Here is a 554,956-nt window from a genome sequence, read left to right as displayed (position 1 = left end):
AGGTTTTCTTTTTATGATGTAATATTCGTGACTGTGTTTGGAAGCTTGCGTTAGCACAAGTGAGGCAGGAATTGAGTTAGGTAAAGTGACAAAAGCGAGGTGATGTAGACAAAGTAAAAGTGAATCAAAATAGTGAGTACAAGTGTGAGTTATCGTGAGATTTTGTGTTTTGCAAGTGAAAGGCGTCAACCAGGCTCATGACTGAGAGAATCAACTAACAAGAAATCAGAGTCTTAGTAAAGACTAGGTGTGAAAATGCATATCAAGTTGACCTTGTATTTCTGTGTTCTAAAGAGTTCTTTTACAAGCTATTTAAATATATGAAAAGCCATCCCAAGGGAAAGATGCAACGCTGCCTTGGCAAAGGCCTTTTATGTCTGATACTAACCCTAACACTTCCAGGTAAACCTGTCTTACGTTGCTGACAAATTCACCCAAATCTTAGGGCAACAAGTACACTAGGTATTCGCGCCCCTCCTTTGGATTCCTATGCAATTTATTAGCTTGCTAATCAAGATTTTGCTGTTTTACGCACTCTGATTGGCTTTAACTTACAGGTACAAGCCCCACGAAGGCGGTGAAGCTTGTGTACTAACAGCCAGAATCTCAAGGATTCTTTACAAGTAGCAACACTACAGCTGCTGTGAACTTCTTCTTCTGGAAGGGCCACTTCACAGCCTTTATCTCTATACTATTTTAGCCGTCTTTGTGTTCAAATCTAACCACTTGATTCCCATTCTCTAAATACAATGCAATCTCCCTTTCTATCCATTTGATGCAAGGCTTCTTATTCTTCAGTATCTTTATCTGTCCTCCTCTAGATGTCAGCTACGCCCCTTCTTCCCATTCTGAGAGGATTATCCCCCAGCTCCCAGACGACCTCAACCTCTATACAGTCATCCTCCGCGTTACTCTAGTCCAAATATGCCATTATCTCCTCCTTGAATCACTCTCTCGGACTGGCCGTCATGAGGTCGTTTCCCTGAGTGGGGGGGGGGGGCTAGCTGGCATCATGGATGGTACTTGAGAGTAATTACATTACATGGGATAAAGAAATCACATGTGAGGGTAATGAGTGAGAGTGAGGTCTTCAACACGGCGGGTATCCCTTCCTTTCTACATTCCTTTGTGCAATGATCAGTCATAGAAATGGCCAGCGAGAGAGGTACATTGGCAGAATTCTAGAGCATAGGAAAACCTGATGCCCACGTAGTAATTTCCACAGCGAAATCTTGATTAGTAAGCTAATAAATTGCATAGGGAATCCGAATGGGGGGGGGGGGGGGCGTGTACCTGTTACCCATCTTTGAGAACTAGGATTATATCCTGAGCTATAGAGCATTTAGGCTTGGGAATTAATTGTCTGTTGACTTGCCAAGTAGGCCGTGCGCTCTAAGTATCCCACATCCCGAGATCTGCACTGCTAAAAGAACTTCGAATCAATATCCAGCAAGTATAGCTGGCAGCGGGCGCATGTCGCCGAGTACTTGAAGGAATTAGATAAATCCATGCCCTAATACGCCGCCTGGTATGCTGTTATAGTACTAAATCATCCGAACGTGGTATGTAGCCTCCTTCCCTCCCTCTGCATCCTGCGGTCCCTCCTGCATTGTCTCCTGTGATACCTCTTGTGGCGCCTTCTTTGGTGATATCGCTCAGAGATCAACAACTCTCCCTCTTACAACCCTCGGGGGGGGGGGGGGGGGGGGGGGGGGCTTCTTTGAGGTCTGGTGCCTCCCCTTCTTCCGGGCTGCTGGAGGACGACGCCTATGACACTGATAAGCGTCTTTCATTCTTTTCTGTTTTTCTTTGACTCTGTCATGGATCTTGACAATGAGCTGTGGAGCCTTGAGGCCGCACGTACCCAACTTTGAGGATAACCTCGTCGTCGACTCGCCCCCTTTTTCACGACGACTTTCGCGATCGCCAACTCCTCATCGCCGCAACACCACTCCAACGCAAGGAGTACACCTTCACGCTCGGGACTGGGTTGTTGCGAGTTCACACAGTCCACCTTCCTTTCCTTTTGTTTTGTTTTTTCCCGCGCTCCTCTGTCCTCGGACAGACTGGTGACTGGGGCATGTCACTAGAAAGGGGGCTGTCTTGTGCCTCATCCACACCCGCAAGGCAACGGCCACCAGAAAAGTGGAATAATATATCACGAGCCCTCGGATGCTCACACAGTCTGGTTTTTTCTCGTCTTTGGAGGGGTTTTCCCAGGCTGCACTGGACGCTGCCGTCTTGCTCTGGTGATTTTCACGACTTCAGGAAGCATGGTAGGTTTTTCAGAGGAACGAATGTTTGTGGGGAAGTTGGGGGCTAGCCCCCAACTTCTGAGCTTAGGGTATATCTGGGGATTTCCTTTTGTTTCTGACAACCACAGGTGGAAGAGGAATAACAGGCTTGCTTGGGAGCATACGAGCTTCTCTCGCCCAAAGCCTGTGGTCAGCCCTGCAAAAGGTTAATTCTGTCCGGTAACCAATCCGGCGTCGTTTGGTCTTAGTGATTCCAGTAGACGTAAAATATATTCAAATCAAATTAAATTGGTCATATCGCTAGTGTCATTTGCCGTGTTTCCGTCTTTCCTTTGCCTTGAACTGTCTCCATATCCTGGTGATCCATCGCCGCAAGGCTATCACATTCCTCCCATTGACTGAGTTGGCGCCAAATTGAGGCAGTTGTATGGCAGTAGCTTTGATCTGGAATTGACTGTACAATATGGGATGGTTATGGGATGATTGTTTGACTTGCGTAGACACACTGAGATAATGGAAACAAACTTAATTCATCTTCACTAAAGGTTGAAGTGTCAAGTTTGGTTCCACTTTAAAAAGATACATAGCCATTTTATTGGGTAGATTATTGTCAAATTGGTTATGTGATTGGTTCAATCACTTGGTGGTATGTGCGGCATTAAATTTTCGGGTGCGAGTAGGAAATCGACATGGTGCGAATAGGAAGACTCTTATTTTATGGGGACGTCTTGCTAACTAGTTATAATTAGCTCATCTTCATATTTGTGCTTTTGACAAAGAGAAAAGCCTAAAAGTCTGTTCCAACGTCAACCGTGGGTAGCTGTAGATCTAATCCCAGCCCCTGGAACAGTATTGCTAGGGATACCTTGATAACCGCCTCTCGTTGTGCTGTGAAACAAGGCACAAGCTCATCTTGAAAATCACGATAAATAAGGACAGAAAATACAGAGTAGATAGAGGTCACGCATTGCTATCATTACTTCCTTGATTCCAACTCAGTCAAGTGCTTCCATACCCGTTAGAAAGGCTTTATGAGAAGACAGGTTTGCCATTTCTCCTAGGCGAGATTCATGTTGAAAAAAACTACCAAACGGCAGGAAAGCAAAAAGCACTGGGCCTCGAGAGAACTGGCTATGAGGATTTCATCACAGTTCTGCTTTGAGGTGTATCTAATTTGCAAAAAGCTTTTGCATAAAAGGTTCTCTTAGTGCTACACTTGATCCCCATCACTATTTGGCAAAGTGACACCAACTTTCATGGACTGGCTGCCGGATGTGTTGGGAGTCGAGGCAATAACAGACATCATCTTCCCATTTGCAACCATGATACTCTCTGGGTAATATGACTGTAGCAACGGTATGGCCTGCAAGTGCGAGGAGTGGCGGTAATAAAGAGCTGCATAGCTGTTGCGCGGAAAAATATGGCTTATGATAGAATGGAGGTCGATGAATAGGCTGAAGAGGTATGTAAAGAGTATTGAAGAAGAGATGTCTCTGGGGCTTGATGAAGAACGAAAATGGGAATAGTATCAGGGAAAAAAGACGTCTATTATATATAGATTTCAGTAGCCAGCCAATATCCAAGTCTGAATCTCAATCCAAGTCTAAATCTAGCTACAAACGTTCTTGACGAGCTATTGGAATACAGCTATACAATGAGTTCTTGGCGATAATGTTAGTTACAGACAATGATGGCCATAGCCTCGCAGATCATGTAAGGGCTACCAATATCAAGGTAGAGCATGGGTATATACTACCATGCAGCCTGTATTGTTTTCGGATCAAACTATTTACCGAATTAAGCTTCTTCCTTTAACTCGGATAGATGTTTAACCCGAGAGTTTCGCTTTTCTCGCCAAGAGTTATTCGGATCCAAGTGTTCACCAACTTAGATCGAGTTATGTCAGTACTGATCAGAGTCTGTGCTGAAAATCTTATTAAGCCCTATACAGCTTTCGCCTAATCTTGGCGGCCGTTTTGCTTCATCAATTTTCTCCTGTGTCACTAGTGCTTGCATCCCCTGGAAGAATGTTAGGCGACATCATTCCAAGGTACCAGCTTTGCCAATGCTGTCTTTTACACTCTGCCGTGCTGATTTCCACGTTCTATTGTATATGTGTCAGCCTAAAAACACAAATTCATAGCAATGAGAGTTGGACAAGCTTGGGCATGTGTTGGTATCGCCATTTGATTCATGTCTAGTCTCGAGTCTCATAATATCTCTTTAGGTTCTGGAATAGAGAGGAGTGGTAGACCACAAAACAATATGAAAGATAATGGCAGCCATGGAGAAACAAAAGCTTAGGTGCTGACTATGTAGATGGCTAGATGGATAAGGGACAGACGGTGGACATGAAAGTCACTTCGGGGGAGTCGAGAATAGTAAGAGCTCCACAACACTTCGGGGATCTCCATTTCACTCGGAACATTTTCTAATCCGCAGGATTTCGAGAGCCCTTTCAACTCGTTTCAGCATTAGCTATATAGACGCAATCAAACAAAGGACAAGCGCGAGCCATGACAAAATCTTTCGACAGCACCTCTTAGTCTAAGCAGTTGCGTGATTACCATACGAGCCTCTCGGCGCTTCTATATATCAAGACTTTCTCCTTTTCGCACCCGGAGTGCTCTGCTATTTCCACTTTATTATCGACTCTTATAGCCAGCGCGTCGCAGAAGCTATACCGGGGCTCTGAGAAGTCCATGCCGCATGAATGGCCGGGTTGATATACTCGAACAGACCAGGTAGCTCCGAAATAGCCAAGTGATATGGAAACTATAATGAGCTACATAATCTCATGTTATCCTATAGTTATTAGCCTCACTATATACTTCTACAACAGACTTGTCAGTGCCCATAGCCTTGGTGTTCAAACTTTTGAATTTCCTCTCAAATATGGCAAAGTTGCTGTTTTGGGCTTCACTGCGCAAGTGTGCTTATGCACCTTCATGTGATACTAGAGTAAGTAAACTCACTTAGCTCAATTCTTTATGTAATCTGCCGAATGCCACCATATCGCTAACAATACTACAGTCTGTTCTTAGTAATGCCACTAGACGATGAAACGTAAATTACTGCTTGTGGGAGTGGCAATATGCCAAAGTGCCGTCATAAGATTGACAGCCAACGATGAGCCAGAATTTCTATAAGCCGGGGCTATTTGAGCCATTGTGGTAAGTGGCGCAAGATGACAAGGCGATGATGACTTCCAATAGGAGAGCATGAATAGGATAGAAACGATAGAGGGATCGAAGAAAATGAGCCAATAACGCTGCAGCGTTGTGTTCATAACATCCAAGCTAGACTCATAAACACACGCCCCATATCGATGCAGATTGGTGGTCAGGCCGTCATGTTGTAAAAACACATTGGTGCAGACATCCTGCGTCTATTGATTCTGCTTCCAATACATCGCCAGACTCAAAATCACCCCTTCTCCCCGAGTTCTGGGAGCTAGAGATCGAGTAAAGACTTATGGCCCTCAAATAGCTCAGCGCCGTTGTAGGCCCCGGCTATACTTGGAATAACGTACATAGCACTACTACGCTCCGGCCTCTGCGTTGCAAAATTCGGTATATTCCGTTTCTCTTGCCCCCTACCTCGTTTAGAATTTTCACTCAAGCTATCTTATATTTCAATTTGTAGAATCTTGTATCAGAAGCTCCTTCACATTTCCTACCACCAACAGGTATTCCGTGTCGCTCTAGACGCACACTTCACGCCTATAATCTGTCATGCCCAAAGACACATATAAGGGTTGGTGCCCTGTCGCGTAACCCTAAGGCGTACTTGTTGTGAACAAGAACATGTAGATGGGCGGCTAAACCACTTCCATAGCTTCCCTAATCTATTCTTATTCAACCTTTATTCAATCGCTCGCACTACAATCTCGATGACACAAAAGGGCTCCAGAGAGTCTGTTAATTCTCACGCTTCCGAGGAAGACGAACATGCAGAATTGTTTTCGGCCGTTCTTTCGACGGTTAACAAGGAGCAGCTTGCCCTACTAGGGAGCACCGTTTTGCGTCGTATTGAGCCTCAGCATCCAACCGCGCAGACAACGCCCTCGATTGGCGATCCTATGTATGGCTCTTTCCATGTACTATTTCCGCTACTCTTTGAAACTGGTCTCCGCTGGCTCGTAAAAATCCCCATAAACGGCACGCCTGAAAAATGGAACGACTCGTCCGCTTCGGCTCTAGCCTCTGAAGCTAGTACTATGCGTATGCTTAAACGCGAGACCACCATCCCGCTGCCTGATGTACTGGACTTCTCCTCAACCACGCAAAATGCCTTACAATGCCCTTATATAGTGATGACCTTCATTTCTGGGATCCCTCTATATGACGCTTGGTTTGGACACCATCTCAGCGGCGCCAGCCCTGAGCTGACCCGAGAAAGACGAACTCGCGCCCTTGACAATATCGCTGCAGCAATGATGCAACTAGGCCGCTTTACGTTCCCATCGGGTGGCAGACCTACTTTTGGAGAAGATGGGGAAATATCGGAGATCGGACCCGTGCGGCGAATCGATCGAAGGGCTATGCTTGATCGATGGTTCATCCACAATGACCCCGATGACGATCCAATTTATGTAGAGTGCCCAGCATATACGGACCCGAAGAGACACTACAACTTTATGCTCGACACGTATCCTGAAGAGAATCTAGTCCCTAGAGGTATGCAGGCACTCTTGCGCAAGCTGATCAGCTGGATCCCTGAGCCTGATGAAGCAGCTTCTTTCGTCCTTACCCACCCCGACTTTGATATCCAGAACTTCATTGTCTCGAATGACGGCGAGCTTCAAGCCATTATCGATTGGGATGGCGTTGCAGCTATGCCTCGTACTCTTGGCAATGAGAGATATCCTGGGTGGCTCACTCGTGATTGGGATCCGAACATGTACGGGTACAAGGAGTCTATGGATCAAGGGGTAAAACCGGAAGGTTTGTGGGAAGACTCGCCGACAAGTCTTTCCTTCTACCGCAGCCTGTATGAAAAAATGTTGGCGAAATATCGTGTGGGGGAAAGCCAATCCTCTGACAACGATATTTGCCGAATGTCCCTGATCACAGATAACATAGCTATTGCTACAGAGGATCCGACTTGCAGAGCCGAGATACTACGGAAAATAGTGGAAGAGATAGGGGCTATTTCAGAACATGCCGCAGAGCTGGATTTTGATGATCTAGTTGTAATGTTCGCTGAGAACAATGTGGACGACGCCGTGATGGATATGCTCCAAAAAGGGTTCATTGGTCTTTTGTCAAAGGAAGGCTTGTAAGGACGAAGGGAACGAGAAGACGCTTTGGCTTTACATACTGCTACCGGACTCGATTCACGTCATTTGCCAACACGCTAGTTGTTCCATACATCACAATTGTTAGTCCTCAACCTCGGCGGGCCCATATGCTACCTTGCGGAGCTTAGCGCCCAAGCTAAGACACAAATTAGACATTTCATTTCAAAATGTCATGAAATTCTACCCTATCTAGAACGACCAAGCACTAGAGCGTACTATAATTGCACAGAGAATTAGTGCATCACAACAATAACAACCCATGCCACTAGTAACAGAGGTCATGTGTAACCATCTCTCATGTGTCATTAATCTGCCCACATTCACGTCTGCTTCATCCTCACGCTGAAAACTTCGGCCAAGTTATTGAACGGGGTGGCTTATTTCCTACATTTCTTAACAGATTCTGATCCATAAATGCACTAGAGAATAAACATACTTTCTCTCTAGCCCTTTTTTAGTTGTTGCTCTATAGTTCATCCCGTGTTCTTTTCACTCTACACCATTATTGCACTTATCCCTCCATTATCAATACGCTGCTAGACAACTGTAGCTACTATGTCTATTGGGTGATTCCATAAGTAACAGTGCCACTACTTTATAATATGTGTGCCGTACCGGCCTCTACTTCGCTACGTTGGCTTTAAACTAGTGGGACGCTCTGGAGGCATCAGACTTTCATGGCAGACCTTAGCTGATAGCATGAAACACTCAGCCTATAGTCGTACCAAAAATGCAAGTGAGAAAACTTTGCTTCAACGAAGTGCCCATCATGAGCCTGATTTTGTGTTTTCAAAGTGACTCAACTGGCACCACGGGTTGCTGCCCCCCAGGAAACATCAAGACAAGTCTTAGCATGACTCCTTCCGTCGGGCTAGACTCCAAACAATACGATCCTCTATAGCACAAGCCATTCTCAAGGTGCATCAGCCGAGAATAATGTGCTACAAGCGCTACAGTCAATAGCATCTGATGTGAGCAAGATTGTGCCCGAAAAAAGAACGTAAAAAAATCCCCGCAGCTTCCTTCAGTTCCTCCGTGGCTGTAAGAGTAAGAGAACAGCTATCAATACCAGCGCATCTTAATAGAGACATGAACGACAGCATTCGCAATTGTAAAACTGCCTGCTTACCTATCTTGGATTTTTGATACTACGCCATCTGGATTGCTTGCTAGTATGACAATGAACCCCTCTTCATTCAGCTCCCTCCCCAATGACGACAATGAGTAGTTCGCCTCGCACCTCGGACCCCCTGGCCGTGGCATCTCAATGCAGACAGCTCCAACTGTGGCACGTTCCAAAAGCGAACGTCTTTTTCTAATCCTCCGGTCGCCCTTGGAGATAGTCTACTGCGATCAAGACTAGCAACCAACCCCATCTCTACCCTACTTAACACCACCAGCCCTACAGCACAAGCCCCCCGCTGCCCAAAGATGCCTGCTGACGTATCTCCATCTAACACCAAGCTCTCCATAGCCTCCCAGAAAGATTAAAAAAGGGCACCACCATGATTCTACAAGTTTATGCTCTCATCAACATTTGATCCTAGTTAGCCCGAGAGCAAATATAGAATATAACTCAATGTAGCCCATGTGGAAGAAAGTGAAGCCTGGTCAATCAGCCAATAGCCATGTACTGTGTGTTTTATTCTGTGGTATCATGACGCACTTGCCATAGCTAGGACATAAAGAATGCACGCTTGTAGTCAAGTTTCACTCAAGCTAGGCAATGAGGTGGGTAGGAAGCGAGGAGAAAAACAACATATTTTACCAAGTGGAGAGAGGAGGAGGGGAGAAGTTGTGTATTGTTCAGCATCTTTGGCAGTTGAGCTTCAGTCTAGGCAGCATGAGTATAGCAAAGCATTCGTACCTAAACTAGCCAGCTAGCCATTTCCAATATGAACCACGTGCGTATCAACCTTACTCAGTTCAGGTCCTTCTTTCTGTTTCGTCGTTGTCGACTGCTGCTTCCATGCGATTTCTTTTCTCTGCCATACAACACCCTCCGACAGACCTTGTCTCTATTATAAACACTGGACTTCATTTGCGCTTCACCCTGTCCACATATTACCCTCGATATTTCACAGTCTGTTTCCCGCCATGTTCAGCATCAACGTCTTTGGATATCATTTCCTGTCTTTTTTTCGAGTATTATCATGTTAATGTGCTCGTTCAGGCAAATTCAGACTACAGAGGATTCGACTGCATTACTGTGAGGAAATCTCAAGAAACAACCTAGTGATTGGGAAAAGATAGTTTGTTAGTCTCTAGTGCCAATCAACAAAAATAAAGGAAGAAAACAGGCTAACGCAAAATACATAAAACTTCATCTGAGAGTGCAAGATAGAAACGAAAATGTCGCTTGGAAGGGTACACGCCAAAATCAGGATTAGGCAGGTAACAAGTGACGGCAGATAGTGGAGTGCATGGGCGGTACAAAAACATAAAAGAACTTATTGCCATATCATACCTTTTCGCGCAAGTTGCCTAGCCACTGGGCTGCGCTAGGAGACTGCTCTGCTCTGTCCTCCACCAGAAGAGTTTGCGCCCAAAGCTTCAGGCTAGGCTCTCCATCCTCACGGACAATATACATATGCGGAACTGTAATGCTACCAACACCCAGCGCCTTGTGATCCCGGCTCTTGGCAATGACGGCACGCACGCGCTCATTGAAGTCGTTCTCTAATTCAGGGAGGTTACCCTTGCCAACTTGCACCTGGCTGCGCTCTTCAACACCGAAAACATCGGATAGTAGCTGAGGAACAGCGTCACGGCCCACCCACAGGAACTGAGTTTGGCCATCGTCAATCAAGTAAAGACCGTAAGAGGCAAGCTTCTCGGAAGACAGGTTTTGCGCGGGAGGGAGGACAATCTGACTAGTCTCCGGATCAGGAAGTCCAGCCGTATCAGGCATATCATGTAGTGAGTACATCTTGGGGTAGATGTAGCGTATTAGCAGAGGTACGGGCAATGTAGATAGCAGGCACAAAGCTGCTGACCGCAAATCGGTGGGAATCTGCACAGACTTCCGCAGGCCAATGTTCTTGATCAGACTGAGGAACAGCGTGGGCAGAGCACGCAAATTGGCGGGGAACTGCAGACCAGCACCCATGCTTCCGCCGGCAAGCTCCTTACGGAAGGTTTGTAGGAACTCCGTCACCTTGCTTTGCAGAGCGTCACGAGCAGCATCCAGACCACCACTAAGAACACGTTCAACAGCCTTGTGAGTGAAAAAGGTCGTGATGGCAGCCTGATCGGCTGAGGCATATACATCGCTAAGGTTCGTAGTTGTGGGAAGGGCCAAAGTGATGATGCGGATGCGACGCTCGCCGTTGCAAGTAGTATGGAGGACGGCAGTCTGGAGGCAAATGACGGGCTTGTTAATAGGCTCGTCAATAGCCACCTCTACGACATAGCACTGATCGCGAGGGAAGGCAGGGAATGCACAGAGATCGGAACTGCGGTTGAAAAAGTTGCCGTAGAATGCGTTCATGCGCACGCCAGTAGTAGCACGGACTCTGAGGACAGCCTCAAGACCGATTTCTGAGGATAAGTAGTCGCTGAACTCAGTTGCAAACTTGATGGCATCCTCGGGACGGCCAGCGTTCCAGCCAGGATAGAACCAGGTCTGGCCTCCAGTGTAGCGAGGAAGATTGCTCAACGAAGCAACGTCTTGGTATTGGGAAGCAAACAAGAACATGTCCACTGATACCTGACTCTTAGAACACTCGACTGCGAAGCTCTTGTAAAAGCTGTTGCCGGTCTGGAGGAGACCGGTTTCCTTGGAGGTACCAAGGAGCTTTTTGTCCTCGCGCATTTCAAGCTTGCCCGTGCCGACGTTTGGCAGGGACGCACTAAGGACAACCAACTTTCCGCCGAGAGCAGAAATCAGTTTATGTCCGGAGCGCAAAGCAGAGCCCATGCATGAGCTGTTGCTCTGGTTGTTCTGGAACATGTTAGGCAGGCTGGTTAGGAACTTCTCGACGCTTTGACGGCTCTCGGACAAGGGGACCAGCAGGTCAATAGGCACAGGCATAAAGGGCTCGTCTAAATCGCTAATGACCATCATTTTAGTGTCGACGCCTTCTTCACTGTCCTTGGGGATTGAAAAGTAGTGCAGGCTAGAGTCAAAAGCAATGAAGCCGAGACGAGTTCGGCGATCGGCATTTGGTATCCGGTCAAGGCTGTCGAGGATCGTTCTGGCGGCGGTAGCAACTAGGCCACGAGACACAGAAGAGTAGCTGACATCAATCAAGAAAAGGTACACCAGGGGCTGAGGAGCGCGGACCATATATTCTTGTGGAGCGACAAACTCCATAACAGAGTGGTTGAGTTCATGGCGCTGCCATCTGTCGACAGTCTTTTGCGATGCAGCGTCCCAATCGAAAGCCTGGGGCACGTCGTTGGTCAGGTTGCACATGTTGCATCTCCACCGGTGACCATGGTCCAGGAAAGTAACAAAAGGATTGATGTATGTTCTGCATCTCCGGCAACGCGAAATAACCTGGTCTTGTACGACAGGAACGGGATCGTCGTTGTCATGAAGCGAGCTGTAGGGTTGGATGATGAGGGCAAAGGGAAGCTTGGACTTCTTGAGCAAGCCCGCAGTGGTAGGAACAGCATTCAGAGTCGAGCGCGTGAACTTGGGAGGGCAGTTTGCGTGAGGCGAGGGCGTGAGGGCCGTCTATATGGGCGAGCGAACAAGGACAATTGCATGTTAGTTTCTATATCTTCAAATAGCACGCTCGCAAAACAGTCACTTACGTTGGGGGGCAAAACAATAGGGGGAGGAGGAAGCTCTAGTTCAGTGGCATTGAATGGCTGGTTGATCAGATCTGTGGTGTATAATTGGTTGAGGGGCACAGATTGAGACTGTTGAGGAAGGCTTTGCCCTGGGCCAGCAGGTGGTGCAGTACCAACGTTCATCTGCGACATACCCGCAGTGATACCAGCGACACCACTAGCGCCCGGGCTGGCCTGATAATAAGGATCGGGGGCCTGGTAGCCAGAAGGCGAAGGGGCAGGTGCACCAGATGGAATGCCGTAGGCCGGGGTAGTTCCGTAGGCCGGAGCAGCAGCGGGGTCCTGAGGCTGGCCATAGCCGTAAGAGGGCTGGTTTGGAGGCATTCCGTATGGGGCAGGAGGAGCTCCAGCAGGAGCGCCCGCCATTACGCCAGCATTGGCACCGGTTCCAAACTCGAAGGCCTCGGTAGCATACCCGCGCTTCTTTTTCTTTTGTTCGGCGGAGGCTCCTACAGGGGCAGAGCCGGGCTCTTGGGTCGGCGAAACAGCGGCAGGTTGACCGTACTGGTGCTGCTGCTGATAGCCATAGCCTTCATTGGGAGCTGACATGGCGGATGATGTGATGGGTTCGATTCGTATGGCTAGCAAAGAGAGCAGGAAAAGAGCAGGTAATACCAATGGATAGCAAGAGCTCTAGCGAAGAGGATGAATCGGGAAGCAAGGTCCCGGCGTGTAATTTCCAACGGCAGCTCTTTTTTGTTCAAAGCGCTATGCACTGTGCAATGGACAATGGCAGCTTGGCTGGATTTCGGGATTTCGTGGTTCGAAGGACAACTCAAGGTTGTTTGAAGGAGGTGAGGGGCACAATCTCTCCAAACAAAAGCTTGACAGGCTCTACTGCACAAACAAGCAAGGCACAGAAAGAGTATTGAGCGGTCTGAGGATGTTGGCAATATGCCTCAAAAAAGCAACAATAACAGAAAAAAGACACAAGAACCAATAAAGTAAGAAAAAGAAATAAAGGAAATAAAAGATCAAGAGACAGACAACAACAAACTGTGCGGCCCAAGCTGGCTTTTTGGCTCCAATGGATGCTGTGAAGGCTGAACAAGAAGGCTAGCTCTCCAGGAACAGGACACAAGACAGGACAGGTGGTATGAAATTGGGAGGTCGCTGGAGACTAGGGAGAGCCCACTTAGTGCAGTCACTCGCACTCTAACTACTGCTAAGCCTGGCTTGTTTGTCCGTCCCACTACTTTCCCCACCAAAGGTCGCAGGTTGTGCGGCAGAACTCCGGGTCAATACAGCGGGCTTGATAGGATAAGATAAGAAAGGCGGGGCTTGACCCTGATCTGTCTAACCCTAATGCTGTCATAGGGAGGCCGCCCAGCTAGGTTGCACGACAGGTTGAAGGCTAAAATGGGTCCAAGATTGGTAATGCACAAGAAATTGAATCGTCAGTCATCGTAGTCATGGGTAAAAAGGAGGGTGTTTCACAAGCAAAATGTGGCAACACGATGGCAAAGGAGAGCAAATGTCAGCTAGAGGCGATTATGCAGAAGAGCTGTAGCTCTGCGTAGCCCCGCGTCGTTTTGCGTAACTTTCGAAGCTCTCGTGAATCACGACACTAAATATACAAGCGAAGGCATAGCAGGAAACGACATGGCTACTGATTCTATGCTTCTTAACCAACCTGTGTCTAGCTACTTTCCAGCTCTCTAGGGGGAGGAAGGGGGGGGTGGAGGGGCGCAGTGGAGGAAGGCGGCTGTAAATTGCAGTGTCATGTAGCCCTAGTCTCCGAAGTCTGCAGAATCTATGGCTGTGGCGGATACATTGCTACTTTACAGCTGTTCTTTTTGGCATTTTCTAGGATTACGAGTGAGCCTTCATCTCGTGCTTATCCTACATAGCCCTCTCCACCCCCATTCTTTTGATTGTCTTGGTGTCGTTTGGGCTGACTCAAGCTTTAGGATTCCCTTTGTTAGCTTAACTCGCAGCTATATAACCCCTGAGCCTGGCCGGATTTGTGGATGTCGCGCGTGCAGAACCTGAGTTCTGGAACATCCCTTACTACTTACTAAGTCTCTCTTTGCCTTTCTCTTCTTATCCATAAAATTTTCTTTCCATTTTTGCTTGAGCCTACAATCTCCTTCGCTTTGAAGTGTCCTATACGGCCGTCTACCCTACTATTATGTCGGCTCTTGCGTATGTACACACCAGCCTATCCATGGAACGTGGCCTTGTCCACTTGTTCGTGGCTGCTGACAGGCTGCATGCTTGTCTTGTGCTTTGTGCTGCTACTAACACATGCGTGCTAGACAACTTATTCCCCTTGCTGTATTTCTCAGCATTGTGATAGGAATCGCCTGGGTGCTATACCAGGCCTATCTGACATCAATAGGCGTGCGCGATGCTGCGAATGAGAGAATGAACAAGAAGAATATAGCATTTTCTAAGGACGGACTCAAGGTTGGTGTCAAGTCTATCAACACCGAAAAATATGTTGACGGCACACAAAAGTGGATGGTCAAGGCATGGAACCTAAGCGGAAATTCCCTTGAGGACAAAAAGTAAGTCGCGCCATCTACGCCCGGCTCTTGAGCCTGGCTTCTTGATAGCATGCTCTGTGTTGGTATTGTTTGCGGGGGCTAACCCGTGTTTTCAGGAAGCGCAAGTAGCCCATGACTCTCTCTGGTGTATCGGGTAGCGTCATTTCTACCAGATGTGCTCTAAAAGACAGGCAACGGGGGGAAGAGGCCACGATGTATTCATATTGGAAGACTGAAGAGGGCAAGACACGTACATAGTATAGATCCCCTCCAATATGCCTTTGTCTAGACAGGGCTCCTTGGCTTGGGTTCCGATAATTCTAAATTAACAGTACAGCATGAAGTAACGAAGTTATAATAAAGGAGGCAAACGCATAACACACAACGCATAAAGCACAACGCAAGACACAAGACGCAAGATACAAAAAGCAAACTCTGCTTCGATTCCCCATGAAATGACAGAATATAACAACAAAAGATACAGAAAATTTCATCCGAAAAACACCAGGTATCCTCTATTAAGAAACAAGAATGACCTGGGCAGTACTTCCCCAAGTTAGTTCTTTTTCTGTGCCCTTTTTTTCTTTCTTTTTTTTTTTTTTTTTTCAATTGTTCTGTGAGGTAGCCCAAAAGTATCGACTGTCTGCTAGGAAAGCAACAACGGCGAAGAAGCATAGAGGCGACAGTTCTTCAGAAAAGGGTATAATATATGAGTTACAAACAACAGGAAACCCTCTCATGGGGGTGGACCGCCTAAATAGGAGTCAAAATGCAAATTCTCAGCTTTAGCTTTCAAAGAGATTAGAAACGCCGTCTAGGCCGTCTGGAGATGCTGTTCTCGGGATGTTTGGGCCCCCATTTTGGTTGGGGGCCTGCATAAACTCTTGAGCCATCTTCGAGCGCGTCTCCTTCTTCTTAGCAGGGGCATCTAGCTTGCCCATCTCAGCAATGCTGACTCCCTTCAGATGCTTCAGAAGATCAAACATGGCGGCTCGTTGTAGGCGAGGCGTGTTGTCTGGGTTTGCCAAAAACTCATTCATTGCCTGTAGCTTGTCCGTAGTAATGCCCGGAAGAGAAAGCAGGATTTTGACTGGGGTGTTGGTGACAGGAACAAAGTAGACGTAAATAGCAGCCATCAGATATGAGAGATCCTTTTGGGTGTCAACAAAGTAGGGCTCGTGGAAAGATGTGATGCATGCCTGGAGGGTTTCCGTGGACATAAATTCTCGGATGGCTGTGACGGTTTCAGGCGGGATTGGGAAGGCTGCCATGTGATCATTGAGGCGTCCGTCGGATGAGCCGCCAATAGGCTGGGCACGGAGATCCGATGCAATGGTGCGGAGTACCCTGAGGATATACCCACAGCAGCGAGAGTCTTTCATGCGGATGGCATGTGTGGAGAAGACGAGTAGAGGCTCAACAATGCCTTGCCTAGATAAACAGAACCGGCGAAGAGTGGGATACTTGGGCTCGTTGTCGAGCAAAGCTGACGACGACGAAGGGTCGGACTTTAGTGCTGGGTCTAGAAAGATAGTGCCGGTTAGCTTATGTGTTTCATGTTTCGTCCTTTTCTTTTCTTTTTACTGTTCGACTGGATAGCCACCATAATGTATCCATATCTACTTACTCTTCTTGTTGGGGTCCAGGAAATCAGCAACCATTACAACAGCTGTGTACGTGACCTGTCTCAGGATGCTCTCAGCCTTCATCTCCTCAGTCAACTCATCGCCGCCAGTCTGAACAGTCTGTTGGCTGGCCAAAGCCTCCCATTCGGAGTTGATCTTGGTATCCATTTGCCGGAAACAGGCCTCAAGCACAGGGGGCAAAAAGTTTTCTCGGTTTTCAACCGGACAATCATCCACTAGATATCTTACGAGATTGAGCAGGCTGATTTGCTGATGGGACGAAATAAAAAGGGAGTCTGAGAACAAAGCATGAGCCAGGGGATTGGGAAGCTCAGGAAGCGTGTAGAATAGCTCATCCATTCGGCTAAGGCAGTAGATGACGGCGTATGCCGTCTCTCTTACAAACCGTATGGAACCACGGATAGTAGAGCCTAAGCCCTCAAGGGTGTCTTTCTTGTCCAGGACTCTGTTGTAGAAGTCGTCCTTGCTCCCCTCGGAAATGCCAGACTGCCAGAAACGATCGCTGAGAACTTTACTGACGACGGCGGGACGGATGTTCTCGGGTAGGCCATGCCAGTTTGAGGGGTTGTGGGAAGCATGGGCATGGCCAAGAAACTGCAAGAGTGCCGAAAGAATGGACTGAAAATTGTCCTTCCAAATAGCGATAGAGTAACTAAAGGCAACAGATGGCTTCGTCACCTTTTCAACGGAGATTGCCAAGAATGCCTTGGTTGCCCTGAGGGGGAGCATTTGCTGGCGCTCTTCTAGCTCAGCCTGAATGCGCAGGCCTTCCTCATCGAGCTTACACTCGCCCCATTCTGAGACCTCATTAACCCTGTGGCTAGCAAGATACTGTTGGGCCTTGTCAAGACCAAGCATTTGGCAAAAGCCTTGATAGGTGCTGATGGCTTCCAAGAGCTGTGGGCTTTTCCATTGCTCAAAGGTAGGCGCCACAAAAGAGATGAGCTTAGACATCCTTTGGTCTATAGGAAGCTTTGTGGCCCTGTGAATAATGAGGAATAGGAAGCTTCTGTACGCCACTGCTCTCTTGTCATCGAGGGTGCCCGAGTTCAAAAGCTCATTGACCCGACTGGCGATTTGGTCGTAGACCTGGATTAGATGGTCAGGTACTTTGGCAGCCAGGCGTTGTAGCTCAACCATGCTTTCGTTCTGAAGATCCTTAATTGCTTCGTTGTAGGCCTTGTTCTCAGGCTGAAGCGTCGGCCAGTACATAAGGATGTGTTCAAGCACACTCAACATAAACGGGCTGTTAGAGTCAAGGGCCGTCGTTGAGAGAGCAACGAGCAACTGAAGGGCACGCTTGCGTATCTGCGGGTCTTCAAAATTGATGGCTAAAAGGGAGCGGCCCCATTTCTCAAGATACGTCTCGAGCATAGCTCTAGTGTCTGGCGGAATACCACCTTCGCTAGCCCTCCGCTTAGCATATGACTTGAGTGCAATTTCCACGACGGCGAAGTTTGTATCGATCTTCAGGACGGGCATAGAATACTTGGAGTAGTTTGTGACTGACGATTGTTAGCTTTGCCGATGAAGAATAAAAAAAAAGGCAAAAGAGATATAAAAAGGGTCTTCAAGCTTACCACTGTGTCGGGGCTCAGAGTCATAGAGATGCTGAATTACCTCGTCAACCTGGCCTAGAAGATACTCGAACGACTCGCTCAGTTTGAGACGGACAATGGCCTCAATCACCTGAGCACTGAAGCGACGGTAGTTGCCTAGGAAAGCGTGACGCTCGGGCAGGTTTTCGGTATCCTCCATCAGGAAAAGGTAGCTAGGGTCCTCGCTGTCCTCATGGAAATGCTCATATCTTACTTGTCTTGAGCTGCACACCTGGAGGAGAATCCCCAGAACCTGATCGTTGTTGGCGGCATCTGGACCGATCGTTCTGTGGGTAAGAAGTTTAGTCCAAGAAACCAGGACAGGAATTGAAACTACCAGGCTTTCGCTCTGCACAACCTGGAGAAGCAGGTTCAGGAAACCGGGAATATCAGCAGTTGGTGGGAAAATAGAGAGTTTTGAGACAAGGTAGTTGGCTAGGTGAGAGAGCATCTGGTGAGAACAGAAAAAAGTTAGTAATTTCTTTTTTTCTTCTTCTTTTTTTCAACTTTTGTTCCACTCGGGGGTTTATCCTATATCTTCTATGCAAATGCAACGCACCTCGGAAAACTTCTTCGCAAACTGGTACTTGTCGATGTCGATGTCGTTAGCGTCGACTTTGGACCATTCGCTCAGCCGCTGGCACAGACTGACAATCTCTGGCTCAAACATCGGAGCCACCAAGCTAAGTAGGTCTTCGTCGCTAAAAGTAACTCTTGTGTAGAGGACATAAAGGCAGTTAAGGGCTGCCTTTTGGACGCTGACGTGCGAGGCTGCCAGAGCCTGGCAAACAACGGAGACGATGTTGGCGTTTTTTACGGCTAGGGGGACGGCCCAACTCATCAAGGACGCAAGCACGTTCAAGCTCTTGACAGCGCAAGAGCGTGCATCCTCGTTGTTTTGGACATCGGCCCCTAGACACTGGCCCAAAAAGCTGTTCACTCGCACCAGCCAGCCCTCTTCGCCGGCACGGATGGACGGCGAGCTGGTTGTCCGGTTTGGGAAGGCTTCGGCCAGGACGGAAGCCGATGTAAATATCTCGACACAAGACTTGCTCAGGACACTATCTCTTAGCATGACCATGTAGTCGGTACTGTTGAATATTTCGTCTGATAGCGACTCGAGGACAAACAAAACAACCTCTTTATGTACGGGCAGATCCGAGTTCTGCCAGAGCTTCAGCAACGAAGCATCCATATCCGGCCACCGGTCGCTCCAATCACGCTTTGCCATCTCTGTCCAAAGCTGCGGCACCTTGTTACGGAGGTATATTGGGTCATCCTTCGAAACAGCTTGGCAAAGCTGGAGCACCCACTCGCGAACTGTGGTTCTTTGCTGGTCGTTGAAGTCTTCCCATTTTTGAGTGATGGTGAAAGAGAGCAGCGAAAGCGCATAGTGGCGTACAATGGGCGATTGGGCCGAGTCAATGGCGAGCTTGTACCCAATCAAGGGAGCATCGCTGCTCTGCTTGACCTGCTCCAAAAAAGCCTGGGCCTCCTGGCGGGTGTTATTGGCCGAGTAGGGATCGTGGACAACTCGCAGAGCCTCATGCACCTGCGGTATGACAGCTTCGGGAGAAGCCCCGTTAGGGGAATGGCCCTCCATTGAAGAAGCGCAGGCGTATAGGGGGTTCTAGAAGTTGATGGGCTATTGGTGGACGACTAGCGAGCGGTGTGTGTGTGTGGATCGGCGTGGGCGTAGGAAACAAGGCGCGAATCGAGGATTGATCGAGGAGCTCGCGTTGGGAGAGAACGAAGAGCGAGAGAAGGGAAAAAAAAAAAAAAAAAAAAAGAGACTGCGGTGGCTAAAATAAAAGCCCGTGCAAGAACCCAAAACTAATAGCACGATGGATAACGGCGAAGTCGAAGGCGATAGTGGTGCTGAGAAAGAGCGTCAAGAGAGCGAAATCGAGAGCGAGATAGAGAAAGAAAAATGAATAATAAACACCGGATAGAAATGGAAGGAGGCGATAGAAACTGGACGGATGGAAAGGAAAGAAGAAGACGATTGATTTTGGGGCGCAGGGGAAGAGGACGAGATGAAAAGACGAGAAAAATAGAAGTGGGAAATGCACTATGTGGGCGAAGGCGAAGGGGGTTTTTCTGTTTTTGGGTGGTGAGCAACAACAACCAGCGAATGAGCCTGTTGTGGATCTTCTTTCTTGGTATGTTCGTGATAGGCAATGAAGCGAAAAGTAGTACCCTAACTACTTGAGCTTGCAATTTCACTCATGGGCCGGCCTTGTCTATCTGGGGGTAGCTAACACCAGTATGGGAGCCCAATGTGGGCGGCTTATGAAGGGACAAGCTTGGGAAAAGGTAGGGCTGTTTATTCGCTTTGGGAAGCCCCCTACCATATGTGTTTTAGCGTCGTCAGAAACAAATCTAGCGCTGCAGCATCGACTTGTGATGTGCTGTGGCTGGGCAGTGATTCCATAAACCCTTAAGCAGCACCCTTGTTCAGTGCCTTTCAGCACTAAGGAAGACCCACTGAACAGACTCCCATAGCCAAACCTCTGGGATTTGAGACCTGACACATAAATAAAAACAGGTAGTTAGTAGGCATTGATTAGGCCTTTGTTTTTCTTTTCTTTCTTCTTTTCCTTTTTTTCCTTCTTGGTATTTTCCTTGTATTCCATCGAATGTTCTCGGCCTCCCACACAAACACTGCCGAAACTGGACTTGATGGTCTGCAAACGAGGCCGGAACTCCCTTTAGCATTAAATAAGGTTGATGGCAGTCCCTACAACGAAGAGGACAAATCCGCAGGTGCAGGTTTTCGCCATCCGCAACTTGGGCAGACACCAAACAAAGTGCATACATGCTGGATGCTACGTACTATATGATGCATCTGGCATCTTGCATCCATAGCTATCCGTACTGCTACTCAACCTAATATTTATATGTATATACGCATATAAATATACATGTACACATGAAAAGGGTGGTATTTCTTCCATTTATGTGATGTTTACCCAAACTGTTGTGTTTGGGAAGGGGGGGGGGGGGTGAGATCAGAAAATTTGAAGATTTATCCTGTCTGTCTATCGCTGGCTCTATTTGCCTAGACCATTCCCGCCCTGCATATTAATTCGATAGAGTTGACATATGCATGCATGCGGCCACTGTGTACGCAGCGCAGCGCACAGCCTGTAATGTCATGTATCTGCCTATCCTACATCGAATAGGCCCCAAGGCGCAGCCCAAGGTTACATGTAGCATAGGTTCCCGCCTCTTTCTCCTACACTACACTGGGCTGCGCCAGATGCACATGAGCCTGTCATAGAAGCTCGTCGAAATCACCAGCCGTTCCTGGCTGCCATCCTCGCTTTCGCAATAGAAATCAGGCACAAACTCACTGCCATAGTTCATCGACTTGTGCTCCTCAAAGCGAGCTAAAATTTCAAATCCCACCCCATCGCCGTCCCCATCTCCCAGCGAGAGGCGTACAACTCGCGTGCCTGCGTACATGCACGATACTAGCAATGTCACAGAGTCAGGGCACGTGTGCATCACCTTCACTCGCCAAACACCACCTCCTAGGCTCGTCTCACCGAGAAGGCGACAGCTTTTCATGCCGTAGACCTCGTGTTGGGGCCTGAACGCAAACACGCGAATTGTGTCGTCGTAGCTACCCGTCACAAGCAGACTTGATCCGTCAGACAGCTTTCTGGAAAGGGGAAGAATGGCGGTGACTCCAGCCATGTGCTGACTTTTTAAAATAGCAGGCGGGTATGGATGTTGCAGACTTAATTCCCCGTTCCCATCGTCTTCGTCAACACCCTCGGAGCTTAAAACGCATGAAACCCAACGCATGGCAGAGTCATCACCGCCAGAAAATATCGTAAAGGCCTGCTTGCCGTCGGCAGTCTTTTCCGTCGGAGTGAACGCAACAAACCAGTTTTCCAGTTGGTTCTCAATTGGAACTTCGCAGCACGCTTTGACATCATAGCTCTCGATATCAACCTGGGCTAGCATCACCCGTCCATCAGATGTTGTGACGGCCAATAGGCCCGACTCTGTGGGGTGCCATGCGCAATGAAGAAACAAGACCCCTTCCGCTTGGCTGACACTCGCAAGCGAGCGCGTGGCTAAATGGACTAGAGGCTCCGAAGGCCGGGAAATAGGATCCAGCCGGTAGAACTCAACAGTCCCCGTACTTGTAACAGCGCATAAGAAAGCCCCTCCTGTTGAATCTGTTCTTCCGTAGAAATGCAGATCCAAGATGGCTGAAGGTTGTAGCAGAGTTTGGACTAGCACTCTTATTTTTTGCAGTGTCAAGTTAGTAAAAAGAAAGTCAAATAGTATCTCTCCATGACCCATCCACGTATTTATGGGCAAGCAATAACTCACGCTTCTTCTTTTGCTGGGTTGATGTAGTAAACTTCTACGCTACCCGTCCGGTGCTGAGAGAGCTTCTTGTCTTCCCTATCCTCGGTTGTGGAGCTTAATTGCTCAGGAGCGGCCTCATCTTTCTTATCTAGGAAGTATGTCCCAACTACAAAATATTGCGGGTGAAGCGGACTGAATTCAATACAGCATGGTGGCAGCTCCAAGATGGTGGATTTCAACGAAGAGATTACGATCTCTGGCAAGTCAGACATCCCTAGTTTTTGGATAATAGGCAGATAGCTGTATCAGATCGATTGCAAGTTCCGAGTGTATGTGAGCTGCATCAAACACTTTGATGTTGGGAAACCAATGGATGGCTGGCGGTTAGATTTTTAAGCAATGTGGGGTGGGAAGGAGGGGGAAGCTCTAGATTCTGTCTGATGCTGATGTCAGATAAAAGCATGGGAATTATCAGGATATAGACAGTCTGTTTGATATACTGACTCTGATTTGCAAGTTAAGACCTTGGTCAAGACAAACTAACGGTCGTAAACATACAAAAGCATCGATGTAGGTCAAACCTTTGATACACACTTTTACTAGTGTATGATGCACAGGCATAAGTGTGTAGTTGCATATTACGGTAGAACCTCGGTTAAATAAAGACGCAGACATGGAAACCAACTAAAATTTAAAAATAACTTTATATCTCAGCCACGACAAAGACAGACTGATCAGGGCTCTAGTGGGAGGTGGTCTAGGCCGGAAAGCGCCAAACATCTATATAGTATGGATACAGCCTACTGAACAAAGGCTGTAGACGATATTGTTAGCAAAAACTCATGTGCGGACTCGTCGTTAAAATCTTTACCATTATCCGAGTTCCTCCTCCAATCAGCAAAGTCACTATAAGGACGACTTTCCGCCTGTACACAACTATAGTTGAGGTAGCCTGCTGGTGTTTCTTTGCTAGGCACCCGACAGCAACAGAGAGCAGGAACACAACTCTTCCCTCACTGTCGAATACCCCGTCCCAGATTGTGGGGTCCCATCATTATCCTCGTCACTGTTCTCATCATCTTTCCCATTCTCACTCTAGTTTCAAATGAATAACCACTAGAAGACACCTAGCTAGGCAAGAATCCGGCCTTTCACCTTTTAGACGGGGATAGAGATTTCTTTATAATGAATTCAGGGACAGATCTAATCGTCCCCTGCTGCGGGACATGGTAGTTCTCTAGTTAGAGACAATGAAGGTTCTCTAAGCATTCTGAAAGCACGGGCAGACCCAGCTAGACACACATAAATATGCTTTGATGACTAGATAATCAAATCCCAGATTCATCTTAGAATGACGGGAAACTCTGACTAGCGACTGATGTTACGTACAGCTTCTAGAATACTCAAGCTGGCTGGCATGTCGATGGAAGTCTTCAAGCTTGGCAACTTCAGCGAGAAAAGGGACAACCAGCTTCTTACGCATCTTTCATATTGAAAGTAACTTAAAGTCTGTCCATTGGGATTGGGATAATAAAACTAGCACACCACACCAAAATGACGACAGAACCTAGGCAACCCTCCACGCAGCGCAAGGTAGAACAGGGAATTGATTCGTCAAACACTAAATAATTGAGGCCATCAATATGGAGATGGAGATGGAGATGGAGATAGGATGAGAGTGATGGCCATTAGTCGATCCTTGCTTACCAGCCTGAGGACACACAAACCTCTCCATCAGTCTTAATGACAATTGCGGTAAATGATGTAATGTCTGCTCGACACTGCTGCATTCCAAACTGAGGCTCAGCTTACCTCGACTGTTTGTGCTAGGAGCACCCTAACTCTGGCTCTTTCTACTTTATTTACGAGTAGAAGCTAGGTTTGATGTTAGCTCGTTGGGGGGCGCGATTTCAGGATGCCACTTAGGGCAGTGAGCAAGATATCTCGACTCCAGGCAGAGCTTGGGTATTATCTAAATGCTAGCCACCCTATATTTCAGGCCATTTTTGCCATGCCATCCTAGGTAGGGCACAGGAGACTGACTACTTCTCCAGCTTCTTGGTTTTCAAAAGATCTAACTCTTCGGTTGGTTTTAGTGTCTCTACCGCGAACATAGGTCAGCTGTCCTTTGGGAAATGCTAAAACGCGTACTAAATGACAATGGAAACCTAGTTTGAGCAAGTCTCAGTAGCAACTCAAGACATTGGGCGTCTCCAAATGCTTTTGCCCACTATAGCTCCCTGCCGTTTTATGCCGTGGACAGATACATTTCGAAGCTTTAGTTACGCTGCGATAGAACGCCAGAATAAATATAAATAGTACGATGAACTAAGCCAGGTCAAGACTTCTAGCTTTCCCTGTCCCAATGTTTTCCTTGTGCCTCACTTTCAGGCTGCTGCTCATAGACACAAGGTGTATACTATCCTCATCTAGACTTGGGCTTTTTCAGCTGCACCAACGGAATAAGCAGAGTTCCAGATATGTTTACTTGCCCTGCAAGTTGAGGGCTACCACCCAAGTAGCCGCTAATTACCGCGAGTACGAGATCACCTGCGCACTCAGGCTAAGTTTTCATTATCCATTAATAACTAATAATTTCCTTTTAGCGATAACGGGTGTGTTTGACTAGGGACTCTGACTTTGAAAATACCAACTTCAAAGACTGAATTACAAATACCAACCCAACCATCAAGCCAAGCGTGCTAGCGAGTTTTTAGTGGGTTATATTATGCTATCTCTATAATAGCAAGCATCTGAATGTCGGGGTACCGCCAGGCCGTTAGCCAGAATAGGCCATGTACCAATGGGCACAGCCAATTTAAGGAAAGCATGCCCCCCATGTATATGAAATCCAGAGATCTGTAGCCTCTTCATTTAGGGTACATCATTGGCTCAGTTAATCCTACACTTTTCCAAAAGTCAGAGAACTTTACATAGCGCGCGCGCGCGCGCGCGTCATACATAGGGTCTATAACCCTTGTGGCTAGCCTCTCACTATTTTCCAACGTCACAAGGTCTTTTGGGCAAGACCTTTCGATCACAGAGACCCATCTACACACATTGGAAATACCATCATTTTCGTAATATACTCTACGAGATAGACAAACTGGATTTGTCGAATACAGAAGCAGTGAAAGTTACATTCTCACTCCTGCAAGATGAGGTAAGTCTAATCCAACGTTAGTGTCTAGATATGAATTGAGAAACCCACGAAAACAAGACTCCAACTTGTCATCAAGGCTCGCGTCACAGAAAAGAACAAGTAAATCGCAGAAAAAAGAGCCCTCAAGTCTAGGGCATCCATATTTGCTGCCTGTACGCAAATTGTTTTCAAGTCCTTGGATTACGATGGAGAGGGCTAGAACCTACGCCTCTAGGTTTAGTGTCTGCTCTTGGCTAGAGTTCTCCTAGGAAGCTGCTGCTTCTGTATGATTTCCCGGATCTTTGCTAGAGAGTCCACCTATGTTTCTAACGTCTTGAACAATAGGTTGGCTATCTTATCCTTTCTAGAAACTTGTGGACTGTATATACCTGCTTAAGATTGGTTCTAGGGGGCGAATATGGATCTTTGAGGTTCTGCCCTATTCTCATTAAAACCCCTGCCACAGGAAATCTTGCATAAAGGGTTTGTTGACAGCTTCGAGAGTGCAGAACTCAAGGCCCTAGCTCCAAGACTCTATGAGATGAATGCTTGGGAAGTTCAAGTATTCGGGCTAACATGTCAGAGTGTCTGCATCTACTGTCGGCAACCATAGACCCCGCACAGGACATCTTTGACTTGGGACGGAATGTAAAACAGCCCTCCAAGTCACTTCCTGGCACCAACAGAAGGCACCTGGGCAAATCCTAGCCACTCGATCGCAAAATCAAGCCGGATAGCACATATATCACACTCATACATAAGTTGCCAAAGGGAAGGAGCCTTCTTCTTCTAAGCACTGGCCTGTTCATGCACCCAGTTTAGGTTTACTAAGCTCTATCTCCGGGAATATTAATAATTCAGAGAATCACTATACTTTTCGAATTGGCAAACTCTGGAGTACACTTCTAAATGGCGGGAAATGACTAACATTGGGAAAACCAGCAGTACTTACTTGGCTGGCTCTTAAGAGGCTGCACAGGATTTCGTCCAAACTTACCACTTCTTGGTTATCCTTGGTCCTTCTTATGGGTAAATATCGACCAACCAAGTAATCTCTCTGCTTTATATCAACTGCAAAGAGGCTTTGTTGCTCGACATGTCCTGTCCCGGCTTTGGCGCTTGGAGTTGATCATAGCAACATCAACAAGACAAAGGTAACGTGTGATGGTAAGTCTAGGCGCCTTGTGTTGATCGATTTCCATAGGACCCTGATTCCTGATCCTCCTCTTGGTCTCGTGCTCATAAAGCACTACGAAGAAACGACTGCCCAAAAGAACCAAGATCGGAGCGCTTGGGACGATGGTAGACCTTTGAAGAAAATCCAGCTAGAAACTCGGGCTAGGAGCGTTTCAAGATAGCAACTATGGAAGCTATCACCCGCTGAGCGGAAACCTGGCAAATATAGAGACTATTCAGGAGTCTATGTGCCTTATGATTTGGTGGGCAGCTTGAATACCTACTCAACGAATCAGCCGGGGAATTGATTGCATATGAGGGTACTATCCTTGTGTCACCTCATGGCGAGAAGGATGTTGGCCTATTGATCCTACCAGTGTATTTACCTATGCCTCTTCTACTCTCTGTCCCTAGGTTTCTTCAGTTTAATCTTCGGGGCATGCTAATTTGTCCTACATTTTCCGTTTCTCGATGAAATCATAGTAGCAAAGCGGTTCACATTACTGACTACTTAGTATCAAGGCAGCATATCCCGGCCAAAATAACTCATCACCCTTTCTTTCAGGCTCCGCCTGCTAGAGCTCTGCTGGCACGATGCGGCGTTTGGCCATCTGAGTTAGGCTAGGCCCAGTCCCAAAATTCGAGCCCTCTTCTTAATTGACTGGCAGAATATACAACACTCGCTCTGGTAGAGTCTCGCTTGCAAACTTCAATACTATATTGTCCCTTGGTAGATATTCTGCTAGGTTGCAGTGATATTGTTTCAGCTCTGATAGATAACTCACTGTCTAATTAAGGCTAAGTAGCCATACGGTCAACTATCATGCGTACTTGTAATATTGTTAAGCTCGCATTGGCCCATCCGCATTGGCTAGATCATATAATCCTAAAAGCTCCACGGGGGCAGAAGGGCCAAGCGGCGGCTCAGTTAGGGGGCTGGTGGGCCTATTTCATCGTTCATACCGCCATCTACTCCTTGATTGAAGATGGAAGATGGGACATGTGGGCCATTTGCTTGATGGCTTAGCCCCCTCTAGGCCAAGCACAGTGGTGAAACTTTTTGTGTCGTTTACTGTCCATCCATCCTTTGTTCTTTGACCGCCATCCCTTTCTTTACCTCGTGGTCATTGAATCTATTTATGGAACTTTGTGGGGCATTTAATATAGTAGAATATAAGGAGAGAAACGAACAGAAAAGGGAGAAACGGAGATTCTTCCTGACTTGTGAGCTTGTTGCAGTGTGGCTGGCTGGTCAGTGCGTGCTGCTTGTCGGTTGTGTTAGTGTGTTTTAGTTTTGATGGGTGCACAAGAAATAGGGCAAAGACAATGAAAAGGCATGCATCAGGCAATAGAAACATGAAAAGAAACACGAGGAGAAACACGGACAGCAAAAGGTCAGAATCGCCTAGAGAAGGAGAAGGGACTGGCTAAACCGGTTCTTGGCTTTGCGGCCGTTCGCACATGTCTCGATTCAACATTATCGCGAGCTTACGTAAAAAAAAGAAATGCGCTCAGTTTATGCGAGGTATGCACGTGCGTGCATGTTTCTGCTGATCGCCATTCGCAAGGTGTCGTTGGCGCAAGAGGCGGCCGGCTCTGAATTCTATCAAAGAGTACTAGAAGCTGTATTGTACTTCGCGATCTTGATGGTACTCGATTATAAGCCCAAGACACCTTGAGGCTCTTATATCATGGGGGCCAGATCCCTTGGCTTCTTTCCTCTCTCATCCCATCCCATCCTCCCTCCCATGCACCGTCTACGATGGAAACAAATCACCACTTGGTATTATACTGCACCATAAACGAAGGAGCTTCTATGCTGTTTCTAAGGTACACGGACTCGCCGGCTGTTCCAGCGGTACTCTGGTCTGTTTTGACACGCCCTGGGCCCTACTAAATCCGCTCTTATAGAACTGGTGCCTTCGAGCAGCGTAACTCGGCCAATCTCTTTACTTCTCCTTGGAATAGCAAATGAGGGTCAATAACCCAATAACACTTGCTAGCAAGAAATCCCCACTGACAGGCACATGAAAACCACTACAGAGCTTGTCCGGGGCCTATTGTAGCCTGTGGTCAGGCCTTCTATTTCTTCTACCAATTGAGCACTAAGGAGACCTAGCCAATAGCGCTCGAGCCCTCCATAGCCGAATTTTTGAAGTGATAGTGTTTCGTGTCCGGTATTCTTTACTTCTAGAATCCTGGCCTTGTAAATTGTAGTATGCAACGTACAGCCCACCCTCTCCCTAGTTGGTTGGATGCTTCTTCCTTTTATTCCTCGCTTTTCGCCCTGATAATTATAAGATAAGACCTGACTGCGCTCGCTCTGCGCTGCATTTGAAATGAGGAATAAAAGAGAAACGCACAACCCTTGGGTTAGGTAGTTGTGCCAAACATATATCAAGAAGTATGTGCACTACTGCGATGTAGTCATAATATAGCATAGAGCAGCACAACAAGACGACAGCGCCAATTAAGTCCATGGCTATTGTGGTCAATATTCTTTCAGCTGGCTATTTGACTGTCTTTGTTGAATGGTGCATCGAACTGCATAGGCGAGCTGTATGCAGGACTCAGAAGAGGGGAATGAGCCGGGGATGATACAAACAGGCCAGACACCAGCTACAACAGAGCCTGGTCAAAGCTTCTTTTTGGCTGCACACTTTGCCCTTTGTCGTGTTATGCGCCGTGGATGCAAAAGCTCCAAGCTTGGCGCTTGGTCTCATGTCGAACGGCAACAGTGGAGGAGGGGGAGGAGGGAAGGGGGCTTGCCAACCAGAACTTTACCAATCACAAGGCTATCAAAGCCTGATTCGTGGGTCTGTTCCAGGCCGGTCCAATATGACACTTGCAATTTCTGGCCACTTAGCTTCCGACGGATGTCCCTCAGTTATGGCTGTTGAAGCTGGGCTCTTGTCCATCCACCCAGCCACAGGAAGTCAGCCAAAGAACTACAGACAAGACATGTCCCAGACATCTAGCTAACCCTACCACCCCCTAGTGAGGGGCCTTGGCCTCGTCTTCAACTTCACACTTCACATTTCACCTCACCTCCCACCTCCTTTGTTTCGGTGATGGGCGGGCCAGACACAAGAAGCCGAGCCCTTTCTTCATGTTTGTAGCTTGCTAATAATTTTTTTGAACCAAGGAAGGGCCCGAGCGAATTCGAAACCAACTACGAGATCTTTACCCAAAAGAACCACACGAAATAGCCGCCTGTACAGACAGAAACGGAAGAGGGGTCTTGTTTATATGTGCCTTGTTGTTTTCTCGGCTCTAAAAATTGACACATTGGCTTTTGTCCCTGGTCAAGCAAAGTAAAGCAGAGAGGGAAGGTACGCACAAGAAACTGGGAAACAAGGAGAAAAGATAGCCCCTCCTCTCCTTCCCATCCTGGCCAGCCCGTAAGCTCACGAGTATACAATGTAGGCAACACCCCTTCACATTTTTCTTCAGCTCTTTCCGTATTTTTTTTTTCCTGCGTTTGTTTACGAGTCTATCTGTCACTATTTCTCTTCTACCGCTGCTGGATTTTGCTTCCTTGTTCTCTTTTCCTCTTTCTCTCCCCAACATTCTTATCGTCATCATTACCCTCTGCTATATATAACGGCTTTTTATCTGTTTTCTTGGCATTCATTCATTAAATCCCAAATCGCATCTATTCTTGAACTTGGTGAGTTAGTTGTCTTTGCGATGTTGATGGCTCTTGCTGGCCTTAATTTTCGTTCTCCTGCAAGATTCCACATCTCTCGATTTCTTGCCCACAAGACTCCATTTCCCATCCATCCATCCATCCTCAATCCTTCCTTCCTTTCATTCTGTCTATCCCCATCCCCCCCCCCCCCCTCCTTTAACTTGATAGACTCGTGTGGCTACCATACTCCTCACGAACCCTGGCCATACCTTGTCTCACTGCCAGGTGATGGGTCTGTCTGTGTTTCCTAAAATTTGCATCAGTTCAACCTGTTTACTTTCTCTGCTCCTTGTCCTACCATTTATTCCTCCCCCCCCTCTTTGTGTTGTCTCAAACTTGCCTTCTCTTACTGACAATTGTGAAGATTTTTGCAGCAGGCTATTCGATCATCTTCATATTCTACTGTCATATTTTCCCCTCTTTTTTTTTCTTCTTTTGTTTTATTTTTTCAGTCATTTAGACGCTACACCATTGGATAGATACGTATTTAGGCAGCGCCTACCTGCATTACCTATACACTATATAGTATATAGCACATACGCACACGGCGTAACTCTCTACCCACTTTTCGTCTGGAGCTCTGATCCCCTCTCCCCGGCAAGAAGGCCCTGTCTATCGCCCAAAACAGAGCTCGTCACAAGGTTTGGACATCGAAGCTTGACTGTCCTTTCTTTTCTTCCATTTACTCTTTTTTGTCCCGCCGCATTCGGTTTTTTTCCTTTCTGCCTCATTTTCGCACTCTTTACCAAGTTATTATACTTGATCCGCACTTATTTTCTCGGCAGGCTTTCCGAGAATCGCTTCTTCATCATGTCTCGTGCCGCTGCCCCTAACCCCGCGGGCTCCCGCAAGATTTCCTTCAATGTCAGCGAACAGTACGATATTCAAGACGTCGTTGGTGAGGGTGCCTATGGCGTTGTCTGGTAAGTCAGAAAAATGCAGCCTTGTTTTATCTCCTTTCCCTCTGACTTTGGCTCTTGCTCCTCCATTATTACCATCTTGCTTCATCTCATCGTTGTACAAAAAGAAAATATGAACTCATCATCCTGACACTAACTTCTCCCTGGCAGCTCGGCCATCCACAAGCCCTCCGGCCAGAAGGTCGCTATCAAGAAAATCACACCCTTCGATCACTCTATGTTCTGTCTACGAACCCTGCGTGAAATGAAGCTCCTGCGCTACTTCAATCACGAGAATATCATCTCTATTCTAGATATCCAGAAGCCCCGGAGCTACGAATCCTTCAACGAGGTGTACCTCATCCAGGTAAGATGACCTGCCTGCAGTCTTGGTTTACTGCCACTTGTCTAATATAGTTGACACGAGAAACAAGCAAATGCTAAGTTAACAACCCATGATTATAGGAGCTTATGGAGACAGATATGCACCGCGTTATTCGTACCCAAGACCTCTCCGATGATCATTGCCAATACTTCATCTACCAGACCCTGCGTGCCCTCAAGGCCATGCACTCCGCCAACGTTCTGCATCGTGACCTGAAGCCTTCAAACCTGCTGCTCAATGCCAACTGTGATCTCAAGGTCTGCGATTTCGGTCTGGCACGTTCTGCTGCTTCCCAGGAGGATAACTCTGGTTTCATGACTGAGTACGTTGCCACTCGCTGGTACCGTGCTCCTGAAATTATGCTCACTTTCAAGGAGTACACCAAGGCCATTGATGTGTGGTCTGTTGGCTGTATTTTGGCAGAGATGCTGAGTGGCAAGCCCCTATTCCCCGGAAAGGATTGTAAGTTGCGCTATCTAGTGGACGGTCTAACAAAAATCCCTTTCTCCTGCTAACCCATACTTTTCCTTTTTTTACCCTCTAGATCACCACCAATTGACGCTGATTCTTGACGTTCTTGGCACGCCGACTATGGAAGACTACTACGGCATCAAGTCCCGCCGTGCCCGCGAGTACATCCGCTCTCTTCCATTCAAGAAGAAGGTGGCTTTCCGCACTCTGTTCCCTAAGTCATCTGATCTGGCCTTGGATTTGCTTGAAAAGCTCTTGGCTTTCAATCCCGTCAAGCGTATCACGGTCGAGGATGCCTTGAAGCACCCGTACCTGGAGCCCTACCACGACCCTGATGATGAGCCTACTGCTCCTCCGATCCCTGAGGAGTTCTTTGACTTTGATAAGCATAAGGACAACCTCACCAAGGAGCAACTAAAACAGCTGATCTACCAGGAAATCATGCGGTAAAAGCGGTATGGCGCCACGTGGTGTCTGGAGAAGCTTTTGATTTGTTTGCGGTTTTTTTTTTTGATATTTAAAGATACCTAGTAATGGAGACGGACTTTTTCTTTGCTGGCCTGTGGTATCAGAATAAGCATTTGTTGGATGTTGTTAAGTTGGTGAAGTATTGTGTCAATGAATGAATGTAATGACAAGAGGATTGATCCATTACAAGCGTAGTGCACGTAGTGTTTCAAGACATTTTTATAAGGGCAAAAGAAGGAAAGGGAATCTACAACCTTGAAAGAGGTGTGTGCTCTCTCCTCTTAGAGCCTAATAAGATACTTGCCCTATATCACATATTATCTTTAACCAGATGCGTTATATATAATTATCGCGGAGATGGAGATAAAAAACACGGCTAGCGTTCAAAACTAGCACTTGGCTTCCTCAATTGAAAGGTTGACTGGATCGTGAAATGGAAAATCAAAAGGCAATATGAAAAAAAAAAAGGAGAAAGGGGACTTCAAACCATACCAATTTGGCTAGAAGACAATTCTTTCCGGGAGTATCAAAATAAAGAAAAAATAAGAAAGTCAAGCAAGAAATATCGGTAAATCAAAGCATCAGGGCGCCTTCGTCACGATATTGGTGGCATTGAATAGGCTGAAAAGAAAGAAACAAAAACGACAAGTATCATTGAAAACTCTTCCAAAGTCATTCTGTAATGGAGGAGATGTTGACTCCCATGTGTTGCTCATGTTCTTCTGGAAAAAGCTCGCAGCTTTGGGCAAAAAAACAGTTGGAACTTTCAGGCGTAGGCATATTCTATGCGCCAACAACCCAAAGCTCCAAGCCCAGAATGCTGAACTTGTCGCCCTCATCTGACAACGGCTGGTTGCCAAAGGTGTCACATAACGAGCTACGTCCTCGCTCGAGGCCATTGTCAATCCATAGCCCATAGTGGCCGCCGCCAGCTCCGAGGCTCAGGAAGCCTGCTTCGCAGTTAATGCAGTAGTCGTTTTCACCACTGTAAGGGAAAGCGATAAAGCGCAGTGACTCGAACGGATCTGCGGGCGTGTGTGGCCGTGATGGTGACAGAGAAGAACCAGCTGTGTGGTACCCCTGACCCTTATTGGACGAGGTATCTGAGACTAAAGAATCGGAGTTCTCGGAGAGGAAATCTCTTCTCGCAGGAGACGGGATGGTGGTGCTCCTCACGGCATTGGTAGTATCTGCAGACGGCGGAGGCGGGAGCGGTGCGAGTATAGAGGCGCGCCAGAGAAAACATTCGCCATTTCCAAAGTATGATGAGGATGGTCGCGGGTATTCGGAAAGGTATCCGCCGAATGTCTAGATAGGAAGTGTGGAAAGCAAAGTGTTAGCTTTTCGCTTTTGTGGCGTGCAGAACAAAGACAAACCAAACCAATTCAACAAAAAAAAAGGGAAGGACAAAAAGCAATATTGCATTGACTTACCCCTCCCTCACTATCACGCACAACGAGCACAAAGCCCACTCGCTGCCCCTCATATGCCCGGGCTTTCTGATACAACGTTGCCAGGCTTGCCCCGTCCTGCTCCAGGCTGTAGACTATGCGCCAGTGCTCCGACAATTTCAGCCGCTCGGGCACCATGATACGGATTTCCTCAGCCAGCGCCGTGCTCAGCAGCCGCGCACTGGTTGGAGTCGTGGCCTTGTACCCAAGCAACACAACGGGATCGAGGGGTGGGGGCTGAAATGGGGATGGTATCCGTCTCTGTTGGGTATGGCGGTGAGAGCCGAGAGGATATTTAGGGCCGGAGTTCGCGCTCCGAGAGTTGGGCGCACGAGTAGTGGGAGGAGATGTGTAGAGAGACGGAGAAGACGAAGTGGCTGGGTCTTGATCATCGACATCGGAGCGAGGAATAGAGGAGAAGTTGCGTGAAGGGCGAGGATCTGGATGAGACGAGTCTTGCGAGAAACGACGCAGGAGCTCCCACATGATGATGGATGGGCGACAAGAGTCTGGTTAACAGGTTAAAGGGAGGGAAGACGGGCCAGCGTATGTGTCACTATGTGTGTCACAGTGGGCATCAAGCGGGAGTTGATGGAGCGGTATTTGGGTGGGCGATGAGAATCGTTGAATGCTGAAAACAGGTGTAGGAATAAAGAACAGGACCTAGCGAGACTGTAAACTTTTAAATGATGGATTAGATAAATAAATGCCAAGAAGGATGGAGCTTGGGGGTTTTTTTCTGACTCCAAAGCACAAAATCCAACAATAGAAAAACATGGGAAAATCGCAAAATAACGACAGCCCGATGAGGGGTGTTATGCAATGCAAAATGCAAAATTAAAGCCACTTTTACTACCAACTACTGCCATTCAATTATGTACTATATACTATAATGCATATATTCTATTGCAACTTGGCTTGTATGAGAGGAGCAATCAAGCTAAGCGCCTGGTTTTCTGCTTTAGACGAAAAAAAGGCAAAGCTGTTTAGTGCATGTCGGAAGTTTATATTAGGGACCAGTTACAAGGCCCTTAGCGGGGGGGAAAGCTCTCTCCAGCACAAACTCCAGTATTGAAATTGTGACGCAAACACCGTATGCGCTTTGTCTATAATCGCTATGTCCTCGCCTGAATCATGTATATATAGTTTCTTTCTTGCCACCCACCTATTTTCCATTCTTGAAACGTGCATTTATCAAGGACACGGCGGATGCTGGGCCATATAGGCCGCAATGCCATTCCATACACCTGTTGGGCTAGGCTTGGCAGCACACACATGTGGCTCATATCCAAATGAGTCCACTAGATGTGCCCGTGTGGTTGGCCCAATTGTGGCTACGAGAACACGGGGGTCACCTTGCCCTGGAACGGCTCTGCCGGTAGGACCCAACGCCCCGATTTTGCGCAATAGCCCATCGCACCCTGTTGGCGAAAATACCACAGCCCAAATTGTCTCGGCCGGCGGAGTCTGCGCGGCATATTCTTGCAATAAATTTTCAAGATCACTCTCAAAGGAAGCCATTTGGCCAGTGCCATAGACAACTAATTCGTCCACCATGATACGGCGGCTCGCCGGCAATTCTGGATCCATCAAAGTCTTGGGAATAATGTCTCGGCGCTGCTCGCCCACGCAAAACAGCAGCCCGGGCAGAGTTTCACGCTCGGGATACCAGGCACGGTAATGCTCGAGAATGTACTTGGAAAGAGCGTCGCCGTTGCCTGTTTCTTCCCCAAATATCTGGAAGGGAGGGCCAGGCTGGGCAGCAGCCGCCAAAGACCGCGTGGTAGCAGGACCCACACTGTAAAAGGGAACCTCGCTAAGCTCCTTAGGCCATGAGTTTCCGTGTTCTTTTTGATGTCATGTCAGCAATGAGTATCGACAAATCCAGGGCTGTGAATGGCTATCTATGGTCGAACAAAGGTAGGGAAAGCTTACTCTTGCGGCCCTCCACAAGGACATGGGCAAATGCCTCAACCGCTCTTTGTGAGGTAAATACTAGGCCGCCATACTTGCATGATTCATGGGGGCCTACTCCACCATCGTTCAAAATACCGGCCAATTGCTGGATGCCAACCTCGTCGAAGTGGTGATCCAAGACTGGAACAAATCTGGGTTCAAACGAGTAGTTGGATGATACCACAGCCAGGCCTTGGCTATCATTCCGGTGCCCGCTTTGGGATTGGCTTTGAGAAGAGTCAAACAGGTCTCGATATGCGTCCGTCGGCGCTGAAGGTGTTTTCAGAAGAAGAACGGGGATCCTTCTCCTCTCCAACGCGGCCTGCGATAACGGCTCCATAGCAAGCAGATAAGAGCGTCGTTTTCTTTTTTTTTCCTTTTTTTTTCCTTGTGTTTCGTTTGCAAGGTAGCGATTGGAGCTTAGAATTTTAGATTAGAACGAATGAGCGCCTGCGTGTCTCACAAAAGAAATAAGAAAATGTACCTGTGTTACAGCTGCCTAGACCTAAGCTTGCGATCTAACATTTAATGCTGCCAACGGCTTTTAGAGAGCTTCATCCATTAGTGGGGCATGTCCTCTCGGCTTGGTGAAATCCTTCACGGCGCCGCTAGATAAGATAACACGGCAAAACTACGGTTAAACATAGAAAGCCAAGAGGGCTTTTAATTCACGTCATTGAGCTGTAATAGCATTCTTCGAGGATTCATCTTGTGTACTGTTGAGAAGAGGGGGGTGGACGTATCTTGCTTACCAATAACTACTGACGTTGACGACAATATCTTAAACCTCTTTCCAGAGCTTCCCGGGTTGACCCTGCTGGAAACTTCAATATCTACTGATCTGTTGTCTGTCTCGGCTGAGAGACGGATGACCTGCTTGCTTCTGCCTGAAAACTGATATCAGCCTCCTTTCTTTGGCCGGACCGAACCGTAAGAACTTTCTCAGTCTTCCTGCATCCCCGGTCCCTACCTATCGAGTTTGTCGAACCTGTCGACCCCGTCGAGCCTCATCACGAGACAAACCACACATTTGAGCTTCATAGCACGCAAGCTGGACTGACTGTACAGCAAAGAAAGGCAGAAAGCAACCCACTCAGCCTACCGATTACCAGTGGAACAACAGGCAACAGCATGGCGGCTGAAAGAACCCCTTCCAATGCACAACAGCAAGACGTGGCTGATGCTGGGTCTGTGGCTTCCGGAGCCATTGCGCCTGTCGACGTGGCTCCAAAACAGATGCCTAAGGGCGTGGTGTTAGGCAAGGATGGCAAGCCGTAAGAATATCATACCAACATTCCAAGGAGAAACACGCCATGACTCGGTAGTGCAATGTGACGAGTCTCCACTAACATGTGTATCCAGTTGCCGCTCATGCACATCCTTTGCGTCGTGGGCCTCACAAACCAAATCATCGCTCAAAACTGCTGAAAAGCCCAATGCGGAAACCATTACCCCTTCCATCCCATCCGATTGCCCACCTGACGTTGAGGCTCTGGGACGCTCATCGTGGACGCTTCTACACTCTATGGCCGCCAGCTACCCCGAGCAGCCGTCACCAGGCGAGCAGAGTGACATGCTCTCATTTGTCAAGTTGTTTTCCAAGCTGTATCCCTGCTGGGTGTGTGCAGAAGATTTTCAAGCATACTTGGCCCGGGATGAGCCCCGAGTGAAAAGCCGTTCTGATTTTGGGCAGTGGCTGTGTGGAGCACACAACGAAGTCAACACAAAGCTTGGAAAGCCAGTGTTTGACTGTTCCAAGTGGGAGGAGCGATGGCGTACGGGTTGGAAGAATGGGCGATGCAACTGAGGTTGTCTGGCGCAGTAGGCCGTCCCCAGAGTCTGACTCGAGCAGTTTTTTCTCTGTTCATTGTATATTAGGGTTAGGGCCAACACGGGGGTTTTCAATGACCGTGATATAACGCGGCGCTTGAGCCACGGATGGCAGGATTTGTTGTATCATGCACAGGCTACTATGATCTCTCCACTCTTCTGCCCTTGCTTTTTATTACACCATTATCTATAGCATGTAAATTATATCTTTTGTTCTGGGTATACAGCCAGGAGTCCGTCAACTTGCGGCGTGTTGCCAGACGGGCGTATGACAGATGTCCTTTGCTTCTGTGTGCTTATCATTGTAAAAGCTAGAGGTAGGCCAGTCTAGCTGAAGTCTAGCTCGCCTTCGTTTTGCGGCCGCAAAGCCATGAGACTGACTGGAAGCTGTGTATATCTAGTCAGACATAGCGTTACATAGAATAAGGGAGGGGGAGAGGGGGAAGTAATACAAAAATGACAAAATGTAAGGGTGCCTTTGTCTCTCAGTAAGTTGGCCTGTCTCTCTCTCGGGACGAGACACCCACCCTGCCTGTTCTTTTTCACGGCAAGTTGCGAGTTTCTTGAGTTGAAAAGAAAAAAAAAAAAGCTCTGAACGTTTCAGAAACTCATAAAATCTCATGGATGGTCTCCTGAGCCACATCATACCATACGAACATCAACCATGAAGAAAAAAGCACGGCTCACAAACTAGAGAAATCGAGACTTCTAGAGACACCCTGCATTGAACTTATCGGGCCAATTCTCGACTGACTTCTCAAGTAAGTAGTCTGATGATTCCATCGGAAGTGGGGCATCTGCAAACATCATTCCATTGATTCTGGGGCTTGTCGGACCAAACGTCGCATATATCCTTGAAGGCTCAATTGCTAGTTTTATTCATGTTGGATTTTTTTTTGCCGCAATTCTTTTTGTCCAAGGGCTAGGCTTTAGAGGTTCCGGAGGCTCTACGTAACACTGGGCGAACGTATATATGCGGCGAAAAAAAAAAGATAAGGATTCAACACACCCTATTATAGGTCCTAAAACGTAACTTCCCGGGCGGGATGGGATACTCGAGTCCTAAGCCCTCAAACCCCCGAGGAACAGCCTTTGGCATGCACCTAACTCGTAGGCCTTACAGGCCTTGCAGGCTTTGCAGCTGCTTGGACGAGCTCGTTCTTACCTTCCATCCCTCCCTCTTCCTTCTGCAACTGCGATTGCGATTGCGGCTGCGATTGCAATTACTCTTTCGGGGTTCCTTGTTTATCTTAAGCCGAGCCATGAAGTATGTATTTGCGTATAAAGCTGTCTTATGTCCCGCCTCCTCACCGTGTTTAGAAAGAACCTCTTGTTCATCATCACTCACACAAACCCGCCCTCCTCTTCAATTCTTTTGAATTCCTTCTCTCTTCACTCTCATAACTTTTGTTGTAAGGACCTGCTTCTTTACACCTGATCCAATTTCTCACTATGGACGATCACACGTTTGAAAAGCCCGTCGTTTTGGCTGAGTACCTCTTTGAGAGACTTAAGCAGCTCGGCATCAAGTCCGTCCACGGTCTTCCTGGCGACTACAATCTGGTTGCCCTCGACTACCTGGTTGACAGTGGCCTCCAATGGGTTGGAAATGTCAACGAGCTGAACGCTGGTAAGCTATTGTCTTGCTCCCGTCTTGTCTGTTTTTTGTCTTTGCTTTGTCGGCTTCTCGGAAAACAAAACTCCTCCTGCTTCCCTCGATCCCTCGATCCATGCATTCACTTGCTATTGGTTGGGTTGACCGGCCCCGCTCTTGACACCCCCATCTGAGCAATTCCCCCAACCTGACTCTTTGCTAACTCGCTTATTCCTTTCCGTTTTTAGCTTACGCTGCTGATGGCTACGCTCGTGTCGCTGGTATTTCTGCCCTCGTCACTACTTTTGGTGTTGGCGAGCTTTCGGCCATCAATGGTCTTGCTGGTGCTTACTCGGAACACATCCCCATCGTCCACATCGTTGGATGCCCCTCAACCATTTCGCAGAGGTCTAACCAGCTTCTGCATCACACCCTTGGCAATGGAGATTTCAAGGTCTTCGAGAACATGAACTCCCGTGTTTCGTGCCATGTCGCCAACCTGACCGATGTTGTCACTGCTCCTGCTGAAATCGACCGCGCCCTGCGTCAATGTGTGCTGCTGTCTCGTCCCGTCTACATCATGCTGCCAACCGACCTCACGGAGAGAAAGGTTGATGGAGCTCGCCTTGATGTGCCCATTAGCACGGCTGAGCCTCCTAACGACCCTGACACCGAGAAGTACGTCGTAGATGTTTGCCTCAAGTACATCCACCGCGCCCACCGCCCCGTGATCTTGGTTGATGCTTGCGCCGTCCGCCACAATGTTATCCCCGAGGTGCAAGACCTATTGGAAAAGACCAAGTTCCCTGTCTTTGTCACCCCCATGGGCAAGTCGGCAGTCGATGAAACCCACAAGTCATATGGTGGTGTGTATGCTGGTGACGCTTCTAAGCCCCAGGTTAAGGAGCTTGTTGAGAATTCCGATCTCATTCTGTCTATTGGCTCGCTGAAGGTGAGGCTTTTCCCATGTAATCTTGAGTCCCAAGTGTTTTACTAATACCACTGATACTTTCCTAGAGCGACTTCAACACTGCTGGTTTCTCGTACCGCACTTCTCAGTTGCAGACTATCGACTTCCACAGCGACAGCATCGTTGTACGCTACTCTCAGTACCCTGGAATCAGAATGAAACACGTCCTGCGCAAGATTATCGATCAGATCGATGTTTTCAAGATTTCTGCTACTCCTCTTCCTCCTATTACCCCCAATGTGGAAGAAGCTGATGTTTCCTCCGATGACGAGATTACCCAGGCTTGGTTCTGGCCTCGCATTAGCGGCTTCCTGCGCGAGAACGATGTCGTCATCACTGAGACTGGAACTGCCAACTTTGGTATCTGGGACACTAGATTTCCGCGGGGTGTCAAGGCACTTTCACAAGTGCTTTGGGGTTCCATTGGTTGGGCTGGTGGTGCCATCCAGGGTGCAGCTTTGGCTGTCAAGGATAATAACATGCCCTCAAGACCAATCCTCTTTATTGGTGACGGCTCGATCCAGCTTACCGCTCAGGAGATAAGCACCTGCTTGAAACACAACCTCAAGCCCATTATGTAAGTAATCTGTTGGCTGCGATATCCCCTAGCCTGCTGAAATACTAATACATGCATAGTTTCGTTATCTGCAATGACGGTTACACTATTGAACGTCTCATCCACGGCGAGACCGCTACCTACAACGATATCAACACCTGGAAGTACAAGGACCTAGTTAAGGTCTTTGGTGGTACTGACGCCAACTCCAGAACATACCAGGTCAAAACTAGAGGCGAAGTCGAACTCCTGTTCGCCGATGAGCAGTTTGTGGCTGCTGATGTTCTGCAGTTTGTTGAGCTGTACATGCCCAAGATGGACGCTCCTCGTGCCTTGGTTAAGATTGCTGAGGTCAACGCCAAGAACAACTCAAGAATGGAGTAAACTTGAGATGTAATGTAAGGAAGGGCTCGTAGCCTCTCCGCCGGGCTTTTTGTTTTTTTTTGTCTTTTGACCTTGAGGATATTGGCATGTCAAGAGGCCATATTCTCAGATTTCCTTTTCTTTTTTGTCTGCCACTATGATTATATGTAACCACTGCCGCTCAATTTTATGTTTCTCTGATGATTTCCAGAGTATTGTATAATACAATAGAGAACTTCTATATGCCCTATAAGTCTAGCCAGTACCAACAAAAAATGACACAATCTTTCACACAATCGGAAAACGCTAGAAAGACACGCGCCTAGCTGGGTCTATTCATTTTACCACTGCAAGATGCTTTCAGCCACGGACTTCTCAAGATCCATCATAGCATAATCTCCCAGGATAATTACGGAAAACACTAATATATTCTCAGGATGGAGCTGGCTCTAGATGCTCACTGGCTACAGTCTAACCAGGAGCCAACTATATCCGCTCTCATGCCCTGGAAGACGATTCTGGGGGGCGATTTCATCCCTCGGTGCCGGGACTAGATATTTATCGACCTTACAAACAATAGGGATTGGTCGGCGTCGGAGCTAGAACCGCAAAAGGAAATGTTTCACTCTACGTATTCCAGACAATACCATTTAAAGTACCGTTAACGGCCGTAGTAAAACATCCCGTGCACTATCCTATTAGATAGTCTTGCAATTAGCTGCCGTGCGCTCTTGGGAGCTGGGAAAAACAAAGAGTCGTCAATTTCCAGATACTATTTTAGGTTGTTCTGCTTAGCTTTTGACAATGTCCTTGTGCACTTTGGCCAGAACTGAGTTTTGACTTGCAGGAGATTGCCGCCATACCCTTTGAATATGGGTTGACAATGCCATCTATATGGACTAGAGGGCATAGCCAATAGTTGGTAATATTCCATTTGATCACTCACCCAGGGAATACTCCCTGGTCATTGTATTAGAAAAAGCAATCTGAAAGGTAATGAAAAAAGTTGGCCTTGGTGATGTATATTACATAGGGCTTGACAGGCCTATTAGCCTTGGCCCTGTGTTTTGACTTGAGGATGCCGAAACACCTTGATCTAGGTGGGATTGATGGGCTGAAAACAAAGGTGAGATTGTCGTTCTGCTCGTAGTAGTCCTCGAAAGCGGCATTAGCATGGCTAGCTCCCAGGGCTGCCAGGAACTAACACCTAATGTGCACCCGTTCAATGAAACCCTGAATGCTTGTCGAAGTACCGCAGCCATCTCAGGGCCGTCTTACCAGATACACCTTGTTTTCTTGATCTGACCTAAACACACAATGACCATCTTAGGTAAGGTCATGTCTATCAGGGAAACGGCGTCATATTCATAGGTGCTGTATTCATCACGCATGCTACTTACAAGCCCAGACTAAGCTTACAATACATGAGGATCTTCACATAGGACTCTATGGTAATCATAGACACAAGGAATATAAGCCCTTAGCTCAAGGCATTAGTTGATGAAGCAGTTAATCCAGTGTACATTGGCAGGTCGTGCGCCATGCCCTGTTTCCCCAACAAGGGGCTGGCTATATTTTCCATGTCGACATGCCAGGGCGAGCATTCCTTGTGATCTGACTTAAGAATGTAGTGGGCTGTAGTTTCCTCCTTGGTGGGGTTCAAAAGCAGATATCTTTTCTTGATGTCGGTTCTCGGGGTGTGACCCTTGATTCTGGTGTAGAGGGTGGATAATGGAACACTGTAGAATGAAGCAGTGGGTTAGATACTTAACTCTCTAAGCGTTCGAACGACGTTGATCGTGATATGGCCCAGACTCAAATCTGAAGGAGGGGGTATTGTGATAGAAAAATGCGTCTTCAACTTTAGCAGTAGTGAGGGAAAAGCATTCAACTCTGGCCAAATGGCGAACTACATAAGTGCAAACTAATCAGTTGGTTAGTGGCGAGTCTCAGTGTGATTTATTGTTAGCACTAGTTTCTCCTGGAGAGCATAGCTTACTCGCATCTATTAAGCCGCCGCTATTGGCTCATGAACCATAGTATGGAATATCCTCGATACGGTGTCAAATCGCTTTTTAAAGGCATAGTGAAAGCCCTACAACAAACAACAGCTTGTAGATATAATTGACCATATTGTAACTTGAATGAACGCTTGGCCAATGATATAACACTATCAGGTCTAGTTCAGCCAATCAACGTATAGTCACAGACCCACATCACAGCTTCCAAGTTGCTCTTTAATCCAGCCTCAGTCCTGCTGCTCCATTCAAGACTCCAACCTTGAGCCTACTAGCAGGTACTAAGTATTTGCGGAATGCTAGGAGCCCTCGGAATAGTAGTGCTATAGGTGAAGTTATCATGCTTGGCAGGAACTTTGAATGCTATTATGTGGATGTAGAGAGTATGCTCACACAGCATATCCTAAGGAAAGACCTCTTCATGTATCTCCCTTTTAGCCTTGTCGGCCTTCGTCAATCTCAAGGGCCTGATTTGTCTAGAACATACAGCAGGAGACTGGCTATGAAGGTCAGGTTAGTAGTTACCCAAAATTCATGGGGTTTGGATAGTTCACCACCGTAGATCTAGTTGTGCTCATAGATCAAGGGAGACAGATCACCACCAGCATACTGACAGAAAGTTAGAGCTTGGGAATTTTCAGTAGTAACGGATCATTCTACGTAGATAGGGCATAGTTAAAAGCATTTTGCCAAAATTCAAATCACCAAGTATCACTTACGATTAGCCGGGAGACTCATATGGAGGAAATTTTCGAGGGACCAGATCATAACGTTCCGAGACAAGCATCTAGCAAAATATCAGCAGTAACTAACTATTATGTATTAAGATGTGTAGTCTCAAATAAAGAAAAGGCAGATGCTGGGAAAAAGATCTTGTTGGTAGGCTAAGAATTAGTCTAAAGGGTCAATAAAATGCCATAGAACCTGCCCAATGTACCGCTGTGCTACTAGAGGGGCCAAGCCGCTCACTCCGATACACTCATTACATGGGGAATCTGCTTCACTACACCTTCCAAAACTCGGGGCTATTAGTTATAGTAATACTACGCGACTATTACATTCTAAGCCTACTTTAACCACATTAGGCAGGGAAGCCGAGGTGCTATACGGCACAAACAACAAACACACTGTTTGATATATATTACGCACGACAGCCACAACTAGAAAAGATACTTCCGCCTAGATAAGTACCCCTTACATAGAGCAGCTATATATCGCAAGGACCTTTTTATCAGGCAATAAACCGCCCTAGACAGCATCACGGGTATATGTTTATAGTATCAGAAACTCTCTCGAAAAATAGAATGGGAGACTCATAGCCAGCTCCAAACATACTCAATTCCGATAGCCCCTGGGTTTCTCAAGGAAATGAAAAACGCCGGGCAGTAATACAAAGCGTAGACTGTTGGCTCGGTGTAGTATCTAACCCGTTGTGGGCTACCCAGTACTAAAAGAGCTATAACCAGTCACCTCGCCGGCTCTATGCTGGCACTTTGGAATATTAGAACTTGCATTTGCTGCCTGATACCGCATACAACTTTACTCGGGTGGATAAGCTACAAACCATTATTCACCCATCTCATCTATAGCCATTGCCATGCTTTAAGGCTTGTTCAGCGGCTCTTCTTAGATTAGACATTCGAGACATAACAGTGTAGAATACGACCTCTTAACTTCTTGACGTTTGTCACTGTTTTTCTATGCCACCTCCAAATCCGCGGCCGGCGTAAACGGGGGGACTTTTTGTTTGGGCAGGCTCCATCAAGCTATGAGCCATGCAGTGCTATCCTCCACTTCACTATACCATAGACTGCTGTCTTGCTCGCATGAGTGTTGTCGCCAAACGCTTTAGAATCAGACTCACTGTTGAATCTCTAGCATGCTCAAAACTCTATCCTGCGTTCCTACCAATCAATCTTTCATAGTATGTCAAGGACCTTGATATCAGCACCTCAAAGTGGTCGGGCATAGATAATTCGTTATAGTACTTGTAACACTAAGCTGACCAAGACCCCGATGAATCGTCTGACAAGTCAAAGGTATCCATGGGCTGCGTAAGGGCTATATCAAGAAATCCGCCGTAAGTCTATTAAAAGTTTGAGCAGCTATCAAGTTTATCGCTTAATGAAGTAGCTAAATTGTGAGCAACTCAAGCAAAGTAGAAATCATGATTTCTAGTTAAGCGCTATAGGACTATGCACTACACACACAGGATGACCTCAAAGAAATGATTGATCCCAGGCTCTTTGAATTGTATAACCCTAGAGCCATAACCCTTATGGTAAAGACACGTGACTCAAATATGGCATGGGGAAATTTGCACAACCTCTGATCGCGGAGGGTGCTCACGAATGGCTTATCTTACTACGTATTGAACACAAGTTTTTCCTGTCAACTTCAGACACCAACTGCGCTTCAAAAGCGTTTCGCTTACTTGCCCATCTAGATCAGGCCATCAAGGACTCGGGTTTGAGTATCTGACCATGACTGACAACAAGAGAAAAGAAGGTCCTGGTGGGGGACAGCGTGGAGGTCAGAACAAAAAGAATAAGGTACAGACACATTGAAAAATCACGGACAGACTAGCTTAGGGTGTTTGAATCATCGGTGGAACCATCTTTACTTCGGTGGCCCTCTCAATGCGCCCACTAAATTCCTAAATTCACCACTTGGCTACATGCTAACAAACTCTCGTCTAGGGATCCCATCAAGGAAGATGGCAGACGCCTCACCAAAAGAACAAGATGGCTAATCTTGCTGCTATGGGCAACAAAGTCGATGCTGGTGATGTCGGAATTTGGGTGACCTGCCAGCGCAAGCTAGAAAAGAAGGCCATGAACGAGATGATTTCCATTTGTGACGAGCTCTGTGAAAAGCTCTATGGCATCATCCCACCCACAGAGGAAGAGAAAGAAAGGCACTTTAGCAACAAGCCTACCCAAGACGCCGATAAGGATAGCGAGGATGAGGATGAGGATATCGAGGCTTCTATAAAAAAGGAATTAGAGGGTATGAAACCTGCACGTGGTGCTGCTGGTGCTGTGAAAAAAAAGCCTCTACGGACGGCTTTCTTGCCAATCAACCTAGGCTGCGAGTCGGTCTTCTTTATCCGCACACACGCCCCCGTTGATCCGGTGCAGCTAGCATTGGCTATATGCGAAGACGCACGTACTTGCCAACGCCCGCGGGAACGCAAATCTCGCTATATCAACCGACTGACGCCAGTCTCTGGTACTTCCAAGGCAACGGAAACGGCGGTGGTCAGTCTCTCTAGAGACATTCTTGGATCGGTTTTCAAGCTCCGTGCCAACGAAGGGACCCAACAAGAGACACCCGCTCCGGAGTCCCAGGAGCCCCAGGAGGGCACTGAAGCTACGGAGACTATCGCTTCCTCTACTGAGAGCGCTGAGTCTAGCAATCCGACTACGGACAAGACCGCAGCCAAAGAGGAGATACCTGCATACACGGTAAGCCCGATCTCGTCCTACCTTTTCAGACAACTCATGGTTTATCTCTCTGTTTGCCTGTCTGCTTGTTTTATGGGCTAGCCAGTCGCTCGATTATTGTTTGCTTGCTTTTTTTGTTTATCAACTCTGAGATCTTTGTGCTCTCCCCCTACTGACAAATCGCTAATTGTAGTATGCCATCCGTACGTCCAAACGCAACCACAACAGCTTGTCGACCGACACAGTAGTAAAGAGTGTTGCGGGCCAAGTGAGCCTGCCACACAAGGTCAATCTGACGAGCCCTGACAAGATGGTGCTGATTGAGCTTTTCAGGGTAGGTTCGCCGATTTTTCTTCTTCAAAAACCCTCCCATGTTGTGAGGCCTACTACTAACTTCTTTTAGAACATTGCCGGTATCTCTGTTGTGGAAGGCGCTGATTTCGAGAGACTCAGAAAGTTTAACCTCGACTCTATCTACAAACTGGCCTTAGATGAAGCTGCAGCATCGAGAAAACCAGCAGATCCAGGGTCTGTAGACGCTTCTACTCCCACACCAACGGAACAGGAGGGAGCGGATGCCATGGTTTCTGGAGGCGTATAGTCAGGAAACCAGGCTCAGAATGCCGCCGCCACAGCGCAGGCGGCCGTCTCTTGTAAAGCTAGAAGTGCAGCCCAAGACTGTCCAAAAGTGACAAGGAGAAAGAAGAATTCTATTTTAGATTGAGATGAGGGCTTGCATGAAGCCCAAGACTATTGGCCCATCAACGATAATAGGCTGCGGCTAAGTGTGACCTTTCACTTTTTCCTACGGGATGGCACATAGGGCTGTGTTGTAAGTCTCGCTCCTCCTGCAGCGGACTTAAAGATTCATAGCAAAGTACGGCGTTACAGACTCTGCAAATTCAACTACCCGAGTCATTTGTTGCTCGTCCATTTCTTTTCCCTTCATGACTCAGTCGCTATGGTCTGCCTTTTTCTCATTCTCAGGTCACTTTTGCCTCTCTGTTGGCCGATGGTGAAACAAGATGTTGAGGCTTGGCTTCCATAGCCTTGTGCTGTTTTATTACCTCATTTTGTGCTTCCTGTGCGTAGGCTTTCCTGAGGAATGATAACACGACGCCATCCTGAATCGATGAGGCAGACTTGACCTTCCCATTTATGACACTGATGTATCTTTATGAAGGCACAAATATTTACACCCCCTTTTCCATGTCACATAACTGCATTTACCAGCGTATCGATAGTATTACACCTTCCTACACAGGGCATCTCGTTGGACGTGCTGTCTGAAACTGTTCAACAGGGAAACGTCACTTTCTAGCCTCGTGCGCCGCTTTGTTGTCACGCTACAAGGGAGGAAGCCTCACAAAGCCGAGGTTGATCCCTTTCTATGGCTACTCTTAGGGGTGAGGAGTGAGGCTGTTCTCGCTAGGCTATTTATTGTGTTTGCATACCCGCTATTAGTCCAATTATTGATTGTGACTGCAACGCTTCGGCATTGGATTCTCTTGTTGGCATTTCGCCTATGTTAGGGTTGATGATCCTGGTTTCCTCAGGTATGGGACGATATTTGTCACAGAGAGATATTCAATGTGACGACCTTTTTTCATGTCCCTTTTTTTCCTTTTTTTATATATCACCGTACCGTGACGTAATAGCATGGGCTAGCAAAAAAGACAAACGGGAAAAGCTAATTAACCACTAAAAAGCCTATCTAACGATGTGCCAAGGAAGCGATCTAATGAAGCTGGCGTGCAACTACCCACCCATCCACTCGTATTTAGCCAGTTATCTGCCAAAGAAAGCTGTGAGCTGACAAGGCAATACATACATGTGATGTACATACCAACGAAATGACTTTTCTGCTTCAGCAAGGTGCCAATATCAGACGAATGAGCGTGACTTGAAAAGACATTCTCTTGTGGTATGTCATGATGTATAGCCGGTGCAACTTGTACGATAGCGATCAATACCATAAAAATCAATAGCCCGAAGGAGAAACCCCCGAAAAAAAAAGAGCAAGACTTTTGGTACAAAACAAGACGTTCTCGCGGTTCGGCAGGTTAACTCTGGTTGGAATGGAGGCTTATTTCTGTGCTCAATGCGGCGCCAACAAACACAATATACTAGGCGATTCAGGTGCTTGGAGACGATGAACAAAAGCCCTCCCTGTTGCCGGGGCGTGAAATGGAATAACCGTCAACAGGCGAGATAGGCTAGTAATAAAGCTGTTGATAGTGCTCATTTCTCACATATTGTCGCTGAATACTCTCTATGTGTACACGGGGGTACGCTTTAAACTGGGAACCCATGAAGTTGTTGGGTGCATAGGGGGGGGGGGAGCAAAGATTGGAATGAAAGCAAGGAGAACCGGGTCGGTTATCCAGTCGATCTCCGAGCGACCTGCTACTAATCTTGAGGGCGGGGATTTTTAACCCGTAGTCCAACAAGGTGGGGGATAGGAGCGTACGGAGTTGGGAATGCATAAAAGCCCAAGGAGACAAACGAAGCCTAAGCAAACAACATGTCTTTGCTGGAAATAATGCCTAAATTTTATTACTAGTCCAACCAAGTAAGTGCAGGGAGCGCGACTTAGCGTCGTTTCCTGAGGAGTCCCTGTGGGGGGTCCCTGTGATATCCCTTTTGTTCTCTCATACAATTATATCCTCAGAAAAAAGCTGCTGGAAAACAAAAGAAAAATAATTGTCTTAATCGTGGAACTTTACGAAGGTCTAGACTCAACTCCAAACAGGTCTAGAGCTACGTTCCCAGTCCTAGAGCCGAGGAACAAAAAAAAGAAAAAAAAAAGGAAAGAGAAAAAAAAAGGGTAAGAGCAACACAAAGTCCCGATTGGTCCAAATACAGCACAGAGCTTATATCAGACGAAAGAGGCATATTCGAAGAAGGAACTTTTCCTCATAGCGAGATATTCTAGGGGGCACCAAGAATGGAGACCGCGGAATTAAACCCATGAATGCGGAAAGGAAACTAATAATAGAGCTAGTCCTGTTTTGGTAATTTCCTGCTTTCCTGTTTTTCGCCGTCAAGACCCACAATGAACATCTTTGTAAGAATAAACCGGGCTGAGCTCAGATGGGCTGTACTGTGCTAGTTTGGATTGGAATATTCTAGTAGATTGGATTGAGGAAGCCAAAGTTTCCCTTTCTTTTGTGTTGTGCTAGGTGGGTGCCATGTCCGGGTCTTCTTATTCTGTTTCCTTAGGCCTCCCCTTTTCAACTGGGGCGTGGGCGATGCGCTGTACTAGTCTCGGCTGAGCACATGATAAGTCTATGCTCACAAACGAAGCAAGACCTGAAAAAAAGGGAGCGCTGTTTAAAGTATATAGAAGACGTTTTGCATACACAGCAGAGTCCCATCTCACTAGGCTGCGGTGTCCGTACTTTTGATGCAGTATGACTCTAGGAAAGCACAGTATACCGCGTAATGCATATACACCGAGATGAGCGCTTGCGTCTTTTGTCTCTCCCTTTGATGCCAGCTTGCAGCCAGAATCTCAATGTGCGGTTCAGTGCAGAGGTTGGGTGGTGGTGCGTTGGTGTTACAAGGGATCCACAAAATGAGCTCCAGCTTCCTACCCGGTATGGTGCAGGTTTGACACCAGATATTTGCCCAAGGCAGTAGTGAGTGGGCTCAGTTCGCTTGCTATAGCCAATAGAAATCGGGATGGAGCGAGAAGGACCCACTACTTTACTCCTTTGATCTTCCGTCTTTTAGTCAATGCATCAACCCATACTGATATTGGAATTTGAGGAGGAATGAAGCCGTTGATGAAGGGTGCTGTGTTTTTTCATTGTCTGGAGGAGAAGAGGGGAGGTGGTGCTGCTTGCTGATTGGCAAAGCATGCGGTATTTACGAGAGAAGCCTGTGCTCTCAAAATGCGTTGATTGTATGTATGAGCGTTTACGATTATGACAAGGGCCTCTGTGTGGTGTTTTGGAGGCACAAGGAGATCATGTGACTCCATACGATATGGGCGGAAAGACGCAGCCACTAGAGGGATTGGCCTGTATTGAAGGGGAGCCCTGCTGTTAGGCGTGATGATATATTCGGGGTGGCCTTCCATAGGCGCAGTGATTCCGCAGGGGGAAATGACAAATTGCAGAGACATGGCCAGCAGTCCTGCTGCCCTAAGTCCTTGTTTCATAGATATTCCAGGATTTTTGTTTGATGAAATTCCAATCCTGTCGCTTGTTTATACCTTTTGTGAGTAGCTTCTAGGGATGCTATGCTGGCTGTCCGTTCAGCCTTATCTCTGTCAAAAGCACTGGACAAAAAAAAAAAAAAAAAGGCACAGCTGAGAAAGGGAGAGAGAGTCTGCAAGACAGACAAGCAACAGGGCTTTGCTGGCAGAAAAAAGGAAGCCAGCCAGGCGAGCAAATATGGCCGAGCCTGGAAAAAACACAAGGTCTTGGTTCAATAGAGGCAGCTAGATTCCGCCACAACCTTACATTGATGTTTCAGTAGCACCATCATCCATAGTGCAAATTGTTTCCTTAAATGACCTAGAGCTTTCTAGCTCTTCCTTCCTCGCTTGTGGGAAAGGTAGATGACGGAGCCTAGCCTTTAGCTCACACGCTAAGAAGACATTTAATGAAAGAGACAAGAGACTCCCTGCCGGGCTGAAGTCCACTAGACATGGGTCAATGGCAAACGCGGACGCGGCAGTTTCTATGGGCATAGTGAAAATGAGAAGACTGAGCTGCAGGGTTGATTGGATATAGTAGCAGAAGAAGCAGAAGACAAGCAAGCGAGGGGGGGAAGGGGGAAGGAGCTAGAAGCAGACGGAACTCTGTGGCTTGGCAGTATTTTCTTCAGTGCTCTATGTGTCCCATGCTGTGCTGGTGTTTACCAGCCCTTCCCGTCGGTTTCTCCATTCGGCAGTTGGCCTGAGTGCAAAGTGTGCGTGCTACTTTGCGTGCCACTGTGCGTTCGTCTTTTACCAAGTGTTAACTAGACTGTATAGACAGACATATCGTCACAATACCGCCAAATCGGCCCCACCGCCTGCACAGGTGTTTTCCCCATCCTACCATCATACTTTGGTATTGCCTCCTCGGCCCTTACGACAGGTCTTTCGGTGATATGCACATACACGCATTTTGACCCCGCTTGTGAAAAGTCCGCTCAATTGTAAGAAGTCCGCCACCGCTTGCTCCCTAGCCTAGCGGCCTGCTACATTGTATCGTCAACGTTTTAGTCTCTCTCCCACCCCAGCCTTCACTAGGACATCTTGCCATTCTTCTAGTACAATCACATTCTACGGCCCTGCTACCAAGGGGTGCCATACGTCTTGCTGTGTTTTGCCTCGCCAAGAAAGACCGGCTAGACGCTGCACAGCACTCCCGTCAGTTTAATTGTCCAAACTTAAAAGGACAGCCCAAGCACAGCCTAGGCTTGTAAGGACAGCACAGTCCAACCCGCTATACTATAACATAACTGCCGCTTCTGCGGCGGCACTTGTACTGCCATCCGTTCCGATTACTCAGGGCTGGACTTGCAATTTGTACTCGACGTAGCTTGGCTGTGTTTCTCCGCCTGAGGGAGTGGCCAAGCAGCCGGCGCCTAAGTTGCTTTCCTCTTGTGCGTCTTGTATCATCCCCGAGTCTTTCTTCATGACTAGATTGCTGCCTGGGTCTCTGCTGAAACTGCAGTTCCTATATTTCTGCTATGCTTTGTTGTGACTGAAGAAATAATCAAAAAGATAAGGGGAAACAAAAAACGCACTAGTCCATTGACGAACTGGGCATGTATGTAGCCCATTAGTCAACCAACTGTCTCTTTCCTTCTTGTTGCATTTCTCCCTAGGCAAGACAACAATAACATCATCTCCAAATGCCCGCAGATAAATTACTTTGGATACACAAACTCCCAGCCCGCCTGCCCACCGCCTGCCCACCGCCTGCCCTGCCCTCCCTAGTCCATCTTCCTTTTTTTTCACCGTTTACGTGAGATAGAGTCCTGAATCATTGCCTCTAGAGGGTGCCTAACCGGCAGCTACGCATTGATCTCCGTGCGCTCCATCTCGCCTCCAAGTTGCCTGATTACAGTGTGCCATCTCCTTCTTTTGTTTGTCTACTACGCCCCTACCTGCCTCCACCTCTCCTCCTCTGTTTCCACTTCTTCCCTCCTCGCCTCTTCTTCTAGCATCCTTGCATTTCCGAAGAGCCTTTATTTCACCGCTAGCTCAGTACTTAATCTCCATTCCTATCTCTGTGTCCGCCTGCGGCATCTCTTGTCGCGCCGCTTTCCGCCTCGGCGTATCCTTCCACTTCACCAGCTTCCCTGTATTTCCCCCTAGTTGTCATCTTCGTTTCCGCGCATTGCTCCGAGCATTGCTTGTACTTGTCCGCTGTTTGGTGCGGAAACGGTACCTCTACGTGGCCCATTGTCCGTTGCCTTTGGCCCAAGCCGCCTGGTGCTCGCTGCTCGCTGCTCGCTGCTGCCCAATTGCTCGCTTACAAGTAGTCAGTGGAGTAGAATAACTAGAAGGTCATTCTCCATCTCCATCCGGCGCTGACAAGCAAGGATCCGTTTCTTTACTCAGAGAGTAGACCAGCCTAGAAAGAAAGTAATCAATCCCTTGGACCCCCTCTTATTGTTTCCCCGATATCCGTTTCACTTCCTGCCCTGGTTGGAGCCACGCACTTTATCGCAGAAACCTTGATTCAAGCATCAAGTAGAGTGTGGTTGGCTTCCTTTGGCACAGGGCGTAGCAGACAATACTGTTTTGTGTTGTATTATTTCTTCCTCCTTCCCCTTCTCTTCCTTTCTTCCTGCCCGTCATCTTTTTCGAGCTCGTCTTGGTTTTCTTGCCACTCAGCCATTCAGCCATTCAGTTGCTGGCCCTAACTAGCTTCTTTGTTGGTGGAAGTCGACTCCGCTTTGAATCTCTACTTTTCTTTCTTTCTTGATATCTCTCTCTCTCTCTCTCTCTCTCTTTCTTTTGTGGGTGGCTCAGTCCAGTTGTTTAAACGTCAAGATCCCCAGGCCAGACAAATCTAGCCTGTGTATCTCACTCCAGTCCCATTCCTCTCTTATCGTTTGCCCATCTTTCTCAGGGAAACGCAAAGTCAAGACTCTGGGTGGCTTTCATTTCTCGGTATAAGCCAGTTTTGGTTTCGTCTCTTCCACTGCTTTCGTGTTCGTCTCTGACCTTTTCTTCCCTCTTCCCCCGTCCTCCCCCTTTTTCTTCTTCTTCTTTTTTTTTTTCGTCCTTGACTTTTAGACGGTGCCTCTGTCTTGTTTATTTATCATCTTCTCTTCTGCTGCTTGTCCACAGCTGCTCCCAGTGTCTCGCATTTGTCCTGCTTCCCGTTCCTCGCTTCTCAAGAGGACGAAAGAGGGCTTCCTTGACACTTGGCTGCTTTGTCCTCGCCTATCTTCGCGTAGACTGCCACACCCAAAACTTGTACGACAGCCAGCTGTTGAGACTGATTCTGAGTTGGCTTCTCAAGTTCTGCTGTTACTCGAGCGAGCTCTCCTGCTTTTTTTCGCAGAGTAGGTTTGATACCCGCTTGTACGAGCCAAACAAAAGAGTTGCGGAGTGTTGGCTAGAGACCATTGGGCTCTATGATACTGATACCCGGCTTGTTGCTGCTGTAAGTGTAGCCATAGAGGCCCCATCCGTGCTCCTGCTCCCGTGCTGTGCCTAATCTGACCGTTTCACCGCTCTATGGGCAGCAGAAAAGAAGAATTGGAACAGGAACACGCTCTGAAGCCTTTCGTTCTGAGACATAGGTGCTTACAGTTTCTGGGCTTCTACACTTGCAGCAATACTTGCAGTAACTCTCTCAGTCAGTCTTGGAATACCGGCCTAAAGCTGAGACGATAATCTACCTGTTTGAGTGTGCTGTTGGACTGTTCGCTTCAACCGTCTTTTTTGGGGGGTTTTTTTTCCTCGTTTATTTTTTATTATTATTTTTTTTTCTCGCCATAGCCCGCACGCACGATACAGGCACATCAAGTCTGTCTCTTAAACGCTAGAGCCTTTCTCTAAAGAGGCTTCCTCTTGACACTATTCGCTTCTCAATGTGTGTCCCACCAATCCACGACTCAGTGCAAAATAAGCTTACCACGTCTGGTGCTTCTTCTTCGACTTCAACGGCTTGCTCTTCTCCCGGTGGCCCATGCTCCTCGCCGTCTGATTCTTCTGAGGGGCAGGGCACTTCTCCCACCAATGTTGCCCCTGATATTGTCTCCAGCGCCCAATCCCAAGCCTATATGCCAAGTGCGGAATCAATACCGACAAAGCGGACAGGCTTGGACACAGCCCCTTGTCTACCAGAATACCTAGGCCCGCTGCCGTCACTGTCAGATCAAGTGGCTGGTACTGGTGCTGGTGCTGGTGTTAGTAGCAGTGCCAGTGTTGTTGCTAATGCTGGTATTAGTATTAACGCTATTATCGATACTGGCACTGGTACCAGTGCCCCAACTCTAGTTCCAGTTACCAGTATCGGTACCGGTATCAGTATCAGTACTAGTACCAGTATCAGCACCAGTACCAATGTCAATCCTAATCCCAATCCCAGTCCCAGTCCCAGTCCCAGTCCTAGTCCTGGCCTCAGCCCCAGTCCTAGTCCTAGTCCCAGTACCAGTCCCAGTCCCAGTGCCCCATTTCCTGTTCCTATTTCAATTCCGCCTTCCTCTGGAGTGGCGTCAATTACACCATCATCACTCCATAATCTTGGCAACTTGGACACCACCAACACTGTCCCTGGCACTGGCCTTGACACTCGCATTGACGCTGGCTATGATAAAAGCCCTGGCCTTGCTCAGTCTCCCTCTCCAACTGCCACAGCCGCTGCTAGAGTTACACTCACACCGTTGAATCTATCTGAACCCTCCCCTAGGCTTATTAGCCAGACTACGCCCGATATTGAATCACCCCCTACATCAGACACTCCGCCTAACATTGAGTCAGAGGACAGGTCTATCCTAACTCCTGTTTCCGAGCACCTCTCCTGCTGGCACAACTCTTCTTCGCCTGTCGCCACTTCCAAGTCTACATTTGCCTACTCCTCACCTACACCTGTCTCTACTTGTGTTTCTGTCTCTGGCCATTCTGGCGAATGTTCTGCTTCTTTAGCTGTCTCTTTTAGCCGTGCACAAACACTGACACAGTCACAGCTGCCAGAGCCAGTCCTCATCAAATCGTTAGCCGACGTCGAAGTTGCTATAACTCGTGTATTCCCCAACACTGACGTGAATAATTGTCGCTGGCTTCGCTTGGGCCACTCCTTTAACACGCACTTCAACGCCGAAGCTGATGGTCTACCAATACTTGTATCAGTTGGTCCTAACGACATGAACAGCCTCCTCCGTTCTGAGAGACTCTCTTTAGAGTCTGAAGCCGTGTTGCTCAACTGGATTGCCCAACACCAGCCCATTTCTGGCGCCTCTTCCCCCTTTCACCTACCCCAAACACCACCATCTAGCTCCTCCTTGAGCTCTTATATATCTGCATTGTCTCCTTCCTCCGATTATCCATCTCAGCCTCTCCCATCACATAAGCGCATAGTTGCTGATCCTAGAAGGCCTGCCCAGCCATTTCTGCCTTCTCCCTCTTACACCTCTCTGCTAGACAACAAACGGTGTGGCCATCACAGCCCCCCCAAAGGCCACAAACGAAGCCATTCAGACGCTCTAACTTCTACTCTCTACGCCAACCACCACCAACCCCAAAGTCTATCTCAAGCCCCAAACAACCCTCCGATGGCTCTAATACCCCCCCAGTCTTATCATTCCTATTCAACGATATCCCCCTCTACGCTCACCCACTACTCTACGATTGACTCGGACCTGCACTCCATGTTCCCGGTCTTGCAGTTCCACGGCCGCCCTCAGCCAGACATGCCAATGTATAAACCCTACAACATCAAGAGAAATCCCCGGGGCATCACGCTCTCTCAAATCAAACCCCCGCTGTCTTCGCAGGAGCGGCAAAGCGTCGACTTTCAAATCGGAACAATGCTTCGAAAACTCGCCAAGATACAATCGCCAACAGGCCAGTTTGGCCCTGTGACCAGCATTCTTAATGGGCCGCACTGTCAATCGCGACTCTGCTTCAGCCATGCACAGGACTGGACCGCCAATACGTGGGAGCTAACCTTTCACCGCTTGCTGGAAGGCGCCCTGCGGGACAGCGAAGACCTCTACGTCACGCTTCCTTTCAGCCGCATCCGCGCCAATGCTGAGCGCTTCTTACCCATGCTGCGGCATGTTACACGTCCCAGTCTTGTCTGCGTTGACGCCGGAATCGACGGCAATACTCTAGCATTGCGCGAGGAGGACATTGTGCGGTTATCCCAGTCTGAGCAGGCGCGTATGGCATCTATTATCAAAGATGCTAAATCCCGCATGACAAGCCACACGGAAAGGTCCCGGACTAAACGGCCAATTCCCATGTATACCAGCGCAGAGCAGCAGCCGTCAAGATCCGACGTGGCCATGTACGATTCAACCATGGCAGTGACCGGCCTTGTCGACTGGAGCATGTGTTTCTTTGGGGACCCCCTGTTTGCAGAGGTCCTCAGCCATGGCCCTTCGGTTGACCTGCTCCAAGGCTTCAACGAGACCCCTAGCTCTTCGGGCTTTAGCTTGAACCAGGACACAACTGCGTGGGACGACACGACATCTCCTCGGAGACTGACACCGTGGTCAAGCCTCGTCGAGGACCGACGCAACGCCCATGTGCGTATTCTGCTATACGAATGCTACCACGCCATCTCGCGCATTACTGCACAGTTTGTCCGGCCCAAGACAGCCAACACAGCAACAGAGCTGGCCGCGCGACGGCGTCTGATGCAAGCCATTACAAAGCTTGACGGCATGGATGATGATGGACTGCCGCTGACGATATGTGGGCCGCCAATGAACCAAACAAAGACCAAGATGTCGCCAAACCACCCGCGGCCAAGCGGCGAGATGTCACCAGCCAAGCGACCCCGATCCGTCTCGAGCGACGACGACGATGCAGAGGAAGGGGCCTACACACGCCCTTACGGTTTCAAGAAGTCACCGCCGAGATGATGTTACAAGCTCAGAGATGGGCGAGCGGGGTGGCACGGGTAAATGGTTAGGATTAGATGGCACATGCAGATATATCATGGGTACATGCGACGGGATGCAGTGGGCAGATACCGCGGTTAGCGGCACAGCCTAGACTTTGGCTTGTTTTGTTTTGGCTCTCCGTGGCGAATAGTCGCCGCGTTTCAGCAGCTAGAATTTGCAGCTATCGATCTGCCAGATGCTCTCTCTCTCTCTCTTCCTTTCATTTTCTTTCCGTTATTTACTTTTAGTTTTATTTTTTTTTCTTGTTTCTTTTGCTTTACACTCTGGGGTTTGGGACAGGAACTTATACATTTTGATGTCATCTTTTTTTTTTTTTTTTTTTTACATTCCTATTCTACAGTTTTCCAATACACAAACCAGCTACTTCTTTTGAACTCTACCTGATTCCTCTCGCCACCGCTCTCGATTATTTGTCATGTAGCGGGTGAAGGACTGCGGCCTTGTTCCGGCAAGAAACATGAATTTGGTTTGACTTAGCTTGGTGTTGCACAGAGTCAGCGATGCTCTATTCATTGTCTCGGGGTCATCGATTCGTGAGCTTGTGTTTCCTATTTTGTTCTGACCTAATTACGTTTGCTGGCGAAGAAGGTGTAGAGATTTTGTTTGTCCTTGATTGTTGTCCCTCGGCTGTTTTCAGTCGTCGCCTTTGCTGTCCATTCGTTTTGATTCCCTTCGTTCAGTTTTGTTTTCACTTCTCTGTCCCCACCCCGACTCTTTCCGCCTGGCCCCTGGCTCCTTTCGTTTCCCTCATGCTGACCTGCCTTTCGGGGCCTATTCGTGTCTTCGCGTCAGACAGTAGTCCGTCCTAGGGCAGTCTCAACAACACACACTATCCTAATGCTCCTCCCGCGCATCCTCGGTCATAACCTTTACTACTCTTCGTCTTGCGAACCCTCATCGCGAGGAAGCTGGAGCCCCATGAGGCCCAGCAGATTTCCAGTCGGCCCCGACATGCCGCCCTGACTCTTGAAGCTTTCAAGCAAATTTCTAGCGAGGTTAAAGTCAATGTCCAGCTCTTCGTCGTCCTGCCCATCGCTCTCCAATTCGGCACGTCTGTTGTCGTTTTCAATAGCTGCGTTTGGCCGGCTAGCAGAAGCGGCAGAAGACGCTGTGTCGGTCGGCGCACCTTTCGGCACACTAGACTTAGTTCCGATCTTGGGAGGCCCAGAGCTTGTCGGCTCATCAAGCGTCAAGGCCCCGTGGCCTTTGAGTTCGGCCTCCATTTGATGCATTAACTCAAGAGCCTCCTCCATGTCCCGATCCTTAGTACTCTTTGAGCTGCTAGACTTGGCTTTGGTGTCTGGAGTAAAAGCCTGGACTTGTGTGGGTTTTGGCGGGCTGGACTTGAGAGTCAGTATCTCTCTCATCATGTCAGTAAACGCCTTTTCATCAAATGCTACGTCTGGCTCGTCGTCATCAGCATCATCATCAAACTGGCTCTCATTGCCCGAGCCAGAGCCTGCTCCATGCGCATCTGCACCATTGTCACTGCTGTCATCATCGCTGCTGCCGCCGCCATCCTCTTCGTCGTCGTCTTCGATATCAGATTCCCCAATTTTGACCCCGTCAATTCCCGCGCTTTCGTCATCCAGAAACGCCTCAAAGCGAGATACAATCTTCCGAAGACTTTCTTGAGCATTAGAATCGCCAAACCCAGAGCCTTTAGCATCCTCCTTGCCCGGGAGATCCTTCATGCTTGAACTAACACCAGCCGTTGGGGGATTTTCCCTAGCCCTTTTACCCTCAAGCTCACGCTCAAACTCGTTAAAGTCAATGTCAAGCCAGGAATCGTCATCATCACGGCTAGCTCCTTCCCATTTCGATATCTCCTCAGGAGTGGGCAGCGAGTCCTCGCCATCTACTTCGATGTCCTCGAGAAGAATCGATAATTCACGTATCAATCGATTGTCACTCTTAGCAGCCTTGGCAGCAAGTATTTCAAAGCCCGTTGTCAGCTTCATGCCGAGCTCGGCACGTTCAACCGCTCGTAAGGTCTCAGCCTGAGGCAGCTTTCCAGCGCGCTCCTTGGCATGTGCAATAGACTGCGCCCAAACGGGAGGTGGCTCGAAGCGCTGCGACCGGAGCTGCGCAAAAAGGACCTTGGTGAACTTGACGCTCGTAGTAACTAGATCTTTTGGAGGAAAGCTGAGAGGAGGGGTACCCGGCGAAACTTTTGTCGGGGGAGATAAAATCAGATTGAGAGACACAGGGTCTCGCAAGTAAAATGCCTCCACAGCTGGTGCCACAGACTTTGGTCGTTCGTGCAAGATATAGGCTAGTTTTCGTGGGATTGTGATCAGCGAGTGATGCAGCATCTGAGTGATTTGGCCCGGGAAGTTTCGTAGGCGATGAAATGCTTCTTTCTCCAGCGCATCAGAATGATACAGACTATAGACATTAGCTGCAGCAGATGACGTTGTACTGGATTGTTCTGCACTGGATAATGTTGTGCTGCGTCCGCCCTGAGACCCCAGGCCTGTACCCATCGGCTCGCAGACCTTTTGAGTGAGACTTTGTACCGCCATGGCAAGCGATAAAGCATGCTGCTCTGCGCTTCTAGTTCGGGTTTTAAAATTAGAAGCCGTGGCTAGGGACATTTCAACATGTGGCGGCGGTAAAATTAGCAACTGGCCCTGGTGTAGCCATACACGAAAGCGGTCCATTTCAGGACTCAGCCATTTTGGAACGGCACTCGCAGCCTCAACAAGGAGAAATTCGCCGTCGCTGTCAGAGATTCGAGCCCAAATATCTGGGAACAAGAGCGTGAGCTGTCGGAGAAGATACACCATCAGCCACTCATCGTCCACTGAGTCGCCATATTCCATGGTTCCACCAAGGTAAATGAGACCTAGAAGGCCGAGAACAGGTTAGCCGCGATTATCACAAATGATTCCAAGGGCTTTTTGAAGATGAGCTTCACCATTTTCATCCTTTGCCTCTAAAGGGTTCTCATCTTTGTACCAAATGTATTCCTTGGTCAAGGTTGAGCGAAGCCTTACGAACTCTCGGCGGACTTCCTGGAGTCGCAGCAGCTGCTGCCTGGCAGATAGGCTACGTCCGATGATGAATATCTGGTACTCGGCGGTGTTCTCCGGAAGCAGACGGTCGGGTTCTAGGCCAAGCCCATTGAGGGATTCAGCACCCTCGTGTAGTGAGGGTATCGACATGGCTGATGGATTTTTGCTTTTCGACGCAAGACCAAGCTCAAGTAGAATAAGTTTGTCTTAAAATTAAAATGGGAGCTAGCAAGTCCCACGAAGCTCTTCCAAGTGTCATACCAGACCCATATTCAGATTTCAGGGGACAGCAACGATTCGGCTGATTGACACGATGAACAATTGCTTTTTTTTTTTTTTCTTTTCCCAGTATTTGAAGCATGAAGCACTGGCTGATGGATTGATATGCCAGCCTTGCGCGCCCCACAAATAGTAAGCGGATGCGCTCCACTTATACTTACTTATTCTCGCCGTAGGTTGGCAGGTGCCGAAGCTGTTGAGTCAAGACAGGAAGTTGCTCGAGTTTTGCTATCTTCAGCACAAGTGCTCTCCGAGGCCCGGAGATATCTGTTTTGCTGTTTTACAGAGTGCCGTATTGTCTCTGGCCAATCACTTAACCTATCTGCAAAGTGAGGGAGAGTATTAAAAACCCACCACAACTCATCAACCACTGATCGATCGCCTTCGCAAGCACCAAACATGATATACGACAACAAAAGAGTTTTGTCCAACGTTTTGAATTCACAGGAATGTCCCCCTCACCCCTAGGCTTCGTGGCACTGAAGAAACGGCTAGCTGACACGTCACCCGCCGGCAAGCAGTACCAGTACCAGAGGACGAAGTGTAGAAACCCATTTCCCAATCCGAATCCGATTGAGCGCCAATGGGGCCTATCAAAACAGATTGCCTGAGCTTGATTTTATAACCCCCCCCCCCCCCCCATACTTAAATTTACAGCCCTTCCTGCTCCCTCATAATCTCATCAGCGTGGAAACTTACAACATTTTATTCTATTTCCATTTTCCGAGCCGTTCCATGTCTTGGCCAATGTAAATAACCTAACCCTAACCCTAGTGTTGGTAGTGGGAGCCCAATGCGGGAAACTGAATTCTCCGAGTTCATGACATCAGCGATTCCATTGCAACATCAAGCATCAAGAAAGCCCCGCAGATAAAGCGAAGTAGCCCATCAAAGAAGTCCTTTTGTCATCTATTGTCTAGATAGACGTGCTAGCTCTCTGCCCCTTGTTAGAATTGGGGGGTTTCAGATCCTGGATTGCTTAATTCCGCCTCTCAAGAACGTGAGGCTTGTAGCTTGTGATGCCTACCTCGGAGGAAAGCCGCCAGCCCGCTTGTACAATCGCTTGTTGCATATATGGAGTATGGAATCGCGTCACTTTCAAGTGTCCATGTCTCGAAGAAGTGGATCTCAGGCCTGAGGCGAGGGACCTTTTGTTAGCCTGCTTCTGGTAGAATTAAACTTCTGACCACACACATTTAGTGCTAGAAATGGAGCATCGGGTGGAAGCCCTGATGCAAAAAGTTCCAATGCTTTAGATAGAGAGAAAAGAGGCGAATGCGGAATGTAGATAGGGAAATTAAAATACGCACACCTTTGGCTCGAGACTACAGCATGGCAACATCTAGTCTAGTTAGGATTGGAGATGACGGACAATGGCTGAGCAGTAGGCTGCTTAGTAGCATCTACCGCACTGTTTCGCTATTATTTTACAAGTGGGCTTGCCCTGCGACAGGAAGACGCTGAGGGCGATCAGAGGGCGGGCTAAAACTAAAGGACACCAATCCTTGCTTCTTGCTAAGCTGCTATAGAGTCTATTCGCAAGTAAGACGCCGAGATTGGGAGATGTAGACAGTTGAAGCCATGGAGCTAAAAGTGAAAGCACCCGAGTAGAGTGAAAGCAGAAGCAGGATACTGGCAGCAAGCTCCCCCCCCCCCCCCCCCCATCACTGCAACTTGAGGTAGTAGAGACCAAGGGTGGAGTGTAGATAGATCCATGGGCATTTTCATTTGTTCATTGGTTCATTTCTCCCTTTCTCCCTTTCTCCCTTTCCTTGCCGTGGCCTTAGCAGCTAGGAGGAACCTTTGTGCTGCAGTTGTGGTAAGAGGGTTGCCAATGCAAAGAGCAGGATAGATACAGCACATCATGCCGAGCTGGTATAGGTCCACACTAGGTATAGGCGTTGGAGCACATGGCCGACAAAAGACCCCCTCAAGTAGAAGTCGCGTGCACCGCATACTTGTCTCTTCTCCCTTTAGTTTCGCAACAATAGATGCCGAGCCTGCCCATCTACATTGGGGGTTTTTCCTTTTTTTTTCTTTCTTTTTCGGCGCACTACTCTCTAGCCCGCGCACCCGACAATCTCCCCTATGTTCGTGCATGTTCCTGGATTGCAGGTGCTAACGCAATGAAGGAGCCGGAAGCTTGGAGCAAATAGGGAAATAGAGACGCATTCTATCATCGAAGTAGACGCAAGCCCAAATACCTTCTTAGCACTAGCTAGCTATCTAGCTGGGACCCTTGCTATTTGATGTTTCATCCTGTCAACTGTAAGAGGTGAATTCCCCGCAGGTTAGTCGGCCTAGAATACCAAGAGAACATGAGCATGTGCCTTTGCCCTCTGGCTGGCCGGGCTTCTAACAGGCTTCTAGTGGAGATCGCCGTCCGGTCGGCCGCCTGTGACAAGCCACACACGTACGGAGCAGATATCGTGCGGTCCAGTATCGCGGGGTCGAAGACGAGTAGAATTGAATGCTGTCCTGATTAGATCCCTGTCAGCCACCAGTCCAGCATCTTGGGTTGGTCTGCTTGCTGCCAGCCAGCTAGCCACGGCTCATACAAAAGGCCCACAGATAAAGCGATTGCCATCACCTCCGAACTTCTCTCATTTACAGAAGTCCCTCGAGTCAGTTGCTCCAAGGAACAGGCGACGCCCCTGCTCTGCTCCAACTACATATCAGACAGATATCGTTATTTGCTCCTACTCGTAGTATCTCCTGAGATTGCAATGGGGGAATTGGAGGAAGCAAAGCCGGCCATTTGAGCTAAAAGAGTATTCTATTGACGTGTTTGGCATGTGGGATAAGAAGCCTAAGAGAGACCATGTCAATTTGCAGATAGGCAGGCCCGTAAATTTTTTAGTGTTTTTTAGTGTTTTTTATTTTTTTTTTTAAAAAAAAAGAAATTAATTTTTTTCAATATTTCCCAAATATTCCTTCAAAATCTTTTCACTTTTTTTTTTTTTTTTTTTTTTTTAATTTTCTTCTCCCCAGCACTGTGATAATACTAGGTGATCCCGTATGTGCGACAGCGATCTCGAGATATGTCTAATAATCATTCCCCATTATAGACTCATGATTGCCATAATCTATGCGTCTCCCCAAGGATAGTCGTCAAGTTAAGCCTCATAGAGCCAAGCAAAGGCCAAGCGATGCCAAGATACACGGCCAAGAAAAGCCAGATGGCGGCCCCAAGGGCCAAGACAAAAAGAAAGAGGGATCTTGGACTTCCCGCAGCCTCTCCACTCAAACAATAGAGTCCTAAGATATCAAGACCGCCCACCCCCTATACTATAGTACGCTGCAGCACGTCTCCTTCCTCCAGTGTCCAAGACAAATAAACCAGCAATGGAGCATCATCCCATTACCCCGCCACCGCCGTTCTTACGTCTCTATAGCATGCTATGCCGCAGCGCGATACCCTCTTATCAAGAGGCCAAGAGGCACAGGCCCGCTAGACACCAAAAGGGAAGCCCAAAAACAAATGGGTTACAGCATAGGCGATGGCTGCCACGGCGAATATGCCCGTAGCGCACACATCGTGTCGCCAAAGCCATGGCATCATGAGGCACCAAAGCATCATGCTGCTTAGCTAGGTCGCGGACGTCAAACAAAGGAACTTTTTTATACTTGGCTCAGCATCTGATAACAAAGGAAGACTCTGGAGATAACGGCGTTTTCTAACCCATGTCCTGGATGCGCTCTGCTTGCTATCTAGCACACCCCCACCCCTCGTCTAAACCATGCATGTCACGTCACTTTTATGGCCATTGATGACCGACGCTCGCTCTCTGCTGACGATCTCACATTAAGTTTAAACTTCCCACCCACCATGTCTGTCCATTCTCCTGCCTCTTTAGGAAGTCGCCTTGGATAACACCTCGAGAAACGCAGTCAGAGAGATATCGCAAGGGTGGAGGAGTGAGGGGTGAGGGGTGAGAGGAGAGGGCGAGAGGGATATGAGCACAGTTGAAAAGGAGGAAAGACGCGGGACACAGGACGAAATGACACAAAATAAAAAGAAATAAAATGGCACGAAATGAGGTAAAAAAAATAAACACAGCGGCAAAGTATCCAAGACCCCGGCCTGCTAGGTACTGGCTGTCTCTTGCTGTCTATCGCTCGGCTTGAGTTTCTTGATAAGCTGTGAGCAAGAGAGAGAGAGATAGTGTGTGGGCATTAATCCTTAGCCTAGGCTTGACACTAGAAATGCCATCTTAACAAGGATTCCCGCCGGTTATCGTTACTACTTGCAATCAGACGCCGGATCCGCCTCTAATCGGACGCCCCAGGCCTAGTTTAGTGGCTTTAGCTAGCCGGCTCACAATGCCCAGAGCGCCCTTTTTTGATCAGTTTTTTTCCGTTAGTGTCAGGAAAGGCAACAGGAAGATTCAACAGGCAGATGATAGAGGGAGGGAAGGGCGGAGGACAGAGGACAGAGGGAAGAGGAACCCCTACTACATGGTTGGACTAACAAGTAGTACTCCAGCGTTTTGGCACTACGCTACATATTTCCATGTTCGTCTATCCACAGCTATAAGACCCCCCAGCACGCCTCTTGCATTCTCAGATACAGCTTCTCTTTCTCTCCCTTTCTGCAGCCACCGAACCTTTCACAGCACGCCGCGAGACAGCCCTGTTCCCGCCCCCCCCCCCCCCCCCCTCTTTCCGTGCTTGGCCGCTGGGCTTTTCCCCAAAGGACTGCTTTGTTTTTTTCTCTCGGAATCCAATCAGACTCTCGCTCGCAAAATGGGCTTCTCCTTGCGCAAACAACAGGCTGGTGAGCCTGCAGTCGAGGACGATGCCGTGGCAAGCACCTCCAGCCTCGATGCCCCCGACCGCCTTGCCCGAGTGCGCAAGATCTCCAAGTGGGATCCTTTCCTAGACGTTGAAACGCTCGACAAGGTCGACGAAACTCTCCAGTCTGGCGACGTTGAGAAGGAAACTGCCGTTGGGCACACCTTGTATGAGGACGACTCGCCCTATGCCGAAGTCAGGGCCGCTGTAAGTGATCTCTTTTCTGCGCTTCCTGCGTTTTATGCTCTTCCTCGCCTTCTTCTTCTCCTGCTTCTACTTCCAAATTTTCCTTTCTCCCTTTCTTTCTTTCCTCCCTTCTTACGCCGCTTGGCTCATTGCTTGCGCTGAAACACTCTTGCCATTGGGCGGGCTCCTTGTGCTGTTGCGTCTGGCGCTTCTTTGAGTAAATGGCCACTTATAATTATTTGACCTGCCACCCATGCCGCATCATTCCTTCCTTCCCCCCAAGCAAGCAGCCCTCTGTTGTTTTCTCTCCCACGTTGCACCCCCTTGCTACTCCAATCCTTTGCTGTTATCAATCAAATCAGGGCCAAGACTAACCAACGCATCTTGGTTCTCGCCAACTAGGTCCCCAACACCGACGACCCTGATACCCCTTGCAGCACTATCCGTGCCTGGGTTATTGGCGGCCTTCTTTGCACCATCGTTGCCGCCTGCAACATCTTGCTGGGTCTGCGCCGCTCTCCCATCGTTATCTCAGCCACCGTTGTCCAGTTGATCTGCTACCCGTAAGCCGCCAACCGCCCGTTCCCGTCGTCTCTTCTAGTCTCCAGCGCTCCGCTAACACTTGCCGTCTTCCTCCCCTTGTCTCTGCTAGTATCGGTGTCGCTTGGGGGAAGTTTATGCCCAACTATGACTTCCACCTCTTTGGCGAGGTCATCCCTCTTAACCCTGGCGATTTTACCGTCAAGGAACATACCGTCATTACCATCATGACCGCCGCGGGGGCCACCTCCTCGTATGCCATTGATATCCTTTTGGCCCAGGAGATATTCTACAACCAGTACTTTGGCTGGGGCTTCCAGATCCTCCTCATTCTTTCCACACAGGCCATGGGCTTTGGTCTTGCTGGTGTCCTCCGCCGTTTCCTGATCTGGCCTGCATCCATGGTCTGGCCTGCCACCCTGATTTTCACTACGGTGATGTTCTCGCTGCACGACCATTCGCCTTCTGACCCCTCCCTCACTAACGGCTGGACCATGGGCCGATACACCTTTTTCCTCGTCGTTGCCGCCTGCACTTTTGTGTATGAGTGGATTCCCCAGGTCTTTGCTCAGTTCCTCCAGATCTTCACCTTTGCCACCTGGATTGCCCCTAATAACGTTGTGGTCAACCAGCTTCTGGGCGGCCAGACTGGCCTTGGCCTAATCCCCATATCATTCGACTGGTCAATCATTTCTGGCTTCCTGCTCTCCCCTCTCCAGACCCCGGCTTTCGCCATCTGGAACGTCGCGTTTGGCATCTTCATGATGCTCCTGGGCTGTGTTGGCTTGGCCTATGCCGGCCCCGAGTACATGAAATATCTGCCCATCTCTGCCAACAGGAACTTTGACCACTTTGCCCAGCCTTACAACACATCGCGAATCTTAACATCCACCTTTGAGTTCAACGAGACGGCCTATCAGGAGTACTCTCCCCTTCTTCTAGGCCCGGCTTTCTCTTTGTCGTACGGCATGGGCTTCGCTGGCCTAGTCTCTACTATCGTCCACGTTGCGCTGTTTTACGGCCAGGACATTGTCGCCCGCACCCAAGACCTCAAGTACGAGCCCCCAGATGTCCACCTGAAGCTCATGCGCAAGTACAAAGAAGCGCCTGAGTGGTGGTTTATGAGCATCTTCGCTCTCTCATTTACTTTTGGAATGGTTGCGTCGCAGGCCTGGTCTACCCACTTGCCGTGGTGGGCATACATCGTTTGCATTCTCATTGCCGTCTTCTTTATCCTCCCCGTAGGTATTATCCAAGCCATAACCAACCAGCAGACCGGCCTGAATGTCATTACTGAAATGATCATCGGCTACATGCTGCCTGGCCGCCCTATTGCTATGATGCTGTTCAAGTCCTGGGGCTACATGACCTGCTACAACGGCCTCGCCTATGTTTCTGACATGAAGATTGGCCACTACATGAAAATCCCCCCTCGCACTATGTTTGCCGCCCAAGCCTTTGCTGTCATCTGGTTGTCCTTTGTCCAGATTGCCACATACAACTTCTTACGCGATAATGTGAACGGCATCTGTACCACTACGCAGGCGCAAGGACTCACTTGCCCTGGTTCTCGCACATTCTACAATGCCTCGGTCATTTGGGGTGTCATTGGCCCTAAGCGCATTTTCGGGGCTGGAGCTATCTACGGCTGGACCAACTGGATGTGGCTGGTGGGCGGTGTTCTCCCGGTTGCCCAGTATTTCCTAGCCCGTCGCTATCCCCGCAGCCCCATCCGCTATGTCTTCTGGCCCGCCATCTTTGGTGCTGCAGGTATGATCCCCCCGGCCACTACATGGTACCTAGCTCAATGGTGCATTGTTGGCCTCATCTTCAACTCGTTTATCCGCAATCGCTGGAACGGCTGGTGGACTCGCTACAACTACGTACTTTCTGGCGCTCTGGACATTGGCACTGCAATCTGCATTGTCATTGTTGCCTTGGGTCTTGGTCTAGGAAATGCAAACTTCCCCGAGTGGTGGGGCAACACCGTCTTCAACAACAACCTGGACGCCAACGAAGCCGCCGTTACCAAGACTCTGCCCGATGATGGCTCTTTCATTGGCCCTTCTTCATGGTAGGGCTAGCTTTGCGGGGGGCGCTTGAGAAGTGACATTGCAGCTTGAAGACTGCAGACGTCTCTAACAAATCTTATGATGATGGGACATGACTACATGACTGTACGTAGGTTGGAGGCGAGAAGAAGCCATTACCCATGTTTTTGCTTGTATATAACTCTTAGCTCTTGGTGGTGGTGATTTGTTTCTTGTTTAATATTTAAATTTATCTATTCTATTCAAACGTGTATACAAATGATGTGAGCATCAATTTAGAACAAGCACGCACGATAGTCATATTGCATTGTAATTACACATCCTTTTGCTTGCGATCATATCAAGCTTGCGATTTCACATTAACTCTGGCACTAGAGTCTCGGGAAGAGTCAAATTCGAGCATTGTAGCGTTTATATTGATCGGTTCGCTTTTATCTTAGTTCCATTGTTGATTGGCCAATATCCTTAGGTTTACGTTTATGCAAATCTTCGCTCGGTCTCGTGGCTTGTACATTAATTGAAGTAATGCCCTGGTTTATTGCAGTTGTAGAAAGACCTTCCTCTCCTTCGGGTGGCAGTGGGATAGGTACGTCTGTACTTGTTATGCTAAATAACGGGCGGCACTTCGTACTTTTCCAGGCTCGATTCGAAACGAACAGTCTCGAAGAAATCTAGCCAAGATGTGCGGGTAATCAAAACTAAAAGAAGTTCGGGGTACTTGTCAATCACAACTTGGCGCAGGTTCATGATCTTGGATTTATCGTCACATCCAATTCCCAAAAGCTCGCCCTCGTCAATCAGCTTAGAATATCGCACCAGCATTTGTGGCATGGTCTCGTCTAGCAAGAAGTCAAAACTTCTCAATTTTTCCAGGTATTTGATTTCAGCATATTTCATCCAAGCCATCGAAGATCTTTGCAAGATATCAATCGCTTCATCGAAGCCATCACAGAACTGAATTTTCATTTGAAGCTCTTGCGAGACCGTTTCCCGCAGTAGTCTAAGCATGCGAGCATGAGTCGCCCGATCGAGATATTTGATGTCGCGAATTTCAAGATCGATTTCAACGAGAGATGAATTGATTATTTGGAACCATACGGGCCAGCCGACTTTCCGCGATAGAATTGCATAATCGGGGACAAAGAAGGACCACCGGTTTTCAGTCAGTGTTGTTCCAGTTACTCTGCTTGCCCTGGCTCGGCTAGCTTCTTCTTCTTCTTGTTGTTCTTTCTTTTCGATTGCTTGGCAGTCTAGTTTCGTCTCGATCGCGAGTTTTAATTCGTTCAGCTCTTCCATGGCGTATTCCATCTGGGAGAGTCCACCAGAAGTGTTATCTGTGGTTGTCTGTGCCATTGTGTTGGTTTCTGTATCCTCGTAACACTCTGACGACGAAGGGGTTGTAGGCAACGCTGAATCGGAATTATCTAGGGGAGAAGAGTCGGCTATCATGTCAAGTTGAAATGGCTTTGCTGGATGATGTTAATCTTGGTATGTAGCGTTCGTCAGCAAACACGGACTCAATTATGTATTGCAAGGGATGTTGGTAGATTCATTTTTTCCAATCTCATCTCTAAGGAGATTGCGAATTTCCATCTCATGATCTAATATCCTTTAGGGTTTCGTGGTTGGATACTAACCCTTATATCTTCAGCAGGCACAGGGGGTCTGTGGCTTTTATAGGCACTAAGTGTGCAAAATGACACTCACTGGCTTAGCTTGTCCATGCAGGTATGTCAATGTTAACTGCCATAGAAAGGATCCAGGTGTTATATTAGATACTTGACGCACAATGATGCGTCTGTAAAGACCCAAGCAAAACAGGCCGGCCTGCGGGCTGCATCCTATCCAAGTCAGATGGGCTGACTTGATCACGGTAGCAGCACCAAGGGCAAGCGGCATACAGGGAAGATAGGAAAACGTGATAGTTCTTGCTTCACACTTTAAACATTGATCTCATGGTCATGATAGTATAATAATATTAATAGAGCCTCTGTAAGCAAACTCACGGGCGCAATGTTTTGTTCGGCGGCTAATAACCAGGAAGCATCAGTCTTGTATAGTGATAAATGCCCCCAGTTTACTTACAGCGTCATCCACTGCATGAGGTAGGGCATTTGCTAGAAATAACGGTACTAATCGGGGAAGAGCGATAATTTTGACAAAGGATAATGGATGATTCGAACAACACACAGCGACTATTGTGAAGGTCTAATCATTGCGGTTTATACCGAAACATAAAAAAGTAGTTGTAGATGGAAAGCGATGAGGAGTGGCCACTACAAATAATCTCTAGAATCATAGATTTCTTGTGAGTTGCTCAGTGGGCCGGGTCGGCCAGGCCACTAGGCCAAATGGCTGACGGTAATGTTCCATATCAATACTATACCGTAGAGAAGTGTTTCTTGTGTCACGTTGGATTTAAAAAGATGCGACTTATCTCCTGTTATAGCTCCCTGGGCGAACACTCATACTCGGTTACTTCCATACACTATAGTTTCCATCGCGCTTAATCTTCATTGTATATCTTCTCTACATGCTTCATGTTTCTAGATAGAATTATGGCAACATACAGTTGCATCCCATCACCAGTAGCCAGTTGAGATCAAGACAATCGCGCATTCACCCGATCAACATGTCCTGACTAAAAAATGACATTGGTCTACATTTGGATGTCCAAATTAGGCTACATCTAGCAGAGTACTTCATCTCTTCTCTGCTTACAGACTAGAGTCAAATCAAGCCACCACAATTTGAGGTAGTTAGTTGGTGCTTTTTTTTTTTTTTTTTTTTTTTTTTTTTTTTTGCAAATACAGTGATATCTTTCTGTATTTGTAGTGGGCCCACCCGGACCCACCCCGGTACTTTGTAGAAAGCTCAAGCGTTATAACGCGACATCAGTAACCACTTTACGCGAAGCATCAGGCACCCAGGCTTCGTTTGCACATCCTTTCAGCTTATAGAATTAATTCCAGGGTCATATTACTACTTCTGCACTTTGCTCTTTCCTCTCGAGTTCAAGTACATCTAGCTGATGAGTAGGCGACCCTTTCTTCTCTCTCCACCAGTTTATTAGGAGCAACTGCCAAAAATTTCCCTTGCGCTTCCTGCTTCATTAGCCTCGGTGTCGCCTTTCCCTATCACATATCTCCAGCCCTCGTCAACGGCCCACCACCATACTCTCGTGAGTCAGGTCTTGAAATTTACACTTCATTTTATTTTTAACAATATTTCAAGCTAAAAAATAACTATAGCTAGCTACACATGCCTTCACATAAAAGATCTTACCAACCCCACGATGATAGTCAAAACAGTGCCAACGCAGGCACCCTAGCATCAACATCGGAAAGCCCAAGCTCACCTTCACATCGCAAACGACCCCGAGTCCACCAATCAGAACGCCCAACATCGCAACCAGACAGCTCTCGAAATGAAGACAACGCCCCTGATGATAATCTGACAGGCGAGCATGGCAATACTCCTCCACGAACCCAGTATGAAATCATGCGCGATGCCGACTGGCAACATTTGCAGCATGAGGAACTCGACGATCGCATGGCCACGCAGAAAGTGCTTGGTCGGACTGTTCAAATCGGCTCCAACAATGCGGCAGAAAGTGGAATTATTGAGTCCGTAACGTGTATCAATTTCATGTGTCACGAACGTCTCCATGTTGAACTTGGTCCATTAATAAATTTCGTCGTTGGCGAAAATGGTAGCGGTAAAAGTGCTGTGCTGACCGCCATCACCTTATGTCTAGGTGCCAAAGCCAGTTCAACAAATCGTGGAGGCAGTCTTAAGGCATTTATCAAAGAGGGCAAGGACTCGTCGCTCATCCAAGTCAAGCTGAAGAACCGCGGAGAAGGTGCATACCAACCTGAAATATACGGAAACGCAATCGTAGTTGAGCGTCACTTCAATAAAACTGGCGTGTCTGGGTTTAAAATTAAAAATGGAATGGGAAGTCGCACTATCTCCACCACACGCCAAACGATTGACGACATCGTCGAGCACTTCTGCCTGCAGGTCGACAACCCCTTGAATATCCTTTCCCAAGACAATGCACGTCAGTTCTTGAACTCCGCCTCCGGAGCTCTGAAATATAAATATTTCGTTCAGGGTGTTCAGCTCGAATCGCTTGATCGCGACTATCGCTTGATCGAAGAGTCTCTCGAAAACACAGACGCAAAGCTCAACTCTCACGACGGCCATTTAGAGCGCCTCAAATCAAATGCCGACCAGGCTCATCGTCTAGCCAATATTGTCCGTGGGAATAATCAAATGCGCGAGACGCTGCAGGTCATTCGTCAGAAGCTCATTTGGGCTCAAGTCATTAAAATGGAAGAGGCTACGGCTGAGGAAAATCAGAATCTCCAGGTCCAAGAGACCAGGGTACGACAACTAGAACAACAGCGCCAAGCATCACTAGCCAACATCGACGCCATCATGAGTCGAATACTCAAGTTCAAAGAGGACTGCGATCAAGCAACCCACGAGTACGACGTATTCTGCGAGCAACATGCCGAAATTGAGGCTGAGTTTACGAAAGTTAAACAGACAGTCCAAAGCCTCCATCAAGAAGAGCGTATGGCACAGAGCCAGTGGCAGGCTGCGCGCGAGGAAATCCGACAGACGATGGAGAAGATCAAGGAAGAGGAAGCCCGTCTTAATGCCGCTACTGGTGACGCTCGCGCCAGAAAACAGGAAGAGCTCGACAACGCAAAGGTTTCGCTCCAAGAGAACATGAATACCTGCAATGATCTCCGCGCATCACAGCCCGATCTCTACCAAACCCTTGAAACCGCCAAAGCCGACCTAAATGAAGCAGAAAGCGAGGCCCGATCGAAAATATCCCAAATAAGCGAAGTTGACGAGGAAATTAAACGTCTCCATCGCGCTAAAGGCAACTTCCTCGATGCTTTTCCGCCCAATATGGGCCGCCTCCTATCTCTCATTGAAAAGGAAAACAGCTGGTCATCTAAGCCGGTTGGTCCGGTTGGCCGGTTCGTTGCCTTAAAACGACCCGAATGGTCGTCCATCATTGAAAAGTTCCTTGGCCAGACTCCCCAAGCTTTCCTAGTAAAGACTAAATCAGACATGGATCGCCTAAGAAATCTCATGAACACAGCAGGCGTCAAAAACTGCCCTATTATCAAAACCTTTGGTCAAACTCTTGACCTCACTGGCAAAGAGCCAGACCCTCGGTACAACACCATCCTTCGGGTGCTTGATTTTGACAACACTATGGTTCGCGATGCTCTTATTATCAACCATTCCATTGAGCAGGTAATTCTTATCAAAGATCGTACTGAAGCAGAGTCAGTGGTCTTCGAGAAGAAGCCAAAGAATTCTGTCGGATGTCTGTGTTTCCATGACCACGCCTCCAAGCGTGGGTCAGGTCTATTATTATCTTCTCGAGATGGCTCAAACTTCAGTACATCGCCTATTGATCGGTTCAATGGAAGTCCCCGCTTGCGCTCCGATTCTGAAGACCAGATCAAACACCGCCAAGAACACAAACAACATCTCAGTGCCGACTACGAACAAATTCAACAGAGAGTCAACGCTGCCCGAGCAGAATGTCAAAAGCATTCATCCAGCATCATGAAAATCGACTCTGAAGTCAAGACTCTAGAATCGAATCAGCGCCGCGTCCGAAATCTCATCACAGATCTTGAGACCGAGCTAGATAGCTTTGAAAGCGGTGATAATCACCTTCGCATGCTGCGTGCTACGCTCAAGGACTGCCAAGAAAGTGAACAGCACCACGGTACCCAATACGGAGCTCTTGTTGACCGCAAAAGCAAAGAATCCGGTATAATGCAACAATCCGCTGGCCGCGTAAAATTAGGTCGCCAACAAAAGGCTGAACTGGAAAAGAAAATCGAAAAGGCGAAAACAAAGGTTTCTACCAATGAAGACGCTCTACGCGTAGCGCAAACGGACAAGATCAACATCCAAGAAACACTTGAAAGAGCCAATATAGAGCTTGATCAAATTCGGGAGCAAGTAGTCAAGAAGAACTCTATCGCCTTGAAGCTAGAGCAAGATGCTCTAGCAGTGACGTCAGGCCGTATTGAAATGGACGCAGGCGAGAACCATGAGAATCTCACTGCCAAATTTAAATCCCTCCAGCATCAGCTCAGGGAGCTAGAGAGCCGACTCGGCGGGACACCCGAGGAAATCGTCGAAAGAGAACAGATTGCCATGCAAAAGTACAATGAGGGCAAAAACCTCTTCCAGGAACTTCTACTAACTCAAAAGGCCCTGAGACGAGCATTAACTGAACGTATTGAACGCTGGCGGTACTTCCAACGCCACCTTTCGGCGCGGACACGCGTCAATTTTTCCTACCTACTCAGTGAACGAGGCTTCCGCGGCAAAATGATCATTGATCATCGTTCCAAGATCCTTATCCTCCAAGTCGAGCCGGATGAGCATCGCAAAAATGGCAAGGGCCGCAGCACAAACACTCTATCTGGCGGCGAAAAGTCATTTTCTTCTATTTGCATGCTTTTGTCTATTTGGGAAGCCATGGGATCTTCAATCCGATGCCTCGACGAGTTTGACGTTTTCATGGACAACGTCAATCGTGCTATCAGTACGAACATGCTAGTAAGTGTTTTTGTTTTATTAGACTATATGTCTATAGCTTCCTTTTGCGAGTGGCACGTTGCTAATATAGAGTGCTTCATCCAGATCACTGCGGCAAGACGTTCTGTTTCAAGACAGTATATTCTTATTACGCCTAATGCCATCGAAGGACGCGCAGAGCTTGACAAGGATGTCAAGGTTATCCGTCTCACAGACCCTCGACAACGACAGCTGACGTCAATGGTCTAATATTCGAATTATTGCGAATGTTACTATAGCTAACGCTGTGGCTGTGACCCTAAATACGATTCCTTTTTAAGTGAGGTTTTCTAGAAAGTTCGTGGAGCTTACGTTGGGGAGGGTGTGGACATTTAGAAGTAACTTGTTTTAAAGGTGCAAACCTAGAGGATACCATATGATTCGGCCATCGGTTTTTATGTTTTTATTTGGTTTTTATTTTTTTGGTCAACTACACTCTCCAGTACATATGCGGCAAATGCGCGCGCAAGTACATTCAAATATAATATTATCTTGATACCAATACCGATGCCATTTTCAAAACCCTTTATACTCTTGAGCCTGAGCTTACATGCCCTTACCGCCTACTACATTTATACTCTGATTCCCTTGCTGCGTAGAACATTGAGAGCTGCACTAGCAGTGAATCCTGTCCACTGGCCTATAGCACCCATTACATTTCCCAGGGCTGAGGTTTCGCGCAGTCGGCGACTCAGGAACTCCTGAGTATCGGCAAAATCCTGCGATCTATCATTCGTCATGAATAATTCAGAGGAGGCGTATATCATGCTGAGGGAACCACGCTTAGTGTACCATGACGGATCAACCGAAACATCGCCAGCCAAGAAGTAGATTTCATCGGTCAAGGCACCCAGTTCTTTGACAGACTCAGGAAGGTATGAGGGCTGTGCCATTAGTGCCAAGGCCTGTAGGTTGAAAATATCAAGCAACTATGTTAGTAACTAACGATCACGAAGACATTCGGGGATACTAACGTCCTGCCACTTGTGAATCACTTCACCATTTCCCTTCAAACGCTCCCATGTCAATGCCTCTACCCGCTCTGCGATACGCGAGCTCTTTAAAGGCTCCTCGCTTAGCAGAGCCTTGCTTTGGTCTGCTAACGCCTGTCTCTTGTTGACCAAGTGCCAGCGCACAAGCGCAAACGCACCGTCGGCCACTGCGGCAACTGTAACTTCGGGGAAGCCAGCTTCACGAGCACCAACGGTAAGCGCTGCGGTCGTAAACCCCAGTTCAGGTACATGCTTGTACGCAGCATCAAGTATTTGTTTTTCGGTCGGCGTGAACTGTTTGCTAGGTGGCGAGGGGTGATCGTACGAGTGGTATAGGCGAGTGCTAGAGAGGATCCCGCTGCGCACTAGGCATTTGGTGTTGGAGGAAGCTATTTGCGTAGCCTGTCGTCGCATTAGGAGAGACATGGCGCAAGAATGTCGCTACGGCCGTAAAGTTTTGATGGACTAAGCAGTTAATGATGTTATCTCCTCTGACGAAGAAATTTTTGCTTCACAGCTAGGTAGTTGTTGAGGGTAGATAGGTACGGCGAATTCTCACATGTGCAAATAGACTGATTTTAGAAGAACTAATAAATTGTCGTAGGGTTCTAATTAGGTTAGCTAGATTTGCGGGTCCTATAGGGTTAGGGGTTCTAGATCATAGAGGTTTAATGTGGTACAAGAGTCAGGGTCAGGATTAAATTCCTGGAGGGAATGATTAGGATCAGAGGCCAGTAAATCTGTTCTGCGTGCTGTTGTTGTAAAACAGGTAAAGACAGGGGCCATCTTTACTGTTGTCTCCTCTTCTTGCCCTTTTAGAGGGTATACAGGTGTTTTGGTTGATTGCGATGAAAAGCCGCCATCATTAAGGCTTGTCTAATCTACTTTTCCCCAACGAATTTCTTCTGGTTACAACTTCATTTAATCACGTGATGTTTGGGTTGTCAGATTGAATATTAGGGTTGGCTGTCTTGTCACCCATCCTTCAGATCAATTTGACTAGATAGCGACAAGGATTAGCCGTAAAAGGCGCTATGGTGAAAGCAAAAAGCGGGTCTTACAAGGTACGCGTTGATAGCTTCAGCCTTGAGAGCAGGGCTAGCAACATGAAAACGCGCTAGCCCACTTTCATCCACTCTTGTAGCCTTGCTGATTGAGAGCTTCCATTCCATTTCTAGCACAACTTTCCGTCCTTGTTTTCGTCCACTTCGCTTTATCAACGACAACTCTTCATATTCTCAACTGAACCGCGCCAACCTTCATAACGCAGCAACGCGCTACTGCTGATTCGTCGTTTCTCTACGTCCGCGCTCCTGATTCGCATCCTATTTACAATACGAACGACCCTCCAGGTACTCGGTCAACATGTGAGTTATACTTGCTTCCTAATGTTTTTGGGATCTATTTTCCCATCTTCTTGGTCGCTTTAGTGCGTCCATCAATCCCTGATTGAGCTAGGAACGCCTTCTACTGGGGTTGAATGGCGTGACTGCAGTGCAGTCCGCGTTTTTGTCTTGAGCTCTGCGCTGTCTTTGGATCGTCTTTGGGCTACCTTTCGGATTGTCTCTCTTAGGAAGGGAATCTCACTGGTAAAAGGAACCCCTCGTTGGTCCTCAATGAGCCTTTCCTGCCTGCATGCTGTTCATTGCATATGTTTTGAGCTGCTCCTTTGTTCCCTAGTCTGGGGCTTTCGGCATCACCTGCTGTTAGCCGTGGCGTTTCTTTAAACGGACATATGGTCTTTGGATCTGGTCTATTGGTTTATTTGGGGTTGGTTGGTTTGACTGGCTGTGGGAGCCATGGTTCTGGCATAGCATGGCATGACATAGCTGGGCTTGGCTTGGCATGGGCTTGACATGTATTCACTGATGCGATGCTCTCTCTGCGAGCGTTTGCTGGGTGGGGATGAAGATGACATTGGGGGAATTGGCGTTCGCTCTGCTTCTGCTTCTGCACTTGGTCGTGTCTTTGCTACATCTCATAGCTTTAGCAAGTCGTCTACAGTTCCAGCTCATGTTTACCGGCCCCGGGTCAAAAAGCCCATCTTCCCTATCTATACCATAGCCATGTGAACCTTTTGCCTCTGTTTTGCTACCGTCTCGCTTCCGCACTTCGTCTGAATTGTCTTGCAGGCAGGGTTTCGCTGTCTTCGTGGCCTGGGTGTTTGCCTCATGTATGCCGAGCGCTTGGTACAGGGACTGTATCTTTTCAAGTCTGTCAATTGACGCCGATTTTTATCCTTGCGCTGGCTTCCGTTGGTCTCCGTTGGGCTCATTTGTTTTTGATCGTCTGGACAGTCCTATCTGCTCGATCATGCCTATCCCTTTAACCGACCTGGGCCTTTCCCAAATCATATCATGCACATGCACCATGGCTAGACTCGCCTGGCCTATTTGCATTAGCTTGAAATGATTTGGTGGCGATTGATCTTTGTGTCTGTAAGCATGAGAAGCCACAGGTGCATCGCCAGCATGAGAAACCACATCAAGCCTATGTCCTGTATGGAACTTTAGCTTTTTTCCTTTTTTTCTTTTTTGGTCTACTGTTGCCTTGTGGTACAACATCCTAAACGTTCCTGGTGTTTATACCCGGATGACGGAACTCCAAAGTGGCAGCATCTGCTTGCCTTTGCTGTTATTCTTAAAATTGTGAAAGCTAAGAGCGGCTACACTCGATTTCCCGCATTACCTGCACAACACAAGCGTTGTAGTGTATTCTCTGCTTGGCTTACCTTCGGCACAAGGTTGCTAGTCCTAGATAGATGGGCGGAAGGCTGGATGCACCCACACAGCAGTTCACCGCTTGTTTTGTTGAGTGATTATTGATTTGTGTTTTATTTATTTCCTTTTTTTCTTCATTTTTCTTTGCTTTTTTTCTTTTTTTTGCAAGATTGTCGTGTTTGACGCCACTAACGGACATGTATAGAGATCTTGTGACGCCCGAGATACTTCACCGCGAGTGCATTTGCTAGCGCTGATCGCATCCCCCCCTATAGCTGGAGTATTGCCAGAAATTCTTGGCAGCACCGACACTATTAATCCAGATACAACAGCTCTAGTGTTGACTACTTTTGTTGATCCGACTGCTGCAATGGGTAAGTCCTCGCCCGGCTAATGAATCAGCTGCCCTACATTGTGAAAAGAAGGGGAGAAAAAAAGACGACGAGCGGAAAGCCCAACATGATATGTGTTCGAGCGTCAATATGAGCCAAGTGGATTCCCAGAGATGCAATGCAGTCTTTGATACGCCTGATTAGCTCTGGAACCCGTGGTTCAACGTAGTGATGTGCACTTCTATGCATGGCCCTACTTGTAAAGTCAATCAGTGGCTACGGTGTGGACGCACACATTAGTCTGGTAGACACTTCATGTCTATACAGACTGTATAACCACAAACTAGCATGCTCTGCGTAAATACCTACGTTGACCTGTCGGGCCGTTCTGCGCAGCCTGTAGGCCAGTTGTATTTTACCGCAAAAACATTATACCATGCATTTCCAACCAAATAGCGCTTGACACTAGCCCAACAGAACAGAGCAGAGCACAGCACAACACGACATAGCACACAGTCCGTGCTATGGTCATGGTTGCATTGTGTATATAGCATAGGAAGCCCCAGCCTGCGTATGCAGTGCGATCGATCCGCTACTCTGTACCCGACCGCTCTTGTTTTCTGGAGCTATAACACACTACACTGCACACCCTTTCATTTCCCTGTTCCTGTAACACACACATAATACCATTACCGCCCTTCCTCTCCGATATTGGAGCCAGGGCTAATATTGGTCCTGTTTAACACATCCAAGGCTAGTCGTCAAAAGTGAGCTTTATGGGCTACAGTTGAGTCATCGAGTTGTCGACTTGGGCCTGGTGTATCTCGGCTAAGTGGCGTGATGCCCACAAGTCCCATTCTGCTCTCTGCTCTCTGCTCTCTGCTCTCTGCTCTCTGCTCTCTGCTCTCTGTTCTCTGCTCTCTGCTCTCTGCTCTCTGCTCTCTGCTCTCTGCTCTCTGCTCTCTGCTCTCTGCTCTCTGCTCTCTGCTCTTTACTGTGTCCCTCTTCTATTCTCTTCTTTCTTCTTTTCCTTTCTCATTTCCTCTGCTTTTCCCCTTCCCCTTCCCCTCTTCCCCTTCCATCCTCTCCCGGACCGGACATTGGTCGAGGCATTGGCTTTGACCCCAAAAAATTACAGTTACACTTTTTCCTGGTACCCTTTTGTCTTCTGTTGCCACCTTCGCCCACATAGCATGCGACTGTCGACCTAGCAATTTGAACTCGTGGCCAATACTTTTCGATGGCGCATAAGATCCTCCCATGAAGTCACAGTTTGCCCGCACTGGCCAATTATGTAGGCCGGTTGGATTTTCAAATACCATGCAGGGCGCACATAGTAGCTTGCCAACTTCAGAATACACACCCCTTTCCTTTTGGTCGTTCCATCCATCATCTTCTTCGGCCTTGCAGATAGCCTCCCAAATTTGGCCTGGGGTTTTTGGCCTCATACGAAAAGTTTCTTTGTCGTTGACTATACTCCCGCGCTTTCCCTGCGCATAATCTGCTTGGGCTTGCTGTATTTCTCAGTTGCCATCGCATCTTGTCCTTGTCTACTTGGCTGCTTTTGTTTGTCGCTAACTGCTTCTCTGTAGCCGACTCTACTGACAACTATCGCCCTGTAAGTTCTTGTTCCCATCCTAGTTCAGTCCAGTCCAGCCTAGCCCAGTCTATGGATATCTTGTCACAATCGCTTGCCTGAACCAATACCGCCTGCCGCTTCTTGGACGTATTGCCACCAGAAATTCCGCCGTGCTAGAGGTGACGCTTGCATTGTCAATAGACTGCGCTTTACTTTGCTTTATGTGTTCGTGGCTCATACCTTGTGCTGCAATCTCCGCCCTGATCCCGAGCTTCTATCAGGCAGCTATTCCTGGTGGCTATCCCTGGCGGCTATCCTTGTAGCCGTGCTTGGCAGCTACCCTCCCCCATCCTAATGAAGTTTTCTATTTTCACACTGCTTCTACAATCTCTATAACCCTCATAATTATCGGTTCAATGGCACTAGCTTACATGGCCTATGATTCACAGGTGGTCTCCAACGACCAGCAGCACGAAAGATCACGGTCTCCCCGCCGCGGACGCTCCCGCAGCCCTGGAAGATTGGGCCGTCGCCGGTCTTTTTCTCCCCGCAGCCGGTCACGTGGTGACCGAGGCGAAAGCCGTGACGACCATCGCCGCAACCGTGACCGTTCCCCGATGATGCAGCAGCCCGGCCCCTCGACTGGTAACAGTGGCCCCGGTGGCAACTATGGAGGTTCCGGTCCCAACAGATCACACGATGATGGCCGCCCGTCGCGCGATTCGATGATCAACAACATGCGCGATTCGTCTCAGCAGGAACGTCGTGTTTACGTCGGCAACCTTGCGTACGACGTCAAATGGCACCATCTCAAGGACTTTATGCGTCAATGTGAGCTGCTAGCTGACCTATCATCCCTAATGAATTGCCTTTTCCTTTCGCTAACTATTCTGTTCTAGCTGGCGAGGTCCTATTTGCTGATGTTCTTCTGTTGCCAAACGGAATGTCGAAGGTGGGCATTTATATGTGATTCATGGCTTGGATTTTGGTCTATGGCTCCCCCTATGCATACCCACTCGCTTCACTACTCTAATCCCCCTTTCTCCCTTCCCCACCCCCTTTGCTTTCACTATGTCACCCCTTTGGACTTGATGGGATTGTTGGATTGACGGGTTGGAATCATGAATTTCCTTGGATGATGTAGGGATGCGGGTAAGTCTTTTGATTCTCTTTTATCTGTTATTGTGGCGATAAAGCTGGGTTCTAACATAAATTCCTAGAATTGTGGAGTACGCCACCAAAGAACAGGCCCAAAATGCTGTTCAGGCCTTGAGCAACAAGAACCTCATGGGTCGCTTGATCTACGTTCGCGAGGTATTTGACTTTATACTTGTCTGATTCTTTTTTCCCAAATTTTGGCTAACACAGTCTACAGGATCGTGAACCTGAACCTCGCTTCCTCAACGCCGCTGGTAATGCTCGTGGCGGTGGATTTGGAGGCGGCATGTCTCAGGGCGGTTTTTCTGGCGGCTACAACATGGGTGGCCCTCCGAGCACTCAAGGCCGTCAGATTTACGTCAGCAATGTTTGTTTCCCTTTTTCTCTAATCGGAAAAAATGCGTACATATACTGACTCTGCATAGCTTTCGTACAATGTTGGTTGGCAGGATCTGAAGGATCTATTCCGACAGGCCGGTAAGTCTTCCTAATATACTTCCAGTCCTCCATTTACATATCACGTACTAAACGAATACCTGCCTGCATATAGCCCAGAACGGCAATGTTCTGCGTGCCGATATCCAGTCAGGCCCAGATGGCCGCCCTAAGGGCTCTGGAATTGTTGTTTTTGAGAGCCCCGACGATGCTCGTAATGCTATCCAACAGTTTAATGGTTATGAGTGGCAGGGCCGTATTATTGAAGTCCGCGAAGACCGCTACGCCGGAAACAACATGGGCTTTGGCGGCCGCGGCGGATTCCAAGGTGGCCGCGGTGGCTTCAACAACTTTGGTCCGCCTCGCGGCGGGTTCATGTCTCGTGGAGGCTTTGGGGGCGGCTTTAGCGGCCGTGGTGGCTTCCAGGGAGGCGCTGGCCACCACTCTGGTGGTTTTGATAACGCCGGCCCTCCTCCTTCTGCCCCCCCTAACCCCTTTACGGATTTCGCAACTGCCGGTAGCGAGCCCAGCGACACTATTTATGTCAGAAATGTAAGTAGTTTGTTTGCCTTCTTATCCACCGTTGACAAGCTTGCTAACATGTTGAACAGCTTCCTTGGTCAACTAGCAATGAAGATCTTGTTGATCTCTTTGTAACCATCGGCAAAGTTGAACAGGCTGAAATCCAGTACGAGCCCAGCGGCCGCTCACGTGGCACTGGTGTTGTTCGCTTTGACAGCGTCGACAACGCTGAAACAGCCATTTCCAAGTTCCAGGGCTACCAGTATGGCGGCCGTGCCTTAAGTCTGAGCTTTGTCAAGTACATCAACCAAAACCAAGGAAACATGCCGCCGTCTGCTAACGCCCCTCCTTCTGGCAACATGATGGGAGGAGGAGGCCCTATGGAGACTGATCATCATGGCGGCATGACCCAGGAGCAAATTATGTAGACAAACCGCTGTCGCGTTTTGTCGCTGGATGTCCAACAGCTGTGAATAGCCTTTGGCGTTATCGCTATCTGTGTTCGCTCTTTCACTCGTTTGCTTTTTAATTATCCATGCTATGCTTTTATTCAGAGCCTCCTCTTTTTTTTCTGATCATCTCATCTAGTACTTTCAGCTGTTTTGGTATTATTTTATTTGCTCCATTTTATATTTCCAATATTAGATTCGTTTATGTATCTGCCAGGTTTGGGTGTTTCTATTGCAAAGGCGTGCGTGCTCAGAAGTATCTTGGTCATGATTAATAGTACAAGAAAATATAGATTGATACGCTCTCAGAGAGAAAAGGTATGAGAGAAACTTTTTAATTGGTTGTAGTAAGAATGAGCCATGGTATTGATTGACAGCTCGATATGCAGTCATAGAATTAGGATGCAGTAGACACGGCCGTAGCAGTAGTAGTCGTAGTTGTCTTCTTCTTTTTAGCCTTGGCCTTCTTCTTGCTTCGGTCTCTGGGTTTCAGTGCGACCATTCCGGCCTTGCAAATGTCGGCATAGCGCGTGTAAAAGCGGTCTAGGTCTCCTGGCTGTACGACTGTCGACAGTTTGACCTTCTCTTTGCGCTTGGACTTGGACTTGCCGTTGGTCGCCCGAACAATCAGCGGCAGCGGCGCCGCAAGGTCCAGGTCGGGTGTGGGGGAGTCGTCTGTCGCGGCTGGAATGTTCTGGCCATAGGTAACTGTACAATAAATAGAGCGTTAGATTCTAGAATGATGTACGAGGTGCAGGGAAAAGGAGAAAAACGTACGACGCTTCTGCACTAGATAAATCGATCCGTGGACCTTGGGTTTCTTGTCGTCGAAGAGCGCCGCTAGCCGGGTGAAGAACTAGATCGCGTTAGTATGGTCTTCGGAGGGCATATCGGCAGGGATGTTTGCGGGCCTACATCTTCGTTGGACAAGTGATTAGACGCCATCTTGATTATGGTGCTGCGACATGTCAGGCTATCGTGATGTCTGTGGTTAAGCCAGCAAACGAACTTGGGGCTCAAGGTGAAGCGGTGGAGGGGTGAAGCACTAGAGTACTGCACTAACATTTTGCTGCGGATTCAGTATGCCAAGTCTATTAAGGAAGGACTTAGGCGGATTTGAGGCTCCACTTGCCATTCCTAGTTGTGCTGATAAGGGCGATAAGCCTAGCAATTCATCTAAACCTTGAAAAAAAGTTTAGATGAATTGATGGACTGTCAAATCATTGCGAGGTGACTCTGTACGACGATGGCAAGCTGTGTTTCTTACTACTACCACTGATTTTAGTATTTATTTTACCACCGGCCCCCGTATCTCCTTGTTGCAGTCTCTTCTCTTTTTCTTCTTTTTCTGGTATTATGCTTTGCGCTTTTCCTGTGTGCCAAGACTATGCCTCCCTCTTCTAAGCGCAAAAACGCCGAGCCCTTCGAGGGCGGCCGCTCGTCTAAACTACTCAAGCAACAGATTGCCGACGACGATGCGGCCATTCGCGAGCTCGAAAAGAAGCTCGGTATCAAAAAGAACCGGAAGTCGACTCCTAAGTCATTCAAAGATGATGGTCTGGAAGATTTGTTTGGGGCCGATTTCGACAAGTCCGACGACGAAGATGTAGAACAGTCGAAGCAAAAAGCCGAATACGACTCCTGGCTAGCCTCCAAGCGTGCGTCGGCTAGTGAGGGCAAGAGTAAGGCCTGGGCGCCCACGCGCAGGCAGGAAACCATGAAGGAAGACGAGTCTTCTAGGGAAAATGAGGAAATGGCCAGTTTTGAAGGCTTTGAAGATGATAGCGCTAGCAATGGGGAGGATGGAGAGGATGGATTTGAATTCGACAGTGAAGATAGCGAAAAAGAAGGAGATGTACAGGCTGGATATGAAGAAAAGGATGAGGATGACATGGGAAGTAACCTCGATTCCGAAGACCTCGATTCCGAAAACCTCGACTCCGAAAGTTTTGACGACGACAGTGCAGACGAAGAAGACGAAGAAGGCGAAGCCTCGACTCCCCGAGTCCGCGAAAACCCATACACAGCTCCGACAGAAGGTCGCATAGTCGAAAAATATGTTCCCCCTTCATTGCGCAAGGCAGCACTCGGTTCCTCAGAGACGGCCTCTCGGCTTCAACGACAGCTCCAGGGTTATTTCAACAGGCTCTCAGAATCAAACATGCTTGGAATCCTGAAAGACGTTGAAAAGATCTACACCAACCACGCCCGAGGAGACGCAAACAATGCCATGATTGATGCACTCATGATGCAGGTCTGTAACCCGGCTACGCTACCAGACACCTTCTACGTTCTTACGGCCGGTTTTGCTGCTGCCGTGTACAAGATTATCGGAGAAAGCTTTGGTTCTCAGCTAGTCACCAAGGTCACAGAGCTTTTCCAAAAAGAATATGACGTTGCGCGCAAGACAGAGGGTCAACCCTCCAAACACACCTCTAACCTTTTGACCTTTATGTCGGAGCTTTATGTTTTCCAGGTTGTGGGTTGCAACATGATCTTTGACTTCATTCGCCTGCTCCTAGAAGATATTACAGAACTGAGCACAGAGCTAATACTCCGGATTGTGCGTATGGCTGGAAAGTACATGCGAAAAGACGATCCACAGGCCCTCAAAGACATTGTATCCGCCCTAGGCAACCCAGGCTCGATTCAAGAGAACAAAGAGATATCTGTCCGTACCAAGTTCATGATCGAGACTATTACAGACCTTAAAAACAACAAACTCAAAGCCGGTGTCCAAGAATCTGCTGTCGTCGCTGATCATGTGGCTCGTATGCGCCGACTACTAGGATCTCTCAACCAAAGACGACTTGCAGCAAGCGGGCCTTTGCGTGTAGGCTTGCAGGATATTGCGTTAGCGGACACTAAAGGAAAGTGGTGGCTCACTGGTGCCAGTTTTGCTGATCCTCGCAAAGCTAAGCCTGCTAGTGAAAGCGGCCCTGACGCCGCTGCTGAAAAGGGACCCCACCAGTCGGTATTGGACGATGGCTATGCCTCTACGGATAGCGAGGACTATGAGTTTTGGCTGCCAGAAAATAAGCTGCGACAACTTGCTATTGAGCAGGGCCTGAAGAAGGAGGTCCAACAAACTATCATGATTGCCATTGCAGGCTCGGCCAGTGTTGACGATGCAGTCGTCCATTTCCGGAAGCTGAACTTGAACAAAATACACCGCTGCGACGTCGCACTTGTGCTTATGACCTGCGCTTCGAGCGAACAACCCTACAACCCTTTTTATGCTGCTGTAGCAAAACGGCTGGCTTCTGATGGCCGCATTCGATATGCATATAGAAGCCAGTTGCTATCGGTATTCCGGAGGCTGGGTGAGTCCCTTTTTGACGAAGAAGAAGAAGAAGAAGATGAAGACGGTCTGAGATTAGACGAGGAAAGGTTAGCCAACATTGGAAAGTTTGTGAGTTCGCTAGTCGTCGATGGCTCCATGTCGTTGCAATCTCTGAAGGCATTGGACTTCCCCACCATGCAGAAAAAGAGTTCTCTTCTAGTGGGCCGAATCCTGAAGAGCATGTTCGCCGAGGCCATCAAAGCCGGAAAAGTGAAGGATAGCAAGGGCAATAGACAAGGCCCTGAAGAGACACTGAGGCGTGTTCTAAAAGACACGGAGGGAACAGCACTAGCTGCTAGTCTTCAGTTCATGTTTTCTAAGCTACTGAAATCGGGAAAGCTTAGCAAAGACGAAACGAAGGCCTGCAAGGCCGCAAGAACGATACTTGAGCAACAAAATATGTAGTTGATTGGGGTGGCTTGGATAATGTGTATATTTATAAGTAAACCGATTTGACCATGGATGGAGATAAAAGCCACCAACTCACTAATATAGGTTACAATTACAGAAAACGTCCTTGTTTCATGGCCATAGAATTCGATCAGCTTAATGTAGATTTGAGAAGATGCCAGTCAACAAAGAGTTTATTTTTATTAAATGATATGATGATTCTGGAACAAGAGCGACAATGTAGAAAAGGGTCTAAAAGGGCGTGATATGACACAGTGCAGACCTCGATAAACATACGTACATACAATGGCAAGCGGAATCCCCAAGAGACCCTGCGACATAGCCCTGGGATAGAAGACAATTTTGGCGCTTGTTTGGCTGGCATCAACGCAAAATTTCTTTGTCGGATGGCCTAGATCTACTAACGTGGTTGAGCGAGTGCAAGGTCATTGGTGTCAATGAAAACAATATATGTATTTTTTTTTGAGTACCATGGGGATGGGGATCTAAACGGAAACATGGAAAAGAAGGCTAGTGTTGGTGTTAGAAATCATTGTACAATTATGTGTAGCAGAAACTGCAATCTATACTACGCATCCGCTCAAAATGTAGGCTAAAACTTAGCCCTGCCCTGAGCCGCTTAGAAGTGGATGGCCTGAGAGTGAGTAGCCATGGCAGCCTCTTTGAAAGCCTCGGCTAGAGTGGGGTGGGCATGGCATGTCCGGGCAATGTCTTCGGTGGAGGCGCCATACTCCAGAGCCAGAGCACCCTCAGCAATCATCTCACCAGCATTGGGACCAATAATGTGGACACCCAGGAGTCTGTCAGTCTCGGGATCGGCGAGCATCTTGACCATACCATCAGAGTCTTGGTTAGTCTTGGCACGAGAGTTGGCGCTGAAGGGGAAGGTTCCGACGTTGTAAGGAATGCCAGCAGCCTTCAGGTCCTGCTCAGTCTGACCAACCCACGAAACCTCGGGGTGGGTGTACATGACGGAGGGGATAACACCGTAGTTGACGTGACCGTGGCCCTTAGTGATGTACTCGACAACGGCAACGGCCTCCTCCTCAGCCTTGTGGGCCAGCATAGGACCGAAAGTGGCGTCACCAACGCAGCGAATGTGGGGGACGGAAGTGCGGAACTCGGAGTCAATAATGACACGGCCACGCTCATCCAGCTCAACAGGCGTGTTCTCAAGGCCCAGACCACCAGTGTAGGGGCGACGTCCAATGGCAACGAGGACAACATCGGCATTTAGCTATATGGGAGGAGGAACATGTTAGCGCGGTTTGTAGTAGAAAAAAACAGGGTATTGGCGCAGTGTTGGCAACAAGGTTTTATCAGTTAAAACCCTAAATACCGCGAGAGACAAGATGTTGTTGGTTTAACTCTTGTCGGGGTGCAGCAACAAGGAAGCATTATTCAAACTTACAGTCTCGGGCTTGCCACCCTTGGCAGACTCAATCTGCAGCTGGACCTTCTCGCCACTCTTGTCACCACCCATGACCTTGGTGCCAAGCTTGAAGTCAATTCCCTGCTTCTTGAGCAGCTTCTGGGCAGACTTGGAGATCTCGGTATCCATACCAGGACCGCCAATCTGGTTTAGGAACTCGACAACAGTGACCTTGGAGCCTAGACGAGACCAAACGGAGCCCATCTCCAGACCAATGATGCCACCGCCAATGATGATCATGGACTCAGGGACCTTCTTCATGGACAGAGCGCCAGTGCTGGTAATCACGCGCTCCTCGTCAATCTCCAGACCGGGGAAGGGAGTAGCCTCTGAACCAGTGGCAATCAGGATGTTCTTGCCAGAAACGGTGGTCTCACCGCCATCGTTGAGTTCAACCTTGATGTCGTTCTCGTTAATGAAGGAGCCAGTGCCCTTGAGGTACTCAACATTGTTCTTCTTCAAAAGGAACTCAATACCCTTGGTAAGACCGGCAACGGAAGTCTCCTTGGCCTTCATGAGGTTGGCGAGGTTAAGCTTGACATCGCCGACATCGATACCGCGGCTCTTGGAGTCGTGGAGAATGGTGTGGTAGAGGTGGGAGTTGTTGAGAAGCGATTTTGAGGGAATGCAGCCGACGTTGAGGCAAGTACCACCGAGGGTGCCACGCTTCTCGATGCAGGTGACCTAGAGGGAGATAGCATGTTAGGGGGATTTGCGGGACCACGTGCGACTAGATTTGGCGGCCAAAGCCTGGGATCGTTTCATACCTTGAGACCCTCCTGACCGGCCTTGATAGCGGCGACGTAGCCAGCAACACCGCCACCGACGATGACGAGGTCCTTCTGCTCTGTAGACCATTATGTGTTAGCATATGCTCATGTACTTGCACCGGACTATCGTTTCCGAGAATACAGCGAGAGAACAGTAATCGTTGTTCTTAGGGACGCATACCAGTGGCAGAAGAGTACATGCGCACCCATTTTGAAGGGGAGACAGCACTATAGAGGGAATGAGTTAGTCGTTGTGGGAGAGAAAAGCGCTAGCAAAGAGGAAGGCAAAGAAGCTAGCAGAGATAACTCAAGTCCGGCTACCGCGGACGAGCGACTTTCAAAGAGTTTTACTCCGACCAAGCATACAAGTGCTGACTAGCCGGCCATAAGAAAACAAATCACCGAGTTCTAATTTGACTCACCTGGTCTGTCTGAAGGCTGAGCGGGCAACAGCGCGGGGTATTAAAGAACTTGAAAGCATTGTGGAAAAGAAAAACAGGGGAAAAACGAGATATCTCGTAGATAGCGACGATTGGCAATAAAAAATGTTATCACAGGTTCGCGAAAACGGAAGCGGAGGAGAGCAATTATAGCTTTACTAAAATGCGAGTGAAAAACGACGTCGGTCGCTGCCAGGTGTAGGCGAAGTTCAGCCGAGCCTTAACCTTTTTACACCACCTAAAGGTTATAATTAGTCGCATGCCTTGTTATTGCGGCTACCAACCGGTTGCTCTGAGGCCAGTTTTTTTTCTGGGTCCGGTATTTTCCAAGGCTCCAAAAAAAACTATCCAATACGGAAGGCGGGACCGAAGCATGTCATAATTCCGACCATTCCCGTGGTCAAGCTGAAGCGCATTTACGCCACATGCAAGGCCTAGAGACGCCACAGTTACAAGGGTCCGAAGCGCAACCAACTTCCCTTTCTCTTTGCTTGCGCCACGAAGGTCACTTTGCACCTTGTGCAACAATAAACGGCCTAAAAGTATGGACAACAACCAATAGTTTGAATGTTTGCGTTTCAATGATTTAACAATGCTAGAGTTGGCTGGCCATACATGACGGCCTCCATGCATTGGAGCTTTTACTATTTGGAAATCTGCTACTAACAACATGATTGTAGGGGTTGAGCATGGCTCATACATTATTGACTAGTCTTTACTGTATGTACTACTATGCCTTAGTTCTGTTTTCAGGACAGTCGCGACTGTAGGAAGATAGAGAACATAGAGGTGCATGCAATGTCGATAGATAACTGGCTATGCCGTGGAATGGGGAGAGGAATAGAAGATAGTAAGTAGGCACATGTGGTAAAGTAAAAGGGAGCGAAAGGTAATAGTAATAAAATAGTAGACACTGAAGACTATCTAACTTAAAAGAAAAGCAGGTAACAAAATCTAGTATGAATACCAGAGCGTAACTTCGAGACCGCATAAACGATCTTCTGGCCTAAAGCAGCTCGGGTTTCCTTGCCCGGGTTTTGAGCTTAATCTTTTGTACCTTTTATCAGGATACTATGAGATATCTCCCCCCAATGACTTGTCACCCTCGCAGGTTGTCGACCTTATATCGACGGGTTGTTGATGAAGGAGATGGCGAGAGAATGTTGGGAGATGGTGATTTATCTTAAGCCTACTAGTAAGTCTAGAAAGGCATTTACTAGCATATTACAAAGGTATCGCTGCTTTGCTGGGTCTGATTTGCCTGCAGCGGTCCTAAATTTGACACTGGCTATTATCCTCAATCTGTGCAGTTTCTCTCATGATAAAGCTGTTTTCCCATGCGCCTACTTTTGTGTTCTGTGTGCCGTAGTGTGTGGTGAGGCACCATCACTGCCACTATTACTGTCGATTGGTAGACTATCATCTTGCGGTAAGTTGGAGTTGACATATTTCTTCCTCGGGAGTCACAAGATTCTCATTATGTGGCATTATATCGATGTGCTGGACTAAGCGTGTCAGTCAGTTGGAAAAACTCGCTATCTCAAACGAGGTCATCATATCTAAAAGATAGTATCAAGTGCAAAATAGAGCTGGAATATATGACTTACAATCGTCAAGATAGCCTAGCAAAACTCGATGAACCGATGATAGTCTGATGTTAGTTGATGTGGGGGTGGGGTTTACGGTTATCAATTAACCAACAAAAAGCTGCAAAACAATCTAGGACCAAAGTCACATATCCACTTGGTCTTCTTTGTGGTAAGTTGCATAGCCTCGGGGGCGCTCTGCAAGCAACGCTGCCTATGCGGAACCCCATTCCACGCACCATTAGGGCTCCGCCGTGAGGCTCCCCTTTGTCTTGAGGACATATGAGTGAGTGGAATTTGCTGCAAGGTGGCCAGTCTGGCCTTAGCCAAACATACCTTCCTTTAGCCACCAGGGATAGAGCAGTACCTACCCAATACAAGACTCGGGCAGATATTCGCAATGGCGTGAAATAAGCCTCCTAGACCTTGACGTGTCCCCAACCAAGAGCGCAACCGACGAGAAAGACAAGAGAAGCATATGATGCCATCTCCTCACAACGGAATTTAGAGGGACTGAGATCACAGTATACTGAGACAACTCAAAGCTCGGAGGCGCGCGCACTGGTTGGGACTTCGCCATCTATCAAAGAGGTTCAAAGCAAAGAGGCAAGTGGAGGTGGGTTACTCGGGACAAGCCATCAAGTATCTAATATGAAACCCGCAGGCGTGCCAAATGGCCTGAGAACAGCCACACACACTTGGCTGACAATATCCTTGTGATTATCAACAACCAAGCTGCACATGCCTACTTGTTTCCCCGACAAACTCTAGCTAAGAAATAGCCCTCAGTTCCATCGGTTGGCGAAGATAGGGCAAGACAGGCGCCGTTTATCCCATGTGAGCATCCGACAAGCCATGTATTTCTAGGTCCATGAGCACGGCCATTTACGGCAACGAACTCCCTAACTCTCTGGAAAAATAAGGCGCTACCCTCCAAACATCCCTCAACTCCCCCATCCACAACTTATAGTCACTGAGCAACTACAAGCACTTGCGATCAGCTCGGATTGATTGTAGGAACTAGAAGCCCTGTCAAGACACAGAAATATTGACTTCAACGCCTCCATGAAAAATATTCCATGGACTTCCCCTCTAGAGACGAGTCCAAGTATGACTGCTTGCGACCCGCTTCCGATAAAGGGACATCGGGGCTCACTACACCCCCGAGCACGAGGACACCCGGAATACACTTTCCACATTTTCCTCTGTTGAAAGGCAAACGTATTTCGGATATTGTGTTTCTTAGAGGCCGATAAAACGGTTGATTGACCGAACCCTCGCAATAAACGTCTCACGCAGACGCCTTCTAGATAGAGATTTCTCCCCGAAGTTTGTGTATAGTCGTAGTCATAATCAGTAGGCCCATAAGGAGGAAGCCTAGCTAGGACGGCGCCGCTCGGATCTCACGAACCACCACGCCCCGAAGTCAGCGGCCTCCTCAAGGACCCGACAACTCTTTTATTTCGTTTTTCGGTCCCTCGGCTTTGATAGGAGTCTTCGAAGACTCAAGGGTAGATCGACGCCTAATCATTTAGTAAAGTCAGCCCATGTGACAAAAAAGGATATCAAGTAATAATGATAAGAATCTTGTTAAAAGAAACGACCACCACACTATGATGAGCTAAAGTAGGGAAGAGCAAGAGAAGATGGCGAAGTTATGGGATTTCAAGGGGTGGTAAACAAAGACCAAGGCTCTGAGGATTGCCTTAGCAGTCAACACCACGATGCGCAGCATTAAATTACATGAATAAAGCCGCGTCATCTCGGAATCTACAGGGCGAAAGCCATAATCCCGAAAGCGATGCGCTAACAAGCGTGATGGGAACATGGAAAGTTTACGGGCCCATAAAGGCCGAGCTGTTCCTGCGGGTAGCGGAACTCGAAGCGATGAGTTTGCTCCGGTTCCAGGTTCTAGGAGTACTCCTGATGGCGACAACTTCCGGACATTCCAGAGGACCCAAGAAACGTTGGGATGAGGCCGCGAAGTCCAGCGGGATAAATCAGGAGGCCGACCCTGTCAGGGCTAGTAATGCAGGGAAAGGGGTTGGTCGTAGTCGTATTGGTGCTCTGTTCGACCCCATGGGAATTTGGCAGATAGTCTAGCGTGGCGGAGTAGACCTAGACCTAGTTTCACATCCCCTTACAGTCAAGTGAACTCCAACTTTAACTTAAGTTGGTTGCCTGGCCAGGCGAAGGCTCCGGTCCGGCCGTAGGCTTTTTGAGTGACTGGAACTATCGGCGTTTAGGGTGGGAAATTAGGAGAAAACAGAGTGAAAAGATCATAGTAAGCAAGTTTAGGCTGGGTGGTTGCTATAATGTGGGCAAAAAAAAAGGGGGGGGGGGGTTGAAAAAGGCGAGGGTTACACGTGTGAAAATAAGATGATTTGAATAGGAAACCACCCGATTTGAGAAAGAGCTGCACATAAAAACAGCAGGTACGTAGTATAGGAGAGCAGAAGCAACAAGGCAAAAGTGCAAGCGTGATATTACAGCTGCAAGCAGAGGGCATGGCATCAAAAAAATTGTTGCGGTCTGGCACATTGTCATTGGTGGTCAATAGCTTAATGCTTGCTGAATTGATCGTTCCTTACCGCACCGTCCCACTAAAGTTCAAGCCCCAGCCAGCCCCTGTCTAGGCTGCACGTTTGGCTTCTTGAAGCAATGAGGTGCATATCAGTCAGGGTACATACGCCATGTGCTGCAGGGTCGCGCAGCGTAGCAGCATGTATGTAGCCAAGTGGTAAGGTCCAATTTTTGCCAAGCCTAAGATCTTACAGATTAATGCTTTTATTGGTCTGATCAGGTACAGAGAAGTGCACGCCCCTGGCTTTGTCCTTGTTGAGTTAACGATTCCTCCAAGTTAAGCTAAGCAAAAAAAAGCAAGCTTTGGGCTAGCCTGGCCAGATAGGCCTGCCAACCACTTCCCATAAAGGCCTTCTTGTTCTCTTGTTTGTCCTAGGAGGCTGTTCCGTTTGAATTGTAGCCATCTCAGGACTCACAAGGCCATTATTTCTGTGGTTTTGGCCGCTAATACCCCCTTTTCCCTCCCCCTTTCCATTTCTCGTCCCATACTGTCTTTTCCTTTCAAGTTTCATATTGCATTGGCTTAATAGTCCTCGATCATACAACCTCTTCGTCGACCTACCTGTTATCCTTTTTGGCCCCATCTACCGTCCAAAAGCACCACTTCGACGCACTTCGACACCGACCAGCTCTGCCACCCTCCTCCTCCAAACCAACCACTGCCCTGAATCGACACAATGGCACCAAAATCCGGTGCGTCTAGGCGCCAGAGGGAGTACCCTATCATGACGCCAGACGATGTCAAGGCCCAGATTGCTGAAGGCCATTCTATGGTCATCTTCGAAAACTATGTTCTCAAGATCGACGCCTGGATCCCGTACCACCCCGGCGGTGAACTGGCTGTTTACCACATGATTGGCCGTGACGCCACTGATGAGATGATTGCGTAAGTATCTCCAAGTCTTGGCAGGTCTCCGTTCATCTCTGTAAAACATTGGCTCTAACCACCTAGTTTACTACAGCCTGCATTCTCCCGAAGCCCGTGCCATGATGGCGCGCTACAGAGTCGGCCGCATCGAAGGCCGCTGGACAAACCTCGTGCCCCCGATTTCAGGCGGGAAGTATCTAACCAAAGCCCAACTCACAGAAAAGAGCATCCCCAGCTCTTCCAGCGACAGCAGCTCAGCGCCGCCGTCCCCCACATTCGACAAAGAGCCGTCATCCGGCCTTCGTGGCCGCAAAACTGCTGGCCTCAAGGAGCCCGCTGTGCGCAGCGTCTCTGTGTCCTCAATTGAGGACGAAGAGCTCAAAGTCCCCTTAGATGGCATGACATATCTAGACCTAGAAACAAAAAAGGCCATATCGATTGACTTGGACAAGTACCCGTCTCTGGAGGAAGATTCCCAAGCCATGATTGTCGAGAAATACCGCGAGCTGCACGAAAAGGTCAAGGAGGCTGGCCTGTACAAGCTGCGCCCGATGTCGTACGTTGTCGAATTCACGCGGTACACTGCCTTCTTCCTGACTAGCATGTACCTACTGCACCTCGGATGGTACTGTAGCAGTGCCCTTATTCTCGGTATCTTCTGGCACCAGCTGTCATTTTTTGGCCACGATTCGGGCCACATGGCCATCACACAAAATTTCACACTTGATACGCTTATGGGCATCATGGTCGCCGATTTTGTTGGTGGGTTGTCTCTGGGCTGGTGGAAGTGGAGCCATAATGTACATCATATCGTCACCAACCATCCGGAACATGATCCTGATAACCAGCATCTGCCTTTCCTGGCCGTCTCCCACCGTTTCTTCGAAAACCTATGGTCCACGTACCACAAGAAGATCCTCGCCTATGACTGGTTTGCACAGAAGATCGTGCGCTGGCAGGCATACCTCTACTATCCCATCATTGCCTTTGGCCGTTTTAACCTCTATGTTCAGGGCATGATTTTCCTGATCAAGGGCACCGGCCCCACCAAGGGCCAGGCCTGGTGGTGTCGCTGGCTTGAGATTGTTGGTATGACCTTTTTCTGGTACTGGTTTGGATACTGCCTTGTGTACAAGAGCATCGATGGCGGATGGAACAGACTTGCCTTTGTCCTCATCAGCCACATGGCCACCACGCCTCTACATCTCCAAATCACCCTATCTCACTTTGCTATGAGCACCATGGACCTCGGACCGGCCGAGTCCTTCCCCCAAAAGATGATGCGCACCACTATGGATATTGATTGCCCGCAGTGGATGGACTTTGTTCATGGCGGTCTACAGTTCCAGGCCGTTCACCACCTCTTCCCCCGTATCCCCCGCCACAACCTACGTGATGCTCAGAAGCTGGTGTTTGAGTTTTGCAAAGAGACGAAAATTCCGTACGCCTTCTTCGGCTTTACCAATGCCAATGTGCAGATGATTGGCCATCTGGCCGATGTCGCTCGCCAGGGTCAAATTCTGGCCAAATGCAAGCAAAGCATGATCGACCGCAATGAAATCTTGGGTCACCACCACTAAGTCTCAGAGTTGTTTGAAGGAACGTTGGGTTTACGCACTTGAGATCACGGCGCATATGGGTTCTTGTTTTCTCTTTTTACTTGTTATTTTTTCCAGAACTGTTTTATTCTTTAGAGGGTGGTCGGTTGTTTGGACTTTATTCTGGATTTTTCATATAATATTAGTTCACTTTGCACAGTGGAAGCATAGGTCCAATAGATTGACGATGGAATGACTCTTCTTTTTTCACAATAGTCGCAACATGATGAAGCTATAGATGTAAAAAAGCCTTCATTGGATTGATGTTTGCTAGATAACACATGACATACGGACCCATATAATGGATGTTAAATTCACGGGCCAGTGTCGTAGTGGATCCCGGGCCACATACTATGTCCTAAATACGGTGCTTATACATTGAATGACAACCATTTTATCATATGGCCAGAATCATCGCAATGTGACAAGTCAAGTTACACACTAGTGCACCTACTACTGCCCTTTCTTCCCCCGCCCCGAAAGTCGTCCAAACTGCCGACCAAGACCCGATTTTGGCTTAGGAGCTGGCGCACTTGGCACAGGCCCAGTGTCTCTTCCCACACCAAGCTGTGGATTTTGGCTACGATCACGTGACTTCACGTTAGGGTCTACCTTAGGGTCGCCAAGACCTAGCGGATACGCCTCCTCATGGCCACTTCCACCCCGTCCCTGGGCTCTACGGGATCTCTCTTGCACGCTTCGAAACTTTTCGAGCAGCTCGCCCCATCGGATGCTGTTGTCGTCTCTGCCCTTGAGACGGTTTGATCTGTCGAAACTGCTAGACGATGAACTTGGTGCAGACGTAGAGCTGTGGATAACAAGTGTATCTGTTAGAATCAGTTGCGTGAAGCGTTGAAAGGAAGAAGACACATACGATCTCTGAGGGATGTGTAAATATCCCATGCTGCTAACACTGTTCAGACGATTCTTTAGTGCTGCAAAGGCCGAAGACTGTGGCAGAAGCATCAAAAGGCCGTAAAGGCATTTATAGAGATATGGATGTCTTTCAGGCTCCAACAATTGAAGACGAAGATCTGGAGGATAGAGACAAAACGTAAAGGTCAATAACTAGTTCACGCTATCATGCAAAGTCCACTTTTCAAATGACCTACAGGTAAACATTGGCGATTCAATAAGCTGGACAAGCTTGTCGATTTGAATCAGAAGATTGACCGTCATATCAAACTCAGCACTAGATGTGGTGTGACGTGACGTGACGTGGTGTGGCGTATTAGTGACTAAAAAAACACGTGTGGAATGAATAGGTGGCTTGGAGACAGACGTACAATATTTGAAGCAGATGATACGCTTGTTCATAGGCCTGGGCTAAGAGACATAAAGAGAATGTGGCTACAGAGTTGAAGCACCAAGAACGAAACAAAGCCACAAACAATGTTTGACCATCCTATGCTAATTGTTAGCGGATATTCACTAAAGCACGGAATAGATGGCATAATGTGGTACAGGCTGTTTCCAACATACCTTGGTATCCAAGTTGCGAAGACGCTTGCGAAGCTCCGTCAACTGTGGCGCCGTGATGAGATTGTTATTGAGGTTCTGCACCATGATGCTTGCAAATTCAATATCATCCTCTTTTTCAATGCAATCAGCCAGGGTGCGGTAAATTTTCTCAGGGCTGAGATTTACACACAGCTGTCGGATGATCAGATTACCTCTTGTTTCGAGCAGACTACGGTCAGAAAAGAACAGGCGCAGTAAGTCAACCATGAACTTGGTGAAGTAATCGTCTTCGCTGCTGCAGGCAATCTGCGACAAAAGCTGCAAGTCCTTTACCACAACAGCCTCGGAAGTATCAGAAAGGGTCTTTAAAAGCGCAGGGAATGTAATATCGTTAAAAGTCAAGACCTTGCGAGAAGATCTTTTATGAAGCATGATTAGCCATGTCATGGCTGCAACTCTAGTTTCTTCATGGTCATTAAGGAAAAGAAGAGTAAGAGAGTTGACAGCTGCGGCATAATTGAGATTCAACGATGGAGTTACGGCGTCCGAGGGTGTGGGCGACGGGGTTGGCTTCGCAGGCACTGGCGTATTTATCTTAGATTTCGCAGTTGCAGCGGCCCCCGATATTCCGGGTTGGTTTTGAGTAGGAGTTGGAGACCGCGTCGTCTCCGGGTCCTGGCCACTAACTCCCAAAGCTTGTTGGGCAGGGTTTGCTCCCGACACGACTCTATTGCCCATCGAAGTGCCATCGCCTAGAGAGCTGACATAATCCATTAACGACGTATTAAGACGAGAGGCAGCTTGGCGGATCCTTTCTACGTCATTCGCAATAGCCGGAAGCATGTGGGCCAATATTCTTGGCGTAAATGGGAGGACTTCCTCGGGGCAGATATTAAGGAACTCATTGACCCAACACAGAGATTCTAATATTGAGTCTTCTTCTAAATTATTGGCCAGATGTTAGCATATTTCTTTCGATATTAGCACCACGACTGCGACAACTTGCCTAAGGAAGTATCATTCTCGAGAGTGCTAGTAAGAATGTCCAGGATTCGAGAGTAGTCGATCTCAACATCTTGACCTGGCTGCCACTCCTCCTCGCTTTCCTGTAATTCGTCGAGGTTTCCTTCATCGTCATCATATCCATCGCTGTCATTGTGGTCGCCATCTTCGAGGTCTACTTGGCCACTGTCACTGTCAACAGACTCAACGCGTTTCCGCTTCCCCCCTTCGTTTGACTTCTTGCTTTCAGCGATGCCCTTTCGTATCCTTGCAATGCGCTTGATTTCGCTCAAGAAACGGTCTAAGCACTTGCGCGTGGCAATGTGGACATCGCGGTTCTCGTCACTAAGAAAGCGCAAAAGACCAGTCAGGAAGTCAGGGAGATAAGAAACCAGCTCAAGATCAGGAATTCCATCAAGCAACTCGATCCAGCCAACCAAGAACTGGCGAGCATATGGATTAGTTACCAATATTCTTTCCTTCAACAACGGAATAAACTTTGGAAGGGAGAAAGCTAGTTCGTATTCATCCGGTCCGCCCTGGTCATCATCTGCCGATTTCTCTTTGGGAACTACCGACTGGTACTCGACAGCGTTTTCTGACACAATATCTTTGATTAGACGGTCGAGCAGTTCAGCACCATTCTTGACGGACAGTTCGTGGTCAGTGCATAACTTGCACAAACAGTCGAAAAGATGATTGAAGAAATAGAGAATCTCTCCCTTAGCCACCTTGGCAATGTTATACATAGACTCGCAAGCATAGTACCGGACTCTAGCCTCGGGATCTGTGAAGCAAGCCAAAACAGGAGGTATCAGTTTTCTAAGATATTGGGGGAGTTCCTGCGAGACATCACATGTTAGATGATATCGACAGCAGCTATCGGGAAAGGAGACCTTTCGATGAGATGAAATGGGGGAAAAAAGGGTTGTTGCATACATGACCTAAGGCAATAGCTGCAGCTGCAAGGCCTATTAGGCCGCCATTTCTAGCATGTGGGATAGAGCTTTGATAGGCGAAGTCATTACAAAGCTGGTCTATGATGACGTCGATTGTTTCGAAAGTTCGGCTGGCAACGAGATTACGAACAACTCTCTCGAGACTAGACGGAAAAACATAGACCCGTTAGCTTGCGCCTAATTGCCATAAACATTGAGTTCACAGGCTACACAACATCAGAGTAAAAAAGCGAGTGGGCGCTGTTCTTTTGAATGGAGGGGGAGGGGGAGAGACTTACTCAAGCGCACCAAGCTTGCGCTTGTCGTAGAACTTGTCACCTAAAGCCCGCTGGATTGAACTGTCCATGGGTGGATGGATGCAGACGTATGAAGCAAATGAAGCCGATCGAGAGACTCTGCATTAAGTGAGGCTGATGATATCGTATCGTATCAAGCGCAAGTAAAGCAGGGCAACTGTTGAGATTAGCGGCTAGCTTTCAACCCAAGGCTATATCCAGCAAAGATAAAGAAGGCTCTACAGTAACAAGTAACAAGGGATAGAAAGAAACGAGGCGTGAGAAGAGTCTGTGTCGCTTAGTTTTTCCAATATGTCATATGGTGTGGTGAAGGCTGTGGTTTCTAATTCTTTCAGCCTGATAACAGGGAAAAAATCAAGAACCCAAGACAGGTAGAGCACCCTGGTGGTGCGGCAATATGTGATTGGGTTCTCAGGAAGTAAAAAAGCGACTAACTTTGGAGGCCCGACTCTTCTTATAAAGGGAAATTAATATCTAGTAAGTCGGTGAGAAAAAGGATATTATGATGGCTTATGAAAGAGCAGGACCTTTATGCTTTTATACAAGCCTGATGGTGTAGAGATCGTGATGGTAATTGGCCAAGGGCCAAGTAAGATGTCCCTGTTCTCGTCTGGGGCCGGTAGCAGCTGCCAGACAGCTGACAGTTGTTGGTATGCAGGTACGTCATGGGGACATTCTATACATTATGCACATTACTTGATGTGACGCCATTTGCGCTTCACCATCGCTAAGCTAATATTGTTAGACGCCAGTTACGCCTCACCATCGATAATATTATTAGTCTATTGTCGTGGCTTTCGGGGAGTTTCCCGTTCTACCAAGCTCTCGAAAGTCTCATCACGCTCTCCTCTCATTTTCTCTAGGTCTGTACGGAGATTGTCTAGTTCGGCGCGTGCAAGATGCATATCGGTAGGGAGTCCTTGAAAGATAGTTAATTGCGCATCCAAATCTTTCTTAACAGCTAGAAGCTGAAAATACTCATTCTCGTCTGCCATAATGCGGGCAAGGGAGGGGACACCCTCAAGCCGTAGCAAATCTGTAGCTGCAGCTGCAGCAGCTTGGTCTTGTATCGCAGGTAGTCGCGAAGCCGCTGTCTTGATTCGGCGTTGAGAATCGAGATTTTGGCGTGCTAGGTCGGTGGGGTGATCATACCCGTCTTGTTCAAGCCCTCGGAGAACCGAATTTACGCCAGGAAGGGCTTCGGTTCTTATGTAATTCAGAAGCGCATCCACCCGGGAGGCCATTTGCTGGATTTCGCATGATTGGCCCTGGAGATCCGCGATAACATGGCCAAGGTCTATAGGCGAAGGCAAAGCAGTCCCCGTAGAAACGGCAAGAGCTGACATCACATCCAAGGCGGCGGCGCCTTCAGCTGTTAGGGAGTCTTCTACAGCTTCAAGCAAAGCATCGCGCAACTGCTTACCAGGTGCATCACGAGCAGCATTAACTTCCTCGAGCGACGAAGCTTCAGCCGCTGCGATGGCGTCGCGATCCTCGCCAGCGGCTTCATCGAAGCTAGCAAGGGCATGCAATGCCTTTAGCGTCTCTGGTGTGCGCTCGAACTCTGGAGGATCTCGTCCAGGAAAGGCGGAGCGGTACTTGGCAGCCAGCCAAGAATCAACATAGTTCCAATCGCGGGACGTAGAGGCGGCAATACGCGCGACGGATGGCGAGAAGATTGCATTTTTTGGTAGCAAATGGGTCATTGCAAGGTGGGATGAGGCTAAGGAGTGTAGAGTGGGATGGATTGAGGCCGTGTAGAGGAAGATGGGGATAGTTGCTTGCTTGTGTGTGAAGTTGGAATATTCGCTAGTCTAAGCTAGGTGGGAGACTTCTAGCCCATGATTCTAGATAAGCGATAGCTTTCTACTCAATAGCTTCTAGGATCTATCAGAAGAAAGGTCCTTCAATGAAAGGATGGGATGAATTAAAACGATCCCTAAGCTTTCATCCAGAGTGTGGATCGCATTGTTCCATCAGATGAAAACCCTAAATACTAGGGTTCAACCCAACAAGACAGAATCATCTAGCATCTCGTCTCCACTTTTATCATACTAAATAAGGACTTAGTGCTGGTTGGTGTAAGCTAAATTTATCTCCAGGGGTGGCTAAGCCTAGTATAATAAACACTTGCTCTGTAACAGTTAAAGCCAATTTGTTAGTAACAGTTGTCCGCTTGGTGCATTGGTCTCTTGGTAGAGTAATCCTCAAACTCGAACGGTCCCTTAGTATTTCACGTGTTTTCTTGCCTTTTTTCTCGCTCTTCTTCTTTCATCTTTTCTTCAGTCGTTTTCTACTTGCAGTGTTTCCTTCTGTTTCTCTATCGCATAGCTTGCTTCTTTTTAACCACTGTCTAGTCTGTCTGGACCAATCTCTTGATCTCTCTGGCCCCTCCACCCACAAAATGCATCTGCGAATCCCTCATCTTGCTGTGCTCACTGCCAGTGCTTTCGCTCCTTCCGTCTACGCTCTCTCAGAACACAATATTCCCTCCGATCTTCCTGTGTCATCCCTACTCTCTTCCGCCCAAGTCCACCTGTCGAAAGGCGAAACCTCCGATGCCCTCCTCTACTATGACGCCGCTATCTCCCGCGATCCGTCCAACTACCTCACAATTTTCAAGCGCGCGACAACCTACCTTTCCCTTGGCCGCGTGAACCAGGCCACCGAGGACTTTAACAAAGTCTTGGCGCTCAAGCCCGGATTCGAAGGCGCCCATATCCAACTTGCTAAAATCAAGGCACGCAATGCCGACTGGGACGGAGCTCGCGGCGAGTATAAAAATGCACACAAGACTGCCTCATCGCCTGAGGTTGTAGAGATGGAGACTGCTGCCAAGGCTGCCGTCTCTGGTATGGCCGCTCATGAGCGCGGCGACTGGGCCACCTGCATCTCTGATCTGAGTGTGTCCATCTCCGTCGCCTCCCGAGCCGCCTCGCTGCGCGAGGCCCGGTACAAATGCAGGGCAGAGAAAGGAGAACTAGAAGAGGCCACGGCCGATCTCCAGCAACTACTTCACATCCGTCATAGCGACACCCGACCACACCAAGTAATCGCGGCCCTTTCGTTCTTCGCAATGGACAACATGAATGCTGGAATGGAGCAGATTCGCAAATGCCTAATCTCTGATCCGGATTCTAAAGTGTGCATGGCACAGCGCCGGGTTATGAAGGACACGCAGAAGAGCATTGATAAGACACTCAAGTTAATCGAGGCGGGCCGCTCTTCTGCTGCTATCAAGACATTAGTGTCTACTGATGCTAACCCGGGTCTTTTGGCTGAAGTTAAAACAGTCATTGAGAACCTGAAGAAGGAAGATATCCTGCCCGCGGGCGTTAGCAGCCGACTTTATAACCGACTGATTGAGCAGACATGCCGGGCATACTATGACGTAAGAGATAAATGCCCTTTCTCTCTCTCTCCCCCCCAAGTGAACATCTTTTTTGCTTTGTCTTGTTTTATTCATTTTTTTTTCCTTCACAAGCTAACATACCCTATCGATTATAGTCAGGTAGCAAAAAGGCCGAAAATTACTGTCCCGATGCCCTAGCCAACGACGAAAACTCGCTTTATGGTCTTCTATGGGAGGCTAAAAAGAGCATGGATACAGAAGACTTTGACGGCGCGGTTCGTAAACTCACACAGGCTAACGAGGCTCATCCCGACCAGAGGGATCAGGTTCAACGCCTCCTCCAGAAGGCCCAGGTCGCTCTTAAGCGTAGCAAGACCAAAGACTACTACAAGGTATTAGGTGTTCCCAACGACGCCGACGAGCGTCTTATCAAGAAGGCATACCGCATGCGAAGCAAGGAACACCACCCCGATAAAGCTGTGAAGAAGGGCGTGACCAAAGAGGAGGCAGAGAAGAAAATGGCCGCCATCAACGAAGCCTACGAAGTGCTCAGCAATCCGGAACTTCGCCGCAGATTCGATCAGGGCGATGATCCGAACGACCACTCAGGCAACTCGGGCCACCCTGGCGGCCATCCCTTTGGTAACTTCAACTTCCAAGGCTTCCCCGGCGGCTTCCCCGGCGGCTTCTCCGGAGGCGGCCAGCAATTCCACTTCAGCGGCAACTTCCGGTAGACAGCAGGACCGGGCTCTGCTTGGGTGGAACAAATGTATTGAATGTCATATAAGCGTATATTTCTGAAGTCCTGATCAAGCTTAGGCTTAGACGCTTGTGTGATGTGTGACGTGTGACGTGGGATGGTGTTGGGTGTGTCGTGTTGCTACAAGTATTATGGCATGTATTATTGCATGTATTTTTGTTGTAGGCTTGATAGCGATACGGCGGGTATGTGGGGGCGTGATATGGCGTCGCATAATCGTGCAATTTACGGCGCGGCCTTGCTAGTCGCACAACTGTAACAGCCAGTGAATAGCGGCATTGCGTTTGTAGAGGCGCTGTGTACTTCTAGTAGCTGTTAGCAAGGCGCCTACCATCAATAAATAAATAATCCCCAATGGTGCCTGTGGAACTTTGTAGCCACAAGTACTCTCTCTGTGGGGACTTAGAGCATAATTGACTACTGCCTTATCTGGCCCAGACTGCTTAGTAATAGTTATTTTCTAGTTTTGCCGTCACATCAAATCATATGCTCAATGACATACAGATGTCACAAAACTTCTATGCCATATCATTCAGTTATCGGTTTTAGCCACCGTCGGCAACCTACATGTCATCATTCATTGATGGTAGCAAGTTATATACACAAGGTCCACAATCAAAACGCCCCTTCGTAGCTATGCTCGCTGGAATCAATACCCCTCATCGCATTGAACAATTGGAAAATCTCATGTAGCATTAACCAGCAAGCAAAGTGACGAGCCCAAGCACATTGCAACGTGCAGAAGCGAGGAACGGAATAATGAAAGAGAAAAATAAAAGAGGAAAATGATAACAGAGACAATAAAGAACGCTCTCAACAGCATAAATCGCATCGTACAAGAGAGAGGGAAGTGAGCCCTAGGGAGGGCGAGGGTGAGAGAGTTAGAGAGAAGAAGAGAGGGGAGGTACAGTGAGAGAGACAAAGTGGGAAAGGGGAAATGAAGAGGGCGGGACAGACGGCATCTTCTTTAAAGATTGAAAAGCGTTCGCAATCTGATGTCTTGCTTCAAGTGTCAACACCCACTGTGATCATGAGAAATAGTAGCAACGCCATTTCCCTCGTTTTCGGGGTAGTGTTGTTTTTTCTTCTCATTTTACTGCCTATTCACTTTTTCATGACAGCTTTTTTAATTTTATTTTTCAGTCATTGCGGGATGTTCAAGCTTTATCATTGCGGCTGACAAAGTAAGACCTTGAGAGCGAAATGTTAGCCTTAAAATTCGCGACCCGTAAATGTTTCTGGCCTATAGCCTCGCTAAAACAAACTTACTTGGAAAATTCATAAGCAGACCAGCAGATGGCCGTGCTGGGCATGGTGGTTAGAATGCGAGGACCCATGCCCTTGAAGAAGCCTTTGGCGCCCTCGCGAGCAAAAAGAAGTTTGCATCCAGAGATAAAACCATTGACGCTGCGAAGTTCAGCATCTGTAGCTGTGCCTCGGGTCTGGAGCATAGTTTTGATGACGTCCATGGGCGTCGTCAAGGCAGAAGCAAAACCACCCGCAACAGCACCAGCAGTGCAGTGAGTCAAAGGATCGTACTTCTTAGATGGGTTCATCGCTGTCGATATAGACTCATAGGCAAGGAACTGGAGAGCGGTAAAAGGAACAGTCATGGAAAGCGTCGTGGGGTATGAGACATAGAAAGCAGCGATACCCTCCTTCCGATACACATAGCGGGCGCAATCAAATATAGACCGATACATCTGGCGCGAGTTGTGCATTTGCATGCGCTGCTTGATGACATCGAAAGGATTCATGAGAGCGTCGCTGGCAATCGTAGCACATGCACCACTAGTAGCTGTGTGGAAGATACTAGCGTTAATAAGGAGCCCTGTCCCAAGCCTACTAAAGGCAAAACTTACCAGCAGCTAGAGGGTGGTGGACACCAGCTTCATTACCACCCATAATATGCTTGACAGCTTCGTAGGTAGCGAAGTAGACTGCGTGCGCGGGGCCTAGACAATGGGGGCAGAATTTTATTAGACTAAACCATGACCGCTTAAGAAAATAAGCGAAGCAAGCAAACGTACCGGCACCAACAACAACACTGGTCATGCCTCGCCATAAGCTAAGAACGCCCTCAGTGGAGGCGATTCTGAAGGTCCCCTCAACAACGCCATTGTAAACGGCTGAGGGTTTGGGGCTTAACACCTGCATTCTGGTCTGTCATCAAATAGTTAGCAGGAAGAGCGTGCACATGATGTTTGAAATTTACACGAGGCGTAGGGCTTAGGCGTCAAGGGCAGCAACAGTATCAATCCATTGCCATGTGTATGAAGCAAGCGGATATATTGTTACAAAAGCCATGTTCCCTGACAGGAGCCTAAAATGGGGATTATCACCTTAATTGCATCGATAGGGTACATAACAGTGTGTTCCTATGCCGAGAGTCAGCCATCGGCTACGTTATCGATCGGGGGATGTATTGAGTTCGAGTTGGACATCGTACCGCAATACCAGCAAATGCACCTGCGAGCATGTTCTGGCCTAGGGAGAAATTAGGCGGCAAAGCCTCGTAGCTGAAGAAGAGAAAGCCAAGACACGTTAGAACAAAATTTACACGGCAATATATGCTTTCCTCTTCTTGGTCCGCCCGGCCAGAACTGGTCGTTAATAAACGCCAGTTATGTTTGGTGGTGTACCATAACGGCCAATATCCAAGCCCACAAAAAGGAATTGTCTTGTACGGAGAGAAAAGCCTAGCACGTACTCATATTCCTCTTCTTCAACATGCTTGAGAGCATCTGATTGTGACATTTTAACCACGGCTTCCGACACTTGGCCGGAAGTCTTTTCCTGTAGGGCCGCCAGGTTGTCGTCGGGGAGTACTGTATAGGTGATAAGGGTAGACTAGTTCGAAGAAGCGGACGTCAAGGGAGTTGTCAGCTTCACAGGGCTCGACTCTGGAGAAGCAACGATCGCGAGTGTTGGGCGGTGGGTTGTTAATGATTGGGGATAATCGACTGGGTTGTGACTGCGAAGTCGACAGCGAGAGAGGCGAGGCGAGGCGGGACTGCTTGCTTGCTTGTTAAGAGTCGGGGGACCTGTAGGAGACGAGAGGAAAAGGGAGGCAGACGAAAAAAAGGAAAGGAGAAGAAGCCAGCAAAACAAAGGCCAGATATGTTACTTGGGGATCTGCGGGGGGCTGAGAGGGTTGGCTGGTTGTAGATAATCAAAGAGGCCGAACGAATATTTGGCGATGGCAAGTCCAGGTTCAGTGGAGATGTCAAGAGCAAAATGCAAAGTCATTTGAATTTTAGTCCAAAAATCAACAAGACCAGCCCAGCCGCATCGGCGCTTTTTTTTTTTTTTTTTTTTTACTTGTCAGTAGCAGATTTTACAGCCTTCTCTCCACCTTAGCTTAGGTGGGGTCACCACCGCAGATTACAGATTAACAGTGCACCCAGGCCTTTTTTTTTTCCCTTTCCTTTTTACATTTCGCTCACTGCTTATTGCCGAGAAGCTAATGAAACAAAGAATAAAAGACATGTGAGATAGAGATGTAGGATGTGGGTGGCGGGTGGATTAATCAGACAGTCGAGGGCGATGACCCCGCTACACTGGTTAACGATATGTGTCGCGAGCCCATGCCTGGACAGATCTTTTTTCTCTTCAAAATCGTCATCACACACATAAAGCCAGTGCGGTCTGACCCCAGCGATCTAGGCTAGGACCTAAGAAGGGTACGGCATTCATGCTCATCTCACTTCAAATTACTGTGCGGAGTCGGAGATATCTTGGTGGGTCTTAGTCAACCACCATAGTCACAATTCGGCTCAGTGGTGTAACCCTCTAGTGGCTCTGGCTTTCTTTGCCGGTACAGGCCCTGAAGCTTTGGCGCGCAGCTTGTCCCTCAGTGCTCAGCCCCCCCGTTTCTGTCTTATCAATCTGCTCGAAGGAAGTCAGCCAGTTTGAAGTAGATGTGGGGCATTCCCCTCGTCATAATAGGCGGCATTATCAGAATTTTTCCTCCTTTTTTCCCGGGCTGCCGAGTTCCGGTGAAGGGATCTTGTGCTGCGCACTATAAGAAACGCTCAAATATGAATGGGGAAAAATGACGAAAGAAAAGAAAAGAAATGGCATACAGGAAGTGAACCAGGTAGACTCACCACAAACCAGACACTACACCACACCGCACTATTAGTCTGGAATACATCTCAGTATTATTATTACATGATTAAACGCAAACAGCAGCCTAACCGCCATCTTTAAATTACACTGTGACGCAGGAAAAGCCAAACAACCTAGCGCTGCCGGCCACTTGGCTACAAGGCAGTTCCATTAGAACCCGCCTTATGATTCCGCCGAGTTTGCTTGAGCTGGCGAATCAGTCCCAGCACGCCCGGATCATCGCCGCCAGGCTCATTACCGGTGCTCTTGTCCTGGGCATTGGCTCTGCCCACAGAGGTTTGCCAAACAGACTCTCCCAGGCCGCCACTAGAGCCGTCTTCCATGCATCGGCCTTCAGATGATTCTTCCATGATGCCACGATCAAATCCTGCATTTCTTGCAGGCCGAGCCCCTGCGCGGTGCATGCTTCGACTGCCCGCAAATACAGAAGCTGATGGCTGATGATGCGGGTCCAAAAGCAGAGACCCAAGAGGAGACAGCTGGTCTTGCACGCCAAAAGCAAACCGAGGGGCTCGTCCAGCTTGGTGGCGGGGGTTCGGCCCACGGCTACGGCTCGTGTTTTCCTTCCCATCCTTCCCCATACGCTGGGGTGGCATGCTGTCTGTCGCCCCAAACGCCGATTCTCTCCCCTCGTCTTCGTGATACTGAGGCCTTTGACTCAGCGGAAGATGGCCCGGAATGCCCGTCTTGGGGTTAATGACGTAGTTATCCAGGAACCCATAGTAGGACGCTGCCATCTTCCCATGCTTAGCCGTGTAATACCCCCCTCGGACATCATCAGCAGGGGCTTGCGTCTTTGTGCCCTGGCCAACTCCCTTTTTGAAATCAAAGACTGCAAACGAACACACATATCCGAGTCCATCTACATGAATCGTAAACTCCCGGAAAAAGTCAATGATCTGATCGCTACATTTGGGCATTGATGTCCAAAGAACCAAAGGCGCCGTGATGATTCCAATCAGTTCTTCGAGAAAAACAACCAGCTTCATCTTGTACATATCCGCAAACTCTTGCTTCACTTCAAAACTGTGCAGCCGCGTTTCCCATGAGTCAGGCATGTAGCGAGTGTATTCAATGACGTTGGTCATTGCATACTCAGGGTCAAATACCAGAGTTTCCTCTTGGATAGAGTCACGTGACCCCTTCCAGATGACACCGAGAACGCCCAGATAAAAGAGAACAGTCCGTTCGTGTGTGATTTCAAATCCAAGAAACATTTTCTCATCTAGCAGAGTTGCAATGGCCAAAACTGCCAGGAGAGATCCTGATATGAACGAAATTGTGCGAAACACGCGGTCTGATAGCTTCTTGGGGAACTGATCTAGATAGCGTGTTGCAAAAGGATATGACATTTTCAGTCTGTCTTCGAAAATATGTGGCAGCTCGTTGAACTCGCGTAATCTCCACTCGGCCAAAGGGGTGTATCGGCGAGCACTAGCTTTAGAGGGGTCTCTTTGATATTCCTACACAATATCAGCCCTATGAATAATCCAGTGTGAATCACATTAATGCAGAACATCCTAGACTTACATTGTAGTACGTGAAAAAGTGCACTATAAGTGCGTATGCCAGCATGAAAGGCGACAATATCAAGTTAATAGCAGCTGCGAAAACAAAACGCTGCCTCAGCTTCTCGCTCAGAATCGCTCGCGACTCAGCTTTGAGAAAATCGGGATGGACCTGGCCTCGATAGTCAAAGACAAAGTCAATGATGCAATAGTAGAGATACCATTCAAGCGTGCGCGACAAAACCTGCTTGCGGCCCAGGAAAGGTACAGTGAACGAAACATCGAGAATATCTTTGTTAATCATTGCAATGAAGTAATTGTCCCTGCGCATAAGACGGTTGGCAATATCATGCGCATCAAGGCGTTCTTTTGATTGGCCGCCTATAAATTGTGCAGGGCCTGGCAGCAAGTTCAAGGCCGTGGATGGGTTGGCATCACGGAGAGCCATTATGCGAGCTACAACATCCTGCCATGAAATGGTCTGCATGTCTTCTTCTGGAATGCAGAGCAGGTGGATGTAAAAATTGCGAATGTCCAAGAGTCGCCGCGTGTCGGTAAAGAACTGGACGCACTTCCAAATAAAGTAAAAGCTGTACAGCCAAATTCCAAGGTTCCACAAACCAGACCACCTTTGAGTGCACTTGGGGACAATGACCTCGCTGAGAGAAGCACTATGTGGTATTTTGGAATAGGCCACACATTGCGTGAGAAAAGTGAGGAATACGGCAATGAATGCGGTTTCTCTGTTTGTTCCGGGTTAACGATTGCGACCAATGTAGGTGGGGGGGACGAGGGGAAGAAAGGCAGCATCAGCGGTGTTCTTACACAATATGCAAAACTTTATCGACCAGAATGCACCATATACCGTTCCCATCAAAGTAATCATAAACCTCGCCCATGAAGCTGTCTAGATTTGTGACATTTACCCATTTCCAAAGGGCCTTTTCCCTTGGGTTCGACATCACCGAACCTAGCGTGTGGTGTACAGAGCGTGGTGCTGCTATGGCAGGAACAGGGGCAAAGCCAGACGAGGTCCCAGCGATATGAGGTGGAGGATTGGATGTTTGTGATCCTATTGAGCCGAGAGACCTATCGCGAACTGCTTGTTTGCCTTTTTTTGAGTTGAGGGGTGGAGATTGGCCAACTTTAATGGGGGAGACATGTTGAACCTCAACCAAGAGTGATTCTGGAACGTCATTATTGTCATCGTATTCATCGCTTCGTCCTGTACTGCGCATGTTTCTCCTTCGGTTTAGAGGCCTACTTTCCTCCATAAGAGAAAGCTGATCAAAGGTTGCATCTCCGTCGAGTGCTCCATCAAATGATCGGTTGTCGAGATTCTGTAAGCCAGCAGCAGCTTCTGCTTCTGGGTTACGGAGCCGCTCATAAAAGGACTGGTTGACGCGAGCAGCATCGCTCGGAAGAAAGGAAGTATGCTGAGAGTCCATAGTCGGAAGGACACATGAGCTGCGTGTCGACGTATAGAAACGACAGCTCGCTAGTTTATTGAGTGAGGAGTCGGACAGCCGAGAGGGGATTATGCCGATTCGTACAAACAGACAAGGAGGCTTAGGGGAATATCGGTAGATGGCCGGCCGCAAAATCAGTTTAGCTATGCAAATTCAGTAGATATAACAGTTAGCTTGGTTGCTTGTTGGTATTGCACAGCAACGCAAATGCTATGTTTATGTGTAGCTGATCACGAGGGCGCTTGGATGGGCGGATTTAACTGGCTATTAGCCCAGTTAGCAAGGCGCAGGGCCAGAGGAGACAGAAGAAAAAATGGCAGAGGTACAATACATTATGTGATTATCCAGCCAGAAGCATAGCAAACAAAACAAGTTCAAACAGTCTGGAAGCACCAACTTCCGCAGTATACTTTCACATGCAACAGGCAATATGGCTGCTTGTATAAATGCACATAGAGCACAGGTGGATGAAGCTTTCTAGCTCGGTTCGGTGCCTGTGCGTATACCACACATACTATGAGAGATATTATGACATAATGGCTATATTCTGCCATTTTTGCACCCTTCTTGGCTCTGTGCTCACCAACCCTAGAACATAATAACCCTAAAGTGTATTTGCAACTGTTCCAACGCCGCTACCAGCTTGCTATCTTGTCCGTTTTTACGCAATGTCTATTAACCCTAAGTAACCCAAGCATACTATAAACCCCTGGTTCAAGATGGTATCGATGAACAATGGGTGGTTAGTTCAACGACATCAGCTCATCAACAACCAACGTTGACCATCTGTCATTGCGAAAACATGGACACCCAACCAAAGCTTTCCGTTATTTCTGGAAATTTCCGGGCCGCCGGAGATGACAGCCTTTCGCCTGCCCCGTCCTCCGCGAGCAGTCTACGAGGAGCCACAAACCCTCTCACTTCTAAAGTTACAAGTGTCCTCTCAACGTCGTTTGCCGACAGCGAATTCAGAGACGCTTTGGCTCTTTTAGACGCCCGTGGCATTAAGAACACGCCCGACACTCGTAGAGAGCTGCGACTAGATCTGCAAATGGAAATTATTGATAGCAATGCTGTCATTGTGGATGATTTCGGCCGTGTGGCTGAGGTAAGTAGCTAGATGTATTTTCCTGTTCTGTTTTTTTTCTTCTATCTAAACTGTAGTTAGTAGCTCGGTATCTCTGACGTTTTCATAGCAACTCCGACGTATTGGAACAACTCTGAAAAGACTAAACAAAAATTACTCTGATATAAAACAAGAAGTTCAAGGCGCCCATAGCCAAACGGCTCAATTGATGGACGAGTCTAAGGTTCTGATTGAAAAACGCCAGAATATTGAGACCAAGCGGGAGCTGTTGAATAAAATCCGAGACCATTTCATTCTCACCCAAGATGAAATTGACCTGTTGAGCTTGTCCTCCGAGCCTGTCAACGACTTGTTCTTTGCTGCCTTAGCCAAAGCGAAGGTCATTCAAAAAGACTCGGAGGCATTGCTTGGGTTTGAGAACCAAAAACTAGGCTTAGAGCTCATGGAGCAAGTTTCCAAGCATGTGAACATGGCTTTTCAAAAGCTGTACAAGTGGCTCCAGCGGGAATTCAAGGCGCTTAATCTTGAAAACCCACAACTGCACCCTGCCATCCGTAAAGCTATCCGCGTCTTGGCAGAGCGGCCGACTCTCTTCCAAAATTGCCTTGACTTTTTCGCCGACGCTAGAGAACGCATATTGTCAGACTCATTTTATACTGCGCTTACTGGTATCAACGCCGCTGGACATCAAGAATCTGTGTCTAAACCAATAGAGCTTGTAGCTCACGATTCTTTGCGATATGTCGGCGATATGTTGGCCTGGACACACTCTGCCACTGTCGGAGAAAAAGAGGCGCTGGAGGTTCTGTTTGTGTCTGAGGGCGATGAGATTGCAAAGGGTCTGGAAAGCGGCCGCAAAAACGAAATCTGGAGCCTGGTTCACGATGAAACTAGCAATGAAGAGCCTTTTGACGCCCGCAAGGCCCTGAACGAGTTGGTGGACCGTGACATAGCCGGCGCGTCGCGGCTTCTTCGCCAGCGAATCCAACAAGTTATCCAAAACAATGAGGATACAATCCTGGCTTACAAGCTAGCCAACTTGCTGGGGTTCTATAAAGCCATGTTCTCCAAGGTTTTGGGTCCCAACTCGGCTCTTATTCAACTGATAGTCAATTTAGAGCAAGAGGCTCTGAGACAATTCATGACGCTGGTTCGGGACCACATTGCCACGCTACAAACCGAGTTCCAAAAAACCCCCGACGATCTTGGGCCGCCGGTGTTTCTACAAGAAGCCCTTGATCAACTGGGAGTTATCATGGAGACATACGATTCTTCAATTGATGCAGCATCTGACAAGGAGAAAGAATTTGAGGCGATACTCACAGAAGCCTTGAATCCGTTCGTTAGTGGGTGTCGCGAAATGGCTGAGTCTTTGCCATCTCCTGGTAAATTTATTTTCCGTTTAAACTGCAACTTGACGGTACTTGCAGCGCTTGGCCCATTTAGTTTCACAGAAAAGAAACGCTCCGAGACGCAACGTGACGTTGATAGCGACGCTGCCACCTTATTAGAGAGTCAGCTTTCTCTCCTTAAGAAAAATTCGGGTCTCCAAGAAATATTTCTTGCGGTAAGAGGACTAGACGCCACGGACAAAGAGGCTGTCAAGTCCTTGCATCGCCTCAAGCCCTTTGAGCCCACGTCATTGAAGCTTGCACGCCAGACGCTTGACGACTTCTTGCCGTCGGCTTTAATTGATGCCATGGAGCACATTAAGCTTATTCGTGACTCCAAGATTTCGCGGCAGATTACTGAAGATGCTGCGGAAAAGTTTTGCCAGGAGTTTGAGCACCTAGAGGATGTGCTCCTAGCCGACGAGGCCCTGTTCGCAGCAGAGGCGTATGACGGGGACATTGATCCATTTAAGGATCTCTTCCCTCGAACTACTGGCGAAATCCGGGTTCTTCTGTCGTAGGGGAGGGGCAACTTTATTTTTATTTTCCCTATTCGACGCCATGATGCAGTTTGGCTGAAGACGGAGCGGTTGCAGGGAAGAGAAGACGGGCGGGAATGGTAGTGAGACAACGTGTTTGAGAGGCTTGGTTGGATTTGGACATTAGCGAATCCAGCCATGTCCACAACATGCAAGACTTCCTGAGAATTCAAATTCCAGTGCTAGTGTCTGCTCGCTATCAGAGCGGTTGATTTTCTTGGGGATCTCTTTTACTTGGCTGGTCTAGCTTGAAATATTGTGCCCCTGCTTCTAGACTATATCAAGCAGCTTTGGACTGTTGAGATCTCCTTTGGCGTTAAAGCATAACCCCAGGATCGAGAGGCTGTCACGCTATCTTTGTACTGTAAGAGTTATTATCATGTGGCAAGACTTTCAAACCAAGCAAAAAAGTAAAATCAAGTTCTTCTCACTTATCGTCTGGTCTGTTGCAATATATTCGCACTGTCTTTTGGCTAGTTAGCACCGTGTGGAGACAGTGTGCGCGCCTTTATCCTGATCCTGGCTTTCTTTTTTTTTTTTTTTTACATGCTTGTGTCAATACGTCACCACTTAAACTTATCCTGTCTCTGTTGATTGTTTTTGCATTCGTTCCTGAAGAAGCCTTCGATTTCATTATTGTCAGGTTCTTGACCCGGTGCTAATCCGCTAGCAATCGACTACTTGCTGTTGAGACGCTGCGCGACTGGATGGCGACCGTACTTTTTCGCTCAATCATTTACAAAGCTAGTTTTGTTTTCATGGCTAAAACATCCAAGTTTTCTTTTCCTTCCCCTCTTTAGATCTGGAATTTGAGTTCACTGGTCTTGTATTTGCTCATGACATAGGCTGTTGCCCGGTCTTGTACTAGTGATTTGCCTCAGTCTTGTTTTGGCCTGATCATGACTTAGGCCTTGTGCTATTTCCTGCCAGACTTTCTTCCTTTTTTTCATTTCTTTTTCCATCTTTTTCTTACTCTTTATTTGCCCGTCCTCAAGCTCAGGTTTGTCAGGCCCTTTTTTCTTCATGCTATCGCAGTTGTATGGGCTAAGCTTCGCTCCACGTCCGTTGAGTTTTATTTCAGCCTGCAAACTCTGACATCGCCAAACTCAGCCTCCAAAAACTCAGCCTTGGTTAACATTGACCAAAAACTGCAACTGCCATAACTCTTACCCGTGAGCCACAGCTGGTTGCCTAATCGGACTCGCAGGCACTAAAAGCGAAAATTAAATTACAACACAGATGTATCGCTGATATTGTCTTTTGTTGCACCCACAATAGCTCGCCTGCAGATTGCCTGTGCTCATATTAGCTAGCCTGGAACCATGGCTCTTTCATCGCTGCAGAAGCTTTATGAGGAAAGCTTTGTAACCTGTTCAACAGCTGCACATTTTGAAAGCGAGGTAACTCTAGCCTCCCCCCCGGCCGGCAACAAAGACATATTTAAATGTATCGGTATTGACATTTTATCTTTAGGGAAATGAAGAGCAAGCTATGAAATACTGGCAAGATGCGCTCAGCCGAATTTCGTCAAACAATGCGACTTATGATAGCCTTGACTCTCAGGGAAACTCCGAGCGAGACCTGATAGAAGCCCTGCGGGAAATCGAATACCAATGCCAACAGCGACTTGACTTTCTAGAGGCGACGCGATTGTCCCGAAGCGATGTTGCATCCCCAAGAAACCCCGTGAAGCCTAGTTCTAGCACTCCGGCTGCTTCCAATTTGGCCCAACCCTCGCTGCCTCCTCACCAATTTGTACCTAGACAAGAGCCAGCAGCAGCGCCGCCAAGCTCGACCCCGTTAGTCTTTGACTTTCTGTGTGACGATGATTTCAATTCAGGCCCTGCCTCACAACCACAGCTCCCCCCACGGCCAATTGGACTTCCCCGGGCTGTCAGCGAGCAGCAAATACGTTCGTGTTTGCCTGAAAGTAGTAGCCAAACAGCGTATCAAACCCTGTCCATCGATCCAAGCCCCAGCAACAACGTAGACGTCCACACTGAGGGAACTGACCAGTTACAGGCAAACAGAAGCAACAGCCCAGAAAAGTACACTATGCGAACAACGCTGCGGTCTGGGAAATTTGCAGACAAACCAGCTAAACGGCCTAACATTTTCAAGTTTCATGAGCGGCCTGGGGCGAGCAGGGCTGCTACTTTGGCATGGTCTACCTTGACTAAAAAGCGGCCAGAACTTGAACCATCGCTACACATGGCCGCCACAGCACCTTCTACTCCAAGGGGATCTGACGCAGCTATCAAGGCCTCACAGGCGCTGCAGTGGGATAGCCATTCGCGGCGGCTCGTCACTCCCCGCGCATCGATTGACAAAGGAACACGGCACTTGTCTGATGATGCTAGAAACAACAATACCGGCGCTTCGAGCCCTTCTATGTTGTCTATTAGTGCTGCCTCTAGCGCGTTAAACTCTAGCACTGCACTTGGCGATGGAAACAATAGCAAAGAAAGCCGACTGCGATCGCGTCCCCCAATTTCAAATCCCCCATCGTCATCTAGATTCATACGGCCAGCCTCTGGTCCTCGACCAAACGAAGTCGAAAAGAAACCAAAGCGCCGGAACTCCGATATCCGTCGTAAGCCTGTTCCAACTGCAGAAGCTGATCCACCAGCTAGCCAATCACCACACCGGATAGCTAGAGAGCCATCGCCCCCCATGTCTACTAGGTCATCTTCAGATAACTCACAGACTGCGCTGAAAACAACTGGCTCAAGAAAGAAAAATGCGTCCGTTCCACAGTCTACAATTGATCCTGGTACTCCATCTATAGCTTCGGAGGGGGATGAGACTTCTCTTACTGAGCACGAGATAGAACGTATCGCTTGGGAAAAGCGGAAGGCTCAGATTATGAAGCACTTGCCCGATGGTGTCGATCCTCAAGCCGCTACGCAGATTCTGACCGAGATCGTAGTAAAGGGAGATGAAGTGCACTGGCATGACGTTGCAGGCCTTGAAGCAGCAAAAGCGACTCTGCGCGAAGCTGTGGTTTATCCCTTCCTTCGTCCAGATCTTTTCATGGGGCTTCGAGAGCCCGCCAGGGGAATCCTACTTTTTGGGCCGCCGGGAACAGGAAAGACAATGCTTGCACGCGCTGTTGCTACGGAGTCAAAGTCTACATTTTTTTCTATATCTGCTAGCAGCTTGACTAGCAAATACCTGGGCGAATCAGAAAAGCTTGTGCGGGCTTTGTTTGGGCTAGCCAAAACCCTAGCACCTAGTATCATTTTCGTGGATGAAATTGATTCGTTGATGGGGTCCCGATCTGGCTCTGGAGAAAACGAAGCGACGCGCCGGATCAAAACTGAATTTCTCATTCAGTGGAGTGCGCTGCAAAAAGCTGCCGTTGGGCGTGAACCGGACAAGGATGACGGCGACCCTAACCGTGTATTGGTGCTTGCGGCTACCAATTTACCCTGGGCTATTGATGAAGCTGCCCGTAGAAGATTTGTTCGCCGCCAATACATCCCGCTTCCAGACGAACAAACACGACACAGCCATATTTCCAATCTCCTAAGCCACCAAAAGCAAAAGCTTTCTCCCGAGGATGAAGACCAGCTTACAAAACTGACTGAGGGTAAGTTTTACATGAATTTATTTACTACAGTTTGGGTTTCTTTGCTAGGCTGCTAACATTATTTTCCCGCTGTTTCCAAAGGCTTTTCCGGCTCTGATCTCACAGCCCTAGCAAAAGACGCCGCCATGGGGCCACTGCGTTCTTTAGGAGAGGCGGTATTAACGATGTCTCGAGATGACATCCCACCTATCTCTTTTGCTGACTTCAAAACCAGCCTAAAAACTATCCGGCCTAGTGTGAGCAAAGACGGGCTCAAACTTCATGAAGATTGGGCGAGAGAATTTGGAGAGAGAGGAGGATAAATTATGCATTTCACAAAATACGAGCCATCGGTTGTTATATTTATCTAATAAGAAGAAAAAACACCCGGATTTCGTGGTTGATTGTAGCGGGAATATACTAAACGTAATATGGGTAGAACAACAACCAAGCAGTAAAGAAAATTAGAAGAATATCCAACATTCACACTAATTTGCAGCGGAAATCGACCGGAGAGTAGTACGATTGGCCGTGAGCAATGTTTCGCCGTTTTAGGTGATGGTATGATGCGAATTACGAATATTTCGCCATTCTGAGAGATAGCACATGGTGAGCGATGAAAACGCTGTTGTCATCTTGAGTGATAGTGTGGCTGATGCGAATAGTACGAAATCTCCTTGTCATTTTAAGTGATAGTACATGACTGATGGTACATATAATACAAAACACAGCCGTGGCGGTACTCAGCAAGATCGACCGAAACACCGATTTGCTTTGAATAATCATTGCGCAAGCTATGCGGACTGTTCCGCGTTCTGGGTCTTTTCCGTAGCCTCGGGCTTTTCTGCCTTTGCCTTTTTGGCTAACTTTGCCTCAATTCTGGCCTGGATTTCTTCCTCTTTCCTCGCCTGCCTCCGGGAATCTTTGACAGCCTTCTTTGTCTCGTATTCTTTTATTCTCTCCTCTAGTGTGGGAACCGGCGGTCGCTCTTCTATCGAGGTGCTAGCCGGGGCGATGATGTGCTTGATGACGTGGCGTTTGCTGCTTGAGGTACGCCAGCCGGGAGTGATGGCGACGACATCGCCGGTTCGGATAGAGTTGTTGGGATCGTGGACGAGGTAGTTTTTCGGTACGGAAAACCACTAGGGGCACTGTTAGTATTCTGCAGCGCACATTGTCTTGGATACCGCGCAAGAATAAAGGTAAGTAAATGCAAAGCGCTGCGCGGACTAACCTTGGAGACTCGACTGTTCCATTTCTGGGTTCCAACTCGAACCTTGACGGTCTTGTCCATCAGCCCAGAGGAAACAACCACGCCGTGAAGCTCACGCGTGACACGGCGAGCAGCCGCCACAAATGGGCTTGTCATTTTAAAGAGAACGCTAGCTATGCGAAAACAAGGCGTTCAATATAGAAAATAAGAAAAGAAAGAGAAAAATGGGAAAGCGGATGGCCAATTTGCAGCGAGCCGATAACCCCACGACAGCTTAACAGAGGGTTTGGCGATGCCCATGCCAGACCAAAAATTCGGTCTCACAAGGCTGACTAGCCTGGGTCACGTGAAAGCCCAGCCTATTGTGAGAAAATATGGGACTAAATAGCGTCATACAGTGAAGGCATTAACATTATAGAGCGTATGGGCTTTGTTTTAAGCATGGTATAGTCTAGGGAATTGGGCTGTAGATATATTCACTGGAAATTCTATGAAACTGCATGAAGCAATAGCTGGCATGAGGCTTTGCACGAAGGCTAGGTGAACAATAACGTAGATTTTGCTGCTTTGGCTAGTAGAACGCTTGCGCTGCAGCATACTCTGTTTAATACTACGGCAAAGCAACTAAGGATCGCTGGAGTGCAATGTTTTTGACAGAGTCTCAAGACTACTTGGCAGTATTCCTGGGCCTGTCTGAGCGTCAACAGCCGCCCGCCTTCTTTGTTTCATGGCAGGCTTGAGCTTATAGAAACAAAGCACGGGGCTAGACCAGTCAAGCTAAGGAAGGGAGCGATGCGATAAGAGAGATCTCTTCCGATAAGCTGGTTTAGCAACAAAAATTTGCAGGCTAGACAGGGAACCCCAAAATGGCCAATCGCCCCCGCTATATCAGCACCTGGAAAACTTGGAGTATGGGGATGATATTTGGAGCCATATTTGGAGAGCATAATAGCCGTGGCAGGTGAATACGAACACGACAGAATGAATGCAAGATACAGGCAGCCTCTGTTGCACTGCTAGAACTTTGCTAGCAGGCCGATGAAGCTGGTCCAAGTAAAGAATTGTCTAGGCTAGATCTTTGGTGGGGTAAAGGATGCAGAAAGGGAAAAAAAAATTGAGAGTTTACAGGGGGGTTGAAATCGGGCAGGAGCGAAAAAAAAAGAAAAAAAAAGGCAAGAAGCGCAAAGGATGATTTTCAGGAAAGTACAACAAAAAAAAACTTCATCAACTTCAGCCTTCTCCATCATCACAGCCTTCTTCTTCTTTTATCCCTTTTCTATAAGGTATAAGCATATACATCTCTACGTCGGGTCGACATAGCGCAACTACTGCATACATATATTTGTACTCCTTTTTTTCTAATCATCATATCCTAGCACACCAGTATCTTGGCTCTCTCCTTGTCCTTCTCCATCATTTGCCGTCCGCCTCAATCACCACAGCTCACTACAATGTCACCTGTCGAGCAGCATGAAAACGCCAGAAAGCGTCCTCGTAGGTTGCCCTGCACTTGTGTCGTGCCCATCGCCTGGATACGGCTGCGCTCTGGCCTGGACTAATGCCCCTCTTCAAATCTTTAGGCACTCAGTCGCTACCACCCCCTGCGCTCCCCAAGCTTGTTGCAGAACAGCATACTCCCATTCCCGCCAGTGATAAAGACACCAAGCGCCTGATTGTTGTTCTGGCCAATGCCAGTCTTGAAACTTATAAGGCTGCCCATGCTGGTGCCCGCAATGGTGCCGTTAAAGATGAAAAGTACTCGCTACTGAACAGTGACGAGCATATTGGTGTCATGCGCAAAATGAACCGTGATATCAGTGATGCCCGTCCCGACATCACCCATCAGGTAAGGCTAGGCTCTGACTCAAAGCCGCTGCCACACAGCTTCCCATATAAGAATACCTTTTCTGACTGGACCCTCCGCGTCGTCGCTAGTGCCTCTTGACTCTCCTTGACTCGCCCATCAACAAAGCTGGCAAGCTCCAAATATACATCCACACTGCCAAGGGCGTGCTTATCGAGGTGTCGCCCACTGTCCGCATTCCCAGAACCTTCAAGCGCTTTGCCGGTCTCATGGTCCAGCTCCTGCACAGACTGTCCATCCGCTCCACAAACTCCCAGGAAAAGCTTTTACGCGTGATCCAGAACCCCATCACCGACCACCTGCCGCCCAACTGTCGCAAGGTCACTCTATCCTTTGACTCAGAAGTCGTCCATGTCCGCGACTATATCGAGTCTCTAGACCCGGCCGAAAGCTGCTGTGTATTCGTAGGTGCCATGGCCAAGGGCAACGATGACTTTGCCGATGAGTGGGTGGACGAGAAGATCTCCATCAGCAACTATAGTCTGTCTGCCAGTGTGGCGTGTAGCAAGTTCTGCCACGCTGCTGAAGATGCCTGGAAGATTCTTTAAGTAGCGATCACGCGCCTATTCTCTCTGCGCACGGCGAGCACGGGACACGTATAGTTTGTGGGAGGACGGGAAATTGAACGGCTCTACCGCTCCGAATCAATAACCCTTTCCCCCTCTTCCCACGAACCCGGCAACAATGCTGCACATGCACATTCATGGTCTTTCTGGCTATTAGGACCAGTGAGTGTGTGTGGTATCAAATGTCCAAGCCCTGCCACTTCTTTCCTATCCTCCGCCGGACAGGAGAGCAGAGGTGAGAAATCGGCGCCCTGCGTCCCATTTGCTGTGTATGTCACGCACGCCATGCATCACTTGATTGCATGACGTGTTGATACCCAACCCGTATGACTATTGCAGCTGGTTGGACTGTAGGATGCCCGGATTCCACGGAATATGGCGAAGGCGATCGCTGTTATAGTAGCAGTGGTAGTGGTGGTGGTGGTGGTGGTGAAAGTTGTTTTTTTCATGACCTGAGAGTTGGGAGAAGATCCTCGATCTCCCTCGGGGTTCAATCCGCTTATCGAACCTACAACAACATACGACAATGCCAAAAAAAAAACGGAGTTTAGCGCCTAATGCTGTGTCTTTCAGTGTTTCGCAGTTTCTCCTTCTCTTACTCTCTTTCAATTGTTCTATTTTTTCCCTTTTTTCCCCTTTTCTTTTCCTGCTTTGCTTTGCTTTGCTTTATTCTTTCTTTTCTACTCCTTCTTGGCTCTGGGCAGGTATCATCAGCGTGCGGATCGCTACATTACCAGAGAAAAGCCACAGCGCCGGCCTCTCGTCCCTCATACAACATGCTGGGTCTTGAGACGCTGGCCTGGGAACTTGGAGTCACCTGTATTTGCTTACGCTATCGCTGTTTTCCACAACCAAAACATGGGGCGTTCAACAACGGGTCCAAGACGCTTTTCGTCGTCTTTTTGCGTGTTACTTCAACATATCATGCATATCTCTCTCCCTCTCTCTCTTCCTCTTCACCTTGTTTACCCAAACACTCGCCCCCCCCCCCTCTCCCCCCTCCCTTATTCTCGCCTTCCCCATTTCTCCCTACACTTGTATAGTCTTGACTCTGCAGGCCCCTTCCCCCGCCCTTCTCCCTCCTCCATTTTGCTTTATAAGCAGCGCTCGTGATTGCTCGGCGGCGGTTGAGCTTTTGGGCCTGGGACTATCTGGCAGCCCAAGGCAAACAACGAATGACATGGCCTTTTGGGCCTGTTGGTCAAGCCTGCATTGCATGCTTTGTAGGTAAATAAAAATTTGAGTCTTTTAGCACAAGACACAAGCCCGACTAAAACTAATACAAGACTATCTATCTACATTGTCTAAACATGCCTCCCTTTTCTGCTGTTCCTTCTGTCGGCAAATACCGATTAGCTGGCCATGAAGTGGTGATGGACACGATAGGCCGCCGTACTTCGTCCATGTAATATAACACCCTTTGCTGCATTGTGCCTCTAGCGAACCACAACATGCACATCCTATGAAAGAAAAAGGTCCCGGACGAACTAGCCATGTCCCATGCCTGCACAAAGCTATCACTACGAACAATGCCTACAAATAATGCCCAAGAGGCTCAATTGGCACAACAGGCGGCAATGTGCGGAGCAGCATTTTTGTCCTCCCAAAGCCACAACTATGTGAGTGTTTGTGGTTCAGGAGCCTTATATCCATGCTCCCTCGTGATTATGCTACTTAATTGCTTTATTTCCTGTGCTTCTTCTGTCTGCGGAACACACCAAATGCCCCCCCCCCCCCTGTAGGCATTTAGGTAGGAAAAAACGTATTTTTGACTGGCTACCAAGGCCTGTCCCAAAAGCCAGGACTGTGCATATGAGATCTGTTGCTGGCGCCTCGCCCATCCCATCTGCCAGCTCAAAGGCTATTTTAGTGCCTGAGCAAGCCCCATCTTCTAGGAGACGCTCGACAGCGAACAAGCAACTGATCAATTCAGGTAAATCAAAATCGAGGCCGGCCTTTAGCTTAGAGAAAATGACGCTTCAATCTGGACCCAACCCGGCCGGCGATGTTCTATAGGCTGACAGACAAAGCAAACACCCCCAAGCCCTGGACAGGCGGGAAGGGAGCGAAGGAAGAGTATCGTAGCGATACGAGGTGGAGAGCCACGTTTATCCCATTGAATTAAGGAAAAGAGAAGCACAGCGCAGAAATTGCTTGATTCGAGGATTGTTGGGACAGACTCGAGGTCTGCAAGCTCTTCGCCATCCGAGTTAAACTAGACAAGCAAGCAATCATGCAGTTTGGGAGGCTTGCACTGTGCATATTTACGTGCAATATAGGCTTGAATCTCCCCTACCATAGAACAGACAAGAATTAGCAGCTTCTAGTCCCCACCCAAATGCATGCGAAATGGTCTAGAAACGGGGGAGCGTATAGACATATGATAGCATGGCCGTTTCCTGCTGCACTGCCTGCACTGGCCGCACTGCAACGGGGCAGGATTGGCTCTGCTCTGCACCTTCGCCTCGCGCCGTTTCGTTTCACGTTATGTACGCGGATACCATGGCTGCTGTTTAGATGCCCAACCTAAGCTCTCTGCCCTCTCTATCGTCCACCTACCTGCATACAGCTGTCCCTACTGGCTGCGCACAATAGGCCTTAGTGGGAGGTAGCCTAGCAAAGTTGACAACGAGTACCCAGCACCATGGCAGCTGGGATAGTAAGAACAAGGCTTGCCAAGGATACAAGGCCATAGGTTAGTAGTAAAGGAACATTGTGTAGGTCTACAACGGGCTGGTCGGGGCCCTTGCGGTCTCGCAGCAAGTCGGTCAATTAGGCAGGTCGGGCTCTTCTCTTCTCCCCCCCTCTTCTCCCCAAAGGCAGCCCTGATTTGATCGCTTTTGAGCTTGCCTGCTGGTCCGTGCCATGCATCCATCGCCTTAGATGAACACCCTGGGCGCTTTTATGAGCGTAAATACCTCTGCGTAAACGCTGTGCATGATAATTGCAGTAGGCGTATCTGTATCCAAACACTCCATTGTCGTTCTTCCCACTCCTCACTACGAGGCTCTCCATTGTCCTCCGCCTCGCCCGCGTTCACATATCCGCATCCTCAAGCGAGCTTCTGCCCGTCCTATAAACCCATTATTCCCCTTTAGGCTGAGACCGCCGTTGCAACCTTTGCATCATGTCGCGGGTTTTGGCCTATTCTATCTCCTTCACGCCCCCCCCCCCCCCCCAGCTCTCCCTGCAGCTTAAGGTTTACAGCGGACAATCTGCATGTACACCGCACCTTGCACATACGGCATCAGACGTAGGCAAATAGATACAGATGCAGATGCGAGTACAGTAAGTCACTACAACAAGTACGTACATGCATATAGACATGAAAGAATACATAAATACATATACGCATATATACCCCGTTCGTCCTGTGTTTTCACACTTCTATCAAACTTCCCAACATCATTCAAACATCAGACCCAACTCACAACCCCAAGAGCATTGACTCCCCAATTTGTCTCTTTACAACACTATTCTGAGGGCAACCTAACCTTACTTTACCTCTACCTTTCTCACACTCTCTTTTCGGCTCTTTCTTTCATATCTTTTAGAATCTGCAAGCTAGCTAGCTAGCAAGAAGTCAAGTCAATCCGTTACGGCCATCTTGCTTTTCCCTCCACGTCCACCTCCACCTTCAAATCCGTAGGATCTGAGCTCTAATCTCGTGCCGATAAAACTCGCCCCAGGCTTCCCTACCTTGCCAAATACGCATCTAATTCTGTTCTTCTTGTAGCGACAGAAAGACCACAGAAGCAATGCAACAACCCGACTCTTCCCAAAGAAACAACGCACGCATCCTGAATTGGAATCACGATGTAGCCAAATCTACTGGCAGCGTTGTGTCCAGCGCTTCCAACATGAAGAACCCTGCAAAGCACCACTCCGCTACTGTGTCCAGGCAACCCTCTAAATCCAAGAGGACAACGCAGCCTAAAGCTCCTGTGGAAGAGGCCGAAGGCCCTACACTTCTAGACAGTGCCGGAGCTGCCATTTTTGGCCTCGTTGGCCTTGCTGCTGGGGCTGCCCTAACCTACTCCATGGTCAAGGATAACAAGACCAAAACTACCGAGACGGCCATTGCCCACGCAGTGAGCACCACCACCACTACTACTACTACTGTCAAGCCAGCCAAACCGTCAGCATCTAAAAAGGCTGCCCAAACTGCCGCCAACGGCAAGAGCTATGGCCCCTCTGCTTCTCGTACCGGCCAGATTCAGTCTGGGAACTTTCACTATGTCAAAGCCCCCAGCACAGTGTATGCACCAAGTGAAGTATCTATGCATAAGCCACTGATGATCACTGCACCTCCCACTAAAGGCGGCAGTGTAGCGGGCAGCAGGACTTCCCGTGCAAATTCCCGCGCCCGAAGAGACCCCAGTCAGGCTAGTGTTAATGATTGGGAAACTGTGGCAGGTGCTAGTCGTCCTAGAGGCTACTCTGCGGGCCATGCGGATCCAGACGACTGGAAGACAGTCGTAGGCGTTGGCCGTGCCCCAAGTCAGTCTAAACAAGCCGATCCAGATGACTGGCGGACAGTTGCGGGTGCCGGACGTCCCTCAAGCCAAGCTAGACAATCTAGTCCAAACGATTGGGAAACTGTCGCTGGGGCCGGTCGTTCTGCAAAGAACCCTGGCGTTTCTGCTTTCGATGACTTTGAGACCGTGGCGGATGTTAGCCAGCGCTATGGGAAAAATCCCGGCATGTCTAGCACCGCCCGTTTCGCGAAGAATGCCGTCGTTCCTGGTTTAGACGACTTTCAGACCGTGGCAGATGCTAGCCAACAATATGGAAACAATTTTGGCACGTCCGGCGCGGCCCGCTCCGCAAAGAACCCTGGCGTTTCTGCTTTCGACGACTTTGAGACCGTGGCGGATGCTAGCCAACGCTATGGGAACAATGCCGGTATGTCTAGGGCCGCTCGTTCCGCGAAGAATGCCACCGTTTCTGGTTTAGACGACTTTCAGACCGTGGCAGATGCTAGCCAACAATATGGAAACAATTTTGGCACGTCCGGCGCGGCCCGCTCCGCAAAGAACCCTGGCGTTTCTGCTTTCGACGACTTTGAGACCGTGGCGGATGCTAGCCAACGCTATGGGAACAATGCCGGTATGTCTAGCGCCGCTCGTTTCGCGAAGAATGCCATCGTTCCTGGTTTAGACGACTTTCAGACCGTGGCAGATGCTAGCCAAAAATATGGAAACAATTTTGGCACGTCCGGCGCGGCCCGCTCCGCAAAGAACCCTGGCGTTTCTGCCTTCGACGACTTTGAGACCGTGGCGGATGCTAGCCAACGCTATGGGAACAATGCTGGTATGTCTGGGGCTACTAACTGGAAGAATCCGGCAGCAGCCAGTACCTCACGTCGTGGTGGTGGAGGATATGGCGATGACTGGGAGACTGTGGTGGAGCAAGACCGCCCTCTCATGGCCGGCATACCAATACCAGATGACTTTGAGACAGTTGCTGATGGAAGCCATCCCAGGGGCTTTCCATCCGAGTCCCTGGCCGGCAGCAACGCGATGAAGCCTCGTAATATCCACATCAACACGGGGCCAGATGATTGGAGGACGCTTGTGGATGAAAGCGACCGCTGCTCCCAGGCAAGCCGTCAGTATTCTGCGCGGGGTGCGCAAACCACTAAGGTTCCGCTTCGTGGCAGCAAGAACGCAGCCCCTAGCCAGGCCCCCAGCCAGACCCCTAGGGGATCGGTCAAGTCGAAGAAGGGCGCAAAGTCTACTGTTTCCATGAGCAGCAAGGTAACATCTCGCCCGCCGCCTAGCGACTTCAACTCGTGGGATACTGAGACGGTCCTGCCGAATGACAGCATTAGCTGTGTTGGCCGGTGATTGTTTATTTGTTTAGCTTTTCTTTTGAGTTAGCAGTTTGAGTTTAAGTGAGGGAAAGTTGTGATGGATTCTTTGTTTGGTAGCAACACAAATTGGTATGCATATTCGGCAGGTTGAACGTAAATTAATGTTATGTTAATGTACATGTAAAACGATTGAAACAGACAAGCGAGTGAAACGAAAACCCCTTAACCTACATCTTCCCTATTTGATCAAATGATTCTCAGCCACCCAGTATGTCGCAGTCTACTTATGAGGCTGGGAATGGTTCCCTATGGGGAGAACCAACGGCGGAGTCAGAGGTGGGGGGAGGGGGGGCTCGTCATCCGACTTTATCTCATCTAACGGAAGCAGAGGGGGGCGGAGGCGGGCCGGGATGGACATTTGGTACTCGGTACTTTTCATTGGGGAGACTTCTGTCGGGAGTGGGATTTTTTTCCTGGGGTCATTGAAGTTAGTTGGGGCGGGTCACGCCTCTGTTGGTTTTCCTGGAGTGTCAGGTCGAGCTTGACCGTTTGGCAATCGCTCCGATCAGAGACGTTCTGCCTTTGGAAGAGAGCAGCAACTTCTGCACGAAGGCGTGGCTCCATGGTTTTGAGTTTTTCCGGCAGGTCCACTCGTGGGTTTCTACCTTGTCGTTGCCGCACCTGTGGCAGTGATTGCGAATGGCCGGGTGATTCATCCTGCGGTGGTATGCCGCGAAGTCACCATGTCCTGACATCGCTGCCAAGATCTTTCCCTGGTGCTTGCGGGTGCCTTCTGGAACGCCGAGCCTGTTCGGGTGGGGGAATTCCATGAGTTTCCTGGTGGCATGGTGTACAACCGTTTTCTGATCCTTGAACCAGGCTTTGTGTGCTTGGTGGAGGTCCTCTCTCAGCCATCTCTTAGCTCTCGCTAGCGACATGGAATATTCAAAGACTTCCACTGCGGCATTTCTAGCAAGGGCATCAGCTCTTTCATTGCCTTCAATTCCTCTGTGACCTGGGACCCAGATGCAGTGTACCTCGAGTGAGGGGTGCAGCGCTCTGAGGTTCTGTGCTGTTTGCCTAGCCGTGTCTACGTCAACTTGAGATGTTCCCACTTTCCTCTGCATGGAGTTCATTCGCGTCGTCGCTGCCTGGTTGTCTGTGCAGATCCAGATGGTCCTGCTGTGCGTGAGGTGCCCCTGTTTCAGACACTCCAGTCCGTGCTTGATCGCTCGGATTTCGGCGTCTGCTACCTCTGTCCATCTCCCGCAGGACCATCCCCCTTCGGTGATGCTGTTTCCCTCGCACTCTGCCCACCAGCCTGCTCCCGTCCAGCCGTTTTCCAGTTTAGAGCCGTCTGTGTACATCCAAATGTCTGTTAGCGGACACCTTGCTTTCCAGGCAAGGTGGCTCTCTGCTGCTTCTTCCTTCTGGAGCCCTTCTGTTTTTGCCCCGTCCGGGGGGACTGATGTTGGGGGCGGGTTGACAAACAATGGGCCGTACCTGGGGAGTGTAAGGCTTCACAAAAGGCAAGAAGATTCATTTGCATAACGGCTCTATTATAAAGAAGAACTCGATAGTTCTGAAAGAAACTAAAGTGGGCTATGCTATCTGTGGTGGTTGAGTAGTTTATATATACATCGGGAATAGGGGCTTTGGCAGAGGGATTAGGGAAAGACACTAGGAAGAGGCATTAGGAAAAGACACTAGGAAAGGGGGCTAGAGGGAAAGGGGCTTATGGCACATCGTATGGTATCTTGGGTGAGGGCAGGGCCTGAACCATACATGATCCATAGATCATTACAGGGAGGGGCTTTGGGAGGAGCTTCAGTATTTCCTTCTGGTGTTTGCATTCCTTCAGACCATACAGTGGATGGGCTGTATCCAGTGAGTACCACCTAACGGCTTCCCTCTTGACTGAAGCGTCTAGTGCGATTTCTGCTGGTGGACAGTTCGCTGCCATGTGGATAAGGGCCGTGGGAGTAGTGCGGTAGGCAGCGAGGGCGACTAGGAGTGCCCTTCTAAGAGGCTTTTCCAGCTTCTTCGCTTTGCCTTTGTTGCCGCGTTGCTCTGGCTTCCACCATGTTGCTGCCGCGTATGTCATAGTCGCCATGATTCCGGATTTGACTACCTGGATTAATTGTTTCACGGGGGTGCCGTGTCTACAGCCTCTGGGGATCGAGAGGCTGTTTACTGACTTCTCCATTTTTCCCGCTATCTCGTTCACGTGTGCTGTGAATTTGAGTCTCCTGTCGAAGCGGACTCCCAGCCATTTGAGTGAGCCGTTTCCCGGGGTGGCCTTAATCACAGGCGCTCCAGTCAGTTCCAAGTCTGGGTTATCTTGGTTGCGTTTCCTTGTCATGTGCAGCAGCTGCGTTTCCTCATGTGTAGCAGCTGCGTCTTCTTATGGTCCAGTTGAAGCCCGTTGTCTGTGCACCACCCGATGGTGTACTCCGTGACGACTCTCAGGTCTCTGTTGCAGTTCTCCCAGGTTTCGCCTTTTATCAGCCATAGCCCGTCGTCCATATATCCTCTCAGGTAATTGCTCCAGCTGTAGTACAACGGCGCCATGAATAGCATGTACAGGATTGGTGAGATTGGCGACCCTTGTGGGAGGCTTCCGCTCGTGTTTCCTGGTGGCTCTGTGGTGTCGTCTAGCGTTATCTGTGAAGTCCTCGATTCCAGAAAGGATTGAACCCATTTACAAATGTGACCTGGCCATACTTGATCTTGGAGTCTCTTGACCATCCTGTTGAGGAGGATGCCGTCGAAGGCTCCCCGTATGTCGAAGGTCAAGATTGAGGTTAGTTCTCCTCTGTCCATGTTTTCCCTGATCTCGTTGATCAATGCGAGTGTTAGATCCGATGCTGCTCTTTTGGGGAGGGCACATGCGTAATTCCCACTGAATAGTCCTTTCAACATCGCCTCATGGGTCAGTCTCTTGGCTATGGCCCTTTCCAGAGCCTTGCCCAGAGTCGAGAGTCGGAAGGAGAGAGATGAGTCGATATGATTTCGGGTCAGATCTATCCCTTTTTCCGGGCTTAGGGAGTGCGATCAGTTTGGCTTCCTTGAAACATGTTAGGCGAATGCCCCTGCGTAGGCATCCGTTGAATAGGCCTGTGATGAGATTTCCCAGGGCTGGCCAGCTCATCGCCAGGAGTTTGTTTTGGATGCCGTCCTTGCCGGGGGCGGTGTTCAGCGGCTTCCTGATGGCGCTCTTGACCTCTGCACTGGAGAGTGGTTGCCACGCCTCTCCCCTGTCGCCCTGCACCTCTGGTCGGTCGAGATCGGGGAGACCGCTCCCTGATTCTGCTGACTGTTGTAGGAAATCATTTGTGCATAAAAAAAGGAAAGTAAATCAGACCCATAAAACTATGTGTATTCTAGTAGCCTGGCCCACAGCCGATAGCGGGTCTCATGGCACAGAAAACGGCTACTGCAGTGGGGGGGGGGAGAACTCTCGTTCTGTCAATGACATGGTATGATGTTGATATCCTCAGATTGAGGATTTTTGCCCCTTCGAGTTCTGTAGGAAAACAGGAGGATGGCATTGAATCTCTTATGCAGGGCTTGCCAAGTCTTGATTACGACCTCCATCCTTTCTAGGACAGTAGTTGCCATTATTGTGAGTTTTCCATCATGTCGTCTGTTGAAACTAGTTACTTTGGTAAAGAGGCATCCAGCTCACAAGGGTAGTGAATTAGAAGGTGAAATAGTAAACGAAGAGGCCTCACATTCGCATAGAGTCTAGACTTTTCTTTTCGTGAAGGGCATTCTCTCTCATAAGCTATCAGAGAAGTTAAGAGTACGTACTACTCCATATTTTATCCTGGGTATTTCCTTCAAGGATTGTTCAGAGGAGCAACTCCTATTTAGGACATTGTTGTCTGTAAATTTTAGTGTAAAGCAGTTACGGCTAGCAGACCAGAGCTAATCGATGTCAAAAGCAATGTGAACACACACACAAATGGAATTCATTTTTTGAATAGTGAAGAGCTGCAAAGCCGAATGGCAAAGCAAGGCATAACACCCAAGTAGCAATCAGAGAGGAACATATTAGCATTTACAGTATGTTAATAGGAAGTTCTTGATGCAACGTAAGAAGCATGTATCGTCGTAATAATTTTGATTTGTACAGCAAAATTCTCAAGCCAAAAGCCCAATAGGTTTATTGCACATTAGGGTTTAAATAGTTATTCAAATCAAATCAAATACACATTAGGGTTTGTTTAACCCTACAGATGGCCTTGTTACACATAATTACTGTCAATGGGACTTCATGATGATTTTGAGCTACTACTTCTTAATGGTCAACCATAATCTCACCACCTGAGTAGTCTTACACAGCCTTTCCCATTACATTAACACACCTTCTGCCTTTTGCCTTCTGCCTTCTAGTTTTGAAGAAGCAAGTTCCCTGCAGTGCAAATTTTGAACACGGCAAGCCACAGTGAAGTGAATCAATCACAGAGGTAACCAACGTGGCAAGTCTTGAAGTCAGATCACCTAATAACGTAACAACTTTCATTTTCCAACTTATCTTTCGCTTATTCCCCACAGCAGAACAACTTTCATGCGCACATTCCGCCGGTACGTTGGCGTGAAAGGAAGCATAAAGTCAAATGCTCATCTGGTCTAGATTTTTCCCAGTCATTCGGAAATGGTTCATTTTGTTGGTAGCTGTTTGCCTTTAATGCTATGAAACATTCTGCAGTCTTGAAAATTGGGCACTCAAAAAAGGCGTCCATCTTGTACAGCCTAGACCAACTTATGACAAGGTTATTTTGTGTTCCTTCCTTTCATGAACCCTGTGGGCCTCATGCCACAGGAAAAATTATCCAACTTGGAATAGGGTGCTGTGTAAAAGGAGTGGTGAGAAAGAGTCAAAGTGGGTAGTTGCAAAAGTTTAAAGACACTACTACCTAGATACAAATCATAACATATTGCTTTCCGCTATTTTCATACTTGAAGGGGGTCAAAGCCTGGACTAGCAAATGTAGCAAAGGCTTGGGGCCCTTGTCTAATGAAATTACAAGTACGTGGTTTTCTTGGAAGATATAGCAAGGGCAAGAAAGAACAAGAAGGAAAAGCGTAGCTACAAAAACATTGGACGTGATGGATCAAACAAAAGTTGGAAATTCTATAACTTTTCTGTACTTGCTGAGACGATGGGAACTTTTCTAAAAGTTAGTCATGAAGAGTGCAACGAGGAAGAAAAGTCCCCACTCTGCGGTTTCGCAGGTAGCCAAGCAACTGCCCAAGTTACACAGGCCGAGCCAGATTTGACGACACAATATCGAGAGTATAATTTATATTTCCAAGCTCCAACTATTGCCAAATCACCGGCGTAAATGAATTTTATTATACACGCCCAATCGCTACGACCCTCAGTACGTGCGTAGGGTGCTGGGAGTGACGCCTGTGTGTTCTGCACCTTATCAGACTAGCCTCGGCCTCTGCTCCGAATTTCAAACTCAGGTGCTCACATATTTTTCTCGTTCACATCGACTTTGCCGCTGCCTGGCCTGCTCTGTTGTCATCTCCCTTGTTTCTCCCGTTGTGGATTTGATGTTTAGTATTTCTGGTTTTGGTAAGCAGAGGAGAGGAGTCTTTTGGTTTTTACGATGGTTTGGTAGGATGGGATGTTTAAGAAGGGAATTATCCAATCTATGATGTGCAATATCTCAAGCAGGAAGTTACCTGAAGCTTTTAGTGCACCACTATCTGCGCAAGTCATACGATTATCCGCAAGGATCGTCGACCCTGATGGTCAAGCATACTATCAGAATAAACTGGGCAATTAATGCGGTCCTTGTACGTGCTAGGTAGTGAGAGCCAACAATGCAAAGCTTTAATCAGATCTTAAGACGCGGTTAAGGCTGAGTCATCTGCCCCACTAACAGTCAAGCGCCCTCAACTGTGTGCCGGCACAGCTCAACAATGATTTTCCCTACGCCCAGGTGATCCTCGCCCACGCATCTCCATCCAGTCCTTCGCTGCATAAAACATTTTACAACCCTATCAAAACATGTGAAAGCTTTTCACCTCGGCCCGATTAATCTGCAGCAGCTATGAAAAAAGGCAAGTAGTTTCCACGTCAGTTTCCTCATGTGATAGCATTGAAATCAAATGTTGAGCACGTCAATTATCTAGTTACGAGACGGCGGCGAGTATATACACGCAACGGACGATCAAGAGCTGCGTGCAGTATGTAAAGCATTCAGCATTAGGATTTAATGAGAATGTATGATGAACTTGTAAAGATAGTTATGGATTGCATCGCCTTTCCCTCACGCAGTCCCTCGACCAAAGTTTCATTTCTAGCAGCGTTCAGCTTTTGTAACTGTGCAACAGCCCTTGGAATTTCGGCCCCGGCCTAGTACGAGATACAAACGGGTTTTCTTTTCCTTCTTTAAGGAAGCCACTTTTGTAGCTTAGTGAAAGGGTAATGTCGTAGCCTAAGTAATTAGCACTACGGCAATATATTAGAGTGGACTCATCTACACTTTTGTAGGTGAGAAAACTTTCACTCAGTTCTGTGTTACAAGTTCTGCTTCGGACATGAGGTTTTCCAAATGTATCAAACAAGCTTATAGAGGATGTCTCACGACAGTAGTACCGAGGCTAGCTGGTAGATTTCATGGTCTACGCCATGAATAAGGTATGGGGCGTTTGCGTGGATCGCTAACCAGGCTATCTAGAAACAAGCGGCTTCGACCTTTTGAGGTCCACTACACAAGGCTGGTCAGCCCCTTTCTACGGAGAATTAGTTATCTAAACTAGCCAAAGCAGATTCTTCTCCTTGGCTTTTCGCAGAGCGCCCGCCAAGACGACGCGGCTAGATCTCATATGACTATTTAACAAGTGCATATTGCAGCTCTAGCAGCTATGCAAGGGCCCTCATTAGCGCTTTTACCCCGACACTTGACGATGCTACCCCATAACTCTCAACCCTCTTTACTAAGAGCTATCCGCTCGGGCCTAGCCACACCGACCTCATCGAGAATAACATTCACGCATTCAAAGCTACAGGCAAGAGTGTAGGCATTCTCGACTAGAGAGATACCGAGGTTGCTCCGTTTAGGATGTCACTGGGGGGAAAGGCTGGAGATGAGGAACCAAACTACCACATTCTCTTTCTGCCACACATGACAACAAAGTCTTTATCGTTAGTACGAGTCTCACAACAATGGCTGAGTCAAGGCACGACAAGACAAGACAAGGGTTTATGATTCTTATACAAAGATCCGGAAACGTGGTCGTTATCGTCTTCTGATCCTTGATCGCGATGAAAGCCATCACTCGGGCGACTTCGAGACTTATTGTAGGGAAAACGATGTCATTACGGTTTGTACACCTCCTAACTCGTCCCATTTGCTTCAACCTCTCAATGTTGGGTGCCATGGGCTACTCGAAAAATCGTACAGTCGAGAGATAGAGCATCTTACCAAATGCTCTACAACCCGCATTACAAAGACCGACTTCTTTTCGGCCTTTCATGCTGCCCAAAAAGTAGCCATGACGGAGGTCGTTATCAAGGAAGCGTTTAGAGAGGCCGGGCTTGCTCCATGGGACCCCGAAGCTGTTATATCTAAACTGGATACGCAGCCCCAGACTTCAACCTCTGTGGAGGAAGAGGCGGGCCTCCCAAACCCATTGGTCTCAGAAACACCAGGGGCTGTTCTCGGGGCTATCTCGCAGTTGGAACACCTTGAAAGAGAAATTAGAAGAGATCAAAACAACTCCCCAGCTTCAATTCTTGCAGCACTGAAGTCACTTGCCAACGAAACAAATGCCGTTATACATGAGATTGCATTGATGAGGTACGAGTTCGAAGACCTTCGACAGGCCAGCGATACACTTAGTGAGCAGCACAGAGGAAAGAGAGACCCCTCGCAAAATAGAGAGAATATGACTGTAGGAGAAGAAATTGAAGGAACTGACCAAGTGGATATTGATATGCAGATACAGGCTGAATCGTCACGACATTGAAGTCAGGCACAGGTGGCAAAATCAAAGGAAGGTGTGGAAAAACAGGACATTATGCAGCAACATGCTAGGCAATTACCAAGGCCTCTAGAAAATAGTATAGTAATTAGTTTCAATTATTAATTAGATGCCTTGCCATCTATTCATCTTCATTTTCATTTTCAAGGCAGAGATTTTCATGACATGTGCTTTCCTGTGGCATTTGTCCATCAGGTACATCCTCTAATTGGGTCTCTATCACTTCATGATATCCCGGAGGTAGCCAACACAAGCAGATGCAACTTCCTACTTTGATTTTTCAATGTATGTTTTCCATATTCTTGTTCGTTGTTACCTATCCATCCTTACATTGCTAGCCCCCGATTTCTGATCTTGTTACGTGTTCCTTCCATCAACTTCCAATGGCCTTTAGTACATTCTCATTTCAGCGGTCGCATGAACTTGGCGTTTTTTTGTGTCTCGAGCTTATCTGGAGCTATCTCATCTGCACTGCTTTGTACTGATTTACATAGAAACCTATGGTCCCAGGGCATAAGTACTACTTGCAAATCTATCATCTAACAAGGTGCTTCACGTCTGTCAGAAACAGCTCTAAACTACCTAGGCTCCTCAATACAACACATCAAAAACGACGCTCTCCACAAATTCATTTTCCTGCTGCGCATCATGAGCTTCAATCCTAAGCAAAGGATATCCCATCGAAATTTGTGCAGCATTTCGAGATTCCAAGTTCAGGGAGATTGCCCTTGATGTATCAGCGACTGCAACATGAAAAACAAATGCAAATCCAGAAAGTGACTGTGCAAGGATGTCCCCCTCCCAATTTTTTGCGGCAGGATCATGTCAAAACAAGAAGTTGCAGTCATCTCACTATTTCAATCCTTATAGTCATAGATTTGTCTGTTCCATGGACAACAATTGATTCCCAAAGAGATTACCAGAAAGTCGCTTGGGGTGTGATTTTGTTGCATGGCGCACTATACATCTTAAGTGGGATACCATACATGCTCCACTTCTTCAAAACCAAGACCCATAAAAGGGTTAAAGGGTTGGCACCTCATGAATCCTCATGACGCTTTGATTTGATTTGAATATATTTAACGTCTACTGGAACACAAATCCTTATGATGCAATACAAAAGGAATGAAGTCTACAGATTTTACATGAAGAATTTCAGGTTAGCCTAGTCATCTACATTGTGGTGGAGATTCCAACTCCACACGGACTAACATCGGGTGAATACATGATGTGGTGTACGTGGCACACGATGTTGTGAAGGGATTTAGAACTTGGCCCTGAATTGACTCGCATAGTACAGTACACATGTCACAACATACATAATTTCCTAGGACTGAACATGTTGAGAGGAACTCTGCGATTTTGATGGATAAACTTTGGGTAACCTGATAAGAACATGACTTGTCGGAGAAAAGAGGAGGTAGATTCAAGTGTATTTTATTTGAATATATTTAACCTCCACTAGAATCACTAAGATCAAACGACGCCGGACTAATTACCGGACAGAATTGACCCTCTGCAAGGCTGACCACAAATCTCCGGCGGAATATGTAACTGTAAAATGAGGGATAATTAAAAAAAAACTTGATATCTTTATAAGCTAAAATAATCATCAAGTTGCTAACACGACATCATGTTGAGAGTGAACTCTAGTTTAGCAAAAAGGTGAAGATCCGCCTATCGAGCTATTTAAATACTAGCCAGAACTTGAACCAAGATTGACCATGCCATCACTTAGCACTAGATAATAAGCTCATAGTTGTTTCATGTCTCAAACTAGGGTCTTTAGTCCCACACAGGCTTCCAGATGCCAAAAACAAGAAGCAAGAGAGGGAATAGGAAGGAACCATATGCTACTAGATTTTTGTGTGCTGGTTGAACAGTGGAGACACAGGTTTGTTCAGCTGCCTGTTTTGGAAAGAACCTAGCAAGCGTAGTGGTGGTGGTAAGCTTGTGTGACAAGCAAGCATACATCACAAAGGTTTCAACCTACCTCGAAGCCGGGCCTGAAGATAAAAATGTGAGTAAATATTCCAACAACTAAATTGAATCACTGTCCTCTTCTCCAGATATCTCGACAACTATTTCGCAAGTTCTTGCATTATGGCCCGTCTTGCCACATCTTCCACACCGCCTTTGCCTCGCCTGCCCCGACCTTGCCTGACCACCACTTCTCGATAGTTCGTCCGCTATCTGCGCATCAATGTCTTCCTGATCAATTTCATCTTGATCAATTGCTTCTCTCGCTTCATCTGCTATCATCTCCCCTCTATCCTGTAGCCTGGTTCTTTGTGCTCCGCGCCGCTTTCGAAGTGCCTCATTTGACTGTCGAAGCATCTGGTTCTCGGACTTTAGTAGTGCTATCTGATCCTCTATCGCCTTAGTTTCCTTGGAAAACGATTTGAGTGCCTCAAGAGTAGACGATGGAGAACTACTGTGATGTCGCCTGACGCTTTTTTCGAGGTATTCAGATTGAGTAGTCTCAGGCACTCTCTCCGGCGTCTTTGAAACCCAAGGGTTGGGGAGGCTGGCATCCTCCTCGGCTGGTGTCGGCGTCCGTAGCTGCACATCAAGTTTAGATATCACAGTTTCTGGATCCAAGGGAATAATCCCAGCGCCTCTGAAGCCCCCCTTGATATTGCTTTCGGTTATGGCAGCTTCGTGGGCCGCATGAAATGCCGAGAAGAAGTCCGTCTTGGAAACATGGGTTACCGAGCACCTGGTCAGATGCTCGATTTCGCGACTATATGCCTGTTTTAGTGGCCCTATGCATCCTACATCAAGAGGCTGTAGTAGATGAGACGAATGAGCCGGTATACAAAGCGTGACGATGTTATTGTCTTCACAATACTTCTCAAAGTCGACAGAGTGGTTACTGTCATGCCCATCGAGGATGAGAAGACGATAGCGACCAGTTGATTGAGCTTTGGTGTGTCGATCAAAGTGTTTGAGCCACTGAAGAATTATATCATTGTCGGCACGGCCATTATGGGCCATGGCAATAGCCCAATCAGTCGGGAGACTGCCTTTTTGGTACAAGTCGGCAAGGTGGTGTTCGCCTGCAACCACGATGAATGGTGCGATCGCCCAACCTTCGCCATTGATCGCCTGAATGGCTGTAGCCCATTCTCGGTTTCCGGCCTGCACTGAATCCGCCTTTCCACGTTTTTCTGTGCCCATGACAACCATTCCACTTGTAATGGCGCCAACCATGAAGCAAGTATCATCGAAATTGTAGATATCGGCTAGGTTTATACTGTACTTCGTGATTGTGTTCTCCACGAGCCTGAACCAATCACGAATAATGGCAGGATCTTTGCATTTGGATCTCCTGTGATAGTATTGACGATTGAAATATGACTTAAGGTCTGGGTGTCTCTTGACGAAGTTGAAAGCCCAGCGCTTTCCGACAGGTGACGCGTCGCGGTCGGCGAGCAGTCGGTTGGCCATTTCTTCAACTCCACGCAACCTCGGGGGAAATCCTCGTGAATCCAGGTCCAGTATGAACTGGGCAATAATCTGTTCCTCCGGATCGGAAAGCTTACGTGATTTAGGGGTCCAATCCTGTCGAGGTTGGATACCCCTCTGTCGGCGCCACAGTATCATACGGCCGACTTCGTAAATTTCTGCAGCACGTCGGAGCTTTAATTTCGGGTCATTTTTAAGGGCCTTCAGGGCAAGAAGGATTCTACCTTCAATATTCGGGTCTGGCATAATTTTTCGTTGAGAATTCATTGATCAATACTAGATGATGCAAGTTGAGGGATTTTTGTCACGCATGCCTGATTGTCACACACGTTAGTTCAAGTGGCAGAGGGTATTGTAGTACAAGACCTATTGAGCGTTTTACGTACGGCTGAATATCGGCTAAAAGGCAGTGTCGCTGACACTAACAACCTCACTAGCTTAGGCTGTCATGATAACAGTTTCCCCACCTATCCTAGTCAGCCTCGATGTAAGGGTTAGTAATGTACTTGATAAGGATGGATTGCATCCATGTATGCGCCGCAAAAGTCCCTCAACCTTCAAACCTGTCATCTAATCATCTATTTATCAAGTGTTTAGGATGCCACAACCAAATACCGAGGCTAGAACTCTTCTCGCCCTTCGAGCTCTTCAAAATGACCCGAAGTTAAGCATCCGACGCGCCGCAATAGCTCATGAAATTGACGAGCGAAGGCTGCGTCGCCGCCGGAAAGGCATTCAATCTCGATGTGATTGGGTCCCTAAATCACGGAAGTTTTCCGATCCGGAAGAACAGATTATCGTTCAGTTCATTCTGGACCTGGATTCGCGAGGTTTCCTCGCGCGACTACGTGGAGTTGAAGAAATGGCGAACCGACTGCTCGCCGACCGCGACGCGTCACCAGTCGGAAAGCGCTGGGCTTTCAACTTCGTCAAGCGACACCCAGACCTTAAGCCGTGTTTCAACCGTAAATACGACTTCGGGAGATCCAAATGTGAAGATCTGACCATTGTTCACGATTGGCTCAGGCTCGTGGAGAATACAATTGCGAAATACGACATCAACCTAGCTGACATCTACAATTTCGATGAGGCTTACTTCATGATTGGCAACATCACAAGTGGAATGGCTGTCATGGGCACGGAAAAACGTGGAAAGGCGAATTCGGTGCAGGCTGGAAACCAGGAATGGGCTACAGCCATTCAGGCGATCAATGGTGAAGGCTGGGCGATCGCGCCATTCATTGTGGTTGCAGGCGAACACCACCCCACCAAGTGGTATAAAAAAAGCAGTCTCCCGACTGATTGGGCTATTGCCACGACCCATAATGGCTGTGCTGACAATGATATAATTCTTCAGTGGCTCAAGCACTTTGATCGACACACCAAAGCTCAATCAATTGGTCGCTATCGTCTTCTCATCCTCGATGGGCATGACAGTAACCACTCTGTCGACTTTGAGAAGTATTGTGAAGACAATAACATCGTCACGCTTTGTATACCGGCTCATTCGTCTCATCTACTACAGCCTCTTGATGTAGGATGCATAGGGCCACTAAAACAGGCATATAGTCGCGAAATCGAGCATCTGACCAGGTGCTCGGTAACCCATGTTTCCAAGACGGACTTCTTCTCGGCATTTCATGCGGCCCACGAAGCTGCCATAACCGAAAGCAATATCAAGGGGGGCTTCAGAGGCGCTGGGATTATTCCCTTGGATCCAGAAACTGTGATATCTAAACTTGATGTGCAGCTACGGACGCCGACACCAGCTGAGGAGGATGCCAGCCTCTCCAACCCTTGGGTTTCAAAGACGCCGGAGAGAGTGCCTGAGACTACTCAATCTGAATACCTCGAAAAAAGCGTCAGGCGACATCACAGTAGTTCTCCATCGTCTACTCTTGAGGCACTCAAATCGTTTTCCAAGGAAACTAAGGCGATAGAGGATCAGATAGCACTACTAAAGTCCGAGAACCAGATGCTTCGACAGTCAAATGAGGCACTTCGAAAGCGGCGCGGAGCACAAAGAACCAGGCTACAGGATAGAGGGGAGATGATAGCAGATGAAGCGAGAGAAGCAATTGATCAAGATGAAATTGATCAGGAAGACATTGATGCGCAGATAGCGGACGAACTATCGAAAAGTGGTGGTCATGGAAGATCGGGGCAGGCGAGGCAAAGGCGGTGCGGGAGATGTGGCAGGACGGGCCATAATGCAAGAACGTGCCAAATAGTTGTAGAAATGTCTGGAGAACAGAATAGCGATTAGTTGTAGTTGATTTAATGATATGGAATAATTTTATTGAAGCTCTTGTGTTGAAAGTTAGGAAGAGTGTGTCTGATACTTAGATGCAGTGTACACATATCAAGTACGTTACTCGCATCTAGGAGGCCTTATTCGCGGGTACCCGCAATCATTACGTACGAGGGCCAGCTCTACCCTAGTATCAAGCCGCTCAGATCCAAGACTTTTCACAGACGCTCTTTGTCACGTCCAAATATCATAGGTTCAAAGAGGAAATTGGAACCTATTAGAATGGACCCAAGGATCCCATTTACGGATCAATTAGGATGTATACGTCGGACTTGCCCATCTTAGATAGTCAGTCTTCTTTATTTCTTTTCAATAATGATTATGACACTGTTTTGCAACACATTACGTACGACCGCATTGAGATACCTGCTGAACTTTTGTATTCTTTCCGTGATTCATTTCGTTGGGTACTTCTTTTCTAACCTAGTTACGCTCCCAGGAAGCTCGTAAGGTATGGACTACCTAGGCCATGGAAGTGTGAAAAAGAAGCCCTATTGTAGGGAGAGGGATATTCAACAGAGTAGACATGACGATGAGAGGCGGTATTTGACGCTAGGTTGGGCTTGAGATTTCTTTCATTGTGCCAATGAGTAGCGAGTCGAGAAGTGTATCTGGGTTGGGTGGTATGGTATGTAGTAGCTTCAGGCGGGGACACTGAGGACAAGAGAGCCGAGATATATATCTAAGAAGTAATAGTACAAAGTTGTAGGATGTATTAGATGTCCTTAGAGTAGGAAGAAGAGGGATCTGTGACTATTGGTTGCTGCTACTTTAGCTAATTCTTAGTTGAAGTGCGGATCTTATCCAAATTATTTATTCCTCACCTCAGTGTCTAGACTGAGCAAGTGGCTTTGGAAAAGCCCTTTATGTCTGATATTAACTCTAACGTTTGGCCGAACCTAGTCAGTGGCAACAACCCTGGTAACACTAACTCAGATTACTGACAAGAAAAGGCGTTTGTCACGGAATAGTGACTGAAGGATAGGCTGTCTTTGTGAAACTGTGACGGAAGGATAGTTTGAGGCGCGATCGTGGCTAAGCGCCCGGATTCATAACCCAGTATTACATTTTGATAACAACAACTTAGAAGAGATATTTTATTCTTCAATCTCAAAGGCGGGTTCCTACAAGGGCCTGTGCCAAGCCAAGAACATAGCTTTGGCTGCCGGCAACTTTAATATAATGGATTCTAGAAATAACTCGTAACAATGGACAAAATTCACCATGCCATCTAGTGATCACAAGTAGTAGAGAAGAAATTATGTTTGAGCGAAAACACGCAGTGAGACGAGCTACCAACAAATATTAAATTAACTCTAATATTCATGAAAAACTCAAGTGTCGAAAAGCTCACCAGGGAGATAGAACATAGGCTACAGCCGCGGCTACTGCCTTTGGAATGGGCATTGACAAGTTTATTGAGCCAAGGAGAACGCCAAAGCACCAGACTTGAGCTCCCCAGAACAAAATATATTGTTTCGAGCCGGCTAGAGGGGGGATGCTAACGTTTCGCTCCGGAACTCGGTCCTCTAAACAGGAAAGATAGATTTTTAGGTAGACAAGAGCGACCTGAAAGGCGATTGCCCTTCATAACAGAATACTTTGGCTTCCAAGGGCGAAAGAGGACAATGCTTTCCTCTCGAAACTCTGTACCTCAGACTGGAAGGAGGGATATGCTGTGAGAGAACAGGAGCATTTTAAGATTGGAGAAATTCAAAAGAATCGAAAAAAGTGGGTGATCCCCGGGACGAAGTACGCTTACTTGACCCAGCCAAAGAAGAGGAGAGCAATGCTTTCCACCTGAAACTCTGCGTTGCAGACTAGAAGGAGGGGGATTTAGGGTGGGGGCTCCATCTCAACTTTAAACAGACTAGGGATCGACGGCATGGCAGGCGAGAAAGGCAAGGGAAGGAGGAGAAAAAGAAGGCAGAAAACCGGTTGCTGCGAAGAGGCCTAGAAAGTGAGGAGACCGTATATGAAAGACGGAAAATGATATGCCTGCGCCAATTGTCGTCGAAAGCTCGAGTTCAAGGATCTCCAAGCAGATAAAATCTAGGTCTTGCCTATGTCATTGTTCCCCCAATGAGCATTGACAAGCCCACGGGATCAAGGGAGACACTTCAGCGCCGGGCAGGGACCACTCAATGCCAATTACTTAGGCTCGAATCCCACAAGATAGGACAGAAATGCCATGTTCTCGGAACTCTGTGTTTCGAACCAGAAGGAGAGAAGATCGAGGGAAGATGCCATTTCTGCGGTGAGCACATCAGACACAGGCCAAAGCTGAAAAAGAGGAGAGAAGAGAAAGAAGGCGGAGCAATTAGCAAGGGAGCCCCAGCCAACCATGCAAGGAAGAAAAAATGCAAGGTGTTTTGTAGCTTTGGATGTATGAAAACGATGGTAGCTTTTCCATTTTTCCAGATTGATTCAAGCGTAGAACGATAGGGGATTAAATATCCACGGAAGTCAACAGATGAGTACGTCCGTCAGAAGACTTCATCTGATTGAGTAGATGAATGAATACACATCCAAACGTATCCTTGGGTCCTGCTTCAAGTGTCCGCTCAGGCTTGTTTCTACAGGTGAGATTAAATAAAAGATCGGCTGAAGCCAGACAAGTGGAGATAAACTTTTACGGCTACTTCGCATTATCAATTGTTTGAATACACATTCTTTATACACTATTTGCTTTGCCGTAATTGCAGTGTCGAGTCTTGGTACATGGTGCTATTTGTTGCCGGCTATGTATGCTGCACAAGCTACCCAAGAAATGCGTAGTCTTAGAGTAGCCTGTCAAGAATTGCCTCAGGAAATCAATCTAGGCGGCTACTTCACTTAATCGAACGCCTAAATTCTTGCGGGCCGCGAACTACACATTAGTTAGCCGCGATTATTGTCCGGATACCTAGTATACGTTCCCCTTTGTTACTGGCCAAATGTGCCGCTTGGATTATCCAGATGCTGCAACAAGCTCTGTCATTAAGAGTGACCCGCCCTGTCAAATGAGTCTCAGTAGGTATTTCACCTGATTGAGTGGCAAGACAGCAAGTGAATAGGCGGGGGACCACAATCTAACTCGCTGAGCTACAGTTGCTGTTGAGAATCAGTAGATGCTGCTGTTTGTCATTTGTTATGTTTGTGGTACCTAAGCCGTTCCGACTATATTAGAGATTGAAAGGCACACGTTCCTACAAGCGGGTCTCCGCATAAGTATGCAAAGACCCTGTATGATATGCATATACGAACTATAATGTAGACAAGTTAAAAAGACAAAGTGTACTCTTGAATCAGACAGCAAAAGCGCTACATTGTAACGTTCAGGTTAGTATGCTTTTGTGTCACCATGGCGTGTTTGGAATAAGCTACACAAGTGAATCCTTGAGTGGTGTAACTCCAAAAATAGTTGTTAAGCTCTGGAGAAGTCGTGCTTCAAATAACATACCAAGAAGCATCAGATTAGATTAGACATGCACTAGTGCGAGATTTTGGCCAATGGGAAAAGGGGATAGACTAACTATTGATTGTTCAACTACAGGGCAAAAAAGAAGAGGGCGCCCCCTAGTAAGTGTCATTGCAATAGCTGCAGCTAGGTTTTCTCCAAATTCTTCTGTCACTCCTCCAAACGCCAGACTATACAAGACTAAAAAGCGTAACAGATACTATCCATCAATTCCTCACTCAATGCTTAGCTACCACGATATTTCTAGTCTACGAAGCCTACTCCCCAATGACCAGGCACAAGATGGAAAAGGACAAGTTAACAAAGCCGGCAAAAAGACATTGCCGCAAATTCAACGACTATCCAATTGCAAAGCTGTCACGTGAACTAGCGCACTTCTGTCTTTAATCTCTGTCCTTGATTCGACACGTGTAATCGTAGATTCCACTTCCAAATCCCCATAGCCCTCATATTTGCATACTCATACATCTAGAGCTCTAGGGCGATGTTCTAGTAGTTCCACTTTAAACAGTACGCTACCAAGTCACCATAACTAGATATTATGGCCATAGCTACCCGTTGCAGCCTCTTCATATGTTCAAGAATGCTCAGGTGCTAGAAATTTAAGAGGTCTTGCGTGAAGATTTTGGCACGTTCTATGCGCTTTAGCCTTCTGGAGGCCTATAGTCGGAAAATAGAGCAGTTGATCGCCCGCACGTTTCAACGACAGAGTTTTTCCCGGCATTGTACGCCGCGCATCACAAGCTACTATGACAGAAAGAAACACCAGAGGCTCTAGAAGAGTTGAAGTCATCCTTATTGACTCAGAAAATGTTCTCTCGAAGCTTGATGCGCAGCTACGGACTCCACCACCGGTTGAAGAGGCTACTAGTCGGGGCGATCGAGGGAAAGGCGCTGTGGAATATGTGGCACCCAGACATAATGCAAGAACGCGTCGAGTGGTGATTGAGGTGGCTAGGGAAAAGCGTGGCGATTACTTTCAATTGTTCAGATAGTTCGTTGTGCTTTTATAGCGATTTCTATTTTAGACGTCACGACTTTTGATCCGCATGCTTATCATGTGCGTTGTAACTTGAATTTTTCTTGGCTTTAATTTCCAATTTCTCTTATTGCAAGCTTCTTCATCATTTGTTTCTCGGCTTCTTTGCACTTTTCTTCTTTCTCTTCTTCGATGAGCTTGTCAAACGAACTCTGCTATACTGGCTAGTAATCAGGCTAGGTCGACATGGAAAACCCGGACCCCCGAAGCAAGTGGGGCGCCTCGGACTTGAAAGTTCAATCCTAAGATGACTAGCAACACCCTGCAGAAGGGGGATAAATGGGAACATCATTAATTATTGCTTGACATCGATCCGTGAAAATAACAAAAGGAAGCTCTTGTTGGTATAGAGACTTGAGGTGTTGCAATGCCCATAAATAATCATCCTGCGTCTCCCATGAGAGGAATGCGAATGCGATGCAGACCGATTTGTTGGAGGAATCAGCTCCAATCATATCCAGGAGCGGCATAGCATACCAATTTGTCTTATTTGTACAAACAAGTAACAAGACATCTGGGTTTTCTTATAGATATGCTGTGGAATCGGGATGTGCAAAGAAAAAAGCTGTTAAACAGTTTTCTGAATTACCCGATCCTGGCACCTACCTGAAGCCTTCTTTGTTGAGCTAGTCGATGAGCTTTGCCCTAGACCTAAATCCCGTTTCGCAGCTGAGATTTGGTTTTCAATGTCTTTTGCTGTTGCAAGGGTATCTGACTTATTATAGAGATACGTCTTTATGCATCGAGAGGCAACTCCAGCTGCGACTAGGTCCGAAATGATAGTTATGTCCTCCTTTCGGAGAGCACGATGTATGGGATGTGCAGATGCGTCGTCGCTTGGCGGATGATTATGCTGGGCAAATTCGCTGCCTGGCCGGTGAGTTAGAGTCCAGCTACCGTCATCTGCAGATTCTTTGGCTAATACTGAAAACTTGCAGCTAGTTCCTCGACTTGAAGTTCGGCGTTTTCGTACAGTTGAAGGGTTTGGCGGCGCTTGAGTACGATCGCAAGCAACAACAACTTTTGTGCGACCATTTTTAGTCTTTTTAGATTTTCCAGTTGTGAATGCATAGCCTCGAGGTTTCGCCCAGGCATTTGCAGCAGCAAAGAGAGCTTCGCGAGACTCGTAAATCCCTTCAGGGGGAAGGATATCGTCTGGAAATTGACTGATTTGTAGCGCCTCCGAGTTGTCTGCTACATCATCTGCTGTGTTGTTTGCATTTACAGCATTGAAAGCGTTTGATACAGCGTCTGACTTCATCTATAACTGATGTATCTGGTGTATTTGGTGTATTTGTTCAATTTAGAGTTGTGTATCTCCTTGCTCCATTTGCTGTATCTAATCTACATTCAAAACACTGCTCACATAAGCTAAAATTGGTTATGTAATCCAAAAAAAAAAAAGGCAGTTACTACGTGGGCATCAGGTTTTTTCTACACGGGCATCGGGCTTATGTGGGCATCAGGCTTTATGCACTCTGATTGGCTCTAGCATACAGGTACAAGGCCCATAAAGGCAGTGAAGCATGTGCACTAACAGTGGGCCAAATCTCAAGGATTCTTCACAAGTAGCAACACTATAGTTGCTGTGAATTTCTTCTTCTAGAAGGGCCATTTCACAACCTTTGTCTCTATACTATTTAGTTGAGCTGCCTTTATACCTAAATATAACCACTTGATTCTCATTCTCTAAATACAATGCAATCTGCCTCTCTGTCCATTAGATATAAAGCTTGTTATTCTTCAGTATCTTTATCTATCCTTCTCTAGATGTCAGCTACACCCCTTCTTCCTATTCTGAGAGGATTATCCCCCAGCTCCCAGGGACCTCAGTGTCTATACAGCCATTCTCTGCCTTACTTTACTGGCTGTCATGAGGTTGTTTTCCTGAGTATGTGCAGCTACATCATAGTACTTAAAAGTAATAACATAGGATAAAGAAATCATATATCAGTGAAGTCTTCAACACAAAGAGTATCCTGTCCTTTTTACATTTCTTTGTATAAGTATCAGCCATAGAATTGGCCAGGGGAGAGAGGTACATTGGCAGAATTCCAGAGCATAGAATGCACCAACAGACACATTTCTAGCCAATCAGAATGTGTAAACTTGATGCCCACATAAGCCCGATGCCCGTGTAGAAAAAACCTGATGCCCACGTAGTAGCTGCCAAAAAAAAACAGGGGGGGGCGAAAATAGGAATGGGGGGGAGCGGATGTAGGCGGCGCCCCCCCTGTTTTGGATTACCTAATCAATATTTTGCTGTGGAGCCCAATTGGGTCACGGGTACCCGTGGTTTTAAAATCACACGGGGCCCGTGGGACTTGCGTAAACTTCCGTTTTTGGCACCATTAATCGCCAACACGACGCGTAAAATCGTGGCACTAACGCTCTTTAACCATGGAGAAGTAGGTAACGCAATAATGGATCGAGCCTGGGGGGAGGGCGCAGAGAGCCAATCAGCTGGCCAAAGCGGGCTGCAAGAGCGAGGGCCTTCTGGTTCCAAGGGCGACGATGTTACTGACAGAAGCAAGAAGATGGAGGAACGGAGCCTTTTAAACAGACTTCTACCACTCAATAAAAGAAAACAGCCGAAAGATCAGAAATCTTGGTGGAGCGCTGAACCGGCCGAAACCATATGACGCCAGATAGATGAAGGGGCTACACAGAAGTACGGTCGCCCTCATCCTAGCAGCGCGCTTCGGGGATGACGACTTCGAAGAGTATCACGTGCGGCTCAACTACCCAAATGCATAAATACAGTGCCCGAGAGCCAGACGCCAGTTGGAACTTGTCAATCAGCTAGCCATAACTGGCGCATCAACCAGCACATGGCTTGCTGGGCGTACGTGGTGCGTATTAGCAGTGATAGGACTGCCGTTAATATAGGATGTGCTTGTGGCCCCTCGTACTTTCGGAGAGGTTCTCAGGCGGAGGCTGCTCTGGTCGGGAACTGGGTTCTGGTCAGTCTAGGTTATGCCGCTGTTTGTTTGCTTTTCCTTTTTTTTTTTGCCCTTTTATGCTTCAATCATGATAGAGCGGAAACGAGCAACAAGTTAACTTGAGAAGAATTACGCTTCGCTCGTTGAAACTCTATAGCGAAATCTGGAGAGGGTTAATTCTGTTCAGTAGCCAACCTGGCTTCGTTTCCTCTCTATGATTCCCGTAGACGTTAAATATATCCAAGTTCAAGTTCAGGGAGTATCGTGATGTTGTTCTCTTCACAATGTACCTCAATGGTGGCTTTCATAGCCATCAAGGATCAGAAGACGGCAATGGTCGTTTGACTAGGTTGTTGTTTGTTGATTCAAGCACCCAACCCACTTAAAACACGTCTTGTTGTTAGTCTAGGTTTCTATACTTGTAGCGAGAGCTCAACAGCGTAGAAAATGAGTTTGTTGATACCAGCTAGCGGGGTGAGATGGCCCGGCGACCGTCTTAAATGAAAGCATTTATTTTAGTCTACCTCGCTCTCATGCGCTTGTGTTTGTCACAACACTTGTAACAGGAGTCCTCGGTAATGAGATATGCCACGCAAAAGCGTTGCAAGCTCCAGTTATTATCCAAATTTGTTAGGAACCCCGTCCTTTCTCAAGGTGATTGATGTGTTGTGGCTGGCAAGTAGTGGATTACACCTCGAAGTCGTGAAGTAGATGTATGTGATCAAAAGTATATTCACTAGATGCTCATTCCTATATCCGATTTTCTACATAGTTTAGAGATAATATCGCTTCAAAAAGGGCTACCAATATGCCGGTCAAGAAAAGTACTGGAAGCGGCTTCGTAGGTCGTCGTTACGTGGCGTTGGAGACTTGTAATTGGGCCACTTTGCAAAGGCGAGAGTGATCTATGACTTATTACATGGCTGCAGAATCCTCCGCGGCTGAGAGACAAATGATTAGATGGAGTTATAACACATTAAGAGAACTTTGACTAACCCACTTCTGCTGCATCTCGCAAGCACTTCAAACGAGTTAGTACCCGCTATGGCTATCAGTCTTAATACTTGTGAAAGCCATCCATAACTGCCTTTTTTTGAAGAGGCGCATATGAAGCCATGTTATTCTTTAATTCTTTAGAATTGCTAATAACATACCAGGCTTACCGAATTTCAATTACACCATTCTTTTTTCAAACTAGCCACTATAGTTCTTACATTGATACCATTGGTTCTATCTCTCCATCTACAGCTTCTCATTTCTGCACTTAACCTGAAACTATAGCAGGATCTACTCATTTCAAAGACACATAACGTAAGTTACAAGTGAGCGCCTAATCCAAGTGAGTGCCTAATTTCTTTCCCACCTACATTCAAGATTCTTTCATAAAAACACAATAAAGCATCTTATTGAGTAAAATTGATTTTTATTCTCTTCTTTAGATGTCTTGACACCAATCTAACATGTTCTTGAGTTATGACCAGCCTTACTTAATCTTCCACACTGCCTTTTCCTTGCCAGCTCTGACCTTCCCTAACCACCACTTCTTGATAGTTCAGCCATCACCTGCACATTAACATCTTTCTGATCAATTTCATCTCTTCCCTCACCTGCAGTGAGCTTTCCTCCATCTGATAACCAGGTCCTTTTTGCTCTACACTGCTTACTAACAGTCATGTTTGCCTGTCAAAGCATCTGGTTCTCAGACTTCAATAAGGCATTCCAATGCATTATTTCCATTATTCCCTTTGAAAATGACCTAAGTGTCTCATGAATTCATGAGGGAGAGTTACTTCAATCATGCCTCACTTGTCTTTTGAGGTATTCAGATTTTTAGCTGGCCTCAAGCACTGTCTTTGGGGTCTTTGAGACCCAAGGGTCCAGGAGGCCGGCCTCCTCCATAGCCAGTGTTGGAGTCTGTAGCTGCACAATTTGAATACCTCGAAAGATGAGTGAGGTGGCATCAAAGAAGCTCCTTCATCAATTCTTAGGGCATTTAAGTAACTTTCAAAGGGAACAAAGGCAATAATGCATGACAATGCCTTATTGAAATCTGAGAACCAGATTCTTCAACAGGCAAATGTGACTGTTAGTAAGCAGTGTAGAGCAAAAAGGACCTGGCTACAGAATGGAGGAAAGCTCACTGTAGGCGAGGGAAGAGATGAAATTGATCAGAAAGATGTTGATGTGCAGGTGATGACAGAATCATCCAGAAGTGGTGGTCAGGGAAGGTCAGGGCTGGTGAGGGAAAGGCAGTGTGGAATTTATAGTAAAGCCAGTCATAACTCAAGAACATGTCACATTGCTTCTGAGATATCTAGAGAAGAGAATAACACTTAGTTTTAATTGATAAGATGCTTTATTGTGTTTTTATAAAAGAATCTACAATGTAGGTGGTAAAAAAATTAGGCACTCACTTGGATTAGGCGCTCACTTGTAACTTACGTTAAAAGATATATGACAAAACATGAATCAGGCATTATCCAAAGTAGTCCAGAATCTTCTAGTGCTTCAAGAAGTCAGCCTATAATAAAAGGCTTTTTTTACCTCTTCACACAGTCTCCAAGAGAAACATTCCCAAGTTAGACATACCTGCAATACATAATTACACTTTGAAGATCGTGAAGGCCTGGTGTAAAAAATATCAGAATTTTTGAATCTCAATTATGCCAAGAGTTGAGAGTGTTCATTCTCTATTAAACATCCCTAAGGCTGACCTTGAAATTGAGGGCTCTCTATCCAATCGACTAAATCAGCTGCTAGGTAACGTAACGAGCCAAGGCGTTGTTGTGCGCCTCCATAAGGTGCTAAGGTAGTAGTTAACCCAAGAGCACCAGGGAAATTAGCACAATGTTTGTATTAACTGTTTGCAGTCGGATCATATAAACCCTATGTAGCTATGTAGTCAAGTTGAGTTCCTGCCCTATTTAGGAACTTTGGGTTACACAATCATTGTCTTGAGTATCCAACTCCGAGATTTTTTATTAGCATTTCCGTTTCAAATCATGACTAAAATAGATGAGGACAGATGATTATGAAATATGGAGGAAGATATGCACATGCTCTAGACCCTACTCTCCCATTTAATGGTGAACGATACAGCCGGACATGCTCATCAGAGACCACTTTGAATGTGAGTGCCAGAAAGGCTTTGTGTAACAGTTTGCACTTACACACACCTGCAGCTTTTTTGGCGTAGGGGCCCGTTTAAACTTCTGCTAGAGGACGAGAAAATTCGGGAGGCTATATTCTGTTACGCCGTATGACAGTCTCAAACTGTAAAAGCCACTATATATCCCAGTGATAGCAAGACTACGCAACCTACTGCGAGCGCATATGGAGTAACTTATCAGACTGAGATCAGCTCTAGGGGGACCAGGTTTCCCACCTTCGAGTCCAGCTTTAGTGTATCAATAGCCGACAGTGGAACATTATATTAGTCTGGCAGGAGCAAGGATATGGAGGACACCCAAGGCATATTTTGAATATGAATGATTGAGGAACAAATGGAAAGGATGCCATCCACTTGAAGAACGATGATCTTTCTTCGCACCCCACTTAAAAAGGCGGGAGGGGAGCACTTCTCAACTTTTTTTTCCCAACCGTGGGCTAGGGGGGCCTGTCAGAGTTGAATGTTGATCCTCAACATCCAAGTCGTGTGACTGCACAGTATATAACCCGGCTTAACAGAGGTTTTTTTGGCCAAACTAGTTGTATCACGTCACATCTCTGCTTTTTTTCCGATAATGGCTTCGACATCTCCCGTAATGTCCTTAGCCTGGTTAAATGAAGCACTTGCTTATTTAGCAGAGTTCTCATATCTTCCGCAAGGTCGTCTTCATACAACAACCATGATATACGGCGGCCCAATGATACCTATACTGACACTGGCGGTGATAAAGGTAACCGCATCTCTAGAAGTTAAAGGCTTTGGCGCAGTCCATCTATGAACGATATCTATGATAGCCATGAGTGAGTGCTATCTCTACTACAACAAGCACATCAAGCACTTGGTGATAGTTCTCATCATGACAATACCTGTAGAAATCTCTAGTCAGTTCCGTCACATCCATCGACATACACTTGAGATGTTTAATAATAGTATTAGCGTATTAGTAGTAGTGGTCCCCTTTTTCCTTATGGAAATGCAGTAACGCACATCTCAGTCGTTGCGTCGCGTCCAACCATACATCACACACCACCCTCCACCTACGCCTTTCGCCCAGGCAATCAAATTCCTACCGCTATGCATTGTATAATATGCTGAAACAAATACTTCTCGTACTCTTCAAGCCTTTTCACAACTATCAGAGGGCCAAAGATACATAACAAGTATGACACGACACACACTGGGCTTTTTTTCTAAGAATTCCTATTCGCACCCTAAAGATTTAATGCCCCACACACCAAGTGATTAAACCAATCACATAACTAGCCAATTTAACAACAATTCAGCCAATCAAATAGTCGCACCAGTCCCACTTTACAACATCCCTTTCCTCGACAAAAAAGCCATACACTTCCATAAGTCATACAGGCCTTGCCGTGTATGTGGTATTTCTTTAGGAAAAGATGAAGGCACAGACGGTATTTGACAGTTTGCGTGTCTATTTGATCTTCCGAGTCAGTATCAATAGCGTCAGTATTGTCCAGATCATTTTGATGGCTTTCTCCACTTGATCTTCATATAGAAGACGATATTCGAATTGACATGAAAAATGCAGAGCTGTTGCGTGATATATGGCATACGTCTGCAAAGTACCAATTTCAGTGCATCTTCATTGTCTGTGGTCACCACATTCGGTTGCTGTATATGGTTTTTTGACGTGCTTCTTCAATACAAGAAATAAGCCAGTCGTATGTCTCTTCTTTCTCATTGCTTATGAAGCTATAGAAGACCGGTATAGTTCGCTTGGTATTGCTTACTATAGTGCTAGTAAATAATAGCATCTTGAAGTTATTGGTCTTGTATGTACAATCCACAAAAAGGGGTTGGTTGAATCATCTCCGTATTTTCAGCTGCCAAGGGAAGCGAAAAAACAAGCCAGTAATTGAGCCAGTCTTATTGCCATTATTAAATGAAAGATATTTCCTTCACCAAGAGACTGAATGAAACTTTTTTTTGGTAACCAGCCGTTTAGAGCGTCTCTTTATACCTTTTCTTGGAAATTGGTGATGTCTTTGGTTATAAAAACAACATCAGAGAATTGCCTTTGAAGCAAAATAGAAATACCTCGTGGTTGGATTGCCGGATTTGCTGGCATGTTTTCGATTAACCGCCTCATATCATCGGTAAGTTGACGAAATGCAAACAACGCAGTAGGAAGGTTGAGAAGAGGAAGCTCCTCAGACATCTTGGCCTTCGAATTGGTGGCAGGTACGTTAGAAATTTGATAGTTAGTACTAATATAGCGAACAAATCACCTGGTTTATCTAGTATTTAGTGTACACGTTCAAATCGTTAATAGACTTCAGAAGGTGAGGTCTCACGTAGTTATGATAATGATTTTTAGTTTCTCTACTCAAGTTTGGTTCCACTTTAAAGAGATAATTGACTATTTGACTTGGCTGGGTTGTTGTTAAATTGGTAATATGATTGGTTCAATTAACTGGTGTCTGGAGCATTACATTTTAGGTGCGAATAGGAATTCTCTTTTTTTTCATTCTTTCATCAAAGAACAAGCTGTTGCTCAACTAGACCAATAGTATTTACATGTTCACAGACCCACCTTAGACCCACTCAGGCGCTACATATCATGACCCAAAAATTCAAGTCCACTAAGAATTAGTAGCTACCCTCTGCCATCTTTAGCAGTAACTGGAAACAGCCCAATCAAAAAGTAGCACTTGTCCCACCAAGCTGTCTCAATTGGGATACAAAATCGTTTCTTAGCTGTCACAACGAGAATATCAAAAAAGGGGCTTGTAACCCAAGGGTTAGTTGTGCCAAGCCCATAAGAATACACTACCGCCCCTGTTCCTTGTACTATACCAATTGTTTTATGGCCTCTCTAGAACACCATCGACATAGATTTTATGACATTTGGGATGTGTGACTTCTGTGGTGCAGTATATTGATTTCGTATTTATTTATAGGAGCTAAGTTGGTTCTACCATTGGACACAACTCTGTGACTATTTTATGCTAGGATTTACCCAGCGTTGATCCGGCTAGAGACAGATTCTCCATAATAATTTCTACATCAGGTCTGCATTAGTCATACGGTTACTTTGCTACCCAGGGCGGGGACGAGCACTAACTACTAACCATTATTTAGCACTCATATACGACCTGAGAATGCCATTCAGTCACTAGTATATATTCTACCTGCACAAAAAAATAGCCTGTAGTCTATTACCAGTACCATGGGGAGACTCAATCACACTCGAATCTCTTCCTAAGAACTGATGTCCCAAGCTATCACCAATCAAACCCAACATCGAATAACTTTCTGACATGGGGTTTAGAAGCTTGAATGTATTATGTTGGGTAGGAAAAGACCAAAAAAAACATGCGTCATAATAACCACTTTTAGTAGCTGTATTGAAACAATGAAGCACAGGATTGCATAGCCAATCATAAGCTAAATTCAGATAAACTACTTTGCCCCACGCCGATATTCGGTCGACTCCATCAAATGTGTCCTAGCCTTGTTTGTCCTATCTTTCGTTGACACATCACATCATGGTACCTTTTCTTAACAAGATCAATTCTCTTATCAATTATCCATGTGAGATAAATAGAGGCCTTGCCCAATCATCATCTACTTTTTTATAACCTCACCCATCTCAAATTCATTAATCCGCGATGCCAGCTACTTATGAGCTTGGGGAGCCCATCCCAAACGCTGAACATGTGAGGAATCATCTATTCACCATATGTCCCACCTTACAATGCATCATTGTGCTCTAACCAAAGCAGGCTGTCAGTGTTTCTCTCCCAACATGGGAGTCTAATATCGGCTATGAAGAGGGCCAGAGCTGGGTTGTCTCAAAGATGATGACTGGTTATCCTCGGTATGTTGTGTCCCTATCCAAGTTCAGCGCAGCTAGTTAACAAATGGCATCTTTAGATTTTTTATTCATAAATCTATTGCCATGCTAGCCAATGGCATCGTTGACCTTTATGGCAAGTCTGGCCAAACAGCCATGCTGTTCCCTATGCACTCGTCAGCCCAGCGGTGCCTGGAATTTATCACCACTATGAGCTCGGTTCCACCTCCAGTCTCTTCTTTGTACATTGTCGATCTAGTCCTGGATACTACGAAGCCCATAGCTCCAGTCCTCTCACAGCTCAACCCTGCAATTTCTGCTGTTGTCATGGATGAGCACTTGTGGCCTGTTGCCAAGCAGTATTGGCAACACTCAGGAGACGGTATTTCTAGTCGTCGCGCAGAGTTCTCGAGCGCTCTCCTACATAAGGGGCTCTTCAAAGTCGAGTCACAGCAATCCATTGCTCCCGTTTCTGTAACTTCTTCTTCTACCTCTTCCTCTGCCCCCTGTCCTTCTGCGCCTGTTTCCTGTCGTGGACCTCGGCGATACCAAACCCGCCAGGCCTCTATTGACAAGATTGACAGAGCTGGACGCAAGTCTCCAGGCGCAGCCTCGGGTGGATCCTCGCCCAAGTCTGTAGCAGATGAAAGCGCTCAAGCTACCGAAAGCTTTCATTTCCTTGAGGAGCGTTTCGGTCGAAACCTTGATCTTTCCCTGGTTTCTTGTGCCCGGTCTGCCATTCGCCGCCGCATTGCCGGCGCGGTTGCCGAAACATCAACTGCCGAACCCAGTCCCATCGGCAATGTTCGTGGTGTCAAGAATCTTCATGAAGATGACGTCTTTCTCTTCCCCTGCGGCATGAACGGTATTTTCAACGTGCACCGTGCCCTTCTAACAGCACGTGGTCCCCTACGAAGCGTGAATCTGGGCTTTTCCTACGTTGATACGGCCAAGATTCTCCAAAAGTTTGGCCCCGGCTGTCAGTTTTACGGCCATGGGTCGGAAGAAGAGCTGGTCGATCTTGAAACCCGACTCAAGTCAGGAGAACGTTTTCTTGCTTTATTCTGTGAATTCCCAGGTAACCCTCTCCTCGCCTGTCCTGACTTGAAGAGGATCCGCGCGTTGGCAGACCAGTACGAGTTTGCTATTGTAATCGACGAGACTATTGGCACTTTTGTCAACGTGGAGGTTCTCAAGTTTGCGGATGTCGTTGTTAGCAGTCTAACCAAAATCTTTTCGGGAGAGTCAAACGTCACGGGAGGCAGTGTTATCCTCAACCCTGGCTCTCCTATGTACAAGCTTCTCAAATCCACGATATCTTCTCAGTATGAAGATACATATTGGCCCGAAGACATTATTTTCATGGAGAGAAACAGCCGAGACTTCCGCTCTCGCATTTTCCGGGCTAATGATAACGCCCTTGCTCTATGTGATCTGCTGCGCTCTCACCATCTAGTAAAGGATGTTTTCTATCCCAAATACAATACCACTAAAGACAACTATGAAGCTTGTCGGCTGCCTGACGGTGGCTACGGGAGCCTTTTATCCATTGTATTCCATGACCGCAATAAGGCCATCGTCTTCTACGATGCCCTCAAGACAGCCAAGGGACCCAGTCTAGGAACCAACTTTACTTTAACATCTCCATATGCCCTACTTGCGCATTACCAGGAACTAGATTGGGCTGCTAAATATGGAGTTGACCCAGATCTGGTCCGCATCAGCGTCGGCTTGGAGGACACCAAGGAGTTGATTTCCACATTCCAAGAGGCTCTCAACATTTTAGGGGAGTCATAAACTTGGATACTATGGTTGTTGCACAAGCCGACAATGTCCTTTTTTGCCTATTATTTTCCCTGTCGTTAGATTTTTTTCGTCGTTTGCATCGAGGAGGGACGGTTTTCTTTTTATTTATTCAACACAGCGCTATGGAGTGATATGCATTTATTCAACAGATTGTAATATATAGTTAACGTTACTAAGATGCCCATTGTTTCCACGCCACATCATTCAAGACAAAGACACAGCCGACTTTACGGCGCCGCCACCCACATAACATAACCAAGCTACATTACTATACAGCTGAACTTGCGGTATTTATCCCCATACTGCTCGATGCCATATTCGATCTCATCAGCAACCGACTTCTCGTTCACCTCCACACGAAAGTTCTTCTTAAGAAAATGCTCCAGTTGGAAATCAAGGTTGTCTGTACATGCGCTTCCAACGGTATTGGAACGGCATAGTGGGCAGTTATCATGGCGTCTCTGCATCTTGATGACACAGCGGATGCAGTATACATGGTTGCATGATAACCGAATAGCTCGCCACGTAATAGCAAAGCATACTGGGCACAAATAGTCGTTCAACTGGGGTACCAAAGAGACTAGCTGCGAGGACACAGCCGCACACATATCCTTGGCAATTGATCCTGACATTATACGTTTAGAGTCTGTAGCTTGTGGGAACACCTTGGAGATGCCAAAGGACGTGCGCTTGTCAAACTTCTTTAATATCTTCATCACAGCCATGCGGTTAATCTCTTGGAACTGCATATTCTTGAGGATTGCTACATTTAGTTGCAGAAATCGAGAAAATGCATCTCGGCTTTGAGAACGCAAAAAGCCTTTGTCCAGCTGTCGTTTCTGCGTTTCGTTTTGAAACCACTGCAATTTCTGCAGAGCATCTGTGCTGTTGCGGGCACCGCTGGATATCTCACAGGTGGAGAAGAACACCTCTGCCTCAATGTAAATGTTGAATACTTCACGCCATCGGTCGACATCTGTGCGTGAGAAACGAGATGGACGCGAAACAATAGCAACTACATTCCTCAGGCTGGTTATTTCATTAGAGAGAACTTTTTCTTCTTGGGCTTGGATCAATTCAAGCCCGGTCATTTCTCTTTGCAGCACCTCAAAAAATTCAGCATCGAAATGCAATGGCACCTTCAACACTTCAGAGTTTCCAGTCGGAACTGGACCCAATAGAGTAGCTGTCGGTTGTCTAGATAACTTCGGTTGTGTGTCGCTACTCTCATAAATGCTCAGGTCTAGACCAGCATCGTCATCGTCCTGCTCCATGCCATTTTGCCTGTCCAAGATCCGCTGCAAAATTCTTTTCGAAGTTGGAGTTAGGGTGACGTCTATGGGTGTGCCATCCCGTACATGGACGAATATGGTGAGCTTTGGCTGTAGTGCATGAAGCTTAGAAGCTGTAATATGTTGTTAATAAGAAAAAAGCCATTCGCCATTTTGCAGATTCACTAGAATGAAGTTTTACTCACATTCTTCCAAGTCATACTTTAGTTTTATGCCAGCATCAACGGATGGCGAGACTAGTTGTTTTATAATCTCCGGATCCAAGCCAAATTCGCGGAGTTCATTGAGAATCTTCTTGAGGCATTTCTTAAGCTGGCTATACGGAATTGCATGCTGAATCCAATGCTCTGGGAAGCCTATGAAGTTTCCATCGGAGTTAGCATCCAACTTGATCGAAGTGTTATAAAGCGTGGCGGGGGAGGGGATAGTGTGTATATATATATATATATATGCATCTTAATGTCTTTAAACACTATTTCTATTCTTCGGACAACAACAAGAGCAGTAAACCGCATTTCATACATACCTTCCCGTTGCAACGCCTCCTTGAAATCGTGACCAAACTTCATCGTTGTGTGTGAGTAAGTGTAGAAATGCGCGTCTCCAGCTCAACGGCAGAATTCAACTAGAGTATCTCGAAGATGTGATGCAAGATGGCAAAAAAGAAAAAAGAACTGAAAAGCGAAAAGCGAAAATCGGAAATCGGAAAAGATAATCGACCCAGAGAATCGCAACTTCAGCAGTCTTTAGTCTTCATTCCTAGCAGAGGGGACATTGTTGGTGCTATAGCAGAAGTAAAGTGAAATCGTCGAGTCAAGTGTGCGACCCTATCTCAAGATGCTGTAGATCGATAATGAATCCAAGGCTTAGTTCCAAGTTGTCGCTTCTCGCTATGTCCAAATCTCTAGTATTCAGTTGTTGGGGCAAAGGCGAGAGAGGGGTTCATGATGCCAATAATGTAACATATTTTTACCAGCCTTTTCTTTACTATATCAGGCTTAGAGCACACTAGCCCATAGAAATTTTCTGCTCTCACGAAGGTACAGTACACGAGCCACCAGAAATAGAGTTCTTTGATGGCAAGGACAATACACCATCATCCTGGCTGTATAATCAGTAGTTTTTCTTGCACACTATCTATTTCTGCCGCAAGAAATCGATTATCTCATTTATTATCATCACCCCATCATCACATTAGATTTAAGGTGAAGCTTCAAAGTCTACCAACGCAAAAAGTCATAGTGACTAGAAATGACATCATTTGCACAACCTAACCAGGGAGAAAAGAGATGAAAAATAATGAAAAAATAGAAAAAAAAATCACATACCCCACTATCCCACTATATTGATATTTTCACATGATAAACCCAGTTCAAGTCCCCAATCTTCAACATTATGGTGTTACAAGGAGCTCGCTCAAACATTGATCATTTCCACCCTTCTTGATCGCGAGCATTATTTGCTTCTCTAGCGTCTCATGGTGCTCCGTCTTTGGTAGTTGCCATTCTTCCCTACCTAATCACTATAGATTCATTCTCTCGTCTGCAAATGGGCGCACAGCAATCTACCAACACTGCCAGCGCGGGCAATGGTACTCTAACAAAAACCTGCTACTACGAGCTCATTGGGGTCGAACAAACAGCTACGGACGATGAGTATGCTTTGTTCTTAGCTCACCTTCCATTCGTCCCCATCTTCGCATCACATGTCCTCCATATGCCTATCGCCTTGTGCTACGACAACTCTTGCTAATCTTTTTGCTTGCTTCTAGGATCAAAAAGGCATATCGCCGTCAAGCGCTTAAGCATCACCCCGACAAAAACCCTGACAATATTGAAGCCGCAACCGAAAGGTTTGCGGAAATTCAAGCCGCATATGAAATATTGTCGGATCCTCAGGAGCGGTCCTGGTATGATTCACATCGCATGTCGATATTAAACGACGTTGACCCCAGCGATATTGGCACCGCTCATGATGTCTACTCCAACATCCACCATACGTCAGCAGATAAGATTCTCGGGCTAGTCGGTCGGTTCAACTCCACTGTTCGATTTACAGACGAGCCTAATGGTTTCTTCGGCTCCCTTCAATCAATATTTTCCGATCTTGCCGGCGAAGAGCAAGTAGCAGGCCAGCAGTCATCCCATATAGATGACTTCGAATACCCCGGTTTCGGCACCGCAAAATCCGATTACGATACGGTTGTTCGTCCGTTCTATTCTATATGGGCAAACTTCTCTTCTCGAAAAACATTTGCCTGGGCCGACAAGCACCGCCTGTCCGATGCCCCCGACAGAAGGGTGCGCCGGCTTATGGAAAAGGAAAACCAAAAGCTACGTCAAGATGCCCTACGTGAGTTTAACGAATCTGTTCGTTTCTTAGTCAGCTTTGCGCGCAAGCGCGACCCAAGATATCAGAAGAATCAACAAAGCGAAGCCGAAAGGCAAAAGACTCTTCGAGAAGCATCTGCGTCCCAGGCGGCCAGATCTCGGGCTGCAAACCAGATAAACATGAACGACTACATCGTTCCTGAATGGGTCAAGTCCAAGCCTGAAGAACAAGGATCCGTGTTTTCTGATGAAGAAGACGAAGAAATTGTGGAAGAGATCGAATGCGTTGTATGCGACAAGACTTTCAAAAGTGAAAAGCAGTTTGAGGCCCACGAACGAAGCAAAAAGCACATCAAGGCAGTCCAGCAACTCCGACGTGATTTGAAACGGGAAGAAAGGCTGTTCGGCGAGCCCGAGGTAGACCACACAGACTCTCGGTCTATTGAAAAAAGCCCCTCTAGACCACCTAGTCTCATATCAGAAACCCATGCCACTGCGAGCAAAGAACCAACAGACATGGAAGCCACTGATACAATACAGACCCCATCTCAATCCAAGCCATCTCCAAAGCAATTAGACCAGTCTATTGACGGCGATCCTCAACAAAAAGACGGTGCAGGCCATCTTAAACCAGAGGATGGGTCAACCTTGGAAAATATTTCAAGCATCGCCTCGCTATCGATTACCTCTTCCAACGACGGAAATGGTGAGAGGGATGAAGAAATCAAGAAGATCAGCAAGGCCAAAGCCAGACGGATGAAGAAGGCCGCACGTGATCTTTCAGATAAACAAGAAGATCAGCCGTTGGTAAGCCTTCATGTATATCCCTTCGTGACTAGACTTGATTAGCTAATAGTCATATCCTGCAACACCCTTTCTATTTGCAGTGCAAAGTATGCAATCAGGCTTTTGATTCACGAACCAAGTTGTTTGCTCACATCAACAAGCTTGGTCACGCTATGGCTGTTCCTATAGTGACACCATCGCCCATCCCATCGAAGCGAAAGGGGAAGAAGGGTAAATGAATGCCTAGCATGTTTTGGGGACGAAACCGGGCGGTATATACCTGTTTTTCTTTTCGAACTAATCTTGCCTCACCCTTCCCCAGTCCAATAGCACATGTATCAATCAACGTAATTGACAAATGCAATATTGAATTTAGCAATATGATTACCATTAGGCCCAGTGTGGTCATCAAGGCTTAGACTAAAGGACTGACAAAATAGCACAAACTAGACACAAACAAAATCAAGCAAGTCCTTATTAAAAATGAGGGGAAGATAAAGGAGTTACCGGACGGCGTAGTTCCTCAATCGTCATCTTCCAGCCCATCTGCTTCACTCATGGATTCGACTTCATCAATAGCCTCGGCACGTTCATTTACATCCCCCAGTGGATTACGGTCAAACACAGATATGACTGGTCGCCCTTGAACATGTTTGACGCCAGCTCTCCACTCCCGCCATTCATCTTCACTTCTGATGAAAAAGCCAATCAGCATGCTTGGATCCATCTCTTTCAGATGTAGTTTGCGCAGCCGGCGAGTGTGGCACGTAGAAATCTCTCCAGGCTCATACTCAGATACATTCTTGTGGAATTGTAGGGCCGGTTGAGTTACATGCGGATCAAGATAATAAAGGAACATCCCTTGAACCCCGACAAAATAATACGATGATGATGGTCGGCCTCTATTGCATATTTGCGATAGATATTAGGTTAGCGTTTCTTCGTCGGTCGCATTACCAAATGCATCATGTTTTTGCATCCAAGAATTTCTCTTACCCTGCTATACCAACTGATTGTTGCATTTGCAAAGTTGCAACCAATGCCTCCCAATAGACTGTGGTTATCTTGTCTATACCCAGGCGAGTAGTTACAAGTACCAAGGTTGGGATAAACTTAATACCATCAGGTTTTGCGACCTGCATAAAGCGGTCCTCATAAACATCAGCGCTATCACCAGTAGAATACACACGAAGATCTAGCTCTCTTTCGTTCACCAGGGATCTATACTCTCTAGTTAGCCTTTTGACATTTGAATGGCACCGGGTAGACAATAAAAATAGTTTTGTGGGAAAAGCCTACTGTATGCATCGAGCAGTCGCTGAGGGCCCAAACCATTCGCCGGGATATTTCCCACATGCCTCTGCCCCATGCTTGACAAAGTTGTGAATAGAGTATGGTGCTTCAGGATCGTCCGCAAATTGCGATATTATGCTACGTTCGGCATGGTCATAATGGCCAAGTCTCCATTCTATACATTAGCAACATGGTTAGTCGTAGTAATATAAGCCATATAAAAATCGCAAGTATGGAAATGTGGAAATATAATCAAAAAACGGTTAAACAGCTCAAGATACCTCTTCCTAGCGCATGGATTGCCATTGTGTTTGCCAGTAAACTTTGGCCTGTTCGTATCATACACCCCCAGCCAGAATCAGAGGTGAACCCATTTTGATCTGAGAGCTGGCTCTTGATGCGTACTGAAAGTGAAAGAGCACCTGTAGCACCAGGGTCGCTGGATTTTAAGATAGTTTGGAAATTCGATCGGTATGTCATCCAGAGCCGCGACTCAAAGTCGTCTAAAAAGGCCACTGGCCAGCCCCCATCAGGACTCTCGGTCTTGGTTACCGGCAAATCAGATGCAGTAGTTTCGACCAAATCATCGGATGCACTTTTGATGTCTTCCACAGCCTCTATATTATCTAGATTATCTTCTTCGGGGACATTTTCTGGTGATGTTGAGCCTCCGGTCGAGGAAGTGTCGAGAGCAATAGTTGCAGTATATTTGGCGGCTGTGTGTGGTGGCAGTTTGATGGGCGGTGCTTTAGAAGAAGAAAGGTCGTAGGAGCATCCCAAGCACCACACGGGGACATTGTGAAGCCGATCATTTGTCGGTTCGGGGTCCCAGAGTGACTGGACTATCCGTTTTGAAATGTCGACAATACTCATGGTGGTTGCAGCGTTAAATGGATCTCGATAGCTTTGCTAGTTGAATCTAAAGATAATTCTGGTAAAACCCAAGAAATTCAGGATGAGGATGACATCAGATTCTGGGAGGAGCGGCCAAGGCCAAATGATGTAACCGATTTTAGCGTAACTACTTACCTTGGTCGCCTTTTAACTACCATAAAAAGTGCAAGGAAAACACGATGGGCACAAATCCGTGATTCGGTGATATTCTAAGTAATATTGAGATAATTGAGCCTATTTTTCTAGCTCGTACCATACTCTTCTTTTCCCATCCCACTTTTCGAGGTCATTTCATATTTTGTTCGCCTGTCTTGACATCTTGTATGACAATGTCAATCAACTCTTGTCATAGTACAATAGGTAAATCATAACCCTAACCCTGGCTCCGATACATCTTTCTCATATATTTTCATATGTGGAAATCCGTATCTCATTGACTTCTAACCTTGACACCAACCCCACCAAAAAGGTTATTTGGCCCACCCTTCTTCTCCTTAAGCCTTGCGCGTTTAGTTCCTTTATCACCTTTGATTTTTTCTTGCAACCATCTAGACTTTTCCACTATGAGAAAGAATGATCGCAGAAAACGCCGCCAGTTTTTAAGCAACGGCGCCGATACCTCGCATTCCACCAAGAAGTGTCGTCAAATCCACAGTGGTATATATAGCATCTTTTCCAATTTGAAATCCACGTTCATCCCCTATTGTCTAACTAAAATTTTCGCAGATTATAGAAATTACACCCTTCAGGACGAAGCTCACAATACTTCTTCACATGCATGGACCGCCATTTCATTGTGGAAGCAGCCTGTTAAATTCGTGAGCGTTGGCTACTGCCAACCACTTCAAGATCTCATAGTTCTACAGAAGAATTCAGTCTCTAAAATTGAGACGCCACCGAAACCTACCGTATCAATTGCCTCTACCGCCGAGGAAAAAGCTCAAGTAGATTGTTTACTACCTACTGATTCCAAAGAAATTAAACGGCCTACATCACCCGCTGTATCTGAGACATCAAGTATAGAAGTTATTCTCTTCCAAGGTCGTAAAGCTGCCGCTCGTCAGGCCAACTCACACAACACATCCGGTGCCATAGCAAATACTAGTCGTGTTTCAACCTCTGCCCTGCCCTCTACAGTCGAAAAAATCACGATTCCACAACAACAAAGCTTTGGCAAAAGCGAAAAGAACGATCCTCTTGATTTAGACGACATCACCAAAGAAATCCAGGCAATACTGGACAACAATCTTAACTCCATCAATATCTCAGACAACGACGCTGCCATGGTCAAACCAAGTCATCGGCGTGCACTGCGCAGAGAATCTCGAAATCGAAAGAAGCAGAAAAAAAGATCACACGGTTCCTCAGGGTCGCTATCGAACCCGATATCCGTATTTAGCGCAGGAATTGAAGACGATAGTGATACTTTCGACAGCGACTTGATAATCGATGACTATATGGATAATCTAGCTGAAAACGGGTTTGAGTTTGAGCCCACAGTCTGGTCACATCGAGATCTTGGTGGAGAGGAAGGTGATATTTTTATTAATACTGAAGAAGAAAGCACCAAAGATCCAAGTGATGGTGAGAGTGTCAATGGCAGTGCCTCAAAAAGCAACATTTTTCAATCCTCGGCCCAGAATACTGTGGAGATTTTTACTAAACTCGATTCTTCTCCAGCAGCTGATGATCTTGGTTTCGAAATTGACGAGTTCGGGATTGATATAACTTCTTCTGACACTGAAGCAAATGACAATGATCTCAATGGCAATGGAGATGACGAAGACGAGGACGACAACAAGGTCAATAATCCCAGGGGTTTTGATGAAATCACGGAAAACGATGATTTTTTCAATCAAGACATCATCAGTGTATTCCCTAATCACATCACAAAAAGAAAAGGGAAAGGAGCAATAAACAGCATGCCCTTTCTTGATCCCAGCCTAGATCCCGATATCGAGGACTTACTTATCAAGTCCATCAACAGCAACCGTGCAAAGAAGACTGCACGTAAAAAGCAACGAGAGCTGCTTCGAGCCCAAGGCCAACTTGGCAAAAGCACATCAAACGACCTATCTGTCAAGTATCCAAGTGGTATGCAATTTGAAGAAATTACAAGTGAACTCTGGGAGTTCTTGAGCTCTGATAATGAACAGTAAGTAATGAATAAACCTCACACAACCCGCCAGTCATGGTGCTAATCCTCTGATACAGATTTACTCTACTTCCAATGGCCCCATCATTCAGAAAGGGTATTCACGATATTGCCCACAGGCTTGGTCTAGTATCCAAGTCTACTGGTAAAGGGAACTCACGCCGACCCGTTCTCTACAAAAAGGGCAACCCCGTGTATATCCGGTCTCGTTTTGACCAAATCATGCTGTTAGCTGGAAAACGACACTTCAAGGTCAAAGCCGCATCAATGAAAGGCGCGGTATTTTCCGGAAGCTCCAGGCAAACGAGATACCAGGAAGGAGAAATAATCGGTGGCTCGCTCCCAAAACTTGGCAACGACAATCGCGGCCATACTCTTCTACAAAAGATGGGCTGGAGTCACGGTACAGCCCTAGGAACCATTGAGAACAAAGGAATCATGGAGCCTGTTATGCAAAAGATGAAGAATACCAAGGCTGGGTTAGGATAACATAATAATCACGCGCAAAGAGGTCAAGGAAACATAGAGTTGCTTATTTCTGATATGAATTCCATTCATCTCTAAAAAAGAAACCCATATTCTTATGATGTAATGTACAACCGCAAACCCCGATTGACCGTGCAGGAAAGAAACTCCTTTGTGAAAAAAAGAAAATGAAAATAAAGCGCGAGAAAACACAAAACAAGACCTTCCGTGACGCATTAGAAAACCCAGCTGGAACACCAGCTGTCAAGGTGCTTGGCTGTGCGACCTTCACCAAGCCCATATCCCGAGAAATAAAAACCAAACGATGAGAAACAAAGACAACACGCGCTACCTTGGCTTATTTGGTGGAAGAAGAGTACTTGGTCACAGCCTTGGTGCCTTCAGACACGGCGTGCTTGGCAAGTTCACCAGGAAGGATAAGACGCACACTGGTCTGGATCTCTCGGGAAGAAATGGTCGACTTCTTGTTGTAGGCAGCAAGCTTCGAGGCCTCGGTAGCAACACGTTCAAAAATGTCTAATGATTTAGTTAGAAAGCAATACTAATAGTATTCAAAGAAACTATAAACTTACCGTTGACAAATGAGTTCAAAATCGACATGGCGCGGTTTGAAATACCGGTATCGGGGTGGACCTGCTTGAGGACTATTTTATGTTAGAATAAATCATTCGCGGGATGAAATGCAACAATGTGAGGCTTACCCTTGTAAATGTAAGAAGAGTAGGTTTCCTTGCGAGACTTGGTGCGCTTCTTCTTGTCGCTGCTAGAAGCAGTCTTCTTGCCAGCGTCCTTCTTTTCAGGAGCCTTGGAGGCGGTGGAGGGAGCCTTGGAGGCGGGCTTCTTGTCAGCCTTGGGAGCCATTGTGAATAACTTGTACGTAGGTTGAAAATAGAGAAAAAAAAAATAATAAGTTGTCGACAAAAAGTCTTATATGTTGATGGAGGTTGCGGTAGAGTATCGAGATTCTTGGATGGAGAAAGAAGGAGAAGTGGGAAACGATGCCTCGAGCATGCTATGGGGGAAGCTCTTCCTTTTGTACCGGATTGCGACAAACAGTCTTTACGTTTACTGATTTCTGCGGGTACAAATCGCGAACAAAGCCAATGGGAGACATGCACGGATCAGCCGCGACGCGACTTAGTGCTTAACTTTCTCTCAGCACTGATTGTATACTTTAAGTGGGTCTTGCCAGTATTTTGTATGTTCCATTGGCTGGTCTATGTTTGTTAGTGCTCATTTCCCTAATGGGAATGTGCCTTGCAAGTTTCTTGAATTTTATTATGTCAAGCTTGGTCTCAATTATGCTAAAGCCGCAACCCCTTGGCCCCAAGCAAGAACATTTTCATGAAGCCCCCTCGCTATTTAGAATGACGATTATGCAGCAAATGAGATGAACTATTTGGAAATAAATTGTATGAACCACGTATAGGAATCCAAGAGGACAGAACATAGATTAACTATGGTGCAAGATAATTGCAGTATATTCATAAATAAATCATGCCAAAAGTCACCTCGGATTTTTTTCATCACATACTGTCAATGTCTGTCTGTCTGTAGCTCACCAAAAAAAAAAAAAAAAAAAAAAAAAAAAAAAAAAAAACCCAATGTGTAATAATACGGTGTATCTGTTTTCACCCTAACCCTATTGTTTGGCAAGTAAATCAAAGCTTTGTCTCCATTTGTTCACACAAAATTCATCAGATAATATGTAAATAACAAAAGTGACAAAAAAAGAATTAGTGACTAGAACAGTGGACATGCAAATCTATGGTAACTTGAAATTGGCTCATTTTATCCCTGCAAATATGCAGGAGGAGTGTTTGCATAAGGTCAAAATCTCGTTTCAACATACAAGCCAACCTCATCGCCTAGGAAACTCATAACAGGGGAGTCGCGTGATTTGGTGTTTGTGGTGCTATATGCTACAAAAGCGTGACGCGCTTGTGCTTTTTGCGTTTTTTTGCAGGGCACTGTATTCTTGATTAGAGAGGCTGAACTTTGGCAGGGAAAAGTGGGGCAAAAGCAAAAAGACTTCCCATTTAGGACTAGTGTGCAGTGCCCGACACAGTGATCCGTGACTTGCTATCAATATGCAAAAACTACTTAATTGATAGCTCCCCAAACCACTCCAGCAGTCTGCTTGCTGCACATTTTCTTTCTTTCCCATCCCTTATATTTTCAATCAACTATTCGTCCCGCACATCTACAGACTCTATCCTTCGACTTAAGAAGTCATTCTACTTTATAATTTTTCTCTTCTTTCTCACAACAAATTCTATCCAAAATGACTGGTGGCAAGTCTGGTGGCAAGGCTAGCGGCTCCAAGAGCGCTCAGTCGTAAGTAGTCCAAGCCGATTCAAAATGCAGTTCCAGTTCTGACCTTTTATTCCTATAGCCGTTCTTCCAAGGCTGGTCTGGCCTTCCCTGTCGGTCGTGTACACCGTCTTCTTCGCAAGGGAAACTACGCTCAGCGTGTCGGTGCTGGTGCACCTGTTTATCTCGCTGCCGTTCTCGAGTACCTCGCTGCCGAAATTCTTGAACTGGCTGGCAACGCCGCTCGTGATAACAAGAAGACTCGTATCATTCCCCGTCATCTCCAGCTTGCCATCCGCAACGATGAGGAGTTGAACAAGCTTCTGGGCCACGTCACTATTGCTCAGGGTGGTGTTCTGCCCAACATCCACGCCAGTAAGTACAAGGTGTTGATGCACTTCATTCGCGTATTCTCCGCTAACGTCTTATTCTTTAGACCTTCTGCCCAAGAAGACCGGCACCAAGACTGGCAAGAGCTCAAGCATGGTGCTGTAAATGTCTATTTCCATTGTCTTTTTATGCGTTGTTTTCTAGTCAGGTTGGCACTTTTATCTCTCGGTTGTCATGAGTTTGGGGTAATTGGGAATTATGGGGTTTCCACGGTTGATTTTCTTCTTTTCTACACTCGTGTTTGGGTTGTACATTGAACCACACGGAAATTGTGGTGACGAATAAGCATTGTTTTCGCTCCCAAATTTGATTTCAATACAGAACTGTTTAGTTTAATCGTGTTATTGACCATCCTATCGGATAACCGTGACTTTATTCAATTCCTGTTTCCTTGTCATTTTTCAAAAGTAAAATAGGAGAGGCTCCTTCCTGTCTGTCCTTGGGATCCAACTTTGTCGTACTATCTGCTTGATTATCTGAAGTCCTGTTGATTCTGTTCTAGTACTTGTAGTCTATCTGTACTGATTATGCTTTGGCCGTATTTCAAGCCGTTCTGTATACGTGGAGAGATATGCAACAACATCAGTGTGCGTGAGGGGCTGTATACAGGTTAGCGGCCTAGGACAGCGCCTTCACGAAGCAAAAAAGGCCAAGTAGTTAGATTACTTACGATCAAGAAATGGTGCTGGAAGATTGCGTTCGTATTTGGAACCTGAAAAAAACCTCTAGTTAGATAATACAAGACATTAAGGTATAGAATAGAAGATGGGGTTGTACCTCCGGGAGCCGTAGGTGGGATATAAGGCTCGGGATGTTTCCATTGTTCGAGAAGCTTTTCCGTTTCGGACAGGAGCGCCTGCAGAGATGGTTAGCGTTTGAAGAATTTAAATGAATTTGGTGTGCGATGTTTTTGTTCAGGGCGCATTTTCATCATATGATATCCAAAGACAATCGTAGCGTACCCTTTGTTGCCGCGGGTTATTTATGGAACGGTTAGCCTCAAAGAGGGACCTGATGTAGATGGCTTGCCCCCTCCAAATATGGCGATGTACAGCCCAGTCAAGAGAGAGCTTGAGAGAGCGTCGGTATAGGGACCTGTTAGGTGTAGAGTTAGCCTGGCTGAATTTGAATTGATGTCGTGGATATCGGTAGGGATAAAGCCTCACAGTGCTGCTTGCTTTGAGGACATTGTACGAGTGAATGGTGTGACCTCGATGAAAATTGGTGCGTAGGTGGGAGACAAATTCCAGAGGCGGAGAAGCTATAACAGTGGTACGTTAGGAAGCTTGTTGCCAAGGTATCGATGATGACTGGTGATATCAATCGTGATCACTCAGCAGAATCTACCAATGGGGTTAGTTGGGAGTGGCACGGCTGACTAGAGCTTTGCGGAGATGTGGAGTGTGGAGTGTGGAGTTGAGGAGTTGGGTTATCAGCCTATCAAATGCCAATCAAAGGTAGGGATTAGTCAGGGGCGCGTCTGCAGCAATACTGACCAATAATCGCAGGCTTGGTACACGGGCTTTCTCGGGCAAGGTCTTTCTTTACGGGCCCTGTAAACTCGGCTTTACAGTGCCCAATTCTTGGTTATCCGCACTTATTCCGGAAGTTGTTGCTGATTCTGCATGCCCCAACCGAGACAGAAATTTTGCCTTTTCACGATTTTCTTCCTGCTCAAGCAACCTCTTCTTTTGCGCATTGAAGGTTTCAATATTTTCTCCAAATCAAAAATGTTCGCCTCTAAATTCTCTCGCGCGGCCAAAATGGTGCAGCTGCACCAGCTACGACCTAGTCGTCAGCTCCCTTTGTCTCTCATGATGCAGCGTGTCCAGTCGTATGCTACTATCACCGTCAAGGTGCCTCAAATGGCCGAGTCAATTTCCGAGGGCACTTTGCGCCAATTCAGCAAGCAGATTGGCGACTATGTTGAGGCAGATGAGGAAATTGCTACTATTGAAACTGACAAGGTATGTTATGCTGTTGTCATGCTTCACATATTGTGAGGGAGGAATGCTCAGTTAGGATTGTTGGCAATACAACTATTTGACTAGCTTTGGTGCTAGGGGATGGGACTTGTTTACTGGCTACTTTGACTAACTTTTCGTACTGCATGCAGATTGATGTAGCTGTCAATGCCCCTCAGTCAGGAACTATTACAGAGCTCCTCGTCGGAGAGGAGGACACTGTGACCGTCGACCAAGATATTATTCGTATTGATACTGATGGCACTGCACCAGCTGGCGGTGCCGCTCCTGCAAAGGAGTCTGCTCAGGTCGAGAAGGAAACTACCTCCGGTGCCTCCGCAACTGCCCCGGCACCTACTGCCTCTGCACCTTCTGCCCCTGCCACATCTACTTCGACTGATCATGCTCCTAAGAAGGCCGAGTCTTCTAAGGGATCGGTCCCACCTCCTACTTCTGCTTCTGTTGGAGACCGTAGTGAGCGCCGTGTAAGTTCTATAGCGAAAGATTCTGTAGCAATCATGTTGTGTTGTCCAACCACATGCTAGGAGGTTTGTATTAACAATAATATAGGTCAAGATGAACCGCATGCTCCTGCGCATGTCTGAACGCCTAAAACAGTCACAGAATACTACCGCTTCGCTGACTACGTTCAATGAAGTCGACATGTCATCATTGATCGAATTCAGAAAGTCTATGAAGGATGAGGTCTTGAAGAAGACTGGTACGAAATTTGGTTTCATGGGATCATTTGCTTATGCTTGTGCTCTGGCTATGAAGGAATTCCCTGTCATCAACTCGTCAATTGAGGGCGAGGGCACAGGAGACACAATTGTCTTCCATGATTATGTTGATATTAGTGTGGCTGTTGCTACTGAGCAAGGCCTTGTGACACCTGTTATCCGAAACATTGAAAAGATGAGCATCTTGGAAATTGAGCGTGGCATCGCAGAAGTTGGAAAGAAGGTAAGATCTGTTTAATTACTGTGACCCTGAAAGAGTAAAGGTGTTGCCATGCTGACCTTAAAATTTACATCTAGGCCCGTGACCGCAAGCTGACAATTGAGGACTTGGCTGGTGGTACGTTTGCTATTTCCAATGGAGGTGTGTTTGGCTCCAAGTTGAGTACTCCTATCATCAACCACCCACAGAGTGCTATTCTTGGTTTACATGCTATCAAGGAGCGTGCACATGTGGTGAATGGGGAGATAAAGATTCGGCCCATTATGGAGCTTGCCTTGAGTTATGATCACCGGGTTATCACTGGTAGGGAAGCAGTCCTCTTCCTTGAGCTTGTCCGCAAATACATTGAGGATCCACGACGCATGCTCCTTGAGGTTTAGGGGTGAGTTGGCCACCTGGGAGCTTTCTGATGTCTGAAATTATGGAGGTGATGATGACCTTTGTGGTTTCTATTGTTGTTATGAGTAGCTTGCATTTCAGGTTTTAGTTTTTTTACATGTTAATTTTTTTAGAGAAAACTAGACTTTTCAATACAAATTGAAGATATAAATATTGTACTTGATAAGCATGGACTGCATCTGAGTATGTACTACACTTTTCCAAACCTTTGGCTTAAGAGCCCCAAAGCTTTTTTAATGTGTATCACAAGTGTGTGTCACATCCAAGGATGTGTTGTGCTTTTTTGGAACTTCAAAACAGAAATAATGATAAAAACATAATGAATGATTTAATCAACTTAAATTGTTCACTATCCTCTTCCCTATGTCTTGATTATTATCTAACTTATTCTTGTATTATGACTAGGCTTGCTGTAGATACTGTAATACTGAATCCCTAGTCACACTAGTCTTCCCTGACTACTACTTCTTGATGATTATTAGAGGTATCTGTCAGATGTGTTATATCAGGCAGGGGATCAAGAAGATTGAAGAATGAAGAGGAGACTGTAATGTCTATGATAAGCAAGTACCTAAAACAAGTGAGCACCCAAAATTTCTCCCAAACACCACTTCCTATCTGTTGCCAGTGCTAGACAATGATGTCTCAAGTGCCTATACCTTAAAGTGATTTATTCTTAAAGAAACTAAAGAAGGAAGGGAAAGAAGAAAAGATCTAAAAGCTAAAGTATTCCTCCTTTTAAGTACTATGATGATTTGCTAAGGATATATCTCCTTTTTACATGATCCTTTCCTATACCCTTGCTCACCCTTCTCATAGGTGCCTAGCCTATAATATCACCCCCCTCCTTTCTTAGGATGATATCCTCTTGTCATAGGAGGTCTATTATTGTCATGGGCAGGCAGGAAGGTTCTATGAGACTAACCCAATAGCTCAAAGACAGGACAGGCAGGACAGGTAGACAGGGATGAGGACAGGCAGGACAGGATGTTCAGGATGGTAACAGATACCAGGACAGAAGACAGGGACAGGAAGTTCAGTATATTCAGGGTAGGAGACAAGGACATTGCTTAGGGAGTAACATTCAGGTAATAGAGGGAGGTTCTATCTAGTCTATATATCTATATAGGTTGTAGTTGACAAGATCTATAGTGGGGTGTAAGGCTGGTAGCAGTGAGTGAGGCTCTAGCATTGAGTAGGACAGCAGTCATGTAGGGAACACTAAAGTAGTGTAGGAACAGTGGTCATGTAGAAATAGTAGTCATATGGACAATAGTATTATACTATGACAGATAGTGGTTATGCAAAGGACACTAGTGTACTATTACATCATATAGGAACACTAGTGTACTGTAACAGTCATGTAGAAGACACTAGTGTACTGTGACAGTACCCCCCTCTCTACAGTAGAGCTCTATTAATGCTGAGAGGGTAACCAGGAGGGTTCACCTAGGGGCCAGGCTTGTCAGGGTAATAGTAGTGGTAGTTTTCCACTAGCTGCTTTGTATTCTCCAGGTATTCAGTGGGTTCAGTTATTAGGTCATTATAGCTAGTCTAATGAATAATATATTTCAAGTAGGGGTAGTGTCTATAGCTATAGTGTTCCTAGAAGGAGTCTAAGACTTCTTCAACTTCATACTTAGTTTGTCTAGCTACTTCAATATAAGGTAGAGGTAGATGAACTTAACTAGGGATAGGATCAGAGGTATTAGTATATTAGAGCTTAGATATATGAAAAATAGGATGAATCCTCATAGAGGTAGGTAACTTAAGTTTATAAGTATATAGGCTTATGATCTTATAGATATAGAATAGTCCTAAGTTCTTCTAGTCTAGCTTCTTCTGAGGCTAGGTGGTTTAAATCATCTAGGTATTAAGCTAGACTTTATTATTAACTTAGAACTAGTGAGGTAGCTAGTGGTGCTAATTCACCTGCTCTTTATAGAAGTTTTAGGCCATTACTATTTCAGAATAGGCTAGTTCTATTATCTCTTCTATTTAGGTAGTAAAGGCAGTAGTATCTTAGGACTAGGTAGAATTAGGCAGGTTAGAGATTAGCTTGAATCCTATCTAGGGTTAGAATCTGTAATTTATAAAGAAAGGGGAAATATTAGTAGTTTTAGAGTAATGTATATTACTAGAGAACTTAGCTAGTAGCAACTAATCTTCCTAATTGTCTTATAGATATACTATATATATATATAGATATTATTCTAAGACTGAATTCATTCTTTCAGTTTAACCATTAGTTTCTAGGTGGTAGGCAGAGGATAGGGTTAGTTCAATTCTCAAGGACTAAGACAGGCACCTCTAAAATTCAGTAATGAATTAAGGTCCTTAGTCTGAGACAATAGTTAATAGAAGGCTATACAACTTCTAGACATTCTTTAGGTATAGATAGGTAGTGTCTTTAGTATTATAGTTACTATAATAAGGAACTAGATGATATATCTTAGTTAGCTAGTCTATAATCATAAGGATAGTATTATAGCTATTGCTCTTAGGCAGGTAGGTAATAAAATCAATAGATATATCATACTATATTCTCTTAGGAATTAGTAGTAAGTGAAGTAGGCCTTTCTAGCTATTATAGAAGGGTGTCATATAGTAGTAGGTATAGTACTAGTGAACCTAGTAGGTAATATATCTTACTATGCTAGGCTAATAGTATTCCTAGGATAGGAGGTTATAAGTCTTAGAATAACCTAGATGTCCTGAGACAGGAGAGTCATAGTATAGACAGAGGAGCTCTACTTTTAGGGCATTACTTTCAGGAATATATAAGTAGTCTTATATATATAAGTAGCCTTTATATTCTAAGTACTTAGCTAGGGTAAGTATTAGTAGGTAGCTCATTTCAGGGTTTAGGATTATAGCTAAGGCAGTATAGGGTATAGGGTTAGAATCATATGTAGTATAGAAGAGTTCTTATAGATTCATTAGTAGGATAATCTAATTCAGGTGAGTCTAGTAGCTAGTATTAGGTAGGTTATAATTCTTCAGGATAGTTTAGCTCTAGTATAGAAGATAGTCATTACCCTCCTTAGGTAAGTCATCTGACTAGTATATAAGTGAATCAGGCTTTATACCTAGCTTACCTAGGTAGTAAATAATATAGAAGTTGAATCAGGATAGGAATTCAGACTAATAGGCCTAATAGTAGTTGAGTTGCTTTATAGATATAAAGTACTCTAGATTTCAGTGGTCAGTGATAACCTTCATAGGTAAAGAGGTACCTTCTAGTTTAGGATGCTATTCCTTGAAATAGTAGATAATAGCTAGGAGTTCTTTATTATAGATTTCATAGTTACACTTAGCTACTAAATACTTCTTAGAGAAGAAGGTAATAGGGCAGAGGCTACTATTATCATTATATTAGGACATAACACTAGGTGATATATAATCAGATATATTAGTCTTGAGGATGATATCCTTATCCCAATTGAAATAGGCTAGGATAGGGGTAGAGGAGAAGTGGTCTTTCAGGGTTCAGAATACTGATTCACAGGTAGAATCCTATATAAAAGGGATATCTTTCTTTATTAAGTATATCAATAGGGTGACTAAGCTAGAGAAGTCATAAATGAAGTAGTAGTAAAAGTTACTAAAGCTAAGGAAGGCTTAGGTATCTATTAGGGATTTCAGGGTAGGCTAATTATATACTATTATGACCTTAGCTAGGTCTATTTGAATACTATCACAGCTAATAATCAAGCCTAGGAACTTGGTTTTAGTGTAGTAGAACTTACACTTAGGAGCCTAGGCATATAATCCAGTAGTATAGAGGTATTCAAGGACTATATAGATATATTTAGTATATTCTTTATAGGTATGACTATAAATTAGGATATCATCTAAATATACTATATAGAATAGGTCAAGATATTCTCTTAGGGAAGAGTTAATATATTATTAGAAGGAGGATAGGGCTCTTATCAGTCTAAATAGTATAACTAGGCTCTTAAAGAGGCTAAAATACATATAGAAGGTAGTCAGGTATTCTTCTCCTATAGTTATTTAGAGGTTATTAAAAGTAGAGATAATATTAATCTTAGAAAAGTAGTATATTCTATATAGATTGTTTAGAGTTTCCTTGACTAAAGACAGTAGGTATTAGTCTTTGATAGTCATAGTATTTAAGGTATAATAATTGATATAGAAATATAGTCCTCTATCAGTCTTCTTTATAAATAGAATAGGAGAGGTAATATATGAGGAGCTAGGGTAGATAAAACCTTTCTAGAGATTTTCATCAAGCTATTTATAGAGGGCTTTTAGTTCATCTTAGGACATGGAGTATAGGGGCCTGAAAGGCAGTTTCACACCTTCTACCAGGGGGATATAGTGATCTATAGGTCAGTGTAGTAGTAGTTTTTCCACCTCATGAGGGGAGAAAATATTAGTGAAATCTAATAATTCAGTAGGTAGGGAAAAGGGTTCAGGTTTCTAGGGACTTATAGAGTCTAGGGAGTCAGGACAGTTCAGGATTCAATTGATTTCTTCTAGTGTCATTACAAATAGTCAATAGGTAGACTAGTGGGAATAGGCAATAGCACCTTCCTTTGAGATTAGGACAATATTTAAGTTATAAAGGGCTAGGGGTTATAGGGGCAAGTTACTAGGTCAATCTTTATAGGGGATATTATATAAGGCCTAAAGCTTCTCAGGCTTTCCAGGAATATTACAGTGGTTTCAGTAGTATTCAATTTTCTAGCTTCTATTTCTCTTCCATTAAATACTTCAATTCCAAATGGAGAACAGAGGGGGTAGGTCAGAATTCAGTATAGGGATACCTAGGTAGTATCAATGAAGGCTTTTCCTTCTATACTACAGTCAGTCAGGGTGTATATTAGGAAGGAATAGTCTTGAAGAGATAGTTCTATAGGGAGGATCATAAGATCTAACTACTAATTATATTCTTCCTCAATTAGAAGACTATATAGTAGTAGCTGAGATATAAATAATCTAGTTCAGGGTTATACCAGGAGGTTCTACCTAGGGGTAGCTTATTCTAGGCAAGCTCCTTTTTTTTAGTCTATCACTAGGGCAGTCTGAGTAGAAGGATAAGAAGGAGTCATAGTAGTAGTAGGAGCAGGAGACCTAGGGTATTATAGCAGTAGAGGAAGGGGACAGTATAGCTAAGTAGAGCTATTAGTTATTAGGTTATAGGCACTAGCCTACTAGGTAGCCCTTTATTCCACAATAGTAGTATTCACCCCTTTCTCAGCAGGAGGTGTAGTATTGATAGGACAGGTCTATAGCATCTAGGTCTAGTGGAGGGGCAGTTGTTCTTTTTCATCAGTATATGAAAATAAGGAGTAGATATATTCAAACCAAGCACTAGTGTAGTTAGTAACCCCTTTACTAAAGCTCTTGAAGCTATTAGGTATAATCAGGGGTTCTAGGCAGGCAGATATCTTATCAGTGTCTATAGGTAGAAGTAATGTAATATCATAGGCAGGCAGGAAGGTTCTATGAGACTAACCTAATAGCTCAAAGACAGGACAGGCAGGACAGGTAGATAGGGATCAGGACAGGCAGGACAGGATGTTTAGGATGGTAATAGATACCAGGACAGAAGATAGGGACAGGAAGTTCAGTATATTTAGGGTAGGAGACAAGGACATTGCTTAGAGAGTAACATTCAGGTAACAGAGGGAGGTTCTATCTAGTCTATATATCTACACAGGTTGTAGTTGACAAGATCTACAGTGGGGTGTGAGGCTGGTAGCAGTGAGCAAGGCTCCAGCATTGAGCAGGATAGCAGTCATGTAGAGAATACTAAAGTAGTGTAGGAACAGTGGTCATGCAGAAACACTAGTCATGCAGACAACAGTATCATACTATGATAGACAGTGGTTATGCAAAGGACACTAGTGTGCTATTACATCATGTAGGAACACTAGTGTACTATAACAGTCATGTAGAAGACACTAGTGTACCATGACAATTATTCTCTGAGATCAGGCCCTATCTTACTTCCTAGTGGTCTAATACTTAGGTGTCTTTGATGTTATCTAGGGGTACCTATATTAGATCATCCTAACCCAGCTATTTTACTAAGGCTTTTCTATTACTTCCTTTGCCTTAGGCCTATACTATGTCTTCTACTGCCTATTCTTCCTCTCTATCTTTATTTACTATACCTAGGGGTTCCTCTAGAGCTTATTACTGACTAGGAAGTAGGTCTTTTATAGCTTTTTCTATATAGTCTATATAGAATATATTATATATTCCTTTAGAGATATCTAGTTCTACTATCAAAGGTATTAGTATCCCTATGACTATAAACTTTCAGTATAGCTAGTCTAGCTTATAGGATATTCTTATTATCTAGAGGTTCCTTATAGTGAGCTAGACTTGATCTCTGATTTAGTATAGCTCTATAGGATATTGAGGTCAGTCTTCTAGGTATTATTAAGCTATTACTAGGGTACTAGCTATTATATTATTTATATCTACTATATACTCTACTAATACTTCTATATATCTATAGTTTAAACCTTCTCTACTATACTCTACTTCTAGAATAGTCACTTGGATTAGGTCTATATAGTATCTATGACTTATAAAGAAGGGGCTAATATTCACTTATAGTACTAATAGTCAGTTATTAATAGCTAGTATAGCTAATAGGAGTAGCTTGTCCTAGTCTAACTATATAAAGTTGATGAATACCTGTAAATAGGCCTAGATCTCCTGGTTCACCCTTTCTATACCCCTATTTAATAATAGATAGTAGGCTATTATCAGCTTCTATTCTACCCCTAGTAGTTTATATAGGTGTCTCTAGAAACTACTTATGAATTAGAGACCTCTATCTGAGATAATAGAATTAGGGAGGCTATAGTGACTATAATGATATTCACTGAAATAGGTAATGATAGTATCTATCTAGGTATTCAGTAGGGTATATAGAATAATACTTCCTATAAGCCTATCAGTGATAACTATAATATATTTATTACCTATATCCTTATACTTTAGGAGGGGGCCTATAAAGTCTATTAAGACTTATTTCTATTATTATTCTAGGATAAGGAGGGGTTAGAGGATATCTTATTTCTTCTATCTCTAGACTTTTCCTTTTCTATAAATATTATAATTATATATAAACTACCTAGTATCTGAATTTAGACCTAGCTAATAAAATTACTAATATAGGATCTTAATTATACTATCCTATCCTAGGTAGCCTATTATTTAGCTATTATAGGCCTCTTATAAAAGTCTAGTTCTCAAGGGTTTAGAGTTTAGTATCTATAGCCTATCTCTATAGAATAGATAGCTATCTTTCTTACTAAAGTCCCCTAGTTATCCTTATATATCTTTAGGTATCTTAGTAGAGTCTTGATTTTAAAGGGTATTCTAAATAGCTTCTATTTCTATATCTTCCTTTATAGCCTTTTCCTATAAATTCTAGAGGTCTACTTTCTTAAATAGGTTACTTAGGGTTTAGGTAGGTATTATATAGAGATAATTGACTTAAAGGGACTTCTATAGCTAGAGTTCTCACCCTTCTCTTAGATCCTCTAGTTCATCCTATTCTCTCCTGGATAGTGTGTTAGTGGCTTGGTTAAGGTGTCCTAGGTGGTGTATGACCTTAAAGAGGGGTAAGGATTATAGGAATTTAGACTATCTCACTTATCTTTTATTGAGTAACTATTTTTTAGTGAAATATTCTAAGTTCTTATAATCTATAATAAGGTTAAAGCCTACTAGGCCTTAGAGTATTAGATACTATTCTTTAAAGTAGCCTATTACTCCTAGTAGTTCTTTATTATAGATAAGGTAATTTCATTTAGTATTATTCATTTTCCTAGAGAAGAAAGTGACTAGTAGTCTATTCTATAAGAGGTGTCCTCTAATACTAAAGCTAGAAGTATTACTCTCTACTACTATTATATCTATATCTAGGTCTAGGTCCTATCCTACTAATAAGCCTCTATAGTAAAAGTAGTCTTTTAATATCAAGAAGGCTTATTCTTAGTATTCCCCCTAGATAAATAGTTTATTCTTTCCTATCAACTCTACTAAGGGGGTAGTAAGCTCTATAAAGTTTTTAATAAAAGTCTAGTAAAAGTTTATAAATCCTAGGAAGGATTAGACTACTTTAACTATCTTTAGGGCTTCCTAGGTAGAGATTACTTTGACTTTTCTAGGATCTATACTAATACCCTTTCCTACTTTAATAATAAACCCTAAGTACTTTATTTTCTTAACCTTGAATTTATACTTATCTATATCTAGTTAAAGCCTAGCTTTCTCTAGTTCTACTAGTACCTTTAGGATATACTCTTAGTACTCCTACTTTATCTAATTTATAAAGATTAAAATATTATCTATATAAGCTAAATAGAAGTTATTAAGATAATTCCTTAGTACCTAGTTTATATAGTATTAGAAGATAGCTAATCTATTTAAAAGCCTAAAGGGTATTACCTTCTACTTATAGAGACTATAGTATATATTAAATACTATTTTCTATTTATTACTTTCTTTCACTCTAATCTAATAGAAAGCTATATATATATCTAGTTTAGTTAGCTATTATACCTTAGCTACTTAGTAGAGAGTTTTATATATAAGGGGGAGAGGGTATCTATCCTTAATAGTGATTATATTTAAACTATAATAGTCTATATAAAACTATAGACCCCCTCTAGGTTTCTTAGTGAATATAACTAGTGCTATAGTAGCTAATTGACTAGCTTATATATACCCTTTATCCAGGTGTTCTAGTAAGGTTTTTCTCAGGACTAATAGTTTATCCTATGATATACTATAGAGGGGGCCCTAGGGAGCTTGCTTTTCTTTACTATTCTTATCTTTCTCTAGGTGGATTTCTAAGTCTATCCCTAGGTAGTAGGGGATTTCTTCATCTTATTTATCCTTAAAGACTCCTAAATATTCCTAGTATATTTTTAGTACTTTTATCTTTAGGTCTATCTTACTCTTGACTTATAGGGCTTTCTTAATATCTATAATAGTAGCTATAAAAACAATAGGTTCCTTACCTTTATATACTCTATATTTATCTCTTAGTATTTAGGTAGCTATAATAGCTCCTATAAGTACCTTAGGTCATTATACTTTATTATACTAGGAGATAGGGTAAATCTTATAGATTATATTAGGGAGATAGAGTTCTATAATACTACTATCTAGGGAGATTACAGCACTATTCTACTCTATCTATAGTATTCCTAGAATTAGTTTTTCACTTTAGCCTAGTACTATATAAATGAATACTTAGTGTATTAAGGCATTACTAATATCTAAGTCTAAATATACTATAGTATCTAGGACTAACTCTTTATTTATACCTTTTAGGGCCTAGGGTTCTATTTTCATATACTTTAGTTTTAGGAGGTTAATAGTGTTTTCATTAATAGTAGTAAAGGAGTTATACCTATTATCTATTAATACTATAATTATATATCAGGAATTTATAACTATACTAGTCTAGAAAGTCTAGCTAATTATCTTTTTCTTAAACTATATCTATTCCTATTCTAATATCTTATATAGTAGGTGCTTTTCAGCTATATATATTAGTTTTCTAATATCCTACTAGCTTTATTACTAGCCTCTACTATATCATCTACCTCAGGAGCTTTCTACTAAGACTAGACCTAAGTAGTATTCACTTTAGCCTCTATGTGTCTAGATGGGTTAATAGTGGCTAATAGAGGGCATCTAGAGGTGCTACACCCTGGTCAAGCGTAATGTAAATATACTTTAGTAGTTCTTTAGGCTATCATTTCCTCTACTAATACCTATTTAGCTTACTTTCCTTTTAGCTCCTAGTCTATTAGGAACTTCTTTCTAAATATATCATAGGTAGGTCAAGTATATATATTATAAGAGTATATCTAGTCTATTAGTTCCCTACTAGAGGGGGTAGGAGGTAGGGGTCAAGCATTCCTAGTGACTATTTTCAGGCCCCTAGGGTTCATTAAATACTATATTACTAAATCATAGTACTAGTCAAAGGTCAGGTTATCTATTCTATTAGAGGTGACTGATAGATGTGTTGTATCTTGAAAGAGTCTCTAGGAGATTAAAGGGAAGAAGAAGGAGGAAAATGTGAAGGTAGAAAGAAGAGGAGGAATAGCTGTTAAACTTGATTTATTAGATATCTAGTTAGAAGAATATATGGTGGAAAGGCCAACTATTTATGCATTTTCAGTCAAGTCTTTTGGTAGGTCTGTAGTCAAGACTGAGTTCTCCAAGGTCAGGGATTGTGCCATTTAATCTGCTGAAAGTCATTGCCAAGTCTCAATTTCCTAAAGTTCTAGATGAGTCTATCAAGTCCTTTAGATCCTTCAGATCCTTCTAAAAGAGTGGGGCAGAAATAGGCATGTGGAGGAAAAAATAATTCTGGCAGTAGACAGGTTTGAACCCATGACTTTCAGAAAGAACAGAACTAGTTTACTAACTGAGCCTTGAGACTTTTCTCTGGATTTATTAGAAACTAAGAATGTAGATTTCATATAAGAAGTATAGTTAGTTAGGAATATCTGGTCCTAAAATACTAATACACCCCCTTGAATTCTGTATTCTTAGGAATCTATTAATCCTAAGAGATAGATAAACCTTGAGGTCTCTCCTTCAAGGGCTTTTATTAGTCTATCTACTGCTATGTCTCTGCTTGGGATATGTGTAGGTTGAAGAATCCCTTACTGAGTGGCTTCTCTCATCTGGTGGAAGGTAATGTCAAGATATCTAGACTGTCAATTAACTGCTTCAGTGCTAACTCTTGTAATAGCATTAGCACTGTCATAGAACAGGGGAACTGGTTAGGGGACTGAGTGACTTAGTTCTTCAAGTAGTTTCAGAAGATACTTAGCTTCTTTAGTAGTGCTAGCAGCTGCTATATACTCAGCATCTGCTGTTGATCCTGTTAGGATAGTCTGTTTAAAGGACTTCTAAGCAATAGGCCCCCCTGCTAACTTAAATAGATATCCTGAAGTTGACTTTCTATCTAGTAGATTATCAGTATAGGAGGCATTAGTGAATACCTGAAAATCTCCCTTTGAGTAGAAAAGACCTCTAGTTTTAGTTCCCTTGAGGTATCTAAGGATATGTTTAGCTACTTGAAGATGTTCTTGAGATAGGCCTGCTATAGATCTAGCAAGGAAAGATATAGTAAATGAAATGTCTAGTCAAGTCATTGTAGACAGCCACTAGAAGCTCTCTATCAGCTGCTGGTAAAGCTTTTGGTCATCTGCTGACAGGGGAGGGTTGGTGTTCTAGAATAGAAGATAGAAGTCTTTTCTATTGATAGGGGTTTTTCTACTAGAATAGTCTGCTATAGAAAACCTCTGAAGTAGCTTATTAATATAGGCTATCTGTTTGATTGAGATAGAGCCTGAGCCTTCATCACTAGTGATTTCCATCCCTAGATACTAGCCTATTTCAGTCAGTCCTTTCATAGGGAATTTGGTGTGAAGGTTATTATAAAGCTATTGTATCTAGGATTCCTATAGGTAGAAGAAAAGGATATCATTAATATAGAGAGCAATGAGTAGGTTTCCCTTCTTAAATATATAAGGGTCACTAGTAAGGGCAGTAAACCTATAAGAGGTGATTTCTACCTCAAATTTCTCATACCATCTCCTAGGAGTATGCCTTAGGCTATAGAGGGCCTTTTTCAGTTGATAGGCCTGGCCTATTTCTTAGGCATAGAGGCTATCAGGGAGCCTTATAAAGACTCTCTCACTATCATAAATATCTCTATATAAAAAGGCTGTTTTAATATCAGCTTGTCTCACTACCTAGTTGTTTAGTGCTAATAAGGTAAATAAAACTCTTAGACTTATAGCTGAAGCTATAGTAGTAAAGGTATCAAACTCAGTGGGGTGTTGGTAGTTCCTATAGACTACCTATCTTGCTTTGTATCTAAGAATTGAGCTATTAGACTTCCTCTTTATGGTAAAGACCTATTTTGAGGGGAGAACCTAGTTAGTTTTCAGAGGCTTTTCCATCTCAAAGGTTTTCATCTTTGTATGAGATTTCATTTCCTCTTTCATAGCCTCTTGCCATTGGAGGGCATAGGGGCTTGCTTTAGCCTGCCTATATGTCTTTAGATCATCTGAGATAATACTAGTAGTGAGCCTAAAGTGTAGGTGTCTCATTAAAGCAGTAGACTAGTTGTTTAGGTCCTTAGGTTCTTCTGTCTGAGTTACTAGAACTAGGGCTTGTGAGTCTCCTTCAAGAGGATCAGGAGAGGTTGGTAGGTATTCAAGGTAACTTCTCCTTATAGGGAGAAGCTGAGGGGAGTTTTGTCTTAGAGGGAGGATAGGATCAGGGGAGGAATGCCTAGAGACTTGAGATATAGTCTTGTCTTGGACTTGTCTTAATAGGCTTTGATTCTGTCTTCAAGATGGTCTGTTTTTAAGGTAATTCAGGGATCTAGAGGTTATTGTATTGGTTAGGAGAGAATTTAGGGATGGGGAAACTGTCTAGTTAGTGTCATAGTCAGAGTGTTGTAGTAAGGGAACCTCTGTCTGATCATTGTCATAGACAGGGTGTAAAGGGAGATCTATCTGGTTATTATCATAGATAGGCTATAAGGGGAGAGCTATCTGGTTATTGTCATAGATAGGCTGGGAAAGAGGTGGGGTTGAATCTTAAATAACTCCTTCCATCTGATCTAGTTCATTGGCTAGAGTGGATTACTGATGAATAGGCTCAGATGGGATGTCTGTCATTTGGATATCCTGAGTGATTTCCTGAAAACCCCCTGGAACTGAGTAGGATAGAGGGACTATAGGGACTAGAGGGCTAGTGGGTTGTGAGTCTTCAATGTAATGATCTACAGATCATGTATGGTTCAGGCCTTGCCCTCACCCCCCCTTTCTCTCTCTAGCCCCTTTTCCTTGCATCTTCCCCTAGTCCCCCTACCAAAGTGTATCTTTCCTAACATACATATAAACCACTTGACCACTGTTGTTAGCATAGCTCCCTTTAGTTTCTTTTAGAACTTATTGAGTTCTTCTTAAATATAGAGCTATTATACAATTGAATCTTCTTGTATCTTGTGAAGCCTTACATTAGAACTCAATCTTATTTTTTTTTTCTCTGTCCTCTGTCCTCTGTCCTCTGTCCTCTGTCCTCTATCCTCTGTCCTCTATCCTCTGTCCTCTGTCCTCTGTCCTCTGTCTTCTATCCTCTATCCTCTATCTTCTGTCCTCTGTCCTCTATCCTCTGTCTTCTGTCCTCTGTCCTCTGTCCTCTATCCTCTGTCCTCTATCCTCTATCCCCTGTCCCTATTCCAAACTCCACTACTATAGACCCCTCAAACCCAGCCTAACCTACACATGCTCCTGAGCCTACTATGCTTCTAATGCCTGTAGAAATGAAGGAGGCACTACTTGAATTACACTATAGGCTGAAGTAGTCCTAAACTTCCCAGGAATAAATGCACTAGAAACTTAAGTAGTTAGTGTTAAGGTCACGATTTAGGAACTGGATCTTCACAGCACTTAGGACTTAGGGACAAATATTTCGCATTGAAGAGTAAACTAAACTAATAGTCGATTTCAGGTGCACTGGATGAATACTTATACCAAGAGCTAAGATTATCATTGTCAGAGGCAGATTATGATTGTCAGAGGCAGATTGTGATTGTCAGACACAGATTGTGATTGTCAATGGCAGATTGTGATTGTCAGGGGGTGGTGAGAGGCCTCCCACTTCCTTTTCTCTGAACAAGGTGCAACCTTAATAGTTAGAGCATACTCAGTAGTGCATGCTCCAGCAGTTCCAGGAGGAAATCAAAACCCTCTAGCAATAAATAATAGCTAGCCTGCTGTAGATGACTCAAGCCTTTACTACTCCAACACCTCTAGCCCCCCTAGTAGCACCTAGTGCCCTAGCTACCCCCCTGGCCTCTACAAGCCTTCCAGCCACCTCAGCCCCTATAGGCTTTTCAGCCCTAGTATTCCTAGAGGCATAACCTACTAGACAACCTAAGCCCTATCTCCTAGACATCTACCTCTTCTCAGGAAAGGGGTTAGAATACTAGGTATAGTCTTAGATAGTAGAGGCTAAGCTAGAATAAGATAGTGATGCTATCAGGAATGACAGTAACTAGTTCACCTACCTATAGATATAGATGTCTACTATAGTGTAAACCAAGGTGTCACTACTATATAGATAAGTCAAGTTGAAGAACTACACTATAGCCTAATTTCTCAAAGCACTAGATACTATATTTCTAGATCCCTATATAGAGGAATATACTAAGGCTAAGCTATATCACCTGAGTCAGGGAAACAATAAACTATTTTCTATGTTTATACTAAAGTTCAAGAACCTGCTCCTTAAGGCTAGAATTATTAGTAACTACACTTATATCTCAAGCCTTAAATAATACCTTAATAATAAGCTCATTAGGGCTATCTATATAGGTATTAAAGCTAAAACTTACTCTACTTTTATCTCTGAGGTCTTTAGTCTGGCCTCTGACCTAGAAGCACTGAGAGGGCACTAGACCTAGGTGAATGTACTCTCTAGATTTAGCTACTAGACACCTGCTCTAGTACCCCTGACCTAGGCCACTCCCTCACTAGATAAAATAGACTAGTAACTATCTAATATCCCCCTCAAGCCTATAACCCTAGTGGAGAGGGAGAACCTAAAGCAGATAAACTCATATTTCCACTACTATAAACTAGGGTATATATAGTGGAACTGCCCCCTTAACCAGGGGCAGCCAGTAGTGACCTAGGCTATAGAAGCCTAGTAACCTAATAATGCCCTAGTCCCTACTGAATACCTGGAAAACTAATAGGCCTAGATGACTATTACTATCTAATACCTAAAGGGGAGATAATTACTAAGAAAGAAATAGGAGTAATAGATACTTATATAGATATAACTCTAAATAAATATATCTTTACTACTGCTTTCATTGATAATAGATGCCTCTATCTTACTACTATTTCCCTATACACTACTCTTAGGTGTAAAGCCACTACCCTACCTATTATACCCTATCTAGTCAAATAAGTCATTAGTGACCTGAACCCCTTAATAATAACCTAGATCACTATGATTAACCTAGGCCTTAGGGGTTATAATGAAAAACTCTATATATATATTATCCCTGACTAGATAGAAGACCTAATACTAGGCTAATATTAGCTAATAGACTATAATACCTCTATACACCTAGCCTAGAATAAAGTCCTCTTATAATAACCCTTTAGACTCTACCTTATAACTACTCCCCTTGACCTAGATACTATAGCTATTACCTAGTGTATAATATAGGTACTCTAGGCCTAAGTTACTAAGACTAAAGGTATCTATGTCTTTTCAGCCTCCCTCTATGACATTGAGAAAGCCTTATAAACCAAGATCTACATTGACCCCTAAATATCTTGCCCTAGCTAGCTACTCCTAGTCATCAGTGCTTTTAATAGAAAGAAGGCTACTACTCTACTACTATTACAACTAGGCCTAGACACTAAGATCTAACTAAAGCTAGATGAATTGACCCCTATATATCCCTTGTATTCTATAAGTAGAGAGGAGCTACTAGTCCTATGGAAAACCCTATATAAGCTCCTTGACTCTGGCTTCATTTAGGCTAGCAGTGCTAAAGGAGGAGCCTTAGTGATCTTTATCAAGAAACCCAGTAGAGGCATTCATTTCTATATTAACTACTATACTCTGAATAACACTATAGAGAAGGATAGATACCTACTGCTACTTATCTATAATACCCTCTATAACATTACATCAGCTAAATATATCTCTAAAGTCAATGTTATCTCTACTTTCCACTATCTTTAAGTCAAAGAAGGCTATGAACTATAGACTATTTTCTATACTTACCTTAGCTCCTTTGAATAGCTAGTAACCCTATTTAGCTTAAGTAGAGCACTAGCTTCCTTCTAGTAGTTCATTAACTATGTCCTCTCCTAGTGGCTAGGCATTACCTGCTTAGCCTACCTAGATAATATAGTGATCTATACTTCAGGCTCTAGAGAAGACCACTATAAGCTTATCTATCAGATCATCAAGGCCCTAGATAATACAGGCCTCTAACTAGATTAGGATAAGAGTGATTTCAAATCCTCTTCAATCAAGTATCTAGGCTTTATTATAGAGCCTGGTATTAGAATCCATACTAACCCTGAAAAGACCTATGTGTCACAGGCAGGCAGGAAGGTTCTATGAGACTAACCCAATAGCTCAAAGACAGGACAGGCAGGACAGGTAGACAGGGATGAGGACAGGCAGGACAGGATGTTCAGTATATTCAGGGTAGGAGACAAGGACATTGCTTAGGGAGTAACATTTAGGTAATAGAGGGAGGTTCTATCTAGTCTATATATCTACACAGGTTGTAGTTGACAAGATCTACAGTGGGGTGTGAGGCTGGTAGTGGTGAGTGAGGCTCTAGCATTGAGTAGGATAGCAGTCATATAGGGAATGCTAAAGTAGTGTAGGAACAGTGGTCATATAGAAATAGTAGTCATGTAGATAATAGTATCATGCTATGACAGATAGTGGTTATACAAAGGACACTAGTATGCTATTACATTATACAGGAACACTAGTGTACTGTAATAGTCATGTAGAAGACACTAGTGTACTATGACAGTACCCCCCTCTCTATAGTAGAGCTCCATTAATGCCAAGAGGGTAACCAGGAGGGTTCACCTAGGGGCCAGGCTTGTCAGGGTAATAGCAGTGGTAGTTTTCCACTAGCTGCTTTGTATTCTCCAGGTATTCAGTGGGTTCAGTTATTAGGTCATTATAGCTAGTCCAATGAATAATATATTTCAAGCAGGGGTAGTATCTATAGCTATAGTATTCCTAGAAGGAGTCTAAGACTTCTTTAACTTTATACTTAGTTTATCTAGCTACTTCAATATGAGGTAGAGGTAGATGAACTTGACTAGGGATAGGATTAGAGGTATTAGTGTATTAGAGCTTAGACATATGAAAAATAGGATGAATCCTTATAGAGGCAGGTAACTCAAGTTTATAAGTGTATAGGCTTATGATCTTATAGATATAGAATAGTCCTAAGTTCTTCTAGTCTAGCTTCTTCTAAGGCTAGGTAGTTTAAATCATCCAGGTGTTAAGCTAGACTTTATTGTCAACTTAGAACTGGTGAGGTGGCTGGTAGTGCTGATTCACCTGCTCTTCATAGAAGTTTTAGGCCATTGCTATTTCAGAATAGGTCAGTTCTATTATCTCTTCTATTCAGGTAGTGAAGGCAGTAGTGTCTTAGGACTAGGTAGAATCAGGTAGGTCAGAGATTAGCTTAAATCCTATCTAGGGTTAGAATCTGTAATTCATAAAGAAAGGGGAAATATTAGTAGTTTCAGAGTAATACACATTACTAGAGAACTCAGCTAGTAGTAACTAATCTTCCTAATTGTCTTATAGATATACTATATATACATATAGATATTATTCTAAGACTGAATTCATTCTTTTAGTTTGACCATTAGTTTCTAGGTGGTAGGCAGAGGATAGGGTTAGTTCAATTCTCAAGGACTAAGACAGGTACCTCTAAAATTCAGTAATGAATTGAGGTCCTCAGTCTGAGATAATAGTCAATAGAAGGCTATACAACTTCTAGATATTCTTCAGGTATAGATAGGTAGTATCTTCAGTATTATAGTTACTATAATAAGGAACTAGATAATATATCTTAGTTAGCTAGTCTACAATTATAAGGATAGTATTATAGCTATTACTCTTAGGTAGGTAGGTGATAAAATCAATGGATATATCACACTTTACTCTCTTAGGAATTAGTAGTAGGTGAAGCAGGCCTTTCTAGCCATTATAGAAGGGTGTCATATAGTGGTAGGTATAGTACTAATGAACCTAGTAGGCAATGTATCTTACTATACTAGGCTAATAGTATTCCTAGGATAGGAGGTCATAAGTCTTGGAATGACCTAGGTATCCTGAGACAGGAGAGTCATAGTATAGGTAGAGGAGCTCTACTTTTAGGGCATTACTTTTAGGAATATATAAGTGGTCTTATATATATAAGTAGCCTTCACACTCTAAGCACTTGGCTAGGGTGAGTATTAGCAGGTAGCTTATTTCAGGGTTTAGGATTATAGCTAAGGTAATATAGGGTATAGGGTTAGAATCATATATAGTATAGAAGAGTTCTTATAGATTCATTAGTAGGATAATCTAATTCAGGTAAGTCTAGTGGCTAGTATTAGGTAGGTTATGATTCTTCAGGATAATTTAGCTCTGGTGTAGAAGATAGTCATCACCCTCCTTAGGTAAGTCATCTGACTAGTATATGAGTGAATTAGGCTTTATACCTAGCTTACCTAGGCAGTAAATGATATAGAAGTTGAATTAGGATAGGAATTCAGACTAATAGGCCTAATAGTAGTTGAGTTGCTTTATAGATATAAAGTACTCTAGATTTCAGTAGTTAGTGATAACCTTTATAGGTAAAGGGGCACCTTCTAGTTCAGGATGCTATTCCTCAAAATAGTAGATGATAGCTAGGAGTTCTTTGTTGTAGATTTCATAGTTACACTTAGCTACTAAATGCTTCTTAGAGAAGAAGGTAATAGGGCAGAGGCTACTATTATCATTATATTAGGATATGACACTAGCTGACATATAATCAGATGTATTAGTCTTAAGGATAATATCTTTATCCCAATTGAAATAGGCTAGGATAGGGGCAGAGGAGAAGTGGTCTTTCAGGGTTCAGAATACTAATTCATAGGTAGAATCCTATACAAAAGGGATATCTTTCTTTATCAAGTATATCAATAGGGTGACTAAGCTAGAGAAGTCATGAATGAAGTAGTGGTAAAAGTTACTAAAGCTAAGGAAGGCTTAGGTATCTATTAGGGATTTCAGAGTAGACCAATTATATACTATTATGACCTTAGCTAGGTCTATTTGAATACTATCACAGCTAACAATCAAGCCTAGGAACTTGGTTTCAGTGTAGTAGAACTCACACTTAGGAGCCTAGGTATATAATCCAGTAGTATAGAGGTATTCAAGGACTATATAGATATATTCAGTATATTCTTTATAGGTATGACTATAAATTAGGATATCATCTAAATATACTATATAGAATAGGTTGAGATATTCTCTTAGGGAAGAGTTAATGTATTGTTAGAAGGAGGACAGGGCTCCTATCAGTCTAAATAGTATGACTAGGCTCTCAAAGAGGCTAAAATATATATAGAAGGTAGTTAGGTATTCTTCTCCTATAGTCATTCAGAGGTTATTGAAAGTAGAGATGATATCAATCTTAGAAAAGTAGTGTATTCTATATAGATTATTCAGAGTTTCCTTGACTAAAGACAGTAGGTATTAGTCTTTAATAGTCATAGTATTCAAGGTATAATAATTGATATAGAAATATAGTCCTCTATTAGTCTTCTTTATGAATAGAATAGGAGAGGTAACATATAAGGAGCTAGGGCAGATAAAACCTTTCTAGAGATTTTCATTGAGCTATTCACAGAGGGCTTTCAGTTCATCTCAGGACATAGAGTACAGGGGCCTGAAAGGCAGTTTCACACCTTCCACCAGGGGGATATAGTGATCTATAGGTCAGTGTAGTAGTAGTTTTTCCACCTCATGAGGGGAGAAAACATTAGTGAAATCTCATAATTCAGTGGGTAGGGAAAAGGGTTTAGGTTTCTAGGGACTTATAGAGTCTAGGGAGTTAGGACAGTTCAGGATTCAATTGATTTCTTCTAGTGTCATTACAAACAGTTGACAGGTAGACTAGTGGGAATAGGTAATAGCACCTTCCTTTGAGATCAGGACAATATTCAAGTTGTGAAGGGCCAGGGGTTATAGGGGCAAGTTACTAGGTCAATCTTTATAGGGGACATTATATAAGGCCTAAAGCTTCTTAGGCTTTCCAGGAATATTATAGTAGTTTCAGTAGTATTCAATTTTCCAGCTTCTATTTCTCTTCTATTAAATACTTTAATTCTAAATAGAGAATAGAGGGGGTAGGTTAGAATTCAGTACAGGGATACCTAGGTAGTATTAATGAAGGCTTTTCCTTCTATACTACAGTCAGTCAGGGTGTATATCAGGAAGGAATAGTCTTGAAGAGATAGTTCTACAGGGAGGATCATAAGATCTGACTACTAATTGTATTCTTCCTCAATTAGAAGACTATATACAGTAGTAGCTGAGATATAAATAATCTGGTTTAGGGTTGCACTAGGAGGTTCCACCTAGGGGTAGCTTATTCCAGGTAAGCTCCTTTTTTTTAGTCTATCACTAGGGCAGTCTAAGTAGAAGGATGAGAAGGAGTCATAGTAGTAGTAGGAGCAGGAGACCTAGGGCATCATAGTAGTAGAGGAAGGGGATAGTGCAGCTGAGCAGAGCTATCAGTTATTAGGTTATAGGCACTAGCCCACTAGGTGGCCCTTTATTCTATAACAGTAGTATTCACCCCTTTCTCAGCAGGAGGCACAGTGTTAATAGGATAGGTCTATAGCATCTAGGTCTGGTGGAGGGGTAGTTATTCTTTTTCATTAGTGTATGAAAATAAGGAGTAGACATATTCAAACCAAGCACTAGTGTAGTTGGTAACCCCTTCACTAAAGCTCTTGAAGCTATTAGGTATGATCAGGGGTTCTAGGCAGGCAGACATCTTGTCAGTGTCTATAGGTGGAAGCAATGTAATGTCATAGGCAGGCAGGTGTCACAGTACACTAGTGTCTTCTGCATGACCATTACAGTACACTAGTGTTCCTGCATGATGTAATAGCATACTAGTGTCCTTTGCATAACCACTGTCCATCATAGCATGATACTGTTGTCCACATGACTACTGTTTCTACATGACTACTGTTCCCACACTACTTTAGTGTTCCCTGTATGACTGCTATCCTACTCAATGCTGGAGCCTCACTCACCACTACCAGCCTCACACCCTACTGTAGATCTTGTCAACTATAACCTGTGTAGATATATAGACTAGATAGAACCTCCCTCTGTTACCTGAATGTTGCTCCCTAAGCAATGTCCTTATCTCCTACCCTGAATATACTGAACTTCCTGTCCCTCTCTTCTGTCCTGGTATCTATTACTATCCTGAATATCCTGTCCTGCCTGTCCTTGTCCCTATCTACCTGTCCTGCCTGTCCTGTCTTTGAGCTATTGGGTTAGTCTCATTGAACCTTCCTGCCTACCTATGACATTACATTGCTTCTACCTATAGACACTAATGAGATGTCTACCCACCTAGAACCCCTGATTATACCTGATAGCTTTGAGAGCTTTAGTGAAGGGGTTACCAACTATACTAGTGCTTGGTTTGAATATGTCTACTCCTTATTTTCATATACTAATGAAAAAGAAGCTGAAATTACCACCTTGAACTATACACTAACTACCAAGTCCACTAACTACACTACTATACAAGATAGTCTCACTACTAACCTTCAGGCAACTCAGGGCTAGCTTAAGTATGTGTAAAACAAGTTGAAAGAGGCCTGGGGCAAGCTCTACCAGGCTCACCTCAATGAGTAAAGGGCTCTTGACAAACTCCAGTTAGCTATACCACCCCCTACTGCTCCTACTGCTCCTGCTGCTCCTACTACCTTTACTATTATAGAAGGAGAAGCTTCTGCCTCTATTCCTACTTCTGCCCCTATAGCTTCCCCTGCCTCTACTCCTGCTCCTACCCTAGCCCTTTCTACAGCTGAACTATTCATAATGACTTGTACTGCCAAGCCCTCTGAACATATACCTGACCCTGATAAGTTCAAAGGTGACTAATCAGACCTTTATCACTTCAATACCTAGATCCACTAGAAGATATAAAGAAACTATGACTATTTCCCTAATACCTAGGACTATATAGCCTATATCAATAACCACTTGAAAGGACTAGTATATACCCTCATTTTACTATATATCAAGGATAGGGAATGCCTGCTTTCAGACTATAATGCTATCCTGAAGGTCCTTGACTATATATATGGGGACCTAGACAAGGTCAACTATATACATAGTGAACTATTCTACCTCTGATAAAGTAATAAGGATTTTACTACCTTCTTCTCTAAGTTCTAGTGCCTAGCTCTTAAGGGAGAAGTAAGTGAATCAACTCTGCTGACCCTCCTTAAGTAAAACATCTCAAAGGAACTCTATATGATACTACTATATTATGACCCCCTAAGTTATAAATACCCTGAATTCACAAACTTCCTCCAGAACCTTGAGAACCACATGACCTGCTTTAGCTCTATGATGTTGCCTACTACCTAGACCTATGCTCCCCCTGTCTAGAATCATGCTCCCCCTGCCTAGAACTATAGCACTACCTCTGAACCCTATACCCCTATCCCCCAGGCCCTAGCACTAGGGAATACAGACCTAAAAAGAACAACTGCCCCTCCACTAGACCTAGATGCTATAGACCTATCCTATCAACACTACACCTCCTACTGAGAAAGGGGTAGATACTACTATTATAGAATAAAGGGCTACCTAGTAGGCCAGTGCCTATAACCTGATAACCAATAGCTCTACTCAGCTACACTGTCCCCTTCCTCTACTGCTATGACACCCCAGGTCTCCTGCTCCTACTACTGCTATGACTCCTTCTCATCCTTCCACTTAGACTGCCCTAGTGATAGACTAAAAAAAGGAGCTTGCCTGGAATAAGCCACCCCTAGGTAGAACCTCCTGGCATAACCCTGAACTAGATTATTCATATCTTAGCTACTACTATATATAGTCTTCTAATTGAGGAAGAATACAATTAGTAGTCAGATCTTATAATCCTCCCTGTGGAACTATCTCTTTAAGACTATTCCTTCCTGACATATACCCTGACTAACTATAGTGTAGAAGGAAAAGCCTTCATTGATGCCACCTAGGTATCCCTGCACTGAATTCTAACCTACCCCCTCTATTCTCCATTTGGAATCAAAGTATTTAATGGAAGAGAAATAGAAGCTGGAAAATGTACTCATTATGTCTATGCCTGCCTCTATATAAACAATTACTATCAGAAGAATGTTTTATTCTTCATCACATAGCTCACTCATTACCCCATTGTCTTAGGTATGCCTTAGCTAAAGTAATATGATCCAACTATCCACTTCACTAATCACTCAATCACTTTTGATAGTGAATACTACTGAAACCACTGTAATGTTCCTAGAAAGCCTGAGAAGCTTTAGGCCTTATATAATGTCCCCTATAAAGATCAACCTAGTAACTTGCCCCTATGACCCCTGGCCCTTCACAACTTGAACATTGTCCTGATCTCAAAGGAAGGTGCTATTGCCTATTCCTACCAGTCTGCCTGTCAACTGTTTGTGATAACACTGGAAGAAATCAATCAAATCCTGAACTATCCTGACTCCCTGGACTCTATAAGTCCCTGGAAACCTGAACCCTTTTCCCTGCCTACTGAATTGTCAGATTTCACTAATGTTTTCTCCCCTCATGAGGTAGAAAAACTACTACTACACTGACCTATGGATCACTATATCCCCCTGGTAGAAGGTGTGAAACTGTCTTTCAGGCCCCTGTACTCTATGTCCTGAGACAAACTGAAAGCCCTCTGTGAATAGCTCAATGAAAATCTTTAGAAAGGTTTTATCTACCCTAGCTCCTTACATATTACCTCTCCTATTCTATTCATGAAGAAGGCTAATAGAGGACTGTATTTCTATATCAATTATCATACCTTGAATACTATGACTATCAAAGACTGATACCTGCTGCCTTTAGTCAAGGAAACTCTGAATAATCTATATAGAATATACTACTTTTCTAAGATTGATATCATCTCTACTTTCAATAACCTCTGAATGACTATAGGAGAAGAATACCTGACTGCCTTCTATACATGTTTTGGCCTCTTTAAGAGCCTAGTCATGCCATTTAGACTGATAGGAGCCCTGTCCTCCTTCTAATAATATATCAACTCTTCCCTAAGAGAATATCTTGACCTATTCTATATAGTGTATTTAGATGATATCCTGATTTACAGTTATACCTGTGAAGAATATACTAAATACATCTGTATAGTCCTCAAACACCTCTATACTACTGGATTATATACCTAGGCTCCTAAGTGCAAGTTCTACTGTACTGAAACTAAGTTCTTAGGCTTGATCATCAGCTGTGATAGCATTTGAATAGACCTAGCCAAGGTCATAATAGTATGTAATTGGCCTACTCTGAAATCCCTGACAGATACCTAAGCCTTCCTTAGCTTCAGTAAGTTTTACTACTGCTTTATTCATAACTTCTCTAGCTTAGTCACCCTATTGATACACTTGATAAAGAAAGATGTCCCTTTTATATAGGATTCTACCTGTGAATCAGTGTTCTAAACCCTGAAAGACCACTTCTCCTCTACCCCTGTCCTAGCCTATTTCAATTAGGATAAAGACATCATCCTCAAGACTAATATGTCTAATTATGTGTTAGCTAGTGTTATGTCCTAATACAATAACAATAGTAGCCTCTGCCCTATTGCCTTCTTCTCTAAGAAGTATTCAGTAGCTGAGTGCAACTATGAAATCTATGACAAAGAACTCCTAGCCATCATCTACTATTTCAAGGAATAGTGTCCTGAACTAGAAGGTACCCCTTCACCTGTGAAGGTTATCACTGACCACTGAAATCTAGAGTACTTCATGTCTATGAAGTAACTTAACTGCTATCAGGCCTATTAGTCTGAATTCCTGTCCTAATTCAACTTCTATATCATTTACTACCTAGGTAAGCTAGGTGTAAAGCCTGATTCACTCACACACTAGTCAGCTGACTTACCTAAGGAGGGTGATAACTGTCTTCTATACTAGAGCTAAACTATCCTAAAGAATCATAACCTACCTAATACTAGCTACTAGACTTACCTGAATCAGATTATCCTGCTGACAAATCTATAAGAACTCTTCTATACTACATATGATTCTGACCCTATACCCTATACTACCTTAGCTATAATCCTGAACTCTGAAATGAGCCACCTGCTAACACTTACCCTAGCCAAGTGCTTAGAGTGTAAAGGCTACTTATATATATGAGACCACTTGTATATTCCTGAAAGTAATGCCCTGAAAGTAGAGCTCCTCTACCTATACTATGACTCTCCTGTCTTAGGATACCTAGGTCATTCTAAGACTTATAACCTCCTGTCCTAGGAATACTATTAGCCTGGCATAGTAAGATACATTGCCTGCTAGGTTCACTAGTACTATACCTACTACTATATAATACCCTTCTATAATAGCTAGAAAGGCCTACTTCACCTACTGCTAATTCCTAAGAGAGTATAGTGTGATATATCTATTGATTTTATCACCTACCTGCCTAAGAGCAATAGCTATAATACTATCCTTATGATTATAGACTAGCTAACTAAGATACATCATCTAGTTCCTTATTATAGTAACTGTAATACTAAAGACACTACCCATCTATACCTGAAGAATGTCTAGAAGTTGTATAGCCTTCTATCAACTATTGTCTTAGACTAAGGACCTCAATTCATTACTGAATTTTGGAGGTGCCTGTCTCAGTCCTTGAGAATTGAACTAACCCTGTCCTCTGCCCACCACCTAGAAACCAATGGTTAAACCAAAAGAATGAATTTAGTCTTAGAATAATATCTATATATATATATAGTATATCTACAAGACAATTAGGAAGATTAGTTACCACTAGCCAAGTTCTCTAGCAATGTGTATTACTCTGAAACCACTAATATTTCCCCTTTCTTTATGAATTACAGATTCCAACCCTAGATGGGATTCAAGCCAATCTCTGACCTGCCTGATTCTACCTAGTCCTGAGACACTACTGCCTTCACTACCTGAATGGAAGAGATAACAGAACTGACCTATTCTGAAATAGCAATAGCCTAAAACTTCTATAAAGAGCAGGTGAATCAGCACCACTAGCCACCTCACCAGTTCTAAGTTGATGATAAAGTCTAGCTTAATACCTAGACAATTCAAACTGCCTGGCCTCAGAAGAAGCTAGACTAGAAGAACTTAGGACTATTCTATATCTATAAGATCATAAGCCTATATACTTATAAACTTAAGTTACCTACCTCTATGAGGATTCATCCTGTTTTTCATATGTCTAAGCTCTAATATACTAATACCTCTGATCCTATCCCTAGTCAAGTTCATCTACCTCCACCTCATGTTGAAGTAGCTGGACAAACTGAGTATGAAGTTGAAGAAGTCTTAGACTCCTTCTAGGAACACTATAGCTATAGACACTGCCCCCACTTGAAATATGTTGTTTATTAGACTGGCTATAATGACCTAACAACTGAACCCACTGAATACCTGGAGAATGCAAAGCAGCTAGTGGAAAACTACTACTGCTATTACTCTGACAAGCCTAGCCCCTAGGTGAACCCTCCTGGTTACCCTCTTAGTATCAATGGAGCTCTGCTATAGAGAGGGGGGTACTGTCACAGTACACTAGTGTCTTCTATATGACTATTACAGTACACTAGTGTTCCTACATGATGTAATAGCACACTAGTGTCCTTTGCATAACCACTGTCTATCATAGCATGATACTGTCATCCACATGACCACTGTTTCTGCATGACTACTGTTCCTATACTACTTTAGTGTTCCCTGCATGACTACTGTCCTGCTCAATGCTAGAGCCTCACTCACTGCTACTAGCCTCACACCCCACTGTAGATCTTGTCAACTACAACCTGTGTAGATATATAGACTAGATAGAACCTCCCTCTATTACCTGAATGTTACTCCCTAAGCAATGTCCTCATCTCCTACCCTGAATATACTGAACTTCCTGTCCCTGTCTTCTGTCCTGGTATCTGTTACCATCCTGAACATCCTGTCCTGCCTGTCCTCATCCCTGTCTACCTGTCCTGCCTGTCCTGTCTTTGAGCTATTGGGTTAGTCTCATAGAACCTTCCTGCCTGCCCATGACACTAATTGACTAGCTTATATATATCCTTTATCCAGGTATTCTAGTAGGGTCTTTCTCAGGACTAGTAGTTCATCCTGTGATATACTATAGAGGGGGCCCTAGGGAGCTTGCTTTTCTTTGCTATTCTTGTCTTTCTCTAGGTGGATCTCTAAGTTGGTTCCTAGGCAGTAGGGGATTTCTTCATCTTACTTATCCTCAAAAACTCCTAAATGTTTCCAGTATATTTGTAGAACTATTGTTTTTAGGTCTGTCTTGCTCTTGACTTATAGGGCTTTCTCAATGTCTGTAATAGTAGCTGTGAAAACCACTAGTTCTTCCCCTTCATACACTCTACATCTGTCTCTCAGTATTTAGGCTGCTATGACAGCTCCTATGATTGCCTTAGGTTTTTCTACTTTATTATACTAGGAGATAGGGTGAACCTTATAGCTTACACCAGGGAGATGGAGTTCTATAATACTGCTATCTAGGGAGATTACAGCACTATTCTATTCAATCCATAGTATTCCTAGAATTAATTTTTCACTTTAGCCTAGTACTACATATACAAATGCTCTATATGTCTAGGCACTACTAATGTCTAAGTCTAAGCACACTACTATATCTAAGACTAACTCTCTATTTATACCTTTAAGAGTATAGGGTTTTATCTTAATACACTTTAGTTTCAGGAGGGAAATAGTGTTTTCATTGATTGTGGTAAAGGAGTTATAGCTATTATCTATCAATACTATGATTATATGTTAGGAGTTTGTAATCACACTGGTCTAGAAGGTCTAGCTAGTCATTTTGTCTTTAAACTACATCTATTCCTATTCTAATGTCTTGTGTGACAGGTGCTTTTCAGCCATACATATTAGTTTTCTACCTTTATACTCAATTCCTCTCTGTCCTCTATAATATCTTCTACCTCTAGAGCTTTCCACTATGACTAGACTTAGGTAGAGTTTACCTTTGCCCTAGTATGTCTAGACAGGTTGATTACTACTGATAACAGGCATCTAGAGGTGCTACACCTAGGGTAGGTATAGTGTAAATACACTTTAATAGCTCTTTAGGCTATAATTTCTTCTACTAATACCTATTTTACCTGTTTTCCTTTAAGTTCCTGATCAGTAGAAAACTTCTTTCTAAATAAGTCATAGGTAGGTCATGTGGAATGTGCTAGATAAGAGTATGTCTAGTCTATTAGTTCTCTATTAGCTATAGTAGGGGGTAGAGGCTGACTACTCCCAGTGACTATTTTCAGGCCTCTAGGGTTCATTGAACAATACATTACTAAATCATAGTATTAGTCAAAGGTCAGGCCCTCTATTCCTATTAGTGATATAAGGGTATACAGGTCTAGGTTCATGATATTTGTCAGCTAGGCAATCTTCATATCCTTATACCAGACTAGACCTCTAGCCTATGAGAGGTGACCCTTAAACATAGGGAAGAACTCTTAGAACAGGGTGTTGCCTTAGGGGGTTCACAATATAGTTAGGTGATAGTCCTATGTAGCTAGGTCCTTGTAGACCTTGTCTAGGTGTTTGAACAATTTTACCACCTATAGGTTAGGTTCACTCTAGAGCCTTATAGTGAACTCATAGCAGCTGGCCTTAGTAGTTCCTTATAGGTAAGAGATGATATAAATAAGTTATACTAAAGGTATGCCTATAGCTTCCCTATCTATAAGGATCTTATTTACTATATCTAGGCACTAGTCTAGGTACTTTTTACAGTCTCCTTCAAATATATGTAATAGTAGGAGTACTTGCTAGGGATGTGGTTGCATATAGATGATCTAGGGAGGCTAGGGAGCTGGTAGGTTTTCTAGGGTTTTAGTAGGTGGGGCTTGTGAGGTTAGGGCACCTGTTACTATAGGTATAGCTATCATTATAGTAGGTAGTCCTTGAAATTAGGACTAGCTTGAATAAAAGGTCAAGTCTTAGGAGCTATTATAGTATAGTTCTATATTATTATTTTCTATAGTGTAGGGGGGTATAAAAGAGGTAAATGATTAAAGAGATAAAAGTGGATATTAAAATGCTATATAATAAGAAAGTGAGTTTATTTAACAATTATTACCAGTGCTAGCTATTGATATCTCAAGAAGTATACCTTAAAGTGTTTTATTGTTAAATAAACTAATGAGAAAAGAGAAAGAAGAGAAAGAAGTAAAAACTAGAGTGTTCCCCCTCTTTAAGTATTACAAGGATTTACTAAGGACACATCTCCCCTTCACATGATCCTTTCCTATACCCTTGCTCAACCTTCTCATAGGCGCCCAGCCTATAACAGGCAGGAAGGTTCTATGAGACTAACCCAATAGCTCAAAGATAGGACAGGCAGGACAGGTAGATAGGGATGAGGATAGGCAGGACAGGATATTCAGGATAGTAATAGATACCAGGATAGAAGACAGGGACAGGAAGTTCAGTATATTCAGGGTAGGAGACAAGGACATTGCTTAGGGAGCAACATTCAGGTAATAGAGGGAGGTTCTATCTAGTCTATATATCTACATAGGTTGTAGTTGACAAGATCTATAGTAGGGTGTGAGGCTGGTAGTGGTGAGTGAGGCTCTAGCATTGAGCAGGACAGCAGTCATGTAGGGAATACTAAAGTAGTATGGGAACAGTGGTTATGCAGAAACAGTAGTCATGTGGACAACAGTATCATGCTATGACAGACAGTGGTTATGCAAAGGATGCTAGTGTGCTGTTACATCATGCAGGAACACTAGTGTACTGTAATGGTCATGCAGAAGACACTAGCATACTGTGACACCATTGAAACTAATGCTTCACACCCCACTGGCTCAAGTATTTCCCCAGCCACAGCAGGACACAACTGGCTAGCAAAGCACTGTGAAGCCATAGCATTCTCCCAGGCATCTATGGCCTTAGCCCAAGAAGTATAGGAATGACATGCCAATAAAGGCCAACAAGTTGTAGAATCATTTCAAGTCAGTGACAGAGTCTACCTGAGACTCAAGAATGTCTATACCCTATGCCCCTCAAAGAAACTCAACTAGTTAGTACTACTGTATAAAGTCATTGGCCTTATTAGATCCTATACTATCAAACTTGATACCCCCTCTAGCATCTACCCAGTATTCCACATTAACCTAGTCTACTGGTACAGAGAAGACCCATTGCCATCCCAAGTGTCCTCCAATCCTAAGCCACCCCTGATATCATAGGAGGAAGCCATAGACAATGTAGTTACAGGGGAATACCAAGTGGACAAGATCCTTCAACACTAGAAATACAGGAAATAATACTAAGTGCTAGTAAAATAGATAGGTTATACAGAACTAACCTAGGAACCATTAGTCTACCTTGAAGGTATAGCTGCCCTAGAAGAATACAAGTAGACCACTGACTATCCCTAGGTGACCTGAAAGGAGGGGAAGGGATTGATTATAATGATCTATGGATCATGTATAGTTCAGGCCTTGCCCTCACCTAGGAAACTATATGATACACTAAAAGCTCCCTTTTCTCCCTAGTGTCTACCTAGTGTCCTCCTAGCATCTCCCTAGTGTCTACCTAGTGTCCTCCTAGTGTCTTCCTAGTGTCTCCCTCTAGTCCCCCTACCAAAGTGCATCTCTCCCAACATAGATATAAACCACTTGACCACTGTCATTAGTATAGCTCCCTTTAGTTTCTCTTAGAACTTATTGAGTTCTTCTTAAATACAGAGCTGTTATACAATTGAATCTTCTTGTATCTCATGAAGCCTTACAGGCAGTCCCTTCAGTAGCCCTTGCTTTATCTGTCACTGAGTATTCACACTTCTACATAACTCATAGTTATAGTAGAAGTATATAGTATCTTCTATATAATGTAGCTAGAAGTACTGTTTAGCTAACTCAGAGACTATTGTCCTTTTCCCTAGGTGAATTAACACTGTAGAGTCATGGATTGCCTATAGTAGTCCTGTGTAGAGGGGCTCTGACACTAGTATCTAAATTCAGTTGTACTAGTAGAGGCATTCTACTATATCAAGAGTATATTCTAATATAGAGACTTTCTATATACCTTTGAGGGCCTCTGGCCAGTATAGTACTCCTATAGCTACTATACTTTATGTGAGGGAGTATGTATCATTAGATTTGATGGCTTCTTCCTATAGCTTACATAGGGGGGCACTATAGAAGGGGGAGGTAGGTAACTCATTAGACACCTTGACTCACTATACTTTCATTAACCTATTTCCATCTAGCTAGAGCAGTTAGTACTTCTATATAGCAATACAGGGGTCATTACTATCTCTAGGTATATTCAAGTAGGATAGTATGTTAGGGAGGGGGGATAGCTTCCTAGGGTAGTGTTCAAGCTCAAGGTTATATTCTGATAGGAGTAGGGCATATCAGGCTTATCATTCTATAAGCTGGTAGGTCTCTGTAAAGTACATGAGGTTTCAGTGGTCAGTTAGTATATGTATAGGGTGTTGGGCCCCTTTCAGTTCTCCCCTCTATTCCTTGAGAGCCCTTATGATTACTAGTAACTCTTTGTCATTAATCTTATAGTTGGCTTCTACTAGTGATAACTTCTTACTAAGGTATACATATAGGAATAGCTATTTACTATGTCATTGAAGGAGGATAGCACCTATACCATAACCTGATGAATCTACTTCTAGTGTTATTAGTAGGTTATAGTCAAAGGTTTTTAGGATAGGGGCAGAGCAAAATACATCCTTGAGATCTTAGAAGGCTTTCTCAGCTTCTAGGGACTATATGAATAGGTTCTTCACAGTAGTTAGCTCTACTAATAGACAGGCTAGTACTGAAAAGTCTTTGATAAAGATCTAGTAGAAATTCACAAAACCTATGAAGGACTATACTTCCTTATATATAGTAGGGACTTCCTATTCTTTTACAGCTACAACTTTCACATAGTCTATCTTAGCTCTCCCTACTATGAGAATATAGCCTAGATACTTGACTTCTTGAATAGTGAATGTACACTTGTCAATATCAACTGTGAGGCTAGTGTAAACTAGTTTCTCAAGGGCCTAGTTAGCCTTCCTATAGTGATCCTCTAGTGAACCTTCTGAGAAGACTAGTACATCATCTACATATGCTGAGTAAAAATTGTCTAGATACTCCTTGTAAGGCTTCACGAGATACAAGAAGATTCAATTGTATAACAGCTCTGTATTTAAGAAGAACTTGATAAGTTCTAAAAGAAACTAAAGGGAGCTATGCTAACAACAGTGGTCAAGTGGTTTATATGTATGTTGGGAAAGATGCACTTTAGTAGGGGGACTAGGGGAAGATGCAAGGAAAAGGGGCTAGAGAGAGAAAGGGGGGGTGAGGGCAAGGCCTGAACCATACATGATCCATAGATCATTACACTCCTATAATACTGAGTTTAGGAAACACTAGAACTGCACTAGGGCATTAGCCAACCTAAATAGTATCACATTCCACTCAAAACTCCCTAGCCTAGTGTAGAATACAGTCTTCCACTTGTCTCCTGGCTCAATACAGATGTTATGGAATGCTAAGACCACATTGAACTTAGTGAACTATTACACTGTATAGCTTCTATATAGGGTTTCATTGAACTTAGGAAGGGGGAAACAATCCTTTTCCATATATTTGTTCAGTGCTCAGTAGTCAATACAGAAGTGTAAGCCTCCCCTAGGTTTCTAGACAAATAGGATTAGGGCAGTAGTAGTAGAGCTACTGATTCAGATGAATTTCTTCTTTAATAGGTTCAGGAGGGTCTGGCAGAGCATGAGTAGCTCCTTGTGTAACATTTTATATAGGGGGCCCTAGGGGGCCTCACTATCAGGAACTATGAGGTTGATCTTATAGTTCATTCCCTTTCTCAAAGGGGGAAGTCAGTGTATATATAGGGCTTCAGGATTAAAAGTGATATAGTTATCAGGGGTCACCTATAGGGGAATCTTGTCTACCTAGCTTAGGTCAACTAGTCCCTCCTCCTTAGCTAACTTATAAAGAGCTAGGTTGATATCTTTAAGGGACACTGTGAATACTAGTAGGTGTTCTTGGGTTTCCTATTATACTATGGTTTATATACTATTCTACACCTATACTATATGGATCTCTCAGGGTCTCCTAGGTACCTTGGCCTAGGAGGAGTAGGGAATAGAGAAGTAGGGGAAAATTAGTCAGTTATACTTATAGTTAATCATAGCTAAGTATGCTTTACACTATAGGTAGCTAATGAGGATTTCATCCTATTTCATACTCAGGATGACTAGTGCTGAAACCTATTCCTCTAGTCTACTAATGTCTATGAGGAAGTGTATGACTTCTATTACTATTGAAGTAGGTTAGTCATTAAATAGGGCTAGATAGAGTAGAGTGGTAAGTGTAGATCTATATAGGTCAAGCTATTTATACATATGATCAGGTATAATGATAGAGGTTGTATTCCCTGAGTCTACTAAAGCAGTAGTTAGATGGAATCTATTAACTACTATGTCTACTTCTAAGGAACCTCTAACCTCTGATTTCTCATACTGTATAGGCAGCTCTTCTGGCAGTGTCTCTTTCCTCTGAAGACAACTGTCTATAGAGGGTACTCTTTTCCTAGGGTCCTAGCCTATAGGTCAGGTGACTTATCTTCTGAACCTTCAGTATGAGAGTCTATGACTAAAGGGGGCTAGGCTATTACATAAGACACCTGAGCCTTTCTTTCTAATAGACAAATAGCAGGGGCATAGGGGCAGCTGCTAATAGTATATCCTGAGGCCCTATAGTAGAAATATAGTCTATCCTAGCAGCATTAGGTAAGGACTGTGTCTAAGACCTAGACTACTTATCAGTATTTACCTTTAGAGTTATACACTATATATATCTATGTCTAGTCTATATGGTCTTCTCCTTTAGCAGTTGTAGGAGGCTCTCTAGGGGCTGGTAGGGCCCTCTATAATAGGCTAGGATGAGAAGATGACACTAAGGCTATATAGTAGGCTTTATACTAGTCAACTGCCTACATCTCCTGCCAAAGCTCTCAGACCTATAGTACCTATACACTGTATTCCTTAGGTAGGATTATGAAATAGTAATATAAGATATCTATGATCTTTAGGGAGATGGAAGCCTTTAGGAGTTTGATCTTTTAGTAGTTATTGAACTCATTATAACCTAAGAGGTATAGCAGCTCTTTGAACTACTATAGGTAGGCATCAAATGATTTGTTTCCTTAGTGGAGTTAGTATAGAGCATAGCAGGCCTTGCCTACTGCTATTAGGTCATAATACTTATCATATATCATTTTTAGGAAAGATTCTGCTGAGAGGAGGTAGGCTATATCTAGGCATTAGACCTATACTATAGTATAATATATAGCAGGTCCTTCAAGTTTATTAATTACTATAGTGATGAATTCCTTATTAGTGTTTAGGAATTCCTTATCAACCTCCCACTTTATTCAGAGGTATTAGTAGTACATTGGGAAATCCTTAAGATCTCCTTTAAATGTAGGAGCCTCTATCTTAGGGCAATATATAGTGCTCCCTATAGTCTTCTGCATAGGCAATCCTAGGAGGTGTTTGAATTGTGTGAATGACTGTCCCTTGGCTTCAACTACAGCCTAGAGCTATGTAATGTGGCAGAGGTAGCTTGTATAGGCTTTAACTACTTCATTTACTGACTCTAGAACAGTGGTTTGAGCTACCATTAGGGGGTCTATTTCTATGAAAGAAGCCTGAGGGGCATTCTCTAGCACTTGGGGGTTGATTGTGGGGTGTGTTCTATGTCTTCTGTGTAATCCATGTGTTCCATGTTTTCTGTGTGTTCTGTGTGTTCTATGTGTTCTATGTGTTCTATGTGTTCCATGTGTTCCATGTGTTCTATGTGTTCTGTGTGTATTCTGTGTAGTGCTAGTGTCACTCAAATAGCAAGAGGAATGATTGTGATGTAAAGGAGTGAATCAAATAAAAGGATGTATTGGCATAAGAATAGAAACAATTGTTGAAGAAGAAAGAGCTAACTAATACTATAGATAGTAGAGGGTTCTACACTACTTTATACTGGTGGGAAGAGGTGCTGCTTCTTGCTGAAGGTCTAGACCTCTAGGACCATTCTAGGGGGACTGTCTGAGAGAGGCCTTAATAGATAGGCCATCTCTGGTGCATCTGAGACATGTCCCAATGGATAGGCTGTTTCTGGTGGTTGTGTTTAAGGCATGCCCCAATGAATAGGCTGTTTCCAGGGGATTGTGTCTAAGGGAAAGGCCCTAGGCAAAGCCTCTATGGGTTGCAGACCCTAACATACTAGTAGTGCCTCCACCTCTATGATCAATGAAAACATCATTAAAAAGTTTAAACTCCTAATGCAAAAGGCTATATATACTTGTAGCCTTATACCATTCAATAGCATGAAGTCTACTATTTCAGACGAGATCATAATGTTTGAGATTGATATTAGTGGATTTAAAGAAAAGTATATAGTATAGGTTATACTAGGCCTATTAGATGAGCTCCTAATTAGCTATCTATGGCTCAAAAGAAATAATATAGTGATTGATTATGAGAAAGATACTATTACATTTAAGAAAGTGAAAGTCATGATTATAGGATAGAAAACTAGAGCAATCTACTAACCACAGTTTATTAGATAGATGGAAACCTTTGAAAGACTCTTAGAATGAGACTAAAAGAAATCTAATAGAGATGTAGTAACTGTCTTTCAAGCATCTATCAATGATATCAATAAGGCTCTAGACTATCTCAGAAAAGATCATTTGCCAGCTGACCTAATAGAATAGAAGGCTAAGATCCTAGCATGGATTTCCTAAGAAAATATTAATGCCTTCAATCCAGATTGTTAGTATTTTAGGACCAGATGTTCCTAACTGACTATACTTCTTATATGAAATCTACATTCTTAGTTTCTAACAAATCCAGAGAAAAGTCTCAAGGCTCAGTTAGTAAACTAGTTCTGTTCTTTCTGAAAGTCATGGGTTCAAACCTGTCTACTGCCAGAATTATTTTTTCCTCCACATGCCTATTTCTGCCCCACTCCTTTAGAAGGATCTGAAGGATCTGAAGGATCTGAAGGATCTGAGGGATCTGAAGGATCTGAAGGATCTGAGGGATCTGAAGGATCTGAAGGATCTGAAGGATCTGAAGGACTTGATAGACTCATCTAGAACTTTAGGAAATTGAGACTCAGCAATGACTTTCAGCAGATTAAATGGCACAATCACTGACCTCAGAGAACTCAGTCTTGACTACAGACCTACCAAAAGACTTGACTGAAAATGCATAAATAGTTAGCCTTTCCACCATATATTCTTCTAACTAGATATCTAATAAATCAAGTTTAACAGATATTCCTCCTCTTCTTTCTACCTTCACATTTTCCTCCTTCTTCTTCCCTTTAATCTCCTAGAGACTCTTTCAAGATACAACACATCTATCAGTCACCTTGAACAGGTTATGAGCCTGGAATTGCACTAAATCTACACTGTTTCTCTTCAAAATCCCTTTTCTTTTCACAACTTCAGTTCAATTCCTCAGTTTCTCTCAACTATGTCTCTTCTTACATCAGTCCAAGGCCTTAACATCACCATTCCTATCCTACAGGATAAGGATAAGGATGCTACCAATTTCAGAGTCTGGAAAAATCGTCTCCTCTGCCATGCTACTAATGTAGGCTATATTTCAGCACTTCACCCTCCTACTGAGGGTGATAAAACCAAGACAACTCAGCAGCTTGAGCAGGAAGAACTAGCCAAAATCAATATGTGGCAGTTCTGTGACCCTGCCCTCTTTGAAAGACTCTTAGGCTCAGAGACAACATGGGCTAAGATGACAGCCTATAGCATACTGACTACTCTGGAAACCTACTTCACAAGCTCAAGTTTCCATGACAAAATCTTAGCTTTTCAGCACCTACAAGAACTTGAACAGTCATTTGATCAGTTCTACCCAGCTGAGTATGCCATTAAGGCTAAAGCAGCTCTTGAGAACCTTAGTAACCATGGGTCTACTCTGACTGAGTAGTTCAAAGTGGCTTCTATAATCAGCAAAGTGAGTAAACACTACCCTAAGTGGTATTCTACTATTAGATCAAGTCTCTATACACTTGAGACTGAGAAGTGGCCTTCCCTCACTGATCTGATTTGCCAACTGGAGAACTCAATCATGAGGAAATTAGACCTCAATGCCCTCTCCTATGTTAATGCCTCTAAGCAAACACCTAGTCAACAACCTCTGAAGACTGAGCCTAAGCAGCCCTCTACAAAGTGGTGCTCTTTTCATCACTCTACTACTCATTCTGATGCTGAATGTAGATCTCAGTCTCAGAAGACCTCTACCCCTAATCCTTCACTTCCTAGCACTATTGGCTGGAGCTTTTCCACTATAGGGCTTGGACAGTTCACTACCTTGACATCCCTCTCTGTAAGGCTTCATGAGATACAAGAAGATTCAATTGTATAACAGCTCTGTATTTAAGAAGAACTTGATAAGTTCTAAAAGAAACTAAAGGGAGCTATACTAATAACAGTAGTCAAGTGGTTTATATGTATGTTGGGGAAGATGCACTTTGGTAGGGGGACTAGGGGAAGATGCAAGGAAAAGGGGCTAGAGAGAGAAAGGGGGGGTGAGGGCAAGGCCTGAACCATATATGATCTGTAGATCATTACAATTGATCCCTTCCCCTCCTTTCAGGCTGCCTAGGGATAGTCAGTGGTCTACTCATATTCTTCTAGGGCAGCTGTGTCTTCAAGGTGCACTAATGGTTCCCAGGTTGGTTCTATATAACCTGTCCATTTTACTAGCACTTGGTATTGTTTCCTATATTTCCAGTGTTAAAGGATCTTGTCCACTTGGTATTCCCCTGTAACTATGTCATCTATGGCTTCCTCCTATGATATCAGGGGTGGCTTAGGATTGGAGGACACTTGGGATAGCAATAGGTCTTCTCTATACTAGTAGACTAGGTTGATGTGGAATACTGGGTAGATACTAGAGGGGGTGTCAAGTTTGACAGCATAGGATCTAACAAGGCCAATGACTTTATATAGTAGTGCTAACTAGTTGAGTTTCTTTAAGGGGTGTAGGGTATAGACATTCTTGAGTCTCAGGTAGACTCTATCACTAACTTGAAATGATTCTATAACTTGTTAGCCTTTATTAGTGTGTTATTCCTGTACTTCTTGGGCTAAGGCCATAGATGCCTAGGAGAATGCAGTGGCTTCATAGTGCTTTGCTAGCCAGTTGTGTCCTGCTGTGGCTAGGGAAATACTTGAGCCAGTGGGGTATGGAGCATTAGCTTCAATGGGGTCTATGTGGTAGCTATAGTAGAAGAAAAAAGGGCTAATGCCTGTGGATGCTGAAACCCAGTTATTCAAGGCAATCTATACTTGGGGCAGTAGGGAAGCCTAGTCATCTTGTAGGTAGGCTATGAATGTCTAGAGGTATGTCTCTATTTCCTAGTTCAAGTATTCCTATGCTCTATCAGTCTCTAGGTAGAAGGCTATAGACAAACAATAGGTGATTCCAAGTTAGTAGTATACTTCAGCCTAGAAGAGGCTGATGAATTGTAGACCTCAGTCAGAGGTGATCATGTGTAGGGTTCTATGGTGAGTGAATACATGGACTAAGAAGGCTTCAGCTATATTGTGAGCAGTGGAAGACTTCAGGGGTATAAGGACTTTGGACTTTGACAGCTGGTCAGTGACACCCATAATGACAGTGTGCCCATTAGAGGGTGGAAGGTCAATGATGAAATCAACTGCAATTTCTTACCAAGTCCATTCTAGGATCAGGAGGGGTTTCAAGAGGCTACACTTCTATTCCTACTATATCTTGCTCTATCCACAAGTGTCACAGTTTCTCATAAAGCACTACACATCTTCTGTTAACCCAGGCCAGGTGTAGGAGTGGCTTACAAGGTCTCATGTGATAGTAGTGCTAGGGTGGCCTGTCAGACTTGAATCATAGGTAGCTTGAATTATCATTATATGAAGTGGCTTATAGGCTAGGATCCACAGGCACTCCTGCTATAATAGGTGTATTTCTGAGTCAAGGGAGCATTCACTGATTTGCTAAGACAGGCCCTAGTCATTAGGGAATGTATGTGCTTTTTCTTATACTACTGAGCAGGCTTGCCAGTATCTCTCATTGTGTCTCAGTGAAGTGTCCTACAGGTTGTAGAGTTCTAGGTTAGTGAATGGAGATGGAAGAACTAGGTAGGGAGTGACTTCTAAGCCTTCTAGATCTTTATCAGGGTTTTTAGCCTATATTACTATAGTGATGACAAAGTTCTTACCATAGGGATATAGCATCTGGTGAACTCTGGATTATAGTCTATCATTAGACAGGTCATATAGGAGGTCTTGGTTATATTAGGACAGGGCATTAGAGGTGACTTGTGTTGTTCCAGGTCTATATATCAGTGTGAAGTCAAATTCAGATAATTCATGAGACCAGTAGTATTGATATTCTAAGAGGGTCTAATGTCTAATGGGTTTGGAAGTAGATGAGGTTGTAGTGGTCAGTGTGTACTTGGAATATAATGCCAGCTAAGAAAGGGCACTAATATTTCAAGCAGGAAAAGATTACTAACATTTCCTTATTGTAGATAGGATAGTTGACCTTAGCTGGGGTGAGTTTCTATGAGAAGTATACAACAGGCTACTAAAGGGAATCCAGGCCTTGTTGTCTCAATGAGGCTCCTATTGCCTATCCAGAGGAATCCACTTCAACAATAGTAGGGCAATCAGGATCATAGGTAGCTAGGACAGGTATAGAGATAAGGGCCTGGTGGAGCCTATCAAAAGCTTCTTACTAGTCTAGGCCCTAAACAAACAGTTGGTCTTTCTTAGTCAGTGTAGTCAGTGGTATTACCAGAGTTAAGTAGTTCTTAATGAAGCAGTGGTAGAAGTTTGCAAAGCCTAAGAAGCTATAGAGGCTATGTATAGAGGTTAGGGCTTCCTATTCTTGAATTGCATAGGTCTTTTCAGGGTTAGTGTAGATTCCAATACCAGGCTCTACAATGAAGCCTAGATACTTAATTGAAGAGGATTTGAAATCACTCTTATCCTAATCTAGTTGGAGGCCTGTATTGTCCAGGGCCTTAATGATCTGATAGACAAGCTTGCAGTGGTCTTCTCTAGAGCCTGAAGTATAGATCACTATATTATCTAGGTAGGCTGAGCAGGTAATGCCTAGCCACTAGGAGAGGACATAGTTAATGAACTGCTGGAAGGAAGCCAGTGCTCTACTTAAGCTAAATAGGGTTACTAGCTATTCAAAGGAGCTGAGGTAGGTGTGGAAAACAGTCTATAGTTCATAGCCTTCTTTGACTTAAAGATGGTGGAAAGCAGAGATAATATTGACTTTAGAGATGTATTTAGCTGATACAATGTCATAGAGGGTGTTATAGATAAGTGGCAGTAGGTATCTATCCTTCTCTATAGCATTGTTCAGGGTGTGGTAGTCAATGTAGAAACAAATGCCTCCACTAGGTTTCTTGATAAAGATCACTAGGGCTCCTCCTTCAGCACTACTAGCCTGAATGAAGCCAGAGTCAAGGAGCTTGTATAGGGTTTTCTATAGGACTAGCAGCTCCTCTCTACTCATGGAATACAAGGGATATACAGGGGTCAATTCATCTGGCTTTAGTCAGATCTTGGTGTCTAGGCCTAGTTATAATAGTGGCAGAGTAGTAGCCTTCTTTCTATCAAAAGCACTGATGACTAGGAGTAGCCAGCTAGGGCAAGATGTTCAGGGGTCAGTATAGATCTTGGTTTGCAAGGCTTTCTTGATGTCATGGAGGGAGGCTGAAAAGACATAGATGCCTTTAGTCTTAGTAACTTGGGCCTGGAGTGCCTATATCATACACTAGGCAATAGCTATAGTATCTAGGTCAAGGGGAGTAGTTGTAAGGTGGAGTCTGAAGGGTTGTCATAAGAGGACTTCATTCTAGGCTAGGTGTATAGAGGCATTGTGGTCTATTAGCTAATATTGGCCTAGTATTAGGTCTTCTATCTAGTCAGGGACAATGTATATATAGAGTTTTTCATTATAACCCCTAAGGCCTAGGTTAATCATAGTGATCTAGGTTATTATTAGGGGGTTCAGGTCACTGATGACTTATTCAACTAGATAGGGTATAATAGGTAGGGTAGTGGCTTTACACCTAAGAGCAGTGTGTAGGGAAATAGTAGTAAGATAGAGGCATCTATTGTCAATGAAAGCAGTAGTAAAGATATGTTTATTTAGAGTTATATCTATATAAGTACCTATTGCTCCTATTTCTTTCTTAGCAATTATCTCCCCTTCAGGCACTAGATAGTGATAGTCATCCAGGCCTAGCAGTTTTCCAGGTGTTCAGTAGGGACTGGGGCATTATCAGGTTACTAGGCTTCTATGGCCTGGGTCACTACTGGCTGCCCCTGGTTAAGGGGGCAGTTCTGCTGTATGTGCCCTAGTTTGTAGTAGTGGAAACATAAGTTTGTCTACTTTAGGTTCTCCCTCTCCCCTGGGGTTGTAGGCTTGAGGGGGATGTTGGATAGTTACTAGTCTATTTTGTCTAGTGAGGGAGCAGCCTAGGTCAGGGGTGCTAGAGCAGGTGTCTAGTGGCTAAATCTAAGGAGTGCATTCACCTAGGTCTAGTGCCCTCTCAGTACTTCCAGGTCAGAGGCCAGACCAAAGACCTCAGAGACAAAGGTAGAGTAGGTTTTGGCTTTGACACCTATACAGATAGCCCTAATGAGCTTATTGTTAAGGTATTGTTTAAGGCTTGAGATACAAGTGTAGTCACTAACAATTCCAGCCTCAAGGAGCAGGTTCTCAAACTTTAGTATAAACATAGAAAATAGTTCATTGTTTCCCTGACTCAGGTGGTATAGCTCAGCCTCAGCATGTTCCTCTACATAGGGATCCAGAAATATAGTGTCTAGTGCTTTGAGAAATTAGGCTGTAGTGTAGTTCTTCAACTTGGCTTGTCTATATAGTAGTGACACCTTGGTTTGCACTACAGTAGACATCTATATCTATAGGTAGGTGAACTAGTTGCTGTTGTTCCTGATGGCATCACTATCTTATTCCAGCTTGGCCTCTGCTGTCTGAGACTATACCTGGTATTCTGACCCCTTTCCTGAGAAGAGGTGGATGTCTAGGAGACAGGGCTTAGGGTGTCTAGTAGGTTGTGCCTCCAGGAATACTAGGGCTGAAAAGCCTATAGGGGCTGAGGCAGCTAGAAGGCTTACAGAGGCCAGGGGGGCAGCTGGGGCACTAGGTGCCACTAGGGGGGCTGGAGGTGTTGGAGTGGCAAAGGCTTGAGTGATCTGTAGCAGGCTAGCTGTCATTTGTTACTAGAGGGTTTTGATTTCCTCCTGGAACTGCTGGAGCATGTGCTGCTGAGTGTGCTCTGACTGCTCAAGTTTCTAGTGCATTTGTTCCTGGGAAGTTTAGGACTGCTTCAGCCTGTGGTGCAATTTGAGCAGTGCCTCCTTCATTTCTACAGGCATTAGAAGTATAGCAGGCTCAGGAGCATGTGTGGGTTGGGCTGGGTTTGAGGGGTCTATAGTGGTGGAGTTTGGAATGGGGACAGGGGACAGAGGACAGAGGACAGAGGATAGAGGACAGAGGACAGAGGATAGAAGACAGAGGACAGAGGATAGAGGATAGAGGACAGAGGACAGAGGACAGAGAAAAAAAAAATAAGATTGAGTTCTAATGTAAGGCTTCACAAGATACAAGAAGATTCAATTGTATAACAGCTCTGTATTTAAGAAGAACTTGATAAGTTCTAAAAGAAACTAAAGGGAGCTATGCTAACAACAGTAGTCAAGTGGTTTATATGTATGTTGGGGAAGATGCACTTTGGTAGGGGGACTAGGGGAAGATGTAAGGAAAAGGGGCTAGAGAGAGAAAGGGGGGGTGAGGGCAAGGCCTGAACTATACATGATCTGTAGATCATTACACTCTCAGCCCAATAGCTGCCTGATCTCACAAGGGCATTGTCATAGGCAGGCAGGAAGGTTCTATGAGACTAACCCAATAGCTCAAAGACAGGACAGGCAGGACAGGTAGACAGGGACAAGGACAGGCAGGACAGGATGTTCAGGATGGTAACAGATACCAGGACAGAAGACAGGGACAGGAAGTTCAGTATATTCAGGGTAGGAGATGAGGACATTACTTGGGGAGCAACATTTAGGTAATAGAGGGAGGTTCTATCTAGTCTATATATCTACACAGGTTGTAGTTGACAAGATCTACAGTGGGGTGTGAGGCTGGTAGTGGTGAGTGAGGCTCTAGCATTGAGCAGGACAGCAGTCATGCAGGGAACACTAAAGTAGTGTGGGAACAGTGGTCATACAGAAATGGTAGTCATGCAGATGACAGTATCATACTATGATGGATAGTGGTTATGCAAAGGATGCTAGTGTGCTGTTACATCATACAGGAACACTAGTGTACTGTAACAGTCATGTAGAAGACACTAGCATACTATGACAGTACCCCCCTCTCTACAGTAGAGCTCTATCAATGCCAAGAGGGTAACCAGGAGGGTTCACCTAGGGGCTGGGCTTGTCAGGGTAATGGCAGTGGTAGTTTTCCACTAGCTGCTTTGCATTCTCCAGGTATTCAGTGGGTTCAGTTGTTGGGTCATCATAGCTGGTCTAATGAATAACATATTTCAAGCAGGGGCAGTGTCTATAGCTGTAGTGTTCCCAGAAGGAGTCCAAGACTTCTTCAACTTCATACTCAGTTTGTCTAGCCACTTCAACATGAGGTGGAGGTGGATGAACTTGACTAGGGATAGGATCAGAGGTGTCAGTGTATCAGAGCTTAGACACATGAAAAATAGGATGAATCCTCATAGAGGCAGGCAACTCAAGTTTGTAAGTGTACAGGCTTATGATCTTATAGATGTAGAATAGTCCTAAGTTCTTCCAGTCTAGCTTCTTCTAAGGCTAGGCAGTTTGAATCATCCAGGTGTCAAGCCAGACTTTGTCATTAACTTAGAACTGGTGAGGTGGCTGGCAGTGCTAATTCACCTGCTCTTCATGGAAGTTTTGGGCCATTGCCATTTCAGAACAGGTCAGTTCTGTTATCTCTTCCATTCAGGTAGTGAAGGCAGCAGTGTCTCAGGACTAGGCAGAATCAGGCAGGTCAGAGATTGGCTTGAATCCCATCTGGGGTTGGAATCTGTAATTCACAAAGAAAGGGGAAATATTAGTGGTTTCAGAGTAATGTGCATTGCCAGAGAACTCAGCTAGTGGCAACCAATCTTCCCAATTGTCTTGTAGATATGCTATGTATATATGTAGATATTGTTCTAAGACTGAATTCATTCTTTCAGTTTGACCATCAGTTTCTAGGTGGTGGGCAGAGGATAGGGTTGGTTCAATTCTCAAGGACTGAGACAGGCACCTCCAAAATTCAGCAATGAATTGAGGTCCTCAGTCTGAGACAATAGTCAATAGAAGGCTATACAACTTCTAGACATTCTTCAGGTACAGACAGGCAGTGTCTTCAGTGTTACAGTTGCTGTGACAAGGAACTAGATGACACATCTTAGTTAGCTAGTCTACAATTACAAGGATGGCATCATAGCCATTGCTCTTGGGTAGGTGGGTGATAAAATCAATAGATATATCACACCATGCTCTCTCAGGAATTGGCAGTGGGCAAAGCAGGCCTTTCTAGCCATCATGGAAGGGTGTTACACAGCAGCAGGTATAGCACTAGTGAACCCAGTGGGTGATGTATCTTGCCATGCCAGGCCAATAGTATTCCTAGGACAGGAGGTCATAAGTCTTGGAATGACCTAGGTGTCCTAAGACAGGAGAGTCATGGTACAGGTAGAGGAGCTCTACTTTCAGGGCATCACTTTTGGGAACATATAAGCAGTCTTGTATGTACAAGTAGCCTTTGCACTCCAAGCACTTGGCTAGGGTGAGTGTCAGCAGGTAGCTCATTTCAGGGTTCAGGATTGTGGCTAAGGCAGTATGGGGTACAGGGTTAGAATCATATGTAGTGTAGAAGAGTTCTTGTAGATTCATCAGTAGGACAATCTGATTCAGGTGAGTCTAGTGGCTAGCATTGGGTAGGTTATAATTCTTCAGGATGGTTTAGCTCTAGTGCAGAAGATGGTCATCACCCTCCTTGGGTAAGTCATCTGACTGGTGTGTGAGTGAATCAGGCTTTACACCTAGCTTACCCAGGTGGTAAATGATGTGGAAGTTGAATCAGGACAGGAATTCAGACCAATGGGCCTGATAGTAGTTGAGTTGCTTTATGGACATGAAGTACTCCAGATTTCAGTGGTCAGTGATAACCTTCACAGGCAAAGGGGCACCTTCCAGTTCAGGATGCCATTCCTCAAAACAGTGGATGATAGCCAGGAGTTCTTTGTCATAGATTTTGTAGTTACACTTAGCTGCTGAATGCTTCTTAGAGAAGAAGGCAATAGGGCAGAGGCTACCATTGTCATTGTATTAGGACATGACACCAGCTGACACATAATCAGATGTATTAGTCTCAAGGATGATGTCTTTATCCCAATTGAAATGGGCTAGGACAGGGGTAGAGGAGAAGTGGTCTTTCAGGGTTTAGAATACTGATTCACAGGTAGAATCCCATATAAAAGGGACATCTTTCTTCATCAAGTGTGTCAACAGGGTGACTAAGCTAGAGAAGTCATGAATGAAGCAGCAGTAAAAGTTACTGAAGCCAAGGAAGGCTTAGGTATCTGTCAGGGATTTCAGGGTAGGCCAATTATACACTGTTATGACCTTGGCTAGGTCTATTTGAATGCTATCATAGCTAATGATCAAGCCTAGGAACTTGGTTTCAGTGTAGTAGAACTCACACTTAGGAGCCTGGGTATATAATCCAGCAGTGCAGAGGTGTTCAAGGACTATACAGATGTATTCAGTGTGTTCTTCATAGGTACAACTGTAAATCAGGATATCATCCAAATACACTGTGTAGAACAGGTCAAGATATTCTCTCAGGGAAGAGTTGATATATCATTGGAAGGAGGACAGGGCTCCCATCAGTCCAAATAGCATGACCAGGCTCTCAAAGAGGCCAAAACACATGTAGAAGGCAGTCAGGTATTCTTCTCCCACAGTCATTCAGAGGTTGTTGAAAGTGGAGATGATATCAATCTTGGAAAAGTAGTGCATTCCATACAGATTGTTCAGAGTTTCCTTGACTAAAGGCAGTGGGTATCAGTCTTTGATAGTCATAGCATTCAAGGCACAATAATCAACATAGAAATGCAGTCCTCTGTCAGCCTTCTTCATGAATAGAACAGGAGAGGCAACATGTGAGGAGCTGGGGTGGATAAAACCTTTCCAGAGATTTTCATTAAGCCATTCATAGAGGGCTTTCAGTTCATCTCAGGACATGGAGTACAGGGGCCCAAAAGGCAGTTTCACACCTTCCACCAGGGGGATATGGTGATCCATAGGTCAGTGTAGTAGTAGTTTTTCTGCCTTGTGAGGGGAGAAAACATTAGTGAAATCTGACAATTCAGTGGGCAGGGAAAAGGGTTTAGGTTTCCAGGGACTTACAGAGTCCAGGGAGTCAGGACAGTTCAGGATTTAATTGATTTCTTCCAGTGTCATCACAAACAGTCAACAGGCAGACCAGTGGGAATAGGCAATGGCACCTTCCTTCAAGATCAGGACAATGTTCAAGTTACAAAGGGCCAGGGGTCATAGGGGTAAGTTACTAGGTCAATCTTTATAGGGGACATTGTGTAAGGCCTGAAGCTTCTCAGGCTTTCCAGGAATATTGCAGTGGTTTCAGCAGTATTCACTATCAAAAGTGATTGAGTGATCAGCAAAGTGGATAGTTGGATCATGTTACTTTAGCCAAGGCATACCTAAGACAATGGGGTAATGAGTGAGCTATGTGATGAAGAACAAAACATTCTTCTGACAGTGATCATTTATACAGAGGTGGGCATGGACATAATGAGTACATTTTCCAGCTTCTATTTCTCTTCCATTGAATACTTCAATTCCAAATGGAGAACAGAGGGGGTGGGTTGGAATTCAGTGTAGGGATACCCAGGTGGCATCAATGAAGGCTTTTCCTTCTGTACCACAGTCAGTCAGGGCATATATCAGGAAGGAATGGTCTTAAAGAGACAGTTCCACAGGGAGGATCATAAGATCTGACCACTGATTGTATTCTTCCTCAATTGGAAGACCATGTATAGTAGTGGCTGAGATACAAATAATCTAGTTCAGGGTTGCACTGGGAGGTTCCACCTAGGGGCAGCTTATTCCAGGTGAGCTCCTTTTTTTAGTCCATCACTAGGGCAGTCTGAGTGGAAGGATGAGAAGGAGTCATAGTAGTAGTGGGAGCAGGAGACCTAGGGTATTACAGCAGTAGAGGAAGGGGATAGTGCAGCTGAGCAGAGCTGTTGGTTATCAGGTTGTAGGCACTGGCCTACCAGGTGGCCCTTTATTCTACAACAGTAGCATTCACCCCTTTCTCAGCAGGAGGCATAGCATTGATAGGACAGGTCCATAGCATCTAGGTCTAGTGGAGGGGCAGTTGTTCTTTTTAGGTCTGTGTTCCCTAGCACTAGGGCCTAGGGGACAGGGGCATAGGGTTCAGAGGTAGTGCTACAGTTCTAGGCAGGGGGAGCACAATTCTAGACAGGGGGAGCATGGGTCTAGGTAGTGGGCAATATCACAGAGCTGAAGCAGGTCATGTGGTTCTCAAGGTTCTAGAGGAAGTTTGTGAATTCAGGGTATTTGTAACTTAGGGGGTCATGATGCAGCAGCATTGCATGGAGTTCCTTTGAGATGTTTTACTCAAGGAGGGTCAGCAGAGTTGATTCACTTACTTCTCCCTCAAGAGCCAGGCACTAGAACTTGGAGAAGAAGGTAGCAAAATCCTTATTGCTTTGTCAGAGGTGGAACAGTTCACTATACACACAGTTGACCTTGTCTAGGTCCCCATATGCATAGTCAAGGACCTTCAGGACAGTATCATAGTCTGAAAGCAGGCATTCCCTATCCTTGATGTATAGTAAAATGAGGGCATATACTAGTCCTTTCAAGCAGTTGTTGACATAGGCTATATAGTCCTGGGTGTCAGGGAAATAGTCATGGTTTCTTTACATCTTCTGGTGGATCTAGGTATTGAAGTGACAAAGGTCTAATCAGTCACCTTCAAACTTATCAGGGTCAGGTATACATTCAGAGGGCTTGGCAGCATAAGTCATCATGAATAGTTCAGCTGTAGAAAGGGCTGGGGTAGGAGCAGGAGTAGAGGTGGGGGAAGCCATAGGGGCAGAAGTAGGAATAGAGGCAGAAGCTTCTCCTTCCACAACAGTAAAGGTAGCAGGAGCAGCAGGAGCAGCAGGAGCAGCAGGGGGTGGTATAGCTAACTGGAGTTTGTCAAGAGCCCTTTGCTCATTGAGGCAAGCCTGGTAGAGCTTGCCCTGGGCCTCTTTCAACTCATTTTGCACATACTCAAGCTGGCCCTGAGTTGCCTGAAGGTTGGCAGTGAGACTGTCTCATGTAGCAGTGTAGTTAGCAGACTTAGTAGTCAGTGTGTGGTTCAAGGTGGCAATTTCAGCTTCTTTTTCATTAGTGTATGAAAATAAGGAGCAGATGTATTCAAACCAAGCACTAGTGTAGTTGGTAACCCCTTCACTAAAGCTCTTGAAGCTATTAGGTACAATCAGGGGTTCTGGGCAGGCAGACATCTCATCAGTGTCTATGGGTAGAAGCAATGTAATGTCATGGGCAGGCAGGAAGGTTCTATGAGACTAACCCAATAGCTCAAAGACAGGACAGGCAGGACAGGTAGACAGGGACAAGGATAGGCAGGACAGGATGTTCAGGATGGTAACAGATACCAGGACAGAAGACAGGGACAGGAAGTTCAGTATATTCAGGGTAGGAGACAAGGACATTGCTTAGGGAGCAACATTCAGGTAATAGAGGGAGGTTCTATCTAGTCTATATATCTACACAGGTTGTAGTTGACAAGATCTATAGTGGGGTGTGAGGCTGGTAGTGGTGAGTGAGGCTCCAGCATCAAGCAGGACAGCAGTCATGCAGGGAATGCTAAAGTAGTGTGGGAACAGTGGTCATGCAGAAACAGTGGTCATGTGGACAACAGTATCATGCTATGATGGACAGTGGTTATGCAAAGGATGCTAGCGTGCTGTTACATCATGCAGGAACACTAGTGTACTGTAACAGTCATGCAGAAGACGCTAGCGTACCGTGACAGGCATGGTTTGTTGACTCAGGAGCCTCTTTCCATATGACTCCTAACAAACAGCACCTAGCTGATTTTCACCCCTGTAGAGGAATCCAGGTTCAAGGATCTAGGGGTATCCTTGAGGTAGAGGGCTATGGCACTATACAGATCAGGACTACCCCTGAAGAGGTGCTTACTTTCACTGAGGTAGCATATGTACCAGGCCTCTCACATAACTTGATTACAGTCTCTAAGATCTGTGAAAAGAAATGCCCTGTGGACTTCCTTCATCACAAAATTCTTGATCCCTAAGGCACTATCCTAGCTCACCTCAAGCAGGAATCAGGAGTTTATCTACTAGATGGAATGACACTCTCTCCACAGGAACCCTTAACTTCTCACTCTCCAGCTTCTACTACAGCTGCCCCTCTATCATCCTCTCCCTCAGCTCCTACAAGAGCTACCCCTCTATCATCTTCTCCTTCAGCTCCCACAAGAGCTATCCCTCTAGTACCTTCTTCAGCAGTACCTATAGCCTCTGCTACTACTCCTCAACCTTCTATGTCTTCAGCTCCTACTTCCCTCTGGCATAGGAGACTTGGTCATGTCTCCCTAGACTATATCAAGAAAACTAGTCAGGCTACAATAGGGATGACAATTACACAGGATAATCACCCACAACAAGCCTATGAAATCTGTCTAAAGTATAAGGCCTAGGCTTCCTCCTTTCCATCAATCCCTGAAGATGAGAAGCCTAAGAAGTTTGGGGATAGGATACATACTGACCTAATGGGTCCAATTCATCCTGAAGCCCCAGGAGGTCTTAAGTATATCCTACTTATCATAGATGCTGCAACCAGATACACTTGGACTAGATGCCTTAGTAATAAGTAGTCTAGTACTATCCTTGAAGAAATGCTAGCCCTTATCAAAATCCAGTTTGAGATTCCTATTAAATCCCTCCAGATTGATAGGGGTCTTGAATTCAGCCAGATCTCAAAAGTCCTTGCTAGCCAAGGCACTGTCATTAGGAAGTCAGCTCCCTATGCCTATAGCTCTAATGGGCTAGCAGAAAGATGGATCCAAACTCTATAGACTAGAGCTAGAGGACTCCTAGCTGATTCACTACTCCCTCAAACCTTCTAGCCCTATGCATTAGACACAGCAGTTTATATTACAAACAGAATGTCTACAAAGGGAAACAACTGGAAAACTCCTTTTGAAGCAGTATATCATAAGAAACCATTCCTAGGAAACTTAGTGGTCTTTGGTGCTACTACTTATGTATATATACCACCTGAGGAAAGATCAAGGACTCACTACAGTGATGGGCATACCTATGGAAGGGGTGCTAAGTTTGCTCCTAGAGCTCACAAAGGCCTTTTCCTATCTTATGCTAGGAACTCTATGTATAGAGTCTATCTCCCTGACTCTAAAAAGATCATTATAACTAGAAGTGTACAGTTTGATGAGTCTATTACAGGGAGCTTTGAAGACACACAACCCACTAGCCCTCTAGTCCCTATAGTCCCTCTATCCTACTCAGTTCCAGGGGGTGTTCAGGAAATCACTCAGGATATCCAAATGACAGACATCCCATCTGAGCCTATTCATCAGCAATCCACTCTAGCCAATGAACTAGACCAGATGGAAGGAGTTATTCAAGATTCAACCCCACCTCTTTCCTAGCCTGTCTATGACAATAACCAGACAGCTCTCCCCTTACAGCCTGTCTATGACAATAACCAGACAGATCTCCCTTTACACCCTGTCTATGACAATGATCAGACAGAGGTTCCTATTAGAGGTGACTGATAGATGTGTTGTATCTTGAAAGAGTCTCTAGGAGATTAAAGGGAAGAAGAAGGAGGAAAATGTGAAGGTAGAAAGAAGAGGAGGAATAGCTGTTAAACTTGATTTATTAGATATCTAGTTAGAAGAATATATGGCAGAAAGGCCAACTATTTATGCATTTTCAGTCAAGTCTTTTGGTAGGTCTGTAGTCAAGACTGAGTTCTCCGAGGTCGGTGATTGTGCCATTTAATCTGCCGAAAGTCATTGCCGAGTCTCAATTTCCTAAAGTTCTAGATGAGTCTATCAAGTCCTTCAGATCCTTCAGATCCTTCAGATCCCTCAGATCCTTCAGATCCTTCAGATCCCTCAGATCCTTTAGATCCTTCAGATCCTTCTAAAAGAGTGGGGCAGAAATAGGCATGTGGAGGAAAAAATAATTCTGGCAGTAGACAGGTTTGAACCCATGACTTTCAGAAAGAACAGAACTAGTTTACTAACTGAGCCTTGAGACTTTTCTCTGGATTTGTTAGAAACTAAGAATGTAGATTTCATATAAGAAGTATAGTCAGTTAGGAACATCTGGTCCTAAAATACTAACAGTTCCCTTACTACAACACTCTGACTATGACACCAACCAGACAGTTTCCCCATCCCTAAATTCTCTCCCAACCAATACAACAACCTCTGGATCCCTGAATTGCCTTAAAAACAGACCATCTTGAAGACAGAATTGAAGCCCATTAAGACAAGTCCAAGACAAGACTATATCTCGAGTCTCTAGGCATTCCTCCCCTGATCCTATCCTCCCTCTAAGACAAAACTCCCCTTAGCTTCTCCCTATAAGGAGAAGTTACCTTGAATACCTACTAACCTCTCCTGATCCCCTTGAAGGAGACTCACAAGCCCTAGTTCCAGTAACTCAGACAGAAGAACCTGAGGACCTAAACAACCAGTCTACTGCTTTGATGAGACACCCACACTTTGGGCTCACTGCTAGTATTGTCTCAGATGATCCAAAGACATATAGGCAGGCTAAAGCAAGCCCCTATGCCCTCCAATGGCAAGAGGCTATGAAAGAGGAAATGAAATCTCATACAAAGATGAAAACCTTTGAGATGGAAAAGCCTCTGAAAACTGACTAGGTTCTCCCCTCAAAATAGGTCTTTACAACAAAGAGGAAGTCTGATGGCTTAATTCTTAGACACAAAGCAAGATAGGTAGTCTATGGGAACTACCAATACCCCACTGAGTTTGACACCTTTGCTGCTATAGCTTCAGCTATAAGTCTAAGAGTTTTGTTTGCCTTATCAGCACTGAACAACTGGGTAGTGAGACAAGCTGATGTTGAAACAGCCTTTTTACATGGAGATATTCATGATAGTGAGAGAGTCTTTGTAAGGCTCCCTGATAGCCTCTATGCCTAAGAAACAGGCTAGGCCTGTCAACTGAAAAAGGCCCTCTATAGCCTAAGGCATGCTCCTAGGAGATGGTATGAGAAATTTGAGGCAGAAATTACCTCTTATAGGTTCACTGCCCTTACTGGTGACCCTTGCATATTTAAGAAGGGAAACCTACTCATTGCTCTCTATATTGATAATATCCTTTTCTTCTGCCCACAGGAATCTCAGATACAACAGCTTTATAATAACCTTCACACCAAATTCCCTATGAAAGGACTGACTGAAATAGGCCAGTATCTAGGGATGGAAATCACTAGTGATGAAGGCTCAGGCTCTATCTCAATCAAACAGACAGCCTATATTAACAAGCTACTTCAGAGGTTTTCTATGGCAGACTGTTCTAGTAGAAAAACCCCTATCAATAGGAAAGACTTCTATCTTCTATTCCAGAACACCAACCCTCCCCTGTCAGCAGATGACCCAAAGCTTTACTAGTAGCTGATAGGGAGCTTCCAGTAGCTGTCTACAATGACTTGACCAGACATTTCATTTACTACATCTTTCCTTACTAGATCTATAGCAGGCCTATCTCAAGAACATCTTCAAGCAGCTAAACATATCCTTAGATACCTCAAGGGAACTAAAACTAGAGGTCTTTTCTACTCAAAGGGAGATTTTCAGGTATTCACTAATGCCTCCTATGCTGATGATCTACTAGATAGAAAGTCAACTTCAGGATATCTGTTTAAGTTAGCAGGGGGGCCTATTGCTTGGAAGTCCTTTAAACAGACTATCCTAACAGGATCAACAGTAGATGCTGAGTATGTAGCAGCTGCTAGCACTACTAAAGAAGCTAAGTATCTTCTGAAACTACTTGAAGAACTAAGTCACTCAGTCCCCTAACCAGTTCCCCTGTTCTATGACAGTGCTAATGTTATTACAAGAGTTAGCACTGAAGTAGTTAATTGACAGTCTAGATATCTTGACATTACCTTCCACCAGATAAGAGAAGCCACTCAGCAAGGGATTCTTCAACCTACACATATCCCAAGCAGAGACATAGCAGCAGATGGACTAACAAAAGCCCTTGAAGGAGAGACCTTCTCAAGATTTATCTATCTCTTAGGATTGATAGATTCCTAAGAATACAGAATTCAAGGGGGTGTGTTAGTATTTTAGGACCAGATGTTCCTAACTAACTATACTTCTTATATGAAATCTACATTCTTAGTTTCTAACAAATCCAGAGAAAAGTCTCAAGGCTCAGTTAGTAAACTAGTTCTGTTCTTTCTGAAAGTCATGGGTTCAAACCTGTCTACTACCAGAATTATTTTTTCCTCCACATGCCTATTTCTGCCCCACTCCTTTAGAAGGATCTGAAGGATCTGAAGGATCTGAAGGATCTGAAGGATCTGAGGGATCTGAAGGATCTGAGGGATCTGAAGGATCTGAGGGATCTGAAGGATCTGAAGGATCTGAAGGATCTGAAGGACTTGATAGACTCATCTAGAACTTTAGGAAATTGAGACTTGGCAATGACTTTCGGCAGATTAAATGGCACAATCACCGACCTTGGAGAACTCAGTCTTGACTACAGACCTACCAAAAGACTTGACTGAAAATGCATAAATAGTTGGCCTTTCCGCCATATATTCTTCTAACTAGATATCTAATAAATCAAGTTTAACAGCTATTCCTCCTCTTCTTTCTACCTTCACATTTTCCTCCTTCTTCTTCCCTTTAATCTCCTAGAGACTCTTTCAAGATACAACACATCTATCAGTCACCTCTAATAATATCTAGGCCTCTGCCTATGTGGATGATATACTGATATTCACCAAAGGATCACTAGAAGAACACTATGAGAAAGTTAATTTAGCTCTTACATGCCTGTGGGAAGGAGGTTTAACAGTAGACATTAACAAGTATGACTTTACAATGAAAGAGATCACCTACTTAGGGTATATCCTTAAACCTAGCTAAATACTGACAGACCTAAAGAAGATCTCTGTAATTGTGGACTAGGAGACACTAACCTCAGTGTGACAAGTGAGGAAATTCTTAGGACTTTATAACTTCTATAGAGGGTTCATAGATAGGTACTCAGAGGAAGTGAGCCTACTCAATACATTATTAATAGAAAAAGTAGTATTCAAGTAGAATAATAAAGTAGAGGAAGCATTCAATAACCTGAAGAAGGTTTTCACTTCAACCCTAATACTCTGTAGCCATGACCTAGAGCTCCCTACAGTAGTAGAAATAGATGTATCAGGCTATGCAATTAGTGTAGCCTTACTATAGGTATAGCTAGACAAATTGAAACACCCCTATGTGTATATAAGCTAGAAGCTAACTACAGTAGAATACAACTACCTAATCTATAATAAAGAACTTTTAGCTATTATCTATGCCCTGAAGGAATGGTGTAGTGAACTGAAAGGCCTTAAAGACCCCTTTGAAGTTGTTTCAGACCATAGGAACCTATTGCATTTCACTAAACTTCAACACTTGTCCAAACATCAAGTACACTAGTACCTAATGCTCAGTGAATACAATTGCTAGATCACTCACTATCCTGGTAGACTCTCTCCACTACCTAATGCTCTATCCTGACATGACCTCCTACAGGACACAAACAATGAATGCTTAGCAGACTGAATGAAGCAAGTACTGGAATACTGAAGTGCTGATAGAATTCATACCCTATTGTATATTCAATGAATAGAAGAACTGCCATGTCACTCCTCACAAGAATAACCACCCCTACCCAAGGTTCTATCAGACAAGCTTAAGGAAATGTAGACTCAGTATATAGACTAAGACAATGACCTTAACTAAGTTAAAGCTTGTCTCCTCACTAAGAATAGCTAATGGCCAGAAGAGCTTAGACATAGACTATGAGTAGGAATTAGTGACTACTAACTAGATGACTACTCATAGGTCTAATATTATAGTTGATTCTAGGTTCTAAATGTAGAGCTACTATAGATAGCACTTTTATAAAGTATATATGACTCCCTAACACTAATACACCTAGGTAGAAATGTACTCTATATAGAGTTATCTCAATTATTCTTTTGGCCTGACTATGTAGTAGATGTGAGACATTTTACTAGAAACTACTAAGTATGTAGCAGTATAAACACATGGTATACAAGTAAAGAAGGCCTGTTGAAACCACTGCTAATTCCAGAATACCCCTGGCAGGATATCACAATTAACTTCATTAGCCCTCTCCTAACTGTAAAGAATAGAGGTGAAGAGTTTACACATATACTCATAATCATTGACTGCTTGTCTAAAGGTATGCACCTGATGCTAATGAAAGCCCTAGATATAGAAAATATTACAGAAGCTTTCTTTCACAACTACTACAAGCTACATAGACTACTAAACTCTATTCTATCAGACTGAGAATTTATTAATACTACTTAGAAAAGAATCTATGTAGAACTAGGAGTGAATTGAAGGTCAACTACAGTTTACCACCCTACAACTAATAGAGCTATAGAGAGGATGAATATAGAGGTCAAATCAAAACTTACTAAGCTTAGAGCACAAGGCCCCTATTGGCTAAAAGCCATTCCTATAGTTGAGTTTACACTCAATACAATACTAAGCTCTATAATATAGGTATTACTATTTTTCCTTAGTCATAGTTACTACCCTAAGACAATTGATATAGAATAACCTCAACTACTAGTACTAAACCTAGATAGTCCCCTAGGTCAAGTAGAAAGAGTCCTATAAAAGTTGAAGAACAATATAGAATAGGCTAGAGCAAACCTCATAATGATAAGAGTAGCTATGGAGAACACTGTAAACAAAAAGAGAAAAGCCTATAAAGACTATAAACCTAGTGACTAGGTATAGCTATCACTGAGAAAGGAATGACTTAGTCCAGGGCTAGGGAGAAGCCTTAGGAATAAACACATTCAATATATAGTGAAAGAGAAGGTTGACAGCTATACCTATAAGCTGGATGTACTAGGCTCAACAGCACACAACACATACTATACAGACAGACTGAGACTAGCAGCTAATGACTTATTCCCTTCACAAAAGACATATGATGACAGACCAGGGCCAGTTGATAATGAGGATGGAGTTGACATGTACAATGTAGAGAATATCCTTCATGAAAGAAAACACCACAGTAGACTGGAATATAAGGTTAAGTGGTAAGGTTAGAATGAACCAACTTAGGAACCAGCTAAATACCTTGAAGGCACTATTGCTTTGAATGTATGGAAGGAGTCTCAACTAGCTCAACTAAAGACAAAAAGAAGGAAGAGGAGAGGCTGATGTTAAGGCTGTGCCTGGATATAGTGGGTATGTGCCCCACTTACTAATCCCTTAAAACCCCTCTCACATCTAGTTAGTTTAGATAGTTTCTTCTCCTTTTCCCCCTCAATGCATGTATTCTGAATCTCTGAACCTGCTACAAAGAACATCTTGTATCTAAACCATGGCAAAAGCCTACTATATAGCCTTAGTGTTATCTTCTTATCCTAGCCTATTATAGAGGGCCCTACTAGCCCCTAGAGAGCCTCCTATAATTACTAAAGGAGAAGACTATATAGACTAGATATAGATGTATATAGTATATAACTCCAAAGGTAAATACTAATAAGTAGTCTAGGTCTTAGATAAAGTCCTTGCCTAATACTACTAGGATAGACTGTATTTCTATTATAGGGCCTCAGGATATACTATTAGTAGCTGCCCCTATACCCCTGCTATTCATCTATTAGAAAGAAAGGCCTAGGTTGTAAAGGAGTGAATCAAACAAAAGGATGTATTGGCATGAGAACAGAAACAATTGTTGAAGAAGAAAGAGCTAACTAACACTACAGATGGTGGAGGGTTCTATGCTACTTTATACTGGTGGAAAGAGGGACTGCTTCTTGCTGAAGGTCTAGACCTCCAGAACCATTCCAGGGGGACTGTCTGAGAGAGACCTTAATGGGTAGGCTGTCTCCAGCGTGTCTGAGACATGTCCCAAGGGATAGGCTGTTTCTGGTGGTTGTGTCTAAGGCATGCCCCAGTGAATAGGCTGTTTCCAGGGGATTGCGTCTAAGGGAAAGGTCCTAGGCAAAGCCTCTATGGGTTGCAGACCCTAACATAGGTGTCTCACATGATAGCCTAGCCCTCTTTAGTCATAGTCTCTAATACTGAAGGTTTAGAAGATGAGTTACCTGACCTATAGGCTAGGACCCTAGGAAAAGAGTACCCTCTATAGATAGTTACCTTCAGAGGAAAGAGACACTACTAGAAGAGCTACCTATATATTATGAGAAATTAGAGGTTAGAGGTTCCTTAGAAGTAGATATAGTAGTTAATAGATTCTATCTAACTACTGCTTTAGTAGACTTAGGGAATACAACCTCTATTATTATACCTAATCAAATATGTAAATAGCTTAACCTATATAGATCTATACTTGTTACTCTACTCTATCTAGCCCTATTTAATAAGTAACCTACTTCAATAGTAATAGAAGTCATATACTTCCCTATAGACATTAGTAGACTAGAGGAATAGGTTTTAGTACTAGTTATCCTAGATATAAAATAGGATAAAATCCTTATTAGCTACCTATAGTGTTAAGTACACTTAGCTATAATTAACTATAAGTATGACTAACTAATTTTCCCTTACTTCTCTATTCCCTACTCCTCCTAGACTAAGGTACCTAGGAGACCCTAAGAGATCTATATAGTATAGGTATAGAATAATATGTTAACTATAGTATAATAGGAAACCCTAGAACACCTACTAGTATTTATAGTATCCCTTAAGGGTATTAACCTAGCTCTTTACAAGTTAGCTAAGGAGGAGGGACTAGTTGACCTGAGCTAGGTAGATAAGTTTCCCCTATAGGTGGCCCCTGATAACTATATCACTTTTAATTCTAAAGCCCTATATATATACTAACTTCCCCCTTTGAGAAAGGGAATGAACTATAAGATCAATCTTATAGTTCCTAATAGTGAGGCCCCCTAGGGCCCTCTATATAAAATATTATATAAGGAGCTACTCATACTCTACTAGACCCTACTAAACCTATTAAAGAAGAAATTCATCTGAATCAGTAGCTCTACTACTACTGCCCTAATCCTATTTATCTAGAAACCTAGGCAAGGCTTATACTTCTATATTGACTACTAAGCACTGAATAAATATATAGAAAAGGATTATTTCCCCCTTCCTAAGTTTAATAAAACCCTATATAGAATCTATAAGGTATAATAGTTCACTAAGTTCAATGTAGTCTCAGTATTCTATAATATCTATATTAAGCTAGGAGATGAGTAGAAGACTATATTCCATACTAGGCTAGGGAGTTTAAGTGGAATATAATACTATTCAGGTTAGCTAATGCCCTAGTGCAGTTCTAGCATTTCCTAAACTCAGTATAACAGGAGTATCTAGATGATTTTTACTTAGTATATATAGATGATATACTAGTCTTCTTAGAAGGTTCACTAGAGGATCACTATAGGAAGGCTAACCAGGTCCTTAAGAAACTAGTTTATACTAGCCTTATAGTTGATATTAATAAGTATATATTCACTATTTAAGAAGTCAAGTATCTAGGCTATATTCTCACACTAGGGAGAGCTAAGATAGACTATACAAAAGTTATAGCTATAAAAGAATAGGAAGTCCCTACTATATATAAGGAAGTATAGTCCTTTATAGGTTTTATGAATTTCTACTAGATCTTTATTAAAGACTTTTCAGTACTAGCCTATCTATTAGTAGAGCTAACTACTGTGAAGAACCTATTTATATAGTCCCTAGAAGCTGAGAAAGCCTTCTAAGATCTTAATGATATATTTTACTCTACCCCTATCCTGAAAACCTTTGACTATGACCTACTAATAATACTAGAAGTAGATTCATTAGGTTATAGCATAGGTACTATCCTCCTTTAATAATGTAGTAAATAGCTATTCCTATATATATACCTTAGTAAGAACTTATCACTAGTAGAAGCTAACTATGAGATCTATAATAAAGAGTAACTAGTAATTATAAGGGCTCTCAAGGAATAGAGGGGAGAACTAAAAGGGGCCTAATACCCTATACATATACTAACTAACTACTAAAACCTTATATACTTTATAGAGACCTACCAGCTCATAGAATGATAAGCCTAATAGGCCCTACTCCTATTAGAATATAACCTTGAGCTTGAATACTACCCTAGGAAGCTGTCCCCCCTCTGTAATGTACTATCCTACTTAAATATACCTAAAGATAGTAATGACCCCTATATTACTATATAGAAGTACTAACTACTCTAGCTAGATAGAAATAGGTTAATGAAAGTATAGTGAGTCAAGGTGTCTAATGAGTTACCTACCTCCCCCTTCTATAGTGCCCCCCAATATAAGCTATAGGAAGAAGCTATTAAATCTAATGATATATACTCCCTTATATGAAGTATAGTAGCTATAGGAGTACTATACTAGCTAGAGGCCCTTAAAGATATATAGAAAGTCTCTATATTAGAATATACCCTTGACATAGTGGAATACCTCTACTAGTATAACTGAATTTAGGTACTAGTATTAGAGCCCCTCTACTGTAAGGCTTCATGAGATACAAGAAGATTCAATTGTATAATAGCTCTGTATTTAAGAAGAACTCAATAAGTTCTAAAAGAAACTAAAGGGAGCTATGCTAACAATAGTGGTCAAGTGGTTAATATGTACATTGGGAGAGATGCACTTTGGTAGGGGGACTAGAGGGAGACACTAGGAAGACACTAGTAGGACACTAGGTAGACACTAGGGAGATGCTAGGAGGACACTAGGTATACACTAGGGAGAAAAGGGAGCTTTTGGTGTATCATATGGTTTCCTGGGTGAGGGTAAGGCCTGAACCATATATGATCTATAGATTATTACAATCAATCCCTTCCCCTCCTTTCAGGTCACCTAGGGATGGTTAGTAGTCTACTTGTATTCTTCTAGGGCAGCTATGTCTTCAAGGTACACTAATGGTTCCTAGGTTAGTTCTATAACTTATCAGCCTTTATTAGGATGTCATTCCTATAGTTCTTAGGCTAGGGCTATAGATGCCTAGGAGAATGTAGTGGCTTCACAGTGCTTTGATAGACAGTTGTATTGTTCAGGGGACAGAGGAACTGTCACAGGAGGCAGGAAGGTTCTATGAGACTAACCTAATAGCTCAAAGACAGGACAGGCAGGACAGGTAGACAGGGATGAGGACAGGCAGGACAGGATGTTCAGGATAGTAACAGATACTAGGACAGAAGACAGGGACAGGAAGTTCAGTATATTTAGGGTAGGAGACAAGGACATTGCTTAGGGAGCAACATTCAGGTAACAGAGGGAGGTTCTATCTAGTCTATATATCTATATAGGTTGTAGTTGACAAGATCTATAGTGGGGTGTGAGGCTGGTAGTAGTGAGTGAGGCTCTAGCATTGAGTAGGATAGTAGTCATGCAGGGAACACTAAAGTAGTATAGGAACAGTGGTCATACAGAAACAGTGGTCATGTGGATAATAGTATTATGCTATAATAGATAGTGGTTATACAAAGGATACTAGTGTGCTATTACATCATACAGGAATACTAGTGTACTGTAATAGTCATGTAGAAGACACTAGTGTACCATAATAGTACCCCCCTCTCTATAGCAGAGCTCTATCAATGCCAAGAGGGTAACCAGGAGGGTTCACCTAGGGGCTAGGCTTGTCAGGGTAATAGCAGTGGTAGTTTTCCACTAGCTACTTTGTATTCTCCAGGTATTCAGTGGGTTCAGTTATTAGGTCATTATAGCTAGTCCAATGAACAATATATTTCAAGTAGGGGTAGTGTCTATAGCTATAGTGTTCCCAGAAGGAGTCTAAGACTTCTTCAACTTTATACTCAGTTTGTCTAGCTACTTCAATATGAGGTAGAGGTAGATGAACTTGACTAGGGATAGGATCAGAGGTATTAGTGTATTAGAGCTTAGACATATGAAAAACAGGATGAATCCTCATAGAGGTAGGTAACTCAAGTTTATAAGTGTATAGGCTTATGATCTTATAGATATGGAATAGTCCTAAGTTCTTCTAGTCTAGCTTCTTCTAAGGCTAGGCAGTTTGAATCATCTAGGCATCAAGCTAGACTTTATCATCAACTTAGAACTAGTGAGGTGGCTAGTAGTGCTGATTCACCTGCTCTTTATAGAAGTTTTAGGCTATTACTATTTCAGAATAGGTCAGTTCTATTATCTCTTCTATTCAGGTAGTGAAGGCAGTAGTGTCTCAGGACTAGGTAGAATTAAGCAGGTCAGAGATTAGCTTGAATCCCATCTAGGGTTAGAATCTGTAATTCACAAAGAAAGGGGAAATATTAGTAGTTTCAGAGTAATGTACATTGCCAGAGAACTTAGCTAGTAGTAACTAATCTTCCTAATTGTCTTATAGATATACTATATACATACATAGATATTATTCTAAGACTGAATTCATTCTTTCAGTTTGACCATTGGTTTCTAGGTAGTAGGCAGAGGATAGAGTTAGTTCAATTCTCAAGGACTAAGATAGGCACCTCTAAAATTCAGTAATGAATTAAGGTCCTTAGTCTAAGACAATAGTCAATAGAAGGCTATATAACTTCTAGACATTCTTCAGGTATAGATAGGCAGTGTCTTTAGCATTACAGTTACTATGATAAGGAACTAGATGATATATCTTAGTTAGCTAGTCTATAATCATAAGGATAGTATTATAGCTATTGCTCTTAGGTAGGTAGGTGATAAAATCAATAGATATATCACACTATACTCTCTTAGGAATTAGTAGTAGGTGAAGCAGGCCTTTCTAGCCATCATAGAAGGGTGTCATATAGTGGCAGGTATAGCACTAGTGAACCTAGTAGGTGATATATCTTACTATACCAGGCTAATAGTATTCCTAGGACAGGAGGTCATAAGTCTTAGAATAACCTAGGTGTCCTGAGATAGGAGAGTTATAGTATAGGTAGAGGAGCTCTACTTTCAGGGCATTGCTTTCAGGAATATATAAGTAGTCTTATACATATAAGTAGCCTTCATACTCTAAGCACTTAGCTAGAGTAAGTGTCAGTAGGTAGCTTGTTTTAGGGTTCAGGATTATAGCTAAGGTAGTATAGGGTATAGGGTTAGAATCATATATAGTATAGAAGAGTTCTTATAGATTCATTAGTAGGATGATCTGATTCAGATGAGTCTGGCAGCTAGCATTAGGTAGGTTGTGATTCTTCAGGACAGTTTAGCTCTAGTGTAGAAGATAGTCATCACCCTCCTTAGGTAAGTCATCTGACTAGTGTATGAGTGAATTAGGCTTCACACCTAGCTTACCTAGGTAGTAAATGATATAGAAGTTGAATCAGGATAGGAATTCAGACTAATAGGCCTGATAGTAGTTGAGTTGCTTTATAGATATAAAGTACTCTAGATTTCAGTGGTTAGTAATAACCTTCACAGGTGAAGGGGCACCTTCCAGTTCAAGACACTATTCCTTGAAATAGTAGATGATGGCCAGGAGTTCTTTATTATAGATTTCATAGTTATACTCAGCTGCTGAATACTTCTTAGAGAAGAAGGCAATAGGGCAGAGGCTACTATTGTCATTGTATTAGGATATAACACTAGCTAATACATAATTAGATATATCAGTCTTAAGGATGATATCTTTATCCCAATTGAAATAGGCTAGGACAGGGGTAGAGGAGAAGTAGTCTTTCAGGGTTCAGAATACTGATTCATAGGTAGAATCCCATACAAAAGGGATATCTTTCTTCATTAAGCATATCAATAGGGTGACTAAGCTAGAGAAGTCATAAATGAAGTAGTAGTAAAAGTTACTAAAGCTAAGGAAGGCTTAGGTATCTATTAGGGATTTTAGGGTAGGCTAATTATATACTATTATGACCTTGGCTAGGTCTATTTGAATACTATTATAGCTGATGATTAAGCCTAGGAACTTGGTTTTAGTATAGTAGAACTCATACTTAGGAGCCTAGGTATATAATCTAGTAGTATAGAGGCATTTGAGGACTGTATAGATGTATTTAGTATATTCTTCACAGGTATAACTATAAATTAGGATGTTATCTAAATACACTATGTAGAATAGGTCAAGATATTCTCTTAGGGAAGAGTTGATGTATTGTTGGAAGGAGGATAGGGCTCCTATCAGTCTAAATAGTATAACTAGGCTCTCAAAGAGGCTAAAACATATATAGAAGGTAGTCAGGTATTCTTCTCCTATAGTCATTCAGAGGTTATTGAAAGTAGAGATACTATTAATCTTAGAAAAGTAGTGTATTCTATATAGATTGTTCAGAGTTTCCTTAACTAAAGGCAGTAGGTATTAGTCTTTAATAGTCATAGTATTCAAGGCATGATAATCAATATAGAAACATAGTCCTCTATCAGCCTTCTTCATGAATAGAATAGGAGAGGCAACATGTGAGGAGCTGGGGTAGATAAAACCTTTCCAGAGATTTTCATCAAGCTATTCACAGAGGGCTTTCAGTTCATCTCAGGACATGGAGTACAGGGGCCTGAAAGGCAGTTTCACACCTTCTACCAGAGGGATATAGTGATCTATAGGTCAGTGTAGTAGTAGTTTTTCCACCTCACAAGGGGAGAAAACATTAGTGAAATCTGATAATTCAGTAGGCAGGGAAAAGGGTTCAGGTTTCTAGGGACTTATAGAGTCCAGGGAGTCAGGACAGTTCAGGATTCAATCAATTTCTTCTAGTGTCATTACAAATAGTCAACAGGTAGACTAGTAGGAATAGGCAATAGCACCTTCCTTTGAGATCAGGACAATGTTCAAGTTGTGAAGGGCCAGGGGTCATGGGGGCAAGTTACTAGGTTGATCTTTATAGGGGACATTGTGTAAGGCCTAAAGCTTCTCAGGCTTTCCAGGAACATTACAGTGGTTTCAGCAGTATTCACTATCAAAAGTGATTAAGTGATCAGTGAAGTAGACAGTTGGATTATATTGCTTTAGCTAAGGCATACCTAAGACAATAGGGTAATGAGTGAGCTATGTGATGAAGAACAAAATGTTCTTCTGACAGTGATCATTTATGTACAGGTAGGTATAGATATAATGAGTATATTTTCCAGCTTCCATTTCTCTTCCATCAAATACTTTGATTCCAAATGGAGAACAGAGGGGGTGGGTTGGAATTCAGTGCAGGGATACCCAGGTGGCATCAATGAAGGCTTTTCCTTCTACACCACAGTCAGTCAGGGTGTATGTCAGGAAGGAATTGTTATAGGCTGGGTGCCTATGAGAAGGTTGAGCAAGGGTATAGGAAAGGATCATGTGAAGGGGAGATGTGTCCTTGGCAAATCCTCACAATACTTAAAGAGGGGGAATACTCTAGTTTTTACTTCTTTCTCTTCTTTCTCTTTTCTCATTAGTTTATTTAATAATAAAACACTTTAAGGTATACTTCTTAAGACATCAATAGCTAGCACTGGCAATAATTATTAAATAAACTCACTTTCTTATTATATAGTGTTTTAACATCTACTTTTATCTCTTTGATCATTTACCTCTTTCATGCCCCCCCTATACTATAGAAAATAATAATATAGAACTATACCACAATAGCTCCTAAGACTCAACCTTTTATTCAAGCCAGTCCTAATTTCAAGGACTACCTACTATGATGACAGCTACACCTATAGTAATAGGTGCCCTGACCTCATAAGCCCCACCTACTAAAACCCTAGAAAACCCACCAGCTCCCTAGCCTCCCTAGATCATCTATATACAACTATATCCCTAGTAAGTACTCCCACTATTACATATATTTGAAGGAGACTATAAAAAGTACCTAGACTAGTGCCTGGATATAGTAAATAAGATCCTCATAGATAGGGAAGCTATAGGTATACCTTTAGTATAACTTATTTACATTGTCTCTTGCCTATAAGGAACTACTAAGGCTAGCTGCCATGAGTTCACCACAAGGCTCTAGAGTAAACCTAACCTATAGGTAGTAAAATTGTTTAAATACCTAGACAAGGTCTACAAGGACCTAGCTATATAGGACTATCACCTAACTATATTATAAACCCCCTAAGGCAATACCCTGTTCTAAGAGTTCTTCCCTATGTTTAAGGGTCACCTCTCATAGGCTAGAGGTCTAGTCTAGTATGAGGATATAAAGATTACCTAGCTAATAAATGTCATGAACCTAGACCTATATACCCTTATGTCACTAATAGGAATAGAGGGCCTGACCTTTGACTAATACTATGATTTAGTAATATATTGTTCAATGAACCCTAGAGGCCTGAAAATAGTCACTAGGAGCAGTGAGCCTCTACCCCCTACTCTAGCTAATAGAGAACTAATAGACTAGATGCACTCTTATCTAGTACATTCTATATAACCTACCTATGACTTATTTAGAAAGAAGTTTCCTACTAATTAGGAACTTAAAGGAAAACAGGTAAAATAGGTATTAGTAGAAGAAATTATAGCCTAAAGAGCTGCTAAAGTATATTTGTACTATACCTACCCTAGGTATAGCACCTCTAGATACCCCTTATCAGTAGTGATCAACCTATCTAGACACACTAGGGCAAAGGTAAACTCTACCTAAGTCTAGTTATAGTGGAAAGCTCTGGAGGTAGAAGACATTATAGAGGATAGAGAGGAATTGAGTGTGAAGGCAGAAAACTAATGTATATAGCTGAAAAGCACCTATCAAACAAGACATTAGAATAGGAATAGATATAGTTTAAAGACAAAATGACTAGCTAGACCTTCTAGACCAGTGTGATCACAAACTCCTAACATGTAATCATAGTATTAATAGATAATAGCTATAACTCCTTTACTACAATCAATGAAAACACTATTTCCCTCCTAAAACTAAAGTATATTAAGATAAAACCCTATGCTCTTAAAGGTATAATTAGAGAGTCAGTCTTAGACATAGTAGTATACTTAGACTTAGATATCAGTAGTACCTAGATATATAGAGCATTTACATATGTAGTACTAGGCTAAAGTGAAAAATTAATTCTAGGAATACTATGGATTGAATAGAATAGTACTGTAATCTCCCTAGATAGCAGTATCATAGAACTCCATCTCCCTGGTATAAGCTATAAGGTTTACCCTATCTCCTAGTATAACAAAGTGGAAAAACCTAAGGCAATCATAGGAGCTATTATAGTAGCCTAAATACTGAGAGATAGACATAGAGTGTATAAAGGGGAAGAACTAGTGGTTTTCACAGCTACTATTGTAGACATTGAGAAAGCCCTATAAGTCAAGAGCAAGACAGACCTAAAAACAAAAGTTCTATAAATATACTAGAAATATTTAGGAGTCTTTAAGGACAAGTAAGATAAAGAAATCCCCTACTACCTAGGAATTGACTTAGAGATCCACCTAGAGAAAGATAAGAATAGTAAAGAAAAGTGAGCTCCCTAGGGCCCCCTCTATAGTATATCATAGGATGAACTACTAGTCCTGAGAAAGACCCTATTAGAACACCTAGATAAAGGATATATATGAGCTAGTCAATTAGCTACTATAGCACTAGTCATATTCACTAAGAAACTAGGAGGGGGTCTATGGTTTTATATAGACTATTATAGGTTGAATATAATCACTATTAAGGATAGATACCCTCTCCCCCTTATACATGAAACCCTCTACTAAGTAGCTAAAGTATAATAGCTAACTAAACTAGATGTATACACTGCTTTCCACTATATCAGAGTAAAAGAAGGTGATGAGTAGAAAATAGTATTCAAAACACACTATAGCCTCTATGAGTAGAGGGTGATGCCCTTTAGACTTTCAAATAGCTCTATAGTATTCTAATACTATGTCAACTAGGTACTAAGGAACTATCTTGATAACTTCTATTCAGTATATGTAGATGATATTTTGATTTATATAAATAGGATAAAGTAAGAGCACTAAGAGCATATACTAAAGATACTAGCTGAACTAGAGAAAGCTAGGCTCTAACTAGATATAGATAAATATGAGTTCAAGGTTAAGAAAACAAAGTACCTAGGGTTCATTATAGAAGTAGGAAAGAGTGTTAGTATAGACCCTAGAAAAATCAAAGTAATTACCACCTAGGAAGCCCTAAAGATAGTAAAAGGAGTCTGATCCTTCCTTGGATTTGTAAACTTCTACTAGACTTTCATTGAAAACTTTACAGAGCTTACCACCCCCTTAGTAGAGTTGACAGGAAAGAATAAGCCCTTTATCTAGAGTGAACACTAAGAATAAGCCTTCTAGATACTAAAGGACTACTTCTACTATAGAGGTTTACTAGTAGGATAGGACCTAGACCTTAAGGTAGATATAACTATTATAGAGAGTAATGCTTCTAGCTTTAGCATTAGAGGATATCTCTTATAGAATAGACTACTAGTCACCTTCTTCTCTAGAAAAATGAATAACACTGAATGAAACTACCCTATCTATGATAAAGAATTACTAGGAGTAATAGGCTGTTTCAAAGAATAGTATCTAATGCTCTAAGGCCTTCTAGGCTTCAACCTCATCACAGACTATAAGAACTTGGAATATTTCATAAAGAAATAGTTACTAAATGAAAGACAAGTGAGATAGTCTGAATTCTTACAATCCCTTCCCCCCTTCAAGGTCATACACTGCCTAGGACACCTCAATCAAGCAGCTGATACACTTTCCAGGAGAGAATAGGATGAACTAGAAGATCTGAAAGAAGGGTGAGAACTCCAACTATAGAAACCCCTTCAAGTCAACTATCTCTATACAATACCTACCCAAGCCCTAAATAACCTATTTGAAAAAGTAGACCTCTAGAACCTATAGGAAAAAGCTATGAAAGAAGACAGGGACATAGAAGCTATTTAGAATACCCTCTGAAATCAAGACTCCACTAAAATACCTAAAGATATATATAGATAACTAGGAGACTTTACTGAGAAAGATAGCTATCTATTCTATAGAAATAGGTTATAGATACTAAACTCTAAACCCCTGAGAACTAGACTTTTACAGGAAGCCTATGATAGCCAAGTGATAGGCCACCTAGGATAAGATAGTACAATTGAGATCCTATACTAGTAATTTTATTAGCCAGGCTTAAATTCAGATGCCAGGCAGTTTATATATAACTATAACATCTATAGTAAAGGAAAAGTCTAGAGATAGAAGAAGCAAGGCATCCTCTAACCCCTCCCTATCCCTAACTAACAATAGAAACAGGTCTTAATAGACTTTATAGGTCCCCTCCTAAAGTATGATAATATAGGTAATGAATACATTATAGTCATTACTAATAGGCTTATAGGAAGTATTACTCTATAAGCCCTACTAAATATCTAGATAGATATAGTTATCACTCACTTTAGTGAATATCACTATAGCTACTACAGCCTCTCTGATTCTATTATCTCAGATAGAAGACCCTAATTCACAAGTAGTTTTTAGAGACACCTATATAAACTACTAGGGATTGAGTAGAAACTGATAATAGCCTACTATCTATAGTCAAACAGGGGTATAGAGAGGGCAAACCAGGAAATCCAGGCTTATTTATGAGTATTTGTCAACTTTACATAGTCAGACTAGGATAAGCTACTCCTGTCAGCCATACTAGCCATTAATAACTAGCTATCAGTACTATAAGTAAACATCAGCCCCTTCTTTACAAGCCATAGGTACTATATAGACCTAGTCCAAGTGGCTATTCCAGAAGGAGAGTGTAGTACAGAAGGCTTAAATTATAGATAGGTAGAAGCATTAGTTAAGCATATAGCAGATATAAATGACCTGATAGCTAGTACCCTAGCAGTAGCTCAACAACACCTAGAAGACTAACCTCAATACCCTATAGAGCTATACCAAATTAGGGATTAAGTCTAGCTCACTATGAGGAACCTCTAGACAATAAGAACATCCTGTTGTAGAATTGCTTGTATTGATTGGTTTTTCTTTCTCCTCAGTCCACCCCTGAGTACTTCAACTATGAGATATTATACTTGGGTTTATGATTACATGTCCTTTCCTCCATGTCTGCTTAGTCATGTTCTGACACACCCCCTCACAAGATTCAATCATAGCAATATACTCAGAGTATGACTCTCATCCTAGCCCAAGTCTGCCATTTCCTCATCCTCAGATCCTGCACTGCATTCTCTAGTTCCCCTCACTTGTGCTTCACCCAGGATCCTCACCCCCAAGGATTGTCTGAAGGCTGTGTATTCTTTGTCCAGTAGTGGCTTTGTGAGCCTATCTACTGGCATCTCTGATGTTGGCAGGTAGTTGACAGCTATACACTTTGCCTAGACTTCTACTTGTAGCCATTCATTTGCTAGGTCAACATGCCTCATCCTTGAGGTCTGTGGAGCATGGGTGTTTGTCACTGCCCTGATTGTCTACTAGTTGTCATAGTGTGTCTTTAGCATTAGTGGAATAGGAACCTACATCACCTTAGCAATGTGGTGTATCCACATTGCCTCCCTATACACTGATGATGCTGTAATCAATTCTGCTTCTGACATTGAGGTAGAGATGACTGTCTGCTTGTTGCTTTTGGTGAAGATGACTGTCAACATGAATTTGACTAACTGCCCCTGTATACTTCTGAGATCTAATCTGTCTGCAAAGCTTGCATCTGAGTAGACCTGGAATGTCAGGACTAGTGTAGTGTTTTTTGCCTCTATTGTCAGAAAGGCATCCTTGGATTGTTAGACATATTCCAGTATGTCAAGTAGCACTGCCCAGTGTATTTGGCCTGGGTTCACTACATGTTCTGAGGCAATGCTGACACTAAACTTCAAATCTGGTCTGGTGTTATTGCTGAGCCAGAGAAGTCCTCCTAGAAGTTACTGGTATTTATTCTTAAGTCTGAGATCACTGTTATCAGCTGGGTTCCTTAGAAGTCAATAGTTCTATATAGGACATGTAGCTATGTGTCTTTTCCAATCTTACAGGTAGGTCCCCCATTTGTTCAACAGTGTTCTGATATATGCATATTGATTCACTCTGATGTAGTTCTCCATTTGAACATATTGTACTCCAAGGTACAGGGATAGAGGTCCACCCCCTGTGCACTCAACAACTGAGTGGATCACAGTGACCTGTTCTATTGCCCTTCTGGTTGACTCTAGGTCTTTGGTCTGGATTTCTAACTAGTTATCTACCCATAGGACAATAAAATGTTTTCCATCTAGGCTTGCAAATAGACAGGGATCTTCCAGTACTAGCTATAGGTCCATTAGTTCTATGATGATTCTCATGAAGAGAGCATTCCATAGTGATGGACTTTCTCTGAGACCAAAGATCACCTTCTTTATCCAGAGGATGCAATCCTTCTGACCACCTGTATACATTTTCATATAAATGGGCCTTAGGAGTGTTGCATTTATAAAAGTGTTGGAGACATCCCACTAGGTCACACTCATATCCTTCCTGAGGGCAAGGACTAGTATCATGTGCAATGATACTGATGATAGTGTAGTGGCATATAGTACTGTTGATAGATCTTTCAGTTGTTGATTGCCTTAAATCATAAGTCTTGCCTTGTATGACTTGAAATATATTCCTGATTCATCTGTCTTGTAGGAGAAGACCTATTTGTTGTTGAGGACCCTATTGCCTATGGCCTTTGCTGAGTCAATCTCATCCTATGAGTTCACCTTGGCATGTGTTTGCAGGTGTGCTTCATGTGCTTCCTTCTATTCATTGGCCATCTAGTAAGTTAGGGATTCCTTGTAGTGGGCTGGTGTCAATGGCATTTCTAACATGGGGATCAGATAGGTGTGTTAGTCTCACTATCTTCCTTTGAAAATATCCTCTTCCAGTGTCTTGGGGTTATGGAAGGTCCTTCTCTTCACTATTTTCTTTGCTTTCTTTGGATACCACTTGACTGCTGCCATAAGCACCCCCTGAGCTACATTCATATGGATTGGCTGAGGCCCTAGGTGCTGCTCTTTAGAGACTTCTTGTGAGGAGTCTACCATTGGACCAAAGGCTAGAGATCCTGTTTTCACTGCTTTCATGAGATCATTATTCATCATAGCCTGTTGCAGTAGGGTGTTTGATATTGGCAAAATGTTGTGTCCTGGTGGATACTCTATGTACATGTATGGTTCTCAGGAAAAATCCACCAGCTTGTAGAAGAGAGTTCTTTTATCAATGTCAGTGTCTCTCCTCTCCTAGACCACCCCTGTGTCCAGGTTCTACACTTGGTAGACCCCTGTGGTCTCTCTATACCTAACTAAGCATCCTACTTCTGCTCTTAGGTTGTCATGCTCTATCCTGCCTACTCCCCTTAGGGTTGATGATTTCAGTGAGTAGACTACTGACCTAAGGACTCATAGATGCCTAATCAAGGGCTTTCTCTTGTAGACTAGCTGGTAGGGTGTGACACTGCCTATTGTATCACTTGGTAAGCAGTTATGGATATAGATTGCTGACATCATTTTCTCTATCCATAGGAGAGCAGGGATTCTAGAGTGAACAGATATCACTCTGTATCTTGTCTTGATTACTGCTGTAACTTGTTCAGCTCCACCATTCTAGTCTTGAGCATATAGTGCTGAGATGTGTAACATGAGGCTGTGATTCTTAAAGCTTTGTTCTAGGCCTAAGTTTCTGATCTCTCCATTGGCCTCCAAAACAGACACCTTGTGTCTATGTGCTACATCAAGTTTCCTTATGAGCATCATAACTACTTCAAAGACAGTTCTGGCTTTCCTATTCATGAGGCATACCCCCTAGGTAAACCTAGAGAACCTATCTACTATGAATATGATTGATGAGTACATTGGGTTCCCCTTCATGTCTGTGAAGTCAATTGCCACTCTCTCAAATGGCTGGGTTAGGGGGGCCTTCCTCTGCTTCATTGGGTGAGCTCTGCCTTTTACCATAGTGTATATCAGGCATACTTGGCCTAATGTGCTGCACCCTGTGCATAAGCATTCAGATTCCTGAAGTCTGCTTATTACCAGTATATTCTCACATGCTTTCTACACCTGATCAAGCACCCTTGCTGTGGGATGGGTGGTACAGCCATGCCAGATTTTCATTGTCATAGCTTTCTTTCCCCTCCCTGTTGGTGCAATGAAGTGGTTTCTCACCTGCCTAGCAGTACTAGTATAGTCAAAGTCATCCTTCCAACTTTCCATTGTACCTAGGGCTGTGAATGTGAGGTTTGAGCCTAGACTTCTAGTCCTTTCTACATCTTCATCCTGGATGCCTATATTTTGAGATTCATTATTAGTGTCCTAATTTGGATCTCCCACCCCCCAGCTTCAGGTGTCACTTAGCAGGTTTTCAATGTGTCTGGATAGTCTATCCAGCCTGACCAGGTCTGTCCATAACTGGACCATTGGCTACTGCCCCTAACTGGGCCTGCTGGGCCTGTCTGTAACTTGAACATTTGCTAGTGTCACTGACTGAGCTTGCTGAGCTTGTCCATAACTGGACTATTGGCTACTGTCCCTAACTGGGCCTGCTGAGCCAGTCCATAACTGGACCACTTGCTACTGTCCCTAACTGGGCCTGCTGAGCCAGTCCATAACTGGACCACTTGCTACTGTCCCTAACTGGGCTTACTGAGCTTGTCTATGACTGGACTATTGGCTACTGTCCCTAACTGGGCCTGCTGAGCCAGTCTGTAACTGGACCATTTGCTACTGCCCCTAACTGGGCTTACTGAGCTTGTCTGTAACTGGACCCTTGGCTACTGTCCCTAACTGGGCCTGCTGAGCCTGTCCATAACTGGACCATTGGTTTTGCCACTTACCAGGCCCTTTGGTTCTGCCCCTTTTCCATTGACTGTGTGAGTCTGCCCTAACTAGGTTTCTAGGTGTGTCCTAACTAGGCTATTAGTGTTGACTTACCAGTGTCTAGTGCATAGAGTGTTCTATATTGCACTATTCTACACAGCTTCACTCTGTCTTTCTTTGTTACTAGAAAGTTGTTTTCCATATCCCAGATTGCACCCTTCCTCTCTAGGAGGCTGTAGGATACCACATTGCATAGGAATGTTAGAGTGTATACCACATCAAGTAGATTTAGTGCCTGGAAGTCACCCCCATGTAGTGGGAGACACACTGTTCCTGCACTTGAAGTAGCCACCACATCTCCCCCTGTAATGATCTGGGCTTGCACTTCCCTCATCATCCTGACAAAATGTGTCCTAGAGTTGAAAACATGATGGCTAGCTCCTGAATCTAAAAGTACCTATCATTTCATAGAGGATCTCAACATGTCCCCTAGCTTAAGATCATGGATCAAGCTCAACATGGGATATATGTTTTCTACAGTGGCCATGACTAGGTCCTCCCCTGCTATGTCAAGTGACAGGCTTATCCCTATATTGGGTATAGCTGTGTTAGCTCCTAGCATTGCTATGTTGATTGTAATGAAGACTGGGGCAGTGAGATCCATCACCCTTCTAGATGTGAATACCCCTTCTTTGGCTTTTCTACTGCTTTGATCACTTTGGTTATGAGGTTGAGAAAGTAGCTCTAGGCCAGTTTCAGAGAAGGTGGAAAATGTCTCTTTTATTTGGCCCTTGCCCCCTTCCTAGGGGCATCTCTTCTTTGCCCTCTCATCTGCCTCTTCTCTCATCACTTCTAGCCCTACTGACAAATCACTCCTCCTGGCTGTCTTGAAGTATCTGTCCTTTCCCATTTCTAGGTCTACCTTGAAGCCTCCAGTCACCACTACTCTCTTGAGTTCCAGTGCCAGTGGATGGCCAGGTACCACTATGTACTTCTTCACATATGCTTAGTGTCTTTTGTCTACCCTGTAGGACTTGTATCAGTTCTCCTTCACCTAGAGCCAACATTTGTTTGAAGGGTGTTTTACCTTGTAGAAGACACAGAAGTCACTTTGTGCTATTGCCCTCCCTCCACTATTCTTAGATCTGTTTCTTTCAATGGAGGTGAAGATGAGGTCTACATCTATCCCACCTGTACTAAGTTTATGCCATACCTTGATGTTTTCAACCATATCATTGATGTCTATATTCCCTCAAGCTAACTGTGATCCATAGTTGGCAGTGTATGAATTCTTCTATCTATTCAAAGTCTTGGCAAGGTTCTCTGAAAAGTCATCCTATAAACAGTGTCTACTGTTTTCTTAGGAGGGATAGTTCTGTTGGTAGAACTGGATGTCTATCTGCCATTCAGATATCTATTGATGGATGTTGTTGTCTTGGGGAAGCATGTTGAGCTTCCTCATTGCCTCATAGTATATGTGATGGGCCACACTTTCCAGATTCACTGTTATCACCTTCAAGACATCTATGAGTTTGTCAACCACCTTGTCTAGCTAATATTCTTCCCTAACTTAGGTGGCTAGGGCAGGTGAAATGTGCTTGTTTATCTAAGCTTGTACTTTATCTCTATGTTCACACTAGTCTTAGAAAAGATCCTACTTAAGTCTAAATCAATTGATCTAGGTCTCATAGGTGTAAGCAGTGGATTCTATTGTCCTGACATGGCAAGCTAGTATCCTTTCATGGCTAGACAACCTTATATGAGTGGGGATAGGCTCTGCTTCTTCCAGTCAAGCACATTGTCATGCTGGCATACAGGCTTAGTGGGCTTCTTCTTCCACATCTGCTCTGGTAACATTCTCCTAGTCTTCATCATTGACTAGAGTTGTGTTTGGGGGGAGGGTGGGTGCTAGTACTTCTTCTGGTGCAGGTGGTTCTTTCAGTTCCCCCTGCCTATAGTGTTCTAGGGTTCACTTTCAGATCAATGTTGTCCCAGACATTGCACTCCTTTGCATACCACTTGAGGTCTCCTAGGAATTTCAGCCAGTCTCTGACTGAGTGTAGTTGAGTGGAATCAGTTATTGAGTTGGCCATTTTGACAATAGTTAAAAGTAGGAGAGAAGTTTTTTTTTTTTTTCAAGAAAGTAGAATAAATAATTGTTAACTGTTCAATAGAGGTTGAGACTCTTAATTGTTGTAGAATTGCTTGTATTGATTGGTTTTTCTCTCTCCTCAGTCCACCCCTGAGTACTTCGACTATGAGATATTATACTTGGGTTTATGATTACATGTCCTTTCCTCCATGTCTGCTTAGTCATGTTCTGACACATCCTACAAGCTAGACTAGTTATACCACAAGTTCACAGTCATAGGAATACCAACTCCCCTGATAGTGAAACTAGATATCCCTAAGGAAATACATAATATATTCTATATAGACTATATAGAAAAAGCTATAAAAGACCTATTTCCTAGTTAGTAATAAGTGCTAGAGGAACCCCTAGGTATAGTGAATAAAGATAGAGAGGAAGAATAGACAGTGGAGGACATAGTGTGAGCCTAAGGAAAAGGAAGTACTAGAAAAGCCTTGGTAAAGTAGTTGGGTTAGGATGACCTAACATAGGTACCCCTAGATAATATCAAAGACACTAAAGCTTTGGACCACTAGGAAGCTAAATGGGGCCTGATCTCAGAAAACAATAGACCACCTATGACTAGAGGACATTATCCTAAGAAAGGAGGGGGGTGATGTTATAGGCTAGGCACCTATGAGAAGGTTGAGCAAGGGTATAGGAAAGGATCATGTAAAGGGGAGACATGTCCTTGGCAAATCCTCACAATACTTAAAGAGGGGGAACACTCTAGTTTTTACTTCTTTCTCTTCTTTCTCTTTTCTCATTAGTTTATTTAATAATAAAACTGTTATGGGACTTGTAAATACTACTAAGTTTGCTGATTGATGACTTTATTGTCAGATGAGGAAGAAAGGAAGAAACTATCTAAAATGCTTGCTGGCCATGTGTCCTTTACATGTCCTCCCAGGTTTCATGCCATCTTTGACTGCCTTCCTCATTTAGCCTAGCTCCTCATCTTCTACATCTCTACCCTGTAATATATTTCTCTTTCTCCAGGTCAAGATGTGTGACCTTCTCAAGTAGCATCTGGTAACCTTGCCCATTTCACTCACAGGTTTCCTGATTTAGTCAAGTAGGTCTCTTTAGGTCCATTGTTTTCCATAATCAGCCTCTATTTTACTTCCTATCAATCCATTGCTTATAGATTAGTCTCTAAGATCACATCAATTAGTTCTGTAGTTAGTTTCCTAAAACCTGTCCATTTCACCTAAACTTTCCTTGCACTCCCTGTCCCTACTATACATAGAATCTCATCTACCTCCTATAGTTCATACCCTTCTTCTGATATGATTGGTTTCACTACTACCTCTACTTCCCTGTTTTAGCCTGGCCAGGGGTCCTTTGCTATAGGTCTAAGGAGATCAATGTGAAAAACCTTGTAGATCTTTCCTAGGACATCTAGCTCATAGGTTAATGGAGACACTTGCCTAACCACCTTATACTTCACATTTAGCTAGTCTAGCTTCTTACTTGGTCTGCCTATCTATATGTTCTTCATCTTTAGCTATACACTGTCTCTAGGCTTAAAAATCAGTGCTGGGCTGTGGTGTTAGTTCACTTGGACTTCTATGTTCTGCTATATATCTACTGCTACCACTTGGGCCCACTTGTTTAACTCTCCTAGTTTGACTACTACTTCCTCTACCTTCACCATTCTACTCCCTTCTACACTTTTGTCTATTCCTTCTATCTACACTAGTACAATGTTATAGCCATGTGTAAGGAAAAAGGGGCTGACTCTATAGTAGTGTGGCTAGGGACAGTTGTTCAACAAGAGCTATACTAAAGGAATCTATTCTAGCTAATCTTCCTAGTCCATTGTAATGCATGTTCACAGGTAGAACAGTACTTCCTGGTTCACTCTCTCTATACCTCTATCTATTTAGGGATAGTATGCTATCAAGAGTTTCCTTTCAATACCTAGGACTTCACATAGCCTTTTCCACATCTCACTCACCCATTACTACCTATAGTCACTGACAATCCACCTTAGGGTCCTATGGTATGTATATACATGTGTAATAACAGCCTTGATTACTGTTTCTATCTCAATGTCTACCAGGGGAACTAGTATCACATTGCCTGTCAGGCAGCATATAACTACTAGTAAGTTCTCTGTCTCTCCTGGTAGATGTGTTATAAAGTCTATTGAGATTCCTTACCAGGGTTAGTTAGGAATTAGCAGTGGTTTCAGTAGCCTATAGAGCTTCTCTCACTATAGTTTTATTCTCCTACACCAATTACAGTTTCTCACTAACCTCTTGACATCATTATCTAGTCCTAGCTAGAAAAATTATCATCTGAGTACTACTACTGTCACATCTCATCCTCTATAGCTGGAAATTAGGTCATTGTAGTGCTTCTATAGTAGGATTCCTCTTAGTTGTTCATAGTTTAGTACCTAGATAGTATGGTAATATTTCATAACTCCACCTTATATTTCACACTCTACCACTTGGGCTGACCTTAGTAGCACTAATGATATAGGGAATTATTACCTATTTTAGATATGTTGAGTAATCTTCTCATAGTCCTCATTATCCTATAGAGCTTACTACTACAATTCTTTCAAATCTGAGTCTATCTCAAATGGACCTCTACTGTCTTATACCTGGATCCACACCTCTGGTTTCAGTTCCTATTCTTCTTTCTAGAGCTATTAGGTCCTACTCTATTCTCTTTCCTTTAGGTTATTGAATTCATCCTTATAGGAGAGAGTGTCTAGTACTACTGCTAAGTGTCCTAGCTAGTGAATTGTTATGAAGGGTGGAAGTTCTTCTATGTACTACATCTATCTGACTTATCTCTCTAAGAGGATCCACTTTGTCCTAAAGTACTTGAGGTTTTTATAGTCAATGATCAATGTGAATTCCTTAAGGCTCCTCACTTCTCCCCTCCACTTATATATAGCTTCAATAACTGCTAAGAGCTCCTTATCATAGATGCTATAATTCTGCTCTACTGTATTCATCTTTCAGGAGAAGAAGGCAATCAGCTGCTTTTTACTCTCTAGGCCCTGAGACAGGACTATACCTATCCCTACCCCTAAGGCATCTGTCTCTAGCTATATTTGTTCCTCTGAGTCCTAATTGCCTAGCATCTTGTCATCCTGGAACATAGCTTTTAGAGTCTGGAATGACTCCTCCACTTCTGAACTCTATACAAAAGGCTTATCCTTCTTTGTCAACTTCACTAAGGGAGCTATAAGTGTTGAAAAATCCCTAATGAAATCCTAGTAGTAGTTTGCAAACCCTAAGAAACCTCATACTCCTTTCACTGTGGTAGGGGGTTTCCACTCCTGAATAGCTTCTGTCTTCTCTGGGTCCATTGAAACTCCTTCTCCTGCAGTGACTATTATTCCTAAGTACTTAACTCTTTTCACTTCAAATTCACATTTGTTAAGGTCTAGCCTCAACTCCACTTCTTTTAGTTTTTAAAGGACTTTCCTCACTTTCACTTGGTGGTCTATCCTTATACCTTTGGAGTATATGATGATGTCATCAATGTAGGCTAAGGTGAAGTCATCTAGGAACTCCTATAGGACATGGTTGATGTATCTCTGGAAAATCAATAGTCTATTCACTAATCCAAATGGCATAACCATCCATTCATATGAACTATACCTTATCCTAAACACCATCTTCCATTCACTCCCTTCTTCAATATAGATATAGTGGAAAGCTACTTGAACATCTAATTTCATAAGCTATTTCACACCTGCTATCACCTACAATGTTTCCTGGATCAATGGAATAGGGTATTAGTCTCTCTTGAGAATAGCATTGAGAGCTCAGTAGTCCATGTAAAACTAGAGTCTACCACCTGGCTTTCTGGCAAATAGAACTAGTGCCCCTGCTAGTGAGCTGCTTGTCCTAATAAACCCTTTTTCCACTAGTTCAGTCAGTGTCTTTCTCAATACCAGGAGCTCATCTCTTGACATCTGGTATAGTGGACCCTATAGTACTTCTTTGCCTAGTTTGATTTCTAGCTTCATATCTAGTCCTGGTTTATGTGGTAGCAGTCTCTCCCCTACATGTGCAAAAGCTTCCTAGAGGTCTACATATTACTTTAGCAGTGCTGCTTTGACCTGATCAGGGGTTAGCTCCTTTTTCTTCTATAGAGCCTTATTGATGTCTTCTAGGCTGGCAATAAAAATCAATGACTCCCTGCTATTCTTCTTTGCCTGTTTCACCATGGCACTGTAAACTGCTATGCTCACTTAGGTCACTATACCCATCATGCTCTTCTGCCTCACTCTCTCCTACCTAACTCCTACCTGCTCCACAACTACTCCACTTGACCCAATGAAGAGCTGATTAGTCTTTAGTATATAGTTTACTTCTTATTGTTTTAACTAGGGAAGCCCTAGTATCACATCATGTTCATTTCCTGGCATAATGTAGGCAAAAACCTCCTGCTCTTGATGTCCTTCTATGTCAATCAATATATGAGCCACTTCTATAATAGTACTATGTACACCTAAAATTCCTCTTACCATTCATGTCTCAATCAGGATTCTCTAGAGGTTGGCTCACTTTACAAAAGATTCTGACACTATGTTATATACTAAAGAGCCTAGGTTGATGAGTCCTATTGTTATTGTTTTTTCATTTACTAAGACATCTACTAGCAGGAGCTTATAGTCCATCCTATTTCTCTATACACTTTCCCATAGATCAGTAAGTAACCAACTCTCTCTCTCTTCTATCCCTTCCTAGTTCTACACCTGTATATGACTTCATATAGGGCTCAGGCTTTTCCCTCCTTCTCACAAATGTCTTCCAGTAGGGGGTCCACCTATGCTTCCAGATTGTTAATCTTCATAGCTAGTCTATTCAGGTTCTAAGCTAGTTTCATCAGGCATACTTACACCAAGCAGCCTCTGTGAGTGCAATGTAAGTATACACCTGTATCCTTCTAGGCCTGAAGTTCTTCTTTCAAGACCCACTTCAAGACTTTACCTCAGTAGGCATTGTCTATTGGCAGGCCTAGTCCTAGTCCTTAGGTAGGCCTATTTCCTACCTGGCTAGTATTAATGTCAATATCCATTGGGTCACCCTACTGAATTTTAGCAGGTTTATTGAAAATAGTTATATAGCTTCTTAGCTTTTTCCACCTCTGGGCTTCCTCCAGGCACTGGGAGACTTAACATAGGGACTTAATCTGATCTACTAGCCTCTGACAAGTTGGTATTGTAATCATTCAGTTGTAGAGGTCATTGTCTAAACCTCTCATCAGACCTTGGATCTTAACATCCTCATGGTAGTCCTCTCCTCCTGCTTACTGCAAGAGGTCACTATACTCTATAATGTAGTCATCCAGAGGCCTTCTATATTGCTGTACATTCTCCAGCTTCTCACTGGCCTAGGCTCTATGGAAGGGGTCCTCAAAGTGTTTGTCCAGGATCTCCCAGACATCCTTCATTATGGCTTCAGGTTTCTTTTCTAGTTTCTCCAGATCCTGACCTACTCCTTCATTAGCCACCTCCACCAAGGCTATCTATAGGGCCAGGATCATGTCCTCCAGCTTCATGTAATGTTATAGGTTCAAAGCAGCTACTATACACTACTTCCAAATGCAATATTTCCCTTTGTTCCCATTGAATGAAGGGAATTGTAGGGATTGAGGCCAGAGGGTGTTGGGACTCTCTTGGCTCTAGTCAATGTCCATTTTATCTGATGTTTCCAGTTCATGGTATTCTGATGAAGATGATTGACTGCTGTGGGGTCTAAACTGTGGCATCTGCTTCTGCTGTCAAAGATCTGCTGATTTTCTGAATAGTGTTTCTGATTTCAGTGTCATGGTTCTGAATTCTCTTGTCTAAAGGCTTAACAAATCTGAAGGTGTAAAGAAAATGGTGTTTTTCACTGAATTTTTAATTTGAAGATCTGACAATTTGTTACAGGACTTGTAAATACTACTAAGTTTGCTGATTGATGACTTTATTATCAGATGAGGAAGAAAGGAAGAAACTATCTAAAATGCTTACTGGCCATGTGTCCTTTACATGTCCTCCCAGGTTTCATGCCATCTTTGACCGCCTTCCTCATTTAGCCTAGCTCCTCATCTTCTGCATCTCTACCCTGTAATAAAAACACTTTAAGGTATACTTCTTGAGACATCAATAGCTAGCACTGGCAACAGGAATAGTCTTAAAGAGACAGTTCCACAGGGAGGATCATAAGATCTGACCACTGATTGTATTCTTCCTCAATTAGAAGACCATATATAGTAGTGGCCAAGATATGAATAATCTAGTTCAGGGTTGCACCAGGAGGTTCCACCTAGGGGCAGCTTATTCCAGGCAAGCTCCTTTTTTTAGTCTATCACTGGGGCAGTCCAAGTAGAAGGACAAGAAGGAGTCATGGCAGTGGTGGGAGCAGGAGACCTAGGGCATTATAGCAGTAGAGGAAGGGGATAGTATAGCTAAGCAGAGCTATCAGTTATTAGGTTATAGGCACTGGCCTACTAGGTGGCTCTTTATTCTATAACAGTAGTATTCACCCCTTTCTCAGTAGGAGGCATAGTGTTGATAGGACAGGTCCATAGCATCCAGGTCTAGTAGAGGGGTAGTTGTTCTTTTTAGGTCTATGTTCCCTAGTGCTAGGGCCTGGGGGACAGGGGCATAGGGTTCAGAGGTAGTGCTATAGTTCTAGGCAGGGGGAGTATGATTCTGGACAGGGGGAGCATAGGTCTAGGTAGTAGGCAATATTGTAGAGCTGAAGCAGGTCATATAGTTCTCAAGGTTCTGGAGGAAGTTTGTGAATTCAGGGTATTTATAACTTAGGGGGTCATGATACAGTAGCATTGTATAGAGTTCCTTTGAGATGTTTTGCTCAAGGAGGGTTAGCAGAGTTGATTCACTTACTTCTCCCTCAAGAGCCAGGCACTAGAACTTGGAGAAGAAGGTAGCAAAATCCTTATTACTTTGTCAGAGGTGGAATAGTTCACTATACATATAGTTGACCTTGTCTAAGTCCCTATATATATAGTCAAGGACCTTTAGGATAGTATTATAGTCTAAAAGCAGGCATTCCCTATCCTTGATGTATAGTAAAATAAGGGTATATACTAGTCCTTTCAAGTAGTTATTGATATAGGCTATATAGTCCTAGGTGTTAGGGAAATAGTCACAGTTTCTTTATATCTTCTACCAGATCTAGGTATTGAAGTAATAAAGGTCTGATTAGTCACCTTTGAACTTGTCAGGGTCAGGTATATATTCAGAGGGCTTAGTAGTATAAGTCATTATGAATAGTTTAGCTATAGAAAGGGCTAGGGCAGGAGCAGGAGTAGAGGCAGGGGAAGCTATAGGGGTAGAAGTAGGAATAGAGGCAGAAGCTTCTCCTTCTACAATAGTAAAGGTAGTAGGAGCAGTAGGAGCAGTAGGAGCAGCAGGGGGTAGTATAGCTAACTAGAGTTTGTTAAGAGCCCTTTACTCATTGAGGTAAGCCTGGTAGAGCTTGCCCCAGGCCTCTTTCAACTTGTTTTACATGTACTCAAGCTAGCCCTGAGTTACCTGAAGGTTGGCAGTGAGACTGTCTCATGCAGTAGTGTAGTTAGTGGACTCAGTAGTCAGTGTATAGTTCAAGGTGGTAATTTCAGCTTCTTTTTCATTAGTATATGAAAATAAGGAGTGGATATATTCAAACTAAGCACTAGTGTAGTTAGTAACCCCTTCACTAAAGCTCTTGAAGCTATCAGGCATGATCAGGGGTTCTAGGTGGGCAGACATCTCATCAGTGTCTATAGGTAGAAGTAATATAATATCACAGGCAGGCAGGAAGGTTCTATGAGACTAACCCAATAGCTCAAAGACAGGACAGGCAGGACAGGTAGACAGGGACAAGGACAGGCAGGACAGGATGTTCAGGATGGTAACAGATACCAGGACAGAAGATAGGGACAGGAAGTTCAGTATATTCAGGGTAGGAGATGAGGACATTGCTTAGGGAGCAACATTCAGGTAATAGAGGGAGGTTCTATCTAGTCTATATATCTACATAGGTTGTAGTTGACAAGATCTACAGTGGGGTGTAAGGCTGGTAGTAGTGAGCAAGGCTCTAGCATTAAGCAGGACAGCAGTCATATAGGGAACACTAAAGTAGTGTGGGAACAGTGGTCATGCAGAAATAGTAGTCATACAGACAACAGTATCATGCTATGACAGACAGTGGTTATGCAAAGGACACTAGTGTACTATTACATCATGCAGGAACACTAGTGTACTGTAACAGTCATGTAGAAGACACTAGTGTACTGTGACAGGAACAAAGGCTAGAGCACAGTGGACAGATGGACATAGGATAGTGGACAGAGGACATAGGAAGAAGTGACAGAGGCTAGTGAGCAGTGGAGACTGGACACTAGACACTAGACAGAGTGTGGACAAATACAGGATAGTGGATAGAGGACAGTGAACAGTAGACACTAGACAGTGGACACTAGATAGAGGAGTGAGAAATAGAGGGCAGTGGACACTAGACACTTAGACAGAGGAATAAGGGACAGTGGACACTAGACACTTAGACAGAGGAACAAGGGACAGTGGACACTGGACACTGGACAGAGGAGTGAGGGGTAGTGGAAACTGGACACTAGATAGAGGAATGAGGGATAGTAGACACTAGACACTAGACAGAGGAGTGAGGGACAGTAGACCTTGGACACTAGACAGAGGAGTGAGGAGTAGTGGACACTGGACACTGGATAGAGGAATGAGAGACAGTGGACACTAGACACTGGACAGAGGAGTGAGGGACAGTAGACCTTAGATGCTGGATAGAGGAGTAAGGGGCAGTGGACACTAGGCACTGGACAGAGGAGTGAGAGACAGTGGGTACTAGACACTAGACAGAGGAGTGAGGGACAGAAGACCTTAGATGCTGGATAGAGGAGTAAGGGGCAGTGGACACTAGGCACTGGACAGAGGAGTGAGAGGCAGTAGACACTAGACACTAGACAGAGGAATGAGGGACAGTAGGCACTAGACAGAGGAGCAAGGGATAGTAGACACTGGACACTGGACAGAGGAGTGAGAGGCAGTAGACACTAGACACTAGATAGAGGAGTGAGGGACAGTAGACACTGGAAGCTAGACAGAGGAGTGAGGGCCAGTAGAAACTGGACACTGGACAGATGAGTGAGGGATAGTAGACACTGGAAGCTGGACAGAGGAGTGAGAGGCAGTAGATACTAGACACTGGACAGAGCAAGGGGCAGTAGAAACTGGACACTGGACAGATGAGTGAGGGACAGTGGACACTGGAAGCTGGACAGAGGAGTGAGGGGTAGTAGAAGCTGGATAGAGGAGCAAGAGGCAGTAGATACTGGACACTAGACACTAGACAGAGGAGTGAGGGGCAGTAGAAACTAGACACTGGACAGAGGACAGGGGAATAAAGGGACAGAGGGCACTGGACAGAGTACAGTGGACAGGGGAATAAGGGATAGAGTCATGAATAGGTAGGAAGGCTCTATAGGACTAACTCAATAGCTCAAAGACAGGATAGGTAGGACAGGTATACAAGGATGAGGATAGAAGGAATAGTATATTCTAGATAGTAATAGATACTAGGAAAAGAAGACAAGGATGTTGCTTTAGCTCATAGTGCAATTCAAACAGTGCCTCCTTCATTTCTACAGGTGTTGGAAGCATAGTAGGCTTAGGAGCATATATGGGTTAGGCTAGGTTTTAGGGCTCTATAGCAGTGGAGTTTGGAATGGGGACAGAGGACAGGGGACTAAGGAAAAAAATGTGATCAAGTTCTAATATAAGGCTTCACAAGATATAAGAAGATTCAATTGTATAACAGCTCTATATTTAAGAAGAACTCAATAAGTTCTAAGAGAAACTAAAAGGAGCTATGCTAACAGTGGTGGTCAAGTGGTTTATATATATGTTAGGAAAGATGTGCTTTGGTAGGGGGACTAGAGGAAGACACTAGGAGGACACTAGGTAGACACTAGGGAGACACTAGGAGAAGGGGCTAGAGAGAAAAAGGGGCTTTTGGTGCATTGTATGGGTTCCTGGGTGAGGGCAAGGCCTGAACCATACATGATCCATAGATCATTACATCTACATAGGACTACTATAGGTAATCCATGACTCTATAGTATTAACTCACCTAGGAAAAAGGATAATAGTCTCTGAGTTAGCTAAATAGTACTTCTAGCTATATTACATAGACAATACTATACACTATTAGAGGTGACTGATAGATGTGTTATATCTTGAAAGAGTCTCTAGGAGATTAAAGGGAAGAAGAAGGAGGAAAATGTGAAGGTAGAAAGAAGAGGAGGAATATGTTGCCAGTGCTAGCTATTGATGTCTCAAGAAGTATACCTTAAAGCATTTTATTGTTAAATAAACTAATGAGAAAAGAGAAAGAAGAGAAAGAAGTAAAAACTAGAGTGTTCCCCCTCTTTAAGTATTGTAAGGATTTACTAAGGACATATCTCCCCTTTATGTAATCCTTTCCTATACCCTTGCTTAACCTTCTCATAGGTGCTGTTGCCGGTGCTAGCTATTGATGTCTCAAGAAGTATACCTTAAAGCGTTTTATTGTTAAATAAACTAATGAGAAAAGAGAAAGAAGAGAAAGAAGTAAAAACTAGAGTGTTCCCCCTCTTTAAGTATTGTGAGGATTTGCCAAGGACATGTCTCCCCTTCACATGATCCTTTCCTGTACCCTTGCTCAACCTTCTCATAGGTGCCCAGCCTATAACATCACCCCCCTCCTTTCTTAGGATGACATCCTCTAGTCATAGGTGGTCTATTGTTTTCTAAGATCAGGCCCTATTTAGCTTCCTAGTAGTCTAAAGCTTTAGTGTCTTTGATGTTGTCTAGGGGTACCTATGTTAGGTCATCCCAACCCAACTACTTTACTAAGGCTTTTCTAGTACTTCCTTTTCCTTAGGCTCACACTATATCCTCCACTATCTATTCTTCCTCTCTATCTTCATTCACTATACCTAGGGGTTCCTCTAGTACTTATTACTGACTAGGAAATAGGTCTTTTATAGCTTTTTCTATATAGTCTATATAGAATACATTATATATTTCCTTAGGGACATCTAGTTTTACTATCAGAGGAGTTAGTATTCCTATGACTATGAACTTATAGTATAACTAGTCTAGCTTATAGGATATTCTTATCATCTTGAGGTTCCTCATAGTGAGCTAGACTTGATCCCTAATTTAGTATAGCTCTATAGGGCATTGAGGTTAGTCTTCTAGGTATTATTAAGCTACTGCTAAGGCACTAGCTATCAGGTTATTTATATCTACTATATACTTAACTAATGCTTCTGTCTATCTATAATTTAAGCCTTCTATACTATGCTCTCCTTCTGGAATAGCCACTTGGACTAGGTCTATATAGTACCTATAGCTTATAAAGAAGGGGCTGATATTTACTTATAGTACTAATAGCTAGTTATTAATAGCTAGTATAGCTAATAGGAGTAGCTTATCCTAGTCTAACTATATAAAGTTGATAAATACTTGTAAATAAGCCTGGATTTCCTGGTTTACCCTCTCTATACCCCTGTTTAACTATAGATAGTAGGCTATTATCAGTTTCTACTTAATCCCTAGTAGTTTACATAGGTGTCTCTAAAAACCACTTGTGAATTAGGATCCTCTATCTGAGATAATAGAATTAGGGAGGCTATAGTGGCTATAGTGATATTCACTAAAGTGAGTAATGACTATATCTATCTAGATGTTTAGTAGGGCTTATAGAGTAATACTTCCTATGAGCCTATTAGTGATGACTATAATATATTTATTACCTGTGTTATTATACTTTAGGAGGGGACCTATAAAGTCTATTAAGACCTATTTCTATTATCAGTCAGAGATAGAGAGGGGTTAGAGGATACCTTACTTCTTCTATCTCTAGACTTTTCCTTTACTATAGATATTATAGTTATATATAAACTACCTAGTATCTGAATTTAAGCCTAGCTAATAAAATTACTAGTGTAGGATCTCAATTATACTATCTTGTCCTAGGTGGCCTATCACTTAGCTGTCATAGGCTTCCTATAAAAGTCTAGTTCCCAGGGGTTTAGAGTTTAGTATCTATAACCTATTTCTATAGAATAGATAGCTATCTTTCTTAGTAAAGTCTCCTAGTTATCTATGTATGTCTTTAGGTATTTTGGTGGAGTCTTGATTTTAGAGGGTATTCTAAATAGCTTCTGTATCCCTGTCTTCTTTCATAGCTTTTTCCTATAGGTTCTGGAGGTCTACTTTTTCAAATAGGTTGTTTAGGGCTTGGGTAGGCATTGCATAGAGATAGTTGACTTGAAGGGATTTCTATAGTTGGAGTTCTCACCCTTCTTTCAGATCTTCTAGTTCATCCTATTCTCTCCTGGAAAGTCTATTAGCTACTTGATTGAGGTGTCCTAGGCAGTGTATGACCTTAAAGGGGGGAAGGGATTATAAGAATTCAGACTATCTCACTTGTCTTTTATTTAGTAACTATGTCTTTATAAAATATTCTAAGTTCTTATAGTCTATAATGAGGTTAAAGCCTATAAGGCCTTAGAGTATTAGATACTATTCTTTGAAATAGCCTATTACTCCTAGTAATTCTTTATTATAGATAGGGTAGTTTCATTTAGTGTTATTTATTTTTCTAGAGAAGAAGGTGACTAGTAGTCTATTCTATAAGAGATGTCCTCTAATACTAAAGCTAGAAGTATTACTCTCTATAATAGTTATATCTACCTTGAGGTCTAGGTCCTATCCTACTAGTAAACCTCTATAGTAGAAGTAGTCCTTTAGTATCTAGAAGGCTTATTCTTAGTATTTACTCTAGATAAAGGGCTTATTCTTTCCTGTCAACTCTACTAAGGGGGTAGTAAGCTCTATAAAGTTTTCAATGAAAGTCTAGTAGAAGTTTATAAATCCAAGGAAGGATTAGACTCCTTTTACTGTCTTTAGGGCTTCCTAGGTAGTAATTGCTTTGATTTTTCTAGGGTCTATACTAATACCCTTTCCTACTTCTATAATGAACCCTAGGTACTTTGTTTTCTTAACCTTGAACTTATATTTGTCTATATCTAGTTAGAGCCTAGCTTTCTCTAGTTCAGCTAGTACCTTTAGCATATGCTCTTAGTGCTCTTGCTTTATCCTATTTATATAAATCAAAATATTATCTATATATACTAAATAGAAGTTATTAAGATAGTTCCTCAGTACCTAGTTGATATAGTATTAGAATACTATAGAGCTATTTGAAAGTCTAAAGGGTATTACCTTCTACTCATAGAGGCTATAGTATATTTTAAATACTATTTTCTACTCATCACCTTCTTTCACTCTGATATAGTAGAAAGTAGTGTGTATATCTAGTTTAGTTAGCTATTATGCTTTAGCTACTTAGTAGAGGGTTTTATATATAAGGGGGAGAGGGTATCTATCCTTAATAGTGATTACATTTAACCTATAATAGTCTATATAAAACTGTAGACCCCTTCCTAGTTTCTTAGTAAATATAACTAGTGCTATAGCAGCTGATTGACTAGCTCATATATATCCTTTGTCTAGGTGTTCTAGTAGGGTCTTTCTCAGGACTAGTAGTTTATCCTGTGATATACTATAGAGGGGGCCCTAGGGAGCTCACTTTTCTTTGCTATTCTTATCTTTCTCTAGGTAGATCTCTAAGTTGATTCCTAGGTAGTAGGGGATTTCTTCATCTTACTTGTCCTTAAAGACTCCTAAATATTTCTAGTATATTTATAGAACTTTTATTTTTACATCTGTCTTACTCTTGACTTATAGGGCTTTCTTAATGTCTATAATAGTGGCTATGAAAACCACTAGTTCTTCCCCTTTATACACTCTGTATCTATCTCTCAGTATTTAGACTACTATAATAGCTCCTATGATTACCTTAGGTTTTTCTACTTTATTATACTAGGAGATAGGGCAAACCTTATAGCTTATACTAGGGAGATGGAGTTCTATGATACTACTATCTAGGGAGATTATAGCACTATTCTATTCAATCTATAGTGTTCCTAGAATTAATTTTTCACTTTAGCCTAGTACTACATATGTAAATACTCTATATGTCTAGGCACTACTGATATCTAAGTCTAAGTATACTACTATATCTAAGACTCACTCTCTATTTACACCTTTAAGAGTATAGGGTTTTATCTTAATACACTTTAGTTTTAGGAGGGAAATAGTGTTTTCATTGATTATAGTAAAGGAGTTATAGCTATTATCTATCAATACTATAATTATATGTTAGGAGTTTGTAATCATACTGGTCTAGAAGGTCTAGCTAGTCATTTTATCTTTAAACTATATCTATTCCTATTCTAATATCTTATATAATAGGTGCTTTTCAGCTATATACATTAGTTTTCCACCTTTATACTCAATTCCTCTCTATCCCCTATAATGTCTTCTACCTCTAGAGCTTTCTACTATAACTAGACTTAGGTAGAGTTTACCTTTGCCCTAGTGTATCTAGACAGGTTGATCACTACTGATAAGGGGTATCTAGAGGTACTATACCTAGGGAAGGTATAGTGTAAATACACTTTAGTAGCTCTTTAGGCTATAATTTCTTCTACTAATACCTATTTTACCTATTTTCCTTTAAGTTCCTAATTAGTAGGAAACTTCTTTCTAAATGAGTCATAGGTGTCACGGTACGCTAGCGTCTTCTGCATGACTGTTACAGTACGCTAGTGTTCCTGCATGATGTAACAGCACGCTAGCGTCCTTTGCATAACCACCATCCGTCATAGCATGATACTGTCGTCTGCATGACCACCGTTTCTGCATGACCACTGTTCCCACGCTACTTTAGCGTTCCCTGCATGACTGCTGTCCTGCTCAATGCTGGAGCCTTGCTCACTGCTACCAGCCTCACACCCCACTGTAGATCTTGTCAACTACAACCTGTGTAGATATATAGACTAGATAGAACCTCCCTCTGTTACCTGAATGTTGCTCCCCAAGCAATGTCCTCGTCTCCTACCCTGAATATCCTGAACATCCTGTCCTGCCTGTCCTCGTCCCTGTCTACCTGTCCTGCCTGTCCCATCTTTGAGCTATTGGGTTAGTCTCATAGAACCTTCCTGCCTGCCCATGACATTACATTTGTTGCCAGTGCTAGCTATTGATGTCTCAAGAAGTATACCTTAAAGCGTTTTATTGTTAAATAAACTAATGAGAAAAGAGAAAGAAGAGAAAGAAGTAAAAACTAGAGTGTTCCCCCTCTTTAAGTATTGCGAGGATTTGCCAAGGACATGTCTCCCCTTCACGTGATCCTTTCCTGTACCATTGCTCAACCTTCTCATAGGCGCCCAGCCTATAACAACATTGCTTCCACCCATAGACACTGACGAGATGTCTGCCTGCCTGGAACCCCTGATCATGCCTGATAGCTTTGAGAGCTTCAGTGAAGGGGTTACCAACCACACTGGTGCTTGGTTTGAATATGTCTGCTCCTTATTTTCATACACTGATGAAAAAGAACAACTGCCCCTCCACCAGACCTGGATGCCATGGACCTGTCCCATCAATGCTGTGCCTCCTGCTGAGAAAGGGGTGAATGCTACTATTGTAGAATAAAGGGCTACCTAGTGGGCCAGTGCCTATAACCTAATAACTGACAGCTCCACTCAGCTGCACTATCCCCTTCCTCTACTGCTGTGACACCCCAGGTCTCCTGCTCCCACCACTGCCATGACTCCTTCTCATCCTTCCACTCAGACTGCCCTAGTGATAGACTAAAAAAAAGGAGCTCACCTGGAATAAGCTGCCCCTAGGTAGAACCTCCTGGTGCAACCCTGAACTAGATTATTCATATCTCAGCCACTGCTATACATGGTCTTCTAATTGAGGAAGAATACAATCAGTGGTCAGATCTTATGATCCTCCCTGTGGAACTGTCTCTTCAAGACTATTCCTTCCTGACATATGCCCTGACTGACTGTAGTGCAGAAGGAAAAGCCTTTATTAATGCCACCTAGGTATCCCTGCACTGAATTCTGACCCACCCCCTCTGTTCTCCATTTGGAATTGAAGTATTTGATGGAAGAGAAATAGAAGCTAGAAAATTGAATACTACTGAAACCACTGCAATGTTCCTGGAAAGCCTGAGAAGCTTTAGGCCTTACACAATATCCCCTATAAAGATCAACCTAGTAACTTGCCCCCATGACCCTAGGCCCTTTACAACTTGAATATTGTCCTGATCTCAAAGGAAGGTGCTATTGCCTATTCCCACTGGTCTGCCTGTTGACTGTTTGTGATGACACTGGAAGAAATTGATCAAATCCTGAACTGTCCTGACTCCCTGGACTCTACAAGTCCCTGGAAACCTGAACCCTTTTCCCTGCCTACTGAATTATCAGATTTCACTGATATTTTCTCCCCTCATGAGGTGGAAAAACTACTACTACACTGACCTATGGATCACTATATCCCCCTGGTGGAAGGTGTGAAACTGCCTTTTAGGCCCCTGTACTCCATGTCCTGAGATGAACTGAAAGCCCTCTATGAATGGCTCAATGAAAATCTCTAGAAAGGTTTTATCCACCCCAGCTCCTCACATATTGCCTCTCCTATTCTATTCATGAAGAAGGCTGATGGAGGACTGTGTTTCTGTATTGATTATTATGCCTTGAATGCTATGACTATCAAAGACTAATACCTATTGCCTTTAGTCAAGGAAACTCTGAATAATCTATATGGAATGTACTACTTTTCCAAGATTGATATCATCTCTGCTTTCAATAACCTCTGAATGACTATAGGAGAAGAATACCTGACTGCCTTCTATATGTGTTTTAGCCTCTTTAAGAGCCTGGTCATGCCATTTGGACTGACAGGAGCCCTATCCTCCTTCTAATGATATATCAACTCTTCCCTGAGAGAATATCTTGACCTGTTCTATACAGTGTATTTAGATGACATCCTGATTTATAGTCATACCTGTGAAGAACACACTGAACACATCTGTACAGTCCTTGAACACCTCTGCACTACTGGATTATATGCCTAGGCTCCTAAGTGCAAGTTCTACTACACTGAAACCAAGTTCCTAGGCTTGATCATCAGCTATAATGGTATTCAAATGGACCTAGCTAAGGTTATAACAGTGTGTAATTGGCCTACCCTGAAATCCCTGACAGATACCTAAGCCTTCCTCAGCTTCAGTAACTTTTACCACTGCTTCATTCATGACTTCTCTAGCTTAGTCACCCTGTTGACACACTTGATGAAGAAAGATATCCCTTTTGTATAGGATTCTACCTGTGAATCAGTGTTCTGAACCCTGAAAGACTACTTCTCCTCTACCCCTGTCCTAGCCTATTTCAATTGGGATAAAGACATTATCCTTGAGACTGATACATCTGATTATGTGTCAGCTGGTGTCATGTCCTAATACAATGATGATGGTAGCCTCTGCCCTGTTGCCTTCTTCTCTAAGAAGCATTCAGTAGCTGAGTGCAACTATGAAATCTATGACAAAGAACTCCTGGCTATCATCTGCTGTTTCAAGGAATAGTGTCCTGAACTAGAAGGTGCCCCTTCACCTATGAAGGTTATCACTGACCACTGAAATCTGGAGTACTTCATGTCTATGAAGTAACTCAACTGCTATTAGGCCTATTGGTTTAAATTCCTATCCTAATTCAACTTCTACATTGTTTACCACCTAGGTAAGCTAGGTGTAAAGCCTGATTCACTCATGTACTAGTCAGATGACTTACCTAAGGAGGGTGATGACTGTCTTCTGCACTAGAGCCAAACTATCCTGAAGAATCACAACCTACCTGATGCTAGCTGCTAGACTCACCTGAATCAGATTGTCCTACTAATGAATCTATAAGAACTCTTCTGCACTACATATAATTCTGACCCTATACCCTATACTACCTTAGCTACAATCCTGAACCCTGAAACAAGCTACCTACTAACACTCACCCTAGCTGAGTGCTTAGAGTGTGAAGGCTACTTGTATGTATAAGACCACTTGTATATTCCTGAAAGTGATGCCCTGAAAGTAGAGCTCCTCTACCTGTACTATGACTCTCCTATCTCAGGACACCTAGGTTATTCCAAGACTTATGACCTCCTGTCCTAGGAATACTATTGGCCTGGCATAGTAAGATACATTGCCTACTAGGTTCACTAGTGCTATACCTACTACTACATGATATCCTTCTGTAATGGCTAGAAAGGCCTGCTTCACCTACTACTAATTCCTGAGAGAGCATAGTGTGATATATCTATTGATTTTATCACCCACCTACCTAAGAGCAATAGCTATAATACTATCCTTGTGATTGTAGACCAGCTAACTAAGATATGTCATCTGGTTCCTTATCATAGCAACTGTAACACTGAAGACACTGCCTATCTATACCTGAAGAATGTCTGGAAGTTGTATAGCCTTCTATTGACTATTGTCTTAGACCAAGGACCTCAATTCATTGCTGAATTTTAGAGGTGCCTATCTTAGTCCTTGAGAATTGAACTAACCCTGTCCTCTGCCCACCACCTAGAAACCAATGGTCAAACTGAAAGAATGAATTCAGTCTTAGAATAATATCTATGTGTGTATATAGTATATCTATAAGACAATTAGGAAGATTAGTTGCCACTAGCTGAGTTCTCTAGCAATGTACATTACTCTGAAACTATTAATATTTCCCCTTTCTTTGTGAATTATGGATTCCAACCCTGGATGGGATTCAAGCTAATCTCTGACCTGCCTGATTCCACCTAGTCCTGAGACACTACTGCCTTTACTACCTGAATAGAAGAGATAATAGAACTGACCCATTCTGAAATGGCAATAGCCCAAAACTTCTATGAAGAGCAGGTGAATTAGCACTGCCAGCCACCTCACCAGTTCTAAGTTGATAACAAAGTCTGGCTTGATGCCTGGATGATTCAAACTGCCTAGCCTTAGAAGAAGCTAGACTAGAAGAACTTAGGACTGTTCTACATCTATAAGATCATAAGCCTATATACTTATAAACTTGAGTTGCCTACCTCTATAAGGATTCATCCTATTTTTCATATGTCTAAGCTCTGATATACTGACACCTCTGATCCTATCCCTAGTCAAGTTCATCCACCTCCACCTCATATTGAAGTGGCTGGATAAACTAAGTATGAAGTTGAAGAAGTCTTAGACTCCTTCTGGGAATGCTATAGCTATAGACACTACCCCTACTTGAAATATGTTGTTCATTAGACTAGCTATAATGACCTAATAACTGAACCTGCTAAATACCTGGAGAATGCAAAGCAGCTAGTGGAAAACTACCACTGCTGTTACCCTGACAAGCCTGGCCCCTAGGTGAACCCTCCTAGTTACCCTCTCAGCATCAACAGAGCTCTGCCATAGAGAGGGGGGTATTGTCACAGTACACTAGTGTCTTCTACATGACTATTACAGTACACTAGTGTTCCTGTATGATGTAACAGCACACTAGTGTCCTTTGTATAACCACTGTCTGTCATAGTATGATACTGTTGTCTATATGACCACTGTTTCTGTATGACTACTGTTCCCACACTACTTTAGTGTTCCCTGCATGACTGCTGTCCTGCTCAATGCTGGAGCCTCACTCACTACTACCAGCCTCACACCCCACTATAGATCTTGTCAACTACAACCTGTATAGATATATAGACTAGATAGAACCTCCCTCTGTTACCTGAATGTTGCTCCCTAAGCAACATCCTTGTCTCCTACCCTGAATATCCTGAACATCCTGTCCTGCCTGTCCTTGTCCCTGTCTACCTGTCCTGCCTGTCCTGTCTTTGAGCTATTGGGTTAGTCTCATAGAACCTTCCTGCCTGCCTGTGACAATAGGTAGGTCATATAGAATATACTAGATAAGAGTATGTCTAGTCTATTAGTTCTCTATTAGCTAGAGTAGGGGGTAGAGGATGACTACTCCTAGTGACTATTTTCAGGCCTCTAGGGTTCATTGAATAATATATTACTAAATCATAGTATTAGTCAAAGGTCAGGCCCTCTATTCCTATTAGTGATATAAGGGTATATAGGTCTAGGTTTATAATGTTTATTAGCTAGGTAATCTTCATATCCTTATACTAGACTAGACCTCTAGCCTATAAGAGGTGACCCTTAAACATAGGGAAGAACTCTTAGAACAGGGTATTGCCTTAGGGGGTTCACAATATAGTTAGGTGATAGTCCTATGTGGCTAGGTCCTTGTAGACCTTGTCTAGGTATTTAAATAATTTTACTACCTATGGGTTAGGTTTACTCTAGAGCCTTATAGTGAACTCATAGCAGCTAGCCTTAGTAGTTCCTTATAGGTAAGAGATAATATAAATAAGTTATACTAAAGGTATACCTATAGCTTCCCTATCTATAAGGATCTTATTTACTATATCTAGGTACTAGTCTAAGTACTTTTTATAGTCTCCTTTAAATATATATAATAGTAGGAGTACTTACTAGGGATATAGTTATATATAGATGATCTAGGGAGGCTAGGGAGCTAGTGGGTTTTCTAGGGTTTTAGTAGGTAGGGCTTATGAGGTTAGGGCACCTATTACTATAGGTATAGCTGTTGTTATAGTAGGTAGTCCTTGAAATTAGGACTAGCTTAAATAAAAGGTCAAGTCTTAGGAGCTATTATAGTATAGTTCTATGTTATTATTTTCTATAGTATAGGGGGGGTATGAAAGAGGTAAATAATCAAAGAGATAAAAGTAGATGTTAAAACACTATATAATAAGAAAGTGAGTTTATTTAACAATTAGTACTAGTGCTAGCTATTAATGTCTTAAGAAGTATACCTTAAAGTGTTTTATTATTAAATAAACTAATGAGAAAAGAGAAAGAAGAGAAAGAAGTAAAAACTAGAGTGTTCCCCCTCTTTAAGTATTGTGAGGATTTGCCAAGGACATGTCTCCCCTTCACATGATCCTTTCCTATACCCTTGCTCAACCTTCTCATAGGTGCCCAGCCTATAACAGAATAGCTGTTAAACTTGATTTATTAGATATCTAGTTGGAAGAATATATGGCAGAAAGGCCAACTATTTATGCATTTTCAGTCAAGTCTTTTGGTAGGTCTGTAGTCAAGACTGAGTTCTCTGAGGTCAGTGATTGTGCCATTTAATCTGCCAAAAGTCATTGCCAAGTCTCAATTTCCTAAAGTTCTAGATGAGTCTTTCAAGTCCTTCAGATCCTTCAGATCCTTTAGATCTTTCAGATCCTTCTAGAAGCATGGGGCAGAAATAGGCATGTGGAGGAAAAAATAATTCTGGCAGTAGATAGGTTTGAACCTATGACTTTCAGAAAGAATAGAACTAGTTTACTAACTGAGCCTTGAGACTTTACTCTGGATTTGTTAGAAACTAAGAATGTAGATTTCATATAAGAAGTATAGTCAGTTAGGAACATCTGGTCCTAAAATACTAATATATACTTCTACTATAACTATGAGTTATATAGAAGTGTAAATACTTAGTAATAGATAAAGTAAGGGCTACTGAAGGGACTACCTATACTAGATTAGATATAGTGAGATATTAGGCTTGATATAGTAGGCCTATTAGCTGTAGTAGAGTGGGATAGACACTCTTACTAGTATATCATGACACTTGTTGACCACCTCTCTAAGGGAGTAATCCCAATTCTATACCACTCTATAGACATCCTATACCTAGTAGGACAGTTCTTAGAATACTACTACCCTCACTATAGTCTCCCTATAATGATTACATTAGATACATAGTTCACAGGTGTATTCTAGAGGTATCTCTATACTATACTATAAGTAGAATACTAGCTCTCTATAGCTTATTACCTATAGATGAATAGAGCTATAGAAAGAGTTAATAGTGAGATCAAGACAAAACTAACTAAGCTCCTCTATAAATACAAAGACTAGTTAAGCTACCTACTATTAGTAGAATTCACCCTTAATACAGCTACTAGCTCTATAACAAACACCTCTATATTTACTATATATTATAGTTATAATCCAGACCTAGTAGAACTTGACCCCTCTATACTGAATTCCCTAGAATCCCTAGACCTAAAGAATGATAGCCCTATAGTATAGGCTATATAGGTGCTCTAGAGTATCCAAGACATAGTAATATAGGCCTAAGTAGCACTATCTGACACCTGAGTCACTATAGAGGAGTAAAGCAACTGGAAGTGTCTCCTATACTAATACTTTAAGGTAGGGGATTAGCTTTAGGTCTTAAAGAGTTCACATACATAATAACAAGAAGGACTAGGGTATAAACTATAGCCTTAATACACTAAGGCCTAGGTCAAGGAATCAGTAGGAACACATACCTACTAGCTCAATATATAAGGGGCCTAGGGCTATAATGTATTCTATACTGACTGACTATATTATATTAGTTCAGACCTATTTCCATTATAAGACATATATCTAGTTGAACTAGATCTAGTGATAGTAGATAGTGTACTAGAATAGGAAGTAGAGAAGATCTAATGACACTGCCCTACCAGCTATACTCAAGAGGAAAGCTACTATATCAAGTAGTAAGGCTACTAGAAAGTAACTTAGGAGCTAGTATCTATACTAGAGGATACAGAAGTGTTAGAAGTTTATTTATATAAAGAAGGAAGGATCTAAGTATCTGATTGACAAGAAGTTCACCACCCTTCCTCTCCTACCCATTAGAGAAAAGAAAAGAGAGGAGGGGCTAATATTAGGGTCTATAACCTATAGAGGCTTTGCCTAGGGCCTTTCCCTTAGATATAATCCCCCTGAGACAACCTATCCATTCAAGGCCTATCTTAGATGCAATCACTGGAAATAGCCTATTCATTAGGGCATGCCTTAGACATAACCACCAGAAACAGCCTATCTATTAGGATATGTCTCAGATACACTAGAGATAGCCTATCTATTAAGGCCTCTCTCAGACAGTCCCCCTAGAATAGTCCTGGAGGTCTAGACCTTTAGCAAGAAGCAGCACCTCTTTCCACCAGTATAAAGTAGTGTAGAACCTTCTATTAGAGGTGACTGATAGATGTGTTGTATCTTGAAAGAGTCTCTAGGAGATTAAAGGGAAGAAGAAGGAGGAAAATGTGAAGGTAGAAAGAAGAGGAGGAATAGCTGTTAAACTTGATTTATTAGATATCTAGTTAGAAGAATATATGGCAGAAAGGCCAACTATTTATGCATTTTCAGTCAAGTCTTTTGGTAGGTCTGTAGTCAAGACTGAGTTCTCCAAGGTCAGTGATTGTGCCATTTAATCTGCCGAAAGTCATTGCCGAGTCTCAATTTCCTAAAGTTCTAGATGAGTCTATCAAGTCCTTCAGATCCTTCAGATCCTTCAGATCCTTCAGATCCTTCAGATCCTTCAGATCCTTCTAAAAGAGTGGGGCAGAAATAGGCATGTGGAGGAAAAAATAATTCTGGCAGTAGACAGGTTTGAACCCATGACTTTCAGAAAGAACAGAACTAGTTTACTAACTGAGCCTTGAGACTTTTCTCTGGATTTGTTAGAAACTAAGAATGTAGATTTCATATAAGAAGTATAGTCAGTTAGGAACATCTGGTCCTAAAATACTAACACCTTCCACTATCTGTAGTATTAGTTAGCTCTTTCTTCTTCAACAATTGTTTCTGTTCTTATGCTAATACATCCTTTTGTTTGATTCACTCCTTTACAAGAGAAGACCACTGTAAGCTTGTCTATCAGATCATCAAGGCCCTGGACAATGCAGGCCTCCAACTAGATTAGGACAAGAGTGATTTCAAATCCTCTTCAATCAAGTATCTAGGCTTCATTATAGAACCTGGTATTGGAATCTATGCTGACCCTGAAAAGACCTATACAATTCAAGAATAGGAAGCCCTAACCTCTATACATGGCCTCTATAGCTCCTTAGGCTTTGTAAACTTCTACCACTGTTTTGTCAAGAACTACTTGACTCTACTAATACTACTGACTACACTGACTAAGAAAGACCAACTGTTTGTTTAGGGCCTAGACCAGTAAGAAGCTTTTGATAAGCTCTGCTAGGCCCTTATCTCTATACCTGTCCTAGCTACCTATAATCCTAATCACCCTACTATCATTGAAGTAGATTCCTCTAGATAGGTAATAGGAGCCTCATTGAGATAATAAGGCCTAGATTCCCTTTAGTAGCCTATTATATACTTCTTATAGAAACTTACCCTAGCTAAGGTCAACTATCCTATCTATGATAAGGAAATATTAGTAATCTTTTCCTACTTGAAATATTAGTACCCTTTCTTAGCTGGTATTATATTCTAAGTATATACTGACTACTATAACCTCATCTCCTTCTAAACCCATTAGACCCTCTTAGAATATTAATACTACTAGTCTTATAAATTATCTGAATTCAACTTCACACTGATATATAGACCTAGAATAATATAAGTCACCTCTAATGCCCTATCCTGACATAACTAAGACCTCCTATATAACCTATCTAATAATAGACTATAATCTAGAGTTCACTAGATACTATATCCCTATAGTAAGAACTTTATTATCACTATAGTAATATAGGCTAAAAGCCCTGACAAAGATCTAGAAGGCTTAGAAGTCACTCCCTACCTAGGTCTTCTATCTCTATTCACTAACCTAGAACTCTATAACCTATAGGACACTACACTAAGACATAATGAGAGATACTGGTAAGCCTACTCAGTAGTATAAGAAAAAGCATATATATTCCCTAATGACTAGGGCCTATCTTAGTAAATTAGTGAATACTCTCTCAACTTAGAAATATACCTATTATAGTAGGAGTGCCTATAGATCCTAGCCTATAAGCTACTTCATATAGTAATAATTCAAGCTACCTATGATTCAAGTCTAATAGGCTACCCTAGTACTACTATTACATAAGACCTCATAAGCTACTCCTATACCTAGCCTAGGTTAATAGAAGATGTATAGTGCTTTATAAGAAACTATAACACTTGTGGATAGAGTAAGATATAGTGGGAATAGAAGTATAGCCTCTTGAAACCCCTCCTGATCCTAGAATAGACTTAGTAAGAAATTGTAGTTGATTTCATTATTGACCTTCCACCCTCTAATAGGTATACTATCATTATAGATATCACTGACTAGCTATCAAAGTCTAAAGTCCTCATACCTCTGAAGTCTTCTACTACTCACAATATAGCTAAAGCCTTCTTAGTCTATATATTCACTCACTATAGAACCCTATATATAATCACCTCTAACTAAGGTCTATAATTCATTAGCCTCTTCTAGGCTAAAGTATATTTCTAACTTGGAATCACCTATTGTTTATCTATAGCCTTCTACCTAGAGACTAATAGAGTATAGGAATACTTAAACTAGGAAATAGAGATATACCTCTATATATTCATAGCCTACCTATAAGATGACTAGGCTTCCCTACTGCCCTAAGTATAGATTACCTTGAATAACTAGGTTTTAGTATCTATAGGCATTAGCCCTTTTTTCTTCTACTATAGCTACTATATAGACCCTATTGAAACTAATACTTCATACCCTACTAGCTCAAGTATTTCCCTAGCTATAGCAGGATATAACTAGCTAGTAAAGCACTATAAAGCCATTATATTCTCCTAGGCATCTATAGCCTTAGCCTAAGAAGTATAGGAATAATATACTAATAAAGGATGACAAGTTATAGAATCATTTCAAGTTAGTGATAGAGTCTACCTAAGACTTAAGAATATCTATACCCTATACCCCTTAAAGAAACTCAACTAGTTAGTACTACTATATAAAGTCATTAGCCTTATTAGATCCTATACTATTAAACTTAATACCCCCTCTAGCATCTACCTAGTATTCTATATCAACCTAGTCCACTAGTATAGAGAAGACCTATTGCTATCCTAAGTGTCCTCTAATCCTGAGCCACCCCTGATATCATAGGAGGAAGCTATAGACAATATAGTTGTAGGGGAATACCAAGTAGATAAGATCCTTTAACACTAGAAATACAGGAAATAATACCAAGTGCTAGTAAAATAGACAGGTTATATAGAACTAACCTAGGAACTATTAGTATACCTTAAAGACATAGCTACCCTAGAAGAATACAAGTAGACTACTGACTATCCCTAGGTGACCTGAAAGGAGGGGAAGGGATCAATTATAATGATCTATAGATTATATATAGTTCAGGCCTTGCCCTCACCTAGGAAACTATATAATACACTAAAAGCCCTCTTTTCTCCCTAGTGTCTACCTAGTGTCCTCCTAGCATCTCCCTAGTGTCTACCTAGTGTCCTCCTAGTGTCTTCCTTGCATCTTCCCTTAGTCCCCCTACTAAAGTACATCTTTCCCAACATACATATAAACCACTTGACTACCATCATTAGTATAGCTCCCTTTAGTTTCTTTTAGAACTTATTGAGTTCTTCTTAAATACATAGCTATTATACAATTGAATCTTCTTGTATCTCATGAAGCCTTACAATATCTACATAGATTGTAGTCAACAATATCTACAGTGGGGTGTGAGGCTGGTAGCAGTGAGCAAGGCTCCAGCATTGAGCAGGACAGCAGTCATGCAGGGAACACTAAAGTAGTGTGGAAACAGTGGTCATGCAGAAATGGTGGTCATGTGGACAATAGTATCATGCCATGACAGACAGTGGTTATGCAAAGGACACTAGTGTGCTATTACATCATGCAGGAACACTAGTGTACTGTAATGGTCATGCAGAAGATGCTAGTTGTTATAGGCTGGGTGCCTATGAGAAGGTTGAGCAAGGGTATAGGAAAGGATCATGTGAAGGGGAGACATGTCCTTAGCAAATCCTCACAATACTTAAAGAGGGGGAATACTCTAGTTTTTACTTCTTTCTCTTCTTTCTCTTTTCTCATTAGTTTATTTAACAATAAAACACTTTAAGGTATACTTCTTGAGACATCAATAGCTAGCACTAGTAATAATTATTAAATAAACTCACTTTCTTATTATATAGTGTTTTAATATCTACTTTTATCTCTTTGATTACTTACCTCTTTCATACCCCCTCTACACTATAGAAAATAATAATATAGAACTATGCTATAATAGCTCCTAAGACTTGACCTTTTATTTAAGCTAGTCCTAATTTCAAGGACTACCTACTATAATGATAGCTACACCTATAGTAATAGGTGCCCTGACCTCATAAGCCCTACCTATTAAAACCCTAGAAAACCCACTAGCTCCCTAGCCTCCCTAGATCATCTATATATAACTATATCCCTAGCAAGTACTCCTACTATTACATATATTTAAAGGAGACTATAAAAAGTACCTAGACTAGTGCCTAGATATAGTAAATAAGATCCTTATAGATAGGGAAGCTATAGGTATACCTTTAGTATAACTTATTTACATTGTCTCTTACCTATAAGGAACTACTAAGGCTAGCTGCTATAAGTTCACTACAAGGCTCTAGAGTAAACCTAACCTATAGGTAGTAAAATTGTTCAAACACCTAGACAAGGTCTACAAGGACCTAGCTATATAGGACTATCACCTAACTATATTATAAACCCCCTAAGGCAACACCCTGTTCTAAGAGTTCTTCCCTATGTTTAAGGGTCACCTCTTATAGGCTAGAGGTCTAGTCTAGTATAAGGATATAAAGATTACCTAGCTGATAAATATTATAAACCTAGACCTATATACCCTTATGTCACTAATAGGAATAGAGGGCTTGACCTTTGACTAATACTATGATTTAGTAATATATTATTTAATGAACCCTAGAGGCCTGAAAATAGTCACTAGGAGCAGTTAGCCTCTACCCCCTACTATAGCTAATAGAGAACTGATAGACTAGATGTACTCTTATCTAGTATATTCCATATGACCTACCTATGACTCATTTAGAAAGAAGTTTCCTACTAATCAGGAACTTAAAGGAAAATAGGTAAAATAGGTATTAGTAGAAGAAATTATAGCCTGAAGAGCTGCTAAAGTGTATTTATACTACACCTGCCCTAGGTATAGCACCTCTAGATGCCCCTTGTCAGCAGTAATCAACCTGTCTAGATACACTAGGGTAAAGGTAAACTCTACCTAAGTCTAGTCATAGTAGAAAGCTCTAGAGGTAGAAGACATTATAGAGGATAGAGAGGAATTAAGTATGAAGGTAGAAAACTAATGTATATAGCTGAAAAGTACCTATTATATAAGATATTAGAATAGGAATAGATATAGTTTAAAGATAAAATGACTAGCTAGACCTTCTGGACCAGTGTGATTACAAACTCCTGACATATAATTATAGCATTGATAGATAATAGCTATAACTCCTTTACTATAATTAATGAAAACACTGTTTCCCTCCTGAAACTAAAGTATATTAAGATAAAACCCTATACTCTTAAAGGTGTAAATAGAGAGTTAGTCTTAGATATAGTAGTGTACTTAGACTTAGATATTAGTAGTGCCTAGATATATAGAGCATTTATATATGTAGTACTAGGCTAAAGTGAAAAATTAATTCTAGGAATACTATGGATTAAATAGAATAGTGCTATAATCTCCCTAGATAGTAGTATTATAGAACTCTATCTCCCTAGTATAAGCTATAAGGTTCACCCCATCTCCTAGTATAATAAAGTGGAAAAACCTAAGGTAATTATAGGAGCTATTATAGTAGCCTAAATACTGAGAGATAGATATAGAGTATATAAAGGGGAAGAACTAGTGGTTTTCATAGCTACTATTATAGACATTAAGAAAGCCCTATAAGTCAAGAGTAAGATAGACCTAAAAACAAAAGTTCTATAAATATACTAGAAACATTTAGGAGTCTTTAAGGACAAGTAAGATAAAGAAATCCCCTACTACCTAGGAATTGACTTAGAGATCTGCCTAGAGAAAGATAAGAATAGTAAAGAAAAGTAAGCTCCCTAGGGCCCCCTCTATAGCATATCATAGGATGAACTACTAGTCCTGAGAAAGACCCTGCTAGAATACCTAGACAAAGGATATATATAAGCTAGTCAATTAGCTACTATAGCACTAGTTATATTTACTAAGAAACCAGGAGGGGGTCTATAGTTTTATATAGACTATTATAGGTTGAATATAATCACTATTAAGGATAGATACCCTCTCCCCCTTATATATAAAACCCTCTACTAAGTAGCTAAAGTATAATAGCTAACTAAACTAGATATATATACTACTTTCTACTATATCAGAGTGAAAGAAGGTAATGAGTGGAAAATAGTATTTAAAATACACTATAGCCTCTATAAGTAGAGGGTAATACCCTTTAGACTTTCAAATAGCTCTATAGTATTCTAATACTATATCAACTAGGTACTGAGGAACTATCTTAATAACTTCTATTTAGTATATATAGATGATATTTTGATTTATATAAATAGGATAAAGTAAGAGTACTAAGAGTATATACTAAAGGTACTAGCTGAACTAGAGAAAGCTAGGCTCTAACTAGATATAGATAAATATGAGTTCAAGGTTAAGAAAATAATATACCTAGGGTTTATTATAGAAGTAGGAAAGGGTATTAGTATAGACCCTAGAAAAATCAAAGCAATTACTACCTAGGAAGCCCTAAAGATAGTAAAAGGAGTCTAATCCTTCCTTAGATTCATAAACTTCTACTAGACTTTCATTGAAAACTTTATAGAGCTTACTACCCCCTTAGTAGAGTTGACAGGAAAGAACAAGCCCTTTATCTAGAGTGAATACTAAGAATAAGCCTTCTAGATACTAAAGGACTACTTCTGCTATAGAGGTTTACTAGTAGGATAGGACCTAGACCTCAAGGTAGATATAACTATTATAGAGAGTAATACTTCTAGCTTTAGTATTAGAGGATATCTCTTATAGAATAGACTATTAGTCACCTTCTTCTCTAGAAAAATAAATGATACTAAATGAAACTACCCTATCTATAATAAAGAATTACTAGGAGTAATAGGCTATTTCAAAGAATAGTATCTAATGCTCTAAGGCCTTATAGGCTTTAACCTCATTATAGACTATAAGAACTTAGAATATTTCATAAAGAAATAGTTATTAAATGAAAGATAAGTGAGATAGTCTGAATTCTTATAATCCCTTCCCCCCTTCAAGGTCACACACCACCTAGGATACCTTAATCAAGCAGCTGATACACTTTCTAGGAGAGAATAGGATGAACTAGAAGATCTAAAAGAAGGGTAAGAACTCCAACTGTAGAAACCCCTTCAAGTCAACTATCTCTATACAATGCCTACCCAAGCCCTAAATAACCTATTTGAAAAAGCAGACCTCTAGAACCTATAGGAAAAAGCTATGAAAGAAGACAGGGATATAGAAGCTATTTAGAATACCCTCTGAAATCAAGACTCTACTAAAATGCCTAAAGACATGTGTAGATAACTAGGAGACTTTACTAAGAAAGATAGCTATCTATTCTATAGAAATAAGTTATAGATACTAAACTCTAAACCCCTGAGAACCAGACTTTTATAGGAAGCCTATGATAGCTAAGTGATAGGCTACCTAGGATGAGATAGTATAATTAAGATCCTATACTAGTAATTTTATTAGCTAGGCTTAAATTCAGATGCTAGGTAGTTTATATATAACTATAACATCTATAGTAAAGGAAAAGTCTAGAGATAGAAGAAGTAAGGCATCCTCTAACCCCTCCCTATCCCTGACTGACAATAGAAATAGGTCTTAATAGACTTCATAGGTCCCCTCCTAAAGTGTGATAATACAGGTAATAAATATATTATAGTCATTACTAATAGGCTTATAGGAAGTATTACTCTATAAGCCCTACTAAATATCTAGATAGATATAGTCATCACTCACTTTAGTGAATATCACTATAGCTACTATAGCCTCCCTGATTCTATCATCTCAGATAGAGGACCCTAATTCACAAGTGGTTTTTAGAGACACCTATACAAACTACTAGGGATTGAGTAGAAACTGATAACAGCCTACTATCCATAGTCAAATAGGGGTATAGAGAGGGTAAACCAGGAAATCCAGGCTTATTTATAAGTATTTATCAACTTTTTATAGTTAGACTAGGATAAGCTACTCCTATCAGCTATACTAGCTATTAATAACTAGCTATTAGTACTATGAGTAAACATCAGCTCCTTCTTTATAAGCTATAGGTACTATATAGACCTAGTCCAAGTGGCTATTCTAGAAGGAGAGTATAGTATAGAAGGCTTAAATTATAGATAGGTAGAAGTATTAGTTAAGTATATAGTAGATATAAATGACCTGATAGCCAGTGCCCTAGTAGTAGCTCAATAATACCTAGAAGACTAACCTCAATGCCCTATAGAGCTATACTAAATTAGGGATCAAGTCTAGCTCACTATAAGGAACCTCTAGATGATAAGAACATCCTATAAGCTAGACTAGTTACACTATAAGTTCATAGTCATAGGAATACTAACTCCTCTGACAGTGAAACTAGATATCCCTAAGGAAATATATAATGTATTCTATATAGACTATATAGAAAAAGCTATAAAAGACCTATTTCCTAGTCAGTAATAAGCACTAGAGGAACCCCTAGGCATAGTGAATGAAGATAGAGAGGAAGAATAGATAGTGGAGGACATAGTGCAAGCCTAAGGAAAAGGAAGTACTAGAAAAGCCTTGGTAAAGTAGTTGGGTTAGGATGACCTAACATAGGTACCCCTAGATAACATCAAAGACACTGAAGCTTTGGACTACTAGGAAGCTAAATAGGGCCTGATCTCAGAAAATAATGGACTACCTATGACTAGAGGACATTGTCCTAAGAAAGGAGGGGGGTGATGTTATAGGCTAGGTGCCTATGAGAAGGTTGAGCAAGGGTATAGGAAAGGATCATATAAAGGGGAGACATGTCCTTAGCAAATCCTCATAATACTTAAAGAGGGGGAACACTCTAGTTTTTACTTCTTTCTCTTCTTTCTCTTTTCTCATTAGTTTATTTAACAATAAAACACTTTAAGGTATACTTCTTGAGACATCAATAGCTAGCACCAGCAACACTAGTGTACTGTGACACTTATGCCAATACATCCATTTGTTTGATTCACTCCTTTACACTTATTCTCAAGCCCTAACTCTTGAGATGTATACAAACTGCTAAACCTCTATAGATAACTCAGACTACTTTTGCTTTCTTTTAGAACCATTGAGTTCTTCTTTAATACAGAGCCATTATGCAATTGAATCTCCTTATATCTTGTGAAGCCTTACAAGTGTGCTATTACATTATGCTGGAACACTAGTGTACTATGACAGTTATGCAGGAGACACTAGTGTACCATAACACCTGTCCTCATCTTTGTCTACCTGTCCTGTCTGTCCTGTCTTTGAGCTGTTAAATCAGTCTCATAGAGCCTTCCTGCCTGTCTATGACAATTGTTAGCTATCATCCATAGGTGCCAGTTGTCTACACACACCTTGCCATGTAATCCTTACAGAATGTAGGCACATAGCCTGCAACAGCTATAGTGGTGAGCAGGGCTATAGTGTTGATCCTCATAGATAAAAGTATAGTAGTAGACATGGTAGCACAGGGCCATTCACAGTGTAGCACAAGGCTATAGCAGTAGTCAGGGCAGGAGGCACTAGTGTATCATGACAGATCCAGTTTCTAAACCATGGCCTTTGAACTTAATACATGTTCTTTGACTATCTCTGAACTGGTTATAATGAAGACCTTATATACCTAACTATGATGTGTATTAAGCAATCAAATCTTAACACTAGCAATAGCCCTTGCATTTTCTTATACCATATGAAGCCTCACAAGTACATATCATTATATAGAAAGTTAGTTCAAGCCAAGCCTTAGGACAAATATCACCTACTTATCACTACTTTCTGACATACACTACTAGAAAGCTTTGAGACTAGCAACTCATACTTGGTTTAATATAAAAGATTTCATACTCAAAAGTTGAAATGAATTTGAATAGAAAGAAAACACCTAGTATTACTATTCAAGTGTTTTGCAAATCTTGGAGAGGTACCTATGAATAGACTTATAATATAATCAACTAAAAATTGATTGTATTAGCTTTCCACTATAAAAGTAGTTGAGATCATCAAAAAACTTACATTTATAAGATCCTTAAGTTGTACTGCAAACTCTGGATCTGGTTCATTGTTTGAATTGTAGGAGCAGCTCTGCCATATTTTACTAAAACCAAGATCAATAAGAACACCATATGGTTCAATATTTTGTGAGCTGGCAGTGGCGAACTTGGGGTTAGTGATGAGACATTGTAGAAGTTCATATGCTGACTGTAGGGTTGATGATATTTGCGAGTGATAAAGAATGTCATCTAAAACAGCAGTTAAGTGAGAGTATCTACAAATAGGAAGGCATTCAATATTAGTAAGCCAAGTCTTTTGGAGGTCACATTAACAACTCACAGGTGAATAATAACAGAAGGTCGTCGAAGGGCCACACTAGTGAGCCACCTAAGGCTGCGGTTTTGAATTGGTGCATCCAAATCCTGGAAGTCAACCAATTCAATGCATGTGTTGAGCAGTAGATCCTTATCCTTAATAGAATCAAGGTCATGCAAACGCCACTGGAGAATACTGTCATCCATTGTTTGGGGATTGATTCCAGGGAACCACAGACGATCATTTAGCTCCTCAAGTCCAACACAACGTGAAAGCATGAGGGCTGCATAAGGAGACTGGGTAGTGATCTTCATCAATGCATTGGAACCAGAGCCTTCATTATCCCCACTAGCTGATGGCATAGCAGGTTCCATGACATCAAGAAACACAGAAAGGACTCGCATAGTAGTAGTTCGAGTCATAGTGTCTGTGAGTCCACGAACTAAACAAGCACAGACAGCAAAATGGAAATTGTCTGGTGTGAAGGGAATGCCATGCGTTTCATCTAAAGCGAAGCAAGCATCCTTAAGCTGGCTACGCGCTTGGAGAAGAAGGGGAACAAGCTTTTGACCAGTCATGTTCTCAGAAAGATAGACATTGTTGAGGAAAGCTTCCAAAAGTTGTGCAGCGTAGTTGAACAGACTCGATGGAAGGAATCTAAGCAAAGAAATGGCAAGCCAAAACAGCTGCAAGCCATACCGTGATGTTGAAGGCAGCTTCGCCATCATCTTGGATAATGCAGTGACAATAGAAACTAGCAAGTCAGCAATCCCATCTTCGCAGTACCGTGTTATACTAGATCCTAAAGAGACAAGGACTTGGTACAACAGATCATCGTCAACATCGCCCTGAGCTAGACACCCCATGATGGTGAAGGCCTTTGGTTGAATTGCAGGATTGACTTGGAAAGCTGTGCTGGCGACTAGACTCATCCAGCGGGCACGCCATGTATTCGCTGCATCGAGATTGGGAGCTGAAATAGCACAGACCTCTATAAGGAGGTTGGCTAGTCCCTCTACTGAATTGAGTGACGGCACGCCCTGTTCTTGTGCAGTTGTAAAGGAAGCGCCACCGTCACGGGTAGTCGTCAAAGGTAGAAACAGCTCGCTCCTAGGCTCATCAAGGTACTCTAGGGTGCTAAGAAGCTTTGTTTGTTGAGTCTCATTAAGTGAGAAGGAAGTAGAAATAGAATGTAGAGAGTTGATGAGTAGCCTGTGCACTACACTGCGAACATCAGGTGGTCCTGTGTTAGCAAGCATAGTCACAATGTGAAAGATGTCAGGTAGGTAAAGTTGCGCCTGAACCCCACTGTCGAAGGACAATGAAAGGCAAAAGCGTAGAAGGATGCAGATCTCCCCCCAAACACTGTTGTCTGGCAGATGGCGGGTAGGCCGCATTGACGATCGATTCAGCACTTTACGCAGGCGAGCTATGATCTTCCCACGTATTGTGACGGTTCCTATAGACGCAGCAATAGAAGCCAAGGCTTCTAAAGCACTGTCCTGAATAGAAATCTTCAGAGCTGCACGTGTCAGTTCTTCTAATAAAATCTCAACAAGAACTTCATCACGGCTGATATGTGGCCAAACAGTCTTTTCTAGAGTGAAGGTGAGTAGGTGATCGGACATGGCAACATCAACTAGCTTGCGTAGAATGATAGCAACTTTCTCCCGAGCCTTTTCACCATCCGTCTCGTTAGTGAGAATATGGATTCGCAAGCCAGGAAGCCAAGGGGCCATGTATGCCATGCTAAGGGGACGCTGATCCTCGGAAAAACTATCCCATCCAACGAAGAACTCAGTGAGGAAATCCTGGGTTAGTTGTGGCTCGGTAGTAGCAAGCTCAGTGCTGATACGAAGCACAAACGAAGCAGGGACCATGGGGATAGAAATGCCCTTGAGACAAAGGAGCTTTCCAGCTGAGGCAAACTTAAAGGCTCGGCATAGGGCACCAAGTAGGTTGTATGAGGCCAAGCGCAGAGTATGATCAGGACTGCTGAGATTGGTAAGAGCCAAGTTGAGTAAGGTACCAGGAACGTCCTGGGGCCTTACAAGACGTTCAAACATCTTTTGAGAACGGTTGTCTTTTCCATTTTTTGCCTTTGTTCCTCGAATGGCTTGGATGATGTCGGTAGTCTTAGAACTCTTGAATTGCATAACAAATTTCCCGTTATCAGCTCTCAAGCCAAAGCCGGAGTCATCATCTAAGCCCATGCTAGATGGCATATCCTCGACCTCCCCCACACGGAAGATATCATTGACAATGCCGCTAATTCGGGATGTAGAATGGACCTCCTGTTTTTCGTTTGTGGTGACTTGGATAAAATAGGTCCCCACAGTGATGGTGACATCAATATCTCCCCTCATGCGAGACAACTTGGTCACAGGCTGAAAAACGAATCGTGTATCTGTCACAACGCTGATAGTCTCCTTAGGAAGATGAAGTTGGCTCAGATGGAAATGGGCTTGAAGATCATATCGACCACCAAGAAGGTGGTAGTGAACGTTAGTCGGGTTGAAAACACTGCCTCGATTACGAGATGAGGCTCGTAGTAGACGGCGTAAGCATGATCTAGAAAATTCGTTAGATAAAGGTAAGTGGAGGCGAGACATAAAAATACACCATCAGAGTATATACATACCGGAAAGTGCTATTCATATTGTGGATGTAGACACGAGATAAAGACCGCGATAACTCGACAGGAGAGAGCTTCTCCAGCCTTTCAAAAAGATCTTCTGGTGTCTCAACATGGCCATTATAGCAAGTCGCGTCTATCAATAGTCCAAAGGGCCGGCTCCAAAGTCTGCTCACAATCTAAATACATTAAAGTAAATACAAAGCTTGTCTGTTAGCCACTACGCTTTACATAAGAGGAAGATGTAATTTGATTTTCATTATGTGAATATGTTTGCGTGCTTACCTTGAGGTACCAATATATGATAGCATCATAGTCAACAGTTTCGACATCAATGTAGCGCATAATAATGCAGACGATCGGCATTCCATCCTGTAGTAAAATCAAGTTAGCTAAAGCGGGATCTTAAAATCTTTGATTACTGTTAATTTCTTACCTTAGTTTCCCCTCCTTCATAAACAGCCCGAGAATTCAAAAAGGATTCTGGGCTTCGCATGGAGTTCCTAAGCATGAAGCTATGAAATCTTGCATACCCCCGTGGAGTGTTTGCCGACAACATGGGTTTGTTCCAAGTGATTGCCATTACAGGGGGACCTAAGTTCGTAATCAGTTTCCTGAGTGACTGTACGAATGGGGATCGTGTGCGTTGAGATTCAGCAGGGGACCGGGCTTGTTCTCTTCGTTCCTGGTATGTCAGTCTCTGACGGAAATGATCCCAGTGATCGTACAGGAATCTATGAAGAGATACACAGGAGCCAAATTCAGACCATTCGGCGCTTGAAGGCTCTACGTCGCCCATGGGAGACCCTGAAATCTCGCGCAAAAATGTCGTAACGCGGTAGATGTTCTCCGTTAGGAAATCGTTTAGCGGGAACATGAAGGGTTCCTTGGCACCAAACAACACGTTATTGGCTAAATTTTGTACGACTTTCGCAATCAACAAGAGACCGCGGCGCATTTCCTTTGATGGGGGATTTAAGATTAAGCCCTCGACATCAGGGGCAACAATAGCAGGACAGAAGAAACGCAAGAAGATGAAAGCTCCGACGGCTGTGTACTTAGCATCCGGGAAACGGGGTAGAACGGCAGATGAGATGATACTACAGATCTTCCGAAAGCAAGGCGGGATATTTGCCGAGGAGGCGCAAATATCATCCACGAAGACTTTGGCAACTATCCGAAGTTGAATGGCGTTATTTTGAAGCTCCTCTGCAGATGTGACTCGAGAAGGGTCAAGTTCCAGATTGAGCTCCTTAGAGGTTATCATCAGACGCTCAACAACCTTTTGAAGAGTGGCCTTCAAGTAAGCAGAGCCCTGCCATTTAGCATATATAGAAAGTAGCTTCGTAGCAACACAGTTTCTTCGAAGAATCTCAGCTTCCGAATCAGTGTCGTCGATTTCTTGACTAATCAACGCTTCAATCAACTGAAAGCCCTTGCCTCGTTGTTCGTACACTACAAGCAAAGAAATCGCCATTTCGTCGACTTCGTTAGCCGGACAGATGACACTAAGAGCAACCGCCAGAGAGACATCAGAGGTTAAGATGTCTAGAAGTTGAGTATGCTTTTCACTAACAGCTGTGTCTGAGAGATTGCTAAATTCGGTGCCTTGTATCAAGATGTTGTACAAGACCTTGACAAATGCCGTACGAATCTCAAGATTTTCGTGGTAACCGATGTTGAGAGAGTGTTTGAGCCCAACATCAATATTGGAGCTTAAAAGATTGGAAAGAATAGTAATGGATAGATCTGGAATAAGGTGATCATCTCTTGATGACAAATCCATACGTCGAGTTTCCGTGTTATCGTGATTGAGAAGTGATAAGAAGCGATTGAAGTAAGTTTGAAAAAGCTGGGACTTGAGTTCGCTAGCTCCTGCATCAGATTGCCCATCACTACTTGTGGGTTGAAGAGGCAAGCGGTATGTCAACTCTGAAAGGCACTTCAAGCAGGCCTTGTCGAGGTCTTTTTGCATTCTAGAAGATTCGTCGTGACGGCTGGACAGATGAGCCTCTGGTCGAGGTGTCTTGGGCCGGGCAATCCAGGAGAAAACATATTCTAATAATTGGTTACGAACTTGGACATCATCTCTAAGATTTAGGAACTCTTTACGATGAGCTACAAGCTCACAGAGTTGGCATATCTTGATCTTGACGCGTATTGTGGTCGAGTTGTCTACAACACCCTCCATGAACTTGGCGAAATTGAGCGTCATAGCACCGAGGTGAACAGAAGCTGCTGCGCCAGCATCGGCAGGTGTTTCTAGCCGTTCTACTAAGGTGCGAATGAGAGAAGCGGCCTGCTCAGCAAATACAATTTCGCGTTCTACAGCCCGGTCGTTCGGTGTAAGGTTCCCGTTGAAGAGAACATCTAACTCGATTGAAAGTGCCGTAAAAAGTTGCTGGTACAAGAACGGAGATATTTCTGTTGACAAAACCTCCCTGGTAGCTTCTCTCACACGGATATTCGAGCATGCTAGAAGCTTGATGCTGAGGCGAAGGTACCTTAACAGTGAAGGCTCGTCCTGCTGATCTGTGGCCCTATCGATCCATCGAAAATTGCTGCCCATTGTAGGCTCGTCGAGAGTTGCTGATCGCTCTGCTGTGCATATACCACCAACCGAAGCTAGCATTCCTGAGTAGTTTCGCCATTTAGTCAAAGTTGTATCTGCAATTGGCTCTAGAGACGAAGCCGATACGTCTCTTGAAATCTGAATCCATCGTTCAAATGCGATCTCCCAAGCATAGATAATCCCAGGTGTCGGACAATGGAGGCGACGAAAAAGGCCACGGGTGCGCTTTTGAAAAGCCACCAGGCCTGTGAATCGGAAATCCTTTGATGCCAGCTCATCAAATACAAGTCTATTTCTCATTAGACTTGTTTGATACCCAGACCCCGATGTGTTTAGAAGAAGGATTGATTCTTGAAGGAAGAGACCGAGACAGCTAGTAACGAGCTGGCATACGTTGATATCTACTGCGCATAGTAGTAGAAGCAGAGTCGTTTCAATCTGGGAGGCAGCAGCCGCCATTTCAGGAATGTCACGTTCCAACTTGCTTAATACCGGAAATTCTTGGAGAATCAAAACACGTGCCGTGAGATTGTGTTCCAAATGTTGAAGTCGTGCTTGTGATGTGTGTTTATCTAACTCGCTGCAAATACTCATAAGAATGTTGGCACTAGAAGCAAGGAAGAAAGGTCAGTATAAGTAAATGTATTAGCCTGCATGTACAGTTTGTCATAGCACATATCTTCTCCTCCAGTAGTCTTCATGCCAATCGCATGTAGTGAGCGCTTCGAGGCCGGGTCGTCGTTCCTTTGCTTCTGGGCTGTCGTCAAAAAGGCTACATGATAAATCGGCAGCCAGCTTACGGACCTCCCGGTCCGTAGAAACGAGACAGAAAATCAGAGATCTGAATAGATTTGTTTCATCGGGATCATTTATTGATGACTGGTAAAGCATAAGACCATTAGAAGCTTTCAAGAACCCCATGATGCCTTGCGCCATGGCAGCTACGGCCTTGTTGGGGGAAAGTTCCGAGCTCGAAGAATCTGGAAGAACGGCCGAAGTCTTCCCATTAGAGATTGCCTATGGACTTTTGTTAAACTTATTTTCTTCTGCGTGTTTTTATGAAGAGAGAAATCCGTCTTGGCCAAATATTGTGTGATCAGTTGGGTAATATATATTTCTTACCCTAAGTTGAGCGTAAATGAACGGAGCGGATGCATTGAATAAAGGCCGATATTGGGAATGATTAGGGAGGCTTGCGAAGTATTGGCAAGCTTGAACTACGGCAAGCTTAAACGATAGAGGAGCAGAGGGTATGAGGCAGCTTTCAAGGAGAGACTCCGCAACACCGTCCACATCTAAATGCGCTAAAGCAACTAAAGATGCGGTGATCATGTCTTGATCAAGAAAGGGTGATTCTGAAGAGCCAGAAAAGTTGCGGAAGACGGCGTCTCTGATTTCGTCCTGGATATCAAGGGCAAAGCTGGAAAATGCCGAGTCATTGTCACTGACGAAGTGTCTACCAGCTCTCAATAACATGACTAAACAGAAGCACGCATATTGGTTCTTGTTGCGTATAGCCTTCTTCAGATTATCCAGCAGAACAACCCGCTTGCTCTTTGCGGAGCTTTTCACGGTAGTTAAACTACTAACAACCTCGAAAACCTCTGGTAATAGCAGCAATAATGAAGCTTGCATCGGAACGTATAGTTGGCGTATTTTTACGGTTTCGCTATGGCACATGTCAAACAGCATTTCAATAGCACCGGAAAGTTTGGCATGGTGTATATGCAGGTGGACAAATTCGTCAGGGAAACGATCGATCCAGTTAGTGATAAGGATAGGCATGACTACAGCCACGCAGTTCTTTAGCGGGGGCTTGAGATGAAGGTATGTACTTGCAATCTCGCTCATCACAGTGCCCAGTTTGGCCCCATCGATCCAGAAAAAGGACATGCACCGCAAGAATACAGCAGCAGCACGTTCATCGTCCTTCGTGGTAGACTGCTGGCTTGTCGATGAAGCTCCAGTTGTGGGCACAGCGCGGAGAGCATACACAATAACCCTAGAATACTCAAAGCAGGAAGACCAACTTGAGGCTGATACGAACTCAACCAAAGTTTTGATGTTTTCGTCAAGCTTAGACATATCAGCTCTCAGAGCTTCGACATTGCTTTTTTCTGACATCACCCCGTCATACAATTCATCTACGCGCGATTCGAGCGCTCTAGGGAAATTAGTGGCATTTGCACCCAAGAGGGTATTTGACGGCAAGACAAAGTTATCTGGAAAAGGGTCTAGAAGAAGTCTAACAGCATCAAAGATGTGAGAAACGAGCTCCTCGTCGAGACAATCGGGTATAATATGCGCCGAGTCGGAGTTATTCTTCGCGCGGACAGCGTCCCAGTTGGCAGAGCAGCAGTCGGCTATCAATGATGAGACGTATATTTGCGACTGTAGTACATGGCCCTCGATGGGATTGTTAGGAGAAGGAATAAGATCGTTGAGAAGCCCGACAGCATATTCTAGAACGAGAGTGATACTAGTAACACTGAGGCTGACAATGGTGGCATGGGTGGTGTTGAGGACTTCATCGTGAGCGAGATCCTGCTGCGTGGCGCGAGTTTTGTGTGGGAGCTATGGAATGAAAGATATAAGCGCAGTTGTTAGCAATTATCGGGGATTAAATTTGGCTTTTGAGAATCACGTTAGGGGCGAAGGTTTGGCCAACTAGCGAGCCATCTTGAGTATAAGGACCCGGGAGCCAATTAACCAGACAAAAAACAAATACTGACTGACCTTAGACATAAGTCGCTCGAACAGGCACTCGACCAGGCTGGTATCCCAGCGAGGATCCATTGTGGGCGTGGGCGGCGACTGGAGGGGGAGCAAATCTTGACGGCAGCCTCTTGATAGTAGTACAAGCTTGGCTATGAAGCGAATATGGTGATAAGTCGTGATAATCGAAAGGCAGCCAGTTGATTTAGGGGCAACCTGATAGTGGGGAGGGGGGGACACCGGTAGATGAGAGGGGTGTTTTAGAAGGGTTATGCAAGGCAAGGTGCAGGACAAAGAAAAGATATAGTGGGAATGCTGAAATTGGCAGCGAAACAGGGACCTGGGGGGAAGGAAGGGGGAATTTAATTAGCATGAAAGAAAGAATGAGACAGATGATACTGAGTGAAATAAAGAAAAAATTCACGTAATCAATCGTCACGAAGAAGAAGAGGTTTGATAGCTAATGATTAATAAGAGCCGAAACAAGGCTACAAGAGAGGACCACCAATAGCATAAAGACGATGAAAAAGAAGCAAGAGAAGTGCAAGAAGGGGAGAACTAGCCCAAGTAAGAGAGAAAGAGGTAGGAAGGGAAGGATTACGTTAAACTGCCAGCCAACCAAGCAACTTCAGCAAGAGAAAGAAGGAGAAACCAGGCCTTTTCTTCTCTACCTTACTATTGTCAAGAGGTTGCTATCTTAATTGTGTTCCCTGTGCCACACATGTGTATATGACATGCACATATCTCTATCATAGCCTAATTGTAGGTGACTTTAAAACGACGACCAATCCAAGGTCTTGAGCTTCACAGGCCTAGGACTGAATTGTAGAATCCGGGAAATTTTACAGGCCAAGTATCAGCCTGGAGAAGTCCCAACTTGTCAGACTCCCCACCTCAATGTGGCTACTAGCTTCTAAGACACTGCGAAAAACTCTAGAACCGACATACGCAAATATCGCTGCTTATCATATGCAATCATCCGTTGCTACTGCATGTCTTACTAATTCTACACTTAAGACCATTCGCTCACATATCACAAATCACATCTCACCTCGCACCTTCCACTCCATCCCCCCCCTTCGCCTCACAAGATTTGACGTTTGGCCTACTGGGTTTCATGCGCCCACGAACGACTCTATGTTTCTTGTCCTCCAACTTGGATGTGACACCACCCAAGAACGTGGTAAATATTGCATGGAGATATGTGAGAACATGTACGAACTCACTTCAACATCACACAAACAGTGGCACATTTAGCAAATATCAAGGGATGAGATTATCATATCTCACACCATAATTTTTTATTTCCAACCAGATTTAGACACATGCATTATATGCCAATGACGAACCCATAAACGCCAGACCCTGCAGCCAATTCTAGTGGTAGCCACTGCCACCTCGACTTCCACGGTAGTTGCCTCTTCCTCTAAAGTTGCTGCCTGTAGAGGAGCCTCCTCTGTGGTTGTATCCGCCCCCACCATTGCCTCTGCCACGGTAAGAATCTCTTGGGCCAGCATATCCCGCCTGGTTATAGTGATCATTATGCTGATTGTTGTGTCCTCTTCCATATCCTCCCCGACCGTTATGAGACCCTCCCCGGCCATTGTTGTTGTAGAAACCCTGAGCTGCGGGTGGAGGTGCGGGAAGGGACCTTGGTCTAAATTCAGTAACACCAGGAGGTGGCGGATAGGCGCCAGTTTGATTGTACCCGCTGGGACCAGCTGCGTATGAACGGTTGTCTTTTTGGTACTGGTGTCCGCCATAGCCTCCACGGTTATATCCGCCACGGCCACGATCCGAACCGTAATGGATAGGGCCTTGGTTGTGGCGAGGGTTGTAGTTATTGTTGTGGTTCAAGGGAGCGCCACCATAGCTTCGACCACCGCCACCATTCATTTTGTTTTTTAGCATCTCAACATCTTGACGATTGAGGGCAGGGGTGGGCAGCTTGACCCCACGTAGTAGCATAGATTTGTGACCATGTATCTTCTCAGGAAATGTGTAGTACACACTGTAGAACATTGTTAGTAGCCTAATATCAAAATGATAATGGGAATTTTAAAGTAACCTTACCTAATAGAGCGGTCGTAGTCGATATCAGGCATGTTTTTCCGCTCTAAGGGGTACACCAAAGCACCATGGGGGTGTAGTCGGGAATCTTTTCCACCCAGCCGGTTAAACCGGCAGTGTGAGACGAGTCTAATTCGAACCTGTCTTTGTCGTCGCCGTTCTTCTTTTTTTTGGAATAGAAGTTGATGGTGATATCATCGTAAACTCCGTGCTCATTCTTGTCACACAAAATCAATACTTCACGACCTGGTTGATTACGTAGCTTGTCAGCTTCGCTAAGCTCAGGATATTTCGCCTGAACAGACTTGAGGAGACGTGGCATATCAATAAAAGGGAGTAGAGCCACGCCTTGCCACGCCATCTTCTTGCCGTTGAGATCGACTTCAAAATCCTCAGGATAAAAGTCAATGATGTCACTTTCTTCATTTAACATAAGATCGTGAAAAACTTCAGGAAGAGCATGGCGCGATCCGGCAGGCAGCACACTCATTAGCTGCTCAAAAGGTCGTGCTATCCGCCCTGGGGTAAAGCCGATCTTCATGTTGGAAATGTTGGTAAAGTCCTGTGCAAATGGTGCATAGTGGTAGGGATAGTACCACTCCCACGAGGGGCAACCCTGAAAGTAGTAAAGCAAAACCCAGGCTAGGCCCTCCATATAGCTCTCAGCTACACTTTGGCGGAAAGAAACGTCTCTCGGGTCCTTGTGAAACTTTGCCTCGTAATAGCGGTCGGCATAACCATCTTCCCAAAGTCGAACAGGGTCAACCGGTTCTTCTGGTTGAGACGGCATTTCCTCTTTACCCCTATCTTCAATGGCATCAGCCTTGCGCTTGGTGGCGCCTGTAGCATTAGCTGGTTCGGAGTTACCAGCATTTTCGATAGTCTCTGAAGCTGTTGATGTCGCCGCAGCTATTTTTTGGCTCTGTAACTTAGCCTTAAGCACGCTAGCTGCACTCTTATTCGCAGTGTTAACTTCAGCGATAGGCTTTTGAATAATCATATTGTCAATGGTTTTACCATCAATTTCGAAAAGCGCGCCAGCATTAGGAATTGAAACAACATGATTTTGGCGTCCCTGGTAAGTATTTCGATCATTGCGAGCCTCTGCATCTAGTCTGCGTCGCTTAGCATTAGCCTCACGGCGATTCTCTTGATCTTTACGACGCTTAAAGATAGCATCTTCCTGTTTGCCAAGCCCATCCATGATCATTTGAGCACGGCCCAGGTCAAGCAACCCATCTTTGGTAACATAGCCTCCCATAACGGGAAGGTTATCCCTCCATAAAGTAGTAAGGACATCGATTCCATTCTCACGGATCTCGAGTGCAGGAAGATGAGGCAAAAAGTCGTTACCGACAAAGCAGCATAGGAAGATCCAATCATCAATCGCACGTTCAACATCAAACTTGAATGGAAGCTGGGGAACATGTAGTTCTACGGCTAGGTATTCACGAAGAACGGAAACATGGAGCCAAATGAAGGGTTTCAAAGGGGCCTCAAGAGCGTCGCTTTCAACAGCCTCCTCAGCCTGAGCTTTTGCAGCCTCCATCTCTATAGCAGCGCCGCGGCAGTTACGAGCTTCGTGGCCTTTTTGGCCACACAAACGGCACATTCTAGCTTTTGAATCCTGGTAAAAGACGTCTTCACGCAAAACTCGAAAGTAGGGCTCATGCGTAGCAAGACCCAGCATGATAAGATCAGCATCTAGGCCATACATAACGTGTCGGGTATTGGGGTCGTGGTTTGGAGATGTGCGCTGAGAGCGAATGAAATCCATGATCTTATGTTCACCCTCTCCAGGAACAGTCGCATCAGAAATGATGATTTTAAGGTTGGCCCAGCCTTCATCAGTGTTGAGCTTATAAGCACACCAGTAACGAAGACTAGAAGCCAAGATGTCCATAAAAGGAGTGCCAGGTGTAATGGAGTTAGAGTCAAAGGCTTTGCGGACAACCTCCTGTTCCGTAGAAGGGATTGATCCGGTTTCTTTCTGGACCGACTTTAAAAGTTCCGCCTGTTCGAGAGCTTTCTCTTTGGCTTCCTGGTTGGCACGAAAGCGTCTCGAGCGCTGCTGATTCATTTTAGCACGTGGAGCAACGCCATCTATAAAAAGCGAATCAAAGGGTTAATGCATGTTTAAAAAAGAATTCTCATAGCGGTACTTACCAACAGCAATCATGAGCACTTTGCGAGGGCGAACCATGTTTAGCACACGATCGGTGTATCTAAAAACTTCCAACATCATCTCCTCCTCATCGGCAGGGGCAGGGCGATCTTCGGGGTGTGAGCATGGATGAACAATGCCGTTCATATCGAGATACAAGTTGTCAAACTCTTCGCCGTTAGGGTTTTTAGCGGCCATATTGATGGGAATGATAGAGCCATCTTCCATCTTCAGCGGCTTGTCCTCCTCGACAGGAGAGATGATCTTGGGGTATTTGTTAGACAGCCATCGAAAGGCAGCGGGAATGCCCATGATGGGCAATAATTCAAGGGCGACTTGAAGCCCCGATCAAAGGAAAGAAAGGTGTAGTTGATGATGCCGTCGTCTCGTATATCACAATAAATTATGAGTTGGAGAAAAATTGAAGAGTATTTGGATGTGTGAAATGAGCAGATTGTGAGTAAAAACACAAGCTAATATTGAAGAGCCAGCTAGAATAACAGGAAAAAAAGAATTAAGAAGGCCAAGTAATACAGTAACTATCGCGCCAAGTGTTTATGGGCTGAATTTGAGGTTTGATATTTGCAGAAGGCAAAAATCTACTGTAGCGGGCAGTACAAATAATTTCAGTTGTCGCAAACAGAAAAAAAAAAAAGTAACGCGGTTGTCGAAAAAATTAACGACTAAGCCAAAAGCAGTATTAGCGACTCCTTAACTCGGTGTCTCAGCCTTGCCTTTGATTACCTCATCTAATGAATATGCAAGTAAGGAGGTATATTCAGCAATGGGGTATCACTTACCAATACCAAGGCTAACTCGAGCGCCATAGATTTCCAAGAAGGGCAGCTCATTGAAGCATGTTGTCCTAGAAAGCTTGGGCTCCTCCAATCTCATTTACGGCACTTATTATTTCTCGCCAACACGTGCAATAATTGCCTCCATTTTGCTGCACTTTGATATTTATATTTTTCCTCCTTCCTCTATAATCCTCTAGCCTAGCAAGTCCCATTGGCCTCGGCAGGTCGCTAGCACCCGTCACACACGCACATGGCCTACTCTCACTAATAGTAACGCAACGATGTTTTCCTCGATATCCACGGCTCCCCCTAAACAGTCTGCCAGTGAGACTATCTTGGTTCTTAGTGGCCGTCTTAACTCAGCATCTCTTCTTGAGGACCGCCGAGCTGCTATTCTTGGCTTGAGAAGTTTCGCCAAAGACTTCCCTGCCTCGGTTGCATCAGGGGCTCTGCGGAGCTTGATAGGAAGCTTGAGCAGAGATGGCGAAGATGCAGATACGCTCAAGATTGTTCTTGAAACTCTCCTTATGCTCTTCAGCCCCAACGAATCCAGCCCAGAAGCTTCTGATGAAGTCGCTCTCTGGCTTGCAGATGAGTTTACCCAAAGACAACAGAACATTACGCTTCTCCTTGACCTCCTCGAAAGCAACGATTTTTTTTCCCGGCTGTACTCCCTCCAACTTCTTGTAGCCATTCTTTCTGCACGGCCCGAACGAACCGAAGAATGTATTTTCACGGCTCCTCTAGGTATATCTCGTCTAGTTGCAGTCTTGGATGATGTGCGAGAAGCTATAAAGGGTGAAGCTATTAGTCTCTTGATCTACCTTACCCCTAAATCTCCCGACCTTCAAAAGCTTGTTGCTTTCGAAAACGCTTATGAGAGACTGTTTACTACAATAGACGCCGAGGGCGGCTTGACAAATGGCGGTAGGGTGGTCGAAGACTGCTTAATCCTCATGGCTAATCTCCTACGACAAAACCCTTCCAATCAGACTCTCTTTCGCGAATCGGGCTTTATGCTTAGGTTGTCTCTTCTTCTTGAGTCCTCTTTGCAACAAGAGGCCGAAATCGAATTAGCTGGCTGGGTTCTATCTCAAAAGAATCGCAATTTATACGCTCTACTAGCATTGGTCCGGCTATTCTTAGTGTCAAGAGCCGTTGGAACTGCACAGAATCAAATAGCCTTCCACCAAAATGGCCTGTTGAATAGCGCATTGCAACTATCGTTCAATCCTCAGACACAAAATCAAATCCGAGCGGAGGTATATGTTGTTCCTATTTACAATTTATCTCTATTAGTCACAAATAAATATCCTAACACTTCACTTCATTTTCATTACTAGGCCATGGCAGTCTGTGCCGACATAATCCGAGGGAATTCTTCTCTACAAGAGGGCTTTGCGCAACTCACCGTCCCCAGCCCCTTCCCTCCACCACAGCCTGCTGGGACGGAGAGCCAAGCAGCCTGGCCCCAGGTCTACGTAATAGACGGATTGTTAGACTTAACACTGGGGCTAACCTCATTACAAGATTTTGACTTGAGATTCTCCGCTTGTGAGTGTCTGAAAGCTTACTTCTTTGGCCATGACCAAATCCGATCACATTTTTTGGGTCGAGCTATTGGGGGCTACAAGTCTGGCCACGACGAAACTGCCAATGTTCTTTCTATTCTTTTAAGCCCCACACCCATAGATTTGGCTGCTTCGGATCCCTATCGAATGTGGTTTGCAGCTACCATTACTTTTCATTTACTGTACAATAATCCCACTGCCAAAGCTCAAGGCATGGAGCTTACCGAGGGGGAAGCTGAGCACGGAGAAGAGGTTGTGACTGCTATTCAAACAATCATGGCCCACCTTATCTCTGGCCTTCAACGCTCAGAGGAACCCCGCCACCTAATAGCGTACCTCATGCTCCTAATCGCGTGGCTATACGAAGATCTAGATGCTGTCAACGACTTTCTAAATGAAGGGAGCAACGTCCAGGGCTTGGTTCAAGCTGTTATTCAACCAAGAGGCGTCGATGAAATTGTACAGGGTCTCTGTAGTATGCTTCTAGGTGTTGTGTATGAGTTTTCTACCAAAGACTCCCCAATTCCCCGTCCTTCTCTTCATTCCGTTCTCCTGGGTAGGATGGGACAAGACAAGTTCTCAGACAGATTAAGTCGATTGCGAGCTCATCCCTCCATGCGAGACTATGAGGTTACCCCTCAAAAGCTTGACCCTATGTCTGGACTTTTGCCAGATGTTTTTTTCGATCGTACATTTGTTGAATTTTTCAAAGATACATATAGTCGAGTGTCCCGGACTTTAGACCGAGACCCCAATATGGAAATCTCAGTCATATCCAATGGTGTTCAGAAAGGTATATCACGCGAGCTCGTTGACTCCCTTCGGCACGAGCTAGCAGAAAAAGAAAAAGCCATAGAGAAATCGCGAGATGAGCTGGCAAGCGTAGAAAGTGCCCTTCAAAAAGAACAAGCTGAACATCGGAAAACAAAAGACACATCCTCTGTTGAGGTTGCGCGTATGAAGACAGTGAATGAAGCCCTCCAACTTCAAAATGAACTTGAGCTCAAGTAAGTTAATTCCCAGGTTAAATATACCAAGGTTGTCAACTAACATCAAATAAGGAAATCTGCTACCCAAAGTCAACAAGAGATTGCTTCAACACGTCAAAAGCTAGAACAAGCTCAACACAAGTATGAAGACCAGATGCGTAGTCTCGCTGCAGACCATGCCATGCAACTTGGTGAGCTACGCAACAAGATACAACAACTTGAGCATGAGAATGCCGAAAGACTGCGGTGTGTTTCTCCCATACTTTCAACATAGCCTATGATTCTATAGGGCACTAACCATTGTTAACTACCAGACAAGCGGAAGCCACTCGACGTGATATTCAGGCAGACTTCGAGCAGCAGCTTAATAAGTCAAAGGCTGCTAATGACTCCGAGGTTGAGAGAGTCAAGGCAAGATTAGAGGCCAAAATAGCAGATCTGAATGCTACCTGTAGCCGCCTTGAAGTGGATCTTATGAAGGTGAGTATTCTCTGGCCTTCTGCTGATTAATTAGGTTCTAACTCTTTTTTGCAACTAGTCCCGCCGAGATCACAGCCAAGAAATTCAGCTTCTAAAAGCAAGCCACCAGGAAGAACTAAAGGAACTCCAGGCGAAGGCTGACGAGCACCTTGATCAAGAGAAACTCAAGACCCAACAAGTTGAGCAAGAGATTCAAAGTATGGAGTCTAGACTAAAGGAGTCTGAAGCCCATGTGAAAAAGGCCAAAGCATCTTCTGAAAAGGCTGAAATCTCTCTCAAGAAAGCCGAGACCCGCGCACAAAATGCAGAGGCCTCGTTTCAAAAGGCCGAAATTGAAGTCAAAAAGTCCAAGGACCTCATCAAGAACCTAGAGCAAAAGCTCGAGGAAGTAGGTTTACACCCAGCACTCTTTTATTTTATAGTTTGCTAACAGATTATGATAGCATAAACTCCAGGTTGCCTCTCTAGATGATTCTAAGAAGGAAGTGCAAGCCGAGTTGGATGATCTCCTGATAGTCTTTAGCGATCTTGAGGAAAAAGTGTCAGATTACAAGGTACTTCCATCTCCAAAAAAAATCCGTGGTGCACTTTCCCATCTACGATAGCATACTAACTATTGCATATCATAGACACGTCTTGCTAATCTAGGACAAGCGGTCTCAGATGCCGAAGACGACGATGATGATGATGATGAGGACTCTTAGTCTTAGCTATGGGTATGCTGTTTTATTATTAAAGTTGAGAGTCGAGCTAAATTCTTCGATCGATTTTTTTGGTGATGCCTTGATAGTGATTATTAGTGACGCCAGCAAGCTTGACGTTTCACAAATTCTACTTCAATACAAACCAATACCCACTTTTAGGCGTAAAGTATTTAGACATTGTGATTAACCCTATTATTTCAAACCAGGAAAAAATTAATCAAGGCCTTGACATGATACCAGCAACTATGAAATGAGGGACCGTTCAACCCAAAAACAACCACACTACAAGAAGTAATAGAGTTTTACTACTATAACTTCCGCATACACGTCATTTCTACGCAAGTTAGGTCACAAGTTTCGCACAGTGGGCTTGACATTCAAATGTCGACCGAACGAAACCTTCATAAGGCTGAGACTTTGTCTCAGGGTAGCTCGTCCAGTGACGAGGAGGGCTGGCAGGACATTGAGCCTGACTACGAGGAGGGTACTGTTATCAAGTCGTTTTTCGACGAGAAAACGTTCCCTGATGCCAAGGCCATGATGATATACTGCCGTGAAAAGCATAACTTTGACTTTATGGCTACACGCAGACGTCTAAACTTGGACTTTCATGGTGCTGTTAAGCTGTCTAATTATGGTAACACAAGACCAACCTAGCCCCCCTCTCTCTTGTTTAACTTATTGATGGAGTGCTAACTATGTCGTTTTTTTCATCGCTCTTTAGTGCGCTTGAAGGCGCAGGAGGGCAATGCCACTCTTGGAAATATATCGGTTGACGATTTAAACGATGACATCTATCTAAAGCCTGTCTTAGATAATGATGGCCTTCTGATGTCTCTAGATGAAATTCTAGATGAGGACGATGAGGCCAATGCCGAACTGAACACCTCGCCACATAGTGATATCCCTGTTGCCCAGCTTCTCAAAACAAATGCGTTGCTTGAGGAGCAGCTAGGAAAACTTACTGAGCAGTTCGCAAGCTTTAGACAGACGGTTGCCGAGACTCTGGACAAGAGATGGGGCGATGATGTTACGTCGGAGAACCCAGATAAAACCAAGAACGTTAAATCTGGCCCTGCTATCCCTCAGTCAATTGACAACAACTATTTTGAGTCATACGCAGGCTACGGTAGGTCTCACTAAATGATACGTGAGTCGTGAATCTCAATTGTGATCTCGAGACTGATTCCATAACCTCCGGCTAGATATCCACGAAACCATGCTCAAAGATACTGTGCGTACTGAAGCATACCGCGATTTTGTTTACAGCAATAAGCAAATATTCAAGGACAAGATCGTCCTGGATATTGGCTGCGGAACAGGTACGATAAGGATAAACACACATGTCTTTTTTACGCTAGGCAAAAAGCATTTCTAATTCATCACTTCTCTCACTTTCTAGGAATTCTAAGCATGTTCTGTGCTAAGGCTGGTGCTAAGAAGGTTATTGCTGTCGATAACTCGGCCATCATCGACAAGGCGCGCGAAAATATCTTTGCCAATGGCCTCGGTAACATCATCACGTGTATAGCTGGTCGTATCGAAGAAGTAAATCTGCCTGTGGAAAAGGTTGATGTCATTATTAGCGAATGGATGGGCTATGCACTTCTCTACGAGGCTATGCTGCAAAGTGTGCTCTGGGCCCGTGACAAGTACCTCCAACCTGGCGGCCTCTTAGTGCCTAGCTTGTCTACGCTAGTGATTGCGCCTGTCTCAGATACCGAGTATATGAATGACTGCGTCGACTTTTGGGACGATGTCTATGGTTTCGATATGACTGCTATGAAGAAAAAGGCCATGGCAGACGCCCGAGTTGAGCATATGCGGCCATATTCCCTTGCTGGGTCTTCGTCCATGTTCAAGCGCCTGGAGCTCCACGACGTGCAGGAGGCCGATTTGGTCTTCACCGAGGCATGGGAGTCTACAATCATCAAAGACACGGATGCTCTACATGGATTCTTAGTGTGGTTTGATATCTTTTTCACGTCTCGTACCGAAACTGTTTCTACCGACAAGCTTGAGCCGGCCAAGTGGCACGATGAGGGTACGGGTAAGATTGCCTTCACTACCGGACCCCTGGGCAAGGAGACACATTGGAAACAGAGCTTAATGTTGATTGACCCCGAGAACCCACAGCCCGTGCTTAAGGCTGGCGACAAGATTTCGGGTAAAGTGGACTGGTCGATTCCCAAGGATGACCCAAGATCAATTGTGGTAGAAGTTTCATGGAAGATCGGTGAAGGCACGATGCACAAGCAGGCATGGAATCTGAGATAAAAGGAAAAGGGAAAAAGCGGAGTAAAGAGATGGGCTGAAAAATAGAAGTATATCTAAAGAAGCAAGACAAAACGAAAAAGAAAAATGCAAGTGGACTATTCAGAAAAATTTAAAAATGAGAAATGCGCAAACTCTGCAGTATCAAGTTGACAATGCTGAGAAACCCTTCGCCTAGAATGAAGCCCTAAGATACATAGCAATGTTAATAAATAGAAAAAAGAGGTCAACAGTGGGACAAAAAAAGATTATAATGCTTACAGATGCCAAAACGATTAAAGGTGTGCTAGAACGCTTCAAGTGGCTGATCCAATACCAACTTACTAAGCCGCCTAGTGTTCGGGCTATGGTAAATGACGGTACATTGTACATGCCTACAAGCGTGTTAGTAGATCTCTGAAAATTAAGGATAATACAGCCAGCCAACAAGACATACCGATAGCCACTGCAATTCCACCAGGTATGTACGGCCTCCAGGTTTTACTGGCGTAATATAGACGAGCCACAGTAGTTAGAGAGAAAAGAATCGCGCTGCCAGTAGCAAACTCACGGGCCATTGTAGGGAGGCCTTTGCCAGTAACAAGTCTAGCAGTGAATATCCAGACGTAGGAAGTCGGAACTTGCAGAAGATCGCCAGGAATAGGATACACACTAGAAAGAGTCAGCTACTGAAGAAGGTGACATTAGACAGCCAAGCTTAGGGTGTCCTTACGAAGCATATAACCTGTATATCAGTGCACTGGTGATGGCTCCTGCTGTTGCCCCGATTATTTGTCCTTGGAATTGTGCAACGGGGGCTGCTCCAAGAAGATGGCCAGTTTTGAGATCCTGCATCAGCTCCCCAGCTTGAAGTGCACCCTATATCATAGATGCATAATTAGTTGACGGCTCTGCCATACCTCTGCAGCAATTGGATAGTCCATGATGATCTTACAGCTTCAGACTATTGCACGACGAATTCGTTAGTATTCACGTATATATATAGCTCGTTTTTTACCCAGACACTTACAATTGCACCAGCGACGAGGTTGATCAGGACCACTGCCTTATGCGAGCTGGGAATTACAATGGCAAATAGTAGTTGGGCCAGCTTACTGATACCAGACACAGGATTCAAGTCGGTCTCGCCTAATGCTCGAACCCCCATAACACTGAGTATTAGGGCAGCACCGACAGCTAAGACAGTCGCACTCAGGGGCATAAAGCAACCAAAGACAAAATGTGTAGTGGAAACACACAAGATAATAGAACCCGCAAGTCCGCCCCACACAATTCGAGTCCCTACCTGCTGATCACGGGGAGCGTCATCTTCATCATGTCCTTTTCTCGTCCTATGTATGCCGCCATGCTGGCCTTGCTGGCCTTCTTCGAGCAGCGGTCGAGACTCGTCATCGCTACTACCAATGACCAACGGACCCCAGATCCGCTCTTGTATTCTAGTCACAAGATAGTCCACAAGTTCTGCATAGTGACGCTTCCACGATGCTAGTAGCGTTTTGAGACTGATGTGACCCAGGTTGATAAGCGCATCGGTAAGCATGATAGCCAAAGAAATCCATACTATCCAGCCCTTGCTTCCAGTCTCCCAGTCTGTGATAGGGCCCGGGGCCCAACCTTGAGACTTGGCTAGTGGAGAGAGAATAGCCCAGCCCATTACAGCACCTAATAGCATATGGAGCGAGGTTTCAGGACCCATGATAATGCCTTGACCGACATATGCAAGGCTGGGATTGAGAGTCCATAGCCAGTTGATAGCAGCAGTAGTACCGAAGATAGGGATGCTACGGAGGGCCGGGAAGAAGTACGTTGCAACGGTAAAAGTACCAGAGATACCGAAACAAAGCACAAGAAGGCGCATGCTAGATGCCCACTCGGAAATATCTTGTTGCTCAGGCTCGGCTACACAAGAGTCCGGATTGGTGTCTAGCTCATCGTCTTCATATGGAACAAGACTGGCAAAACCCCCAGTTGATGCCGGGTCATAATCACTAGACCCAGAGCCAGGCTTAGAACTGCTGCTTGGTTGGCCATGCAGCACACCAATTAAAATAGCTGTGCTGAAGCCGCTCGGAAAACGCAGGCGTTCACGGATAATGACCTGGTGACGGCTAGCAAAGAAGAAAGAGCTAGATGTCAGCGTGCCGAACTAGCCTATAGCTTCGGATTGAGGGAGGGAGGAGAAAGGAGTCCAATATTTGGGTAGGAGCAAATATGAGAAAGCCAGAAGGTTGAAGAGAAAATAAGGGGCTGGAAAGGACATACAGAGGCACAGCAAACAAGACCCCAAAATAACACAGCCCAAGTGACCAACATACTAACTTGCCCAATCCCAGTGTAAGCGGGCCTTGCTCGTCTTCTGAAAGCAAAAAGTTCATAGCAGGGATCTATACACGTACGTCAACAAGTCAGCCCAAACAGGTCTTACCCAAGACAGAAGACTTAGCTTCTTTCCACGCGCTTGTTTACAACGGCATGAACAAGCGAGATGGATGAGCACATACCACACCAACAAATCCACAGCCTAGTGGCATCAAAGCCATGCTCCCAGCCACAGTTTGCACCAGCACGTTCTCAACTGGTGTAAACGGGAACTTGAGATGCGGAGCAAGAATCCGGAACACCCCAAAGCCCATCAGACTAGCTGGCAGAGTCATCGGACTAACCCTGTATCAACAAAAAGGATTATACGTTAGCAAAATAAACGTCAGCCTGTTACCATAGTGGCTTAGTCAAACTTACCATCCCGTCTGCAATCCAAAGTACATGTTTGAGAAGCAAACAATAAGTCCAACCAAAAGTCCAACCATCACGCCACGAAACGTAAAACTCTCGCCAGAAGGAACCCGCCGTCGCCGTCGCCGTTGCCGAGTCGCGTGGACGAGCTGAGAACCGGCCGCAGCACCACTAGAAGAGATGCCAACATCAGCCCCGCGACCGACATTATCGCCCGGTTCAGACATTGGCAAAGAGACTAATTTAACGCAAGATTTGGTGAAATGGTTTTATCTTAAGGGAGAAGGGCCAAAAAGTAGCTGCCGCTGTCGGTTTTTTGGCAAAGTATTAAAAAAAGAAAATAATGAAAGGAGGGAAATTCAACGACTCTCCCTATTTTCTTTATTGCCTTATTTCAGCCAATCAACATTGTAGACACGAATTGAAAGGCCGAAAATAAAGGCTGATAGATAATGAGCTTTGAAATTATATGATCAAGAAAATAAATAAAAAGAATATTACTATAAATTTAATGAGTTGAAAGCGGACAGAAGCAACTACCGAAACTTGCGATGCGAATCTTGGCTAGAGAACTAACGAACGGCAGGCACGTGCCTCCTTCCACTGAAAGTAAGGTCACTAAAAGCCAACCTTAAATATCTAAATCCACACTCACGCTTATCAATGATGTCATTGAGGTTATTCCAGCAATGATAATAATGTTGGTACAACACATACAGAAAGTATTTCTCTGCTTTCGAAATTTCTGTCCTTTTTTTTTTTATAAATTCCATGTTTTCTCCTATGTTCTCAAGCCTTTACTACTCAAAACATCTAGAATCCAAAACTATCCAACAGCGAATTAGCATCTGGCTCATAAAACATTGTCGGTGCTGGCTTTGCTGCTTTGACCTTCTCTGGGACTGGCCCAGCTGACTGGCTAGAAACATTCGCGTTTTTATGCAACTGGCCTCCAAGCCGCAACTCATCCATTGGAATATCCGTAACCACCAACGATCTCCGACGCTGGTTCACAAGGCTAAGTGGGTCGACATCGGCAATGGAACTACGTTTCATCCGCGGATGTGACAGGTGCGAGAATTCCCAGTTACGCACCAGGCCAAGACCCAGGAGATCGCACCCCATCCGATCATAAAGCTTTGCGCTGTGCAGTACAAAGTCCCACTCCGCGCGCGGAGTGATTTTAGCCGCACCGCGAAGTGTTTGAAGCGTCTTTTGTTTTAGTTGTGCGTACAAAACAACCAACGCCGGGTCATCAGTAAGGAACATGCGTGATTTGATGTCAGGCAAGCACGGAGTTTCCACAAGAGTGTACACGGGGTTCTAAACAGTAATCAAATATTAGATGTCCGGTTTGTTTGAAACGTAGTCGCTTTGCCGCGCTTAACAGGGACATTAAGCAACTTACAATAAGAGTTTGTACGGCCATGTCCTTTCGTTGCAGCATCCAAAATGCCCATGATGCCAGCCATCTATTTCCATCTTCGGCAGCCAACGGCAGCACTTGTTCTTCCAGAAGCTTCTTCAGGACTGGCCCGTTGTCTCCTTCATATACACGAGTGATGGCAATTGCTAATTGCAAGTCCTTGAGCTGCTTCAGGCAGACACTGACGGCATCCTGAAGACAGTCGCCAAGAAGAAACCAAGCAGCAGCATAGCCTTGACATATGTTAGTGCACAGATCTCCCTAATAGCTTTTCCAAGTCCTCCATCACTTACGAAATCGACGCTTGCTTAGCAAAGCGTAGGCGTTTTTCATAGCTACAGTGCGCCACTTTGGCTCGTCAAAGTTGTTTGCCAGAATCTTCTGTGTAGGTGCCTGCTCCTTGATTCCTGAAGCCACTCTCCACAGGCCCTGGAGAATTGTCTTGCGCTTAAGCGCCAAGTAGAAAAGACTACAGTCGATGGGGCTCTTGTCGTCATTTTTAGTGTACTCATTGCGAGCAATTTGCTCAAACCGCTTTCTCTATAGTGAGCGTTAGTAGGCAAGAGAACAGAACAAAAGGACGCGGGGAAAAAGAAATAACTAACCACTGATGTCTCATCAGCCAACCACATAAACACACCAATCTCCCGTGCATCCTCCCATATCATCCTGCTATGGTATTGCCGATCAACGAAGTCTCCCAGGACGTCCTGACTTGTCGAGTGAAAGGCCCAGTTAATCTCTCTCCATGACATGTGCATTTCATTCGTACGGCCCCTCCGCAGCACATGCTGTCTAAAGAAAAGCATGAAACGCGCACCATTCTCGTCTAGAGACCTTCTCTGCCCCTCTACCATCCCACAGCACTCAACAATGTCGGCCAGTTGGATCTGCTCGTGGCCTGAAAGCTGGGTCAGCTTGACGACTGTGAGCTTTTCGTTGATGGCCAGCGCAATTTCATCGGAGAAAGCCTCTTCATGGTCATCGTGTATATTATGCGAGGAAAAGCCGCCAATATCATCAACGTCCAATCGCATGCTCTGAGGTTTCTATAGGGGGACAATGAAAGATTAGCATGGCATACCTAACATACAACACAGAAAGTAATATAACAGCATAACCCATCCAGAATGATTAGCAGACCAAGTTGACTTACATTAGACAGGTAAAATTCCTCCATTGGAATACCCAAATAGTTATCCACCTCCTCTCCCTCAACATGATACTTAAGCGTCTGGTGCAGAGCCACGAGAATTCTATGCACTATTGCCGTTTTTCCAGCTAACATGCACTGACTAAGAAACTGCGGGTGAAAGACCGGAAGCGGGCCACTCAGCCGCTGGACCACCTCGAACAAATCCCACGTGCCAGATTTGCGCTTTGGCAACTTAAGATCATTAACCAGAGACTCGGACAGCTCAATTCTGCGATCATACGTGAACAGTTGATTTCCCGCGCCCACCACCAAATGGCCATCTCCTAGCCATGCGGAGTCCCCAACAGGATGTGGAGAGAGATCGCGGATGTTTATTTCTCGGATGGGTGCCCAGGCGGGTCCCTTGTTAAGATAGTCGAAGCGCATCTGTGAGAGAAGCACGACACGATATTGGTAACCAACAGCTAGGATCGACTGCTTGTCAGGCGTTGACGTCCAATCAAGGTCGCGAATTGCATCTCCGGTCTGTAGTCCTGCATTATATTCTAAACGCCCACTCCCAATGTCCCAAATAGTCAATTGTGTGCGTGAGCTATTCGCAAGAGCTGCTTTTTTCAGAGTACTGCCACTGACTAATGCAGGGTTTTCAATGCCAGTCTCAGTGTGCGACGTCGCTAGCCAGCCAACAGTGTCCTTATTAGGATCTAGTCGGCCCGTCCAGAACGTAACCCGGCCTGAGCTAGTATATGAGATGGCGACATCCCGAGCAAAGACGTCAAGGAAGCCGAAGCTTGAATGGCTTTCTCCCGCTGGGTCTACCGGCACCACATACGAAAGCCCTTCAGCGTCCTCACCCTCTAAATCAAAGGAACAAAAGTCTCTGATCGAGCCTTGATCAGCACCACCACCACAACTGCTGGCAAGGATTTCGTTGTAATGAGGTAAGGAAACCTCCCATACAAGGCCCTTGCACTCTGAAGTAATCGTAGCAATGTGCGCAACAGTGTAGTCCTTGACATCCCTGCGAGGAAGGATAACTAAACACAAAGGCCTGCCACCCATCTCCACCTCTCGGCTAGCCATAAGCCTTGCTTCTTTATGCCGGCAATCCCACAGAGAAACTGCGCCTCCTCTTAACAGCACCACAAATCGACCTTTTCTGAGAACGCATATTCGCTGGATAGCACCAGACCCAGGGATGGCAGATTGGCGAAGGAGAGGAGTTGGAGTTTTTTTATACCCGTGGTGCCATACAAAGCTCTCGCCTTCATTGGTACGCGACACAATCGCCCGGCCACTGTAATTTCGCACAATTTTTGTAATCGGCATGCTGTGGCCATCCCATGTGGCCTTTGGTGTAAGTCTTCCAAACTTTTGACTGCTAGATGGTCTCGAGTCCAAGAGCCTAGTAAGCAAAGTCTCATACACATCTATCCTCCCATCCATATAGTGGAAAAATATCTTGTGGACGCCCGACCTACGGTCGCAATAGTTTGATATGCGTACAAAGTCAGACTTTATCCCGGGGAAAAAAAGGTCCGTGGAGACTACACTGGCAATATTAAAAATGGCTTGAATGCCACGTGTTGCGTGATTGACGTTTTCCAGTGCCCAGACCGACATTGACCCTTCGCCATTGAAAACCAAACATAGCTCGGGATTTTTGTTTGCAACCGCAATGAGATGCTCGACAGCTTGTGGAAGTTGTGTTGAGTCCTCGCCCTCCTTCTGCAAAGCACGCTCAACACTAGTCTTAACATGGCGTTCATCCATTATAAAGGCCCAGCGCATACCCTCTGGTTTCTCCCGGTCGCCCAGTCTGTGGTCTTCCACTGCCATGTCAAGATCCAGACTTCCCCATTTCTGGAGATGCTGCTGTGTCCCATCGGCCGGCAGCCAGACTCTGAGATGGTTGTCAAGACTAAATGTGTACAGTGTGTTTTCGATGGTGACTCCCGCATCCACTGGCTTGCGCCATTGAAGTCGTGAGACTGGTTCTTGGTGCTTAACATATGTCATTTCAAAGCGCACATCTTGCGAGCCGAAGGTTATACGGCGCCAGATTTTGACTAAGCCGTCAGAGTGGGCACATGAAGCAATGTACGCTGAATCGTATGAGAGCTCGGCTATATATACTGGGCTTGGAAGAACTTTATGCCACACTAGCTGGGTATCTTGGTCGGTATTGTATAGCGAGAGGCTGTGGCTGCCTATTAAAAGCTCATCGCGAGCTCCCCATGACAGCGTAGTCAAATCGGCAGGGTCGCTGATAGGTATCGTAGACTCGAGTGTCCACTACGAGATTTTAACGCCTGCATTAGTGCATGAAAGAAGCAAAGCCTTGGAAAGCTAGAAGCCGTAAACTATACTAGAGCACAGTACGAGACGAGACACACCTTTGGTGGGAGGAATAGCTGATTGTCTGGCACATAGATGCGAGCCCTAGATCTGGTGCACGTGGCAATCTTGCCCAAAATTTCGTCAAACGCAACAGCTTCGAGCTCAGAATCGTCATCATCGTAAATTGTTTGCAGTATATTTTGAGCGTCATCCAAGATTGTAAAGGCATTACCAGTGATGTAAACCTAAGCGAAAAGCAGATCATAGTCACAGAGTCAGTCAGGGTAGACGCGTCTAGCAGCGTTGAGCACTGAGGGGAATCACACAGACTGGGGCCGCCAGGGCCGTCAATGATGCCGCTTATATCAAACTTGGAGCTTCTTACTGTGATGTGTCTTGCGCCCCAAATGCCAATGGCCAGAGCTTGAAGTTTTGCATTGGGTTTCCCGGGTAATACCGATTTCATGATAGAAAGTCAATTGTATAGGACGGGATTAGAAAGAGGCAACTAAGAAACAAAATTTGAGCCCTCAAACAAGCTAAACTACCAAAGAAGAAGAGAGAGTAGGAAGACAGCAGTAAACACCAATCATTAGAGAAGCAAGTTCGATTAATGCGCTCGACTAAAAGCACAAGGGTGTGATGGTTTGTATATACCGGGGTAGTTATGCATTTAACGAGGCGATAGGATGAAGCCAAGCTACATTCCTAATTTGGAACCTTAGGTATGTCCTAAATGGTATAAAGTCACAATAAAATATATTTAGATTTAGATGCTTCATTAATTCATGAGCACCACTTGGTTGTCTTTTCCCAACCTAAGAACGACGCGTTGTAATGATCCAAGACTTCAACACAAAGGAGGCAAAACATAGAATGAAATTGCCGCTCAAAAACAAGAAATAAGATAAATAGAAAAACGTCCAATGAGCTCCGATGATGAACAATACAAGTACCCAAGGCATAACCACATAACCAAGGCCGCGGCACTAGGCCCTCTAAACTCTGCCAAAAGACAACCTTGTTCCCAAAAAAAAAAAAAGTGACAGCAAACTACCAACGCCATAGCCCAACAGTAAAGCAGAAACAAAAGGTTGTATATACGTAAACATAATCAAGATCACGTACCATCTTCCTCTAGGGGCTCTTCATCCAGGTCATCAAGCGCCCGCGTGGGCCTCCGGGGACTGAAACAATGCTATACGGAGCGGCTGGCTTTGTACTGGCATGAGCCCAGCAGACTGTGTATATAGGCCTGGGCCTGTGGCGCGGGGCTCTTGTTCTCCCTGTCCTCCACCATGATATATGGCTCGAAGCTCCCGTTCGTATGGCGTGGAAAGAGCCATTGAGGGTGTCGTAGATGATAAAGCAGCTACGGAGCGTGCCAATCCTGTGCGGCGCGTGGGGGTATTTGCCATGATTTCATAAAGTTCAGACGTCGGTCGTGATGCGACATGCGAAACAACGGGCTGTGATCGAGTGCTAAACCGGGCTATACTATTAGGCGCGGTTGAGGACATCGGCTGTGGTGCCGGAGTGTGAACCCAAAGATGCTGTTCGTTCGCAGGAAACGACGATGTCATATTTTTGTTTGCTGCCTCAAGCCATGCCAAGAACTCCTGGTGAACCAACTTAGACATACGCTTCTTCTCGCGACGAGGGGCGTTTGCCTGTTTTTCTTCAACGGCTTCCATGGCAAGGTCCCAATACTCCCAGGCCTCTGTGACTACCTGGTGCGCCCATATGGCCCATGACGTAGACTCATTGTTATTTCTAACATCAGCTTGATCTAGCCACAGGCTTAACATAGAAGAAAACATCTTTTCGGCACCATCAACCTCGACCGACTCCTCAATTTCACCTAGCCAGAAGCATGCTGACAGCCAGGTTTCCAGGGAACGTGAGACCAAGTATCGGTTATGCCTGCGCTGGGCTACTTTACAGCGGTGAGTCTGTGCATTCCCTCGCTGAATACTCTCTCCCCATAGCTTCCAGCACCGCTGGACAAGACGTTCTTTCTGCAGTGCTCTACCTTTAGTGAAGGCTGCAGCAAGACGTTCTTTGCGGACTTCTTTTGACCGCTCAACCCATGGCAAAAAGTAACAGGAGGTGGTGAGAAAATACTCCCCCCGGTTAGACCACCGCCTCATCTCAGGCTGGCAACGTGATGCTTGTTTCCACTCTAGCAGGCAATCCGATATCGTGTCAATGGCTTCCCGTCTACTAACACGAGCTTCTGTACGCGATAGTGTACAAGAAACAACAGCCCAGTTATGTAGATAACTCTCGAGAACGGTATGACTAGCTTGGCGAGCAGCCTTGGTCATGCTAGCCTTAGAATTCATATCCGTGAGAATTCCCGTGTAGCTAAGCCAGGAAGAAAACAAGACTTCCTTGAGATTTTGATCTCGCCTGCGCTGGAAGACTGCCATGCGTTGCAACAGATTCCAATCTCTAAAGGCTACACTACGCAACTTGTGTCTGCTGCTATTCTGCATCCAGCAACATTTCGCTTCAAGATTCCAATCACGAAGAGCATCCATGGTTAGTTTTCCATCGTACGTCCGTTGTAAGTCAGCTTCGACGTCGATGGCTCCCCAAATTTGAAAGAGACTCGAGGCTTGGTAATAGGCCATAAGATGAGACCCGTGATTCCATTGCTTTAGTTTAAGATCAGACCACCCATGCCAAAGAGATATTATCTTGCGGGCAATGGCGATCTGATACTTGTGTTCAAGGCGACTTCCATGAGCCATCTTAGACTCAGTGACTTGAAGCCATTGACCCATAATGCAGCGGCGGATGTTGCGATTCCGGTGCTCTTCGGCCAAGCGTTCTCTATACTCGCGCTTCCATTCCCGTAGAGTCATATTAGCTACTCTGCTTGAACACAATACATCGGCCTTGTGCTCTCTTCGCGCGGTTTCATGAGAAAATTCGGCCCATCTTTTGAAATTAATAGTCAAAACAAAGCGATGTGACATGGCCAGATATCCCAGAGTAAGCTTCTTCCAGCTATCAAAATGCCGCTTGCGCAAGATGTGACGCCTAGCAACAGCAATGCGCTCCGCCTCGACTTTCGAGTAGGCCAGCCAAATAACAAAATTGTTGGTAATTTGGTAAATCTGACCAGCCCGGGTAGCCACACGCTCAATCTTAACGTACTCTTGTTGTTTCTGGGCAGCCTTAGCCTCTTCGATTCGTTGTTTCTTAAGAAAGAATGCTTGGTCTTGCCATTGCATTATCGTAATTTGCATAGTGCACCGGCGCTGCTCCGTCATAGCCATAGCTTCGTAGTAATCTTCAGTAGCAGGCCAAGATTTAGCCTTGTCGCGCCACCAACGAAAAAGTCGCGTGGCATTCGTGACGAGGTAGAAATCATATGCAAGCTGAGCGCGTGCTTCCATTTCGTCTAGATTCGCATCGAGTCGTCGGAGGACATGTGAAGGCTGTGTTGTTTGTGTAGGTGAAGAAGGTGCAGGTATCACCCGGGCCGCAACGTGTTCAAATACTGGATCACGTTCTATTGTAGTATTTTCGGAGGGAGAATGGTGATTTTTTCGCCGGGACGTTGGCGCATATTGTGTAGCGATAACAGAAGGGGTTTTCTGCATGTGAGAAGTCTTTGGTCTATTGTCATTGTTGATATGCACAGGCACAGTAGGCTCATATGCATCTTCAACATCTTCATATCCAGCTTCTTTATCCCCAATTCCTTCTTCCTCTTTTTGTTCTTGTTCGTGTTTGGATTCTTTGGGATTTCCGCTGGTTTCATCGGCGTTATCGTTGTCAATCCCCAGATCGCGCATTTGTCGCCGAGCTTCCATCAGCCAAGTAGCAGTCCTAGGCATTTCGTAAGGAGGTCGGGCTGAGGCATCACCCACAGGCTTCGCAGCAGCAAATTCTTGAGTTACATCAGGGGATGAGTGCGATATTTCAGGGATTCGTGGCGAGGCAGTCGTCTGGGCCGTTCCATTTTCATAGCTACTTTCCTCGGCTTGTATCTGGTGTGTTTGTTCCTCGGGGACTGTTGTAAGAGACTGGCGACGGGCGCGCAGAGGATACTCAGTAGTAACGGCGCCAGTAACGTCGTCGAAAATTATCTGGATTCCCATGCGATCCAAGACAATCTCAAACTTTTTGATCAATGGTTCATCACCCCTCTCGCCGCCAATGCGGAACAAAATGCGAGAGAAATGCTGGTCATCGTCAGGGTCAATCCCATGGGCAGGGAGAATCTCGTCATATGCGCGGAAGAGTGCGCTTGTAGGAATACATTCTGAAGGTGGGAGCGTATCTAGCAGATACTGAGCAGCCTTGACGATTTCGTGAAGAATTTGGATATCTATGTAAACGCATGGCTATGTAAGCAAGACCAGTCGCGCATTGGGAAGCCAAAATGGGGCGCGTAAAAGCAACACACGTTAACGCACCTGAGTTAGAGTAGTACTCGTCCGAACCAAGCGACGGTTTAGACATCGAGGGTTCATTATGGAAAGGGGGTAGATTGTAGTTTTGGGGTGGTAAGGACGGCGTATAATTATGTATATGAGCGCTAAAGGTATTCTTGTTGTCGAGGCTGACGTGATTAAGCAGAGGCTGTGCCGACAAAGATAGCGAGGACTGCATGAGGAGCCTGGCTGCCGACAGCGCATGCTAAGCAGCGCATGGCAGGCTCAAGCAAATCGAGATAGGTACAAGCAATGTGCCAGAGTCGCGATGGCAGAGGCGGCGGTAGGAATCGAGACAACAAGTGTAATAGAGAGACGAGGGAAAATATGGTAAAGCAGGATAGGTAAAAGCAATAGCAAAGATGACGTGGAATACAATAGCAAGAACAAGTCAGCAATAGAGATTAAAGACGGGGAATAGATGGAAAATCTCCAAGTTCAAGCAAGACTGGTGATAACAGAGCAAATTGGCGACCTTGGCGCGCGACAGCGAATAGGTGAGGGGAGAATGTCAATCGCAAAGCAACAAATAAATAGCTAGTTCTCAAGAGAGGAATGTAGGAGGGACAGAAAAAAAAAGGAAAAATAAAAAGAGAAACAAAAGGAGAAAACAGACCAAGACGGAGGAATAGGCCGCCCAAGATTTTGATATTCGGAGAGAAAAAGTAGGGTGAATGCAAATGTGGGTCTCCTTCCGGCTTGTATACTGCTGCTATCTTGTTTCTGTCTCTATGTACCCCTTAGTATCTTTCTGTTAGTTAGTGTCCAAGTCTCCAATATTCGCCGTTCCTAAAACATACCAATACAAATACATGCGAATAACAAGTTTTGTCTTGTCGGCTAAACTTCTTGCCTCCCTATAGCTTCAGGAACGTAGATTCTTTAAGTCGCGTCAAGTTCTACCAAGCATGCAAACACGACGCGTTGAGTGGGGATATTTCAGCTCTGGCCAATGACAAGGGCCCATCTGTATTTTGTGCATGTACTAGGCAAGCCACACGCCACAGTTGTAGTAGGACGCCCATCTTGCAACAGGCTTTGCCCAAACTTCCAGCTCGGCTCTTCCGGCCTCCGGCCCATTACCTAACCAATCACCCCCCATCATGTCTCTAGCTCCGCCTTCAACTACTCGCCCAGTTCGGCGCATCGCCGCCGCAGCTACGCAATGCTCCACCGAAGTATATTAACCCGCTGACTTTTCTTTTGCAACTAATTTAGTGCTAATCACCTCAAAAGGCTACCATCTATGGAAAGTGTATCGTGGCAGATTATAACTCGGTACATAAAAACAAATGCGCAGAAGAGTTTCTGCGACTCAAAAACTGCTTCATGGTAAGAATACAGCGACGGTACTGCTCTTCTCTTGTATCCTACCCATATACTGACGCTTAACCTTCAAGATTGCCATGAAGAGCAAGGCATAATAACTTTGGTAGCTTCAGGGTTATTCACAACAATAGGGTTATAGATAGAACTTGTCAATTTCCTCCACCTTAGGGTTTGGTTTTCCTTGGAGCCAATGTGAAACTTGCAAAACTCCAAACTCAGCTAGTCACTGTAATGGCAAGTAAGCAATATTTTGCACTTTTACTCCTCGTGACATCTCTTGTAGCCGTCTTTACAAGACTCAAGGTGAACCTAAAGAACCCTATGAAAACAGATAAGAACAAGAGCGGCTCCATGCGTTTCATTTTCTGACCAAAACTTTGTAACGCTTTTGTAGTGGGGCAATCATCAGCTCAGCAACAACAACAAATAATAACAAATCTCCTTCTTTAGGCCTTAACTCAATCTTGGCATTCGCCAGCAGCTTTAAACCCTTCCCTTTTTCTTCTCTGGCTCACCTCCAATTTCTTCCTTTACCTTCAACTCCATGTCTGCCCCTGATTACATTGCTTGCACTGTTTCTACATACTTCTAAATCTCGACAGTTGTCATTGGTCTAACTTTCTTCGCTTTCATTCTTGCTCTTGGATCTTCTTACTGTCTTCGCCACGCTCGACCCCCCGCCCACCCGCCCAACCTTAACTCCTCTCCAAATTACCGCCGCCCTGTCCACTGCTTATAACGATTACCTCGTTTGGTTGCCCCTAGCTACACTAGATGCACGTTGTGCTCGTTGTTTTTGTAGACAAAGCCCAAGCCAAAACACATACACACTGCCGTCACTCTAATTCGACACATTTTTGCCGCAACTCCCCTCTCTATTTCTTTGCATTGGAGAACCAACCTCTATTATAGCCGTATTGTTTTGTTACCAACCAATTGCTCCACTTATCCCGGCGCAAACTAGACGGCATTATTCTGTCGCGATCTATCTCCTCTCACAACATCGCCAACCCTCACTAGTCAGCTGTCTGGTCATTCTTGCCATTGCTGCTACTGCTCTAGTACCTACTATCCAACCTCTCGGAACGCTCTACTACCCCCCCCCCCCTTTCCATTTGCCCCTCTCCTGCCATGTCGTTTCTCTTCGGCCGCACGAGGGCTAGAACAGCCCTCGATCTTCCTAAGCAGGCCCGTGAACATGTTAATCGCCTATCCATGGATTGGGCTCAGGGTGCTCCTGTTAAGACGGAAGAGCTAGCCAAAGTGTTGGGCCAGATGAAGCTGGTGCTACAAGACGGTAAGCCGCTCGATCCTGTTATCACGAAATAACCCGCTCTAGTGTCCATCGTATTCTATTGCTCACATAATTTCTATTATGATTCTCCTTGTCCCCTTCCCCTCCCTACCTCCTTCTACCATGCCACTTACGTGCTTGTGCATCCCGTTGGCTAACCCATGTCTTTCCTATTACCCTGGGGGTTTAGATGGCGATACTAGCTCTGATCAAATATACCAACTTGTAACCGGCATTATTGAAGAAGATCTTCTTTATCTTCTTGCAGTCAACCTCCATAAAATCCCATTTGAATCGCGCAAAGATACACAGGTCATATTTTCATATGTCTTCCGCTTCCGCCCGACGGGCTCTTCTCCCAAGTCAGACCCTGTTGCTCTATCCTATGTCATCAATCAACGGCCTCAGGTCCTACTAGAACTATGTCGTGGATACGACCATAAAGAGAGCGCCACTCCAGCAGGCTCTGTGTTGCGTGAAGTATTGAAATCCGAATCAGCGGCTGCCATCATCATGTATGATGATGCCGATGATAAGGGCTCTAGTTTTTATGGTGTGTCCAATATTGACCGTGATAAGCCACAATCAGGCAGAGGTGTGTTTTGGCGGTTCTTCGACTGGGTTGACAAGAGTTCATTTGAGGTCGCAGCTGATGCATTCACGACCTTTAGAGTATGTATCCTGCTTTTTTTTCTCTTTATTCCTCCCTGGACTCCGATGGTTCTATACCCAGTAGCTAACATCCCAACCCTGTCACGTGTATGTAGGAACTCTTGACAAAGCACAAGGATCTGGCCCCCCGCTTCCTGTCCGTAAACTTCGATCTTTTCTTTGGCCAGTACAACTCTATATTGGTGCAATCAAATAGCTACGTCACCAAGCGTCAGTCTATAAAGCTTCTTGGGGAGATTCTACTAGATCGTTCCAACTATTCGGTCATGACAGCCTATGTTGACAGTGGAGAGCACCTCAAGATATGCATGAACCTGCTACGTGACGACCGCAAAATGGTCCAATACGAAGGCTTCCATGTCTTCAAAGTATTTGTGGCCAACCCTCACAAATCTGTTGCTGTGCAAAAGATTTTGATTATGAATCGGGACAAGCTCCTTTCTTTCTTGTCACACTTCCTGGAGGACCGTACCGATGATGAGCAGTTCATAGATGAACGGGAGTTTCTTATCAAGCAGATTAAGAATCTGCCCCCAAGTCCAATCCCTCCTCAGCGGTAGTGCTGATGAACTTTGCCTTGTAGTGGCTGGTATCATAAGGATATGGATGCCAGGTCGCATTTCGCTTGTCTGTAGGCCAGACCAAGCTAGATGCGGGTGGCTATTGGCATCTTTAAACATACTAAACTACAAATACATAGAAAATAACCTGGATGTCACAAAGGCAATTGGTGGAATACGCCTTTATTTCTCTTTCTTTTCGTTTGGCGTATGTTATACTAGATAGATTTTATTAACACTTGAGATTCAAAATTGATTAAAATTTCCTGGCTATCAACATGCCAAAAGAAAAGTTTTGTTTTTGCGTCGTTTCGCATCGTCACATAACCATTAATACTGGGCGTCTCATCAAAACGAAGAACTACTGACAACGCAACGACACGGTCACATTAAATTTAAGTCATATTATGATGGGAATTCGAGCAATATATTTGGTAATGGCAGTAGATATATAAACATCAAACAGATTAAAGTCATATAACATGGCGTAAAAAGGTATAATCAGGCTGTTAAATACTAAGAAAGATAGGCAAGGCAGTCTTAGAGGCAAAGTAGCTTCTATAGCCACATATAAACGAGGACATAATGGGGGGAATAAAAGAGCATGAAAGGAAAGAAAAAGAAAACAAAGGGAAAAAAGACTCTCAGAAGTAAAAAACATCAAGAACAATCAAGATATGTAAAGAAGTGAAGGGTGTAAGTCAAAAGAAAGGAACTCGAGCCTCACGAGTCTTGCGCACGAGATTGCTGCCAAATTGAGGGATGAAATACCCCACAGCGAAAAGTAACAAAGGAGAAAAAGAAAAAAATCAAACAAGGCCTGATTTATCGCCGAAAACGACGGCAAGGAGATAAACAAGCCAGCAAGCCGCCCAGTAAATTGTAGTAGCAGCAGCCTCTTAGAAGGGGTTGGCTCTATCCAGCAGACGAAAGAAGTTGCCGTCCTTCAAGGGGAAATTGGCGTCACCGAAGTTGGCCTCGTCCAAAGACTTGCGAGCGAGATCGGGAAGCATCTCCCACTCGACCATGACTTGCTCACGGCCATTCCTGCCGTCCTTCTCAACATCAATAGAGTGGGTTCCAAAGAAAGCAATGTCCTGGTAGTACTTAATCTGCATACGCAGGTCACCATTGGGGAAGATACCCTCGGGAACATAATTATACTTGTTGTAAGTACTATGCTTAGAGGCACTGATTCCCAGGATCTTGGGGTCGCAGGAGTCGGGGTTGTCGATATAGATGATGAGATTCTCCCACTCATGACGGTGACCGGTTATGGCCAGACGGCCAGTCCCTTGGTCCTTTGGCATGTACCAGGCATACATAATGGCATAGCGTCCCTGATGCCAGCAACTACGGACGTACAGCTGGCCATCACTACCACGACACTTTCCACTTGGACTACCACCCTTCTTAAGGCCGCCGCTAATGTTGCCCTGAGCATCGACCGCAGGGTAGGGGAAGCACCCGCTGTCGATACGTATCCATGGCTGTAACTTGCGGTAAGCAGCACCAATCGCATTATTAGGGATGGCCTCTGGCAGAGCAACGATCTGGTCATGCCCCTTGGTAGGCGGGGCCCGGGCCATGAGTTGGTGGACAGGAGAGGTCTCAGCAATGGGAGCTGGAGCACCAAAAACACTAGATGCCACCAGGGCAATCATAGTAAATGACTTGAAGAGCATGTTGAAGATTCTAGACACAAATGAATGTCCGGGATATGCAAAAGAAAGAAATATGTTTGTTCATGTGAAATGATGAGAAAAAGAGACCGAATGAGTGTACAGGCCAGGCGAATGGCCAATGCAAAGCAAGAGAATAAATGATGAAGAAGCACGGAAAAGAGGAGAAGAGAAAGTAATGCAAAGCGTGATGGTCACAATGACAGAAGAGGCGCCTGTTTACCCAGCTTCCGGAGCATGGGACGGAGTGATATTATATATCGAATCGAGATGAGCCTGATCTCGATAGCGCTCTCTTCCTAGGCTCAGCAGTAAACCAATCCTGTTGGTTTATGCTATGTTGTCTATGCTTCCAAGGATAGACCGCGGGTCCATACGGCTGGCGGAGAGAGAGAGTTGGAGGGGTGTAGTGAGGAAGAAAGGCAGAAAAGAAACCATCATGGAGAAATGCCCTTGGGTGTGTGATTAAGCGCGTAGGAGGATGAGTAGTAAGAGTAGGGTGTGTGGATAGGCGGGCGTACAGTATAGTGTGTAACTGGGCGTGTGCCAGATGATTAAGACACGGGTGGGTGTATTCATCCTAGACCCTGCCTGCAGCATGTTCGCATGGATTTGGGGGCTTTCTAAAAGGGCTTGAGGGCCCCAGCTTCTCCAGAACTTTCCATGCGCGCTATACCTAGAAATCTTCGCCTTTGTAAAATGCCTTTCCCAAGTCTTAGTTAGGCCAGTCTGCTTGGTCCAGCTGGGAGCCTTGACTAAGTTTGGCTAGATTCGTCAATGCAACCTTCCTTCTGAGCCTTCAAGAAGCTCAAAATCAGGAACCAGCTTTTACTAGCAATTTTTATTACCCAACACGTCTAGAAGCGAAGAAAGAACAGTGCTTTTTTTTCACCATTTTTATAATCGTCCAGAGCCCAAGCTCCAGCGTCGCCATCGGCCTGCTTCTTTTCTTAGCCAAAGGCCTAGGTATTCTAGCAAAAAAAGCTATACCGTTTGCCAAAAGCTATGCCATTCTGTATTATAACATATGGCTTTTAACTCTGCCGCCTGGGTGAATTACTTCATGATGGCGCCAAGGACAAGAAGGAGAATAGGCAGCGATCCAGACTCAGCAAATCTTGACTAGATGGGAACAGCTTCGAAGATTCCTGCCTGCAAGCGAGGAAGTCTCAGATCGGGATAGATATGAGAGAAGCCGCCGCAATGATCACCCGGCCTTGACCTTGATGACGGTAAATCAATTTTCACATTTTAGGTTCGGCCATGACTCTCAGTTGAAGCTGAAAACCGCCCGGCCGCGATCTTGCAGATAGGCCTAGATTGACTTGTGATTAGAAATTGTTTTCCTATCAACTTTAAACCCGAAACTTGCTAGTTAAATAAACAAACATTACCACCAAAGATATCACAATGCTGCTAATGGATAAGCGAGTCGGCGTAGAAGTTAACAAGGCTAAAAGCGTGTACCTATGAGGGGCACAAAAATCTTCACTCTAAATTTACCCTATTTGTTTTATGCTCCGTTATCGCATTGCGATAACGGAATATTTTCAACGTCACCTATAGGGTTATCACATTTCTAGGGTCTAAGTCGCTATTTATTCTATTTTTCTGCTTTTTTCTCGGATCGTTCGGAATCTGGCAGATTGGTCTTTGGTCTTGTTTTAACTAGCCACTGGTTGTCGGTCTGTAACCTTCTCCGTCTTGTTTGCTTACCCTTGGTGCTTCTGGACAGGATTGATATCCCTGCAGGCGATCTTTAATGAATATTTTATCCATCAACTGTCCCATGACGTGCTCTAGCGGGCATTGCATGGTCTTGTGGCAAAGCTACCTTTGCATGTATAAGATTATGTATAGTTGATCTGTAGCTAGGAAGTCAGCTCTCTACATGTCTACTATCGCACATGCTCTCTTTTCTCTTCTCATCTCTTTTCCAATTATGAAACGATGCCAGCTCTGATGTGTATCGGCCTCAAACAGCAACCAAATAATTGAAATCCTTGTAATATTTTATTCATCAAACGGTGCCAACATTCCCTCAAAATTCCATGTCCTTGATTGACTGTCATCATTCCCTGACAAACAACTATGTTCTGGAACACTAAACAACTGGTCCTGGTAGAAGAACTAAAAACAAACAAACAGAAATCGGCTAATTAGTCATGAGCACGTTACCTGCACCCGAACTTTATTCAGGATAAGATGTTGAAATTGTGGGTCTAGATAGGCATGCTGCATTAAGTAATACTCTACTACAGCACTTGGTGGATACATGCTCAGTATGCTTGTCCTCAACATTTGATTTGATTTGAATATATTTAACGTCTACTGGTGTCCTCAGCATTTTGGCTCATACTTCCTTATAACCTCTTCTTCAACTCTAAAGTAGACTTTGTACCGCGAAAAACACTATATTATTGCATGTTCATCTGTATAGATAGGATATAAGCCATCCTATTGGTGGATAATCGCAGCATAACATGCCAAGTACGCGATTGACTGTGCCCATGTGGCTGCTTCTATCTTGCCATCACACGATAATTTCCCTTGGTTAAATCTTGGGGCGCTGCACAACATCACACTAACTAGTCATTTGCGCTTCAGCCCCTTTCTGCACCTTATAATTATCAATGTGCGCGGCGGTATCTAAACCCCATCTTTCCTGTTGGCCTTTTAGCCTGCGCTTCGGATGAACCAATCACCTGGACGACACTGAAAAGCATGAAAAAACCACACCCACGAGGTCATAAGAGCTATGCAGATAGTAAATTAGTGTGGCGCGCATGATCTCTTCCACGGGGTGCCTAGCGCGGGCCTAAAGCGTGCGCACGAACACAAACATACACCGTATGAATCCCCGGGCTTCTTAGCAACCCGGTGTTTAATCTAGATTTCACCGAGAACAGATTTAGTAGGATAGACATTATACAAAGCCCTTCATTAAACTCGATCTGACTTCAATAGACGCAAGACCCAACATATCCAACAAAGCAAAGACCCACCCCACCTTTCGCTTCTCTCATCCTCTTCTTAGCCTCTTTTGCGCATGTATGAGCTTTTCATCCTAAATCCCATCAATTATCCGGTGAACGATATCTGCACACATCCCTTCCTACAACCGCCATGTGTCGATATACATGCCAATCTTATGACCTGTGGCTGGTACAGGACTCCTCACCTCCTCTCTTTCCTCCCTAATCTCAGCGGTGCCTTGGCTGCTTGGAAAGGAGGATACTGACGCTTTCTTGGGCGGCAGATGTGGTCCATACACTGCCTTGTCCTCCCTTGCGCCATGTATCCGCGCCAGAGCCTGAGCTACCGCGAATAGTCTGACCGGAAATAACCTCGAGGTCACGCTGCTGTGAGCTGATCCACTTTCGCAAAAAGTTGACTGGGTCATTGGCTAGCGACATGAAAAATGTACGCTTGGCCTTGGACACGGAGATAGCTTGGATCAGGCTAGCCAGTTGCTCGTCTAGTCCTGACACTTCGCGCAGCATGGCAGCGTATGATGGGTGAGAAATGAACTTAACTATCTGAGTCTTAACGGGGGGTTCAACAAGAACTCGAACATCGTAAACCGAGGGTGTTGGGTCACTATGAAAAGCCTTGTCAACCCTGATAGTGTACGGAAGTGAAATTGGGGGCAATGGCTTCAGCTGGGGCGTAATGTAGTCGCCAAGCATGGGAATATGCCCAACATCGCTATTAACAATCTAAAATCAGGGGTTAAAATTCGTATTTGTCAGCATTTTATTCTAATCGGCCTCGCATGTCATTTATGATAAAAAATTATTGCTGCGCCGTCATGCGCGTAGGGACAAGCTCTTAACTGTTTTATTTAAGCGCTAGACGCGACATGAAAAAGGTCAAAAATTGACTTACCTTGCGGAGTAGATCATCACAGCGAAAATTGCGCCGCTCTTCATCCTCCTGAAGCTTGAAATAGCTGATATATTCGTAGAGTGCCTGAGCGACTTCTTGTCTAGTGCCTTCAGTCATGTCAACTATGTCAGCCAACTCTGGACTGAGCAAGTATCTCTCGGGTTCTTCGTGTCGCGTGAGATTGATTGTAATGTTCATGTTGTCGTCCCCATTACGGCGGAAGGAGAGCTCATCAAAGCATAAAGCTTCAGGCAATGGTGCATATGACGGCGTATTGGGCGGAAGATCGGGTCTTTTCCACTCAACCGTCTGTTCAGGTACATAAGATTGTGGGAACTCGACGTTCATAGCCCGGAAAAAGTGCGGGAGGTGGTACTCCATTGCTTCGTCGCCCTTGTTTTGGACATCTGAGCCCATATCATCATCGCTACCGTTCTTAGATTCTGGCCCCATATCGTCAGCTAGTAAACGGGCCTGGATTTTGACTTTATACGTGGAATCGACGGTCGAGCTAAAGTCGAAGCTGTCAACATTGAGGCTTGTTTGTTGCCAAGGCTGGTCTTCGACCGTGTTGGAAATCCAAATTCTTAGCGTGCGCCAATACTATACACAGATCATGAGAGTGTTAGCTAAGCTAATCGTTATGTATAAGTTATATTCTCACTTTAGATGTACCTTGGGGTAGCGATTCACACTATCCAGCGCATCTAACCGCTTGCGTGTAATAGTGGCATCCAAGCGACGCTCATAGTTGCGCAACTTGTTATAATGCTCTACGAGCTCACCGTCGGGGATACAATTTTCGATGCCCTCTGGCATGTTCTTGTCAGTGGGTTTCTGGCTACGTCGCTTCGCCATCTCAGCTTGTGCTTGTGCTTGGGCTTGTGCCTGTTGTGCCGCTGCCGCCGCTGCTGCTGCTTGCTGTTGAGCTAGTTGGGCCTGAGCCGCCGCATTGTTGGCTGTTTTGTAGGTTACATTATTAGTAAACTTGGCTCATTCAGCGTTGTCGTTTAGCCATAGTCGCGTAAGGGCGGAGGGGCCGAGGATGCCAAATACTTACCATTTTGTCCACGGCGACCTCCACGACCACCGGTGCCGGCGTTGAATTGGCGAAATTGGCCTCCGTGCATCGCGATAATATTATGAGCCTGTCGGTGTCAACTTTAGGCGATTGGAGGTTGACAATTACAAATAACAAATAGAGATAGCCAATGATTCTGTGTAATGGGCAGAATAGCCGTCAGTCGTAATTATACCTTAGAAGGCAGGAATCCAAAGGTAGTAGTTTACGGTTGGTCGATAAGTCCGGGCTAGCGTTGCTAAAGGTTCTGGTCGCGTCTTGGTCCTAATTTGACTATCACCAAATCCAGCCTCGCGAAATTTAACCCGTTGCCAGGGTTATTGTTTCAGTCACGTGATATAAATTTCCATCATCTTTATTAGGGTTAGAAAAAATCAGGCACTCAAATGGTAGCCTTTATTGGTCCTTGAACATTGAGTTCTACATGATTAATGTGGCAATTAACACTAAAACTTAATACGAAACATAACAAGTGATCCACAGATAAATGTTCAACTTCATTGTTGGTTGGAAGATGAAACTATCTTGCCAGTTGCTTGCCACCTGTACAATCTAGCTTTGATCGCATTACATACCAAACACCACGTAGTTTTGAAACGATTTTCACGAAACACCGACCAGACCAATTGCTGGCTTGCCATGTATCAGTTTGTTCACATATTGTTCACATATTGTCGCAGAAAACCCCGCTCGACATAGAATCACGTGAAGGTGAAAAGGCCTCGAATTTTGGGGGATATGATGAATTACTGCTGTCTGCAGTGTAATAGTGTGTTTGTGGTACGTTGTAGGCTAAGATTTAGATACAATTGGAATAGACATAAAAAAGTACTATAAAGCTTTGAAATATAAAATAAAAATATACTTCACTTGAATAATGAAATACGAGAGTGAAAACCACAAGTGAAACAGAAGAGAGAAGAAGAGAAAAAAAAAAGCAAAAGAAAAAAAGAATATACCATCAAAACAACGCCTGTTATGTTATGTATATGTGTGTGTATACGTGTAAGTGCAGGTTGGGGCATGGGGATTGAAAGCCTTCAGTAAGTAAAGCCACGGCAAGGTACGACAGTCCATGTATGAAGGAAACAAAAGAGCAACAAATGTCATTGCCTATTGCTACCGGCCCATCTACAAAACCCTCCCTTTAATTTATTTCAAAATAAGGGGGAATTAGCAGTCAACAAGCAGTTTGAATTTCCTCCAAAAAAAATCAAGAAATAAGACCGAAAAAAATCATTTAGAAGACCGGCCCAAGCCCGCTCTTAGACTGGCGCTTACTAAAGCGGCTCCGCTTGGTTGCAAACTCGTCCGTTGAAGAATTCTTCGCCGCATTTACACGGCTTGAAGAGGCGCCACTTCCGTTGCCGAAATTGTCAGTGTATGTGCTGTGACCACCAAGCGTGCTAGCCGGACTAACGGGGCGATTCTCGCTGTATCCGTTATCATTGTAATCAGAGAAAGAAGCTTGTGAGAGTGCAATGTCTTTTGCACGCTCCAGGCTCTCGATCCACTCATTGGCGATTTTATTGTCGGGTGTTGGTGTCTTGGGCTCCTCGAAACTATAGTGAATGCCTCCCTGAGCTGGTGTTAGCAAAAACAAGACTCGCCTTATAGCAAGGGAAAAAAAAAGGGGGGGGGGTACGGAGAAATACTTACTGTATCAACACACCAATGCATCATGCCTTTAGCATCTTGCTGGGTTCTCCAAACACAGTCAGAGGCAAGCAGTGAAATCTCCTGCTTAACCTTCTTTTCATCGCCACTTGCTGGAACAGTTAGGATGCGCCCGGCAGATGTTACAAGCACCAAGCGTTGTTTTCTTCTAGTAGCGCCGCCTCCAAAGAATCGAGACAGCTTTTTGTGGCTTTCCTCGCCTTTGGGCGACGTAGAAATTGGAGATGTAGCAACAGTTAAATCACCCAGCTTCAGAACTCGCTCATTGGTCCGCGTAAGGATTGGTGACCAGTCGATATCAATTTGTGTAGGAGGAGGAAGTTCGGTGATTTTAGTGGTTGGCCGAGGCTGAGTGTTGATGCCCGATGTAGGGCGAGGTCGGGGGGCTGTAGGTGCCGATGGGGGGCTTGGTATATTGTTGCCGAGCTGGATGATATTGGGCTCCGGCGTGGGTGGCACATATGGCCGTAGACGAGGCGCTTGACCTTTCCAAAGGGTTTTTCCAAAATACTGACCATCGAAAAACTCATGGTTCTTTATATGGTCAATAGTAAGTCGACGGGTTGGGTCGAGGACTAAACACCGCTCAACTAAATCCTTTGCAGCGGGTGGAAAGCCAACGGGAAACTCGTATTCAAGATTTACAATCTTCTGAAACGTAAGGTATTCAGACCCACCCTTGAATGGAGGCCGACCAGCTAGTAGCTGGTATATTATGCAGCCATATGCCCACAGATCACTAGCTTTGCAGGCGCTTTTGTTCATTAGAAGCTCGGGACTCACGTATTCGGCTGTTCCAACAAAGGACGCTGCACGGTCGTCTTCAGATGAGGGGGTATTACCATCAGGAGGTAAACGGGGATCAGAGAGTAGTTTTGCAGTGCCAAAATCAGTGATTTTGATATGCATATGATCATCTAGTAGAACGTTTTCTGGCTTGAGGTCGCGATGTATGACTCCACGGGAGTGCATATAGTCTATGGCATCTAGAATCTCGGCGCCGTAGAAGCGGGTACACTCAACATCAAATGTGCCTGTCTTTTTCAGAGCTCCTAAAAGTTCGCCTCCATTGCAGAGATCAAGGACATAGTAGAGCGAAGTTTGGTCCTGAAAGGTGTAGTAGAGGCGTACAATGCCGGGATGTTCCGTAAGGCGATTCAGAGTATTTTTCTCAATATTGACATACTTGATCTTCTTCTCCTTGATGATGTGCCGCTTGTCAAGAACCTTGACCGCATAGTCTTTTAGTGTTTGACGATCCGAAGCTAGAAAGACTGAGCTGTAGGATCCTTCGCCAAGGACCACTCCGAAGTTGAAATCTCGCACTCCTTTCTTGAATTGGCGCATCACAGGCCGGCCATCGGCATCAATCTCGCGTTTGACACCAACAGCCGAGCCACGGTCTTTCCACTCCTCAGCAGTCGTAGGTACAGGGGCACCAGATCCAAAGCCATCCTGAGGTACACCATGATTAGTAGAATGGTGGCTCATTCCTCGTGAGTTCTGTCTTGTGGGGAGTTGGTTGTCCGATGGGCGATGCATATGCATAGGATTAGGCCCATGATTTTCGTGTCTCTGGCTTGCAGCCCGTGAAGGGAGATGATGCGTTGATGAGGATGACGGGTAGGCTGAGCCGGGTCCTAATCGCGGATCATCGTGTTTCGGGGAAACTGCATATGAGGTGGAAAGGGGGCGACCGGCTTGGCCAGCCACCAACGCGCTACTTCTATAAGGGGAATCGTAAAGGGTACCGGTAGTATTAGAGGTAGGGTCAAATGAGGCAGTAGAACCTTCTCGAACATAGGGAGCCCGTGGTGAAGGCTGGTCTAGATTCCTGCCACGCGATGGATTCCGGGAAAGCGTGTTGACGGGAGGAGTGACGCGGGGGTCAGACGATGAGCGATAACGGGTTTGTTGAGAACGATGAATAGAAGAAGGAGATAAATCCCGTACTCGATTTAGCTGGCTGTGCGACGGCAGTGGCTGTTGCTGCTGTTGCTGCTGTTGCTGTGTTGGTGGTGGAGGCGGCGATTGCTGGTGTTGCAACTGCTGCGGATAGTGCTTCTCGTGGGGCGGTTGGCGATCGTAGGTGTTGCGCATCGAGGAGGCATGGCTTGTGGTTTTCGTTAATTCGTAGGGGGTGTCAACGATAGTCAAGGCCGCTGGCGGGGCATCGGTATCTGCATCATCAGGGTTGGCTATACGTAGGCCACCCAGAGCTGCTGAGAGACTCATATCGCCGCTCATAATAATTGCAGTGCCAGCCTTAGAGCGTAGAATATGCCTCTAACCCTTCTCGTTATTGGAAAGGAAGAGACGATGGAAAGATGGAGGCGCATGGGAAAGAGTCCCAAGGTTGAGCTTGTATAGGAAACGAAAGTAACCCTCTCGGTCGTTAAAGTGGACTGGGATTGGGGGGGGGGGGGGGGAGTCCAAAAGGTGGCCCAGTGTGGCTCAACGTGATTGCGAAGTGGTTGGACAAAATGTACTGAGCTTCAGGGGAGCTGCCACTATAAGTTGCAGAGGCTGGAATGACCCAGGTCGCCAGCTGGCACCAGCTGATGTACGTGAGTAGGGCAGAAGGAGGGCAATTAAACAGTAAATGAGAGAACATAACGCCTGAACACAATACCACAAAAATACTAGTGACTAAATGAAAAAGGGAATAATTTAAAATATATTCATATAAGCGCCTCGAGACATTGCCTGACGTGCATTGCCATGATTCATGAAATCGTTCCAGAACAAACACGAGGCTTCCAACCTTTCACAGTAACGGATAGGTACGCACATCACCATCTATAACAGTCCACATCAGCGCACAGCCTTGTCAGATCTGCAACATGATTGGGAGGCCTGATCTAACTAAAGTGGAGCCACACGAAAGACTTGTAACACCAGCGCTGTCTATCTGGGTACATTAAGATGTGCTTGCTTTCCTGTCAAACAACGTTCTAGATAAGATCCAAGAATACCCTTAACTCGCCTCTTTGTCACAGTTTCCGTTATTCTGATGCCTTTTCTTTCTTTAGCCCCGTCCATGAGGCTATTTGTTACTAGAAATATTGTAAAAACACCTGTCAGTTCCCCGATTTGTGCACTGATTCTCGTCAAGGCGTTTTCATCTTCATCTAAATTAAGCAAGACACCCAGAGATAGCGCCACAATGTCTCATTCGCCTGTAACTGAGCTCTCTAAACCTCCTTCACAGGTTGCTCCACTGCCTCTGCCTGAGCCGCCAACTAGCAATGATGGCCATGTTAAGCTAGACATGAGCCATGGAAGTGCTGAGGCAAAACTCGACAGCCTTGGCCCGCTTGTCGTCAACCAGGACGGCACTGTGTCAAGAATCAATAACTGGGGTACAATGAGCGAAATAGAAAGGGAAAACACACTCCGTATTTTGGGGAAGCGGAACAAGCTGCGTCTAAACAAGTTGAAAGGGGAGACCCCTCAGCCATGATGGAGCTAGACAGAACTGCGAAGCTCAAGAGCTTAAGATCCGGCATCCAGAAACTCTTGATTTAAAAAGGGACACGACGTCAGGACTGTGATGAGGCAATGTCTCTTTTGTACAACCTGACTTTTAACTGACGATGGGTGGCTGATGCGTGGTACTTGCACTAAAACCGGAAAACACGAAGCCTCAAGTAACCACCATCTACGAGTCTGACTGTTTTTGTACGGTTTTAATTAAGACTATGGATAGCATACCCCTGCGGCAAGATATTCCTATTTTCATCTTGACATGCCCATTCAAAAGCTTGGAGATTATATAGGTTCTGACACAAAGCACAGCTCACTTATGGACTATGTTGCAACTGAAGTTATGAAAGTAGAAATATGTGTATAGTTACATACGCATAGGCTAATATAATGTTCGTTAAAAAGCACTAGAAGAGGCACAAGAGCAAGAGACAAATAGCCACCGTTGATATTCCGAAAACCAGAAAAGAACACCGAGTCATGAAAATAAGGGTAAAAATCCAAAAATCCAAGCATATACCGAAAGGAGAAAAGAAAAAAGAAACTAGATAAAAGGGAAACGGAGAAGTAGAAGAAAGGAAGAAAACCAACCCCAATATCCAGATTCGTTGATCATTATTTTGAGCTTTTTTTGAGTTAATCACCTGCAAGCCACCCCGGCAGTATCTTTTAATCCTGTTCTTCAAAAACGAAGACGTATTGAACTGCCAAAATGATGGCTTTCAGTAGACTAGAAGAAATGGAATAAAGGGGAAAAGTAGAAGAGAAAGAAAAGAAAAGAAAAGTATGGGTTCATACAAGGCTCAGTTATGCCGAAGGAGTCGGAGTTGAAGGTGTCTTGGTAGCCAACTCCTTGGCTACACGATCCACCTCGTCCTTTCCAGGGAAGCCCTTCTCCAAAATAGCGGCAATGTGTTCGCTATTCTCATTCTTTTCAAGCAGGATATTGCGCAGCCACTTGTTCTCGGTCTCTAGCTGCGAAATGTGGTTCTCAAGCTCCGACACTTTCTGAGCCATCTCCTTCGCGGACTTCTCCAGTGCTTGCTCGCGCTGTTTCTTCTTGATGCGGAAACGGGCAGAGGCAGCAGTGTTGCGTCTCCGCTTGTCCTCCTCAGCAGCAAGACGAGAGCGTTCCTCCAAGTTGAGGGCAGCAGGCGGATGGGGCTCAGACGAATGCTTCTCGACTGCCTGGGTGCCTGTTACGGGCTGGACAAACGTGTTTGGCTGTTGTGACTGGGACTGCTGAACGCTGCTAGGGTAGATAGCAGCGGCAGGCTGCATTTGCGGCAGGCTAAGCCCATCGGTAGGGAAGCCAGAGATAGTAGGGGTGGAGTAAGTGTTGGAGAAGTCAAAATTGAAATCACCTGTTATGGGCGAGTTAGCATGTGATATTAAAACGAGTGGGATTTACAACGAACACAAGGAGAGAAGGAAGGCCTGAACAGCAGATGGCTGGCTCGGAGGAGAGAAAAAGGGCATCATTGTGAGATGGCGGTGAAAGGAAGTCAGAAGGGCATGTTCAAGGGGAAAGAGGGCTGCTTGTATATGTGTGTGTCAAGACGTCGACGGAATGCGTATATCTACGCGCCATCAAATACTATGGATGGCCTTTGAGAAAGAGAGCATTCATGCAACAGAATAACAGTGAAGGCAAGGATTGAAAATTGGAAATAGTCCATCCCATTACTCCGTTGGCCGTAGCTTCAATCGCCTTATCCGTGGCGGCCGCTTCAACCCGCAGCAAATATATGCCGGGGCAGCAGAAGCTCTGTGTGGTGTGTGAAGCGGAAAATAACAGCAGTAGGTAGCACTATTCCCAAATGTAGATGGCAGGGTATGTATAAATGTACAGCAGTCTGTAGCTTATGAGCTGTGTGGTTTGTGTGTCTTTGAGGGTGTTTTGCTGGGACGTAGCCAAATTGGGAGATATTGCATCATCGTGGGTTGTTCTTGCGATGCCTCAGAAATGTGGGGCAGGTGTACACGGGTCTATCCAGGCTAATATAGGCGGCCATAGAGGCTTGAATATTGGCATGGCTTTTTTTAAACAAAACAGTTTATGACAAAGAAAAACATCCAGCTTTGGTAGCTTAAAAGGTAGGGTTGGGCGCATGGATAGTACCTGGGCCTGTAAAGACAGATGACCCGGAACGTCCTGCTACGGGATAAGGATGAAGGGGACATGTGATTGGTGAATGAGGGGGGGGGGGGGGCAGGAAGGGAGGGAGGGAGGGAGGGAGGCAGGATGCGTAGGACGACCCCCACATCAGTTTTGCGATCCGGCGGCAATGCGCAAAAGACCCGGGATCTGTGACAAGCCAGGTGAAAAGGTAGGGGAGGAGAGGACGACTACAACTTGTAGTCGCCCATTTTGCTCGAGAAAGCGATTCCGCAGTTCAAAGGGAAAGGAAACAATGAATGGCTCTATATCGCAACTTACTAGGAATAAAGGAAATTTCGCTCATCTCAGTAGGAGATACAGTGGTGGGAGGTACGGGCTCGCGCTTGATCTCATTAGATGGAGGCGGTGCTTGGAAGTCAGTGTTCTGGCCAGAGTCGAAGTCGAAAAACTGCGCGTTGGTGAATAGAGCTAGATCTGACTCGAGGTTGTATGGTTCATCAGCAGCAGGGGCGGCGGGCTCCAGCATGTTGAGGTTGCTAAGGTAGCGCGTGGCATTGGGGGCACGGCGGCCGTTGCTGTAAGATGTCATAGTGTAATGGGTATAGAGACGATTAACGGGTAACGACGAATGTTTCTTTTGCGATGGTCGTGAGAGTAGTGAGCAGAGTGCCTGTGTATTCTCGATAGTGGGGCAGAACTTTCTTGGATTTATGGAAGCGAAGAAGCCATAGAGCCGACAGATGGGATAAAATAAAGTGTAACGAAAAAGTTTAGTCGTTCGCAGCACAGAACAATCAGGCGGCCCTTGGTGGAAGTTGAATGGCGGTGGAAGAGAAAAAGCTGAAATTCAAGATGTTCCCAAATTTCTTCACCAAATGCGAACAGACGGGAAAAGTGGCAAGAATAAGCTTGCGGGCTAAGAGGAGGTGGATGTGACGCTTTTAAGTAGGAGAAGAAGAGGCAAGAGAAGTCCAAAAAGACCAGGAAGTGCAAGCAAAGAAGAGCGACTAGGCGGTATCGCTTGTGTTTGTCCTTGTGCGGCGAAAAAAAAAAAAAAGTGCAGAGAAAAATTCGGCCTTTTTTGTGCCATGCTCAATACTACACTGAACTTACCTGCACTGGACTTGGAACTAGATTATGACTGGTTGCGACTACTTGGCCTGGCCTGGCCTGGCCCTTGGGCCTTGTTTGACCTGTGGCTCTTTTGAGAAAGGAATCCGTGCCTCGTTCTTTTGGGCCGAATACTGGCCCGTACTAAGCCTATCTTGGTTGCGTATTTGCGGTGCTAGCGACGTGGGATCAAATCTATCAATGTACTCTCCTGTGTGGCAATACCCGAAAACTGTATGGAGCTTTCACTTACGTTCAAGGTATAGCGATGGTTATATAGTACCTTAGCTGCTTTACCACAAACTTGGCTGCCATAACTTGCTGTTGGACGGGGCTATTGATTATTAATTCGTCTATCATTCATTAGTTTCTATTGGCCACGATGGGCCGCCACTGTCTCACAGCTAACTGACATTGACTGGACACGCCCTTCCAACCCTGCGGGTAGCCTTCTCAGGGCTTCCTCTAAAGTTGGATTTGAAGGATGGGAGTTTGACGAAATGAGCAGCGAAAAAAAACTGTAAAGCCATTTATTCTGCGCTGCCACACCAAACGACCATTTCCAGTACTAAATGTGCAGTTTTCGATCGGGAAACGTCGGGATTATGCGCGGTTCGTAGTTTCATGGTTTATAAGCAAGAGGAGTCACGATAACGTGCACCGCATTTTACCGCTAGTATTACTCGGCTAGACGCATTTTTGAAGAGGTTGATGTCCAGAGCTGACATAGGTATTAGGAAGAGCGACGAGTGGAAACACTCTGATGATAACAGACATTTACTATTTTCCTAAACAATGTGGTAGAAACGCTTCTAGTCACGTGCTATCACACGTGAACGATCACATGATATCCACCCCACTCTAACCCAAGCTCTCGTCCGTAATACAGGCACATCGGGACAAAGTTTAGCTAAACTACAGCCTACCTCGCATCCTAGCGCGTCGCCTTTGTGAACGTCACTCATTGATATCCGACGCACAACCCAATCGTATATCGCTTTTCTTTATTTCTTTGATACCCCCATCAGTTCCTTGTTATTTATCATCATTGTCCATTAGCCCTTTCTTTCTCTTGTTGCTTTCCTCCCATGTCATCATCTCGTGCATTGTCTGTTCCAACTACTGCAAGGATACCATCTTCTTTTATCATCTCCCCGTCAAGTCCTCTTGTACAACGCTCTTTCAATAGACTATCAAGGTCCTCCTTGCTCTCCCTAGCTTTAGACTGGCTTGATAGCCAAAGTCAGGGGGTTTCATTCCCGGTCTTGAACCGAGGTGATGTCAACGATGGAGATTTCTACCCACCAATGGACTCTATAGAGGAGCTGCAAGATCTGTATTCTAGTATGCAGGAACGTAAGGGTTCGAAAAGAGAAGTAGTCGATCGCATGCTCGAAGGCGACTGGCGCGAAGGTGTTACTATGTATCAGCTAGCGATGGCTGATTTCCAATATCTCTATGACCATCCCCTTTCTCAAAAGTGGACAGCATACCGTATACTGCCGCTAAAGGTTCAGCCACACACAAATCCTGATGGCCATGATGTATATAAGGTGGACAACAAAAGCCTGCAAACTCCACGATTCCACCCGTCCACCTTTCTCGAAAAGCTACAACTAGAGGCTTTACCAGACACCAAAACACACTGTCACTTTGATCGACACCGTTCTTTACCACTCCTAATTCTCCGTGTTGTTATACTTGACTCGCCTTACAATTTCAATTGGAGCCGCCAAGAAGGCACCGCTACTTCTCTTGAAACCGCTCGTATCATGTACATTGCCTTCCCCGATGCAGCGCCGTTTCTGTACATCACTAAACCGTCTTCCATAGGAGGAGTTAACTCAGCTTTTGATGCCAAAAGCACCCGCTCTCTAGTTGTTGATGGAATACCCAAAGCTTTGTCACGGCCTAGAGAGCGAGTTACTCTCAAGGCCACTGATTTCACTTCTGCCAACTTATCTGCCATATTGCAGAAAAGCAGCGCGGGGCGCACTAATGAAGCTGGCGGCGGATGGAGCATTTATGCTGACGAAAAGAAAAAGGACACGCCCCTAGAAAGAGTCCTTCCTGTATCGCCGTTACTTGATGACATACAGGACTCTAATTCCGGGCCTAAACACAAACTTCATGACACTCCAGAGTCTAAAGCAGTTAAGAAACGACGGCTCGTGGCTGAGGGTAGATTCGGTAAATCTGCACTCATTCATGATGGAGTTGGGATTAAGCAGCTTGACATTGTCCTCGCAAACACTCTTGTGAATGCTGATGAAGATGGCGATCATGATGAAGAACTTCCAAAAGCATCCGTCCGGCTCTGTTTTGTGGGCAGCCACGTCTTTGCTGGCATAAGACAGTTGATCGAAGCTGGTGCTATAGATGGAGAGAAGATGCCTGGTTGGATGACAGGTGAGGAAGGAGTAACTTCTGGTACCGTAGTTGAGGGGAGGATTCGTGGACATAAAGGAACCGGCATGTAATTGCTGAATATGGGATGGGCGCAATGCTAGATGTCTTGACTAGATTGTTGTATGAAGGTGACAGGCCATTGGGACTGCAGATACAGCCTCCTTTTTACAAGGAATCAGAACGCGCAAGCCCATTAAATGTCCTACTACTTGCAGTCATCTACCACACGGAAGACCTTGGTTGTATTTTCCCACGCATGCTTGCACAACTCCTCAACCGTAATTCCCTTGATTCCCGCTACAATTGTCGCCACGCGGCCAATCATACAGGGCTCATTACGACCCTTTACCATACACCCCTCCACCCATTTTTCCTTCTTGACGACCTTGTAGATATCCGTCACCTCGGTAATCTTGGGCTCGGGTTTCTTTGGCTGGTTCTTCTTCTTAGCCGGCACTTTCGAGTCAATGATAGTAGATGCGATATCGGCCTGTGTATGCCCTTCGTTTGGGAGTAGATACTTCCAGCCCTCATGGGAGGGCCGCACTTCACACCAAGGGCCGTCAGTTTCAAGCATGATGCGGTTTAGTGAGATGGCTTTCACGGCCTCGCAGTTCTCGGCAGTCTTTAAACTGCAGCCGTTGACGCCAATATAAAGGCCTAAGTCCATTAGTTCTGTCATTTCTTCAATGGTGCCCGTAAAGCTATGAACCACGCCACCCTTTTCTAGCTTCTCAAGGCGTGGGCCGTAATGCTTTTTCAAGAGGTCAACGAAATCCCGGTGGGCAGCGCGTGAATGCAAGAAAAGCGGTAGCTGCTGTTGCATGGAGGCTGCTAGCCTTAGTTGCTCGTCAAAAGAATGTATTTGGATGGCCTTGTTGCAATAGTGAAGCCTGTCATAATCAAGGCCGAACTCGCCTAGGGCTACTAGGCTCTTACTGGATGAAGACTCATCAATCAATTCTTTAAGTTGTGCTATAGCCACTGCAGTCCGCTCTTGATCCGGGACAGCCTCTGTGGCTTCCTCCTTTGCCAAATCTAGGCCACAAGCCGGAGTATGTCCCTCACTCTGTCTCAGGGGACCAGACCCAAAAATGGCACTAGAGCAAGGGTGTATACCGGCCGTTCTAAATACAGTTCCAGCTGTGTTGTCGCGTTAATTTTAGTACTAGAATGGGAGAACGGAAGGAAATCTTTGTCCCAGCAAAAAGACATACAGTATTGTTTAGAAATGACCGTAGCATCTCTAATGCTCGCAAAGTCTGAGCCAGTAATGATCATCTTTTGGCATCCAGTATCGATAGCCCGCTGTACTACCGCTGGCAAGTCATCATTGTGTCTTTGTTGGCCATGATATATTCCTCTGAATATGGGATCTGCCAGGTTGATTCCTATCTAGAGTGATGTTAGTTGTTGGCCAGAGATTGCTGCTATCACAGTAGCAGCTAGCAAAGATGTGATGGTCCCAATAACCAAAGAACAGTAGGCTAGGCTATAGTAGGAGTGAAACGCACATCAATGAATTGCGGTTTGCCATTGGCTAGATGAGGTTGTGCTGAGGTGGCCATGGCTCGTCTGAATTGCTTAGCCAGTAGTAGTACAGGTCGATTCAATACTACGCCAGTCTGATGTCTGATCATAAGTGTCAAACTAGGGTTTGGATGTTGAACTTGATCGGGTGTATCTGGCACTTTCAAATGGAGGGGTGCTGCTAGAACTATGGTGGAATAGTCACGTGACTTCGTGATAATGGTGCCACGTCTAACGATGGATGTTTTAGTGGGCGCGGACTTTTGGCCTTGTGGCCTTTTTCACGTGGGAAACGAAAAACTTGTTTGTCACCGTTGCCCAAGGGATAGATTTTCATGGCACAGACCAAGCTAGGGCTTCACTCACATTGAGTTATGGTGTTTCTGGGATGTTTTGGCTGCATCCTTCTATCAATATTTGCGTCTCGGTTGCTGGCTAACCAACGAGAAATAAAGGGCTGTTGTCACGTCGTTAGTACACGTAGCGAGTTATACTAAGTATGCCGATGTACTTTAGGGCTACTTTACCCTCTAGAGGAATTTACTAGAGGAGAACCTTTATGATAGCACTACCCCTCACCTTAAGCACTGTACCTTTCTATCTCTGTACAACAGTCACCGATGTACTCCTCTAGTAATGGAGCAGTTGAAAAAAAAAACAATTAAAACATTTTGGCGCGTCGAAGAAACCCACTTTAACTGTTGCTGGGCAGTCAACACTTGGCTTGCAAGACTCTTAAAGCTTAAAGCCCCCTCCTCGCTGTGGCTAGTTTCTGCTTTGTTGTGTCTACCTTTTACATCATCATCACCATCAATCTACGTCTGTTCCTGATCTTCTACTCTTTGTATAAACCCCGTGCTGTTTGTCTCTTTTATATGACACTGGTGTTTACTTTGGATACTCATTGAACTCAAGCGTCATATATACAAACAAAAAAGCTTAATACATACCACACCGCCTTTATCATCTCCTACCCCTCCCTCTCTTGCCGCCAGCAACCTCTTCAAAGACCAAGATGTTCGTCCAGAAGCGCGGTAAGCTCTTTTTTCTCCAGCGTGACTTTATTTGCCGAAATTGTCTCTAATCTCTAATCTACCTTGCTTTATAGATGGCCGCAAGGAACGTGTTCAGTTCGACAAGATCACAGCTCGTGTCTCGCGTCTTTGTTATGGCCTTGACATGGACCATGTTGATCCAGTCGCCATTACCCAAAAAGTTATTTCTGGTGTGTATGGCGGTGTGACCACTGCTCAGCTTGATGATCTGGTGAGTATCTTCCCCCTTCTCAGCTCTGACCGGTTGTCTCGCTCCGGCTTTTACTCGGAGCCAAGAGACCATTTCTAACGTATATATCTACCATAGGCCGCCGAAACTGCCGCCTACATGACCGTCACACATCCCGATTATGCCATCCTGGCCGCCCGTATTGCTGTCTCTAATCTTCACAAGCAAACCAAGAAGCAATGGTCGTCGGTGGTGTCTGACCTTTACCACTATGTTAACCCCGCGAACCGTAAAGCCTCCCCTATGATCTCCAAAGAGACATATGAGTGCATTATGCGTCACAAGGATGAGCTGGACTCTGCCATTGTGTACGACCGTGACTTCAACTACCAGTACTTTGGCTTTAAGACGCTCGAGCGTTCGTACCTACTCAAACTTGATGGTAAGATTGTTGAGCGTCCCCAGCACATGATAATGCGTGTTGCTGTGGGTATTTGGGGTGACAAAGTCGATCGTGTGCTTGAAACCTACAACCTTATGTCTAGCAAGTTCTTCACTCACGCATCACCTACGCTCTTTAATGCCGGTACTCCCCAGGCTCAGTTGTCTTCATGTTTCCTAGTCGACATGAAGGATGACAGCATCGAGGGCATTTACGATACCCTCAAGACTTGTGCCATGATTTCCAAGATGGCTGGTGGTATCGGTCTCAATGTTCACCGTATTCGTGCCACTGGCTCTTACATTGCTGGCACTAACGGTACTTCGAACGGCATCGTTCCCATGCTACGTGTTTTCAACAACACCGCCCGTTATGTTGACCAGGGTGGAAACAAGCGACCTGGAGCCTTTGCCATTTATCTCGAGCCATGGCATGCTGATGTCTTCGAGTTCCTCGACTTACGCAAGAACCACGGAAAGGAAGAAGTCCGTGCTCGTGACCTATTCTTGGCCCTGTGGATCTGCGACTTGTTCATGAAGCGTGTTGAGAAGAATGAGGACTGGACTCTCATGTGCCCCAATGAATGCCCCGGCTTGGCGGATTGCTATGGCGAAGAGTTTGAGGCTCTGTATGAAAAGTACGAGAAGGAGGGCCGCGGTCGCATGGTTGTCAAGGCCCAGAAACTGTGGTATGCCATTCTGGAGGCTCAGACTGAGACTGGCAACCCTTTTATGCTCTACAAAGACCACTGCAACCGCAAGAGCAATCAGAAAAATCTAGGTACCATTCGCAGTTCGAACCTGTGCACTGAGATTATCGAGTACTGTGCCCCTGATGAGGTCGCTGTGTGCAACCTAGCATCTCTCGCCCTTCCTTCCTTCGTGGACTACAACAAGGGTGAGTATGACTTTAAAAAGCTACACGAAGTCACCCAAGTTGTTGTTCGCAACCTAAACCGTATCATCGATGTGAATCACTACCCTGTCCAGGAAGCTCACAACAGCAACATGCGCCACCGTCCCATTGGTGTCGGTGTACAGGGCCTGGCTGACGCTTTCCTTGCTCTCCGCATGCCTTTTGAATCCCCTGAAGCACGCCAGCTCAACAAGCAGATTTTTGAAACCATCTACCACGCCGCACTAACTGCTTCAATGGAAATCGCCCAGACGGAGGGTACTTACTCAACTTATGAGGGTTCTCCTGTCTCCCAAGGCATCTTGCAGTTTGATATGTGGGATGTGACTCCTAGTGACCTGTGGGACTGGACTTCTCTAAAGGAGAAAATTAAGCAGCATGGTGTACGCAATTCTCTTCTAGTTGCACCCATGCCTACAGCCAGCACGTCGCAGATTTTGGGCAACAATGAGTGCTTCGAACCCTACACATCCAACATTTACCAGCGCCGCGTTCTTGCTGGCGAGTTCCAGGTCGTCAACCCCTGGCTTCTACGTGACCTAGTCGATCTTGGTTTATGGTCTGACAACATGAAGAATCGCATTATTGCGGACAATGGCTCCATCCAGAACATCTCTAGCATTCCTGCTGATATTAAAGCTCTGTACAAGACCGTTTGGGAGATTTCCCAGCGTACAGTTGTGCAAATGGCTGCTGATCGTGGTGCTTTCATTGACCAATCGCAGTCTCTAAACATTCACATGAAAGATCCCACCATGGGCAAGATCACCAGCATGCACTTTGCTGGCTGGAAACTAGGTCTCAAGACGGGCATGTACTACTTACGTACGCAGGCTGCTGCTGCACCTATCCAATTCACTGTAGACCAGGAGGCTCTTGCAGCATCCGAGAACAACAGTGTCCAGGAGAAAGCCCTATCTGGTCTGAAGAGACGTGCCCCTCCATCGGGCACCAGTTACATGTCATCGATGTCGTCCCGCTCCGAAGATGCTGCCACGGGATCGCCTGTAGTCAATGCCTCAACTGCCCGCCCCCTGACCACTAAGACCCTCGCGGTGGCTGAGCATGAAGATAGCAGCCCCAAAGCTCTTCCTACTGAACCTACGGCAGAAACCGCAGAGGTGCCTGATGCGTCTCTAGAGAAAAAGGCTGAAACGCAAGAGGAAGACGCTGCAAATGACAGCAAGGACCGTGAGGGCAACATCTACTCGGACGCTGTTCTGGAGTGCAGCATTGCGAACCCAGAGTCATGTGTTATGTGCAGCGGCTAGAAATATTGAGGTTGTGTTATCGTGCACGTATGTATCTTGTCTGTATAGGGGGGTTATTTACCATGCTTTTGGATTCTCATGTTATATAACCCAGGGATGATTGATGAAGGACTTTGTTTTTGAGACTTGGCATACACTTTGTTTCTGGGTTGGGATTATTGTCTTCTTGATGAGTATCACGTTTTTGGGGGTTGTTATCTTTATTTGTTCTGACTTTGCGGGCTATTCTTCGTTTAGCTTATTTTTTCTACTATAATATTGCTCACTTGCTCTGTACTAGCTTTTACGTAGTCTTGTTTGTCGTAACCTTTAGTTTCAAGTCATGCTCCCCCTATACGCCAACAGAGCAAGTGTATGCTAACGGCAACATCGCCAAGATCAAAACACTGAACCATCACCCCTTGTGTTTCTGTCTATGTCTAACCCGATCTTGTCTCTCATTTTAAAATTAGAGCGAGACAGGGAAGATTGAGTAAATAATGGCTAGACTAATCAATTCACTAACCTCTCTATTTGTAGATTGAGCCTAAACTCGCTCAAGCTTACACACAGCTCAGTTGAGTCCAACAAAAAGGAAAGAAGCCTAAAGACACAAGATAAAACCCTTTTTCTAGGTCAGGATCTGCTAAACTAACCATTAGCCTAATGAAATTTGATTAGCTGTGGATTTTCCGGTGAAACGGCGAACATTGTGGAAGGAGAAAGAGACGCAGGAAAGATCAAGACAAGATGGTACGATGGTACGGAGAGGGAGGATAAGGGGGTGAAAATGGGAAGGACATGTAGAAAGAAGCATGGAAGTCCACTTCAAACTCTCTTTCCCTAGAAAATTCTACGACAGTTATCAAGCTGGACAGTACAAAGACCTGAGTCCAAGTTGGTTCCTAATCCTAGCGCCAGTCCAGGGAAAAAGAATATGCCGACCTAGACAAGAACCAAGCATTTAATACACAGAGCTTGTCACCTTGCATCAAACAATAGAAAGACCGGTGGTTGGGCTGTACAGATCTTACGGTTCACTTAACAAATGGCAACTTGCTTGCGCGTCAATGCTGCCGGCTCAGATAATCTACCTTGCCATTCACCTCAGCTTACTTAGTTACAAATACGTATTGTGTAGACAGTCCGAATAAGCGCTGGACCGTTGTTGGTCAGTTCATATCTATTCAAAGCGAGGGCACAAGAAATACAATAGGAGTTCCTGTTGACCGTACTCTAATGTCCTATAGCCTACTTTCCCGTTTCATTTCCTCTTTACTTGTCTCTTCTTTATCTACCCCCTCTTGCTTCGATAAGGCTTGTTATATGGCCCCATATAACCCCGAAGTCATGGATGTCCGGAGCCCGCTGTAGCGTACCTTGCAAAAAAAAAAAGTCAAAATGCAGATCATAGTCTACTTTGACCTAGGGATCCCAGCCACAGAATATGAGCCGAGGGGAAGAGAGACACCTATGATGCATATACCAGCATTACAAGCATTACGGAGAATGAGCTGGCACTTTAGGGCAAAGCCAAAAGTAGAAGAGTGACTGGGAGTTTATTCATTCTTCATACAGGAAGGCATATAATGATAACTTGACGTCAAGACCAGATTGGAAATGGGAAAGAGCGAGTCTCGCAACTACCCGCAACCGAGTCCGTACATTCCCTTTTATTTCGTCTTCTTTTTATCCATTCACTTGGCAGTTTCCTCTTATGAACTTTTGTTGATTTGGCGTTTGTCCATGATTCATGCATGATATGAGCTTCTTAGCCTCCCTTTCGTAGAAAGAGGACGAAAGCAAAAGCCTCAATTAGCTTCAAGGGCAAAGAGGCAAAGGGAATGCGAACGACGAATTGGCCAAGCCGACTTAGCTGCACGATAAGATCGGCATTAAACGGCCATTTCTGCCGTAATGTATTGTCTGTTGCGCTGTTTGCTTGCTTGCATGCGTCGATAAAACCCAAAGGGCTTCATTATAGACCGCTACTTTTGGGGAGATGTTCTCTTTCTACTCGTGCGGGAAACAGAGGAATAACATGGAAAGAGATCGGCAAGACACGATGAAGATAAAAAATAATTCAAGGGAAGTCTAGGCAGGCCAATGAGTGGGGTTTGTTTGCGACTTTTGGCAGATGAAAACCCTTACCTAGTTATACTATGCTTGTTGATCTTTCTGGATGATTTTAGTGCCTTCTTCTCTCAATGCGAGTGCGAAAGGTGAAATTCAAGTGCGGCACCAAGCGCTAGTTGACCCCCCACGGAGCCCAGACAGCCCTTGTACTTGCAACCGCATTCTCGGATAGACCTAGCTCGGCACGGACCCAGTTCATTTGTCAATAGGCTTCGCTGTCCAATAGAGTCCCACCAACATCGTCGGGCTGGTTTTGATTGTGTTGTCGTCTTAGGTATCTAAAGGTGGGTCAACTACCCCCTTGTCCAGCTGGAAAGCTGAATAGCTCGCCTTTAGTTCCATGCGCTTGAACCGCCTATGCTCCCCACCCTGGTCCTTTAGGCCTAAATGCAGCCGAAGGCAGTCAAGACTAGAAAGACGCTTTGCAAGGTTCTCAATCTCAGTTATGGAGCAGTTTCGATTTGAATTGTTTTGTCTGATAGATAGCAGGTGGCCTCTTTTAGGTAGCAAGGGCTTGAATGGGAACACTCACAGACGATGCCTTCTTGTTGAGCCTTTTTTTTTACTTTATTATTGACTACTATAGTTTAATATTCTACCTACTACGCTACAAGCGTTGGAAAAAGAAAAGGAGCTGGTAACAAGGAGAACGCGAAGACCGTCTCCATCTTGCCGAAATTTGAGCCCTCCTTTTTGCAATTCCTAGACAGCCTAGCTCTAGATTTAGACTATAGAGGGAGGGCATAAGGAAGTTCAAGAGTCCTTTAAAGTGAAGCATGAGAGATAGAGAAAAAGACGGCGTAGGAGTCTAGGGCAAGATCCAGGACCAGGGGAAAAGAGAACAGGACGAATCAATTATGGTCAGTGCAACAACACGCGGCCGAATGCGACGGAAACAAACCTTGAATGGACATCAATAAATAATATGAAAATCGAAATATTCGAAGACGGCAGGCATGATGTATTCTTTGCTGGTCAGTTGGCCATGCTTTTGGCTTTTGGCGAGCTGCATAGCTTCTTGGGAAGGGGGAAGGGGGGGGGGGGGTTACAAGACGTGTTTAGGTAAAATGAGGGTAAGAAAGGAATGGAGGTGTGGCAAGATCTAGAAACAGAGAGAGACATCAGGAGAAAAGTAAGTTCACTCTTGACGTAACCTCAACTCCTGCCCCCAGTGAGAAGAAGGCGAGTTGAAAGGCCTCCCCCTCCCCCTCCCCCTGCCCTCCCCCGTCCAGCTAGGCCAGGATTAAAACATCATGTCAGCTTGCAATGAAGTACAAGAAAATCCAAAGAAGAGGAGGAAAGAAAAAAGAGATTGCCGAAGCCCGCGTCATCAACGCCACCAAAAGCTTGACAAGAAAAGCGTCTGGTTTCCTCTTTAAACTTTTCCCTCTAGCCAAAATGCCTCAATGACATAATCTAAGCGGAGATGGCAAAAAATGTAGACATAAAACCTATCAAAGTCCGGCAAAAGGTCTACCTTTCTCCATGTAAGACGCGTGGGTCCTCAGTAAGTCAAGTCAGAGAAGCGAAGAAATAATAAAAAAATAATAAAAAATGAAAAAATAATAATAATAATAATCATGATAAAATGCAACAAAATTCTATTGGTAGATACTAAGATACTACACATTCAAATATAATCCACAGTTTAGAAAATCGCATGATAAGATAAAAGGCAAGAGCGAAGGAAAAGAAAGAAGGCAGGGAGGGCAGGAAGCACAGCAAATCTCGGACGAAAGCAAATAGACCGAGTCGTCGAGTCAGGTTCCTAAGTTAAGGAAGCAGTTGCCGTTCGTTTCGTTCGTTTCGTTCGTTCTTGCCCTTATTGGGTGTTAGTTGAATGAATGAGCCAATAAACGACACAGGGGCTTTTTTTCTTCTTTCTCGATCTTCGATGGGCGGCTGCTGTAAGTTTCAAGGCTGTGATACCATTATTCTGTGTGAGAGAGTAGAGATAGAAATGAAAAAGAAAAAAAAAAAGAGAAACCAGCAAAGGCATTTCAGGGGCCACATGAACTTCAACATAGCACAGCTAACAGCTCGTCAGCCAGCCAGCCAGCCAAATAACAACTAGCCTTGCAAGCTCCGATCTCACCCCGGCCGTGTAAGTTACTTGTATGATTCACTCAGAAACAGCTAGCTAGCCAACCTTCTTTCTCTCAATTCATGGGCAAGCGTCGTTTAGGTTTAGCCTGCCTCCTTTGAACATCGAAAGCCGGTGGGCAGGCCCCTTGTGGCTGAAAACGTGCATTACTCTTCTGGCTACACTGTTGCTGCAAGTTCCAGCTAGGCAGGAAGGAAAGCATTAGTTTGGTCTTGGTAAGAGCCATAGCGAGAGCGAGAGCGAGAATCACATCGTTGTCTACCTGGACATACAGGACAAGGCCTCCCTTTCTTCTTTCCTCTCCACTCCCAGCCCCGTCCTTGCTGCGATTTTGCTTTCGTTTAGTATCCTTCCCTTGGATGAAGATGGGAAGGAAAATGACAAGAGGGAGAGCAAGTGACGGCAACGGTCGAGTTAGGCTAGAAAGGGTAAAAAGAAAAAAAAAAAAAAAAAAAGGAAGAAAAAATAGTATCCCTTTTATCTTAGTCCTCCGGCTTGTCAACCAACGTCAAGCTTAGGCTTCAAGGCAAATCACAGCTCTATTAGTCTATCCTCTACAAGTCTAGTATAAGCCCGGATTATGTATTTAATACCATCTGTCCCCCCTCCCCGGAGGAAAACCTTCTTGTCTCTCTTGCTCACCACCGAACTCTTGAGGTATAATTGACAAGCTTTTCTTTTCTTCTCATCTTAATTCTTTATTAATTTTTCTTATTTGTGAGTCTTTCTGGAACCCCTTGCTGTAACGGCTAGCTCTTGTGGTTTATCCTGCCTCCCTTTCTTCTACTTTTCTTCCTTTTGTTGTTGTCTCCCACCTTACTTCGTGTGCTGTGTGACGATCGTTGGTCCACCCACTATACAGACCTGGGTGATAACCACCACAACACAGACCTTTCATCCCTTGATTCTTGTTTTGTTCTCTCTGTCACTACGCCTCTCTCCCCTCATCCCCTTATTCATACTCTTCCTTGCTTGGGCCTCAGCATTCATGCCATTTCATTTCATCTGAACCAAAACTGGCCCTTTGATTGATTGATGCCTTCAGTGCCTGTGTTCCATGATGCATGTCTTGGGCTTCTTTGAGCTGCCTCGAGTCTGCACGCTGTTGCACAGCGGCTGCAATCGAATCAGAGCCCTCACCATGGCCAGCCGATTATGCAGCCTATGATTGGCTAGGGGGCATGGCATGACAGAACCGGGAGAAGACATAAGTCGTCGGGACCCCCGAGCTTGCCACTCTTTCTTTTCCCAAACTTCTTCATCATCTTCATTCTCCTTATACTGACATTTTTCTATTAGATTTTATTTTATTTTATTCCCCCTCTCCGTAATTTTATCCAAAATGAAGTCTTTCACTACCACCGTCCTGGCTGCCACCATGGTTGCCACCTCTGTTGCTCAGAACGTCCCTGCTTGCGGTGTAAGTTCCATTACCCTCTCGCCCATCACCTACTGAGAGGCTCCTCCTGAAGTATCTTGCTTGAAGAGGCCATTCATGACTAACAAGCTCTAGACCAACTGCTTGAACAACATGCTGGCTTTGGCCCCTAGCCTAGGCTGCTCGGCCTCTGACACTGCCTGCCTGTGCCGCAACACCAACTTCATCTACGGTATTCGTGACTGCTCTAATGAGTCTTGCGGTAGCTCTGAGGATGCTGCTGCTGCTATTGCCAACGGTGTGACCGTCTGCGGCTCTGCTGGTGTCGAGCTATCTACTCTGACCGGCCTGACCGGCTCTGCCGCCACCGCCACCGGCTCCGGCTCCGGCTCCGGCTCAGGTGACAGCTCTGCTACCACCACCGCCGGCTCTGGTTCAGGATCTGATACCACAGGCTCTGATGCCTCAGCTTCGGCCACTGGCACCTCTGACTCCAATGGTGGCGGTGTTGTTGGTGGTGGCTCTGGATCTTCCTCCGGCTCTGACGGTGCTACCGCCACTGCTACGGGCGACTCTTCTTCCGCTACCGGCACTAGCTCAGGCGATGACTCTAGTGCCTCTGGCACTGGCACTGCTACCGGCGGTGATGCCACCACCCTGACCACTGTCACTAGCTCTTCTGATGCCTCTGCCACTAGTGGCTCTGACGCTACTGCCACTGATGGCTCCACTTCCTCTACCGCCACTGATGGCAGTGGCTCGTCAACCACCACCACCGACGGCTCTGCTTCATCGTCTACGGGAGACTCGGGCAGCTTTGCCTCCAAGTTCACTGGCCTGCCTGCCGGCATCTTTGCTGCTATTGCTGCCGCTCTGCTTCTGTAAACACCACCATTGCTACTAGCAACGCCATTGTAGTCTAGGTGAACACACCGACTAGCATGGCTACTCTAAATATGGCTATGATGCTCCAGCCAGATCATGACTTCAGTCTTTCAATTCCCTGTATCTTGGTTATGACCAAACAGCCAGGGCTGTTAGGCTGCTGTCATGCCAGAGTGGAGCCAGTAATGAAATTTAAATATAGTAACGACTAGGGAGGTAATGGATGGACGACTCGGGGTTAGGTCAGGCTTTGTTTTTTTTTGCTTTTTCTTTTTCTCTTTGCTCCCTGGATTCTATCTCTCTAATATCAAATAGCAAGCACTCCCGGGGCTGCCACTCTCCGAGCCAAAATCAGGAGAGTGTGTGACTATTAGAATCTACTCGCCAACAAGGATTTCTGATAGATATCTGCAGAATTCTCTGTTAGCAAAAAACTACTATAGTAGTTTCAATATATTCATTAAGTTTACAACCAAATCAAATCTTGGGCGCCATTGTGATCACAAACTAACCGGTCTTAAATGACGTCATTATGATATCTTACATCGAAGTCAGACGTATTGGGCAAAATGGCAAAAAGTGAACATCATCTACAAGTGGTATCACAAAGAGGGGGAAAGCAAATTATTGAATGGCAATTTTATAGCACCATGTAGTGCAAGTGCAAATGTGTGTACCGTTATATTTAATGCAAAACATATTCGAGCTTTACTCCAGGCCAAAACAAATTAACTAGGTACTACCCTTCAAGTCTTCATGGTCTTTCCGATCTGGCTCTCCCAATCGCGCGCTCTCTCAAATCCATTTGAGAAGGTCTGGTAGTCCAATAGTGCCTTGTAAACATCTTCCTGTGAGCTGACCACAAATGGGCCGTATTGCACAATCGGCTGGTCGAGGGGCAAACCGGCAATGATAACTTGAGTGAGATAGGTGTTAGCACTGTGAATCTATCTCGTCGTCATGGCAATCTATATTGGAATAGGGTGGACTTACCAAAACGACACTCCTTTTCGGCCGCCTCGTCGACGGCAAACTCTACAGTGTCACCAGCTTGCTCAAACACTACGTTGTGATACATGTCCACAACCTTCTTGTCCTCGCCAGCTCCAAAAGTAGCCTTACCATCGAGGACATAAGCAAAGGCATTCCAGCCCTTTGGCAGAGTCTGTGACATCTTGCCGCCTGGCTTGACGGTGAAGTCCAGAATCCAGACAGGTGTGTAGGCTAGGTCCTTGACTGAGTCGATACCGTTGCTCTGGCCTGAAATAACCTTGACGACAATCCGCCCGTCATCAAACGTACCGGTAGGGATCTCCTCGGCACGCAAGTCGCGGTATCGTGGCTCGCAGTTCTTAAGTTTCGCAGGAAGATCAACCCACAGCTGTAGGCCGACATTAGCCGAGCCATCCTTGTTCTGGGCGGGCATTTCGGCATGCACAATACCACGGCCGGCAGTCATGAACTGCAAGTCGCCCGAGCGGATGGTACCCGCATTGCCGGCAAAGTCTTCGTGGTCGACAGCGCCCTCGAGTAAGTATGTAATTGTCTCCTGGCCACGGTGTGGGTGATCAGGGAAGCCAGCGCCTGGTTTGATGCTGAAGTGGTCAAGCATGAGGAATGGAGAAAAGTTGCGCAGGTTGGCTGTTCCAACAGAGCGGCGCACCTTTGCACCCATTCCTTCTGCTTGCTCAGCGGCCAGGAAGATCTTTCGAATAGCACGTGGGATGGACATCTCGGGGGATGAAAGGTGGATGGGAGGGTGGCTGGGAATTGTAGAGATTAACGAGTCAGTAGATGGACACAAGGCTGATGAATAGGTAATGTCTAATTGTCTAGCAAATGACTGTATCCAACAAGCAACGATATTCTGATATGAAGTTCGGTAGGTAGCAGCAAGCAATGCAACAGAAAGGGCGATGATGCTTTGGGTAAATTTCATGGTCGCTTCTGATTGACGAGGTCAGGGACGCGAGCGTTTTATAGACGAAATTTTAGGCGTCAAGAGGGGATTGGTTCAATAAGCAGGAAAGAAAGCAAGCATAACAGCCCTCAGTTGGGGATATCTCCACAGACAAAGCAGAGCCAAGGTTATCACAGCAGCTATAATGCTTTGCTAATATCCCTAGAGAGGTGATGTAATCACATATAATCTCAACATCTTCAGTGGGTACTTAGTCCTCTGCTTTGCATGCTCTTCATCTCTTTGTCTTTCGATCACCTTCCCTTTGCTTCATTATATCTCTCTTGCCGATTAGAAAGAGCTGACAACACATGACGGAAGATTCACCAAGGCACAAAAAATCCCAATACAGATTAAAGCGAAGCTCGTTTACTCCTTACTAAAACTTATGTAAGCAGTGGCAAAGTATGTGTTTTAACCCTACAAATGTCTTAGTAATACAGGGTTTCGTTCAGTCATGTGACCTGGCCATCGTCATCTTCATTCAGAGCGAGCCTCTTGCTCGCCAATAGCCATGTGATATTAATGAGAACAAAACTTGACAAAGAGATTTGTAAATGATAAGTTTGCGTCTATTTAGACTCGCCAACAAAAAAAAAAAGGTGAAACTAATTATAAAAACAGTTCGTGACTCAACATGAAAAACAAGTCCAAAAACAAAAGAAAGAAAAAAGAAATCTAACCAAAAACAGATGAGGTCAGGACTGAGCTTGGTACAAGCTGCAGCAAAAGACCTATATTCCGCCTAGCCGCACTGGAAGCTTCCAGCTAATCAATGCCCCCTAACAAGAGGAACAGAAAACAGAAAACAAGAACACCAATACTCCAGGCCAAGACTTGTCGTATCTCCCTCTCTTTCGATACCAGTATATATATATTTTTTTTTAATTTTTTCCAGCAACTTGGGCAGACATGTCTGAAATCCAAAGAGATCCACGTAGACTCTCGGTATTAATAAGAGTCAGTTCTTGCTGCTCGAATTATTTTTCAGCAGCTTCGGTAGGCTTCGAGGCCTCCTCGCCCGCCTTCTTAAACGTAGAATTTGCCCAGGCAAGGCCTTCCGAGCCCAGCACAAAGGCCGTGCCAACCAGAGCCTTAGTGTAGGCGACCAGGCCGTCGGTACCCAACTTCTTGCGCTCCGCGTTGTATGTGCTCAATATGTGGTTGCGGCCTTCGACCGTCTTCTGGTACGGCATAAGCACGGTTGAGCGTGCCTCAGCATACAGCTCGCTCGTCGGCTTCTTGAAAGCAGGGAAGCGCGCATCGACCTTAGAGAGAGTCTCATCGCCGATCGAATCGGCCTTTTTGACATATGGCTGCACGTACTGGTACGGCTTGGAGATGTAACCTAGCACAGGGACGGCAAAGGTCTTGTAGGCAGAATCGCCCAAAGCAATGGATTTCTGCACATAGGTGTTCTTGGTGTAGGGGCTAGTGGTGACGGTGTCCACGCTATCTTTGACGATGGGGTAGTCAAGGAGATGCTGAGCGGAAAGATCGACAATGTCAGCATAGGTGCTTTCCTGCAGTTGAGGCGCTTTGCATGAAATAACATACCTTAAGAAAAGCCGAATTGACCTCAACAGTCAGCGTCTTGTGCGAGGCGTCGGTGGTGGCCATGATGAAATATAAAGATAGTATTGACAGGAGAGATCAAGCAGAAGAATTTGTGGTATTTCCGGAACAAATGTCAAGACTATGATGGTAAAATGCAGATGATAGAAGTCGAGATGGCAAATAAACCAATGACAAATTAATCAAGAACAAGAAACGGCTAGCGAAGAGCGTGGGCGTCCATGTTAATATATACAAAGCGGCCAGGACGTGATAAGCACGACGTCAAATCAGCCCACCGGGTTCCCAATCAAAATGGCAGGCACATGCAAGAATCTGACGCAGTTGCTCTATTTCACATGCTTTTCTTCCTTTCTGGTTTTGGGAAAGGAACGGAGCATGGGAGGGCAACTACTGTTTTTAGCTCTGGCCTGTTCTTTTTTTTTTTTTTTTTTTCATTGTACCAGTACAAACATACAAGCTCCGTCTCCTCTCTTCCTTTCTTACATGTGAAAGATTGTGTGGTACTTTTTTACCCTGGGTTGTTTTTGCTTGCTTGAAGAGCAAGGGGTAAGGTGAGGGAGGATGCTAGAATCCTCTAATGGCTGCTCTAGATCAAGACGCCCCACAGTGAATTCTTGGCTCAGTAGTAGCAAGATAAGGAGTGGCGGCACAGCAGAAAACGGAGAGGCTCCAATACCCATGCACAGTACATTATACTCAGTTATAGTTTGTGTCTTGACTTCTTTCCTAAAAAGAGCTTGCTTACTCTTCCCACATGCCGTTCCCAACGTTGGGCTATCTCTTCCAAGCGCTATCTCGTTGAGAGCCTGACATGAAGCCCGATCCTGTCGTGTTTGCGCCATGTCATTCATCCATTCATTAGCTCGTAGTCAACGTAAGTAGTGTAGTGGTACATCGGAGTGGAGCCATGGGGCGAAGCTAAATGTATGACTGACACAGGGAAGCTGCGAGATCTTGGTTCCTAAACAGCTACCAAGAAAAAAAGCTAAATGCGAGGAGCTTTTACAATCATAAGCCAATCACGAATTGCCCAGCCAACACACCAGAAAAGTGAAATGAAAAAAAAAAAAAAAAAAACAGGCAGCAAGCCATAGAAGGAAGTAGCCCTACCCTTCTATTTTTTTTTTCTTCCTACAGTGTCTGAGCTTCTCTAGCTTCATCTTTTTTTTTGACATGTGAAAATGGTTCAGATTAGGAAAGAGTTGAGCAACTATTCTCCACTTTTCTGCCAATGTGGTCCATTTCTCTTGACGAACAAGAGAAACAAAAGAGGAAAAGTCGAGAGGCTTCCGAGGCACGATCAAGGCATTAGAAAAAGAGAGAGTGCGAAATAAAAGGCTATAAAAAGGTGTGGTAAACATATGTACGTATGCAAAACGAATAGGGAAAGCAACGGAACCACCGGTTTTCGCGGTTTTTTCTGTCTCCTCCTGCTCTGTTCTTCCCCTTCCCCGCGTCTCATCACCTCCTCCTAGACGTAAGCAGGCAGCATAAATCTCTAACAAAGCCTCTCGATAAGCAACATAAACACTACTTTAGCCTTGTCCATCATCCATTTCTATTACCTCGCAAACCTTGCGTCACACCATATGCACCATTGCATTCATATAGGCTATCTGCAAACTTTCTTGTTATCGGCGTCTCATTTACCATACATGTGCCACTTTACTACCTACGCAGTACTTGCTATACGTATCTCACGCTTTCCTTTCCTTCCTCCTCTTTCACACAGACCACTGTCTTGCGCAATCCTCTCCCGTTCATCCCTAACTCCAAGCTCGGGCTTAACAGGGAGGAAAAAAGAGCCTCACTTCTTGTAGAAATTTAACCGCAAAATCTAAAAGAATAAAATACTCAAGATGGCCACTACCGCTACGCCGCCTATGTTACCTGATCCATTTACTCAGTCTCTTCAACCCACTTGAATGCAACTATATTGTTTTGTCTGGCTTTCAGGCTTACTCTCACCTCCTTGAAAGACTTTGCGTCAGTCACATTGCTCCCCTCCCCCCACATTCACTTCTCTCCCTATCTTTAAAGCCCCATGCTGTACTATACGCAAAACAGGGCTAATGGCATTCTCTTGCAGCTGTTCGTTATCTGCGTATGATTTATGTACGTGACTATGTGTGTCTACTTACAGACCCTAACAAAACAGTAACCCTAATATGCGTCCGGTTAGTCATCAAGTAGTTGTCTGCACAGAGAAGTACTGACTCTCTTCAATCATTCGACTTGAACCTCCGAGAAGCGCTTCCAATCCTATGTGCTCACTGAGCTAGGCTACCCTCATGTGATATATACTATTTCTACCCCTATTTTCCAGTCTGGGTTCCTTGCCATATGCCAAAAATCCAACTGGCCACTGTGACCTATGCCATCTGCCTCATTAGAGGGAAGGTCATATGTTAAGCATGTTGATATTTGCTCGTATGATTACACTGAATAATATTGTATTCGCAGCTCATGCTCACCCTCTTTTTCCAACGTGACCTAAAATAAGTGAAGTAGCATCCTGCTCAGTGGATCACAGTTCTGCACACCACCTGCCTGTAGGTAGCTTCGAGAGTTGGTTTCCTTGGACATCATACCTTGAAAACAATGATACCAACATAAGCACATATGGGTATCAAGTATGCTAGTTCAACTCTAAATCCCAAGTATGCAATGTACTATCATGCTACATCACGTCGTCAAAGACTCCCTTGTGTTACACCATGTTACACAACGCCTATAGCCTTGTCACTTGTCGCAGTCCAAGATTTCACCCAAGGTCTTCCCAGCTTCTTCCAAGTGCTAAATTAGGTTGTCGCTAGTGAATAGAGCTTCAGGTTCACAAAGTTTTATTTAAAACCACATAAATGGCATCTCTTGGCGGAAGTTGTCAAGACAAGAACAAGACCGCATATTGCCATGCTTCACAGACTAATACCTCCCACGTCTTTTATTAACATCGCAGGAACTCCTAATATCTCGATTTTTGACACTCAGGCTAATAATGGCTTTTAATCTCAGAACTGCAGATTTTCATGACAACGGACAAACGTAATAACACGTCAAATACGCAATGTTTCCATCCGCCTGCTTGTGGGGAGACTCCCCTGAATGAGCTACGCGGTGTCATAACAGCATCATAGCTTTAGGGATTATTTCCTTGTTTTTATGCGCCCCTTTTCCATTTCTCTTGCTTGTGTGACGCCAAAGGGCCTTTTAAGATTTGCTGTGGCGCTTGTGGTTTACATTACAATCTAAGTCGCCTTCACGATTATACACATATCTCCCGTCCTAGCAAAAAAGCCAATGCAGTATTTGAAGGCAGAATGAGACAAAGCTTACCTGCCATGCTATCCTATCTTTGCTAAGAAAATGAAGAGACAAAGTGGCAGGCTTCCCTATCTTCTTATCTTCTAGGGCTTCTGTCAATCCCAATCAGGGGAGAAGAGTATCAAGGAAAATAAGATACCCTGAAAATGAAAGGCGTTGTCAATCGTTTACCAGGGGCCAGATCTGCAGCGAGGTTCAAGCGAGTTGGCAAAAAATATGTTCGTGGTTTGCTTTTCCATCCATCTTCTGTATTTCTGTTCTCAACTAAGAAGGTAGATGTGAATGTTGTGCTTGCATATTATAAGGGCAATGGGGGGGGGGGGGGGCAAGTTTCACCGCGGGACTCATAATGATCCGCATAACAGTAACACTTTTAATCTATGTCGGCCTGTCTGGCCCAGCCGTCAGGATCATATTTCGGCTAGTTTTTTTTCCTATGGCTTTTATGGCTGGCTGAGCCGTAATCTGCTATTATTTGATGTTCGCCAGACAAGGAACTTGCAAGTGCTAAGGGTGTCCACGGCGATGGGTCTTTATGTTAGGGTTTTATCAACCTTTCAGTTCCATGGATCCTCATCAGCCCTGCTATTAATTCTCCAATCTTTGTAATGTATCCACACAAAGGAGGCTCACATAAGAAGCTCCTGTAGCTTTCAATCATTAATGTACATGGAGGAAGCTTGTTGTATGCTGCTAGTCCCTGTTTCCTGTCCTGTGTAAACGAAAGAAAAAAAAAAAAAACTTTACGCAGCCAACATTCCTTTTCAAGGAATGTCACAACAGCTCGGACTCGGGACTCGGAGCAGTCTGCTTACCTTCTAACTCAGTAAGCTGCTGAGAGAAGAAGACGAGAAAAGAGCATAAAGGTGAGGTGGGAAGAGGGAAGGCGAGAAAAATAAGGGTTGGTGTTAGTTGCGGTTTGATAGCTGGAATGTAACACTGCCCCACTTTATGAGGACAAGACAGGAAGAAGGAACTCAAAAAGTACGTGCGTTTTGAGGAAGATGAGGTCAACGTTCGTACTTTCTGGTTGGGCAACTGTAGCATAACAAAAGGTAATTACTGTATGTACAACATGCATTCGCTTCAATGCACGAATTGATTGAATCGTGGCCTGTGATAAAGCTTGGGCCTTATGAGTTTCTGCAGCAATTTTTCAACTGTAGTAGCTATTTGTTCAAGGTAATATTCGGAAGTCAGAATGCCAAAATCGAGAATAAAAAAAATAATGGCCTGCCTCTATTCAGGGCTACTGTTTCAAAGTGACTCGGGGGTGAAACTAGACGTGTCATTAATGTAATGTAATCAAGAGAAACCTTGAGACTCTGCGCCTTTCCTCGCACTCATTGACAATGGGGACTCTTCCTCTCCTTGCTTCCTTGTTTGCTTACCAGGTGGGAGTCTAATGTTGCATTCAAAGGGTCAAAACAGGCCATAGCCTGGTTGCAGTACCATAAACAACAGCGACAACAGAAAACAAGCAACCAACTGCTTTTCCACGGACCCCTGGACAGGACAGACAAAATAACAAACAGCCTGCTCAAGTGCCACGGCTTGAATAGGACTAGGTTCAGGGACCGTGAAAAGCTCTAATCCAGACGAGGAAAGGCTATGTGTGTGTGTTCCAGGGTAAATAAGAGCGAAAAATAAAAAGAACCAAGGTAACTTCGTTAAATAGTAAAGAGAGAGACTTTTAGAGAAATCAAAGAAAAAGGAGACAGAGGAAGGACGCGACATGGGAGACGATGGCGTTTACACAAGTAAGTGGATGGTAATAGAGCAACTAAACTGTTTGGCTTGTAGGACAAACACACTTGCACAACATGAGGAGCCTAAAGGCTTTGCTTACAAGAGGCGTAATTGCAAGTTCCTTGTCTGCATAATATTAGACACACATGTTTTGTAACAGACCTCATTTCAATAGGGAGGGGGAAGGGGGAGAAGGGGGATGGATGGACAAGCTAGACAGAACAAAAAAAGAATTGCGGCTTTTTGGGCTGTAGACAAGTATGAGCTTCAGCTCATAATTTTTTCTTTCTATAGGCTTCGAACAGAAGCTCAGGTGTCTCCCTGCTTGATGATCCGAAGCCTCCCTTGTTTCGAGGGGATATGCATGATGGACGTTCGAGACTTGGGGGAAGTCCCCAGTAGAAGGACCGACGAAAAGTTAAAAAGAACAGGCCGGGAACAAAATGCAGATTGCTGGCCTAAGAAGCCTAGAGCTCGATAAGGGGATGGGGGGGGGGGGGGGGAGGTGGAACACCATGAACAAGGCAAGGCAGGTGGGCTCGAGTGCATTATGCAATTGCCCTTTGGATCTTCCATCGTTTCTCAAGGATACGCATAATGATATAGGTGCAGGAGGGGCTCAGGATGTAAAAGCTGCGATTCCTTCAGTCTTGTACAAACGACCTCCTTTTATTTTTCATATCCCTGCTTCTTTCTCAAAAAACCCCAAGGGTCACATACTTTTTTTTTTTCTGGACCTCCCCTATAATGCTGGCTCTGTTGGTATATGATCTTCAAGTCCACAACGAAACAATTGGCGGAATCAGACAACAAAAGAGAGGCATTTATGGAGTTGCCGGTAAGAGCGTGATAGGAATGGATATTGCTTCTTTACCTTCTCTTTTCGCTCAGCGTGGCTCTTGCCTTTCTTCTTTTAATTCTCTTCTTCTGCACTCTTCCCGGCTGCAACAAAAAATTAAGCCCTTAATTCCTGATGTGGTAGTTGCTTTGCCCATTCTTCATAGTAGCCACTTCCCTGATTGAACCCGCTCCTTGATCTGTGCAGAGGCGGGAGAGTCAAAGAGACACCAAACGTCGAGACGAAGGGGAACGGCGTTTTGTTTGTTTATGGGTGGGTCCTGGGACTAGGGGCTGGGCGGACGCAAGCTGTGTGTAGAGCAAAAGGGATGGGTTGCCAAAGTTTGGAGAGAATACGACAAGCTCACTGGCCCACCCAGCGAGAAGACGCCCAAGGTATATATGTGGCATGGTAGACAGTAGACTAGATCGTTCGGACTTCTTGTCTTGGGTCTTTGCTTGATGTAGAATTCGGTGGACTCTCTGACCATTGTCTTGGTCTGTGACAGGCCCAGCGTAACATTTATGTTGCTATCCTGAGCAGTTTGGCGAGTTGTCTGTCTGGCTTGGTCTTGGGGCGAGCGGGCCATGGTAAAAAGATAGGTCTTTAGTTAGTTGTCTGGGAGCCAAATTCCAGATTTGGTAATTGCTAGTCTAGATGAGGTTCCGTGCGCTGGTCGTGTCTTATTGGCAACAGCTCTTTTTTTGCGAGCAATAAGGGAGGAAGAGACTAGCTCCTGGCTGGGCTGGGGAGGGGGCCGCTGCGTAGTTTGGTGGACGGTTGTGGTCGATTCGTATCTAGGGATATTTCCGTCTGTTATATTTTCAGCGTCGTCCGTTTGCTGGTCTACACTTACACCCAGAGCCCGATTTTCTGGCGTGTTGCAGGCTCCGATGGGCGATTACATAGGTGACCGTTCCTTCCTTCTGCAGAAAGCGTGGCTTCTATATCTGGCTATTGCTTTCCGTTATTTTCGTGTGGCTGGCTGCAGGCTCATTTGCTCGCTGTTCTTGATTTTGATTCTTTAGAGTTCCATCTGTTTGGTAGTCTGTTTGCTTGTCTGTTTGACTTCTCTCTTGTTCTTTCCCTGTGTGAGGGTTGCCTACCCAATCACAAAATCTCCTTGCGAGGCCCCTCAACAAGGTGCCATCCTAATTCACTCCCCCCCCCCTTGCTTCCTAAAGGAAATTTCCCTGGTTGCCTTGTCTGGTGACTGTGCATTTATTTGGTTTGCTTAATATTTTCCTTGCTTGCCCTCATTCGTTCCTCTTCTTCCTCCTTTTTCCCCTTCTTTTCTTTTTTCTTTCTCTCTTCTTCTTTTGTCTTTAATTCGCCCTGCAAAAAGTACTTTTTTGCATATTGATCAAGTCGAAACTGCTGCGACGGGTATCACGAAAAACCTAGCAAAGGTTGAAGCAGTAAAGGAGAAATCACGTATTTTTCTTTGTCGCTTTTTTTTTTTTTCTTCTGCGCTTCAGAAAGTCTAGGACAACTGGAGCTATTTATTTCTTTTCTATTATTTTTTATTTTTTATTTCTCGTTCTGTTCGTTCATTCTTCAGTTGAAACCGCGTCGTGCCATTCCCTTTGCTCTTTGCCTGCGATTGTATTCGTCTTGATTCTTTCGCCTTCGTCTAAGATCTCCGTGTTGGTCTTGTTTTCTTCTTCGTCTCGCCTCGAGCTGGCTGCCATTCGTTTCTCTTCTGTCTAGTTCAGAGAACCCGGGTCCGATTTTCTTACACGACAGCACCCAAGGCACGATTTCATTGTCTCTTCGACACAGCATTATTTTGAATCAAATTTACATTCACACACAGCAGCTATGCCGCCATCTCTTAGTACACACCCTTCATTTAGTCGGCCTCGCACTGGTGAGCGGGAGGGTCGTCCAATGACCCGCGATCAAGGTGATAACGGCCTTGTTATTCCCAGCCGCACTTCTTCACTGCATTCACGCATCACTCAGCCTATCCCCTCTATGCTCAACCCCAAGCCGCAGCAAAGAACACCCAAGACCCTCACCCACGCCTATATGGTGTGCGGTGTTGGTCGCGAGCCTTCACAATGGGTCAAGGCTCCCGCACCGGCTCAGGGAAAGATCGGGCACATGAAAGGTGCCGTCGGCCAGTTTTGGCTTCCCGAAATTCTTGGTAGCAGTCCCCGCCTAGAGCAGGACAATGAGATTGCCCGCGCACTACACTCGGCCATGCGTGTAAGTAATGCTGAGTGAACTTAACCTGATAACAGACTGCTAATGCCATTTTCCACTCTAGGCTTGTTTCCCGCATGATGTTGAGATCTGCACCGGCCGCAGTCAACCTCATTGTGTCCATCACTCCTTTGTTCTTCAGCAAGACTCATCCCATACACTATATGGCATCTGCCTTCGCGTTTGGTCGCGCGCCGACGAGAAACGCGCCGAGACCATCCGTGACCTCCGCAAACGCACTGAGACCGATTACTTTGATAACCCAGATGAGATCTACTGGATTCCCTACTGCCTTTCTTTCCTGTCGCGCTACCCGCTGTATAACTTGCTTGGCGACTATCTTCGTGGCATGTGGATCCACTGGAATAAGGCGACCAACCTTTTTCATGCTGAAGAGGTCTCTCGCATCCTCAGTTTCCCGGCACCCCGTCTCAATGATCTCGTGCGTATTGACATGAAGGACTACGCCCTCTGTTATCAGTTCCCTTCCTCACCGACGGGCTTCCAAAATTTTGCAATGTGGCCCCTTTTCTCCTGCTTATCTATTCCTAATATTGTTGGCGTTGTTGAAGCTGCCATTTCGCCCACTCGCCGCATTATTTTCGTTTCTCATTACCCTGCTATGCTCACCATGGCTGCGGAGACTATTCGTTTTTGCGTTCGCATCTACGAATGGAGCGGACTGTATGTGCCTGTGGTACACGCACGCCATGCTAAGGACCTAGTGCAGGAGCCCGGCCCGTATATTCTTGGTATTACTGCGGAGTGCCGTTCTCTCTTTACCGCCCCCACTGATGCTTTGGTTGTCGATCTTGACCGCAACTTTGTGTTAACCTCGAGCCCGCCCACCGCTCTCACTCCCGGGCAGCGCCACAAGTTTGTGACTCGACTAACGGAGGCACTGAACGGTGACGTTACACCTTCAGGTGTCCCCCAGCATTTGCGCTCGGCATACGGAGGGGGTAAGCTAGTTCCTGCTGGCCAGATAATTGTTATGCGTGGTGAAGTGGAGTCGATCCAGGATCCAGGTTGGTGGAACCAGGATAGCATCATGTCAGTGATGGATCATGTGTGTGAGAAGATGGGACGTAATACTGGCATCAAGGCCGTTTTTGGCGGATCAGTTAAGAAGCCACTTATGACCAAGGTGTCTATGCGTCATCTTAACGAAATTGTCCGTGAGCGAAACCAGTACTCACGCGATGCCCTCGAAGCCTGGCAAGATTTCATTAATCTCAAGGGCCGTATGGATACTGAGCTCAGCAAAGTTACTAAGCGTAACAACTACCTGGTTGAAGAGCTGGAAAGCTGGAAGCAGCAGTTCCTCAAGTTCCAGGCCTTTGCTGAGACACTAACTAAAGAGACTCAAGACCTGAAGGTCAAGATTGAAGGCCACAAACGCGAAAACCGCCGCCTTGCTGGTTTGCTGGATCAGCAAAAGGATGACAACTCTCGCATGTCTGTTCGTTTGACTGGCACTGAGAAGCAGCGTGATGACGCATTGGAGGCATTGGTTCTGCAGCAAGAAATTGCCGAGGAGCTTGAACGTGAGCGCAAACGCAACAAGAAAGAGCTTGCTGCCCTCCAGCACACCAACATTACTATTGGCCGCCAGCGCGATGAGGCTCGTCGCGTTGTCTTGCACCTGCGCAGTTTGATTTCAGGCCAGCGCCATCATATGGATCACATTGTTGAGACTCTGACCCGTCCTGATGAGCTTCTCCAAGAACTTGAAGCTGGATATGCAGAGGACGATGCTGCTGGCGATGTCCAGTCATCCCCGACTAGCGACCTGTCGAGTCCTACTAGCACAACCAGCATGAACAGCAAGCGCTACTCTGCATCTAGCTTTATTGATGTTGCCGACCGTCACCTGAAGGACAAAACTGATGCCATTGCGCACATAATTCGGAACATTGCTGAGCAGTGCCAAGCAGCTGTTGAGGGCTTGCAGCTAGCCCAGGATGCTGAGATTGCTGAACAAGAGCGTCTTCGCGGCTCTCATTCGCGTCACTCGCACCGCTCTCATCAATCGCAGTCGTCTAACACCCACCGGTCACATCAGTCGCAGTCTAACCCCCACCCGCGGAGGGTCAGTGGCCTTTCCGTGACTGCTAGTGAGGACGGCGCTCACTCTGCCGTTACTTCGGAGACAGGCGATGAAAGCCTTCTTCAGCCTTCGGGTCGCGCTTCAAGCATTCCCCCCACGCCTGATCTGATTCCCAACCGGAGCAGTACAGCCATGTCGTTCACATCGTCAGCAACTACGCCTGAGCGTAGTAGCCAGCAGTATCTTGTGCGAGAAGATATCCCAACCAAGATTATGGAGGATGATGAGGACTTTTTGGAGAACGGTAGTGAGAGCGATGTCATGCCCTCTGAGCCGGCCATGGTTAGCAAGCATGTGACACAGGGCTTGATCCACAGATCATCAGGCGCCCGTATCAGTGCTCTGGGTGGTTTGCCTAAGCGCCAGGTACAGTGAATCACGTCTGTCTTGGTTTCTTCCTTTTCTTCATTTTCTTGTGTTGTGCCCTTGTCCACTCTTGATGCATTTTCCCTGTCCGTGTTAGAGTACGCTAATTGTGCTACCCCCGACTTTGCGTTTGTTTCCTTGACTACGTTCCGACCTCGCCGTGACCTTTTCTCCCACGTTGCGATATGAGCTCTGCATGCTATGCTTTTTTTATTTTGTTTTCCCTTTTTTGCGGGGCTTGAAACTCCTTGTCTTGTTTATACCACTTTCTCTTTTTTTCAAGATTTTTTTTTGTCTGTCTTTTTCTATTTTCGGCTTCCGTCATCCCACCTTTGGTCTTACGAATTGTTCTTGCTGGTTCGCGAAAGTGCTGTGATAGTACTCGCTTTCGGAGCTTGTTTGATTACCGCGTTATTTTATTTGAGAACTCACAATTATCAGCCTCTGTCTCGTGGCGAAGCCTTCGTCAACTCATTTTCTTGTTGCCTCTACGAGGCTACGGCTGCATTGTCTTTTTTTTTTTTTTTTCTGATTTCTCTTCATCTTTTCTATAGTTTGTGTGGAGGACTTTTCTTTTCTTTTCTGGGTAAAATGTTTTCTCATGCTGTGGCGTCCTTGATAGTTGTTGCAATATACCATCTTTAACTTCAACTTTGTTTCTTAAAATAAATATCTGTGTGACGTAGTGTTAGTGTGCAAGTGCTGGCTATGTGAGCTAAATTGAAGCTGGCTTGGTCATAAAAGTGGACCAAAAACATCTTTGATAAGATAAGCCATCTACAGCCTAAACACCGAGCTTGGCTGTTTTTCTCTTGGTATTTCTTTTTTTTTTTTTTTTTTTTTTTCCTTTTTTTCAGTTTTCTTACACTGTTGTTTTTGTACTGCAGTATTATGGAAATATTCTTATAGGCTAACTGGCCAGATCCTACCCATTCTCACTGACCAAACTTTACCACGATTGCAGTATTGCTTGCTTGTCTCCATACATGCACCCTTGCAAGAAAAAAATCTTTGACCAAAAACATCCCCCACATTCTACCCCTCCTCTTGACCTCTCGCTATGGCTGATACTTTGCTCACGTCCCTTTGTAGCATCTGCCACGTTTCCCAGCCTAAATACAAGTGCCCTCGCTGCCAGGTCCAAACTTGCTCAATGGAATGTGTCGATAAGCACAAGACGTGGTCAGAATGCAGCGGCAAACGCGACCCCACGGCCTACGTGCCACCAAGCAAATTGCGCACTGCTGCCGGCATTGACCATGACTACAACTTTTTGTACTCCCTGGACCGGGCCACCGAGGCTACTGAGAAGGAGCTTGAGGAGAAGGGCCTAATTTCTCGCAATGAGCTACGACCCGTCATGGTTGAACATCTTCAAGACCGCCGTGGGCGTGATGGCCGCACCCAAAAGTTTATTGCTACCAAGCCGCTGATGATGTCAGCCAAGGGAGCTCGCCGTCATGTCGACGATGGCATGCGCTTTCGCCTGGCTGAGTTTGATATTCACTTGGTTCGTGCTCCACCAGGATTGTCACGTGCGAAGAACAGCTCTACTCGCTTCACCAAGGCTCGGCGTCGTATTGAGTGGCAAATTGAGTGGGTGGTAGTACCTGGTGCCTTCCCTGTTGAATGGTCTCTCCCTGAACCGCAGCAGGCCTCTCTCGAAGACAAAATTATGCCTGGCGGCGTGCGGCTAGAGACTAAGACTATGGACGACTGCCCAGTGATACAGGCATTTGCCGCTGCAGTGCGACAGCTAGACCCGGCTCGGCAGCAAATGAAGAAGGCTGGAAAGAAAAATGATGTTCTAATTAAAACAGACGAGGACGAGGCTATGGGCAATCCTGAGATGCGTGATGGCGCTACTTCTGCCGCTGCGGGCCCTGCAGTAGCCCCGGATTTGGAGGCACTGGAAAAGCGGTTTTCATTCTTTCTCCGTCAGCCACAGCCGTCGGCCGACTGCCGCGTGGGCCTGCGGCCAGTACATGCATCGGACATAGTGGGTGAGAACCTCCGTGGCGCTACGGTGTTTGAGTTCCCCACTATATATGTATATGAAAACACGGCGACGCCGGCAGCTGAAATTTTGCCGTTTGATCGCGAAGCTCTGCTGGCCGACAAGAAGCGTAGGGATGCGGAGCGGGAGAAGAATAAACGCCAGTTTGGCAAAGCGAGAGACGCGAAGAGTCTTGGCGGCGTTGAAACAACGCATGGCAAATATGAGGACCCAGCAGACACTACTAGTAGTGAGGGCTCGGATTGGAGCTCGAGCGAGGAGGAGTCGGATGAAGACCAAGACGAAAATGGAGACGAGGAAGGTGATGTTGGTATGGATAAACATGGAGTCGAGGACTCAGACGTGGAGATGACATGAGGCAGAGGGGGAAGGCTAGATAGATAGTATAGAGATGGAATAGAAGGGAGGCTAAAAATGGGGTCATGTTATGCTAGGTTGGCGGGACTGGCAGGGGAGAAGGGCACGCTATGCCTGCTGGCTGATTTATGAGATAATGATTGCATGCATCTTATTAGGAGATAACGAAAAAATATAGCGCAAAAGTACAGCAAAACGCAGGAATCATTGGCATGGCATGGCTTGATGAAAAGAATACGGGTTAGGGGCTGGAGCTGGAGTTAATTTTGTGCTATTTGGTACAGCCTATGATATGCTGTATGGTAGTGTAAACACGCTGTATGCCTCGTGCCTCACGCCCCGTGCCCGCATTGTATGTCCCTACTATTATATCCTTTTCGACTACGCGCTGTGCTGTGACCGCGCAAAGATCCGGGTGGGTTTGTATGGCTCCTATGGGGTATACGTGGAAGCTAGACTCTTAGTGGATGACCACGATGTCTACCTTTACCGCACTTGTGGTCTGTAGGATTGTTTTTTGTACTGTTGGCGTTCGATGTTCATTCGCCTGTATTACCATAAGGAATGAGTCTCTGTGGTAGTTCTAACTGGGTTGACCTCTCATTTCTGCGGGGGCACCGCTCAGTGTAAAATTGGTGCCCTTCATCATCTTGCCGTATCCTTAACCGTTCTTCAAGTGGCATATGTGCATAAGCAGGTGCTCCAAATACTACAAGATTACTGATGAATGGCTTTTTATGGAAGGCTGCCTCAAAAGGTGTTTTCTAGTTATTTCTCTTCGTAGACATTCGGTTTGTGATATATACAGCAGTGTCTAATGCATGAGGCCAGAAGGCCAGTGGTAACACTGAATCAGCTAGGAGTCTTCTAGTGCGAGCTGCTATAGTTCGAATCTATCGTCCTACCCCATTCGAGCTATGCGCATAGGGAGCTGACTTTCTGGTGATAGTGCCTTGGCTAGCAAGGGCTTTTGAGATCTCGCTAAACTCAAGTCTGCCATCAATTTGGAGAGCTTTGATTGGTGTCTCGAACTGGACTTTGATCAGAGGCAGCATTTCCTTGAGTATAGTATTAGACTGTTTATTGTTCAGACATCTGGTCTAGGTGTATCGAGTTGCTGCATCCACAACAAGAAGGACATGCTTTAGCCCCCCTGGAGTCTCTGGATGAATAGGCCCCGTGAGGTCTGCATGTAGCCGATCTCTTAGCTTCTTAGGCCTCTCGTCCTCTAGAATGGATGGATAGGGGTGGGCCTTTTCATCGTGTTTTAGGCATATATCACAAGCTTGTTGTGAATAGTAATCCTGTGTGATCTCGGGACCCTGTCCGGGTTCGGGATTGTGACCCCCTGCACGCTTGGGTCCTTCTCGTATTCCCTCCAGTCCATCAATTTGATCTCTCCGTCAAAGGTTGCTTGGATGTCTAGCTTCACGTCTGTGGTAATGTCTCTGGCTGCTTCGTCTAGGTTATTAGCTCGTGGATCCTACACCAGGTAGTGGAGTTGAAAGCCCCTAGTATTACTGTGTTTTCAGGCCTGCGTGGCAGGCTTCTCAACAGGCGTACCACTTTGTTCGTCTTCGCGCTATTGTCTCTAGCATTGTATACGCTGATGATTTGGGGAGTTGAGCCATTAATTTCAGCCGTCATCGTGCCCACATCCGGGTTGGCTTCGGACCACCCGTTTGTTTCCAAGGAGGTTAGTTGTCTTGAGCGATCTCTCTGGGTTGAGAGCCGCCACACGGATGCTGTGCACCTGTGTTTCGTTCTCATACTCTCGGAATTCCAGGATCTTCAGCTCACCGCTGAAGGCACCCTGGCTGTCCTTACGAATGTCTTCCAGAGTGGTCCGTTTGACCCCGTTGCCGTTCCCCATCACATCGTGTACGTTGCGAGGGACGTTTCTCATAATCGATTTGTTCCATACCGTTTCTTTGTCAATGGCAGAGGCATCTAGGTGGTTTCTGATGGTTTCTAGTGCGCCCTCTTTCATAGCATGGCGCCTAGGGCCTGCGTTAGGGTCAGTGCGAAGCCCGTTCGTGCTGCTTTGGCAAGCGTCTCAACTTCCTTGGCCAGCGGCCTTTCAGACGAAATAGTTTACACGCGGTCGTCGCAGACCACAAATACTAGGTAACCAACCCTACAAACCCCACGGGCATGCCCTGGCCTTGCTGCTGGACATCAGCCAGGAGCTTCTGTTCGAAACATAGAAGACTAAAGGAAATGACGTATGTCTCAAGCCAAGTATTGATTGTACCAAGCCGTGTGAGAGGAGGCAGCTGTTGATGAAAAAAGCCCAAGTGACAAGCGGACTGTGATAGTCTATGATGGGGTTTGTCTAGAGGAACATCCAGCTATCATGCAAGGGAGCGACTTGCGCAGAATTTTGTTTTACAATCTACTGAACCGAGGGGAGATTATTGTTAGTATTAAAGAACGAGCTAGAAAGTGGCATTTAACTGATGTTCTGTACTGGGGGAGTGTCTCGTACAAGGCTTTGAACTAAGTCATGTATCTCGTTAAAATAGCCTGTTTCTAGTGAACGAAAGATGTGTGTTTAATTGCTTTCTGGCAAGGAGAAAGACGGTTAATAAAATTTGATCCGTTGGCTGTGATCGGTTGGGGGGGGGGGGGGTGTTGATCTAAGCAGAATTATATCTTAGTCAGCAAAAATAGAATGCCCCACCTTAATCAACAAATTTCGTGCAACACCAAGACGACGTCATGTCGTGACAGGACATGACCTATTGTCCCGGCTTCCTCGCTTGCCGCTACTAGCCCCCCCTGCTAGTCGCAATCATGAACGCACTGCGATTTGTGGCGCTCCGACGTCCAATTGTGACTGCTAGCCGAATTTGCAGCCAGCACCCACCGCATTCACTGCGTTGGACCTCATCCTCAACCTCGACTTCCACGCCGCCTGTCTCTACGCCCGAGGCCAATTCCCCATTGGATGCCGACCGCCGGTTAGAGGCTGGTTCCTTGTCTGGAGGATCCACTGCTTTACCCGCCACCCCATCACTAGTCCATGCTCCTAGGAGTCCTGCACCACCTCAACCCGTGAGCCCGTTACGCCCCATCGTCGATAGCAAGAGTATCCGCAATGCTCCCGAGATATATGCTGCCAACTGTATGGCACGCAACTATGGCAAATGTGGCAGCTACCCGGCGCGTATTGCGTCTCTGCACCACAAGCGGCTGTCGATGCGCGCCACACTAATGAATCTCCGCACGCGAGCACATCGTTTTCAAGATGATATGCGAGGGCTGACGCAAGAGCAGCGTGCCGAAATAGCTCCGCGCGCCCAAGAGGCCAAGAAGAAACTAGCAGATCATCTCAAGGAGGAGAGGGAGATTGATAGTGAGATTGAGCGCTTAGCACTAGCCCTACCGAACTTAACTAGTGACGAGACACCGCGATCTACGCCAAGACTCATTGACTACATTAATGCGCCGGCTGTAGGCGATGTAGACCGGCTGGCAAGTATGTCCCGCTCGCACGTCGACATTGGTGTCGAGCTGGGAATTCTGGACTTTGTCTCATCGGCCATCACTAGTGGCTGGGGCTTCTACTACCTATTAGGTGCTGGTGCACAGCTCGAGCAGGCGCTAGTGCAATATGCCACGCAGGCCGCTATGGCTGCTGGCTGGACGCCCGTTTCCGTCCCGACTATGGTGTATTCATACATTGGCAGCGCGTGTGGCTTCCAGCCACGCGACACCAATGACGAGCAGCAGGTATATTCCATTGAGCAGCACATGACACCTAAGCAGATTGCTGCACACGAGAAGGCGCTTGCCGAGGGTCGCGAGCCTCCTAAGCGTCCACAGCATGTTCTTGCTGGCACAGCTGAAATCCCGTTGGCTGGGATGCATGCCGATGCAACACTGGCACTTGGGCAACTGCCACTGCGCCACGTCGCCTCCTCGCGGAGCTACCGTGCCGAGGCAGGGGCCCGTGGTCAAGATACCAAGGGCTTGTACCGTGTGCACGAGTTCACTAAAGTAGAGCTATTCGCATGGACGAAGCCGGAAACGGCGGCATCAGTAGCAGTGTTTGACGAGATGGTTAGCCTACAACGACGGCTTCTCGGGGCGCTTGGTCTACGTTGCCGCGTGCTGGAGATGCCAGCAACGGACCTCGGGGCCTCAGCAGCCCGCAAGATCGACATCGAGGCACTATTTCCATCCCGGCGTGAGCTGGCTAAGTCGGAGGGCGGATGGGGCGAGTTGAGCAGTGCAAGCATCTGCACGGATTACCAGACAAGACGGCTGCGTACACGTGTCAAGATGGAAAACGGGGCTGTTGACTTCCCGCATACTGTCAATGGTACAGCGTTGGCTGTCCCCCGCGTAATTGCAGCGATTCTTGAGACGCATTGGGACGAGGCTACACGAGCGGTGGCAATCCCGGAAGTGCTGCAGCCGTATATGGGCGGCAAGAAGTGGATAGAGGCGGAGAAGAAAGAATGAATCGACTAAATAAGCCGTGGATTTGACGTGAGAGGTATCACTAGACAGTGGCTTTGTCAGCGTAGAAAAGACAGTATTTCTAGTGTAATAGCAAAGCAACTTTATATAGCAATAGTGAAAAAGCCAACCAACTGCGCTGCCTGTATATTACCATCACGGAAAAGAAAAAGAGCCACGCGCACACGATAGTAAAAGAATGAAAGAATGAACATGAATATGAACATGAACGAACCATAGAAATAGTACACAACAAACTAGAAACAAAACCAAAGCAAAAGCGAAAACATACAAGCCATACTAGCACACCAAAAAAAACTCCAGTCCCTTGAATCCATCACGCTAAATATTCTTCATAATGACATCCTCAAACCACAGAGTAACCACAGAGACCGATGAACCACTACTTCACCGCGTCGAAACTTCCACATCCCCGTCTGGCGTAGACACTATCGACTCTTCGGCAACCTCTTCAAACTCTTCCTCATCCGAATCTTCTTCTGCTTCTTCGTCGGCAGACTCCTCATCTACCTCCTCCACCTCGACTTCTTCTTCACTGTCCGATGTATCCTGTTTCGCAGAAGGGGCAGTTGTCTTTTTTGTTGTCCGTACCGGCTTCTCTTCTTCCTCTTCCTCTTCTTCTTCCTCTTCCTCTTCCTCTTCCACTTCCTCTTCCACTTCCACTTCCACTTCCACTTCCACTTCCTCTTCCTCTTCCACTTCCTCTTCCTCTTCCTCATCCTCATCTTCTTCCCCCTCTTCCTCGTCGTCTTCGTCAACTTCAACTTCGATCTCGACTTCCTCCTCCTCGTCATCGTCAGCTTCTTTGTGTAGGGTTGTCTGGTCGCCTTCAGCTTCTTCCTCTTCCTCTTCTGGAACTTCGGAAATATGCTTTTCTTCCCCCTTGGCTGCAACAGCTGCAGCGGTGGAAATGGCAGCCCCAGCAGCAGCAACAGCAGCGACAGTTCCCCTCTTAGAAGAACTGGCTTTAACAGGCTTCTTGTTTGGTGTCGCATTCAAGGTGCCTTTGCGAGAACTCTTAGAACCGCCGGCTGAATTTCCAATGTTGGACCGTACACTATGACTCCGTTTCATGCCGCCTAAAGGAATAGAGTTGCCCATCTGTCCTAGCGACGCAATACGGCGTGAGGTATCCGCATTCTGAGACGAAGAAGGACACGCCCGACGCTTACTAGAGAGAGCAATGTTGGCTGGCGAAGCGAGCTTTTGAGAGGACTTGGACGAGGCTTTGGCATCTGCTGAAGTCAGGTCCTTATCCTGTGAATGGTCGGCCCTATCCCGGACGCGTTTGCGACTCATCGCTTCTTTGCCATGTTTGCCACTTCGAGACATGAGGAGAATTCGAGAATGAGCCATGACCCCCTCCATAATACGTCGTTCTAGACCCTCAGCCCGATCTTCCATGCTCTTAAGCTCTTCACGACGCAAGTTAAGCGCCGTCTCTAGAGATGAAACATCGCCAGCGAGTTTGCTTCGTTGACGAGACATAAGCTCTTGATCAGCGCGCAGGGTGATGACTGAGTCTCGTAGGCGTGTTTCTTCCTCACGAAGGGCCGCAATACTGGCCTCAACTACTTCTTTTTCTGTGGTGCGTTGCGCGAGTGAAGCTGTGGCTTCCTCAAGACTCTTCTCCATTTTTTCCATTTCTTCATTGGAGCGTTGGGTTTGTGTAGAAAGGAAATTGGAAATGTCGGCAGCAGTCTGCAATACTTGTTGGTGCATTTTATCAATTGTTTCAAGGCGGCCGAGGGCCGCAGCAGTCGACTCACTATGGCCAACTAGAGTGTCAAGGCGAGCAAGGCTCGTGGTGTCGCTTTCAACAAGACGATCAAGCTTCTCTGTCATGGCAGTTTCCATCGTGGCGATCTTACCAGTTAGAGAATCATCCATGCCGACGAGTTTCTCCGTTAAGCCACTATCAAATCCAGATAGCTTATCGTCAAGCGCTTTGTCTAGTGTAGTAAACTGCTCTGTCATCGATGTTTCGGCCCCACTGAGTTTTTCCGTGATGGTAGTATCGACGGATGCTAGCTTCTCCGCCACAGATGTGTCGATAGTCTTGATTTGCTCGCCGACACTACTGAAAGAGGTTTCAAGCCCAGTAAAACGCTCTGTAATCTGGGAGTTGAGTGTTGCAAAATTTTCTGTAAGGGCTGAGTCGGCCTTGCCAAAGCTTTCCGTCATAGTTGAATGCATCGTAGCGAAGTTTCCTGTGACCGAGGCTTCCATAGATGTGGTCTTCTCAACAACAACGGCCTCCAGACTAGTCATCTTTCCATCGACAGAGGTCATCTTTCCGCCGAGAGATGCGTCCATTGATGCTAGCTTCTCGGTGACCAAAGTGTCCACTGAAGACAGCTTTTCCGACATATTACCGACCTTGGTTTCGACGTCTGAAAGCTTGTTCGTGACGGCCGAATCGAGCATAGTTGTCAAATCGCCTAGTTTGTTGTCCAGGGTTTTTCCAAGGTCAGTGACACCTGTCGATACTAGAGTGTCCATGGCTGCAATCCGTTCCGAGAAGGTAGCATCAACTCCGGTCAGCTTCTCGCTAACAGTTGTCTCCATAGAACCGAGTTTGTCTGTCATTGTCGTTTCAAACCCCGAAAGCTTGTCCGTGACACCCTGTTCAAGAGCATCTAATTTATCCAACTTAGAGAGAGCCTCTAGCTTGTCGTTGATGCTGGTCTCGGTCTTCTCTAGTTTGTCTTGCATGAGGAGATCGCAGTCCGCAAGAGAATCGAGTTTCTTGATGACAGTCTCGTCCAAGACCGTCAATTTAGTTGTCAACTCAGCAATCGTCTCGCCAGAAAGCTTGTCTATAGTAGACTTGACTACATCAATGCCATCGACACTCTTGGTAACCTGCTCACGCAGTTCCTCACCCTGCACGGTGATGACATCAAGGCGTTTATGGGTCTCCTGGCTTGTTTCGTCCATCTTGGCTAATTTGGCAAGGGCTCCTGACTCCTCGTCAACCAGACTGGCCAGTTTAGCAAAAGCATCAGCTTCGGTTGTAGCAATGGCATCAATCTTGGCCTGTAGTTCCATGTCATTGTATGGATCGGGAATGACTGGATCGGGTTTGTTAAAGATCTCATCAATGCGAGCTTGCATAGTTTTTGTTGAGTCTTGAGAGTGGTCATAATGCTCAACGACCTTGTCTAGGACTTCTTTCATAGCCACAGCAACAAGAGGCTGAAGCTCGGCCACGGGCTCCTTGACGCCCTCGATGGCAGTCTTCAGTTCTTCACGCGTAAGTTCATGCTGAGCTTTGATTTCAACACGGTCTTCATTGCTGCGGGCCACAAGATCCTCAACACGGTTGAAAACGGTCTTGCTAGCTTCGTCAACCTCTTTGATAGAGTCGGTAACTGTCTTTTCTAGCTGTTCAATGTGTGTTTTGAGTTCAGCGGCTTTGTCGTCGGAAGCGAGTTGGAGGACATCTATTTTGGCAGTCAACGCATCTGATGCCTGTTGCATCTTCTCTTCGCTGTCCATTTTGGCACCGACAAAGCTGGCTCGCGTCTCCTCGAAATCCGCCTTGACGTTGTCGGTAAATTCACTCAGTTTTTGGGAGACATCCTCGTTTAGCTCGGCAATAGTGGCAATCTTTTCGACACCCGTGGAGACAGTTTGAGCCATAGTAAAGCTTTCCTCAAGTTTAGATGTAACCGAGCTCTGCAGATTCTCCACAAGGGCCTTAATATCTGAAAAGTTCTTAGCCGATGTGGCCATTTCGGTTTGGCGATTAACCACGGACATAGAGTGGGACTCGGCAAGAACACTCATACTCGTCTTAAGACTATCGCTCAGCATGGAAATTTCCTCGCGGGAAGAAGACATAGGCATGGCAAAGCTCGAAGGGGGGAAGGCTGGTTCGGAGGTCATGGTAGTCGGCTCTGATGATCCATCAGTACCAGCGGGCACGGACAACTTGGCCTGGTCATGACGTGCAGACATTTGGCTGATAAGAGCTTGAAGGGTGTACACATCATCACGACGGCAAACCGACTCCATCTGAGTTGTCAAAGTAGAAAGCGACTGGCGGGTCTCTAGTAAAAGCATCTCGAGGCTATCGATGTGTTCTTTCCGTACCGTCTTCTCGCTACCAACAAAGTCATCAATGCTAGCTTTAGCATTAACAAGGATAGTTTCAATAGCTTGAATATCCTCCCGTACAGACGCCTCAGATGTAGGGGAATTGTCGCTCTGGGAAGTTATTTCTTGTACTGCCTCTTTCAGAGAGTCGCTTTGGGCGGCCATTCCCTGGACCGCGTCCTTGAGTACCTCCATAGCAGTAACAATCTGTGCCAGATCATCGGAAGTAATGGGCTTGTTGCTAGATGATTCTCCCGGCCTAGAAGAGGAGGCCTCCATCTTGTCATGCAACTTGGTGATGAGGAATTGCAAGTTCTGTATATCTTCTTGTCTAGCATGGTCATCGGGAAGTGGAATTTCATGAGGCGCTTTGGCGGCGGAACCATCTAAAGGCACAACAGCCATGCTGCTATGGCCATCAACAAGTTTCTCGAGTTTTTCATGGACCTGGGAAATAAGGAACTCAAGGTTCTGAATATCCTCTTGCCTTGCATGATTATCGTCAGGAAGAGGAATCTCTTGTGGGTCAGGAACTGGGGCATTCAGCTGGGCCTCAATCAGTTCCTCTACCTTGGTCTGCAAAGCCTTCATGAGAAGTTCAAGATGTCGAACATCATCAGAGCGTGCAATTCCCTCCATAGTGACCGGGTCAGCTGATGTTTGATTTGGCAAGTCTGAGATCTTGTCCAGTCTGTCATGGACCTGAGTGACCAAGAACTCAAGATTACGAATGTCTTCGGGCTTGTATGGCTGCTCTTTCGCATCTGAGGGAACGTTATGGACACTTGGACTAATCAAGCCACGGTTGCTCACGTGGCGAAGATCGTTGATCTCCATACGAACAGAATTCAGGCCAGTTTTGAGGGCTTCAAGAATCTCATCGTTGGCAGTGAGATCAGTGGGCTTGTTGCGCACACGGTCAATAGCCAGATGAAGATCGCCAAGTCCCTCATGAAGGGCATCCAAAACTTTAGTAGTGCCAGGAAGAGGGCGATGAAGTTCTGCACGAATGGTGTCAACTCCATCACGAACAGCTTCTAAAACTTCCTTAGACGAGCCAATAGCAGTAGGGGCTACAGAGGCAGCAGGTATAAGTGACATGTTGACAGTATCACGGAGTGTATCTGTCTGAGAGCGAAGCATGTCATTGATTTCATCGCGGAAGTCATCCAGTGCACGAGCGAGACCGCCGATAGCCACAGTCGGATCGTTAACATCATGCATGGTTCTATCACTTGAGGTGCCAGGTGAAGCACTCAGAGCATCAACGTATGTCTCAATATCAGCGCGGAGTTTTTCGAGGCCTTCCCGGGTCGAATTAATGATTTTCTCGCTATCACGACTAGATGCACTAACGTTTTGCTTTGCTTCCAACGAAACAGCCGTAAACTCGGAGCGGAGCATATCCATGATTTCGCTAAGCTTCTCTACGATATCGCGGCTGTTAAGAGATGCAGAAGTAGGCGCAGCGGAAGTAGCAGCAACGACAGTTGATGATGGGCCCAAATCAATATCACGCAAACCTTCACGCACGGCCTCAGAAATGTCATTGCGAGTCATTTCGTTGCTAATAGCACCCGGAGCGACAGGGAACTCGAACTCTTCCAGACACTCGCGAACAGCATCCAATATTTCGTCGCGGGAAAGGGAGGCTACAGAGTCTAGACGAGGGGGGGTGTAGTGTTTGAGAGCATCTACAACGGCTTGGAACACCTGTTCCTGAGTGATGCTTGTTGCTTGGTGATTGTGAGCCTCGAGGCCCTGTTTCAAGCAAGCAAGAACTTCGTCGCGTTCAAGACCGTATTGTTGGATCTCGATGTCGGGCTTATAATTCTCCCAGGCATCCCGAACAGCTACAATGACGTCATCCTGCGTCAAAGTAGGAGATGCCTTGGCATTGTCCTTGAGGGCTACACGCAAAGCATTGTAAATTTCTTGGTAGTCCACAGAACCTTCCTGAGAAGCAGTTGAGCCGCGACGGCCTGATCTTAGAAGAATATCTAGCTGCTCTCTGAGCTCGTCAAGACTCTCATGAATGATGCGATTGGTTTCTTTCTCACGAGATGTGGTATCACGGTCCCCAGGGTTGCGTTCAAGCTCATCTAAGCGTCGACCAAGCTCACGACCCATGCCCAGAATTTCACCACGCAATTCGCGGACAAGAGCCTTGACCTCAGCAGTCAAACCTCCCCCTTGAGCAACGCTGTCTTTGACTGAATGAATAACTTTGAGCACATCATCTGTAACAACAGAGCCAGCCGCTGAAGATGTTGGACGAGGCGGGAAAGAAGGTTCGTGCATATTTCCGTGTGAATCATGGCGATGGCTATCTTCCTCAAAGGTCATGATTCGAGATCTGACACTACCAGCCTCGCTTGCAGTCTTGTGGGAGAAACGTGGGCCATGATCAGGTCTAGAAAGACGAAGTTGATCAATCAGTTCACTAATTTTAACGGCGGAAGGCAGCCCCTGCAATTCTTTGGCCATCTCAGTCAATCGAGCAAGTACGTTTTCGTAGCCCTCCTTTGTACCCATATCACGCACAATGCGCTCCAAAAGACTGATGATCTGAGAGCTGTCTTGGCCATACAAGGATGGAGTGCTCACAGACTCACGGTCTAGAGAAGCAGCAAAACTATTGGGACTTGGTATACGAGGGAGATTGAATGCGCGCACACCATTTACACTTGGGGGCGAGGAGCTTTGGTGGGGTTTTGAATCGAGAAGTAGCGCAGCACTTGCGAACACATCCTTCGTGCTGTGACCTGCACGGCGAACCTCGTCCACATTCTCTATCAAGTTCCGCAGGCCTTTGCGGATATCCTCATCTCGTGCGTTGGTAGCTTGCTTGAGGCTAAGGAGATCAGCAGCGTTGTCCCTGCTTCGCCTGCTAAGAGCAGCCATGTCTTTTTGAAGTTGGGAAGCAATCTTAGTGAGGTTTAGGATGTGATGACCGAGATCAGTAAGGGCTAGAGCCTGATCAGATCCAATAGTATGGGAAGGCCCAGCGAAAACATCAGCGTCGCTTTCGGTTTTAGAGGGCTCCGAGGGCTTGGCTCTAGGGGTAGTCTCCTTATCGATGGACTTTTTGCCTAAGGGTGGCTCGGACTGGGAAGCAGTCTGATTTTGTTCGGGCTTTTTGTCTTCATTCTTTGGTTGCAAATCAGTAGGTGATGGCTGAAGCGGTGTTTCCTGTGAAGTCGGCTGTTTCTCATTCTCCTTGGGTGCAGGTTCGCGAACAGGTGGCATCGTATTCAAAGCCATCATGGTAGCAGATTGGGGAGGGGTACTGTCGCCCAAAATGCTCTGGTGTGTGCGCCTTGCAATGGGGCGAACAATAGGTGTCAAACTAGGCCCAGGGACGGGACTTTGGTAATGATCCCTACCCGGAGAGCCATTAGAGTAATCCGCAGTATTTGCAGTGGGCGTAACAGGGCGAAGATTCTTTTCGGGGGATCTTGTTGGGGGCATGCCCTCTAGAAATAAACTGCGGTCACGGACATTGGGCTGAAGGTTTTGCATTCGACGGTTTGGTGTTGCGCCGGGGATGGGCAAGGGTCGTGTTCCAGGAGGGTAGACATTTTCGGGCATGTCAGCTCGTCTAGAGAGGTTAGAAGGAGCGGGCATACTAGCTTCGCGGGCCTTTTCAGACAGAGCAAGATGAGCTGATTGTATCGCGCTCGACGTGCCTGCCCTAGATAGGATACCGGGAGACTGGGGGTTCATGGGAAGGGGAGGAGGAGCTCTTTCAGGATCGGAGCTGTCCCACCTAGAAATCGCGAGAAGGTTAGCTTTTGCGACCGGGAAAAGGGATTCGATCGAAGCGATTATAGGATAAAACAAATGGGCAACTAATAGGTACATACATGGGAATCAGAGCCCGTCCTTGGTCAGATGAAGCTGAAGCCTTGTGTTTCAGTGATCCGGTAAAAGAAGCCGAATCCCTCTCGACTACTGTTGGCATTTTGAGGTTATGGATGTGAGCTAGTCTCTGTCCTTACTACTGTCCAGTATAGCATATACACAGTAGTTCCCCAGGGAAGAACAAAGCCAACAAAAATGGCGACAACGTCCGAGGGCGAGAACGGCAAAGGTGAGTAATGTGGTGAGTTGGTTATCGAGATATGCTGAGGAAAAGCACAAGGAATGAGCGCTGTTTCAAGGAATAGCGATATAGGGGATGGCAGGCGGAAGAAAGAGAGAGCAACAACTCAAGCCAGGGGCTAGCTTGAGATAATTCTATGACAGTTCGTCGCGGAAGGGAAGAAAAAACAAAAGAATTGATATCAAAATACAAGTGCCGTATGGAGAAAAGTGAAGACGTAAAAGAAAATAAATGTAGAAGCGCGATAATCAGCGGTGAAACTGGATAGGGCACAAGATTGAAGAATATGAAGATGAAGGATGAAAATAAGTGCGATGGCACACGGTAAGAGGAAAAGAAAACAGGAAATCAAGAGAAAGCCGGAGGGGGGGGGAGAGAGACACGGATTTTCTGTCTGCCGTGATCTGTTTATTTGGCGGAGGAAAGAACGACCAACCAAAAGGGAAAGAGACGTAAAGTTTCTTCTGTGGATGGTGGGCAGATCGAGTTTAATGGGAAGGAGCAAGGAGGGGCAGCCAGATAGATGCTTGTCAACCAAACAGAACAGGCAAAATAGAGCAAGAGCTAGTTTTTCTTCTTTTCGTCTACTTCGATGGAACATTTATGCAAAAGGTTTACCATGCATACGGCAACAGGACACACTGAGATAGGTACATTAACACATGATGATAGCATAGTAGGGCCTTAATCAAAGGTATCAGGTCCAGCATCTAAATTTGTTTTTTTTTTACTTAGTCTCCACTATCTACTTGGATTTACTGCGCAGTCACTTGACTCCAGTGCCCTCTCATCACAAGTTTAACACGATTAGTTGTTGTCCCCCAATAATCCCATCCTTGGGCATGGACAACTTGCTGCCAATTGGCCTTACGCTTGATGAATTCGACAAACTTATTTGTTTATGTGTGGTTGCTATGGCGACGCGCCTGCCTTCCCCTTCCTTCCAACCCAACTTCCTTGGACCAACAAGCCACTTTATAGCAAAGAGTGTGGAGCTAGCCCAACTCCAAGTTAGAAAGGAACCCCTTTGCGCTTCGCAAAGTTTAAGCGGTGCTACAGAAACAGGTTGGGTCTTCCCAGGATCTTTCTGGGCGGCTGATTGGCTACTCAAAAGTCTAGGTACCACCTATACTTGAACAATATGAAAAGTAACATCAAGGAGTGTGCATACACAAACCTCCATATATCTTATGTGTAAATACAAGATAGGTTGTGGGTAATCAGATGACAACAATAGGAACAGACAAGGAAGAGAAGAGAAGCTTTTGTAATCATTAATATAGAAAACACAGAAAGAGGCTAAAATCTGTGAGAGGAACAGAGAAAAAACAAAGTCTAGTAAAACAGTGTACATCGTCTGGGCGCTGAAAAAGAGCACCAGAGTTATTGAGGGAGAAGAAAATAAACGGGGAACGAGGGGAGAAAAACACAAAGTCAGTCAGGCCACGAGACCTAGCTAGCAACTTGGTGTTTGTTCTAGTTTTGTGTCGAATAGCCGCCATAAAAAAAGGCTACCGGCTTGGTGACGTACAGTACTTCGTACTGTTTGAGTATGCACCTGCTATGTGTAGACAGTGCGTATCTCTAGACTCCGGATAGATGCATGAGCCGTATCGCAACGTCGTAAGACGCGACAAGTTAGCGGCAAAAAAAAGAGTGGCCAGACACCAACAAGATGACAAAGATAGTCAGCGGGTATCTAGCCATGCCTCCTTATCGGGCCCAATGATAGAAGTAACCCTTACAACCACCTAATCTAATCTGTAGTAGTAGTAGCTAGACATTGCTACAACAATTACGGCTCGTTTTCACCGTCGCCTATTTAGCTATGGCACGGTCAAAGGCGGGGATCAGAGTCTGGGCGAGCCAGAAGGAGAAGACTAGCTTTGGACCAGTCATCAGCAGCTTGGGAACCAAGCCCTTGAAGAAACTACCGAAGCCCTCGTTGCGGGCCATGTTAGTTAGGATTTTAAAGCCACTCTCGGGGTTCTCGAAGTTGCGGTTCTGAATGCGTGTCTTGATGACATCCAAAGGAGCCGAAACAACCAGGGAAGCCGTGGCACCACCGATTGAGGCAATAAAGTTTTGGAACCATGTAGCCTTGTTGTAGTCCTGGAGCGCAAAGACATATTCCTTGGTGAAAGCAGAGCCACCGAATAGCTGTATAGAATGGGTTAGCAAAAGGCCTGCTATTGCTATGTACATCTATATGAACATAGCTCGGGCGATAGAGGGTGGGGCATGTCCTCGTAGTTAGTACCACCAACTTACAGCAAAAGAACCGGGGGCGTTCCGGGCAGCAGTCCAGCCCCAACCACGGTACAAGTTAAAGCCCTCATCCTTGACAATGGCTAGAACACCACGCCCACGGAAGGCCTCGGGGTTGGTCTGGCGCTTAATTTTTAGGACATCGAGAGGTAGCAGCACGATCTCACCAATACCGATCAAACTAAGCAAAGAATAAGTTAGCAAGGTACATTCGAAGTGGCAAGTTGATGTTTGTGCACATAAGCAAACAGCAAAGCTTAATTAGACCCTGGGCCAGCCATCTTAATCCTCCCAAACTTCTGTAGCCATTGCTTACCTGCCGGCAGTGGAGTGCAGAATAGCCTTGCCAGTTTTCTTGCCAAAGGCCGACTCGAAGTCCTTGCCATAATGCTGAGTCAGGTAGTCGCGAGCAATAGGCTGACCACCATACTTGTATATCCGCTGTAGAACCTATATTGGACAAGAAACAAAATGAGGATGGGTCAGTAACCGTACTATAGGCAGCTCTGAGGGAAGAGCATTGTAGAGTGTAGCGGGGTCTTATCGGCTTCACTCACCTTGTAACCAGCGGCATAACCGAGACCGGGGAACAGCGAAATGAACTTGGCACCGGCACCGGCGTCGGCAGTCTGCTTGAAAATGACCTTGTTGAGTTCGGCGGCGCTGACAATCTTGCTCTGATTACTCATTAAGCGTTTGGCAATAGTATCAACCTATGCAAATAAATGACAAATATTAGCAAAGAAGTGATGAAATTGGCTAATCGATCATTTTCCAGAGCCAGGGAGAGAAGGATGGTAGAAAAGAGTCATAGGTAATAGTGAAAAACATACAGGGTGGAACATCATAAGTTCAGCAATTCCAGCGGAGCCTAGAAGACAAATACATCTAGTTAGCTTCAAGTACATCACGATGCACCACCATACGCCAAAAGAGGCCGTATAATTCTGGGGAAACGGAGTTATTCATCGGAGTGGAAAGCGGAGAATAACGAACCGGAGCCTAGGAGACGGGCGACATTGGACTCCTTATGAGAGCCGGAAGCGGGAGGAGACATTGTGACAGCGGACAGCGGACAGCGGGGAAGCGAATGGTAAGAAAGGCAAAGACTTTTAGAGATGTAAAATTAAGGAAAGGGCAGGAAGAGACAGAAAAAAAGAATTGCTGTCACGCATTAAAGGAAAATAGGAACTACAGATTGGATCAAGAAATCGACAGTAGCAACTACCTGAAAAAAAGATAAGGCGGCGGGCGAAAACCGAGCCTATAATCTGCTGCACAATTAAAAAATCTATTAAGCTGAAGCAAGCTGCGGCCCGTCTCGTTTTTCTTATCGATAGACTGTTGAGATGTAAATTTTTCTTTAGCTGTCGCAGAGAGGTACGTACCTTTTCCAGGAAAGAGCCCCTCTATCGAAATGGCTTCTCTATCGCACCCCACTATCTACAGAAAAAAGGAAGTCCGGTTCCTTATCTATGATTAGCCATTATATTGACTAATCTATCAACCCTAGCAGATATCCCATAGCCAAAGAATGGTGATGGCATGTTCTTAGATCTGATTAACTAACCTGATCTAGGGTGTGCACCACTAGACCATCATATGTAATGAATTCTCTGTGGCTTGTCCATTGCACCCATTCAGAAGCGATTTAATTATTCCCCCCATTTTATTTTCTATTGTAACCAACCTAGTTTAGTAGTCACTAAACAATGCCAACATATCATCGAGACGTTGTACCTCACCAAGGATCTTGTCTTGTAGACCAAGAAACTTGCTGTAGCGTTGGAAATGCTCCGTTGACATTTCCTGTTCTTCTTTGCCCTTAACATCTGTGCGGTTGACGTATTCGAGTAGGTCCTTCTCGGCACGACGTTCGTAGTCAAGACGCTCAAGGCAACGAAGGATCATCTTTTGTAAGTTCTCTATGACTGACTTTTTAGTGGCCTCGACGTCACAGAACCAGAAGAACATTGTGCGGTTTGCCATGCGGTTGTTGTCACGTGGCACTTCCTGGATTTCTACAAAGCCGCCCTGCTGTAAATCCAGAATCTTGTTTTGTACTGCCTGCTTTTTCATCAGTGCTAGTGATGCTAGAGTCTTCTCATCTAGGCGACCCTTTTGCTGCAAAATGCGCGTCAGGCGCAGGCCATGCCGACCAAAAGATCGTGTAATGATAGCATCCAGCTCGACCTGTCGCAATGTATCCATTAGTAGCTCTATGTCAATGGTCCATTGACCACGACCCTGGAGACCGCAATGTCGGATGAATCTATGCTTGTGCTCGGCAAGTAAGAGAAGATGTTGACGAAGCATCATGGTTCGGCTATCCTTGGTAGACGAGCCGGTGACTTCTGTTGCTGTTCCTTCTGCGCCTTTGGAGGCTGGCTCATCATCCGAGTCAATATCAACAGCGACAGCAGGTGCTTGCTTAGGCCGCAGAGTGGTAACACCCATTTCCCCGTCAGAATCGGCCTCATCCTCAGTATCTAGCGCTGAAATACGGATTTTTTCTGCAGCATCCTTATCGATTTTGGCTTTGTCAGCTTTGCCGATGCCGAGGTGCACATTGATGGAGGAGTCGAGCTGATCCAAAATCTCTAATGTAGTGACAATCTTTTGTGGGCCAGAGAATTCATCTTCAGCTACGGCGGCGGAATCAACTCGCGGATCAGGTCGGCATCGCGAAATACCTTTGGTGAGAATTCGAAGCAGTGTGCTAAATACCTGCCCAGTTGTTTCACCAAGAACATCGGCAGCGAATCGGACGAGTCGCTCGTTGCGCAGATTGACGTTGCACTTTTCATAGTTGATGCGCACCACAGTGTTGGACTATATATACGAGATGGTCGTTAGCATAAGTACATTCACTATACCTATTTTGTATATGGCATGAGGGCTTACCGCTAACTGGCGACCCTCAAACTCTGATTCATCCGACACCGAATCACCATTGAAATTTAGCTTGCGGCGCTTAGAAGCAATAAGTCCACTGTCCAAGTCACGTTTGAGGCGCTTTGTTTGAGCTCTAGCATCTCTGAACTCCTTGACCATTTCAAGATGCATATCTGCACGGGCTTTGGCAGAAGCGTCTTTATGTTTGCGCTGGAAATTTTGTTCGATCTCGTCATAAACATCGTGAAGCTTGCGCATAGAACCGGGTACAATGACATCGAGAATCTCGGCTTGGATAAGCTGCGCGATGACTTCGTGGAGGTGCCATGTGCCCTTGATGGCGCTTTCCGGTTCAGTAGGGGAATCGATAGCCAAGGAGGCGCCATCTTGTTGGCCATTGGCTTCCACATTTTTGGTTTCATTGAGCTCAAAGCATGTCATGTCAACGTCATTGCCTGCTTTGGCGGCTCCTGCTGCTCGAGAAGCAGCAACAGCCGAGCTTCGTGCACTAAATGCTTGGGCTAAATCGGCAACCTGAGCATGGCCGAGAGAGGCGATTGTTTGCACGATCTCTTGCTCCGCTGTGCCATACTCGAAGCCGACGTTATTAATGATTTTACCGAGGCGGATGACGTTGTATGAAGTATAAGGGTTAGCCTCATAGATGGTTTGCTTGTTTCCAGTAGGGCTTAGATGATGGTATACGAGGCTCTGTTGAACGAGAACAGCTAGGCCGTGGCGGAGATGTCGAGGGCTAAGAGCAGTAAGCTGGCCAAGCTGTGAGATGGTAGAAGGACCGCGATTGAAAAGGCCGGCAATGATGCGCTGTACATGAGGGTAGATGATTAGCTTTTAGACGTGGTGACGAAAAGATAGATCTTGGACAACGCGAAGAGACTTACCGAGGGGAGCTCGCCGTAGATATCACGCACTAGAAGCGTGCAAAGCTCGGCGGAATGTTTGGTCTGGAGAACAAGTATGTTAATAAGGGATATAGAAGCAAGAGTCTCAGAGAGATAGACGGAGATGGGCTGAGACAACAGGGAAGATGCCTACCATTACCATGACGGGCGCGTGTATATTATCGGATATGAATATTTAACTAGAAGGGAAGAGAAAGAAGGGTGAGGGAAGGGAAAGAAGCAAGCAGAAAATAGTTTGTGAACAAAAGTAGGCCAACAAAGTGGGAGTGGATGAAACGATTGATTGCCTCTAGAGACGCTCTCACTATCTCTAGAGCCAAGTCACTACTATCTAGATTTCATTGAACGACTGCGAAAAGGTGGCTGTAGCGAAGCAGGAGTTGAAAGCTGAAGGAAGTGGAATTAGCAAAGAGGAAGAAATAAAATTCCTCGCGCAATCTGCAAGCAAAATCTCGTGTGCGTCTTCTTTATTACACTTTAACTATATTTTTGTTGAAGTGTTGAAGGTCAATCCTCTCCAAGGTGCAAGAAAAAAAAGGGTCTCCAAAAAAGAAGTGCCCCACCTTACTTAGACCGCCAGATGGTAGCAGGTGCAGAGAAAAAAAAACACATTTTATAACTATACCACCAGCTGCCACTCACCTGCCAGTAAGTCTTTCTTTGGGTGGGCCTTACTAGAAAATTTGATTGGCATTGGCTCAAAGGTTACTGGACTGGCGCATACAATCACGTGACCATATAAAGCTTTGGAAGGGTTGGCTGCCGAAAATCATACGGAACCCATGCTAATTTGTCTTGTCGCTCATTGAACACTATCTATCAATCTTTCAAGATCAGCCTTCTTTTTTTTATTTTTTTCCACCTTGAGGGAACTCTCCAATTGAGCTGTCTCAAGTCTGCCGTGCACCGCCGACTGCCGCAACACTCATATAAAAAAGCACGTCCTTCCTGTCTCCTTCCTCATCTACAGTCCTTCGTCTCCTCCCTCAAATCACATCCACCATGATCTCGCCGATATCCGCTTCCCGGCTGGCTCGTCAGTCGTCGCGCATTGCCAACCAGGCCGTCCAGCGCCGGTCAATTTCTACTGCTGGCTCTTACGAGACTTATACTGCCGAGGGCATCAAGACTGCCTCGCGGGACGTCCGTGGTCCTACCTCCAAGATTGCTGTTGTGGCTAAGGCTGGCACCCGGTACCAGCCCCTGCCAGGCCTGACTGTCGGCCTGGAGGAGTTTGCCTTCAAGGTTTGTATTTGAATGCGTTTATCTCTTTTGCCCTTTGATGTCAGTAGCTTGCTTTTTACTATCACTAAAAAGCTACTCTAGCTCTGACTCTGCACATGTACACAATTTTCCCATTATTGCCCCTCTGTTTTGCCTTCTCTTGCGTGTCGCAGCCCGCCATTCCGATTTGTCTCTTGGGATAGTAAGCTAATTGTGTTATCTCTTGTTCTCTTTTATCACTACCGTAGAGCACTGCCAAGAGATCTGCCCTGCGAATTGCTCGCGAGACCGAGTTGCTGGGTGGTCAATTGAAGTCGTACCACACCCGTGAAGCCCTGGTTCTCGAGGCCAGCTTCCTCCGTGAAGACCTACCCTACTTTACCGAGCTGCTAGCCGAGGTCATTTCTCAGACTAAGTACACCAGTACGTGCTATACCGACACCCTTTATCGGCCTTCATGTTGGCTAGTTCCTGATGGTCTACGGTCTACGGGCTTCTTGGGCATGTTCCGCAAAGATTAGAAAAGAAAGCCGAGACGACCGGACCCATGAAACCATGCCTTACATCCTTATTTCCCTCAAACTACGTCGATGCCCCTCCCGGACTAATAGCACTAGCTCTTGGCAGCCGGCCTAGAGATGTCAAGGGCTCCAATGGCCGTAATTGCTTTTTTTCATTGCACAATGCTAATCTTGCCCTCTCTCTCTCACAGCCCATGAGTTCCACGAGGAAGTCGAAAGCGTCATCCGCCAGAAGCAGGGTGCTCTAGCTCCTAGTGCCTCAGCTGCTGCTCTCGATACTGCTTACTCTGTTGCTTTCCACACCGGTCTGGGTTCTGCCATCTACCCCACCGCTGCCTCGACCAAGTCCTACCTGAGCGAGAACACTGTGGCCGCCTACGCCGAGGCTGTCTACAACAAGTCTAACATTGCCTTTGTTGCCGATGGCGCCGCTCAGCCCATTGTCAACAAGTGGGCTGAGGTCTTCTTTAAGAGCGTTCCCGCTGCTGCTGGCTCTAATGCTCTATCTATCAACACCGCTTCCACCAAGTACTTTGGTGGCGAGCAGCGCCTTAGCCACTCACATGGTAACTCTATTGTTATTGCCTTCCCTACCGCCTCTGCCGCCGAAGCCCAAGTTCTCGCTTCTCTTCTCGGTGGCCAGTCCAACATCAAGTGGTCTACCGGCTTCTCTGTTCTCGGCAAGATCACTGCCAAGATCCCCGGCCTGTCTATCTCGACTGCCAACTCCGGCTTCACCGACGCTGGCCTTCTGACTATCACTCTTGATGGTTCTTCTACCGCTGTCTCTAAGGGTGCTATCGAGACTGTCAAGGCTCTCAAGACCATTGCTGGTGGTGCCATTAGCGCTGAGGACCTGGCTAAGGCCGTAGCTCAGGCTAAGTTTGCTGCCCTGGATGCCACCCAGACCTCATCTGGCTCTATCCTCACCGCCGCCTCTGGCCTACTGTTTAACGCCCCCTCTGTTGCTGCCCAGGTCAAGGCCATCGAGGCTGTCAAGGCCGACAAGCTTGCCAAGGTAAATTCTTTTTTTTGTTTACCCTTCGTTACATGACTCCAAGCTTAACTAACCAAATCCTTCCTTCCTACAGACTGTCAAGGCCCTGCTCGAGAAGAAGGCGACTGTTGCCACCGTTGGTGACCTGCATGCCCTCCCCTACGCCGAGGAGATTGGTCTGCTTGTATAATTGAAAATCTGATTTACTGGATAATAAACCCTTCCTTTCCCCTCTCCTTCCCCTCTCCGACGCCCTCTTTTCTTCTGCTCCCGACCGCTCCAAAGTCTCTACTGTCTTTGCTTGCTGCGGACGCTTTCTTCTACCCCCTTTCCTTTTCCTAAAAATCAGTGTACTATCATCCCGTTCTTTTCTTAATTGGGAGAGATCAAAGCCTTTGTGAATATACCAGTAGACATCGTTAACAACATGCAATCAATTGCTTCTTTTTCTATATTTGGTGTTCTCCGTTTGCTTGCTGCCACAGCCACTCGCATGGTACACCATACGAAGTACAGCACAGGAATAAAGCAACGGAACTGACGGTGTATGTGTGCTGCAGAGAGTTGGTAGCCTGAAGATTTAAATTGTGCAAGAACCTTACCATGCGGTTACGGTGCGTATATGTATTGTATTTGCACCGTGTCAGAATATAGGTGAAAATTCTTGCGGCCTAGCTCGTTTTTTCGGCTAGTCCTGTCGCTGCGTGACAGGACACTCTAAATCCCTGTAGACGGCGTCTGTTGCTGTGTCAAGTTAAGGCGTGTGTATTAACTGCACATGAGAAAGGCTGTTTTCTTAGCGAGCATAGCGTTATATCTTGATGTATGTGCATATACGTGTATACAAAGACTGATACGTGTAGCTTATCCAGTGTCGTGTCGGCATAGCGGTGCATTATTATGTAGTTGACGTGCCATGTGGTGTTGTGCGCGTGACAAGTCATTTACCAGTCGAACAGAAGCTTTAACAAGCTTGCGACAAGCTTGGGCAGATAGTAGATGAAGTCTTTGGTGCTTTGTCTTAAACAGGAGCCTGTCTTTGTATAGCCAGGGGAGCAACACTTTTATAGACAGCGCAATAATGCGTAACTACCACACCTTTTCCCCCTTCCTTTTTCATCTGGGAACGCCATTTGTCGTCACGTCACAGCTTTGTGGTGGCAAAAAACGTAGTGGCCGCCTGGTAGGTAAGGACTTCTCTCCCTGACAAGCTTCAGGGTCAACGTCAACTATCAAAACAATGAACTGGCAGTAGATCCATCGTTTTCTCTTCTGATTTGAAAATGTTTTAAAAAAAATAAAAGGCTAAGAGATAGTGATGGACTAGATGTGCTTGGCTTCAACTCCAGGGTCCTCTTTTGCTCCCACACTGATTAACTGTATATTTTGTAGCAGACAGTCATAGTGAGAATACCTGATCTACAAGTACCGCACAAAGTGTACGTAGGCTCTTGCTATTATGTAGATGTTTTTACTGCTGTTGTTGCTTTATGTTCTCTTCTCTCCTTCCTTTTGCTCTACCTCTTTCGCTTCTCTCTTCTTCCATTTCCTTCTTTCCCTCCTTTTCCCCCATTCTCTATTTCATAGAAACCCAACAGGTACTTGTTCCCAGCCTAGCCTTTTCTACTCCTCCTTTGTTGTTGTCAACGGGAATTGCCTTGCAAAATAAACTGAGCCAAACCCTTTTCTTCCATTTGTTCCTTCCGTCTGTCTTTTTTCTGTTTCTGTTTGGCTTGTACCTGCCTTCCAAGATAGTCACTTCAACAAGGCGGCAATCCTTGGTTCATAGGCTAGTCTAGCTTTTCTCTTCTTTTCCTTTCCCTTCTTCTCTTCTCCCAAATTTCCTCTTCGTCTTTCCCGCCTTTTCGTGCTTGTTTGTGTGGAAGAGACACACATCATCACCACGGTATCAGATTAAAAAAAAGCAGTTTATTGCGGCTGTTTGGTTTCGTCTTCTGATCCAATTTTTGCTCTCGAGCTTTACTTCTTCCTTCTTCCCCTGTTAGACTTGATTCTATTCGGAAATCAAAGCCAACAACGCCCCGTTTTGTGTCTCTCTTTGTCTCTGTTTGGCCCCAAAAGCCAGCAAAAAAAAATCCTCCAATTCCGCTGAACAGCCAAGTCGTCAGCTCTGGCTCGTCCTTTGCTTGCCTCCACTTGCTAGCCTACCTTGCCTGGCACTCAGCCCTGTGGCTCTTTGGCCCCTCCCCCTGTGCTGTGCTGTTATTTGTATAGTGCATTGATTTGCTCTACCTACTTGTCGTCTTCGTCGTTGTATTACTACTGTGCTCTTCTCTCCCCCTTCTCCTCCCCCAAACTCGCCCATTGCTTGCATTGCTTGCTTGCTCTGAGCTCTTTTTTCTCCTTCGCCCTTTCTTGGCCTCCCCTTGGCCTAGTCTAGCTTCTGTCATCTCCTAGACTTCTTGGTTCACGCCTGGTTCAGGCCAATTCCTCTCTATTCTTTTCTGCAGTCCTCACCATCGCCACCTATCATGATGCCTGCCCCTAAAAAGGACTCGGATTTCTCTCGTCCCCGGGTGCCAAACGGTGAGTATCAATCATCTCTACATCACCGAAAATATCATTTTGTTTATTATCCCATGACCCCCCCCCCCCTTGAGACATCTCCCTCGCCGTCTTGAGGGAGTTGTCTGCATTTCCCCCTTTGAACAGCAACGTCCACACGACGAGCCTAATCCCAACTCACGAACCACCCGACTATACTGTGCTCTCGCCTTGCCTTCGCTTTTCTCAAACCTTTCCTCATCGGGATCGCCACTGCATTCGACTAACTTAGCATTCTAATGCAGGCAATAACCGGATGTCCTTCCGGACAGACACCGCCATCTCCAACAATCGTGGCCTTCACGAACGCACCCTTCAGCGCTGGAAGCCCGAGGGCGATGGCAGCTTGGAAGGTAGCCTCGAGTCTACATCCAACAACGCCAATAACAATGGTCGCTCTTGGGATCAGTTCGCCGTGAACGAAAAACTCTTTGGCCTTAAGACTGACTACGATGAAAATATGTACACCACTTCTATCGATCGTAGCCATCCTCAATACAAAGAGCGCCTAGCTTCAGCGGATATCAAGGCTCGAGAAATTGAGCGGAGTGCTCCCGTCACGAACCATCAGGCTGAAGAGCGTATCATGGACTTTATTGGTGCTGATAAGGGTGGTGATGAAGAAGACAAGTAAGTTACTTCCGTACTTCTACCTTTCCACCCACTACCTTTATCCTTTGCCGTTCTGTCAGTATTCATCTAACATATTTGCCCCTCTAGATACAGTGGTGTTCGCCGTACACAAGACTTTGTCCCTTTGAATTCTTCGACGGCCACCTCTACCGCCAAGTACACTCCTCCGGCCAAACGTGCCCCTTCGGCCCAAGCTACTGTCTCGGGAGCTCCCTTTGATCCTGCTATCATCTCTTCCCAGCTTCGTGTGGCCAACGGTTCTGGCTCAAAACGGCTGGCTAAGGGCGACGATGGCCGTACAAATTCTACTACTTCTTCATCTCGAGCCTCACACACCCCCGCCAAGGTAGACACCCCAAAGATAGATGCGCCCAAGCCCAACGACCCCAAAGCTCAACTACAGCCGCAGCCTGCCGTGCCAAGACTTGTAGACCCCAAAACCTCGAGTCCCAAGCCCACCGACACTTCTAGGCCTGAAGCTCCTTCAACTCCTGCCGCTCCGAAGAGTACGGCAATGGCTAAACCTGCACCCACCCCTTCAACAGCACGTGCCCCTGTCAAACCAGCACATAGTGCTACCGTCAATGTTGAACGTGCCGTTCTAACCCATTTTAAACAATTTGCCTCCAAAGAACGATCCAATGCTGAAAAAGTTCGCTCTACAAAGCTTCGTCAAGACAAAGAGGATCGCTTACTGGAGCTGCGTAAATTCGCGACGACTTTTAAACTAACTACTCCCATTCCTAACGACCTAATTGGAATTATTGCCAAGGACCCTGCTAAACAGCAGCAAATCGCAAAGAAGGCTAAACAAAACGCACATGATGCAAAGACCAAGCCTTCAGTTGAGAATGATGATGCCAAGAACTCGACAAAGGATTCAACTGCCATCTCTGGCACCAAGGATGCCGTTACCTCTCAGCCCCAAGCTACTACTTCAGCTACTACTATAGCTACTGCTGCTGCTTCTGGCTCGAGTTCTGGCGCTGGCTCAGGCGCTACTGCTAGTGTTGAGGTTCATAATGCGGCCCAAAACGGGGACCAAAAGTCAGTTGGCTCTAAACCCCAAGGACCTGCAGCTACCAATCAATCAGGGTCTTTGGGTCGTTATGGAAGCAATGGATCGCGCAACTTTCAACCCCAACAGCAACAACAGCAACAACAGCAACAACAGCAACAACAGCAATATCACAATAACTACCGTGGGGACCGCTCTGCCCACCAACATATTGCACCTTCAGCTCGTCCCAGCGCCCAAATCCACCGTCCTCGTGATCAGCCCAAGGCTGCTCAGCCTCATCACACGACATCTGTTCCTCCTACAGGCCCTTCTGACTCATCATTTAACCGCCGTATGAGTGGAAATGGCGTTTCAACCTTAAAGATGAACGTCTTTGCACCCGCCTTTAACCCCACTGGAGTTGCCTCCGTTAAGACAACGCCCGCGACAACTGCCAGTCCGAAGCCTGCACCAACTACGATTCCTGACGCCGTCCCTTCATCGACGACTAGTCATGTTACTGGTCCCATGCCTGTTCCTGTGTCAGCTCCTACTCCTACTCTAGTCAGGCGTAAGACCAAGGCAGTTGATCCCAAGAAATGCGATGTTCTTGCTCACATCAAGTCTGTGCAGGCGCCTAGAGGCCGCAGTTGGGACTTTAATCTGGGTCTGGTCCCTGCTTTCGATACTGTCCCTACATGGCGCCAACTTAAAGATGATGAAAAAGAAGATTCAACGATGAAGATGACTATCAAGACACGTTTTGAGAAAATGCCCTTTGTGCCTGTTGGTGTCACGACTCCTATACCTTCGCATCTCATACCACAAGGCCCTCATGGCCAAGGCCATATGCACATCCCCTCCGGGCCTCCTGGAATAGTCCCTCGTCAGTCTCCCCATATTCCGTCCATGCAGATACCGTCCCATCAGGGCCTGCCAAACCATGTAGTCTATGCTGGCGATGATCGGATGATGCACTCCCAATCACAGCAATCGTTTGCCTCTCCTCGTTTGTCAAATATGCAGCCATTTCAGGTGAACTCGCCAGCCCAGATGGCGTACACTCAGCCCGTGGTACCGCCGTACGGGCCACCAGGACCTCAGATGAACCAGTACCGCCCCTTCCCCAACAGCCAGTTCATGCCTCAGCAAGGACATATGAGTGGACCCATGGGCCCCCCCTTTATTGGTGGACCTCATGCACCTGGAATGTACCCTGGGCATCCGCCATATATTTCTCAGGGTGCGCCTCCTGTCAGCGCAGCCAACGGCTTCTCTAGTCCGGGACGCCCTTCTGCTCCAATGATGGCGCATCAAGGATCACAACAAGGCCAGCCCGGTTACGGCATGAGCCCAGGTATGCAGTACAACTCACCTGTTTTTGTTCCAGGACAACAGGGAGGCGGACAACGTAAGTACAATAGAATCAGAGAAGGTTAAGAAGAATGGCTAGTGGCCTATAGCAACATGAAATACACGTTGCTAACAGCACTATTGATTTGATTTTTCAGTGGGCAATGTTCGTAATGGCTTCAACGGCCCAGGTGGCCAACATTACGGCTCTAGTCCACAACAGATGCACCAATTTGGACCCGGTGGGCATCACATGACACACCGAAGCACAAGCCATAACGGATATAAGAACTACCAAAACCACAACAACCACCACAACTCGCAGCAACAACATATGCAACAGCAGGGCCAAGTGCCATCACACGGCCAATCACAAGGGTCATCTAGGCAGCAACAGACTCCTACCCCCCCTACAAGAACGGAGAATGCAACTCCTAACACTGAAGAGGCCAAGTGAAAGCCTCTCAGCATGACGCATTCAGTGATATTTAGACATCTGATTACAGGCCTGTTAATCCTCGGGTAGACACTCGAATGCACCGGTTCCATGTGTTTTCTTGACGCTCTAACCTAAAAGGTGGGTGCTTTTCTTGTCACCCGGAAGAGGGGGAACAGAGGCAGTCTACACCTGTCAATCTAGCCTAGTCTAGATATATAGGCAAATTGACACAATAGGACCAGCAAGGAAGCTTGTGTGGCCGCTTGATTGTGCGGCAAAGGCTGAAGAACGGACTTAATGTCCTGAGGGCCAAACCTAGCTCTTGTTGCTCGCCATTGGTGTGTATATGAGATGCTGGGGGAGGTGCCTTTGTGCTCTGACACCGTGCAAAAGAGCCAAAGCACTCAGCCGATTCGCCATACCACGGTGGAGAGCCTAGAGTCTATTTCAATTCTATTACTTGAGTTGCGGTTTTGCGGAAGGAAATATTGATGTTGCTGTCAAGCCATCTCGGTTCTCAAGGGCAAATAAAGCAGGTTGAACCGTCGCAAGTGAGTAAGCAGGAGGCTATCTATTTCTTGGTAGGTAGAGGCTTGGTGAAGAGGTTGGATTGATACGTATACACATGCGGTGTATTCGTCATATACATGAGGCTAGCTATTTAAATGTGTTTAAGCCTGTCTATGTCTAGACAGACTAACAGAGAACGGGGCTTAACTGTGTGGATGCAGCTACTTTGCGGTGAGGTATATATTCATTGGGGTGAAGAGGAGTGGTGCTTCGTTTTGTCTCGTAGGCAGTAAGGCGAAGGCTAGGTAAAGCATGAGTGAGAAGAAGAGTGGATGGATTTTTTTTTCGGGTAGGATCACTTTTGCTTCAGGCAAGTCGACTGGGGGAGAGACACGCAACAACGAATAAATGATGTTTACCTGGATGACATGTTCTAGACTGTTATGTAGGTAATGTGAGTGCCATAAGATAGGCAACAGAAATGGAAAAAAAAGGAGTTGCAAACTTAGTGAGCCTTAAAGTGTTTGAGGTTTTTGAGGTTTCGTGGGTGTGATTGGTGATAGGTAGGACGGTAAGTAGAGTCGAATGAGGGGCGGGCATTGATTGGCGTAGATAACTGGCTGATACCATGCAGATGTAGATGTAGATGTTCCTAGTGTGGGCTTTGTCCGACGACTAGAAAGAAAAGTAATACGAGAGGCTAAAACGATGAGGTTGCACATCGCTCTTGTTGATCTTCCACACCTATGTAGGAGGAGACTAACGGCTTAGTGCTGAGTTGGATTCAGGTGGGTTCCAGAGAGGAGGGGAAAGACCAAGGAAGACAAATGAAGATGATGAAAACATTCTAGACACTTTTACCGGGCAAGACCGGTTCGTTCTCTGGTTAGCTTTGTTTCAACAGCCGGCTCGGTGCATTGGTAAGAGGTGGAAAAGAAAGACAGAGCTACGAAGAATATATGGTCAAAATCAGAGTATACTAGCGTATAACTTGGGAATCCTTTATCTATATACAGTCAATAAATAGCAAATCTGCACCGGTATAGGCTCCATAAGCAAAAGCGGAGAAGCGTCTTATAGGCCCCCGATATTGGGGGCCGGCAAGCAAGCCATACTCTACAAATTCATGTAATATAGCGCAAGCGGACAGACAAGAGCCATGGCGCACGAGCCGCTCTCTAGCTCTGTGGATCATGTCACAATTTCAAGCAAAAATATACACAGGAGGAGAGGCGGAGGAGGGCCCATAAGCAGTAGAGCATGGCAGGCAGTCTGTCCTGTCACCTGGTACTCCGGTTTTCTTGTTTGCCTGCTTATGCCGTGTGATTGAAGGCGAGGGTGAGAGTGGGGCAAAAATGATGTGATGCAGGGAGTATGGACGGGATCGTAGGTGATGAGGGATGATAGGAGACAGGACCCGGGGGATGAGGACAGGACAGAGTAGCCGAGAACGGGGGTTGGGTGGGGGTAGAGCGAGAATTCACGGTTCTCCAGGTGCAAAGCAGACAACACCATGCAGTTGAAGGGCCTAGTTTTAGTTTAGTGCTTGTGGAAGGCCATGACGTCTCTATTCGGCTGGGAATCTATAGTGTAGTGAGCGAGGCGAGTGGAAGTGCAGTGCTCTAGTACTCTAGTGCAGGTTAGGTGCCAGTTGTACAGAGTACAGTATACAAGTTACAACGAGGTTACAACGAATCCCGCGACCCAGTAATCCAGGGAACTCAGGAACACCAACCAGCAAAAGGAAGCAAAAGAAGCAACTATATCTAGCCATGTGCGCGGAGGAAACACCTCTCCGTCCAATCACATCACGACGGTACCTAGTAGAACAGAAGTCTCTGTCTTACTTTTTGTTTTTTTGCCTGTTTCAACATTTGTTGCGGCAAGACCAAGAGAAAGGTGATGCAGGAAGGGAGAAGGAGAAGGGGAACAGGAGAAAGGTGGGGCCCCGAGCTGGCCGGAGCGGGACATATTTGGATCAAGCGGGACGATGAGGAGAAGGATGGGGAAGAACAAGCCTCGAGAGACACGCACTAAACGGGAGAGACGGAGACAGTAGGTAGAGTCCATAAAACTATAAATAAAGAACGATAAAAACAAGGGGGTTATAAAGGAAGAGAAGAAAAAAAAAAAAAAGACCCTAACGAAAAGACCCTAACAAAAAGAAATAGAACCTCCGAGACATTTGATAAGCGGCTAAAATTCTCGGTCCATAGTTTGCAGTTTTCTAAGCGCTCCTCGACCATCCAGCACCGATGGGGAAGCTCAGTTAGTACAGCAGCGCAGCCATGTGCTTACTACGCCGTGTATTTTTGTTTTAGAGAGTTGTTGTCTTTTATCTTTCCTTTTTATGCACAAGGGAGGCAGACTGTGTTTGAAACGGCGACAAAAGAAAGAGCTATGGAATGCTATTAATTTAGAATAGCAGTAGCCGAGCCCGTCCATTGCTCGGCTAGAATCTATCTGCAATATGACATGACATGACATGACATGATATTGCCCTGTGCGTAGGGAGAATAGGGAGAGGAGAGCGAGGCGAAGACAGAGTGTCGTTGGCTGTTGCCAATGGAGCTTTTGAGTATTCCTGGCTCTCCATTCTTCAGCAGCTAGTTGGGAAAAGAGAAAAGCAACGCATCAACAAGTGACACAGGAGAGAGAGGAGAGAAAAGAGAAGAGAAGAGAGAAAAGAGGGGAGGGAGCTAGCTCTAAGCCGTTTGACCATGCTGCTGCTCAAGAATGTTGATGCAATACACGATGCAACATGCAACATGCAACACGCAACATGAGCAAAATACAAGCGCTCTTTTCTGTCTAGCCAGGCTGCAGATGTCTCCATGAGCGGCTAGAGGGGTCTAGAGAGCCATAGAGGGGTAGTGTTAAGGGCGACAGCGAAAGGTAGAGGCCGAGGGCAGGGCAAGAGACAGCAGGCAGACAGAAAGAAGCGCCACATGAAAGTGTCCGTTTCTGCCTTTTGCTCTGTCTGCCTCATCGCCAAATAAGCCAGGCCAAGGCCAGGTCAGCTGCGGCTTGCAGATGTGCAGTGCAGTATTTCCATTTCTATCTAAATCTTCAGATCCCTCTACGTCTACGCCCATGTTAACGCTTTGCCAGTTTTTTTGTCTCCCCTGTCTGCACGCTCTCCTGATCTCCTGATCCTGCCTGCTATCCAGCCGTCTTTTTCTCTTTACACAGGCGGCAACAAAGGAAGAGTCAAGCGGCCAGCCATGTACTAATTCGACCTTTCTTTTTTGTCCCCGTTCGTTCGCTGGCGCCTATGTCCTAGCACCGGACTTTTGCGTTCAGCCCAGGCTAGCTAGGCCGAGCCGGGAGGTCGCATCACATCCATGTTCTGACCAGTCGTTTCCTTTCTTCTATTCTTTTCTCTTCCCTCAGCCATGGATCGCAAGGAGACAAGACAATTGCAAACCTCCCCTCCCTCCCCCGCTTGCCTGTTTATCGGGCCATATTATTTAGAAGGCCCGTGGCATTTTGGCTGGGCAAGAATCTTGTCATGGGGAATCCCGGGAGCGGGAGGAGGCACATGCATCCAGGGAACCATTGGGACTTGGAGAAGAGAGGCGCTTCTGGTGGTTGTGTCTAGAGGATACTCCCGGGCTGAAAGGAGCCCATCTCTATGCTGGGTTTAGAAGGATATTCCACCTTGAGACGGCCATGTCAGCTATAGCCATCCAGCTCAAGGCCGCGAATGGCTCTGCTCTGCCCTGCTTGTTTGATGCACCTTGCCCTCATACTCAAACAGCCAGCAGTATGAATGACTCCACGCCCCCCCCCCCCCTTGCCGTCTCTTGATTTGCCCCGATGACTCTGGCAAGTAAACTGGCGGTCGCGTTGCAATGTCTCGCCCTGATGCCTTTTTTGAGAGACTAGCTAGAGCAGTGCAGGGTGGGACAGGGGCTGTGAGTGGTGGTGGTGGTGACACGTGCAAGAGTAATGGCAGACAGTAAACAGTCGACATAGCAAATAACAAATAACGCACGGCAGTTGTTTCTCGGGCGGACCATTACACTATTCCACTGCACTACGTTGCGACATCTTCACCTGACTTTTCGTCTCGGCAGCAGACATGAAGGCCAGCAAGCCGCGGAAGCCGACCTCTGCCTTGCTGCTGCAATTGGGGACAAACCGGCCGGGAAAAGAGGGAACTTTTCTTGTTTTCAGTGCGTCCATCGTTGTCGAACTGAAAGACATGTGCACACATACATACCTCATACCGATGATACGCATGTATATACAATAAATACAGTCTGAGCCAGGAGGCGTTAGTGAGATCTCTAGGAGCCCGCCCAGCTGCCCCACACCTCCTTACATACGCAGCTCTGATAGGCTCAATTATTGTTTCTGTGTTCGCTGATGTGAGCCAATCAAAAACCCAAGGCCAGCTTCCATTTTTGGACACTAACAGGGGATATCCACCATTTTGTCCTTTTTCTTCTTTGTTTCTTGCTTCTTGAAACATCCCCTTCAACCTGGTGGTTCCTGGATGGCGGCTAGCTCAAGCAGGTAAATAAATGCAGGTCTGAAGAGTGGAGCGGGAGTAGGCAGGCCCAGGCCTAGGTAGACCCTGGATTTCCTTCTTTTTGTCCCTTCTCGCCTACATTATTTTAGTTGTGTCTTAGTCTCTGGTTTAGTGAAGCCGGCGATGGACAGTGACTCAGGACTTAGGCAGGAGGGGCGTGTAGCTCTTGGTTGTTGCCTTGTCTTCCTGTGATACTGGCCACTTGGTACGGGAGGGCTGTATCTTTGTATACCATCAGGAGCACCTGTACACGTACTTGCCGACTGTGGCACATACTGTATTGGGGCAGAGTTTTTACTCTACTTCGCTAAATGTCTCTCTCCTAGCTGCTACTTCCCACTCCCTCTCGTTCCTTCCAGCTGTATGTGGCCTGTTTGCTCTTGCCTTGGGCCCTTTTCCCCTTCTTTCCTTCTTTCCTTGTCCTACTGCCTGGTTTGTCTGGCTTGGCTTCCTTCTGGTTGGCTCTTTATGCTGTGGTGTACTTGCCAGTCCTCTTTGCACATTCTGTTTGCTCCTTCCCTAGCCTATCCCTCTTGCTTCAGCTTGTCTGTCTCCTACCTTGCTTGCTTCGCTGGTCACCCGCCCTCCCTCATCCTCCAGCCCTCTTTATGCAAGTTTTACAGGTAGAAAAAAAAACCCCAAGAAAAGAATATCAGGAAGGAACCAAGTGCAACGAGAAAGAGCGAGAGAAGTCTGGCCCTGATCCCTGTCCTGATCCTGGCTGTCAAGCTGTCTTACCCATCTTCCTTCCTGTCTGGACCAAGACAAGCGCTCGCTCACGACCAAGAAGGGCAAGGCAATCACCATGTTAGTCGCTTTATTACTTTTTTACTTTTTACTGGGGCCCGACAAACGGCCCGGGTATAGGTCGTTTTCGCGGGAGGGTGCAGTTGGCGGTCTAGTACATTAAAACAAACGTACAGATACATAGAAACACATATACGGCACAGCGCTTGTAGATGTACCATTGTCCTCTTCACAATGTACTCCCACTCGGGATTCCACTGCTGGCTCAGAAGTGACGGCCTTGGAATGCTATAAAGAACCGGCGATGCCCACACATCTCTCGCTTTTCATGACCCTTTCTTGTCTCTTCATTCACTCACCCTCCTTTTTTGCAGTCATCTTGCTTCTTTTCTTTTCCCTTTTTCTTTTTCTTTTCTCTTCGTTCATTCTTTTGCCCATTTTGGCTTTTTTCTTTCTCTTCCTTGTCTTGGAGATTGCAATATCGAAAGTTCATCACCAAGCATACCACCTTTGGATTCATACATTCCTTGACCATACACAAAACAGCCGGCCTGTTTTTCTGTTTTCGTTCCCCATTTCACGCGAGATCGATCGGTTGTATCCCTCGTTTTTCTCTTCCCTTTTACTTTCTACTGCAAGAATATCTTCTGTTCTCTTAAAAAGCCCCTCTTGGCCGCGCACCGTCTTGACTTCTGACGACATTTGGCTACACAGCGCTTCTTGCCTCTCTCGTCTTTTGTTTCCCTGCTGCAACGCCAATCTTCAAGTGACATCATCGCTTTCTACATCTGCGTTTTCCTCTACCAGCTTCTTCATTCTTCTTTTATCTGCACACTCTTTCATTGCTCCGGGACTCACTACCTTGGCCAAGTCAAGCTTCGGTTACCCCCCCAACAAACTATCTTTGCTTGGATATAAGAGTCAGCTTTCCACACTCCTTTCGCTTCTTTTTGCTTTCAACCAAAACATCACCACCATCTTTTAGATAGATATTCTTCTCCCGGACCGGTTCTAGGACTCTTTTTTTTCTTTTTTCCCTTTTCTATCACAATGAAGTCTTACGTTGCTACTGCTCTCCTAGCCCTGGTCGGCTCTGCCTCAGCCCACATGGCCATGACCTACCCCCCTCCTCTGCGTTCCAAGGCCAATCCCTACGCTGGCTCCGACATTGATTACAGCATCACCAGCCCGCTGGACAAGAGTGGCTCCGACTACCCTTGCAAGGGAACTCTGAACTTGCTCGGCACCGCCGCTGCCACTGCGGTTGCTACCTGGACTGCTGGTCAGGCCTACAACATGTCTGTGTCTGGCGGTGCTACCCATGGTGGCGGCTCGTGCCAACTGTCTTTGTCTTATGACAAAGGCAAGACCTTCACTGTCATCCACAGCTATATTGGAAACTGCCCAACCAGTACCACCTCGTCTTACGATTTCAGCATTCCCTCAGATGCTGTCAGCGGCGAGGCCCTCTTTGCCTGGACCTGGTTCAACGAGATTGGCAACCGCGAGATGTACATGAACTGCGCTGTTGTCAATATTGAGGGCTCCTCTTCGGCTAAGGCCGCTTCTGTCTCTTCGTCGGCTGCTTCCTCTTTCTCGTCTCGCCCCCAGATCATGATTGCCAATGTCGGCAATGGTTGCTCAACCACTGAGGGCGCGGACGTCAAGTTCCCTAACCCTGGTCCTGATGTTACTGATGACAGCACTAATACTGTTGATCCTGTTGGTAGTTGCAGCTCTGGCTCTGGTTCTGGCTCAGACTCTGGTTCTGGCTCAGACTCTGGCTCTGGCTCCGGATCGAGTTCCAGCGCCGGCTCTGGCTATGCCTCTTCTATCCCTTCATCTACCGCCGCAGTCCCCTCTTCAACTATTGCCACTACCTCGGCTGCATATGTTGCTCCTAGCAGCTCCGAAGCCATTTCCGAAGCTACCTCCAAGCCTGCGGCCAGCGTTTCTCTGTAAGTAACATGGCATGGCCGTATCCCCCCCCCCCTAGAATTACAGAAACTAACAGCTCTGCTTAGACCCGGAGGCATCTTCCTGACTAAATCTGAGGCTGTTGTTACTCAGGCTCCCAGTTCCACCTTCGTAACTGTGACCCGTCCCGCTGCTACCTCAGTTGATACTCCCACCACTACCGGCTACTCTACCGCAGTACCCTCGTCTGATGCCGGCTCTGGCTCTAGTTCCCAGGGTCTCCAGCCTATTGGCTCAGCTTGCTCCAACGAGGGCGAGTGGAACTGTGTAGACGGCAAGTCCTTCCAGCGCTGCGCCTCGGGCAGGTGGTCGGTGGTTATGAACATGGCCTCGGGTAACACATGCCGCTCTGGCGTTAGTGCCCAGCTCATCGTTGGTCGTGTTTCTGAAAACTGCACCTAAAAGCAGCACTTGACGACGACAACCAGCAATGGCATACTCAAACGAAAGGCCCCCAAAAGAAAACCCGGGAAAGGGCGTGTATGATGCAAGCTGGTGATGATGATGCCCGGATGGAATGGTATAGGATTAGATTATGGTTTTTATGTTGGTACATTATAGGACGGTCCTTAGCTCAGGCTTTTGGTTTTACATTCTCTTCTTTGTTTCTTTTTTTCTTTTCTTTTTCTTCTCTGGAAGAAGGGTCTTTTTGGAGGAAATCTTTTTTCTTTTTTTTCGCATTTTTGGCCTCTTTTTTCACCATCATTTTTTGTGTCTTGGGCAGGGAAGACTACGCTCTAGAGATCTGTTCTCGTTGACAAAATCTTTTTTTTTCTGTTTTGCTGCAGGTTCTGGAAACTTAGCAGCCTAACATCTATGTACTTGAATAACAAAAAAAAAACTGCATTGCATTTGAAGCTATAACTCAAAGATCAAAGATCCAGTGAAGGTGAGGTGAAAAGGCAACGATTATTGTCGTGATACATCGCTTGTACCTCTCAGTAGTAATTTGTATGTTGCAGTACGTCGTTAAATAGCTGTCCCAAAGCGGTTAAACCCCATACACCACATGGTTGCATATACAGTGTTTCCACTGTTTTACACTGTCTCACCAAGCTGGCTAGAGCTCAGACTTCGCTTCCATACTGAAGCTTTTGGCTTTCTTTCCCTTCCCCATTACCTCCCAGACACACACCCAACATATAAAACACGACACACAAGTCAACATTTATTGCAGGCGACAACTTTGCACCAAAACGAGAATTGACGCGACCTGAATCACACTACCGGATTACGTAAGTGAAATAGTTGCCCTTTCTTTAGGGAGGGGGGGTCAAGTCGCTTGCTCTTTTCTAGTTGCCCGCTATTGTTGTTGAGCTTGCCCCGCCGCGGGGGACAAGGCGCAATATCGGATTCAAAGACAGGCGAGAAAACACATACAGACCCAATCGAACGAACCCAGACGCCGCAACCGACAGAGATATAAACGCTCGCTCCGGGGCAGATAGCGAGACAGCAAGGCAGGTATAGCTACTTATACACACGCACCTACCTACGTCCATGCCCACACATACGCACTCATCCATACGCTTATACCCACCCACATGGACTCCGCCGCGTCAAAGCTCAACGAGCTACTCCGCCATCCCGAGGATCTTGACAAGATCATCAGCCTCAAGCAAGAGTTCACCCGCAAAAAGGCAGCCGTTGACTCTCAACTCCGCAGTGGCCTACGAGAACAACTAGAGACTACACAAAATGGCATGACTGGACTCACTGATAGCCACAAGGTGGTGCAGCTAATCAAAGAGGAAATGGCCAAAATCGACAGACTATGTTCAGAGTCGCAGAACATGATCCGCGACCTCAACACCATCAACCTAGTTTCACAGGCCCACCGCAACTTTGGTGCCGTAGAAAAAATGCGCAAGAATCTCGAGTCATTCAATGAGAGGCTTATAGCTATCGAGCAGATGCTATTAGAAAACGACGATGACATGGATAACATGCCCAATCTACTCCCCGTGCACTACGAGCTCACCCAACTGCGCAACATCCGCGACGATGCTCTTGAGCAAATCCAACGTGCCGAGGACACATCGCTACAGTCGACACTCGAGGACTACTTCGAGCGTCTTGACGGCATTATCGCCACTTTCGACAAGCACATTGACTTGCTTTCTTTCAACCTCATCAACCTCGTCGTCAACGACAACAACGGCCTAGTCGTCCGCTTTGCTGTCGTCATCGATACTGAGTTCAAGAGCGACCAGCGTGTCTCGGCCGTACAGGAAGCTCTGCGTGACTACAAGGACATGGCTACGCGCTTCCAGGGCATTACGGACGGCGCTAAAAAGACGCGTGGTTACATGGAGCGCTTTCAAAGCGGCATCAAGGCCAACGCAGCCGAGCAGTTTGAGCAGGCACGTGAGGCCTTCCTAGCCGACCCTACAACGCTTGACAAGATCATGAAATGGTATTTTAATGATCTCAACGCCGTCAAGGTCGGTATGGTGCCACTAGTGCCCAAGAAGTGGAAGGTAATGCAAATCTACGGCAACGCCTACCACCAGCTGATGCATGATTTCCTCATCGCTATCATTAATGACCCAGACACCAGCTCGGCCATGACGCTGGAAATTGTCGGCTGGCCAGAAAAGTACTACAAGCGCATGACACGGCTAGGCTTTGCCGTCGACGACTTGCAGCCTCATGTAATCGACAACCGCGAGCAAGAAATGGTACGCGACTTCCGCCAACTCATCATCAAGTTTCTCGATGAGTGGATGGACCGCATTTTTGCTCAAGATACCAAAGACTTTACCACGCGATCGGCCGAAAATCCTAATCTAGACACCGATGAGTTTGGCTATTTCCGCACACGCAACCAGGTTGATGTACGACGTATGCTACGCGAACAAGTCGATGTGGCAGCTAATTCGCAACGTGCCGATGTAGTTGAGGGTGTTGTTGATGCTATGTTCCAACGGCTACGTTCACGCACTCAAGCCTGGCAAAAGATGCTCGACGACGAGGCGCGCAGCTTTGAGTCAGGCACCGCAGCCGAGCTAGACACGCTACAGCCTCTGCAGGACTGGCTAGTTGCTACAGCCAACGACCAAATTGCGTCAATTGATGACGGCGACGAGGAGGATGGGCGAATTGCCTATCTGTCAGACTTCCGGATCAAGTTTGAACCGCTTGTCTCGCAGCAGTACCTCGAACGGGCTGAGGCTGAGCTCGATTCCCTACGCGATGGTTATGTTGACTTCAGCACCTGGTGCATGACGCGCTTCGTCACGCTTATCTTCACTATCGACTTTGGCAGCGTCATGCCCGATTTCTTCACCTCCAAGTGGTATCAAGCCAACACCATGAAGCAGATGGTGGTAACATTTGAGGAGTATCTAGGCGATTACCGCGCCGTGCTACACCACTCGCTAGTCGACATTTTCATCGAGATCTTTGCCGATGAACTTCTTGTGCGCTATCTTGGTGCTGTGCGCAATCGCGGCGCCAAATTCCGCAAGACCGAACCCTTCCAGGACAAGATTTTTGCCGACGTATCCACGGCCTTTGAGTACTTTAGCTCGCTGCCCAATGCTGATGTTGCTACCTCCATTAAACAAACCTGGCGCGTTATGGAGCCCTTCCTACAGCTTCTCACAGTAGACAAAGATGCTATTGCGGATGCCTTTGAACACTTCAAGATGGCCTATTGGGACTTGCAAATCAGCTGGGTCGAAGCGGTATTGCGGTCACGCGACGACTTTGAACGTGCTATGCTAAACAGCGTCAAGGCACGGGCAGCACAGATAGACGTGGTACGGGGGCCAGAGACAATAATGGGGAGGATCAAATGAGGGAGACGTTACGTAGCTAGGGTTATATATCATGAAATAGGGTTAATGGAACCAAAGAAGCTCTAAATGAGCAATTGCTTTAATCTTCCCTTCGTCTGTTTGCTCTTAATCGTACCTTCCTTTTCTGAATTTACTGTATAAAAGAACAGTATTTTCCAGCTTATTTCCAGCTCCAAAAATTTCAGCCTCTTCTTCTTCCTCTTCTTTATTCTAGCTTCTCTCCTCTACGGTTATAAAAAACTCATTTTCCTTTTTATTCAACTATTTTAATTCTTTTTTTTTTTTGAGTTAACTTTCTTCGTTGCCCATTCCCTTTTGCGAGCCTCCGGCTTAAAGGGAATCAATCCTACCCCAGCGCTTGGCTTGCCTGCTTCTTGGCCTGGATTTCGTCCTGAGCCATTATTTTGGCCAAATACGGACTTTTGGGAATCCCAACTTTGTTTTACACTTAATAAGCTTGACAGCCTTTCTTACACCTTTTTGATTTGCTTCTGTTCGTACTGCCCTCCCTTCTCTTTTCTAATCGCATTTTTTTCTTCTTTATATATTTTTTTTCCATCTCTTTTCTCTTCTTTGCCATCCTCCATCTTTTTATCCTTTGTCGCTTTTCTCATCTGTGCTTCTTTCACTTTTCGCTTCTCCCTAATTTAACATCTCTCTCTCTTCGCAATGGCCGCCGAGGCTGACCCGTCAGCACCGGTTCTGAACCTCACTCCTGAGGAGAAGCGCGTATTTGGCCAGCTCTTCCGCAAAGCCGACCATGATAATGTTGGAGTCGTCACTGGCGATGTTGCTGTGTCCTTTTTTGAAAAAACGAGACTGGACTCCCATATTCTAGGCGAGGTACAACAACCATACCATCCTCATCCCGTCTGCGGCTTCTGCTTTCTTATTTGCCTCCCGCGTCGCACATTCTGCATAGCTAAAACACTAACACTCTCCCCCTTTTCTCTCCCCTAGATCTGGCAGCTTGCCGACAAGGAAAACCGCGGTTTTCTAACTCCTCCTGGCTTTGGAGTTGTCCTACGTCTCATTGGCCACGCCCAAGCTGGCCGTGAGCCGTCCCTCGAACTCGCTCTTAAACCCGGACCCCTTCCCCGCTTCGATGCTATTCCTACTCCCGCTGGCCTCGGCTCTGGCTCAATGCCCTCACCTATGATTGCTCCTCCACCACCCGTCGCCGCTCCCCTTCAAGCTCAACACACTGCTACCGGCGGGCCCGTTAGAATACCCCCTTTGACTCCCGATAAAGTTGCGCAGTTTGGCGCACTGTTTGAGGCTCAGCCTCTTCAAGCTGGTTTTTTGTCTGGTGATCAAGCCCGACAAATTTTTGAAAAGTCTGGCTTGCCCAATGAAATTTTGGGACGCATATGGCAACTGGCTGATACTGAACAGCGCGGCTCTCTAAACAGCACCGAGTTTGTCATTGCCATGCATCTTTTGAGCGCTTTGAAGACAGGTGCCATGAGAGGCCTACCCACTGTGCTGCCCTCTGGATTGTTTGAAGCTGCTTCTGGTCGTCAGTCACCTGCTCCCACTGGTTCTGGCATTGGTATCCCCCTTTACCAACACAAATGAGCACCAATCCCCCGGCACTGCGTCCTGCTGCTACTGGTGCGCGCCCTTCTACGGCCACAATCCAGTCGCAATCGACTGGCTTTGGTGCTTCGCTGTCTAATGACTGGCTGGTAACTCCACTCGAGAAACAGCGTTTCGACCAGTTCTACGATGACCTGGACAAGACCCGCCGTGGCTATATTACTGGGGAGGAGGCTGTGCCGTTCTTCAGCCAATCTGACCTTGGAGAGGAGGCTCTTGCCCAGATTTGGGATTTGTCTGACATTACCGCTACTGGCACTCTGACCCGTGATGAGTTTTCTGTGGCTATGTACCTAATCCGCTCGCAGCGTAGTGGTCGTTCTGGCCCTCTGCCATCTGTTCTGCCTCCAAAGCTGATTCCTCCTTCCATGCGCGGTCCTGCGCGACCTTCTACCTCAGCCTCGCCGTTTGATGCCCCTATGGGCTCTCCTGTGGGAATGTCTTCCTTTGCACCACCCCCAGTACCCGCAGTGCCTGCGGCTCCTGCAGCCTCCAAGTCCGCTCTTGATGATCTTTTTGTCCTAGATTCATCTCCTGCTTCGCCTAAACCCGCAGCCTCGACCGATGTTTCGTCCAGTTCAAATGATCCCTTTGCCAACACTCCTACGGGCATTGCTAAGCCCTCCTCTCCCCCGCCGCTATTTAAACCTTTTATTCCCTCATCTTCCTTTGGTCGTGGGTTGACACAAAATGTTACGGGTGAATCTAGAGGCTCGGGCTCTCCGGCACCTGTACCTGCACCCGCATCTGCGGCTAACGATCTATTGGGCGACAATGACCCGGAAATGAGCTCAAAGTTGAACAATAACTCGACCGAGTTGGCTAATTTGTCGAACCAGATTAGCTCACTTTCAACACAGATGCAAAACACCCAAGCCCAACGTTCGGCTACCCAGAACGAGCTGACCCAGGCCAATTCACAGAAACAAAACTTCGAGCAGCGCCTCACGCAGCTACGCAGCGTGTATGAAAAGGAGGCTCAGAACCTGCGAGGCCTAGAAGAGCAGCTTAGAACCGCACGCAGTGAGACGACTAAGCTGCAGGCTGAGTGCATGAGCCTAGATGGCACATACCAGGATTTGCAGAATCAAAAGGCGCAAGTGACTGCCGGGCTTCAAACAGATCAGCAGGAGAATGCTGCGCTCAAGGAGAAGATTCGCATGCTGAACAGTGAAATTGCGCAACTGAAGCCACAAATAGAAAAGCTGCGGTTGGAGGCGCGCCAGCAAAAAGGATTGGTTGCTATTAACAAGAAGCAGCTGATCACAAACGAGGGTGAGCGTGATAAGCTCAAGGCCGAGGCCGAGGAACTTTCTAAAAGTATTGATGATTCTCGAGCCGCGCTTGCCGAGCGAAGCACGTCTTCTGCTTCTGTCTCCGTCTCTACCCCCGCAGCTCGGCCCCAGTCTCCTGCTAGCAGTTCGGCCGGTAACAACCCGTTCTTCAAGCGGTCGGCCAGCACTGATATTAAGGGTGTCTTTTCACCGGCTTCTGCCTCGCCACCTAGTCAAGCCTTTGGTGACTCAAGCTTTGACGATATTTTCGGTGTTGCTTCCTCTAGCGCTCCTCTTCCTGGAACAGCTGTTTCGACGCCTTCACCTGCTATTGCTAATGCCCAGCAACGGGAGAATATGGGCTCCTCGTCAGCTAGTCCTAGCGTGAGCAACAGCGCCTTTCCTCCCCCCGCTGTCGTCGCTCTCTCGGCCCCAGAAAAGACTACATCGCCGGCCCCTCCTGGCGCATTCCCCTTCGGCGAACCTGCAAGCATTGCTGTCGCCATGACACCGCGTCAAACATCTCCAGCACTATCGCGTACAGGTGGTGATGCGCATAGCGCGACATCCCAAGCTACCCCTGCCGTCGTACATAATTTGGCGACAGCTACGTCGCTTTCTAAGTCCAACAGCCCTGCTGCCTCTAGCTCCCCATTCGCTGCCCCCGCTTTTTCTAGCTCGCCAGCTCCCGCTTCTGTGTTCCCTCCTCCTGATTCCGATATTGCTGCTACTTCCACTGCCGCTGCTACTGTTGCCAATGTACCGACTGCGGAGACCGACAATGACCCATTTGCTAGCATGCGTGCAAACGATGACCCAGATAAAGCCAAGGCTGACTTTGAGAGCGCTTTTGCTAGCTTTAAGAAGTCTCACAACTCGAGCGGTGATGCTAGCTCTACAGAGACAACTAAGGCTTTTACTACCTCCAAGTTCAACTCAGAGTTTCCCCCTGTAGAGGAATTTGATGACGACTCTGACTCGTCTTCAGATGCTGGCTTTGACGATGACTTTGCTCCATTACCTCCACAGCCTAAGCCTGCTGCTGATGTCACGGAGTCTAAGGCAAGCCAAGAACAGCCAGAGAAAACTGCATCTCCATTTGATATGGGCACCACCCCAGCCTCTAAAACTGATATCTTTGGAGCTTCGCCTTTTGCCGCACCCAGTGCCCCCCCTACTTCATCGGTGCCGACTCAACCTCCTGCAGTGCCCTCGAACAAGGCATCTTTCGATGATCTAGACGATGATTTTGAAGGTCTCGAAGACGCCAAGGAAGGCTCAGCTGATGATGACTTTGCATCACTCTCACGCTCAGGCATCGATGATTTCGGTCACGCCTTCGACAACACCAGCTCTTCGGCGCCCAGTCAGACCAAGAGCGACTCGGTTGCACTGGGTGGCAGTGGCGGCTCATTTGACTTTGTTAGCCGCGGCTCACCCCCACCAGCATCTGGAGTTCCACCTAACGGCCCAGTTCCTCCAGTTGGAAGTGTGGCTACTACAACAACGGGGCATGATTGGGAGTCTATCTTCAGTGGGCCTGAAGGTGGTGCTGCTACTGCCGCCTCTGCTGACTCTGGCGCATTGGGTGCTATTGGCGTGGCGACATCTACACCTCCACCCGCTACAGTGCAGTCCGAGTCCCCGGCTCCAGGTGCACCCCCAGCGTCTACACAACCGTCCACTGGCGACCAGGCACTCGACAACCTCCTAATGATGGGATACCCTAAAGAAGCTGCCCTGCGTGCGCTAGAACGCTATGACTATAACCTTGAACGAGTAAGTGGCAAAGCAAACGACTTGAAAGAGGCAATTTGACTTGACTTGGCCTAACTAACTTTGCGACTCTTTTTGGTAGGCTGCTAATTACCTCGCGACAAACTCGTAATGAGCTAGGGGGCGAGTGTGGCCGAGGTTTATCGCTGAGATTTTTTTAGAATCTACAGTTGAATGGTGTTAATAGCGTAAGCTCCTGTGTATCCCAGTCTACATGCCCAGCCCCGAGCCACACTCAAATGCTCCTTGTCGTATATTGCGGAGTTTGTTTACTTTTCCCTAGTCGAACCTTTTTTTCCGGGCTTCTCATTTCTATTTGTCCGTTCGCTGCTTTTATGTTGTCTCTTTTGTCCTGCGTCTTGTTTATCTTACCCTCTCTCTCTCTTTTTCTATCTTGCCTGCCCCTCTTGTAACCGTTGTTTTTGCTTTGTCTTTTCTTATGTCTTGCTTAATTGTTAGTCTACTTACTTATCATCCATTTTCTTATCTTGACTTTATCTTTTTCTTCCAATCCCCTTGTCTCGTTTTACATTATGCTTCTCGTTTCTATACGTAATTTACATCTCTATTCTTGACCACAACACTCTGCTGTTGATCAATCGCCATGTTCGCCCATGATACGCTATGAACGATAATCTACTTGAAGAAAATGTATTAAACAAAGAAAAACCCCAAAGCTCCTTCCTGTAGCTAGACAGTCTCGGATGTTGCTCAATTCATCTCGTCTCCTTACTTGCCTCTCTTCCTTTCTATCCATCTTTTTCATCTTCCTTGCTCTTCTGCACCCCAGAAAAGAAGAAAATCACTATAAGCGAAAATTAAAAACACTAGAAAAGGCGTAAGACTAAAAGAAGACACAAACTCCAGGCCTTTGTAACTCATACTTGGACTCGTGTGCTGCTGACTATAGCAAAGAACAAACAAGATAGAGATAACAGACAGACAATGGGACTCAAGGAGAGACAGAAATGTAAAGAAGAGAAAGAGATAAATAACAGCAAAGGAGGAATATCAAAAAGGAGCAACAGCAACAATAGCGACAAGAAAAGAAGAGGACAAAAGGAGAGAAAGCGGGAAAAGAAACAAAAAGACGCTCAAGAGTCGTTGGTAGATAAAAGAATGCTTGGTTGGTGTGGGGACACGCAAACCCGAAACCAGTTAGTCAGACCGGTTCGGCCAGATCAAGCCAGTCCAGGCCAGTCCAGAACCCATGGCCCATTATTCATTCCCGTTTCCCCGACAAATAGACAAACAAACATCTTAGTATTCAGCCTCAATCTCCTCCTCGCCCATGGAATCAGTGGCAACCTCTTCATAGTCGCGCTCCAGAGCAGCCAAATCCTCACGGGCCTCAGAGAACTCACCCTCCTCCATACCCTCGCCAACGTACCAGTGGACAAAGGCGCGCTTGGAGTACATGAGGTCGAACTTGCTGGATAGAGCTGACCAGGCCTCGGCAATGGCGGTGGTGTTGGATAGCATGCAGCTGTTGAGAGGGAGGTGACAATAGTTAGCGGTATGCACACATAGAAATAAACTAGGGGCAAAAAAGATAAAACGTACACTGCACGGCTAACCTTGGCAAGGTCGCCATTGGGCACCATCTGGGGAGGCTGGTAGCAGATACCCAGCTTGAAACCAGTCGGGCACCAATCGACAAACTGGATGGTACGCTTGGTCTTGAGCGTGGCAACGGCAGCGTGGGCATCGTTGGTGACAACATCACCACGGTACAGCAGACAGGTGGCCATGTACTTGCCGCGGCGAGGGTCACACTTGACCATCTGGTTGTTGGGCTCGAAGCATGACATGGTCATTTCCTGGACGGAGTTGGCCTCATGGGCGGCTTTGGCGGCAGAGATAACAGGGGCATAAGCGACCAGAGGGAAATGGATTCTGGGGTAGGGAACGAGGTTGGTCTGGAACTCGTTGAGATCAACGTTGAGTGAACCGTCGAAACGCAGAGAGGCAGTGATGGAGGAGACGACTATAGGGGGGGGGGGGGGCGTTAGCGAGAAACAGAAAATATGAAAATGAAAAATGCAAGCCGTGCAAAGCTACTTACCCTGTGCAATCAACCGGTTCAGGTTCTCGTAGTCCGGTCGCTCAAGACCTAGGTTCCGGCGGCAGATGTCGTAGATGGCCTCGTTGTCAACCATAAAGGAGCAGTCCGAGTGCTCCAGAGTGGTGTGGGTGGTCAGAATAGAGTTGTAGGGCTCAACAACCGAAGTAGCGGTCTGCGGAGCGGGGTAGACGCAAAACTCCAGCTTGGACTTCTTTCCATAATCCACTGACAGACGCTCCATCAGAAGAGCTCCGAAACCCGAGCCTGTGCCACCACCAAAGGAGTGGAAGACAAGGAAGCCCTGCAAGCCAACACAGTTGTCGGCAACGCGGCGGATCTTGTCAAGGACAGTGTCAATGACCTCTTTGCCAACGGTGTAGTGACCACGAGCGTAGTTGTTCGAGGCATCCTCCTTGCCAGTGATAAGGTGCTCGGGGTGGAAGAGGCTGCGGTAGGGACCGGTGCGGACCTCGTCGACAACGTTGGGCTCAAGATCGCAGTAGATGGCGCGAGGAACGTACTTTCCCTGGCCAGTCTCGGAGAAGAAAGTGCTGAAGCCGTGGTCGGGATCGGCAGCCTTGCGCTCCTCGGTCAGGTAGCCATCGGGCTACGAAGGGGAACACGTGACGTGTTAGCTTGTATCTAAAGAGAGGAAGGGGATGGGGATTCAAGCCTACCTGGATACCGTGCTCAAGGCAGTACAACTATGCAAAGAAAAAAGAAGGCAAGTTAGTTAAAGTACCAAATAAGGGGGGGGGGCGGCAGAGACGGGTTGAAAGAACGAATTCGATGAGGAAATCGAGGACCTACCTCCCAGCAGGAGTTGGCAATTTGGCAACCGGCCTGGCCGACTGTTGGGAACGAGATGTCAGGTTAGCAATTGCTGAAGCGAATCAATGGAAAAAGGCCGTGATGAGCGATGAGCTGCTGGTAAAGGGAGGGCCGCCATATGGAGAGTAGCAACGAGGCTGAAGGTTGAAGCCGTCATCACCACTTTTCGGATCCCCCTCCCCCTTTGGCTATTCTCACCACAGCCTTATGGCCAGCAGCCAAACATTGGATGTCTGAGCGGGCAGCAAGCTGCTTTCAAGATCAATTGCTTGCTTACCGTTGATGCTAATGACTTCACGCATGATTGTGAACTTGGATCTCGGGTGTCTTTTTTGCCTTCTTTATTGTCTGTCCTTTTTGGCGGCGACAGGTTTTGTTTTGAGGATTGTTGGTTGAGATGTTGTTCTTCTTTTTATTTTTATTTTTATTTGTTTATCCTTTTTATTCTCTTCTTTTTAGTTTGGTTAAGAAAAAAAGGATTAAAATTTTAAAAAAAAAAAGAAGAATTAAAAAAGAGAATTAAAACAGCCCAAAAGAATAAAAGAGAGAGAAATAAAAAAGAAATCCAATTTTAAAGAGCAGAAGAAACAAGAGAAAAGTTCTTGGAAAAGAGAGAAGAAGAAGAAGAATATAATGAGAGGCCGCAAGACAAAGACAAAGAAGCGAAAAGGACAGCAAGAGGAGGACAGCCCATGATAAGAAACACCCAGCTAGATCCCATCTTGGACACCCACTTTCAAAGGTCAACAGCCCAAACAGCGCCGTAATAATGGACCCCTCTCGGTTGTCCCCTAGTCGTTCAACAACTTTCCTTTTCCTTTCTTCCTATCCCCGCTCTGATTGGCCAATTTCGCCGCCCCTCCCTCTCCCCCCTTTGTTGGAAATTACCCCCCTCCTTCCTTCCTTTAGCTTGGAGCTGTCTGTCCCTTTTCCCTCCACCCACAAAGCTTTGTCAAGCTGCTTGGCTCAGCCCAATGCCAGCTGGCGCCAGCCGTCTGCGCTCTACAAGAACCCCAGACCGCCTTAGCATGATCTTCATATGCTAATCACCCACGCAATTTTTCGTCCAAGAAAAAAAGAAGGAGAAGCTTTCTGCTCTTTCATCCCCGTCCCCTCGCTGCTATTCTCCCCCTTCTTGTCCTTGCCTTATCTCACCGCTTTTCAGTCCCCCTTTCAGTTCGCCCACCGGCCCGTCAGCCAGCTTCTCCCCGTCACCTGTCAGTCCCGCTTTTTCCTTGCCCCTAATCTAATGTAACCCAAAGCTCTTCAGGCTGACCAATCAGAGTTTGACCCTGACCTTGGGGTTTAGGTCATAGTCTTTTTCCCCTGGACAGCCCCGAGATGGCGTTTCTGGCTAGCCTTGTTTCTCGGGCTTGTTGTTAGTCTAACCCTTAGACCGAGCAAGATTCTCTTTGTAGTAGAGTATCCAGTAGCAACCCCCTTCTAACGGCTTGTTCTGACGTCACACTCGCATGCCATACACACAGACATAGGCACACACTCGCGCACACACGATGCGCCTTCCATTGTACCTATCTGTTCCCCTCCTCATTTTCATTGCCCCTCTCCCCGTCGCTGCCAACACCGAAAAAACAATCTTCTCCGCCCCCGATGCCCGTCCTATTCCACTCGCTCATCCGACATTGGCTGATCTGAACCTGCCTGTGCTCATGCCATTGCCGCAAAATGCCAGCCAGCTACGAACACACCTCGCCGCTGCTGCTGCTGCTGCCGGCATTCCTGGCCTGACAAATAATCCTGGCACCGACCTTGATGAAGATGGCAGCCATCAGGATGGAGATAAGGCAGGAAACAATGCGCCCTCTATGTTTGATACTTGGATGCTCCTCGACAACTTGACGCCTGGCCAGAGATACGAGGTGCGTATCTGCTGGGCCGCAACAGTAAGTTCTGCTCTTCCTCTTGTTCCTCTATTCCCTCCCCATGGGCCCCAATTTCTCTCCCCTATCACTCTCCATGTTTCTAACCGCTCCTTTCTCGTCCCTAGGATCCAACAGACTTCGCCGTTACCACTTACGACCTCCCCACCGTTTTTTCCACGCCTGCACTCATTTCCTCTCTCGCCGACTATGCCAACACCCTGCCTCCAACCTCTTCACCTGCCTCGCCATCAACGGATGAGCGTTCTGCCTCTGTCATGTTCCTGCGAATTTCTGCTGCTGCAGACTACGTGACCTCTTCTGCTATCTCTTCTGCCAACCGGGACCCTGTTCTCGTACTCGCAGATGTCATCCTTGACCCTTTTGTATACAATATTGTGCCGCGTTCGTTGCTGCCTACTATCGCGTATTTAGCTATTGTTGCGCCTTTAACTCTGCTTCTGGGTCGGGCTCTAGCAGTGTGGATGATGGGATGTGCAGCGGAGGTGAATGAAGAGAAAACGAAAAAAGAGCAGTAAAGAGAGGAGCTGGAGATATATGCAAATATATATCTAGGGCCTATAGATTTTAGCTATAAAAATACTTGCCAGGACAAAGCGTATGAGGAAATTAGCGTGAAATTTTGATCTGGTACACACGAAAGTGAGGAAATTTTTGTTGGAGCGTGGAGATGAAGGGAGACAGATAGGAAGGAGAAATCCAGAGGTGTATTCACAAGGGTAGACACGAACGAGGACATGAATGAGGAAAGCAAGAAATAAACGAAGACATGAGACATGTGACAGAGAGACAGATGAGAAAAAGTCGGCAATGTGAGCAGGGCCTGGTATGGGAAGATAAGATAGACGTGGACGGGAAAAAACAAAAAGAGGAAGCGAGAGGCAGGAAGAGAGGATATGATGAAATGCAAAGACCAAACAAAGAACGGAAATAAAAGATCAAAGGCGAGAAATAGACAGAAATGGACAGACGCACCCCGCAACCCGTTCGCCCCCAGAGTAACCGTGAACAAGAACAAGAACAGCAATATACCCAACTGCCTACCCCGATAGCACAAAGAACGTACGGAAAGAAAGAGAAAAAAAGAAGCCAAAGATAGAGAGATAGAGAGAGAGGGAGAGAGAGAGAGAGAGAGAGAGAGAGAGAGAGAGAGAGAGAGAGAGAGAGAGAGAGAGAGAGAGAGAGAGAGAGAGAGAGAGAGAGAGAGAGAGAGAGAGAAAGGAGATAGTGGGGATGAGAAAGGAGATAGTGGGGATGAGATAGGAGAAAGAAAGAGGGCAAATCGCCCTTTTTTTCTTTAATAGTTTTCAATAATGCGGGTTGCCATAGCCGCTCGCTGCGCCGTAGTTTGTGGCGGGCGGAGGAGCATACTGGTTGTGATGTTGGTATCCCTGAGTTGGAGGGGGTGCGTGGTTGCCATACGCGGGCTGGCCACTGAGCGGCTGTCCATGTGGCTGACCATGCGGTTGCGTGTGGGTATATCCACCTGCGCCGCTGTATGGCGATGGGCCGGAAGAGGATGGCTGGGGCGGGGCCCCACCTCCATGATGTGAGACGGGCTGTGATTGGTGGTGATAGGTAGACTGACCACCACTGCCACCAAAGCCGGCAGCGCCACTTGTTCCAACAGCATTAGCACCGGGGTATGTAGCATGATTCGGGCTGGAGTTGTGGTGCGAGTGCGGGCCAGAGTCGGGCCTGTTGTACGAGGGGACGGCAGGCGGCGAGCCATAGTTGGAGCCACTGGCTGAGCCCTGGTACGAAGGGTTGGCAGACGTGTTGTGGTTGTGGGTGTTGTGGTAGGCGGCGGTGGGAGGGGGGGGGCTTGGTATGAGTTGTTAGCAGCGGCGGGAGGGGAATGATACGAGTTTGACGAATGCGATGGCTGCTGGTGGTAGTGGGTAGCGGGCGGGGGGCCGGACTGGGGATGGGTGCCGTGAGTAGAGTTTTGCGCCGTTTGATAGGAGTTGGCAGGGGCTTCGCCGTTGTAGGCGGCATTGGGACTGGTGTTAGAGTAGCCGAAATTTGAGGTCTAAAGAAAAAGAGGTTAGCATGAAGGCGAGGTAGGAGAGAAGATCGAAGAAAAAGCTCAAAAAGAGCCAAGGACATAAGTGTCTGTCATACCGATGAGGGCTTGTTTCCCCCTACTAGCCCACCGAGAATACTACCACCTAGGCCGCCAAGGCCATGCGACTGAGGAGCTCCTGATGTAGTGCCTCCGTGGTAGTTGGAGGAGGGCGAGGCTCCATTTGAGTTAGAGCCGTGGTTATTGTGGGGGTTGTGAGAGTTAGTGCTGTTGCCGCCGGTTTTGCCACTGCTAGAGAACAGGCCTTGTGCTAGTTGAGCAGCCAGCTTGCCACCTGAGAGCTTAGAGGTATTTCCGTGGTTGTTGCTACTGTTTGTCTTGCCGCCCGAAAGACCACCGATAACTTGGCCAGCGAGATTGCCTAGAGAGCCAAGCCCACCGGAGTTTGAGTTTGAGTGGCTGTTATTGCCGTGGCTGTTTTTTGCTTGGCCGAGGAGAGCGTTGACGGCGATGGACTATGTGGGGTGACAAGTTAGCAGGAGAGAAGGAGAGAAATGAAAAGGAGGAAGGAAAGAAAGAGGCAAAAAAACAAGACCTACTCCAATGCCCCGATCGCCTGTAGCAGAGGGCACAGGCTCGGCGGTGGCTACATCTCCCGGCCTGGAGTTACCATCGGGGAGCACAGGCTCAATTGTGCCGTCGGCGTGGCGTTTTGACTGGGACCCGTCCTCAAAGGTGATAATCTCGGGCTGCGGATAGCCGTATGGGTGCTCAGCGACGGGATGGGGAGTCATGCCTGTAGGAATGGCATGTGTGGGAACCTCCCATTGCGACTGGCCAGTTGACAGTTGCACATAGTAGTAGCGCTTGCTGGAGCTATCCCACTGCGCAATCCAGCCAAAGGGCAGAGGCGGCGGAGTGAACGACGGGCCTTCGGTGCTGGGGGTACCAGGGCCAGCCATGATTGGAGAACAACGAAGAGGAGAAGAGAGAAGGGGGGAAGAGAGAGAGAGAGAGAAAGAAAAAAAGAGAGGGAGGGAGGGTGGGAGTTTTAGAAGACAGGAGGCGAAGGCGGTGACTCTGATGGACAAAAAGAGAGGGAGGGGGAGGAGAGATGATGGGGTTGTTCACACCTGCAGCAAGGAAAGAAAAAGAGCAAGACTATGGCGAGGTGGAAATATATAACGGAAGACAAAGATGGAAGAAGGGTTGGAGAAGGAAAAAAAAAAAAAAAAAGAAAGACGAAAAAAAGAAAAGAAAAAGAAAAAATATTTTTTTATTTTAGAAGAGGAAGACAAGAAAGCGGGTGGCGCGGCGGGGTGAACGACAGGCGACAAGTGACGACAACGAGGAGAGGCAGATAGGAAGAAGATAAAGCTGAGGAGGACTGGTTACTTGCAATTGGAATCGAAACGAGTTCAAATTAAGAAAAATGCGACAACCTAAAAAAGTACGTTTGCGGCCAAAAAATCTTGTTCATACTAGTGACACTATCCAGCAACCAAATCGTTTTTCGAAAAAATAAAATGAAAATAAAAAATAAAAAAGATTTTCAAGGCGTAAAAAACCACATCAGCCGACCGAATTCTCTCGATCTTTCTTCATTTACTTTCCTCTCGGGAGCTTTGTCAGCGGGGTTTTTCTCTCCGTCTCTGGTATCTACCTTCAGAGAGCAAAAGGTGGGGAAAATACAGAGAAGTTACGGAAATGGGGGGCCTCCTCTGAAGCTCTTGAAGCTCTTCAAGCTCTAAAGCGGAAAGCGAAAAAAGAAGAGGCCAGCCAGCCTATGAATTGCTGCTATAGGTCTGATTTATGGATCCTATTTTCCTCTTGTCTCTGATATGTTCTGTCCTGCTTGCCGCCCTCCTCCCTCTCTCTCCCTTCCTTTTTGCACCCGGCCCCTTGCAGTACTTCTTGACCTTGACACCTGCTTCTTAGATGGGTACGCATGGGGCTTGGTTGTCTGCAAAAAAAGAGCATGTTAGTAGATATGTTGGTGCCTGCATGGTGAGGAAACACAAAAGGAAAGAAGGAAAAAAAAAAAAAAAGAGGAGATTTAGCCCCTCTTCCTTGGCCGTATGGCACACTGTTAGCCGCTGGATATGTTCTATAATACAGGGTGGCCTACAGGGTGTCTCAACTCTGCGACCACAACGGGACGTGATTGCAAAGGCAGGGCCTGCGCTAGAACATCTATGTGAATGACCTAAGTACAGTACGAGTTTTCTCTGCAACACGGTTATTAGGAGGAGGGGGCCAAGTCTCCAGGCAACTGCCCACTTGCCCACTAAATAGAAAACAAAGGCGTTCTCATAGAGATTCGACTAATTGTAAATGATACCCAACAAGTGTGAGCATGTGCAATGCATGCATGTACGTACGTTATATAGTATACTATTGCATACAATGATGATGTACTTACAACCCCATGTGCCCAAGCACATCATATATCCTTGTATCCATGTAATTGAACCAGGCCCTTGAATCACACCTACTTCCCGACTCGGCGTCTCTAGCAAGCAAGCTGTTACTACTGTCTCTGCCTGTATGTCTCTCTCTCTCTCTCTCTACTAAATCGCGCCCCATGCCCCCAGCGTCCAGCTCTTCTCCTGGATGTTTGCCGCTGCCCGCATCAACCCCCCAGAACCCATGCCCATGCCTCCCATGCCCATGCTTTGCCGTTGCGCCTTGACATCCACCTCGCTTGCCCGTGACGCTCCCGCTAGCCCGTTTGCCAGCCATGCCTCTTTATCGACTGTCGCGATTGCCATCACCTTTAAGTAACAGGCTAGACTACCGCCACACCATGGCCCAATTGTGTCAAGCGCTCGTAACTGCCCCTGCAGCCCGCTCGCTGGCTTGATCTTGTCCAGCGCATCGCCAATAGCATCTTTCTCTGGTTCGGCATTAGCTGCGTCGTGCCACACTTCATCACCGTTACTGCCGCTGTCACCTCCAACACCAGCATCACTGCCATTACCTGCTGTACTTGGTGATTTGACTTCCGATGTTGGTGTCACTGGTGATGTTGTCGCTTCAGGGACATCGGTCTTGCTGCCCCGTCGCTGTAGCTTCGTATTTGACTTGTAGGCTTCCGCCCCGCGACCGCGCACCGGGTCCCAGCCCCGCGCCTCAATCAGTGCCTCAACCTCCGCAAAAATGCGGCCCTTGAGCCCAATGATGTGCGATCCACCGCCGACAAACATCATTCGTGACATGCAGACTGCACGTATGTCCATAGGCAACCGTAGCAAGTGGTTGTAGATAAGCAGGTGCAACGGCATCTCATCGTCGTCGAAGTTGGCTGGCCCATACTGCCGCTCAAAGTACGCCGTCTCGCAGACTTCCGCTAGCCGTTCGAAAGATACAGACACGCTGCAATGCGGCCCAAATGAGCGCAGCGGGATTTCGACTGTGTGTTCTTTAGCGCCTGTCCATGGGCTGCCTGTGCGACCTGAGTGCTCTGATTTCTCTTCTCCCTCCTTCCCACTCACTTCTTCTGTCTCATCCTGCTCTTGCACTGTTGCCAGCCCCTCATCTTCATGCCTGCAAGATGGCCCTGTAGCAGCGCGACACCACAGCATGCGCTTAGCCACTTCTTCCACATCTTCAAAGCTGATCACGTGGTTTATATTGGATGTATGAGGCCCCGCCTCCGTCTCCGCCTTTGCTGGAGATTCTATGTAGCCCTGACGGATAAGCTCACTCTTGAGAAGATTGTGCAGTTCCTCAATCATCAACTTGCTGCCACGGATGCTTCGTGTACACCGCACTTCCCGATATTCATAGACGCTGGAGACCGTAGTTTCACTCCAGCCCAGATCAACTACTAGTCCCGATCGCACACCAGCCCCGACCGTTGACATGACGGGTGCTGAGAGCAGCGACACAATGGGTGAGCCAAAACGCTTGAAAAAGATGTCGAGTGTGGTGGATAGAAGGGGCAACGGTAGGCTGGATGGCACAATCAAGGCCATCCGCCGTGGTCGGGAATCGATAAGGAGAAGCCTAGAGGCCAAGGCAACAGCACAGGTGTTAGAAATAAGGAGTGAAAAAACCAATTATTTACATTCACGAATGCGATACACTCTCTATAGGATATCTTGTCAGCTTCCTCCCAGAAGTGATTCTCACCTTGAAAAAGCATCTCGCAATATCCGGTCCAGCTTATCCTGGACTAGCCCTAGATCTGACTCACGCAAATCATATTGCCATAGCTCGTAGTCTTTGCCCCAGTCTTTACCTATAGGTCTTTTTCTCCACGCATCGTGATAACCTGGTAGAAACATTCTGTAGTCACCTACACGGCGCTGCTGGTCGGGCCGCAACTGTAAATACGCTTTGGGCGCATTATCGCCGGCAAATCCCACACGCACAAAGCGTGACCCAATTTCTACGATAACTAGATCCTCTTCAGCTCGTAGCGTTGATGGGGAGCTAAACGAGCCCGCCGATGGCCGGCTGGGTGTTGTGGGTGGCGATGGGCGGTCGGCCACGCCACTACCGCCCCGAATGCTGGTGACGGAGCGGTGAGGAAGCCCCGCTGGTGTCGCGGTATCCATTTTGTATGACTGACTGGTAAATGAGGATGAGAGGATGGGTGGCAGATGCGGATTGCTATTTAGCAGACGCCTTGGAGTAAGATAGCTTCATCTTGTTGAACGTTGGCTATAGCTTTCAAGAGCATAACCCTTTTAGCTAAATATTACAGTAGGGTTAACACTGTACCGAGGTTATTTCTTAACCGGGGTCCTAGGCTGCGCTGCCTTAGCAACACTGGGGAAAGACATAACCGTGACGGTTTCCACACCGCATCTCACCGACCTCATCTGCATCTAATTAATGACGATTTAACAAGTTCTCTTTGGGTGTCATGCTATAGCTGACTGTGCCATGACGGAAGCGACTAGTATTTGTTCCTATGTAAATTACCTGTCGTGATTATAGCAAGTCATACAGCATGGGTATCAGAGGGTGAGTTGGATACGCACCAAGTAAACAAAGATGGAAGAGAAAACAGGCAGTCGTCTTGAGTCTCAATCTTCTTTTAGATACTAAACTACCTCAATCTATATTCCTTGGTATATCTCAGCATGTACTAACAAGCCTCTCTCCTACTATTCTCTACTACTTTATAGACTCAATGAGGAGCTGCGTAGCTGTGGTGAGACGCAGGCTCTCGCCAAGCTGGCCATTGACCACCTCGAGAAGACCGGCAGGCCCCTTCGCATTGCGGTTGACATTTCCATATGGATGTTCCAGCTCAGATCCGCTCAAGGTGAGCTTCAGAGCGAACCCAGACCAGTACTTATCTTTGAATAGTAAACTAACTACAATTATAGGCGGGTTCAGCCCCGAGCTCCGGACCCTATTCTACCGCCTGATCCGCCTCCTCTCTCTTGCTATTGAGCCCATATTTGTCTTTGACGGACCTAACAAGCCCAAAACTAAACGCAACAAAAATTCAGCCCGTAGCGACACGGCTAGTGCTGCGACGGCCCAGGCCAAGCGCATAATCCGCATGTTTGGTCTACCATTTCACGATGCGCCCGGCGAGGCCGAAGCGGAATGTGCGCTGCTCCAACAGCGCGGTGTAGTTGATGCTGTTCTCAGCGAGGATGTGGATACTATTATGTTTGGCTGTACGCACACTATGCGATTTGTACGCAGCCAGAGGCCTGGACAGCCGACTCACATTATCTCACATCGCGCTGACCGCATTAGAGAGGAGCAGCAACTCGATCGTGAGGGCATGGTGTTGATTGCCTTATTGAGCGGCGGTGACTACGACACAGACGGCGTGGAAAACTGCGGCGTTAAAGTGGCTAGCGAGGCGGCACGGGCCGGCTTTGGGAGGTCGCTGTGTGCACTCAAGGCGGCTGATTCCGATGGCATCCGCCGGTGGCGAGAAAATCTACAGCATGAGCTTGCAACTAACGAGAGTCGCTTCTTCAGGCAGAGACACAAGGCGCTCAAGATTCCAGACTCGTTTCCTAACCTGGAGATTCTCAGATATTACACCCATCCTGTCGTATCTTCATCACAGAAAATAGATCAGCTAGGGCGGCTGCTGGCCTCTAACTGGGCTAAGCCCATCATCATCACTGAAATGCGCCATCTCACGGAAGAGTTCTTTGATTGGGGTTTTAAGGGCGGCGCGTTAAAGCTTATTAGAGTCATCAGCCCATGCATTTTTGTGCAGAAGCTATTGCAACTATCCCGCGATTCTCAAAACGATAGTCTGTGTATAGAGGAAAGGGAAAAACGCGAAGCCGGGCTGATTAAGAAAATTAAGTCGCGCCGTCTCCACGAAAGCACCGATCATATTCCTGAGCTCCGTGTTGAGTACATTCCTCTTGACATTGCTGGTCTGGATATTTCTCACGAGCGTGAAGCCGAAATCATCACCACGCGCAATGGCCTTGCGACAAACAGCGACGACGAATTCCTCGCATCTGCCGCTGACGGTGACGCTGAAAAGCCTGTAAAGGTCTACGATCCTTCAGTTGGGACGCTTGCCTGGGTGCCGGAACTTCTAGTCAGGCTTGGCGCGCCGTTGGCCGTCGAGGACTTTGACGAGACAGTAAGAAACAAAGAAAAAAAGGCAAAAACAATGACAGCAAGACGCGCAAGATCGACACGTTCAGTTACGCCCCAAGCACAGACGCAATCCCAGAAACAGATCTCAGAATTGTTAGACCAGCTACCAGAGCTGCCAAAACTGCCAAATTCTAGGCAATCTGGTGATATAGACTCGGGATTGTGGGCGAAATCTCGTCAAGGCCAGCAACGGATCACATCGGCAATTGAAATACTTTCTTCTTCCCCAGTGAAGCCCCGCCAAACGAGTTTTGGGCGATCTAACTCAACTATTCTAACTACTAAGGCCTCTAAGGGATCAGAATCTAAGGCTCCGGCACAGAGACCACTAAATCCCTGGGCTGCTTCTGGTACTAAAGACCTTCCTAGATACACCAAGACAGCCCATGCACCGACACTAGCCAAACCACCTCCCCAATCACGGCCACATTCTTTAAGCCCCAAATCACAGCTTACACCCGTAGCCTCGATTGAGCTCCCGGAAGATTTCGTGCGCCTTGAAATCCCAGAACTACCTCCCTCTCCCAAGTTCGCCCCCTATAACCCACCTCTTGCGGGGCCACACAATCCCAACCCTGTTGAGTCTCGCCCCCATACGCCCGAACGGCCCTCCCAATCACCTATCCTGATCAACTCCAGTCCTGAATACATGGCAACGCCTCCGCGCCGGCTTACATCTAGTGTTGGTCTGCCACCAGTACCACAACCCGTTTGCAGCTCTCTTGGAAACAACACTAAGCGTGACTCCAATAGTCTCTCATCATCGGGAACGTCGCCTAGTAAAATTTCATGCATGCCTACCAAGAAGCGTGCATTTCAGCAACCGGCCATTCGGGAACAGACTGGACTAGACATCTTCCTGAGTAGTTCTCCGCCACAGTCATCGCCGCAGATACAGTCACAGATACGGAATCATGGCAAGGAAAATACTAGGCCTTCAATGCTAACTACAGCCACAACCTCGCGGCGAATCTCAATAGTGGTGCTAAGTGACGATGAAGAGGAGGATAGTTTCCTACCTCTGGACAAAGTGCCCAAGGCGAGCAGCTTAAGCTTTGAGAATTAGATTACTGTAGTATTAGGAATTATGTTACACAGTGTTAGGGTTAATAGGGTTAATAGGGTTGTCTTCTCTCAAAGCTAAGTTTAGTCTTGTGTCTTGAATCTTCCATTTTTTGGATGATGTTTCACTATCTTGACGTCCGTTCATGCTTAGCCTTTCCATCGAAATTTTTGCTTGCTACCTTATCTTTTCGTCACTCTACCGTCTGGCCTCTTGTAAGAAGGCCCACGAAATTCTCTATTGCTGTCCGCACCTAAGATAGGCGCTTTTGCTAATCGTGCACGGATCACTCAGTCAAAAAACCTCCCCCTTCAGAAGCTTGCTAAAACCCAACAGACAGCGTCAATAAACAAGATTGCCACACAAATAACACCGAAGACCGCCAGTCTCTCTCTACTACTATGTTGCTGGATATTATCACCAGAAGCCGTGGCAGTCTCTGTTGTTTGGCCTCCGCTTCCATCTCTACTTCCTTCCCCGCTTCCCGACTACCATCGATTTTACACATGACTGCCGCTACAGCCAGTAGGAGTAGCTGCGCGTCACCGGCGCACACCATGGCTCCGATAAGCACAGCCTCTGGCAGCCCGACAGGCTTCTCACCAGTACGAAGTAGCACGGTGCGTGCCTTCTCGTCGTATCTGGTGACCCCTAAGGAATTATCGGAGGCGTTAAAGAAGAACCCGCCGTCGCCCATTAGCACGGACCCGCGGGTCATTCCATTATGTGCGGCGTGGTTCATGCCCAATGATGGCCGCTCGGGAATTGATGTGTTCCTCGAACAACGCATCCCCAAGGCGCGCTTCTTCGACATTGACAAGGTCGTTGAGCGTCATAGCGAGCTCCCGCATATGCTTCCGTCACCCAAGGAGCTGGCCTCCACCATGAGTGAGCTAGGCATCCGCATCGACGATACTGTCGTAGTATACGACTCTAAGGAGCTAGGAATATTTAGTGCGCCGCGTGTTGCCTGGACGCTGCGCGCCTTTGGCCATCCCAAAGTGCATATCCTGGATAACTTCAAGCAGTACGTCGAGGAGGGCCTGCCCGTTGAGTCGGGAGAGTTCTATCCTGTTGATGTGTGCACGTATCCGATTCCCAAGTTAGACGAAGCCAGGATTGCATCGTTCGAGGACGTCAAGAAGGTAGCGAGTGAGAACACTGCAGCGGGTGTCTCTGCCGATGGCGTGCAGATCATCGATGCTCGCGGGCCAGGTCGCTGGTCCGGCAAGGATGCCGAGCCTAGAGCTGGCCTGTCATCGGGTCACATGCCGGGTTCTATCAACATTCCCTTTGGCGATGTGCTGGACCCAGCAACCAAAAAGTTCCTGGCACCAGAGGCCCTGCGCGAGTTGTTCAAGGCTAAGGGCCTAAGCCCAGACAAGCCTGTGATCGCCTCATGTGGGAGTGGCGTGACAGCATGTGTGCTCGAGGCGGCGCTGAAAATTGCCGAATTTGGCTCGCCAGAAACGCACCGTGTGTACGACGGTAGCTGGACGTAAGTTGCGCTTTTTCCCTCTGATATGGTGTGGCACAAGACAAAATTAATCGATTAGCTAACAAATGCATGTTATAGCGAATGGGCGCAACGCGCGACGGCTGGAGAAGGACTCATTGTCAAAACAGTCGAGGCCGAGAAGAAGCCCGTGGACCCATGAAAAAGTCATAGTACATGAGCCACTCAGATGCCTTGCATTGTAGTCCATGTCGGGACTAGATTATGATCTGGAGAGCTGTCCCCACCTATATACTCTCTTTGTTTTACATCACTTCATGCTTTCGCAACTCTCTAAAATCACTAACTCTATCCCTCTACATCTATTTTCTTTGCTATTCCCCTCTCATACCCATTCCATTCTCTGGTATGCAACTCGCACTCTCTCCCACCACCTGCCCTTCTCTTCTACTAATTTCCCCCATCTTTAGATCTCTTTGGTCCATGTCACTCCTGCTGGTATCATTTGTTGGTCTTTAAAAAAAAAGAACAGAAAAGAAAAGAAAAGAAAAAAGCGCGTTTATTCCTGATGATACCGCAATTTTACCAAAATCTTTTTAGGCCTCTGGTTTAGAGAAACTAGTAACAATTTCAATTCAATTTAAAGGTGTTGATGTGCTCGGTGTGACGCTCATAGTGGGGTCGTTACACACCCATACCGAGAGATATACAGACAGGGATCTTAATGAACAGCCACACCTTTGCTATGGCTCCATAAAATGGACCATTTGTGGGCCCTGTTAGGGCTTGCCAGCTGCCAGCGGTCTAGGATAGAAGGCTGGGCGCCTCACATACCACTAGAATTTACTTGATATTTTGTGTGCGAAATTAAGAGTCAGCCCCGCCGAAAATTATTGTAGCGGAAAAAAGGGCAGTGAGTAGTGGGTCCTCTTTCTCTAGGTTTTGCTGCACTGATTCCCTGTTTTGACAGTGCTTCGCCCCTCCTTTTTCTCGTGATCCTTTCCTTCTTCTTTCTCTTTCCTCTCTTTTCTTCTTGTCCGATATTTTTGTGTGTCGTCTCCTTTCCAACAACCTCAAAACACATATTCAAAATGGCTGATCGTGGAACTGGTGCCCGTGGTGGCTTTGGCTCTCGTGGTGGTGACCGCGGCCGTGGTGGTCGTGGCCGTGGCCGTGGCCGCCGTGGCGGTAACAAGAACGAGGAGAAGGAGTGGCAGCCCGTCACCAAGCTGGGCCGTCTCGTCAAGGCCGGCAAGATCTCCAGCATGGAGGAGATCTACCTGCACTCTCTGCCCATCAAGGAGTACCAGATTGTCGACAACTTCCTGCCCAAGCTGAGCGACGAGGTCATGAAGGTTAGTTTTTTTATTTATGAAGCAGCATGTTGCTTTGTGCTAGAGAAGACTTCGAGATGAGCAAGCTCTGTATGGTAGGCATCAATCTTTCTTGCACGGGGGCTCCTATCTATCGAAAATCCTTCATGATGACAACGGGACCACGCCGAGGAAATAACGACGACAATAAAAGGCTTTTCGACAGCCAATTATACCGACAATCGACGAGGCAAGAGAACGAAGCAAGGGTCCAATTGAAGGCCTATCCTCGATACACATGTTTCAAGAATTGAAAGAAGCCGCCGTTGCAATTGAGATTGATTCTAGCCCTAGCAGAGTACAGTTTTGTAGCTAGTCGAATCAGCCAGCAGAATATGCATACAGACACGCGTGTGCGCGATGCTAACTGTCTATTTTTCCCCTACTTGCAGATCAAGCCTGTCCAGAAGCAGACCCGCGCCGGTCAGCGCACCCGCTTCAAGGCTATTGTCATCATTGGTGACTCCGAGGGCCACGTCGGTCTGGGTATCAAGACCTCCAAGGAGGTTGCCACTGCCATCCGTGCCGCCATTATCATCGCCAAGCTTTCGGTCATTCCCGTCCGTAGAGGTTACTGGGGTACCAACCTGGGTGCTCCCCACTCCCTGCCCTGCAAGGAGTCCGGAAAGTGCGGTTCGGTCACCGTCCGTGTAAGTGAACTCCAGAAGACTACAAATAATGCTAGCCCTGAAGTTAGGTGTTAACACTTTTTTTTTCCCCATTTAGCTTATCCCCGCTCCCCGTGGTACTGGCCTGGTCGCCTCGCCCGCTGTCAAGCGTTTCCTCCAGCTTGCTGGTGTTGAGGATGCCTACACTTCCTCTTCCGGCTCAACCAAGACTCTGGAGAACACCCTGAAGGCCACCTTCTCGGCTGTATCCAACACCTACGGCTTCCTGACCCCCAACCTGTGGAAGGAGACCAAGCTGATCCGCTCCCCTCTGGAGGAGTACGCCGACACCCTGCGCGACAAGCGCTACTAGATTGTCTTAGATCCCCAGGACGAAAAACTATGAAAGGGAAATCGGAACAGGGACGGTGAGGGTTAGTTTGTTTTTCTTTCTTTTTCTGTACAACAACAAAATGAAGAAATAGGGAAGGGAAGAAAAAATGACAGAAGAATCCGCGAGTCTCTTGAAAATAGAGAGACGGACGGTCCTTGGTTAATGAAGTAAAGATTGAACTTGAAAAAAAAATATGAAATTAAAGTGCATTGAATAACCCTAAAACGGGGTTGGACAAAGGAGAAGGGCAGAAAAGCAAAAGGGAAGGTGCCTCCACTTTGACGGGGCCCCACACTTGACTACAAGCCTTACTTTACTCTCCTTATCGTCAACGCGGCGAAAGTGTTATTGCATTAGCAAATGAATACTTTTTTGCAAATTAATCAATTATGGGGTTTCTGCTGCTGCTGTTGCGTGAGCGTCTTTGTGTTTGTTTGAGAATGAGCAAGGCTGTGGAAAAGCGGGTAGGAATTTGATTGGGGGGAGGGGAGAAGAAGCCGGGGTAGGTGGTATGTTAAGAGGGGAAAGAAACGAGAAGTGGGATGTTTTCTTTTTCTCTCCTTTTTTTGTTTGTTTGGCGGGCTTGGTTGACTTGACTTATTGACATTGATTGGGTAGGCCATGGGTGGGTACATGGCCGACCAGCGAGCAGGGAGAGGAGGACTTGGATGTGCATGAGTGCATATCTGGCTGGATGTGTATGATTTGGGGGTGGGCGGAGATAAGGACAGGTCAAGCTAGATTAGACCAGGAAGATAAGAGCACAAAAAGAAAAGAGGCAAAAAGAAGAAAAGAAAATACACCTCAAGAAATTTAAAGGAAAGAACTAAACAAGATAGAAGAGAGGAGTGCATACGATAGGGGGGGGGGGGGGGGGGGTAAGAGAAGAGTGAACGTCAGGAGAAGAGAAATACGCGAAAGGAAGACGTTGTTCGGCTTGCTGTATTTGCTGTTTTATGGGTGGTTCTTGGTAGGGAAGAAGGAATGTGATACAATTGGGGTTGCATTTGTCTTTTGATAAGACTAGAGAAAAAGGAAAAGGCCGATATTGTGAGGAGAAGAGGAGGAGAAAGAAGATGTGACATGGAAAGAGAAAGGAGACTGTCTTAGCTAGGAGGCCGAGAAAACATGGTATAGCCCGTTTGGCTGACACGCCCAGCGCCCTTTCGAACCATACTACGGCTAGAATTGGGAGCTTGAATTTGAATTTGGTGGTAGCGCGCAAAGATCTGCAACGGCACCTCGAACCAGTTTTCCGGACAATGCACGCACCATGGTCATAGGCCATCTAAGTCATAGTGATGGAAGTGGACCAAGAAGTGGAGGGAACAAGAGGGGAAAGATCGGCTCGGCTCTTTGTGTGTGTGGCGGCTGCATGTCTTGATTTAGGCTGGCCCTGAGCTGTGCTAGACGGGGGAGGGGAAGCAGAGGAAGAGGGGAAAGAGAGGAACCTGATTTGATCCTGGCCTGGGTGTTTGCCGGACTCGATCCGCGGGCCGTTACCCTGCATCCTAGGCCTAGACGAAACAAGCCAAACAAAGCAAAAGGGACAGGACGGCGAGATGTGTAGAGGTATATGTGGAAGTATATATGGACCCCCCGTTGTTTCGTTTAGACGTCTTGTTCTCTTTTGACTCTCTCGTATTCTCCACTGACAACCGCACTCTGGGGTATTTTTGTCCTACTTTATTAGACTGTACGGCAGATAGACACATCGCTTCTCGCTCCGTTTCTCTATTTCCAACACACACTCTCCTCTCCTCTATACTCCATCTTTAGTCCCGGCCAGTTTCATCTGTCTTGCCGATGACCCTCCTCTGCGTCTGCCCGTCTTTGACCCACGCCCGGAACAGCCAGTCCACGTCCTATCCCCACTCTACACGTCCTGTCTCCCCCTCTGCTTCTGCTCCCACCACCACTCACAGCTTACGATTCTGGAGACGTAGCTCCCACCTAGTTAGCGATATGCCAAGCCGAAGGAGTAGAAGCAGTGTGTTTTTCATGTTTGGGCCGACTGAGGGGTCGTTCATCTTGAGCACACCAGGCGACGTGAGCCAGTGAGTTGTTGTTCTTGTCTCCATCTGTTTTGGTAGGGAGCCGGGGGCAGGGTGTCTCTCTTTTGTCTTCCGCTCTCGTCCCTTTGCCTTTGCCTTGCCGTAATACTCTTTCTATTTCTCTCTAACTTCCATCTACCTAGCTGGAACATCCCCCCTGCTATGGCTCTGCAACTCTCCGATGTCAAGGTCCTGCGCACAGCCGTGTTAGATGAGCACAAGCGGTGGTTTATGTACTTCCAAACGCCTGATGGGGCCCACACATATCGTGAGTTTGTTGTCCCATCCCTTTCTCTGCCCTCTCTCCCCTTTCCAACTAACTCTCAATTAGGCTCCTCCATGTCCTTCAACGAACAATACGATCCCGGACCCTACGGTTGGCTCACCAGCACACTTGCCTCACAAAGTAGATCCTGGCCCGCAGTGTCTGCATCACTTGGGCCAGACGACAGCCTGTTCATTGCCATGGCCAGCGGTGAGTGTTCCTTTGCGCCAGGACTTCCTCCGACAACGGCCAAGGCAGTTCGCCGCGTCCGTGCCGGCCAAACTCTTCAGGTTGCCCAGGGAGTACATGATGCACACGTCATCCTCCATGGGCGACGCAAGACTTCGTGGTCTCTAGGCGATGGATATCCGGTGTTAGCAGATATATTAGAGAAGGTTCGAGGACGATATCACGTGTCGGTGAGTGGTTTCTTTCTTATGCCGCCTCTCTACTACTCACCCTACCTAGCTAACGTGGAAGTGCCTACCCCATCAGTTTGTTGCGCTAAATCCCTGGAAACACGATGAGTTCTTCCTCATGCTCGAGGATAAAGTATGCTTCTTCCACGCCGCGCCCGCTATACACGCCAACGTTGTTGCAGCGCTAAGCGCAGCCGGTATACCTGCGAACGTCGTACGGCGAGACGGAACACAGGGCCTCCGCAGCGGCATGGACAAGAGTATGAACACAAGGATGTCAGAAGATAGGAATAGCTATGGGGATGGAAGACCCAGCGGCAAGATATCTAGTTCGACTAGAGCCGCCACAACGACAACAACCACCGTCTGTGCGGCCGGTATTGGAGTCGACCGTGATGAACTCTGCGGTGCTATTGAAACGGCTATCATGGGATATAATTTCATGAATCTAGCTGGGGGCGCAGCCCCTGTGACGGCTGCAGCTGGCTGCTCGGTAATGTAAGGAGCTGGGCTGAAAAGGGATGGACTGGTAAGATCCAGAATAGGCGCGGGGGTAGGTTGTCAAAGAAAAACAGGCCATACAGACTATGTATATATAACTAGTTAATGAACAAATCATGATCGCAAAAGAACTATGGAGGTCTCTCGATAATGATAGTACCCGAGTCTGCGAGGGTGACTGCTAGCCACTTTGGCACGTTTCCCATAGCTTACAGAGCTCTAATCGAGGCCATAGTAGTGGCTACGGTTTTGCGTCGAGCATGTGAAAATCAATGTAGGGATCAAGTATATTCTTGTCCCAGCATCATTCAATTCAATATTTATGGCTCTAGTAGACGTTGCATGTATTCAAGCTCATGAAATAAGAGTCGAACTAGAATGACCCTCATGCGTCGCTGTGTCCCGGCGGTCCCCCATCAGCGTTAGATACATCTAGGCTTTAGAGGAAGAGATGAGCAAGAAACCAGTAGTCTTGGTGTTGATCTTTTCCAAGTTCGTACAAATATTAGTGGCACCGATAGAAGGAAGTCCTCAGGGGGTTGGCTAATCTTGCTCACTAACCTCAACCACGAACTGTTCCGCGACGAGATGAATAGCAGGAATCAGCCTTGGGACTAACTCTACAATATATTGGATCCTATCACTGTGCCAATAAATAGGATGCGCTTCAGGTGGAAAGACTTCAGTTCTCAGGATCAAGATGCGGTCTGCCTTCCTCCATGTTTTCAGGCTCGCAATAGAGCTCTGGCCAAAAGGGCATCGGGTTTATGTTAGATGCGTTGGCAAGCTCTCTTAGCCCGTTGCTAAGACCAAAGAGGGACTTGATCTATGCCCTCTACTATTACTGCCCAACACGACACCGAATCTCGACGCTCAACGCCCGTCAATCAGCTGTCCGTCTATACAGAACTTCTAAGACTAGACTAGACATATAGCGGAGTGCGTCGGCACAGGCGGTTGGTTTCCAGCTCACGCTGACCTAGCTTCAAGTTCATAGTTGCTAGATGCCTTCAGAAGCAGACCTGTCTAATCAGCATTCAGCGCCTGTATCCAGCGATCAGATCCTAGAGCTGCTTAAATAGTATCAGCGTTGGGTTGACTACTAGCTCTAGCACGTTCACTCCTAGATTCTTCTAGTAGAGAAACGAACAAAAAACTGAATGTATACTACACTTACACTGGGATCCAGACTGCATGATAAGAGCTGCAATAATTTACACTTACTCAACCTCATGTAGACAGTCCCACCATGACATCATGACAGATACGCACAATGCACAAAAAGCCCCAGGTTTGAGCAAGACAAAAGAAAAAAATGGATATTAAAAAGAATCAGACAGGGCCTAATGGCTCTCTCTTTTACCTAGGACCCTTCTAAAGGAAAGGGCCTTCAGAGAGAAGACAAAGACAGAAGAAAGCTTAGCCTAGAACAAAACCCTCGTATCTCGCGGTTTTTTCTGCTAGTGCAGCAATATTTTGAAGAGAGAACGAGGATGAGGAGAAGGAGAGAAAGAAACAGTTCAAGACAGAGAGATAAGAAGGGGGAACAGAGAGAGGGGGAGCAGAAGAAGATAGGACAAGGAGATGTGAAAACAAAGAGAAGGGGAAAAAACGCAGAAAGGACAAGGACAAAGGAAAAAAAACCAATCAAAGAGAAATAGAAAACTAACGGCGATAAAGAACGAAGGCAAATAACCGAAGATGAAGGGGCATGTGATAAAAAAGAAAAAGGAAACGACGATAGGAAAGAAAAAAAGAGAAGAAAAAAGTACAGAGAAGGGAAAATAGTTGTGCTTGAGAGAAGAAATCCCCATAAAGGTCTCGCCTCTAGCGAAGCACAGAGACAGAGATGGAAAGTAGATGGGGCCGGCCAGCGGTCATGAATGGCAAATGAACCAGGATAGGAGATGAGGCACACGGAAGAGACACGAGACAAATGAAGAAGGGAATGGACGACGAGAAGAGAAGAGATCAGAAGCATACATTCACCTCCATTCTTCTCTTCCCGTTAGCCGAGAAACTGGTCGATACGCAAGCAAAATACCAGTTAATCTAAGCATGCGGGTCTTCCATCATCTGTTCTTCTCCCATTCATCCGCCTTGTCTTCGCCCCGTCTTAGTCGGAATGTGTGTTTCGCTTGGAACGGCTATAGGTCCAGCGGCCCAGGGTCGTGAGAGGCATGGCATTTCATACCAGCCAGCAGAGATGCAGGGAGCACAAAGTTCGGGTAGAGACGCAGCCACAGATGCAGCCTCCCTTAATTCCGCTTCTAGCTATGGCTCTTGTCCAGTGAAGTCTTGCTGGTCTCATCTGTCGTCACTTTTTCATTCCTTTTTTTCATAGCTTTTGTTGTTAGTTTATTGTTTGCAATCCCAGCACACGACAGACTATACAGATGAACAGAGAGACATTGGAACGAAGAGAAGGGCTAAAGAGGCAGGTTACTCAGCAGAGGAGGCAGAGAAATTGACAAAGTGCATGTGAAGATATGTGTTAAACCGGACGAGAAATTCACCTCGTTGTCTTGTTAATGCGAATCGATCGCAATGTTTGTCTTCTTTCTTCGTCCCATATTTTCCATCTGCCATGCTTTCGTGGACAATTTTTGTCTCTTATTTTTTGTTGATCGAAATCGAAATGGTCAAGTCAAAGCAAGTAGAAACGTGAGTACATAAACTGAAGACAGACACAGGCAGGCAGGAAAAATTCAAGGCAAAAACAACCTCGGAGGAAGGGTAAAACCAGTTGCAGAAAAAGCGGAAGCCTCAGAGCAAAAAGTGGGAGACAGAAAAGCGAAGGACAAAGGTGGCAAGGGGGAATAGATGAACGGGAGCTGATTCGAGCTGAGCCGAGCCGCTTTAGCCCGACTAGACAGGAATAAAGGGAACAAAAGTGCCTCCTCAATATCCCTCGATCGTCTCGAGTCTTGCTTGCCCAGTCTATCCCGCCCATCTGGTATATCGACAGCACATTGCTGCTACTGCTCCTGCGCTACACTGACCACAAGGAAAATGAATGTTCAGAGCAACATAATAATAGCCAGTTAAAGTAAGACGCATCACCGTCACTGAGAGCAGAGCAGGGCAGGGCAGAGCAACAAACAAACAAGAAAAAAAAGTGAGAAAAGAAGATCCTTGATTAAAAGAGGGAGTACGTAAGTATTATTCAGAACAAGATACGAACAGGATACTAACACGGTAAGAGAGACAAGGAGAGACAGGAAGATGCAAGAGGACAGAATAAAGGCACAGAAACAAGTAGAAGGGGGAGGAGAGAGGGCGGGTCGAACAATTAAAAGCAGCAATGCAAAGAGAGCATGGTTGGCCAGTTGCCGGTCAGCCGGTTATGCAGACGAACGGACAGTATAGACCGTCCAATTTCCGTCAAACAATGCGGCTGGCCGCTGACCCCCTCTCTCGTCCATCACACTTTACGGCGCCATTGTGTAGTCCATCTCCGTCTGGTACCGCGAATAGTGCTCCGGTAGTACTGGTTGCTGGTGTTGGTTTTGTTGCTGTTGTGCTACTTGTCCTACACCCGCCACTGGGACATGGTTGCGAGTCGGCGTCACGGGTGATCGAACAGCATACAACTGTTCTTTAGGATGCATTCCCGGCGCAAATGATGCTCCGTCTGGTGTTATGGGCGGTGTTGGGTAGCCTTCGAAATTGTTGCGCACTCCGGGCTTAACATGTGGTGTCGCGCAAACAGTCTGCGCGTCCGTCATCTCACAGCTGACAGAAGCAGCGGTCTGGGCGGCGGCGTTAGCCTGTGACTGGGCTGAGGCCGCCGCTGCAGCTGCCGCCGCAGCGGCAGCAGCGTTGCGGCGGGAAATTTCGGCTTGGCGACGCATGAACTCAGCCAGAGTCTTAGACACGCGTGAGTAAGACGAGTTACTATACTTCTTGCCAAGCACGACTGACGGCTGTGCCAGATGGCGGAACAGTGTCATGTACGTGTCGTTCTCGGCCTGGCCCCATTCGCCATCATTGACCTCAGTCCGGCCCAGAATAGCACGAGCTAGGGCAAGCGAAGCACGGGCAAGTACTGATGGCTTGATTGACACAAAGTCACGGTGGTACAGGGCAACTTCGCAAAGGTAGGCCGTCATGTGCTCAACCTCCTTGTCGTCACGCTCCTCAGTCACCATGATCTGTGCGAAGAAGTCTACAGTAGGATGGCCAATAGTCCACTCGAGCGTGTTAAGCACGTGCATCTCCATCTGCGTAAACATCCCTGAGTCGTACAGACCGCAGCACATGCGGTTGAGCTCCGAGATCTGCGGCACCCGCTCCTTCTTGTCCGTGTACTTGGCGGCAATCAGCAGCGATGCACAGGCAACCAGCTGGTAATGGTTCTTATAGACAATACGCTTGGAGCAGTAGCGGTCGAGCAGGTTTATAGTTAGGAAGAGCGTCTCGGGCAGCAGGCGGAAAGCGTTGTGGGCCTCGATGATGAAGTCCATCAGAAATGGGCGCATAAACCATTGGATTTCACGTTGCATGTCGATTAAGTTGACGTCGGGGAGGGTTTCTTCCTGTTGGAGCTGTTAGTATCTTATTTGGCAACATGGCATAAGCTCAGACTGAAATGTCAACCGTAGCATGATGAAAATAAGAAGAGAAAATTCATACCTCCATGTGGCGAAGATGCTGCATGATATCCTCCATATACTCATCACTAGCCAGCCGAGACAGCTCGTTGGCCACCTGTTCTTGGCGATCCCACGCAATCATTTTGGCCTGTCTGCGGATATCCTCCCAGGAGCGACCAGCATGGTCGTCCGTCTCGAAAAACATCTCCTCGTCGGGTTGATAACCGTTGTAGGCCATGTTGCACGGAGAAATCGAGATAGAGAAGTGAGGAAAGAGTTGAGGAAAAATTCAACTTGAAAGTCTTATTGTTGACGGGTCGAATGGTTGGATTCGGCAACGCTAAGTCTATAAGTTTCTAGTCTTCTGTTTTTTTATTTCTCCTAAACAGGTCGGTTGCCGTAAGAGAACCAGGACGCTGCAACGGGCAACTGAAGTTGGTATATGCCTAGCGACGATGGAAAAACGCAAGATGCGCAAATAGGACAGGGTCGAAACTTTTGTGGTGCCTTTGGGGCAATGGGTATAAGAATCAAGGCGAAGAACGAAACAAAAAAAAAAAGTAGAAAAATAGAGAGATAATGGAGAAAAAATGAAGGGCGAAGAAATGTGACGACACAAAATTCAAAATGGATAAGTCGAGTCGAACAGACGGTTTTTTTTTCTTCAAGGGAGTAGATAAATCGAGAGATTGTGATGTGATTTTGGGCGGTGGTTGATAGGAGTTTGTTTAATGAGTGTAGATGGTTCGATTTGTTGATATTGTTGTCGATAAGAACTGAATCAAATCGAAATCCAAAGGAAACCAAGAAAATCAAGAAAATCAAAAAAGAAACGAAAAACGAATTAACTGATTAAGAATTAAAAGGAAAAGAGTGTGAGGGAATGAAGAAAACGTGGTGATGAGGCACGTAGAAAGAAACGAAGAAAAGAAAAAAGGAGAAGAGGAAATATCGCGACGTTCGAGGGGGAGAGAAAGGAGATCGCGAGTCCAGGTCGAATTTCGAATAGACCAGACTAACGGATCAGAACACGCAATATAACGGTTTATGAGAGGGTTAAAAGAAAATAAAAGAGTGACTGTGGGCTGGAGACTCGAAGAAGAAGTAAATCGACTCGAAGAACTGCTCAGCTTTCCCTGGACCAAGAAACAAGAAACCAACTGGATCGCAGTGGTTTTCGTAGGGAGGGAGTTGGAAGATGGTTAAATACCAGACGAAAGAGATCTAATAGGAGCACGCATAGCAGTCAGTTAAAAAAGACCCAGCCTATATGTACAATATTGAACGGCCCGCTTGCTATTACTATAGTCAAGGGGGGGGCCACCAGAGTTAGAGCACAACGCCGAGCGCCAGAGCACAGGAAAAAAAAAAAGCGACCAGGGCAGGGAGGAGGGATGCATGGCGTGGCGTGGATGAGTGGAGGGCAAGGGCCCAAGGGTCCAAGGGCCAGAGCCAAGGGCAGCCTACAAAGAGAGGGGAGCCAACAACCCAGCCAGCCAAACGAGCCAAGGGGCAGAGGAAAAAGAGAAGCACAGGAGGAGCCAAAAGGAGCCCAGGAGTGATGAGGAAGGGAGGTTGGCTTAGGGAGAAAATGAGAAATAGGATGCCAGACCTAGTCAATGCAGCTCAGTACAGCCCATCTCATCCCATCCATCCTCATCTAGAAAGTATTGTCCCAGAGCATCGCGCAAATATTTCCATTCAAGCAAAAGAAAGGAACTGCTTGATGATGTTTGTCTCTTGTCACATACCAGCAACATGGGAGAAAAAAGCCAAAAAAGAACTACCTCTTTAGCTGAGATGCCACAGGAAAAACGGGCTACCAGAGGAGCAAAAGAAAACAAGTAGGGCTCTCGGAGAAGCCGTCACAAGCAAGGCCAAAACTGAGAAACTCTTTCTAGTAATCCAGACTGACAACTTCTGTACTCACTGTAGCTCGTCTTTGCAGCTTTGTGAAGCGTGGGAAAACGGTCCGACAGGTACAAAGACAAGCAAGCAGACTCAGGGACAGACAAGTAGGCAAAAGCAGGCAAAGCAAGGCTCACGGACAATGAGGGCTTTTCCTGGGACACAAGAAGGGGGATGATGCAGCAAAGTACAGGCCAGGGAAACATGGTGATTGGCATCGATGCTTATCACAACTTTGAGAAACCAACTCTGGACAAAGTCATAATAGCCGTCACGACCTTCCATACAAAAAGGAAAAAAAATATATATATCCCAAAAAAGTTCAATCATTTTTCCGCTCTATTTTGACATCAAATGCCGAACGCTGTAAAGAAAAGGACGATCCAAAGGAATGTACCAAAAAAGAAAAGGAAGAGGAAAAAAAGCAGGGCGAGCACAGGCACACAGCACGGGCTCCAAGGGGGCATATACACACCTCTGGTTATGTAACGAAGAAAAAAAGTGACAGGCTGGTCACAGACAGAAGTGGTGTCAAAAAGGCGGACACGACAGGAATTCGATAGTATGGGTGGCAATGCAACGGAATTCGGTGACGAATAGAGTAGATCGGCCCGGGATCGTCGGCTAGAATAGATGAGAACGTATCGGAGCGGAAGAGATAGAATTCGGAGTAACAAGACGAATCGAAACAGAATCAAAAACACGGCTTTGTTTTTTTTGTTGTTTTTGTTTTTGTTTTTCGGTGGTGGGATTTGTCGAAAGTCCAGGGAAAGGAGGCGACAAAAAGAATGTGATGGATTGTGATGAAAAAAACAACGCTTTGAAGGGGGAAAAAATTGGAAGAAAAGTTCAAGAAATAACGGAGAAAAATGGAAGGAAAATTCAAAAGAGGATAATGAAGTTTGATTCCACTCCGTTTCTTTCTACTGAGAGTTTTCAGATCTCATGTCTCTTTCGGTATCCCAGGTACGGGTAGTTCCAATCAGTCAGGTAAGGTTAATAGGGAGATGAAGAGGTGGAGAGGCTGGGGCCCAAAGATCAATCAAGATTTGTGGCAAAGCCTGCAAGCGACGAGATGATTGAAGAGTTGGCGACGATGACGATGATATCAGCGGCTAATATGAGGGGGGCAGTGGGTGGGGGGGGATGATGGAGGGGTTCACGATGATATTGGCGACAGCAGCGACGGAGAGCGACGTCGGCCAAAGCGGGAACGAGAATGAGGGACAGTAAACAGAGAAACGAGAGAGAACCGAAAAAAAATAGAAAAAAAAGAACGACAGCTAGAAGGAAAAGAAGAAGAGGAGAAAGGGCAAGTCCAGAGGGGGATTGGGGGGTGGTGGACGAGCAATGACGAGGGGTTATGAAGCTTCAGGAAAAAAAAATAAGAGAAAAGAATTGGCGAGGGAAAAGAAAATAAGAGATATTATCGAGGCGAGGCTGGAAGGGGAGGTGCCAATCAGAGGGCGAGACTAGAGAGCAGCTAGAGAAATCTCACAAATATCACAAAAAAATACAGAAAAACGTAGAAAAATGCGGAAAATACAGAAAATAAATAAACGTGAAACGGAGAAATCATATTATGACAAAACCAACAGAAAAGGTCCTGCTATTACTTCTCTGGATATTAACTCTACCCGATCACCATCTGCCGTCACGGCCACTACAAAAATCTCAGCCTTGCCGAAATTTCCTCGTCATAACGCACGCTTTTCCCCTCTTGCCAGCCTTGCCAACTCGCAAAAATCACAGCCTCGTCATGTTGCGAAAGGACACTGGGAACAGAAGAATTAATATAATTCTGTTTGTCAATTTCCCATCTTCTTGCTGCCCTGTTCCACTACCGAAAACGGGCATCTTGGCCTTTCCAATCTAACAACAAGCCACAGTGAACAGGACGAGACAGGCAGACAGGCAGGTCCACCCCCCCCCCCCCCTCCACCCCCCCAGTCGCCACGGATCTATTCTGTGTAAGAGAACCTCGCTTCAATCTACTCTCTACGCATCCCATCTTCTCCTCTTCTCTCGCTCGCGAATTATCAAGTGACTGGAGACTATGCACACATCTGCCTGTCTGCATGTCAGCACCAAGAACCCCAGCTTCTCTTCTCTTTCTCCCTCTGATGCCTAGGCCTCCGCCTCCATGTTCGCCCGGCTTTGCCCTTTTTTTTTCCATCCAAGAAAATATCACAGTCGCGTTGCACTTGGATGCATGACCAATTATCGCAGAATCTCACACATTTGCTAAGACGGCCCTTCGTTGTCATCGCGTCGTCGTAACAGCAGTAGTGGGGCAGGGCACATGTCTCTTTATTTACAAAATACCAATCCGCTAAGCAGATTTCAGGTATGCTGTAAAATGTCAGATCATCCGAGTCCATTGCTGTGGACTGAGCTGAACCCAATGAGGGCAAGAAAACAACAAGACTGGAGGGGGGAGGCCTGTTTAGTGGCAGGTATAAACAACAACAAGCACGTAACCCCGCCTTTTTCTTGGCCCTGCCGCCTAGGAAACGGCGTCGGTTTTGTTTCGCGTTTCTTGTCTCTGGCTCTGTCTCTGTCTCTGGGCCCAGAGAAAGGGCCTTCTTCTTGTCTAGCCTGCCAATCACATCAAAAGAGGTAAAAGGCTCACCTTGGGAACGATGACGACAACAGCAATAAAGCCGTCATCCCATTCACTTACAGCCAACCATTGACCATAAACGAAAACAATATGCTAATCACATCGGCTAGGTAGAGAGAGGATTCACGCAGGTAATGGGGAATAAAGGGCGCTGCTCCTTCGTATCGGCACGAACCCGGCCAGCCTTTTGATTTTCAGAGCGCAATGTGACTGAGCTTGACTAGGACTAGCTTTTCTTTTTCGCAGGAACGGATTGCTATCCCCGCCAGCCAGCGGGTTGTGTTTTGTTCTCATTTCATCATTATGCTGCTACAGCTGCTACAAAGCCGCCAGATCTGCCAAGAAGCTGCCAAAGAACTCACTTCTGTGAGCTTAGCAGAGAGAAGAGGAAGCTTCAAGCCAAATGCGCTCCTTTATTGGCTGCTTCGGGCCTCAGGGGCTTACAGCGAATCAGAAGCGCCAAAGCTAAAAGGAAAGAAAGTGCGTGGCAAATGAAGGTAACAGACAAAAGATGTAGAATAAAAGGCCAGCTAGTGTTTTGGTCTTGTGTCTTTTCTTTCTCTCCAGAAAAAGCCTTTCATCTGTGTTATGATTCTTCTGGTGTGTTGTTGGTCTCTTAGCAACCAAGTAAGCCCCCCTCGCCAAAACACCAAACAAATACATCCAAACGAAGGTTACGGACGGCTTGAAAAAAATAGTAGCCACAGCCTGTAACCCTAGAGCCACCACTGAAAAAAAAATACAACTAAAATAGTCAACGTCTAACTATACCTTGTTCCCTGTACATGTCCGTTTATTCTGACAAAGGAACTATCCGCAAACCCTACGCCTCGCTCCTCAACGACAGCTCACGCCAGCAAAACCAGGAAAGACATTGGCGCAAAAAATGCATCAAAGGCAACAACAAAAACCAAAAATAAGAAAAGAGAGACTGCGGAAGAGACTAGACCGTTTCTTCCCTCACCGCAGTGGGTCTTCCGCTCCTACCACCGTTCTTGTGGTCATCTTTCGCTGACCCCATCGCTCATCTCATTCTTTGCTGTGCCCCACCCGTCTTCCCGACTCCACAGTTGCCCTAGCGATTCAGGTGTCATTTCGCACTGGAGTTTCGTCCTTTGTCTCTCGCTTTTCACGACCTTTGCCCCCCACTATGAAGATTTTTCTTCCTTCTTTTCTCTATTGTTTGTTCATTATTTCCTTCTTGAGTAGAGGTAGAACGTCATTGTGTACGTAAAAGAAAAAAAAAAGAAGAACACGGACGGACGGGAGGACCGAGAAGGGATGTACTAGTCGTTGGCAATAGACTTGACAGCAGGCTGTGATGTCAGAGGATAACGCAAGTGTTAGGCCCGTTGAGTCCCAAGCTTGAGCGAGTTGTCTACTTGATATATTGCTTGCTTGCATGCCTAGTATTTCGATGTTGTCGCAAACAGAGCCGCAGATGAACAAAGAGAGTCACGTGACTTTTGGGTCTTCATCTTCTAGAAGCATTCCACGCATTGTCTATTCTATCTAGGGAAAGAGTCTTCAACGAATCAGCGCCCGGAAAAAGAAAAGCGGTCAATTGAAAAATTAGGAACGAGCAATCCCGCTTAAAACATGAGTAGGAAGGTTTGATTGCAGATTTGCAGGGAGATTGCACGATCGAAATAAAAAGCAGGATAAATGGAGGAAAAATAAAATCATTTAACAACCGTCATAAAATTCCCAAACAGCAAGGTAGAGACTATGAAGGGAAGGAAGAGTCTGGTTTCCCTTGCAATGATGACAACAAGACAAAAATGGCCTTCGTCGGCACCCGACAGCTGCCACTCGCTACATACAGCTGGTGGCACTTGTAGGACTCCCCCTTTGAAAATTAAAATTGGGCTCTCAAACACTGTCTGTCACCCTGCATTTGCATATGCATCGCACCAAACGTTGCATTATTGCATTGTATCCCGTTAATTCAAGATCATTATTCAAAAAGTCCGAATTCTGCTACTATTTTCTTATTTTCTTGATATATATATATATATACTCTTATTTCAATTTTATTTATTCATTTTCATAATTTCCTGTTTAGTCTTTATCCACCAGTCATTCTCCCCTTGTACTTTTTCTACGTTATTCGCTCTACAAAAATTAAATCTTTTATTAGGCATTGTTCTATAATGCAATGCGGCTTGTACTGTATACTTAAAACTCGCTTGGAATCTTCACCTTGGCCTGTGTACTGTGTACACCCGCTTTCATTCGTCATAAATTTGCTAACTTGTCAGTCCAGCTTTAGCGCACACGGACACATAGCCAGAGGCTACAGTGGATGTGTTGTAGTTTAGCCCAAACGATATGATGTCGCCTGTTATAGGGGCACAGGGTTTATCTAGGGGATCTTCTTCGTAAACGCCCTTCGTCTTATTCTTCTCGTCCTCCCCCTTGTGATTCTTTATTAAGGAAGCGACCTTCCCTTCCTTTTCATCTCCTACTTTCCACCTTACTTGCCTTATTTCTCGCCTATTCGTTGTTTCTAATGCTTAAGAGCCGGCTGGAGAGAAGGCAAAAATAGAGGAAGGGGGGACGATATGTAGAGAGCGCTGACATGGCTGGGTTATAGCATTGAGGAAATTTACCGAAAGGAACTCTACTTTTTTGCTATTTCTCCGCGTCCTCCTGTATGGCCGCTTTTCGCCTTTTTTGTCGTTTGCCCCGTGTCAAATTGTGGTCGTTGCTGCATTGCTTGCTTTGCTTCATGTAAAAAAAAAACCTGTCACTTGTTTCATCACAAGCACGCTTAGTTAATACACACACATAAAGCATAGAACTAAAAGGGACCAGTGTCAAAACCACAATCTTTTATTCCTAGTAACGAGGCCTAGGCCCCCATCCGACCTATTGGAGCTCCAGGGGGGATAAGGGCTGTGCCGTACACTAGCATTCTATCTCTGGACATGTCAACCTTCTCTCCTATTCTACGTCCCTCTTACATTGTTCTTTTGTATCATGCGTACCCTAGTACTTCGCCGTCACTAGTGTGTTCATGAATGGTATGTTTGTATTTGGTAGCGCGTTGACATGTTAGTCTTGTCTTTTGTGTTGGAATATGAGATGTAGGGCCTGCCCGGCCGCCATGGTTGGTATCCGCTGGTTAATGTCTTTTTACTCTTTTATCTTGATTTTTCTTGCCCAGAGACACGCTAATATTGGCTGGCACCAAGTAGTTAATTTTACCTCCTTAGTAGTCGCCAGAAAATCTCGTAGCCTAAAGACATATCGTATCTTTTCCGCCTTGACGTCTTGGGCCGGCGACTTGCTCCCTCCTTTCCCTGTGTTCATGCAGAACACAAGTAACCACATCACCCTTCTGGGTATCTACATGCATATATCCACCTCTGTTCCCCTTCCCCGTGCCTGTACTTGTGCCTCTGTCTCGCTGCTCATCAAACAAACGCGCCAACTCTCCGAATGTATGTGTCCGTTCGAAGGAACAGACCCCCTCTTACGACCTGAGTATCCGACAACAGCGCAGCCACCCTGTTTAGAGTAGAGAAAAAAAAAACCTGCAGTCTAGCCTATACTGCATGAGATGGTGATGTGACACATAAACAGCACCTCGCCCAGCCCGGATATGGTGACAAGAGGTGCTGATGGTTACACAGTGTTTTCACTGAGGCTTGGATAGGGGCTACTACATGCATACATAGGTATACCATGTAGTCCACTGTCCCATTTTTGGGGTTGTTTTCACATACTGTTAATGGGTTAAATAACTGTTGCAATTCTACGGAAGTAACTGCATATACCGCATAGTACACCCATCCTCTCATCTAAGCTAGGCCCGATGGGCTAGGAGAGTCGTGGTTACACAAGGCATGGCTAAGGAGTACAGGCATGGCACAATATCTAGGAGCCAATACCACGAATATAATCACACATTAGAGCATTGCTTTGGATCTGGAGCTATACATTGCTTCTATGTGTGTCACACAGACCCAGTTGAGCATTACTAGGGCTTCTTTAGAACCTAGCATTGTTTAGATTTTGCCCTTCTCTTAAACAATCGAAGTACCGGGAGTAAGTCATAAAATCCCTACAGAATACGGCTACGAGTTTGCAGAAGCGCATGTGTACTCGCATAAGCATCTATGTTGGCCTCCTGTAGACTTACTCAATTTGGCAGTGTTCTACTATGGGCTGTCTCAGAAGCTGTCACTCCAGGGTTTGAGAAACAAACACTGACTCTGTACAATTTCAACAAGAAACACGGTCTTCGATCGCCCAAGACTATAGAAGACAGTGTACTCTAAGTGCTAAGCCTAATCTCTCGCTGCTTTCACATTCTGAGACTTGCGCCGTCTTCCAGCGTGTTCTCTTCATTCTAGATTTTCATTGTGTCGTTGGCATTATTAACCCTTTTACTAGGTTTAGTTAGGGTTGTAACTGACTGAAGTATGAGTTTAGAGATATGATTGGTTTTTCTTTGTCTCTCGACAGCCCAGCATGTAGATCAGCTGATCCAAATACAGTTCTCACAATAGGCCATTCATTCCTTGTTTTTTTCCTTTTGTTGTAATACGCAATTAAACTTTTTTTCTTTGCGTGTCCTCGTGACCTCTTTTCGGGCTTGTTCGTTATTGCCAACCAGCCTTTTAGAGGGAGGGAAAAAGGGCTTAGTTAGGGGGGGCGGGCATTGCATCAAAGCGGGCTCGGCCACCGCTTATTTGGCCTTGGTTTTTCGATGTTTGTTTGCCTCTTTGCCAGGTAACAAGGGCGCTGAAGGTGCAAATTCAGAGGACAGAAACAGCTGAGAAGAGAGGTACATACATAGCTGGCTGCCCCGCCTCAGGGGCTAGTCCCAGCCCAAGATTTCTTCGTTATTTTGTCCTTGGACGTCGTGGTAAGGGGAATTTGGGAAATCTGGGGTGGCTAGTTCCGAGGAGTATATGAGGGGGGGAGGGGGCTTCCAGGGTAAGGAAGGGATCAAGCCACAGCAAGAAAAGCTTGGCAGGAATGAAGGTGAATTTGTGATGAACAGTAATGAGTAGTATATATCGAACGCTTGCCCACACATCGTGGGACAAGTTGAGCTATTCGAAGTAGTCGAATTAGTATTTTGCTTATCTTTAGGATAGCCCTTTGTTTCCATTATCTCTTTTTGTTGCATTGATCACGTGCATCTTGCTGCTGCTGCTAACGCACCTTCCTTCTCCTTTCACATAGAGATACGACTCAAGATACTTCAATTTCTCACAAGGGTTTGAAGGATTGCAAACCCTGAAGAGCCTCTGTTTTTTCTACGTACATCTTCTCTGCAGTTCTTAGCGATCAGCTTTCAGGAAGACGAAGCTTAATTCTTTGAAAAAAAAGCAAAAAAAACCCAGAAAGAAAAAAGAAACGTGGCTTTCTGCTGAATATACTTTCTCCTTTGTGAGGGCCGTGTCTACAGAAAAAAAAACCACAACCTCTTAACTTCCGCCATTCTGCAACTTATCTTCTCATACTCGCCACGATGCTTCACTGGTGAGTTTTTCAAGACGGGTGCGATGCGATGTTTGATCTAGTTTGCGCAACGCCGAGCCCCCCCCAATTCCTGCCGGATTTTACGCATGCACTAACACGCTTGCTTCCAGGTACCAAGCTCGCCTGGCTGCCCGGCCGCTTTTGACGCAAGCCGTCACTACGTCTATCCTGTTTGCTACGGGTGATGCCACGGCGCAGCTGCTTGTGGAGCCAAAGAAGGAGGGCAAGAAGTATGATTTCGCGAGAACAGGCCGTATGGCGCTGTACGGAGGATGTAAGTAGCCAATCTGGACTCTTGACGGATGGGGTGCTGGGGTCGAGTGGCGGTGGTTGGTCCTGGTTGCTTTGCTCTGACACCCATCTGCTGCCACCCTTTCTTCCGCTCCAGCCCCAACCCCCAATTTTGCTTGACATGATATTTCCACCCGTTCTGTTACTAACTGGCAAACGCCAATATGTAGGTGTTTTCGGCCCTTGTGCTGCCACATGGTTCAAATTCCTCGCCAGGAATGTGGTGCTCAAGAACAAGAATGCCGAGACTCTTGCGCGTGTTGCTTGTGACCAGGGTCTCTTCGCGCCCGTCTTCATCGGCTTATTCCTTAGCAGCATGGCGGTGCTTGAGGGATCTGACCCGCAGGAGAAGCTGGCCAAGAGCTACAGTACGGCGCTCGTGAGCAATTACTACCTGTGGCCGGCCGTGCAGATGGTGAACTTCAAGTTCATGCCGCTGCAGCACCGTTTGCTGTTCACTAATGTTATTTCTATTGGCTGGAACAGTTACCTAAGCTACATCAACAGCCACAGCTGATGCTGATCTGTTGGCGATATCTTGGTGCTGATGAGTGGGAAGACCGCAAAAAATGCCTGAGAATGGCACATCAAGAAAAATGTAGATTTAAATATGTTACTATCTATAGTTAAAACAAGAAGAAGTGCATCTCGTGCAACTGTCACATGTCCAAACTTAGTAAACGATGATGAAACCAGGCCAAACTCTAATGGGGGAGGGAGGGGGTAAAGGGAGGGAAGGAGAAGCAATGATGTCAGAAGCTTGGGCGGCTGATGCCACAGAATGACAGAGCAAGTGTGGCTGACATTGGGTCTCTGGCACTCCGACTGGCGCCTTGAAACTTAGGCTAAGCCAAGCGCAGGGGCAAATTGTGGCTTGCGGTCTTTTTTTCTGCCGGCTCTGGTCGATCGGAAGTGACGGGCTAAAACCGGCTAAAGCGGTTTGAAGGCGGTGAGGGGAAATAGGACTTTGCCAGAGAAAGTTATCGAAAGCTGATAGATAGGATGGGACAACCTAAAAGATCTAAAAAAGATAGCCTGAGTGATAGTCAAGCGCCCTGAAAACTCAGGGATGTCCAGCCCCAGCCAGTAACCCAACTAAAACCTATGATGCCCCATTTATTACAGAATCCCACTTTATCGTCTCCACTACAGCCTTTCTCAACTTCTTTCTTTCTCCACTATCACGACTAATATTTCTTCTGCCTTGCTTTGTACGCCCCCACCAACTACCACTACCAAAACCTGACTTGGCAGGCTGAGCTGAAAGAGATTTTTGCTGCACTTGTTATTCCGGCTTGCTCTTTGCTGTTATTTTTTTTTTTTTTTTGCATATTATCTCCTCTAGTTTTCCTCTCTATACGCATCACAACATAAAACACTATGATACCGTCAGCAGTCCGACGCGTGGCTCTTGCCGCCGGTCCCTCACCGGCTTCGTCTAAGACTGTCGGAGGAACCATAGTCGGCTCTTGCTGGACGCTGCAGCAGCGTCGCATGTCTTCGTCAAAGCCGTCCAGCCCTGATGGCTCCAAGAGCTTGTCAGATGTGCACACATCGGCCTCATCTCGCTCGACCGGAGGCAAGGCGAGCGCTGAAAAGCGCAAACGCCGTGCCAAGGATGCTCTGGACAGAGATGATTCTTTCCGACATTTGCCATGTGTGCCGAGCACGCAGCACATGTCGCAAGAAGGTGAGTGAAGACGGCTTCTTTTTATAGATGAGCCTGCGCACCTGAAGGACACACTGCCAACTAACCGTCTTCTATGTCATTATTCATCTGTAGCTATCGGCCTGTCCACTTTCTTCTCACTACACCGTCCTATCTCGGTCACTCATAGCCTCCCTAAAACGGTCACCGAAGAAGCCTTTGCGGCCATCTTCTCCCCCAAGTCCAAGGCCGCCAAGGTCTCTGAGGTCATCTCCACCCTGTCATCGACTGTCGATAAGATCGAGGGTCCTATGGCCAAAATGGAAATATCGACCTCGCATCCGCACGATCACATGGAAGCTGCTCCTGACGGCGCTACTAAGATCGACGTCAAGTACCCTGACGGCCGTGAGTCTAGCATTTATGTGCAGCTAAATTCCATGGCCGGAAACTTCCTACCCTTCCAGCCCCCGCCGATACCTTCTCCTCAGTCTGCCGCCGAAGTCGCTGAGAATGCTACTTCTACTGGCCCTAACAACAACTCTGCTGCTGTTACTGCCGAAGTTGACGCTGCGCTGGAAACTGATGGTTCGCCCCAGCACCGCGTGTACAAGGCCATGTTCACTATCGAGGAGACCACCGAGCCCGATGGCCAGATCCGTGTTGTCGCTCATAGCCCCGAGATTATCAACGATGAGGCTGCTATAGATGGCCCTGCTATCACTGGAATGTCGCGTAGAGCACGCTTCGAGGATGCCATGAAGCGCCGCGCCCCCATGCATGCTATCAGCGTTAAGCGGCAACGGAAGCTCAAGATGAAGAAGAAGAAGTACAAGAAGTTCATGAAGCGTACCCGCAACCTGCGTCGCAAGCAGGATCGCCTGTAAGGGAAATAAACAAGTGAAAAAAAGAGAGGTGGAGTTGGAAGGCGAGATGATATGCTTGGCGGTATGGAGAGGGGGGTTTGCTCTAGCCGGCTTTCCCTTTCTTGTCTCTTATTTTCACTCTGCCTGCCTAGCTCTCTAGTCTCTATTTTCTCTGTTCCCTTTTCATTTTCTTTCGCCCTCCATTTTTCATGAACTTTTATTTCTTCGGTCACTTTTCTTGTTATTTTGCTTGTTTTTGCGCCGCTGATGAGGTGGAGCTGGTCTTTTCTTTCTGCATTAGATTGTGATGGGCATGCGCGTGAAAATTGCTCGTCTGTCTTGTGTGCTTGTTGTATGCATATGTGCGCTCAGAGGGAACGAGAGTTTGATTTCTTTTTTTCTTTTTTTCCTGCGTTCTTTTTGTTCTTACCCCTCTTTTGATATTATATCCCCCTCTCTCACCAATTGTTCCTTTTTTCTATTTTCTTTTTTATCCTTTCTTCTCAACAGTCAAACTGGCTTAGCCATGACTGGTATGTTCTGCATCCTGTACCTATAGATGATGTCTTGGCCAGTGTAGATGGATGAAGAAGGAGGGACAACATAGCGAGATATACATGTCATGTCATGGGGTGTCGTGTCAAAGAGTCCCTCTTGCCTCTTCCTGTTCTGCACAGAATCTGCCGTACACAATTGTCTTGAATTCACACTGTCTGTTTATAACTACCCCCTCTGCTATTTCTTGCGCTCACTTTTCCTTTGCGTAACATAACTTGAGAGACTTTGGATTTGCATTATATCTTCTTGTTTTCTTTGAGATACGTTGCTGTGGTTATTGCTGTCATTTTTTTTTTCTTTTGTCCTTCAAAGCCTAGTCTCTGGCCTGCTCTTAGGCTGGTAGATTGGTTTTCTTGCTCGGTTGCTTGTCCTTTGGCTTCCTCTCTTCTAGATAGTGATAACTTGTAACGCAAAGCTCTGTTTCTATAACTTCTACTGTTAAGTTGTGAGCGGTCGAGACTCACGTAGGACAATCCCTTGAGCATAGGCTATCACCTTTACTAAATACTAACTATAATGTGGATATCAATTAGGTGGAGCATCTTATCTTTGCTCACCGCCTGGCAGAAAAGTTCACGCCGCCAAAATTTTGGCGACTTTCTATTTTTTTTTTTAAATTCTTTTGTTAAAACGATAATAACAACTTTTTGCGTGAACTTGATCGCTGCCTAGTTTCTTTTTGCGTCGGGAACAACTATTGCGACAGTTTACCGAAGAATTCAAAAAGAATTGCAAGATGCCTCGCAAGGCCGTGTAAGTCCCTTCTCCTTGTATCAGTTTCCGTGGTGGTGGATGGGAGCTAACTACCCGGCCTATCTTTGTTTGGCCTTCCGAAACCAATAGTGACCAGCGCATTCCGGCGCTGATACGCAATGGATTGCAGGAAAAGAAGAGAAGCTTCTTCGTTGTCGTAGGCGACCGCGCCAAGGATGTCATTGTGCATTTGCATTACATCATGTCCAGCATGGACTTGACCCAGAACAAGTCGGTGCTTTGGGCTTACAAGAAGAAGCTGCTGGGCTTCACGAGGTACGAAAAGCCGATTATATTGACTTATATATGAAGTATTATGAGGAAGCTGCCGCTAACGGTCTGCTTTTTACTTTCTATTTAGTCATCGTCAGAAGCGAGAAAACAAAATCAAAAAAGAAATCGCTCGTGGCATCCGTGAGGCCAATGAGGAAGACCCCTTCGAGCTGTTCATCTCCGTACACAACATCCGCTATGTCTACTACAAGGAGACCGACAAGATTTTGGGAAACACCTACGGAATGTGTATCCTGCAGGACTTTGAGGCTTTGACACCCAACACTCTAGCCCGCACTGTCGAGACTGTCGAGGGTGGCGGCCTGGTCATCCTGCTGCTCAAGGGTATGACTTCGCTCAAGCAGCTGTACACCATGTCCATGGACGTCCACTCTCGTTACCGCACTGAAGCTCACGACGACGTGGTGGCGCGGTTCAACGAACGTTTTCTGCTGTCCCTGGGTAGTTGCCAGTGTCTTGTCATTGACGACGAGCTCAACGTCCTGCCTATCTCTGGCGCCAAGGACGTCAAGGCCTTGCCCCCGCCCGATCTCGACCAGCCCGAGACGCCGGCCCAAAAGGAGCTTGCTGATATCAAGGAGTCGCTGCAGGACACACAGCCTGTCGGATCTCTGGTGACTCTGGCCAAGACGGTTGACCAGGCTAAAGCGCTGCTGACCTTTGTCGATGCCATTGCTGAAAAGACACTGCGTAGTACGGTGGCCCTGACGGCCTCTAGAGGTCGTGGAAAGTCCGCGGCTATGGGAATGGCTGTAGCTGCGGCCGTTGCGCATGGATACAGCAACATCTTTATCACATCGCCATCGCCTGAAAACTTGAAAACACTGTTTGAGTTTGTCTTCAAGGGCTTTGATGCTCTGGGCTATGCTGACCATGCTGATTACACTATTATCCAGAGCACTAACCCCGACTTCAACCGCGCTATTGTACGTGTCAACATCCACCGTAACCACCGCCAGACCATCCAGTACATTCGCCCCCAAGACGCCCATGTGCTGGGCCAGGCTGAGCTGGTTGTTATTGATGAAGCTGCTGCTATCCCACTGCCGCTCGTGCGAAAGCTCATGGGTCCCTACCTGGTCTTTATGGCCTCGACTATCAACGGTTACGAGGGTACCGGCCGGTCGCTATCGCTCAAGTTGATCAAGCAGCTACGTGAGCAGTCACGCGCACCTGACGCTAATGCCACAGCTGATACCGAGGTCACTGATCGTGCCACTGGCAAGGCTTCCAAGTCGGACAATGCCGCGGCTTATCACGGTGGACGGTCATTGCGAGAAATCACGCTTTCCGAGCCTATCCGTTACGCCAAGGGCGACTCGGTCGAAAAGTGGCTCAATGGCCTTTTGTGTCTGGATGCCACTTTGCCTAAGGCCAAGAGCCGGTCGCAGGGGTGCCCTGACCCAGCTCAGTGCCAGCTGCTGCATGTTAACCGCGACACCCTCTTCTCGTATCATCCCGTGTCCGAGCGTTTCTTGCAGCAGATGATTGCATTGTACGTGGCCAGCCACTACAAGAACACACCCGATGATCTCCAGCTGATGAGCGATGCACCAGCCCATGAGCTATTTGTGCTAGTGCCGCCTGTGGCTGATGGTGCGCAGAAATTGCCTGAACCTCTGTGTGTGCTGCAAGTGGCACTGGAGGGTCAGATTAGCAAGCAGAGCATCCTTAATAGCCTGAGTCGGGGTCAGCGGCCATCGGGCGATCTGATCCCGTGGCTGGTGAGTCAGCAGTTCCAAGACGACGAGTTTGCTGGCCTATCTGGTGCGCGTGTTGTACGCATAGCGACTAACCCCGAGTATGTGTCCATGGGATATGGCTCACGTGCTCTTGAGCTGCTGGTTGACTACTACGAGGGCAAGTTCGCCAGCCTATCTGAGGGCGACGAGCTGCCTGCTGAGCCAACTATGCCCCGTGTAACTGAAGGTGAATTGCAGGGCGCGTCATTGCTGAACGAGGATATTCGGGTGCGGGATATTTCCAAGATGCCTCCGTTGTTTGCTAAGCTAGACGAGAGACGACCGGCCGTGCTCGACTATGTCGGTGTCTCGTACGGCCTGACGGCTCCTCTGCACAAGTTTTGGAAGAAGTCTGGCTTTGCCCCTGTTTATCTCCGCCAGACAGCCAATGACCTGACGGGTGAGCATACGTGTGTCATGTTGCGGCCACTTGAGAATAGTGTTGACCGTAGTTGGCTGGGCGCCTTCTCACGTGACTTCCACAAGCGCTTCTTGTCGCTGTTGTCGTATCAGTTCCGCGAGTTCCCTGCTATTACGGCCCTTAGCCTGGATGAGTCGGCCTCGGCTGGTGCTAAGCTCGATGGTGCTGAGCCGCGACCACTGGCTAAGCTGGATCTCGATGAGTTGCTGACGCCTTTTGACTTGAAACGCCTTGAAGCCTATTCTAACCAGATGCTTGACTACCACGTCATCCTCGACTTGCTGCCGTCTTTGTCCCAGTTGTACTTCTCCGGCCGCTTGCGCTCTAGTATCAAGCTTACAGGTGTGCAACAGTGCATCTTGCTGGCCATTGGGTTGCAGCGCAAAGACCTAGACACAGTGAGTAGCGAGCTGTCGTTGCCGAGCTCGCAGCTACTGGCCATGTTCATCAAGATCATGCGCAAAATCACAGCACACTTTGCTGGCCTTGTAGCTAGTGAGGTTGAGAAGAGCATGCCTGCACGCGAAGGACTGGGAGTCTCACTTGCTAATGCTACAGGCGTTCACGATGACGAGCTAGTCGACGTTAAATTTAACCCGCTTGAGCAATCGTTGCAGGCTGATTTGAACGAGGGCGGCGATGAGGCCCTAGCCGAGCTCCGTAAGAAACAACGGGCCTTGATCGACTCGCTGCCCCTTGACCAGTACGAGGTACAGAATGATGCTCCTGGCTGGCAGGAGGCCGAGGCGACGGTGCGTAATGCGACCAAGCGTGGGGTTGCGAACCCCACAGTCAGTGTCAAGAACACGCGTGATGCTAAGCGCAAGGCTGCTGGCCCCAGCGTCGATGAGGTTTATGAGAAGGCGAACGAGCGTGGGCCGAAAAAGAAGCGCAGCAAGAAGGACCGTGATTAGACCCTAGAGGTGGAGGAAGGGGAACTAAGTGTTTGGTAAAAGGCATACCTATTTTTGCTGTTGTGGTGGATGATTCGTTTTCTTGCTTCTAGTTGGTTTTTCTGCGTTAGCACGGCGTTTAGTTTGGCTTTCAGTACGGACATAACAAGCACTATACAATGTCATGTAATTCTTGGTGAAGTTGGAGAGAGTGACATCACGTGACAATGACCATTAGGGTCATCATAGGGTACAACATAGTGGGGCTGAACCACAGCAAATAAGCTACCACTCATCAGCAATAAATCAGTCTATTACTTTTCTAGTAGCAGCAGTTAAAATCGCCATGTCAAGCCCGAAACTACCTTACATGGCTAGAGATTCGAGCACGACATCAAACCTCGATTCCGACCCTGGGCGGCAGCTACATTCGCAAGCTTTCCCGGCGCTCGCTGTTAACGACCGGCCACGACTAGGTATCCCGACGTCGGTGCGGCTGCTAGCGGCCGGCAGCTCATCGTTCGCAGCAGGCGCATTGCTAGGCATGACTCAGGGCGGACGCATGGCACAGCTGCGTTTTCGCGCCGAACATGCGCACAAGATGCCGTCGACAATGACGGGCTGGTACTTGTATCACAAGAGCAAGAACTACCATGCGGCCCAGGGTGCTATTGTCGAGGGCGTGCGAATGGGCTGCCGGCTGGGTGTATGGACTACGGCAGTTTTTGCGCTGGAGCAAACTGTTGACAGGTACCGGGGTCGACGTGACTTGGTTAGCACCGTGCTGGCAAGCCTGACGGTGGCAGGGCTGTTTAGCGTGTGGAGTAAGTCTTGCCTTTTTATCCTCTCTTTTCTTGTTCGGCGCCTTGGCGAGGATGCGTTGTTGTTAGACTGGCTGCATATGACGTGGTATTTTACTAACACGTCCTCTTATCCTTAACGCTGCTAGACCGTTTCAACATGCCAACCTTTACGCGCACAGCTCGCTACGGCCTTGCATTTGGCCTAGCATATGGAGGTCTCCAAGATGCTGTATTCGCCGCGCAGGGAAATGCCAGTGACTTGAGCTACGTCGAGCTCACGCAAAAGCTGGCGCGGCGAGCAAAAACGATGCTAGAGGGTGACACCAAGTAACGAAAAAGGATATAAAAAGAATAGTATAATTTGGGTTATTTGCCTATTTATGGGGGGGGGGGGATCTTAGCCACAATAGCAGGAATGCTAGTCCTATCTTATGTGTCTAGCTTTTATGCTGGGCCATGCGCTGTACTAACTGTTGCAGTAATGCTATAGATTGCCGAAGTCTGTACTGTAGTTTGTTACATCTGCAGAGGCGTAGGTGAGCAACTGCTTTTCATGTTGGGTTCTCATTATGGGTAAACAGATGGTCAAATAGGGGGTCCCGCACAGCTCCGCAGACTCATACACCTAGCTGGCCTAGTATGGATAGCTGATGGTACGCATGTAACAGGAATTGACCATCTTGGCCTATGGCATGACCGCAATACATGGCTGTAGATTGATACACTGTCAAGTATACATCATATTGGAATACTTTAAATGAGGCAACATTGTGTGTTAATCCTTCAGCGCTTGACTCCCAGTATCTTTAGGGATATTGCGTACTTTAACTGTGAGTACTGGGATGCATCCGCTGATCAAAAAGTTCTAGGGGGAGTCAATACTATGAACGTGTGCTTGTACGTCTGAAATTGTGCTTCAGAATTTACTACAGTTAGAAATGACGTAGTTTTGGGGGGTTAAGGGCATTCTACCTGCCCCTGGATACAGCCTACAAGATATAGCTACAGATCTACTAATATGCTGCTGACGTGTCTTGGACTGCATGCGGTGGGTGAGAAGTTCGGAAATTTTATAGCGGATGTTTAAGGTTGGAAGCCTGGATAGAGGCCACCTGAATTCATGGATGGAAGGGGGTCCATAAACTGGTGGTTTTGCGTGAAAAGTATATCAGGCAATTGGAGTCTATCCTTGTGAGTACATTACATTTGACGTCCTTCTATGGGTCATATGGGCCTGGCTTTGTGGAATCGCTGCACAGGTTTAGAGGAGTATGCTGTGGTGCAACGGTAGGACTTGGTATCTTACTTAACCTTGGTTTGGTTGATGACTGGAATGTGTTTCTTATAAGCTGCATTCTCTAACGGAATTTCCGCTTGCTTGTCAGTTTCTTCTGGCGATCAGTAAATACTCTCCATGACGGCAAGCTTTTATAGGGACCCCTATAATAGAAATGCTGCATCGGTAACTGTGCCTTCTGGTTGGTCGAAGAGAAAAGAGAGACAAGCCCGAACCTGAAGCTATCTTGGGCAAATAACTGAGCTCCTACTCCTCTAATTCCTATTGTGCCCTTAAAGGTTGGCCTAGCGAGCACGTTGCCATCACGCGATGTGACGTTATGTTGATAGATGATGCTTAGAATAGCCTCTAGAGATGATTAGGCGGCTATTTGCTGGTGTTGTTATCGTGACTCACAACGCTTATGAACGCCTACACTTGACACTAGGGTCCAGTAGGGCCACGGGTACCCGTGGGAGTCACGTAAGCTTCCGCTTTTGGGATCGCTTGCCTATCGCAATAATGAAGTACGGTACTGAGATCAATTGGACGCCTAAGTTACAACAACAGCTCTATTATCAAATAGCACTACTCTATTGCGACTTGGCTATAATACAGGAATGTATCTGCTGCTGTTCTTCGATGTCCTTATTCAGGGACTGTTTTGTCAATATTGAGAACGGGCAGTTGGTACCTCGCGTAGTGGTCTTCGGTTGCCGGTTCCTCAAAGCACCAGGAGGCTTACATATATGTAACTGTCAATCGGCCGTATTTCTCCCTAGTAGATCTCCCCGTGACAAAGGCATAACCACGATCTAGTGCGTAAGAATTGATGAATTGTAAAAGTGACTCTCGAGATTCACATTCGCTTTCAGGTGGGAGACAATCGTCAGGGAACGAAGCTATGACTTCAATTGAGGCTCGTTCCATTCTTGTGTTACCTACTTCTCCATGGCTAAAGAGGGTTGTTGCTGCGATTGTACGCGTCGTGTTGGCGATTAGTGATGCCGAAAGAGGAAGCTTACGTAAATCCCACGGGTACCTGTGGCCCCATTGGGCCCCTTGACACTTCGTGGTTTCCCTTTAGGATGCATGTCTAGAAGACCAATCATAGCCTGAAATCCTAGAGAGCATTATTTACGCGTCTCTCCACGTTTGGGCAAAGCCTGCAACTGGATACAAAATAGGAAGTAAGAGCGACTGGCCAATAAAATAATGGCGCTGCCAATACAACTGCTCACCGCCTACCAAGTTTGTATGTTACTGCTTTAGGTAGTAACCTCATTGGCTCCCTGGGTTTAGAGACACATGTGAGGTATTGCGCAATAGAGCATAGACCACCCGAAGGCTAAGAGGTCGAGTGATTGCGTCGGGTCGGGCACGATGCCAATGATGTCATGTCGAGGAGGGATTGCTGGATGTGGTAGCTTGAAGAAGATACAAGGGTGTTCTGTGTACCGGATCTCTTCGCTGCGTATTCATCTCTGCTGACTGGTGTCATGTTTGTTTTTATTTCAATGTCTAGATACGATGTTAGAGCCCCCAAAGCTTTACACACAGGGGTCTATAAAGTGGCATAGATCCCTCGTGACTGAGTTCTATAGAGTGGAAAGACCTGTCTTACGAGCCTTGGAAGTAGGCCCGTATCTAAAGACAGTGGATTACTAGAGATAGAGCGGTAGACCTACGCTAAATGGCGCCTGGCAGGCGTCTGGCAGGTGCACTTGGTGAGTTTTCTTACAAGTAGCCGGCATCTCAGCCGAGGATAGCAGTCCGATTACAACGACGGAGTCCGAGATTGAAGGTGCAAAAATCCGAATTCTAACCCTAAGCCTGGAAAAAGTAATTGAGCGAAGCTATTCTGGGAAAGCACCTCAATTAGATGGAAGGTGCTGGAAAAGATATTGAAGAATCAAACGAGCACAAAATGAAAGTAAACAAACAGATTACCTAAATAGGAAACTGCGATTGACCAACCAGAGAACAGCAGCCGTTTTGCAGTTCTGGGTGGGAAAAACCGAGCCTGTGTCAAAATGACATTGTAATAGAAGAGATAGAGATGTGCGCTAAACGCATTTTAGTCATGACATGGAGTCGCATGTAAATATTTGTCTAGCGACCGTTGTGTAACAAGGGCTAACAGGCGTGAGACCCACCCGTTACTGAAGATCTCTAAATGGCGCCTGTGCAAGACATAAGCGTAAGACAAAAGATAGCGGGTGTGCAAGGATGGCTATGCAAGGGATGATACAACACCGCTGAAGCTTAAATTGTCGACATCTGGTCGAACGGGGAGGGACTGTGTGATGTGAATGTAGATGACTTCAGGGGTGCGCAACTGTGCTTTGCTAAGATGTTTGGTGAGAGTGCTCCATGAGCTGGCGGGCGGTAGAGGGCTACCAGAGCTTGTGTATTTTTTGCTTCCTTTTCTTGCAATATGAGAACCGCTGGAGGCGCATTGCATTTGCAGTACAACTTGAGCTGTGTATTTGGATGATGGCGTAGTTCTGCTCATTTTATCAACGTGCAAGAGAGTTATGGATGATATCGCCCCCCGGGTAGTTACTTTGGCTTGTGAAATCGAGATTCTAGGAAGCTGCCTCTCTGGCAAGCTGGGAAGGCTTTTTAGCTCCTGCTCGCCATTTGGGCTCTTGCCAAGCACAAAATGGATCTTATGGTACTGTTGACAGCTTGGCTTTTTGGTATAGGCCTTGATTCCTGAATTACACACTCCCTTGTGCTGATACAGCAGACCGACTACTCTACAAATGTCTCTCCAGTTACGAAGCAGGCCCGGGGGATGTAATACAGGGCTCCGATGCTGAAAAAGACATGGCCACGTAAAAAGCTAATCGCCAGATCATCCAGGCATCTTTTAAAGGTATGTAGACCGCATATGGAAGTGCTGTTAATCACTCCCAGGTGCTAGCCCGGACTTGCCCTCCATTGGTCTGGGTCGCGTCGCGTCCTGGGTCCTGTCGTCCGGATCAGCCCCGACTTCCGGATTAGGGGATTTGGCAGAAAGCCACCAACCAGCGCACAGTATGCCGACTGCGGGGAGTCGCTCATGAACATAAATAAGAGGCCGATTTCCCTACGATGAGTTGGTTGCTTGCTTTCTTTTTCCTTCTACACCAACATCGCTCACATCTCTGAGTTACAGCCCGCTACTTTTTTCTTCACTTTTGCTTCGCAGCACTTTTTTTTTTTTCAACTTTCCAACTATTGAACTGTCAATTGACCAAGTACCATTACTGAACGACTTACGCTACGCCGCGCTACGCTGACGTCAATATGGTTCGAGTAAGTACTTACCCACTCCGTTACTGACATCGTCATCACCTTCCTATTGGTGTTTGCCTTCCTGTCTTTCATCCAAACTACCTTCCAGTTACACTGCCAAACATTGCTTTCGTCCCACAAGCCAACCCAACGGTAGTTGTCGTTGTTGATCTCTTGTGCAGTGCTTGCCATGGGGTAGTTGTCGTTGTTGATCTCTTGTGCAGTGCTTGCCATGGGGTAGTTGTCGTTGTTGATCTCTTATGCAGTGCTTGCCATGGGGTAGTTACCTTGGCCATCTATCCCACTTCAAAATTTTTCAAAATTCTTCCCCCTCTTTCCTTTCCTTACCCATAACTAACAATTTTTTAGCCTTCGAACTTTGATGGCCTGAGCGTGAACGCGGAATGGCGATCTCCGTCGTCCTCTGTGTCTTCGTCTCCTAGGTCTTCTCCTGTCGGTGGCTCACCCGCCGAGGGTCGTGTTCGCAGCCCTGTCCAGGGCTCTGTTGCCGACTCAATCCGGACTGCCCGTGCAGTTCTGGATCGTCGCTCAACGTCCCCAGTTGGCTCGCCGTCTGGCAGACCCTCTTTTCCTCTCGCTCCTGTGGTTGGCCCCTCGCGGACCCTGGACCCTCGTCGGGTCCGGTCTGCTATGGGCCCCAAGGCAGCCCCTTTTGTTGCCGGCTCGGCGCATCGCGTTTCCTCCTTTCCTCGGGTTCAGCCAGGATTGAGGTCGGCCATGCGCCCGGCACACACAGCGCTTGATCAGCGCCCTTCAAAGGCCGTTCGTTGGGCCTTTGACGTGAAGGACAACGCCCCTCTGCCTGCTGAAAAGGTAGAAGAAGAGCCCAAGGATTTGGGCTTTGATCTGGATGCCTTGGCGGATGCCGTCAAGAAGCTCATGGCCGCTGAGTCATTGGGCCTTGCTGATGCCCTCAGCAAAATCTTGGCTGGGCTCATGGTCTCAGATGAGGGGGATGAGGAAGACGACCAGTCTTCCGAGACTTCGGAGGGCTCTTCCAACCTGGAAGAGCCATATGTTCCTTTCTGGCGGCCCGCTAGATACTATAAGCGGGCACCCATCCGCCAGAGGTCCGGTTCTGCTTCTCCCCCACGCTCGTCGGAGCGTCCCGACCCAGTTCGCCGTGTTTTTTCAGACACGGGTCCTAGGGATCGTGACTTCTTTCCCGTTGCCTCTGCGTCGCCTGACGTTGAGGAAGGCTCTGCCTTCTTCAGCGCAAGCCCAATCGTGCGCCCCCAAAGCACGATGCCAGGCCATCGGGGTGACTCGGGCCCTTCATCTTCGCTTTCCTTCGCCCCTTTGGGACTTCCCTCGTTTTCCCCTCTTGTTCTGTCGCCCTCAGAACTCTCCTCGTCTTTTGGCGAGTTGAGCCTAGGGCAGTTTCAGGACTTCTCTTCTCTGCCTGGCCCAGCTATGAGCCAGGCTTACGGTTCTTCTGGCTCTCGGGCTAGTGACACCGGATCTTCCTCGGCTCCCTTGAGTCCCGAGGTCCCATCCTCTCCCTTTGTGTGGACTCCACCAGGATCCACTTACTCCCACACCCTTCCTTCGGATGTGGTGACTTCTTTCGATTCACCTGCCCCCCTCGATAGCCTTCCGGCTATCGAGGCTCATCCCATTTCTAGTGGTGTGTCTTCCTTCGTGGCTTCTTCCCCTCCGGTGCCCTCTTCGCTGGAGCGTCCTTTTTCTGCTGGCGGTTTGCTAGCAGTGGAGTTCTCTCCCCCGTCTTTGCCCAGCCTTCCGGCTGGGGAGGATGCTGCTGTTTCTCCGGCTCCTTTGAGCCCTGCAGCCCCATCCTCGCCATTTGTGTGGACTCCTCCGGGAGTTGAGTACTCTCGCTTCCGCTGCCCTGTGGCCGAGGCCACCCCCCTCCCTCTTTCCTCCTCCACCGGTTCCTCACCGGTTGAGGCTACTACATCCGTGGCTGCCGTGAGCCCGGAGTCAACGAGCCCTCTTTCCTCCTCTTCTTGGCCTTCGCCGAGAGAGCTTTGGGAGGAGCTATATGCTCGTTCTCCTTGCCCTGTTTCTCGCGCAGGCAGCAAGGCGTCGGCCTCTTTGGGCACCACCTCGGCGCCTATGGAATGGAGTTCCCTTCCACCCCTTCCTTCCCGGGACTTTTCCCGCGTTACTGGTGGTGGCTCAGGCCTCCCCCGGGCTTGGCACTCGGCCAAGACATCCAAGGTGCTTGTGGCACCCGCTGTCTTGCCTGGTTCTTTCCCGGAATCCCCTGCTTCTGGTTCTTCTGCTTCTGGTTCTCCCTCTCGTGTCTCTTCGTTGGAGGCTAAGCCGATGGGGCTTTTCATGGGGCTGCTTTGTGGTTTCTGGCTGGCCACTAACCTGACTTTTGTCAGCTTGGTTGGTCCTCTGGCTAAGCTACTTTTCGCCTTCTCTGGTCCTGTCCTGGTGCTTCTAGGGGCTTTGGTTTTCCCTGGTTTGTCGTGGGCTGTCTCCTCGGCCTTTGGTTTAGCTCTTGGTGGCATGGATTCCATGCTCCAAGTTCTAGTCCTTTGGTGTCGTGGGGTTCTTTCTTGGTTCCGCAGCCTTCTGCTGGCCGTTCCTTGGCCAGTAGAGCGGTCCTGGAGGGGGGTAGCCGAAGTGGCCGCAACTCTGGTCGGTGGTGTGCTTGTGGTTTTCTGTCTTGCATGTGCACAAGCATTTGCATGGGGTTGCCTACTTGCACGTGTCGGCTGGAGGGCTATTAGGCCTTGCCTCGTTGATACTGTTTGCTCTAATTGGTCTTCCATGGTTTCTGTTTTCTGTTGCTTGCAGTCCCGTTTCCGGGAGGAGATGGCCGTTGCGACCTCGACGCTCAATGGAACGATGCGTCGTGCGGCGCTGGCGTCTTTGACTCTGGCTTGCTCAGTAGCAGCAACTGTTGTGGCCTATCTTCAGAGGAGCATAGTCTTCCTAGTCTTGCTCCTCTGGAAGAGCTTAGTATCAGTGGTTTTTTCTTTGGTCTCCCCTTTGGTCTCTTCTCCGGCGGGCTTTTATGTGGCTCCCCCGGAGCCTGTAAATACCGAGCCTGTGGCCGTTTCTTCTGCTCTTCCTCTGGGACCGGTACCGGCTCCCCGCCGCTTGACAAACTTCCAGGCAGCCGGTATTCACCGGATCCCTCCGGGTTGGGAAACTCCTTTCCCTGGTGTTCCTCGCCGACTGTGAGGTCTCCCTCCCCCTTTCTCTCGCCTTGGTCAAGGTGGTTTTCCTCGGCGCCATTTGGTCTACCATCCGGCACATTCCAGCCGGCGTGGTAGCTTCTTTGAGTTCGTCTGCTTTTGTCTTTGCCTTTAGTTAATAGCTTAAGGCTCTGACTCATGAGTCAACTCTTTTGCCCTGATGGTAGATTGCTATGTATTTTTAGCTTTCTGCTATCACTCTTCCCTCTAGTGATTGGCGTCTCAAAACCTCTCACTATCATCACGACAATGCCTGGTATCATCCTGAAAGTTTTGAGCTCTGGCCTCGAGCTCCTTTAACAGGATGGTACACCCCAGGCGACCCCCCTGCTTGCGAAGCTTTACTTCGTGGCTTAGCAGGTTTTGGCCGTCGGCTTTGCTCTTTTGTTAGCCGTTTCTCGGCTACTTGGCCTCTGGGAGTTAGGTTTCTACCTATACGCCTGGTTTTCTTCTTTGGGGGATTTTCCCGGAAGCTTTCCGGTCCCTACATTGGCGATGGGTGTTTCTTGTGGACGTTGGTCCTTTTTTTCTTTTGCTTTGGTTTGTTTGGCGCGCCGTTTTGCTTTTTTGTGCTTTTTCGATACCCAGTGTCTCGGACTGGGTAGCTTACAAGACGCTGCAGGGCATGCAGCTGTCGCCTGTATTGAGTTTGGCGTTTGCTTTTTTTGATTTTTTGATACTAGATGTCTCGGATCTAGTAGCTCACAAGGCGTTGCAGGGCATGCTTCGCCGCCTGTATTTCTAGGTAAGTTTTGTGTTTTTTTTTTTGCTTTTTTGATACTAGATGTCTCGGATCTGGTAGCTCACAAGGCGTTGCAGGGCATGCTTCGCCGCTTGTATTTCTAGGTTTGTTTTGTGATTTTTGTGCTTTTTTGATACTAGATGTCTCGGATCTAGTAGCTCACAAGATGCTGCAGGGCCTGCAGTTGTCGTTTTGTATATAGTTGTTTGGGTTTTGGAGTTTGGCGTCTCTGTTTCTGTTTTCTTGGCCTCCCGTTCTTTCTTTCTGGCCAATTCAAGAGCTAGATTAGCTGTTGTTATGCTTTGCTGGTGTCGCTGCTTCTTGAGCTCTTCTCCGCTTGCTCTGCGCAGAGCCGGCTTAGGGTTATCCCCCCGTTTCTTATGTTTGCGGAGTTGGCACCATCCTCCAGCTGACAGTCCCTTTCCCTGTCTGCCCCGCCGGTGTCGAGGCCAGGTCAAGAGTGTCATGCACTACTGTCTTTGGCGAAACAAGCTGGGGGTGGATGCTCCGCCAATATTCGTAGGCACTAGCTCGACTAGTGCTTTGAACATTTCCGCGCCTTTCTTTTCTTGTCTTCCCATCTTCAATTCGGTGACTGAGTTTTCTCCAAAACCGAGCGGGAATTTATATTTATTTCTCTATCTTTCTATGTGGCATTTTCCACTGCTTTCCTATCTTCTTGGAAGCCTTTTCTTTTTTCATCTTCAACATGAGGGCGAAGAGTATGACGAAGCCTTAGATATCCTGGAAAAACTGTCTTTTTTAGGCTGCCAGCTTATATCCAAAGCTTGAAACTTCGTCCTCTGGGGATTTGGGTTCATTTTTTATATCCTACTTTTTTGCATATCTTGTCTTTTGTGGCGTCAAGGACAAACATAGCTATAGCTTTAATCCTAATAAGCGATTCTTATCATTTTTCTAGCCCTGTGAAAGCTGCTATGTTACACTGACGTTTGAAAGCGGATCCTATCACTTCTGGGTAACTCTGACCATCGCCTATTTGGGCAATTGCTATCTCAATGTTGATATAACATGACAATGACGTTTTGTATATGCCTGCAGATAGCTAACAATGTATTGAACTATGTAATCCTATACGATGGATTTATACCAAATGGTCCATGGAATAAAGCAGTCAGTCTTAATTTTGATTCTCTCATCATATTTTTCATATTGAAGATTGAAGATTGAAGATTGAGAAAAGTGCGTAACATGCTTACCATGCCAGCACACAACTGTATTAGTATGTTGTCTACTATGCACTGGTTTTCTTTTAACATCCCCCTTTTTGTCATACAGCTCTGCTTCAGCTCACCTGTGCGTATTTTACTTGGGTGTATACAAAAAATGCCCTTAGCTAGAGCTAAACATAGAACATCAAAGCCAACGACTTTACAAGTAATGGTACTTTGGGGTAGCTTGTACTTTCTAGAGCTAAATGTATTTGCTGGGCTTTCACTGAAGTACTACGAATAGAGATAGGCCAAGAGTTCCTTTGAGGCGGAGCTTGCTATTGCAGAGGCCTTTCCAGACACCTGGGCCAAGTTTGCGTACCTTGCCATTTTGCACTACGTCTTGTCATACTGTATTTGTAGGAGATTCGTTTTATTCTTGCCGAAGTGCGGGAGAGTCGTACTAACGGAGTGCTGTATAGTAGAGTCCTCATAATACTTCGACTTCGTGCTGTGTGTTTCTACAAGAGCATCAGACTGTTAGCTTTGGTTCGTCTTTGCGTAGGTGCGATTTTGGTCCTTTATGTTGTAGCAAAGCAGCTATCTGAAGCCTACCTTGGCAGCATGCAAAATTCATACATCTATTATTGCGGCTTATAACCAAAAATAGGAGGCGGTCGAGCGGGAAAGGAATGAAGTGGACATAGCAGACATATAGTTCATTACCCCATATTTTCATATCCTTCTAGTTAGATTCCACTTGCCCCTCATCGTGCAATAACGATTTATACATTCTATAGATTTGCATTAGGCATTCTGCAGACCACAGACATTGCTTCTTTCTTGTCCATAATCTAGGCATGGCTTGGCTGCTGATGCATTGCTAGCTACTAATCACATTTGCTATAACATTAAAGAATTGTGGTACCGCCCAAATAGCCTCATAATGAGAATGGCTGTTTACGCGTGAAATGCCCTTCTTAATTTCTCTCCAGAGTATGCGTCCTTCTACGGCTTGCTCGTCTTGCTGAGGGTCTTCAATCACTGAAGTTTTTTCAGTGCGCTCTACAGATTAGAATTTGCGAGTTAACTGGGCTAATTAACTCAGAGATGGGTTGACAGGTGGGTCGTGGTAACACAAGCTCGTCAATGATAGAATAAAGGAATTATGAGAAGGCTGGGAATAGGAAAAGGCGCTGAAGCTGCAGATTGAGGGTGCCTTCATAGTTGCAAGGCCTATGAAAGCTACGAGGAAATAGAGAAGTCCATTGAATACTTTTCACGGTGCTTTTAAAAGCCTTATTTTTGCGTTCATCATGCCTTTTTCCCTCCTTCCTCTTTTCTCATTCCTCATTCCTCATTCCTCATTCCTCATTCCTCATTCCTCCTTCCTCCTTCCTCCTTCCTCCTTCCTCCTTCCTCCTTCCTCCTTCCTCCTTCCTCTTTTTCTCTTCTTTTTCTGTTCCTTTTTGTTCTTTTGTGGAGTTGAATTAGACCAATAACATTACAGAATTTCAGGGCCGATGGGGCGTCATATAGCGGCATCAGCGACATCCTAGTACATCATTTCTTATCTTGCTATTTACCTCAGCCTCGGCAGCCTTGCCCTGCCAAACCTCAGTTTTCTCTTCTCTTCACTCTTTTTTTCTCCCTCTTTTCGTCTTTCCTACTTGCTAACCCCTCGGTTGTTCACTTGTCCTGCCCGCACCATTGCAATGCGTGCATCCGGTGTAACTGCCTTGCTCCTCGGGGCCTGTCTGGCCTCCGCCTCCCCACCCAAAACCGATTTTGCACCGGGCCCGTCCCCCGCTCTGGCCGCTCGGCATGAGCCGCATACCACAGCCGTCGGCATAGCGCCGCCAATGGCTGTCTGGGTTGAAGTTGATGCCGACGGCCAGCCGGTGAAGACCCACACTCCATCGCAGACGGTTATTGACGGCACGACCTCGTTATTAGATGCGCCGCCGTACGAGATCACCGGCACCGTGTTCACAGAGTACCACCCCGACCGCACCGTCTACGCTACACGGCTCCCCCAGCCGAAGAGTGACGGTAGCGGTGCTTTCCCGCTATGTACGGCGACCGCAGGGGCCGATGGATCGCCATTCTGCTGGCCGAGAGAAGGGGACACGTTGTTTGTGGACACGCAATATTACAGTGAGTATGGTCCAAGAGAGCGTCAGGGCGAGAGGGTGGCGGCGCTGTGACTCTAGTTTATCCTGTGACTGACTTTGTATCTACCGCTGCTAGTTATCTGGGACCCAAAACTGTTTGACGAAAAGAAAATTATTTACTCCATCACAAGCACAACTACCACTTCGGCCTCCACTACTACTACTACCGCCTCTTCTTCGACCGCCCTTGCTGCTCGTGCCACCGAAACTACCCCGCCCCTCGAACAGCAAATATCTGAAATTCTCCACCGTACTGTGCGTATTCGCGGCGAGCGTGTCAACCGGACTAATCAGGATGACGAGCTGCTCTTCATTTCAGATGAGATGCGTGGCACCAAGGGCGTGTATACTCTCAAAATTAGCAACAAGTACATGGACTTTAAGCACCCTACCAACCTCAGCCTAACCCTAGTGACCACGCTGGACGGCGACTCCAAGGAATACGCCGGCCCGATTGTTACCATGAAATACCGCCCGGCCCACGGCCACTCCAGCACGGCAACCGAGTCCCGCGAAATGTACATTGTGCTGCCAGTTATTTGTGGGTTGGTGGTACTTATGGGCATTGGCATGATTGTGTACAACCGGAATATACGTCGCATTGGCTTCGGCAATATCATGGGCCGCAAACGGGGCCGAACCGGCCATAGCCGACCCAATCGCCGGAAGGGCGGCTACAAGCAAGTCAGCGGCCAGGACCCTGACCAAGATGGGATCCAGCTTATGGATGGCTATGATGACAGTAGTAGTGATGAAGACGGATATGCCGGCAGTTCGACTACGGCTACGGCCAAGGGTAAGGCCAAGGGCAAGCGCAAGTTCCGTAGCGCGATGCCGAGCCCGTTTGACGACTACCCACCACATATCCGTGCTAATATGATCACGAACATGCGGGATAGCGGAGGCAGCCGTAGTCGCTATAGCACGGACCCGCGACAGGCGAAGCAAGACTAGATGCTGGAAGACCTCACCAGAGGAGAGTATATTTAGCTCCCAGCGCTTGTTTAGGAGGACTGCTGCTTTTTGCGTTTGTCTAGCCCTTGTACTTTAGAAGATAAGAAATACATGAAATATTGCTACTATCCACCTTTCTTCTGAAATATGTGACATTTCCTGCATCACGTAATCACCAGCTCCCACCCACTCGCCCATGCACCCTTCTGCGTTGCCTTCTTCAAGTCAATCTTTAAGAGCTGTGCAGTTTTATCAAACGCCCAGCTTGACGAACTCATGGCATTACCGTTAAAGCTCACGCTGGTCACCTCACTAATGCCCATGACTGTGATGCAGGCTAGCGGATTAGTATCGACATAAGTTCCCTGGACCTTAGCAGTGATGGTCCCGTTGGCCACGGCGATCTGCACCACTTTCTGTGTAGCCGGCGTAATGCTTTCACCGTCGTCTAGGTATAGCTCACCAGCTGCACAGGCATCACTATTTAGGGCTATGATAAGCTCCCATGGGCTCATCCGTGCCGCAGCCGTAGTGTTTGCCGGCTGTTGTAGCGGAATCACGCTCCCTCCTCGCACAAACAGCGGGGTATGGCCAACCGGGGCGGCGAAAACGGAACTAGCGCCACGTGTGCTAGTTACCCGTGTCTGGTTCCACCAGTCGTACCACACGGCATCAGGCAGCACAGCCTGCACACTAGACACTCCGGATTCCAAGACCGGCACGACTAGTAGGTGGGAACCGAGCAGGAACTGGCGGTCGGCCGATGCAAACCACGGCTCGCCAGGGAACTCCCACGCGAGCGCTCGCAGAACTGTCTCTCCACGTGTGTGTGCGGCCCAGAATAGCGTGTACATATATGGCAGCAGAGCGTAACGCACTTGCATAGCAGTACGTGTAGCTGCTGCTACACCAGGCCACAGATAGGGCTCCTGGGCCACAGCATCATGAGTATTGTGGTTGCGGAAAAAGGGCAAAAAGGCATTGAGCTGCATCCAGCGGGCACATAGTTCCTCGTTAGTGTCAGACAGGAAGCCACATGCATCGGTACCAAACATCGGAATACCAAAGATGCTAAAGCTTAGCCCTTGTGCAATGCTTAAATGCAAGTACTTCCATAGGGAAAAGTTGTCACCACCCCAGTGACCCGAGATAGCCCCGCTTCCGGCAAATGTCGACCTGCCGATGATGAACGGTCGTTTTTTCGAGTCGATATCTATCATGGCACTCCATGTGGCGTTAAGAATCTGATGGCCAAAGAGATTGTGAAAGTCGTATTGCACAGCGTCTGTTGACACGTGATGCCGGGCACTGGGAGCCACGCTCTTCTTGGCCAGGTGGCCGTATATGTGATTGATGGCGTACGGCGGATTATCGAGATTACGCCTGCCAGGAATTGGCACCGAGTGTCGCCAATCAGGGTCAATATCAGCTGATAGAAACGCAGCAGCATCCTGATGGGTCGGGAGGTGTTGAGACCTTAAGATCCCCGAGGGATCTCCTTTTTTGGCGTTGCTGGCAGCCTCGGTAGACTCAACGCCATTCAGCTTACCGGTGCCACAGCTACCTTCACAAAACGAAGAGACCTCATTCATGTCGACCCATAATCCGTCAAACTTAATTGTATCATAGAAACGCCGAATCTCGTCCGTCCACCACTCGGTAGTCTGAGAATCACCGCCCAGACTCGACCCGACAAAGTCTGGGAACACGGTATATCCTGGCCACACACGGCCAACATACTCAGAGCCATTGTTAGTCATTAGAAAGGCATTCTTGGCAGCCCCGCGCTCGTATGGTGGGTAGGTAGTCTCGGCACTAAGATTTGGACGGAAAATTGCAGCATCAATTATTGGCACGTAATGTTGATTTCGTGCATGCAGTCGGTCTAGAAAGTCGGCGAACTTATCGGCTGGGAAATTCCCCGCTGATACAGTGAAGTCCCGATACTGTTCCATGTAGTCAATGTCCGACCATATAGTCTCTAGTGGAATGCTAGCTGCTTGCATTCGCTGCACTACGTCTTCCAAGTCCTGTAATTTAGTATAGCCCCAGCGGCACTGGTGGTAGCCAAAGGTCCAGTACTGTTGCTGTGCTGGTAGTCCGACAGTGGTCTTTTGGTAGGTGGCTATAACATCAGTGGCCGTTGGCCCCGCGTAAAAATATAGGTCAATTGAGCCTCCAAGAGACCGCCACGTTAGCTGGGAGTCGCGTAGCAACACGTCCATGCCATGAACATTACGGAGAAACACTCCATGTGTGTATGACGTGTACTCGATGCTAGTATCAAGATTTCTAGTTTCCGTGTCAACTAGTACATCGGAGCCCAACGCATAATACCGCGTGTCCAAGTACACTGGATGCGAGCCGTACAGGTTTTGGTCGACCTGGTCCGCAACGTCAGCAGCCCATAAAGTGCGAGTCAGGTTATTTCCGAGTCGGAAGTCACGAATAGTCTCGCCCAGCCCATAAAGGTTATATTCAGGCGGTAGCTCGGTAACAAACTCGAAGAACTGATCGGTAAAAACAAGCCGGCTTCCAGACGTAGAAAATAATGTAGTATTAGTGGCCTTGCGTACTATACGGTAGCCAAAGGTTGGGGCCGTTTCGTAGATAAACTCAAGTTCGCTTGACGCTTTTGAGCCGCCGCCTTGTGCTGGCTTGGAGATGAGTTGCTCCGGGATGATGAACCACGTAGAGTTCTCCGCTCCAAGGTACCGCGGGACAATCTCGACGTGAAGCCGGTCAGGGTCTTGGTACTCGACAGTTAAGGTTAGGTTGGGAATATCGGTGCCGTAAATATTGCAAGGATCGCTAGCTAGATCGAGGTCGGCAGTCAGACTAGACGAAGACTCGACGATGTTTGAGATCTCATAACCAGGACATTCTTTCTGGCAGTCTTCAGCATTGGCATCAAGCACATTTGGCACAGCGTACCATATAGACTCAGTACTAACCGGGGCAGAGTCAACCCTAGGCCCGGAAGTGGAAGAGGAAGAAGAGAAATTTGTGGTGCTACTCTGTTGTGAGTGTAATAAAGACGCCCATAGCGATGTCGCACCCAAGAAATACGGCACAGAGAGCATCGAAACCCTGTACAGCATTCCAAGAGTGTATTGGATCATGGCCTGAACATAGAAAAGGCTAGCTATGACTATTATACCTATAGCCAGTGCTAGACCCAGCAATCCATGCTTGATAAGTAGCCGAAACTTTGGCTTTATATTTTCGGCGTTCGCTAGTGTTGCCATCCCTTCTAGACTAGATGCAACAGTTGGCAAATGGTATGGAGAGATGGTAGCCGTAGGGCAAACAAGAGTCGAGAGGGGTAGAAGAGAACAGACAGGGGAGCTATATATCAATCAATAGCTCACAGCGTAGCCTGAAACGTAATGGCCTCGGTATTAAATTCGCTAGCACGGCAAACAAGTGCATCAGTAACATGATAGGCCAGAAATAAGGGAGACTGAGTGAAAAGTGAAGACCTAAGGTCCATGAGAGGGGAGGCAAGCTTATAGACAGGAACTCGCAGTTTTAGATACTATAAGTCATAGCTTAGAGCTTACAATTTAGAATTGACAACCTCTAGACTCAAGCTTAAAGCCTAAGAGCCCAAAAAGCCTCGAACCAATGCTTAGGCAAACCCGAGACCAACCCTCTCACAGCTCACTCAGCAACGACCCCACAAAGATTCAACAAGACTTTGGAGGCTCTTCTTCTTCGTGCTTTGTGTCCTGACTTCTGTTTGTTTTTCGATGTTACCACCCGTAATTGTTGTGCTTCCTGCCGTATTGATGTATAGATTGTAGCGAGAAGGCTGTTGATAGCAGCACTAACGAACGGTATGTTGCCCAAGGATCGGCGGCTACGGTATGTGATAAGACGGTGTCTTTTTAACACCCTTAGTTGTCTCCTCAGTTATAGTGATAGAAGGGCGAGTATAAACACCGCGACTTGGCGCGCGCTATCGTCTTTTCGTTAGTCGATGATCTATCTGGCAATTAGCCAGAGTATAGAACTGATATCAAGCCTTGAAACAAAGGGAAGAGCCTCCCTATGAGAGAGACCCTGGCTACTTAACCCAAAGAACTTAAACTTCAACATGGTGCCACATTGCAGCGCCACAGCAAACCTTCTTTTTGCCTAACCTTATATTCTTGCCTAACTCCATCGTTTCGGCGTCATCAGATGCTCCTCTCTGCCTGAAGATTTCCAAGTCCTTCACTTGCAACTCACCATATGAAGTGATTATCAAAACACTGAAAATTTCATAGCTCGAATGTCTAAATAGAAAAGAACGGAGAATGGACAAACAAGGGAGGGTTAAAGATAAAAAAGGTCACTTGCCACCTCTTTTCCTGTCTTTTCCTCCTGTCTTACCTAATTCTGTATAGCAGTCTAAACCCGAATTGAACCCTAGCTAGCATTCCGGGCTTTGCTTGCAGCCGACTGCACATTACTTGCATGTGCCAAGAGAAACTTACAGCATGTTAGTGTATATCTACATGCATTTGTCCATGTATCGTCATGTGCAATACCGAGCTTGATGCTAATGTTGCCAATGTGGTCGCCTTCAATCTTGTACGGCAGCTCAAGGGGCCGGCCGAGTTGTGTGCTCTCCCGTCTGACAAAGTCACCAAGCTGGCGCACAAGCTCAAGAAAGGCTACCATGGCGGTATCAAACCGGCGGTGCATAAAGGTTAGACCAAGTGGCATATCGCCCGACGAAAATAGGTCCAGTGTTGTACGTTTGACCGGGGCTGCATGATCGTGTGGGGACCCTAGGCTGCTACTTCCAGCAAGGTTATCGGGCTCCGTTGTACTCCCAGCCCCAGCGTACCCTGATGGTATGCTAGAGCCTGCGGCCCTTCGACTCCCACTCCGGCTTAAAGAGCTTGCTGCCTGACGAGAGCTTGAGGGTGCAGAGATGTCCAGCTTGATGATACGCGACGTATTGCCCATGGGTTGCAGCTCGTACCCAACAAAGCGATACTGCAGCTGCCGTGCTACAGTATCCAAGAGTAGTAGCGCATGGCCCCAGGCGGCATTAATTTCAGACCAGTCAACCGGCTTATTAGATAACCGACCCAGCCGCAGGCCGTTGATAGTCGCAAATGTTCCATCGTGGCTGATGCAGAAAGTGTCATTATACACATTGCTGCGCTGCAACTTTTCCAAAAGCCGTGAGTCGTGGTCGAACATTGAATTGACACTGTCGCGCTCATTTTGGAAGCCTGCCAATTTGTCGGCAAACTCGTTGCGGTCCATCCAAAAGGCTTCTTCCTGTGCATCCATTTCCTGTGATTCCTTTTCTAAATCAAGCAGCTCGGCATCCAGCTGAGCCTTTTCTTTTTCTAGCTCGAGTAGCTCAGCCGTGATGGCGGCCTCTGCCGCTTTTTGTGATTCCAGCTCCTCGATCTGGGCTTTGAGTTCAGCTTCAGTGGGCTCCTCGTCCTGCACTTGCTTAATAAAGGCAATATATGTATCTCTTTCTTTGGTGGCTGTTTCCAACTTCTTCTGGAGCTCCTCAACCAAAAGGTCTGTACACTCAACACAGATTGGATGGTCGATATCTGAGCGTGCCGAAAGAATCTCAAACAGCTTGTTCACACGCTCCATGTCGTGCACTTTGGAGGCTTCGGTGTACTCGTTGCTTATAGCCTGGTTCTGTTGTGCCGAACTAGGCCGTGAAGATGTTGTGCGCGAGTTAGATCGTCTCCGAGTTGTTGAGGGCGATTTGGGGATGGGCAATGCGTAGTGGTGGTCGGCAAGCTGGATAAAGGACATGGCAGCATCTCGGCTGTGGTCGTGACGATCGGGCCCACCCTGTCGCCGGAAAATAGGCCCAGGGGCATTTTCGGCCACTGACTGTAGAAGGTTTCGGCGCTGTTCATCCTGTGGATACGACGGCTGTGATGGCAAGGTGCTATTAGATGAGGCTTCTTGTGATGATGTTGCTGTAGATAATCTTCTAGTTAGTGCTTGGACGTCTTGGACTGGAAAATTGGGGCACGCGCTGTTCTTACCAACAAGTAGATCGTATGCTGCAGACTTGAGATCGCCAATTGACGGGTCGAGTGCAAGAGGCGTGCGACACTTCTGACAGAACATCTGAGCGATAGAGGCTTTGTAAATATATAAAAGAGATCAGGGTTGAAGCATAGATAGAGCTGTGATGCTGAAGGTTAGGTTTGGCGAATTGGTAGGAGGTTGATGATGACGTCTTAGATACAATAAGATGAGGGGCTTTACAATGAGCTAGTAGTTGCTAGGCTTGTCGTTTAGGGCCTCTATATAGTATATGAAAGCCTAAGGATAGCAAGCCCTACACTAGAACTATGCACTATGTAAAGATAAGGCTGATGACGTCTTAACTATGCACAGTGTTAAAATACTTACCAATCAGATTTGGATGGCGTCGTCAAGCATCTCCCTGGTAAAATCTCGTTGACAGTGCCAACTAACTGTTAAACACACTGTAACAACCACTTGGCAACGATTTCTCATGGAGGGGTCCTAGGCCTAGGCCGCCCTAACGCGTCCCTATGGTAGAGCGTGTAAAGCTGAAAAGTTAAATTTTTAATAGTTACAGGGGGCTTCTACGGCTAGTGAAGCCCACAAACTAAGGCTGACCTAAGTAAAATAATACGGGAATGTGCTGCAAGGAGCCTAAGAGCACCTCGCTTACTTTTGCATATCCCATCCGTCCTTTGCGATGCGACTTGTCCACCGGCATTAATCGCATCATAGCTTGTTCTTCTGGCGTTGTTGCTTCCCCTTTCTGGCATGTCGCTTTGTGGACCACTATGCATTTATGATTGCACATATACTACCTGGTGTTTCCCTATCTTGTTCTTTACAGAGAAAGCCATCCCGCATATCTATGCGCTGGTGGTGCTGTTATAACCCATCTCCTACGATAACCTGTGTCTACTCGACGATAAAGACTACCATCTCTGTCGCATACCATGGAACACCTCCTATCGATAAATCCGGCCTCCTTGCATAGCTCTAGTAGGACTGACTCATCCTTTGAAAATGAAGAAGGTGAGCTAATGTACGAACCTGAGAGCGCCTCTAAGCACCGCGATCCCGGAACTAAGCTGGCCAAGGCCCGAGACCATGCGGCAATGCGACTCAAGTCTACCTTTGAGCACATATTTGAAAAGTATGAGCGCGACTTCACGGGAATTGGCGACGAGATTGATTTGCGCACTGGCGAGATTGTTGTCGATAACGGTCATTTGACATCCATGCGCCATGAGCGAGATACTGGTGATGGGCTTGTCAATGACCTGTCCAGCGACAAGCTCATAATGCCAAGTAATGTCAGCGATGAGAAAGACATTTGCCTTGAGGACTTGGATGCACTCGATGCGGTCTTGGAAGATGGAAATAAGAAGTACAATGCCACCCAACAAGACCCCAATGACAATGACAACGACAATGATGATATGGATAACGAAGCTGATGAACAGCGCATTCTCAACAGCGCACAAAATCCGCGCCATGAAACAACTACTACCACTACACCCCAGTCAACAACCATGATACTACGGTCACGGAACCGGGCCATAGTTCCGGCGTACTCTCAAACTCGCAAACTTTCGACCCTCGCTTTGCGCCAAACCCCACGTCTGAGTGCCTCGCCACTCACTTTTGGGTCTGCTCATGGAATCTGGGGACCTGACACTCCACGAGATCCCCTCTGGAAGGTTCCTGAAATCAACATCTCGGGGTTCAAGAGCTCATTTGCTGCAAATCTCTTCCAGGCCGAGAGCCAGCGACGCTATATTCTTCCTGTACATACCGGCCAAGAGTCTATCTGGGCTCCGGCACCGCGGGAAAAGCTTGAATGGGCGACAACCCCACGTAAGCTAATTGGCGCTGGCAAAGTCCCACGGGAAACTGATGCGTACAAGCTTACGGGAACACCAAACTCACAGGACGAAACGATAGACGATTGCAATGATGATGATCTGCCTCTAAGCATCACCCGCGGGCGGCGGAGCTTTAAACCCTCTGTCGCCATAGCGACTCTGCCAGTTCGGGCCCGGCCCCAAACCATTACACCTAACCTCGACTTCGAGTCCTCAGCATCAACTAAGCGAGCCTCATCTAGAGTTACAAGAAGTCAGCGTCCTGCGTCTTCTCCATGCCGCCAAGCGGAAACCCCCACCTGTCGGAAACGGAAGACACGCCAGAATTGCACAACTCCTGGCTCACATGTGGAAGGCGCGCGTGAAAAGTCTTCACCATTGCACCTTCCCAATTCATCACTACCAGATACTACTATTGTCACAGTCCCCACAAGCAAGCCTCCAAAATTTTCTTCTTTCCCAACCACCAAAAAACTAGAGGCCACTACCCCATCGCGTCGAAGAGGGCAAAAAGTCGTCATCGAACTGCCAAAAACACCTTCTGCTGCCAAGTCTCTATACGTTGAAATCCCCGACGACCATTGCACCTCACATCAGGACCAGCCTAAATCCAGTCCTCTCTCACTCCAAGGCGCTTCTTCATCCGTTTGTAGACGGATATTACGTCGAAACAGACCGCCTACTTTGGCAATAAAATATTCAGATCGGGAGTCGAGCGTGCCAACGCCCCCTGAACGTATTATTCCAGACTCAGAAGAGCCATCTTCTAGCATACCAAAATCCACCATTGCTGATTCAACAGCACCCTCTTCTCTAGATGCCGAGTTGATATCTCCCACAGAGTACGACACTAATCCTGAAGCTGACTTTGAAGTTGCTGAGAACGGCGGCTGCATCGACAAGGATTACGAGACCTTGAGCGAAGAAGACAGTGACAAACCAACCCAGCAAGAAGAGGGGTTGGCGGTAGAGACCTCAGAAGACTCTACTAAGTATTCTTCTGATGAAGAATTAATGTCGAACAAATCTCTACTAGAAGACGAAAATGACGAAACAGTCATTATTCATCCTATTAGCTCTCATGATTCTGATTTAGAAGACGGAGCTCTTGACACTAATTCCAAAGACGAAAATAGTACATTAACCCACGGCCATTGCAGCTTAGTCAGAGGCAACATTTTGGAAGATAAAAACGGCATTGCAGGAAAGACCAATAGTTACGATTCTGAGAACGACAGTGAGGACACCGTTATCATTCACAGGCAATCGCCTTGTACTACAGACTCACCTGCAAATAACCCCAATCCTGATTGCAACCATCATTCCTTGTTTATTAACAAAGACGGAAATCCCGCCCTTATTGACGACATGCCGACTGCAAGTTTCTCCCAAAAGCCTACCCTGCAAGGCACTAGATTGTTTTTACGGCCCTCTATTAGCCCTAACTACAACTTTTCTGACGATGAAGATGGCTTTGTAATTCCTGCAAAACCTTCCATCGCCAAGTCACCTTCACCTACAAAAAAGCCAAAGAATGTACCCCGGCGACGAGCTAGTGCCCTTGGAAAATCTAGCCCGATAGCCCGGCCTTCAGCGTCATATGGAAAATCAGTCCTGTCCAAGAATCATATTGCTTCTGGCGATTCGGTGCTGGCAAATTCTCTTGAACCAGCCTCCACAATTGGAACGCAAAGTGGCATCATCGATGTCCATCCCAAGACAAATGAGACTGAGCCTAATTCAAGACTGTCCCACAAAAAACGCAAAAGAACCGTTATTGACGAGGACTCAAATGAAGAGCCAGAACCTCCTAAAATAGACGTTGAAGAGTGGTTTAAACCACAGCCTACTACCCCCAGTGATAAGGTCCCTTGGAAGCGAGTTAGGCCATCTCCTCGAACTTACACCCGAAAAGGCCAGCGGTCTCGTTTTGGCTTGAAGGTGACTTCTTTCTCATCGCCAGTTAATAAGGCTAGTGTGCGTTCCACAGAGCAGACATCTATTTCTAGAATGTCTTCCAAATCCGCCGTCCCTACCCCTGTTATGGAGGAAACCGAAGAGAGCGAGCTATATATGCCGGACATTGCCAAAAGCCCTTCCATAGAAGAAGTTGCAAAAGACAATGATTTGCCTGATGAATCATACAATCACTTGATATCTATATCTGATGTACCAGAAATCCCATCCTCACCATCTCGCCTCCCCCACATACGGCGCCCTTACGAGCCTATTACAATCCAGCCTCATAATAACCCCCACGACGGCGACACTCTTGAGCCTCTCCCCCCCACTACACCTCGTCGTGCCGAACATGCACCTCTCACTCCATCTGCATCTAAACGCTCGTTTGCCCATCGCGCCGCTGCCTCTATGGCCCTTGACCCTGACGAGGACGAGCTATCTGTCAACTTGCGGGCCCTCATGTACCCTAATCCACATCTCTATGCATCAGGCTCTCGTAAGCGTAAATCCACAGTCACTATGCCTGAAACACCTAGTTCCAAGCGCCGCCGACCCCCAACTAGCAGTCGTTCTGGTTTCACGGGCCATGGCACGGGATCGGCCACAGTTAAAAAACGCGTGAGTGCCGCTAGTCTGGCACGGTTGGCGCCACCGAGTCCGACGCCGGTCGTGGCACGCACGCCAGGCGGAACTTTGAGAAGATGTGGAGAGGATGGGTTCCGCTGTCATCGCGAGTTTTGTTTTAGTTGTGTTTCGATTTAGCTCTAGCAAGATGTGAAGAGGGGGGGCTTTGGCGGCTTCTGATGCTATGTTTCTTTGTTATATTTTTTCCTTTTAGCGCTCATTTTGCTCTTTTGTACTCCGGGTGTACTTTTTTTGTCCACTCTTTTTATTCTTGGCGTTTGGGGGTCTAGCTTTTGGGACTCATAATCTCAAGAGGTCACTTCCACGAATCTGCCCTATTAGATTACACTTCCCCATAACTCGTCATCAGGGCTTGCTTTCCTGGTCTTTGGATGAGCCGCTCTATTTAACCTGTGGTTACATATGTGTTATGTATCTATGGCGAGAAGGGATAGAGGATGTGCGGATTTTAGTGTAAACAGCCATATCATAGTAGTTTTTTCTGACTGTTTTTGTACAGTATTGGAAGGTATAATCGTTGACGTTAAATAGGAAAAAAGACATTGCCATCCCTAAATATCTATCTGTATGTGTTATGATAGGTATACTAGCTATCTTGAAGAATGGGCACTACGTTCACATGTACGACTCAACGTAAACATCAAAATCGAATAGTGAAATTGAATCTTTGGCCTCCGGCTTCTATTCATTCCCACTACATAACATGGAATAGTATAGTATTGGTATTACTGCTTGGTGCGTATCTGATCTGACCTTAAAGCTAACTGCCGCCCGTCGCTGCTACTGTTTTACGGTTGCGCCGTGGGCGCATTTTCCGGCATACCGCTGCGGATGGGATCGAAGTAAACATGAGCCTGTGCCTCCTTGGCCGTTAGACGTTCCTGTAGCACACGAAGGTTATGGGTGTTAGCTAAAAGTGTCTCTGGTTGTGCTGACTGTGGCTCTATGAAATCCATGTAGAGGAAGGAATTAAGAACGGAGAAAAAAGAAAAGAACGAAAAAGAACCCACCTGATGGTCGTAGCGCAGCAGCTTGTCAAGGAAATCAATAGCTTCATTGCTCACATAGCGCTGGTTGTCAGCAGTGACGAAGCTGTGCCAGGGCTTCTTAGGAAAACGGCCGAGCACATCATCATACTGCGGGTCCAACTCAATTTCGTACTTGTCGAGGTAGTCAAACAAGGCGTCGGTGCCAAGGACCTTGGCAATCTTGACGAGCTGGTCGCTGTTGCTGTTCCCGTGGAAGAAGGGCTCCTTGCGGAAGATCATAGACGCGTACATGGCACCCAAACTCCACATGTCTAGGCTGTAGTCATACTCTTGGAAGTCAACCAACAACTCAGGGCCCTTGAAATACCGCGACGCAACACGCACGTTGTATTCGGTGCCGGGGTGGTAGAATTCAGCCAGGCCCCAGTCGATGAGACGTAGCTGTAGGCAGATCGTTAGTATGAAGGGAAGAGGGGATGGGAAGAAAGAAAGAGAAGTAGAATAAACAAGGGGGAAAAAGAGAATAGAAAAGAGAAGGACCAACGACATTCTCATGTGCTGAACTTACCTTTCTATTTTCATGATCAATCATGATATTGTGCGGCTTGACGTCGCGGTGCATGATGCCTTTGCTATGGCAGAAGTCCAGAGCCTTAAGCAGCTCGAAGATATAAAAGCGCACGTCTAGGTCCGTGAACCGAGGGTAGAGCGTGCGGAAGTCAGTATTGTTGACACACTCGAAGACCAGCGATGGCGTCTTGCTCTGCGGATCGCGCACCACGTCTAGCAGTGCCACAATGTTAGGGCCTCCCGAAAGGTTCTGCAGAATCTTGATCTCGCGCTTAATCTTCTTCTTCTTGACCGGCTTCAGCACCTTGATAACACACTTCTGGTAGTTGGCCACGTTGATGCCCTCAAACACCTCTGAGTACTTGCCGCGGCCGATTTTGCGGACCACTTCGTAGTTTTCCAGGATTCCCCAGCCTACAAAACCGAAGGAGAAAGAGGAGCGAATGGTTAGCGACCACTGAATGGTCATGGAGAAAAAGGTTTAGGTAGAAATAGGGACAACTAGGCTCACTAATGTTGACAGCATCGTAGTCCCAGTATGCGCGAGGCATATTCTGGTTGACGTCGGGGTAAACCCGAGCAAGACTAGGCATGGCGGCGGGCGTATATGTACAAATAAGGCGGGGGTGGACCAAGGCTCAGGGCTCAGCACTGGGAGGTATCTTCTCGGAGGGAAAGAGGGGCCGTTCTTGGATAGTTTGGATCGTTGGTTATATCGAGAGGGTGGCAGATGCAAAGCTTTAGAGAGGTCGCAACAGTTCAAGGTTAGTTGAAGCTAATTCCAAGGCCAACGTCTTTTTTAGTTCAAGGCCGAGGCAAGGTAGGGGAGAGTATCACGGAAGGGAGGGGGAGAGTGTATACAAGAACAAATTTGTGCTGGTCAGAGACTTCAGGCTTCAGAGCCGTTTTCTTCTTTTTTTCCTTGTTCAGTCTCAGTCTCTAAGGCTTCAAGAAAAGAAAAAAATACTAGCAGAAAAGAAATAAAAAGTCCAATTCGATTTTCGCTGGTCCAGTCTGTTTTACCTCGCCTTCTTCGTCCTTTCTACGAGGGGTCTTCTTCACTCCCTTTTGCCTCTTTCTTGGCTTCGAGATAGCCCACAAGGCCAGCAAATCCGACAAGGCTGCCAACTCTCGTGATTGGACACTGACAGGGAGGCTGATAAACGCGCTAAGCGCCGTCAGATAGACTAGGACAGTTTTGACAGCCGGTGACAGCTGGTGGGTATGGTTCACGACATCGCCCAGCACATGCAGCCAACTCCCAAGTTCATATATCGCGCGTTCATAGATAAATTATATTCACTTAGAATCCCCCGAAAACGCCTTGCTACGTATGCACCAAATGAAATGAAACAAAAAGCTAGAACCTAATCCATCCATAGTACATCTACCACAAATGTTAGCCAACTCTCTCCAAGATGTTCACTGTGCCATCTAGATAGAGACTAATAAAGCCAAACGTATCAGAGAGAAGATTATTTGTTTCGTCATGCCGGCACTGCCTAGAGCCTCCAGACACTGAAGTCCTCCCTGTGTTCGTAAAGGAACCCGAGCACCGGTCATTCGTGTCCGAAGAGCCCCACGTAACCGGTCAGGCTAAGGATGACGATACATAGTGTTCTCATCATTTTGGGCTGTCATAAGTGAAGTAGGTGTGATGAAAAAGCACTTAGAAGGAAACATACCTGTTAGAAGATCGCTCCTCAGTCATATTCCAGACTGTCCAAGCCTGTGTCAACTACATCCCATGTACGCTTGCGTAGATCAGGCTTTGGCTCCTTGCGCAGCCCTAAGGCGCTGTTCTTTGTCTTTTTGCGCTTTTTCCCCCAAGAGGGAGTCGATGCATCACTAATATCTTCATCAGCGTCGGGTAGATCGCTTGTCTTTATAGACGCTTTAGACTCTTGCTTGTCCTGCCTAGGATCAGATACAGAAAACACGACTTCAACACTATTCTTCTCAGCAATAGCCTTTCGCTTCTGCCAGTTTTTAAGCATCTCTTTCAGCTCTGATTGGCGGAACATGTACACCTGTTCGTCGGTCAATGTACGCTGGTTGCCATCAGGGTAGCATCCAAGATCTTCATAGTCATCGCCGGGATTGGTACATTCGTCTTCGTTCTGGGTATTCGTATTTGACGTCCGCGCAGAAATATCTCCTGTTTGCAGCTTGGCTGGGAAGAAGTTTGCTCCAAAGGCTGCGAGGCTGGCGGGAGAAAAGAAATCGTCGTGGAACCGCTTCAAATCTGCCTTTTACCTTGCATTAGAAATGATGCTCCAACAGGAAATTAAGTCAAAACTGTAGAGGTGATGCTTACCAAGGAAATTTCCGGAGTGGGAAACGCGCTGGGAATAGATGATGGCTCCATTCTTCACGTCTGGAATATGAGATATAATATTATATTTCTAATCTCCATCATTACCCGCTGAATTCTGAGCCGGTGTAAAAGGATGAAAATAATAGAGCCGGAATGTGTAATAATGAAGGCTGGGAAGAAAAGGAGACCGCAGTGCTTACTGAACATAATCGTCGCGGTCACGTGACACTGTTCTTCCACATGGGGGTCAACGCGAAATTTGGTGAAGCAGGCCATACTTGACTGCGCATTGACGTCATGTTCATCACCAGAAGTTTATTGCATCTTCAGTAACTCTAACGCGCTTTGGAATGCCCGGAGTACACGGTCGTCTATGGTAATTGTTAGTACACTCTAGCGTAATACACATATCTTGATCCAAATGTCTCACGATGGTCCTGCTTTTCGGCTGTCCGTTTCTCGGAAAGAGAAACGAACCGCTCGCGAGTTTGTAAGCGCTTTGTAGCCCTGTCGTTGTCAACAGATGATGAAGTCGAGGCCCATACTCCGAAATACTAGAAGTAGACACACATGTATTAGTAGCTACAACACAGCTGGGCTTCGTAGGCTTATTCCTTCCTGTCCGTACCTTGGCCACCCGGTCGAATTCCTCAAGGATCTCGCGCTCCTTTGCATCAGCGTCAGCCAAGGCCCTCTCATAACGGGCCCCAAACTCCTCCCAATCAAAGGCTGGCAGGTTTCCAGGTGTGTTGGGCGAGCTTGGAATGGTGGCACCGTAATCACCACTACCAGCGCCGTTGACGGTCTGATCAAGACGAGGCTCTGGCGTGCGTGTAGTCAACTTGGGAAGGTCAGAAAACATGTCTTGTTTCTCGCGGGGTGTGTCTCTCGGTGCGTTGTCCGTGGTGTTGGCAATCGGAGGAGATGTGCGGCTAGCCATAGCGACAAGTTAGGATTGTATGAGGCTGTCGTGTGGTAGTATCTGGTGCGGAATCGGTTTTGCAAGCTAAATTGATAATGGAGGGCTTAGTCTAGCAAAAATACAGCTACTAAGCTCAATCAGCACATGAACTTAACGCAGGAAGTTGGCGAACTTTACAGTTGCAGGCCAATTCGGTAATGCTAGTATGGCTTAGGAGATGAAAGCATGATACAGTGCGGACTCAAATGTAGCCCTGTGCGAGCTTGGGTTGGTGCCCTTGATATCCTAAACAGTACCCACACTGTCTTGCGTCACCCCTGTCACCCCCTTCTTCAGCCTAGAACCCATCACATTCGATAATGTCACAAGTGTTGCTAAACTCTTGGACTGTGTTGGCAACCATCAGAACTTATAGTACCCCATCCCCAGCCTCAAAACTTTTCCCTCCATCTCAGCCGAATGGTCATTGGGTAGCAAACCGCCTCACTTACCTCTTCCTACTGTGTCCCTCTTCACGCCAACTTAGCCGTAGCTAACTGATTGCTACCAGTCATATCATGTGAAGCGAATCTCTGGCCTAGTTGCGTCACATCGAATTCTCATCTAGACTTCTTTGTCGTGCGAAACCAGCGATCCAAGTCTTATTTCCTACCATCTATAAGCATATCTGCTTCATTGTCTTGTCTGTTCTGCTATGGAAGACCAAAATCATAGCCTTTCCTGTGCCATCTGCAGCCGTCACCATGACGCTGCCAGGCTTCCCTTTCTATGTGCAGTAGACGCCCAAAACACCTGCTATATAAGCCGACTACAGTTGCTTGAGGTCATCATGGCGAGAGACACATTCGCCTCTCGTATAGATGGTGCTAGCTTGAAGCAGGATAAATTCATGTCCTACGACAAGCTGCGCTCTGAGACAGAGATTGCCTGTGCTCGTACCAAGTCTGCCAAGGCCGCCGCCGCTGCTCTCCGCAGCCAGATTTCTATCCAGCGCGAGCACATGGCCGCTAAGAAAGCCTTTCTAGAACATCGCCGGGACGATTTAACGGCAGCCGGTCTAGGCCTGGAAGCCCGCCGCGCCCATCAGATGGATGAAACCCGCCGCGTGATTGGAGATGTCAGGGCGGCGTGGGCAAACACAGCTGATGACTTAGTTCGCACAAGGGCATTTCTATGTCGCGAGGCTGCAAAGTTGTTTGGGCCTATCCGTTTGTGCAAACCGGAGACCCCCGGTAAGTGGGCATTTGAAATCGGACACCTAGAAGTGGTCGATATCACAAACATGAACAGTAAGAAAGCAGCAGAACAATTACATCAAACCCTCTTTACTCACCAAATTATAGATTATACGCCAGAATACATCTCTACCTCTTTGGCCAACGTCGCCCACTTGCTAGTACTTATTGCTCACTATCTCAGCGTCCGCTTGCCAGCCGAGATTACCCTTCCACATAAGGACTATCCCCGGCCCACCATTTTTCCCATAGAGTCTTCATATGCCAGTCCACTCCCCGGCTCTTCTATTCCTAGTGAAAAATCCCCCTCAGCCTGTACCTCTCGGGAGCCTCCACCTAGCCCCTCTGAGTCTTCGGTCCGTGTACAGCCACGACCTCTCTTCATCACCAAGCCTCTTGCCATGCTATACAAAGATGATCCAGAGAGCCACAGTGCCTTTATCGAAGCCTGCGCACTCCTTGCTTACAACGTTGCCTGGCTCTGCATCAGCCAAGGCATGGTTTTCTCTGACCGCGTCACCCTCGACGAAGCGACCAACATGGGACTCAATCTTTACACCTTGCTCTTCAGCGAGCGCCCGCCCATACTATCAGGGACAGCCTCCGCAACTTTCAAGACCCCAACGCTCTTGCAGCCTACAGACACACAGCCATCTAGAACCTCCAAGCCTGAACCAAATCTAGACCCCGTGCATGGCCGCTTTTCACACGGCACTGCATGCAACTTCCTACATGCAGTCAGTGGTTTCAATATTAGCCGCATGTCCAAGTTTCCCATGGCACGCGTCATCCATGATCGCTTGCTAACCAAGCTTGTAACCGATTTAGCCCTGCCCGAGTGGGAGCTGCTAGACACACATGAGTGGCAAGTAGAGGATGCGCCTGAAGAAGCCGACGCGGTGCTGGTGTCCGCCACAATGATTCCAGAGGCTCGTGAGAGCAATAGCAAAGCGGTGGACGGAAACATAAATGCCTCACCGTGGACCAAAGTGCGGGGCTATGGGAGTCGTAAGTAAAGAATGACAAGAGACAATAGAATGATGGTAGAACAGCAGGGCTTAGACATAATCTTCAAGACATCGCGGCTAGTGAACACACGCCGCACGCCACTTTCCTACGTTAATAATAACATTCATACAAGCTTTCGGATATCAATCAACAAGTTGTATTAATAGTTCGCTAGAGAAAAACAAAGGCGCCAACCCAAATCAATCATAAGACACACAAAGCTCCACGCCAAAACGAACCGAAATAGCACAACCATTTATACAAACCCAGGGCTAACCCACAAGCCCTTGGGTGTTAGCCCTTCGCACAACGTGAATTCCATGAAATTCAGGCCCGGAAATTACCTCACGCACTCCGCGCTTTCCTCCCGCGTGCAAGCAGCCTTGCTTGTAAATCCACAAGAACATCGCACCAGCCAGTCTTGTCAGTTTTGTCACGTTCAGCTCGGACGCAAACCTTGTCACCAGCCTTAGCGCGCCAAAACTCCAACATCTTAGCTGTGTTGAAAGCCTCACCATATATGATGTGTGCATCAGGTACAACAGCCACGTCAACGCCGTCAGGTGACAAGCGCGCCTCTAGCCGTATAGCAATCTCGACGCGCGTGTCCAACTGTGAGATAAGAAGCGACCAGTGTACGGAAATGCTAGGGGCCGGATCGGCCGGACCAATACCAGTAGTACCAGAGGCAGGCGCAACAACGCGTGTTGGGAACATGGTGTTAGCGATACGCAGATCATCGCAGACAGCACGGCACTTATCCCATGCGGCTGCAGCACGACAAAGCATATCGCCTATCGATGTGCGACTTTGAGGGATGCACCGCAAGTGATCACGGATGCAGCTTACAAAGAATGAGCGTTCGGGTGTACTAGGCTGTGGGGAAGAGGCATGTGTAGAACCAATATAAGACACATCGATAGGACGGTTACGCTGGCCTCGTTGGAAAGCAGCTGCATCGAAGACGAGCTCAATATCACCAAGATACGTCATTGTAATCTGGGTACCAGTAATGGCAGAGACAGCCCAGCCGTGCTTCTTCTCAAGGCGCTCCACACGTGCCTTGAGTGCGTTGATCTCAACGGTTGACCAACCGCGGCATTCCTCCCGTATCCTCTCGGCCTCAACAATGGCTTCCTGACACTCTTTCTTGTACTCAATGCTTGATGCAATGTCGGCCTCGGTCTCTTCCAACTCGCGCTTCAAATTTTCAATCTCCTTGCGCTTTGCCGCAATCCTGTCAGTCGTGTTGGCAAGATCATCACGTGCGCTTTGAAGCTCCTGCGGGTCGCATGCTGAAATCTCCTTAACAAAGGCTTCAATATTGTCCTTTTCTTTGGTTAGCGTCTCCTGTTTCTCAACCGCAGCTGGAAGAACAGACGCTACAAGGCCCTCTTGCTTCTCCACTAAGGCCTGGTCATCATCCATGCCCTCGCGAATACGCAAAAGTCCCTCTTTAATTCCATATTGTAACTTCATACGCCACTCATACCACATTGCCTTGCTAAGTAGACGTGCGTGTGTCTTGACATTCTTAAACTGGTTATCCATGAGCGCTTTGAACTCAGGTGTTGCAGACATGTATTCGCGGAACAGTGGCGGATTTTCTTCAAAAGTCTCTGTTTCGATCTCACGCACGATGCGGCGGCCCTCAGAAATGTACTTTTTGAGTTCCCGACAAGACTACCCCATCTGTTAGTTTTTCTTTTCTCCTTAGGCACATACTTAAGACGTTCAAACTCACATGTTGATACAATTCCAGCATTGGCACTGTGCAGGCGCCCGCAACCACACACCGCTCCAGACTCATATCCGCCTTGAAATCCATCACTGACCCATCCATTTTAGTCGGGGCAATCGTGTGGCGTCTCTTGGTAGTGTTGAGTTCCATAAAACGAATAGACGTCATATTAAGGAAGTCGTGCAAGTGTATGCGGTCGCCACCCTCATCCTTAGGAGGAAGCTGTGGAAGCTCTTCAAAGTCGAACTGCCCAGTGCGTGTTACATCGCTAGTAGAGAGGAAATTGGAGAACTTGGCTATATCTCGTTTAGGTGTTGTCGCGGTTGTTGCAGTAGATTGCTTATCAGGAGACTCGAGGCCAGAAGTTGCTGTAGTCTTGGACACTCGACCAGCTGCTGTCTCTTGCTTGGAAGGGGGCTGTTGCAAACGGACATTCTTCACAGGACTAGCCGGGAGCCCACGGAGCCGCTTAACACCATCGCGGGCCTCATTATCCTCTTCTTCGCTATCCAACTCAGCTGGTCGCTTTCCCAAAAGTCCACGTGCACTCCCAACATGGAGACTCTTGCGATTTGAAAAGGGGCGCTTCTTGGGCGAAAGACTCTGTATCATTTCACGGAGGTTAAGCGTAGCTTCGCCACCCTCAGCCTCCTTCTGTGCCATACGCCACGCGTTCTCGCGCACTTCCTCCTCGATGACTTCCCGTTCTATAGCTTTAGGGCTTTCAAAAGCAACACTGCATGCGCCACGGCCTACGGCTGGCACAAAGCCACCAGACTCACCAAGAGACGCCCGCATATCAAGAATGGCAGTAACTCGGGGAGACCCCAGGCCACTTTTATCTGCGCCGATACCAGATAGTCTGCGAGTCTGCGGGGTGAGGACTACAGAGGGCCCCATATTTCCAGTTTCAGGGTCCCTTTGAAAAAGCGATGTCACCGGTCTATTAGTCAACTTGTCCTGGTGGTTTTGAGAAACGCGGGGTGCAGCCTGTCGATTAGCACGGGCCAAAGATGGCGACCCAGATGGACTGCTCAGTGCATTGCTGTTAAATGGTTTGAGTGGCGTTTCAATGTCCATTGGAGTAGCGGGCATTTCCGGTGCGGCGGCAACCACTGCACTTTGTCCAAGATCTACTAACCTCGGACTAGGATCTAATACGTTAAGAATGGGTGGCGGTGGTGCGGTCGGGGTTGTTGAAGGGAGAATAGACTGTTGCATTGGTTTACTCGGTGACTGTGATCTCGAACGTGATCGAGTGCTTCGCCGAAGAGAAACCGGCTTTGGTGGTGACTTTTCTGGGGATTTGGAACGGGATCTAGACCGAGTTACTCGAACATCGGGAGCAGATAATTCAGGGGCTGTAGCTGGTGCAAGCTTTGAGGGAGGCATGGCTACTGTGTTAGACAGCAGACTAGGCGGTGATCGCTCAGGCGACTTGAAGGGTGAACTAGAGTAGCTTCTTGCCGGCGACTGTGGATCCCTGAACGGGCTGCTAATTTCTGGTAATTCAGACGGGGCCTCTGCCGCAATGGAAAGATCGATGAGTGGCTGGTCGGTGACATCTTGCACGGGTGCAACAGCTGGCTGGCTCTTGGCGAGGATTCCACCTAAAACAGTTGTCATCTCCATGCCAAAAGTTTCGTCTTCCTCAGGCTCTAGGCTAGTGCTAACGCCAGTGCCCAAAATGCGCCCAACGGCAGCCGTGATGTCCATTCCCATTGTCATTGTCTGCCCATCATTTTGGGCATCCTCGTCATCATCAGGCAGTGAAATTCGCCGGTTCAAAATGCCCCCCATGGCGGTCGTCATTTCCATGTCCATATCCAAATCCATGCTCATAGCCGACGTCGTGTTATCTTCATTCTGTACTCTTGCCAACGTCTGTTGCCGCTGACTAGCTGCAGCTGAGAGTGCAGATGGTAACACACTTCCCATGACCGTCGTGAGTTCCATGGACATATCCTCGTTTTCATCCACCTCGCCTGGGGCACTCGATGCCCGGCTTTGAATAGCGCCAAGCGCAGTTGTGAACTCCATTGTTGCTTCATCCTGCGAGTAGTCATGGGTAATAGCTACAAGTGGCTCGTTCATTTGCCGTGACAGAATTCCGCCAACAGCTTTTGTGACATCCATTGTCATGTCCATCATTTCTGTTGGCTGAGGGTTATTCTGTCTAGCTGCAGCGCTCTGACCAGGCCGTAAGATTCCACCCATGGCAGTCGTCATATCCATGTCCATATCTACATCCATCGTTTGTGTCCCATCGCCAGGCGTTGGTGTATCCAACGCAGGCGTCGATGTCGATACTGCAGGTTTCGCCTTTGGAGCCGGCTTCTTAGCCCAACCGAAAGATGGTATAATCTCCTCTTCTTCCTCTTCATCGTCACCCAATCTCTGGGTTCCAGCCTGCCGAGCTGCAAGACGCAATACTTTCTCCAGCGTGTCTGACTCATCCTGCTGGTCCGGGTCTAGGCCTGGTGATTCCATGATCGAGCCCACCGAGGCTGATGTCATTTCTTCAACCTCGACACTCATCATTGTGCCATCATCTGCATCTGAATCACTATTGCTTGACTCTTCTTCAACATCCTCAACAAGCTCGGAATCAGAGCTGCCGTAGACCGTTGAAGCCATTGTGTCGTCATCATTGTTATTTCGTGAGCTCATAGGCTGTAATCCAGTGCTGCTTCTTCGAGTTCGCGACTGCGCTTTATCCGTAGCTTCCTCGGCTAAACGCCCTGTGTTCTTAGAAGAGGCCGCGGCCGATGATTTCTGGTGTGTGTGATCAGTAGATGCTGTAGAGTCTTGCATATACTCGATTTCATGGAAAGTGTGCAGCGTTGCTTCGGCGGCAAAGGATACTCGGCGATTGGCCAATGACTTTCGACGTGCGGCTCGGCGCTCTCGTTCTTCTCGGTCGCGAGCGGCTTTTTGCTGTTGTTCTTCGGTGCGCAGGGCAACCTTGGAGCCTTGAGGCACCTCGGGAACATTTGATAATGGATCAGCGCCGATACTGAAGACATTGTTGCTGCTACTGATACTCCCACTGCTAGTGATTGCAGTGTTCTTTTTGTTCTGCTTTATAGATGGGGGTATCTCAGGGATCAATGAAGAAGCCGGCTTAAGTATAGATCGTGGTGGGAGTCGCGCGGGGACGGCGAGAGACTAATGAGAGCATACATCATATGTTAGTCACCTAGATCTACGTAATCATGTAGTATTTGACAATGTAATACGCACAGCACGACGCTTGCTAGTGCCCTGCTTAAGAGCATCCAAGCCTCCTGGCCCTATGCTCTTACTCCGCGACTTTTTGCGGTTCACGCCCAGATTTTCGACGATATCGATGGTCGCATTTTCTTTCTCGTCGCTTCTCCGGACCAGCGATCCGATTGACTTGCGAATCCGGCGAGCGGCCGGTAAGGTTTGGTCTCCAGCTGGTAACATTGATTATTGAGGGGAGATAATGTGTATTGAAAGTATGAAAGAAACAAGAATCACTCCCATCGACCCTAACTATCATGCAGTCTGCAGTCAAGCTGGATTAGGCTATATGGGGAAACAAAGTCAATACTAAACAAGGCGGGGAGAGATGTATTGCTACTTCCACTAACTTTGTTTCTTTCACCTCTTTCAAGCCTGGTCGCGATTTAAGACGCGCAATTGTTTACTTTATTGTTTATTAGGAAGCTCCAGACCCTTGTCGCTAGGGTCCATATTTGGGTTGAGAGTTTTATAGGCCCTGTCACATCGGTTTATTGTAGATCCACAGCAAGCTTAAGCTCTACCAGTAAACGGGAAACAGCGCAAAAATGTATACGAGTGCAGTTACAGCATTTTACTGAAAATATGATTCCGATAAAAGAATTCTATACAATGACAACTGTATCACCGAGCCTTGGTTCCTAATAAACTCTTTATTTTTCCGCCTGTTGCGGTTAGCTCGTAAGTAACTCTAGACAAATGACCCAGCATTCAAGCGATACTTGTGGCGCTTCTAAGTGGCGTTTAGGCTTCAGTTATCAGACCCACCAGCCCGTTGTACTTTAGTCAAAATGAGACGTGCATTCAGATGTTTTAGGTAGAGTGCCACACATATTTTTGATTCGCGTAGGTTTTCTGGCCCTAATCATTTTTTGGTGGGAAATTGTGGGCTCCATCCGCCAGACTTTTGCACTCGCCTACGTTGGTTTGTATACTGCTCAATACGCTTTTCGACGACTATTTTGCCCGGCTCCAATCGACCTCTAAACCCGTCGTAACGATACCAGTCGACACATATCCACAATGGCGACCGAATTGACCGTCCAGTCTGAGAAGGCTTTCCAGAAGCAGCCTCACATCTTCACCAACGCCAAGGTCAAGACCAAGTCTGCCCGTCCTGGCAAGAACGGCCGGAGATGGTACAAGGACGTTGGCCTGGGTTTCCGTACCCCCGCTACCGCCATTGAGGGCAACTACATTGGTATGTGGTGATCTGATCTGGGTGGAGGAGAGAACCGAGCGACTTTGATCACTGTTTTTGTTTGATGTGCTACGTGCACCCGCCCGCCTTGGCTGATAGCCTTTACCGGTTGTGGCCTCTAATTCGCACATTGAAAGTGCTTGTATATATGGGGGACAATACAGAAGACAAATACCGACAAAGACACTGCACACGATAAGCCCTGACCGCCATTACTTTCGCCGCATTCAACGCGGTGCTTGTCGCAAAACATCAATCTCGAAACAGCTCAATGCTCCATTCTTTCAAAACTCCACCAACAAGCAACAAGCACATAAGACTTTCAGGCCTTCGTACTAACTTATATTCTCTGCGCTACAGACAAGAAGTGCCCCTTCACCGGTGAGGTGTCTATCCGTGGCCGTATTCTGACTGGCACCGTCGTCTCCACCAAGATGCACCGTACCTTGATCATCCGGAGAGAGTACCTTCACTTCATCCCCAAGTACGACCGTTACGAGAAGCGCCACAAGAACCTTGCCGCCCATGTTTCTCCCGCTTTCCGTGTCGAGGAGGGTGACCAGGTTACTGTTGGCCAGTGCCGGCCGCTGAGCAAGACTGTACGTGCCGACTATCCAGCTATAGACCTTTCGCAACAGGAAACATTAGAGGAGTGGTTGATGGAATTTGGCCAGCATAAAGCAGAGAGAGCATGAAAGGAAGCTTCTACCATATTCTCGGATCCTCTCATCTCCTTTTTTTGCTGCCAAACCTCTGCCAATTTTCCTGATGCTAAAATCGAACAACGTTAGAAACAATATGCTAACATCCATAATAGGTCCGCTTCAACGTTCTGCGTGTGCTTCCCCGCACTGGCAAGGCCGTCAAGAAGTTCAGCAAGTTCTAAGCAGTCAAATAAAAATTTCTGACATTTTTTTCTTTCCGGAGCAACGAGGGGCATGGTCTTTACACTAAATATGGACGGACGGCTTTTACGGGACTGCTACTGTTGCGTACTAAGGTGAAAATGAAGTGCCTAGGCGCTGGGTTCTTTTCAATCAAAAAAATGGACTTTTGAACAAAAGATGAAAACAAAAAACATTCGTATAACTCAAGATGGTCGTCCGTTTTATTGTAGTCATTGGTGCTGGGTTCCATGTACTCTATCGATGCCTCGATAAAATATGGGCATCGATAAGGGTGGTGTGAGATCAAGTGATCTATTGATATCAACGTAGCCTAAATAAGTAATGAGATGTATGGTATTGATGAAATCTCATATTAAAGCCTGAAATAATCATGAAAAGTACATTTGAAGCATGATATTGCTATAAACTATTTCAACCCTTTCAAAGACTGTAAACCAACCCTAGCTAAATGTCACGTGTCTATGACCCCACTATAAAGCCCACTCAGAGTTAGAGCTACTATCCAAACCCATGATACTTCAAGCTATAAAGCTGATTACTTTCACAACAACCTACCCCTTTCCTTTGTGCTCCCGCAAACAAAACCCACTATGGGCTGGCTCGGAAGCCTCTTCGGGTCGTCCAATAACAAGGATGACCCGCTTAAAAACCTCGACCCAAAGCTACGCGAGTTCCTCGACCGCGAGTCACCTATCAAGCACCAGAAAGCCGAAGCTGAGAACGAATTTGCCAGCACCAAGGACGATGCAGCTAGACGAAGGGCTGAGTCTGCTGCGGCATCAGCTGCTGAGTCGCAGCCACTAGCTGTACCACGTGAGAGCTTGTTCCCAGATGGACGCTACGCACACCTGTGGAAGACATACAAGCCGCTAAGCTCTATAGAGGACGAGGGTAAAACGAACAACGAGAAGATGGCAGATGTTCTGGATGGATATAAGACTCGCAAGGACTCAATTGGTCGGGCAGCGTTGGAGAACTGTGCAATTCAGCAGGAAGAGTGGATGCAATGCCTCAAGAACGGCTCATGGGATGATCGCTTGATGCTGTGCCGGACGCAGGTGCGTAAGTTTGAGCGGTGCTACAACATGCAGAACGTAAGTATAATTCCTAATTTTCATAGAGATGAGGCAGTGAAGAGAGAGCGAAAGAGGAAAAGAAGAAGAGGCATAGGCGACTTTTCGACGGCTAACCTCCCCATATATAGCGTTTCCTTCGAACCCTGGGATATCAGGCCGACCCCTCTCGTGGTGATGAATTTAATGACGCCATACAAGTCCACGCTGATGCGTTGTACGCACGGATGCTTGAGCACGAAGAAGCAGTCGCAGCTGCAGCTGCAGCCGGTCAGCCTGAGCCCGATTGGAAGCCCGTCGTGCCCGTCGTGCCCGCTCCGCATACGTCGCCAACAGGCCCAGCGGTTAAGACCGAAGAGGAGCAGAGGCAATGGGATGAGCGACTGGCAGCTACGCCTGAGGAAGAGCGGCCGTTTGAAAAGGCCGCCATGGAGGCCGATTTCAACGTCAAAGCCAATACGGCTGGCCGTGTGTCCAAGCTGATGGAGGATGAGGGCAAGGAGGTCGAAGCACGAAGAAAAGCAGGCAAAGCCTCGTTGACAGATCATATCTGGGCTTTATTCAAATCGCAGGCGGGGGGGAATGAGAAGAAGTAAGGCGGAGGAGACATCCATCGCATCGCATGTACGATTATGTAAATTACAGAGACCTTGTCAAAAAAAAAAGAGAGAATAACAGATCCAGAGACAGGAGAGGCTGCCGATGAGGCATGACATTGACTGGCATATATTCATGCAGAGATAGAAAAGCAAAGGGGTATAACTATCATCAGAAAACCAAAAATAAACAGAGCAAAGATAAAATACCAACCAGCCAAGTAACGAATCCAGGGATATCAAAGTACAACCGACACTACCACGACCCACAAAATTCTTACCGTGACTCCAACGCATGTGCTGCCCGTTCTAGGAACCGGTTGAACTCCCGGATCTGATTCAACGCACCTCCGCCTGGTCCCCTACTCGACGCCTGCTCTGCTACAGTTGCCACTACAAGTTCTAGATTCGCCAGCTCCGCATCGCGAGCCTCCGCGGGCGGCAGATCGGATGACATTGCGCCCCTGTCTAGGACGCTCTCGACAGCATGCATGGCAGCCGACATATCAAGTCGCGCATGCAGGTCGCGTGTATTCGTGTCATGCATGTCGCGTGCAGCATCCATCCGCAATGCTAGTTGGTCCTTTTCAGCACGCAACTGTAGAACCTGGGCACGTAAGCGGGCCTTGTCGGCCGCGGCACGGCGAACACGTTTCTTGAGGGTATGTAGTGCGTCAACATGGATAGTATGTTGTAGCAGGCGTGAGCGTAGTTCCTGTTGGAAGGCTTCAAGCGCACGTATTTTAGCTTTATATTCCTTCTTGGCATGAGGACCAGCGACACTGGCATCGGCCGACTCAGCAGCTGCAAGGAGCTGTGCGATGCTGTTGTCCAACACTTCTTCACAGACTTGGCTGAGCACATCGATGGTGTTGACACCACTACGGGATGTGCACGGGATTTTAGATATGGCGATCATCGTCGAATCGCCATCCTTGTCTGATTCCTGAGATGCTTTCGAGGGCGCTGAGAAGCGCTGGACAGCAATAGGAATTGTGGTTTTTTTGTCGAGATTTGAGAAACGGTTGAAGACGTTCTCAGGCTGTGTCTTTCTAGCTTTGGGAGCTTTGGAACGAGGTTTTGGTGGAAGCTGTGCCTGAGACTGAGATTGTGACTGCGATGGAGACAACGATTGCGCTTGTGTTCGTCGACTACGTTTTTGTGGGGGCTGAAGGTCTACTAGTTCTGGTGTTGGTGACGGAGACGGCGACAACTGTGCTTCAGGCACCTCGGAATATTGTGGTATAGAAGGCGAGCTTATCCGTTGTGGCGGTTCGCTAAGAAGAAGTTCCGGCGATTCATCACGTAATCTCTTATTCCTTGAAAGCACTTGTGCGGCTTCCTCATCAGCAATCGCCTCCGCCTCCTCTTCATCAGGGTAATCCACACGAGCAGTTGTGGTTGGCTCAGTGTCATCAGCTACCGGTAACATTTCAGGCGATGCCGGGATTTCTACATTCGACACTCTTCGTATGCGATCTGCATCAGGCGACAGCTCATCCACAGCCTCACTCTCCTCTGCGACTGCACCCGTGATGCGCGATAGCCGTGATGCACGTGATAGCCGTGTGCGCTGCCGGCTAGCCATACGCGACTTTCGAGTGAGTGGTGATGATGAGTTTAGCATCGCAACGGCCACGGCGCCCGAGTCTAGATCGTCTAGAACATGCTGTAGTCCAGCGCCAGACGAGTGTAGGGCAACGCGCTCAATTCGTCGCTGGCGATGCCCGCTACCTGGTGCATCAGTGGGACTTTCTGTTACTTCATCGATAATGACAGAGTTGCTTGGGTGAGGTGGAAGCTCTGGCTGTTCGTCAAGCGCAGAAGGCGTTACACTTTTGTTCCGTGGTGATCGGCGAAGAGGAGGCGATTGCCTGGGTGGTGATGGATGCTGTGGCTGTACAGACAGTGGTTCCGTTTCTCTGGTTTCTTCCTCCGTCAGCGCAGGCTCAGCCGCCTTTGCCGCCGTGTCTATTCGAGGCGGGGGTGTTATTGAAGGCTCGGGCTCCGGGGAAGACGACTCTTGGGATTCCGGCTCCGGTGCTGGTTCGTGCAATGTTGCGACCGGGAAACTTTCGGTGGGAAACAACGATCCAAACTCAAGGTCCTCAACTTGATGACGTCTAGAAACACCAACAGTCAGCTTCTCTGTGGTCTTGCAATTTCGGAGGTCTCCTCGCTAGTGACTTACTGGGCACCCCGAAGGCGCTGTTGCATGCGCTCAGCTCGAGCTAAGAGGAAAAACGCGTTAGCTAATCGGCACATTTAACACTTACAGCGAGAGCGCACTTACTAGCCATGACGTCCTTTTTTGCTCTGGTCAAAGCAAAATCAACTTATATTCTTGATCCTCTACTTGCTACAGCCAGATCGTGAGATTCTTGCTGATGTCATCTACCAAGTCCCAAGTATAAAAATAAAAGTATGGCGATGACGCGTTTAGGCGGGCTAGAACGCGTGGAATACCAGGGTAACACTTGATTTGTGCTAGAAGTATAGTGCCAGCATGGTATCTCCCTATCAGGAGGGGCGATAGCTTATAATAATTAAAGAACGAAGGGTCCACCCACTACTGAGCACTAGAGTCCCTGTGAAATTAATTACAAGAGGTCGAGGGATTAGTGCATCATTCTCTGACACAATTAACCCTTCCCATGGCACTCCTAGCAGCCGCGCACAATGTAACCCTAGTCGTCTCTTGTGCTCAACGCTCGAACATATTGCACACTTGCATCGCTAGAAGCCTCGGCTTATAACCCTGGTAGCTCTGCGTAACCCTACACAAGCTTTACCTATATATTTTGATTTCTCATCCAGAGATACAAGTTGCTCCTTCCTCCGTGCAACCCCTGACTTCTCCTGCCATGCCGCCTCCGATCTGGCTTCTGATAGGGTTTAGACCTGCTTGTGACCCACTTAAAGACCTAAAAAAAATAACGATGGGCCGGATTTCTAGATTTGTCTCGAACTCCGCTTCAGACACTCTAATTTATTGTTGAATCAAGTCTTGAGCCGAGGTTTAAATGGCCCAACAATAACGACGATATTAACGAAGGAACAAAGCGACATGATGTATACCAGTATAAAATGGACGTGGCCTGCCGAATGGCTGTCTGATTCAGTTAACATCTTTTGACCCGCTCGAACCACTCATTTCGTTCTCAATGTCCACTCAAACTCTTGTTAATACTACTCCAGCCAAGCCTAAGCTTGAGGCGTTCCCGGGATTTACCCGCATCACGGACCAAATCTACGTTCACAAGCCTCAGGCCACCAGGGCCTCCATAACTCCGACCTCCGGGCCCCGTGTAATAATTATCTATGGGTGGGGTGACGGACTTCCACGGCACGTATCGAAATATACCGACGGCTTCCGCACGCTCTTCCCTAATGCCACCATAATAGCCGTGCTTTCGCCCATTTTCAAGGCACTGACGCAGAGCTTGACTGCACGTTCGCAAAACATGGGCCAATTACTAGACATTGCCTACCCCGCCGATGCGACGTACACGGCTAGTTCACCCGAGGACGCTGTGCTTGTACATGCCATGTCCAACACAGGCGCTATAAACTACACAGCTACTATTCACGCATATAAGCAGCGGTTTGGCCGCCCCATGCCGTGCCGATTACTTAGTCACGACTCGATGCCAGGCAGCGTCAAACTAACGTGGGAAAATATGCCGCGTTGGTCGCGTGCTATGGCACTAGGCACGGCAGCCTTCTTCCCGTGGCCGTTTTTCGTGACTCAGGGTATTTGGGGCCTGTTTCTGGCCGTTAATGAGTTTGGTCATTGGATTGCGGGTGCTGAGACGGCGCCAGTGACAGCGGCCAGGTTGACAGTTGACGAAGAGTTTACAGATAAGAACATGGTCAAATTATTCATGTACAGCAAAGAGGATGAAATAATCTACTGGGAGGACGTGGAGGCAGCCATGGCACATAGTCTACAGAAGGGTTATAAGGTAGAGTCTGAGATCTTTACGGGTAGTGGACATGTCGGGCACATGCGCCAATCACCAGAGAAATACTGGAAGCTGATACAAGAGACATGGGAAAAGGCCACTAAAGCTGAGTAGAAAAAAAACAATGTATACACGCTAGACCTAGCTAGTAACATAATATGCAATAGGATAATAGACAAACAGGCTTGAAACGAAGAAACACAGGAAAACAAAGAACAAGAAAACCATGGGCATTACAATTCAAAAAACTCATTTTCAGGACGTGCGTGCTCCCACGTCATAGTGTCTTCTCGGAAGAAGTGGCTATAGTTTTGGGCAAACCCGAGTTAGAAATCACAACGCCCAGAGAGTGCAAGACGACAGGGAGTGACTTACCTATTGGCCCGCGTATCTGTTAGAGCAGAAACTCCAAACTCATCCACTAGAAGTCGTTTGAAGTTGTGTGGGATCATGGCATTGACGCCTTCAAAGGTCGTCTCCCACAGTGGGAAGATATCGGTGTCGGCATAATGAAAGCCGCTCTTGTCTCTGAGCATAGGTGCTGCACCAGGCGCACTCGGTCGCTCATAGCGGATAGCTGCAAGATCGATGTATAGACCGGTTTGTAAGTCGATCCACCGTGCATCAACGTGATTGGCAGTTGAGACAATAGTCGAGGCAAAGTGTGGGTTGATTTCGAGGCGGAAATGACGGCCCTCGGGCACATCAGGGTACTTGTAAAAGAACATGGTCATGTTGTAATAGGCCGCTAGAAATGAGAGACTATGAGCGGCGATTTGTAGGTCGGCCTCGGCGGTCCAGGGGAGGTTCTGTGCAGAGAGAAGGGGGGTCAGACGGGAGAGACAAAGGGAGATGGGAGTCGGAGACTTACATGTTGGCCCCACCACCACCCAAGAAGAGTGTTGTGCATTAGCCATGCCTCGATTCCGAGATCAGCTAAAGTTGACAAGCAAGTCTGAATGAGCACTTGCATTGCTGCCTTTTGCTGGGCGTAGGGCAGCGGCTCAGAGGCAAAGCGGGGATCATACTGCGGGTTGAACCTGGAGAGAAAGGTGGTTAGGAGAGGGCTAGAGGCCGGGAGTAGGTGGCTGACACATACGACGCTTGTTCTAATAGTTGTTAGTAGCTGAGCGGGGTGTTACACAAGTCTCTATGGTTGTGGTTGTGGCTACTTACTAAAGTACTCGTGCTCTGCGCTGATACTTGAAAGTGATTGCTGAGAATCTTGGCGAGGCGGGATGGTGTTTGTGATCGCCGCAGCTGAGACTGAAACAGCCAATAGCGACGACGTCAAGATCGAAGTGGGTTTCATGGCGGGAGAGAGGGGAGGAGCAGAACTAAGAGGACAGTATAGAATGAGATATTGTTCGATACTATTAGGTGCACTGGTTATGTATATTACAAAGAGGGTGTGTTAGACACAGAACTCACGATGGGTATTGGAATAAAAGGTGGCACTGTCGTCTCTATATACATGCAAGCTTGCAGCCCAACTACGTTAGCCACACGCGGCCATTTCGTTTCCGAAACAAGTTCCTGTCAAAGTGCGTGACATGGAGGCTTGATGTTGGCTAGGCTCTTCACCCCTGCTTCTCTTGTCCCTATGGCTAACAAAAGAGCCCCACAAAGGCTTGCCGCGTACGTAGACCTGGACCATCCTTTCTCTTTCGATATCTTTTTAGGGGTCTGGCTGTGCACAAGAGCCTCAGGAAGTTTGTTTGCTAGTTCATAGGGTGGTAGGGGGCGCATATACAGCAGAGAAAGGCCGCGTCATCAGGTGAGTAAACAAAGTCGGGAAAAAGCCAAACAGAGTAAGTTGTACAGTGCTCAGCGCCTAGTGCAGCCAAGGAGGGATACCCAAGAATTTGCTCTAGGAACAATTTCTGTCTGGAATCCCAAACCAAACTTACGTATTCTGGTAATCATCGTCATCGAGGCTCATGCGCTCCGCTCCCCTACGACGCAGTATTTGCATATTGTGCCACAACCTGCAGCCACACGCTCGCCACAAGGATCCGACTATGGCTGCAAGCACCTGCCATCGTCTGGCACCAGGTGCAGCCAGCCTATCTCTATTTTTGGGAGGTCTTCGCCTTAGGCCCCCCACTGTGAAATTGAAGTTCTCCACTTTTTCGCTTATGTCATGGAGCAAGCTTGTAATTGAGATCGCAAACAGAGCGGTATTTGCTTAAGCCATACTAGACCCTAGAGGAAGCTTTGTTCTAATATCAGCTAGGCTGTCGTGTGAGCGAGTTTCTGAAGTCATCAAGCAAAGCAACCACAGATTCTTCTCTTCACTCGACTTTTTTTCTGGTCTGATTTGTCTGATTCACGTTTCTTTTTGTTTTGTCCTGTTCCAGAATTGGCCTCTTCACCTTTTTTTTCCTCCCCAAGTCTGTGCGCACGTATTTGTGGCTCACTGTTTGCCTTGGCTTTCGTCTTTGCCTTTCTTTGCCTCTCTTCTCTTGTCTCTTCGGCCTATTTTCATTATTTGCTTTATTTGCTTTACGTGTTACTTGTTACAGATGCAAAATATCGCAGACCAGTCAAATTGTCAGATAGCTGGTTAGACTCCTTGCCACATAACCTGTCATCTATTCTGCCCGCCTTACCTTTAAGGCTCTGATTTCTTTTTTCGCCTCCCGTCTCTAGCATCCGTCTTCCGACTTTCGTCATCTCTTCGTCACTTGCTGTCGACACCAACCGACAAGCTTATCTCTCGATACAACCCCAAATACCGACACCTCCGTCGCAAAACTTCACATCCAAATACACAAGCCGCCATCATGGCTGTCTTCAATGCACGTCCTTTATTCCCTACTTCTATCTTCTGCTCTCACTAACCCGCCTAATAGCTCTTTCGAATACTTGGCGACATCTCACATGCCTCTTCAAAATGCATCCTGATAACGGCCATTCACAGAAATGCCAGCGCTGAAGGTTTGTCCTCTCTCTCATCGCCTTCTTAGTTTCCCATCTTCTGCCTGAAAATGCCGTGCTAACAAATTTACTCACCTCATGCAGGCGTCTCCCTCATCAGCCAGATCTTCTATGCCCTCGTCTTCCTCACGCGATACACCGATCTTTTCCAAGAAACATATCTATGGAACACTATCTTCAAAATATTCTACATTTTTTCGTCGTTATACATCGTTGCCATCATGCAGTTTCACTTTCCCCGCACCCGCGAGCTGGAACTATCTTGGAAGCTTGGCGGCATCATCTTTGTCGGCTCGCTAGGTTTGACACCATTTGTCTATTGGTTCAGCAACCACCCTAGTGGGCATTTCTTTATCACCGTAAGATCAGACAGACTCTTGACCTCTTCCATATTGATCCTAGCTGACCTCCATTTGTTCTTTTCTCTAGTCTCTGTACGACTTTTCTCTCATTCTCGAGTCAGTGTGTATTCTGCCGCAGTTGCTCCTGCTGCGCCAGACCAGTATCCCCACTGTTATCAACTCATTTTATCTCCTTGCCCTGGGCGCATACCGTGCCCTGTACGTGCTCAACTGGTGTGTCCGCAGTCTAGACAAGGACGACTACCCGCTCAACCACGTGTCTGTCTTCTTCGGCATTGTTCAAACCGTTTTGTACGCCGACTTCTTCTACGTCTACTATAGCCGCCAGCGCGTCAAGCTCCGCAACGGCTCCATTATTGATTCTGAAGACATGGACCGTGGCTGGATCATCAACCGTCTTTTTGGCCACAATATCGAGCCTCTGGCTCACAATGATGAGGAGAACCCACGCTCCTTGCGCCGCAATGGCGACTTGAGTGTAAATGCTGGCAGCCACAGCCAGTCAGCATCAGCTTCGCGCGCCAAGTGGGGCTCTAGAGGCATCTCCATCAGCGCTGACGATGACACTCTAGCACAGGCCGAGGGCAGCACCCGCGATCACCTGAGCCGTAACGTTGACCCAGACGCCAAGATGAAGGATCCTGATGAGCTGGCACTTGCTCTCGACGACGATAGTGACAACGAGGGAACGAGCAATGGACTAGGTCGCGATGCCTCGTCGGATGAGGAGAGCGATGATGACACATCGCCAGCCGCAGCGAAGAAGCCTTTGACTGGTGGTAGTGGCGCAGGAGTTAGAAACGATGAGTGGAGGGATTAGATCTTGGAGAGGGGACATGCGATTGTCAAATAGATTCTGTGGAAGCGATGGTATATTTCGACACAGAAGTTGAAGGTGTTATTTGTATAGTATGTGCATTGAATGGCAGTCTGCATTTTTTAACTTACCCTAACTAGGACTAAGACTAAGAGCTGTGAATGTAGCAGATATGGACGCGATAAGTTGATTGCGCCTTAGGGTTGACAATAGGGGTTGGTTAGCTATGACGTTTAGTCATCGTAAGTGGGGCTGTCGCCCAATCCTTACCCGAATTCTAACTTGCCGCAAAACTTGGTCCTAGGCCTTTTTTCAGCCTTGCTAGGGGAAGCAAAGCCTTGTTCTAATTTTTTGTTCAGTAGGAGACAGATGACAACTAAGATGGTGGACAAGGAATAACTGACGACCAAAGACCGACTATAATTGAGGGAAAGACAACATTAATCAAAGCGACACCCGGCAGTCAATTAGAGAATCGAACATAAAGCGCATTATCAATATAAGACGACCTGAGCTAACTCGCCTAAGCTGTTAACGATCAAGCAAGCAAGCTGGCGCAAAATAACAACAGGCCTTTAGGCGGAAGCTGTGCAAACAACGGAATAACACATACATATACACACCACAGTACACATACGCATCCCCACATCGAACCGGGCTCAAATGGCCGATACTATGGACCTTGACACTGCGCCTGTGGCTAGCTCTGTTGCTACAGGTGCCAGCTCGGAGATGAAGACACATGAGGGCGCCACAGCTGTGCGCTCGATTGAAGGGTGGATCATCGCTGTGTCAAACCTACACGAGGAAATGGATGAGGAGAGCCTTCTGGACCAATTCCGCGAGTTTGGCGAGATCAAGAGTATGCACATGAACCTGGACCGGCGCAGTGGGTACGCAAAGGTGAGTCTGAAACTGGCCAGAGGGCGAGGAAAGAATGGAGAGAGAATGATAGTCAGGGAAAGGGGAAGGGAATAAGTTCTCTAAACAAAAAAATGGATCAAAGTTGCTAATACCACTCATCTACTTACTAGGGCTATGCACTGATTGAATACGCCACTCTTGATGAAGCCCGCCAAGCCATTGACAGCATGCACAAGGAGAAAATGCTCGACCAAACCATTAACGTTGACTTCGCCTTTGTGCGTCCACCGCCCGGCATCAAGGTATCCGGCACTGCAACCTCAAACGGCGGGCCCCGCGGTGGGCCGAATCGCGGCCGCCAGCGGAGTCGGAGCCGAAGCCCGATGAAGGAACGGTAGAGGAAGGTGCTAGGTGATGAGGCGGGTGTAGGGAGGGGAGAGGGAGGAACAGGATGAGGGGATGTTTTCAGAGTTACTGTCAAGCCTAAAGTTCAAGAATGGAGAATGGGAGATGAAACGAGAGCTCTAGCACGGGGACAAATCGTACACTCAAACAGCGAGGTCTGGACGAAAGGGCGCAAATGATGCCAATAGATCAAGTTTGTTTTAGCCGGCCGGCATATACACTCACGGGTGGAAGAAAACAAACCGGCTAACCGACTTTTACGCCACGGCGTGGATATAAATGCACAAGTGTAAGCAAACATGCCAGACGCCAAGTGCCAATTATACATACATGTGCATATACATGCGTTTATTTTGATTCTTAATTCCTCAAGCCTGCGTCGACCGTTCGACTGCTTGGGTAACCGGCTCTTTACTACTCGAATCGCTGGAAATAACCAATGGTTCATGAACCCGCTGGCTACAGAGTTGGAGTACGTGGTGTGTGGCCACACAACCGGCTACGTGGCGTGATTTACTCGTCTAGGAAAAAGAGAGATGGGTAAGGGCGAGCGAGGGGATATCCCCGGGCTGCGTAGCATTGGATTCCTCTCGCCTCTCTTCTTCTGGCGCATCCCCGTCTTGCTCTTCCCCCGACTCGATCTACTAGTAGTTAAGCATCCCACGAAATTTAGTAAAAGCCAGCACCCGGTTCTGTCCGAATAGCAAGGGCTCTTTCTGCCGGTCTTGGATCATGTATGCTATTACGATGTGATACGACAGGGCATGGTTCATTTGTCATTGTTCTCATCCTCGAAGCTAGCTAGGGTTTGACAGTCCCGGAGTTTCTACTTTTGGACATGGAAGGTGAGAAAGAAGGCTGGACTGTATTTGGTGCTCATTTTTCTTTTCTTTTTGGAGATATGTCAAGGACGTTTGTAATGTTGGAGAACTTGACATGCCATGGTAGGGCATGGTGTAAAGCGACCTGGTCTAAGCTGATCCGGACCTGACCGAAAAAGATGCAATCTAACGAGCCAGGTTGGGGAAGAGAAGATGCAAGGCTGGCGCGTAGTAACAGTGGTCGTAGTTATGAGGATCGCAATAGTATGGGGAATGGGGTAGAGGATGATGGCGACAGAGGGATTGCAATAGTATGGGGGATTTTAAGGAGAGTGACAGGGAAGAAAGATGTTGGAGATAGGATACCAAACCCAAGGGTCAAGTCTCTGGAGAGTATAGCCTAGAGTAAAAAGAGACAAATCTGCAGGAAAATACACGCCAAAAGGAATAAAAGCCTACGACGTGTGATTCGTAGCCATCGGGTAATATTACTAGTCTAATAGGCTAAAAAAGAGCCTTCTTTCCGGAAATGAGTGCCGACGGGAAAGACAAATCAAGTATTTCGAACAGACAAGGCAATCAAAGCATCGGCCAGCCTGCGAGTGAGAACATCAGGCAGTAAGCAAAGCTGGGACCAATTCGCGTTTCTTAGCAGATTAGAGGATGATAAAATAGCAAGAACAAGGAGAAACAAGAAAAGGATAGGGAAGGAAAGGCAGAAGGCAGAGTTGGGCGAGGATAATTGGCAAACGAGACAAGGGAGAGTTCCCCGGGAAAACAAGCTCGAGCGCCGACTTTGGCGTATTTGCGGGGGAGAAAAGGACAGCACAGTGTACTAGGATGGGGCAGGACAGAGGAGGGAGTGAGCGGTAAACAAAAACGGTAGACGACAGGGAGTCAATATAGACAGGGATGTACAGGGTCTAGTCCTGTTGTTGCCACAGATGGAGAGAGGGTTGAGCCTGAGACGGGTCTGAGAGGATGGCTCGAGAAGGCCTGAGATGGCTTGGGCGAGGGCATTGAGAGAGGGCCTGAGATGGGCCCCGAAGCAAAGGCTATATAACCATAGTTAACTCTCATAAGGCGAGGCTATACAGACAAAAGGAAACATGCTAAGACGGAGAGAGGCAGTACACAATACTTGGTACAGTGATAGTGATGTTCGAGGGGCTATACATGTACAGCACACGAACGCACATACCCAGGCAAACACGTAGACGTGGGTGCGGAGTTTAGGGGGGCGCGTTTCAAGCGTGTGATTGGCAAAGAGACTATACAGATGAAGGAAAACACCATGGGCGGCAAGGGTGCAAAGAAGGTAGAGAAGCTCGTATGGAGTGTTCCACCAGATGGTTATCTCAAACCAAGCTTTCTTTACAGTAATGGGCCGAAGACAGCCCGACAGGGAAAGCGGGAGGCAGAGACAGAGACAGAGACAGTCAGAGTTAGAGGCAGAGACAGGGACAACGGAAGGAGAGTCAGCCGAGCCGACAGTAGGATTTCCCTAGTATATTCTGGATGTCTGCGTACATGCATGGCGTTTAGTCAGCAAGGCCATGCATGCAGACTTTGCCAAAAGGTCCTCGAGCATGGCTCGCGCTTAAAGCCAAATATATAAGTTTCTGGAAAGTTATCCTGTGACACACTTAAGCGGGGGGCCGACGATGCAGCGTTCGTCTGCTGGTCGAGAAGACAGAGAGGCTAATTTAGGGGTAGACACATAGCCAAGACAATAATATAGCCAAGACTCATTTTGGGAAGCAAGCTTTAGAGTTGGAGAAGCAAAAGAGAAACAATTCTTGGAAATAAACGTTGACGAGGAAACGCCAAGAGAGCCAAGAGAGGACCTGACATGTGTAAGTGTATGTAAGTAAGTAATACTATGGGTGTGTGAAGGTGCTTTTCCTAATTAGGACGGCAAGGCCTTCCTTCATGCATTAATACGTTACCTCATACAGGCAAAGCTCGCGCACACTTGAAATGATGAAGAAGAACTTGAAGAAGGCAGAGAAACCCCCTAGTAAGAGCGGACGATGACGACAGCTGCAAGATAAGAGGCCATAGAACGGCGATGAAGCAGAATCGGGGGGGGGGGGACAAAAGCGGAGTACTTGTGCACATAAAGGATAAGGGAAGGAATCTTACCCGGCCAATAATCTAGAGACATACAGGGTCGCTTTTGTTATCTTGTTTGTCAGGAGTAGGGCATGGGTCTTTGTGAAAGGTCCACTTTTGAGGGTTGAGGTTGAAAAACAGGAAAATTGAAACAGGTAATTACGCAAAGAGAATTCAGATTTGTGTGTTGAAATGGAAAAAGAAAAAATGAAGTCAAGTTCGCAGTTTGGTCAAGATGACAATGCCAAAATGAGCCCCAAGCATCGCATCGCGATCGCGGAGATGCGTGTGCATAGATAAAGAGGTACACGAAAAATATACTCAATCATGAACTTCATGCAGAACTCAATCGATATGCACACAAACACTCCGCTTGGCATGCAACCTCCGTTGCGGTCAACGTCACATCGCAGAAAGCACGTCGGCGTGTCTTTGGTAAATAACCAGCAGCCCCCCTCCCTCCTCCGTCCCCCCAGCACTCGGCGAGACATTAGTTATCAACAAAACCCACTAGATACGAAATGGTGGATGGGGAGGGAGGGCTAGCCAGGAAGCACGGAGATTAGAGATGTGGCCACTGGGCTAACAGCGAATGGCCCTTTGTCGGACCATCACAGACCTCCGATTTGCTAGACCGCCTACCCTACAAAAATTTATCAGGCTCTTCCCCCCACGGACTTATTACAGGGCCATAGGCAGAACTTATCTGCACTACGACTCTATAGCTCTCTCACCCGCTCACTTGGGCGGGGGCTGTTGGTCAGTAAAAAAAACAAGCAAAACTAGCGCCTCGATCACTGTCATCGCGATAGATGCAACAATACAAGATATAGATAGCATTGTACACAGGTTGACTCCAAATCTAAACGCGCGAATCCCTCCTGTCTTCTGTCTTCTGTCTTGGCGTCTTTTTTTTTTCTTTCCTTTTTCTGTCCTTGTTTAGTTTCTTATGGAGGCTTGACTTGACTTGGCTTTGCTTGGCTGCTTGGTGTGTCTTGGAGTGCCGGTGCTTCATTTACCCCAATTTCTGTTATTTTCCAATCACATCCTTAACCAGGGACGCTATACCATATATGGCTGGGCTTGGCTTTTTCCTATCATCTCTCATTTCTCGCCTCTGCCTCACTAGCTTTACGATACCCCGCGTTTTGCCCCCCTCTCCCTCCTAAGCAAGCACAGCACTAAGCAGGGGTGCACGGATTCAAGCTTCTTTTCTCCGCCTCTTTTCTCCGCTTGTTTTCTCGCTTTGGCTCATATTTGCCGGCGTTTATTCGTTGACGCCCCCCTTCCGGCTAGCTTCACGCTACACAGACCACACATCGCCCACTAACAACCTGCAATTCAGTCGCAAACTACCCAAAAAGATGCAGCAAACTTGGTCTAAAACCACTCATCTCACGTCATTCAAACACGTCTATGGCCTAGTCGTTTACTTGTCGTCTGTCCGTGCTATAGTGGCTGGCTGCCTGTGACCAATGGCCTCTTGCACCTATCGCGCCTAAACACGCCAACATCCATTAACTTGCTGGCTAGGGATGTACATTTCCGTCGATCGTCCTTGTTCGTACTACAAAAACTGTCAGGTATATAAGGGTAGACAGTGATCCTCCTCTGGGCTTTTTGATTTTCTGTTGATCACATCATTCTAGACCTTCTACAAACTCGAAAACAAACTCTACTTCCGTCTTCGGCGGTTTTCTTTTTGCTTCCTACGCATTTTGCTCTATCAGGCTTGTTTGCATTGGTCAATCTGTGTTGAGCGCGCTATTGGTCTTCCTGTTTTCACTCCCATCTTTTGTTTCTCTTGTTCTTCCTATTCTTGTCCCTGTTGTCATTCCTTCTATTCTCTTTACATACAATGATTGAGCCAGCTGACCCTCTTGCCAAGGGCACTTTGCCTACAGCTAAGCAGGCTTTTAGAGACCTCTTTATTTGGAAGCAGCGCGTTGTCGTGACTAATGAGGCTGGCGAGACTCAATGCGAGTGGCACGATCCTGACCCTATTGCCAATCCCTTCAAACTTTTCGCTGCACTCGACCTACGTGCTTGGATTAACTTCTTTGTTGGCTTTGCCGCTTGGACTGCCGACGCCTTTGATTTCCACGCTCTAAGTATTCAGACTGTTAAGCTGGGTCATTACTATGGGCGCAGCAAAACTGATATCACCACGGCCATTACACTGACGTTGTTGCTGCGCAGTGTCGGTGCTGCTCTGTTTGGCCTGCCTGGTGACAAATGGGGTCGCAAATGGCCTCTGGTTTGTAACATGATTATCCTCGGTTTGCTGCAGATTGCTACCATCTACTGCAAGACTTTTGGTCAATTCCTTGCCGTGCGCAGTCTTTTTGGTCTGTTCATGGGTGGTGTATACGGAAACGCTGTGTCAATGTCGCTGGAGCACTGCCCGTAAGTCCTCACTTCAGACAACCCCGATTAGTCTGTAATAAAGACTACTTGCTAACGTCTCATTTGTCTAGTGCCGTCTCCCGTGGTCTTATGTCTGGTATTTTGCAACAGGGATACTCTTTCGGTTACGTTCTTGCTGCCATTGCCAATCTTTCTGTTGGTCCCGGAACAGATACTTGGAAGACTATTTTTTGGGCTGGATGTACGTATTCATAACCTGTACCTGACTATGATACTTCCTTTTATAACCTATTGCTAACTTGGGTTTTTTTTCTTTCTAGCTGGCTTGTCTATTGGCGTCGGTCTTTTGCGCATTTGTTTCCCCGAGTCCCAGCAGTTCATCGAGGCCAAGAAGAACAGCAGTGCCAAGGCTGGCGACCCTGGTGCCTTCTGGAGAGATACTAAGAAGATGCTGCGCGAGGAGTGGCGTATGTGCGTCTACTGTGTGATCCTAATGACCTGGTTCAACTACTTTTCGCACACCACTCAGGATTCGTACACTACCTTCATGTTGACCCAGAAGGAACTTAGCAACGATGGCGCATCTCGTGCCTCTATTCTTATGAAGACTGGTGCTTGTGTTGGTGGAACTATAATTGGCTATCTGTCCCAGTTTGTTGGCCGTCGCCGCGCTATTGTTTGCTCGGCCCTGGCTGCTGGCGCTCTTATTCCTGCCTGGATTCTGCCTACTACTGAGCGTGGCCTGTCTGTTGGCGGTTTCTTCCTGCAGTTCTTTGTTCAGGGCGCTTGGGGTGTTGTTCCCATTCACCTCAGTGAGCTGTCGCCCCCAGCCTTCCGCTCCAGTTTTTCGGGTATGACCTATCAGCTGGGAAACATGATCTCTTCTCCCTCATCACAAATTATCAACGCTATCGCTGAGAGCAACTTTGTCCGCGCACCTAGCGGTGACCGCGTCGAGGCTTACGGGCCAACCATGGGCATTGCCACGGCAATAATCGCCATTGGTCTGGCAATCACCACCATCTTTGGCCCCGAAAAGAAAGGTCGTGCCTTTGAGCATGCTGTTGCCGGCGTCACTGAAGATGCCGGTATTGCTAAGGAAAAGGATTTGCAGTTCTCTGACGAGGAGAAGGGCGCGGGTATGCAGGAGGAGAGAATCTCCACGCCGAAATCGCATCTCCACGGGACAACAGGCATGACACAGGTCAAGCCTTGAAAAAAATAGGTCAAAGTAAAGAGAAGAGTTGGATAATGTGATGAGTGATATATATGAGGTGTTTAATTAACAAGAACCTTTGCATCAACAAGTTGCTTAATTTATATGTGTTTATTCATCTAAATGAGATGGTGTCACCATGTGCTCTGACTATATAAGAACCACACTGTTCGTATGTGCTACATGGCAGCTATACTGGGGGGAAGGGGACGATTTATGGAAGATTTAGAAGTTCTTTGAGCAGATGAGTACAGGAAAATCAGATCAACGTTTCACTTCGTGGCATTGTGATGCTAGGAAAAGAGACCTAGGTGATCTCTGAGTAACGCGTGCGAAGTCCAAGGGATTTTCTACTGACCACTAGGGAGAGGAATATTGGTGAATTTGATTGCAAGTCATGATATACATGGCGCTTCAATCTGCAATCTAGTGATTTAGATATTTTCCTGAAATAATTTGAGACAGGCACGAACTCTAACTCGGAGTCCTCGGTCGTATCACTTAAGGGCTTGTTGCTTCTACACGAGATAAACGTCGAACGGCTATTTAGTAAGAGCGGGTTCCATCACAGTCTTAGTTACACGAGGTAACAGAGAAATGAGAGAGATAGAAGACAGATTGCTTGATTGAAAGCACTGGACAGAATCTATAGAGCCGGTAACACGGGAACATGAAAATATAAGCACAACCAAGGTTTTTGGAAGAATGTCATATACTGGCTGATTCTATCCTGACACTGTTTTTGCACTGATATCAGCGTCAGACACCTGTGTCTCAATATCGGTATCTGCCTTAGGCACAGGAGGGTTCCTCCAACTCTCGGGAAACTCCTTCTTTTCGTTTCCCAGGACCACTAGAAAGAGAAGGTCAGTTACGACATGGACAGAAAAGCATTAATGAAGACCAACAAAGTACGTAGATAAAGGGAGGATCAAGAAGAAATAGAAGGATACAAGATGAAAATCATTTATTTTTTGGAAAGTACTCACATCGATCAAACAGCCAATATGACGACATAATTAAGATAGGTAGCGAAATCATGCCTCGAGTCCATTTGCCCGCCGCCTTCTTGTACATGCGCTTTTGCACTTCGAGAGGCTGCTGCGAGTATGGAATGCTTTTTTCAATGACGGCGACAGCCGTGGTATGGCGCTTCAGTGAGTCTGTAGTCTTGTGAGGTGCCTCTGCTGGTTTTCGGGCTGTAGCTTGAGTAGATGCAGTAGATGCGGCACTGCGTGGCTTGTACTCTAGTACCACGCTGTCCTTCGACACTGGCCCATCGCGAGTTACTTTGGGTTGTGATTGTAGCTGTGTTTGCGGCAGAGGCATCTGTGACCCCGTAGCATACATGCGCCGAATAGCAGGAGCCCAACGGGGAAAGAGGCTGCTCATTGTGTCTATCTGAGGACTATACAGCAAGTCGGGCGAAGGAGACGCGAATGATATGAGGAGATGTGGCTGAGTGAGTATGTGGCTGAGTGGGTGGCTGAACAAGATTGATTTGCTAAGTAGCACTCAACTATCACCAACGGAGTGGGCAGGCCGGTATGAAATAGGACAATGGCTCCTTCCTTCCCGCTTTTCACGACTACCCCAACAGTGCTGGCGCCACACAGCCACAGATGAAAATGCCAGCCACACTTAACAAGTATATATCTACAAGCATTATTTACCAATCCCACTAGAATTTCGTAGTGAAAACTTCCATCATCATAGGAATGGCTTTTCGCGTTAGTCAAGCATATAAGATGTCAGCATTTCCAAAAACTCAGCCTTAATACCGGATGCCTCTAGTATTTTTCTGATATTCACCTAGGCATCAGAATGTGTTTAGCCTAATCACTATACCCTCTATTCCCCCCCTCTGTAAAGGCCCAAACATAGGGAACAGGACGCATTCTATGAGGGGTGTGTCACATCTCAACTCAGCCATCCCGGCATCCATAATCCCTGCAACAAAAATCTTCCCTCATCTACTACGTTTTGCTCTATTTCCCTTTGTGTAAGCTTGCTTTTTATAAGGTCGTAGCGTCAATTCTTAATATCCCTACTCTCGTATATCTCTGCTCAACGGGTGCTATTACCACCACATCCACCGTGGCCGCTGTTAACATCGTTACTACTGTTATTACTATTACTAACCATAAGTATGTGTAGTAAATTCTGCTTTCATGAGTCCGACCTTGCCTTCTACCCCCCATATAGCGGTAAAATAATACTGGCTCTTGGTCTATGTAGTTATAAGGCCTGCAAAAGACCCGTGCTCATTCCACCTCATCAGCTTGAATGGCAAGAGTATGGGGTTGCTTTTATAACTTCGTGCTTTAGTAATCATATATCCCGGGCTATACGCAGATGTAGCATAGTCGAAAATAGCTCAGCTTGGTCAAGCATGCACGTATATCATTGACTGAATGGCTCGTCAAGATCTAATAGTGCAATCTCTACTCCTCACTCTCTAACTTGTCAGTTCTGATTGGTGACATACGGTGCATACTGAGCTTTGTTCCATCAACAGTAGTTCAGCCACCTTAAGAGGATCTATGAGAGTGAGAATCAATCTTCATACAATCCTGAGAAGTAGATTTTGGAACAGACTTTAGAGCAGGCTTTAGAACAGGAGAGAGAGAAGTTTCCAAGTGAGTATCCAAAGTTTTCGCTAGGGGAGACTTCAAACCAATTTCTAAAGCATTCTCCGCAATCTCCTTGGCAAGATTGTTATTGTACTTGATGACAGAATCATCTACAGAACCAATAGTAGCGTTCATATCCTTCGGGCTTGGCTTCCTGACGAGAACATGATGGCCTAGGCAACAGGAACTGGCTTAGTGGAGTCTTCCATCTCACGTTCCTATCTTCCAGCAATAATTCTATCAACTTTGGATTTAGGTACTACTCTGGCTGCCAGCCAATATGAGAGAACATTTCCTAGTTTGGATCATCAGCAGCCATTCTAATCTCACCCTCGAGGCTTAGGAAACTTGAGAAGTTGTACATTGCCACCTATATGCCACATTGTGTTGCTTTGGCAATATGAATGCTCAACTTCAACCCAAAGTTTATCTCTCTGTAAAAGGTCGAGAAAGGAAAACATATTCCGAGATTGAAAATCATCGTTTACAAATACATGCTAGTTAAACTGTAGAAGTTTTGATGTTTCCAAAGAGACAGACATTGTAAGTGAAACTAGGATAAGTCGGAACTTGGTGCTCATATATTAGAGCGGCCAAGCACTAGGTAAGCGCGATGCACACGGATTGATATTTTTATACTGAGGGCCCCTTGCCCTTGGACGAGATAGGATCCGCCGATGCTTGGCTGAACGTCAATCGACACCAAAGCTCAATCAATTGTAGCAAAAGAAAAAAAAAAGAGGAACAACCATAAATATTTGCAGACCACTCTTGACGTATAGCTATAACATGCTAATTGTACCGAGATGAATGGTAAATCAATTTTCGTATTGTCTTCATTGTTAAGCCACACCATATGTTGTGCGTGCTAAGATCTGAATTTTTTGAAATTCTCTTCTTCACAACAGTCCTCTTAACACCAGGTACCAAACTAGGCCCATTAATGAGACGGGTCTTGCAGTTTGAGCTTGGCATATACGGGGCTTGTATGACTTCGTTAGATAGAACGCACGCTAATAATGCTATTTACTGTCTGGCTGAACAGGATACATCGTGTAACACAATTGAAGCCTGTGTAACCTTCCGTTTTTGAATTATGGAAACATCACGTCTAGATATCCGTTGCATATCAATGCCCTTAAGAGAAGACTAGACATCACTAATGTTGATGTTGTGGTAGGTACCCACTGTCGACATATCCAAAACTAGCAAGTTTCTTAAAGAGGCCGGCCATAGGTATTATGCAGATGCCTAGAGAGGCTGTAGGGCCTTGTAGTAGGCTATCCTCAACCACCCTTTCTACAAGAGGTTCTCCCGCTACTGATAGGCCCGCCTGTTTGTCAGAAACGAGGCTATCCGTTTGGAAAGGGGTTCTAGCCTTATTTTGCATCTCGGCCTAGTTACTGGTCTTTTTTCCTTGGCAGCATCAAAATCATCACTGATTCAATCTTCCGTAGTTTAAGCCCACCCATGACGATATCTTTCAGCATCCGGGTGAGCTCTGTAGCGCCCCTTCTCGGCACTGCAGACACGTAGATCGTTGAGATAATGCATAGCTCAACTGACTTACCTCGATAGCTTTTGTCATCACCCTTGAAGCTCTTACCCAGCGCTAACAGGATTGAGGTTGGCCGATTGCTTAGTAGTAGTATCCTTTTTCTATTGTCCGGAGATCGCTACAATTATTTCTTCGCTCCCCTTATCCTCCCTCTCTTCTCCCTCACTCATTCCCGCCCTCATCGTCTTTCACCTTGCAGTTGTTCACCCGCCTCCAGACCAACCAATCTTGAGCAAATTGGGAAGAAATTTAATGCAGCATTAGCAGCAAACAAGACCATAGCAACGCACCTTTGTTCTAACTCGGAACCACATGAACATGGGCAATAGTGGTACATGAAACAGGGGCCAGAAAACTTGAACCTCTCCAACGCTCCGGACTCCCAAAGTGAGGCACCAGATAGTCCCAAGGGTATAAATAGAATCATCAGCATCATCATGGCTGGCAAAGCGCCCGAGTCACTATAGGGCATGACTCGAATGGACATTAGAGGTGGATAGTATGGGAGAATCTGTTAAAATTAGGCTAACATGGCGCAAAGGAAGATGTACCTATCCCTACCAGTCAGCTCTAGCAATACAAGTCTAACAGGTCTATCGATCTACGCCATCCACCATTTGTCAATCTTGAGTTTCGCAGTGTTCATCCTTTTATCCCGTCTCCTGTCTGTATCCTGAGTATACTCTCATGTAGCTATGAACGCACAAACAACCACCTGCGGGTACAGAGTTGGCTTTTTTGTTCTTCGTTGAGCTTCTCGTTCGCAGTCTTCCTCTGCTTTCCCCCCTTTCCTAACCTGCTCCTCACGTTTCGTCATGTCTTCCCTCATACCTCCCCTCATACCTCCCTTCGTATCTGCCCTCATACCTCCCTTCGTACCTTCCCTCATATCTTCCCTCATACTTCCCCTCATGTCTTCCCCTCATTCTCCCCTTCTCATACGCCAAACTCTCTCGCCTCAGTCTATGCCTTTCTCTTCTAAGCTCTCTTTGCTCACGTTGCATCCTAATATTTGCAACAGACTCACGCACACGGACCGTCAAGTCACGAATTTTAGCATGAATCGTGCCCCCAAACTCGTCCTCTAGCTGTGCTTCTTCTACATCTGCGTCTCCGTCATCGCTGGAGTCCATTCTATAGCTGTCATCCGTTGAGACAGCATCGCCGTCGTCGTCGTCGTCATCATCATCACCAATACCAGCAGCCCCAAGACCAAGGCCAAGGCCAAGGCCTAGACTATGCCCGTTTGTATTGCAATCATCGTAAAGACAGCCCCCGTCGTCTTCAGGGTGTGGTCCATCATGTGTAGATATGTCTCCATCATCCTCGTGAGGCAAACCATCAGTCTTAGTCGAACCGGCGGTCGAGCCCTTTGACACAGGTGTCTTGCCGGCCGTGGCCTTCTTACCCTTGCGATTGCGGGCCTTAACCTGCTCAAGACGGCGACGCTTTTTTTCCTCTTCAATACGTTCATTGCGGGCCCGCAGTTCAAACGACCGTATTAGATACCGTGGAGGCTCGCCAAAGATAGCTTCGTAGTCGCAAAACAGGCAGATATACTCTTCCTCATCAAGCAATGGGGCAGGCGGGGGGTTCTTGGACAACCGGCGTCGGGTCTGAAAACGCCGCTCACGAGCTTGTTCAGCTAGCTCCTTCTCCAGCACTCGCCGGTTCTTGCGCTTCTCCTGGCGCTGTTGTTCCATAGTCATAGGGGCGGGCTCCTTAACTTTTTCGGCCGGCGGCGGAGCGGTTCGCGTGCTTATCCGGCGTTCTTCAACAGGCTGGGAATATTGTTCAGTGGGCGAGGGCATGTAGTGAGGGTCGTATGGTACAACAACTTCCTGCATGCCTGGGCCAGGCCATTTGACAGTCCCAGCATCAGGCGAGTCGCAAACAAAGGTAAACTGGGTTTCTGTGGGGGTTGTCTTGGATTCAGTATGTTGGGCGAGAAGACTGACGTTATCATTACCGGTGGTGACCGACATCTTCTCGGCCATGGCAATTGCATTAGAGATGATACCGCCGGGATGGGTATCTATATGGGAAAAAAAAAAGGTGTGAGTAGAATGCTATATAACAAGGCATGCACGCAATAGAGAACAAGAGATTCGAGAGACAAAAAAAGAAGCCTACCCGTCGTTGTCCATGCAGGAGCAGAACGCATCCTTTCAGAGCTACTAGGCCCCCCCATGGCTGAAGCAGGAACGGGCCCAATGCCCGTTGTGCGGTGGTCAGGCCAAGCGTGCGGACTAGGATTTGCCGCAGCCCGTAGAGGGGTTCTAGGATTCCTTGGACGGCCAAACATACCACGGCCTGGACCAGAAATACCTCCCTTCGTGGATGTTGGTGTAGTCATTACGGAGTTGGGAGAGGGTGTCGAAACGTAGTTTAAGCTATGGCTAAAGCCAGGCCTATCTCTAGGGCCTGGCGATGACATAGAGGGGTCGGTGGAGTCGTAAGTCTCGCCACGAGACAAAGACCCAGTGGCACTGGGAGCCGCTCGTGTGCCAGTAGGAATAGACAGCGCAATACTAGAATTGTTACTAAAAACCGGCGGTTCTGCCATGATTGGAATCTTGCGTTTCTTGTTGTTTCCGTTTTCGAGGCTACTACTGAAGGTAGATTGGTTGAGTTTTGTTTTAGGAGGTTGGCTTTTAGGGGTTGGGAGAGTGACGGCAGTAACCGATAATTCGGGGGGGTGTGAATAGCGACGGGCTTTGCCTTTGGATCTAGGGGAGGGAAATGATGAAGGCAAGGCAGAGGTGGACGCAGATGCAGATATGGATACAGATGCAGGTCCCGAAGCAGAGTCCAGTACAAGATTTACTGGAGAACCTGGCCTGGGGGTTAGAGGAGGATTTGAAATAGAAAAGGCGCGGCTGGAGATAGACCCATGTCGAGTCAATGTGTGACGGCTTCCAGCTGCAGAGTTGTTGGCAGAAGTGTTGCTGGCAAAGTTGGCGTTGGTATTGCCGGGGGCACCATTTGCTCTAAACCCTGGATGGTTGCGTAATCGAGGGTCTGGTGAGGGACTATGGGCGGAAGGGGACCCAGATCCAGATCCAGATCCAGACCCAGACCCAGAGGGAAAGAGCTCCGACTTCAAGACGTAACCAAGCTCTGGGTTGTAAGCAGGATAGTGGAAAATGGGGGTAGGGGTGGCAGGGCTGGATGGTGGGTATTCAATAGACTCAGCAACTTCGTCGGAGAGACGCTCGCGGAGACGGCGCTTTGGCAAAGGGTGGATAGGACGGACCCGCGGAGAAACGGGGTCAGAGATGGGTTGCATGCTGGCCCAGGTAGAGAGGCAATATATGAGGGAGATAGGGTCGAGGCTGAGGCTGAGGCTGAGGCTGAAGGAGGGGTATCTTGGATCTAGCGGGAAACAGCAGCACAGATATCAGGACTTGACGAGACTTATGGTCGAGTAGAAAGTGGATGGGTATCCGTAGAGTATGGATGAAGATTCCGTAGATTGAGAGGATATAGTCTCACTAAACGGAGAGAAATGCTATTCTTTCGTCAGCCTGTCTGTTGGGCAGCAGGAAGAAAGAGCGTCAGTCAATACGTCATGAAAGAGGGAGCAAGAAATAAAGGAGAGATTGGCAGGACAAAAGAAGAACAAAGCAGAAGAACAGATCGGGCTATCCACAAGCAGCACAACGTGAGCAAGCCAGCATAAAGGATGCAAAGAAACGGACCAAATACGAATGAATATAAGAAGGGGAAGAAGGCAGAGGGCAGAGGGTGGGTAAAAGCAGTGACAGCGACAGAAGCAACTTGGAACAGATGAAAATACGACTTCAATGGTTGGATGATAAATCAAAGGGCCACCCAAGGCGCCCCAAGGGGAGGCAATATGAGCAAGGCAGCCAGCAGGGTCAACTGGTCACAAACACAGCAGAGCACAGCGCACATTATTCTATGCAATGTAAGATACATACAGGATTTCAGAGAGCAGCAGCAGTAGCAACAGCAACAACAGCAGCCAAGTGGCCAAGCAAGCAGGGCGTGTGCCTGAAACAAGTGACAACAAGCCACAAAGCAGAAGACGGGAAACACAATGCGAGCTAAGCGTCAAGGCGAGAATGAAATTTAGGTGTCTGGGCCGCTCGGAACGTCAGGTCGGGGAGGCGATCGGTCAAAGAACCAAGAAAGGAACTTTGCTAGCCGGTGTAATTCGTTAGAAACTTGCTGCGTCTCTTTCCTGAGAGAGCAAGGAGGAGTCAGCCCAGCAAAGTTCCGTCAAGGCACAACAGCCTCTCAGCCACAATTTAGCCAAGGAAACCCCAGGACAGGGCGTTGTGGGCAAAGGCGATCAGTGGCGGCTACAGTGGAGTCCCACGCTGTAGCTACAGTGCACAGCGGGTCAGGCACTGCAAATATAGTGGGCCAAGGAGGAGGGGCTTCTTCTGTTTGATTCTCTGACGTCAACTGCGCAAGAGATTTTTCCTATTTCTGATGTCTTTTGCTGGGAGAAGGTCGAAAGACAGAAAAACAAATGCGTGGTAAATTTTGATTCAAGTAGCTGAAGTTTGAGCTTGAGCAATAGAAGCCATGTTGCTTGTTTACTATGCTTATGCAACAAGAGAGGCTACGGTTGATGATGATGTCAGTTTTTTCACAGTGATGAATTTAATTGGCCAAAAGCCTTTTTAGAGCGGAGAGAACAAGCGAGAAAAGGCAAGAGAAAAATATGCAGGTAGCATTTAACCCTGTGATTCTGGATCAACCCTACAGACTTCTAGGCTTGTGGCCCTGCTTCCTCGCTTTGTACCTTCAATGTACCCCGCACTTTGTAGTTTGGTTGCGGGTTGGTAGTTGGGCTAACTTGAGGGTACACACAGGCTACCTTGAGCGGATGAAAGGTCAAAGAGCTTGCTTTAGCGCATGCATTGGGTCCGAGAGCTTCATCGCGGCTGTTGCTGATAGTAGTAGGGTTTAGGGTGGTTGAGCGCTGTGGCACGGCGAGAGGCTCTAAAGAAGACAGATGAACGCTGTATTTTGGGCTATTGACGCTATATTTCAGGGCCTAGAGCCCCGAATTTTCATCCTAAGAAGAAAGCGAAAAAGGCGTGTCGCAAAGCGTGCTGAATTTATCTTTTTTGCTTCTTTTTTGTCTTTTTTTGTCTTTTACCTTTTTACTCGTCTTTGTCGCTCTTCGCATCTCGTTCTCTGCTGCTGTTGCTGCTGCTTGCCTTCGTTTTTGTACTTTTTTCTTGCAGGCTTTGAATCGCGTCGAGGATTCCTCTTCTCTTCCTTTCTTCCTCTCTTCTCTTCTCTTGTTCCCATAATACAGGCAGACCAACACGCATCACATTCGTTATTACTCTACGGTCCCTCGCCTTCTTCCCACCCCCTTCTCTCTCTTCTCTCGCCTCTCTTTCTCCTCACCCTACCCCAATGGCACCCCTCTCTCCAAGACGATCCTCTAGAGCTCGAATACCAAATAATAACCTCCCAACAAACCCAGTCTCTTCTGCTGCTGCCATTGCCTCATCACGCCCTGAACGTACCACCCGATCTAACCGCCCATCCTCGACCAAGTCCACACCAAGCGCTTCACTCTCGTCTGAATCTCCCGACGATTACGACGATATACATATCCTTAGAAGCAGCCGTCGACGAGGCCCAGACGACGACTCATCTACTCCTAACTCTAAATCCCGACCTTCTCGCCGTGATAACACTACTTCGATCACGGTTGCCAACATGGCAAACCACAACAACGAAGAAATCCAGGAGGACGACGAAGCCGTCCGCTGTGTCTGCGGCTTCGATGATTATCCTGGCCCACCACCACTCCCGGCGCCACAAGTCTCCGATGCCGCCTCAACTCCGTCCGCATCGACTAAACGTAGCAGAGAACGAGATTCAGGCTCTGACAGCGAGTTTATCAACGGCATTGAGGTTAACGAAGATGTTTCTGGGTTTTATGTGCAATGCGATGTGTGTAAGGTCTGGCAACACGGTGCGTGTGTGGGAATAATGACTGAAGAAAGCTCACCCGATGAGTACTACTGCGAAAAATGCCGAAAAGATTTGCACAAGATTCATATTGCCACTAATGGGTAAGGCAGCCAGCTAGACATGGACACATCGAGAGGCTTGGTTGAGATATAACTATGATTATGTCTCATTTGGTTCTCATCTCCATCTGTCTACTATCTCAAACAATAACCCCTTAGCTAATACTCTCTACCCTCTAGCCAACGATACTCCCACTACACCTACGCAACGATTGTTTCGCGCTCCACCTCGCGCGCTGCTGTCGGATCCAAAGATAGAGAAAAAGATAAAGATGGTACATCCCGCTCAGGAAGACTGTCAACAGCATCACAAACTGCAAAACGCCGTTCAACTATGAACAGTCGCGATGCCGCTTATGACGAGGAAGAAGAGCTTCGCCGGGCTATTGAGGCCAGCAAAGAAGACGCGCCAGTAGTAGAAACCAGTGATAACAGCTCCCGTCGGCTAAAACGCGGTCGCAGCCACAGCGAAGAGTGCGTACAAATTCCCATCCTCCATTGTCCTTGGCGAGCACGCCTTCAGCTAATCTAGCTATTTGCTGACATTTTATTTCACTTTGGTTTTTAATTGACACAGAAACAACAATAGTACCGCCAAAAGACTCCGAACAAGTTCCCCCTCCGTCTCTCCACCAACAGAAAAATCTGGGCCATCGCCCGATGACTCGGAAGACAGCTCGTCAGCACGAAACGTGAAAAGATCTCGACAGTCTCGGTCACAGCGTGAAAATCTAGAGCGTCAGCAAAAGGAACGCCAACGCCAAGATGCAGCAAATAAACGCCGCGTTCGTGCTGACCGTCGACGCGCAGACGGCTCGACCTGGCGAGACTCGGAAAAAGACGATTATTCTGCCGATAGCAAAGAGCCAGACGAGCCCTCAGCTAAAGCCGAAGCAGTTGCGAAGGCTATTGTGCCCGATAATACAGAACCAGCTTCGATCGCTGCAGAGTCGGATAGAATAGCTGATGTTGAAGCTTCAGCGGCTACTGCTCCTACTACTGCTGCTGCTCCTGCTGCTGATGCTGCTGCTGCTGCTGCTGATGTTGCTGTTAATGAGATATCACAAACCCCTGACAAAGCTACAACGAAAACTACCCCACCCTCTACCACAGCACCAACAGAAACTTCTATGGATGTTCCAGAGAAGAAGCCTTCTGACAAAAGGACTATTGAAAAGTCGGAGCCAGAAACTGAAAAGGCCCCCATAAAAACAACAGAAATATCGTCTGCGGCCGCCTCTCCAGCACCATTCATTCCCGTAGTCATTAAGACCCCTGATACCCCTCCAACTACAGCACTGGCCCTTCCCACCTGCGCCCCAACGCCTATATCAGAAGTCGCATTAGCAGCGGCCCCAGCTACTGCGCCAGCCGTCTCAGTTAAAAAGACCTCTAAGACGGGCAAGAAGGGCCGCGGTCGCAACCAATATACCCGCGACCGAGACGAGATTGAGGACTCTCCCGTACGCAGTACCCGCGAATCGCGACATAAATCTGCTGCCGCCGCTGCCGCTGCTGCCCAACAAGACAACTATTCAAGTCACAGCAGCACTAGTAATGGCCACAACAACCACAACAGCGGCAACGGCACTAGTTCTCGTGGGTCGCGTCACACTCATGATTCAAAGTCATCCAAGAGCAAGAGCTCCGTGGGCAAACTGTCTATCCCTGAACTGAAGCGCCGGTCGGCGGCGTTCTTGGACTTTATCCAAAAAACACAGCTAGAGCTAGCGGCTGAAGCGACACCAAGTCGGAGCGGAAGTAGTAGCGACGACGAGGGTCGTGAGGTGTCGCTCGAAGAGCGCCGCGCGGGTGATGGCAAGGGGGGAAATAGAGGAAGGGAAAGAGAAGGCACAGCGGTACCAGGTACAAGGCAAGGAACGCCTGAGCCATCGACCGCACGCAAGGATTTTGGCGACTTGAGTTGTGGCGAGATGATGGATGTGTTGACGCGGGACTTGCTAAAGTGGCAAAACCAGTATCTGTCGTGATGTCTGGAAACCTGCCTGGCCTAATCGGATGGGCGCTGTCATGATGGGAGTAGTAGGCTCGCTCGACACGCCCAGACTAGACCAGAGAAAGCCAGGCAGGTAGTCAACCTCCTAGCAGGTCAAAGCAAAACCCCTTTAAAAGTCGTCATGTTATTGGAGAATCAGCTTCCTACGTGTTTGTAGTGAATAATACCCGCAGCGTTTTCTTTGTTTTGCAATGTGTTCAAACTTGCCTTTCTAGGCTCTATTCACCTAAGCACTGTGTCTTGTCTTTATTATTTCACACTTTCTTGTAAGTAGCGAGATGATCTGTTGATTTCGCTCGGCCTTTTGAATCGAGAGCGGTATATCACGTGACGTCACAATATTGAATGTGGAGTTTAGGCTTCGTGGGGGCAAAGGACCTGGGTATTAGTCCTGATGATAATAGATGGTGATAGTGGCGATGGTGGTAGTACAGAAAATTAATACACAGCCAAAAACAAGTTTGCCAAGCTCAGCCTAAACCTAGTGTATCCAACTAAACAGATCTTATAAACATCTTCAGTCTCAAACTTGCTCTTACGAGTGCGCTTTTCGTCGCGCTTTTATAATCTCCTGTCTAGCCTCCTTGGCAAGTTTCTTGGCCTGACTCAACGATATCGCTGGGTCTTCCAAGTTCTCGATGGCCGTCTGAATGGTTGTCTTGTTAACCTCTTCAAGAGGATACCTGCCTAACTTGCCAGAACGCCACTGGCTAACCATCCATGCGGCAGCATGATGTTCGTGACCAGGAGCAGCACGGGAGAGACGGCCTGTCTTGGTAGCGACGGCTGATAGGAGCTCCATCACGTCGTTGGTGGGTGGGCAGAAGTGCTCGTATAGTTTCGGGTTCCAATGATTCATCTTGTACAGGAGGTAGTCAGCCTGAGTCTCGTATGGTACAATGCCATCGCGGATGCCGTGTGCCAGCGCAAGCTTGAGCATGACTTCTTTGTCGGCTACATACGGAATGAAAACACCTGGCGTATCGATCACAAACACTCCTTCGCCAGGCACATTGTCTTGCGGCCTAGTTTTGCCTCCTAGTACGCGTACAGGGCTGGATAGTTTGCGCGTGACTCCGGGGTAATTTGCGGTAGGAGCCACTTTGGCTTTGCCACCAGCCCCCATGCCCTGACCACGCAACATGTTGATCAATGAGCTTTTGCCGACGTTGGGCATGCCAACGACAAAGATCCGCAGGCCTGTCAAGCTTTCGGCATTAGCGGCGTAGTCACGCAGCATATTCAACAGGTTGGTTGCCTGCATGCCTTTACGCAAAAAGATGGGCTTGCCTGAGCCAGGCCGTGATGCATGAAAACGGCCGAGCGCAGCCTGGATATTTCCATTGTGGGGTGATTCACTGATCAAATCACACTTGGTGTAGGCGACAATGCGCTGGGTACAGTTGGATAGCACATTCTCGAGCATGGGGTTCCATGAGGTAAGGGGTAGACGGGCATCGCGGCATTCGATGACAAGGCCAATGTCAGAGAGACGCGCTTCGATGTTGCGCAGAGCAGCACGATGATGGCCGATGAAATATGATTCGCGAATCTGAGGTGTGTCAAAGGAGATGCGTGGGGTAAAGCTGGGGGTCGAGACGGGAGGAATGGTAGCTGAGATTTGTGGCGGCGAAGGGCTTGTAGGGGGCGCAGAATCGGCGGTAGGACTGTTGCTTAGGCGTATCGGCGAGTGAGAAAACTGTCGAGCACATGGGGGTCGAAGAGACGGACTATTTCTAGGATGCCGTGTCGAGGCTCTAGATGTGGTGATGGTGTGAGAGATAGAACTGCAACGAGCAGCTAATGGACAGGCAAGTGTAGGAGGGCGCATGGTAATGGAGAGAGATTGGAAGTAGCTGGCATGCACTGTAGAGGGCAGTGCGAGGCTAATTGGGTGTCTAGAAATCGCCGTGGTAGCGGCAAAGTGCAGAAACCTAGGCAAGCCGGCCGGGGCTCACACCTACAATGAAGCCTTCAAAAATGAAGTGGGACAAAATCTAGTTCGGCCATATCACGTGACTTGGCAGACATGGACATGGTATGTGTGTAACAGCAAAATATAGGATTAGCCGCGATGCCTTGGATGGATGGATATCCATGGTAATGAGGCCGTCGTATTACCGTGGAAAACCGGTAGGTAGATGCTAAATAATACATACATACATACATACATGGTAATGAGCCCATTGACACACTGTCAAAGGAAGACAGCGGTCCTCTTTCAACCTGGCGATCTCCCCACCCCCCCCCCCCCCCACGAAACGAGCCTTGAGATGCCTGCTTACAGCTTGTTCTCAGAGCGGAGGCTTTGAAGCTTAGCAAGCTCACCTCAGACATAAGGGCGTTTAGAGTCATTGCTCTTGTAGCAAATACAAACACCTCATCTAGTTTTATTCGTTGGAAAGGCAAACACATACCACAAATCAAAAACACTCCCTGGGAGGCTGACGCAAACCCTGTTTTGAAAATCTACGGAAAAACCTGGCGTGAGCGCTTTCTAGGAGGCTGTGGAGAAAAGAGGCTTCTCTAGAAGTTTGCCTATAGTTGTAATTGCAACTAAAAGGCCGATTAAGTGAAAGCTCACAGAGAAAGCCAAGACAGTGCTGCTTGAGTACTACTACGAGCCTGCCTGCCCCGAAAACATTGGCCCTTTTATAGAGCCGAGTATTCTTTCCCCTTTTTCCTTTTTTTGGAGCACCGAAGCTTGTAGGTTTCTTTGAGGACTTTGGTGTCTTGAGGTTTGGCGATTTGGAAGTGACTTGTAAAAAGACGCAACAACGTAATGATAATAACCAGCCGCGATGTGCCAGCTGTCAGTTTCGAACCCTCAATCTTCATCTACAAACCTAGTATTATGCTTTTAATGCACTCTTTGCAAGCAATAGAGTCGTGAGAATATTCAGCGCCGGGAGAGTGGGCAGTTGTCAGCCCCCCTCCCCCTCTCGCCCAAATTCTGGGCTTTACTTGGGTGAACAGGCCTGATGACATTTGGCTAGCTGCTTGGGCTGGCCTTTGCGACGGCGTTTCGGGTAGCGTACTCTAAAATGAAGGACCAATGAAGAAGCGACACTCGGCTTTGATGAGATCTATGGGGGTAGGCATCGCTATGTTTGGCTACTGTGGTTATTGAGATAGTGGCAGTTTCGTCTCGAGGTCTCGTGCTGTTGTTTTGTATGGAATTGGTAGATAATTCATAGTCATGGGCCAGCGTGATGGTGAGGTTGTAAAGTGAAAAAGAATGTCTGTCAGGTATGCAAAAGTGGGCCAGGGCTCTATGACATGGCAGTTCGGCGTGACCAATAGGACCTGTCTTTTGTGGTGGATACCCAAGGGTCTAATGGATAAAGTGGGTAGTTGGCGATAGAGCAAGTGTTAATTGGCCAGTGTTAGCACACACGTAGCCTCTTGTGTGCGTTTATACATGGGATTGAAGAATGGCTTGGATCTATGATAGACTGCCATGGCTGCTAATGGCAGTCGGTAAGCTGTAAATGCTAGTCATTCAACATCTTTAGTTGGTTCTGATGCGGCAGATATGTAGTAGCATAGCATAGTGGCACTTTCCCTCTAGATTAGTGGAGACATCTACTGAACGCACGTCTCTTAGGCATAAGATGTCATAAGATGTGGATACCAGGTTCGGCACAGATCTGCACCCTTGTAGCCAATAAGATGGATGATCTCAGCCTGAAGCATGCTTTTTCAGCAGGCGGCTTACACGGGAGGAACCGTCACATCAGTAAATAGGCTACTGCAACGACGGGTCTTTCGGAAATATGGGAGAAGGGGCAGGAAACAGCAGGCGAGAGGGAGAGCGGAAATTGAAGCAAAGGCGGCAGAAGCGAGCATCAGGCGAGCGGACCATGTTTGGATTGGGCAAAAGTATCCTTGGAAGATCGCCTAATCCACTACTGATCTCATCGCAACCACGGTATCATAGTGAGATGGTTTTGTCATAAAAAGAGGCACTTTGGCTTGATAGCATTGCATAGTCGTATCTTTGTTTGGCCAGATAGTCCAGATGTAGTATCACACGGGGGAAATTGTAAAATGGCAGTCAGGACTGCTAATTACAGACGCAGGAGGCTTCCGAAGGTCGATTGAGGTCTAGACTTTGGTTATAGGACATGGCAATAAGCGGGGACTCCTTGCTCCAAGAGGTTGAAGTGGAATTTTAGCTGCAGGAGAAAAGTATGCATATATGCATATAGCGAGGGTCGGACACTACATGCTCGTCTATAGGTACGTCTTGGAATTCCTGGCTTTTGACATTTGAGCTTCGAAACCCATACGGGCTGTTTCCTAGTTTGACGATAGAGCCAGATCTCCTGAGCTTTTGTACGGCTAGGGCTCGATTCCTAGCAGCCTCCATAGGGGCTAATGAAAAGGGGTATGTGGGATATCTGATGGCGTGGGCAATTCGGTAGCACAGCACTTTGAGGCTTTTGCTGATGTATCATAAATAGGACTGATTCCAGGGTACCTAAGAGTGTAGACGCTTGCCTGTGTCTAACCAAATGTATAAAGAGGGCATGGCTATGTATATCTCTTCCCAGCTTTCTTCTCGTCTTCCTTTTGCTGCTAAGGTAGTAATTGAGAGCCAAGTGGAAGGCGCCTGTTGCATTGGATCTTCTAGACACAATATAAACTGGTGCTTCTTGGTTTATGACCACCATTGGTAGTTTTGGAAATGCCCTTCAAATTTATCACACACCTACGTCCCTAACGCTTTGTTCGTCGCCATTGAAAAGGCAAGAGAGATGCACAGTGTATTAAACTACGAAATTCTGGGCTTCATCTTTGTCTAGCTCGTATTTTCTATCTTGTCGCATGCCTTTCGCTCTTTGAATCCTTTCCCTAGTAGTAGCATTTCGTGTTGATGCCTCATTAGATAGCTATGTTCTGTACTGATGTGGGCTTATTTATCTCGTCGTGGGTTTCTTGCCGCAGAAGATCTCGAGTGCCACGTAGTCCAAGATTGACGGTCTATGTATCCACAGAGCTGGCTCCATCGTTCCTAACTGTGCCAGATGAGCCAGCCTCACCGACCACGCCTGCATCAGCGTGGTCATGAGAAACACCGGGGGATATCAGGAGATGGATATTTGTCGCTAAGCTTCACGATTTGCTAAACAAGATATTGGCAGGGAAAGTCTGTAACGATAATAGCCCAACAGTCGCCCTCGTTATTGATGAGATATTCGCCAAGAAGCTTGTTCATCCCAGAGCTAGGACTATTCCTAGTAGCAAGATTAATAGGGGAGACACCAAAGCTAGCGGTAGTGTAGGGGACTTGTCTTGAAGTCCTGCAGGATGAAAATCTTGCCGCGAATCTCGCCAAGAGTAGGGGCCGTAGTAATTCTATCAGTACCTGGTGATTCAAGTCAACATAAACAGGCTTGTATAAATTCTTGAACACTAGAACTAACGCCAAGCATATGAACACTTGGGCCAAGCTTCTATTTACCTTGTGTCGGACTAGATGTTGATTTGTCTCTAGGTATATCTTTGTGTGTGGTCTATCCCCAAAGCCCTGATCTAGAGGCCGTTTTCTTAACGCCATAAAATTTCAGCTTTCTTCTCTTAACGCTTGCCTCATTCTCTAACATTAACTCTAGGTGTACTCTAACTACCTAGATAACAATATCATCAGCATAATATCTTGTGAGTTGTTTTCCCTGTCTGTAGTACACACATGACTCTACCTACCTCGCTACAGCCCTCTTTCAAAGGTATATAAAGCCTAAGCCCAAATCCCGACACCTCCAATCAATAGAAACAGATCAGACTCATGGAGGTATCAAGACAACACGACCTAGGATGACTAGCAGCCTTCGTCACCGATTATATTTACTCACATTCTCGTAGGTTCTATATCGGACAAGACAGCCGTACCTTTGGTACCCTAGTACTGCAGTCCAGAGCCGACTTGAGGCAGAGAGCATCTCCCCACTTCATAGAACTATTTAGCTAACATTAAAGAGTCCTAACTTCATAGAGCTATTAGGGGAAGAAGGCAGTCCGAGACAGGCGATGCAATTACATATAGGTAGAAATAGATATTGCGAGGGAAATAGGCAATGATACACGACAACTTGAGCCCCATACCTCATGTCAAGATGAGCTTCATGCGAAAATACGTTTATGAATAGGATACATAATTGCTTCATTTTCTCTTAAGGTGTGTTGATGCGTAATGTCACATGCCTCATCACCATAAATCTTGCCCCGGCCTGAGCTGCTACTCCAACCGGCACTCCTTTGTCAAAGTTCCTCCTCGCGAGACTTGCCCTAACTTTTCACACGCCACCTATGACCGTTTATTTATTCCCAGGTCTCCAATACGATTTACTATGCTTCTCTTAGTGCATCTCGAGAAGTCTCCAAAATACTTACTCTTATTTATTTAGCTTTCGGAATCAAACTATCTTGCGCTAAATCTGCTCTCCAACTACGACAAAAGCTTCTTTCATCTCTTCATAAACATAAGGCCCGTTCCTTCGTTTCCGACGTAACTTACCTGGCTTGGTACTAGCCCCTGTCTACGCATTGGGCTGAGCTGAAGCTAAAGTTGGACTCTTGGCATCTCCACCCTCAACTGCAAGACCTGAGGTCAGATTTTACAAGGAAACGTCAGCTTTGGGATTGCGGCTTGGAGAAGCACTTACGAAAAAGACTACTGCATATACTATCTAGAAACAACCTTGCCAAGGTATTACCCGGCCCTCAGTCTCAACCTTCTACGTCCTACCTGGCGCTGTGGCCCTATTTGTTTCTCCGTAACTTCTAGCCAATGTCTTTGGGCCTAGACTCAGTGGCTCAGCGCCTGAATCTCTTGGCCCATGTTAACTAACTTCAAGTAGTACAATCTAGCAGTTCACAGGAGGATAACAGCTACGTGTAACCAGGGGGTTGCATTTGAAACCAGCACCTAACTTGGACTTGTATTTCTAGTACCCTGTACGACATGAGCCTGTCGTCATTTTGAAGATATGATTCAGATCCTAAGGATGACGAGCACAATGTATGGAGATTAAAGGTTATATATTCATGAACGAGTGAAAACTAAATAAAATCTGTAGCAAGGTAAGAAGCCCAGTCCTTATGTTTGAAAGTCACCAAGGGAAACGTAGTATCGGGTGGCTTTATGGTTGGCTTTGCTTGGAAAAAGAAAAATATTAAAAAGATGATAGAAAATAAAACCGAGAAAGAGAGGACGCCTGGCCCGAGAATAATAAATGGAGGACAGGTAAAAGAAAAAAATTAACAGGGTTTGCTGGGGATCTCTCGGCGCTTGGTCCGGTACAGGCTCAGTGCATCAGTATGCAATGAAGAAAAGAGCTAAGCACTCGAGACAAGCTTCCGTCTTTTCTCGGGCTCCACGCTCGGCAATACCGAAAGAAGGATCTAGGGGAGAGGATCGCTTCGTCTGCCAGAAGGAAAATAGGAAGTAAAAAACCTTCCTAACAGCAAGCCAAGCCCTGCCTGCATTCTTCCCACGTGCTCTTACTTCTGCTGGGCGCAGATTGAGCGGGCCTCCTGAGCAGCGCCCATAGCGCTGTTGATGTTTCCACAGGCATTGATGACGCAACTGGTAGCCGCCTGCTGGATCTTGTCCATGTACTTGCAGCCGCAGGCCCAATCACCAGCCCGGCACGACGTAGCGCTCGTAGTGGCCTGGTCAATGCAGCCCTGGGCCTTGCCGTTGCAGGCAGTAACACTAGCGGCCGCAGCGCCAGAGGCTAGAATAGCAAGCGAGAAGATGGAGGAGAACTGCATGGTGAAAGATATGTTGTAGGCGGCGTAGTGAGTAAATGAGGTGTGATATGGTGTTCAAGATGAAGTAGTGTTGGTGAAGAAGAGCAGAACGTAGAAGACCACAGGCGGCGAGTGACGTTGGCTATTTGTACTTTTGCATGTTCCTTGATTTCTAGATCCGACCCGGAGCCTAGAGCAGGCAAAGTGTTCGACATGGAGAGGCTTAGCCTTGCTTTGGAGGGCCAGCCATGCGCATCCATTAACGGTATGTAATTCGAAGAAGGGAATGTGCGTCTGCCCTAGTCTGATACGTAGCGTATTCTGTTGCCCATCTCCACCTATGACCGCATAGCGCAGAGGCAATTGCGCACCGGCGAGTCAGCAGAAAGATGGAGAGCCTTCGGAGCCAGCTATGGCTAGAGGCTGAAGAAGCTGGAGACTGGTTGGAGTTCCAAAGCATTGGAGATTCGGCAAAACTTCTTGATCGTCTTTGCCTTTATTCCTTTTTTTCGCCACGGTCTTTTGCTAGGGCGTTCTTCGCTTCGCTTGCAGTTTTGCAGGCCCTAGCCTTTGATTGGATGCCCCGGATTCTTAGATCGTGGGGAATGTGGAGGGCGGAGGTCGAAAGTGCCGGGTTGGTCAACTTTCGGACTAGCACGTGACCTGTGGCGGCGACTGACCCTAGGGTTGTGCATGAGTAGTACGTGGTGGGGCTTGGGTTACGTGTGACTCTTCATGATCAATCTCGAATAAGTAAAGTTCATGCACATCACAGTCACTTGCTTCAACTTCTCGGCTTTTCTTTTTCGCCTCTTTGCCCTAGCTGCTCTCCACAAGACCACTCGCATTTGCTTCTCTTGTTTTCTCAGTTTTTCCTGCTTACTCTCTAGCGACAAATGGCCGAGTCCAGCGAGCCTAGTGCCCAAGTCCTTTCCCATGTACAGGCATACCACGACGAACGTTGTCTAGAGTCGCCGATTTACAAGTTCCTGCTGTCAGAAGTAACCTTCACGCATGCGTCACGCGGGCTGATAGTGGCGCGGATGCCAGTTCGGGCCGAGCATTTGAATAATTCCGGCAGTATACACGGGTCGGTCTCAGCAACTATTGTCGATTGGGCCGGCGGACTAGCTATTGCGGCATGGGATCGGCGAGACCAGACAGGACCCAGTGTTGATATCAATGTTAGTTATCTCGGCACTGCTGGGGATGGCATCGTGGAGATTGAGGGCCGTGTTGACCGTCTCGGGTCGAATCTCGGCTTTACGTCAGTCGGTATCTGGAGAGTCGATGCTCAGGGAAAGAGGGGCGCTCCCATCATTCTCGGGAGACATACAAAGTTCCTGCGTTTTAGCAAGGCTGGCCCAGGATTAGAGCAGGGGGAGAAGGAGAAGGCCGAGAAGATTTAAGGCCGAGGGCTGAAGGCTAAAGGGGGCATCGGGTGTTCCAGCTTAGGTATGGGTCACAGTCTCTAGAGGCCTATGAGATGGCTTTCATTAAACTCTAATATTAAACTTTTTTTTCTAGACAGCAGTGTCTTCGTTTGATTCTTGATATCTCATAATTGCAACACAAATTTACTCTATTCTATACAATGCCCTCAACTTCCAACTCACACTTGTAATTCTACAAGAGTTCCTATTTTATAGTAGGAGTGCTGCAGCCAGGGCCACAACAACTGCCGAAAAGGAGGCTGCCATTGTGGTGGCAGCAGCAGTCACTACTGGAACGTCGCTGCTCTCGGAGCTAGCAGGGCTAGACTTGGACGAAGTAGCCGGGGTGTTGGGGCCAGCAGGGGCAACCACCGAGGAGAAGGTGACCGGCAGGGTGGTGGGGATGGCGCTATGAGCCATTCCAGTGTAGGTAGAGAAGGGGTTAGCGTTGGCAGGGCCAGCGGGAGCCGCGCCAGAACCAGAGTTAGAATCAGCGCTGGAGCCAGAGCTAGAGCCCGAGTTAGAGCCAGCGCTGGAGCCAGAGCCAGAGCCAGAGCTAGAGCCCGAGTTAGAGCCAGCGCTGGAGCCAGAGCCAGAGCCAGAGCCAGAGTTGGAAGCACCGTGAGTAGCAGCAGCGCCAGGAACCAAAGACGAGGCACCGGGGCCGGCAGGGGCAGAGCTGTGGGCACCAGCAGCAGGTCCGGGGCCGGCTGGAACACCAACATAGGCATCGGTGGGCTTAGGAACAGTAGTAGTCACGTCCGCAACGTAGAAGCTAGTGCTAACAGTAGGCTCGCACTTGCCGGGAGTCACCATTCCATTGGCACCAGTAGTAGCGGTAGTTGAGGTGCAGTCAACAGTAACGACGACGGTGTGCGTCAACTGTGAAGTAACGTAGACGATGTCGATATCTGGCACGCTGGTAAAGGCCGGGAGAGCGGTGCTGTGGGCATCAGTGGAAGCTCCGAGTGGGTGGATGGGCGAGCCGCTACCGGGCTTGCTGTTGGCCAGGCTGGTAGTAGAAGGCCTGCCGGCTGTAGCAGTCAGCAGGGTAGCAGGAACAGTGGTGTTACCGTAGGGGTGAGCCGGCGAGCCAGAGGACACAGGGTAAGCCTTGGTGGTCTTGGTCTTTCTAGCCTTGGCAGGCTTCCGGCTCTCATCCTCATCAGAGTCGGAATCAGAGTCGGAATCAGAGTCGGAATCAGAGTCAGAATCAGAGTCGGAGTCAGAGTCAGAGTCGCTCAAGAAGCTGCTCCAAGGCTGCTTGTGTCCCTTGCCAGGAGCCTTCGAGTGGGGTCCGGCAACGGCGCCAGTGGGGTTAATGTTGAAGCTAGGGATAGTTCCAGTGACCAGGGGAAGCTTCGTAGACTTGGCCTTAGGGTGCTTGGAAGGCTTGCCTTCATCGTCCGAGTCCGAGTCCGAGTCCGAGTCCGAGTCCGAGTCCGAGTCAGAGTCGGAGTCAGAGTCAGAGTCAGAGTCGCTCAAGAAGCTGCTCCAAGGCTGCTTGTATCCCTTGCCAGGAGCCTTCGAGTGGGGTCCGGCAACGGCGCCAGTGGGGTTGATGTTGAAGCTAGGGATAGTTCCAGTGATCAGGGGAAGCTTCGTAGACTTGACCTTAGGGTGCTTGGAAGGCTTGCGACTCTTGCCCTCATCGTCCGAGTCCGAGTCCGAGTCCGAGTCCGAGTCCGAGTCAGAGTCAGAGTCAGAGTCAGAATCGCTCGAGAAGCTGCTCCAAGACTGCTTGTGTTCCTTGCTAGGAGCCTTCGAGTAGGGTCCGGCAACGGCGCCAGTAGGGTTGATGTTGAAGCTAGGGATAGTTCCGGTAACCAAGGGAAGCTTTGCAGACTTGGTCTTAGGGTGCTTGCCGTACTTGCCATGCTTCCGGCCCTCGCTCTCATCATCCGAGTCATAATCAGACTCAGACTCAGATTCAGAGTCCGAAGATTTACCGCCTGTCTTCCCAGCTGGCTTCTTGCTACCAGCACCGGTGCTCACACCAGTATAGTTCTCGTCCTCGTCACTGCTGTCCGTGTCGTAGTCACTTTCGAGGTCGCTGTCGCTCCAATTCACATAGTAGTCTAGGCCGTCGATCTCGGCCTCTGAGTGTGTCGGACGAACAGTCATCGAAATACTCTTAGTAGGGCCGGTAGTCAAGACCACAGAAGGACCAGTTGACAAAGCTCCAATCGAAGTAGTTCCGTTGTAACCGGAGCTGGTTGCTTGATAAGCAATGGGAACCCCAGATCCGGTACCAGCCGGCGCAGTCACCAGGGCGCTAGTGACCAAGCTGCTAGTAGTAGTGGTGGCGTCATAGATGGTGTCCTCGTCAATAGACTCATCGTCGCTCTCCCAGCCATAGCCGGCCTCCATGTCACTACTGCAGCTATGGTAATCGTCCTCATCATCACTGTCGCTACAGTAGTAGTCCAAGCCATCAACCTCGGTCTCCGAATGAGTAGGAAGAGGGGCAGAAGAAACAGCAGTAGAGCCAGTAGAGCCAGCAGAGCCCAGGGGAGCAGAAGTAGGGTTGGCATAGCCAGTAGTAGTGTTGGGATAAATTCCAGTGGAAACAGCAGCGTGGACCGGAAGACCTCCAGTAGATGCCACATAAACGCCGTCATAGGACACAGCCTCGTTGTCGGAGTCGGAGTCGGAGTCGGAGCCAGAGTCAGAGTCAGAGCCAGAGTCGGAGTCAGAGTCGGAGCTCGAGGCAGCCTCATGTTCGGAACTAGAACTGGCATCAGACTTAACAATGCGGCCGTCAATTTCAGCTTCGATAGGCGACCGATGCTTCAGATAGTCCAGCAAGACAACATCCAGTTCCTCGTAAGTTGCTTTCTGGTTGGCATTCTCCAGCAAAAGCATGTTGTCACCACCCTCAAGCATAAAGTCGATAGTCACCATACGGTAAGTCTCGTCAGGCGTAATCTGCTTGCCATTGATCTTGACACTAATCAGGCGCGATCCAGCCGGCATTGCGGGGTTGTAGACAATCTCAACACCACGAGAGACCTGGAAGAATGAAGTAATGGGCTCGCCGTTTACAATGTTTCGCATAGCGACAGCACCCTCGAAAATCTTCCATAGAGTTTTTCCATCAAACTCGACATCAACCACATTGTTTTTAAATGGCAGCACAGTCAAGACTTCGCCAAGGGTGACCTTACCAGTCTCAATGGTAGCTCTGATACCGCCCGAGTTGACCAGCGCAAAGTACCGCTTGTTGTCAGCCTTGGAGATTTTTGACTTGGAATGACGTATGACATACTCCATCATGGCATCGGCCACAACGTTGCCCAGCAGACATTCCTGCAGCTGACACATGGTCTGATCTAGATCGATAACAGCACTGCCAACGACCTTGCTAGCAAAATGGTCGAAGCCCATACGCCACTCATCAATATCAGCCTGAAGCTCAGCGTCAAAAGGAGTCTTGTCAGTGATGGGGATGGGAGCACCCTCATAGGACAGCGCATGGCCGTCCTCGTCAAAGGCCACCTCAATCTCGCCGACATAAGTACCCCAACGGTGGGCTGTGACAACAAAGACCTCGTTACCGCCAGCATCATGGACGATAGTAGGGTACTTGCCCTCAGCACCGGGCATGTCTCCAAGCAGTGTGTGGGTATGGCCACCCATGATCAGCGAAAGACCCCGAGTGGCCTTGGCCAGCTCGATATCGTGGTCAATACCAATGTGGGTCAGAGCTACAATGCGCTTAATGTTGGTATTGGCCTGGATATGCTCGATAGTACGTTGCACAGCTGGCACTACATCAAGGAATTCGGTGTTATCGGGGTTAGACTGGGCTATGGTGTCCTGAGTAGTAACACCGATGACAGCAATCTGTTGCTTTTCAAAGATAACGTATGGCTTGACAGTAGCATTGATGTTGGGGTCAGCTGAGTTGATGTTGGCTGAGATAACAGGGAATTTCAGAGTTTTAAGATACTCGCCAAGCTCAGCATCACCACCGTCCCACTCGTGGTTTCCAAGTGTCATGGCATCGAAGCCAACCCGGTTGAGAGTCTCGCTAATCTTGGCAGTCTTGTAGTGAGCATAGAAAAGAGTGCCCTGGAATTCGTCACCGGCATCAAAGACAAGGGCGTTCTCGTCTTCGGCACGTGCTTTATCAAGGACATGCTTGATGCGGGAGTATCCACCGTAGCAGCCACGTTCAGGGTTCTTGCAGCCAAGACCCGACTTTGAGAAGAGGTCCAGGTGGGCATGGATATCATTGACGTGATAGAACTCTACAAAGAAAAGGGATGTTAGTTTGTTTTCATCAAGGAATATGGAGAGAGACCGAGTGGCTTCTTGTTACTTACTAGCCTTGTAAGGCTCAGGAGCGTCAGGGTCACGCTTGGCTAGCCTCTGACTATACAAAACATCATTGGCAGCCGCCAGGCCAGCCACAGCCAAGCTGGCCAGAGTAGATAGCTTCATGGCTGAAGGAGGAGGTAGAGAGTGTATATAGAAGAGCAAAGGAAGGTGTTTCCTTTTCTCTGTATTTTCGCCAAAAAGCTTAACAAAGAATGGAAAAGAAAGACTTCAATCAAGAAGCTCTTTTAGGAAAGACAGCCAAAATTGGAGCACAGGGAACGAGCCTGGTGAAACAAGAAAAAAAAAAAGAGAAAAGCCTTCCTTAACCGTGGGGATCTTGGGGGTTGCTTGGTCTTCTTATATGCTGCTTTTGTTTCTCTCCTCTAGTGTCTTCGTTTCCATTCCTTAGTTCTCCTGCAGTTATATGCTAATCTGCGGCCTTTATTCTAGCACTCGCCTATTTTTGGGCGGGGGAGAAGGGAACAGAAGAGCAGGATGCCCCGTCCGGCATCTATCAAAGCAGATCCTGGGTTGGAAGCCGGGGGTGTGTCAGTAGTCAAACACGCGCGCAATCTAGAAGAGATATACACCCGACTATCAAAGCTAGAGCTATATCTACGGCTGGGAGAAATGCTATTAAATGTTGCCCAGTTTCTTGCCCTATCTCATGTCCAAGTCACTCTATCCCAATCTGTACCTACCTGCATCCATATCTATATCTGCTTATGTTATCTAATTTTTTTGTTTTGATATCCCGAAGCCAAGCCCAATGCTGCTATCTTGAGTGCTGCGCGTTCCACGTCATGCCGCGTCTGTTCTCACTATCTTTTCCATGGTCTTTAACGATGGGTTTCTTTTCTTTCCAGGGGTCTAGGTCAGCCCATATGCTCCTATCTCCCTTGGTTGCTTTCTTGTTTCTTGTTTCTTGTCTCTTGTCGTCCCCCCACTTGTGCTCCTCCTCTTTCTTACTCTTATCATCCTGTGCCGCCGCACCTTTGTCCATCCATTCCTTTTCGATATGACATAGACACCCACATGACCCCAGGGCCGACAAGGGGGTTTCTTCGCCCCGCCAAAAGATGGTCATCTCCGTGAGGGAGGCCTTGATTTGATTGTGAATATATCTAACGTCTACTAGAATCGCTAAGATCAAACGACGCATTGAACGCTTGCAGAGGCCCTTTTTAGCTGCCTAATTATTTACATACCCATAATTTTCGCATCTTTTGGTAAATCTTGGTCTTTATGTTTTTTTTTTTTTTCCTCTTATGATGGACAAGGTGCGGAAAGAGTACATACTCGGTATTTTCTTTTTCTTTGAGAAGTTAGTACATACTCAGCCCATGCTCTCTCTATGCAGCAATAAATTTTCTCGTAAAAATGCATTTGCAAAGCAAGGACAACGCCAGGCAAAGGGAAAAATAGAAAAATAAAAAGAATCAAAGCTTGGACGTCATGACATGCATAATTTTTGGAATCCTTGGTTTTCACTCGTTCGCTTTCGCTTCCTCCAATGGTTAGAAATGTATGTTTGGGGGAAAGATAATCCCAGTCGATGACATATCTCTCTCATGGCTCCTTGCTTTTTTCTTTCTTTTTCCCTCGTCTATTTTACATCCATTTTTCTTCAGCGCGGCCCCTCCAAGCTTTGCACTTGTCATCTTCCCCCCCCCCCGTTTCTTCTCCCTCACTCTCTAAAGCGATGTTTCCTTTCCTTGAGCCGTAGCCAAGCCAAACAAGACAGACATACCATCTCTCAACCAGGCTTATGGAAACAAAGTCAGGGAACCACCCCCAACACCCAAAGAACCTTGGTTGACCCTGTGAGAAAACAAACCTCGTAGTTTCTAATTCGGGATGCACCCCAATCCCAACTTTCTCCTATGTCCTATGTCGTAGTTCTTCAGAGGCTTGCCATTTTTGCTCCCCATTTTCATTTGCCCTAGGGGTCGTATTTTTGTGTCCTATTATCTACCTACCGCCCTTCTCTTCGGCATATGGTGTATGCATTTCAAGCTGGCTAAATCACCAAGCAAAGCAATTTGATCATAGCACAGGCCTAGAGACAAAGTCTAATGCCAGACAAAGCCCGAAGGGAGTGGGAGGCAAAGCAGTAAAATTACGCACCTTCTTCTTTGCGCTACAGAGCACCGTTCACCTCTTCCTTTCGCCTCTATTTTCTTTGATCTTTCGTATCTAGTCTCTTCCTTCTGAAGCTACATCTATATGCACAATCAGCACAACACCAGAAGAACATCAGAATAAGGGAACTTGATGCCACAAAAAACTGCACGTTACATGTGATGTCCCAGTAATTTGCCCTTTTAGGAAGGTAGCTTCTAGGGATTTATTCTCGAAGCTCCTTCCGCTTTAGCATTTTTTTTTTTCCTATCTTTTTTTACCTTGTTTCTAATTTGTTCTTTGTTCTTTCCATCCCTTTTCTAATTTAGTTCTTTTGCTATCACCTTCCTTCTAAGCACAACTTCTTCTTAACCTTCCTTCCTTCCCTGCCACAATTTAAATAAAAGAACTTCCACAGTTTCTCTCTCTGGAAGGAGCAGGAAATATAGCACACCCAAAAGGGCAAGTAGTAGCCCAGAGTCAGATCGAGATCGAGGTCAAGATCGAGGTCAAGATCGAGGTCAAGATCGAGTCTTGTTGTAGACTCTTTCCTATTTCGGCTCTGACATGTAAATGGCAAGTCTTTGTTTGACTCGTCACTATTGTCTTTTTTTTGTTGATGCCCACCCCCTCCTTCTTTTGCTAGCTCCTCTGCAAAGCAAAGTCCAAGTCCGTGTTGCCATTCTGGCTTGTTTTCACTCGCTCATTGTCCTTCCCCCTCTTTCCCTCCCTTTGACCTGCCTTTCCTTTTTTTTTTTTTCCTTTTTGCGTGATGTCCGTGTTGAGACTCCATTCTATTATCATTTCGTACTCCACGGTTGTTGCATTACCTATGATCTTTTGCATCTTTAAATTTCTCTTTTGTGCTCCTTCTCTGGCTCTCATCCTTTTTTCTTTTTGGCTTTTGCCACTTTATGCCCAATGCTGCTCCAAGTGAAGTTCCTTCCCATGCCCCAAGTGCTGGCCTGAACACAACGCAAACAAATTTAGCGTGGCATATCCAAAATGCTCCCTCCAACACTGATAAGTGGTGGAGGAGGCTTGTCTATTAAATAAACAATCTAGTAGAAAGGAGTCAAAAAAACAACAGGAAAAAAGCCAAGCTTGGCTTGGCGTCTATCAAATTTCCACTTCTTGTCTCCAATGCCCACCCAGACTAGCCGTTTTGCAAGTAGGTACTTTAGTAAGGAATCTAAACCCTTTTGGGGGCCCTCATCTCTTATCTAGAAAAAACAATATCGGTCCAGAATTTCATGGAATATAAGGAAGAAAAATAAGCTTTGTCCGCTGCAAATCACACCCAATTATTTCAACTGGCTGTTTTTATGGAGATCACACAACAAAGCCTACAAACCTTCTTTCAGCAGCCACTTCACTTGGGTACGAGAACATCCTTGTACCTTCACCCTAACCCTGCATGCCTAGGTGCTCTTGATTTCGTCCATGTCATCTAAATCGCTCTCGTGCTCTTTGCAAACAATGTTCTTCCAACAGTGGCAAATTAGGGCAATGCTGGGGAGATATCGACTTAAGTTACAAGGTCGCCCCCAAACTAAATTGGGGCAGAATAAAAGCAGAATGCACACATCACATTACAACTCAGCCTCGAGATGTCTTCCCACGGAAAACCATAAAGTGGGCAAAGTGGGGATCCCTTAAACTTCGGGGTTCCCATTCCGATATAAGGCCAAAACTAGTTAGGAGAAAGATACATATGACAAGGAAAAGAAAGTAATGAATAGAAGGCAGGTCACGGGAGTATAAGCCATGCTCGACCCTTCTATATGATCAGTCCTCTTGGTAGTTTGTCTTGGTTCTTTTAGATTCCCACAGGCGCACAGACTAGAAATATGGAGGGCTGGCAGGTCAGTATCCGGTTGCTTTTTTTGCTTACACATCTCCCTTTGCCTATCTTGTCCTATTCATATCAGTTTTTGGGTATCTCTTGAAAAGTCGCTCTTCGAATTTAGCCCGTGTTAATGGCCTGTGTAAGGCAACCCACCTCGAAGTGGACCGATATGGGCTTTACGAACATAAAGTGCACGAAAAATTAAGAAAAAGAAAAAAAAAAAGCAGTCTCCATGGCAATAAGGCCGCAGCGCGCAGGAAAACAAGAGAGCAGTGACAGCAAAAGGCAATATAGAAACGCTCGAGTCTCTAAAGATGGCACTGGGGGCGTGTGACTCGTCATAATACGCCTTGAATAAGTAAAGTTCATCCACATTACAGTCACTTGCTTCAGCTTCTTGCGCCGTTTTTTCTTCCGCCTCTTTGTCTTGACTGCTCCCCACAAGAACACCCGCATTTGCTTCTCGCGTTTTCTCAGTTTTTCCTGCTTACTCCCTAGGGACAAATGGCCGAGTCCAGCGAGTCTAGTGTCCAAGTCCTTTTCCATTTATAGACATACCACGACGAGCATTGTCTAGGGTCACCGATTTACAAATTCTTGCTACCAGAAGCAGCATTAACGCATGCGTCACGCGGGCTGACAGTGGCGCGAATGCCAGTTCGGGCCGAGAATTTGAATAATTCCGGCAGTATACACGGGTCTGTCCCAGCAACTACTGTCGATTGGGCCGGTGGACGAGCTATTGCGGCATGGGATCGGCGAGACCAGACAGGACCCAGTGTTGATATCAAGGTTAGTTATCTAGGCACTGCTGGCGATGGCATCGTGGACGTGTTGGCCATCCTAAGTCAAACCTCGGCTTTAAGTCAGTCGGTATCTGGAGAGTCGATGCTCAGGGAAAGAGGGGCGCTCCCATCATTCTCGGCAGGCATACAACGTTTCTGCGCTTTAGCAAGGCTGGCCCAGGATTAGAGCAGGGGGAGAGGGAGAAGGCCGAGAAGATTTAGGGCCGAGGGCTGAAGGCTAAAGGGGGCATCGGGTGTTCCAGCTTAGGTATGGGTCACAGTCTCTAGAGGCCTATGAGATGGCTTTCATTAAACTCTAATATTAAACTTTTTTTTCTAGACAGCAGTGTCTTCGTTTGATTCTTGATATCTCATAATTGCAACACAAATTTACTCTATTCTATACAATGCCCTCAACTTCCAACTCACACTTGTAATTCTACAAGAGTTCCTATTTTATAGTAGGAGTGCTGCAGCCAGGGCCACAACAACTGCCGAAAAGGAGGCTGCCATTGTGGTGGCAGCAGCAGTCACTACTGGAACGTCGCTGCTAGCAGGGTTAGACTTGGACGAAGTAGCCGGGGTGTTGGGGCCAGCAGGGGCGACCGCTGAGGAGAACGAGGCCGGCAGGGTGGTGGGGATAGCGCTATGGGCCATCCCAGTGTAGGTAGAGACGGTGTTAGGGTTGGCAGGGCCAGCGGGAGCCGCGTTAGAGCCAGCGCTGGAGCCAGAGCCAGAGCCAGAGCCAGAGCCAGAGCCGGAGTTGGAAGCACCGTGAGTAGCAGCAGCGCCAGGAACCAAAGACGAGGCACCGGGGCCGGCTGGAACACCAACATAGGCACCGGTGGGCTTAGGAACAGTAGTAGTCACGTCCGCAACGTAGAAGCTAGTGCTAACAACAGGCTCGCACTTGCCGGGAGTCACCATTCCATTGGCACCAGTAGTAGCGGTAGTTGAGGTGCAGTCAACAGTAACGACGACGGTGTGCGTCAACTGTGAAGTAACGTAGACAATGTCGATATCTGGCACGCTGGCAAAGGTCGGGACAGCGGTGCTGTGGGCATCAGTGGAAGCTCCGAGTGGGCGGATGGGCGAGCCGGTACCGGGAATGCTGTTGGCCAGGCTGGTAGTAGAAGGCCTGCCGGCTGTAGCAGTCAGAAGAGTAGCAGGAACAGTGTGGTTACCGTAGGGCTGAACGGGCGAGCCAGAGGCCACAGGGTAAGCCTTGGTGGTCTTGGTCTTTCTAGCTTTAGCAGACTTCCAGCTCTCATTCTCATCATCAGAGTCGGAGTGAGAGTCAGAGCCGCTCAAGAAGCTGCTTCGAGGCTCCTTGTGTCTTTTGCCGGGGGTCTTCAAGTGGGGTCCGGCAGCGGCGGCAGTGACCAGGGGAAGCTTCGTAGACTTGGCATAGCCAGTAGTAGTTTTAGCAAAAGTGCCAGTAGAAACAGCAGTGTGAGTTGGAAGGGCTCCAGTAGATGCCACATAACCACCAGTATAGGACACTGCCTTGTTGTTAGAGTCAGAGTTAGTGCTGGAGGCAGCCTCAGACGTGGAGCTAGAACTGGGATCAAACTTGACAATGCGGCCATCAATCTCAGCTTTGACAGGAGACCAACGCTTCAGATAGTCCAAAAAGACAACATCCACTTCCTTATAAGATGCTTTCTTGTTAGCATTATTCAGCAAAAGCATGTTGTCACCACCCTTAAGCATAAAATCGACAGCCACCATACGGTAAGTCTCGTCAGGATTAAGCTGCTCTCCGTTGATCTTGACACTGATCAGGCGCGATCCAGCCGGCATTGTAGGGTTGTAGATAATCTCAACACCACGAGAGACCTGGAAGAATGAAGTAATGGGCTGGCCGTTTACAATGTTCCGTCTAGAGACAGAACCCTCGAAAGTATCCCATAGAGTTTTTCCGTCAAACTCGGCCTCAACCACCATACTTCTAAATGGCAGCGCAGTCAAGACATCGTTGAGAGTCACGTCACCAGACTCAATGGTAGCTCTGATACCGGCCGAGTTGACCATCGTGAAGTACCGCTTCTCGTCATCCTTGGAGATTTCTGACTTGGAGTTACGCATGACATACTCCAGCATGGCATCGGCCACCGCGTTGCCTAGCACACATTCCTCCTTCCGGCATTTGTCCTGATCCAGATCCGTAGCAGCACTGCCAACCACCACGCTAGCATAATCCTGAAAGCCTTTACGCCACTCATCAATATCAGCCTGAAGCTCAGCGTCAAAAGGCGTCTTGTCAGTGATAGGAATAGGAGCACCCTCGTAGGACAGCGCATGGCCGTCCTCGTCAAAGGCCACCTCAATCTTGCCGACATAGTCGCCCCAGCAGTGGGCTGTGACAACAAAGACCTCGTTGCCTTCAGCATCATGGGCGATAGTAGGGTACTTTCCCTCAGCCTCGGGCATGTCTCCAAGCAGTGTGTGGGTATGGCCACCCATGATCAGAGAAAGACCCCGAGTGGCCTCGGCCAGTTTGATATCTTGGTCAATACCAATGTGGGTCAGAGCTACAATGCGTTTGATGTTGGTAGTGGCCTGGATATCCTCGATAGTACGTTGCACAGTTGACACTACATCGAGGAATATGGTGTTATCGGGGCTAGACAAGACATCAGTGTCCTGAGTAGTAACACCGATGACAGCAATCTGTTGCTTTTCAAAGATAACGTATGGCCTGACAGTAGCATTGATGTTGGGGTCAGCCGAGTTGATGTTGGCTGAGAGAACAGGGAATTCCAGATTTGTAAGAAACTCGCCAAGCTCAACATCACCACCGTCCCACTCGTGGTTTCCAAGTGTCATGGCATCGAAGCCAACCCGGTTGAGAGTCTCGCTAATCTTGGCAGTCTTGTAGTGAGCATAGAAAAGAGTGCCCTGGAATTCGTCACCAGCATCAAAGACAAGGGCGTCCTCGTCTTCGGCACGTGCTGTATCAAGGACATGCTTGATGCGGGAGTATCCACCGTAGCAGCCATATTCAGGGTTCTTGCAGTCAAGACCCGACTTTGCAAAGAGGTCCAGGTGGGAATGGATATCGTTGACGTGATAGAACTCTACAAGGAAGAGGTATGTTAGTTTGTTCTCATCAAGGAATATAGAGAGACACCGAGTGGCTTCTTGTTACTTACTAGCCTTGAAAGGCTCAGGAGCGTTAGGGTCACGCTTAGCTAGCCTCTGACTATACAAAACATCATTGGCAGCCACCAGGCCAGCCATAGCCAAGCTAGCCAGAGTATACACCTTCATGGCTAAATGAAATGTAGAGAGCGTATATAGAAAAGCAAAGGATCCTGTTTCTTTTGCTCTATATTTTCGCCAAAAGAGTTAAACAAAGAATGGACAAGAAAGACTTGAAGCAAAAGGCTCTTTTAAGAAAAGAAAGCCACAATTGGAGCACAATGAACAAGCCTGGTGAAAAAAGAGAGCAAAGGATCTCGAGGGTTGATGGGCAATCTTATATGTTGCTCTTGTCTCTCTCCTCTTGTTTCTTCGTTTCCATTCCCGAGTTCTCTTGCCGTTATATGTCCAGCGGCGACCGTTAGTCCAGCGGTCACCGAATTTTGAGCTGGGGGCGTGTCAGTAGTCAGACGCATGCGCAAATCAGAAGAGATATAAACTATACTATCGAAGCCAGAGCCATGTCTATAGCCGGGAGAAGTGCTACTTGCATGTTACCCAGTTTCTTGCCTCATCTCATGCCCAAGTCACTCTATCCCAATCTGACCCTGCCTGCGTTTATACCTATATCTGCTTATGTTACCCCATTTTCTTCTCTTGATATCCCGAAGCGAAGCCCAATGCTGCCACTTTGAGTGCCAAACGTACTGTTATGCCGCGTCTGTTCTTGCTATATTTTCCATGGTATATACAACTATGGGATTTATTTCTTTTCAGGGGTCCAGGTTGGCCCAAATGCTCCTATCGCCCTTTGTTTGTTTCTGTTTCTTGTTTATTGCCTCTTGCCTCTTGCCTCTTGTCTCTTGTCTTCTGTCATCCTCCCCCCCCCCCCCCCATGTGTCCCTCTTCCCTCTTGTTTCTCACCTTCCTCTTCTCGGCATCGTCTGATATCGCACCTTTGTCTATTACCTTTCGATACGACCTAGACACCCACATGACCACAAAGCTGACAAAGGGTTTTTCTTTGCGCTGCTAAAAATGCTCATCGCCATCTAGGAGGGGTTGAAAGCTGCGCCATCATTTATACGCTCATAATATACGAATCTTTTAGTAAACTTGGTCTTGATATGTTTCTCTCTCCTCGATGATGGACAAGGCATGGAAACAGTCCACACTGAGTATTTTCTTTTTTTTGCTTTGAGAAGCTAGTACATACTCAGTCACGCTCTATCCAGCAATAAATTTGCTCGTCAAATACATCAGAAAAGCAAGGACAACGACAGGTAAAAATAGAAAAGAAAAATCAAAGCTTGGACGTCATGACATGCATAATTTATTCGAAACCTTGGTGTTCACTCATTCACTTCCTCTAATGGGGAAGATAATCCCAGTCAACGACATATCTCTCATGGTTCGTTGCTTCTCTCTTTTTTCTCCGTCTATTTTATATTCATTTTTTCTTCATCGGCTCCTCAAAGCTTTGCACTCATCATCTTTCTCCTCTGTTTCTTCTCCCTCTCTCTCTAAAGAGATACTTCCTTTCCTTGAACCGTAGCCAAGCCAAACAAGACAGACATACCATCTCTCAACCAGGCTTATGGAAACAAAGTCAGGGTGCCACCCCAGCACCCAAAGAATATTGGTACCCTTTGAGAAAACAAACCCCTCAGTTTTTATTTCGGGATGCGCCACAATCTCAACTTTCTCCTATGCCTTATATCGTATTTCTCGGAAGGCTTGCCATTTTTGCCCGCCTATTTCATTTGCTCTATGGGTCTTAGTTGTTTGTCCTATTATCTACCTATCTCCCTTCTCTTCGGCATATGATGTATACTCCTGTCTTATAGTCAATTCGCAATAGAATTTATTGCTATTTGATAATAGAGTTAATGTTGTAATTTAGACATCCAATTGATCACAGCACTGTACTTTAGTATTGTGATTTGTGAGCGATGCCGGGTAGTTAGTTCTAGCCGAATCGGACTCTAGCAAGGTAACGTGATCATAGCACAGGCCTAGAAACAAAGTCTAATCCCAGACAAAGCTGAAAGGGAGAAAAGAGGAGAGGAGAGTGGAAGGCAAATGGTAAAATTACGCACCCTCTTTTTGATGCTATAGAGCACCGTTCGCCTCTTCCTTTCGCCTTCATCATTGTCGCTGATCTTTTGTATCTAGTCTCTTCCTTCTGAAGCCACATCTACATGTACAACAAGCACATCAGCAGAAGCACGTCAGAACATGAGAAGCTGCTGTCACAAAAAACTACACGTTACATATGATGTTCCAGCAGCTTACCCTTTTAGGAAGGTAGCTTTCAGGGGTTTATTCTCGAAGCTCCTTCCGCTTTAGCGTTTTTTTCCTGTTTTCTGTTTTTTACCTTTTTCTAATTGGTTCTTTGTTCTTTCCATTCCTTTTCTAATTTAGTTCTTTTGCTATCACCTTCCTTCTAAGCACAACTTCTTCTCAACCTTCCTTCCTTCTCTGTCAAAATTTAAATAAAATAAATTCCGTAGTTGCTGTCTGGAAGGAATAAGAAAGAGAACTCACCCAACAGGGAAAGTAGTACTACATCACCACCCACCCTCTCGCCATCGCCCACCAAAACTCATGACTTTGATTGACACACATCTCGGCCAGAATGAAGGTTATTCAAGGGTAGTTTCTTCTATTAAGTACAGAATTAACTCCCATTTCTAGTTCTGTCCTCAAGCTGCTAAGTTGGGCACCCGATATATGTGGGTAGTAGTAAGAAAGAAAGTATTACCAATTCAACCCCTAATTTCCTCGCCACTCTTTTCCAATATTAGTCTCTCACAGCATGACCGGAATGCCTTCATTGCGGCCTCGTTGGAAATGCACATAAGGTTGTATCGGATATCACCGATAATGGCTTTTCACCCGCTTAGGTGTCTCAGCAACAATTAGTGCCTCGAACCACTCTAATCAACGGACTTAATGGCCAGACAGCTGTGAAAGAGCAAATCCAGCCTAGCCAACGACTATCAAAAAAATAAAAAGACAAACTGGCTTTCTAGATTCTTCGTGGGGAGTCTCTGGGGCACGCCCCGTCCTAAAATCAGATTCGTGTTTGTGTTATGGGAATGTTAAGACAACAAGGCGATCAACCGGAACTCGGATGCAACTGGGTAGCCAGATTTATTGATCGCCACTCAGACCTTAGGGCCAAGATTGATAGGCGCCAGGAAGTTGATAAGTTTGAATTTTATGTCCAAAACAGTTCATTGGTACTTCAATATCGGAGAGGGCTAGTATGGTTGGGCCCAGCATGAGAATGCTATGAACGTTGATGCAGGAAGTATAATTATTGGTTTCGGCAAGTCTCTAACTCTGTTTTCATTATAGTTTTGAAATTGGCCCGACTAGACTCTCTTCGTTAAGACTGGATAGCCTAGTAGTCGCAAGCGCGAACCTAAAGCGGAAGCAGAAGACTCTTCTCAAGGGACCCCATGCTCATCATAGGACCAGCCTCATTCATAAAAGTTGCTGCTTTTTACAGTGGAGCCTTAACTCTTAGCATAATATTAAAAAATAAAGAACTTCAGGAACACTCGTTTCTAGATGAATTTAGAAAAATAGCCGACAGGTATTACATAACCACCTAACAAGCAGACTAATGACCACATCGGAATTAAACGACTTGCAAGAGTCTATTTGCCTCAAACCAAGCCCAACGCCAGGTCTGATACCGGATTAATCATTATGTACGGTCATAGTAGTCATGCAATGGTAATATCTTCGTTTACCCAGCTAGAGACTTCTGCTAACGGAGCTAAGGAGGAATGGATGGCTACATTCTTTTAGAATAATATTTACTGTTGCCGCCTCCCAGCACATTGCTCCCATGGCCTTCAGCAATTACATAATGAAGCGTTTCATGCCGCCGAAGCTGCATATCACCGGGAACGGGAAAAGTTCGCTTCCCCGACTGGTTCTGCTCCAATGGATATGGCCAGTTTCATCAGAGCCTATGCCAAGGCTCGGGGAGGGTTAATAATTAACAATAGATTCTCTGGCTGGAGAATTACTAAAAATTGGCCAATTTCTCGGGCCAAAACTTTGCGGCATCCGGAAATTCAAGAGGATCGGCCGAATGATGGCCTGAGGAGAACTCCAGAGCGGGCGCCATATTTCGGGCCGGACGATACACCAAAATCTAGCCGTCGCATTTGTAATCCTCCGCTTAATGAAATAGGAAAGACGCGGGGACGGTGTAATGTGATAGTCCACCCGTTTGAGGCGCAGCAGCAGACGTTGACGGGGTATGCCATGAAGATTGCTGGTCTAAAAGAGCAACTGACTCGTCTCAAAAGAGGGAAGAAGAGGAAGGCGTCGCCTAGTTCCAATAAGCGTTCCGTGACCCTAAGCAAAGCTTTAGTGGCTGAAGAAGATATTTCCGAAAAAGAAAGTGAAAAGAAGCTTGCTGGGGTGAATGGCAGGACTTCAAAGGAGGCATGGTCGGAATCAGAGGATGCTTTGGTTATTGAAATTAAAGAGGACATCGTACCACCTCAACGAACCACTAGGCCTAAGAGACTAGACAAAAGAGCCAAATTTCAATAGACAAATCAGCGGCAAACTTAAATGAGGTAACGGTTTGCAAATAACTTCTTTTTTGGATAAATTAGGTGTAAGTGAAAGAGCTGAGTTTTGGTGGTGGAACTTTTTTTGCTTGGCGAAAGGGTGGGTGGTTGGTGCATGGCACCCCAGAACGAGATCGAGATCGAGTCTTGTTGTAGACTCTTTCCCATTTCTGATCTTACATCTAAATGGCAAGCAAGCAAGTCTGACTCGTCCCTATTCTCTTTCGTTGTCGATTTATACTCCCCTCCTCTTTTTGCTAGCCCCTCTGCAAAGCAAAGTCCAAGTCTGTGTTGCCATACTGGCTTGCTTTCGCTCTCTATTTGTCCTTCCCCCTCTGACTTACCTTTGCTTTTTTTCATGTGATTTCCGTGTTAATACTTTGCTCTATTATTGTTTCTTGCTCTATGGTTGCTACATTACCTATGATTATGATATTTTGCATCTTCAAATTTCTCTTATGTGCTCCTTCTCTGCCTCTTCATCCTTTTTTCTTTTTGACTTTTGCCACTTTATGCTCAATGCCGCCCCAAGAGCTGGCCTAAGCACAGCTTCCATCGGACTTAGTGTAGCATATCCAAATGCTCCCTCCACTTGAGCCATGCAACACTGATAAGTGGTGGAGGAATGTTTGTCCATTAAATAAGCAAGCTAGTAGAAAAGAGTCAGGAACCAACCAGGAAGAAAATCCCCAGGCCTGGCTTGGTTGGTGTCTATCATATTTCCACTTCTTATCTCCAATGTCCGTTTTGCAAGTAGGTACTTTCGTAAGGAGAATCCAACCCCTTTTGGGGCCCTCGTCTCTTATCAAGAAAAAAACAATATTAGTCTAGAAGTACATGGAATATAGGGAAGAAAAATAAGCTTTGTCCCCTGCAAATCACCCCAATTGTTTAACTGGCTTTTTTTATGGAGATCAAACAACAAAGCCTATATAAACCTTCTTTCAGCAGTCACTTCACTTGAGTGCGAGAACGTACTTGACCTTCACCCTAATCCTGTATGTCTAGATGCTCTTGATTTCGTCCATGTCATCTAAATCACACTCGTGCTCTGTACAATCACTGTCCTTCCAACAGTGGCAAATTAAGACAACACTGAGAATATATTGACTACAGTTCCAAGGCCACCCCCAAACTACATTGGGGCACAATAAAAGCAGAATGTGCCCGTCACATTACAGCTCAGCCTCCAGATGTCTTCCCACGGAAAACCACAGAGTAGGCAAGTAGGTATCCCTTCCGGTTTTCTGACACGAGTTATCGATTTTCAATCTTCTTGAACTTCAGGGTTTCCATTACGATATAGGGCAAGCGGATGCCGACCTGCCGGCCCTCCATACTTCTAGTCTGTACTTCGATGCAAAGACGGCTGATAGAACAACTGATCACGCATGTGTAAACTCCGTCTTATAAAATTCTGTGCAGCCACACAACACCTTTCACGTTGCTTATTCTGCTATCTCCCGTCCATTGATTGCTCTCATTTCCCGTTCCGACCGATTCTTTCCTCTATTCATGTCTTCCTCCCAAAACTTCCCACTCCATCTAGCCGTAGTAGTAGCGGCACCATTTGACGCAAGGATTTTCCCACAAGCTGGTCTTAGCACACCAAAGAATGTCCAGAGCCAGGACCCAGAATCAAGAACATGAAAAACCAAAAAGAGCCCGTGTCCGTGCCGTAGAAGCGAGCGTCTTAAGCCACCCTAGCCGGACAGCCGGGTTGTGTGAGGACCTGTCTACTTGCCTTGCTAAACACAGGAGGTATGGGGGGATACCAAAAAAACAAAGCTTGTCATAGGAAGAAAATAGTCGCCCGAATCGAAGCGCACGAGCCGGTTCGCGGTCTGGCGTGAGGGAAAAGCCTCCGAACGAACAAAAAAAAGAGAAGAGAAAGCAACAAAAAGGTCATCCGTAGCTTGGATATATGGTCAGGGATAAACAAGAAGAGCAAAACAACTTGGGAAGTAATATAAGCGAAAATAAAACAAGATCTTCTGTCGAAGGCTCCTCCTTGTGTCCTGTGTCCTCCCCAACCCGTCTGCCTTTTTCCGATCTCCCCTCTTTTCCTGCCTCCTGCCTTCTTGCGCCTCTTCTTGGTGCGCTTTTTCCTGCATTCTTTCTCCTCTCCCCTCTTCTCTTTCCCTCCACGCACACCCCCTCCCTTGCTCATCTTGAGTTTGATGCCCAGAAAATCACCGCTTTCCGGCCCTTATCTTGATCGCCGCCTGCCCAATGCTAATCTCTCAGCTATCTAACCCCATGCTTTTATCTTGTTTATTTATCCCTAACTCTCTACCGCCACCTTTAGATCGGGGTTTTAGTCTCCGTCTCCGTCTCCATTCTAGCAGAAGCAGATGATAGCCAAAAGATAGGGACTTTTGGAAAGACCTAAGAGGCATCTCTTAACAGCTCACAATAATTAAACTAGGCCCCATAGATTGCCAATCAAACACAAGCAACCGATGTGGTTTTCATCGTATGTTCATACGCGCTTAGACGTTGTGGCGAGAGTCAACGCAATGTGACACAAACATAACACATAGGGTTACATGGTATATAGGGTTACTACCGAAAACAAGTCCTGTGCTATGCCACCAAAGTCCAGTCTTCGCTTCCATCTGTTTGTTCCCTTTCTTAAAGTATCTTAACACATCAGCTCCCAAGTCAGATTAAACGGCCAAGCGGACATCTTTCGCTTTCCTTGTCTTTGTTGTCATACGAACCCTTATCTCTCCCCGTATCCATTACGACAATACGAGCAAAACAAGCAAATAAAGGAAATAAGGGAAACAAGGCAAAATTGCCGCCGCTTCTATTTTTAGCCCTGCTCCTCGACATTAATCTTCATCATGTTATTAGTGACGTAGAGAGCAGCTTGGTTTTCATGACTTGCTGTTTTTAAAGTCTGGTAATTTTTATAGTATTCTCTTTTTGCTTTTGCGCCTTGTATTCTTCTCCCTCCCTCGATAGACTTGGGAATTTCGGCTTATTCCAGTGCTTGTGTATTCTACTACCCCCTAACAAACAACCAGTGCATCACTAATAAGTGATGAGGCTCAAGAGGGGCTGGACGAAAGAAGGAAAAGTAAAGCAAGGCCAGAAGCATGTAAAGGAAGACGACGAAGGAGAGTGAAAGCCAACGAAAATGAAAGAAGGAAAAAAAAAAGAAGAAAAAAGAAAAAAAAAAAAAAAACTAATAATACAGACAAAAAAAAGGCCAGCAGGATTGACTTATCCGTTTGTTCCTATAATACACAGGTATGGGAGCTACTAGAAGTAGGATAACCACAGGAACGCAACATCGGAAAACAATCAAGAAACGAAACGTTGGAAAACGGGAGAAAAAATAACGAAAACAAAAAACAACCCAAGAAAAGGGACACACTCAGGACAGTCCCAACATAAGCCAATAGAAGGATAAAAAAACAAAAAGGTCCGTGGACAAAAAATATCATATCCCTCCTGTCCGCACCCACTTCTTTGAACGGCCATTATTACCCTGCAGTTGCTGCCGCTCCTGCTTCTGTTAGTACTGGCACTGGCACTGGCACTGGCACTGGCGCTGACGCTACACATCCGGCTCATCATAGCGTCCATCGCTCTAGTTGGAGTTGATTGAATGAGCATCAGCCGAGATGATGCCACGCTTGTTGTCCTTGGCCATAAGGCCCGACAGGCTCTTCTCAGGCTTGGGGTAGTCGGGCCGGCCAGCCAGCACGTCGACAATGTCCTTGAGACCCGTCCAGTGGGCCGACAGCGGCCGGCGGTTGGGCCAGTCGGTGTGCTCATTCTCCAGCTCCTCAATCGACGAAAACACTACATTGGCCGCCTTGATGCCAATCACACACGCGCCCAACGGGTCGTGCTTGACTCTGTTTTGCGTTCGCGGGCCAAAGGACTCCAGGTGCTGAATGCACTTGATGGCCAGACGCACAGCACGGCAGCGATCCATAGGCGACGGCACACCTCCCTGTTGCACATGTCCAGGAATGGAGTCACGAGACTCGAAGCGGTCATGGGCCTCGTCACGCATAATGTCGGCAATCATCTTGGCATTGTACACCTTGCTGGCCTTTTCGTTGATAAGCATGAGCCGACCAGCCCGGGACTTGCCGTTATCATGGCGGAAGACGTCCTTCATGTGCTTGACATCGGCGGCAAGCATCTCTAGAGAGATGCCTTCCTCGGGCGTGTACACAGCCGCAGCGCCCACACTGAGGCCAGCCAAAGTAACAACGTAGCCGCACTTGCCACCCTGTGTCTCAATTACAAACACACGGCGACGTGCCGCCGAAGCAGACTGCTTAATCTTGTCACAGTAGTTGACCAGTTCGTTCAAGCAGGTGTCCGAACCAAGCGAAAACTCAGTGCCAGGAACATTGTTGGAGATGGTAGCAGGCAGGATAACCATGGGAATGCATAGCGACGGGTACTCGTCACGAGCCTTGCGCAGTTGGCAGCCGGCATGGAAGGCTTCAAAGCCACCAATTAGGAATAGGGCATCAAACTTGTACAGCTCAATGAGTTCAGCCACCTTGTCCATGCCGGACTCCTCCGGAAGCTCACGGTTGGTGCCAATCTCGGAACCGCCCTTGCTAGCCCAGCTGTCGACCTCAAGCCAGTTAAAGGGACGAACAGCGCCCAGGGGAGCATCGTCGTGGTGGCGGGTGAAGCCAGCAAAGCCGTTGTGAATAGCAACAGGCTCGTGACCACGGGACAGGCAGTAGGCCACGCCGGCACGGATAGCAGCATTCATGCCTCCAGCAGGGGCGCCGACATTGATGAATCCGATTTTCATTCTCTATTCGGTTGGTTAGTTTCGGGGTAAACAGAATCATACAAGGGGAAAATACAGTGTACAAAAAGAAAGAGAGGAGAAAGCAAAGAAAATCATATTCCCTAACTCACCTTGTCAACTGGCGCCAGATCGTGCTCGTCAGCATGAACGTTGGTCGTCATAAGATACGAGTGGTACTGATCAGAGAATTCTGTGTCACGAAGTGCCATAGCACCCTCAAAGTCCTTGGCTTCAATGGCCTTGGCCACAGCCTTGGTGTCAATGACAGCCTGGACTAGCGGTTTGCGCACAATCTTGTTTTCGTTGATGGCAATAAAGCATGTCGGCGTCTCAGGGGTCGCCTCGAGAACAGCCTTGACAGCCTCAACGCCTTGCAAAGTGCCCAGCATACGGTCATAGGCAACGGCTGTACCACCACGCTGCACGTGGCCAAGAGTAGTGATCCGGGTATCTAGGGCCAGACCGTTAGGGTCCGCCAACAGATCCTTGACCATTTCGGGGGAAATCTTGGAGCCGTTGCGATCGTGAGCACCCTCAGCAATAATCACAATGGTCTTGCGCTTGCCCAAATTGCGGTGGCGCTTGACCGTGGCGCTCATGGCATCTCTCCAGTCATCGTCAGTCGGGCGCTCGGGAATAAAGAGGAAATCAGCACCAGTAGCAACACCAGCCATTAGGGCAAGCCAACCGCAGTGGCGTCCCATGACTTCGATGACAAAGGCACGGGAGTGTGAGTAGGCGGTGGCCTCGATGTAATCTACCATCTCGCAAATACGGGCCAGGGCCGAATAGCAGCCGATGGTGGCATCAGTACCCGACATGTCGTTGTCGATGGAGCCGACAAGGCCGACAATATTGAGGTGTTGGTAGGGTTTGACCTGGTCAGGGGTAAGCTCGCCCTTAGACACAAGTTCGTCAATGAGGCTAGGCCACTCGGCACGGAAGCGGTCGGCACCAGTCAGAGATCCATCACCACCGCAGATAATAAGCGCATCAATTCCATTGAGGATCATGTTTTTGGCGGCGATTAAGCGACCAGGGCGCTCGTAAAAGGCCATGCAGCGCGCAGTACCAATTAGGGTACCACCCTCAGAGAGCCACCCACGGACACCGTCCCAGTCCATCTTGCGGATGAAGTCTCCGCCTTGGACTAGGCCTTCGTAGCCTTCATATACACAAAAGGCATCACATCCCATGTGAATGGCCATACGCACAACCGCACGTACAACACCAGCCATGCCCTGGGAGTCGCCTCCCGAGGTCATGACGGCAATCTTTTTCCGAGGTCCGTCCGTCATTTTGAGGTCCGAGGAAGAGAGTGGTGTAGCAAGAGCGGCTAAGATCTGGTTGCGGGGGAAAAAGACGAGAAGTCGAGCAAAGAGGCGGCGAAAGAATGGGCGGAGCTGGTTAAAAAGAATCTCAATAGGCCGGTAGATGAGCTGCCGGTGGATAGTCGGTGGCATATCCCGCTCAGGGAGGGGGAAGAAGAGGGAGGGAGAGAAATATATAAGACGATAAGATGGGGGCTTTATTGAATAAGCGAGGTCAGGCAACAGTCAGGCAATACAGCGAGGCAATACAGGGAGAACAATAGAGGTAATAGAGAATAGAGGGAAATGCGGAGAAGCAGCAACAGAAAGGAGAGAAAACAAATGTGAGCTGATCAAAATCAGAGCAAAAGCAAAACTCGGCAAGAGGAAAAAAATGACAATAAGACGAGGTTTTCCCGAGCACAGAGAAAGAGCGCTAGTTTTAGGAAAGCACGCGACAGAGTAAGATGGTCTGCCCGTGGTGCTATCGCCGTTTCAGTTTTTACAGATGCTGCAGATTCTGCGGCTCGTTTCCAGTTGGAGTTCTTGCTTCTTGTGTTCAGAGTGAGGGTTTTTGGAGTTTTAGGAAAGAAGGGAGCCGGAAACCGGAAGTTGGAAAGAAAGAAAAAAAGAAGAAGAGAGCAACGGGGCCAAAATGGAAGGAGAAGGGAGGTTGGAGGGGAAGCTTTGTCTTTGTGTCTTAGGCTCCTTCCTGACTTGTACACACACACACACAAACAGTTACAGTTACAGTTGCGGTTACAATCCACAGTTGAAAAAGACCACAAGTCACCATACAGGAAACATGCTATTTCACCATTTCAATTGGCTATTGATCGAACTGAAGCGCCTGTTTTTTTTTTCCGCTTCGGCTTCACGTCTTCCTTCTACCGGCCGTTATCTTATCAGCCAGGCGCGGCGGCGGGGTTCTTTGCTTGGTAACCTTTTTTTTTCTCTTCCTTCCTTACCTTTTAAAGCTTGTCAATAGTGGTATGATGGTTTTTTTACTCCACCTGCTCCGGATTGAAATACATGATTGGCCAGGCTGCTTCAAAGGAATAGGTGGGGAGAGGGGCCAACCAAGACAAAAAAAAAAGACTCAAAGTTGATGAAAAAGAAAGGTGTAAGCGCACTTTGGATCCTGCTGAATGTGTCAAGGGAAAAGGACAAGGCGAGGATAACTAAGATAAAGCGAGTAATTAATAAGGGCAGTTTAAATGGTAATGAATAAGAAGACTAACAAGACAGCAAGTCAGCAATACACAGCGATGAAAGGAAAGAGAAAGGACAAAAAAAGAATAGAGAGGCCGTTGACAGCTTGGTCGTAGTAGTATCACTCATCGTATGAGTAACATCAGATTACGTGCTGTGCAAACAGTGAAACCTGCCTTGTCTGTTTCTATCTGTCTGTCATCTGCTTTGTCCTGCCGTGTCGCCCGGTCTGCATTGTGCATGTACTATACACCAACACCACGTGACCTGGCCTGGCCTGGCCTGGTCTGATCTGATATGATGTGATTTAACCTATCAAACGCAGCCTTCCTGTCCTGATTTGTGCTTGTGTTGGTGTTTGGATAGCGTTTGGTCGAGTCTAGGTCTTTCGCCTTCCATTTTGGCCGGGCACACGGAAGCGCTGCAAATTATACCTTGCTAGTTTGTGCCTTGCACCTTGCCAATCCTAGTATGCTTTATGCTAGATGGCTTCATGGCTTGATGCTTTTAGGGTGGGACGTCCGACGAGATGACGCACTTGTGGAGCGAAGAAGCCCCACTGCCGTGCGCAAACGGCCCTATTCCTGGTCTAGATTAGCTGTACATTTTCTGGCTTCAAACAAATAAAAGCATCAAGGCTTTTATTGCCGTTGATACGGTTTTGTATTTACGATCTGTGGCGCTGAGGGGAAAATTGGGAGAGGGGCCAGTTGTGGCTGCATACACATGTACATGTGGCTTAAGCTTGTCTAGATAGTGCCTTAGGCACCCCTGTTTCACCGCCTAACCTCAGACAAGGCTGTATCGAGTAAGGCGGCAGAATTCTTTAGTTTTCAGTTCTCAAATCTCTCAGCCTTGTCCTCATGATGACATCGTTTTTGTCCCACCACCTAGCAAAATCTACTGCCAACTACCGGCCAACATTAACGATTGCGCATAATTTAGTAATTTTATCAGCGTATATTCTATTTCTAATCTCATCGTATAATATCTCTGTGTCTCTTCCCCAATATTTTCGCCTTCATTTCTTCATCCTATCTACAAATCATGTCAGATAACATTCCCTTTGGCCTGCGCCCATGGCCAACAACCAACAGCAATCGCTCTCCCAAAACTGTCGCTGATTTCATCGCTCGTGCAAATGCACAAGTCCCTGGAGGCTTCAAGGCCTTATCGCAAGAAACTCTTTCTAATAGAATACAAAGCCCGAATGATGTCGCCAACTCTCAAGAAAAAATTGATGAGGACGCCGATATGGACGGCAGTGAAGACGACGATGCTGAAGAAGACGACGAGAAAATAGACCCTGCTGTCATCAAGATGGAAATCTTAAAGAAGATTGAGTGGGTGCCAACAAATTTCCAGAGTCTTCTAGCACCCCCTCGCAAACCTGATCCGACTGCCGCTAACCAAGTCTTTGTCTCCTTCTAGCCATGCCCACAACTGCGCCATGATCACTCTCGACTTCATCTCTCTGCTTCTCACAAAGGAAGTGCCAGTCCAAGCCGGGACCACCCTGACACAAGGACTCCGCGAAATGGTTGGCATTGGTACTCTCGGGTCCACCAAAATGATTGAGTCCAACGTCAGCGCAGAAAGAATCCAAGACGACAATCAGGTTGGCCTAGGCTGGTCCTTGATGGACATTGACAAGGTCTCACTTGCTGCCAAGCAGTCGGCAGTAACTCTCAAAAAGGAAATCGAAAAGGAGAACAAATACTGGGAATCGGTCATTTCCGTGTCCGAAGCTGGCTGGAATGTTTGTCGGCTACCAAACGAGCGGCAGACGTTAGGAGTCAAGTTTGGGTTTACCACAGGTAAGGCTGTTGCTACTGCTGCGACTGAAAGACAAGATGCTTGTTTCTTTTGCAGCCTCTCTCTCTCTCTCTCTCTCTCTCTTCTGTTGCTCTGCTGCCGTTTTTTATATTTCTCATGCTTTTGGCGCGTGTTACTAACAAAGTCCAATGCAATATAGCTAATACCCAGTTCCGAAATGCTAGTTTAGCGCCCATGAGGCGAGCTGATGATGGCAGTGCCCAACTTGATTTTGGCAAGCTCGGCGGTGTCTCGCAGCGTTTGCTAGTATCACTTGAGGAAAACGGAACCATAATCGGCCGCTCGAGTCTCCCTAACCCAGTACCCGAAGATTCCCCACTGAGTGCTCATGTGCTTGAAGCTAGGAACACCGTATTTGCCCAGGAATTGTGGCATGAGCTAATACTAGAGTCTCGTCAACTCGGTTCCTATGGCGTTAGCAGAGAAGCCTCCAGAATTGTATACCAAACTCCCACTAGACGCAAGGTAATTTTGGAACTGGCAAATCTCAACGACGCCACCCGGGATAGAGGGTCTTTGCCACATGACGAAGGAGCAAACGCCATCAACACTACACTGTGTATACTGCTTTCCTATGCCCATCGCCATAGCGAGTATTTGCGTTCGCGTCCATTTTCACCAACTAGCCCACCTACACTCAACGTGCCAAACCACAATCTACTACGGCCCATTATTGTTCGCGAGCTGCATCGCAAGGCTTTTGTTGAGTGTATACAATATGTAGGCGCTGTTGTGAAGACCTTGCACAACGCCGGCTTCCCCGAGTCACGGTTTATTGTGATTGCATCGCCGCACAAGGTCGATGAAGCCATCCATCAAGTGAGCAAATCGGAGCGCATGAGTCTCCCGCAAGCCTATATCTCGGCTCTCCTAGAACCGCTTTCTTTTCATATCCGTCTCTCTCTGACTAAAAGCAGCCGGCTTCTTGTCGGAGCCCGTACATATCTCACACCGCAGACTACCACTTTGTACACTGTGATCCTTAATGACACAAACCTCAACCACCCCAACTGTCTCCCCGACATTTTCCCCCCTGTGATGCAATATCCCACCCTAGCCGACCTACGACAGCTTCTTGCTCTGGCTATGGCCTATTCCGTAACCAAGTCCTGTCATGACACACTTAGCCATGAAGAGAAAGAGGCCAAGGCTGCGGCACAATCAACAACAGTGCCCACCATATCCGCAGGCACTAGCATGCCTAGCCTTACTGGTTCTGACGACCTACCGCTACCGGCATACTGGACCCACGCATTGGACAATACCATGCTACTGCATCGCATTGACTTGAGCGCGGGATCAGAAGCGAAAGTCTCCGTGTCTGCCAAAGACATTCAAGGCGCTGACGGCAAATTCCATCCGCAGTTGACAGTGTTTGCGAATCTCGACACGCCGTCTCCTGAAGAAGGCAGCGGAGGCAGGGATCCAGACGCAGGCATATACGGGGCTGATGGAGATACAGACGCTAAGAACGTCAGCGCCATTACTACCACCACCATGGAGGCTGATGATTGGGTGTCAGTCTCTGTAGCCAAGCCCAAGCCGTTGAAACAGGGGATAAAGACCAGGGCGCGAGAGGATGTAATTCCCTTTGCCAAGAGTGTTACTATGACGTGGAATGAGCACGGGGGCGCTATCAGCGATGGGCTGGGTATTGGGGGGGATGCAGGCACAAGCGGGGTCTTGGAGGCGTGTAAGAAGCTAGTGCGCGAGCTGTTCCGGGAAGCGTAGAGGAGGGTTAGGTGAGTAAGACAAGGGGATAAGAGGGGAGAGTGAGAACACAAGGGAATGCAGACAGGCTTTCTGGTCCTTGATGTTTCTGCCAGAGATCGCAATAATAGCATTGGGCATTTTTTGGGCTGTTTACATTGGGGAGAAGAAGATGGGCATGATGGGAGACCACATTCGGAGCTGGGTCCGGGCAAGCTGAGCCATAAGCCATGAGCAAACTTGTGGGGAAGATAAACACCGAGCACCGAGCATGTGAACTGATCCTTTTTGTTGGGCGGGGGGGGGAGGGGTGAATTTTTTCTCTTATTTTTCCCCCCTCT

The 554,956-nt window shown here is 46.2% G+C and overlaps 120 protein-coding genes across 120 annotated transcripts; 62 read left to right on the top strand and 58 right to left on the bottom strand.

Annotated features, from left to right (window-relative positions):
• Nucleotides 1-6,147: 6,147 nt before the first annotated feature.
• HOO65_030589 (uncharacterized protein) lies at nucleotides 6,148-7,539 on the top strand (the record flags this gene model as incomplete). Its single annotated transcript, XM_071000449.1, has 1 exon — nucleotides 6,148-7,539. The coding sequence occupies one exon, from the start codon at nucleotides 6,148-6,150 to the stop codon at nucleotides 7,537-7,539; it is 1,392 nt and encodes a 463-aa protein (XP_070860268.1).
• A 2,479-nt stretch (nucleotides 7,540-10,018) lies between these two features.
• On the bottom strand, nucleotides 10,019-12,906 carry HOO65_030588 (protein transporter SEC24; the record flags this gene model as incomplete). Its single annotated transcript, XM_071001860.1, has 2 exons — nucleotides 10,019-12,238; nucleotides 12,319-12,906. 2 exons carry the CDS (start codon nucleotides 12,904-12,906, stop codon nucleotides 10,019-10,021), a joined length of 2,808 nt encoding a protein of 935 aa, XP_070860267.1.
• Nucleotides 12,907-14,604: 1,698 nt separating this feature from the next.
• Nucleotides 14,605-14,975, top strand: HOO65_030587 (uncharacterized protein; the record flags this gene model as incomplete). The annotated part of the gene is made up of 2 exons (XM_071002435.1): nucleotides 14,605-14,867; nucleotides 14,963-14,975. 2 exons carry the CDS (start codon nucleotides 14,605-14,607, stop codon nucleotides 14,973-14,975), a joined length of 276 nt encoding a protein of 91 aa, XP_070860266.1.
• A 656-nt stretch (nucleotides 14,976-15,631) lies between these two features.
• HOO65_030586 (nuclear import and export protein) lies at nucleotides 15,632-19,693 on the bottom strand (the record flags this gene model as incomplete). Its single annotated transcript, XM_071001789.1, has 4 exons — nucleotides 15,632-16,368; nucleotides 16,474-17,997; nucleotides 18,073-18,541; nucleotides 18,650-19,693. The coding sequence occupies 4 exons, from the start codon at nucleotides 19,691-19,693 to the stop codon at nucleotides 15,632-15,634; spliced, it is 3,774 nt and encodes a 1,257-aa protein (XP_070860265.1).
• Nucleotides 19,694-21,333: 1,640 nt separating this feature from the next.
• On the bottom strand, nucleotides 21,334-22,065 carry HOO65_030585 (WD-40 repeat-containing protein; the record flags this gene model as incomplete). Its single annotated transcript, XM_071000448.1, has 1 exon — nucleotides 21,334-22,065. The coding sequence occupies one exon, from the start codon at nucleotides 22,063-22,065 to the stop codon at nucleotides 21,334-21,336; it is 732 nt and encodes a 243-aa protein (XP_070860264.1).
• Nucleotides 22,066-31,238: 9,173 nt separating this feature from the next.
• On the top strand, nucleotides 31,239-32,633 carry HOO65_030584 (Mitogen-activated protein kinase; the record flags this gene model as incomplete). Its single annotated transcript, XM_071002196.1, has 4 exons — nucleotides 31,239-31,351; nucleotides 31,499-31,694; nucleotides 31,793-32,174; nucleotides 32,257-32,633. The coding sequence occupies 4 exons, from the start codon at nucleotides 31,239-31,241 to the stop codon at nucleotides 32,631-32,633; spliced, it is 1,068 nt and encodes a 355-aa protein (XP_070860263.1).
• An 801-nt stretch (nucleotides 32,634-33,434) lies between these two features.
• On the bottom strand, nucleotides 33,435-34,588 carry HOO65_030583 (Oxidation resistance protein 1; the record flags this gene model as incomplete). Its single annotated transcript, XM_071002265.1, has 2 exons — nucleotides 33,435-33,959; nucleotides 34,085-34,588. 2 exons carry the CDS (start codon nucleotides 34,586-34,588, stop codon nucleotides 33,435-33,437), a joined length of 1,029 nt encoding a protein of 342 aa, XP_070860262.1.
• A 708-nt stretch (nucleotides 34,589-35,296) lies between these two features.
• Nucleotides 35,297-36,398, bottom strand: HOO65_030582 (uroporphyrinogen-III synthase; the record flags this gene model as incomplete). Its single annotated transcript, XM_071002284.1, has 2 exons — nucleotides 35,297-35,949; nucleotides 36,038-36,398. The coding sequence occupies 2 exons, from the start codon at nucleotides 36,396-36,398 to the stop codon at nucleotides 35,297-35,299; spliced, it is 1,014 nt and encodes a 337-aa protein (XP_070860261.1).
• Nucleotides 36,399-37,189: 791 nt separating this feature from the next.
• On the top strand, nucleotides 37,190-37,865 carry HOO65_030581 (FAD-linked sulfhydryl oxidase ALR; the record flags this gene model as incomplete). Its single annotated transcript, XM_071002395.1, has 2 exons — nucleotides 37,190-37,332; nucleotides 37,421-37,865. 2 exons carry the CDS (start codon nucleotides 37,190-37,192, stop codon nucleotides 37,863-37,865), a joined length of 588 nt encoding a protein of 195 aa, XP_070860260.1.
• Nucleotides 37,866-39,340: 1,475 nt separating this feature from the next.
• On the top strand, nucleotides 39,341-41,392 carry HOO65_030580 (Pyruvate decarboxylase; the record flags this gene model as incomplete). The annotated part of the gene is made up of 4 exons (XM_071002004.1): nucleotides 39,341-39,518; nucleotides 39,731-40,434; nucleotides 40,500-41,029; nucleotides 41,089-41,392. 4 exons carry the CDS (start codon nucleotides 39,341-39,343, stop codon nucleotides 41,390-41,392), a joined length of 1,716 nt encoding a protein of 571 aa, XP_070860259.1.
• A 4,480-nt stretch (nucleotides 41,393-45,872) lies between these two features.
• HOO65_030579 (THUMP domain-containing protein) lies at nucleotides 45,873-47,436 on the top strand (the record flags this gene model as incomplete). Its single annotated transcript, XM_071002138.1, has 4 exons — nucleotides 45,873-45,941; nucleotides 46,089-46,856; nucleotides 47,029-47,169; nucleotides 47,239-47,436. 4 exons carry the CDS (start codon nucleotides 45,873-45,875, stop codon nucleotides 47,434-47,436), a joined length of 1,176 nt encoding a protein of 391 aa, XP_070860258.1.
• Nucleotides 47,437-54,884: 7,448 nt separating this feature from the next.
• Nucleotides 54,885-57,884, top strand: HOO65_030578 (uncharacterized protein; the record flags this gene model as incomplete). The annotated part of the gene is made up of 1 exon (XM_071000447.1): nucleotides 54,885-57,884. The coding sequence occupies one exon, from the start codon at nucleotides 54,885-54,887 to the stop codon at nucleotides 57,882-57,884; it is 3,000 nt and encodes a 999-aa protein (XP_070860257.1).
• Nucleotides 57,885-58,798: 914 nt separating this feature from the next.
• Nucleotides 58,799-61,093, bottom strand: HOO65_030577 (Protein ecdysoneless -like protein; the record flags this gene model as incomplete). The annotated part of the gene is made up of 2 exons (XM_071001951.1): nucleotides 58,799-60,774; nucleotides 60,847-61,093. The coding sequence occupies 2 exons, from the start codon at nucleotides 61,091-61,093 to the stop codon at nucleotides 58,799-58,801; spliced, it is 2,223 nt and encodes a 740-aa protein (XP_070860256.1).
• A 4,875-nt stretch (nucleotides 61,094-65,968) lies between these two features.
• On the top strand, nucleotides 65,969-68,820 carry HOO65_030576 (OPT family small oligopeptide transporter; the record flags this gene model as incomplete). Its single annotated transcript, XM_071001866.1, has 3 exons — nucleotides 65,969-66,223; nucleotides 66,605-66,765; nucleotides 66,855-68,820. The coding sequence occupies 3 exons, from the start codon at nucleotides 65,969-65,971 to the stop codon at nucleotides 68,818-68,820; spliced, it is 2,382 nt and encodes a 793-aa protein (XP_070860255.1).
• Nucleotides 68,821-69,399: 579 nt separating this feature from the next.
• HOO65_030575 (Importin beta-related nuclear transport receptor) lies at nucleotides 69,400-70,146 on the bottom strand (the record flags this gene model as incomplete). Its single annotated transcript, XM_071000446.1, has 1 exon — nucleotides 69,400-70,146. The coding sequence occupies one exon, from the start codon at nucleotides 70,144-70,146 to the stop codon at nucleotides 69,400-69,402; it is 747 nt and encodes a 248-aa protein (XP_070860254.1).
• Nucleotides 70,147-72,054: 1,908 nt separating this feature from the next.
• HOO65_030574 (Structural maintenance of chromosomes protein 6) lies at nucleotides 72,055-75,633 on the top strand (the record flags this gene model as incomplete). The annotated part of the gene is made up of 2 exons (XM_071001807.1): nucleotides 72,055-75,391; nucleotides 75,443-75,633. 2 exons carry the CDS (start codon nucleotides 72,055-72,057, stop codon nucleotides 75,631-75,633), a joined length of 3,528 nt encoding a protein of 1,175 aa, XP_070860253.1.
• A 362-nt stretch (nucleotides 75,634-75,995) lies between these two features.
• HOO65_030573 (ubiquinone biosynthesis protein COQ9) lies at nucleotides 75,996-76,841 on the bottom strand (the record flags this gene model as incomplete). The annotated part of the gene is made up of 2 exons (XM_071002347.1): nucleotides 75,996-76,328; nucleotides 76,398-76,841. 2 exons carry the CDS (start codon nucleotides 76,839-76,841, stop codon nucleotides 75,996-75,998), a joined length of 777 nt encoding a protein of 258 aa, XP_070860252.1.
• Nucleotides 76,842-81,477: 4,636 nt separating this feature from the next.
• On the top strand, nucleotides 81,478-83,589 carry HOO65_030572 (putative RNA-binding protein; the record flags this gene model as incomplete). Its single annotated transcript, XM_071001987.1, has 8 exons — nucleotides 81,478-81,877; nucleotides 81,946-81,998; nucleotides 82,191-82,198; nucleotides 82,267-82,360; nucleotides 82,422-82,571; nucleotides 82,630-82,681; nucleotides 82,755-83,191; nucleotides 83,251-83,589. 8 exons carry the CDS (start codon nucleotides 81,478-81,480, stop codon nucleotides 83,587-83,589), a joined length of 1,533 nt encoding a protein of 510 aa, XP_070860251.1.
• Nucleotides 83,590-84,007: 418 nt separating this feature from the next.
• Nucleotides 84,008-84,555, bottom strand: HOO65_030571 (signal recognition particle subunit srp14; the record flags this gene model as incomplete). The annotated part of the gene is made up of 3 exons (XM_071002416.1): nucleotides 84,008-84,318; nucleotides 84,388-84,466; nucleotides 84,526-84,555. The coding sequence occupies 3 exons, from the start codon at nucleotides 84,553-84,555 to the stop codon at nucleotides 84,008-84,010; spliced, it is 420 nt and encodes a 139-aa protein (XP_070860250.1).
• A 442-nt stretch (nucleotides 84,556-84,997) lies between these two features.
• Nucleotides 84,998-87,358, top strand: HOO65_030570 (Suppressor of glycerol defect protein 1; the record flags this gene model as incomplete). The annotated part of the gene is made up of 1 exon (XM_071000445.1): nucleotides 84,998-87,358. The coding sequence occupies one exon, from the start codon at nucleotides 84,998-85,000 to the stop codon at nucleotides 87,356-87,358; it is 2,361 nt and encodes a 786-aa protein (XP_070860249.1).
• A 625-nt stretch (nucleotides 87,359-87,983) lies between these two features.
• Nucleotides 87,984-90,047, bottom strand: HOO65_030569 (dihydrolipoyl dehydrogenase; the record flags this gene model as incomplete). Its single annotated transcript, XM_071001999.1, has 5 exons — nucleotides 87,984-88,601; nucleotides 88,776-89,480; nucleotides 89,564-89,643; nucleotides 89,748-89,794; nucleotides 89,989-90,047. 5 exons carry the CDS (start codon nucleotides 90,045-90,047, stop codon nucleotides 87,984-87,986), a joined length of 1,509 nt encoding a protein of 502 aa, XP_070860248.1.
• A 4,805-nt stretch (nucleotides 90,048-94,852) lies between these two features.
• Nucleotides 94,853-96,623, top strand: HOO65_030568 (Delta(8)-fatty-acid desaturase; the record flags this gene model as incomplete). The annotated part of the gene is made up of 2 exons (XM_071002081.1): nucleotides 94,853-95,061; nucleotides 95,138-96,623. 2 exons carry the CDS (start codon nucleotides 94,853-94,855, stop codon nucleotides 96,621-96,623), a joined length of 1,695 nt encoding a protein of 564 aa, XP_070860247.1.
• Nucleotides 96,624-97,094: 471 nt separating this feature from the next.
• Nucleotides 97,095-100,409, bottom strand: HOO65_030567 (Vacuole-associated enzyme activator complex component; the record flags this gene model as incomplete). The annotated part of the gene is made up of 8 exons (XM_071001826.1): nucleotides 97,095-97,468; nucleotides 97,516-97,554; nucleotides 97,754-97,879; nucleotides 97,928-97,967; nucleotides 98,124-98,862; nucleotides 99,105-99,946; nucleotides 100,044-100,206; nucleotides 100,342-100,409. The coding sequence occupies 8 exons, from the start codon at nucleotides 100,407-100,409 to the stop codon at nucleotides 97,095-97,097; spliced, it is 2,391 nt and encodes a 796-aa protein (XP_070860246.1).
• Nucleotides 100,410-101,141: 732 nt separating this feature from the next.
• On the bottom strand, nucleotides 101,142-102,065 carry HOO65_030566 (Vacuole morphology and inheritance protein 14; the record flags this gene model as incomplete). Its single annotated transcript, XM_071000444.1, has 1 exon — nucleotides 101,142-102,065. One exon carries the CDS (start codon nucleotides 102,063-102,065, stop codon nucleotides 101,142-101,144), a length of 924 nt encoding a protein of 307 aa, XP_070860245.1.
• Nucleotides 102,066-102,763: 698 nt separating this feature from the next.
• Nucleotides 102,764-104,445, top strand: HOO65_030565 (DnaJ domain-containing protein; the record flags this gene model as incomplete). Its single annotated transcript, XM_071002101.1, has 2 exons — nucleotides 102,764-103,750; nucleotides 103,867-104,445. 2 exons carry the CDS (start codon nucleotides 102,764-102,766, stop codon nucleotides 104,443-104,445), a joined length of 1,566 nt encoding a protein of 521 aa, XP_070860244.1.
• Nucleotides 104,446-105,736: 1,291 nt separating this feature from the next.
• On the bottom strand, nucleotides 105,737-107,228 carry HOO65_030564 (putative mitochondrial carrier C8C9.12c; the record flags this gene model as incomplete). The annotated part of the gene is made up of 5 exons (XM_071002166.1): nucleotides 105,737-106,269; nucleotides 106,334-106,426; nucleotides 106,502-106,634; nucleotides 106,921-106,990; nucleotides 107,182-107,228. 5 exons carry the CDS (start codon nucleotides 107,226-107,228, stop codon nucleotides 105,737-105,739), a joined length of 876 nt encoding a protein of 291 aa, XP_070860243.1.
• A 1,508-nt stretch (nucleotides 107,229-108,736) lies between these two features.
• HOO65_030563 (Autophagy-related protein 9) lies at nucleotides 108,737-111,558 on the bottom strand (the record flags this gene model as incomplete). Its single annotated transcript, XM_071001872.1, has 3 exons — nucleotides 108,737-110,065; nucleotides 110,133-110,781; nucleotides 110,936-111,558. 3 exons carry the CDS (start codon nucleotides 111,556-111,558, stop codon nucleotides 108,737-108,739), a joined length of 2,601 nt encoding a protein of 866 aa, XP_070860242.1.
• An 823-nt stretch (nucleotides 111,559-112,381) lies between these two features.
• Nucleotides 112,382-114,578, top strand: HOO65_030562 (oligomeric Golgi complex subunit 6; the record flags this gene model as incomplete). The annotated part of the gene is made up of 2 exons (XM_071001967.1): nucleotides 112,382-112,687; nucleotides 112,776-114,578. 2 exons carry the CDS (start codon nucleotides 112,382-112,384, stop codon nucleotides 114,576-114,578), a joined length of 2,109 nt encoding a protein of 702 aa, XP_070860241.1.
• A 1,340-nt stretch (nucleotides 114,579-115,918) lies between these two features.
• HOO65_030561 (AAA family ATPase) lies at nucleotides 115,919-118,428 on the top strand (the record flags this gene model as incomplete). Its single annotated transcript, XM_071001917.1, has 3 exons — nucleotides 115,919-115,996; nucleotides 116,070-118,188; nucleotides 118,424-118,428. 3 exons carry the CDS (start codon nucleotides 115,919-115,921, stop codon nucleotides 118,426-118,428), a joined length of 2,202 nt encoding a protein of 733 aa, XP_070860240.1.
• A 533-nt stretch (nucleotides 118,429-118,961) lies between these two features.
• HOO65_030560 (mitochondrial 37S ribosomal protein uS17m) lies at nucleotides 118,962-119,536 on the bottom strand (the record flags this gene model as incomplete). The annotated part of the gene is made up of 2 exons (XM_071002411.1): nucleotides 118,962-119,309; nucleotides 119,402-119,536. 2 exons carry the CDS (start codon nucleotides 119,534-119,536, stop codon nucleotides 118,962-118,964), a joined length of 483 nt encoding a protein of 160 aa, XP_070860239.1.
• Nucleotides 119,537-120,831: 1,295 nt separating this feature from the next.
• Nucleotides 120,832-121,792, top strand: HOO65_030559 (Essential for mitotic growth 1; the record flags this gene model as incomplete). Its single annotated transcript, XM_071002320.1, has 3 exons — nucleotides 120,832-120,874; nucleotides 120,961-121,226; nucleotides 121,316-121,792. The coding sequence occupies 3 exons, from the start codon at nucleotides 120,832-120,834 to the stop codon at nucleotides 121,790-121,792; spliced, it is 786 nt and encodes a 261-aa protein (XP_070860238.1).
• Nucleotides 121,793-125,568: 3,776 nt separating this feature from the next.
• On the top strand, nucleotides 125,569-127,659 carry HOO65_030558 (uncharacterized protein; the record flags this gene model as incomplete). The annotated part of the gene is made up of 1 exon (XM_071000443.1): nucleotides 125,569-127,659. One exon carries the CDS (start codon nucleotides 125,569-125,571, stop codon nucleotides 127,657-127,659), a length of 2,091 nt encoding a protein of 696 aa, XP_070860237.1.
• Nucleotides 127,660-128,155: 496 nt separating this feature from the next.
• HOO65_030557 (reverse transcriptase) lies at nucleotides 128,156-129,738 on the bottom strand (the record flags this gene model as incomplete). Its single annotated transcript, XM_071002129.1, has 2 exons — nucleotides 128,156-129,128; nucleotides 129,494-129,738. The coding sequence occupies 2 exons, from the start codon at nucleotides 129,736-129,738 to the stop codon at nucleotides 128,156-128,158; spliced, it is 1,218 nt and encodes a 405-aa protein (XP_070860236.1).
• Nucleotides 129,739-135,143: 5,405 nt separating this feature from the next.
• HOO65_030556 (Jerky protein-like protein-like) lies at nucleotides 135,144-135,617 on the top strand (the record flags this gene model as incomplete). Its single annotated transcript, XM_071000442.1, has 1 exon — nucleotides 135,144-135,617. The coding sequence occupies one exon, from the start codon at nucleotides 135,144-135,146 to the stop codon at nucleotides 135,615-135,617; it is 474 nt and encodes a 157-aa protein (XP_070860235.1).
• A 2,055-nt stretch (nucleotides 135,618-137,672) lies between these two features.
• Nucleotides 137,673-139,346, bottom strand: HOO65_030555 (Jerky protein-like protein-like; the record flags this gene model as incomplete). The annotated part of the gene is made up of 1 exon (XM_071000441.1): nucleotides 137,673-139,346. The coding sequence occupies one exon, from the start codon at nucleotides 139,344-139,346 to the stop codon at nucleotides 137,673-137,675; it is 1,674 nt and encodes a 557-aa protein (XP_070860234.1).
• A 352-nt stretch (nucleotides 139,347-139,698) lies between these two features.
• Nucleotides 139,699-141,366, top strand: HOO65_030554 (uncharacterized protein; the record flags this gene model as incomplete). The annotated part of the gene is made up of 1 exon (XM_071000440.1): nucleotides 139,699-141,366. One exon carries the CDS (start codon nucleotides 139,699-139,701, stop codon nucleotides 141,364-141,366), a length of 1,668 nt encoding a protein of 555 aa, XP_070860233.1.
• A 5,112-nt stretch (nucleotides 141,367-146,478) lies between these two features.
• On the bottom strand, nucleotides 146,479-147,171 carry HOO65_030553 (mutator-like element transposase; the record flags this gene model as incomplete). Its single annotated transcript, XM_071000439.1, has 1 exon — nucleotides 146,479-147,171. One exon carries the CDS (start codon nucleotides 147,169-147,171, stop codon nucleotides 146,479-146,481), a length of 693 nt encoding a protein of 230 aa, XP_070860232.1.
• An 8,485-nt stretch (nucleotides 147,172-155,656) lies between these two features.
• On the top strand, nucleotides 155,657-157,638 carry HOO65_030552 (Cystathionine gamma-synthase; the record flags this gene model as incomplete). The annotated part of the gene is made up of 3 exons (XM_071002018.1): nucleotides 155,657-155,704; nucleotides 155,771-155,865; nucleotides 155,922-157,638. The coding sequence occupies 3 exons, from the start codon at nucleotides 155,657-155,659 to the stop codon at nucleotides 157,636-157,638; spliced, it is 1,860 nt and encodes a 619-aa protein (XP_070860231.1).
• A 269-nt stretch (nucleotides 157,639-157,907) lies between these two features.
• Nucleotides 157,908-159,508, bottom strand: HOO65_030551 (RING-14 protein; the record flags this gene model as incomplete). Its single annotated transcript, XM_071002125.1, has 3 exons — nucleotides 157,908-159,052; nucleotides 159,125-159,295; nucleotides 159,466-159,508. The coding sequence occupies 3 exons, from the start codon at nucleotides 159,506-159,508 to the stop codon at nucleotides 157,908-157,910; spliced, it is 1,359 nt and encodes a 452-aa protein (XP_070860230.1).
• Nucleotides 159,509-160,487: 979 nt separating this feature from the next.
• HOO65_030550 (DnaJ like subfamily A member 5) lies at nucleotides 160,488-162,294 on the top strand (the record flags this gene model as incomplete). The annotated part of the gene is made up of 3 exons (XM_071002072.1): nucleotides 160,488-160,594; nucleotides 160,711-162,072; nucleotides 162,126-162,294. The coding sequence occupies 3 exons, from the start codon at nucleotides 160,488-160,490 to the stop codon at nucleotides 162,292-162,294; spliced, it is 1,638 nt and encodes a 545-aa protein (XP_070860229.1).
• Nucleotides 162,295-163,350: 1,056 nt separating this feature from the next.
• Nucleotides 163,351-164,221, bottom strand: HOO65_030549 (ATG4 protein; the record flags this gene model as incomplete). The annotated part of the gene is made up of 2 exons (XM_071002340.1): nucleotides 163,351-163,523; nucleotides 163,630-164,221. 2 exons carry the CDS (start codon nucleotides 164,219-164,221, stop codon nucleotides 163,351-163,353), a joined length of 765 nt encoding a protein of 254 aa, XP_070860228.1.
• A 584-nt stretch (nucleotides 164,222-164,805) lies between these two features.
• Nucleotides 164,806-166,886, top strand: HOO65_030548 (Protein SQS1; the record flags this gene model as incomplete). Its single annotated transcript, XM_071001993.1, has 3 exons — nucleotides 164,806-164,899; nucleotides 164,969-166,397; nucleotides 166,457-166,886. The coding sequence occupies 3 exons, from the start codon at nucleotides 164,806-164,808 to the stop codon at nucleotides 166,884-166,886; spliced, it is 1,953 nt and encodes a 650-aa protein (XP_070860227.1).
• Nucleotides 166,887-167,220: 334 nt separating this feature from the next.
• Nucleotides 167,221-167,744, bottom strand: HOO65_030547 (Histone H2B; the record flags this gene model as incomplete). Its single annotated transcript, XM_071002418.1, has 3 exons — nucleotides 167,221-167,399; nucleotides 167,456-167,527; nucleotides 167,585-167,744. The coding sequence occupies 3 exons, from the start codon at nucleotides 167,742-167,744 to the stop codon at nucleotides 167,221-167,223; spliced, it is 411 nt and encodes a 136-aa protein (XP_070860226.1).
• Nucleotides 167,745-169,167: 1,423 nt separating this feature from the next.
• On the top strand, nucleotides 169,168-169,691 carry HOO65_030546 (Histone H2A; the record flags this gene model as incomplete). Its single annotated transcript, XM_071002417.1, has 3 exons — nucleotides 169,168-169,220; nucleotides 169,279-169,571; nucleotides 169,633-169,691. 3 exons carry the CDS (start codon nucleotides 169,168-169,170, stop codon nucleotides 169,689-169,691), a joined length of 405 nt encoding a protein of 134 aa, XP_070860225.1.
• A 1,625-nt stretch (nucleotides 169,692-171,316) lies between these two features.
• HOO65_030545 (2-oxoglutarate dehydrogenase E2 component (dihydrolipoamide succinyltransferase)) lies at nucleotides 171,317-172,890 on the top strand (the record flags this gene model as incomplete). The annotated part of the gene is made up of 4 exons (XM_071002134.1): nucleotides 171,317-171,553; nucleotides 171,703-172,035; nucleotides 172,121-172,513; nucleotides 172,588-172,890. The coding sequence occupies 4 exons, from the start codon at nucleotides 171,317-171,319 to the stop codon at nucleotides 172,888-172,890; spliced, it is 1,266 nt and encodes a 421-aa protein (XP_070860224.1).
• Nucleotides 172,891-209,368: 36,478 nt separating this feature from the next.
• HOO65_030544 (uncharacterized protein) lies at nucleotides 209,369-209,842 on the top strand (the record flags this gene model as incomplete). Its single annotated transcript, XM_071000438.1, has 1 exon — nucleotides 209,369-209,842. One exon carries the CDS (start codon nucleotides 209,369-209,371, stop codon nucleotides 209,840-209,842), a length of 474 nt encoding a protein of 157 aa, XP_070860223.1.
• Nucleotides 209,843-220,988: 11,146 nt separating this feature from the next.
• Nucleotides 220,989-221,747, bottom strand: HOO65_030543 (uncharacterized protein; the record flags this gene model as incomplete). Its single annotated transcript, XM_071002378.1, has 3 exons — nucleotides 220,989-221,340; nucleotides 221,455-221,548; nucleotides 221,606-221,747. The coding sequence occupies 3 exons, from the start codon at nucleotides 221,745-221,747 to the stop codon at nucleotides 220,989-220,991; spliced, it is 588 nt and encodes a 195-aa protein (XP_070860222.1).
• Nucleotides 221,748-281,598: 59,851 nt separating this feature from the next.
• On the bottom strand, nucleotides 281,599-289,581 carry HOO65_030542 (GTPase-activator protein for Ras-like GTPase; the record flags this gene model as incomplete). The annotated part of the gene is made up of 8 exons (XM_071001750.1): nucleotides 281,599-284,149; nucleotides 284,220-284,392; nucleotides 284,499-284,585; nucleotides 284,650-287,392; nucleotides 287,446-287,542; nucleotides 287,586-287,802; nucleotides 287,908-289,359; nucleotides 289,522-289,581. 8 exons carry the CDS (start codon nucleotides 289,579-289,581, stop codon nucleotides 281,599-281,601), a joined length of 7,380 nt encoding a protein of 2,459 aa, XP_070860221.1.
• A 1,296-nt stretch (nucleotides 289,582-290,877) lies between these two features.
• Nucleotides 290,878-291,605, bottom strand: HOO65_030541 (5'-3' exoribonuclease 2; the record flags this gene model as incomplete). The annotated part of the gene is made up of 2 exons (XM_071002388.1): nucleotides 290,878-291,511; nucleotides 291,574-291,605. The coding sequence occupies 2 exons, from the start codon at nucleotides 291,603-291,605 to the stop codon at nucleotides 290,878-290,880; spliced, it is 666 nt and encodes a 221-aa protein (XP_070860220.1).
• An 11-nt stretch (nucleotides 291,606-291,616) lies between these two features.
• On the bottom strand, nucleotides 291,617-294,046 carry HOO65_030540 (5'-3' exoribonuclease 2; the record flags this gene model as incomplete). Its single annotated transcript, XM_071001933.1, has 2 exons — nucleotides 291,617-293,673; nucleotides 293,737-294,046. 2 exons carry the CDS (start codon nucleotides 294,044-294,046, stop codon nucleotides 291,617-291,619), a joined length of 2,367 nt encoding a protein of 788 aa, XP_070860219.1.
• A 766-nt stretch (nucleotides 294,047-294,812) lies between these two features.
• On the top strand, nucleotides 294,813-298,275 carry HOO65_030539 (intracellular protein transport protein; the record flags this gene model as incomplete). The annotated part of the gene is made up of 7 exons (XM_071001814.1): nucleotides 294,813-295,793; nucleotides 295,875-297,109; nucleotides 297,164-297,337; nucleotides 297,406-297,571; nucleotides 297,630-297,959; nucleotides 298,015-298,125; nucleotides 298,201-298,275. 7 exons carry the CDS (start codon nucleotides 294,813-294,815, stop codon nucleotides 298,273-298,275), a joined length of 3,072 nt encoding a protein of 1,023 aa, XP_070860218.1.
• Nucleotides 298,276-298,656: 381 nt separating this feature from the next.
• On the top strand, nucleotides 298,657-300,552 carry HOO65_030538 (Protein arginine N-methyltransferase 3; the record flags this gene model as incomplete). Its single annotated transcript, XM_071002043.1, has 4 exons — nucleotides 298,657-298,912; nucleotides 299,000-299,404; nucleotides 299,481-299,597; nucleotides 299,678-300,552. The coding sequence occupies 4 exons, from the start codon at nucleotides 298,657-298,659 to the stop codon at nucleotides 300,550-300,552; spliced, it is 1,653 nt and encodes a 550-aa protein (XP_070860217.1).
• Nucleotides 300,553-300,661: 109 nt separating this feature from the next.
• HOO65_030537 (putative oligopeptide transporter) lies at nucleotides 300,662-303,509 on the bottom strand (the record flags this gene model as incomplete). The annotated part of the gene is made up of 8 exons (XM_071001867.1): nucleotides 300,662-300,736; nucleotides 300,874-300,923; nucleotides 300,986-301,200; nucleotides 301,262-301,407; nucleotides 301,559-302,647; nucleotides 302,865-302,933; nucleotides 303,051-303,213; nucleotides 303,289-303,509. The coding sequence occupies 8 exons, from the start codon at nucleotides 303,507-303,509 to the stop codon at nucleotides 300,662-300,664; spliced, it is 2,028 nt and encodes a 675-aa protein (XP_070860216.1).
• Nucleotides 303,510-304,095: 586 nt separating this feature from the next.
• HOO65_030536 (wd repeat domain-containing protein) lies at nucleotides 304,096-308,670 on the bottom strand (the record flags this gene model as incomplete). The annotated part of the gene is made up of 8 exons (XM_071001773.1): nucleotides 304,096-304,605; nucleotides 304,691-304,941; nucleotides 305,002-305,248; nucleotides 305,314-305,757; nucleotides 305,865-307,269; nucleotides 307,486-308,159; nucleotides 308,261-308,449; nucleotides 308,590-308,670. The coding sequence occupies 8 exons, from the start codon at nucleotides 308,668-308,670 to the stop codon at nucleotides 304,096-304,098; spliced, it is 3,801 nt and encodes a 1,266-aa protein (XP_070860215.1).
• Nucleotides 308,671-309,364: 694 nt separating this feature from the next.
• Nucleotides 309,365-312,694, bottom strand: HOO65_030535 (WD repeat protein; the record flags this gene model as incomplete). The annotated part of the gene is made up of 2 exons (XM_071001824.1): nucleotides 309,365-312,565; nucleotides 312,638-312,694. 2 exons carry the CDS (start codon nucleotides 312,692-312,694, stop codon nucleotides 309,365-309,367), a joined length of 3,258 nt encoding a protein of 1,085 aa, XP_070860214.1.
• Nucleotides 312,695-315,115: 2,421 nt separating this feature from the next.
• Nucleotides 315,116-316,510, top strand: HOO65_030534 (Conidiophore development protein hymA; the record flags this gene model as incomplete). Its single annotated transcript, XM_071002195.1, has 3 exons — nucleotides 315,116-315,281; nucleotides 315,469-315,950; nucleotides 316,046-316,510. The coding sequence occupies 3 exons, from the start codon at nucleotides 315,116-315,118 to the stop codon at nucleotides 316,508-316,510; spliced, it is 1,113 nt and encodes a 370-aa protein (XP_070860213.1).
• An 899-nt stretch (nucleotides 316,511-317,409) lies between these two features.
• HOO65_030533 (NPP1 domain protein) lies at nucleotides 317,410-318,195 on the bottom strand (the record flags this gene model as incomplete). The annotated part of the gene is made up of 1 exon (XM_071000437.1): nucleotides 317,410-318,195. The coding sequence occupies one exon, from the start codon at nucleotides 318,193-318,195 to the stop codon at nucleotides 317,410-317,412; it is 786 nt and encodes a 261-aa protein (XP_070860212.1).
• Nucleotides 318,196-321,395: 3,200 nt separating this feature from the next.
• Nucleotides 321,396-323,210, bottom strand: HOO65_030532 (SWIB/MDM2 domain-containing protein; the record flags this gene model as incomplete). The annotated part of the gene is made up of 4 exons (XM_071002069.1): nucleotides 321,396-321,911; nucleotides 322,081-322,683; nucleotides 322,756-323,039; nucleotides 323,141-323,210. The coding sequence occupies 4 exons, from the start codon at nucleotides 323,208-323,210 to the stop codon at nucleotides 321,396-321,398; spliced, it is 1,473 nt and encodes a 490-aa protein (XP_070860211.1).
• Nucleotides 323,211-324,401: 1,191 nt separating this feature from the next.
• Nucleotides 324,402-327,085, bottom strand: HOO65_030531 (uncharacterized protein; the record flags this gene model as incomplete). The annotated part of the gene is made up of 2 exons (XM_071001888.1): nucleotides 324,402-324,740; nucleotides 324,821-327,085. 2 exons carry the CDS (start codon nucleotides 327,083-327,085, stop codon nucleotides 324,402-324,404), a joined length of 2,604 nt encoding a protein of 867 aa, XP_070860210.1.
• Nucleotides 327,086-329,131: 2,046 nt separating this feature from the next.
• Nucleotides 329,132-329,806, bottom strand: HOO65_030530 (uncharacterized protein; the record flags this gene model as incomplete). The annotated part of the gene is made up of 2 exons (XM_071002396.1): nucleotides 329,132-329,688; nucleotides 329,743-329,806. 2 exons carry the CDS (start codon nucleotides 329,804-329,806, stop codon nucleotides 329,132-329,134), a joined length of 621 nt encoding a protein of 206 aa, XP_070860209.1.
• A 784-nt stretch (nucleotides 329,807-330,590) lies between these two features.
• Nucleotides 330,591-331,035, bottom strand: HOO65_030529 (Regulatory protein cys-3; the record flags this gene model as incomplete). Its single annotated transcript, XM_071002429.1, has 2 exons — nucleotides 330,591-330,673; nucleotides 330,765-331,035. The coding sequence occupies 2 exons, from the start codon at nucleotides 331,033-331,035 to the stop codon at nucleotides 330,591-330,593; spliced, it is 354 nt and encodes a 117-aa protein (XP_070860208.1).
• Nucleotides 331,036-332,863: 1,828 nt separating this feature from the next.
• Nucleotides 332,864-334,036, top strand: HOO65_030528 (CHL4-like protein; the record flags this gene model as incomplete). The annotated part of the gene is made up of 1 exon (XM_071000436.1): nucleotides 332,864-334,036. The coding sequence occupies one exon, from the start codon at nucleotides 332,864-332,866 to the stop codon at nucleotides 334,034-334,036; it is 1,173 nt and encodes a 390-aa protein (XP_070860207.1).
• Nucleotides 334,037-334,170: 134 nt separating this feature from the next.
• On the bottom strand, nucleotides 334,171-335,533 carry HOO65_030527 (TatD family hydrolase; the record flags this gene model as incomplete). Its single annotated transcript, XM_071002208.1, has 3 exons — nucleotides 334,171-335,003; nucleotides 335,183-335,360; nucleotides 335,480-335,533. 3 exons carry the CDS (start codon nucleotides 335,531-335,533, stop codon nucleotides 334,171-334,173), a joined length of 1,065 nt encoding a protein of 354 aa, XP_070860206.1.
• A 977-nt stretch (nucleotides 335,534-336,510) lies between these two features.
• Nucleotides 336,511-339,347, top strand: HOO65_030526 (Ribonucleoside-diphosphate reductase large chain; the record flags this gene model as incomplete). The annotated part of the gene is made up of 3 exons (XM_071001868.1): nucleotides 336,511-336,529; nucleotides 336,604-336,761; nucleotides 336,858-339,347. The coding sequence occupies 3 exons, from the start codon at nucleotides 336,511-336,513 to the stop codon at nucleotides 339,345-339,347; spliced, it is 2,667 nt and encodes an 888-aa protein (XP_070860205.1).
• A 5,561-nt stretch (nucleotides 339,348-344,908) lies between these two features.
• Nucleotides 344,909-345,829, top strand: HOO65_030525 (CFEM domain-containing protein; the record flags this gene model as incomplete). The annotated part of the gene is made up of 2 exons (XM_071002328.1): nucleotides 344,909-344,986; nucleotides 345,080-345,829. The coding sequence occupies 2 exons, from the start codon at nucleotides 344,909-344,911 to the stop codon at nucleotides 345,827-345,829; spliced, it is 828 nt and encodes a 275-aa protein (XP_070860204.1).
• A 746-nt stretch (nucleotides 345,830-346,575) lies between these two features.
• HOO65_030524 (Pirin) lies at nucleotides 346,576-347,561 on the bottom strand (the record flags this gene model as incomplete). The annotated part of the gene is made up of 2 exons (XM_071002313.1): nucleotides 346,576-346,745; nucleotides 346,823-347,561. 2 exons carry the CDS (start codon nucleotides 347,559-347,561, stop codon nucleotides 346,576-346,578), a joined length of 909 nt encoding a protein of 302 aa, XP_070860203.1.
• A 1,208-nt stretch (nucleotides 347,562-348,769) lies between these two features.
• HOO65_030523 (Perilipin MPL1-like protein) lies at nucleotides 348,770-349,409 on the bottom strand (the record flags this gene model as incomplete). Its single annotated transcript, XM_071002405.1, has 2 exons — nucleotides 348,770-349,312; nucleotides 349,368-349,409. The coding sequence occupies 2 exons, from the start codon at nucleotides 349,407-349,409 to the stop codon at nucleotides 348,770-348,772; spliced, it is 585 nt and encodes a 194-aa protein (XP_070860202.1).
• Nucleotides 349,410-357,099: 7,690 nt separating this feature from the next.
• HOO65_030522 (uncharacterized protein) lies at nucleotides 357,100-359,971 on the top strand (the record flags this gene model as incomplete). The annotated part of the gene is made up of 2 exons (XM_071001864.1): nucleotides 357,100-357,489; nucleotides 357,551-359,971. 2 exons carry the CDS (start codon nucleotides 357,100-357,102, stop codon nucleotides 359,969-359,971), a joined length of 2,811 nt encoding a protein of 936 aa, XP_070860201.1.
• A 1,051-nt stretch (nucleotides 359,972-361,022) lies between these two features.
• On the top strand, nucleotides 361,023-362,336 carry HOO65_030521 (HIT zinc finger; the record flags this gene model as incomplete). Its single annotated transcript, XM_071000435.1, has 1 exon — nucleotides 361,023-362,336. The coding sequence occupies one exon, from the start codon at nucleotides 361,023-361,025 to the stop codon at nucleotides 362,334-362,336; it is 1,314 nt and encodes a 437-aa protein (XP_070860200.1).
• A 1,528-nt stretch (nucleotides 362,337-363,864) lies between these two features.
• On the bottom strand, nucleotides 363,865-364,242 carry HOO65_030520 (putative 115 kDa protein in type-1 retrotransposable element R1DM; the record flags this gene model as incomplete). Its single annotated transcript, XM_071002434.1, has 2 exons — nucleotides 363,865-363,918; nucleotides 364,012-364,242. The coding sequence occupies 2 exons, from the start codon at nucleotides 364,240-364,242 to the stop codon at nucleotides 363,865-363,867; spliced, it is 285 nt and encodes a 94-aa protein (XP_070860199.1).
• Nucleotides 364,243-365,132: 890 nt separating this feature from the next.
• On the top strand, nucleotides 365,133-366,806 carry HOO65_030519 (SerS, Seryl-tRNA synthetase; the record flags this gene model as incomplete). Its single annotated transcript, XM_071000434.1, has 1 exon — nucleotides 365,133-366,806. The coding sequence occupies one exon, from the start codon at nucleotides 365,133-365,135 to the stop codon at nucleotides 366,804-366,806; it is 1,674 nt and encodes a 557-aa protein (XP_070860198.1).
• A 405-nt stretch (nucleotides 366,807-367,211) lies between these two features.
• On the bottom strand, nucleotides 367,212-374,889 carry HOO65_030518 (chromosome segregation atpase; the record flags this gene model as incomplete). Its single annotated transcript, XM_071001751.1, has 2 exons — nucleotides 367,212-374,694; nucleotides 374,792-374,889. The coding sequence occupies 2 exons, from the start codon at nucleotides 374,887-374,889 to the stop codon at nucleotides 367,212-367,214; spliced, it is 7,581 nt and encodes a 2,526-aa protein (XP_070860197.1).
• Nucleotides 374,890-376,848: 1,959 nt separating this feature from the next.
• On the bottom strand, nucleotides 376,849-378,355 carry HOO65_030517 (Mitochondrial GTP/GDP carrier protein 1; the record flags this gene model as incomplete). The annotated part of the gene is made up of 6 exons (XM_071002162.1): nucleotides 376,849-377,190; nucleotides 377,302-377,479; nucleotides 377,615-377,748; nucleotides 377,856-377,975; nucleotides 378,132-378,169; nucleotides 378,295-378,355. The coding sequence occupies 6 exons, from the start codon at nucleotides 378,353-378,355 to the stop codon at nucleotides 376,849-376,851; spliced, it is 873 nt and encodes a 290-aa protein (XP_070860196.1).
• Nucleotides 378,356-378,993: 638 nt separating this feature from the next.
• Nucleotides 378,994-381,258, bottom strand: HOO65_030516 (RNA polymerase III subunit rpc82; the record flags this gene model as incomplete). Its single annotated transcript, XM_071001956.1, has 4 exons — nucleotides 378,994-380,130; nucleotides 380,203-381,018; nucleotides 381,096-381,158; nucleotides 381,250-381,258. 4 exons carry the CDS (start codon nucleotides 381,256-381,258, stop codon nucleotides 378,994-378,996), a joined length of 2,025 nt encoding a protein of 674 aa, XP_070860195.1.
• Nucleotides 381,259-382,118: 860 nt separating this feature from the next.
• HOO65_030515 (Cytochrome b-c1 complex subunit 2, mitochondrial) lies at nucleotides 382,119-384,048 on the top strand (the record flags this gene model as incomplete). Its single annotated transcript, XM_071002034.1, has 4 exons — nucleotides 382,119-382,361; nucleotides 382,589-382,763; nucleotides 383,053-383,879; nucleotides 383,953-384,048. 4 exons carry the CDS (start codon nucleotides 382,119-382,121, stop codon nucleotides 384,046-384,048), a joined length of 1,341 nt encoding a protein of 446 aa, XP_070860194.1.
• Nucleotides 384,049-386,350: 2,302 nt separating this feature from the next.
• HOO65_030514 (pab1-binding protein) lies at nucleotides 386,351-389,866 on the top strand (the record flags this gene model as incomplete). Its single annotated transcript, XM_071001812.1, has 4 exons — nucleotides 386,351-386,405; nucleotides 386,669-387,053; nucleotides 387,144-389,467; nucleotides 389,568-389,866. 4 exons carry the CDS (start codon nucleotides 386,351-386,353, stop codon nucleotides 389,864-389,866), a joined length of 3,063 nt encoding a protein of 1,020 aa, XP_070860193.1.
• A 6,826-nt stretch (nucleotides 389,867-396,692) lies between these two features.
• HOO65_030513 (extracellular protein) lies at nucleotides 396,693-398,021 on the top strand (the record flags this gene model as incomplete). The annotated part of the gene is made up of 2 exons (XM_071002216.1): nucleotides 396,693-397,600; nucleotides 397,667-398,021. 2 exons carry the CDS (start codon nucleotides 396,693-396,695, stop codon nucleotides 398,019-398,021), a joined length of 1,263 nt encoding a protein of 420 aa, XP_070860192.1.
• A 1,142-nt stretch (nucleotides 398,022-399,163) lies between these two features.
• HOO65_030512 (Exocyst complex component sec6) lies at nucleotides 399,164-401,422 on the top strand (the record flags this gene model as incomplete). The annotated part of the gene is made up of 1 exon (XM_071000433.1): nucleotides 399,164-401,422. One exon carries the CDS (start codon nucleotides 399,164-399,166, stop codon nucleotides 401,420-401,422), a length of 2,259 nt encoding a protein of 752 aa, XP_070860191.1.
• A 669-nt stretch (nucleotides 401,423-402,091) lies between these two features.
• Nucleotides 402,092-406,113, top strand: HOO65_030511 (UBA/TS-N domain-containing protein; the record flags this gene model as incomplete). Its single annotated transcript, XM_071001791.1, has 3 exons — nucleotides 402,092-402,265; nucleotides 402,383-402,881; nucleotides 402,947-406,113. 3 exons carry the CDS (start codon nucleotides 402,092-402,094, stop codon nucleotides 406,111-406,113), a joined length of 3,840 nt encoding a protein of 1,279 aa, XP_070860190.1.
• A 1,218-nt stretch (nucleotides 406,114-407,331) lies between these two features.
• On the bottom strand, nucleotides 407,332-409,269 carry HOO65_030510 (Tubulin alpha chain; the record flags this gene model as incomplete). Its single annotated transcript, XM_071002032.1, has 5 exons — nucleotides 407,332-407,557; nucleotides 407,635-408,058; nucleotides 408,137-408,743; nucleotides 409,166-409,200; nucleotides 409,245-409,269. 5 exons carry the CDS (start codon nucleotides 409,267-409,269, stop codon nucleotides 407,332-407,334), a joined length of 1,317 nt encoding a protein of 438 aa, XP_070860189.1.
• A 1,212-nt stretch (nucleotides 409,270-410,481) lies between these two features.
• On the top strand, nucleotides 410,482-411,386 carry HOO65_030509 (uncharacterized protein; the record flags this gene model as incomplete). Its single annotated transcript, XM_071002331.1, has 2 exons — nucleotides 410,482-410,871; nucleotides 410,976-411,386. The coding sequence occupies 2 exons, from the start codon at nucleotides 410,482-410,484 to the stop codon at nucleotides 411,384-411,386; spliced, it is 801 nt and encodes a 266-aa protein (XP_070860188.1).
• A 789-nt stretch (nucleotides 411,387-412,175) lies between these two features.
• HOO65_030508 (ww domain-containing protein) lies at nucleotides 412,176-413,856 on the bottom strand (the record flags this gene model as incomplete). The annotated part of the gene is made up of 4 exons (XM_071002103.1): nucleotides 412,176-412,692; nucleotides 412,743-412,900; nucleotides 412,993-413,409; nucleotides 413,494-413,856. 4 exons carry the CDS (start codon nucleotides 413,854-413,856, stop codon nucleotides 412,176-412,178), a joined length of 1,455 nt encoding a protein of 484 aa, XP_070860187.1.
• A 1,608-nt stretch (nucleotides 413,857-415,464) lies between these two features.
• HOO65_030507 (Actin-related protein) lies at nucleotides 415,465-417,456 on the bottom strand (the record flags this gene model as incomplete). Its single annotated transcript, XM_071002015.1, has 3 exons — nucleotides 415,465-416,902; nucleotides 417,029-417,137; nucleotides 417,195-417,456. 3 exons carry the CDS (start codon nucleotides 417,454-417,456, stop codon nucleotides 415,465-415,467), a joined length of 1,809 nt encoding a protein of 602 aa, XP_070860186.1.
• Nucleotides 417,457-417,854: 398 nt separating this feature from the next.
• On the top strand, nucleotides 417,855-420,560 carry HOO65_030506 (putative flap structure-specific endonuclease protein; the record flags this gene model as incomplete). Its single annotated transcript, XM_071001884.1, has 4 exons — nucleotides 417,855-417,868; nucleotides 418,033-418,172; nucleotides 418,237-419,477; nucleotides 419,781-420,560. The coding sequence occupies 4 exons, from the start codon at nucleotides 417,855-417,857 to the stop codon at nucleotides 420,558-420,560; spliced, it is 2,175 nt and encodes a 724-aa protein (XP_070860185.1).
• Nucleotides 420,561-421,114: 554 nt separating this feature from the next.
• On the top strand, nucleotides 421,115-422,215 carry HOO65_030505 (putative 3-mercaptopyruvate sulfurtransferase; the record flags this gene model as incomplete). Its single annotated transcript, XM_071002285.1, has 2 exons — nucleotides 421,115-422,055; nucleotides 422,134-422,215. The coding sequence occupies 2 exons, from the start codon at nucleotides 421,115-421,117 to the stop codon at nucleotides 422,213-422,215; spliced, it is 1,023 nt and encodes a 340-aa protein (XP_070860184.1).
• Nucleotides 422,216-423,104: 889 nt separating this feature from the next.
• HOO65_030504 (40S ribosomal protein uS5) lies at nucleotides 423,105-424,367 on the top strand (the record flags this gene model as incomplete). The annotated part of the gene is made up of 3 exons (XM_071002236.1): nucleotides 423,105-423,368; nucleotides 423,779-424,036; nucleotides 424,113-424,367. 3 exons carry the CDS (start codon nucleotides 423,105-423,107, stop codon nucleotides 424,365-424,367), a joined length of 777 nt encoding a protein of 258 aa, XP_070860183.1.
• Nucleotides 424,368-426,604: 2,237 nt separating this feature from the next.
• HOO65_030503 (uncharacterized protein) lies at nucleotides 426,605-427,628 on the top strand (the record flags this gene model as incomplete). The annotated part of the gene is made up of 3 exons (XM_071002303.1): nucleotides 426,605-426,710; nucleotides 426,774-427,126; nucleotides 427,176-427,628. 3 exons carry the CDS (start codon nucleotides 426,605-426,607, stop codon nucleotides 427,626-427,628), a joined length of 912 nt encoding a protein of 303 aa, XP_070860182.1.
• A 3,430-nt stretch (nucleotides 427,629-431,058) lies between these two features.
• On the bottom strand, nucleotides 431,059-432,460 carry HOO65_030502 (G1/S-specific cyclin Cln1; the record flags this gene model as incomplete). The annotated part of the gene is made up of 2 exons (XM_071002193.1): nucleotides 431,059-432,165; nucleotides 432,263-432,460. 2 exons carry the CDS (start codon nucleotides 432,458-432,460, stop codon nucleotides 431,059-431,061), a joined length of 1,305 nt encoding a protein of 434 aa, XP_070860181.1.
• A 9,781-nt stretch (nucleotides 432,461-442,241) lies between these two features.
• On the top strand, nucleotides 442,242-443,060 carry HOO65_030501 (Protein sym-1; the record flags this gene model as incomplete). Its single annotated transcript, XM_071002359.1, has 3 exons — nucleotides 442,242-442,252; nucleotides 442,294-442,526; nucleotides 442,714-443,060. The coding sequence occupies 3 exons, from the start codon at nucleotides 442,242-442,244 to the stop codon at nucleotides 443,058-443,060; spliced, it is 591 nt and encodes a 196-aa protein (XP_070860180.1).
• Nucleotides 443,061-443,923: 863 nt separating this feature from the next.
• Nucleotides 443,924-445,078, top strand: HOO65_030500 (mitochondrial 37S ribosomal protein mS38; the record flags this gene model as incomplete). Its single annotated transcript, XM_071002263.1, has 2 exons — nucleotides 443,924-444,233; nucleotides 444,327-445,078. The coding sequence occupies 2 exons, from the start codon at nucleotides 443,924-443,926 to the stop codon at nucleotides 445,076-445,078; spliced, it is 1,062 nt and encodes a 353-aa protein (XP_070860179.1).
• A 1,273-nt stretch (nucleotides 445,079-446,351) lies between these two features.
• HOO65_030499 (uncharacterized protein) lies at nucleotides 446,352-449,739 on the top strand (the record flags this gene model as incomplete). The annotated part of the gene is made up of 3 exons (XM_071001819.1): nucleotides 446,352-446,368; nucleotides 446,459-446,644; nucleotides 446,730-449,739. The coding sequence occupies 3 exons, from the start codon at nucleotides 446,352-446,354 to the stop codon at nucleotides 449,737-449,739; spliced, it is 3,213 nt and encodes a 1,070-aa protein (XP_070860178.1).
• A 325-nt stretch (nucleotides 449,740-450,064) lies between these two features.
• On the top strand, nucleotides 450,065-450,852 carry HOO65_030498 (Cell cycle control protein G10 family protein; the record flags this gene model as incomplete). The annotated part of the gene is made up of 2 exons (XM_071002369.1): nucleotides 450,065-450,542; nucleotides 450,668-450,852. 2 exons carry the CDS (start codon nucleotides 450,065-450,067, stop codon nucleotides 450,850-450,852), a joined length of 663 nt encoding a protein of 220 aa, XP_070860177.1.
• Nucleotides 450,853-455,091: 4,239 nt separating this feature from the next.
• On the top strand, nucleotides 455,092-458,259 carry HOO65_030497 (uncharacterized protein; the record flags this gene model as incomplete). The annotated part of the gene is made up of 2 exons (XM_071001839.1): nucleotides 455,092-455,100; nucleotides 455,449-458,259. The coding sequence occupies 2 exons, from the start codon at nucleotides 455,092-455,094 to the stop codon at nucleotides 458,257-458,259; spliced, it is 2,820 nt and encodes a 939-aa protein (XP_070860176.1).
• A 3,643-nt stretch (nucleotides 458,260-461,902) lies between these two features.
• Nucleotides 461,903-463,315, top strand: HOO65_030496 (Developmentally Regulated MAPK Interacting like protein; the record flags this gene model as incomplete). The annotated part of the gene is made up of 2 exons (XM_071002190.1): nucleotides 461,903-462,344; nucleotides 462,438-463,315. 2 exons carry the CDS (start codon nucleotides 461,903-461,905, stop codon nucleotides 463,313-463,315), a joined length of 1,320 nt encoding a protein of 439 aa, XP_070860175.1.
• Nucleotides 463,316-463,479: 164 nt separating this feature from the next.
• HOO65_030495 (glycosyl hydrolase family 31) lies at nucleotides 463,480-466,437 on the bottom strand (the record flags this gene model as incomplete). The annotated part of the gene is made up of 1 exon (XM_071000432.1): nucleotides 463,480-466,437. The coding sequence occupies one exon, from the start codon at nucleotides 466,435-466,437 to the stop codon at nucleotides 463,480-463,482; it is 2,958 nt and encodes a 985-aa protein (XP_070860174.1).
• Nucleotides 466,438-467,768: 1,331 nt separating this feature from the next.
• Nucleotides 467,769-469,423, bottom strand: HOO65_030494 (autophagy protein Apg6; the record flags this gene model as incomplete). The annotated part of the gene is made up of 3 exons (XM_071002109.1): nucleotides 467,769-467,791; nucleotides 467,851-469,269; nucleotides 469,339-469,423. The coding sequence occupies 3 exons, from the start codon at nucleotides 469,421-469,423 to the stop codon at nucleotides 467,769-467,771; spliced, it is 1,527 nt and encodes a 508-aa protein (XP_070860173.1).
• Nucleotides 469,424-470,280: 857 nt separating this feature from the next.
• HOO65_030493 (centromere protein Scm3) lies at nucleotides 470,281-473,916 on the top strand (the record flags this gene model as incomplete). The annotated part of the gene is made up of 1 exon (XM_071000431.1): nucleotides 470,281-473,916. One exon carries the CDS (start codon nucleotides 470,281-470,283, stop codon nucleotides 473,914-473,916), a length of 3,636 nt encoding a protein of 1,211 aa, XP_070860172.1.
• A 671-nt stretch (nucleotides 473,917-474,587) lies between these two features.
• On the bottom strand, nucleotides 474,588-475,951 carry HOO65_030492 (Casein kinase II subunit alpha; the record flags this gene model as incomplete). Its single annotated transcript, XM_071002206.1, has 4 exons — nucleotides 474,588-474,680; nucleotides 474,810-475,229; nucleotides 475,357-475,772; nucleotides 475,870-475,951. The coding sequence occupies 4 exons, from the start codon at nucleotides 475,949-475,951 to the stop codon at nucleotides 474,588-474,590; spliced, it is 1,011 nt and encodes a 336-aa protein (XP_070860171.1).
• Nucleotides 475,952-477,061: 1,110 nt separating this feature from the next.
• Nucleotides 477,062-478,615, bottom strand: HOO65_030491 (uncharacterized protein; the record flags this gene model as incomplete). The annotated part of the gene is made up of 4 exons (XM_071002143.1): nucleotides 477,062-477,603; nucleotides 477,676-477,735; nucleotides 478,106-478,229; nucleotides 478,304-478,615. The coding sequence occupies 4 exons, from the start codon at nucleotides 478,613-478,615 to the stop codon at nucleotides 477,062-477,064; spliced, it is 1,038 nt and encodes a 345-aa protein (XP_070860170.1).
• An 811-nt stretch (nucleotides 478,616-479,426) lies between these two features.
• Nucleotides 479,427-480,848, top strand: HOO65_030490 (UV radiation resistance protein autophagy-related protein 14; the record flags this gene model as incomplete). The annotated part of the gene is made up of 2 exons (XM_071002188.1): nucleotides 479,427-479,886; nucleotides 479,941-480,848. The coding sequence occupies 2 exons, from the start codon at nucleotides 479,427-479,429 to the stop codon at nucleotides 480,846-480,848; spliced, it is 1,368 nt and encodes a 455-aa protein (XP_070860169.1).
• Nucleotides 480,849-481,185: 337 nt separating this feature from the next.
• On the bottom strand, nucleotides 481,186-486,031 carry HOO65_030489 (Spc7 kinetochore protein; the record flags this gene model as incomplete). The annotated part of the gene is made up of 3 exons (XM_071001767.1): nucleotides 481,186-482,523; nucleotides 482,585-485,749; nucleotides 485,825-486,031. 3 exons carry the CDS (start codon nucleotides 486,029-486,031, stop codon nucleotides 481,186-481,188), a joined length of 4,710 nt encoding a protein of 1,569 aa, XP_070860168.1.
• An 840-nt stretch (nucleotides 486,032-486,871) lies between these two features.
• Nucleotides 486,872-487,935, top strand: HOO65_030488 (40S ribosomal protein uS17; the record flags this gene model as incomplete). Its single annotated transcript, XM_071002296.1, has 3 exons — nucleotides 486,872-487,049; nucleotides 487,410-487,648; nucleotides 487,867-487,935. 3 exons carry the CDS (start codon nucleotides 486,872-486,874, stop codon nucleotides 487,933-487,935), a joined length of 486 nt encoding a protein of 161 aa, XP_070860167.1.
• Nucleotides 487,936-488,547: 612 nt separating this feature from the next.
• On the top strand, nucleotides 488,548-489,626 carry HOO65_030487 (autophagy-related protein 6; the record flags this gene model as incomplete). The annotated part of the gene is made up of 2 exons (XM_071002291.1): nucleotides 488,548-489,051; nucleotides 489,162-489,626. 2 exons carry the CDS (start codon nucleotides 488,548-488,550, stop codon nucleotides 489,624-489,626), a joined length of 969 nt encoding a protein of 322 aa, XP_070860166.1.
• Nucleotides 489,627-489,903: 277 nt separating this feature from the next.
• HOO65_030486 (AT hook domain-containing protein) lies at nucleotides 489,904-491,926 on the bottom strand (the record flags this gene model as incomplete). The annotated part of the gene is made up of 3 exons (XM_071002008.1): nucleotides 489,904-491,749; nucleotides 491,818-491,857; nucleotides 491,920-491,926. 3 exons carry the CDS (start codon nucleotides 491,924-491,926, stop codon nucleotides 489,904-489,906), a joined length of 1,893 nt encoding a protein of 630 aa, XP_070860165.1.
• Nucleotides 491,927-492,790: 864 nt separating this feature from the next.
• HOO65_030485 (PaxU protein) lies at nucleotides 492,791-493,705 on the top strand (the record flags this gene model as incomplete). Its single annotated transcript, XM_071000430.1, has 1 exon — nucleotides 492,791-493,705. One exon carries the CDS (start codon nucleotides 492,791-492,793, stop codon nucleotides 493,703-493,705), a length of 915 nt encoding a protein of 304 aa, XP_070860164.1.
• A 119-nt stretch (nucleotides 493,706-493,824) lies between these two features.
• On the bottom strand, nucleotides 493,825-495,566 carry HOO65_030484 (mannosylphosphorylation protein; the record flags this gene model as incomplete). The annotated part of the gene is made up of 6 exons (XM_071002087.1): nucleotides 493,825-493,894; nucleotides 493,967-494,400; nucleotides 494,463-494,631; nucleotides 494,691-494,700; nucleotides 494,768-494,928; nucleotides 495,502-495,566. 6 exons carry the CDS (start codon nucleotides 495,564-495,566, stop codon nucleotides 493,825-493,827), a joined length of 909 nt encoding a protein of 302 aa, XP_070860163.1.
• Nucleotides 495,567-496,752: 1,186 nt separating this feature from the next.
• Nucleotides 496,753-497,713, top strand: HOO65_030483 (ER lumen protein retaining receptor; the record flags this gene model as incomplete). Its single annotated transcript, XM_071002319.1, has 2 exons — nucleotides 496,753-496,890; nucleotides 496,961-497,713. 2 exons carry the CDS (start codon nucleotides 496,753-496,755, stop codon nucleotides 497,711-497,713), a joined length of 891 nt encoding a protein of 296 aa, XP_070860162.1.
• Nucleotides 497,714-498,373: 660 nt separating this feature from the next.
• HOO65_030482 (uncharacterized protein) lies at nucleotides 498,374-498,972 on the top strand (the record flags this gene model as incomplete). The annotated part of the gene is made up of 2 exons (XM_071002410.1): nucleotides 498,374-498,613; nucleotides 498,745-498,972. 2 exons carry the CDS (start codon nucleotides 498,374-498,376, stop codon nucleotides 498,970-498,972), a joined length of 468 nt encoding a protein of 155 aa, XP_070860161.1.
• A 4,801-nt stretch (nucleotides 498,973-503,773) lies between these two features.
• On the top strand, nucleotides 503,774-505,498 carry HOO65_030481 (major facilitator superfamily transporter; the record flags this gene model as incomplete). Its single annotated transcript, XM_071002088.1, has 3 exons — nucleotides 503,774-504,321; nucleotides 504,393-504,523; nucleotides 504,603-505,498. 3 exons carry the CDS (start codon nucleotides 503,774-503,776, stop codon nucleotides 505,496-505,498), a joined length of 1,575 nt encoding a protein of 524 aa, XP_070860160.1.
• Nucleotides 505,499-506,223: 725 nt separating this feature from the next.
• On the bottom strand, nucleotides 506,224-506,890 carry HOO65_030480 (uncharacterized protein; the record flags this gene model as incomplete). Its single annotated transcript, XM_071002398.1, has 2 exons — nucleotides 506,224-506,351; nucleotides 506,488-506,890. The coding sequence occupies 2 exons, from the start codon at nucleotides 506,888-506,890 to the stop codon at nucleotides 506,224-506,226; spliced, it is 531 nt and encodes a 176-aa protein (XP_070860159.1).
• A 3,400-nt stretch (nucleotides 506,891-510,290) lies between these two features.
• Nucleotides 510,291-512,978, bottom strand: HOO65_030479 (uncharacterized protein; the record flags this gene model as incomplete). The annotated part of the gene is made up of 3 exons (XM_071001885.1): nucleotides 510,291-510,355; nucleotides 510,717-511,724; nucleotides 511,823-512,978. 3 exons carry the CDS (start codon nucleotides 512,976-512,978, stop codon nucleotides 510,291-510,293), a joined length of 2,229 nt encoding a protein of 742 aa, XP_070860158.1.
• A 2,114-nt stretch (nucleotides 512,979-515,092) lies between these two features.
• Nucleotides 515,093-517,709, top strand: HOO65_030478 (phd-finger domain-containing protein; the record flags this gene model as incomplete). Its single annotated transcript, XM_071001898.1, has 3 exons — nucleotides 515,093-515,760; nucleotides 515,899-516,192; nucleotides 516,308-517,709. The coding sequence occupies 3 exons, from the start codon at nucleotides 515,093-515,095 to the stop codon at nucleotides 517,707-517,709; spliced, it is 2,364 nt and encodes a 787-aa protein (XP_070860157.1).
• Nucleotides 517,710-518,270: 561 nt separating this feature from the next.
• HOO65_030477 (Mitochondrial GTPase 1) lies at nucleotides 518,271-519,566 on the bottom strand (the record flags this gene model as incomplete). The annotated part of the gene is made up of 1 exon (XM_071000429.1): nucleotides 518,271-519,566. The coding sequence occupies one exon, from the start codon at nucleotides 519,564-519,566 to the stop codon at nucleotides 518,271-518,273; it is 1,296 nt and encodes a 431-aa protein (XP_070860156.1).
• A 5,675-nt stretch (nucleotides 519,567-525,241) lies between these two features.
• On the bottom strand, nucleotides 525,242-525,514 carry HOO65_030476 (CFEM domain-containing protein; the record flags this gene model as incomplete). Its single annotated transcript, XM_071000428.1, has 1 exon — nucleotides 525,242-525,514. The coding sequence occupies one exon, from the start codon at nucleotides 525,512-525,514 to the stop codon at nucleotides 525,242-525,244; it is 273 nt and encodes a 90-aa protein (XP_070860155.1).
• Nucleotides 525,515-526,389: 875 nt separating this feature from the next.
• Nucleotides 526,390-526,902, top strand: HOO65_030475 (thioesterase superfamily protein; the record flags this gene model as incomplete). Its single annotated transcript, XM_071000427.1, has 1 exon — nucleotides 526,390-526,902. One exon carries the CDS (start codon nucleotides 526,390-526,392, stop codon nucleotides 526,900-526,902), a length of 513 nt encoding a protein of 170 aa, XP_070860154.1.
• A 234-nt stretch (nucleotides 526,903-527,136) lies between these two features.
• On the bottom strand, nucleotides 527,137-531,372 carry HOO65_030474 (5'-nucleotidase; the record flags this gene model as incomplete). Its single annotated transcript, XM_071001782.1, has 2 exons — nucleotides 527,137-531,179; nucleotides 531,255-531,372. The coding sequence occupies 2 exons, from the start codon at nucleotides 531,370-531,372 to the stop codon at nucleotides 527,137-527,139; spliced, it is 4,161 nt and encodes a 1,386-aa protein (XP_070860153.1).
• Nucleotides 531,373-536,460: 5,088 nt separating this feature from the next.
• HOO65_030473 (5'-nucleotidase) lies at nucleotides 536,461-539,277 on the bottom strand (the record flags this gene model as incomplete). The annotated part of the gene is made up of 2 exons (XM_071001873.1): nucleotides 536,461-539,084; nucleotides 539,160-539,277. The coding sequence occupies 2 exons, from the start codon at nucleotides 539,275-539,277 to the stop codon at nucleotides 536,461-536,463; spliced, it is 2,742 nt and encodes a 913-aa protein (XP_070860152.1).
• An 8,073-nt stretch (nucleotides 539,278-547,350) lies between these two features.
• On the bottom strand, nucleotides 547,351-549,845 carry HOO65_030472 (6-phosphofructokinase; the record flags this gene model as incomplete). Its single annotated transcript, XM_071001923.1, has 2 exons — nucleotides 547,351-548,550; nucleotides 548,658-549,845. 2 exons carry the CDS (start codon nucleotides 549,843-549,845, stop codon nucleotides 547,351-547,353), a joined length of 2,388 nt encoding a protein of 795 aa, XP_070860151.1.
• A 2,271-nt stretch (nucleotides 549,846-552,116) lies between these two features.
• Nucleotides 552,117-552,500, top strand: HOO65_030471 (Mediator of RNA polymerase II transcription subunit 17; the record flags this gene model as incomplete). The annotated part of the gene is made up of 1 exon (XM_071000426.1): nucleotides 552,117-552,500. The coding sequence occupies one exon, from the start codon at nucleotides 552,117-552,119 to the stop codon at nucleotides 552,498-552,500; it is 384 nt and encodes a 127-aa protein (XP_070860150.1).
• Nucleotides 552,501-552,519: 19 nt separating this feature from the next.
• On the top strand, nucleotides 552,520-554,636 carry HOO65_030470 (RNA polymerase II mediator complex component SRB4; the record flags this gene model as incomplete). The annotated part of the gene is made up of 2 exons (XM_071001984.1): nucleotides 552,520-552,886; nucleotides 553,045-554,636. 2 exons carry the CDS (start codon nucleotides 552,520-552,522, stop codon nucleotides 554,634-554,636), a joined length of 1,959 nt encoding a protein of 652 aa, XP_070860149.1.
• Between the last annotated feature and the right edge of the window lie 320 nt (nucleotides 554,637-554,956).

Source organism: Ceratocystis lukuohia (genome assembly GCF_044167205.1).
Source record: "Ceratocystis lukuohia strain C4212 chromosome Unknown Supercontig3_pilon, whole genome shotgun sequence".
Classification (NCBI taxonomy): Eukaryota; Fungi; Ascomycota; class Sordariomycetes; order Microascales; family Ceratocystidaceae; genus Ceratocystis; species Ceratocystis lukuohia.
This window is presented reverse-complemented; position numbering and strand designations above follow the sequence as displayed.